The sequence below is a fragment of the Vanellus vanellus genome, assembly GCF_965231255.1.
Source record: "Vanellus vanellus genome assembly, chromosome: 2".
NCBI classification, from domain to species: Eukaryota; Metazoa; Chordata; class Aves; order Charadriiformes; family Charadriidae; genus Vanellus; species Vanellus vanellus.
In genome coordinates, this window is record NC_138906.1 from 25,641,325 (window position 1) to 26,218,040 (window position 576,716).

General features: G+C 40.2%; 7 protein-coding genes across 8 annotated transcripts; all 7 read left to right on the forward strand.

The window, feature by feature from the left end:
• Positions 1-781: 781 nt before the first annotated feature.
• STEAP2 (STEAP2 metalloreductase) lies at positions 782-12,545 on the forward strand (the record flags this gene model as incomplete). Its single annotated transcript, XM_082479129.1, has 4 exons — positions 782-1,273; positions 2,920-3,447; positions 5,056-5,220; positions 12,261-12,545. The coding sequence occupies 4 exons, from the start codon at positions 782-784 to the stop codon at positions 12,543-12,545; spliced, it is 1,470 nt and encodes a 489-aa protein (XP_082335255.1).
• A 7,949-nt stretch (positions 12,546-20,494) lies between these two features.
• Positions 20,495-51,039, forward strand: CFAP69 (cilia and flagella associated protein 69; the record flags this gene model as incomplete). Its single annotated transcript, XM_082479778.1, has 24 exons — positions 20,495-20,647; positions 20,906-20,968; positions 23,141-23,206; positions 24,268-24,377; positions 26,362-26,438; positions 27,849-27,947; positions 29,832-29,981; positions 30,106-30,283; positions 31,308-31,428; positions 33,952-34,000; positions 34,085-34,206; positions 34,689-34,905; positions 35,771-35,935; positions 37,296-37,414; positions 37,865-37,983; positions 39,086-39,167; positions 40,188-40,380; positions 40,993-41,130; positions 42,185-42,232; positions 43,428-43,504; positions 44,547-44,741; positions 45,723-45,809; positions 48,627-48,731; positions 50,863-51,039. The coding sequence occupies 24 exons, from the start codon at positions 20,495-20,497 to the stop codon at positions 51,037-51,039; spliced, it is 2,910 nt and encodes a 969-aa protein (XP_082335904.1).
• Positions 51,040-68,037: 16,998 nt separating this feature from the next.
• Positions 68,038-80,912, forward strand: GTPBP10 (GTP binding protein 10). The gene is made up of 10 exons (XM_082479620.1): positions 68,038-68,121; positions 69,025-69,218; positions 69,312-69,403; positions 70,488-70,632; positions 73,306-73,379; positions 74,345-74,397; positions 77,620-77,727; positions 78,252-78,329; positions 79,297-79,420; positions 80,187-80,912. Exons 1-10 carry the CDS (start codon positions 68,089-68,091, stop codon positions 80,405-80,407), a joined length of 1,122 nt encoding a protein of 373 aa, XP_082335746.1. The 5' UTR covers positions 68,038-68,088; the 3' UTR covers positions 80,408-80,912.
• A 4,651-nt stretch (positions 80,913-85,563) lies between these two features.
• Positions 85,564-89,108, forward strand: CLDN12 (claudin 12). The gene is made up of 2 exons (XM_082499490.1): positions 85,564-85,596; positions 88,267-89,108. Exon 2 carries the CDS (start codon positions 88,289-88,291, stop codon positions 89,024-89,026), a length of 738 nt encoding a protein of 245 aa, XP_082355616.1. The 5' UTR covers positions 85,564-85,596; positions 88,267-88,288; the 3' UTR covers positions 89,027-89,108.
• A 16,429-nt stretch (positions 89,109-105,537) lies between these two features.
• PTTG1IP2 (PTTG1IP family member 2) lies at positions 105,538-140,553 on the forward strand. Its single transcript, XM_082499026.1, has 7 exons — positions 105,538-105,698; positions 110,142-110,194; positions 115,003-115,111; positions 119,072-119,180; positions 125,652-125,720; positions 132,161-132,207; positions 138,937-140,553. The coding sequence occupies exons 1-7, from the start codon at positions 105,584-105,586 to the stop codon at positions 138,984-138,986; spliced, it is 552 nt and encodes a 183-aa protein (XP_082355152.1). The 5' UTR covers positions 105,538-105,583; the 3' UTR covers positions 138,987-140,553.
• A 20,197-nt stretch (positions 140,554-160,750) lies between these two features.
• On the forward strand, positions 160,751-431,037 carry CDK14 (cyclin dependent kinase 14; the record flags this gene model as incomplete). 2 transcript variants are annotated; one of them, XM_082479618.1, is made up of 14 exons in its annotated part: positions 160,751-160,841; positions 167,158-167,189; positions 252,143-252,388; positions 264,895-264,989; positions 276,965-277,044; positions 304,961-305,055; positions 321,809-321,871; positions 334,602-334,725; positions 355,204-355,324; positions 366,201-366,294; positions 390,273-390,336; positions 404,279-404,327; positions 426,725-426,864; positions 430,922-431,037. In XM_082479618.1, 14 exons carry the CDS (start codon positions 160,751-160,753, stop codon positions 431,035-431,037), a joined length of 1,410 nt encoding a protein of 469 aa, XP_082335744.1. The 2 variants fall into 2 exon arrangements, with proteins under 2 accessions (XP_082335744.1, XP_082335745.1); XM_082479619.1 differs by lacking the exons at positions 160,751-160,841; positions 167,158-167,189 and adding an exon at positions 234,279-234,347.
• A 105,533-nt stretch (positions 431,038-536,570) lies between these two features.
• Positions 536,571-538,883, forward strand: FZD1 (frizzled class receptor 1; the record flags this gene model as incomplete). Its single annotated transcript, XM_082479892.1, has 1 exon — positions 536,571-538,883. One exon carries the CDS (start codon positions 536,571-536,573, stop codon positions 538,350-538,352), a length of 1,782 nt encoding a protein of 593 aa, XP_082336018.1. The 3' UTR covers positions 538,353-538,883.
• Between the last annotated feature and the right edge of the window lie 37,833 nt (positions 538,884-576,716).

Genomic DNA, 576,716 nt, shown 5'->3' on the forward strand with positions numbered 1-576,716 from the left:
TTGAATCCTTTACCGTTGCACCCACAATTAATCCTTATATATCCATGGCCAGACCTAGCAGTCTGACCTAGCAGTGTCATTAGAGGTCTCATGAATAGGCCTTGACAAATTTTCCTTGTTGTCTTTGCCATTGGATCCATGTGTGCTGCCCATTTCCCTGACTGACGGGTGAGTATGTCAGATGGATGTCTCTGTCATGGTGGTAGCCATGACATTCACAGCTTTGAGACTTTTGCATCCCTTCCTTCCTGGCCCATATAGGATACCACAATAATAACCTGCATAAGCTTTTAATGGAATTCAGCTTCCATGAACTCACCATCCTTATGCCAGCCACAGGCCAGCTAGGTCTACCTTCTAATATTTTCCATAATTACCCAGTTTATCTTACATGTTTCTTGTCATTATTCCATTGACCATTACTTTCAGGAGCACAAGGTTATCTTGTGGTCCAATATTCCAGGAGAGTGGAAGATAGGGAATAGGAGAAGATGGTAAAAATGTAATTTACTTCTATAACTGTATTGTTGAAGTGCTTGAAGTATTTTATGTTTCTCCTTGTATTACTGACACATTGCAAGACAAAATTGGTTAGCACATACTTTATTAAGGAGGAAATATAACATGAAACTTATAATGACATATTTTGCTGTCAGAGGTGTTTATGGATTCTGATGTCTTGTAAAATTGTATGATGCATTTTTCCTTCTGTTGCTTTCTGTTTTCTTTTTTTTTTTTTTTTCACCAGAAGAAATCATTGTAGGTTTGTTGTCTTGGAAGTATGGAATCAATCTCCATGATGGGAAGTCCTAAGAACCTCAATGAAACTTTTCTACCGAACGTTGCCAATGGCATCAAGGATGCCAGTAAGATCACAATAGGCATCATCGGAAGTGGAGACTTTGCTAAATCATTGACAATTAGGCTTATCAGATGCGGGTACCATGTGGTCGTAGGAAGTAGAAACCCTAAACTTGCTGCCGAATTCTTTCCCCATGTGGTTGATGTCACTCACCATGAAGATGCAGTAGCAAAAACAAATATCATTTTTGTAGCCATACACAGAGAACATTATGCCTCTTTGTGGGACCTCAAGCATTTACTCGCTGGTAAAATTCTGATTGATGTCAGCAATAATACAAGAGTAGACCAATATCCGGACTCCAATGCAGAGTACTTGGCATCACTTTTCCCAGATTCCTTGATTGTCAAAGGATTCAATGTTGTTTCAGCTTGGTCACTGCAGTTAGGACCAAAAGATGCCAGCAGACAGGTAAATGTTATATTTGTATTAATTTGTTTGTAAGATGAAAATGACAGGAACTGAATGTAAGCAGCCAGAACTCATGGGATTCATCCTGCCTGACTTAACATACCTAAAATGTCGGGCCTTTAGTTTAAGTTTTAGTAGCCACTAAAACGTTCAGAGTCTAGTTCATCCCACTGTAAGACATACGGAGTAAGTGGTCCTAATTGTCCCCTGGGATGCCTCTTTGAAGACTGCAGAGGAAATGTTGATACTAGCTTAGACTAGACAGCTGACCTTTAGATGACTACAGACAGAGGAGAGGAGTTGGGTCTTAATGTCTTCTGTAGGAAATATGTTAATTTTTATCCTTATGTATAAGGATCCTATACAAGAATAGAGGCAGCCTTTCCCAGTATATTTTAGTTTCAGTATGGGTTTACATGGGGTGAACTATTGAAAGAGATGCACAGAGATCTGAGGTCCTGAACTCATGAGTCAGCTATTCTAAAAATGCTTGCATGCAACGTAACAGCAAAGTGAATGAAAGAAATTATCTAGCTTTTAAAATGCCCCAAGATTATAAATATGAGGAAACAGAAGGAGGCACATATGTTTCTAAGCCATCATTCATTTGATCCAGGACTGCTTGGGAACATCATGTTCAAATTCCTTCCCATTATGTTCCCCAAATCCATCCTGCATATAGACAAGGCAGCTTTATGTTTTTCATGCTTTGCTGAAGTGATACAAAGGATTTAAGCCTGTGCAAGTACCCAGTCCTTCACGGCTTTATGGATTCTGAGAAATGCATGAGCAATGACTGGTGTAACATGAACTGCTGGAGACTATATTAGTTTTCTGGCACTTCAGGTAGATTTTAAATGGAATGCAAGAATTAGCATAATTTTTAAAATCACCTCACTGTACTATTTTTATCCCCTTTCAGAATAGCACTGCACTATAAGTAATTAAATTCTGTCAAAAGTGATCATGTTTGCTCTAATGAGGATGATCAGCAAACAGTGTTGGGCAAACTATACCCCATTGTAAATTATAAAGTAACTTTAAAGTACTTTGTAGCAGTGCATTTCTTTCACTCTGTAATAAACTGGTCTTTAGAATGAGTTCTTATTTGGCTGCTAGTTTTTCTTAAACATTCAACTTTTGTGGAAATCTGGATTGTGAAATTAAAATTGTTATACTTGGAGAAATTACACAGTTATCTGCTTTTCATTCTGTTTATGGTACAGCTGGTTTAGGGTCATCATTCAGATTCCTGTATTTTTGAGACTCGTGGTTTTCTGAAAGGCTTTTAGCCATTGTTTCAAGTTCAATCCAGTCCTGTAGACATTTTGGGGGGGAGGCGGGGCGGGGTGGAGCGGTGTTCAGTGTGCAGATTACCTGAGCATCCCACAGTCAGCTCATTATTAACTCCCAGTAAAAACCAATTTTGTTTTGGTTACTCTGTTGCTAATCAGTGTACATATTTTCACTTTGGCTGGATTTGTATATGGTTTCATTCTCATCTTGATGATAGAAGCTGGGATAACAGTAGTGCTGTGGCTTTGTCCTGGAGGCCCTTAAGGTTTTTTGTGATTGTTTGTTTGTTTTTTTTTACCTTTGATTCTCTTTCTCTGACTTACAGACAATTCACTTGACTTTCCCAACAGGTCTATATATGCAGTAACAATGTTCAGGCTCGCCATCAAGTTATTGAGCTTGCCCGTCAGCTCAGTTTTATTCCTATTGATCTGGGGGCATTGTCATCTTCAAGGGAGATTGAAAACTTACCTCTGCGACTGTTCACACTGTGGAAGGGGCCTGTAGTGATTGCCATTAGCCTGGCAACGTTTTTCTTCATCTATTCCTTCGTCAGAGATGTAATCCATCCATACGTGAGAAATCAGCAGAGTGACTTTTACAAGATCCCCATTGAGATTGTGAACAAGACTCTACCAATTGTTGCTATCACTTTACTTTCTCTAGTGTATTTATCAGGCCTTATTGCAGCTGCTTATCAGCTTTACTACGGTACTAAGTATAGGCGATTTCCACCCTGGCTGGATAACTGGCTCCAGTGTCGAAAGCAGCTTGGCTTGCTCAGTTTTTTCTTCGCAACAGTGCATGTGGCATACAGCCTCTGTTTACCTATGAGGAGATCGGAGCGATACTTGTTCCTCAATATGGCATATCAACAGGTAAGCCAATCTTTAGTTAAGTAAGCAAGCCAGAAATGCCTTGGCTGTATGCATATGGCTCATGAATACAATATATGTTTTCTTAATCTGTTCCACTGTTTTCAGCAGAGAATGCTATGGGTTATCTTATGTATAGCGAGTGTCAAGTAAGAAGGGAGACTAAAAGAAACATCTGTGCATTGTGCGCACCTTGTGGGTCAAGCTGCAAGTCAAGTTTGTGTGGTAGGGGAAATAAAAGATGTGTCCCACTTAAGTCCCTGATAGTAATATAGACAAGGAGAATGTAGGATAGACAGGATAAGAGCAACAGCAAGAAACTTCTGAGTTTCTGAAGTATATTCCTCTCTATGTATACTTCACATATGGGGGAAGCATGTATATCAAAAGTGCATTTACAAGTGTGAAAAAAGTATACGGGTAGATACTGTAATAATGCTCTACAGATATATCTGTGTTTACAAAATGAAAATGCTGTTACTTTGTAACATTTTGGACAAGTGGTAATTCTCTTTTACTCTTTAAAAATTCTGTAAACATCATCCATTACAGGCAATAGAAACTGACTTGCAGTTCCCAGGAGCAATCGGTCTTGCATAACGCTGAAACAATCTCTGACAAATTGTCATCCTCTAGAAGACGGTCTGATGCTCCTGTCCATCAGTGAGGTAGCTTATTGTCACCTGTAAAGCAGCATTGCCATTCAGCACATAACATTTGCAGGAGAGAGAGATGTGATAGAACAGAAGACAAGCAAACTAAGGAAATTAAATCAAATGGAACAAATTAACAGGGACTGGGTCCACAAATTCTGAAAGGGCTAGCATGAAAAATTGAACTTAAGAGGAAGGCAGGAAGAGCAAAACTATAAAAGGCAGCAAGAAACTGTAATTGTTCGTACTTAGTAAAGGACCCACTGATACTTTTACTAAGAAATTACCTTGGTTTTAATATTGTAAAACACTCACTTGTTAATATTCCTAGTGAACCTCTTTCAAAACATGTCATGTCACAATAGTTCACCTGAAAGTGGAAAAATAATTGAATATCCAAGCCTCTTAATTGTTAAGGACCTGAGTTGTTTTTTTCTGGTACAGCTCTCCAACAAGAACAATCTTGGACGTATCTGATGCTAACACTGGAAGAGGCAAAATAACTTGGACTCAGCATAGGGAGCTGGAGCAAAAACAGAAAATAATTCTAAATTATTTCTAAATGCAACAAACTGAAACCAAATTACATGTTTACCCAATTTATGTTATAGAATTTAAGTTTTCAGGGTCTGAAGAACATGGCTACTTTTCTACATTATATAGGAATGTGCAATTTATCTGTTTTTATAACATAATTGTTACGAATACTACATAATGTTACATTTTCTTTTAACAATTCATCTAAGTTGCCATGTTTTACATATTTTCAGTCTAACAAGAGCCAGTACCAGCAATAAGGAAATAGTTGTTTTTCTCTAAGACGTGAGGAAACTTCTGAAATATTTGACCTCATTTTATAGTTGTCCTGTGACTGTAGATTTTCACTCAGCAAAATAACTTTTGTTGATATTTTAAATATTCTGCAGAATAAAGTGCTTCCTTTCTGCTCTTTCATCAGGTTCATGCAAATGTTGAAAATTCTTGGAATGAGGAAGAAGTGTGGCGAATTGAAATGTATGTCTCCTTTGGAATAATGAGTCTTGGATTGCTTGCGTTGCTGGCAGTAACTTCCATCCCTTCAGTAAACAGTGCCTTAAACTGGAGGGAGTTCAGTTTTATTCAGGTATGTTACTTTTTAAATAAGGGGGTTTTGTTATTAACAACAATTCCTTGATGATGATCATGATGATGATAATCATGATCACGAACAAAAGCACTTTGCAAGGTGATAAGAGCTTTTTTTTCCTCTCTCTGGTAAGTTAATAAAAACAAGATATCCTTACTCAGCAGATAAATTACCACGGAGGCACATTAAGCCTTTTTTTTTAAGTGTTAGAATAGGAATTTGCATTTTATACTTCTTGGTCTTAAATAACCAACATAGCTAAGACCAAATGAGCACTAATATATTCCTTTTCCATTGTTAGAATTTCTAGCTAAATTCAAATTAAATAAATTTGGACAAACTCGCTAAAGGCAATGATACTGATGAGATACTACTATATGTAGATGCACACAGCTGTTAAAATTGAAGACTTAATTTGTGCTGCAGGACTTTTATTGCACAGCCCTCTGACAGCTTTGTTTATTAAAAGCAGAGCTTTTCCAAGTCCTGGCATGCCTTCTGCTGCCCTCCTTCCTCAGATAAATATCTACAATAGACAGACCTAACCAGCATAAAATATTGAGAAATACAGACTTTCAAACAAAATTTCCACTAGTTTTAGGTAGCAGTCAGTGATAAGAAATTTTATTAGGATTCGATATTGTGATAAATTTCCTAAGTGTGTACACATGGTTTTGGGGTTTGTTATGTTTTGTTTTGTTCTCTGACGTTGGATTCAGTACTCTAGTCTTAATTCAGTCTTTTCTGGTTAACGTTTTTTCAACGTAGCCACTGTAATAATATTGCCTAATTCTTAGTCCTGTCACTGTTTACAAATTCCTATCTTCAGAAAACAGGCACTGACTTTACTGTTCAGGCCTTGAGTTGCACCTCTACAGACATTTTAAAGGGAGTGATGGGGAACACTGGCTGAAGTTGGCAGAGGTCTTCTGTCTGTAAAATAATGTCTTCCATTCCCCTAGGGTTTCCCTTTCCAGGTAGGCCTACAAAAAGTTTGCTGAAAATTTTTAGAGTTCTCCTGACAGAACTGTTTATTCTCACTCATGGTTTTGAGCCTTCAGAGGGAGTAAATACCCGTTTTGTATTGTTACAACATCCCTGCCATCCGGAGTTCTCTGTGCAGGGACAATGGTACTGCTGTTGAGTGATGTAAAATGTTAGTACAAAAGGGAAAAATATGTATTCACTCATGAGTGAGGTGATGCCTTTATCCAGTAATGATTTCCAGGCACAAACCCAGCATTTACATCTTATTTTTCCTTACTCAGATTTCCAAATTTCAGGCTTGTGTGACTAAGTCAAAACCCATACAATGATCACATAGTGATGCGTCTACAAGGGCACATTTTATTGTGTCATATTTACTGCACTTATTTCCACTGTAAATAAAGTCAAAATAGTTCCAAATTTAAATAATTATGAACTTTAATGAATCATCTGTCAGTATTTTGAGGAATTTGATTGGGATCAAGTTGTTGGCTCTGAAGGTATGTTACAGTTGATACTGCCTTACACGCTGAAGAGAACTGGTATTGGTAATTAATTACAATCATATGCAATTTTTAATCACAGAAAATATTGAACTACTAAAAATGTCCCTAAAGTTAGTAATTATTAAACATACTTTACTTTGTCATTAGTTACTTTCAGGATGTAAGTTGTTCTTCCTTTAGTTACTTGTCCTTCAAAAAAGTCCTCCTGCTTTATTCCATCAGAAAACACACTTTCAGTGATCCATCACTAAAGTACAAAGAGTCTGCATTTCTGCACAAGCTTCATTGTACCCAGTATACAAGTAGAACAGCTAAAACATCATGATCATTACTGTCTTTTATATTTTTCTTCTACTGAAGTGCAATACGATGAAGTGAATTGGAACTTAATTTTCTCAATCTTCTCGAAGTCAGGGTGATAAACAGTGGAACTATTAGCCCATCATCTCAGTGCTGCTTTTTTATAGCTGGGAAAAGCATTATGTCTCTAGCTTTAGTCCTGAATCTCAGATGATTTGCCATAATAATTACTGAATTTGTTTTGCATCTGACAGATGATGAATCAGTCAGTCAGCATACTCACACAGTTTCTCACTTCAGCACTTCCCACTGAGAACAACATACTATTGCTTGCTCATCTTTTTTAATACAGTTTCATCAAAATAAGGGTCTCTTCTAAAGAGTTTTACCACTAAAACATACTCAGTCTGGAGTCCTACTAGCAAAATCTGAGTTTAGGATTAAGAAATTATCAACATATACAGTATACTGTATAGACTATTTTCTAGCCTTGTTCCAGTAGTGCGAGCCCTGAGCAGCATCTCCCCTACCTACAGTGGTTCAAACAGACCTCTTACAGTCTTCCTAATACTGTAAAGAAACCCCAGTTATGAATGTTTTTGCCCAGAAATCATTGCTGTCTTTGATATCCCCAATTATTTTGGAGATGCCTCCATCTTAACTAGCCTGGTTTCACAACACAGGTGTCACCATCCCCAAAAATTCCAGCCTGCTTGATCAAGGGAAGAGGACTTTGAGAGGAAAAGCAGTGCAGGCTCTGCTCATTCCCTCACAGTATGAATATGAACAAAGTGAGATACAAGAAGGTTGAACAGTAGTGCAAAAGAAAGTTACTGTGTCAGCCCTACCAGGAGCTGAGACAACTTGGAGTTGCTGTAGTACAGAGCTGACCACTGTACAAAACAAATATCTGATTACTTCATCATGATTCAGAGAGAAACACTCATAACATCCAGATGGAGGAGCCACAGAACCAGAGAGTGATGAAGAGTTTGCTCAGTAGAAGAGCCTAGATGATGGAAGCTTAGCATGAAACTTTGCAGGCATCTTAACATGACCCAGAGTTGGAGCTTACTGAAGAAAGAAGCAGGGAAGAAGCTGGTGCTGATAAACCAATGCATCGGTTTTCTTAAACGCCACTTCAGTACTCTTCTAAACATACTTGGTTAAGAAACAAAGGTAGACATGAGCAACAAATAAAAAAGAATTTGTATTTTGTCACAGCAGGCAGACTAACTAGCCTAAACCAACACACTGCAAACAGAAAAAGACATTTATTAAAATCAGTCCTTAAGTGGTCACATAAAATACACAGAAATGGAGAATATTTTCTGCAAGCAGTGCTGCATCGGGTCCTTCAGTCTTCTGAAGGAAGTTAAACTGTAAATACATAATATAAGCATAAATGATTAACACTTTTGTTTTCCAGTCTAACAGTTTGAGTCCAAAGCACATCACTCAAAGTGGCTTTGAAAGCTGAGCTTTTGTGTTTCTTAGCAAAAATCAGTGCAAATCTGCTACTTGTGTAGTAGGAAGCTGATCTTTTTGTAGACATTCCCTTTATCTGCTAGCACAACCCTAAAGTTTTTTGGAGGCAATATGACTAAAACTTTTCTTGTGCACACACTTTGAGGAAGGGCTACCTTGCCTTGGTTCTCCCACAAGAATAGTATACTTTTCCCCGAAAGTAAAGAAGAATGAGGCCCGAGCGTTTAGCAGGTTTATGGGTAAGATTCCAGTCAGAATTGCTACAGCCTGTTTATAAGTTTAGCAATATCCTGTTACTGGTGGAATCTGAAGTATACCTTGCATAAACGTAGGCTTTCTAAAATACCTTTTGTACGTATAAATTGCTTGGAACTACACGACCATTGTGACGGTAGAAATCCCTGAAGCAGATTTGTCCCACAGCGGATTTGTGTCTCTATATATGTACGCCTTCCTGGTAACATTTTAGGCATTTTTCTCCTGCATCTTTTCCACTCATATAACACTTTTTTTTTTTTTTTTCCCCAAACAATGCCAATTTGTCCAGTTTATCAGTGGCCTTAGCTGGAAATCTCCCCCATAAAAAAACTGACTTTGATCAGGAAGGAAAAGAAACAAACCAGGGAAGACTTAGAGAAGAGCTAAAAGATTGGAAAGTCCATAGGAAATGCGCTATTATATTACTCAGCTTCCAGGAAACACAGTATTATAGAAGATAAGGAAGCAAAGCAACCAAAGATGTTCTTCCCCTTTTCCCAGCAGCCATCCTAGAGCCTAGGCAGAGGGTTCCCAAGACTTAGAACTGATATTGCTAGTCGCTCACCAATATGAATTTACCAGTGAAGGCAAAGTATCCCTTCTTGCTGCTTTCAGAAGGGTTCTGCTCTTAAAGAAGTTAGCATCCTGTGCCTCTCCTGGCCTCCCTGTGGTAACATCAGTGTAAGTGATCTTCCAGCTCTCATAGACATACTCATCCCTTTCTTTTTGTGTCTTAAGAAGCCAGGAAAGGATGAGAGAAATGCCATATGTATAATCCATATGAAGCACAACTACATTTCAGGAAATCCGTTGTCTTTAATCCCTGTATTCTCTCCTCCACATTGTTCAGTCATAAACTTTTGCAGAAGAAAATAACCTTGCATATCTGAATGATAGCACCTCTCTTACCTTTTTGGTATTAAACAGATTGCTTTCTAGCAACTAAGAACTCCCACAGCACAATCACAATTTATTTCTCAATAATTGAAACATCTGTCATGTTAGCATCCATAAGGGTGGTCAACTTTGGAATAAGGCTTTCTGACACCACCACTGGCCAAGATTTGTAGTATGTTCTAGTGCTACCAACTGATTTTATTTTTACTGTTCAGCTGCCCAGCAGTGCCTTTTCCTGCACTAGCTGATGTCTTTTTGTCCAAGCATGCTTCAGTCAGTTCTGAGTTTCCTCATTTTACTACTGTACAGCCCATGCTGTAGTCTTTGAACATTTGCAGATACAGAAAATTCAAGTCTTTATAACAAACACAGGAGTTTTGTACTGACACAGCCCTCCTGCAGTGGGGTTTTACTTCAGTAGCAAAGGCAGCCGGTCTTGCTTGTACTTCTGGAAAAGTCATTGTTAGTAGCTGCAAGCTAGGGTAAATGCACTTAACAGAACTTTCTAGTGCAGATCTGCCCTGACTAAACAACCCAAAGACTGCAGAATGCTAAGTTGTGTTGAGGACATCCTCCTTCTAGCTAAGCAGTGCTATTACTGTCAAAAGTACAGCACAGAAATATTGCAATTAAGGGCCTGGTAGAAGAAAATACCATCAGTAGCTTACAGAAGCTCCTATAAGAGTGTCTTTGTTGTCACGTTTTCAGATGAGTGGTTGAAATGGTCCAGTACATACTAGTACATGCCCTACCAACACTTCTAAGAAGCATATGACAGCCTTTCACAGGGGAGAAAAAAAGAACTTAATGGTGATGCATCATATGTTTTTCTTGTCCTTGTGCTGTTAGTTATAAATGTTCTGATAAATGTACTGATGTACTTCTTATCTTCTATTTTGGCCATTAGATAGAAACACATACATAGTTGTCTCAAAACTGTAGTTTTCAGATGGACTTTAAATAAGAATTAACACGTTTTTTAAAAAAATCTGGGAAGAGTCTATATAGCATTTCCCTCTTTTTTTTTTTTTAAGAATCGTTACAGTTCTTATCAGTAAGCCTGATGAAGAAATTAGGGATATGATTCACTTGTGCCCTTTTCTCTGCTGGCAGTGATACAACAGCAATGAATTCAGGACAGTCATACCAGCAAAAATCAGCAATAACATATTCAAGCATCAGATTTTATAGTATTGTTTGTTGCCCAAATTTCTTGCCAGAACTTCCGTTCAGATACTGCGTGTGCCATTTTCATATCCACAAGGGGTTGTCTGATTGTTCTCTTTCTTATGGAATATTTTGGGAGCAAATTGTTCTTTTTTTAAAAAGGGCGCAGCACATCTAAAACGTACCAACTTGGCTCTGAAACCATTGGCAAAAAATTGCATAAATATTGGCAAGCTGAAAAACATGGTACCAATTCTAGAAATTAACAAAAGTCTTTTTCTTTTTATACCATTATATGTGTGAATCCTTGGAAATGGTATTGTCTCAGATGTTCTCCTTTCCCTAGAATCTGGTTAATCTTGAAGTAGAAAGAATTAATTATTTCACTAGCTATTATAGACCCTTAGGCTGCATTTTTCTTTCCCTCTCTGTTTACTGGAATTAACCCAAAACTTGGTAGCCAGTAACCTTTCTTAATATTCATTCTCTGTTTTGATGATTTTCTATAAATGCTTCCCAACCAAGTTAGTCATTATATCAGTTTTGGCCAAAAAGAGTTTTTCTTCATTTGATCACCACCAAAATTCAAAGCATAGTATTTTTTTTCCATGGTTTGGGAAAGTCAAGGCTAATACATTTAACTCAAATCTGCAGAGCAATACAAATACAGGGTTGTTAAAAGGGCAGATGCGCAGAAACGGTGAATGACCCCTGTTAGCACTACCTTCTGTGGCATACTCTAGATTACATGATAAGAGGTCCTCTGCAGGGTGCCGTGGGAACCTTCTGCTTCATGTTTCACCCAGCACTACCTGTTATAAATGCATCGTTGCCTTGTTCTGCAGTCCAGGTATTTCAGTAGGCAACAGCTGATGGAGAAAGGTAAGGGATGGTTTATGCTAACTTCAGGCAAGTGGATATAGGCCATTGCAAGGAATAAGCAAACTGCACCTCTCTGAGTGATAAAAATCTGGAGTGTTAGGCCCAGATTTTTTCCAGCAGAATTGCATTGTTCCATAATCATGAATCTTGGAAGTGATCTGCCCTCACAGTTAAGAAACAGGGAACTTTTAATTTCCGATCACAACTGATGTTGTTCCAGTTACTTCACTGGGATTGTTCCCTATTCGCACACGTATCCTGAAGTTGACTTCCATTACTTAGAGTTTGGGCAAACATCATCTTCATTTCAGCTTTGACTAAGGCCTATAGATGCTAGCAGCAGAGGTATGTTGTAAATCAGTGTTCAGTTCAGTCTGTAGTTTTCAGAACATGTGAACTTAAACCCACATATTGCTAATTTAAAATAGTGTACAGGTAAGAGATTTTAACATGATGCCTAATAGAAATGTTAAAATAACAGGTTAGAGCTGTCAGATGAAGGACCAAGTACTATTATCTCTTCTTTTTTCCCTGTTTTCTCTTTTTTCAAAGTCTACACTTGGATACGTTGCTCTGCTCATAAGTACTTTCCATGTACTGATTTACGGATGGAAAAGAGCTTTTGAAGAAGAGTATTACAGATTTTATACACCACCAAATTTTGTTCTTGCCCTTGTTCTGCCTTCTGTTGTAATTCTAGGTAAGATCATTTTACTTTTGCCATGTGTAAGTAGGAAACTGAGGAGAATTCGAAGAGGATGGGAGAAAAGCCATGTTACAGAAGAAGCAAGTGGGTCTGTTCCACATCTCTCCCCAGAAAGGATAACTGTGATGTGATAATACACTAATAGACTAATACACTAATATTTGTCAGCACTGATGCAGGTGTTTGGGTGGGTTTTTTTGGTCATAAACTTGTATTTTTAGGAGTTTAGTAAAGTCACTGTGGACTTGCATGGCATATAGTACAAGCTCTCAACCAAACTATGAGAAATTTATAACTAGAAGAACACTACTTCAGATAACTACAAAAATACTTTTGTTTTGAATTAGAGAGGGCAGATGAGTATGACATCAGAATTTTTTAATGCTCCTTTGCAAGGTTGCATCACAACAGTATTTTATTATAATCATGATTTCCAGATATTTCTTTGACATAGAACATATGTGTCAGAGTGCTGTTTATTCACACCACATTTTCTGGGCAGTATTTCTTTTATTAAAACCACACTTCTGGATTAGTGAGTTCAGAATATAGACTAATAGGGTTAATAAGGAAATAATCAGGTTTTGAAACAAATTAATTTGTAACAATGTATTGCACATGTACAGTATATTTATTTGTGTGTGGTTTTACACCATTCCATGATTTGAATATGCAAAACCAGTTTCAATTATGGTGTAATTGTACATCTTGTAAGCAAGTGGTATTGTACTAACAGGACCATTTTTTTCAAAGTATCACGTAGGATTTTAGACCTTTCGCATATCTTTATTTCCATACATCATATAATGAAAATTCAAAAGTGTTATACATGTATAGAAAGCCTTGCAGATATGTGTGCAACTAGTTTTTGATTTTCAAATTATTTCAAAATATCAGAAAACATTCCAAAACTAAAAAAAAGCTGAGAAATCTGCAACAAAAAAAAATCCATTTTCACTGTGAAACTTCCAGTAAGTTGGTACAACAGGGAAGCATCACGATACTTATGTTCTATATGTTTCTACACTGGAGTTTCAGTTATTATATATGAATTTCCCAGAGTCTGTCTTAAATTCTTAGTAGCTTTTTGTGCAAATCCAATCTTCTATTTTTATATAAAAGTCATACTTTTACAACAAATATATCTGGGATATGCCTGAATTTTTGAGAAACAAAATTATTATTCTTATACTTAAAAATGAATTTATCTCTAAAACTTGACATTTGCATTTCCTGTGGGTTTCAAAAGAATGTTCACAATTATTTATTACTAATGCTTTGTCAGGTTCTACTCTTCTCTAAACAAAGCAGCCAAACTCAACTCATACCTTCAGGCTAGTCCTGCCTAATTAGAAAAACCTTTATTTCAGTGAACCAGAATGTGTATTTGGTCCTAATTTTCTTTACTTGTATGAAATTATATTTTTCTTGTCTATATTTGCACTGTTTAGGAACTCTGACTTTCTTAGCTGAACCTTCACTTGTTTGTTATTTTGCAAGAATTTGTCATCAATATGATACATCAGAAATACACAGTACTTACTTAAGCTTGAATGTATCCTTAAACATCACTAGTCCTGTAAATCTCATCTCTATTTGTAATGAAACCAACAGCTCCACAGAAAAAGAAGAATCCAGAATCAAACTCTGTCCCCAGTTACACCAAACTAAATCTAAAGAGTTTTAGTTGTTCTTAATTTCATTTCAAATTAAAAAAATCTACAACAGTTTTATTTTGATTATAGTATCCATATTCCCCAAACTTACACATAAAGCCTGTGTATATTCTGGGCTTTTTGCAAATCAAGAGACAGTTGAACTTGCTTTCATTTTAAGCATCTTCAAATCTAGAAATGAAAACTAAAGTATTTGCATTTTTATTTCCAGAATTAAAGCATTTTTTCATATGTCTTTAAACATGTTTTGTATTGAATGAGAGATCAGCTTAGGCATTTGCGCTTCAATCCTTTAAATAAAATTAATTTTTAAAATCTTAGAATACACAAAGTCTTGCAGAATTTTAACAGTATAAATACCATGCTACATTCTACCCCAGTCCTATGCACGAAACCTGATTAAAATCACTAGAATGGGATGGTATAACTGAGAGCAGAATTTCATACCTCTGAACAAATTTAGCGCAGAAACCATTACTGTTGACAATCTGATTACATTTCAAAATTAAATATGCTGCTTTTATTTTATAGTAATTCTACACTTCTGTAGAATAGGTGATTAACATTCATGTTCCCTGCAATTATCTAATTGGTTTGATGCAATAGCGATAATGTTGCAGAACTAAGATACTGTACTAATGGAAAATTACTGTCAAAGTCCATATACATTGTATTGTAATGCAACCACTGACAGTATATACAGATATGTATTAGCCCTCTTTCCTATGCAAAAATTTATTTCATCATTAAATTCCTTCAAGAATGTTTAAACTGTTAAATTTTGAACTGCCAAAGGTGTCTGGAGAGAATAATGATGTGTTGTTCCTTTTTTCAGACTGTGTGTGTGTAGAAAATTAAAAATGTGTTTTGATTTTATAAGTTACTTGAAAAGTTGAAATATTAAAGTATTAATAAATAGACGATATTTTTAGATCAAATATATGAAGACATTTTGTGAAATATTTGTGCTACAGAATGACATTTGGTTTTCTGTTAGGCCGTGTATTTACTTCTAACTGGAGTAACAAGTTGACTTGTGACTTAATATTTTGTAGTGTTATTTAAGCACCAATTCACTCTAACAAGACACTGTTAAATCTGAAAGTAAAATTACACTCATGCATTTGCTACACATTATGTGTCATATCATGCATATGTTTAGTCACATAAGGAATCTATTCATGTGATCAAACACATTGATTTCTATAGAAGAACTCACATTAGGACTGCTCATTGGACCTGAGGATAAAATTTTATTTTTATTTTTGATTGCCTAAATATAATCAACTAAATTCATTTAGATGTCTTAGTTACTTAGGAGAATAAATACATATTTTGACTAATAGACTGGTATAAAAATATTTTTGTGTAGCTTTATATAAATTGCTTACTGCCTAATTAAAAATGAATAATGAAATAATCTTTATTTCTCTTCTTTACTGTTCAGTAAAAAAGAATAGTGCTTAATATGTAATACAGAACTGTACACATCATATTAGAAAATCGAAACCTCTGTATTTACTAACAGGTTATTTGTTTTCTATGGATATTAAGGTATTCTTTCTTAACAGTGTCTAAAATACAGTTCTATTACAGGTTCCATATGGGTCTTTAGTTTTATCTTACAGTTCTATTAACTGTGGCAAATATGTACAAGTTAATTAAGTACCTGTGCTCTTGAATTATTTAGAGATTAATTATTTTTTAATTATTTTGCAAGTTCTTTGCATATCTAGCTTGTGGTAATGGTTACTGTGAATCGGTGTCACATTTAACTTTTTGTTCCAGCATCGTGCATTATATGCTGTGCGAACATGAGAAAGTACATTTGTATTTTTATTTGGCATTAATTGCCTATAAAATAGTATGTCTCTGTGTGTGTCTATATGTTATTGGGTATACATGCTGCCCAGCTAGCACTTACAGAGATTATTAATTAATACAAGGCAATGAGTTCCCAAGAGGCTATAAATTTCACAGGTATGAATATAGTTAGGAAACAGCTTTCCTCTGAATGTGAAGATTTCTTCTGAAAGTTAGATATATCAGGTGCATAAAATTAGATAGATTGAGTTTTTCAGTATAATCTTTTCATATATGCAGTGGTAATGGATGCATATGCGTAGCTCCTTTCAGACAGTGCACCTCGTAATACACAAGTTTTTTATTTCTTGGCTATTCATCCTGTAGTATTTTCTATCAATGTTATGAGTAATGTTGCAGTACTGATATTGTATCAGTATATGATACTGCTTGAATTAATTAGATTACAGCCTTTAAAATAAGTGACACACTGAAATGACTTGAACAATGATCTCCATTGTTATATATATTGTTTCTCATGCCTTGCTGGCAGTGTCCTGCAGTGAGCATAGTATGTCTCCCACGTGCAATATTCTCTTTGTAGTTGTGTTTGTCAATTTGTTTGTGCTGTCTCTCTGAACAGGGCTATTATAAATTATTAGTAATGCTTTTATCTATTTTTCCATAGACTGTGTTTTACACAAAAATCAATAAAAAGTCAATGTCAGGTATTTGGCTTTTTCTTCTGTGCTTACGCATAATAAATTTTAGCTTGCTTTTCTTTATAATACATGTGTGCTCCGATCAACATTTTCTCCAAGAGGTAGGAATCAAATGCAAGTTCATAAAAAAAAATCTAAAGAGCAATTTGTTTATTTTGCAATGGCTGGATAACAGGTATTTCACGCAGACACACTGGAAAGCTATATCGCATATCCTACTGTAAGGTATTCTCCATTTTTTTCAGAACACAGAGTGAACACTACAGTACTATCAGCATATATATTTGGTCTACTTTTCATTCAACAAACAAAAAGTTTGGAAAAAGTAAGATTGCTGGGCACAAGTAAGTTTGCCAGGTGGAGACACTCTTCCTGTTTGGTTGTGTGTGTGAGAAAGCATTACTGTTTAAATGAGAAAAACAGGTGAACCACTTTGCAATCCTTCATCTGAAAATATATAACTTTTCTCCAGAGAGGCTTATGCCAACATAAGAGGAAAGAGGAAGAGAATACGAGAGGTGAAATCCTACTTAACTAGAGGTTAGCAGCATAAACTGTTCTGAGTTCAGAGAAGTCAAGGTGCATGAGTCAGTGAAGCTGACAGGATTCACATTGCTTTGACATTAAGTTACATAGCTTCCCAAATGGAATTTAGGTATTTTTTAAATTCAAAATACTTAATATGTATTTGTGCCACGCCTGACATGATAGTAACATTTTGGTCCTTGAAGTCTGTCTTTTCTTAGCTTTTTCTTCAGTCTCACCCTGTTTCTCTGTATCACAGTGCTTGTTTTAATGAGTGTTGATACTATGTTAGCAGCTGGGGCCCTGAACGTACACCTTTGTCCAGCTGTACCTTGTACTGTACAAAATTGTAAGTGCTGTCTACTGTGACTTACTTCATTTCCTTACAATAATAAAGTTCAGTGTGAAAGCCGCCCTCAAATCCATACCACCCAATGACCTGAACACTGTATTTTAATAGTATAGGTAGGTAAATCCAGATGTTGGAAGCTGTGTTGACTTTACAGGATTAAGGTTGAGTCTAGTCCCAGCCATTTCACGTGCCTTTTCTTTTTTTCTGTGGCTATCAAACACAGAGGGTCTGGCAGAACAGTCCTGCACTTTCCTGCTTCTATGTCCCCGCTTCTTTTTCCCCTTCCTACTGACCAAAAAAAGAAATGAGAGTGAAAAGGAAGACAAGTAGTCAACAGACTGATTCTTAGAAAGATTCTGATTTCTGTACTACAAAGAGCTCAATGTCATCTTTGATAAGCAGTGCAGGTGGCTTTGGAAAATGTCTATAAGTTCAATACAGCCAAGGAAAAGACATCACTTGGCTAGGGCTGGAGAGCCCCATTGCAGCACACGAAAGGTGCATCCTGTACTGAGTAACAGTCCTTCAAAAGTTTGCAACCTTGTTTGTAAGACAGCAAATACAGAGAGGTAGAGGAAATAATTCACTCAGCAAAGTCAACAGGAGATTAATGGCAGACCTAGATATGGAACCTTGATCTTTTAATACACAGCCATGTCCTACATGTTCGACTACACATTCCTGTCATTTTATGAAATTTAACTTTACCTCAAGAAGAGAGGTTGCTGGCATGTCTCTTCACACCAAAAGAGTTTGTCCTCAGTCAAAACAGAAGTCCTTTCTACATCAAATTTACTTTTAAAACATGTTTCTTAGCATTTATAAGACAACATTTAATACGTCTGAATTAATACTCTTAGAAGTAAGGTACTAAAGCCTTGATGTCTCAAATGTTATTTGTTACTAAAGGAAGAGGTAGATGTGATAAAAATACAATACAAGCCTGTTTGGGGTGGAAAACTGTTGAGTAAATATTTTCACAGTTGATTGCAGGTTTTTGAGGATGGACATTTGCCATTTGCCGAGGGCAGCAGAATCCCTGTAGTCAAACTTGCACAGTGTAGCTTTCATCCCAGTTTTTAAAAGCTTCATTTATGAAGAAGGTGCACAGAGAGCAAATGGAGCTTTGCAATATGATCTTTGGAACAGTCAGCCAACAAATGGCATGTGACCTAAGCTTATAATTTACAGACTAAGTTGCCCAATTTAGGTATGTTCTTTATACAGTTGTCATTCAAAACACAGGCAAGAGAACTTAAAACCACTTAAACCACAATAAAATTAAATTTTAGTGCTTTTTTTTTCATAAGCTTAAAAACTTTGAATACATACAACTTTAGTTGAAGTATCTGGGCACCAAGTAAAAAAAATATATAATCCAGTTAGTTTGTTCAGCACTAACTACTTGCTGACCTATAAGCATTGTCATTACAATTCATCTCAAATGCTTAATAAAAAAATCTTGTTCCATCCAGTAGTGTAGGCCCAGATACAAGACAGCCACTGAGACAAACATTCACAGAAACAAACGTTTAGGTGGAACATGGAAGGGTTAGTAAAATGGTTAGGGGAATGGAGAGATGTGTGTACATGGATGGATGAAAAGCATCAAACACCAGCTCCAACCCTGGCAGCCGTGTTGTTGCATTACGTGAATGCGCTATAATGTCTACGGGTCCTGCCTTTGTATGTGACCTGTGTTCCTACAAATGCAACTCTGCAAGTTATGGATGTCAAAGTGGTCATTGCATTTTCCAAATTAGACTCCCATTCTATGCTAGGCTGTATTTTTGCTGTCGTTTTGGAGTTGTATACAGGATGAACTTCTATAAAACGCAGAGTGTGGATGGGCACATGCAATATTGTGTATTTTCCCTTTGACAAAAGGAGAACTGTAGAGCATATGTGAGTACTAAACATGATATGCATCTTACTCCTTTCTGAAGAAGGCAGGTATGAAATGGGAGGGGTGTAGCATGCACGCTGGGAAGAATGAAAATAAGAACTGTGTTGGTTATAGTTAGTATGCGCAGCTTGTCCAAATCCTGCCAAGGGCAGCTGAAGCGAACAGCCCTGCAGAGTGCCTGTGACCACACCGCGAGGTGTCACCTTTTGCGGCAGAGGCTTCTGGATACCCATGTCTCCTCCTGCAGGCTTTAACCCAGCACAGGGAGGGCCTGCTGTTCCCAGGCAGTTTGGCGTTGGCGGGCTCGGCTATGCTCCCATCCCGGAGACGGCATTTCAGAATCAGACTGCGTGCCCGTGAGGTGTACGTGTATCCCTACAGGGGCAGCTGTGCTCGCAGCCAAGAGATGCTGTAGCAGACTGAGGGATGAAAACTGAGCAAGTGGAAAACATACAAATCCCCTTACGCTTCTGTCCCTGCCTTTGTTACTTTCCAGGCGTTGATCATCCGTTTCATATCGGTCTATGCAGAGGAATTATTTCTTGCACCCTCCTCCCCACAGCCAGGCTACCCCAGGCCGGGCTGTCCCATCTGCGCTAGCATTTGTCACGGTGGTCTCTCACGGTGGATTTTTTCATGATCAGCAGTTACAGATCGACCAGCCTCTCTCCCCCAGCTCCCCAGCAAGTGGGAAAAACCCGGCCTCTGCGCTGCACAGGGGTAGGGAAATGCTTTTGTCGCTGAGGAAGCGTTTTATAACATGGCATGAAATGGCATTACTGGTAGGGTGCAGGAGGGTATAAAACATGGCTGCCGCCGCAGGGGTGCAGGGATGTAGCACCGGAGTGAAGCGGAGGGGCAGGACTGGGGCCTGCGGGGCAGGGGGGGGAGCGCGGGGCGCGCAGCTGCCCCCGGCTCCCGACACCCCGGCGGTCCCCACAGGCCGGCAGGCGGAGCCGGGCGGGCTCGGCGGGCGGGGGGGGCCCACAGGCGAGGCCTGGGCCCCGGCGGCGGGAGGTGGTGCCGCCCCGCTCCCATGGCAACGGCGCGGGGCCGCGCTGCTGCCGCGGGCGGGCGGCGGTGGCGGCCCGGCACCATGTCCTCCCTGGCCGAGCCCCCCGCCTCACGGGCGCCCTCTCGCTCTCCGGCCCGCACCCCGCACTTGTCGCCGGCCTACGGCCCCTCTCCCTGTGGCGGGGAGAGGCGCAGGAACGCCTCGGACGCCGGCGCGGACCCCGACGCCGTGCAGGTGAGCTCCCCCGCGGCCAGAAGTCACCAGGCCGCCCACCTCCCGCCGCCGCCGGCCGGGAGGGCCTGGCCTGGCCCTGCTTGGCTTGGCCACAACCTCGGGCTGAGAACAAGCCTCAGTTTGTGCTCCACGCGCAGCCTGGATTTACCCGTCCGTGGGTAGATTCACGTTGCTTCAACGTGGCATTTTTAAGGTTTAAGCACTTTTAAAGCACAGTCTAAAAAATAAAATAAAATGTTAAAAGTGTGACTTTTCCAGGACGCACAGTTAAGATCAGTGGATTTGAATCATGTCATCAAACTCCTTGAAGATTCAGACTCAGTAAGTAAGCCTGATACCTCATTATTTCAGTTACACAAGTAGTAATGGGGCTTAGAAAAATGTTTTATACGGTTACTTTAGTACCCACCCTATACAGAATCATAGAATAGTTTGGGTTGGAAGGGAGATTTAAAGGTCATCTAGTCCAAACCCCCTGCAATGAGCAGGGACATCTTCAACTAGATCAGGCTGCTCAGAGCCCCGTCCAACCTGACCTTGAATGTTTCCACGGATGGGGCATCTACCACCTCTCTGGGCAACCTGTTCCAGTGTTTCACCACCCTCATTGTAAAAAAAATTCTTCCTAATATCTAATCTAAATCTACCCTCTTTCCATTTAATACCATTATCCCTCATCCTATCACTACACTCCCTGATAAAGAGTCCCTCTCCACCTTTCCTGTAGGCCCCATTTAAGTACTGGAAAGCTGCTATAAGGTCTTCCTGGAGCCTTCTCCAGGCTGAACAACTCCAGCGCTCTCAGCTTGTCTTTGTAGGAGAGGTGCTCCAGCTCTCTGATCATCTTCGTGGCCCTCCTCTGAACTCACTCCAACAGGTCAACGTCATTCTTATGTTTGGGACCCCAGAGCTGGATGCAGTACTCCATGTGTGGTCTCACCTCCTTCAACCTGCTGGCCATGCTTGTTTTGATGCAGCCCAGGGTATGGTTAACTTTCTGAACTGTGAGCGCATGTTACCAGCTCATGTCCAGCTTTTCATCCACCAACACCCCCAAGTCCTTCTCCTCAGGGCTGCTCTCAATCCATTCATCCCCCAGCCTTTATTGATATCAGGGGTTGCCCTGACCCAGGAGCAGGACCCTGCACTTGGCCTTGTCGAACCTCATGAGATTCACACAGGCCCACTTCTTGAGTTTGTCCATGTGGTACTGGTGTCTGGGGCTACGGAGTACAAAGATGAGGTATTCATACTGGTATTTGAACAATTCTAAAGATGGTCATTGTAATAGAGAATGTGATCAATGATGTTTTTATATTTTAAAAAAATATAGATATAGATATAACCCAGTACATCCTCACACAGGCTGTTTTCAAACAAAAAGCAAAACAAAACAAAACAAAACCCAACCCTGAAGCGTGTGCATTTGAAAACTAGACATGCAAAATTTCTAGTTTATCCAGGAGTTTTTGAGTGCTGAAACCTACAGCTAAGAAACAGAAATACATACAGAGTTACTGCAAGTATGTCAGGAATTTATGTAATTGCCCAAGTTAACTACTAACATTTCTCCAGGGGAGTGATTTTAAAGGAGGGAGAAATATACAAAGTTCAGTGTTGAGGAACAAATATGTCTACCTCAGCACAAAGGAGAGCAGCATCTCATGGACTTCTACAGACTGATTTTGCTCTCCACAAGAAGATTTGTAGACTAAATTCACTAAGCCGTCAGTTATTTTTGATCCAAAAACCTAATGGTTTATATTCTTAAAAGAAGAACTTGATTAAACCTACCACAGTTTAAGTTAGTGTCCCACAGAGAAGTAGTTCATGACCTTTTTCCCCCACTTTTGATACAGAGCCAATAGAATAAACTTACCAACTGAAGAAAAATGTGCTGGATGATATTGTTTACAGCTTCTCTAGAGAGTATAAAATATATGATAAAATGCCCTTAGGATTCTAGGCTTGTAGATTCCTGAAACAACTTTCTGGCCTGCCTCAAGTTGCAGCGCTCTTGCCCAGCACGGAGGTGCTCAGAAGAGCTGGAATGAATGCTGCATATCACTGACACACCCTGGACATATCCCCATTTCAGTTGTTTTCAACTTTGAATTTGCAGACTGTTTCCTAGTGGTGGCAGAGCTCCACCCTAAGCCACATTTTCACCCATTTATGTCATGTGTGACATAGGTTGGTTTTCTTAGTTGTCTTTCACAAAATCCCAAGGAATTTAAGAGAAAGAGCCCATGCATTTGAACAAAAGATAGTTTTAAAAAGCCTTTTCTGTTAGAAGAGTGCAGACTCTGTACTTAGAAATGAGGCTTGATCAAGGAGCTAATCCCTACTGCAAAGCACTTTCAGAATTTCATTGACTTGTGATTTTTTAATCTGTTTTCCACTTTCATTTAAACTTAAAAGGGGATAAACATAAGCATTTAGTGTTCTAAGGCAAACTGCAATTAAAACCTGCTTTTCATTCTTTTACTTAAGAAAGATTTGGAAAAAGAGCAGCTGAAAATTCTCAAGAAGGTAGTGAGGCGTTTTGAAAATGGGCTTGTATCCTTTTTGCTACTGTAGAATTCTAAAGTCATGGTGTTTTACGTATGATAATACTCTGACTTTTCAGCAAAGCATCTTATGATGTGCTGTGCTTCCACATGGAGAGCAGTGGTGGTCCACATACATTCTCATCATTCGCTGCCTTGTGCGTACATAGCCAAAAGTTGGTAGGTTAGCAAGATTCTTGGATGCTAGCTTCATTTGCTACGAAATTCAGTAGAGGGATCTCACCTGTACAGTGGTTGAAAGTGTTCAAAATGTAATTAGTGTACTTTCAACTCAGACTAGACAAGCATAGTAATTGTCACTACTTAAGAAGCAGCAGATAGAATAGCAATGACTTCCAGTGAGGAGACATTTTACAGAAAAATAGTCAGACTAATTTATATGAAACTTTTTTCATATTTAGAGTACAAAATAAAAGGCTTTCAATAATTGGAAGTACTAGGGAGGGTGTGGGCATATGGAAAAATGTGATTAATTTCATACAGTTCAGCTAATGGCCACAGTGATTTAAGCTATCACAGTACTTCGCAACTGAGTTGTGGCTAAGTACTTACAAGCAGTTTCCATGAGTCAGTGGATTGGTAGTAACTTCTCAGTCTCAGTGATCTGTTCAGTTTTGATCTTGTCCCTCTACCCTAAATTAGATAATATGTGTTTGGGTCCAGATTTTCAAATTTTAGTTAGTCACTTGGGACTAGAGTGGAAAAGAATTTAAATACCTCAAAGCTGTCTCAGAATTTAGATAGGTAAATATGACACTGTGATGTAAACATTTTTCATCCTATATTTTTAGATATTCCATGCTGAGCTTCCAGTGAATTCAGCTGATAAGAAAGCTAAATCAGATTTGCAAGAGTTGTACTTCTGTAAAAGTAAGGCTGCTTTGAAAAGCCTAAGTATTTACTCATATGCTTCATTTTAGATGTCTACCTTTGAAAGCATTGGCCTTGTTTTTTCTTGGTTGTATCTTTGAAGTATGATGAATACAGTTTTCAACTTTTTCTTCTGATTCATAGCAGTACAATCTGATTTCCTTAACTTTAAATTAAAAGCCCCTTAAGGATTTAGCACAAATAATTGAAATTCTTAACCTGTGTGCAGAAAAATTGAATGAACAAGAAGCTTTCACTGAGCTTTTATGTGAACTTATTAAATTATGTGGGTAAGTACTTCAGCCCTTCTTTTAGAGATTTAAACATTGCTTATTTGCTTATTAACACGTTCATACATTTTCTAAGGCAACTGACATATCTGTACAGCATCTATCTACAAGGCATCTATATCTACAAGGCATCTATATCTGCAAGGCATCTATTGTATCACCCTTCCTTTTCATGAACTGTATTTTCCTTGACTTCAATTTCCGTTGGCATGAAAGAGGCACCCATATTAGCAGTTCAGTGTCTGTGGAGCTACGTATTATGTCATTCGAAACTGTATTGTAGTTGGCCCCAGCTTGCTTGGAAGCAAGACTCCCCAAGGTGTTCTAGTGCCTGAGTAAGCTGCTCTGGGATTGCTGGCCTCAAAAGATTCAGCAGCTAACTCCTGCTGAGATATGTTTTGCTGTTTCAAACAAGCTCTCTAAGTAAGTTTAAAAACCTGAGGTGACACAAAGACACTTTAATACCTGGAGGTAAGCTTTACGAAATGATAAGCCATACTGCAGAAGAGAAAGAACAACAACAGTTGGAGGATTTGGGGTTTATAATTACTTTTAAAGCATATTGCATGAACTTTTGGGCATCTTCATTGTCATACTGTACTTTAAATTATTTGTGGAATTAAAATTCAGGTGTCATCCACACTTGTCAGTAGTTTTCTCCTCCTCAGTAATTTAATTTAAGTTACTTATGGAATGCTTGTTACTACAGTTACTCCTGTGTTTAGTTACAATTGGACAAAATAAGGAAGAGAAAAATTATGTCAGACAGAAAACGAGTCACATAGTAAACCAGATATTCAAATAGGTTTTTACATAGCTTCCTCTCAGCTGTTAGGTTTAATAAACTCATAGAACCCAGCTGAATCTTTTGGTTCCTGGAGCACCATCAGTTGTACTGCTTTCCTTTGCTGCCACACAGTGGAGAATAAGAAAGTACATCACAAAGTTTCATTTTCTTCAGTGTTTGGCAGAAGCGTGAGAAAACTGAGAATGAGTGTATAAAGTCAATAAAATGTAGTTGTGAGTAAGACTCTGTCTCTTACAGCAGTTCAGCAATAATTGTGCTTTCTGCAATGAATGTATTTTGGAAGATTACACCTTTGGGTTTTGCTTTAATTTCTGTACTATGGAAATTCCCCCACGATTCACTACTACTTCATATGACAAAGAGAAGCCTGTAACTAGAGGGAGGGGCTGTTATTTAAAATTTCCTTTCAGATACTAGAACTACTGCAGTAAAATTTTCCACTCTTTCATAACTGCTTCTGTTTACCTTTCTTCTTCACACTTTTTTTCAATGTCTGTTTCTTCACACATACACACACGTTTGTGCCATTATTTGCTCTCTCCTTTCTTTTCCTCTGGCTGTGTTTACAGAGGTAAACCTACCGGAAAGCTGCTTCTACACAAAGAGCTGCAGAGACCTTAGCATAATATTGTAATGTTTATTGTTAGAGAATTTTTAGCACTTACATGTTTATGTCATATCTGAGTACTTTGCAAACATTATTGAATATTTCATAATATCCTGTTTTTAAAAATAAATTTTTCCTTGGGCTATTTGGAGTCAGTTTATTGGTTTTATTTTTATCCATTTCAAGAGGTCTTGCCCAGTATTATGATCCTTTTTTTCCACCGCTGCACACGTCTATGCACAGTCTAGCTCTGCAATAGTCTGATAGTGCCTAAATTCCAGGATGACATTTGTTTATTCAGTATTTCTTATTGCATCAAGTATGAATTATGAAAATGTTATCTATGAACATGTACCACTAATTGCCAAAATGGAATTGCCAGATTATGGAACTGGAACTTCCAGTGTAAAATCAGCATTACAAAGAATGTATTCGTCCTGGGAAGAGTGTCCTTATTTGCGAAAAATGTCAAGGAAGAAGAGAAAAGCTATTGAGCTTTTCTGGTGACCTCAGTGTTATTCTGCAGTGTTTTAAGCATAATTGTAATATTTTACAATTTCATTTTGCAGGTTACCATTTCAAAAAAAGAAATTGTCAGATGAAGTAAGCTTTTCCGGGACAGTTTCAAAATCTATTGCACAACTGGGTGAGAGTAAACTGATATGCCACAATAGAATTATTATTATGGTGTAATAAAATTAACTGTATTATTAGCATGATTTTAATTACTTGTTACCTCCTTAGTAAACGTAATTTCTTTCAATTATTCATTCAGTCCTCTGTGCTTTTTAGTATTAGAAACCATTCTGATCTTGCTGTACAGCTGAACTGCAGATTAGCTAGCAGAGTTACCTATTTGCCAATGTCAGAAGCTACGTGAGATAACTTTATCAGTACAGCTGAAGAACTAAACCTGTCTATAGCCTGTTTCATTTCATTTTGCTCTGAGAAATTGGGGTGTTCCTATAAACACTGAAGCCTGGGATGAAGGGAACTTGTATCCTTCCTGGGTTTTTTGAAACCAAGTGGAGGAAACAAATGAGAAATAGTAACTCCTGACTACCAGCTCAAACATTCAAAACCCAAAAACCCAAGACCTATAAAGGCAAAATACACATCAGTTTAGGGCCATGCTTTACTAGGAGTAGCAGTTTCTGACTTCAGCCTCTTGCTGCATCTGAGCCGTGAGCTTCTATCTTTCAGAAATCTGTTTTAAGAGAGCTGTTGAGGAAACAGTGTCAAAGTCATGTCTTAATGTCATTAGACCTCTTAGTACCAAAATATCTTTTTATGACCTGGCATGTCACATTGTGATTTTCAAAGAAAATACTGCAAGCACTGTAGGTCAAAACCAATTCAGAATAGAGCAGGAGTGATATATCAGCTCGCTTAATGGTAAGATTTAAATAGTGAAGAGGTAGCACAATCAGCCTGTCGCATACAGAAAAAAAAGATTATCCTTGAAATGAGCGAGAAAAAAATAATTTTAGAAGTCTTTATTTTTACAGGTCCAAGGAGATAGCAGAATGGCCTCCTGGTTTCAGATAATTCCAGATTCTCTTTGGAGTAGCATATCAAAAAAGACACTAAAATCTAAAAGATTGTTTATATTATTCATGTTAGGCACTGGTAGCTCTCACTGGAATTCTCTTTATCTTCTGGCAAAGGATCTCTTTCTGTGTTCCCTCTATGTCATATCATGTCTGCTAGAAGAAGAGTTTCTGACTTGGTAATGATGACGACAGCCTAGTGTAGTAGCTTTCTTCTGAATTCCACAATTTCTGGAATAACATCCAGTCTCTTATAAGGTTCTGTAGCCATAAAGCAGAGGAGGTCACTTTTTGATTAACCTTACACTACTCCTCTGAGATCCCTTTGTCCTCTTCAGTGTGGGAGTCCCTGTCCCTTGAGTATTTTATGATCAAACTTTGCATGAAATGACAGATTTGTAGGGGGTATGACCAAAGGAAACACTAAGTACTGTAAATATAAGTGTTAAGATGACTTTCTAAAAAATTATAAACTTCATAAATTATATTTTTTCTGTTTCTGACAGGTTATTTGATGAGGGTGCCAAGCTCTCAAGTTAGAATACAAATCTGTAAGTGTATTGTTAGCTTTTATAATATGGAGCCACCGAGAAAACTACCTTCAGGTAAAGCACAGTATTTTCAGGTGTCACAAGAAATCAAGTGTTTATGATCCCAGCTACTTTGAAATGGCTTTTTTAATTAGCTATGGAGTAATTTTTCTTTATAACTATACTTACTGTATCTCATGTATTAAATATATAGCATTGGCAAATGTGCAATTAACATGATTTTATAGAAATGCATACTCAAAATCTGAAATTAGTTCATCACTGTACAAGGAATTAATTGTTATACTTATGGGATTAGGATTACATAGCATCCAGAAAATATGAAGTGGTCACAAGTTCTCTGAAATGTGGATAATGGAGGAAGAAAGAGTAGTTAGGATCAGAATTATAAGAAGGGAAATGTAATTTTCAACTTTGTAGCCTGGAGAGAAGCGGCTCTGGTTTCACTTGTGTTGCTTGTGAGGGATAGACATAAGCACATCTAAATTTGATTGAGTTCATATTATATGGACACATTTGAGGATAGGCTTTGAATAAATTGTGTGACTTTTCTCTGCAGAAAAAGGCTGATGATGCCTGCATATGAGCTCAAGCATGATCCTCTGGTATTATGGATAGGCAGGCAGGCTCTCATCAGAATCCACTGCTATTTAATCCTTTGACTCTTATGATGGTGCCAGAGGCTGTTATCAGGCAAAGTCAGTCATGGATCTCCTCCCAGAGGGGCACAAGATGGCGTGTTGTGAGACAGCGCTAGATTTATAGGCAGCCAAGCTACAGATGAACGTTGTCACAGTGTGGATCCAGAGCACAGGTGAGGGAGCATGCTGGATGTCAGTGTGCTCCCTTGCTCTGTTCCTAGCGCGACACTAGGTCCTGTGCCCTCTTGCTGGTTTTCATTTATTTTAGGAGGCCTGAAAGCTGCAGCTGCAACAGCCCTCACAAGATTCTAGAAATATGAAAGCCTAGAAATCTTTTTTTGCCTTACAGACAAGACTCAAATTCTGCAAGCTATGTGTGCATCTAGTTGTATATCTGTAAACAGTTCCATCAAGATAAGTGTATGTTAAATATTGAGAGATTTTATTATTCTCCTCCAGGTTTAGAAAATAAGATATGTAGTCTGAAAAATGAAGAATGTATTTCAATCTGATTTTTAAGTCAAATTCTTCATCTCTAAGCATATGTGTAAATCTTGCCAAAGTTTGGTCCTGCAGAGTTCTCTTACCTATAAAGCAATACCAACTTAGAGCCTGTCAGAGTTTATGCTTAGTTAAAACTTGTTTCACCATGTGTATTATTTGCATTTATCAATCCTGCATTTCATGTCATTTGATATATATATTTTTAAGCTATTTAAGATAAACTTTACTTTCATGAGTTAGCATATATAAATATAAATTTCTTTTCTCAATGCTTCCCCTTTCCCCATAATTCAGTAAGAAAATACAGATTTGCATATGCATGGACAAAAGTAAAAACAGGGATACATTAGAAAGTCAAGCTTATAAATCAAAGATTGGATTCACATATTTTAAGTAATACAATAATAAAAGGCATTAATTCTCTAGTGAATAGGCTACAGAAGACAACTAGGTCCTACACCAACAACTTACTGCATGACCTGAAAAAGGTTTTTCACCTCTGTATAACCCTGCTTGTTCTTTCATTCTGTAAATTCTAGGAAGCAGTTAATTTGTTTATATAGCATTTTAGTGTTCTTGAGGGAAGTCTGTTGGATATGCTTTAGGCACTATAAATACTCAGATATAAGAAAAACAGCTCCTGTTTATTAGAATTTTTTTCTCAAGTGGTCTTATGATTAAGGAAATACGATACTCAGTTCTCAATCCTTTCTTGAGAAAAGATGAATATTTTATGAAGTAACCAAAATTCTGAATATTTACTGCATCATAACTAAAGCTATCATATGTGCAGGTTACCAGCCAACAAGTGCAAACTATAAAATTCAGATGGCTGAATTAGGAGGATTAGCAGAAACTCTCGTTTTGTCACTAGCATTAGTTGAAAATCAACTTACTGAGAAGTTGTGGGTACTTAAAGCTCTCCAGCATCTCTCCAGCTCTGGTTAGTACAAACTGTTCTTTCAACAATCTCATTATTTCTGATCTTGGATCATTTGTTCTCTGAACATGCCTAAAACACTTACTGACCTACAGGGAATTAATTATTCAGATTTTCATAATTTCAGGAGTAAATTGCAGACTTATGATGAAGGCCCAAGCAGCCAGCAGACTCTGTTTGTATCTAAATGGTGTTGATCCCTCAGGACAGCTGGTGTTCCGCTCCTCAGAAATCCTATGGAACCTGTTAGAAAACACCTCAAAAGAAGAAGTTGTTAATCAGCTCAGTAGCTTGGAATGTGTACAGTAAGTACAGGGAAGCATTTTATGAATTAATATTGTAATTTTGGGGACATCTAAAGCATTGCCATTGTGTAGCATTTTGTTTGAAATGAATCGAGGGAAAATACAGAAGGGGAATGGAGGTCTCGTATTAAGTCCTCATTAATTTTTCAGTATTAACACATCTGATTCTCAAAAATGGAAGCGCTACTGGATCAGACCTCATAGCCAAGCAGCCCATGATTTAGACACCTCAGCCATCTGTTTCTGTTTCAGCAAGTTAGATAGCACTGTGGCCTGTGAGATGCCAGGAAATGATATATGATACCCGGGGTACCTGCCATGTAGCTTACAAACTCAGTGGCCAGGGTCCAGCTAAAAGCACATCCAGTCAACTCCAAAACTATTTCATTGTCAAGCCTCTATTTCATGAACACAGCGATCCACCACTGTTGGTGCTGTTACAGGGCAAGAGGGAGATCAAGGTGCTCTGCTGCACAGTGCAGGGGGCATAGCCCTATTTATTGCTTTCTGTGATGAAGTTAATTGCACCATTTTCAAGCTCATGTTAGGCTCAGTAGGCCAGTATTACCGTACTGTTGAAATGCTTATGTTATAAAATTAGTAGGAAATTCTGTGCCACGATATATAAGGCTTCGTTCTAGATCCTCTGCTGGAGTAAATAACAGGTTCTCCCTTAATGAGTTACACTATTTTAACTATTTAGGACTAGACTATTTCTTCTCAATAATCATTCAACAACATCCAGTTCCATGCTTCAGTAAATACTATGTCTTTCTATTAATTAATTACAACACATACAGTGGAAGGTGCAATTTGTAATACATGCACCTTGTGTATATGCTTAATATGTATGTCTAGTGGTACACATACGAATCTATTTTATAATAAAGTTTTAAGTTATTTCTCTTGCAGTTAAACACTAAGGCTTTGAAAAGTGTGATGCTGAATGAGGATTCATATGCCCAGAGTTGTCTAAAAGTAGAATATGAAAAGAAAGGTAAAATATATTTCACTTCCTTTTAAGTGCTTTGAAAGAAGTATTTGTAGACCTTCTGCATGGTTACCGGCATTGTGATCGTCAGCTACGGAATGACCTCTTGGTGATTGCCACATTACTAGCTGAAAACCCTGCAGCACCTATGATTGTAAGTATATATAGTTACATTCCAGACACTAATAGCTTGTCCTTTGTTATAATAAACTCAGTATTTTTCCCCGTAAGAGTTCTAGTATTTGTTCTACTCTGTCTCCAGTGCTTTCCTCTTTCTCAGATTTGCTAAGCAAGAAACATTTTTCTTTCTGCAGTTCCCCTTATCTCAAAGAGACTTCAGATCTGTAGGTGATTAGCCTGGAGTACTAGCATCAACCTTATTTGATATTAACACTATTCATGGGCAAAAGGAAATGTTAACTCCTGTACTCTTGTACAGATTCTCAGATGTGCCATTCTATTACAATGAGTTTTGCACTAAATCTCATTTGGTTTTTGAAGATGTAGGAGTACGGGCTGTATTCAGATGGCCCAAATTCCACTGAAGTATCTGTGGCTCATAACCAGAAACAAGAAGGGTCTTCCAAAAATCAGCTCAGAAGCTCTAAATAAGATGCTGAGAAAATAATATCTAGATCCAGTTAATGGAGGCACATCAATTCTTTCTAAGACTAGGTCACATGAATGTAGTCCAGAATGCAGTATCATGACTTGTCTAATAAGTAGATGGCTCGTTCTTCTGTAATATTCCAGAATTTTTATGAGGAAACTGCAGAGAAGTTAACTCTTCATAGATGTTAATATTCTTTTACTCTCTTGTTTTATAGTTGAGATTTGGAACTTTAAATGAAGTTGTGACATACATACTGAATAATTAAGCAATAAAATTCCTGTAGATCTATTGGCTGTTCAGGAATGGATTACTTTCAGGGAATTCATTTCTCAACTTGAGTAGAAGTTTCCCAATTGGCTGTATTACTAAATGGATTTTATAGTGTATAATGAAGATTACAGATTTTTCATTCAAGCTTTCGATTTTATCACTAACCATTATGAAATGTCTTATACTTTTGCAGCAACGTACTTATGTCTAAAACATTCAAATTCTTTATCTGGCTGTAGAAACAGGGCAGTTTTTTCCTACAAGATAAATAACCCGGGTACATTATTTTAATTCCTTATAGATTGTTTCAATGAAAGGAAAAAAATGAAAATGTTTAGATTCTGTGTTCTCAGCCTCCCTAGAGATTTTACTTGATTTGTGGAGATAAGGTACAAGGTATAAATATCAGGTAGACAAAAACATTAACATTAGCGTTGAATCTTCCCTTATAGATAATACCAGGGAAATTTTCATCAGAACGTTCTCTTTTTCTCTTAATACACTATCCAAGCAACTTCAGAAAACTCAGTCTTGTATTTAAAATAATTCAGAAACCAGGACAGGAATCTGACCCTTTGAAAAGGAAAATAATTTTCTCACCACAAGTAAACTGGAAAATATATGTATATGAATTATGATTATCTCTGTTAGAACAAAACTGTCTGTTTGGTAATTGCTTACTAGTTTCCATCAGAATTTAGTACTGCATTAATCTTCAAGGAGAAAACATAAATAAGTTTTAATATTGTTTTTTATTTAACCACTTTGCAGTGGCTTTGTGCTGAGAATATAGATGCCATAGAGATAAAAGCTAATAGGCAATACAGTTGTGTACTTCAATAATTTCTTTAAAATTATTTTTGCAATATTTTTGTGATTGTTAAAATCATTTGGGTGTATGTTAACTTCCAGAGCTAGGCTAAAAAATCTGAGCCCAGCTTTTTGGGGATGCATCTAAAAAGCTGCTGCAAAACTAATAGGACCGCTTGATTCTGGGGGGACGTCTGTGTAGTGTTCTGTGAGCACTGCTCCTGTTGGGAGCTGGTGGAAAGCTCTGTGGCGGCTTTGCTGGAGAACTGAGGCCAAGCTAATGTATTTTGTTGCTCAAGAAGAGCAATGGGCTGGTAACCATGGCTTCCAGTTGCTTCAGAAACAAAGCTCTTTTGCCTCTGGTGTGCTGCATAGGTACCCCCTGGCCTTGGTCCTATCCGTTGTTATATTAGACATAATTGTCCTTCTGTTAGCTCTCTAGGAGCTGTGAATGACGAGATATTTTTTTTTCAGAATTTTTAACAGGTAATATTTGTAAATGCATGTTCATATATGTAGTTTTCATGTGCTTACTTGTAAATGCACAAGTATGAAGTTGGATATAAGTGTATTAGTGCACACAACTGAAGGCACAGAATTTTATGTACTGATGACCCTGATGTGTAAACTTACACGTGCACAAATGCGTATTAAAAAACACAACTCTAACAGTACTGAGAATACGGTTTTCTTGTGTGGTAGATTGTAGTAGTGAATACATGTGTTAGGGACTTCCCCATACAAATTCAGACTTGTACTGAATGAGACATGGGTTTAACTGATTGTACCCTTAGGCCTGTAGTTAGTTAGTATTGTACAATGTCCAAATGGTTGATCTCTTCTTTGATAAAATTCTGTTTATTCTGCCATAGGATACATTAAATTCAGTGTTCCGAAGAAAAAAGCAAAACTAAAATTAAATCCTAAGTCTTAATTTCGTTGCCATTTAATTTAATTAATGTATGTTTTTTGAATGTCTATTAGGAAAGTGGATTTACAAAGCTGTTAATAGTACTTGCAACATTTACTGAAGGTAAGAGACTTCATACTGCATAATTACACTATTTTTACTTTCAATTATGATTTTTTTGTAACTTATCTACAATTTCCTTCATAGTTAAAATTCCCAATCCCTTGGTAAAAGGTCTTAAACTTACCTACTCTTATGAGGACTTCGAGCTGAAGAAGTTACTATTTAATGTAATAGGAGTCTTATCTAAAGACCCATGTGCTGTACAGGTAAGTTGTAACAGAACACAACATAGAGTAAGCAGGGGGGAAAAGAAAGTTGAAAAGAATCACAGGAATATTATTTAGCTGTCCATCTGGCATAGTCCAGTAGACTGAAATCAGCTGTTCTCCAAATCAAGAATTCATACATAGCTTCAGACCAAGTCCTGCTGTTTGAAAGCAGCATACAGTTTCTATTTTAGAAAAGTTACAAACCTAGACCATGCTACAAAAATTAGCTGACAAGTGAGTGCAAAGCATTATTGAAATACATGTGAAGAACATAATAAGGTTTAACAAACCACAGCTTGTGGGAATGCTACAGAATATAAACAGCGTTTGTCTGTACTTGTACTGTTCATGACACACTTTCTCAATAAAAAATAATTTTCTTAGTATAGGACAGATAGAGTTGACTCATTGCTTTAGAGTTTTCTTATTTGCATGTGAAACCTGTAAGCTGTCTCTCTCTCTTTGTCTTGACTCTGCAGCTTCTCAGGGAAAATGATGTGATGCCAGCTTTGCTTTATTATGTAAAACCAAATCCAAAGCCTGGATTTCATGACTGGTCGGCTGCCCAATATGAAGAATTACAGCTTCATGCAATTGCTATTTTAGCTTCAGTGGCTCCCTTGTTAGTAGATAAATATTTGTCCTGCCAGGCGAATACTCTTCTCCTTGTGTTTCTAGAATGGTGTGTAGGCCAAGGTCAGTAGATGCTCATGGCTTTCATACAAAGTAACCTCAAAACACAAGTCAACTGGACTGACTTTCTTTGACAGGAAGGAAAAATGTCAAAATCATGAAGACAGAATGATTCTTTTTCAATAGGTCACTTAGGAAACCAATCTTTCTAAAAAACAACCTTTTTTTTCTTTTTCTACTGAAGGATAAGCTGGTACCCCATTCACTGTGTACCACTACATCGATATTCCTTCAGTTGTGTGGGCAGCCACACATCTCTGCTGCCTGTGTTTCAAGCTAGCCAGGTACACTTATTGTGGCAACAAGTCCAACCAGTAATTCCTGCCATGAGGCAGGACGCATTAACTCAAACTTAGAGCTGCACACAGTAAGATGACTTCCAGACTAAAGTTGTTTCGTGGCCATCAGCTAAGAGTATGGGCTAAGCAAAAAGATAAATAACTGCGCCCAGTTTCATGGACTGGTTTTCTGGAGATGGGTAGTTTTTGTCATAAAATTGATAACTTTTCCTAGAAGGAATTTTTCCTCTGGGTCTAATGGAGATCAAAAGGTTGATATTACATGTCATGCTAGAGAAGATAGTTTGAGTTTTGGAGACTGCTCATTAACCAAGTAAGATTAAAAAATTGTTGTAACAATCTTAAATGTTCACCAAAATCATGCCTTTCTTATGAATGTAAAAAGTATAGCCCTACACTGAAAGGCTTATTACTAGATGGTTTTAAACAATAAGCCTTTCAACATTAAAGGATTTTGTTTGTTTTTAGCTTGCTTACACTGATAAGCCTTTTTTTTTTCCTAAGCACATTATTATTCTGAACATACACTGTCTGCCAAAAAAAAAAAATTCATTGTGATTGCTCCACAGATCCTTTCTTTGGTCAAGGTAACAGTTTCCATGGAACAGGTGGTCGTGGCAACAAACTTGCACAAATGCGCTACAGCCTCAGAGTGCTGAGATCTGTTGTGTCCCTTTATGATGATTCTGTGAACCTTAATTTGTGTGACCAGGGAGCAATTAGCCAGCTACTAGGTAAAGCACAATTTGTATTGCTGTACTTAAATTAGTACATTTCTGCTGACACTGAGAATGTTCATGCCTTTTCATGTGCTGTGGTTTGAGTGTATTATTCCTTTGACTGCTGAAAAACTAAAAAACCTCAAACAATCCAAGATGTAATTGATTTGATTTTGAATTTTGTTACACTTTAACACCCAGAATTGAAGGAATTAAGCAAAACAGACATCTGTAAAAGCCTAGGTGTGTAATTTCAGAGTGAAAACTGCCCCTTCTCTCTTTCTTTTATTATAGTGCATTTGTTACATCTTATTTTCATTGTGCTAGCCCCTAGGAAGTCCAGCCATGAGTCTTGTTCTATCCAAGTCTATTATGGGGTCGCATTCCATAACTCCTCATTCTTTAGAGTAGAAGAAAATTAATAACACTGAACTTTTATATCAGTAATGTTATGAAGAATAAAAGCAGAATAAAACAGCTGAACTATTGGTCCTGCAATTTAGAGCATTTTCTTGTTCAGTAACACATACTTACATTTAGTTTTAAGTTCTGCTACACACTGTTTTCTTTTCTGACATGGTTTAGTGGTGGTTTTGGCAGTGTTAGGTTTACAATTGGACTCGATGATCTTAAAGGTCTTCCAACCTAAATGATTCTATGAATAATAAAATGTTTCCAGTACTCTGAAAGAATCATACTAGAAAGAATAAATAGGTAAGATCCTTTGTAATTCAAAGAGTATGTTCTAATAGAAAGCCTAGAAATAAAAGATCTTATATCCTCAATTGAAAATTGAGCTCCAGTGAAAACTGTGAAAACTTACAGATTTTAGTGGCAGCAAAATTAACACTATACCTTACACATCAGATTCAAGTAACTTTTCTTACTTCAGAGTAGTTCTGTTTCTGAACGTGCTCTTTCACATAGTGGTTCCAAGGCTGATTTTCTCAGCAGTGGTGGTATTTTATGTCTCTCCCACATTTCCACTGTCGGTACAAATGTTTGTGAGGCTGTACAGTAGATCAAATCAGTAAGTTCTTTGCCTTTTTCTAAGAGTTGCTTAATTCATGTGGGTTCCCTGAATCCATTGCACTGGCACAATACAAGGGGCAGCACAGAGACAGGAACAAGGGGCTTGAACAAGAAAAAAGTCAGTGCAAGCTGCTGTCATTTACTGTCACCAAGAGTAAAGTCCATGAAACTACAGCATCAGAGTCCTGTGTTGTAAAACACAGGAGATAAAACCCAATGGCATAAGTAGATTCCTTTAAAAAATCTCTTCGTGTAAATTTGATTTTTTTAAAAATCAGCAGCTGGAATAGAATTCTGACTTGTGTATAGGACATTCACATGTATAAAATATATTCATTTATAGACATCCTGAAGTATGCAGCAAACAAATCTAAAGAGAAAGAGGATGCCATTCTTCTGGAAATCGAAGCTGATATATTATTTGTTTTGTCTGCTCTCTGTGAAAATGATCTCCACAGAAAGGTATGTATCCTTCTACCTCATTCTGTGCAGGAAATGTCAAAACATGGTATGTTTTCATTTAAATGATACTGCTTTTTTTTTTTATTCAAAAGCAGATGTCAATTGTAGTTCATCGCTAACAAGTCGGGGCTGATAACTGGTTTCTGTGACAGTGAAAGTTAAAATGCAAAATCACTCAGAAATACACTAGCAAGTGTCTCATTTAATTGCTAATTTACATAATTTTTAAATGAATATATGAAAGTGTGTTAACAAATGGGATTAGAAGATTGGAAAAACTGAAAATGTCTTTTTGCTTATGTATATCATAAGAAATAGATCCTGCTCTGACAAGTGGGCCAAGTTTATTACATTAGAAGTATTTCTATTTTTCTATTTCCTTTGTATTACATGTGGCTATTTAATTAAAGCAATATGTTTCTTAAAAAATATTTACTAATGTTTCAACAGGAACTCTTCAGCTATGAAGGAGTGGATATACTTATTCCATTCATTCAGATGGATCCAAAGAAGTTATATAGTGGATTAGGCCATAATCGTCTCCTCTTCAGTGCACTTGACTGCTTGTGGTTAGTGAAGAAGTGTTTTAGTGGCAGTAACTCTTAAAAATGGCATGTCTTGTATTTTAGGTCTGTGATACTATGACCTTTCTCTGCACATATAGGCCTTTTTTCTATTTAAAATGTGTAAAAATCCTTCATACAATTAGACTAATTTAAAATGATACAAAATAAACAGAATATTTTGCATGTATTGTCTTCTAAACAGGGCCTCAGCGTGACAACCTAAATCCCTACATAGCAGTCTGACTCCCCACACAGAGCAACCTCCTGACACTTGAGTGCAAGTTACCTAAAACTTTTAAGAGAGGTGTATGGTTAGAGTCTATAAATAACTTCAGAGAAGTAAACAGAAGGCAAGAGTAGACCAATATTAGCTAAAAACTGTGTAAGCATAAGAATTGTTTGTAAACTGGCTATATATTGGGCTAGAAATTTGTAAAAGACTACTATCAGAGAACACCAATACATAGGAGGATAAACAAAAGTTAATTTGCTCTAAGGCAGAGGTTTATAAATATATAGAAATCCAAATGATACGTTTGCCTGGGAGAAAAGACTGGCTTCAGTGATGCAGGAGATCCCTCAGTTTCTGTGCTAATGACCATAAGTGAGGAAATGAGAGAAGGAAGCAATAGCACTATGAATGCTGGTTTTATGATCATTTTAAGCTTGGAGAATCAAACGCTGTTGCCAAAAGAAACAGTCTTGCTTGTATCACCCCCTTGATTCTGCTGGCAGAAATATTTACACAGCCCTGCAATAAGCCAGATCAGGGACGTGACCTAGCTAAATTTTAGCCTCTTTTACTGAGTTAGTTTTAGTTCAAATCCTTATTCTAATGCAGTTAGTTGCAAACCTGCCAAATTTCTTGGGCTGCTACAAGGAAGGTGTGCCACCTGTACGAGAAGAAAGAGCAGTCAAGTAGGGTATATTTAGTTATACAGTGTAAATGAAAAGGGATACAAAACATGATTTTTCTACTCCCTGAAGGTATGAAGCGTGTTGCATACCAAATATATTTATGCAATTCAGTAAAATAAATGAGATGATTGTAGAATGTTCTAAAGCATAAAAATGTTTCTACAGAGTGAAATTATTTCTGTTAAAGGTCCTGTGTCATTGGATGTTACATTGCAGAGGATTATTTTCTTGAGAAACAGGGCATTTTTCTCCTTCTGGATTTGTTGGCAGTAGGTATTCTTATTATTTTTGTTACAGAATGAAAGAGTAGTAAAACAACATGGAAAATGGCATATTTTTTATAGTATCTCCTAAGACTATTACAATACTTGCAAAAAGACCACTGTATGTAATTCCCTGAGATAGGAAGGTAATCAAACACCAGGATATCTGATGAGAAATGATTGGACAGATTTTCCATGTTTTTTGTTGTGTTTTTTTTTTTCTTAAATAAGTATTTGACAGAGGGAGTTTTACATTTACCAAAAATACACTCTTTTTTAAAAGAAAACTCAAACTATGCTCTTATTGTGGATGACATGTCTGTTTAGAAAAGCATCTCAGTTCTTCATGTTGAAGTTAATAAGAACAGAGTAAGTATATGCTTCAAGGCTTTAAAAGTTTTGATGTTTAAAGTTACTTTGTACGTGTATTTTGTATATATAGCTACTTCTTGGGTCTTGGACCTAGAGCTGGCACAGGCATTTCACGAAATAAGCACGCACCTTCCTTGTTTCGTTTCTTCCTCATTCTCAGCGGTCATACTGCCAGCCTCTGATGCCCTTGCAGTGCAAGGCTGCAGACCCTTCCCTACCCTCAGCTGCTGCTAAAAGATCTGGCCACAAAATAGAATAGGTGCTGTGTGGTACTGCTCAGCCACTGCCTTTAGAGTCTGTTTCTTACAAAAATAAATTAGTATCTAATAATAATAAATCTGTTAGTACATTCACAAACGTGAGCCTGGAGGCATGTATACAAAACATATTATGTAATTCTACACACAGATATGTGCATCTTACATGATCCTACACTTATTCCCCTCATATTCCTTGATTTATAGAACTTTGCATGGCAGGATTCCAGAAACTTGAAAGATTTACAAGTTTATACACCAGTTTTGTGCAAATAGTTGTGATGAACAGCTTGCAGTTACTTGATTACATATTACACAATTTCTCTATTTTTTTTGAAGGTAGACATCGCTGTCTTTTGAACGGTTTAAAACATTTTTTCCTTTTCTCTTCACCAAGTTAAAGCAAAAGAACCTGTGCAATATAGTTCTTGGAATCTTGGTTGAATTTTGTGACAACCCTAAAACCACTTCGCACATCAGTACCTGGCGAGGGGAGAAAGATCAAACAGCAGCTAACCTTCTAATACAGTTATGGAGACAGGAGGAGTTGGACCTAGGAGTTAAACGTGATCAATATGGAAGGATTGTTGGTAAGTTCTACGACACATGTAAAACTGTGACCAATTCTACTGGGTAAGGTCAAACAAAGACAGTATTTGCTTTTGCAGTGTGAACCCTGATGAAAGTAAATGACAATATTTATAGCTTTATGCTGTAATTCTTACCAAACCCAAAATACCTTATATCTATTTCGTTAGAGTCTGGCCACTAGATGGCATTTTCTACATTAGCTGGGAATGAACCAGGTCGTGAACAGAGCCATGACTAGTACCCTGAACAGCTTTTCTAATGCTGGACAATTAAACTACTTAATTTCTTCCACAAACGACATTGTGTTTTGTTATATGTTGTAAAAAGAAGTAGAGAGAGTGCTATGGTCTTGCAAATCTTCAGTCATGCTAATTAATATTTCCTGGCCCAAATTATGTTCATATTCCGGGCCAAACTATCAAAATGATTTACATAGTGTCCACAAAGACAAAACTGCTTTCTTTTGGAGGAGGCATCACAGAAAAGAATACGTCCATAGCTGCATGTTAAAGATCCTCATACTTCCTTACATAGATAGCATTTCCTCTAAGTTTAATAGCTTTGGGAACATACTACCTCTTCACTCCTGTTTTGTATTTTGAAATTATTAGACATGAAGCAGCCTATTGCTAGCAGCTTCCAGAAACAGCAAGAGGTCATCCCCATTCCTGCCAACTGTCCCAGCTTTGCCATCATGGAAATTTCAGAAAACATACGGGCAAAACTTTATTCATTATTGTGCAAGCTAGGTAAGACAAGTGAATTGCCTTGTCAGTGTCATATTTGTCATTAAGCTGAACTTGTCTACTGGGAATCAGTAAAGTCACTATAAAAAAAAAGGTCAAAGGAAACTCTGAGATGCATCAACGCTCTGTTATTAATAGATGCTTGCTAATCCTGTTCTTAAAAGTCCCTATTGCTGGGAATTTCAAGATTTCCCCAGTAGTTTGCTTGCTGCCCCTACCATTAGGAAGAGTTTTCCTAGAATTAAACCTGAAGTTTGCTAGAAAATTTCTGTAATTTGTTTTCCCTAAACAATATCTCTTTCACATATTTTAACACTTTAACGTTTCATTTTATTTCCCTAGATTAAGAAATACTACTTTTTGCAGATGTTACTCACAGCTCTCATTTCTAGCTTAATGTCTAATTGTTCTCATTGGTTTTTTCTTGAGTCTTTCCAATTGGTTCACTTTCTTCTTGATCTGTAGTATCCCAAAACTGAACACTGTACTCCAGCAGAAACCTCTACATTTCTCTACTCATCTTGTAAATAAACATTTTGACATTAATCTAACAGTTGCTATATTCACAGTGGCATGACGTTTGCTCATTTGACTTAGGATCTTGTAGTCATCTGCAATCCTGGATTTGTACAGAAGACTATTCCTACATTTAGAATTTTTAATTTTTCTTTACTGAATTAAATTCTGTGGGTTTAGATAATTTTTCAGATTGGCAAAATTAATTTGCATTCTAATCTTTTCCTTCAAAATACTGGAGTCCTTCCTAATTCTATGTTGTTTTCAGATTGAATATGAATACACATTATTCCATTGTCTAAAAACCTAAACTGAAATCAAGTTACATGATAAATTCAGTAAGATTTCTTATCTGGCTGTAGGCAAAGGCTAAGTCAAATGACATGGTTTGTTTTTACTAATTCATGTTGGATGTTAATATTTTCACTGTTACCACTTACCTGCATAAACACTATTTGTTTAATTATTTATTTCAATCTTTTTTCAAGAACTGAACTGAACCAATATTCTCTGGTTTCTCCTTTCCCCCTTTTAACAATAGGCATTATGTTTGTTTTTTTCAAGTCCGTCCTCCACAGGTTCAAAGATGGTCAGTAATTGTTCTGACATTGTTTCAACCAGTTCCCTGGGTAACCTAGAGAATGACCTAGTTTGAAAATATCCTTAGTTTCTCTAATAAACTATAGCCAGTTCTTCCTCTGTTGTAACACAGGTTCTCACTTATATTAATTAGTGTTAGTTATGTTAAATGTTGGATCACAGCTAAATTCTTTATTAAAGCAAAAAGGCATGAGATTTTGTTCCAGCTTTCTCCCATATTCATATACCTCCTAAGTTAGTTATATACATTGTGATGTCTCCTGTGAAGTACTGAAATGGCATGAAAGTGGATAATAAAAAATGGAAATATTTGTATAGTCTTTTCTCAGCATCTTCTTCTTACTGTAGTCGTGCTCCATAACAGCCTGTTACATGGTGATCTAGAAAACCAGTGTTAATTGGTCATTATTTATGGTATTTCTTAACTTCAAAACATGATGTGATTTTACTTTGATTGATTGATAGATAGATAGATAGATAGGTAGATAGATGCTACATTCCCAGTTCCCACACAGATGGTATGATGAAGTCTAGCATGAGATTTGATAGACTATATAGGTGGGGGTTTTTTTAAAAAAATCAAATATAATTAACATTCAGTATGCAAAAAAAAAATGAGGCATAATCTTAGCAACTATATTTCTCTACCTTATTCTTTGACACGTAAAGATATTTTTTAAAAGATGGAGTCGTTATGCTCAAGGCTCAGATCTATGAGATGGAGGAGAACCTTACTACACAGTTTTGAAACAAAGTACTAGACACACTGTAATACAATTCTCCTGTTGGCTACTTCACAGCTAAAGCAAATTCTATTTGTGCTGAATTGCTTCTTTAGTAATTGTGACCTGTGGACTCAACTGTTTGTCTGCTTTAACGGAAGATCAAGCCCTTACCACAAAAGCATAGCAAATGCAGTACTATCCTGGCTTTCCAAGTGACTGGAAGTTCACTGGAGACACTCATAAGTAAAGAGTTAGTATAGAGTGAATTTGTTACAGAGAAAGTAGGGTTTTTTATCACCAAAAGCCTGCTCAGGATGAGAAGAGTGACTGACTGTTGAATGTGTGATGAAGATTTTGCATGTGATTATATGACAAGTAAGATGGAGTCTTTTTTAGAACATTTTATTTTAAGATAAATTCATCCTGCTGTTAATACTGACATGATTAATATTCCTTTAGGTTTTGAAAATTTACCTGGCTTATCTGCTAAGGATTTTGTAACACTTGCTATCATACGGCATTATATTGACTTTAAAGTGAGTATTGTGGAAGAAAATATTACTGCTGTATCTGCATTTGCAAAAATAGCAACTATATCTCAGGATACAACAAACAAATAAACCTTAAAAAGCTGTCATCTATGTCACAAGTCACCTATAGTTTCACAGAGGGTCAGCCAGAACTTACCATCAAAATAAACAGTCACACTTCCATGATTCCAGCACTCCCCAGAGTCTTCCTTTGTACTGCTGCAAATGTTTTTGACTGCATAGAAAATAAGACTAGAAGCCAACACTAGTTAAAAATAACTCAGAAAAAAAAATAGTTTTTACTGTTTACCAGCTCAAGAAACAGGAATGTGCCAGGATAGGAGTAAGAAATTGGGCAAAGGCTAGAGAGTAGGACTACTTCTGTGCACTAAGGTGGGTGGGTGGGGGCAGTTTCCTATTAAAAATTACATTCAACATGCACTCTGATAAAGGTTTTTCTGTGCTTTCACACTTTGTCCCTGCATGCAGTATCCATCCATACTGTCAAAAGTTGAGTGATGTGCCTATAGGAAACAAGAACAGGATAACAAGCTTTGTTGGAGCTATCCTACTCAAAAGATGCTTCAGTTTATGCTAATTTTCTGCTTAGGAACAAAGGCTGTGAGAGCTTGAAGTGTTCAGGAACTAGCAAGGCTGGATCTTTAGTTGATAATTCCATCTTCCATTTATGTCTTATGTTGCAGTTTGCCCTGATAAAGTGCACAATTTGAGATTCTACAGAAAAAGCCAGTAGGACACAACACTTTCCTGTAATTTGGTGTCTTGTAGCTATCTGTATTTCTTTTGAGTTCCTGTAGTCATCAGCATTCCTGTTATTGCTCTGTGGAGCCAAGCTTGGCTTGAGAAGGCTTAGGGAGGATTATCATGAATGAATTTGGCATAGGATTACTGAAGTCTAACATTGCATAAAAATTGTGGAAAGTGAAACAACAATAAGGAGAGAGATTGTTGCTTTATTGTATTTTGAATAATTGGAACTGAAAAAAGAGACAAATATCAAATAGTGCAGTGTGTGTTTCACATGCAGGTTGGAGAAGTTTGGAGTGAACTGTGTGCAGAACTAAAAGAAGAATTCAGGCCTGTTGCACCGGATGAGGAAGCCTTGAAAGTTATTTCAGAGGTATCAGAAGATACTGGAAGAATGGTCGCTGCTCTGCAGACTGAAGTGCTTGAAAGTCAACATCACCAAGAAATCCAAGAGGAAGAAAAAACATATACAAAGGTAAGACAAGGAGTATTTAAAAAAGTAAAGCCAATGTAAAGTTTTTTTTTGTCAACTTATATGAAGACCTTCTTATTATATAATGTTGAGAATTCTGTATGTGTACGCTGCTTGAATATACTTTAGTCTGTCTCAGCAGCAAAATTTTAACTTTAAATTAAACTAAGTTAACCTCAGTTCTCCCAATTAGTATAGTTTTGCCAATATTTAGAAAGCAACTTTAAAAATGAAACAGTATCATCAGTGATGCATCAGCAATGGTGTCATGAGAAATTATCATTGTGTTGCTATAAGACTGTGTTCATCTGTACTAAATAACAATTTAAAGTACCTATTACAACTACATCTGCTTCTTAAAATAAAACATAAGCCTCTCTTATAAGCTCCCTTGGCTGAATATTCACATAGCTTCGTTAGTTCACAAATTTGTGCTTTGTGCTTCCCAGCATGCTGAGAGTGAGCAGGCATAGACATTGTGCAGCTTTGGTTATAAGGCAAGAATTTGTCATTTTTGTTCATCTACTGTCTCATCCTCTCATGCTTTCTGAGAAGTAAGATCAATCGGTCTAGTTGTCTAAAATCTCATGCCGGTGTTTTTGAAGGGATTGTCATGCATTATGATCTGCGCTTTTGTCACCAGAACTGATTCCATCTCTTGTTATTCAGCATTTGAGAGTGAGAATATACAGAAAGTATTCTTGAAAGAGTTGGGGCTCTTCCAACATCTGTGTTGGAAGAGGGGAAAATTTGTTTGCAATAGAGAAGGTAACCCTTTTTTTTTAAAGGCAGTGCATAAGTGAAGTCTTTAAAGGACAAGTACATTACTACAACATTATCATCCAATCTCAAGTGAGAGGGATGAGCTAAGGTTGCCGAAGTGGCATAGGTGAACATACTATCCAAACAGCACAAGCAAAGTGTTCAGGAAAGCTCATCAGAATAGGACTGTATTGCATCTTGTAAATCTCATTTATATTACAGATCCAAGCTATCCATAAGCACAGAAAAATGGTAAATAAATCTTGGGAAAATTTCTTGACTCGGACATCAAACTATGAGGCATTAAAGGTAAGAAATCTGAGTGACAGAGCAAAATTTACATTCACGGTGTAGTTATAATAATTGGGAAATTCCAAACACATTTCTTAATGAATTATGAGGATATTCAAAGTAGAAGTTACAGTAAATTTTATATTCACACAGACATAGAATAATGAAGCATAAGATGTATTGGCAAAGCTACACAATGTTTGATTATTCTGCTCTTCAATGATTCTATGATTTGTTCTTCTGATTACAGTCACAAATTGGGGATCAACAGTGTTTATTCACTTGCAGTTGGTGGGGGGGTGTATGCGTGTATACTGCCACTTGTTCTTGTGGGGGACTTCAATTTACCAGATGTCTGCTGGAAATACAATATAACAGGAGGGAAACGGTCTAGGAGATTCCTGGAGTGTGTGGAAGATAACTTCCTGACACAGCTGGTGAGTGAGCCAGCTAGGGAGGGTGCCCTGCTGGACCTGTTGTTTGCGAACAGAGAACTTGTGGGTGATGTGAAAGTTGGAGGGCATCTTGGGCACAGCAATCATGAAATGATGGAGTTTTCAATTCTTGGAGAAGCAAGGAGGGGGGTTAGTAGAACTGCCACCTTGGACTTCTAGAGAGCAGACTTTGGCCTGTTCAGGAGCTGATTGACCCAGTCCATTGGCAGGCAGTCCTGAAGGGCAAAGGAGTCCAGGAAGGCTGGACATTCCTTAATAAGGAAATCTTTAAGGCACAGGAGCAAGCCATCCCCATGTGCTGTAAGATGAACTGGCAGGGAAGAAGACCAGCCTGGCTAAACTGAGAGCTTTGGCTGGAACTCACGAACAAAAGAAAAGTTTACGGAAGAAGGGGCAAGCCACTTAGGAAGACTACAAAGTTTTTGTGAGGCTATGCAGGGAGAAAATTAGAAGGGGTAAAGCCCAACTACAACTTAATCTGGCTGCTGCAATAAAAAGCAATAAAAAAAGTTTCTGTAAATACATTAACAACAAAAGGAGCTCTAAGGAGAATCTCCATCCTTTATTGGATGCAGGAGGAAACATAATGACCAAGGATGAGGAAAAGGCTGAGGCCTTTTTTGCCTCAGTCTTCATCTTACCTTTTTTGCCTCAGTTCATCTTACAGCACATGGGGATGGCTTGTTCCTGTGCCTTTTAATGCCTTCTTTGCCTCAGTCTTCAGCAGTAGGACCAGTTGTTCTCTGGGTATCCAGCCCCCTGATCTGGAAGACAGAGAAGGGGAGCAGAATGAAGCCCCCATAATCCAAGGGGAAATGGTTAACGAGCTACTAAACCACTTAGGTGCACGCAAGTCTATGGGGCCAGAGGACCCATCCAAGGGTACTGAGGGAGCTGGTGGAAGTGCTCACCAAGCCACATTCCATCATTTATCAGCAGTCCTGGCTAAGCAGGGACGTCCCAGTTGATCAGAAGTTAGCAAATGTGATGCACTTCTACAAGAACAGCCTCAAGGAGGATCTGGGGAGTTACAGGCCTGTCAGTCTGACCTCAGTGCTGGGGAAGGTTATGGAGCAGATCATCCTGGGTGCCATTACTCAGCACATGCAGGACAACCAGGAGATCAGGCCCAGTCTACTTGGGTTCATGAAAGGCAGGTCCTGCTTGACAAACTTGATCTCCTTCTATAACAAGGTGACCAGGTGACCCACTTAGTGGATGAGGAAAGGGCTGTGGATATTGTCTACCTAGACTTTAGTAAAACCTTTGACACCGTTTCCCATGGCATTCTCCTGGAGAAACTGGCTGCTCATGGCTTCAATATGCTGGGAGGTAGGGTCATTATTCAGAAGGACCTTGACAAGCTGGAGGGATGGGCTGACCAAAAGCTCATGTAGCTCAGGAAAAGAAAATGTGAAGTCATGCATCTGGGATGTATTAAGGTTGTGTCGTGGTTTAACCCCAGCTGGCAACTAGGCACCGTGCAGCTGCTTGCTTACTCCCCCCGGTTGGGATGGGGGAGAGAATTGGAAAAATAATAGTGAGAAAACTCATGGGTTGAGATAAAGACAGGTTAATAGGTAAAGCAAAATCTGCACGCTCAAGCAAAGCAAAACAAGGAATTAATTCACTGCTTCCCATCGGCAGGCAGGTGTTCAGCCATCACCAGGAAAGCAGGGCTCCATCACACGTAATGGTTAATTGGGAAGACAAAACGCCATCACTCTGAACGTACCCCCTTTCCTTCTTCTTACCCCAGCTTTATAGGCTGAGGATGATGTCAAATGGTATGGAATATCCCTTTGGTCAGTTGGGGTCAGCTGTCCCGGCTGTGTCTACTTGATGGTTGGATGGTGAGAGAAGCAGAAAAGGCCTTGAGTCCGTGTAAGCACTGCTCAGCAATAACTAAAACATCTCTGCATTGTCAGCACTGTTTTCAGCACCAATCCAAACGCCCCATACTAGCTATTAAGAAGAAAGTTAACTCTATCCCAGTCAAAACCAGCACAGGTTGCCATGCATCAGTACAGCCTGGGGACTGACTGGCTATGTAGATGTGTACTGTGTATGGAGTGACAAGCTGGACATGAGGCAACAGTGTGCTCTTGTGGCGATGAAGGCTAACAGCATATTTGGCTGCATTAGAAAGAATACAGCCCGCATGTCATAGCAAGTCATTATTCCCTTCTCGCCCTTGTGCAGTCGCGTCCATTTATTCTGTTTTCGTGTCCCCGGTACAAGAAAGAGTCACAAACCAATTAAAGACCAATAGAATTACCACCTCATTTATTTTGTCATTTTGTTTGTGTATTTTCTAACAAGTGCAAATGATACAAGTCATTCTGATTAAAACAATTTTTTTTTTTCTACCTATCTTTAGAAAGCAAAAAGGCTTCAGGAAAAATCAATAGAGGCTTCCCGATCTAAATCAAAGACTCAGAACGGAGCAGTCCATTCTACTGATATTAAAGGCCTCGGCACAACAGTAAGTAATCCCTAATGACACTGTTATATTTTCATTAACATGTAAGTGGTTTGGGGTACTGACTGTACTCTGACTGTATATGTGCTGGTGCTTACTCTTTCTTCAATAATGTTTATGTTGACAAGCTCCAAGTATGTAAGAAAGAATCCATATCGCCTGCAAAGCACCACTTCCCCTTCTGACATGTCCTCAGACAACTCATAGTTGGTCAGAATGAGATTCAGATCTGGAAATTACTCATAAAAAGTGTGGGAAGGGTGGTCCCTATGCTACTTGATATGTGCCTCTGGCAGGACAGCCTTTTATGAAAACCTTACTGAGGTCAAGACCTCCTTCATTCATTGTTGGGTAAATCTGTGTGATCCCTAATACATTGGTAGAGGTGTCCTTTGTCAGTAAACATGTTCCTGACTGTCTGTAGATAAGTGATTCATTGCATTTGCAGAAAAGATTTTTTTTTTCTCATTTCTATCAGGTAATTGGCATGTGAATAAATAAAAGCCAATCTTAAGATCTTGTTAGGGCATGACAGCATATTTAGATGTTGAGTTTTGACAAGCAGGGGTAAGAAGTGGGAGGGTTTCCATTCCAGTCAGTAACTGCTTTTGAGCTAGCTGGATGATTTCTGCATAAGCATCACAGCTAAGTAGGATTTTAGGGGGAGGGATAGCTTCTTGGTTGCTTATAAGTTACTCTTACACATAAGGAGAAACAAGTAAGAAAAAACATGAGATGCCATTTTCAAACTTGCACAAAGGCAAGAGGTTGTATTATCACAGGCTCTCGGTCATGTATAAGTAATGACAACTAAGGTGGCTGCATCCTGAAAAAGAAAAGAGGCAGTTCATGTCTGATGTGATGAAGAAAGGAGGGTCTTAATAGGCAGCAAGGGGATGGTCCCCTCCAAGGGGAGTGGCTTAATAGGCAGCAAGGGGATGGGAGTGCTGGACTAGGATTTTTATCAAATTATCTTTGCCCTAAACTTCTGACGGATATGGAGGGACGCATCTGTGAATGCAAGATGAAGTGGGCTGGAAAAATGATTTAGTTTTGTGCATATATCAGTGAGACTGTTGATCAGCAATAGTTTGCAGAAAGTATCTGGAAAATTTAAATATAAACATGAGTATTCTGGAAATTTGTAGTAGAGAGAAATACATTGTTAGGTTTTATTGTAAAGACTTGGTCCTCAAGCCAAGATTATTCATTTCTTTGGAGGGAGAGGATTTAACAAGAAAATATCTTCATGGTTCTATAATCAATATTTCAACTGTCTACAGACAAAAACAAGGAGAAGGTTAGTGCATTTTGTAGAATAAGTGTATTTAGAAAACAAACACACATCAGCAACATCAGGTAAAATTCCTCGGGTACACTGCTTATAAGAATTACAAATGACAGATATGGCTGGCAATTTTTTTCATGGAAAAATCTTATTCCCTCCTCTCTGCCAAACATTCTTAGTAGGGAGAGATGAAAATTAAGATGGTTGTTGCAAACCAGTCAATGTCAAGTAATCGAACATGTGAGCCACATGCACTCAGAGAGTTGCATTGGTTGTTTTATTAGGTCATGGTTAGAAGATAGAGGTGTGACTCAGGGATTTTTATTCAAAGACCTGAACCTATTCAGTATAAAGAGTAGTAATGAGACTGGAAAGTGTATGTCTCTTTCACTCTTGGAGTTTTCCTGGAGCACTAGTTCTAGGCAATTGCATTCTGAGAGAAACGGGGTCTGTTCCCTTTTTTCCTTTGAAGTATTACCATATGGTGAAATTCTGAGGACAAAAACTGTGGCTGATATTACATACAAATCCAAATAACATTGCACAACAAAATTCTGTTGTAATAAAGGCTTGATTTTCTTTTCCTCTGTTCATAAAATGGGACATGAAGGCAGAAGAGCAGAGTACGTAAAGGTACCTGCTGAAAAAACACTCCATCTTTTCCTTTGTGTTGATGGGAACAATTTGTGAATTTAGTATAAAGGATAGTTTGAGTGGACCTCAGAAACCTCAGCATGCATCTCCATCAGCTGAATAATATTTTTGAAAGACAGTTCATGATTTAACTCTCATCTCATTTTAAATGCTAACATGAATGTCAAGCAATGCATTTATTTTGTTTTTCAGATTGGATCTGGTCGCTTAGTAACTGTGGAAAGTACACCTTCTCAATTAATTGGAGGGCCCCTGGCTGTTACAGACCTTGCTTATAGAAAGCCCTCTGTTTGTGAAGGAGCCTTGAAAAAGATCAAAAGAGTTAAAACATTAGACTCGGTCAAGACAGCCTCGGTACCTGCAGAATAGTGTTCTGAACAGTGCTTTTAATATTTTAGTTAAGTGTATGTGCATTTTAGATACAAGATAAAATCTGTTTGCAATGCTTTGATAAATTGCATAGAACATCTTGAAAGTAAAATTATATTTTGTCTTAACTAATATAAACATGGGGATGATTATTAATAAAGTACCCCATACAGTGTGGTACAAAGGTAAGTTGAGTCTAATAATTTTGTGTGCTAGTATCAGGTTACCCTGATCCACTATCAGGAGGTCCACTATTTAGATTTCCATCTCTTGTTAACACATTCCACACATTGCAGTTTAAGTATCTCTTTCTTTGAGCAGGGTGATGAACCTTCCATAAACACATTCAGTTCTTCATTTTCCTGGATACTGTACCCACGTGGTTTTTGTCCAAGTCCATTTTGTTTCTTGAATTCCTGCCTTTAGCATCAGAACTTCTGACTTCTATTCTCTCAGTTTTCATCTAAAGACTCAGTAAGAAGGTTGTCTGTGCCAACAGTTTCTCCAAGCCTGTTGGAGAGACATGCTGAAATGTCCTGCTCCTCATGGGTTTCTCACAGCTCTTTAACTGATCTTATTAGTCTAATTATTTCTTGGATTATTGCCCATATTGTCTCCAGTCAGAACTCATCCTCTTCCACCCTAGCACCTCTGGAATACCAACACAAACTTGTGAGCAGCAGACCTTTTTGTAGATGACTCAGTTTCTAAGCTATTGTCTCCTTTTCTCACTTGGGCAAAGCCAGAATTTGCTACATTACAATGGAGCAAGATTCCCTGAGGCTGTTACTTCATTTTAAAACCTGTTGCTTTCCAGTGCTATGGCATAAATTGCCGTGACATTGCAAGGGGTTCTGTGACATACAAGCTCTGGCACATAGCCTGTCATTTTTACCTGTAAGCAACATCTTGAGAAACGTACAAGCTTTCACTTTGTTAAAAGCCAGTTTGAAAATTGGAAGTAAATTTGAGCTAAACAGGTAGAACTTAGTTTCCAACTCCCTTTTTTACTTTCCTGAAAGATGGGGGAAAGGGGGAGAGTGGTTTATAAGTTTCTTAAAAGTCTGTTGGTCCCTGTAACGAGACATAGCAGTGCTGGCATTAAAAATGAAGGCAGAGATTTTTGTTTAAAAATTGTCTACTTAAATTCCATAAAAAGGAGAACCCGAAGAAAATAATGAAATAAAATGAAACAGCCATATGAATTGGTACTTAAACTTTAGAGAAATCTCCACGTTTAGTTTCCAAAGATCAGAAGCATTTTCTTATGGGCAGGTCTGTTAAACATTACATTGTAGAGTAAGACAGTCATCTAGTACTTAAAGCTAGAGAAATTAAATTAAGCTATGCTAATTTAATTTAATTTTTATGCCGGCCCGTTGCTAACTGGTAATTTTTAAGTATAATCTCATTTCATTATTACATTTTTTCCCCAAATTATCTGCATAAAGTTTAAAAGTATGTTTTCTTAAACAAGCCTGTATGTGTTTCTTGCCTGCCAGCAAGAAGGTAAGCTATAGTATATAAAGATTATCTAACTAAAGTCCTCTGTGTCTTGCTCAGTTGTTTATGTTTATATTTCTCTGACAACTCTTCAGCAGCTATGTTGCTTTATTACTGTTTTAGCAAATGTGAAAATATACACACTGGGGCCACAAAAAGTATGCTCCCTTGTCTTTTCACAATTAAAAACAAACAATAAATATTTGACTAGAAGAACAAAGACTGTGACATTTAGATTTTTTTTTTATGTGTTTGCATCTATGTGAATGCGTGGGTGACTTACTACTACTGGCAGCAAGGTACGGACCCATTGTTTCCAAAGAAACATACAGGACTCATATTGTAAGTCCTTCCAATTTCTTAGCAAAAGCTACAGCAGTGCAGTATAGCCAAGGTATGGATATAAAAGATCTTTTAACTGGAAATCAGTTTATATTTATATTTATGTTTATGTAAAAACTTTAAATCAGGCACCAAGTGAGCCCCACAGCATTCCTCCCCCAGCTACATTGTGCTTCTGCTACAGACATCCTCACATTGCAGGCAAGTAGCTGCACATGTAAAGACTGGAGAAGAAAAGGAACAGAATTTCCCGAAATGCTTATATTTACACTTCATAAACGAATACTAACACAAGGCTTCACAGCAGCATAGACAGCAGTTGATTTTGCCAGCCAGCCATGGACTGTGGTCTGGCTGTCACGGGGGGAACCCAAGAAAACTGGGTTTGCTGTTCCTGCTGTAACCCAGGGATGGAAGGAGAGGGACTGCTGAGTACAGGTGGAGGAAAAGATCATCCTGTGCACTGTTAATCCTTCTTGTAGAGGCCCGAGGAGCAGCCAGCTGGCTTTCCAGGGCTCTGTCATAGACAAAACAGGTATTTCCACCTGGAATTTGTTTCGCTGCTGCTGCTGCTTATGGTACTGTGTTCCTGTTGTTGACAATCCCCTGCCCCTTTGGCAGACACTGCAGGGTCAGTCAGCGTAGCAATAGATTGTTCAAGCATTCTGGAGCCAATTATGGTAGATGCTAAGCACTTTTGTCCCCTATAGAATTAAAACTAAGACAGTCTGAGGAAAGATGGAGCTTTTAAAACTGCATAGGATACCTTGCTCTGGCATTCAATTAAAAGATCACTAATGTAAGAAACGTTAACTTTAAAATGTTATTATAGTTTTACACATCTACAATTATTTGTAGATGTGAACAAGGGGAAATTATTTATCTGGTTTATCACAGTTTAAACATTTTATTTGTTGCAAATGCAATACAAAATACAGCTTTATAAACTGGATATTGCTGGAACAGCTGCTCATCGTGATGTATGAATTTCTGAAACTGCTGGGTTTGGGTGTGTCATGAGTCCCTCTATTTGCTCAGAAGAAACGGTGTATTTAAAATATTTTTTGTATCAGGAACTTACAGTTATATTCATGGGTAGGAGAAATTAGTTGCTACTTTTGTACCATCTCCAGAATACTGTACGAGAAATATTTTACCAGATGCAGTTCAATCTTGTATTTACCTAAATGAACATTTACAAATTGATGAGAATTATTGTATATTTCATGAATTATATATGAGCTAGGCATTATGTGGAATGGATTTCTTGTTACTTATGAAAGTTTGTATGCTGTTACTGTGTAAGTACTGTTTCCGACAATAATTAAATAAATTATGGTTGGGATCCCATAAAAGGCTAGAACGCAACAGGGACTGAACAAGCTGTGTAGCCCAAGGAGTAAAGCAGAGACCAGTGAGCATCTCTGAGTGTTCCCATTTGTTCTCAGGCTTTCTGTGCTAAGGAGAAATGGATTTACAAGACAGTTAATTTCCCTGACTTAGCTTACCCATGCTAGATGGTTTCTTGTAATGGGAGCAGTTATCAAGCCAGTCTCTCAGTCTTTCAAACCACTTGATGCGTGGGTTTCTTCTCAACTGGGATGTTGCCTGCTATGACAGGGATGGACTGTATCACCTTATTTACCTGTATGAACGTGTAAATAAAGAGCAGTCTTGTGTAAAGTACTGTTCTTAGTGTAATGTAGTGGTGGTTTTGCAAATAATATGTTAATAGACAAGAAAATGACTACTATTCAGACTTTGCTGCATAGAAAAATACTTTAATTAATCCATAGCCTAGACTAAGCAGTGATAACATACAAAGTTTAGACTGCACAGGACATTACAATAAGCATAATCCTTCCCTTTAGCTTGATGTAACAGTTTTTTTGCAATTCTTAAAAGTGAAGTTGATTGTATGTGCAAGACGCTGTATAAAATATGTTTGTTGACATTTTCTCCATTGCTTAATGTATAAAAATATATTGGGTTTCCATCAAAATTAACTTTTAAAAAAGAGAATTATCAGAAAAGATGAGCCTCTGCAAAAATACGACACTGGTTCAGACTTACAAGCTTACCTGAGAGAACAAAGGTGTTGACTCAAAACACAAAAGCATTGGGAAAAAGGCAACCTCGGTAGATTGCAACACAGGAAAGCAAAAGTGACAATGTGGGAGCTCATGTACTTCTCAGTTTAGCAGTGATTAAGTACTTTATACAGAGAAAATAAAAAGGTTGAGCCACGCCAATGGATTTGTCTAAGCATCTACAGTGTATGCTGTGCTTTTGTGCTCCTTCATTTTGATGTTGCCTTGCTGAGGTATCCTCATTTTCTCCCCTTTTGGCCTAAAACGGGTTGGTGAAAGCAGACCCTGCAAGATTATGAAAGAAAGGTAGTTATTTTCCAAGCAATATGGTTAGGAATGCTAGGATTACATTATGTCCATGTTCACTCTGGAAACTTAAAACATCCGAAAAAAGCCTATTGCTGAGGAGGAAGGAAGCTCACAGATCTAGGATCGGTTAATAAGATGTAAAGCCAATCACCTATGTGATCTCAGTTCAGACTCATCCCAGACCATGACAACCAGAATTTGTCACTGTTTGATGATTCACAGTGACCATGAGATCACATTATATGTCAAAGTTTTAATGGGAAGAACAGGGTACAAGTGGTCAGGGATTTGAGCTTCCCTTCTCACGGAGGGTTGATTCCCCAAAGTTGAGACTGAAGTCCAAATATGAGGAAACTTTTAGTATTGCAATGCCATTGATATGCACACAGTGATAAACAGAGAATGCAGCATCCATTTCCACACACTCCCACGTGCACACCCAACATTTTTTACACTTTGTTAAATATAGAAATGTAGTACCCTAATTACTTTTGACTCATGTATTGTGAAAGTAGCTACCATTGAAAGATGCAAATAATTCGGACAAGTAGCGACAGAAAACTGGAAATGACTGTATTGAGTTGTCTAAACAATCAAGGATGAGGATGGAACAGTGGTTCAATTTAATGTTAGTACATAACAGACTAACACCATATCCTGTAGTTACCTTCCAAAGTTCTATGTGAGTATGTGGAAGAATATTTGGGAGACATTAATTGTCTTCTGCCCATTCCGTGGGATCTTGAGAGCACACAGTCTACATACATATCCCAGAAGTTCTGGGCTAAATCATTGAAGAGTTCGTTGTGCTTGGGCTTAGGGGATTCCTTTAGGAACATCATGAAGTCCCAGAGATCAATGACCGTATCCGCTACCTTGAGTTTCTTCATTTCCACCAGCCCATGGGATGACACCTCCCAGCACTGATGGTCAATCTGACCCAGGCTTGCAGGAGTATCTTTTTGATAGTCTAGATTGGCATAAACCAAATTCAGTATCAATATACAGCCCAGCTGAAGACACCACCTTCGTCTCCATACAAATTCCATACTCCAAGAAGATACCTGAAAGCAAGTGTACAAAGTCAATTATTCTGCCATTATGTAGTTCATTCTCATGTAACTTTCAAGGATACCCCAAGTGATGATTTATACATATATACAGAAAAATATTTCTTTTCAAACCATGGAATAAATACCAGTCAATGAGCCCTAACGCTGGAGCTAGGTTTGCACCTAGAAATTGTTAATGCTGTTTAGAACATGAAAACCTGGAGCAGAAAGTTTGAAGTGATTGCAGCCTTGTCAGAACTGCTCCTTGAGCTCCAGACTTCTTCCCTTAAACTCCTGTGCTTAGATCATGAGTAAAATCAGATTAATAGCAGATGCGGACATAATCCTAGTGGTATTCTATTTTAAATGATTGCAAACAAGTAACAGAGTTATAATAGCCCCTCTTTTCATGGAGCAGTCCAACTCAGAAAGGTGCTAATGAAGGACCAGTAAACCAGACCATTCGTTACACTGTATTGGGTGAGCGTAGGCAGGTTACAAACCCATTCAGTGGCTGTTGCAAGACCAGAAAAAGGCATATTCCTTTCTGGCTTATGTTAGAAAATTAAGCAAACTTTTGGCACAGTTATTTCTAGCATACATGCCAAACACAGAAACTGTCTGGGAGAACTGGAGATGGAAAGAGTAATAACACAGGAGGCATAATGAGAACTTCAAAGGCTGCAGAATATGTAGTCATTATTATACATAGGTTCCCTCTGGGAAAGCTGCAATTTTCCTGTGATGCATATTCCACATGCTCAAAGCAGGTTTAGACAGAACATCACTAAAACACCTGATAAATTTTTTTCTCAGTCCTTCCTATCAAGATAAAGTGCAGTGGAAAAGGAGAGTAAACATAGAGCGGAAAACAAACCAAAAAACAAGACAAGTCAACACAGAAAGAAGTCTGACGAAAAAGATGACAGTCAAGACACTCAGATAGTGCCCCTTATTTTGGTGTCCTAAATCAATTCTACATCAAATAGTTGGTACCGTGCTCATTCCCACCGTTTCCAACCCCCTTGCCGATTCAGAATGTAAAATACAATTACGAAATGATGTGAGGTTTTGTGCAGATTCAAGGCAGTGTTTTGGGCAACTGTGCAAATTTGACTGGGAACGTGGCCAGAACTGCAAGTGTGCTCTCCCAGTCGCGATATCTTTGGGCACTGGCAATATGAAAAGTTAGTCTATGATGTCTTCAAAGCGTTAACACACCGACATCCTCTCTGCAGCTCCTAGAGATGCAATTAAAGAGAGGATAATCCAACACATAATATAACATATATGTGAACTGTCAATAAGGCAGAGTTGAGGCGACACCATGGAGTACACAGTCATACCAAACTGGGTCAGGAAACGGGACCTGTGGCCTCAGGGTTCTGGGGTGATTTTTAGTTTGAATGTGCCATGTATTCCTTTACCTCACCTTCAGGACTCAAGGGAATGAGGCAGACCCCAACCTAACTCCTCTCTAAAACTACACTTGTGAGCTACGTTTCAGCAGGCAGTAGGATGACCTGCCTCGGCATCCTGGGAGCTTATGAATATGCGTTAAAATTTCTCTTCCTTGGGATGTTAGAAAACTGGCTCCAGCAAACAAGCAGGGATGGAAACGCTTCTCGTCTCACTTCCACTTCATTAGGCACCAGCATTTAGAGGAAGGACACACTAGCAATTTAGCTACAAAGTAGGAAAACAGCAGCCAGGAAGCCATCAACATTTTGAGTTGTTTTGATTTCATGTTTTAATCCAGCTGAAAACTAAACCACCAAGGGTCCATTTGAACACCTCAAACAGGAGCAGAGACCACAACAAGCCTTGCAGAGACTTTGAACTAGTAACTCCTACTATTCAGTAGGAGACAGATGAGTTTCACAAAAGCAATAACTAAAGAGCCACGGCAGAAGTTATACTTACAGTCTTCCTGTGACGAGATGGAAAGCAGTAGCCTTGAAACAACAGTAGTCAGCCACTTGGAGAAAAATAGAGAGAAATTCCTGAGAGGGCTGCAAGTGCCGGGCAGCTGCTGGATGCTCCGAGGACGTTGGGATTACGCTGCGCAGGGACGACTCTGCCACTGGCAAAGCAGCAGCAGCAGCAGTAGCAGCATGAACTCAGGTGAGTGGGAAAGGCGGGAGGGAGCTGTGGCTGTGGCTGTGGCTGTGGCAGCCCCACCTCCTTCTGCAGCAGGCAGGGAGCGTCAGCCCAGCCCGGGCTGGGGTCTCACCTGGAGGCACCGTGTGTGCACAGAGGGTGGGGGTGTCTGGTGAGGGAAGGGGAGAGGCAGAGGGCTGGCAGAGGGAGGAAAATACAATAGATAGCAAAGCTGCCTCCAAATCAGTAACGTGAACGCTCTTCCCATTTTATACACCCAGGTTCCCATCCACAACCCTGCCTGCCCACCAGAACATGCACGCATCAAAGACAACATTTCAAAATAATGGAAAACGGACATACAGCTCAGAATTTATAGGCACAACATGCATCCATTATTCCAGTTCCCTTTTCGTAGGAACTCCTTGACTCGAGATCGATTTTACGCTATTTTTTAAAATCTCCCATGACTTGGTTGCCAGAGAGGATTTTGATGCCCTTTTATTTGTACTTGACAACATCCCCACCAGGAGCTGGCGCCAGCGCCGGCCGCTGCGCTCTGGTGTTCACGTCCCACATCGTCCAGCCAGCAGCAGCCCAGCTGTGCCAGTGGTTGAAGACTCTTCTGTTGTTTTGCTTCTGTCCAGTTACTTTCTCTGCTAAGGAACAAGGCTCATGCACATGTTTAGAAGAGCTTCATTTCCTTTGAGGGAGAGAAGCTTATGAAGAAGCTTACTTAGTTTTCTAATTATTTCTTACATACTTGTTCTTGTGATACACCAGTTATGATGTCTCATCCGATACTGAATTCTAAGACCAAAAATAAAGAGAGACAAATTTTTGTTCCAGCTACTGCGGATTTTCCATGGTTCTATATGTTGTAAGTTAACACAGCCAGACCCAGTACAGTATATAAAATAACTTCTATATCCTGCTAGAAAAATAAGGTTAAAAATTAAGGGGTGTCAGGGAGCCCAGAACATTAAGAACTGCAAAAGGCCTTGACTGCCTATAATGGAAGATGTTCTATTAGTGCAAAGTGTGTTCCTAAGGGCAAATTCCTGTTCATAAATTTGCAATTCTGTTTCTCCCTCAGTCCTGGCACTCCCCCTTGCTTAGCTTGGGCAACTCAACGCTCAGCAAGCTGGATTTCTGGAGCCAGTTCTAGGTACTGCTGTGCCTAATTCAGGACAGGTTGCCCCAAACTGAATTCTACACGGATGAGGATTGTCGCAGCTACCTTGTCTTACATAATTAAAGCTTAAATTTCTTTACACAGATTTTTCTGACAAATTTCTCAACATGTATATTCAAATCACCTCTTAGATCACCAGGGAAAATGGATTGGGTCATATTCTGAAATGCAGGTGATTTTTGAGAGACCTATTCTTCATACATTGCATACGTGCTTTCTAAAGTCTCCAAGGAGACTGTTGCTGTCAAGGAAGATCATGAGTCTTTCTCCTTCAAAGGCACTAGAGTTTATTCAAAGTTTGTCAAAGTAAAACCATCAGCAGTCAACATCATTAAACTCACAGCATGTTCGCAAATACACTGAAATTCTGTGTTTCTTTGCAACCTGTTGTGGTTCAGTCTCAGATTGTAACTCTGAATGTAGCTGCCTCTCTTTATGTCACAAATTCCTACAGCTGGCAATACACAACAAGATCAGTTATGCAAAATGGCGATGCTATCAATCACACCTCGATAACATTCCACGATTCCTGTGCCCACTTCTGCGCTAAAGGACTGGATCTTGAAGTACTGAAGTCCCCCACTTCACCGGTGTCTCAGTGCAGCTCATCACTGTGTGGAAGAACAGTTCATAACCTGAGAACAACGGCATAAGGGATGTCCCAGCCCTCTTCCCATTGTATATAATGGAAAAGTCATTTTACTCCCTCTTCACCTGCTGAGGGCTGGAAACGGCTCTTGCCAAGAGAAGGCAGCCGGCAGTTCCTGTGGCCCAATGCTACGTGCTCTGGAGTAGGTTTCTTGAGTTACTTCATTTCATCTTTTGGTCTAGACGCCCACTGCCAAAGAATAACTTCCAGACCTGGGGCTTTTACCAGTCTGATTTCCTCATCTATTACCTTAATAGACCAGAGTCTGTCCTGCATGGTGTGAGGATGAATGCAAAGACCTTTGAAGACCTATGGCACAAGGAGCGGTAAACAGGGTTACTCTGTAGAACCAAATTGGAAAGCCAAAGGAAAGCCATTTATTTGCATGGAAAGCTCAAGTAGAATACAAATTTCTTTTTCAAACTCAATCATTCTAGCACAATGTGGGGACAAACACTTTGTCTGCAAGTAGTGTTCAGGCAACTTAAAAACAAGCGCTCTGAATGTCATCGGTTGGGTGACTGCCTCACAGAAATTACGTCTTTGTAAAGGCTGCGTGAAGGTTCACAGCGGACGTCAGGTATCTGAGGCACTGGCAAGACTTGGGCTCCCTCACAGCTTCAAAAGGCTACTGTTCAAAGTACAATGAAAATGCTGCATCTGGCACCCAGCAGAAAATCACTTCACCCTGCAACACTGGGTCCATATAGAAATCAAACGTTGCTGAACCTATGCACAAACCCAACAGCTCTCTTCAAGGCTTTGTGCATAGTTCCACACCAGTAACTCTCCTGCATGAGATGTTGCCTGAAGGAATGCAGTCTGCTCTATACATGGAGAAGGCTGATGTAGCTGAATTGCAGTTCCTCCTTTCTTAAATTTAGGTGTCACCCGACAGCTCAGAACTGTATCTTAACCTTTGGTTTTCTGTGCAGTACATTACCACATATGAAAAATGATGTACCCAGAACTGTGAAGGCTGAAGCCCATAAAACTGGTAACAGTCCCAGTTCCAGAGATCCTCCTCTGTCTAAAGGAAGGCACGGCTGATGAGAACATAGCACAAATATGTAGTAAAATTGGGTCTGTTAGGGTTTCACAACATGCTTTGGTGGAACAAAACATGACAGGAACAGCCTGTTCTTTCAAGTGGAAATGTAGTAATTTCTGTCATGAAAATAATGTATACAGTACTTGAAGGCAAATACAAACCTGCTCTGAAATGACAATATTCAGAATAACTAGCTATCTTCTGGAAGCCTTTCCAGCTAAGCAATGTAAACACTGTTTCAAAATCTTGTTTCAAAAAAAAAAAAAAAAGCCATGTTTGAACCTACACAGCTATATAGAAAAAACACCAGGAAGACTGGAATATAGTTAGCTTATCTCTGAACTTGTTGTATCATTGAAAGGAGCTAAAGCTGTATTAGATGTAATTACTCCTTGACATTCTAAAGCAGCCTTCATAACCAAGGAGATGAAAGCATTAAGAAGACGGTACAAGGAACTTAACTTTAAGAAAGCTCTTTCGTATCATTAACCAAAATAGCTTTCAGTAAGTTTTCAAGTTAAGAAAAGCTTTTCCTCTTTTTGTTTTCTTTATGCATTATCAAATTTATCAGCGTGATTGATCTCACAGTGCAACAGCCAACTTTTCAAAGGCATTTAAAGGCATGTAGAGAAGTGGGTAGTTGCACGGCTGCTTGGCCGCTGCACCACTTCCTTCTTGTCATTTCATTCCCACTGAAAACATCCAAGTGCAGTAGCACTGGATACTGCTGCAAATACGGTGATTTCATTCTACTCTGACAGCCACTGAGGGCAGCCCTCAATCCCTTTTCTTCAACATACAGATTTATGTTTATCATGCTTGTCATGCTTTTCCTAATCTAGTTAACAAATTCACCATTTTTAATCTTAAAATTAGGTATTCTCAGAACACAACTACAGAAATCAAAATGCTAAAGAACAGATTTTTCTTAGGAAAATCCTTTCAAATTAAAAAAATTCTCTTTTTAAAGTGTCACCTTGTCAACAATGTTCTCTTAAGAATCTATTTATGTGAGAATTCTTTGATAATATTGAAAATTCTCCTCCCCAAGTGAAAATGGTTCTGAAGGTTGACTTTCAGATTTCATTTTCCTTTATGGTATTATACATCTTTGTCAGTCAGGCACTGAAGGGTCATCATCCATGGGATGATGCCACCTGGAACAAGGATGAACCCATGAATTTAAATTGACAGAGATCAAAATTATTGTTAACTGATTATTCTGCAGGATATTACATGAAGTTTGTAGGATGGAAGCACCATGAAGAAAGACACTGATCATTTTATTAGGCAAGTATTGTTATTACGATTTCTACTTCAGAACAGGTAAGGTCAAGGAAAGCCAATCTGTGACCATCTTCATGAAATCTAATGTACTTGAAAGCTACGTAAAAGCTTTGTAGGTGAAAACCCTTAAAACCAGAGACCCTGTCCACATACTTGGGAAAGCAGATTGTTTTCAGCTGGTGACTAAATATAAATGGGATTTGGAAAAAAATTGTATTATGTTCTCCAATCTGCAGGGGTTCAGGAAGATGCAGTGTATGCCATGTGTAAACCCACAGACTATAGCACAGCCATTTCACACAGTAAGTTTTATGAGATGGGATTAAAGACAAAGGTGGCTACCTCTGTGATTTTGAGGTTTTTAACTGATAACCAAACTTAGGCAAAATAATTTTTTTCCCTCAAAACTCTTCCAACATCTAGTTTTTCTATAGCATGAGTTTTGAGCTGTTGTACTTCAGCTTATTCTTTTTATTATTGCAGTTGAGGTGCCTCCATCTAGTGGCACTTTATTGTACTGAAGAGTGTATCCTTGGCATTGGTTATATCTCTTAAGTTTTTGGTTTGTTTTTTTTTAAATAAAACTGTAAAAGTAGTACATCAATTTTTTAGAACATCTGGACCTCGGATATGCTGGTGTAGTTATTTCTTTGACCTATGAAGACCTTTATGCCAGATTCCCAGAATTGCAATGAACCATTGTGTGCAATGGCAAGGAAATTGACTCGCATTTTTTGTAACTATTTCAACTCTACTTTAAAATAAAGCTATGTTGCTAAAATATTTCAGCTTAATTTTAGAATATTTCCACCGAAGTTAGTTCTTATCTAGACTGAGAAAAACAGCACATAAAGTGCAAATTTTAAAAAACAAAAACAAAAAACAAACAAACAAACAAAAAACCCCCAAACAAATGAAAAAAAAAAAAAACAACAACAAAAAAACCACCCCAACACTGCTGCTGGAAGCTTTAAAATTGTTGTGGAAAGATTTTGCAGCTTCTTCTTGTTAGAGTTGATAACAGCACACTACGTACTGATTTATATCATGAGAGAAAAGAAACAGAGTGGTAAAACCATGATTTGATGTAGCAGTACCCTTATGATTTTCAAGCTATCATATACAAGTATGTGACGTACACAATGAGAACAGAAAAAGCAGGAACTGAAGCATTATTTAGCACAAACTCAGAATATGCATTGACTATGTATAAATCAGTTTGGAGAGTTTTAAAACACTATCAGCCTTTTGTATGACAGAATTACAGGTATCTCTGTGACTACACATCTGCACACTCTTACGTAAACAGGATTCACTAAAGATAAAGAATTGAGTCACCCTCTGCATCACTGATTAGCAGCATCTGAAGTAAAGAAATAAGAGAGTGATGTCCTATGATCAGGCTTGACAGTGAAGAGCTCACAGCTCTGTTACTTAAGTTCAAGTGTGGCACACCCACTAGTGATTAAACAGCCAACGCAAATCAAAAGAAAAGATGATAGAATCAGTGCTGCCCTGGCAAAACAGAAGCGTGTCTTTTAAAGTGACAAGATTAAGTTTGAAGCAAAGTATTTAGAAAATAATCCACCTAAATAACCTCAAACTACAGAATTTTAAATGATTCAGTTTCAGTATTTTTTTAGCATCGTGTATGTGTGATGATGTACTTACTGGTACAAAAGGTTCCAGAAAAAACACAATGGCCCATTTCAAATGAAATGTTACTTAATTCACTGTATGAGCTTGACGGCATGAGCTTGCTCAGTGCTGAAACAGACATAGTGTTATGTGAATGGGTTTAACACCTTCAACTCGTAACATACGTAGGAGATCAGTTTTTCTTTATTTCTCCTTTTTGTGGTTGAGTTGTGGACTGATTCCATGTGTTAACATTAGTTAGTAGCTCTGTTGGCATCTCTGGACAGGTCTATACATTAACCTGTTGTTGGGTTTGACCTCCTGCTGTGTGTTAAGGAAGTTCAGCTCACTGAATAGAAATAAGGCTCTGTTAAGTCGCCAAGCTACAGACCCTGCTGCTCTCAAGAGGCATAATGACTCAACAGTATTAAATTCAAATAGTATGTACTGCAAAAGCAGAACAAAGAATGAAAACATGGGGCAATTTGATATATACTTTACTGGTGTTCAAGGAGAGCTCAGGGCCTATGACTTAATCCTTGAAGAGCTTTGCTGATAACCTTCTTGCCATCTGCAACTCCCCTGAGCTTTCTTCATCTCACTTAAAAGTTCTTTTGCTTATCTCCTTTTTTTTTCTATTATTTTCTATACAATGCCAACATTGTATGCTTTACTGAAGTCACGGTAGCACAATCTGACCTTTGCTCGTGTAAGGACTTCTGAGCCCTGCCTACTATTCAGATTGGACGGACAAGTCCTTCCCATATTATGAACCATAAATCTGGACAAAATGTTCTACTATTTGTACTATGAATTGGCACGGTGACACAGAACAGAGAGGTCCTCCTGAATGATAGGGCGTAGCTCCCTCCTGCTACAGAAAGCTCTGTTGTACAATCGCCTCATAAATTTATCAAGCGCCATATTAAGAACAGGTATATCTTTGCTCCCACTAATTCCACGGAAAAGCTGTTTCAGAATTTGATTGCTGTAATGACTAGAAACATTATTCTAATTTCCTGATATATTTATTAATGAATAGGACATACCTGTTTGTTCTTGTGTCAACATTACCTTGCAAATTAAATGGTTTTCATCCTTCATGTTTACTTTCCTGATATATTTATAGACAGCACTCACATCTCCTCTCTGTTTCTGTTTTATTGAAGTAAACAAGCTGAGCCACCCTAAAATCTGTTTGTATGAAAGGCTCTCAAGCTCTCTGGTGATGCGCCTAACCTCCTTCTACCCCTCTTTCAGTTCAACCTTAGCTCTGCTATAGAACAATTGATTAGAAGTTTCCACAGTACCCCAAATGAGATTTCAGCAGTGCCTTAAACAATGACATCAATACCTCCCTACTTTAAATGAAATATGTCTCCTGAGATACTTTCTGTACTTATGATGATTCCTAAGTATATATCATCACCAGATTTGATGAGTATGCTCTTACTGATTTTATCAGGGCTACTACAAAAAGTATCAAATAAGACCATCCTAAAACCAACTCTTTAAGCCTGACATCTTCCTTTTGAACCTTATTTGTGGCTATCTCACTTCACAATTTCTCTCCTAACCCCCATATTCTCATTCCTTCCCAGGTTATACCATATCAAATGTTTTATCAATAGGGTATTAATATGGAAATTTTGAGTTTTTCCAAAGCTTTGCATGAGATTGAGACCAGGCTTTTGAGTCTGTGGTTGGCCAGGTCACTTTTCTTCTTTTCAAAGATAAGTAATTACAGTCCAGGTTGGCACTGAGGAAAGGCATACTTTGAATTTGAGGGATTTAACTTAGGCCATAACAGTATGATACAAGCATGCCCTGTTGGTAAAAATGATAAGTATTTTTAGCTGAAGCACAATACGTAGTTGATGATTGGTAAAAATAACACAGAACAGCAGAAAAAGCAGGTCAGTAATAGTCAACAGAGTGAAAAGCTTTTGAATGTATTTTTCCATACACATAAGTGGAAATAAAAGGGTCATAAAGGGGACTAAGACCTTCTAAAAATACTAAAAACTCCCATGGAATATGACATTTCAAGACACAAAAAACCCAAACATTTTGTACTTTAGTATTTTGTAAAATTGTATTCAATTGAAGTATGCTATTATTGTATTCATTCATTATCAAAAGCCATCAGGAATAATAATTCAGAATGACAGCCACACTTCATCTGTACCTACTTCTGAATAAACCTGATGCAAAATGAACAGTTTGCTTTTTTAAGTCAGAGAGAGGAGCGTGGGTCAGATGAAAAGCAGAGAATTAGGAATTTGGATTTTTTATTCATTCTTCCCCGATCTCTTTTAAAAAAATTTTTCCTAATTTACATATAAAATATTAGCAAATTGAAGGTTCCTTTGCCCTAATTAACTATGTAGAAATACATATAGGTAGGGTTTTTAAATTTAGGTATTGGCCCAATTTTTATAGTGTACAAAATAAAGCAAAATTACAGCTAACATGAGGACCAAACAATAATACACAGTAGAATCTAACTATGTAACTACTATTTTGCATGTATTTTGTAAATCCAGTTTCAAAATCTGGTGTCTTAGACCATGAAGCAAATAAGAAACAAGACTAATAAACAGCTATCAAAACCAAAATTACGTTCTTAAAGTGGCACTGGACAACACTCAAATGTTGTAAGATATACTGGATACTGCTTAAATGTTCTGTTGGGCCATTTAGTGTGTATATGGCACAACACTTTTCCAATTTTTTTTTTCTTATGTAACAGATAAAATCCCTTGTTGAACTTATTTTTAGTATTAAATTACTGTAAACAGTGCAGACTCTCCTCAGGTAGCTAAAAACTGCAACCGAGAAATGTAGGACCTTGTGGAAAGACTGCAAGAAGTGCTTTCAAAAAGAACCCACTGAAAATATGCTCATACTGTCTGAAAAATACTTATCTATAAAGACTTGTGCAAGATCTAACTGGGGGGCACTTTTTCACCAATTTTACCTGTCTGACCTTACTAATGTCATGATTTACAAAATAATTTCTCATTTAAGAAATGCAAAGCGGCATCACACTCATTAAAGCCATGTACTTTCAACACGGTCACCCTTATCCTGAAAACTCGCCTCGCTGAAAGGTCAGGTCCCAATTCCTTGAGGGAGCGCACATTAGCAATATGACCAACAACCTTTAAATTAGAGTCCAAGTGCATGGGCAAAGCCAAGATCAGATGTTGTATTTAATCGGCACACAGCTTCCAGGGAGAACACGCCGCTGGGCATTGCGGATCTCGCCTGAAACCTCGCAACTCTGGCAGCCGGGGCCTTGCTCTCCCCTCAGGCGCCCCTGCCCACACCTCGGCCCGAAACACCCCAGCACCTCTCGACTCGGGACCCTCTGGGGGCCGGGGGGGGGCGGAGGGCGGAGCTGACACCTTGCAGCAAACCAGGCCCTCTCCCTTGCCATGCCGGCGGCTCCGGGGGGAACGGCCCCGCGGGAACAGCCTCGCCGGGCCGCGGCAGGACGACGGCGAAGGCCCGCCACAGCCGCGCGCGATCGATGGCGGGAAGGGCCGCGCATGCGCAGCCGGGCGGCAGGCGGCCTGCCGCGGCTGTCATGGCGGCCGCCGGCGTGACGGGATTGGTGGGTTCGCTTCCCTCCACGCTTCCCTGGCTGGCAGCCGCAGCCCTGGGGCCCGGGCGCTGACTCCGCCCGCCCTCTTGCCCTGTCCTCTCCACACACACCTCTGGGGCCTGGGCCCGCCCTCCCTTCCGCCTCACGGGCCGCGGCTCCCGCCCCGGCCCGCCCCTCTCCTCCCGCCGCCGCAGGCCGGGCCCGTGCGGCGGCGGCTCCCAGCATGGTGCGGTGCGGCGGGGCGGTGCTGCGGAAGGTCAGTGTGGCCGGCCCGGGGAGCGGTGGGGACGGGGCCCTGCCTGCGCGCAGGTTTTGGGCGGTGGGAAAGGCTGGCGGCGAGCGGCAGCTCTGCTCCCGGCCCCGCGGCCTGTTCGCGGCGGGTCGCTGCCTTCCCCCGGAGTGACCCGCCGGGGCCTCCCCCGCGCTTCCCTGCCTGCACTCGCCGGGCGCCGGGTCTGCCCGGGGCTCTGCAGGCCGGGCCGTGAGGGATCGCTGCCGGGGAAGAAGCGTCAAATATGTCTCCTGGAAAAATGTCTGGGAGGGATGCTTGTCTGGTTTCTGAACGTTCGTTACTGCCATCGAAGTTCTATCTAAGTAGTTTTGGCCACCTTGATTTCAGTGCCTACAAAATGAAATATAAACGGAACGTAATGCTGCTGTCCCTAAATGAGGGTTCTTCACCCGCTGTGCGAGAGCCAATGAGCACACTGAGTCGCGATATTTGTTTTTGTTTCAAATGAGGGGGGGCTGGGCATTTAGCAACAGCCAGCACACTACACGTTTCCAGCCGCCCAGTGTTTATAACGGTAAAATACAGCTGATTGGTTAATTATGATTAATTTGCCACTTCTAACTATAAATGTGCATGTAAGCTCATGTTTAAAACATTTAGGGAGGTACCTGATCAGCATGCTCATTATTCACAAAGGGGTGTGTTTTTTAGCGTTACCCAAGGTTAGTTTGGGATACACTCTTTTTTGCTATCTTATGTCTAAGTCAGCAACTGCAAAAGAACACATAAGACATTTTGTTTCACATCCTATTCAAGGTCAGGTACGTTCCTTGATGTCTCAGCCATGTCCCAAACGAAACTTCTTGATAAACTTTTAACTTTGTTCTGTCGACATCAGTACTGATAAGAAACTTGTTGTTTTGTTAGTATGGCAACTTTATGGACAATTTACGGGTCTATGTGAGAGGAGGAACTGGTGGAATGGGTTATCCTCGTCTAGGTGGGGAAGGAGGGAGAGGTGGTGATGTCTGGTTCGTTGCCCGAGAAAGAACTACCTTAAAGAGCATAAGAGACAGATATCCCCAGAAGCGATTTGTAGCTGGAACAGGAGCCAACAGCAGGTAAGAGTCTGTTTGATGAAAGTTGTTTTATACATCTTTTCCAGAAAGCAAAATGTCAGCTTAAGTTACTAAGTCTGGTTTGATTTCTCCCAGTGTTAAAGCACTAAAAGGTGAAAAAGGAAAAGACTGTGAAGTTCATGTGCCTCTGGGAATTTCAGTTCTTTGTGATGATGGCAAGCAGATTGGTAAGAACTTTTGTTTTTATGTATCTAGTAGATACTGTCATATTTATTGATAGCATCTAGCCAGCTTCTAACACTAAGATGTTTTAAGGTTACGCGTCTCCCAAAATATGTATGTGTTTTCCTTTGTTTGGACAAAGAGTTGACAAAAAACACACTGTAGAAATTGTTGGAAAAGCAAGGATCCCTTATAGAAATTAGCAGTAGTCAGTTTCTATCACTATATGAAGCAGAAAGAAAATTGTCCTTGCAAACAGGCTGAAAGCCGCCTGAAATCCTCCACAGAATCATTAATGACCTTACATAATTTTGTGTCTATAAACGCCCAGTAACTTCACTGAATTATGATGTTGCTTAAAAGATAAAGACCCTTGCTGACTGTCAACATTTCAGGTTATCTAAAATACTTCTCCATTTTTTACTCTTTTTTAAAGAGTGGTACTTGGTAGTAACCAGGATGATCTCTCTGTATGGTGCTCTTGGAATATCTCTCAGTGGTTCATTTGCAGTTTGTCAGTTTTTCTTCTCAATGCTGTTCAGAGTTCAAACTAAATTCACAAATGACTCTGATTTGGATGTTTAACAAAATTGTATGTGTGGCAAGAACTGTTTATGATGTAGGCATGTCAGTGTCTAAAGTTGTCCTTCAATTATATATTCAAATGTTGCCTTTTTTTTTTTTATTATAACATTCTAACCCTAAAGAAGATATCATAACCTGCATCTTAATAAAAAAATATGGAACATCTGAAGAGTTTGCTGTAGCCACATTTCTGTCAATGCAGATTTTTCCTTGCATTCTTGAATTCAAGAATTGCAGGCTTCAGAACTACCATCTTGGCCATACTTTGCCTGATTGAACTTAGCACTTTTCTTGAAGTGACTAACTATGTGACAGAGGGGAGTACTGGGGTTTGATTGCTTTCATTTGTTTCCAAAGAAGGAAAAATATCATGACCCTGAGTGCACAGCTCTTGCAAGGAAGCGTACAGAAAATTGTCTCTTCGTTGAAGATAGATTTAAGTGGAAAATCACAACTGAACTACTGCAGGGGATTGTGCTTTTTCACTAGTGAATTTATTTTCAGGAGAGCTTAATGCAGCAGGAGATAGATTCCTAGCAGCTCGTGGAGGTCATGGAGGCTCTTTGGTCACAAACTTCTTGCCTTGCAAAGGTCAGAGGCGAATTGTTCGTCTTGATTTGAAACTTATAGCAGATGTTGGCTTAGTTGGGTAAGTACTGTCATTTGAGAACTGATATTAGAAAACAGATATTAGTAAATTTGAAATGGGATTTCGAAGAAACTTGAGAGTTTGGAGAATGAGCATTACTGTATATTTGCATTGCTACTTGCATTACTTGCAGTTTGCAAAAATCAGGTAGAGTTTAAACTCTATAGGGTTTAAACACCTATGAAAATTAATTTTAAAATTTGGAATGTATTGGTTATGCTTTTGCGGGTGAAGGGCTTCATGAATCAGGGAAATATATAATTATTAATATAATTGAATTTAGCAATTGCAGTGATTATCGAAATACTGTTAGCTTATATTTATGAAGTAAGTAGGAGGTGCGAAACAGAGCCAAGAACACTATCCATATTGCATCTTCAACTTTAGGGTACTGGCACAAGTGGAGCCTTCCAGTAACAGTTTTAAAGAGAGTTTCAAAGGGTACGTAGCCTACTCTCCCAAATAAACAACTTAGAACATTGGAAGGAACTAATTACAAACTAGAACAGGACTTGCATTTCAATGTTGCTGCTTTATAACAATGCAGATAAATATATTTTTATTTGGAGAAAACTTTCAACAAACAGTTCAAAAAGTATTGGTCTACTCAGCATCAGCTACCACACTCCCCCTCTGCCCTGGTCCTTATTAATAAAAAACATAGGAAATGTAAAATGACAATGAATTTGAGGTGGAAATAGTCTAATTGGTGTATACTGTTGAAGAATTGAAACTTGAAGACAGTATGGTTTTCTACCTACATTTTTCTTCTTTTGCTTATTAGAAATAATTCTGTTAATAGCAGATTTATCTGAAGTTACATAATTTTCAAGTAGTCTTCAGTAATTGCAGATAGAGAATTTTTTCTTGTTTTAGAGTGTGGGAAAATATAGGAGTTTTATGACACTGGTGATGCTTTAATTTTGTATTTTGGCTTGTATTTGGGCTGACAGTTTCCCTTTAAAACGGATTAAAAGAATCATTATCAATTAATAAGAGGAGCATATTATTTTGTTGTTGAGAGTATGAATCAGCCTCTGATAGTTTGTGGCTGTACTTTGATGTCTTTGTGTTTGTTATTTTTACTTCAGTAGATTTGCAAGTGGTTTGCTATTAGATCAGGTAAAAAACATACAGACTTGAGAAAGGCCCATCAGGCTGGGGACAGGTTGTGATGTGTAGTGTAGGTAGCAATTTCAACTTCAAAGAGCATATTGTACCTCAGTGGAAAGAAAATACTCACTTGAGGATATGACCAGTGTAACCTTCCGGCATGTCTTTAAGGCACCTCTCAACATCAGAGCACATTAAAACTATCCTCAGTGGTTTTTCTGTTACAACAAGAGTCATTATGTCTCTTTCTTTTTTAAGAAAGCCCCTTTATGTAATACTAGTCTTGTTTTTCATTAGTGCATGTTCTTATGAGTTGTCCTTGTTAACAGGTCATAATTCTGCATGTATTCAAGTGGATAGTGTATGGGTTTTCTGTGTGACGCATGCCTTTGTATCTTGTGACCAATGTTCAGTTGCCTGTAGACAGAGTTGTTTTTCATCACTGTTGCACTGAAATGTTGTGCTGAATAACTGTCTGTGAATTTGACTGGAACACGTCTTGTGTGATCTCCTGTATGGAGCAGGTGCTATGATCTTTAAGGTCCCTTCCAACCTAAACCATTCTATGATTCCATGATTCTGTAAATAAGGAATTTAGTCTATCCTCTGATGTCAGCGTTGGCTTCAAGTTTGACATGGATCAAGGCTATTGTGTCTTTTACACAAGATTAATCTCTAAAATAAGCATGTGTTATGATTTCGGTTTTAACTTAGGTTTCCATTTCAATGAGTAGGTGTATTCTGTGAAGAAGCTTTGTAAAAGCTACCATATCCCTTAAGGAACATTTTTGTTGTTGTACGCAGGTACAGCTATCCCTTGTAAAGAGAAAAGGTTACAACAGTCAGGTCTGCACAGACCAGCTCCTAGGGCTTCACTGGTATTCTTTTTGGTTTATTTGGTAACAAAGCAGGTTAGTCCTAATTTCAGGATCCCTCAAACAACTTTGTTGCCTTAAAAACATACACAAACTCAGTGAGTGTGTGTCTGTATACACAAAGTCTCTATTGCTCTTCCCCCTTCCTCCCCATACAGATGTACTTGGGGAGTTTACATATACTTTGCTACATGAGTTAAACTGTAGCATAGGTATCATTGGTACTTAAATTGTAGAATGTTTCATTAACCGTGATTTGTATGCCAAAAGACTGTAAATCCAACTGAGAGATGCATTTGCATGAGAGGTGTTTAGAATGTAAACATAATTTACAGAATTAGCTATAGCATGTGAAGACTGAGTTCAAGTAGACCTGGATGCTTATGTTGTATTTCCATCGGAGTGACTTTGAAAGGTTTCCCTTAAACCTATTACATGTGTATTTACATACCTCTCTTGCCTGCATCCTTGGGAAGCACTGTTGAATTTAGAAAAATTATTTAGATTTGATTAAAAAAAAATCATAATTATCTGAGTTTTGTTGTTTAGGTTTTTTTTTTTTTAAAAATCTGAGTAAATAAGTCTGCAAAAATTAGTTGGTAACATTGAGTTTGACTAAGGTAATAAAATGTACAGGAATCACACGTGTGTTTATTCAATGTATAAATCCTGGCTTTCCTTCCAGGTTTCCAAATGCAGGAAAATCATCCTTGTTAAGCAAGATTTCTCATGCCAAACCTGAGATTGCAAATTATGCATGTAAGTTCATATTCTTATTTTGAGAGCAGTAATATTTCCATGAGAGCAAGAAGTCTTTTCTCTGACTTGGTTTGCAGGTTTATAATAAAGGATAGGGGATAACCATGTTGCCTGCTAAATACGTTACACAGATTTTTAGTTGTAAGAAATACTACAAAGAGAGAACTTGCTGTTTCAGTGTTCCATTCCTTTAAGCACCTCAGTTTTTCATGTGTACACCCTTATAATGCTTCCACCTTTTGATTCAGGGTCCATTTAACATTTATTTTAGTCTCAGCCCATTTTATTCTGTCGAAACTCTCCATGGTGTGTAATATCCTCCATGTGCCAAATATGAACCATCAAGTTCCTTTGCATAAACGTCTTGTATGCTTTCGAAATAGCTACCACCTGTTCTTGCAACAGAGTAAGATTTTGGTTTTGAATCTGTCCACTGAAAAATGCCATTTTTATTATTTTTCTATCAGTAATTTAGAATTAGCCATCTGATCATTCCTTAATTAAAAAGCAAAAGTTCAAGTACTGATAATTCCTACGAACCTTCTTGTACCACTCCCAAGTCTCTACAGCATTTTTATATTTTTTCTGAATTTGCAGAGTCCTATCCTTATTTTTCTTTATTTGGAAGTTACTCCATAATCTGGATAATCCTTTTTGTGTCTGAGACTTCTCTAGCCCCTCTATTCCCTTCTTGGGATGACAAGAACAGAACTGCACACAGTGCCAAGATTTGGTGAACCATTGGTTTTTTGAGTAGTCTAATTTTGTTCTCTCTTGCTTTGCTTTTTCTATATTCCTTTTCCAGTAATTCTTAACATCCCATTTGCCTTATTTTTTTTCTGCTACTGAATATTTGTTTCATTTAAATATGAAGTGAGAAAATCCTGCAACATTTAAATGTTTTGTAACATTAACATTTTTTAAAATGTTGTTTTTTTCCCTCCTCTTTTTTTCCCTTGTCATAGTTACAACAGTACAGCCTCAACTAGGAAAGATCATGTATACGGATTATAAGCAGGTTGGTATGAAAGTTCATTCTGGTTGTTCATTAAAGTTGTATATAATGGTGAGTTATGTTGCTTATGTTTTTGTTTTTTTTTTTTCAGAAAGAAAAAGGAAACTTGTAGGTGTTTTTGTATGTGTACCTGTAATGTATACATATAAAATGCAATTACGTTGACTTAATGAACATTGTGGAGAAAGTACTATTTTTTTAAAGTAATAAGAAGGTAGCTTTATAGCCAAATGCAGTAATATGATGCTGAGCTGACTTCAAGTCATTTTAATGAATGGCTTCTTGTTTTTCCTTATCTCCTTTCTGTGGTTCTAATCCTGCTTTATAATCTTAGAGTTGAGAGCTCCTGTGCGGAATTGAGATTATTGTGTCCTAACATACTCTTGTTAAGTTTAGGATTATAAAAAAATCATTGTTTCAGAGATTAACCTGTTATTTTTACTTAGAAGAGGCAAATTTTCTGTAAGTTCGCTGTGGAATGAATGAGTCATTTTGAGAACGGATTTTAAATAGGGGCAAATTTGTCCAATAGCTGCAGATCTGCAGTAGTAAATGACAGGGAATTTAGTGAACACAACCCCGTTACCATAACTTACTGTTCTGTCTCTCTAGGTTGGCTGCTCTGACTTCCTTTTGTGGTTTTGTTTTTGTTCGTTTTTTTTGTTTGTTTGTTTATATGTTTGGGGTTTTTTAATAAATAAATAAAGTGAAGTGATAGTGGTTGCCTGAACAGCTGGGTTAGTGCACTACCTGAGAGGTGAGGTACCTGGCTCCAGTTCCTTTTGTAGTAGGCTGTAGCTCTGGAGGACTGGTAGAGCGGCTGCCCTACCAACTTATTTTTTGTGAACACAACTCCACCCAGCTTCTTCAGGTAAAGTTGTCAGATATTGTGTGGTGCCTGGAATCCTTTCTACAGTATCCACGGAGCGGGGAAAACCAACACTACAGCAAACTTTTTGATTCCTCAAGCTTGAATCTTCTTTGATGTGGTTTTGTTTTGTTTTTTAAGTGTATGATACATGCAGTACTGGACTCATCACTTCCAAGATAAAAGGCACAAATGCTAAAAGGGTTTCAGATGAGCTAACCGGAAAAGCATACCTCTCAGATGTGAAAAGACAGAAAACTTCTCTTTTCACTTTCAAAAGCAATAATCTTAGGGGGATTCAGTAGCTGATGCTTGAAACCTTCGTTTAACAAGCTTTAACAAAACTGTGTATTAAAGGAAGTAAGTCTAGTTTGTCAGGTTCCCTGTAGAGATGCACACATCTAAGGGAATTTTTTTCTATATTCATTTTATCTGCTAGTTTAGGGTAACAGCCTAGAAAACTGTGCTGCAAATAACAGAATTATTTATAGCCTTTTAAAAAGCTACCTACCTGCCATGAATCAGGACCTCTTGCTCTTACTGGTGTGTCTTTCTCCAGCAGGAGAACTACTTGCACTCCTGGCTTTCTTTTCTGCAGCCTGTTTCACATCATAGCCAATGCCCCTAATTTTTGGCTGTTTTTGCAGTTCATGGTTTTTATACTACAGTGTTGGGTGCTATATAGGAACTATATAGGCAAAACATCTCTTTTTCTAAAATCAAGGGAACCAGTGATTGTGATCACAGGAAATATCTGTGAGTAAGAGGAAGTACTTCAGCTCTCACAAACGCTGAAAACAAAACAACGTAAGCAATTAAGAGCAATAATTGAGGTGACTGTTCAGTATCATTCAAGGGAGATTGGCTCGTTATATCTTTTTTTTCCCCTACAGAACATTGACCTTTTTAAGGAAATATGTAGCAATTTGCTTATTTTATCTTAGTGCATCATAAAGAAGAAAATACATGCGAGTTACCTGGTGCTGTCTGTCATTACTACTTGCAAAAGAAAAGACACAGAAGTAGAGGATCTGAGTATGAGTCTGGCTTCGGGTCTTAGTCCCAGATCATCGAAACTAGCAGAACCATTTACATTTTCTACCAGAATATCTGAACTAAGTGCTGTTTTGAGAGAATATGGATTTCTTTATGAGCTCTGTAAAAAATAGTCTTTGAAAGAGAAATAAAATTGGGGAAAAAAAGTGGTCATGAAGGTACTACAGCACCCAAACACATCACACCAGGAAGTGGATGTTTCTGATCTAACTTTCTGGTTATTCTCTCCCTGTTTCTAGTTACAAGTCTGTGGTTCACCCAGTTGTGTCTCATGTCTCTGTAGATGGCAAATTCTGAAGCAAGGCTTCAAATACTTAAGAAATGCATAATGGTTAAAAGTTAGTGTGACGCATGAGTGAGAGCATCACTCACTTATAGCACAAAGCCCCCTTCTGCAATAGGTAGCACACTGGAAATTTTTTTATGTGCTGGCTTTGGACATTGGTTAATCGGATCTAGTGGCTGTCTAAATGGGTAATAGATAGATTTGAAGACTTTTGCTCTTCTTTGCTTCACTGTCTTAGCTTTCTGTGAGTTACTGAGTGGATATTTGGGGGTTTTAGTATTCTGCTCTTTCATGGTCTGTCTCAGCTCTTCTCTACAACTGTGTACAACCCTCCCAACCAGCAGAGAAAATGACAAGATCCCTGTCCATTGTGGCAGTCTTTGTTGGGCTCTCATTGGAAGCTGATACACTAATCAAAATCTCATTTCAGTTGAAGAGCAGAAGACAAGTTCTTGGAGCTTCCCACACTCGGGGGAACAATGTTAAGAGGGTTTGCATTTGGAATGATGATTCTCTGTAGCCCCAAGGAACAGACTTTATTTTCTTTTCCAGTGACAGTTTGAATTCTATACACCCGTGATAGCCTAATCTTCTTGCCTTTCGGAGTCTGTTTTATTCTCAGCTAATAGGTAAATTTTGCAAGATCTCTGCTGAGGTGGTATTACCCTCTGCTTTCTACTTTGCAGACAGCTATAAATAAATCGATGGGAGAACATGAGGAGCACAATGTCTGTGTAATAGTAGTATTTTGTTTAAATCTGCTTCTGATGGTAGATACCAAATGTTTCAATACATTTGGTACCAAAAGTATGCAGTGCATACTGCAGGGGAACTGATCCCCCACACAATTCCCAGGAATACACATAGTTGTAAAAGGAGTCTCTCAAAATAGAGATTCTGGACATTCCTTTGCCTGGGTTCTTTTGTTTATATAAAATGATAATAAGTGTTGATAGTTTAAAATCACCATTTTTGCTTGTTGGAAATCTTTTGTTTGCAACTTATGTTTTCCTAGATTTCAGTAGCTGATCTCCCAGGACTGATTGAAGGTGCACATGCAAACAAAGGGATGGGCCACAAATTTCTCAAACATGTGGAAAGAACCAAACAACTTCTCTTTGTTGTAAGTTAAATAAAATTTACAGCTTATTGAAATAAAAGGCAGTGCAGTACATAAAATGCATCTTATGCAGTGTAGTTGGAATTTAGGAAATACTTTTTAATTTGCATGTTTTGTGATAAATATAGCTGTAATACTGTTTTCAGAATGGAATGGTCAAACGACTGATCCTTAAATAGAATCCTTAAATAGAATTTTTCATTAAAATTTGCCAATTAATTTAAGGCAGTGAAGTGTTCCAAGCATAATAAAAGCATGGAGTGATTTTTTTCTCTTCTTTTTATTCTATAAGATCCCCTTCAAAGAGAGGTTTAAAAATCAGACCTTTGAGAAACACTCTATCAGAATCAACCAGTTTGTGTTTCCAGTGTTTGTGATGTTACTTTGGTGTATAGTTGCCCTCTGTTATTTGCCCAGTAATGAGGGCACGTATGTGGACATTTTACTGCAAAGTAGTTGATGGAAAGTACCTTGATACAGTAACATAATCTGATACCACAAAGCTTGTTTTCATGTAACTTTTTCAGGTTGATATTTCTGGGTTTCAACTGTCTATGAAGACTCAGTTCAGAACAGCCTTTGAAACCATCTTGCTTCTAACAAAGGTAAGTTCTCATCTTCCTAATTGACAATTGTAGTTATGTGTTGAGCCAAGAAAGAGGCTCAGTTTTGATCAAGAACTTTTAAATGTTAGTGTGTCTTCTGGATTTATAATATAAGGCTGGTTAACAAGCTTAGGATTCTCCAAAATGGTGAAATTTTTATTTTCAGCTGTCCACATGAAACTGTTCTATTTTATGCTGGGCACAACTGTTCCTTCATTAATCTGTGTACCATATGAGATATTTCTTAGAGTTCAGCAAAGGTGAAAAGGTATGTGATTTTCAGTTCCCTGGTCCGGTAGCATTTTAGGAAGTAGGAATATATGGATATAGTTAAATTGCTGCCTTGATGCCTTTACTGCATAGCCTAATGGAGATGAGACATCAGGCCCCCAGCTTTGCAGACATTCAGTGTTTCCATCTCTTGCCATTGCTTCTGATTAAAATAATACATTTTACATAATTTGAAGTTTAGCAGCTGTTCTCTCTCTAGCTTTATAACTTATGATGATGAATCTTCTGAATTTCAGCTCTTGCTGTTTCTTTTTATCTGATTCATGGTTGTGATTTTATTTCTGATATTAACCATTAAAATGCTTAAGAATCAGAAAACTCTCAAAAGAATTTGCTTATGTGTTTCATAGATCTGAACTTTTTCTGAAATTGATTTAGTTTTTGTGGATATCAGAAAGACGAAACTAAAACTGTCATTCTTTTTATAGGAAGCTGTTTCAGAATCAACCAGCCTGTTTACCTGAAATATGTGTTTGAGTAAAAAAATCACTGAACGTTATTTTCTTCTGTCAGATTGCTTCAATACGGCAACCTTGAGCACCTGAATAAATCCCACAGCTGCCTAAGCATGAAAGACTATTTAGGCAATTAAACAAATGAGAGAGGAGATGTAAAATTGAAGTAGCATTTGATAAACTACAATTACTTATTAAGGCAAACTTACTTGTCTTTTAAGGAACTGGAGCTGTACAAAGAGGAACTTCTAACAAAGCCGGCACTTCTTGCCATTAATAAAATGGATTTGCCTTGTGCAAAGGATAACTTGGATGAACTTATGAAACAACTACAGAATCCTCAAGGTAAATTATCTCTCAACAATAACCTTCAACAAAAGTAGTGATGAGATTTCATCAGGGGTAACTCTGCATTGGCAAGGAGTTGTTTGAAATAGAGGTGAAGCCAGCTATTAAATTTATTATTTGAACATACGTTTTAAAACCACTTCCTGCATTTAGAGCTCTGTTTATATGCATCTGTAGTGCTGACTTCACTGTTGGAGAGGTATTTTAATAAAATAAAGATATCCTAGAAGATCTTTTCCAACTATGATAAGGGAGAATAAATTTCCAGTCTAGGTATCTTGGATAACAGTAACCTCCGTTGAAGGTCCCCTTACAGACACATGTATATACAATTTATCATTTGACTGGCCAAAACACATGAAAATTCTGGACAGGCCTACGTAGGGGCTTACTTCAGTTTTGCTCCTACATTGGGGTGAATTTCTTCCTATGTCCTGGAGTGTATAAGAACCTGGAAGGCTTAAAATCATCCATCTCCCATGTTCTGCAACTTGGGATTTCTCTGTACTCATCTTAAAGGAAGGGTGCAGAATCTTCTCAAGAGGGTGTAAGTATGGTATAACTGCTGTTAGTGCTTATCTTCTGACACTTTAGCTATTTTTTTAAAAGATTAATTAAGCAAATAATACTTCTATATTCATGGCAGTTATGTTTATTACTGTAAATGATTAAAGTTTATTTCTTAAATTTAATGGGATTTTATGGGCTTTGTAGTGATACAGTATTTGGGGGTTGTAGTAACTCTTTCGATACAATTTTTCAGATTTCTTACACTTACTACATGAAGAAATGATTCCTGCAAATACACTTGAATTCAAAGATATAATTCCTGTATCTACATATACTGGAGAAGGAATTGAGGAACTAAAAGCACATATAAGAAAATGCATAGATGAGGAAGCCGAGCAGGAGAATGAAGAATATCATAAAAAGAAACTACTACTTTTACAAACTTCAGAAGAACAACAAATGAATAGAAGCTAGCGTTCTTGGCTGGATCCAATGCATTTTAATATTTTTAGCGTGTACATGAACCCATTGCTATGCCAACCTTCCATTTAATTTTTGTTCCTTCTACTACCACTGCCCACTTCTCTGCACCTCCCCGTTGTCTCCATTTCTTTTGGCACTTTGGTAGAGCACAGTGGGGAAAAGAACAGTTTTTTCTGATTTATGTTGGCTACCGACTCAACAGAGTAAAGACCGAAATATGTGCAACTCAAAGCACTGCTTAACAACTGACGATCCCTGGAACATTTTTTGCCAATTGAGATGAATGGAAGGAATGTAACCCACAGAGGTAGCAAAGGAGGAAGTTCAACCACTCTACATCTTTTGCCATGGATATCAGAAGTACCTGGGGAAATTTCTGATGGGCAGTTTTCCAGGGTCTAGAGCTTCTGAGGTGATTGTGGGGTTTTGTTCTTTTTAAAGATCTAAAGGAAAACAGAAATAAATGGCTGCAAGGAAGTGACTTAGAGCATGAAAACGTGAGGCTGATGTCTACTGGTTTTTTTCCACACCTGCTGGTGCCTACTGTAGTCCTCTTGATCATATAAATCCTGATGCCAAATTCCCAGACTTAAAGTCCTTTTAGGAGTTTAGGACTCCTTTTAGGAGTCCCTCCTTTTATGGAGTTGTGGGTATATGTTACTCTTTGGTGAAGAAAACGATGACTGCTTTTCAACAGAGCTATGCGTTTTTGGGAATAGTAAATGTTCTAGCTTTTTGTATTATGAGCAGGCACACTTACATTTTACTTTGGGGAAAAAAAAAGTTAGAAGTCCTTTATTGTACAGGGTGTTTTTTATTTCAAAGCTATTAAATCTATTGCAAAGCAAAATAAGACTGAATACATCAAGGCTTTTCAACTTGATGTTGTTTTGGTTTGTAAGGATACTTATCAAATGCTGCTTCTCCACCTTGTTTTAAAAGCCGTGTCTGGGAAGAAAGGTATGATTTCTCATAAAACAATTATTTTATCATTAGTATAGGTTCTGATTTTCCTCTGATTTTATTATGTTTGGGCCTAATGTGTTTTCACCAGAGCTAAGCGTGAGCAGTCAATAATTTTTGATGCTCCATTTATTTCATAGTAGAAAATAACTTTTTTTTTTTTTTTTTTTTTGGTCAGAGTTCTTGAACACTGGTCTTAATCTCACGTGTGAATAAGGGGGGGAAAGTTTGAAACCAGGGCCAGCTTGGCTTTATTTCAGCTGTGTATGAGGAGTTATGTGAGCTTCAGGGACGAGCGGACAATGAGCGAGCGCAGGACTGAACCAGGCTCGGGCGCTGTGGCTTGCGGGACTAGCACTGGCCCAGCCCAGCAGCGAAGCACCTCGGGGCCGCTCCCAACACGGTGACCGCCGGACCGACTCCCAACGCCTCTCCCGGTGAACGGCTGCTTTGGGAAGCGGCTGCCGGTTCCTCTCGCTTTACTGACGCGTTTGAAGAATGCACTTTAAGACCCCGTCCCCTCCGCCCGCGGGGTCCCAGCGGGTCGCACGACCGGTGCCCGGCCCGGCCCCCACGCAGCGCCCTGCCGCGGGGGCGGCGCGGGGGACGCTGGGAGTTGTAGTGCGCGGGGAGAGGGCGGGGCCGACACTGCGGCGGCGCCGGACTACAACCCCACAACCCTCCGGGCGTCCCGCCGCCGGCCGCGGCCTCCTAAGCGCCTGAGGAGGAAAAGAGGGGAGCGGAGCTGCTCCGGCGGGCGGAGATCGGGGAGCGTAGCGGCCATGGTGCTCTCTGACAGGAAGGTGAGCGGCGAGAGCGGGCGTGTGGTGTGGGGGTGGACGCGGACGCGACTCCGGCTCTGTCCCAGCGGCGCCCGGCCCTGAGGGGGCTGCCGGCCTGGCCCGCTGCTGCTGGGGGAGGGGGGGCTCCTCCGCCCGCCGCCGCCGCCGTTAGGCATGTTGGGTCGGGCGGGGGGATGATTTCTGCGGCCCTTTCCGCTTTACTCTCCCGTCCCCTTCGCAGCGCGACAGGTTTCGTGGGCTTTGGTTGGGGTACGCTCCCCGTGAGGCGGTGTCGGCGGCGCCCGGCCTGTGCCGGGGCTGCCCGGTCCCCCCGGGGCGGGTGGGGGTGAGGGGTGCTGCCCGCCTCCGCCGCGGCTGTGCGGCATCTGCCCCTTCCGAATCGGTTGGTAAAATAATCACCTGTACTGCCGGTTGTTGTGGTTGTTTTTTTTTTCCTTGAAACTCCTAGTACGTTAGCGAGGAATGTTAATTCTATTTCTTTACGTGTAGATTTAATTTCTAATAGGAATTTTGTAGACCTTGGAACTGTGTGATTGATTTTTAGAAGAAAAAAAAAAAAAAGACTGGTGGCACTCATTCTGTATCAGTTACTTCAAGTTATCATGAAACAGGATAGCTGTTGGTCTCCTCTCTCTGCGGCGTGTTCTCCAAAACTCGTAATATGTTTTTAAATGGTTAATACTACTATGGATAGCTTCAGAATGCATTTGTTTATAAATGGTGTTTACCGTGACCTCCCACCTGCAGGTCTTTACAGAGCAGCAGTAGTTCCCAGGTATGGTCTTCTCAAGGCCACACAAGGGAACAGAGAGCTGGCTTTACTTATCGCTGAATTATGTCTCTAGGAAATGCCTTTTTAAAATTTGCTTCACTTTTTTAGCTTGTGAGCAGTTAATGATTTACCAGTTTTTACCCAGCTTCAGACAGCATCTCTTGTTGCAGTAACGTGGTTCTTTAGAATAGGACATGCGGTAAAATCTGTGCCAGAAGTGGTATTAAGGGTGGTAATTTTTGTGGATCACATATAAGACCCTCAAGTACTGCAGCTGTAAAATGCTTGGGATGTAAGAAGCTTGAGTGTACAAGGCAAGAGAGGGTTTCACCTATGCTGGCCAAAGTGTGCTTTCTTCCCTTGGACAGCTAGTTCAGAAATGGCTGAGGTCCCTAGTTATTCAACATCACCAGTGACAGACAATAAAATCAGCTGGACTAAACAGCTAGAGGAAGAGAAAAGAAAGTCCGCGTCTGCAGAAATTGAGATCTTTCTGAGTTGGATATTGTTAAATATTTCATACCTGCTCTGTATCTGTTTATTACAACAGCTGGTGGTCACAGGTTTTCATCATTTAATGGGAGTGACTTTTAGGCTGGGCATAGCTTCCTTTCTGACTGGTTTGTTTGCCAGTACTAATTTTCTACTTAATTATGGGAGTTACTGAGCACTGGCTGGTATTTTTTGGGGTGTGACCCTACAGAGGGAGGTCTGTATGTTTACTTCAGCTTAGGTTGCTGCTAAATACACAGAAAGCTTGAAAATTGCTCAGAAATGTTAGTGAATAAAAACAGGTGCTCTGAGCTACGCAGTAATACTTTTTTTTTTTTTTTTTGAGTTCCAAACGCAAAAGAAAAAAAAGTTGCTACTTCTCCTCCAAATGCAGTTGGACATGTTGACACTGACCTCTTCAGCCCTGCATATTTAGTTTGCCAAAGTGCTGCATTTACTCATAGCAGTTTTGGTTGGAAACCCAGTGGGATGCCTGATTCGATTGTGTCAGCTTCCATGTCTTGTATGCAATAGCATTCATACTGGAGGACTCTAGACTTGGGCATTTGCTTTCTCATTTAGTGAAAAATTTGAGTTGCATGAGTGTGTGCTGTAAGGTCTTTCTCTTGCCTAGATGGTTTGATAGAAGAATTTCTTTGATGTTACACCCCAGGAGACTGCGCATATATAAATGTTATAATAATTCAGGTTTTGAAAGGTTTATTTCAGGTCATTTAAAAGAAACTCTGTGTGTTTGTACATGTTAGTACAGCAAACTCACCTTTAGGTTGTAGCTCTTAAGTCACGTAATGATATGCTTGTGGGTCTGACACTGTTCAGTAGAAAAGTGATTTTCCTATTATGACCTGCAGAGCTGCTCTTAGGACTCAGTGGTGTGGATCCCAGATGTGGTTGTAAAGAGAATCCACAAGAAGATCATTTCTCTTCCTCTGGAAAAGCTGGACAGCCATTGAAAAGGCATCATCAGTACTTCCTGACTCTCCCTTTTCCTTCAAACCTTTGTGTAGAAGCCAGGAAGAAATAGAGAACCACAAGCAGATAAACAGTTTAGAGCCTGTGTTTTGTTTTCTGACACTAAAAACATCATTGCACCCTTTCCTCCCTGTTGTTTAAGCACAGCCTGGAACCTAACATCTGAAATTGCGGCCAGTAGGTCGAGGGAAGTCATTCTCTGCCTCTACTCTGCACTGGTGAGGCCACAACTGGAATACTGTGTCCAATTTTGGGCTCCCCAGTTCAAGAGGGACAGGGAGCCGCTGGAGCGAGTCCAGCGAAGGGCAACTAAGATGATTAAGGGCTTGGAGCATCTGCCTTATGAGGAAAGGCTGAGAGAGCTGGGACTCTTTAGCCTGGAGAAGAGAAGGCCGAGGGGAGGCCTTATTATGGCATACAAGTATCTAAAGGGTGGGTTGAAGGAGGATGGAGCCAGGCTCTTTTCAATGGTTCCCAGTGACAGGACGAGGGGCAATGGGTACAAGTTAGAACATAGGAAATTCCGTTCAAATACACGGAAAAACTTCTTTGCGGTGAGGGTGACAGAGCACTGGCACAGGCTTCCCAGGGAGGTTGTAGAGTCCCCTTCTCTGGATGCAGTCCTGAGTAATGTGCTCTGGGCAATCCTGCTTTAGCAGGGGAGTTGGACTAGATGATCTCTAGAGGTCCCTTCCAACTCTGAAAATTCTGTGATTCTGTGAAATAATCATTTTATATGACTTTATATGGATTTTTTTGATAGACACATAAAATTCAGGATGTGAACATCTCTGTGTCTTGTAACACTCATAAGAAAGGGAGTTTTTTGCACCCTTCTTACCTGTTGCATAAAGACAGAAATGGGTAGATAGAAAGAGAACATGATCTGGGGAAAAATCAGGGGGGTGGGGGGGGGAGAGGAAAAAAAGTAGTTTTTGTTTTTTAAATAAGAGGCAATTGTAGAAGGTGATGGAGTTCGCCTGATGTAAACAACTGAGATTTCTTGCTTCTGAATTACAGTGTAAACACTGTTGCTGCAATTGCGTGAAACAAATGTGATGTTGACTCTCTCCCTGTTCTGTTTCCTAGATCCAGTAACACCTTTTTTCCTACTTCTAAAAGTTTCTAAGGTTTCTCTTGATTTGGACACACCGCTGGTAAGTACACATCTTAATTAAGATGACAACATCAGCTTTGTTACTGTCTTAATCAGGGATCTTTAACTGAAGCTGTAATTGCAGCTATAAAGCTAGCAGTATTTAGAAGATAGGACAAGTTTCCCCTGATGGGGCGGATCACGGATATCTACCTACAAATTCACTTTTCCCTGATACCCTGTGATGGCAAAAATGAGCTATTTTCCATGTCTTTCCCTTTCTACCCCCAGAGAAGCACTACAGGCTTACTCTTTTCCTTTTTCTTTTTTTTTTTTTAAAAACAAACAAGGCCCACCCCACCCCCCAAAACTAAATACCATCACCAACCACAAGAAAAACTAAAACAACCCCAAACCACACATCCCCCAATAAAAACAGCAACAAAGAACCCACCCTTGGTGCATCTATCAGGAATGGTCGGCAAAAACAAGGTATTTAGGGTGGCCTAAACACAACTGGCAACTATGGGATGAATTAGAGACTAAGGTCTTCTGTCCATGTAACTGGTACAGCAGAGGTAACAGAAAAATACAAATCTTCCTATGCTGTCCTAAGTCCTGGCTGCGTAATCCTTGCCATAACTATACTTTGATATAGTATAGGTGTTTTCTTCCCTCCTCCTGTATTAGAAAATAGGGGTGAATCTCACATCACTTCTTGCACACCCTGCATTAACTGCCCAGATTTTCATCACGTACTATTGCAAATGACATTGCAGAAACAGTGGGTTTCTGAAAACAGCCAGTCTTGTGCTTATTCCAGCTGCTTCTGGCAGAGCTGTAACTCAGAGTACATGCTGCCTGCATGGAAGTTTTATGCAGGCAAAGGCAAACTCTTTATGGAAGAGTAAAAGTATTGAGCTTGAGGAGAACAAAATTTGATGCTATATTAGATCTAAGCTTATTTGTTATAGTTTTGTTTCCTTGCAAGTTGGTTGTGTTGACGTTCCTGAAGCTGAGGTTAAGCATAATATTAAATCAATTATGATGGGAGTAAGTCTTGGGTCCCCCTACCCGGGGAGTATCCTATTAATGACCCACTATCTGAAAAGGTTACTGCAATGAGAACAGTAGTTTGCCCGTGGTCACCTATTAGCAAAAATATAATGCCATCTTTTGGATGAATAAAGTCCATTTTTAGCATAAATGTGGTTGTCATTACTTCTTTTCGGCAGTGCTTCTTTAAAAGAGTATGATCGGCAGTTAAATGTTACCCACATACCATTGCAATCCTTCAGGGTTAGATGGCATAAAAAGTAAATAAATGCCTAATAGCTTCTAAGGAAACAAGTTGGGCTTTATTTATTTCTCTATAAATCAATAAACTGCTGGCTAGCTGTATAGCTTGATATGCTTGTAGTCTGCTTCCAGTATACATGGAAATTCCTTATCTGAAAAGTTCCCTGGGCATTTGATGTTTGCAGGTGAGAAGGATAGTAAGGGATCAGATCCTATTTCCTCTTTGGTTGCAACCATGTTTGTAACCTTTCTGAGATACAGTTATTCAGTTATTTGTATATGCCTTAAGTAGAACTTCTAGTACCTAAAGAATTGTGTTGTGACTTCAGAGAAATAAGCACAATGCAGTATAATGATTGGAAGAAATTTCACTAGGAGTTTATGGCTTAATGGCTCTCGGCGAGAATTTTCAAAGTATCTGCTGATTTTTAGGTACTATAATTTCTGTCTTGCTTCAAGTACACTCTGGGATGGATCCTCAGTGCCTGTTACGCATTAGGCCTCTTCAAAGTATCTCAAGCACCCAGAGATGGGGTTACTCAAATCAATGAGTCTTTGTTTTGGAAATAGTTTGGTTTTTTTTTTTTTAAAGACCCATCATTGAGACTGTTTCCTTGGATCTCTGCAGGCAAGAGGCTATGCTAGGTGCACAGGCAGTAGTTAAATTGAAAAGGAAGCAGTATTCTTTAGACTTCCTCTGAAGAGGAAAATGGGAAAGCTGAAAAGCCATCTGCTTTCTGGAATTGTTCATGTACTTGGACAACTGGTTTTGAAAGGCAGAAGTCGTGTGGAAGAACTGTTCATTGCTTTCGAAAAAATAATAGTGAATACTCAAAAGCACGTGCCTTGTGTGCTAGCTTACAGCTCTCATCAACAGCTTGGCCTATGTAAAATGTGGGTAACTGCCTGCATATGCATTCCTTGTCCAGTGTAATGATACTGGTTTTAAGTAATTCCCTCTTACTCATGCAGCAGTGCGGGTAGGACTGAATACACACTCTGGTATTACATCTGGGCTAAAGAGAGGGAGCTGCCAGTTGAGGAGAGGCGAACTTTTTAAATCACGCCCACTCACTGACTCACCTTCTCCACTCAAACTCCAGAAAAGTCCATGCAGCGACACAAGGTGAAAGGCCATGTAGAATCGCATGTTAAAGTGCTCCTTTTTGATCTTGAACACAGCAAATTTAGCAGTCTGTCAGCTGAGCAATCATAACAATCTGTGTAATAATCTGAGGTTTCATTAAAGTGTGAACTTAGTAGTGTTACCTCCACGTAAGTGTGTAAGGCAAAGAAGGTACCAGAGTGTTACTGCCTACCAGCCACCACACAAGTTTATTAACCTGGCACAAGTCAACTATAGTCAGTCCTATGTCTGTAAACTTTCACCCAGTGACTTTTTTTTTCTTTTAATTTTTCTTTTTAATTACAGTAAACGACTTCTGTGGGCAAGAATGGGTTGCCGGGATGTTCATGCAGCAACAGTACTGGCCTTCCTCAGTGGAACAGCCTCAGTAGCTGGACTCCTTGCAGCAGTTCTGCTTCCAAACTGGAGGCAAATGAGACTGTACACGTTCAACAAGAATGAGAGGAATGTCACTGTTTACACTGGACTCTGGATTAAGTGCGCTCGCTTTGATGGGAGCAGAGACTGTGTGATATACGACCCACAGTGGTACACTGCTGTCGATCAACTGGATTTGCGTGTTCTTCAGTTTGCCCTTCCACTGAGTATGTTAACTGCTGTCTCAGCTCTGTTTCTCTGCTTGATTGGCATGTGTAACACAGCCTTTGTATCCAGTGTGCCAAACATCAAATTGGCCAAATGCCTTGTAAACAGTGCAGGCTGCCATCTCGTGGCTGGCCTCTTGTTCCTGCTTGCGTGTGCCATTTGTCTCACTCCGTCAATCTGGGTCATTTTTTACAACAATTACCTGAACAGAAAATATGAGCCCGTCTTTAGCTTTGACATCTCTGTATTTATTGCCATTGCCAGTGCTGGCGGTCTGTTTTTCACTTCCGTTCTGCTGTTTCTGTGGTACTGCGCATGTAAAAGCCTACCTTCTCCGTTCTGGCAGCCCCTCTATTCCCATGCTCCTAGCATGCACAGCTATGCCTCTCAGCCGTATTCTGCACGCTCTCGCCTCTCTGCCATAGAAATTGACATTCCTGTTGTGTCACATGCATCTTAAGAAGACAAAGTCTCGGAAGCCAAGTTCTTGTGCTCATTCAAACCATGAAAATCGCAGGCTTGATTCCCTGTGCTGCCTTGTACTGAGCATAGTCGTTTGTAAGGTCAAGTTTTCCAAGGTGCAAAGCAATGAAGACCTGAGTTCAGCAACTCCGTTGCTGTTCTCGTGTGTTACTTCCTGACCAACTACTTTTGTTGTTTTGTTTTTTTTTTTAACTCTGAACTCACTACAGACAAAATTGCTGCTAATGCTAGGACAGTACACTAAAAATAGTATCTATCTGTTCATACTTCTGCTTACTGACTTTAAAGGAGGTTTGAACCTCTTTGCTATTTTGATAAGCTATTGTTTGATTCTGATCCCATTGTAAAAGCTACACAGGTGGGCCCTTGCACCCATGCATTCTCCAAATGCAGGCAGTGGAAATGGGTGCAGGGGGTTCACTGAGTTTCTTGTTCATTTAGGCACACGTTTTAAGATGTGATGTCTGAAAAGGCAATTTGGCAGACATTCAGTTCTGTAGCACTATTCTTTGTTTTCCGCTGCACAGAAAAAAGCTACCCAATTACCAACTTCTGCAATAGAATTAGGGTCAAATTACCCTATATTTTCAAAGTAGCTATGATTTAACTAATAATGTTTTTCTGTACTGTAGTAGAATTTTGTGACTTACTGGAGGCTAGAAACTTTTTTGTGAATTTTATTTCTAGTCTTTTTTAATAAGTCAGCAAATTCACTAGATCTGTTTTGCGATTAAAACAAAAACCACTTGTATTTAAAAATTCTGTTTAGAAGCTTGAATGTTTTATTGAAGACCATCTTAAAGATGGATTTTCAAGTAGGCTTTAAGGTATTACTCGGTTCTGGAGAGAAATGTCACTCACTGTAAAATGGGTTAAGAAAACCATGAAGAATTCTGAAGACTGTGAAAGATTATTTCGGAACACTGTACACAAGCTATAACAACATCTCTCTAGGAAGGGGATTATGACCCTGGGGAGAGATTTTTTTAAATCTAGATTGTTTTGAGGGTTTTTAATGTATATACAAGTAACAATGAGCTTGTGTATTTTTCAGAGTTGATCTTTATGGTTGTTGAATTTCTCATGCTGTAGCTTATTACTGATTAAGATTTAACCTTTTCAGCCTTGTTCTTCAACACCTTTCAAGTTGAGGTATTTTAAAATCCAGTTATTTCCTATGCTGCCACCTCACAACTAGAGAAAGTTTCAGATTCCTATTTTCTGTATGATGAGGTTTTGAATAACTTGAGCTTCACCTTGTAGCTCTATGAGGATGAGGAGGGATTATAAATTCCTAACCTGGGGTGTCTTTAAATCGTTTTTTTTTTTTTTCTTTCTAAAATGCAGAACAGCTCAGCCCTAAGGATCAAAGCTTTTCAATATGGGCTTTGAAATTACTTGGAAATTTGATGACACTGAGTTGAAGAGTGTTGTAATTAAGTCAAGTATTTAATTTGCTCAGATTTTGGTAAATTGAGATCTTGTGTTTAAGATGTCATTCTGGTCAGGAAAGTGATTTTGATTGGAGGCATTCTGGAGCTTAGTGGATATTTGTATTTCATTAATCCCAGAACAAATTTGCTTTGCTAAAAAATCAAATAAGAGTTCTCTAATTCCAGTTCTGCAAACTTATCTGAGGTCCTGAAAATCAGTTAATTTCCTTTTCTAAGCATTAGAGATGGGAACAAATGCTGTGCTGGGCAAATGTTGTTCTGTTACAATCTGTGCAATAATAGTATATTAAGGGGAATCTTTTGGGGTTTACTGGTAGGCCTTGGACTTTAGCAGACTCAGATGTTAGCTGTCTTTGGAGGAAGCTGAGCTCTGTCATAAATTCCCCGCATAGTCAGTAAAGTGACAGGCCTTTCAGGCAGAGTTCTTGATTAAATTGCAGTCTAAGGAATTAACACTGTAGATGATAAAGAATACTTAAGGAGGTAGGCCTTTAAAGTTACATGAATTTAATACCCTCTTAGGTTTACAAGGTATGATGTTAAATGAAGTATCTTTTTTTTCTTTTAATCGGATCATGACTTGTGTGGGATTAGAACATATATAAGTACATGCAAGCCCACGTTTTTTCTTCAAAATTGAACTTTGCTTTACAGTTAACTCTGGTGTCCAACCTTAGATACTGTTGCTGTTTCAGCTGCCCATGTGCTTAGATGCTTTGTCAGGTCAAAGCATCTAAGGGACCACTGGTTCGTAATTTCATGTAAAGTTGCTCCCCCTTCACTCCTGTGTCTTTCTTCTTTGTGCCTTGCTTAAGTTATGAGTTGGCCAGTAAATGTTAGTTTTCAGTCAGCGTCTGGTATGCTTTTTGAGCCTGAATTTACAAAGCATTTTGATCATTTTGGAGGGATGATGAGTACATCTCTTGCTGACTTTAAAAGGAGCTGAATCTTCAACATCTCCAGAGCAAGAAAGGCAGCCTGGCTAACTTGTGTTTTTCTATGGAGAGTAAATGCAGCCAGTGTGTTGTCTGTATACTTTAAATAGCAGGTATCTCTGACAGCTCTTTTGTGTTCTTTCATTTTTATGCACTAAACTTTCAATCAGTATTTGCTGCTGCCTAAGCTGATAACTTGTTGCTTTGCAAATTGTGTCTTTTCAAAAGTCTGCGATGGATCTGAGTTATGAAAAGCCGGGATCCAAAAGTTCGTGGATTCCAGCACAGGTTTTGGTTGAGGTCATCTTTATCAATAAGACTGTTGCATCATGTTGTATCCCCAAAGCACGGCTGGGTTTCTTTCAACAGTGCTGTTAATGTAAGTTTCTGCTGGATACTAAGTGAAATTAACTGGAAGTGCTGTGGTGTATTTCTCCTTCTTTACAGAAGAGGTGGCCAACCTGTGACACTTGAGCTGAGTGCCACTCCAGCATTTCTCTTGCTAAGTTCACCAGCGTGCCCAGCGGCAGGGCTGGGGAGTGACAGGCCTCCCAGGATTTGGGGATAAGAACGCCTGTATCCTGGCTGTGTCTGTGCCAGGGAACAGCCGCTGTGGAGTGGTTAGCACCCCTGCCTCTGACCAGCTGCTCCTTCCTGGGCACTTCGCTGCGTGCAGGACAGGCACTCTGGGTCTTGAACACAGGAAGATTTTAATTTGTGGCTCGTGCAGTCAAAGGTTGGGTGCTCTGAGATGACAGGAATCTGTATTTTTTTCTAGTAATTCCTGTCCAACTCCTTAAGTTGTATTTAATTACAGTGTTGGTTCTTTTTATGTGAAACAAGATATGTATTTTTAATAAAACATTCTCATACAGATGCAGTTTTTGATTAATTTTTATGGAAAGCAGTAACTGCTAGAATATGAAAGACTTTACTTGTTTTCATGTTGATCAATAGATTTACCAGACTGTTTCAGATGCCTTAACAGGCTTAAAATGTTGTGTACACTGCATTTTATCTCCCTAATTTTATAGGACTGCTGCTTTAAACAAAGCAAAAAAAAAAAAACCCCTCCAGAAAACCCAAGCCAACCCCCTTCTGCCACCTTCTGAAAGCTTGACTATTATTTATAATTTCCCTTTATTTTTATTGTAAGCTAGTTCTAAGAAGTACTAGGGTTCCTTTTTCCTTTCTAAGGAGGAGAGTGATTTCCCTTAATCTAGAGGATTTCCCTTCTCTGCCAGCAGCCAGCGTGCAGACTGGGGGCCAGGATGTGGTTCAGCCCCACGACAGAGCCAAAGTGTCAGTGGGACATGGAAAAGAGTGCTGTCCTCACCCCGAACCCAAAGCCCTGCCTCCTCCCTGTGTCCATTCTGCCACTCACCCAGCCATCGCTCACCCAGTGCAACTTGCTAGCCCAGCTGAAAACTTCTGTCTTGGGTTAGTTTTCTCCTAGAGAGGTAAGATTTGCATCACACAAGAAAGGCGGTGGTGGCATTAGCCATCCTCCTGCCCTCTCCCCTCTGCTGTGCTGGCTGCGATGTCAGCTGGAGAATCATAGAATCTTGTAGGTTGGAAGGGACCTTTAAGATCATCAAGTCCGACCATCAATGTCACTCTGCCAAAACCACCACTAAACCATGTCCCTGAGTACCATGTCCACCCATCTTTTAAATACCTCCAGGGATGGAGACTCAACCACTTCCCTGGGCAGCCTGTTCCAATGTTTGATAACCCTTTTGGTGAAGAAATTTTTCTTAATATCCAATCTAAACCTCCCCTGGTGTAACTTGAGGCTATTTCCTGTTGCCCTATTGCCTGTTATTTGGGAAAAGAGACCAACTCCCCCCTTGCTACAACCTCCTTTCAGGTAGCTGTAGAGAACAATAAGGTCTCCCCTTGACTTCCTTTTCTCCAGGCTAAACAACCCCAGTTCCCTCAGCTGCTCCTTATAAGACTTGTGCTCCAGACCCCTCACCAGCTTTGTTGCCCTTCTCTGGACATGTTCCAGAATCTCAATGTCTGTCTTGTGGTGAGGGGCCCAAAACTGAACACGTTACTCAAGGTGTGGCCTCACCAGCGCTGAGTACAGGGGGACGATCGCTCCCCTAGTCCTGCTCACCACACTATTTCTGATACAGGCCAGGAGGCCATGCTAATACACGCCAGAATATGCTACTGCCTTGTATGTGAAAATCGTTTGGGCATCCCAGGGACTTGTGGCAGTCCAGAATGATGGTAATGGTTAGTGATGCTTCATTTCTCTTGTGTACTGCTGCGGGCAACTACAGCACCAAGACTTTCCCCATTTTTATGGGGCAAAATACAAACCCTTTGTGTGATAGAAATGCCGATGCCATAGTGCCAGTTCAAAAAATGATCATCTGGATTATTTATGCAGAATATAATGAGACTTGCTGGTAATTCCTCTGTAGGTTTATAGTATTCTAAACTGGCAATCTAGTAAATTGTTTTTTTTAATGTGTTTGGGGAAGTAATGTTTAAATGAGAACAATTCTCATGGAGTTAGTATTGAGCAGTTGTTGCCAGTAGTACAGCTCACTTGAGGGGGTGGAAAAATGATTTGATATTCTTTGCTTCTGTGGGTTCATTTCCTCCTTTGCAGTCACATTCAGACAAGCATCCTATCTCCGAGAGCTGGTATAAACCTTGGGACTAGTTGGGTGTTGACATAAATAATGTGATGCAGAGAACTCAATTTCTCCCAAAACATAGAAATACCTCATTTTTTTTTTTTAATTAAGATTCCTAAAAAAAAATACCCCATGTATTTGTGCTCATTGAAAACCAATGCCTTGGCATGTCTTCCCCCGCTTTATTTCACAGGAATTGAGTTCACGTATGTGATTCAGCAGGTATGTAATATTACTTATCCCTTCCCGTATCTACTGAGCAGGCAGGTAACACACCTTAGACACAGCATGAGCTTTCTTGTACGTTTTTTGTTCCACTGCTGCATCAGCACTCATCAAGCCAGACACATATCAAACCTTATCGAAGGGTAAGAGGGTGATTTCTGATTTCAAAACTGCTTTTTATCTGTGTTCCAAACAATCAATTTGCTTATTCAGGTATCAGGCTGCTAGGGATGGGGGCTTTGTCTTTTGGGTGCAGCAGCTTCAAGGAAATGTAAAGGCAGTAGACATTGTGGTGAGCTGGAGGGTATGAGTGGTTAAGGCTGTTTTGAGGAGAGAGACTAGAAAGCTGGACTGCAAGGGCCAGGTTGTTGTCCTAGTTTCTGTTCTAACAATGAGAAAAATATGTAATTAAACCTCTAAGTATTTGAATAAGCTGCAGTGAGCACCAATGACTGTGAGAATATGATAAGCAAACTTTGAAAATACAGCATATGAGCACTGCCCAAGCAGCATGTGTCCTTGGGAACCACAAATGTTGACCCAAGCGCTGAGCACCGCTTCCTAGCTACGTGCCATGCCAGAAGCTGCTGTGTAGCTACCACTGCCAAGGATGGCATTTTAGCATCAAAGCTTGGCACTCTCCAGTCTCTCTGTAGTCTCACTACTTGGTATTGCAGCACTTCCAGCAATTAGAGGGTCTGTAACCGTTGCTATTGCAATAGTTTTCTTCCTAAAGCCAAAATATATTAAAAAACAAATACATAAGATCATTTACAAATTCACATTGGAGTTTACATAAATACTAGGTGTTAGGTCAAAAATAAATCATTCTCTAGAACAGGTCCTGGATATATCTTAACTTACTGTAGACACTTTTTGACCTACTACTATAAAGTTTTTGGCATGTGATTTCTCGATGGGCTTAAGCAGATGTAAATATAGTCTGCTACCAGAAGATGAAATCCCATCTTCTTGCTGCTTCTGCTATTTATCTTCTCCTCTGCTTATTTAGTTTTCAGCCTCCCAGGTGGCTAATCTGCCTGCTGGTCACAAGCCCTGCCACCAACACAAAGGCGGCAGCAGGAATACATGAGTGGAAGTAGAAGAGCAAGATGGCAACCTTAGGTTGATTCTTCATGAAACCTTACTTTGAGATCTTTGTTTTCTTATTTAACAAGCATTTTACATATGAAAGACTATGTTAATTCTGATTATTTTTTTTTAAGGCAGACTGTGTTTATTAATTGTAGAGGTTGTTGAAAAATGCTGCATTTTGAGAAAAGCATTGAACATGTATTAGCAAGGCAAAAAAACATGTTTCAAAAGTTTGTTCCCTTTCATGTGATCCTCACTCACTTAGAAAAAGAAGGTATGACAAGGAAAAATGTGATGAAGCAAAAAAAAAGTTGATCTCTTTTTTATTGAATTTGAAGATTACACTGCTTTAAACTATGTGTGTCTTAAGAAATCTCAACCAGTAATGATATCAGTAAGGAAAAGAGCTAATTTTTCAATAGGTGAATGGTGCTGAATATTAACATTTGCACTAGCTTTATAGGTTAGATCAGAATGGTTTAGTGTTATCTCTGAAAACTTAGCATGATGGATGACTATTATTGCACTGTTTTGACCCTTTAATCAAGTCAACGGCAAGAAAATGGTCAGGCTCTTTCTACTGCTTTGCTGAAGTGTTCTATAGTCAGGTTGAATTTCCTGGCAAAAGTATCACCTCAGGAAGCAGCTGACAAGGAGTTCCGTTCTCACAAAATAGGCTCAATGGGAGGACAGGTTTTTTTTTTACAGTACAGCTGCAGATAAATCAGATCGCACAAATTTGGCTGCCTTCTGGGGCTGCCTATTCTGCTTGGTTCAGTTATATACCTCCCAGAGAAGGCCTTGAGAAAACACGCTCTGTCATCAAAAAATTATTCACCTTTCTGGCCTTTCTTAGGCTGGTGGGGCAGGCACCTTCAGATCTGACCTGCCATCTGCAACTCTGACCAAACTCTGTTGACCTCCACAGCTGCAGAGTTGAGGACATTTCCCTTGCAAGTAATTGGGAGGATCAGCCTAACAACTGGGAAAGTGTTGGCTCTGAGAGCTTGGTGGCACACAGACGGCCAGAGGTTTCTGGCATTGCGGCTTAGCGAGTACCAAGGTGCTGGTGGGGCTTTCAGCTGTCCTTTTGTGAGCTGCCGCTGAATTACAGAGTTCATCGTTCATTACGGTACATCAGTTCCAGTTGGTTTGCATGTACACATTCAAAAGCCACGTGGCTGCACCTTAATTAGCCAAGGAGTTACGAGAACCTTGAGAACCACTAATCTTAGCAGCTGATGCCTATATGCCTCACTTGAGAAGTCATCTGAGAGCTGTAATTCTCTCAGGCTCTCAGCACTGATCTGCTTAGAGCTCCTGTAGGAGATCTTGAACGCTGGGCAGAAAAGAATTTCATGGACTAGATGTCACTCACGGTAAGACTCAAACACATCACAGAGACTTTTTGTTTTAAAACACAGGAAAAGAACTCAAAAAGGTCTTATTAGATAGATAACATAAAAACAACATAATTTGATGAAATATGCCTCTGAGCTGCTTGTGTCTACATCCTTAAGTACAAACAACCCTGCAGCTTTTTAGTTTAACACTCAAGTCAGCTAAGTAAATTACCATTTCTTCAGAAGAAAGGTTGTCTTTGACGGTTTCTCTCACTAGAAAATTGTCCTTTTCTTCTAAGACCCTTTCTATGCATCACAGCTGTCTTTGTTTCATGGGCAGCTCCATTCCCAAAAGAACTGCAGGCACTTCTCCCTGCTTTTCTAGCTCAGGCAAGTCAGTTCTCTGGATCCAGCTTTCCACAGCAGCCTTCCAGGAAGCATCTTTTACCAGACAATGTCTTAGGTGACACCTGCTTATTTTTGCAGGGTTCCAGAGCTGGTGTGAGGGTCTGTAGAAGCTTCTGTATGGTCTGTCACAGATAACACAGTCTGTGATTGAATTTGCTTGAATACTATTGTAAATTAGCAAACTAAAATTGATCATGCTTCCTGGGTTGGTCCTGGAAATTATTTTTTCTCACAGCTATTTTTACAATGTTTTGCATTTCATTTTGTTATTGATAATTGTCCACTGTAGCAATTTAACACCTTTTCTTTGGTCTCTTTCTGTGCTGTCACATCTTTTTCCTAACAGGAATAATAAATACAAGTTCCTAATGGCTGAAAGCTATTAATTTTGTTTTCTTGCACTCTTAAACTTCCCTACATGGCTTGAAGTAATTGTTATATTTCCTGAAAATACTGTGTGTGTCCACCCACCATGTATTTTGTCTTTTGCTGGCTAAGTGTATAACTGTGACTGAACACAAGAAGGGAGAATGTAGCAGAAGGCAGGACTTCCTCTTCCATTGGCACAGGCAGGGAGGAAAACACACAGGGAGGAAAACACCAGAAATGTGGACATCAGGTTTGAACTGAAAATGCCCATTCGGTATATGATCCAGCAGTAAACAAATCTGTCACCCGCTGTTTAGAAAGAAATGGTCTGTAAATCAAAACAAGGATTTGATCAGAGTCGTTTTGAAAACATCTGATGTGTAAAGGCAGACATTTGTAAACTCCTGAATTCTCAACATCACAGATCCATACCACAGGCAAGGAGGTTTGGGCAGGGTGCTGTGTCCGCTGGAACACTTGTAGTGCTAGTACTTTCTGAAACAGTACTTCTCTGCTTTGGATAAAGCAGGTGAATCTATATTGTGAAACTTAGTAACATGGTAATAAACACCAACTTCTCTGTATCTTAACTTTTTCAGAGGAGCAAAATATAAGTAACTGCTACAGTGAAGATTCCAGGTTAAATAATTCTGGAATATGTGCTGGAATGATACATTCCTATTTTTAAATATGGGAATTCTGTATTGCATGTGAAAGAAGACTAGCAAGGATTCTTTTTCTGCAATGGTGTTGAACTGGTATTGCAGAAAACTCCTGGAAAATAACTACACACAGGTACAATTTCTTCTTAATTAGCCTGAATTAAAGCAATGGAGAGGGGAAGATAGATCAATGCTGCAGCAAGATGTTTTGGTATTAGGATTCTTGAATTAATTCAGTTGATTCGAGATGCAAATTATATTACCACTTGATATTGAAAATAATCAGAACAGAGATATGTGAGATACCAGTACTACAGTCTTGTCAAAGCTCTATAGCATTCTGAACCAAATCCGAGTCTGCAGCAGGGGGCAGAAAAGATGAAGTGCTGACAAGCCAGGAAATGCACAGTATCAAGAAAAAGGTCCTGTGTCCAACTGAAACAGTATGTTAACTCATATGATATAGATTGTGAAATGCCAAGAGAAAATCTGGTCCCCTCACAGTTTAGAAAATGGACTAAATAAGAGCAGCTGTGTGGGTAAATATTTCTCCCATACTTCAACATTAAATTGTTAGCTGATCTTTATCAGTTTTAACAAAAGAAATCTTTCACAAGTTAGACAAGGCCTAGGAAGTAGCAGCCAAGGGATATTTTCTGTCAGTTTGTTAAGCCAATAGTTTAAATCGAATGGAGTTATTAATTGCTGGAATGCAAAAGGACCTTTCTTTTTTGGGGCTGTTCCATTTTGTGACTCTCCTGTTTACCCTACCCCAACTCTACAACATCTCTCTTGCCCCAGCTATGACTGAGGAGATTTAATAAGGCAAAGATAATGAGAAATACAAAACATGCAATTAAATCTCATTACATGAATGCATTCTGGGGAAAAAAAAAAAAAGTAAAATATTGGAAACAGATTTCTCTAGAGAGCAACAGCAATTTTAAACAGCAGAAAGCAAAACAGTGCAATCCGTGTGGCATTATAGCCATGCTCCCAGGGAAAACCTCTGTCCGGTTAAACCACATGACAGAAGGCAACCCACAGGAAATCACGAGTTGCCTATCTTATTTCACAGCTGGATGAATGCTGTTCAGCATAGTTTTCAATTACAGAGGTGCTGTGGCAAAAGCTGTGGAATTTAAGTTTTATGTGAGACATATGGATGAAAGTCAAGTTGTCCTTCAGTTATAATTGTGGTGTAACTGGGTCTTAGGGATGTCCCTGTATGCACACTCAGTGCGCTAAACTCATTAACTCCCTGGGTGGTCCAGGAACTCCTCTGCTAGTCCCTTGCACAGAAGAGACACTCAACTGAGCAAAGACAAGGTGACAGACCCAGCTCCTCACCACCTCCACAACAAAGGATTTGACTAACTCTTGCAGGAGATCTTCAGGTGGGAATTTCAGACAGTTCTAAGCATTCCTCCCAGGCAGCTCCTGCTGTGCCAAGGCAAATTGCTGCGTCTAACTGTGTCATTTAACATCCTGGGTGAAAAATCTGGCCCTGTCAGAGACTCCTTGTAGTTCCTGCTGCAGAACTGATCAGATTGCACGCAGATAAGATGCTTGTAAACAGTCTGTAGAAACTGTTCCTGTAGATGCAGAAATGGTCACACAGGACAGTCATTTTGTACATAGTTAATACAATACGACATTTTAATTTAAAATAATCTATAGCAATGGATAATGCACGTGCTGAATTAGTTGCACAGGGTCAGGGGCTAGGTGGGATGTGAGAACTCAGCAGAGAAGCAGGGGAGTCTTGTCTGATCCAGTGACTCAGGTCGCTACCCAGACTGCGACCAACCGGCTTGGCTGGGAGATCTGAACAGTACCCTATGCCAAGATCCCAATCATTATTTTTGGTAAACAAACACTCTGTCTGTTTTTTCTGCAAAATTGCTCAGCCAAAAAACAAATCAGCGCATCCATCCAAGAAACACGCTGCATTTAACAATTAGTCTTTGTCCAGATAAGTCCAATGATTTTCAAAATAAATTAGTTAGCCCTGCTAGAAGTGATCAGTTCAGTACAAGCTACATTAGAAAATTCTTTGTTCTCCCTTGTTTGAAATATTAGAGAGGACTAAATATTAACAGCTGTCTATGCCTTGCCAGATTTTACCAAAATACGAGTTTTGAAGCACTTGGCTTGTCATTTTGGTCACAGTAGTATTACAATAAATCTAACAGTAGACTGTAATTCAATTAGACTGCAATTCAGTACTATTAACCATTCTGCAGAACAGTGCACATAGCAGTGCCACTTGCAACTATTCCTTAAAAAAACACAACCCTCACATGTAACATGAACTGAGTCAGAAGGCAAAACTTTTCACTATATGCCTTTTATGATGAGACTAATATTTTAATATCTAAGTGTAGACACAAGATAACTGAATAATTATGTAGATTCTGTTTGAACAGTATGTTTACTCCCTAAATATTGAGTGTGATCACCTGAGTATTGTGCAATGAAAAACAAAGAAAATCAGCTGCTACGTACCACCACCTTTAGCAGAGATACAGAACTGATCCTGTATATTCCCCTAGGCTCCCTCTTTGCAAGCCAAAAATCACTGTGGGTGCAAATCTTATTTCCATGACAGCAAGGGCCCACAACAGTTGAGAAGACTGACTTATTTTAAACTGCCCCAGTAGTATTCAGCTGATCATCTCTGAATTTATTAAGACCATTTAACAGCCAATTTAATCTCTGGTTTAATCTCAGGGTTTGCCTGAAAGATGAAATTGGGTCATTGTATTTATAGCAAAATCGTAAAACCTTGTATAAAGTGTATCACTTGCTCTCTATACTGCATTGTTCTAATCCCTGCAAATACCTGCTATCTGTCTATTTGCAGGACTAGAGCTAATCTGTTTATGATACTTGCCACTCCTAATTATTAGGATATCTAGGAGTCCTATTTCAGTAGAAGATTATTTATGGAAAGGTGGTTATTACAAGACAGAAGGTGGATATTGACATGGAAGAGCTATTTTTCTTTATTTGACCGTGAGAAATTGCTTGAACTCATGACTGCACCTTTTCCTCTATTCAATGGCATTACTAATACTTTGAATTTTAAGAAGATAGTTGTAAGAACCAATTTATTGAAATCTGAATACACTCTCAAGGATGACTATATAAAGGTGCATATTCTTATTCAGCAGATCTGCTCCCTGTAGGTATTTAATCACAGTTAGTACCCAACTTTAACAAAGTACTAGACCTCACACGTACCCTCTTGCATGACTTCAATGAAGCCTTTAATATGAGGCCAACATGCATTTAAGCTGGTCCTGCAACTGAAAAAAGAAAAAAAAATATATTCTCCTTCTTCCCTGGGATATTATTCGTGACCTCACAATCCCTCCTGTGCCGTGCCGTGCCAGCACAAGTATTTGGTTCCCTGCAGTGACCCAGATAGGGTATCACTGATCTAGCTGAAAACTAACCTTTCAGCTGCATCAGTTCACTATAGGACTGCAGAAATGTTTTTGTTCATATACCACAGTATTTGTTGGATGCAAGAACGAGCATTCAAGGAGAGACGCACAGACTGCTTTTTGTGGGAACAATGACCTAAAGGCACACCAAACTGCAACCTGAAGATACATTCATTCATGCTCCAGCCAGCCACAAACTAAAACAACCTTTTTTAACAATATTTTGCTGGGGTAAAATGCCTTTTACCAGGGCCTATGTCTGTAAGCCCAACACAGCAAAGAAAAAAAAGTGACATTCTAATCACTTACATGACTTATTACCTGAATTATTTACACGTATTGTAATCAGGCAAGCTGGATAAACTCATTCACGGTGATGAAGTAATACTGTCATTAAGGGAATCAACTGAACACACACAGACTTTGTAACTCGTATGTCACCTTTGAGATCGTTACTGGTAATAATGAAAAATAAACCAGCTAAAAAAAGAAGACAAGACTCTGTCAGCCAAATCCGTTCTTTGTTCAGCTAGCCAGTGAATGGTTCATTCAGCTGTTCTATCACAAAGGAGGAGCTGGAGCAGAGATGAGGAAAAGGGACCCTGGCCAGAGCTGCTGCTGAAAGTGCATATGCAGAGAATGGTGTTCAAAACCCCAGGTAGAATCTACAGAGCTGGCAGAAAAATCCTTGTTATCACTTGAAACAAATATGGAATCATGACAGAAAAAAGCAAAACCTGTTTAAGTTCTGAGATTTTCTTTTTGTTTGTAATCTTAATACATACTACTTGTTCCAAACCCAGTTTCTTGGTAGATCTCTTTTTCATGTCTTTTACATTCCATTTCCTGGGAATTTATGTCTGCTGAGGGAGTGATTAATTAATCAAGAAAAAAGTGATTAATTACTATAGGTATAGCTATTGTGAGAGAATTACCATAGCTGTTCATAAATTATATTAATGGTTTTGTCCCCCAAAGGAATAACAAAGCTAGATCAGAGAAGATGGATGTAACCATACTTCTGAACAGCTCTCAGCAAATTCTTTTTTTTCCCCCTCTCCCATAGTTCTTTGCTCCAGCTAAAAGATACTTCCTTTAGAATAACCATGCTAGAAGCAACCCAAGGAAAAGTCTGGCTTGGAATATGAGCTGTTTTATGAGAAGTCATTCTTCACTGAATACATAAAACCATCCAAACATAAGATATAAAAAATTAGCTAGAGGACTTCCCTTCTGCCTCAAATGTAATTCGGTACATTTAATCATAATCATGTGGCATACAACATAAGCTTTTGAGAAAAAGAAAATTAATGAGAACAGCTATATAAAGTCATTTCAAGGACACTTTTAGCTCAGTATCTTGCCTAAAATGGCAGTCAACAACAGATGCCTAAAGAAGAATGTCAGAATAAAGCAGTCATATAATGCATCTTCCCTGGCAATTGCACACAGCTTCTGGCAGTGTGGTTCAGGGACTTTCTGAACCAGAGGTGATATCTTGGTATTTAATAACTGTTAAGAGACATATTCATGGAAAAAATCCTATCTTTTTGGACTAATGTAACTTCTAGTATCCTTAACATCCGAAAACAGACAGTTTCACAACTTAGCTGTACTTTAAGCACTTTATATTCTTGTAAATGCTTTTGTTTTCAATCTTCTACTTGATAATTGTGTTCAATGCCCTCTAGGTCTTGTATTAGAAAACACATTCAGTCTGCGTTCACCTTTTCTGTGCCACTCATGACTTCATACACCTCTGTTGTATGCCTCCTTAGTTATAGTCTGTTGAATTACTACTATCTGTGTAAACAGTTCCTTATCTTTGGTAGTCTTTGTCACTCATCTGTGTGTTTTTACTATTCCAAGAGCACGTTCCAAGTGACTCAAGAATATGGAAACAAGAAAAAAATAAGTGTTTCGGAGCATAAGGATTTATAGACTTGAACACATGGAAAAACCTGCTCTTCAGATGTCCTTGCTCATTGCAGGGGGTTCGACTAGATGACCTCTAAAGGTCCCTTCCAACCCAAACTCCTCTATGATTCTATGATTCAGCCAGCTGAAAAAGGCTGAAGTCATGTGTCAGTATTGTCCTTCATTAAGCTCAGGTAAAACCAACTTGGTTTCCATACACCCCACATACACACACTTTCACTTTATTTTTCTAACACTCTCCTGGAGGCTGAGGCAGGGACTCTAGCGCTGCTGTCTAAAATCTAAAGGTGATGTAGGCAAAATTAAATGTAATAACTTTTTAATGCACAGGTTGAACCTTTCTTTAAGGTAAGGGCACCTTCCAATCAGCCCCTGCTGAAACTGCCAAATCTCTCACAAAGCCATCCTGGTGTGGTACAGCACTCTGTCAACTTTGAAGGCCAACAGCCTTAGAACCAAGCAACAAGACTCAGGTTTGTTCCTTTTAATTTTATGCACTGGCCTAAGTCACCAGAGTTACTAGCAGTTACCGTAATTCCCTCTGAACTCTTTCCTTGAGCTAGTCATTTCTTACTGTGTGGGATTTTAGGGAGATTAATCTCTGCAGTAAGATGAATCACGTGTCTAAAATTAGATAGGATGGCAAGGTCAAGCACTGAAGAACATTCATCTTATTCCTCATTAAGGCTCAAGCGCATTTGCAAAATCATCTCAAACAGCTAAGTTCTGCTCTCCCAACACCCACAAACCACTTGCAAAATTTTCAACAGTAACAATGGTTACACAAGACTACTAAAAGTGGTCTAAATGCTGCCATGTTTGAGAAGGAAGGTCACAAGCAACTGGAGTCACTGCTGACTGAAACAGTGCCATACTTGGAGGGAGTGTTTGCTTCCTACTTGCAGTAGAGTCATTCGGCACTAAAAAACCCCTGCACCGGTACTTTGGCTATTGATTGCCCAAGATGAAACTTCCCATTCCTCAACACGATCACAGAGAAGCTAACAAAGCTCAGCTGTAGGATGATTCAATTAAAGCAAGGTTGGCAGTCAAAGCATGGCAAGGTATCTCACTTCATTGGCCACTGAGGACCCAATTAGGTGTCTAATCAGAGTTATCTATGGCCAAAGTTTCCTCTGTGTCCTTACCCTGCCATCTCAGAGGGTTTGGGGTCTGCTTCTTTCATTCCTGTGTCATGTTTTGCAGTCTTATCTGGGTGTTTCCTATACCCCTGGACACTTCAGAGCACGCTACATGCTTCTATAAGGCCTTAAGAGGTGGGTCACTGTGGAAAACCAACAACTTGTCAATCTTTTACAATGGGAAGGTCATGGCAAATTTTCATATTTGTCTCCATCTCTATATTCCCAGCCAGCCAACCCTGACTTGTTGATACCTTTGTTGGCTTTAGCAGCCTGCTGGCCATCCTCACTGAAAAATAACACCAGCAAGCAGGAGTTTGGGGAAGGGATCCTCGCCACACCCCTGCTCTCGAAGGGACGGGAAGAGTCCACACAGCAACGGGAGAGAAAAAAAAAAAAAAAAAAGAGGGTCAAATCAAAGGAGCATTGATCTTCGAGGGAAGGCAAGAGGGCCTGCTAGCTCACAGAACTGAGCCGACAAATGGCTGCAAGTGACTCGCAGCCACAGCTCTGCAGCTCACACAGGTGCGCCAAAGGGACACTGGCAGCGCAGGCCGCACGCACCGGGAGCTCACGGACGGTGAAACGCCCACCCCCGGGCGCCTGCAGGGCCGAGACCCCGGCCTTGAAAGCAGGCTCCTGGGGCGCCGAAACCCCGTCCCTGCAAGCCGGACCCTCAGCTTCCCGCCCCACCGCCGACCCACCGGGAAAAGAACCGCCTCCGCCCGCTCGCCACACGCCCCAGCCCCACCCTCCCTTGGCGGCCGTTGGCGCCTGCGCGCGCGGGCCGTTGGTGTCTGCGCGGGGTCAGTTCCTGGTGCGAACGCGGCCGCGTCCCCGGCGCTCCGGGCCCGGTGATGGAGGCGCTGCGGCTGTGGCCGCTGTGGCTGCAAGTCTTGGCGCTGGTGTGGGGCCGCGGTGGGGTGGGGCTGGCGCGCCTCACCGCCACGGCTCCGCCAGCACCGGCGCAAGGTAAGGAGGGGCGGGGAGCCGCGGGGCAGCGCGCAGCCCTTCCCTTCCCTTCCTCCCCGCGGAGGGGCTCGCCCGTGGGTGCGGGCTGTGGGGCCTTTCCCGCGGTGTTTCTCTGTGGAGGGCCGCGCTCGCTCTCGAGCAGGGCTGCGGGAGGGACGAGCCCCCGCTCGCCCCGAGGCCTGCAGGCGCCGAGCGGCCGCCCGGGAGCGCCTTCCGGAGAGGTGGCGGAGCGCGGGGCTTTGCCTCGGCCCTGGGAGCAGGCCGGTCCCCTGAGGAGGGAGGGCAGTCACCGGCGGGACAGGACAGGCAGCCGGCTCCCGGGGGGGCGGCCGGCTGGCTCACAGCTTCCGACCAAGGGAAGGGGCGACGGCAGTAGGGTTGGTACTGCCGGCCGGCCTGCGGGGCCGTGGGGTTATCGGGAGCTCTGCTGCAAAGAGACAGCATTCGCCTGGGTTTTTTCTGCCCTGACTGATGATGAGGAGTGTGGCTTGGAAGGAGAAGCTGACAGAGATGCTCTTGCTATCTTGTTTGTTGTGTTGGAGTAGTTTATCTCGTAGCTGCTTTTGGAAAGCGGTTGGTGAAGCTCGTCCTCAAATTTGGTTGCCGTTAACAGATGTGACCAGGAAGGTGCTCATCAGGTTAGTTTGCATTAAATTAGGGTATCTCAAGTAGACCTTGACATGTGTGTTTAGAGTCCAGTTTGAGGTGTTTCATTTCTTTTATGGAAGGGTTTGTACTTCCTTTTCAAGTATCTTAACTCTGTGAGACAACTAACTTGAAGCAGAAGAGGAGAGAGCTGTAAAAAGCTATTAGAGAAGAAAGAACAAAAAGCAGGCCTGCTAATAACTGCAAGTTAATTAACATAATCAAAAACAAAGAGCAAAGAGTTTGGTTGGAGCCAAAAATTGGGCTGAATTGGTAGTGGAGCTGCTTATGGATTCCCTAGGGAAGAAGTTTTCACACAATGTTACTCTTATCTGAGTTTAGGAACTTGCTCATGATATTAAGTTGGTTGTTGATATGGAGAAGAATTGTGATACTGTACAGAAAGCTGTAGGTGACCTCAAAGGAATAAATATTAAAAATAAGGTTAAAGTGAGGAATAAAAGATGGATTGTTATGCCATGTGACTAGTATTATTTTAATCTTAAAACGGAAAAAAGGAGGGAGGTAGACTTCATGACTGTCGGAGGCATATCAGTTACTGAAGTGATGTTCTTGTGGAGAAAGGGATGGCAGTTTTATGGTAGCTTTGCAGGACTGTGGGACCTTGTATGCCATCCTGCTAAATATCCCACAAGTTCAGCACCTGAGTTCAACAGGGCTGGACTGGTACAAAGCAGGGCTACAAAAGCTGTATTGTTCCCTATTTCAGAAAATGCCAAGAAGAGTATGGCTTTAATTGCTGGAGCAGGAGGAAGGTTGAGGGGGAATAAGAGTACTTGGAGAAAGTACTCATACTGGTAGGAGGGAACAGCTGTTTAAGAACAGTGTTGCCCTGAGAATGAGGGTAGAGAACAAATTAAAATAAACTAGTTATGAATAAGCTTAGTGTAGATGTTGAAAGGTTTGTGACTGTCTGAGCAGTTGCACTGTTCTAGTTTTTTTTTAGTGGAATATGAGTTCCCTTCCATTACTCACTGATCTTAAGGTTGTATGGCAGTCATCAATCCTCAGTGCGTGCTGGTGCTGTCTTTCTAAAAAAAAAAAATAAAAAAAAAATCTCTTCATGTGCTACCTTCATGCACAAGTACATATTGGAAAGAGGAGGGGGGAAAGATGTTTTTAAAAAAAAAAAAAAACAAACAAGTTTTATTGTCAGTTCTATTCTGTTTTATGTGTATTTTGTGGAGGAACAGCTTTTGTTCTGTACTTGTGCATTGATACCCTGGTCCATGACTATGTCTGCTAGACAGTGAGATCATACAGATAATTGGTGGACAGTTAACTTGGTACAATTCCTGTATGTGTGGGCAGCATTCTCATTGGGAAAAAAAAAAGTGTGCATGGACAGTAATGGCATTTTCTTATCTTTCGAGAATATAATCTTCATACAGCTACAGTTCACTCTGTACAAGGTGTTACACTAAACTATTTTGGTAAAAATTACACCACTTACCAAAGTAATGCTTCCACAGCTTGGTAAATCAGGCTTAATGTGTAAAAATGATTTCTCATTTTATGATGTTACGTCATTAATGCTGTTGTTCTATGTCAATATAGAAGGAATGATTATGTTTGATAAATGCTGTTTAAAATACAACATGAATTGGTTTTGGTAGTGATGCTATGGCTTATGTTTATATTTTTCCTCGATAAAGATAATACAGTAGTCCCTTGAAATATTAGAGGGAGACTGTCAACTTAATAGCTGTTTAAATTAAAAAAAAAAAAAAAGAAAATTCAAAGTGTTTTTGTTTAATGTGCTGGTACACATAATATTTTATCAAGGTGGATTGGAGGGGCTGTTTGGGTTTTTCTTCTTTTTCAGTTTAACAGGTGTTTTATTCTATCTTCTGCTTTTGTGGAGAACACCGTATCTGGTGGAAAATTTACATATCTAAGTTATGTGACCCAGAGAAATATGTAAAGCAGAATGGAAAAAAATATTTTTTCAATTACTCATAGTAAAGTTAAATTTTGTAACAGCAGTACATAAAGATGTTTTGATTTTTGAGATATATGTTGTGATATATTTTGAAGCATTTTCATTAAGACTCTTCTATGCTGTTCTTAAGAATAAAGATAAATAATAGAAGTCTAATTTTTTTATAATTGAAGCTCCTGTCTTTTTGGTTATATGCCAATATAGGTTATCAGCTATAATATGTCAGTAGGAAGGCAGTTAAAGAAGATAAACAGCATGAAAAGCTTGCGATATTACCTCTTTTGATAAGAATCTGAGGAACGTTACATTTCTTCACTTTACTGTAGATGGTTCAGTTACTGAAAATGTAACTTAAACCATGTTTTTAGAAGTCCTTGGTGTATTTGCATGCTTCTGGCACTACCTTGCTAATTAGTGTTCCGAAAACTGGTTTGTTCAGGTGTTTTATATCGAAAATGTAATGAAGTGTTTGTATAATAAGCTTGGTGGTACTCCATGTGGAATAATCCCATTTGAAAATTTTTGAGTTTAAACTGAGAACTATTTCTGAGTCTGCTTTTCGTGTTTTGTTTTGTTTTGTTTTTTTTTTCCTTGAATTTGTATATGGGCCTTATACTTAGGCTGTTTCTCAATTAATTGGTACCAGGTAAACTGGTAAGTAGTTTTTCTATACAGATATTTTAATTAAAGCTCAATATACCGGTCCATAAAATACATTTAATGTTAATAATTAGTACCAGAAAAGTATAATATTGAATTATGAAAAGAAAGTATTGAAATTTGTAGTTGTCTCAAAACATGCCAATAATTTAGGTCAAATTGGTAACTGCTTTTGACTAATGTGGTTATTCATTAAAAGTAAAATTGGATTACTAATTTGGATATATTTGTCCTTTGTGTTTATGATATGTGGAAATAATCGAAAGTTAATATCATTAAATAGTATTAAAAATTATCGTAGGTATTACAATTATTGGAAGAAAAATTCAGGTTCAGACCAGGAGAGCAGACTCCCCCTCATCTGTCAAGTAGTTCATCTAGGTCAAGCCTATGGCATGTAGGTGGTCCTGTAGGCAACAAATTATGTCTACGTTGTGGATAAAAAAGACAGGTCTTAAGATGATAAGCATTCAGTACTTCTAAATGAAAGTGACAGCCTTTGGCTGGAATCCTCTGGAAATGTGAACACCAGTAAATACTTACTTTTTTAGGACAGGAGATGTTTTGGGTTTTTTTAAATCCAAAGAAAGTAGGAATCAAGTACTTCTGCATCACTTGGCTTTTCAAACTTATGTTTGAATTCTTGTTGACCTCTTACAGAATAACTGCGTCCTATGTTTGGAGATATTTTTTTATTATTTAAAATCATGTTATCTGGAGAGTTTTATCTTTTAAAAACTTTTCCCCCCAGAAAGCAGTTAATATCTATGGAAGGGGGACCAACCGTAGGCAACAGTCAGCTTTTACTAGGCTTCCAAAGCTGCAAAACTTGAAATGTTCTCTAAATTGAAGTATAAAAGTCTTATTAGAACTTCAGCAGATACAGGGAGGCTCTTGCCTTGTGTCTCCTATTCTGTCCTTAGAGAAAGCAAATTGAAGTTAAAGGTGAGCTTGAATTGTTTCTATGACTATGTCAGAGGGCAAACTTAAATGCTTTGTATCTCTGTTTGCTACAGTTCTCCTGATATGGAATTATTGAGCTTTCATTACTTCAGTCACAATTGTTTCTTGTACCTAGAAGTAGAAAAAAGAAAAGGCTAAATATTTAATGTTAAATGCTTGATGTTGCTGAGTAAAGATAAATATATAATCTCTGTGTATTGGGTTTTTTGTAGCATGTTCAGAGTTTTCCCAGAGGTCCTGTGAAGAATGTCTAAGAAATGTTTCGGTAAGATCTTTAACATCCATTTTGATTGTTGCAAATTTGGTGATTTTTCCACTTAATATGAAGTCAAGTTGTTAGGATTGCTTGACTGTTTGGTGGGGTTTTTGTGTTGTTTGTGTTTTTTGGTTTTTTTTTATGGTGAATCTAGTCAAACTACCCATAATTAAAAGGAAGTCAAGATCAGTCAGTTCTAGTATCTGATATTACTTAACAGTCAACTGATGGTCTGCTTTCCCTCAGTCACAGTCAGTGCCAGTGTGCTTTCACTTTGCTAGGGTTACTCGATGATTTGGTCACTCAGGGTCTTTCTTTGGAGATGACAGACGGTGTACAATCCAGGCTTCCAGTTTGTGTGTGCTCGGTGATTTCATAGCACAACTGAGCAAGTTAATGTTGATGCTGGTTTAGACTCATCCTCATTTTGCAAGCAGCACTTAGGTAAATTTTTATCTTATGAAAGGGCTAAATAAACTGAATCTTATGTGGCTACAATGTCTTGCATTTCTTGTATGCTGAGTAGGAGAACTGGGAAATTAATGTAAATCAACTAGAAGTGTCTTTCTCCAGAGATGCCCCAAGCAATGCATTTAACTGAGACAGACTGGATCAGTGCTTTGTAGATGTTCAGACATGTCGACCTCTCCACTGACTACTTCAGACTGTAAATGCCAAGTCTGCCAAGCTGGGTCACTGTTCTGGTAGCAAGTGCTTAGATTTCCAATGACATTGCAATAAGGCAGACACTTAATAGGAGTTGTTTCTCTGTCCTTTGCTCAAAACCTTTTTAGCTCCGCAATAGGGGTCATGATAAGTATGCACAAGGTGTCTGTCCCTGCAGAGTAGAAGAAACTCCCATATTTAAAGTGAGTTTTTGTCTTGAATTCCAACTTCAGATGTCACTGAAAAGAAACATTTCAGGAGTCTTTAAGTTACATAAGTTACTGCAAAACTTCCTCACTAAGGAAAATTGAGAAATATCTGTACTTACCTGTTTTATGCTTGTCTTATGCATCTTTTGGCTTTTTAATGGAAAAATATTAATTGCCTTCTATTGATGTGGTCATTGTGTGTTGTCAGACCTGTATATTTGTTGTCATAAGCATGACATTGTGTAAAGAACTCTTCATCTTCAAAATTGTAAAGTAGGAAGTGGAAAATATGGGTCATTAAAGATTAAATGTTCAGCACTACCGCTGGTGTGACCATCACTTCAGATAAGTGCTGCTGCTACTGCCACGGATACATGAGCACAACTTTTATTAACCTGAGAGCTGTGTGTGTTCACCTTGTGAGAAAAATTAACCCTTTAGCTGTGTTTCTGTACTGAAGATACTAACAGAGTTAGGGATACGTTATTTTCAGAATCTGTCAAACCAATGACAGTGTCTAGGCTTGTTTTGGTGGCAGAATGATGGCTGATTCAGGGCAACTGCTTCAATAGCATCAGTGTTAACCTTGAAGAAAGGAGTTTAGACTTGATTCAGACAATTTGTACATACGTTGGGGGGGGGGGAAGCTACAGAACAAAGCCATTAACATTTGTGTGAGCAATACAAAAGCAAAACATTGCTGAAACTACTTTAATTGCTTCAGTAGAAAAAAAAGTCAAGTTTTCATATTGGTGATAATATAGATAGCAGCAACATATAAAAATGACAGAGTCATTTTTATGGACACATTTATCATTTTTATGGACATTTATCACAATGGGCAGAGTCCAGTTGGAGGCCGGTAACCAGCGGAGTGCCTCAAGGGTCGGTACTGGGGCCCATATTATTCAATATATTCATTAATGATTTAGATGAGGGAATTGAGTGTACTATCAGCAAGTTTGCTGATGACACTAAGCTAGGAGGAGTGGCTGACACGCCAGAGGGCTGTGCTGCCATCCAGAGAGACTTGGACAGGCTGGAGATTTGGGCAGGGAATAACTTAATGAAATACAACAAGGGAAAGTGTAGGGTCCTACATCTGGGCAGAAACAACCCCAGGTTCCAGTATAGGATGGGGAGCTACCTGTTAGAGAGCAGTGTAGAGGAAAGGGACCTGGGGGTCCTGGTGGACAGCAGGATGACCATGAGCCAGCACTGTGCCCTTGTGGCCAAGAAGGCCAATGGCATCCTGGGCTGTATTAGAAGGGGGGTGGTTAGCAGATCGAGAGAGGTCCTCCTTCCCCTCTACTCTGCCCTGGTGAGACCGCATCTGGAATATTGTGTCCAGTTCTGGGCCCCTCAGTTCAAGAAGGACAGAGAGCTGCTGGAGAGAGTCCAGCGTAGGGCAACTAAGATGATTAAGGGAGTGGAGCATCTCCCTTATGAGGAAAGACTGAGGGAGCTGGGTCTCTTTAGTTTGGAGAAGAGGAGACTGAGGGGTGATCTTATTAGCGTTTATAAATATATAAAGGGGGAATGTCATGAGGATGGAACCAGGCTCTTCTCAGTGGCGACCAGTGATAGGACAAGGGGTAATGGATTCAAGCTGGAACACAAGAGGTTCCACTTAAATTTGAGAAGAAACTTCTTCTCCGTGAGGGTGACAGAGCACTGGAACAGGCTGCCCAGGGAGGTTGTGGAGTCTCCTTCTCTGGAGACATTCAAAACTCGCCTGGACACCTTCCTGTGCAACCTCGTCTAGGTGTTCCTGCTCCGACAGGGGGATTGGACTAGATGATCTTTTGAGGTCCCTTCCAATCCCTAGCATACTGTGATACTGTGATATAAAAATGAAAATTAAACGTTTGATGAATAGATAAAAACAATTCCAAACAAACCCTGAAATGTAGTAATTCAGTTCAGATTAATAGAATTATATAATGCAAAGTGCTCAAATTTTGTTTGTCATAAGTATAATTGGGTTGGTCGTTTATATTGGTCTTTAGAGTTGATGAATACCTATTTTCCTGTGTTTTTATCAGTAAGTTCTGAATGGTAATTCTGTACATATGCTGTTGCATTTCACCTTATTCCTTACAATAGGATACATTAAGAAATAACACATAAGGGTTTTGATGAGAGTTGTTGAATCCTGAAACTCAATTTATTTACTTCAAAGAAATATTTACTGCTATGACTAGCAGATTATCAGATGTATCAAAATTTGAGAACTTGTATCTGTTACCAGATAATGTGTGAATATCTATTGATTAACATCTTGAGAGAGTTTTCTCTTCATGTTTCTAATTCCATATGACAGTGTGTAAGACAAAACACGTGATGCAAGCAGTAGTTAAAGATAGGACTACATTTTAAAATCTGTGTGCATGTGTAGATGAGGATCAAAGTTAAGGAAATGTTTCACCCTCAGGTGTTAGGCTTTTTTCTTTTTCTAACTTGATTTTGACAATTAGCTCAATTTTTAGCATTGGGAATGAGTCAGTTGCATTATTTTCTCTTACTTCAGCCTCTGTGCCAATCAGTAGCCGTATCAGGTATTGCCTTTTGGGCTACACACGTTTTTAATAGTTACATGCGGTAGTCTCTATCAGAGCAATACAGTTCACATATCTGTTCTCCTAGTTGTCACCAATGGTATAGAGTTATTCAGGTTAGAAGAGACCTTGTGAGTCATCTCATCGACCCTCTACTCAAAACAGGCTCAACATTACATTCAAACAAGCTTAACAATGACTTTTATTCTGCACCCTATTAGTCATTATTTTAAATAATTGATCCAACAAAAATAAGCATATTCTTATCTAACATCCTTGATTAAAATTAAAACTTAGGGAGGCCAAGTTGTGTGTGTTTTTTTTTTTTTTTTTTCAAAGATTATTCTTCCTTCTTAATTATATTTGTTGATATGTCTTTATGGATATGTTTGACTTGTATGGTCTACCAACTACAAAATATTTTTCTTGTCTCTTCACTATTTTCAAGACAGCAGAATCTACTACAAAATGTGTCCTTTGTGTTTAACGTTTTCAAACCCTTTATAGCAAGATACAGACTTTGTGCAATTGAGGATATATGACAGAGATGTTCTTGATAGTACTGTTAGATAAAGTATGATTCCTGGATGAGCTCTTTCTGGAGTGAATCCTAAGAACCCCTGTTTTGTCAAGGAGTCCTTTTGCTGTCATCCAAAACTTCTTCTCTGGTTGAGTAGTGTGGTAAAGGAATTTTGCATTAGTATCTATTTTAACAGATGGAAAACAAAACTTAAGCTTGATGCTTAGTGGTGACATAAAAAGCGGAAATATTGTGCTGGTATTGTATCTATAATACATATAAGAAATTTTAAAAATATCTAGATAGGTAAGCGTCCACAATTTAAGGTACCTAATGTACTTTGTGACACAGGTTGGATAAGACTCTATATTTTATTACCTTGCAGCAAAACCTCCTGTAGAATTGTAGAAATTTTGTTCTTTTTTTTTTTCTTTCTGTTGATAGTCAAATATAGGGCTGAAATAAGTTAAATGTATTTGTAGTCCTCAAAGAGACCGGGTATTCTAAAATTCTGAACAGGTGGCTTTCTGGCTTTGTATTTCTTGTTAACTTCAGTAATTCTAAACCCAAAGCTATTTTATCCTCAGGTACATGGAGTACCTCAATATGTTCCCAAATATTTTCAGGTTACTGTAAATATTTATTACCTTTATTACCTATAAGTAGGAAATGTACTTATTCACAATTCGGTTTAGGCTTACTTTGGAATTGTACCAGGACTCTGTAGGCTTTATACTATGAAGCGCTTTCAGCATATCCGTGCAGTACTGTATGCGCTTAAGAATTCTGTCTGTGGAGAGGAGCACTAAATTGTAAACTGTTTTTGAAGATCAATAATTTGCTTTTTTTGTTTTGTTTACACAGTGCCTTTGGTGTTACACCAACAACACTTGCATTGATTACCCTGTAAGAAGTGTTCTTCCACCGTCTTCATTATGTTCACTCTCAAATGCTCGATGGGGAGTTTGCTGGAGTAGGTACTAATTTTAATTTTGCTGTAGAGAATTATTTATGAGTATGATTAGAGTAAAGTAAGACTACCACTTACTAGAGCTGTTTCCTGATAATTTTTTTTAGGGGTGGGGGGAGGACGCAATGGTTATGATTTGGAATCATGATCCCTAATCTTTTGGACTTACAAAACAGTCATTGTTAAAGGTTCTTTGTGAACAGCCAGTATAGTTATGCTGATCCAGTGGCTTTAAAACATTTACTATGCAGAGAAGTTCTGTTGACACTGAAGTCTAGACTGGGAACCAGTGATGTTGGAATGTTCTGAGTATTTTATGTATGTAGTTAGGATTCACCTATTTCTTTGGACCTCAGAAGTATGGTTTAAGAAATAAGGTCTTTCCTTGCTGACCAAGGGCGCCCATTCCTACCTTTTTAAAAATTTCTTGTAATATCGGGCGATATGCCTGAATCCACAATTTTTATAATATATTCCAGTGGCAGCAGTGAACCAATGCTACAGGAATGGAGCCGCCCAAAAATTCTTGAATGCTGTTTTTGCTTAAACAACTGAAGAAACTGTGGTCTGTGGGTTAAAAAGGAAGCTGCAGAGCGCCATTGTAGATTGTAGTGCTGCACCATTTCACTGTTCTTAGATTTCCTTTTGCTTTGCATTTTGTATTACAAAATATGGTGCAGTGCATATGGGGTGAAATCTTTGGAGCTGTTTTTGCAATACTGTGTATACAGATCAAAATTCAGACTAGACTGGAACAGAGAGCAAATAAGACAATGGAAAGCTTGTCATATGAAATAAGAGTGTGTCTTCAGTCTAGCAAAGCAAAGGCTTGCAGCTTTCTTTGTATTGGGTCATGAACACCAGGAGGCTAAAGGACAAAAACAAGCGGGGATGAACTATCAGTGACTGCTCACTGTAAATTAAAAGAAAGTTATCACGCTTAGAGCAATGAGTTTATGGAGAAGACTTTATATTAGAATAGCAAAGGTAGGAGATTGCTATTAGAGTGGAATATGCAAGTTTCTGAATGCTACCACTTCATATAATCCCTGCAAACCGAGGGACTAGATTGGACAGTACAGAACTTTACCAATTCTTTGTTCTTAGCAGAAGGGCTCTGTTTTGTGAGAGAAAGCATTGATGCTTAGACTTTTGGAGGTTTTCAGAGCTATAGAAGGTATATCGCTTCACTGATAAGGCACACTTTTAAGGAAATTGGGCTTTCGATGTTATAGTAAATGCTGTTAGTATGAACTGTTAAGCAGACTTTTTTTCTGGAAGTGTAGTGGGTTGACTCCTGCCAACAGCTACGTACCCACACAGCTGCTCCTACCCTCCCTCTCCTGGCCCCAGGGAGATGGGGGCAGAAAATAGGAAGAACAATAGCAAGAAAACTCATGGATTGAGATAAAGGGGGTTTAAGAGGTGAAGGAAAAATGAGGAGAGGGGAAAAAAAAAAAAAAAAACAAACCCAAAAAACCCCAAGCAAAGGAAATAGCTTACCACCTCCCACAGGCAGACTGATGCCCAGCCAGTCCCCAAACAATTATGACCTTGGAAGTCAGATACCCCCTCCACATCTTTTTCCTTTACTTCAGGCTTTATTGCTGATCATGGCATCATATGGTGTGGAATATCCCTTTGGCCGGTTTGGGTCAGGTGTTGTGGCAGTGTCCCCTCCTGACTTCTCAGATCTCTTGCCTACCTCCAGCCCTACTCGCTGGGGAGAAGGAGGGGGTGGGGCAGAGAGAAGAGAAAAATCTTGATCCTCTTCAAGCCTGTTCAACAGCAGCCAAAACATTGGTGTGTTATCAGCACCGTTTTAGCCAGAAATCAAAAACATAGCATCATACCAGCTGCTGTGAAGAAAGTTAACTCTGTCTCAGCAACACCCAGTACAGAAATACATTTGTGCTATGTCCTTTTGCAAAGCAGTGATTACTGCTATCTACTGATTCTAAGGGTGTTCTTGATGGTTTACCTCTACTATAGAAATGGCTTCTAGCTTGGGCACTGTTTGCGTTTCTACACTGAATGCAGCTTAAACAGAGAATGGAACACATTCTCAACAAAAAATTAAGTGGAAAAAGAAAAAAAAAACCTGAAACAACAACCCTCCCTCCCCCCAGATATGCATTTCCTTAATAGATTTTTTTTACAAGTGATATGCAATAACATGCCATAGGGATATGTAGTCTTATCGAGACTGTCCCCTTCGGACACAGGAGAAAAACTAATTACCTTGTGAGCGTGGTGGTGTTTTTTCCTTTTTGTAAATAAAATCAAGAGGCGAGTGTTAGCTCAGTGTTGCTGAAAATGAAGGTGAATATTGCGGCTCTCAAAGTCAAAAACAAATTACTGGCTTCCAGTTGCGATTTTATGGAATAAGACATGTTGACAGATTATTAACCAGCAGTGAAGAAAAAAGAACAATATAGAAGCAATGTAATACAAAGTAGCTTAATTGTATTGTTTTTCATGCATAATAAGCAAACGAAATAGATAGTGGAGACAGGAATATAGACTGAAAACTGACAGTCTTTTTCTGCACTTTAAGTTTCAAAATACAGTTTTTTTGCTTCAATTAAATGGCATTTTAAAAAGTAAATAATATACTTAAAATTGTTTTAATCTCCATTTAGTTTTTTTACTGGTTTTATTTATTGAATAAGGTATATTTAATTGCTTGTAACTTGTAGGGGAGTAACTATGAGAAATGTGATACAGTGAAAGGTGTTACTTTCAAAATTTACATGTTCAGGATTTACTTGTGTATTGTAACTAGAAACTATGTATTAATCTGTATTATAAACTGTGCCAAATAAATTATAACACATAAGCAAAAATATTTGCTGGGATCTAATCTTTGGCAAGGCTGTGAAGGCTATGCCTTGCCCAGATGTGAGTTGGTGAGGTCTCCAGAGAAGTAACAGACTCTTTGGCTTGTGCATATGATCACAAAGGATAAAGCTTCTGAACTTCACTTCCTAAATTTGACTATCTTATCACTAGTACCCTGAAGCAGTAAAAAGTGAAAGTGCAGCCACTTTGTATCACTGCAGCAGCGTAAAGCTGCTGAATCTGGCAGAGTTCAGAGGGATTTGTGTGGGAGAAAGGAGAAGAGACAGCTTCCCTGCCCCCTCCCCCATCATGCTTTAAAATAGACGGTGTGGGGTATTTGTGGGGAGAAGAGTTTAATTTTAAATTATCTCTGTTACAACTTCCCTGAATTATTTCATTTTGTCCTTTGTTAGGTCCTTTAAATAACTCTTCAAAGTTGTGTCTATAGCTTTGCTTATATCATCCCTGTTTGCTTTCTCCTTGAACCTCGCCGTTTTCCAGAACATCAGGTTTCTGATTATTTTTTTATGAATGCAGTCCTGTCCTGGTTTAGACCAGCTACACTTATACTATATGCTGTTAAAATAATATTCTGCGCTCCATTTGTTCATCACTCTTTGGATGAAGAAGATGACTCTCTCTGGACATAGAAGATGACTTTAGGAAGTTTTATGGGGAGTTTTACCTTGGATCCCTCAAATCCTCTGACGTTGTCTTATTTCGTTTTGCTCTTTCTTAAGTAACGGCTGCATGTGATGTGTGTACACTGATGCCGCATCTTTTTTTTTTTTGTTCATGCTGTACATTGGCTAAGATTGTGATTGGGATGACAGAACTGTGGAATCACACCAGTAGATATATATCATATAAAGTGTTAAAGGATGACTTTTGATGTATGTAAAGAGCAATTTTACTTAATGTCTGTTCACTGTAGATTATGCATAGTAGCAAAATTCTAATGTGATATGCTGAGTGGTTCCACAGAATTATGTGTTTGTGTTTTCTTGGTGGTGGGTTTTTTTTTTTATATATAGAGGTGGAAAAAATACTTGGGAAGGATTATCAGAAAGACAAATGTTAATGCTGGAATCTTAACAAGTTGAATAAATTCATGTTTTTCAGTCAACTTTGAAGCTTTAATTATTGCCATAGCTGTAGTAGCTGGACTCATTCTGGTGTCCATAGCAGTCTGTTGCTGTTACTGCTGTTACTGCAGAAGGCGTTCCAGGAGGTAAATATATATATTATATATTTACTATTATATATTTACTAACTTTGTGTGTTGGTCTTCCCTACCTACCTACAACTCGTACTCTACAATATACTAAGAATCTTTTCATTTGGAAGCAATTTTGGTAACTTTGTTTTATTGAGAGACAACCAAAAAATGTGTTTAGTGACAGGCAGTATGACAGTAGAAATGATGCTGGAATGACACTGAAGTGATGTTCTTAGTGGTAGCATCATAGACACATTCTTTAAGTAAGCCAGTCCTTTACATTTCTACATTTTACACTTCCTTATTAAGTTTGGACATGAAATATTTGAGTGGCCAAATAAATACTTGTTACTTGTGATAACAGAGCAACTGACTTCTTTCAAAGCAAGCTCATGGTACAGCAAAAAGGGACCAGGTGGGTAACAAGTAACTGAGCAACAATGTCCTACAGCTCTTGGTATCTGTGCTACAGAGTTTGCTCTAGGATCTGTCAGCAGTCAGTATCTAGTGAGTAACTCTCCCAATTCAACAAAATATTCTAAATGTAAGATGTACTTTTTGCTCTAAGATACTAAAAGTGATTGTCTTATTTTCAAGTAAAGTAATGCAAAAATTAAATGTTCTTTAGATCTTGGAGGATTTGTAAAACTTACCCTTTTTTCTTTCTACTGGCTTACTCTTCTAATTGGCTAGTATCCTTCAAAGGGAGGGAAATAGTTGATGAGCAGCTAAAATAAGTAAGTCAGTGCTGCTGTGTGAAGTTATCAGTGCTTATTCCCTAATGAAACACCTGTGAAGCCTTGTTTATTGGGACAGCACAATATGCTTCCTTACATGATTGAAGCTGTAGAGCTCAGGTTTCTGGGCACTGTAGTTTTAGCTAGCTCTGTTCCTTTTGTTCTTCAGTACTTCTCATGTGAAGGAAATGTGGGCCTTATTTCTTGATATGAAATAATTTCTATACTATTTCAAGTACCTGTAGTTCATTGTTCTTGTTTGAGGGTTGTTTTTTAAAGAATTTATGCAGCTGTACAGTATTTAGTGCTGATCTTCAAGCGAGGGAAATATGGTACATGTGTGGCTTTCAAAAAAGGGGAGAACTAATTAATGTCACTTCCTTTTTTTTTTTTTTTTTTTTTCCTGAGGAAGATGCATGCACCTGTTCCACTGGTAGGTTGGTCTACCAAATCTGTCCTAGTGCAAACTTTGATAACTCTTTAGCCCTGTGCTGATAAGGCCTGAAAATGTGTAGAACTGTTTTAGATTTTATGTAAGTTCTGCGATCTCCCTCTGCAGAAGAACTGAGTAGGCCCTGTGGCTGACATGCCAACAAATAAAGCTTGATTCCTGTGAAAAGAGAGATTTGTGCCAGACTTCAGTTTCAGTAGTTAAGTCATCAATCAGAATTCTAACATCTAATTCTAAAAATAGAGGGTTAGTTGAGAGTCATCTTATGCCAGAACTCTAAAGATGTCAAGCTTAATGTTCTGATGCTCTGAGGATTTAAAGGTCTTGTCAGAGTGGGCTCCAGCTTGTTTCAGGAGGATTCAGAATGTATTATTATACTGAAGCCTGATTTATTACTGGCTTTAAACCCACTCATTCTCAGGAGGAATTCTTTTGCTGTCTGATTCCTCAGTTTGGGGACTCCTTTTCTACAAAAGAAACTTTAATTAATTGGAAGAAGAAAAACTTATAGAAATGTAATATTAGATTTGTTTTACTGACTTCTTGGGTATATCATCTCAGATCTCAGGTGTAACTTTGTTTTACAGAAGCATCAGTATTCCTTCTGGGAATTTTTAAGCTGTGGGGTTTCAGCATTTAAGAAGCCAGTACTTATCTTTTCCTTGAACACAGAGAATACTTAGGTGCATTAATCCTGTCATCGGTGATGTAGCTGGCTCACCTGAGTCCATCCATACCACAGGAATCCTAGGACTATCAGTGCATTGTTTCAGTTAATTATTCTTATCCTGTGTTTGGACGTTGGGTCTGGATCCATGTACATGAGATATAACTATTCATGAAACTACTAAATAGACTGTCTTGAACTTCTTCAGTTCAACCACTTTTTTTTTTTAGTTTTTATAATTTCAGACTTTCTGAATTTTGAAGAAAAAATTCCTTTGAAGTGTCTAGAAATATTTAATGCTTCTTTCAATTACAGAGAAGAAATACATTTTCTGAATCCTATACCAGCACTTTATTGACTTGATGGGTCAGTGTGAATTGAAACTATTGCACTGGAGTCTCCAATAAAGTAGTTTTACAGAAGGATGCCCAAGAATGGGGTCCATCTGTCAGAGAAGGGGAAGAGCTTCTTTGGTCATAGGCTTGCCAAGCTTGTGAAGAGGTCTTTAAAGTTGCTGATGGGGGGAACCTCAATCCATCCCACTTCCACCAGTTTGATGCCAGTACTAGATGCCCAGAGCCTGGAGAAGGATCACAGGTCAGCAGGAGAGCATCTGGAGTGGAGCACAAAGGAATTCCAGCCATTAGGGAAGCTTCATCAGGGGCCCAACTTAAATGCCTCTATGTGAACACATGTAGCATGGGGAATAAACAAGTGGAGTTAGAGATGTGTACACGCCTGTGGGGCTGTGATCTTACTGGCATTATGGCAACGTGGTGGGATGGCGTCTCTGACTGGAGTGTTGGAATGGAAGGATACAGGCTCTTCAGGAAGGACAGGCAGGGAAGACAAGGAAGGGGTGTTGCTGTCTATGTCAGTGACCAGCTGGAGTGCATGGAGCATTGCCTAGGGATGGATGAGGAGCCTACCCAGAGCTTATGGGTCAGGATTAAAAGGAGGGCAGGGACAGGTGACATCATAGTGGGGGTCTGCTGCAGAACACCAGACCAGGAAGACCGAGCAGATGAGGCCCTCTATAGACAGAAATAAGCAGCCTCACATTTACAAGCCCTGGTCCTCATGGGAGACTTCAGCCACCGCAATATCTGTTGGAGGCACAACACAGCAGGGCATAAGCAATCCAGGAGGTTCCTGGAGTGTGTTGATGATAACTTCCTTCTCCAAGTGATAGAGGAGCCAACGAGGAGAGGTGCTTTGCCGGACCTTGTTCTTGCCAGCAAGGAGGAGTTGGTGGGGAATGTGAAGCTCAAGGGCAGCCTTGGCTGCAGTGACCATGAAATGGTGGAGTTCAAGATCCTTAGGGCAGCAAGGAGGAGCACACAGCAAGCTTGCTACCCTGGACTTCAGGAGAGCAGACATTGGCCTCTTCAGGGATCTGCTTGGCAGAGTACCATGGAATAAAGACCTGGAGGGAAGAGGGGCCCAAGAAAGCTGGTTAATATTCAAGAATCACCTTCTCCAAGCTCAGGAGCGATGCATCCCAACAAAGAGGAAGTCAGGCAAAAACAACAGGAGGCCTGCATGGATGAAAAAGGAGCTCTTGGACAAACGCAAACACAAAAAGGAGAGGCCTACAGAGGGTGGAAGGAAGGACAGGTAGCCTGGGAGGAATACAGAAAAATTGTCCGAGCAGCCAGAGATCAGATTAGGAAAGCTAAAGCCTAGGTAGAGTTAAATCTGGCCAGGGGCATCAAGGGTAACAAGAAAAGTATGTCAGTGATAAAAGGAAGACTAGAGAAAACGTGGGCCCTCTCCAGAAGATAACAGGAAACCTGGTTACCTGGGATATGGAGAAGGCCAAGGTACTCAATGACTTGTTTGCCTGAGTCTTCATGGGCAAGGGCTCTAGCCACACTGCCGAAGTTGCAGAAGGCAAAGGCAGGGACTGGGAGAATGAGGAACAGACCACTGTAGGAGAAGATCAAGGTCAAGACCATCTAAGGAACCTGAAGGTGCACAAATCCATGGGACCTGATGAGATGCATCCTCAGATCCTGAGGGAGCTGGCAGATGAAGCTGCTAAGCCTCTATCCATCATATTTGAGAAGTTGTGGGTGTCTAGTGAAATTCCCACTGACTGGAGAAGGGGAAACATAAGCCCCACTTTTTTAAAAGGGAAAAAAGGAAGACCAGGGGAACTACAGGCCAGTCAGTCTCACCTCTGTGCCTGGCACGATAGTGGAGCAGATCCTCCTGGAAACTGTGCTAAGGCACTTGGAAATATGGAGGTGATCAGTGACATCCAACACAGCTTTGTTAAGGGCAAATGGTGTCTGACAAATTTGGTGGCCTTCCATGATGGCGTTACAGCATTGGTGGATAAGGGAAGATCAGCTGATGTCATCTACCTGGACTTGTGCAAAGCATTTGACACTGTCCCACACAACATCCTTGTCTCTAAATTAGAGAAACATGGATTTGACGGATGGACCACTCAGTGCATATGGAATTGGCTGGACAGTCGCACTCAAAGAGTTGTGGTCAACAGCTTGATGTCCAAGTGGTGAGCAGTGATGAGTGGTGTTCCTCAGGGGTTGATACTGGGACCGATGCTGTTGAACATCTTTGGTGCCATAGATGCTAGGATTGAGTGCACCCTCAGCAAGTTTGCCAGTGACACCAAGCTGTGTGGCACGGTCAACATGGTGGAGGGAAGGGATACTATCCAGAGGGACGTGGACAGGCTTGAGAGGTGGATCTGTGTAGGCCTCATGAAGTTCAACAGGGCCAAGTGCAAGGTCCTGCACCTGGGTTAGGGCAATCCCATGCACAAATACAGGCTGGGTGGAGAATGGCTTGAGAGCAGCCCTGAGGAGAAGATCTTGGGGGTTTTAGTGTATGAGAAGCTCAACATGATTTGGCGATGTGCCCTTGCAGCCCAGAAAGCCAACCACATCCTGGGCAGTATCAAAGGAAGCGTGGTCAGCAGATTGAGGGAGGTGATTCTGCCCCTCTGTTCTCATGAGACACCGCCTGAAGTACCGTACCTAGGTTTGTGGCCTTCAACATAAGAAGGACATGGACTTGTTGGAATGAGTCCAGAGGAGGACCACAAAGAGAGCACCTCTCCTATGAGGACATGCTTAGAGAGTTGGGGTTGTTCAGCCCGGAGAAAAGAAGGCTCCGGGGAGACCTTATAGCAGCCTTCCAGTACTTAAAGGGGGCCTTCAAGAAAGGTGGAGAGGGACTCTTTATCAGGGAGTGTAGTGATAGGATGAGGGGTAATGGTTTTGAACTGGAAGAGGTTAGATTTAGATTAGATATTAGGAAGAAATTCTTTACTCTGAGAGTGGTGATGCACTGGTGCAGGTTGTCCTGGGAAGTTGTGGATGTCCCATCCCTGGAAGCGTTCAAGGCCAGGTTGGATGGGGCTTTGAGCAGCCCGGACTAGTGGAAGGTGTCTCCCATGGCAGGGGCGCTGGAACTAAATGACCTTTACAGTTCCCTTCCAACCCGAACCATTCTATGAACTAGAAAAATTGTATGTGAAACACTATGTGGGTTCTGAATTACTGGGTTGTATTTAAATTACTTAAGATATTCAAAGACACGTATGGACTGATTGAGTACATGGAAAAATTGAGTTCACATTTCCAGTTCTAGTATCTGAATTTTGTATGTTAAAACACTTGACATGCTATAATTAACCACTGGATGTCACTCTTGCTTAACTTGTATGTTGGTTGCTGCAGATGTGTGGTACTCTACCCGTTTCTCTGATAGCAGGTGTGTTGATATGAATATTTACAATATTAAGCATCTTCAGACAGTGCATTCAGTTTTGAAAAATAATTAGCACCTGGAAAAGCATGGCAGGTGTCCATTGACTAATGCTGAAGAATTGTCATTAAATCTGTCAGAAAAAAATAATAGACAAATAAATATTGTTTGGCATTTGTTTTAGAGTCCTATAATTATTATATGGTCTATCTAGTGGTTAAGTGAAGCTGAGATTTCTTCAAGGCAGGTCACAAAGCTTAAGTGCATGTATTCAGTAAAGCATATCTGCACATCCAGGGCTCAGATGTGCTGTGTAGGTTCAACGTTTCCCAGAATCACACAACTGATGCACTCAGGTAAATCCTTGTTCATTCCAGAACAGGGAAAACAGCTGCCAAGACAAGTTGTGCAGAGTGCTTTCCTGGGGGCAACTTGAGATTGGATAGTGATGGTTGTTGGAAAGATAAATTGTTCTGGCATCAAAGGCTTATGAACCATCAGTCTTTTTCTAGGGGACAACAATGGACTTAACTATGCATGTGCAGTATGCTTACTCTAAAATGGGGTGTGACACATGGGGAAAATGGCAAGTAGGAATCCCTACTTCTGGAACAGCCTGCAACCTGTTGCTAAGAGGCTTTAGATTGTCCCATGGAGTCTGAAGGGCACATTGTTACAGTGGGTAATTATAAAATGTGAAAGGATAATTCTAAAAATTTGTCAATTATATTTATTCAGCAGTGAAATTTTACGTGCCTGTGAAAAAGCATCTCAGGTCAGACTATATATCCTTTTCGAAAATAAGTCAAATGACTCAACAGTGATTACCTAGCACTGCAATTGCTTTTTCCTCCTCTTATGCTTTCCTTCCCTCTTTATTTTACTAGTAGACCAGATGAAGAAGAAGAACGGCTAGCTAGAAAGAGAGAGGAACGAAGACTACAGTCTCTTCAGAGGTAAGTCTTGACAGCTTGATATATAGCTGTACACTTCCTGGTGATATAGGAGTATTTTGCCCTTCTAAGGAATACACTGAATACTAAACAAAGAGGCATTATGGAGTTAGACATGACAGTGTCAGGTTTTTTTACAGAAAGGGGCTTATTGTGAGATTTGTGAACCTGATTAGGAGCCTGTATCACCCTAAATGAGCAGGGAGTGAATAGGTCGATGCTTGCTGTGGCACATACAAGTACTCTGTGTGAGCCAAGAGCAAGCAGGAGGGATGTGTCTGAAGTCTTGCCTAGTCTCTCCTGGATAGATGCGTGTCTGTGGCATGAATTAATGCCTAAGTGAGGGTAGGATTCAGAGGTGAAAACCACTTCTTTGACCCATTTGGTAATGGGTTCTTTTTCTTTTAAAATCTGGCTGGGAAGGGTAGGGAAATTGATAGTGAGATACCTATTAGAAATCTTGCTCAGGAAATGGAAAACTTTGGCGCAGATCTCACTTTAGACTTACTTCCACATTTCCATTCTTTCTGTTAAAGCTGTAGCACAGTGTAGAAAGAAGTGCAAGTCAGCAGTGGTACAGTGCTTCTCAGAACAGCATTCCTTCGTGTGTATGTTTTTATAGCTTAGTGACTCTTTGTGGTTTTTATATTATTCTTTAGAGAAACAATTTTTATAGGTAGGACTATGATACGTCGTACAAGCATGATGTACCTTTTGAATCATACTTCCTTTCGTGGTCTTTATCTTGGAGATTCACAGTGGATTAGCTTCAGCAAGACAAGAGGAGAGCCCTAACCAAAATAATGCTAGGCTTGGAGCTGTCAGGTGTGGGTTTGCATCCCTACAGACTGACAAGGAAATTGATCCTAGGTTTGCCACTTCCTAGCTATGTTCTCTTAAATACTCAGCTGCCAAGTAACAGGTGAGCACCTTCACTGATGCCTGCTGTTTTCTCATGAACTCAGATTCGTTGTTAACGTGAGCAGGGACTGCAGGGAGCAAGGCATACTTCCAAATAAGACCCTTTGTGGAGCTTTTGCATGAAGATATTAACTTTCTCTATTATGAATGTGTATAAGAAGATAAGGCAGATAGGCAAACATGCTTGGCTTGCGTAAACATGTTATGTTTCTGACTGAGCACAAAAGTGGGAACCAAGAAGGTTCTCTTACAAATGTACCTACTGTTGCTCATATTTGACTGGCAGGAGCTGTGAGAATCACTCATCTTAACTCCATGAAAATCTGTTTTATGATTCTGAAGTGCCAGGTTATATAAGCAAATACAGCAACTGTTTGCCCTGAACCTTACAATGGTTATGGCTCTGAAGTAGGTGATGTGATATTAGGAAGCAGAATAGATTCTGTTGTTATGGGTTAAATTGAAGTGTCCTTTAGCCGTGTACAAAATTCCTAAAGTTGTTGGCAATAGAAAGAATTAGAATAGGATACAATGGGGACATCTAACAAGAAATAATTTTTCAGAGCTTGACTTAGTGCAAAGTTTGAATGGCTAGTTTTGTTTCTGTGATTGTAATTTTTTTTAGAGCTATTGCATACTAGCAATTTAATGTATCTATTTATTTGTTTTCTCCTAGCTGTGTAATAAAGTTTAGTAGTTTTTAAACTTAACAAAATTTAAACTTACCAAATTTTCTTTGTTCTGCATAAATTTCATTTTTAACAGCACAGACTTACCATTGCATTAATGTATATTCTGCACTTGTTTATGGAAGTATAAGTTCTAAAATAACTTTCTGCAGAGGGAAGATGAGAATTTAGATGTCTCCTAGTGTAGTTGAGCTAGAATTACTGTTTTGAAAATGTATATTTTTAAGTGTAATGGTGCCACTAATTTGACCCTTTAGATTGCGTTGTAAAGGCATTGTACTTCTGATGTAACTGCAAGCTGCTGATGGCAAGGGCGCTTACTTTTCTTTAATGCCCAAGGCACAATGTTCCTCAGCTCTATGCTATGCCAAATTTCTTTTGCAGAAAACAATTCACATTTCTGTGGGTTTCTTGAGGTTTTTTTTATTCTGTTCAGTGAGTTGAGTGAACAGTCTGAGCATGTATCCATAAGATTGCTGGGAGTTACAAGATGCAAGGACAGCATGAATCCAGGGATGAGAGAAAAGCAAAGAAAGCATTTATTTGTGGATAGAGTAAAAAGCAGTATTTCCCCTTTCACCATTGCAAGATAGTGTCAAACTTTATCCAAGAAGAAAATGGTTGCAAATTTGTTTTCATAAACATCTTAATTTGTGAGCTGAAAGTGTCATACTTGAATGTGTACAGAAGGGTAAGAAATAGGTGGCCAGTTTAGAAAGTATGCTTATGTATAGTCATACTTCACAGTTTCTCAGGTAAGTGATGTTGAAAACTTGCAATGGATCAGAAAAAAGGGAAATTTTCCACCTGTTAATCCACTTCTAACTACTTATGGCACAATAGGAAGAGTGCTAGTGTGAAGGTGATGGTTCTCCTGTAATGATTTTGTTCCCTTCTAAAAAGAAAAGATCCTGTGAGGAATATCAACACTTTGTTGTGTGGTTTGTTGTGGTGAAATGTACATCCTTAATACTATGATCCTAGGTTGCTCAGTTAAATCAACGCTTATCTATGTTTATTATAAAGCAAAGGAGCAGGGGATGACTATGTACCATAAACTTTCCCCTGTGATTTGTGTATTGAGTCTAAATTCTTGGTACAGTTAATCTGTAAGAAGTCTGCTACTTCTGGAGTGTAGGCTTTGGTGTGCACACACGGAGCAAGTGGTGCTGCAGCAGGCAGTTAGCAAAGCAGAGCTAAGACCAGCTCCATTCCTGAATTAAGCCTAGAAACAAGGATTGCTGGGAACAGACTGCTCTGCCAGAATGATTGCTGTAGCCTTAGAGCAGCAGCCTTCTTTCCTAGCTTGTCTCTGGAGTGTGTCTATGAAACAGATAAACTGTTCTAATTGCAGGAGAGAGCTTAGCAGCACCCCTGGGGTATTTCCCATGTTCTGAACGTGTGTACCTATTGTGTGGGTGGCTGAGGAGGGATTGTTAGGGTCATGGGAAAACGTGAGGAGTAGGCTACTTCCAGCACCTCACTCTACCTACTGCTTACTTTCTGTAAGTCCTTAGGAGGATGAATTTCTAGTAGCAGGCTGTAGAACAGATTAGTAGTCTCAACAAGCCATTTTTGACCAGCAAACTGCAGGGGAAAACACTGTATTGTACTTTGTGGTCTTTCCTCTCTACAACCTATGAAGTCTTTGCATAGTTTCTGAAAATAGCTGCATAGATATTCAGATAAATAGTGTGGGAGGAAAATAGGTACACCATTGACCTGATGTCACTTTGGTTCTTTGTTTGATTTTTTTTGATTTTTTTTTTTTTTTTTCCTCTGTGGGATACAGCTACTTCATGTACAGATAGGTGTTCAGATCAGTTGGTAATGGAAGGAGAACAGGACTAGTCTGAGCTTCATTTCATGGTTCCATTAGTGAATGGTAAAAACAAAGGAAGGACGCCCAACTTGCATCGTATGTGATTAATGTAACCTTCAAGATAATTGCAGCACCTGGCATTTTTTTTTTGGCTTTTTGGGGCACACAGTAAATGTCTGCTTTGTAAGATTAAAATTTGTTTGTGTTAAGTGTCCGTTATAAACTGAATTTTATGAAGTGTCTTTTTGGAATGCATAAAAGACAGTTAGAATGAAGAGTAAGGGTAATGACTTTGGCTCTCTTGTCTTCAAAAGGAAGAAACTAGCTGTCACTTCACTGAGAAGGTTGAAAATCACTGCTGAAATGTACAGTTTGCACTTACAGTGAGGGGAAGTAAACCTGGAGTTCAGATTTTGACTAAAAACACTGAAAGAAAACAGGCATCTTACTGCATAGCTTTAGTCCTTTGTTCGACTTCATGTCATCTCTAACATGAGAAATATTTTTTAAACATAGCATCAAATAGTGATTCTTTTTTGGTACACTCATTTAAGTATTTACAGCTGCAAATACACGGTACATTTATATGTTAGATTTATGTAATTTATAAACCATGATACATATGTTAGAAGTTGATAAACCGATGAAAAGCAATGAGATAAAGTGCCAAGGGTAATTTGGTAGTGTAATGGTAAGGGAGAGTAAGGGGGATTGGGGGAGCAGAGAAAGAAAGGATTGAAGTATGGAAAATCACGTGAATTGTTAGTATTAGGAAAAATAATTACTTGGCTTACAGCGGTGGGGACAACTTGCGTGAAGAGCCAAGAATTTAGCATACAGAAGATGGAGTAATAGCAGTAGCATTAAGAAACGGAACTAACTCAGAAGTGACTTCAGTTGATCATAACGTAAGATGTGAACAGTGCAGCAAACCACCTCTGGGTGGCTGATTCAGTGACTGACTGTTCAGAATTGTCTGGTTCTTCTCAGTTGACATACACTTAAGCCTTATTTACTGTACAGGGATTTAGTCATGGGTGATGTGATGTGATATGATATAGTTGTGGCCTCCTGTCAAAGTTTGAATGTTTCACAAACATTTAATATTTTTATCCTTCAAACTTAATGTAAGAATTGTAGATGTTTGGTGGTTTTTGCATTGAGTAGCCTAGGGAGGTATTCTAAAGTGTTTCTGAGGTTTAAGGCCTACACAGACTGATTTTTATTTATTTATTTATTTTTCCACCCCCTTGACCTTCTTGTGCAGATACTTGGTGCTTTCTGTGTTTAGGGCAGATTCAGACTGACTCCTGAGATAGTGAGATTTCAGTTGAAACTGCAGCAGTGAGTCTCCATTATTTCAAACAGGGTATGCAAAGCGGTCAATGAACATGCCATTAGTATCGCCAGTAAAAAAAAACCCTGGTTTGAGGTCACAATGTCTCCCATAAACTATACAGAAATAAGGACTGACTAATTTATACAGCAGAAAGCTGCTTTAAGCAGAATCTCTCTATTCTTTTCCTGAGATGCCTTGCCTCATATCATGTCTTCCTCTTATGCAACACAGAAAGCAGGAATCCTGTGGTCAGGTCAAGCAGGTAAACTTGACTCCCCTTCCTGTTCTCTTCAACCTCCCAGTCCTGACTTTCCTCCTCTACATGAATTTTATTTTGTCACCCTGATTCCCCAGTTCTTCCTCTTCCTCCTGCAGTTTGGACAAGTTGGTTTTTTTTCTATGCTGCCTGGGCTGAATAGTGTAAAGGGATATAAGGGAGATGGGTATCTCAGGGAAATAGTAGTGTGATGTTTTGAGTCAGTTTTGATTCTCTCATCATGCTTTCTCTGCATGCTTTCCAGAAGTGCAGTTGCAGGGAAAGGCCAGTTCAGCCATTCAGCTCTGTAGGAAGCAGGATAATTGCTTCTGAGGACACACAGGATCTGATTAGCAGTAGGAATTGTTTGGAGGTGGAATACGCATAGGGCAGATGGGATCTTTGGTGAATTAAGCTGTCAGTGCTTAACAGCTTTCTGCTGAATATGTGCAAATTAGAATCGGGCGAAAGTCAAAACTTGTCTAACTGGGTTGAATTTTGATAGGGGCAACGGTGTATTTTTTGTTTTGTTAGAGGAACATTGTTTTGCCAAATTCTGTCCTTTCCTCAAAATACATAGATTCCGGATTATCCTCGTGAAAGTTGCATATGAGCTTTTTCGTTTGTTTTTAAACTCGGCAAAATAGTCGTTCCCTTTGTTGAAGCGTAGGAAAATTATCTGAGGAATGATGGAACAATTTCCATTTAAACTTCCTTCATTTTTCCCCTTTCACCTTCGCAGAGTGGTGGGGAGGAAGGGGAAGAATAAATTGAGTTGTCAGACACCTGGTTTATGTGAACAATTAAAGTTCGGCAACATTAGACACAGTCTTGAAAACTGTCTTATGATTAGGGAACATAGAGGCATCCAATTTGTATATAGCACAATATTTTAATTTATTTTCTGCATGGATGCCATGATGGATTTTGGAAACTTATATTTTTCACTTATACTTGCTGTACTGCTTAACCAAAGCAGTAATACACTTTTTATGTTTTTAGAATTATTATATTGAATTAGGATTCTGAAGCACACTGTACTCACTGCTAGATTTTAGTTATGCTCCCTGCTGGAAAGCATTAGGGAATCTTCCAATATTGTGCCTTTCTTCTTATGTATAGATGAATAACTCTGTGTGTGTATGTGTACATATATGTGGACACAATACTTCTATATAGAAAAAACAATATCTCTTTATTTTGACATTATTGGTTAGTGAGAAGTTATCGGGAATCTTATACTTAAGGTGTATATAGAAAGATAAGGTATATAACTGATAAATGTGATATTTTTTTTTTAAATTTGTAATTGCATACTAATTTAAACTGCTGTCATATCTTTTGGTTATAATGATCATATTTTGCTTACATCTCAAAACAGTCTGAATATTATTCTGATGCTTTTATTTGTTACAGGAAACATGAAAGAAAACTGAAGCATGATGAAATACGTAAGAAGTATGGTATGTGGTAATCTTGTTTTGATCCTTAGTGTCTAAATTGATTCCTTTTTCCTAATTATTATTAAAATTCACAGCAGGAACAAGCTGCTTTATGAGCAGCAGAAGTAATCAAGCCCAGTTTCCTACTGATGCATGTCTTCTATCACCTGAACACCTGATCTCATCACTATTATTCTCCTGTTCTCTTCCTACACTGACTCTCCCACTGGGCAAGGGACAATGTGCTGGATGGGGTTTTCAATATATTGATCAAAATAAGTAGTTCTTTCTGTCTTTTACTTAGGAAGAGCACTGGGTTGTGGGTTTTTTTTTGGGGGGGGGGGGGAGGAGCAGGGGGGTGATTGTTCTTGAATTTGATAAACCAATCTAGTTGAAATTGGCTAGTAGACTCAGGGTTATTGAAGGAAGATAGACTGACTAGCAGATAGAAAGCTTTTTAAATCAAGCTTAAAAAAGAAGGATGCAGCCTAACATAGAGATTAAAATCGTTTTTTCTTTGTTTTTAAGTGAAGGTGGGGTCCAGTAGAAGCATATCACACAACTGTAGGACCTGCTGCGTTGTATAGGAGGCTCTTATCATCTAGGCTTGTCAGTGCTTGCACTTTTCATTTGATTGTTCATAGGGTTAATAGTACTGTGTATTCAGAGACAGATATGCTAAAACTATGCTGTACGTCTTATTATGCAAATTGCACTAATGTCAGAGAAGGTGATTCTAGGGGTCTGAACAGTCACTCAAAACTGTTAATTTTCATCCTTTTGTTAAACTGATTGGCAGAGTCTGGGAATGCCTTCATGAATCTGCAGCCTGCCCTTTGGCTGATGCAGAAGTGATACAGACAGTCTCTATAGGGAATTCTCCGCCTGGGGAACGTTTGCAAAAGTATGCTCCTTCGCTGGAACGGAGGAAAAATTCAGTGTGAAGCTTGAGCTGCAGGAGGAAGAATGTTGTAGAAACTAGAAGTAATTTTTGTTAAACATTAGTCATGAACTTCTGTCCTGTGGTATTTTATAGCATAATTGACCCTGTATCCCAACTACAGTTCAGTTTCAAGAGGTTTGTTTGAGTGGTTGACAACAGTAGTAGAGATTTTAAAAATCGAACAAGATCCAAACAACAACATAAAACACCACACACTTTTTGTGTTTGCTCCTCCTTAGAGGAGACCTTAGAGTCAATCTCAACAAGTTTGAATCATTGGGATAGATCTGGCAAAGAACTTAAGGCGATAGCTGTGTCTCCAAAATAACATGGAGCACTCTGTACAGATACACATATAACTTTGCATCTCCTTGAGGCAGTGCAGCTAAGAGAGGTTGCACAAGGTCCTGAATCCAGTATAGCAGTTAGCATATCCAAGCACTGCATTGGGGTTAAGTGATGTTTCAGAAGGCTGCGTTCAGTTATATTCTGCTTGTGAAACTAGTTCTCGTGCCTCTGGATGGTCCTACATTTTACTGAAGACGCTTCTCTCTCTTCAGGGCTTAACTTTCAGACCTTTGCAGAATGCTTTGTTGGATCTTGCTGGAGTGCGAGTTACCCAAGGAATACAACTCTAATTCTGTGCCTCTGGAATACATACACCAAATTCAACAAATCTTGCTTGTAGCTGTAGTATCCACAGAGTCATATGCAAGCTAGTGTCATTTTTCCTCCGCTTGAAGCGTGTTAGTCTATCACTGACTTAATTAGAAACAAGTTCATACATTCTTTGTGTTAATGGAAGGTGTACCTTCTTATAAGGAGAGGCATATTCATTTCTTCATGCAGTTATGTTTTACAATGCAGTTTACCCACAAAAGATCTTAATTCAACTATAAAACTATATATAGACATTTGCTATTGAAATTTAAGTTTATTTATTTATATCCTCAAATATTAATTTATATTATCTGATCTATCAATTTGAGGCCCGAATTCTCATAATTCATTTTTGTCCCAAAGAAAAACCTAGCTGTTACATGAATAGTTGGCACATACCAAAAGGATGTATGTAACTGAGGAAAAATGAAAGACAAAATATGTATAAATTCTCACATCCCTAAATATTATTGCTGATGTATATATTTTGTATTCTGATAACATACAGACAAATGGTTCTCAAAATAATTCAGTGAGACATAACAGAGTAAGTCTTGCTATAGCCTTGGATCTTCTGTCTTCATTTTTCACTGTCTAGTAAATACATATGTTAGCATATTAAACATAATCTAATAAAAATAGCTGCAAATAATTATGGAGACACTAGATTATTTTACACTCTTATGCACGGCAGAGAGGATTCTCAGCTAAGCGGGCATGGATGAGTGGCAGAATGACAATGACTTTGTTAACCTGACTCTGTAGATTAAGATGATCATGCCTGAAATTTCAGTATTTGGTTGGCTTTAAGGGAATGCCTTTTCCCATTTCATCCACCAGCTTTCCTTACCCCATTTAAATGGTAATTACACATTTATAATGCATTGCAGGTGTCACTCTAGCCACAGTCCTTTGGGAGCATTGGAAGCAAAAGGGAGCTTTAGCAACCAGGAATACACACTTTGAATTGTTTCTTTGTTGCACAATTTGATAGTATTTTTCATTTGCTCACATATATGAATGCAATATGATTACACAAATTATATGTTGACTGCTAGAAAATTTTTAAATAGAATTCTGAGTACTTTTGCAGCTTGTATAGTATACAAAGGATCTACAATTTAATTGCTGCTGCATTTGCTGCTATTGTACGTTCAGTATAGGATTAGTGAGAAGCTGCTTTATTTATTTATTTCAGGATTTTGCTTGGTATTAGTGGAAGGATTCTATCTCTTTAAATTTTACAAAATTACTGCTTTTCATAATTTTGGGCTTCCATACCGCTTGCTTCAGTTCTGCAAAGGTTTTGATCAGCTAATTTAATGATATGTAATCCTATTGCCTTTATTTTATACGAGATGTTGATTTTTATATTCAGTAATTTGTCACAGTAAATGTTCCTTCTGTTCAAGATAGATACTTTATCTTGACCTTCTTTAGTGTTCTGAATGCAAAGCAGGGAAACCTTGTATTCCTTTACACTTAAAGCTATTTAGTTTGTATGTTAAGAATAGAGTTGTTAATCTGGGGGTTAAAAATAAAGAGGAAAAGTGTAATAAGGGGTGAAGACATGCAGCAAACTAGTTCACTTTTTTTTTTGCAGTGTATACAGTCTGTTGTAAATATCTCACTTGTTAATTCTATTTTTGGGCAGTGCTGATATGTGATGAGAGTCAAATATCAATGACTGAGAAGCTGCATAGTATATAATGTAAATGTGCTGGAAAGAGGGATTAATTTCTTAAAATTGCTTTGTCATTTCATATATATTAAGAGACTTCATTACTTCATGCAAGCTAATGAAAGATACTTGACTACCTTTCAAACTTTTGAGTGTTTCTTAAATACTGCTAAGTAGGTCAAATATTAACCTCAAAATGAAGGTAAATAGAAGTAAGATGTTAGAAGTTCTTTAAATGTCCTGTGTGTCAATATTAAAGTTCAGCAGTAACATGTAATGGACTTTATTGCAAACAAAACTCCTGAACCTACAAACATCTAGCTTCTCTGAACCTGTAATTGTAAATTACAAGTTGGGTAGTCGCTCTCATGTCAAATGGAAAACAGTCGAGAGAGACAACTCCTGTCTGGTTCAAGGCAGCACAGGAGCTTTAGTTGAACCAGACATGCTATCCAATTAGCATAGGCTTGCAGCTTCTCTTTGAGTGTCATGGCTAAGAGCAGCTGTGGCAGCTGACAGCAGCTTTTTGTCATGCTCCTTTTTTTTTTTTTTTTTTCCCCCCCCCTATGTCTCTAGATTGTCTTTTTCCAGATACTGGACCCTAATCCAACTTCTTCAGTAAGAATTGGTGCAAGCAATGAGCTGCTGCATCCCTCCTCTCACTTAATGTAATCTTAACGATGTACTTAGAATCCTGAGGATAAAAGAAATTTGAATGCTGGATGCAGATTTGAGAGCAAGGTCTATTGGATGTTGTAACCTCTGTGGTTATCCCCATTTGGAAGGAGGACTTGCTATTTCTCTTGGAGTACCTTCTTTCCTGGGAGATGAGTTTGTGAAGTCACAACCAATGATATTCACACTGAATTGACCCAGATTCTTACTGCCTGTTTAGTTCCAGTGTTGTACAATAAAACAGATCAGAGAAGTTTTAAGTTAAACCATGCTAATGCCTGATTGGTGGTAATTATATCTGTTTATTGCTAAACATAATAATTCAGTAAAATTAAAGCAAGTACTACTGGGAATGGCATTTGCAGTAACAAGTAAAAATGACACATTCACTTGAAATATGAGGACTAGTTATCTACAATGGCTTTTGGCTGAGTGTTTTGGGAGAGTGGCAGGTAAAAGCATATTTCTTCCTCAGTGGTATAGGAAAAGTTTATCTGGAGTCTTACACAGTCCTCTGATTAATTTGAAATCGGCACTGCTGGATGTAGAACAACATTTCCATTGGATTTCAGCTGTTTAAGCTGTAAGAGAACAGTGTCTAGTGTTTTACTGTGCTACTTTCAGACTTATGAAGTGTCAAGTATGTGTCTTGAATGAGGTATTAGAAAGACATAATAAACACTTGCCAGGCTATAGAGACAGAAGTACGCAACCTAAGTTAATTTTGTCAGGGAATCCGGTACCACCTCTTGCCACTTTGTGGAAAACTTTTCAAATTTTGGTGCCTTGATTTCGAAGTGGAACTTAATGAGTTCAGGATGTTTATGCAATGCCAATTGTAATAAAAATGTTAAATTCTAGTACTGTTGCTAATTTTCTGTAGATGTGTTTTGTATTTGGAAGGGCTGAAATACAGAAGTACTGCAAAAATTTCTGAAAATTGGACTACTCGGTTGTCTTTCAGAAAACTAAATATAATAGGATTCATAGATCCTAGCTGCCAAAGTATTAACATGTCTGGAAGAAGGAGGGGGGAGGTGGTGTTCTGGAAATAAAATAAATATTTCTTCTCTGTTGGGGTTATATTAATGCAGGAATGTTACCCGAAGGCACTAAGGGTTGAAGGGTAGAACAAGGATAAGAGCTTTTTGTTATTGTTTATCTTACTTGTCAGATAGAGTAGACTTAACAAACTTTACAACTTTTTGTTTAAAAATGCATGAAGGGTAAGATTACAATTTGAGAAGTAACTGCTTTCTATAGGTTTAAAAATAGAAAAATTTAAAGATCTCAAAATATTATAGATAATTTTTGGCAATAACAATATTCTTATTGCACAAATGCTTAAAAGATTTGTTTTTAAAGCAATTACAGAAAGGAGTAGTACATCTTACGCAAGGTACTATACCAGGCAAATAGACTGTATTTCACATTACCTGGCTGAAGCTTTCAAATGCGACTAGTTTACCTATTCTTTGACAAGTAAGGGCCATTGTGTATAATGTAGATGTTTCTTATCAGGTAGTTAATTGGAGTTACTGATGCAATAATCAGCACTAAGCAGTTGTGCTTCTTGATTGACATCTTAAAATAACATGGGGGTTCAAAAGAAGTGCAACAACTGCAACAAGGTAGACAGGTATCTGCCTTCAGTGCCATTAGCTTTGAGATAGAACAGTGAGTGTTCAGTACCTGTGTGTAGGTGCATGTGGAAAAGAGGTATGGTATGGAAAGGTCCATGGGGAGTTCTTTTGGCAGTGACTAGTGTAATCTTTCTCTTCTGCTTTTGTGAATCTGAACACTTGTGAATTGGGGTGGTTTGGCTTACCTGTCTTCTGTCTCCATGTGCTTAAATGAGCTAGAGAAGAGTCCAGGCTTGCCAGACATTAGAATAAAAATCTTGGTAGAAAAGATAGCGGTAGTGTTCCTGTTCTTTCACAACAAAAGGGACTCTGGACTCTTATGGGACTCTGTTGTTTTCAGTATGCACTTCTGCCTAGCCCAAATCTGATGCGTGGTTTAAAGTCTCTTTGAAATAATTGCTGTATGGAATAGGGATTGCTCAACTAACCCTTACAGAAGATGGTATCCATATCCAGCCACTCGGTGTAATTGGATGGCTTTGCAATGCTTTCTGTGACAGTATTCTGGTAAAATCATTAAGAATCTTCATGATGGAAACATACTGCAACCTGGATTAAGTGATGCTCTTGTTCTGGTCCCTGGAGGTTTTGGTGCACGTAGGAATGATCTTCATTTGATCTTAGAGATTATTGTCCTATTGCAGAAATGCTGTAAGTGGCTGAATGGGACCGATGGTTGTGTATAATCAAAGTAGAACTAAGTCAAAGTAGCAGCATCTTACATTTTAAAAGGATGGTGATATTATAATAACTTGAATTTATAAACTGGCCAGTCTGAATCTGTTTTTCCTGAGCCATCTCTATGCTTAGATTTTTGTAGATTTGACTCTCACAAGTGCATTTTGTAGGGAATACCTCACAAAGGAGAAATGTTTTTTCCGTAAGATTTTTTCATAGAGAAGTGTTTTCTCCCTGCTAAATCATTAAATAGTTACGATAATAGTCTAATAAATTAGAGTGCTTAAGAACACTATCAATTTATGATTATACTTGAGCATTTGGGTAACAAAGCAACTATTGGTTGCTTTGGTTTTGTTTTTGTTTTTTTTTTTTTATATGGAGTACCTATTACAGTGAGGTCAGTAACTCCATTTTTTTATGTGATACCAGTAAGAAAATGATAAATGCAGTCCTGTTTTGTTTTACAGGTCTTCTCCAGGATTCTGATAATCCATACAGCAGATTTGAGAATGAATAAAGCTGAGCACCTTCAACTAGAGCTGTAATTCCAGAATACAGGAAGATAGTTTGTTTTCATTTGCCCTTTGGGCTCTTTTGGGTTTTTTTCCAAAGGTTTTTTTTCCTGATTGTAAAACTAGAAGTGGATAAAGACTTCATGAAATACACATTTCTATCTTCTCCTACCTATATAGAACTAACTTGCTATAAATGCTTTTTTGGTTGTTAAAATGTTTGCTGATTTTTATTTTTTTTATGGTGACATTTAAGTGTGAAATAGTCTCTTTCCTCCTCTTAAAACGGTATTTTGTTACTTGATATAGATGGCTAAGTCACAATCATGTGTTTGAATTCAGTCTTAACTGTCACTTAAACAGTTTTTTCCATGTTCCTGAATACAGATATTTTTTTTTCCCCTACTGTATCTTTTTTTTATATAAAAATAAAAGGCAACGTGGAAGCACAGCATCACACAGCTGAAATAACTGGTTTTAGTATTGATGAGAAAATAGCATGTTCTTATGTACTACCATAATGTGAGAATTGGGTGGAGGTTTTTCCCCTGTGGAAAAATGATCTTCAAGAGTGTAATGTCTACGGGTTGACAGTCTCTTTGAATAATTCAACTCAGTTATGGAAATGTTAATATGTACTTTGGATATGTCACTGATGTGAAAAATGAATTACTTCAGTTATCAAAATTGGAAGAAGGTCATTTTTGAAATAAATGTAGTTAGGTGTGCCTAAATTTAAGAAGAAACATCAGCCTGTGTGAATACTTATAATTAACAACAAAAAAATGTTGCCAAGATTGCGGTTTTCCAGGGTTGACCCTGGCCAGCAGCTAAGCTGCTTGCTCCCTCTCTCCCTACAGTGGGATGAGGGAGAGAATGGGAACAGCAAAAGTGAGAAAACTCTTGGGCCAAGATACAGCTGAATAAGGGAAGAAAAGGAGGAGGGCAGGGGGAACAAGTCATGCGAAGACAATCATCACCTCCCAGAAGCAGACCTCTGCCCACCCTCCCCTCAGTTTTTGTTGTTGAGCATGATCTTGTATGGCCCTTTGGTCAGTTCCGGCCACCTGTCCCAACTGTGTCCCCTCCCAATTTCTTGCCCACCCCCTGCCTACTTGCTGGGGCTGACAGAGTGGGGAAAGATGAAACCTTGATGCTGTGCAAGCGATGCTCAGCAAAAGCCAAAGCACCAGTGTATTATCAGCACTGGTCTAGCCACAAATCCAAAGCAAAGCACCTCGTGGGCTGCCATGAAGAAAGTTACCTCCATCCCAGCCAGACCCAGTACAGTAAGAAAGCAGTATTCTTTTTTTAAACTTTTATTCTTTTGGTATTTCCATAATGTGCTTTATTTTGTCTTCATAGAGGTGTTTCATCGAGCATTTTCACTAGCTTACCATTATGATGCAAGAAGCAAAGAGCTTTCTCCCCCCCGCACTATAATGCAAGTTTCAGTTTATTCTGTACAGTTTAAATAACCCCCCTTGCTGTATATTATCCATTAAACAAATGTACAGTATTGAAGATGGTAATGTTATTTTTATCAATGTTGCTAAAATAAACACTTTAACATCTTTACTTTGGTTCTGTTTAGTTCTGTTGTTCCATACAATTTTAAATTAAGTTGGTTTAGAAAACGTGATCAAATATGAGTTTGGGAGAACAGAAAGGATGCGTTTTTGCTTTCTTTTGCTGTTTTTCTGACAGAAGAGTAAAATCTTAACAGCACATAGGTGTGGTGGGAATTAAATCTTGCCTGTGGGTGATGAGGTGAATTGCCATTCCTTCCAGTGCCAAAGAACCTGCCTCTACTTAGGCTTTAGTAACTATCACTTTCTCACTAATTTTGGCACAGTGTTCACTTCCATTCTTTCACTGTTTTTACCTCTGTAAAGTTTCTCTGTATGCAGTTTCTCAGGAATTTATATTAAAATGTTTCCTTGTTCCTGAATCTGTATTGTAATTAGTGTTAATGGAATAATGATCTGTTTTCCTTTTTTCCTTTTTTTTCTTTTCTTAACTTATATTTAGCACTTTATTAGTAGGCAGTGTGTTTAATTTTGTGTTTCTTCATCTGTCAGCTATTGTCAAGTCTGAAGTATTATTCAAATGGCTGTCATTGAAGAATGATGGTCTGTGATAAGAGTGAGTTGATAGTGTGGAAATAAAACATGCTGATGGTTTTCCCTGGAGATAACTTTTGCAAAAATGATGAAGCTCTGCCTGCTGTCTCATGACCCAAGTAGTGACATTCCTGACTTAATAGAAAAGCATTTTTCTTCAGCACCTGCTACAGTATACGAAGGGCTGTCAGGTATCCTAACAAAAGGGGGAGGAGGAACAACCTTTCTTACAATTTCAAAGATGGTAACGTACTTGGAGAGCCAAAATATTTTGAGAATATGGAATGGGAGCTGCATTGCTGGAGAATGGTTATGCTACATTTAAATCAGTGCAGTCCTATACACTGTTACCTTTTCGTTCCTAAGCCAGGATTGTGGGTGTGAAAAGGTAGCAACTGTCGTCAAATTTATCTTAACCAGACTTACCATATACTAAGCCTTAACTTTACATTGTAGGCTATAATTTATCCAAAATGTATACAAAGTGGGCATCTGATGCTGTGTAATTTTGCTTACACAGTTAAAGACAAGACTATTAATTTAATTAGACTATTATGGACAGCAGCCTTAAAGCTTAATAGAAAATGTGAAAACCCCCAAACAATCCTCAGACTTCTTAGAATATTTGACCTTTTTCTGTGTTCATTGGAGCACTTAATTGGATGGAAAATATCCTTCTTTCAATGTATTTATTGCAGCCTTCTCTGCTTTTTTGTATGTCAGTATTTCTTACTTTTACAGAAATACTGTGTTTGGCTTATCAATAGAAAAGTTGCTTGTCTTTGTATTTCAGTGTAGCCACAAATAATTGGGAAAACAGCTGTAGAAAGAGGGTAACATCATATCTTTGGTTCTCAGGTGTGTGAACAACGGCATTTATCATTTTCAGTATGAGCTTCCCCTCCTCCACACTTTTTCAACAAAAGAGATCGAAGGGATGCAACATATAAACAAAATGAAGGTAGGGAAATGGCATAACCTACGCCTGAGAGCCATAATAGCTCTGCTAATCATCTCTTTTTCTTAGACTTCCCTTTCATTCACACTCTATTATCTCTTTCCTCTGTCTTTACGCTTTTTATTTTAGTAGGTTTTGCACGTTACTTTTAGTAGTGAAGCACTATCTGAAAAGACGAGCAGTCTTGGAAATGAAGAAGTTAAAATGTGTGTGTTTCTTTCCACAGAATGGAACTTCCAGTACTCAAAACTCAAATGGGTCAGTTGCTGGGTGTCATTTATTTATGTAAAGAGAATTTTAGTAGTTTGAAGCATGCTGGTTTACCTTATCTTAATGCTGGAACATACTTTTTGCCACTTCTGAAATCTTGGGTTTGATAATGAGTCCATTTAAGTTGTTTGCACCGTGTCTTGCTTAATTGTTATTTGATTATTAAGTAGGCATATTTAATTGGTCCAGAAAGATGTGGGAGACAATCAGCTACCATGCTCTTCTTCCCCTTCTGCTTCTGAGTGTCAGGGGCCAAACAGGAACAGTGAAGAGAAAAAAAAATGAGGGGAAATGATGGGGAGATGATGAAGGCAGGAGTAGGTATGTCAGTAGTCTAGGGAGATGGTGAGGTTGGCAGCAACTGCACATGGCTGTGCCCCCAGTTCCTGCCTGTCTCTGGGCTTGATCACCTTTGATTTTGGGGCTGTAATCAGCCAGCATCTCTGCCCCATGCTTCAAAGTGTGAATCGGGGAGGTTATGTGGGTGGATGCTTTTCAAGGCCCACATGTGCTCTCATCTTTCCTAAGACAGCGGAGCCAGGCTTGCTGTCAATTGATCTCTCCCTTCTGTTGGCCTGGTCCTAGAACAGCCACTTGGAGGACAGAGGAGGGAACGCTTGTCAAAGTAGGAGAGAGTGACATTTCGTGATTGAAGTATCATTATCTCCAGAATATTCCTAAAGCCAGGTTTCTGCTTGGTGACACTCGACAGAATCCTCTGAGACCATTTCCCAAATGCTGCTTCACCCAAAACTTAAAAGAGAGGGTCATGATTCTGATACCTTCCAACAAAATCCAAAACCTGTAGATCCTTCATTTATTTTAATGGCTTCACATGCTCAATCTCTGGCTGAGCAAACACATTTAGTCTTTGTTGTGGCATCATTAAGGCTTTGGACTTGGCATGAGAGGATGAAATGTTTAAACATTTAGAAGTGTGTGGCTCTCAAGCACGGAGCTCTATTTTTGTCAACTCCTTGTCATCTTCACGTCTAGGTCTTCTTGTCATGTGTCTCTGGTTATGTGTGAGTTCAAGTGTCCTCAACAACACAGTTTAGTTATCAAAAAACCAATCTCTACTTTCTTTTCTGATGCCGAGTTCCTACAATAGACATTAAATGTCAGAGATAAGAACAAAATTCTTTGTTCCACTCTGACGCTTTGTTGCTGCTTTAAGCCAGGGTGAAATGGTGAAGACCGGGCAATGCACAAGCAGGGAATGAACCAAACCATCCATGAACGGGAAAAGTTGTGAAGGGAGGCAAAAGGGAATGGATAGTGGGGAAACAATAGAGCAGTGGTCAAAAAATGGTGTTTTATTTTGCACATCGTTGATGAGATTTGCTTTTGTGTTTTGTTGTGTCCTATCATCTTAAATACAAATCAAGATATGCAGCTACCTGATATTGCCATATCAAACATTCCCAGGTTGATTCACTCACTGTATCAATAATCAGGCTTACTGTTTATAGGATGACTGCCTGAAAATAACCAACTTCCCTGACCTATCTTACACAGTTTGCAAAGAAACTACTTAGTGGTATTTTACATGAGCTTCTACAAAGCAGGAAGGGCAGAAGCGAAGCCTGGACCCAGAGAAAACTGCCAACGGATTTCAGCAGCTTAACAAGTTTATCAGTCTTCTGACTGAATGTCTCGACCATCAGTATGTATTATTAATCAAATGGAGTGACTTTTCTCTTGCTGATATAGCAATTGCTTCTAAACAAGAAAAAGTAATAGAGGGCAGAGTTTTTGAGCTGTCACTTTGAGTCAAGTGCTTGCGCGGCAGATAAATGGGTAATAGAGTAAGCAAAGTCACTTTGGGAACCATGTAAGCTTGAATCTGTTTGTGTATTAACATGATGAAGTAAGATGCAGGATAAAGATAAAAGTTATTTGCAGTCGGTCCAGAGACATGTTTGTTTTGTTTTTTTTTTTTAACTTTGACCTTCAGTCCAATCTGTGCAAGGAGCTGTCAAGTAGCAGCACAGCAAAAAGGATTAGGAAATGTTTAATTATGCCAAGTTGAGGTGGATTTTCATAGCACTGTTTCTGTCACAGTTCCTGAGCTAACTACACCTCTGACCTGCATCTCAAGGGCAACCTTTCTTCTACCCCAGCTTGTCACCTGGCTTGAAATAGAATCAGGCACTTGGTGTTCTCAGACCAGCCCTAGTTGCTTGTTTCCCATGCACCAGTTCAGGAATCACACCCACGCACAGCCCACTCTTGCCCTCGAGGAGAATGTCCTTCAAGCTCCCATTACTTCTTTTCATTTCTTCTTTTTCCTTTGTATGAACTTGGCACTTCTTATAACCAGATGACCTCTCAAGTCCTCAGCCCTGGCAAAACAGAGTTTGCAACTTTTCAAGGTGGTAATCTCCAAGGTGACAATTTTGCCTATTTTATTGCAGAAGTACCAAAGTTTTCTTTAATGCTGCAGTCGTCGTCTTGTATGTTCTTGAATTTCCACTAATCTAGATCACTACAGAGTGAATTCGGATCAGTTAAGCACTGGACAAATGAGATGGGTATGGAAGAGAGTGAGCATGGCACCTGCAAAGGGAAACTCTGCCTCCCTGACCTGGCTTCCAGGAAGGTGCCGGTGAGCACACAGATAAAATCCATCTCGTGAGTATGAGACAGCTGGATTTTCAAAAAGTCTTTGACAGTATTGCACACCAGAGGTTACTGAAGAACCAAATTTGTCTGAAAGCTTGTTAAAGGATAGCAAATAGTTTTTCAGCATGGGAAAGATTAGCCTTAGGATGTTCCAGGGATAGGTGCCAGGGCTCATCCTAACCAGCATGGTGGTGACCTAGAGAAGGGGATGTGCAGTGAGATCTCCATGTCTGCTGATGATCATGCAGAACCAGTTGTGCCAAAGTCTGTGGCAAAACCTCACAAAGCGGGGTAGGTGGGCAGATGAGCCTCAGTGTAGACAAACGTGAAGTAATGCAGCTGAGGAAAAATACCATGCCTATGTCATGCTGAATGTGGAACTGGCACGTGCAGTTCAGGAGAAAGATCTGAGAGTCATCACTGACAATTCTCAGAAATCAGGTGGTGGCCAAAAAAACCCTAACAGAATACCAAGTGGCAGGAAGGGGATGAAGGGGTGTCAGTTTGTTGTTACATGAAGCTTTTTGCTTTATGAGGAGAGCCTAAAGGGCTGGAGCTCTCCAGACTTGAGGGAGGGAGACTGAGGAGAGAGAGACGAGTGAGGTTGACAGAAATCAAGGCGGTGGAGAAGGTGAGCACAGAACTGTAATCCCACATTACCAGACCTAAGAACCACTCAATGAAAGTAGTAGGAGATCAGTTTAAAACAGATAAAGTCCTTCTGGAGCTAGCTGCCACGGGACTACGGAGATCTGAAGGTTCAAAAATGAATGATCCAACCTCATGTACAGCTAGTTGTCTTTAGTGAAAGAGCTACTAAAAGGACTTTGCAGACTCTATGACATCATTAATAAAATTGTGGATCAGGGACAGTACGAGAGGAATGGACTGCAAAGTTTGCATCTTCTCCCTAAAAAGCAATTCCTTTTGCCGTTGACTTCTAATTTCTTTTCTTTACAAGCACTGAGTAGCTTATTTTAAAAAGCATGTTTTGTGGCAGAGCTGACACAGGCAACAGATCAGTGAAGTGCTCTGATGCTTTGTTTGAAGACCACACGGCCAGAGCCAGCGGGACAAGGGCTGCTCTCTGCCTCACCCCATTTTTGGGAGGTGGGTTGCTGGTGCAGCTATGCTGCTTTCACTGCAGTTACAAAGCAAGAGGAAGCACATGGGCATCTGCATGGCACCATTCTGTCACGGTTGCATTTCTGGGCAAACTGGTGAAGAGATGGCTCACTCATGCTTCCACACAGATGCAATAACATGTGCAGAGTGGGCTCTTGCTGGAGCTTGTGGCCTGGAAAAGTATTTCCATCCCTCAGTACTCACCAGTGGAGACCAGCTGTTGTGGATGACGGGGCACAACTTCTTCCTGAGTTTTAGACTTCATGGTCTCAGTTGTGTCCCTCAGCTTTCCCTCAAGGGTGATTGTTTGTCTGATGGTGTTTTTCCAAGGATCTAAATGTCACCACTGCAGTGTCAGCCTCCTGAATGCCCCCAGGCAAGGGGAATGCTGGCCAAAGGGAGCACTGATCTGATCCAGGAGATAATTTCTTGTGTTTTGAAAGCTGCTTTCCATTCCTCTTGTCTGAAGCCATTTGTGTTGAGTTGCAGATGATCCCTTTGACAGCCAGAGCTAATCTTAGCCTACGTGTGTCAGAACAACGCTAACTGGTGAGAAACTCTTCAGAGAGCAGAAGTCGGTGGCTGAGACCAGGGAGCACTCTGCAAAACAGACGACTTCATAATCTGCTGTAACATCTACCTTTTTTCTGCATCATCTTTCCTGTTCCCTGTTTGTCGCTTATTGCATCTATGTATTTGCTTGCTTATCTAATAATGAGCCTTGAAGTCCCTTCTGCTGCTGCAAGGACCTCTTATCTCCCACTTAAGCTGAAAGTTTGTTTCAGATCTTCTGAAATCTCCTGTCATGACACTCTATCTTCACAGCTTTTACTTTTTAAGAAATAAGTAATCCGCTCCTGTTGTATATAACATGGCATGCAGCTTGCCCCTTGATATGCAGCTTACTTCTTCCTGGTGAGAAAAGAGGCAGAGAAGTGTGTAGAACTCCAGTTCAGAGCTACCTGCAGCAAAGAGTCACCAGGTTTGATGTCCAGTAAACTCTGCTTCTAAAGCACGCAGTGAGGCTGAGGCATTGCTTTTAAATTGGTGTGAGTCAGCATGGGTCCTACGTGCCCTGTTGGTTTGACATTTGAGGTCCTGTTTCTGTGGAGGGTTAAAAACCACATGGAGTTGATCCCATGGAGATGGGGGCCAGAAGAGCTCACATGTGCGAGGAGCTCTCCTGGGACAGTGGCAAAGGAGTCCAGCAGACACTGTAACCAAAATCAAGTATCTCACTATTTTCAGAGATTTCAGTTTCACTTTGCACTTTTCTCTTTATTCATTAATAGTATTAGAGGCACTTTCAGAAATGTCCCGTCAGGACTTACTTCTTCATGTGCTGTTACGCATATGGCAATGGGAGCTTTATACCTGAATAACGCAGAATAAAAACATTTAGGAAGACTTTTTTTTTTAAGAGACCAAACGTCTGTCCTGGGGTACTAAAGTCATGACTAGCTGTATGCTGCTCCTGCCGAAACACACACTTCATTTCAGTGCTCAGCTCAGTCCTGGAAATTAAGTTGATTTGCAGGAGGCTAAAACTGGGTGTAGACTGATATGGTGAATTTGAGTCAGTGGGATCAGCTGGACTACAACTTCTAAGGAGCAAATACCTCCCACATACCCAAATTACGAAGATAGTTAGCATCTAAGCTAATTCCCGATTTCCCTGTTACCAGAATTGGTACCAAATTCCCATCTGTGAGGAAAACAAGTGGATCGTGTAAGGCAGAACCCCTCAGTCATGATCACTATTGTCTTTATTAAATGTCCATGTTCTATGAAAATCAGAAACACCAGCTTCAACAGACTGTAACGTGCTTGACGTTGCCAAAATATGTTAATAAATTGTCCCCTACAGATTATCACACGTACATATGGACATCTATGTCACATTATGGTGGTGCTTAAGGCTCAATCATGGAGCCACAAAAGTGACAAAGGAGAGTATTCGAGGCTATCCCGGTGCTGAGCTAGTGCCCTCATCAAATGTAGAATACGATGGTTAGCCAAAGCTGCCCGGGCTGATGATAGTCCAAAACTGGCAATAAAATGGCGGGATGGAGAAAATCCTCTAGCACAAGAGTTTTTTTTCTCCCTCTCAAAATTGAACAGAGAAGAGTGAGGGATAGTAGAAAACCCCGTTCCTAGAGGGGCTTTGGAGAATCCCTTTTTCAGTGGGTTGATTTCCCGAGACCGGCCGCACTTTGAGGGCTTTGCTCTGGGCTGCAGCACCCTGCGCCAGCTGTGACTAATTCTTAACTCCGGCTTTCATCACTCTGTGTGTGTGTCTGTACAAAAATGTTACTCTCCTTTTAGCTCATTTCTTTTTACATAACTTGCAGTAGTTCCAGCTACTCACCCTGTATTTCTGTAAGTGGCATGAAAACCCTAATCACCCAATTAGAATGTGTAATGATATTGTAAAAATCCCTATTAAACTGAGCAAAGGAATATTTTAAAAAGCTTTTAATAGTAGTCACTAGACATGATTGTAGAAGAGGGAGGATAGATACATAAGGTTTATTACATGCAGATAACATGGTACTTTCTAAATTGAACTTCAAAGGACTACGCCCAGTTTATTAGTGTAATTACTTATATGAAAAATTATCAGAATATAATGAATAAATTAAAAATGTTATCTATACAGTATGTTATCGGTCTAGTTGTAGGACTGGAATTAAAAGGAACACAAAGAATTACAAGAATTTAGGCTCTCACTTCTTTTCACATTTGCATGCATTTAAAATACTTCTAGATCTTTTGTTAAAGTGTAGTATAAATCAGGTTTAGATAATTAGAGGGGAAGGCCATGTGGTATGTTAGCGCAGAGCCTTCATCTGGCTGAAAATTAATCACTTTGGGGTGTGGTGTGTTAATTTTCAGCGGAATCGGTTCCCGGAACCGGCTCACTGAGCGGGCACCCCAACCTCCGTGCGGGTTCCCGGGGGGAGGACGGGAGCGTGCCGCCCTGCAGGCTGGAGCTGCAGCGGGAGATGCTCGCACGTGGCCCGGCATCACTACCTAGGGGGGACAGGCTCTTTGAAGAAAAGCACGGTGCTGGTTTACTTTTAATTCATGAGGAATGATTTTTCTTTCAAAAGAAAAGATGATTTTTTTTTTTAACTTTGGAAAACATGAATGTATAAAGTCTGCAATTATACATAAATATATCAGTCAGAGAAGCTATTTAATGCCCCCAGGCTAGGCACTGCCAAATCTGGTGATCAGACAGTCCTCTGATGGACTTGGGTCTTAGATATGATGGAATTGTTCTGCTATGTTGGTTTTAATCATTGCATTGGTTATTACTTTTCTTAAATGAGTATCCCAAGGGAACTGTCATTTGAAGGAGTACACAGTTAGATTAGGATGCAAAGCAATAAAAAAAAAGAAGCCATAAGTCTGTGTCTTTTATTCCAATTTTCCTTCCTGATGTTCTTTTCAGTACACCAAACAGATTAAAAAGATTTTAATTTTTTCCTTTTGTCTTCTAGTTGCATCACCTGATGAACCCTTATTCTAAAATGTAGATACATGACTGCAGTCAAATTAAGACAGACAAAAATATACTTAATGAAGGAGCACACTGAAGCACCAAGGAGCGTAACTTGGGAATTGGGACTTACAGCAAGAAACAAAGTATTCGGTATCTTTTTAATTCATTTTGAACACAGTAAAGGAAGTCGTCTCTTCAAGTTATTCTCAGAAGATCTATGATACAAACCTGAGCTCATTTACTTAATATGAAAGCTGCTCAGCTGGACAGAAGGTTAGATGCAGCCTGAGCTGTTTGTCATTACTGGGACCAATGTTCTTGTTGACATCAAACACAGCCCATGAATCACAGCAGATGAATTCTGTGTTTGGAAAGATAGATGATCTTTGGACAACACTGCACCACAGAAAGCCTGGCTAGGTCACTGGCTATCGCTTTCCAAGGCCAACCTCTAATCCTCAGTGTAAAAGGTGAAAAAAAAATAAAAATAGAATGATGCTGTGGAATCATCCTGTTTCTAGTAAACAATAAAAAAAAAAAGCACATTTAGACACCACCACCCGAAACTGAACTTGGTTAAATGAGAGAAAATGTCCATCCCTGTACAATATCAGGAGCTGCAGAATCCGGCGAACGCTCTGCGAGTAGCAGTGGGGCTGTGTGGTTGCTGTCCCTTGGAGCGCACCGGAGAAGGGTCTGGCTTGTAGTGGTGGTTGGGCACAACAACGCTGCCGGTTTGAGTCCAAAACAATCAACAATCTAGAGAGAGACAGCACCAGCAGTATCTCTGTCATGCAGTAAATAAATAGCAAGAAGTTACCTGAGAGGTGTGTATCACTACTGAGGTATTCTTTTCTTCATTCTGATGCAGCTGTTTGCAGCTGAGGACATCTTCCTGTTCGTTGAAGGACCGTATCCTTCACCACCAATCTGTTTTATCCTGAAGAATTTCCAGAATATACTCCCTCCTCTTCTGCTTGATAGTCTTTTTTTCTCTGCTGTTGCTCTAGTACCAAGGAGGTTTTTGTGAGGACATGGGTTATTCTGATTTACTGGCTTTCCATGTTTCCTTTTCTTGTTCTCACTAGCAATTGAGAAATAAAACTGTTAATTTTTCGTACAATATAATGTTCCTCTATGGCAAAGTAGCTGTCTATGAACTGGAGGAACTAGGTGAGAAGGTGGGTCTAAGGCAATAGAGATTTTGTTTCATTTAATTGGGGTGGAGGAATGAGGGCCTAGTGTCACCTCCTTTGGGATGCTTGGAGCATGGCATGCAATTATGAGAGCCTTGTCTTGTGAACTCAGGAAGCTGGAATTATCAGGGGCTTTCCTTAGGACTGTATAACCCACACACTTTTTTTTCTGAAAGACATTTTTCTTAGCAGGGACTCTGTCAAGTGAAGCTTTCACCAGAAAAAAATTACCTTGCAGGCAATTTGTCTTGGGAATCGCTCCTCAGGGATCTTTTTCCCTGGGTATATGCACTTATTTATATTGTGTAACACCTTTTATAAATCTCAGAGATACATCCATTCTGGATGATCGCAACTGCAAGCAGAATTTCAGAAATATTGCAAATACTTTAGTAAGTAACGTGGGATTACTTACTTTCTAAACTCTTACTATATTAAACTGAATCACATTGAAAGTCCTGTCCATTTTATCACATTTTATAGGTGTCTCAATATAAAGCAGAAACATAAAATACAAATTCTGGAAAATTCTATACAAGTTAATGAAGTCCTGCTAAAGTACCTTGTGAGTGGTGAATTTTTATTATGTGAACTCAGAAATAGAAATGGGAAATAGTCCCGAATCACCTACTTATTTTCATCAATTAGATAAAGAGTTTAGGTATTTAGTTTAAAGCTTGAGGTTAGCTGACATGAATGTATACTAGGCTTGAAATCTGTGGGTTTTAAATTTGATCTTTAAATTCTCAGTAAGATAAATAATCAAAAGTTATAAATTTTGAATAAAGTTAGTTGCAATATTGCATGTGTTTTGGGATCAATTCATTACTGAAGCAAGCAGAGGGCTCTTGTAATAATCCATCTTTACATATAGACCAACAACAATAATGAATCTGATAGGTCAGCAAGGTACTAAGACCTCTCAGTATCATTAAATTCTGAAGCCGCCGTGCACTTCTGGCTAGCAGCTCTACAGGGATGGCTCACAGCCCTTCCTCTCTGCGCTGGACTGACTCAGATCTCCACCTGCATCTCTGTTAATTCCTCTTGCACGTCCAGCCTAATGGTTCCAGTCCACTGCCTTCGTCTTCACGTCGTCTTCTCACCCACCTCTCTCTGACTTGCCTCCTTGCCTCCAGCTCTGGTACCTCAAAAATGCATGTGTTGAACAGACCGGTCAGCCATTTGAGAGCGCTCCCGCCATCCAGCACATCTCCACAGTATTCGTTCAGGATCCTATTCTTCCATCACGTACGGAGACCTGTATGTTTTAAGGAGTTCTTCCAAGAGGCAGCGGGATCCCAGCTGGGACTGTTGCTGTGCAGTACTGGTCAGCCAGTGCTCAGGCAATGGACGAAATGGACTCCAGATAGCACAGGCGACCTGGAGTGAAACAAACCAAGATGCCATTAAATCTAATGCAGATGCTCTCTGCTGTGACTTGTTTCTTGCTAGTTTGTACGAAAGACACTTCATTAAAATAACTTGTGTTGTCACCTGGCTTACAGGTCAGCCACCTTGAGTTTTCACAGCACAGTCCTGACAAGACTGTCACAAGTGCCATAATTAGTTGGTCTGCCTGGAGTTGGTCTCAAATTTAATACAGTAACGTGGGCTTTTCTCCTCCTAATTTTGCAGGAGGTCTCACCTTTTAGCATTTACTCCATGCATTATTTAAAAAAATACCGAGGGAATTGTCACATACTATTTTTCAGAAAGGTCCAGGCTCTTTAAATGTGGCAGCTCCTTCCTGTCCAGTGTGGCTTTTCCTCTTCCTCCATGCAGCTGAAACCCTCTTCAGCTCACAGGTGGGCTGCCACAAGCTCCAAGCCTTCACTTTTGCCAAGAGTTCTTCATCCTGCTTCCAAAGCCTGTTTTATAGGTCATCTTTCCAACTTACCATCCTGAGTATTTCTTTCCCGCTTTGCTTCTTTCTGCTGCCTCTCTATCTTCCGCTGCATTAAACACCCACGCTTTTTCTTTCCTTTTAAAACTCCTAATTACATAAATCCACGCACTTAAATTCTGCTGTGGCACCAACCCCTGCCTCTAATTAGTGTCGCCAGCTCCTCTTCAGTCGAATTTTCCTTAGAATGTCTTTATACTTTTTCTCCCTAACTCCTGGAAGCAGGGCTTTAAACAAGCACAAAGCGTCTCTTTCGTCTTCCTCAAAACCTCATCTTTCCTGGGAAATATACTCCATACTGGCCAATTCGCTGTGCCTTGTGCTTCTGACTCATTTTGCAGACGATGGGTACTACCCTTCTCCAACATTCACGTCTACTGTGACGGTCTTCCATTGTACATTTTGACTGCAACACATTTGCGACAGAGACGCTGTATCTGCATTACCTGCACGGATATTGCTTCCGTAAGGCCCTTTATCACTATATAAGGCCCCTAAACAGCAACCAGAGCCTATGCTGCTACTGCACCGTAAGAAAGACCCGGATTGAGAGATCCGGAGCACTGGTTTGGGCTGACTCGATGAAGACCAAGTACCCTGCAAGCTAGTAGTGAAGGAGAGTACTCAATTGTGATTTTGTGGTACTTAATTTTGTGCTGTGCTTCGTTACCACAGTGACAGGAACTAAATAAAACTTTAAGATACAGTTCCTGAAACCTTCCCTCAGCGGAGGGTGGCATATGGGCTGAACTGTTTTTAAGTGGCTTAGGTGCTGATTTTGGGATAGAGCTGAGTGGAAAAATCAAGTGACATTTGAATACGTGCCTGAAGTCCATCTAGATTTTCATGTTAAGAGGGCAGATCTCCATTTTGACAAAGCAGCCCTTCATGTATAACCCTTCCAAATGCTTTGTATTATTTTGGGGGGAGAGTTTCTCTCTCCGTGGGGAAGTAACATTCCCATTATGCTCCATCCTACAGATTACAGCAGTCTAAAATGTTCTCTACAGCTACCTGAACCGAGGTTGTAGCGAGGTGGGGGTCTATCTCTTCTCCCAAATAACAAGCGATAGGACAAGAGGAAATGGCCTCAAGTTGTGCCAGGGGAGGTTTAGATTGGATATTAGGAAAGATTTCTTCACAGAAAGGGTTGTTAAGCACTAGAACAGGCTGCCCAGGGAAGTAGTGGAGTCACTATCCCTGGAGGTACTTACAAGACGTGTAGATGTGGCACTTAGGGAACATGGTTTAATGGTAACTTGGCAGTGTTAGGTTGATGCTTGGACTTGATCTTAAAGGTCCCTTCCAACCAAAACGATTCTATGATTCTATGAAAAAGGAACAGAGAGCTGAATAAATGAAGTCCATCCAATATGCTGCTTCTCTAACATGCTTCTCCAATACGTCTGGTCTAAATGATAGTCATTGCAAATGACTAAACTAGACGAGAAATGGGGAAAAAATCCCAAACCAAACCAACAAAAAGTTGGAGAGATCCTAGAAACAAAGTGGGGTTAATCTTTTAACCTTGTTTTCATGAGATATCAGCATACGGGTTTATAATTTTACATGTAGCACTTGAATATTCACACCCAGAGTCAACTGAGTTTGTGTGCCTATGTGATTTCGAAATTATGGGTTACCTAGGAGAGGACCCTTGGCCATGAGAAATGTCCTCTGGTGTGAATGTTAAGTATCGTATTTTTCCAGCCCAAGTCAGTTGGGCTTTGTATGCATACAGGCACAGACCTTCGAGTTGTACAAATAGTGCTCCAGTTTTGATGAAAGCCAAGGACTTTGCTGCAAAGAAAAGTCGTGATGTTACAGTAAACACCCTTCATTCAATATTTATGATAAAAAGACATGATTCACACATGCTTTTTGAGTGTATCTAAATGGATCAGCCTCAGTCCTCCTGCTGTTTCATTTTGCATCATTTTCATTATGAGGGTATTTGTTGAACATTTCAGTGACTTCAAAACATTGGGATCTGCTATCACAATGGTTGAGGCCATTACATTTTAAATCCCATTTTCTCTTTTACTAGACTTTTATCAAGATGGCACAAGAAAATGAGCTCGTTAAAAGGTTTTTCCACTTATTTCACAGAAACAACATTCAGCATCAATGCTGCGTTGCTAGGTAGCCAGGTGATCTTAAACTGGAAAGCATCTCAGCTCATAAATTCCTGCGAATCTAACGTATGTATACTTGCCCAGCAGAATCTCTGAGATTACACAATTTATACAGCAGCATACATTGCAAAAGCTTTAGGTTTATAATCAATACTTGCATAACTTTATTAGTTTGAAGTTGATGTGTGGTAATTTCTGATTTTTTTTCTCTCCACTCTGTATCCCCAGTGTGATTTCTCTCCATCTGCGTGTACCAGGTCTGGCTGGGATGGAGTTAATTTTCTTCCTGGAGGCTGGCATGGTGCTGTGTTTTAGATCCGTGACCAAAACGATGCTGATACCATGCTAATGTTTCAGCTATTGCTGGGCACTGTTTGTACAGCATCAAGGCCGTCTCTGTTTCTCACCCTGCCCCCCCAGTGAATAGACTGGGGATGCAAAAGAGGTTGGTAGGGGACACAACCAGGCAGATGACCCGAACTATCCAAAGAGATATTCCATATAATGGCATGCTCAGAAATGCAACAAAGAGGAGCAGATTTAGGTAGGTTAGTCATCTTTCACTCAAGAACAGGTTGGGCGCTGCTTTAAAGACCTGTGGGAGGTGGTGAGCGATTGCCTTTGCAACACTTGTTTATCATTTTCTTTCTTCTTCCACTTCTCTTTCGCTTATAAAATTATCAACCCACAAGTTTTCTTGCATTTGCTCTTCCTTTTCTCTTCAGTTCTGCGGGTGGGGGACGTGGGCGAGCAGCTGTGCAGTGCTCAGCTGCCTGCTGGGGTTAACTCACAACTGTGTGTCACGGCCAAACCGGAAAGAGCTCGTACTTCCCTAGAAATGAAAGTGTTCTTGTGTATGCCATGAGAAAGCTGCCTAGCAGGGACAGGAACTACAAGCATCAAAGTTAAAGATGCTGTGTTCCACCTGCAGCCATTTCACCCCTGATTTGATGGTATAAAGTAAGAATGAAACAGAAAACAAGTGACCCCACACATTAGTACATGAAATAAAGTGACCACGAGAGGGTACCGGAGAGGTGAAACCACGGGTGGTTCAGCAGGTCACCTCTAACCAGCAGCTGGCCATAAGGTACCAGGAAAACCACGCTCTTCCCATCGCACCTTTGGAATGACATATGTGTGAGCCCGAACTCATCCCTTCCTACCCCATGGAGCAGGGTCTGGCAATGGCAGCCGGGCTGGAGAGGCAACATCTGAGCCTGTTTGCCCTCCATTCATCAGCAGGAACGCATGGGATATCAACAGGGGAAATTTCCACAGGTTAATAAAAACTGGGATTTAATAACAATCACCAATAAGGCAATTGACACGGTATGTCAGCTCTGAGAGCTTTTTGGGGGGACAAGTTATGATGTGGACGTAGATTACCCAGGTACTATTCTCCTGTTATAGACAAAGTTTAATTTTTGTCACTAATGCATTTTGCTAGTAGAGCTTAAAGGTCACGTCCCGAAGGATACGGCACCGTTTGTGTTAGCAGAGCCTGGCTTTCTCTTTGGATAACAGTCATCTCGGATTGAGTATTACTAGAGGACAAGTGAAAGTGAGATTGTCGGGGGAGGGAGAGGAGGGAGGGGTATTATGTGACTTTACATCCATCTTCATCACCAGAGGGTCACGAAAGGATTGCTGTGTTAACAAGCAACACAGCTCCTCGCACGGGGGTCCCAGACGCTGCAGCAGAGAGAGATCTTTCCAAGGTGAGCAGACCGGCCTAACGGAGAACATCTCCAGCCAGGGAGATTTATGAAGATCTCCTTTATCCTGGCAGCAGAAGGCCTGGCAAGGTGTGCTCTCCCTGGAGGAGTTACGCTGACTACTCTGTCCCCCCAGAGAGCCTCACCACTCTCCTTGGGCAAGGCACTTGAGGTGAGGGCTTGCTCTGCCCAGGTAACACTCCAAACCAAGGGCATTAACCATCTTGTCCACAAACACACACTGCTTGTTTATGTGCTCCTAAGGTTTCAAAAATTCAAACGCTTGGCCCGGGAATGTAACTTAAGTACACTCTTTTCAAGAGCCCCTAAGGAGGGGGGGGACACAAACACTGGGCTTTAGAGAGAGCTCAGACCACATAAAATCACTTTGTAAGATCACCGGCAAATGCCCTGAGCTCTGGAAAGCGCCCAGCTCTGCATCACACCCTGAGCCACCATCTGCCCCACGCATCGCGGATTTAGTTTTTGCTGTCTCATCTTACCCTGCAAGTAATGAATAGGGCAACCGTGGCTGCTCCATCTGCAGCAAGGAGGCTGCTGGCACACCCCGTGCTCCAGGCCCACGACCGCACCGCTTATAGCCTCAAACAATATGCTATTTTACACAATAATGAACAAACTGCCAGCCCTGCTGCCTCCCCTGCTTCAGAAATAACAATTCCAACCCATACCTCCGTGCGAAACGCGTAAATGATGAGGCTCACTGGCTCGCGGGACGCGCAGAGGCAAATGTTTCCTCTTGTCCAAGTTGGAAGTGATATCTTGGCAAATATTTTTCCCGCACTTGATAATCCTTCCATTTGCAGAGTGATTCAGCATGACTCAGTGGCAGCGGCAGAGGTCAGGATTTGTAGCGAATTCTTACCAAAGCCAGGCAAGGAGATGCCGGGGTCGTAAAGTAACTGCAAGCAGGTTTTTATTTAGGGTGTATCTTTGGGGAGTTGACGTGAGAAAGGACGCTGTAAATAAAGTGCCTGGCTCATTATAATCCAGATGCCCCATTAAATGCAAACATGCTTTAACTTGGTAGAGGCTTGTGGAAGAAGGCAGCAAAGAGCAATATTATTTAGCTTTTTTTTTTTTTTTGGTGCTAATTTTCTTATGCCACAAATTGCAAGGCTTAAACATAAAAACAGAGCTGAAAGCCTGCCCCTACAAGGAAGCAAAACGTCATCATTACAATAGCAGCTATCTCTGTGGTTTGCTAATTGCGCGTTTCTGCTTTACTGGTTTCCTGAGATGGGTGATGGAAATACAGAGAGGAAGAATAAGAACCCCCAGCTTACGAGCTCGATCAAAGCTACAAAAGTGATGCCACATTCCTGAATTCAATGAATTTTCAACACTCGTGCCCTTGGAAACAGAAGAGGTTTGGGTGGGGGACAGAAAAAAGGGCTTTAACAGAAATATTTCTGTCAACTAAAGACCACTGAGGGAAGAATAACACAAACTGCAGCCTGCAGTTTGAGGATCTGTGCACAGCTTCAAGCTCATCCTTCCTGTGGTGGGAAAAGCCCGTGTAGCATCTCTGCTGTCTGAGGTCGTACAATTTTGAGAAGATGAGGCCTGGGTTTCTCTCACTGGCACTGTAAGGATGTCTAATTAAGGCAAAATTTTCATTGATTTAAAAGACCCTGACATATTCTTGTAGCTCACTCCCAAGCAGCTGCAAAGCCAGATGCTTGTCAGAAATTCTAGGCTGCCTGAGCTTCTGTCAAAGAAAGGTGAACCCACTGCAGTAGCCTGGCGGAGGCTTGTCCTCCACAAGTGAGAAAGTCATAGTTTACCTAGAAATAGGGGGAAAAACGGGAATATTGTTCCAAAGTCACTAGGTGCTAGTATCTAGGCTAATTCACCAGGTAATACAGCATCTATCAGTTAAGGACAGTTGATTACAGGTTCCTCAGAAGCTCTCAGAAATGATATCCCCAATTGCTGGAAGCAAGCCCCAGACTGAATTACAGCGGTGTTGGTACAAGCCTCAGCCCGGCAGCAGGGCTGCCCTGCGTGAACGGCATGCACGCAACGTGCGAAGGGCTCAGATGCTAAAGTCAGTTTTGGTTCCTGGACCAGAATATTTTATTTATGATGATGGCATTTTCCTCTCCATGCAGAGCAGGAATATTTACCAATATTAATGTCAGACTTAAACAAAGATGAAACTATCTGCTATTACTAAGGACTTAAATGTCATTTTTTGCAGTGACTGAATAAAATATCCTTCAGTGCTTGGGTCCTCGCTGCCCTTCTCCTTCAAGCCCCCTTGTCTGTTTCTTCCTAATTTTTATATCTTTCTCCTGGCATTGCTCTCTGCAACATTTCAGCTTCCACCCTTTCTCGTTTTCCTTCCATTATATGACAGAGCCAATGTTAAAAGTGCCATTTTAGCTCCTATTTCAAAGGTGCTAACAGGGTCAACAGGATTCGCACTTCTGAAAGCCTTTTTATCAGACTGTCTGTAGATTCAGGGGTTGTGCATAAGACATTTTACCAGCGTTATTGTACTGCTATATAGCAGGACAATTCCCCATTATCTTGTATGCCAGAAGAGGCACAAACATAGGCACATATAGTAGATTATAGTAGAAAACAGATAGATTTCCACCTGCCACCCTTACTGCATCCTAATATAAAGGTCCGATCCCAGAGCTTAGAGTTGCAGACGAACCCAACTCACCTGAAAACCTGTCTAGACAAATGTGCTTCTAAAATTGAGTTAACAACCCTTAGCTTGGACACCCTCTAATCCCAGTAAATTGCGTTAAGTAGCCTCATTAAAACCCAAGTTCATTTTAACCAGATAACACGCATTAAACTACAATCTGAACCACGCAAACCTGGGTTTTAAAACGTGTTACCTAACACGCAATTGCTCCTGAAAAGTACCTACTTTATATTTTAGACTAGACACGGCCATCCATCTTGATGGGTTAAACTGATTTATTTTTCAATAACGCCGGTTCAATTGAGTTAATGAGATCAAAAGCTCCCCACACTCATTAAGTGTCAGGCTATCGCGCTCAAAGGCATATTATCTGGCTGTGCCGCAAGCCCTTGAGCGGAGAGGAGCCCAGGGCTTCCACCTGGAGGCCCGGGTGCGCCCCTGGGGCCAGGCGCCCCTTTTCCTACCATCATCCCACCCCACTCCCACCCGAAACGCTAGGCCGGGAGGGAGGGAGGGCGCCTTCTTCCATCCCCAAACCCACACGCCCCCCCATCTCCGGCCTTTCAGCGCCGCGGCCCGAGGGAGAGCGCAGGGCGCCCTGGGCCCGGAGCGAACCTCCCCTCCCGGGGACTTCTGCCGGCTCCGGGGGGGAGAGCCAAGCGTGTCCCCCGGAGCCCCCGATGCGACGGCGCGGGGCGCCGACACCCCCGGGCGGGCGCGGTGCCTTCGCTCGTTCCCCCGCCAAACGCCACCACAGACGTCGCTCCCCCCATCTCCTCAGCGGCTCCCGGCGGGCGCTGCCACATCGCTCCCTCCGCTCGGGACGCGCCCGGAGGCAGCCTGCGCCCCCCGGCCCGGCCCGGCCCGGCCCCAGCTCTCCCCGCCTTCTCCCCCTCACGCCCCCGCCGCCGCCGCTTCCTCTCCCGTCCGCCTCCCCCGGCAACCGCCCCGTCCCGCCGCGCCGCCCGGGGGAAAGGCGGGGCGGGGGCGGCCGCGGGGCTGGCGGGGCCCTGCCCGGCTCCGCCGCCTGCCAGCGCGGGCAGGGCCGGCCGCCTCCCCCCCGGCCGCGGCGCGGGGCTCCCCTGCCCGCCCAAGGCTCCTCCTCCTCCTTTCTCTCAGCGCACCCTCCCTCTGTCCCTCCCTCCGCCGGTGCCCGCAGCCTCTCGCCGGACTTTCCTTTCACTCCTCCATCTCCCCTCAGCGCTGCTCTGCACCCCTCCGCCCTCCCCGCCACGTCTGGCTCTGCCCGGGGGAAGGGAGGGAGCGGGACGGGGCTATGAGGCGGGCGGCGGCGGCGGAGAGCCCAGCAGCAGCAGCAGCAGCAGCCGCGGCGGCGTAGGGCTCCTTCCCCGGGCGGGGCCGGGGCTGTCCCGCTGCGCCCGGCGGCTGCCCGGGGCAAGGAGGGAGCCCCGGAGCCGGGGAAGGGGAGAGGAGGAGGAATAGGAATAGGGAGGGAGGGAGGGGGGCAGGAAGCGGGGGTGGCGGCTGGCGAGCCCGAGGGAAGGGGGGTCGCCCCCCGATGTGTGACATGATCGACTCGCAGTCCGCCGAGAAGATCAGCAGGATGAAAAAGTTGCGGCGAACTTTGTCGGAGAGCTTCGGGCGAATAGGTGAGCGCTGCGCCCGCACCCCGACGGCGCTGCCCGGCGCCCCGGGGCGGGGGGTGGGGGTGGAGGGGATGTCCCGGTGGCGGAGAGTGGCTTCGCCGTGGCCGCCGCCGCCGCCGCCGAGCAGCAGCCGGGCAGGGGCGAGGGTGGCCGGCGGTGGCGGGCGGAGGAGGTCGCCGGGTCGCCGGTGGGGCGGGTGGGTTTGAAGCGCTGCACGAAGCGCCGGCTCCGAAAAACGTTTCTCGGGAAGAAAGCTCGGGAAAATAATAGCTCCTTCGGCCCCGGCAGCGCTGCGTGGGTCTGCGATGGAGTTAGCCCAAAATAGGCGTAGGGAAAACAAAACTATACGCGAGAGTTGGCTAGCCTGCCCCCGTTGCCGAAGAGAAACCTTGGCAAAAAAAAAAAAAACAAACCCAAATGGTTATTTTCGTTTTGTTGCAGCTCTGGTAATTTATTTTTCGTTCAGGCTGCACGTTGTTTTAAGTTGAGGCATGAGATGCTGAGGCAGATAACGGCGGCCCAGGGATTTAGGAGGCCAGACAAAAGAAGTCTGTCTGTCATCTGCTGCGAAGTCTTGTCGTGCTTTCACTAACATAAAGCATCCTGAGATAGCATTGTCGGAACACTGCTGCCGAGCGTCTTGTCTCCCGGTACCACCGCATCACGTTTGGGTTTGACACCAGTTTATTTTGCAGTCGAATGTGTTACCAAGAACAATGCCAAAGAGTTCTTGTCTGCTGGGGCTGGTGTTTCTCTTGGTCTTTGGCACTACTTTGCTTAATTCACTGTTTAGAGTGTTAATTCCCACTGACAGCATCGAGCGGGGAGAGAAGGTACCTTGGAGAAGGTGTGTGGTGTCCCTGAGCTGGCTGGGCAGAGCAGCTGGAGGTACAGGTTGGATGGGGCTTTGAGCAACCTGGGCTAGTGGGAGGTGTCCCTGCCTATGGCAGAGGGGTTGGAACTAGATGATCTTTGAGGTTCCTTCCAACCTAAACCATTCTATGATTCTACTGCCGGAAGGCCGGGCAGTGGCTGGGTGAGCGGGCACAGCAGCCCCCATCCTTGCAGACCCTCTCTAGCGCCTACCTGATAAGGGCCCTTCCACAGCTCTCACCCATCGGTCGTCCCATCAGGGCATTTTTCCCTTACAGTCGATTTGGCTGGTGGATGGGAGTCAACTTTCCGAGCTGCTTTGTCCCAGTGAGAGGATGTGAAGTGCCTGCGCTGTGAGCTGTGGCATTTGGTTCTCCCTCTGTAGCCCTACCAAGGAGGTGCAAGAAAGTACATGGGCATTGTAGTTTTTACCATGTTGTGTATACATTCAATGTATTACCTTTAGCTTTTAAGGACTGCAAACTTCACATATAGGATAGCGTTTGAAATCATGTATCTTTTGTTGTCCTACTGCAAGATGAAAAAGACTGAGAAAAGCTCATTCATATTTGTAAACCAGAGTTTCAAGGGTCAATGCCAAGTTTCATTTGTGAAGCGAATGTCAAATCACAGTTATAAATCTCTCTGTCCCCATATGAAAATAGGTTTCACCTATCGTCAGTCTTAAACTTGGAAAATGCATTTAACTTTTTTTGTTGAGGAAAAAAAAAAGGCAGTCAGGTGTTTGGTCTGTCACGTGTCTGTGTGTGTATATATAGACACAGAGAGACACTCTCATACAGAACCCTGGAAGGGTTTTACTAATGGTGGAAGTCATTAACAAAGAAAATATTTTGAATGAGGATGCTGCTTTGTTGTAACATTGTAACACTGACAGTCCCGTTAATGCCTTTTAGGGAACAAGGCCCCTCTGGCTGGTAATTTCTGCGTGTTTTAGTTGGCTCTGGGTGATAATCTCTGTCATTTTTCACAAATTAAACAACCTTTTTGTTTTCTTGGGAGCTCTCACCTGATTTTAGGTTCAGGGATTGTTATGTTTTCCAGCTCCTTCAGTTCTTTGTGCATGTGCAGCAGTGTGGTCGGGTGCCGGGTTGTTTGTTTGTTTGTGGTGGTTGTTTTGTGATTAAAACTCAGCTGCTACCAGCAAGACTGTTCGAGCTTCAGATGCTCTAGTATTTTGACCGTCATTCTGGTAACTGTACTTTGAGCAAAACCCCTCTTATTTATCGGTGTGAGGTTTGAACGTAGTCCACTCCCTGATACCCAGAGCCACAGATAAGCCCAGGCAAAGCAAGCCTATGTTTAAAAAACTCTTAACTTGCATACCAGGAAATCCTCAGTTAAAACACGTGCTGTACTTAACTCTTACATTGAAATGAAGGCGAGAAACCCAAAACTGCATTAGAAGAAGTCTTTCTGGGGTATTCGTCACTCTGGTTTTACAGCTGTTTTTGGAAAAGGTGGTTCCGTGGTGAGATCAGAAAATTACTAATTTAATATGTGTCTAATCTGGAATTTTGTCAGTCATCTGTTCAGTTGTGCTTTATTATAAATAACTGTGATGCTCTTTTAACTTTTCCTGTTCTGCTGCAATTTATGTGTTTTCATAGGTTTAAGTGCACAATATAGCATCACGAGCATAACCATGTAAATGCTACAAGAGTAACATGGTGTTTGAGCCAAATAATTAGCAAGTCAAACTTTTACATGCTGCAGTAGGGAACACACCTGATGGCCATCTTTGGAATGGTAAGGCACTGCTAGGTCTCCCCCCTGTGTTGGCGGCATCCCAGCTGCCAAATACAGTTCTTCCAACACTACAAGACCCCTTCATTTTGACACCAAAGTTTATGTTAGCTTCTTAGATACGGAAGTTGTGGAAATCTTTCCTAATTGTCATTGGCAGCGTTATTTTTTTTTGCTCAATAAGTTGCCTTGAGGACCACCTTCTCCCCACAATGTGATCCTCTCTATTTGAGAGGTTAAATCAGCAATTAATTTATTCATTATATTGTATTTATAATGGATTTATTGATTTATTTTTACAGCGTGCCACTGGATGTTAAGTAATGTTTGAAGCTATTTCCCCAGCATCTTTATATAAAAGGGGAGATATCCTTAAAACTAGCTTAGTTGTCCCTGGGACACAGAAAAGGGCCCTTATATGGTATCAACGGTAGCCTCAAGTAGACTTGGCCCATCCTCTTAACTGTGAACTGATGCTTTCCAGCCACTACACCCAGAGACTGGCAGAGGGTGTATTATTCATACTCATCCTGCAAAATTATGATCCAACCCATAGCTGTTAGTGTACCTGGTGCTGAGAATGTTTATTTTGCTGAGCTGAAAAATGTGATGCAGGAAAATGTCCATCTCTGAGCCTTCATTCTGAGCATTCGCCTTGTGCTGTGTGCAAGTCTGGTAAAGGATGGTATGGTGCTGTGGTGTGTTGGAGGAAATGCATATGGCCTATGGTGCCAAACACAAGTTAATATTCTAAAATAGACAGTATGGATTTTTACTGCAGAAATTACATGCTCACAGTTCTAGAAAAATGAACTCTCTTTGCAGCTAAGGCACCCTTTCTCCTGGCAGAAGTTTTCTGGCGGTTCAAGGAGTGTCCCTCTTAAAATTTAGCTCACAATAAAGAACTTACATTACTAAGAATCTGAAAAAAGTACAGATTTCTTGTTATGGATAGGTTTCTGGCAGCCTATAAATTTTTATAAACATCCAAATTAGTTTAAAAATTCTGGTTTCCTTGCTAACATACTGTGTTGTCCATATAAACGAACATATCATACTGTATGTTAATCAACTCTTAGAGATTCACTGGACTCACTGTTTATTTCAGCATTTAAACCTTTATTAGGTTTGGTTCTTTGATAATTATGTAATTAAAATTAATGAGTAATTTTATAAAATTATCATCATCTTTTAGTTACGTAAAGAGTTCTTGGCTATGCATGTGTTGAAGTTCATACAGTACCAAAATCATCTTTGATATTTCTTCAGCTCACGCTGTCTTAACTGCTGTTTTCTTATGCAATCTCATTAGTCAAAGACTAACACCAGGGTGGAAAGAAAAGAAGGAAGAAAGAAAGAAAGAGGGAGAAAACATCGCTGAGATTGCTCACAGTGCACTGAAAGCAATCTGTGGCCCTTCTGAGCATCCCTGGGCTTTGTTATTAGCTCCTCACTAATGCAAAGGTTATCTCCACTAATCTCCTCTAATGTACACTCACATAGCTCACATACCTGAGATAATGAGAACTTCATTTGTAAACAGTTTAATTTTTTAAGTTCAGCAAAGCTTGTCTTTAAATGGCTTAAAAAGAAAAGGATTGCATTGATGAGAAAAAAACATTTCTAATATAATCTGTTGTATAAAATATGCTGATTTGATGATTTCTTTTGAAGATGCTATGTAGTGAATTGGTCGAGAGTGACATTATTATTAAACAGAATCTGATTAAATGAGTGGCCAAAACTCTCATATTCTTATATTTGGAGGTTCTTAAAAAACCTCTTTTAGTCAAAGAAGATTCCCTTCTCTTGTTTTTGTGTTACATTGTGAATTTCGTTGGTCATCTGTTGTTTGGCTAGTCCTGGGGTGTTTTGGACATGTGAAAATCTTGTGTTTGGTAAAGGACAAAAGCTTGCCAGCATAAGCTAGGTGTGTCATATCCTAATTTATAGCTCCTATGTCATTGTGACCTGAAAAGGTTAAAAGTAAATGAAAAGGTTAAAAGTGTCTTCTTGAAAAGTATTCCACACATTGGGTTTTTTCTTTCTTTTATTTTTTTTTTTTTTTTAATGTCCTGACTCATAGTTCTGGATACTTAGGATTGGCAGTCTGAAAACGTTTTGTCTGGCCTTCAAAACCATAAAAATGCATTTCATGATAAAAATGCATAATGTGTGCCTCAAATCTCCTCAGCAAAATCCCAGGATTTGTGGTGGGCTTTTTGTTTGTTTGTTTTGTTACTGAGCATGAAATCTAGATGAGTAATTGTAAAACAGTCATCTGCAAAGGTTTGAGGGAAGACACGTTTCATGTCCCAAAGAAACGGGGATTTGAAAATGAAGGAAGGCTGGACCATCCCTGCTCCTCTGTACAAGGAGAACTGGGATTTGTGCCTCGCTGTCCATGGCAGAGGTTGTGGAGCCGCAGCACTTTTTGCAGTGATGTCCTGCCTCTGTTATGCCTGTGATACTGCTAAATTACAGGTTTGGGTTTGTTTGTTTGGTTGGTTGTTTTTTTTTCTTTTTGAAGCTAATAACGCTCTTGCTTCTGAAGACAGTGTTTGGAAGAGGTGGTGGGTTAGAAACTATGAGCGATTTGAAGGCAAAAGGAGCATCTAAAAGAGCAAAGAGACTACTGGAGTCTAGATCCTCAACCGTGCTAGGTGCTGAAGTATTTATCTCCTGCAGACATAAATGCGTTTTAAGTGTAAGAAACATTATGCTGCTTAAGTGATGAAGAGGGAGCCTTCTGGGGCAGCGTCACGTGAACTGTACGGTCATTCAGGTGACCTCCCTCAAATTACAAACCTTCGTGATTTAAACTGAAAAGAAATAGTGCAATCCGCAGTGCAATGGTTTGTCTTATTTTAGCTCTTCAGGAGAAGTAAATGAAGAGCTCTTTCAGGTCACGGTGTGCAGTACACAGTCCCTCATTGGTCTGGTTGTGGTGCAGAGTCTCCTACCTTCAGACTGAGACAGTACAATGCAGATTTGGAAAAAACAAGTTTCTTTACATCTCAGTAAAGACACCCAGTTTGCTAAAGGAAAACGTTTCATCAGGTTAATCTTTGCTACAACTTCAGAACTATTCGTGTCTTTATTTTCATGCTTCACTAGTTCACGTGATTTCTGTACTGTTTTCCTCTTCCTTTTTTGTTGATTAATTGCTAGTTAACAGTGTAAGAAAGACAAAAATCTCTTCTGCTTTAGTGTAAGTCATATTGTAAAAAAGAAAAAAAGAAAAAGAAAAAAGCATGCTACAATGCATACTATTTCATAAAGGTTTAGTACTTGACAAACTGAATACATGGTTAGGTGTTTATTATACTTTTCCTTTTTGAAGTTCAGTCAGGCTCTCCATAAAGTGTTTTCACGCTCACTAGGAATTAAAATAAAATAAAAAAAACCAAACAACTTGCGAACTCATATTTTCTTTAACCTGAGAGGATAATATTTTTCATAAATATGTAAATTTAGTTTCCTGGAAACACGCTGTGCAGGCCTACGTTCCATTTACAGATTCAGGTTTTGAGTGTAAAATTGTTATTCATACCACCCTGTTCTTTCCCTATTATAACAGGAAAATGCTGCTCTGTTTTTCTCTTTTCTGGTGTTAGTTACTTTGTGCTCGTTGAAATGCAGTATGGATAACTATTTCTTCTTTCCTTTTATTTTAAAGCCTTGAAGAAAGAAGATAGCAGCTTTGATGAGGTAGGTTAAATATCTTTGAACCTGATGTAGTCCAGGTATGCCTTAGTATTTCTCACTAGTGCTAAAAGACACCCATAGATAGTAGTATTACGACATGCGTATGTGTTAATGCACGTATATTGCTTGAACATATTTTCATTTTCCAAAGAACTACCAGATGTATTTGTTGGTTGAAGGCTCTGAATGGGATACTTGGTTGTGCTTTTTTTTAATGTAATAAAACTGAATGTTGTATGAAAAGTGGTCATTTAAAAATGATCCATGCAGGTAAATGTTGTATGCGTAGAAAATACTTTATAGAACTTTACCCATGCTAATTCTCATAATTGTAGGTCTGTACTGTAACAGATGTTAAAAACCCATCACTTTTGAGAGAACACCTAATGTAAAGTGCTGCTGCATTTGCTTCTTGCTGAATATCTCAACTGAGATAGATGCTTCTTATGAAATATAAAAACCAAAACAACCACCACCACAAAACCAGCGGCTTGCGGTATTGGTAAAACTGATACTTGGTTATTCAGTGCAATCAGTTTGGGGTCCTGACCTACCTGCAATATGATATGTGTGTTAATTTGTAAAATATGCTGCTCACAATTTGTGCTTCCTTTTACTTATGATAGGCTTTGAGAGGTCTAGGTCAGCACGAGTTGTCCTGGAGCGCAAGCTGGAAGAGGTGTAGGTTTGGTGTGATGAGTTGTCATACCGTACTCGATGCTTGCCTTGTACTTCCCTCTGTCACCATAGCTGGAAGCAAATGGTAGTGTTTTCATGTGTTGATGTTACGCTTCTGGCATTTCTGTGTTTTCTTCTTCATTGCATGCTGTAAGCTTAAATTCTTGGCTGATTAGAGTGAGATAGCTGCTGTGTAATGCCAGATTCTGGAATAAATGAATGATGATGTAATGTCCTTGATACTGGATCAAATCAGACTTCATCTCTTGCTAAACAGATCACAGTGAGTTTTAAACCTCTCTGCTCAAATTAAGTAACAGCAATATGAATGTTTTGAACTTTTCTGATGCGTGTTGCAGAGAGCTGTAACCCGGCTCGATGCCTCTTTGGGCCTGGAGGGGCCCTGGGGTTGGACTCTTGTTTTCAGGAGCTCTTGTCAGATCACGCAGTGGTCCCAACTGTTGTATTTCTCTTATAACACTGGTAGAACTTGATTCCTCCCTAAAAGTTATACCTGTATGGATAAGTGGTTGGTAGACTGAATCCTTCTTTTACAAATCTGGTCTGGTTTTGTCCAGTACTTTCTTCTGAAGGCTGCAGCGATGTATCTGTGTAATGACTTACTCAGTAAGTACCTTGTATTAAATTTGATACAGAATTTGAAAAGATCTGTTAAAAAATGCTGTCTTCTGAAAATGGCAATTTTTATTTCTCTCCCCTTCCCAAGGATTGTTTATCTACATGTTGTATGTATTTTCTGTAAACCTGGCTTTCTGTTTGAACAGGAGACAACTTGAACAAATTTCTCTTCAAGTTCAGGGAGTTTGGGGAAAGAAATAATCTTTCAAATATGTTTTTAATGTAACCTGACAGATTGTTGATGTGAGCTACTGCAGAGGCAGTAAGAGACGGCTAGTGGGAAAGGTACACAAAAGAATTTTCTTACATCTCCTGTAAATACGGAAGAGCTTGATGTGACATTGGCATCAATTGGTTCCATAGTTGTAGGTGACGTTTCTTAGAAGAAAGCAAAGTGTGCTGAGATTTTATATTGGCCTTGTTATCTCTTCAAACTCAATGCAACTGTTCTTGGCAATTACCTAAAGTGTGAATCAGAGAATGGGCTGTACCGCATATGACTTAATTCCTTTCTTCTCAAACGTCCTTCAAATCAGAAGATAAAGCAGTCTTTGGTAACAATAGTGTACCGTATAGTATTCTAAGGGAGACAATATCCATGAGAAGAGGAGTGGGCACATTTGTTGGTCTCAGAAGGCTGTCCTGAGAAACACTAATAAGACCATACCATGATATAAAAGGAAAGCAATCTAGTCTTCTGGGTAGTGTATGTAGTATTTAGATACCAGGGATGCAGCTATGAAGACAGTTATGACTATAAGTGGGAATATCATATGAGGAGAGAGGGGAGGTAGTTGTCCAAGCACTGTTTTACTTCAACTTTGTAGGTTTCCTACTGTGAAAAATTATATAGTCAACTATTGAAACATAAATTGCATTTAACGAACAGCATATTCTCTCTGTACAGTTAGTGAAAAGATACTCTTTCTCCTTTCATGGTGCTGAAAGATGCTGTGTATATCTTCTCAAGGTGTGTTTCCCCTTTCCAGGGGGGGTTGGCCTGTGAAGTGGAGCTTGAACAAGTAGCAATGAACTTGTGGGGAAGGACACTACGATCTTGAAACCTTGGTTGAGGAGGAGGACTTGTGTTTTAGCCCTTCAACTTGCGACCAGAGCAGCGGTAGCAGAAGCTGGCCAGTGGGGACCTGACATCTCCAAGGGTGGAGGGAAAGTGGGATGAAGAAGAGGAAGACCTCTCTAAAGCCGTAAAGTTTGGGTTTGCAGCTGAGTTAGTTGTCAGATTATTCTGCACATTGCAGGTGCTACATCAGGAGCTTACTTGTTTGTCCTTCAGGAATTGAGGGGAGAAATGAGCTGTCTAGCGGATGTTACTCTACCTACTTTACACTTGCATGAAGTAGCTCAGAAATGTACGGCACTGCAGGAAGTTGTCTGTCTTTTGAAGGGAAATGACTAAAAATTAAGATATCAAACATGACAGACAAGCACATCACAATTGCTTTCTGCGGGTTGTGAAATTAATCCCTCTAGTAAATCAGGACCACAAGAATCACGAACAGCAAAGCCTATGAATAAGTTGCATGTCAGAAAATACTTTTACTTGCTCTAGAAGCATTTCAGGGATCTTTGTGGTGCATTTAGTCCTGCCCAGAAGCTCGGAGAACAATAGCGTGAAGGAGTAGTGTAGGAATTTGTCACTTTATTTGTACCTGCTGTTGTGTTCCTTTGATTAAATTTGGAATGAAAAAACTCTTTTCTGTGGGTGCTGCTGGCCTTTACTTCAGTCTATGAGAACACTTAAATTAATCCATTTAAACCATTGCTAGCCTATTAACCTTCCTAAGATGACATCTTCCAGAGACTCAGGTGAATAAAGGAGTCGGATACAGACCACTTTTTGTTTAGTCTTTCATTCAAAGCAGCAAAGTAATAGTGTGCTCTTTTTTGTTGTTGTTGTTTGTTTTTTTGTTTGTTTTGTTTTGTTTTTAAACTTTAACCTTTTCTTTTTGTCATACCAATGTTTACTGGTCACATTGTGGGAACTGGAACATGGGCCTGCTCCAGTACCTTCTGAAATCAGTGGGAAGATTCTCAGTGTTTTCAGTGGTTTGTGGATTGGTTTCTTCTGTCATGAAATACCATAATTTGGGGGGTGTGTGCGTGCAGGCTGTTCTTGCCTGTTTTCAAAGCTAGTTTATTTGAGTGGAAGAGAGTAAGGCATCTTCTCCTCGTGTCCTGAAATGTTATTACCTGCTCTCTGAAGATGGCAAACTGAAAAAAAAAAACCCCACAAAACAAACCCAAAACAAAACAAAAGAAGAGTTGCCCTCCTTTTCAAAGCAACCTAAATTTCACTCTCTGAGTGTAGGTTCTGGCACGGAAAGCATGTTTCAATCTTTCAGGCAAAGCACTGATTATCTGCCCTGGATACCAAGAGAGAAGATAGACATCTCTGAGAGCAGCATCACATGCAAAGAGTGGTCTATAAACAAATGTTTGGCCCTTGAGTGAACATTTTATTTGTGCTTCAGTAGCTTTTTCTCCGACAAAGTTTAGAGTAATAATTTCCAACTATGCAGGATTGCTTTGATGTCTTTGGACCATTAGTGTAACAAGAACTATAGAATTCGTCCACTCTGTCTTATAATGGTGGAACTATTTTCTTTTTCACTCAAATGAATGTGATCAAAGCCAATAACATGTGGCTGAATCGCAGCATATTTGTTGGAACGACAGCCAGTGTTGATGTTGTGACTAACCTCATTGCAAGGCTGGTAAACTCTTCCTTTGGTTAGCTGCTTGCTGTTATGATTTATTTCTAGATCATTGTCGGTCAATCTCGAGCTGTTAATTCTTGTCCTTCTGTTGTTAGTGGTTTCTCTAACCGCTTAAATCATGCTTTATGACCTTCAGTCATATGTATGCATGCTAGATAAAGTAATATCAATGTCATAATGAAATCAAACCAAAATAATCTTAAAACTCAAAATCAGTATGAATTGCTGTGATTATTGCTTCTTACGTGGTGAGTTGTATTGCTGTTGTTTAGCTATATTTTAGTGTTAATTTTGCCCAATATCAAGAGCACCTTTTTTTTAGGCCACCTTCCTTAGGAAATTAGGATGTTGTGATTGTGCCTGCTGCATATGTAATACTTTCTGACTCCACCCAATAACTTTGAAGCTGGCTGACACTAGACGCCTAGATGCTCGGTGAAAAAACATGTGAGCTGGCTGAGGGACAGAGATAAGAATCTCGTCTGATGGGAAAGCTGGAATACATGTTCCTGTGAATATAGGACAATCCGGTTGGAGGTGTCATGAATCCTCTGAACTCAGCAAAATCCTTCATGCTCATCTACTCCTTACTACGTTTAGAATTTCCAACTCTGAAGAAGCCAAATTTCATTTATTTCACTCGTGGAACAACTTCTGTGTGTTTGAAGTGGCAGTGTGTGAAAGGGGAGGGAGTTTTGCCAAGTTAGTTCTTGAGTCTGCAATGTGCTTGGCTCTCACAGTCTCTCTCTCTCTCAAAAAAAAAACCAACCCAAAAAACCCAAAACAACCCAAAACAAAAAGGCTACTCCCTCCGTGGGATGTTGCCATGAAAAATGTCTTGGTTTAAAGGACACCCATCTCTGAAACAGAACTCTTGTGTAGAGAATATTTTGAATTTGAAGAGTTAAAGGGAAGGGTGTAGTTGAAAAAAAGTAGAGCTCTGTAAAGAACAACCAAGAGGAATTTGAATGCCATAATGCAGGAGGCACATAATACACTAAATAACCTTTATGCCTTTTTTTAAAGGTTTTATTTACAGGAAGTAGCTTGAGAGAAAAGTGCATGTAGGAAGTATAAATATGGAACTATATCTTTACCTTCTCCTCCTGCCGGAGGGGATCTGGATTATGGGAGATGGAGGAGAGAGAAATCTATCCCTCTTGAGACTCAGTGTTACTTTTTGTAGGATCTTGGAATAAATGTTAATTATTTCACTCTTGGGAGACATAAAAGGTGCGGTTGGTGTGTGACAGACTTAGGGAAGAGCCTGTGATACAAAGGATTTTGGAAGCCTGCTCGTTGTCCGTCCTTCTTGGATGTGGTTGATTCTTTATTGATCTAGGTACAGTAAAATCGTTACAAGCCATGGCTGAGCTGTCTGCTTCTTGATGGCTTTGTTTATATTTCGGAAGCAGGAGAGGGGTGACTACTGAACTGCTTTATGTTGCAATGTGTGGTGTGTTGGGATGGAGAATTTCCAGAGAAGTGATTAGAATAAGTGTTGTATGGGTAATGTTTATAAATGACCTGAATACCTTTGGGGTGGGGGTGTTACCAGCGCTGAGAACTTGGGTTTGACATAAGGTGTATGACGACTTTCATGCAGTTCTCATCTGCTTAATGCTGGGACAAGCAGGTAGTGTGTGGTTATCAGTTGTGACGTGACTGAGGGCTGATGGGAAAGAGATGTAGGAAGTAATGCTAGAAAAATAAAAAAACTCCTAAAACTGAATTTGGAAAACATACATAGAAGTGTAAATATCAAAGCAGTTTCTAAATAATACTAGGGAACTGGGTCAGAAAATCTTCATCTGGTGGTTTAAGTTACTTTGCCAAATATGTACAAAGGTGGTTCAAGTGTCTTGAGAAATGGGTCTGTTCAGACATATGTCACAAAGCAAATGAGAGGAAACAGAATTCCAGGCAGAAGATAACTTCAGTATTGGAAGTTGCTGCTTGTGAAGTGTTACTTGAGACATGACACAGGCAATTTTTTTTTTTGTGGAAAGAGGGAGGTAAAAGCTCCATAGTGTAATCTGATACCTCCTGCAGGAGGCCCATCTTCATTTATGCAATTCTCAGATTCACAGGGTCTTTGTGTGTCGGACAGAGATCTTTCCAGTCTGCCACCTTTGGGAGGGAAGATGGGTGGGGATGATGTTGTCTCACGAGTCTTTCCATGACAGAGGAGATTTCCCGGGAGATGGTTTGGTGGGTTTGTGTTCCTGCCCCTCCTAACTCTGCTTCTTCCTCACCCCAGTACTGTTCACTTACACTACTGAGGGTCTGGTGTTGGTCCAGTAGTTCCCTAGCAGCAGATGGCTTAGACATAAGCTTGCCTAACAGATATACTGGTCTCTGCTGCCATGTGCCATGTCTTTGAGGCCATTTCAACAAACTGTGAATCTGAATTGTCACTAGTTCTGAGGACTGGTATGTGATGCGAGCGCGTGTGCATTTGTAGCTGAAAAGTGCCAGCACTTCAAGTCTTATAAAGCCATTCTCATCTGCTTAAAGGGAATAATTGTTTCCCCTAGATGAGGACTGATAATATTATTAGCAAATATGCTTCAACTGAGTCTGAGAATGAAGAGCCTGGATGGAAGAGAGCAAATACTGCCATTCTGCTGGAGAGTGGTAACTTCTAATTGGATCAGCTGTGGGACAGATGTGCCTTTCATCAGTCAGTAAAAATACTGGTTTGTGAAACATCCAGGGGTTTAAAAAACCCCAGCCCTTGAACAGCCTCCTTTAATTTCTCAGAGACGTACCAATATTTATGTGGTGACTAGGGATTCATGTCACTTCCCTGTGCTGGGTTGCATGTGGAAGAAAGTAGAGTTCTGGAAGATGTGAGACACTTCAGAACCAGCTCTGGGTGACCACAATGCAAACTAGTAAGTAACTGAGAGGCCTAAATCACGACAGCAGGAAAGCCACCAAGAAAAACTGAACGTGGAATCCTGCTCTGTTGTGTCCAGTATCAAGGTTTTGAAGCAAAATCTGAGACCGTGTGGAAGGTTTTGAGATTTAGTTGGCGGTGACTTTTTACTCATTCAGAACATGAATTGTTCTTAATATTGGAGGATGAACCTGGGCTTTAGGAGACCAAAACCTGAGAACTTTTCTGTTGTGGTTGGCAAAGAGTTTTAATCTCAGAGCATCCCTTAAATCTGTTGACTGGCAGTGGTTTGACTTTATGCCCCAGCCGTTGACGTGTTCAGTTATGTGTTCTTCTGCCTGGCATATTTGGTGACAGTGCATCCATTTAGAATGTGTGTATTATTTTCATGGGGTAAGAAAAATGGTTAAGTCAACTGTGAAACTGCTTACTCCCCTTCTCTGCCTTCTATTCTCCTATAGACACTGGATGGAAGAAGGGTTCATGTTATTAGTTAATATGTATGTGTCCTTTGCTTAATTTTTCTTTGAAAATGGATGGAGCAAAGGAGCAGAACTTGGTCTGAATCCATATCCACAGCAGTGACTTGTGAGGATCCAACCAAAACACTGACATATAAAGCTCTGTTCTGATCTGCAGGCAAGTTTAGCTATCAGAGAAGCATTGCAAAATGAAGGTGAATTTCCAGGCCTATTTATCTCACTTGTGCATGCATAGTTGTGTGTTGGATGTTTCTGTTGATCAGATGAGCTGATATGCACATTCCAGAGATGTGGAGTCTGACTATTATTACTTCAATGAAGTATGCTTACGTGTAAATCATGCTGTTTATTTTCTTGGGATATATGGGATATAGTAATTTATTGGTAGATTAAATAAAGTAGAGTAACAAACACAGTATGTTATGTATGGGCTCAGTAGCTTCTTGTTCTTGGCCTTGCTGGGCAATCTCTCGGTTGCGAGGCAAGAAATAATTGTGTGACTACCTTGGTAAGTCTGTCTCTTCCATCTTCTTTGTACTTAGACTTTATTGCGTTATTTTTTTTTCTTTCTTCCAAGCCACACTACTAACAGACATATGACTATATTTAAATCTTCTTCTCATGAAAGGCTCTAAATGAAAATGATTTCTGTCTACTTTTTAGCTTTCCTGAGAAAGCATGTATGATGCCTCGTCTACTGTGTGTCACAATATCACTGACAACTATGTATTTGCAGGATCCCATCCACAGTAATCAAGGTTCTGAGTCAATTGACATCTCTTCCTATTTATTTGGAAGGGATTAGAAAAGGAAATTGCAGGCTATGACTCGTTTATTTAAACAAAATGGATTTTACGTGCACAAAACAATGTCATTTTGATGATATTGAGGCCTAAAGAAGTTGTCATTGCCTTACACCTCTTTCTCTATATATTCTGGAATTTGTTTATCCCTTTTCCCTTCCAGCAAAGGTTTCTGCTTTGATGCCCGTTGAGTCACAGTATTGCTAATACTTTTCTTTTCAGGTATGGCAATTCTCCTTATCAAGTTTGAAAATTCAAACTTGAGTGTTACAGGTTATTTAAATGTGAAATATTGGCAGTAATTAAATAACTAAAAAATATTGAATGCTGCTGAAAACTGAACGATAAATGATGGAGGCAAGGCCATTGAGAGAGCATGGAGTGCATTATGAACAATTCCAAGTAACTGGAATTATTTGTGTTTGGGCTTTCCTGAGATAGTTACTTAACCTGAATTAAGTTTCTCAGTAGGATCCATGCATTCACCTTTTTCAGTGTTGAGAAATAATAGCAACATTGCTAGCTTCAGAAACTATTCACTGCTGTGCTAGCCCAGGAAAACCAGTGGCTTACAGTATTTTTCCTGCTGCCATGTGCTCAGCAGTGCTTTTCTTTGTAGGTGAACTTCTTAGTCTGACAGCTCACATGTACAAAAAGATGTTCTTCCATACTTACATGTTTGAGGAGTCTCTCTGTTTCTTTTAGTGAGAGTAAAATTAATTTCTTGTTACCAGTGGATTCTTATTTGTACGCAATTGCACTCAGCACTATTTTGTTTTAATGGATCTTTGTCTTCCTTTTCCTTCACTGAAAGTGCACATTCACACTTAGGCCCAGGTTGTGGCCATGGTGGTCCTGAAACTATACCTGAGGCTGGCTTCGTCCCGTTCTTGCACTTGTTTTCTGATTTCCATCTTGAAAATTCAGCACTCCGAAGGAATTTGTCTGAGGTCACTTGCTGTGATTAGTTGGTTCAGTTGTGTCCTTCAGCTTTGAAATCTGGAAGACTTTCTGTTATCCGAGGTACGTTGCAAGAAGTAGTGCAGAGGCTGGGATGCATGTTTTGGTTCATAATATTTTTCCTAAGTTAATACCCTCTCAGCTGAAGCACTTTTCCTCACTGTATTGTTAGGCAGTTACAGAAAGCAGTTAGAAGGAGAACGTATTCAAATTCATATAGAGCTTGATCAGTGTCCCCTTGTTTTTATCTCCATCTCTCCATTAACATACAGTAATTGTTGCTTTCTGACAGAGAAACAAGAATTCATATGTTATTTTTTGGAAGTCCTTTTATTAAGTTTGGTTGTTTGTTGGTTTTTTGTGTTTGTTTTTTTGGAAACCAGCCATACACACATCTTCCCCCATCTCCCCATGGAACTGGTTTGTCCAACTTCTTCTGTATCTTTTGGAATTAGTCATCCTCTTGTTATAACATTTCAGTTATTTCCTTTTATCCAGTAGGGTGACAAAAACTGCATCATAGTCCAAATACTGCGTTAGTAGCTGTTGGTTAACTCTTAGCCACAGATATAGTTCTTTGATCTCTTCTATTTTTTTTTTTTGTCCTTTTTTGTGCCTGTTTTCTTTTATAGCTTAGTCTCAGTGTAATTATCTATATTCACCATTTATCTTTCTTCTGTTTTTCTTGTTCTTAAGCTGGTATTGTTTCCTTGTCCGTGGTGACAAGGATGCTACGGAAGTCCTTGCCAGTTGTCGAGGCAGCTGCAGAGGGCATGGGAGCATAGCCGGGGTGGGAGCTCACATCCTGAGTGGAGTGGGCAGGGAGAGGAGGGAGCACCTGCGGGCTGGCTGGGGCTGCCAGACGCTGGCAGGAGCGATGGAAAGTGTGGTTTGGTCGCTTTTATTTATTTATTGGCCTTCTAAACAGCCAGACTTATTAAATGATCTACAACCTGCTCTGCTTTGCTCATGCCAATGACTGACGCAGTTTTACAGTTAAAAGAGCAATCTACACTTGCTCAGAAAAAGTTAGGTTTGGCTTGTTTAGGTGTTGGAAGTCTCTGCAAGTTTGCTCAGTTTGGAGGGAAAAAAGGAAAAAAAAGTTTTTTTTTTTTTGTTTTTTTCTTTAAAAGTGGGGAGAGCTATGATTTATCTTGGCTCCTCATGCACAGAGAGGAACCAGCTAGAAACAGGATGTTTGTTACAGGCATCTCCTGCTGACCTTGGAGATGCACAGAATTCCAGAAACTAGAGGACAGCATCTGGAGAAATACTTGAGGTTTTTATTTAGTTAGTTAGTTATTAGTGTGGTATGGCTCAGTTAAATGTGCTGTGTCTGGCCATCATCAAATCACGACAGAAACTCAGAGTAGATGAAGGGGTATGCTTAATGTGCTTGCCTTTCGAAAAGGCATGTTGTAGCACTTAAAGACTTTTTCTGTTCAAATCATTAAGAAAATGGTATTTCTATCTTTGAAGGTAAGTTTGCAGTAACTAAGCAGTTATGAGTTAGACTAAGTATGTATATTTTTCAATATCTCAAGGATAGGTCTTTTCACTGGTGTGTAGAGAATGCTTAATCATGCATTTTATATGGACATTAAGACAATGTTAAAGCTTATAGTTTAAACCCAAAGTGGTGATATTCAGCAATGAAAAAATGTTTTAACATATTTGAACAAATACTGACAGAGAAGTTGGGACTAATTTTTCTAAAAGTTCTGTCTTCTGCATTTATTTCAGCCAAATTGTAATCGAGGTACTCTGTTAGGTTTATTGCCAGCACTAATTATTTCATTCTTCCAGAAGCGGGGTGGAAATAACATAGGTTTTTACACTCGAAGTGGTGTTTCATTTTGGTCTCACCACTACAGCTTCAGAGAGGTCACCTATGTAAATCTTATGCCCATAGGACCTAGCAGAGCTCATTACTATACTTAATACTCGCTGATGAGGTGAGCAGAGGAGGTGATTTCAAGAGGCTGCTGGGATTCAGTGGTTATGCAAGACGTTGGAGCAGGTGTTCTACTGTGTGTGTATCCTCATCTTGGAAAACTGTGTGAATTGGGTTTATTTTATTGTTAAAGTTTGGAAGAATGCCATGGCTATCTTCCTTGCTCAGGTTCTCTCGCTTGTGAAAAATGTAGAGAGAAGGCCTCTTGGAGAGGAAAATAAAAAAAAAGGGAAATGTAATTCTTTTTTTTCTTTTGCCAAAGAATGTAGATGGAATTGGAGATATTCAGTGGGAATCTATTGATTATACTTTGAGTTTGCTTCTAGCTTTCTTCAAAATGTCAAATGTGGATAGCAAATCAGGCCGGAGTTAGACTGAACTTCCACAACCTCCAGGACCACAGGACCATATAACTTGCTCTCATGGTCAGTCAGTAATGGCATGAGCCACTCTGAGAGACAACGTGCAGGGTAAATCCTGTGTCATCCACCACAGCCTTTAACTGGTACCAGATGACATTCAGCGTGGGGGATTAAAAAAAAAAAAAAAAAAAAAAAAAAGGAGACTCAGTCTCTAAGTTCAGGCAACATTGGTTTCTGAAACTTACTATGCTGGAGGCTGACCAGGTGGAGAGCAGCTCTGCAGAAAAGGACCTGAGGCTCCTGGTGGATGAACATGAGTTCATGAGTGATGAACAAGTTGAACATGAGCCAGCAATGGGCCCTCGCTGCAAAGGTGGCTGCATTAGGAGGAGTGTCGCCAGCAGGTCAAGGGACCTGATCCTTCCCCTCTGCTCAGCACTGGTGAGGCCACACCTGCAGCGCTGCGTTCAGTTCTGGGCTCCCCAGTACAAGAGAGACATGGACATACTGGAGAGTCCATAGAAGGGCCACTAAGGTGATGAAGGGACTGGAGCATCTGTCCCATGAGTCCCATGAGGAAAGGATGAGAGAGCTGGGACTGTTTAGCTTAGAGAATAGAAGGCTCAGGGGGAATCTTATCAATGTCTATAAATGCCTGAAGGGGGGTTGGAGCAGATGACCTCCAGAGATGCCTTCCAACCTCCGCTATTCTGTGATTCACGCACTTTATTGTAGGCTGCTTTCTTTCTGTAATCTGTTTGAAGCTTTGTGTGTCACAAGCAATTGACTTATTGTTAGTTATGTCATATATGAACACCAATAATATTTTAAATATTTCTGTAAGAAGGGGTGATTTGCTTTAGGTGTAATTCCATGCAGTACATTGCAAATAATTGTGGTCCAAGTTCTATAAAGACTAATAGGTGTTGTTTCAAACCACTTGTTTGTAGAAGCTTCTTCTAATTTGTAGATTTCTTCTGAGAAATCCAAATGTGAAGATTATCTAGAAACTTCTGTAATAAAAAGCTTATCTTTAGAAGCTCATTCCTATCCGCCACTCATCTGCCAAAGACACCTCTGGAGATGTCCTGTTTCTTTCCCTCCTCGAACCCCGGCACTTGGTACTCCAGAGCAAGCAACACAGACCTTACTGCTGGGGTTTGAATATTTTTCCTCTTATAGAAATCCTTAACTTTGCCTCTTATCTCCTGTTTCCATGAGGAATGTAAAAAAAAAACCAAACCAAAACAAACAAACCAGGGTTCTCTTGCTGTTTGTTTTTATTAATATGCATAATAAGTGTGTTTAAGCTTCTCCCCTCCCTGCTCTTCCATGAGATTAGTTTGAAGAGCAAGAGGCTCTGAGGTAGCAACCTGTAGATGGAAACCACATGTAATTATGAACCTCTAAAAGAGCTACATGCTTCCAACAGAAATAAAGCTTCTTTTGCCTGGAATTACTCCTTTGTAGCAAACTTGTGTAGACATTTTGGGGCTCCTGATTGATTTATCAGGAAAGAGGAAACATTTGCTGCCAAAAAGCGTAAGAGCAAAAGTAAGCTGTGTCAAATGAAGGGAATTCTGCACCATGTCTTGAGTTTTCCCTTTTTGAAGGACACTAGTCAACTTGGGGGAAGGACAGCGTTAGAGAAAAGTGACGAACTTCTCTTCTTTTTTGTGTCTTGATTAGTAGTGTTTTTAGGCAGTAGGGTGGGAGGGGATTTTAACATGTCGTTCTTCCTCCATAAGGAGGGGGGAATATCCCATTACACTTACTACCTGCTGTGTGCAGGTTTTCATTGGTTTTCTCATTTAGTTATTCTTTAGGTATGTTTCAACCTCTTCATAAATACACATCGCATGGAGTTGTGTGGAGCAAGTCCAGGCTGGTTGAAACCTCTCAATTCTTGATCTAAAGTGTGGCCTTTAAGTGCTTCTTATGGTGCATTGCTCTGCTTATGGGCTTGTTCCTGAGATGTCTCCAGTTCTGGGATTGGCATTAGCATTAAGAAATGTCATGTGGAAAAAATAGCTGGGGAACCAGAGTCTAACCAGAATTACTCGTTTCATCTTACTGGCTGTCAACAGGACTCCTGGTTGTAATTCTGGCTTTAACACTTTGGGGTCTAACCCTTGATTTCTGGGAAAGAGTCTGTGAGTTGCTGATGATAATAGGTCTGTATTCTTAATTTGAAAAGGCTGTGTTGTACCTATAACTTTTTTTGCTTGTGCATGAAGCTGCCATCAACAGCAACGAAGCACAGCTGAATGACCTCTGTTTTTGAAAGTGTGGCGTACCTTTATTTCAGTTTTCTGACTAAGATTGGCACATGATCGCATATATTGCCCTCCTTACAGGATCACATATTTTACCCCCTACGTGATTACGTATTTTACCCTTCTTTTTTTTTTTTTACACAAAGTTAACCTTTTACTTTAGGGGGTAAACTGCCTTATGTTAGCTTGCATTTGTGTGGAATTGCTGCTTATATGCTCTTACTGTGGAGTAGCTGCCATTTGGAAATAGCAGGACGGCACGCATCCTGCACACTGGTTCAGGGAAGCTCTGTCCTGAGCACCAAACTTCTTCAATAGAAGAGTTCAAAAGACTGTGCTCATTATGCTAAAAAATGGTACCCCTAGGCTCCTGCTTTATCAAAATTTGGGATGCTTTAAAACTGGGCCATAATTAATTGTGCAGTAAAACAGAATTATTATTAATGTATGTTTTCAAGAGAAGGAACTAAATTATGTTCACTCTGGCTGCACAGTTTCAGAAAAGAAAAATATGCATTAATAAACAACATGTCTGTAATAAATTAATGATCCCCTAGAGAGGGTTTGCTCCCAAACTAGCTAATTACTGTGTAAAATACTAAAAAATTAATCCCAAAACACATCATGAAAAATCAGCTATGGGTTAGTGGATTGTGGTGATTGAAACAGATTTTTATTTTTTTTGTCTTAATGGCTAAAGTTAACAACCGAGACAAATGATAAAATGCAAAACAAAACTCCAGTGTTGAGGTGCATTTTGGCATTTCTAATTAATGAGCTCTGTGCTGTGCCACTAAAAATATCATAAAGCTCTCACTAGAATTAGTGTGAGCTGTAAACCTATTGTTTACTCTGGATTGATTTGAAAAAGAATATTGATTACTGTTGTTTGTTTTTTTTTTTTTTATTACTTAGGAAGATCTAAGCAGGGCCTAAATATTAGAGTCCTCAAATTAATCATTCCCTACATTTCTGTTTCTTTAATTTTCTGCTGTGTCTGTTATTTTTCTCCCTTTTCAGGTAGACTTCTAGCTGTCTTGAATTTGATCACAAAACTACATTTCAGAAACTTACAGTTCTGTTAACCGAGATGGGGTTAGCAGTTTAAATACCTTTTAATAAACAGATCACTGTGTATTTCTGAGTTGGAGTCGTATTATTGGTAACTGAAGTAGATTTTTAGTATTTGGTTCCTAAATTCTTAGTAAAGTTTTTGCAAAGCGTAAAATGCACTCTGCTTTGTGTGCTGAGAGCCTTGCTGGCTTCCAGGGAAATATGTGAACGCATCAGAAATTTGAGTACTTGCAGAATCAAAGCTTTGATTTGTAAAATGATACTTAATAAGAAAAATGGGCACAAGCCAGTAATTTTCTTGTTGAAAACAATGGTTATTGCTCAGGTAAATGTTAGCAGCATTGATTGATTGCTGACAAGAGGTGTAGAAGTGATTAATACCACAATGTACAAATCATGTCATAACTATTTTTGTCCTTTGCAACTGCAGCGGGCATATAACTTAGACTTTCAGGTTTTTAGTTTTTTGGAAGAAAAAACAGTGTGTTGCAGAAAACTTGGGAGAGAAAATTAAAATTCTTCCACATTTAAGTTTTCCTTATGAAGTCTCTGTGTAATGCTGCTTCAGCCTAACCGATATCTATTTCTTTTATACTATTTAAGTGAAGCTTTGATGCATGCGTAGGTACCTCCCCCCATTACTTCCCTTCCCCGCTCCTAAATTCTGTTATGTTATGCTTTAATATGAACAGATGAGCTCTTCTTTAGGCTTCTTCTTAGAAAATGAGTTTTCTAACTCATTCTGCATAAGACTTTGACTATATATAATATTAAAAAAAATGGCTGGTTTTCAGTAAGTGTATGTTTAAGAAGTAACTAAGGACATCAGAAATATTCATAGTGTGACTTTCAATCTTTAAAGGTAATGAAATAGAAAGACTTACAAATCTGTTTTCAAATATAAGTGAAAATTAGGTATTGGTTCTAAGTCTATCCAAACCAGTTTTACCCAAAAATGAATGCAAGTACAGAATAAATTAATTGCTCTCTCTGAAATGATATATTCAAACTACAGATATCCGTGGTAGGTAGATTGGGTCTTTACTTGCTCACCTAATCCTGTATTTATCTGTTGTACTCATTTTATATAAACTTTACTATCTTTACTTGATACAAATTACATCTCTTATGTTAACCAGAGGGATTTGGGAGGGGAAGCTAGCAGCTGTGTCGTTAGTGTATTCTCAGCTTTTGTAAATAGTAAATATCTGTCCTGCTCCTTCTCTGATTTTAACTTGAGGCCTTGAAGGGACTGGGGAGGTCACAGCAGAGGGAGTCAAGGATGTTTCTTCCTTTGCTTGCCTTTACTGAAGGGGTCACCATTTTCTTCTTTGCTCTCTCTTTGGTAATCTGTCAAGGTGCCTTCTGTAGTCCCTCTTGGAAAGGCTTTGCTAGAACTGGAGAACCTAAGTAGGGCAGTTAAGGGGATATGGTAGTGTTGTAAGAAGAAATCCTATAGACTAGCATTGTGAAGCCTGGGAAACACCACTGTGACAGATATACAAAACTATGAATGATGCAGACGAGGTGAGTGAAAAAAAATTAATTGGATAGATGGAAGTTTTCTGCGGAGAACTGGATTGAAGTGATCTTACTGCCTTGTGTTGCTGTCTCTACCTTCCTGCAGTAAAGGTGCTCCGAGGCTGGTTCTGAAGGTAAAAGCCTTTGCAGGACTTAGGGTGGGGGCGATTTTTTGCCAAGATTTGGGAGAGTGAAGCATGTCTGGGCAACAGAGCAGATGTTGGAGGAGGGAACAAATGAAAACCATCTGTAGATGACTCCAACTGGAAGGGTATGTGGACTCTCTCAACAGAATCATAGAATGGTTTAGGTTGGAAGGGACCTTAAAGATCATCTAGTTCCAACCCCCCTGTGCCATGGCCAGGGACACCTCCCACTAGACCAGGTTGCTCAAAGTTCCATACAGCCTGGCCTTGAACACTTCCAGGGTTGGGACACCCACAGCTTCTCTGGACAGCCTGTTCCAGTGTCTCACCACACTCACAGTGAAGAATTTCTTCCTGTTGTCTAATCTACATCTGCCCTCTTCCAGTTTGAAGCCATTACCCCTTGTCTACCGTTCTTGTAGGCCCCCTTCAGTTGCTAGATGCTATAAGGTCTCCCCGGAGTCTTCTCTTCTCCAGGCTGAACAACCCCAACTCTCTCAGCCTTTCCTCATAGGAGAGATGCTCCAGCCCTCTCATCATCTTCGTGGCCCTCCTCTGGACCTGCTCCAACAGGTCTATGTCCTTCTTATGCTGGGGGCTCCAGAGCAGGATGCAGTACTCCAGGTGGGGATTCACAGCGAAGTAGAGGGGCAGAATCAGCCATGCTTCTTTTGATGCAGCCCAGGATGCAGTTGGCCTTCTGGGCTGCGAGCACACACTGCTGGCTCATGTTGAGCTTCTCATCCACCAACACCCCCAAGTCCTTCTCCTCAAGGCTGCTCTCAATCCGTTCTCCACCCAGCCTGTATTTGTGCTTGGGTTTCCCCCGAATGACATGCAGGACCTTGCACTTGGCCCTGTTGAACTTCATGAGGCTTACACGGATCCACCTCTCAAGCCTGTCCAGGTCTCTCTGGATGGCATCCCTCCCCTCCAGCGTGTTGACTGCTCCACACAGCTTGGTATTGTCAGCAAACTTGCTGAGGGTGCACTCAATCCCAACATCCATCTCACCAACAAATATGTTGAACAGTACAGGTTCCCGTACCAGCCCCTGAGGAACACCACTCATCACTGGTCTCCACTTGGACATCAAGCTGTTGACCACAGCCCTTTGAGTGTGACCGTCCAGCCAGTTCCATATGCACTGAGTGGTCCATCCGTCAAATCCATGTCTAATTTAGAGACAAGGATGTCATGCAGGACAGCATCAAATGCTTTGCAAAAGTCCAGGTAGATGATGTCACCCGCTCTTCCCTTATCCACCAATGCTGTAACACTGTTGTAGAAGGCCACCAAGTTTGTCAGACACTATTCACCCTTAATGAAGCTGTGTTGGCTGTCACTGATCACCTCCTTATTTTGCATGTGCCTCAGCAGAGTTTCCAGGAGGATCTCCTCCATGATCTTGCCAGGCACAGAGGTGAGACTGACAGGCCTGTAGTTCTCCTGGTCTTCCTTTTTTCCCTGTTTTAAAAGTGGGGGTTATGTTTCCCCTTTTCCAGTCAGTGGGAATTTCACCAGACTGCCATGACTTCTCAAATATGATGGCTAGAGGCTCAGCAACGTCATCTGCCAGCTCCCTCAGGACCTGAGGATGCATCTCATCAGGTCCCATGGATTTGTGTACCTTCAGGCTCCTCAGCTGGTCTCAAACCTGATCTTCTCCTACAGTGGTCTGTTCCTCATTCTCCCAGTCCCTGCCTTTGCCTTCTGTAACTTGGGCAGTGTAGTTAGAGCTTTTGCTGGTGAAGACTCAGGCAAAAAAGTAATTGAGTACCTCAGCCTTGTCCACGTCCCAGGACAGAAAACGCATAGCTTATCTATTGACTGTCAGAGAAATGGTACGAGGCTGAGTGGTTTCAGCCAATATTGTCATTCTTATGTTTGAGTTTTATTGCTCAGAGCTAGGGACATGTAAAAATACCAGTGATATTGTAATGTTTCTTAGGGATAATTTTGTTAAACAATGCTATTTCTGCTGGCAAAACTCCAAGCGTAGTCATAGCTTTGTATTGGTTCATCTTTTGCAGTTCATGATTTGTCTTACTTAGATGCCAGGCATAAATGAAGAGAAGAAAATAATTCCTTTTGCTGAAGTGGGTTGTCTCTTAGAAGTCCACCTAATCTCTAGAGATGCTGGCAAATCCATTGTAGAATAGCCTGGAGCCAAGAAAGGAGAGTAAAAGAGAAGAACAGTGAAGAAAAACTGGAGTATAGTGAAAGCATCTGGGTGTTTTCAAGGGCGGAGAAGAAGTCTTATTACTTAGATAGGATTCAAAATGTGACTTTTATTCTCTAGAGATTTTACAAACTTCACAAAAACGCTAATGAAAAGCAAGTGTTTTATTATGAAGTTTTCCTCTTTCTGCATTCTTAATAATTCTTAAATAACTTATAACTAAACTGTTTTTCTCCAGCTCCTGTTAACGTTTAGTTTCTATTTCCATTCCGAGTCGGAATAGTTTCACCTTAAAACTGGGGTTTCCTGTGCAGTATTTTCAAATGGGACCACGGGGACTTGTTGCTTTAATTTGTTTGTATTCTGTTTCCTTCAAGCTTGGATATCTCTGCGGGCATTTTTCTTGTGTATGTGCGCATGTGCTTTTTTGTTTAACACCAGGGAAGAGTTGTGGGTAAAGGCTCCTTTGCTGTAGAAGTGTAGTAAGCCTTACTCTTTGAGCTGTCACATAAACATTTTTTCTGTCCTTCAAAGTAGTGAGATTTCAGATGCTTTTTTTTGGTCTGTAACAGGATCAAAAACCTTCTCTGTGTTTTTCTTAAAGAAGATCCAGCCCACTGTGGAAAAGCTGATGGTGTTTCAGCGTGCGTATCTGGTGGCCCAGCTGAGTTTTATGATCACCAGATAATATTATGTCTTATGGAAATGAAGAGGCAGATCTAGCTCCAATTTTAGTCCTGAAAAATCTTTTCTTAATGGCAACTTTCCTAAAACCCTTATGCTTCTGCAAAAAAGTAGAAAATTTTTGTCCAGCCTAATTTTCAGTATTTTTCTATTTCTTGACTTGAGCTATAATAATGCTTTACATTTAGTAAAGACTACATATAAGTTTTGACCTCTTTCTTACTGTTGTGCTTATCATCTATATTTTAAAATCTTTTTTGTAGAAGAGTTCAATTGATACCAAGCTGTGCTGATGATACCAAGCTGTTTGGCGAGGTAGACACGCTGGAGTGAAGGGATGTCATCCAGAGGGATCTGGACAGGCTGGGTCCAAGCCAACCTCATGCAGTTCAACAAGGCCAAGTGCAAGGTCCTACATCTGGGTTGAGGCAATCCCAAGTACAAATACAGGCTCGGCGGGGAATGGCTGGAGAGTAGCCCTGAGGAGAGGGACCTGGGGGTGCTGATTGATGAGAAGCTCAACATGAGCCAGCAATGTGCAATCGCAGCCCAGAAGGGCAACCGTATCCTGGGCTGCATCAGAAGTGTGGCCAGCAGAACAAGGGAGGTGATTCTGCTCCTCTACTCCACTCTCATGAGACCCCACCTGGAGTACTGCATCCAGCTCTGGAGTCCGCAACATAAGAAGGACATGGACCTGCTGGAGCGTGTCCAGAGGAGAGCCATGAGGATGATCCGAGGGCTGGAGCACCTCTCCTATGAGGAGAGGCTGAAAGAGTTGGGGCTGTTCAGCCTGGAGAAGAGAAGGCTCCGGGGAGATCTTATTCTGGCCTCCCAGTACCTAAAGGGGGCCTACAGGAGGGCTGGGGAAGGACTTTTTACTAGGGCATGTAGTAATAGGACGAGGGGGAATGGCTTTAAACTGGAAGAGGGCAGGTTCAGACTAAACATTAGGAAGAAGTTTTTCACTTTGAGGGTGGTAAGGCACTGGCACAGGTTGCTCAGAGAGGTTGTTGAGGCCCCATCGCTGGAGGTGTTCAAGGCCAGGCTGGACGTGGCCTTGGGTAACCTGGTCTAGTGGCAGGTGTCCCTGCCTATGGCAGGGAGGTTGGAACTTGATGATCTTCAAGGTCCTTTCCAACCTAAACCATTCTATGATTCTATGAATTATGTTGCTTGTAGCTCTCTTAGTAATATATATACCACAGGTTATTGTGTATGTCAATTTAGTTTTTGTACTATGTATGTCTAATTTTGTGGAATCACTTTCAATTCCTCTTCTCTTTATGTTGGTTCTTATGCTTCAGAGTACTGCTTGTCTCAAATTAGCATATCATTTTTTTCAAATGGGAATATTAGCTTTTATTTTTGGTCTGCAGCATCAGAGTTTTTGCAGCATTAGTGCTGTTTGCACTGCTGTTGTTAGGGGTCTGGCAGCCCTGCCATTAATTTCAGCATTTGGATGAGTTCATAAGTATGCAATAACATAGCTCTGTGTAGAAAAGTGGCATACTAAAATTTCATCTGAAAGGAAATAATAGAATAATTTAGGTTGGAAGGGACCTCAGCAGGTCATTTTGTCTAGTCTCCCAATTGAATAATTTAGAAAAAATCCTGTAGAAAATATTTAGAAAACACATGAGGCTGGAGGGGTTTTAGCCCTGCTCTGAATTTAAAGAAATATAGAAGCCCAAAATACAGGCAAAGATTCACTTTATAAGCACTCTTTTTTTTTTTTCTTCTTCCCAAAAAAGGGGAAAAAAGTAGGATGTGTATTTCTGTTGGCATGCAGCCTCTTTCCACAAAACATTATTTACAGTAGTTGCCCATATTTACATAACACTGGAGCAGAACCATAATTATAATATTATTGGGAAGAAGTCCTAGACTTGCTCAGTTTTGTCTGTGGTTGTTTAATTACTAAAATTTATTTTAAGTACTTGTAGCACTTCCTAAAGTTGCTCTGCACAACAGCTTTCATTCACAGAGGTATGTTCCTTGGTAAACAAGGAGTTTGAACCCTGAAAGATGAGGATCCTGAAAGTACTTGATAATACAGAATCCCTTTTTATTCTTATGTACGCCCACAGTACCTTGCAGTTATGTGTTAAACACTTTATTTTTGTATTTGGATTTTGAGAATGTAGTACTTCTACTATTTCATTTCAGCAAATTATGAGTGTTTAAACTAGTGGAGAATATGTACTGTTGTCTGTAACAGACACATATTTTCAGCAGCATAATAACTTCACATTGCACGTGTATTTACATTATAGCTTTTTAGAGGAGACGTTCTGTGGTGGGTTTACCCCCGCCAGCAGCTAAGCACCCACCAACAGCTCATTCCCTCCCCCTTGCAGGGTGAGGCAAAAGCGAGAAAAACTCGTGGGTTGAGATGAAGACAGTTTAATAAGTGAAGGGAAGGAAAAAAAATACCCAGGTGGTGCAAAGACTCACCACCTCCCACAGGTAGAGCGATGCCCACCCAGTCTCCAAGCAACGGCTGCCTTGGAAAGACTGAACCCCCAGTTTTTGTTGCTGAGCATGATGTTAATGTGTCCCAGAATATCCGTTTGGTCAGCTGGGGTCAGCTGTCCTGTCTGTGTCCCCTCCCAACCTCTTGCCCATCCTCAGCCTACTCATCGTGGGGGTCCCATGAGAAGTAGAGGAGGTCTTGAGGCTGTGCAAGCACTGCTCAGCAGCAGCTGAAACATTGGTTCCCAACCCTGTTTTTGGTCACAAATGCAAACAGCAGCATCCTCTGGGCTGCTATGAAGAGAGTTGACTCCAGCCAGCCAGAGGCAGCACACCTTACCTTGTTTTCCAGCTTACGTTGCTATAAACAGCAGCACTTAAATGCTTTGGAAGGGCATTAACCTTGGCTATGCAGGACTCTGGAGGCTGGAGCTCCTGCTTTGACAGCTCTAAGGGCACCACATTTCCCAGAACAACTGGGTTTTATGAAGGAAGTGTTTTCTGCAGCTAATGTCAAGCGAATAATGATATCAAATGGTGTTAACTGTCTGGTGGCATCTGAAAACTTCTGCTAATAACTGCTGTTTCTTAATATAGTTTATATAAAATTTAAAAGAAAAAGAGTACAACTTTGCTGATGTCATGACAGATGCTGTGTGTATGAATTTTTATATCCTGATCACGCTGCTATAGTGAATTTCATGGTGCGACTTGGAAGTTTGTTGGTTGTTATCTTTGTATACCTTTCTTTGTTGTCATGACAACTATGTGGTAACTCTAAAGCTTCGTGGGATTTCCTTGATGGAAGAGGACAGTCTGGAGCTCTGGAGGAAAGGACGCTGGAACAAATGGCGAAAGAACATCCTAGTTCCCTCTCATTTGTCTAGCAAAGCCACATTGTCAAGGACCTCTGTAGTTGTTTGCAGATTAAAAGAGAAACAGCTGACCCATTTGTGCCTTCTGGCATAACGGTATCTCATGTCTACTATCGTATCTGCCTGTTTTTCCAGTAGATTTTAATGTGCTGGATGACTTGCATTCAAGAGAGAATAATTAAGAGAACAGAATCTTGCACACAGCTATTGATATGGAGACTGTGGTAAAGGGGAAAAGAAAGTATATTGTGTAGAAACATCTGTCAAAGGCGTAGAAGAAAGAAGGGTGTCTGGAGGTGAGTAGACCCCATCTTTTATCAGTGCAAGCATTGGGGGAAGAATGGGGAAGGCCACAGATGTCTTCAGTTACCTGTTGAAGGATCAGGATCCTTAAAAGCTGGGTTAGAGGGGTTAGCGATGGTCAAATTGGCAAACAGAAACTTGGAGTCATTTGGAGAGATGGACTGCCTCCACTTGTGGCAATGAACTGAAATACAAGGAGATGAAGTAATTTAAACGGAACCTAGGTTTGATCTAGTCTACTGAAATACCTGCTTCTTGAAAATAAGTCTTTCGGATGAAGTGAACCAGAATTTGATTACCCCCAAGGTAAAAAGTGGGAAGAAGAAAGGAAATTAGGAATGGTTCTGTGAAATGGTTCTGTGGTATCTTGAAAAGTGATTAAGTACTTCAGAAGTGTCTCTTGATATAGGAATGGGGTTTTTGACCTGAAACTCTGAATGTGGCATAACATCAATACTCCAGCTGCTAGGATGAATGACTCCTTGAATTGTTTTAACTTCGGGAGTCTTGTTCAGGAGCTGCAGTTGACGAGACAAATTTCTGCTCAGAGCACTAGGAAGATGAGCAGGAATTCTTGTGTTTTTATATAGCGTCTCATTTCACATGCATTTCAACATTACTATTCAAATAATAGCGAAGTAAAAAATAGCTCCCATTAATTAATGAGAAAGAAACGTTGACTGTATTTGAAGGACCTTTGCCCAGAAGGGTATTTAAACAAATTTTAAAACATGCATGGATAATCAGAAATCCATGTGTTAAAGCTGCACGTAAGCCATTGTAGGAGGGCTGTTTTTGTAGGTTCGTTGGCATCTTTATGCAGTAATGTAGAGATAGGACAGGTTTGAGTAGGCATCTGAATGAGTTAATGTCGGGGTGCATAAAGATCCTGAGGGAAAAAAAGACATCTTTGCTCTTAGAAATTAAATCTGAACCAATGTGGAGCTTTCTAATAGGGCTGGGAAGGCTGACTTCCCTTTCAAGATCAAAACAAAAGTTGAGAAAGGCTAGTATGTTAGTGGTTTCCATGAAGTTTCAGTGTCCAGTATTATAGAAAAAAGTCTTCATAGACAAAGAGACGGAAAAGTTTATCAGTTTTCAAAATGCAATGTGAGGAAGGAGTTAACTAACTTATTGCAGGTAAGTTAGTATATGAACATAGGCTGTAAATGACATCAGCAGTTTGACTGAACATCAGTGCTGTCTGTGTTTTCTTAGCAGATCATTTTGTCAACATAAATAGCAAGTGCTTTCATTAGTTTTTTGGGGATGAAATTCAGGCAAAAGAGAGTGACAGTATGTCACTGCACCAATGTCATTTTCTACCAGTTGTGGTCCTGAGACCTTGTCTCTGGTAGATCTGATGAGGGAAGGCATTGAATTTGGATTTCTGAACTCTTTCTAGCTTAAAGTGCTTCATGCAGAAGGATATAATTTTCTGGTTTACTCCTACCAGTAGCTTTTGTATGTAGAAAGCAAGAAATAGGAAGGAAAGGAACTAAATAGTTACAAAATGGAGATTTTCAAAGGGATACTTAAAATTCTTCTTGAAATATTTTTACTGTTTCTTTTCTCGTAGGGTTTAGGTAGCAGTCTTACAGACACACACTGCTGCTTTAACGTTTTTGTGAATTAGTTACCAAGTTTTTTTCTGGTTGTGTTTTAGGGTTGATTACTCTTTTCAAGCTCTTACCATTCATCAAAAAGCATGAATTTTCTTGTCTAATACTTTTAATGTACTAATGTCTCCCTGATGTTTTTTTTTTTGTTGTTGTTGTTCTTTAATCAAAGGATGCAAGTGATTTTGTGAATTGTTGTACTTTAAGAATACAAAATGAAACCAAAGCTTGCTAAAGTTTCGTGGAGGATATGCCAGTCAAATGGATGGATGGATAGTCTGGTTGCTCTCACTCTTTCTTCCTCTTTAAGCACAATTACCAGTCTTTTTTACACTGGGGAGGCAGATTGGAGCACTTTTCGGTCACTGGAAAGTACACAGAATATAGTGGTCACGTATGTTGGGAGGTCAGTTGGGGTGGGACAGAGCCTTGCCGAGTGGAAGTGGAATTCACAAGAAGTTTCTTTTTCTTTCTTTCCCCAGCTCTTCTTCTGGGGAATGTCAGCCATCTGAAGTGAACTCTGCATGCTCGGAAAGTAAAACATTTGCCAAAGTAGTTCTGCAAACTGTACAAAGAAACTCTTTGTGACAGAAGGATGACAGAGAAAATGTATGATTGGGGATATTTACTGTCACTTCCTTCAGTTTTGTAGCATTACCAAGACCCCTCTGAGATGTATGAATGCTTTATTTTTCGATGTAAAGAGTCTGTTTTGCATTACTAAGGAATAACACATGGGAAGGAGACAGCAAGACACACTATCATTTTCTTCTCCCATCAGTGAGCAATACTTTGAGGCATTAAGCAGATTCTCCTGTAGCTGCGCTCAGCATGTTGGAAAACAAATCGGGAAAAAAAGACGCCTTTCTAGCACAGAAGGCAGAAAGTAGAGTGAGAGGAGTTAAAAAAATAAAGGTGTCCAGACTGACAGTGTTGCCAGAGTAAGAGAATCAGCGAGGAACGATGGAGAATGTGGGGGAAAAAGTTGGAAGCTGAGGTACTAGTTGGGAATGCGTAGAGAGGCTTTTAATAGCGTATATCTTTGGGGTTTTCCTTTCTGAATTGTGTCATATCGTTCACGGGGGAGTCTGTGAGGAAAAATATCCTCCAACCTTTTGTGGTTTACATGTGAATGGAGGCAGCTGGTGGGAGTGATGCCAGAGGTTGCTGTTCTGCTGTCCAAAGCAATTGCTTCTGAATTGCTTGCAAAATGGAGCTGGTATTGCTTTATGAAAAGAAGTTGCTCTGAAAAAGGTGTTCTTGAGATTCTGTTGTTGTGAGTCTGGCAAGCAAATGATGTATCAAACCAGTGCCTTCTTTTGAAGAATAAAGAAGAATGTTGAGATTATGTTATTAAGAGAAGTACAATCAAACCAGGTATCTTTCCTGAGAAAACAAGAGTTGATGTGTCACATTCACAATACGTGTGAGTTGTTCTGAAGGCTGTCTGAGTCCGTGGGGTGGGTTGTATGTTGTGGGGTTGTGTACAGTGTGTCCCCCCCAGACACAGATCAAGCTAATCAAATGATTTGCCTCTCATCCCGATTCGGAGCATAATGCGTCCAAGCAGCCTTGAGATGCACACTGTGTTTTGGCAAGGCCGCCTATTGTCTCTACCAGTCATTGCTAGGAAAAGTAGTTGACGTTGATGCTAGATTTCCAATCCCATGTCCCCTGAGCTGTCTTCCGTTTATAAGCTAACTGATTGGTGCAGAAGAATGGTGCTGAGACCCTTGCTGCAGAGCACCGTGAGCATCTTTAAAAGTGAAGGTGGATGCAGTACGCAAACCTAAACAAACTGCTCATTGCTGGATCTGTGTCAGCCCATAGCAGCTGCTGGTTTTGAACTTGGAAACATTTAGGCTTGATTGATTAACTAATAAAATGGCGTTAGCAGTAGGATTGGGATGTGTATTAAGCACCTGGTAGGAACATATTACAAATGTACGCAGCTGCAAACTAGTGTCTGATCTAAGCAGGGCTGAGATGAACGGGATATACTCCAAATGAGATAAAGTGAAGCGTCTCTTTTCTAGTAGCTGCACAGATGAGTCATAGTTATAGGTATTTGATAAACTTGTGGTTAGAACTGCAAGGTATAAGACCCTCTAAGATCACTGTTTGGCAGAATCTAAATGTCGGTGTGGAAATGTGATGGGTCGTGGTCCATGCACATGCATACCTTTGCATCCTTAGTTTATGCGCATCTGTTGCAGTGTCGGCTGTTGCCACAGCTTCAGAAGCATTTGATTAACTGTAAGTCCAGTTAATTCTTTGTTCTTGTATTTCACTGCCACTGGATTCATACAACATTAGAGAGTACTTCCTGCCATTGAGAAATCTGGAATAGCAGCCAGCTAAATAAATTACTTCATTGGCTGAAGAAGTAAGGGCTTTCAAACAGAAGTCCTCCCTTCAAACCTGGGCAACAAATGCTCCATACATGCCAAATGCGTGTTGTTTGTGCTTTCCTTCTCAGATGTGGTAATTTAAAATTTAATCATGTGAAGGATTGTACTTATTTTACTCATGTGTTACTAATCTGTGTAATTTAACAGCAAGTAGGGACATAAACTTCATTAAGATCCAGATGATAAAAAAAAAAAAATTGGCTGAGGTTCCCTCTTCTCATTCTAATAATACTGAAAGCAAGAAGTGGTACTGGGAAACACAAAACTATGATTACAAAAGCTGTTATTTTTTGCTGATTACTGCGTTATAACCTGGGGTGATGGTGCAGCAGTGTTAGAAATGTCTTCCATTTCTGCAGTTTGTATCCCTCAGTGCTTGTCTACTATGTGCTTACTTGGATTTATTTGGTTTGTTTGTTTGTACTGGCACTTAGGATAAAAATTAGTCCTTAGGATGGCTGTGTGCCGTTTGCCTGCTGGTCGGAGCGGAGCAGCCCATTGGGCTGCGGTAGGTGAGTACTTCTTCTGCAGGAGAGGCAGGAGGTTGAAGAAGCCAGTTGCACTCTTTAAATCCTCATAGAAATGAGAAAACGCTGTTTGTTATGTATTCTGTCATACTTTCCTTTGGTGCCAGGTGTAATCCATTCAGAGAATTCCCCAAAGCTGTGGTATTTGGATTTGGTGGTATTTATTTGAACCTTTTGGTACTTCTATACTTATTAAAATACATTTAACATAGTGTTTGTTTGAATGAATTGATAACATTTAATTCCAGCTGCTTTTACCAGATGGCTGGGGAGGAGGATTGAAAGAAACTAATGTTACCTGCCCATTTCAACACTTAAGTGTTTTTAAGCTGACTTTTAAATTCTTTATATTTTTTGACAAAATAATTTAGCTACCTTAGAGGGTGTCTGCACAACTGTAGCTTGATGTATGATATTTCTTACTGCGACGTCTATCCTATAATGATGGAAGCTCAAAATTTATTTAGAGCTGATAAATATTTCACGTGTATCTTTCCTGTGAATTTTATCCTTTAAGATTCGTCTCAGGTACTGTAACTACATGATATTAAAGTGATATTGATTATTCTTGAACATGGTGGTTCAGTGGGCTATTTTTCTGCTTTTAAATTTGAGGATATGATTTCTCATCAAAAGGTACAATCAAAATTTATTCCTCATTTTTACTTATCTCAGACTTATTTCTGACAAATTTGGGCCTAGCTTGTATAATAGATCTTTGTTTTCATTCTTCAGTGTGTTATGCATTTTGACTATTGAGATAGGAGATCTAGGTGGGAACAAATAAATACATATACACACATGTAGTGAAGCTTATTATGGTGTAGACATACAATACCTGTGAATACGTAAGATACGGCCACTGGCACAGGAATCTTTAAAAAAAAAAAAAGTTACCATACATTAGTGTAAAAATCAGGGTTCTCATGATTTAAGTCACAGTTATAGAAACCTGTAGCCGCATATGTTCTCTAGAAATGAATGCATTAATTTTAGGGAGCAGGCTACATAGCCTCTAAGGAGAAAATGTGCTTTTAAGGAGAAAATGTGCATTTAAGGAGAAAATGTGAAATTATTCTGCTTCTTATTTTTAATAAGCAGCACCTGATAAATAACACACATTGTATTCTGTTTGACATAATGAAACACACTTTCTTTTAAATAGGAGTAAAGGGTATGTGAGAATGCAAAGAAAAGGAGTGGAAGTCGGTATGAAAATGCAGACGCTTTAATATGCTTGATGTTTATAAGTAGAGGAAACTACCTCATCAGCAGGAAAAGAATAAAAGGCAAAGGAATGAAGAGGCCTGGAAAGTTTCTTGGCATAAGGGCAATTTGTGGAAATAATTGTTTATGTGCTGAAGAGGTTCCTGTTTGTATAAGTTCATGCTCCTTTTTTTCCTAAGCTTAATTTTACATAATTTTGTTCCCTCCAGTACTTGTTTTGAAATCAGACTTTAAAATAACCACACTGCCACGGATCAGCACCACTTCCCCAGGGCAAAGCTCACCCCAAAGCATGAAGCAGGTGGAACCTAGGGGCTGTGAGCTTGAGTTGCTGCCGCCGGAGGGAAGGAACCAAACCCAAGGACAATCCCTGGAAGTTTTTGACACAACTTCTCTTGATGTTTACAACTTCTTGGAAGTGGGTTTGTCAGTCTTGCGAGAAGTCTCCTAGGCTGACGAGTTTAGGATTGGCTTGGATAGTCTTGGGTGTCAAACCACCTGAATACATCTGGTTCCACATTTAGATAATGGCTTTTGAGAGCATGAAATGTGTTCGCTAGGGGCATGTATTTAATGCCTCAAGGAGATAAAAATGAAACCCCTCCAATCTGCATACTTTTGTATTTTTTCTTTTCTTTTCTTTTCTTTTCTGTACAGGTAGATGAGACTGAAGTTGGTTAGACTGGAACTGAACTGTAAAAGCTAAAGAACAGCAGTGTGTCTGTTGGTGATTGTGTGTCACATTCTTTGAGGAAATTATTTACCCAAAGAGTTCAAGAGTTCTAGCTCTAGAAGTCAGGTTTTGAGCTGTTGCATCCAATTTCAGTAACTGATATTTTTTCTTAGTCTGGGCAAGAATGTTTGATTTGCTTTCTGGTTGACTGCAGCAGATTTTTTAGTATATAAATCCCTTTAACTATGCAAGGGAGGTCTCTTTTCTGGCAGTTACTTTTTTGGGAAGGATGAATGAATTTTAAAAATATATCAAGTCCACAATTTAATGAGTTAGTATATTTAAAAAGTTTTAGTATAGATGTTAAGTGGTCTGTATTTGTTCAAATGAACTGGGATGGTATTTGATGTATAGCAACTATTGCCAGGAGTCAGTGATTTGTCATTTGATGCATTGCTGTAGGGTGGTAAGGTAGATTTTGTATGAGAGTGACATATTTTCTTTATAATAAAATTAGTTTTCGTACTGACATAATAGAGCCCTGAAAATAGGTGACATGCATGTGTTTGGCTGACTGGGTGTGAGTTTAATGTGAATTAAAACTTACACTGTGACTGAGAAAGCTGGGAAATTCTTAGTCGTGTCCCATGTAAGTTGATTTAATTAGTTAAGTATGGTCTTTTCACATTTGAAAGTCTGATAGGCAGTGGGTATATTATACTGTGGGAACTGCCTTTAAAAGCAAAAGAATTAGCCGTAGAAATCTCTTGTTGAAAATGAACGCTTTCGTTTTTGCTTTATAAAATAGTTGTAGTCTCTGGGGCAGTTTTTTCTTCCTGCTTATATCCCCTTTGGATTTAAAATGTTGTCATGGCAGTAATTAGTAGGCAAAAGGGCTGTTTTGCTTTTGTAGGGAATTTTGTTGTACATTCTATTCTTGATTGTGCAAGTCTTGAAAATAAAAAAAAAGACGACTAATTCACAGAGAATGTGACACACAGCATGGGTTAAAGCATTTGACAACCTATTTGATTAAGCTGTTTTTGGCAGAATTAGTCATATGGCAGACTACAGTTTTGCTTTTGATTAGTAGTCGTGTTTCAGCAAAGCTTGTTTGAGATGGACATCAACATTGTATGGCTTTGGACTCTGAAACTTCCTAGTGGTCAGGCTCTCTGGGATTATGTACATATCCTGAATTTTGCACTGAAGATTTACCCAAGCTTACTCAATTTTATTACTGAGCCGTTTAATGTTGAGTATCCCCTTCCTTGAAAGGACTACTTTGCATTAAATTTCATGGTCACAACCTCCCTTCATGTTATGTTACCTTAGGTCTTTTAAAGTATTAAATTTCACAAAGCCATCTAGATAATAAAAATATAGTAAATAAGTCAAAAGAAAATGTAAAAGGTTGTTTAACTCTGATTTAAAACAAACTTATACAGTTCTTTTGATGAATTAATTTTTACTTGTACTGGGCTTCTTTAGGGCAGTGGAATAAACTATCACCTGTGAGCAGTTAAGTGACTTCAGGTTGGAGGACATTAAATTAAACTGTGGGGAAGCAAATGAGTTCTCTTTGAGTTTTGTTTTTGATATTGAAGACTCTGTCTCCTGCTACAAATTATAGAGGCCGTCATTACTTTATTTCTGAGGGAACTGCTGCTTAAAGTCAATGCTTCTGTTAACACTGTTGTCCAAAAAGAACATTATCTTCTGTTTCACAAATTGCCCTAAAGTCTTAATTTTGATTTATAAAGCTGTTCCTTCTGTGTTTAGTACCAGCAAGAGGCTGAAGGAAAACAGATGACTCTGTCAGTATTCAATATAGGAGAATCAAGTTCAGCAAATATTTGAAGACTCCTGTATATGATGCGTGAAGCCAGAAGAGGTAAATCAATACTGAGCAAGCCATTTCCTAAAAGTATTTTTACAAATCTAGTTCAAGTGGATGTGGAATAGATCATTCTCTGCTCCCATACAGGAGCAGGGAGAATTGCTGCCTACACAGTAATTCTGAGGACCAGTTGTGTCATGATCATCACCATCATAGTCATGTAATATATATACATACACATCAATAGCTTATCTACCAGATCACTCTTAAAACTGGAAATTACTGCAACTGGATGAAGGATTTTCAAAATTGTAAAGCAAACTGGGACCCTCAAAAATATTTTTTTTTTCCTCCATGGTTTATTGGAAAGTATAAAGAGGTCCTATTCCTAACTGTTATGTTGCCATTTGAGAGGTAGCAGATGACACAGACAGTAACCTGTCATGATCAACAAACATCCCCTTGCCTCCAGCCACTTGGTGCTGGTAGGAAGGAACAGCTGGATTCTAAAGATTTTTATGCAAATTGGAAAACCAGAAAAGCTTGATTTCCCCTCATGGTCAGTTTGGATACAAGGGTGATGCTGTAAAATTGTGATTAGTGGGGATGTGAAGGGCTCTGCTGGTCCTTCTTAAGGTAGGCCCCTCGTTCAGCTGTTGGGGCATGACTCCTACTCTAGTGAGAAATCTTTCTCTCTCTCTCTCTCAATTTTCTATATTTTTGGTCCAGAATATTTTAATGTGGCAAAATATAATATACTTGGTACTGCTGGTAATTATTTTTGCAAGGATAATTTAGGAGTACAGCAAGCCTAAATGCTTTTGGAAAACGCTCTTAGTTTCCAATAGTTGAGTCCCACCCCAAACTGATTCCAGAAGTGGGAGTCCGTACTGTGTGAAGATGTGGCTGAAGTTATAAGAGAAGATACAACAGCCATTGCTTCATTCATTCGTTATCTTTACTTGACTACGTATGCAAAATAAATTTTAGCAATGTACTGCATAAAAAAGAAAGTTTTGATAAAATGGATGTGTAAAAACCTGTCTTTGTTACTGTGGCTGAATTATATATTGGTGCAGCAGTTCTTCAGAATATCTTTTAATATAAATAAATTAATGCAAGTAAAGTATACCTTCTAACACAAGATTTGTCAATACGTTTTCAGCTGCCTTGTTTTTTTTTTTTTTCCAGTTTTGCCAAAAGCATTCTTTCTCTGCCAGCAGGAAGTATGTATCTATTGCTACATGAAATGGGAGCAGGTCGAGATCTCCTAATAAACAGCTCCAAGCATGTATTAAATCGTAGATAACTGCAGGATGCATTATTTAAAACCACATATAATTTTATATATGTTGAAGTGACTGAACCAGTATGTCTTGCACGCGTAATATTTCGTTTCTGTCTCTCCATCCTTTCATCCCCATGGAAATCCTAATTCTCACTCCCCTTTCAAACTGCCCTTTGTTTCCTCCTCTCTCTCTGCACATCTGGTTGTCCTGCTCTCCCCCTTCCCCCTCCAGCTTGATAGTCTCATTTTTAAAGCTTTGTTCCGCAAAGTACATAATTAAGCAGTAAGACACGACAGGGCATGAATATTGTTGTATTAATTGAGGGGGGAGAGAGAGGGAAACCAAAGGAAAACTACAGAGAAACAATACCAGCTGGCACTCCATGGGTATGTAATTTGCAATTCATTTAGGCGAAAGCTCGTCCGTGGGGTGGAATTTTCGTTGGAAAGCGATGGCCAAGCCCATGCCCCAACTGGACGCTTCTCAGACAGAGAGCTGAGCTTTGCACTGGGGCAGCGTTAGTGCCGCGGCTCTTGCTTGTTAGACCTGCTCTGATCTCTACTGCTGGCCCGTGGTGACCAGAGGGGCTCTACAGCCAAAAACTTATTAACTGCTATATGGAGATAGATGGCTTCTTTTGAAGGAAGGGCTATTGCAGTGCAAGTGACATTTTTCTCCTGAGAAGTAGGTGTTAATAATATCATTGTGTAGTTAGCCAAAGTGACTGTAACATCTGTCTGGGTGGCAGTAATTGTAACAGCCATTTCCACTTGAAAATGAGCAAAGGAAATACTAATGAGTGGTTGGCAAGGGCCTGCCCGTGTGAAGTCTCTGCTGCCTGTTAGTCCAAGTGGCATATAGTAAAACTGCATCTCTGAGGAGGAGGAAAGAGAGGAAATAAAAACTCTCTCTCTCAGGAGAAGAGCAAGTTGGTAGCGGTCACGGTGATTAAAGCTGGGAGAAGTGACTGCATGCACAGGACAACCAGCTCCGCTGCTCTAAAATGGGAACTGCTCTTTATTTTCCTGTAAATTTAATGGTATTCCAGTAATTTATACGCTCCTGCCAAAGCTGTAGTGGCTTTTGTGCAATTGGGTTGGGTCAGGCTGGAAACTTTTAAAAGAAAAATTCTGAATTAATCCAAATCCCATCCCCGCTTTCATGGCCTCGCTCTGCTTTGCATTTCAAATGCAATCCTGAGCTGATGGGAAGCTATAGAACATGCCTACGGATATTTGAAGCAACAAGGCTTCTGTATGTAAATGTCATTGAGAATTAAACATGTAGTTTAATTTTATCGTGCTTGTGTGTGTGAGCATAAGAATAGTACATTGCTGTCATAGCCTGCAATAGTAGAAAACAGTAGGGACCAGAGATGCGTTTTGTGGCAGCTAATAAACTACAGAACGGTTTGTCTGCTTTCTCAGTCTTTCATTCCCCTCAGCTGGTTACCAGCTTCCAAAAAATGTCCTAGCGTTGGTCTTGAGTCGTTCAAGAAATACAGAGAACTTATTAAAGAAATCACTGCTTTATGGCAGGAAAAAGTATTCCTCTTCTTCTGTACATTTGTAAGTATGATGTAAGATGTGAAAAAATAGAGGTGATCTTGGCTGTTTTCTTGGGGGTACCTTCTTTCTGTTTATAAATAAAGTGTTAGGCAAATATTCAGTACTAAATGTAGATTAATTACATGGATGCTGTGCAGCATGTCTATGTATATAGGACTTTTGCATCACATATGAAATTAAAGTATTTGTATATGATCAGCAAAGCTCTGGCCACTAGTTTTAATGCTGAACAGCTTTTGAGAAAGTAGTTTTTAGTGTGTGGGGTTTTTTAAACCAAGTTATGATACTGGAGCATCAGAACCATAGTAGGACCAAAATTCTTGTGGGTGGTTGTGTTGTTCAGAAGAAATTCCAGATAAAACATTCTAGCTGCTTCTTACTAATTATCCTGGGCCAGAATAGGAACTGGGACCGACTGCGCTTTCATGCCTTTTTCCTGGCTGCTGGAAAAGACGGCCTTGTTCTAATTTTGTACTAAAAACATACATAATCCTGTGAACTCCATATTCCTCCTATAGACCACCTTGCTTCCAGTAGTGATTTTGATCTTCCAGAATTCCCTGTGTTACACTGATTTATTTTGCCTTTTCTCTTGTAGGGAGGGTAATATTTTCCTCTTCCGTACCAGTGTCGGGGGGGGGGCTGTAGCTTGTGTGCTTTAAAGCATATGTGCTCGTACTCTATGTGCTTGTTCTTGTTCCTCATGAGCTGGGCTTCATTCACTTTTGGGGTTTGTAGAGGCTAGTGATTGGCATATGTGGGCAGTGCCTGCTGATGTTACTGAGAATTGAACGTGGATATATGTGGGCAGAACGTGGATCTGCTTCGAAAACTGTTGAAGTGAATTTGTTAATTTATTCATCCTGTATTATACTAGAGTAGCTTTTAGAGGGTTGTCTTGGTCTCTTGGGAGAAATTCCTTCATAAAGAGAAATGAATAAATAATGAAAACTCATTGAGTCATCTTCTCAGCTACAGCAAAAAAAAAAAAAAAAAAACTCAGAGTATTTCTTTTATCTTATTCTTCTTAAAATGTAGCAAACTAGGGGGAGAAAAAAACATTTTTCTCAATTTTATGGTGTTTCTTTTGTCTGGGTTCTGTCACTGCTGCTTTATAAAGTATCTTGCTTCCACATTTGCATCAAAATTGAGCTTGACCTTTCTGAATCAGGGTATTTTTTTTTAATTGCAATATTTATTTTTTTTCTCAAAGGCATTACTATGCCCACAGCACCATCAAGGGAATTGATACTGTGACTTTTGACTGAAATTTTCATGGAAGTAGAGAGGGAGCACGATGCTTTGTGGCTTCTGCTGAAAAATAAAGTTGCAGAGCCCTATGTATCAATGTCTTCCGATTAAGCGTACTTGAACCTTGTGAGGCTATTGCTGCAGCTCTGTTTCTTTTTGCAATAGCTTCAATTTCTCCCTTAAGACTGTGTTTTTCGCCACACTTGGGTGAGGATACCTTAGTATCCTCACCTGCCTAAAGGAGAGTGTACCAGACATCTTAGGAAACTACAGGATTCCTTATTACTGTAAGGAACTGGAAAAAAAAAATTGTTAGATATTTATCCATCAACTTCTGGTAACTCTTGTCATGTCCTACTTTCTTTCCAGTGCTCTGCCGCGCAGTAACAGATGCGAGTTTGAATCTGTCATGTTTCCTGTGTTTTGGCTCCCCTTTTCTGAATATGTATAGGAATTCAATAATTCTACTTTATTCTCCCTGTACTTTTTAGACATTATATCCTAGGCTTCAGGCTTTGTGGCTTCTCCTTTATAGTGGAGTATTAAAATATCTTTTCACTTTAATGTAGTCTTGGCTTGCATCAGGAAGGTTCCTGTGCAGATTCCCCAACGGAGAGTAATGAATAGCTTGCTCTGGTCTCTGACTGCAGGAGGAAACCCCATTCTTACTCTGCTTTTGTTGTTTGTTTTTTATTGCTATAAGAATAATTTCTCAAGTTTCTTCAGTTTGTTATATGGTGGCACTTAATTTTTTCAGATGGTAATGACAACAGAAGCTCTTTCTGCCCACTTGTCTCTTGTGGTTCATTTAGTTCTAGTTTTCACCTCATGATTATATTTAGTGTGTGTTGTATATGTTTTTCTTATTATTACACAATAGGAGAACATTTCTTCTTTGAGAACATGATCTTCATTGAAACCATAAAATCAAGAAACCCAGACCCCAATTATTTATGGTGGTAGTAAAATGGCTAGAATTAGTAATTTGGTTGCAGTATCCTTTAGTGCATGGAAGATTTTGGTAAGCAAGAAGGATTTCAAAGACCAGTAGTAAATAATGAAATATTACTGGGACTGCAAAAACCCATGGCAAGCTATGGCAAATTTGACTGCATTGGGATGGATATGGAAGGATAACTGTTCAAAACAGAAACAAATATTTGAATGTTTGAAGTTAAAGATGGAAAGAACCATAAAGTCAACGTAAATGCTACAACTAGAGAGAATTCTTACCTGTCTAGACAATCTGAATGAAAAACAAGGTTTTCCCAAATTATAGATTTTGAAAGTACCAGTGCAGTGTTAACCCCAAGTTAACGGGCAGTTGCTGCATGGGGAGTAGATCTTAGGTGCCCTTAGGTGCATCTCTTTCCTGTCTGTCTCTAATTCCAACAGGATGTACTACAATAGGAAAATATGTTGTAGGAATGCTATATGCAGTTGTAGCAGAAAGCATAATTCAAATAAGAAACCCAGTCCATGGATGGGTGGGGGGAAAGAAAAAGTAGAGCAAGTGGAGCACAATGTTGTCCTATCTACATAGACATATTTTTGGAATGAAAACTAGAAAGGCTTTCATATTCTTGATTTTTTTTTTTTTTCTGCTGAAAAATCAGCCTCTTTTTCATAAGAACAGAACAATTTAGAAAAAATCTGCAATCAGTTTTCGTTAAAAAAGGATTTGACTGGAATTGTTTTCTTCTTTTTTGTGTATGTTTGTGGGGTGAGATTGGTTGAGGTTGGCTGTGGTTTATTTGTGTTTTTTTTTTTTTTTTTTTTTTTTTCCCAGCCACCAAGGAAGAATAATGAAATTCTGGAGTCCATTTTCTAACAATATTTTAGAATATCTACTATTTTAAAAAAGTTTAAGAACCAGTTGAGATGAACAGTTGTCAGAAATTGTTTCAATTTAGGAAGTTCTTCCCTGGGAATGTCCTGCTTTCTAAAATGCTTGAGGAACAATGTAGATGCTTTGCAACCAATGGAAAAAACTGAAGGTCCTGCAAGTCTCCAAAGCTGTGAACTATTCCCAATGCACGTAACTTCACAGTAATGTAGTGGGCAGAAATTTATTCCTGATCTCAGCTGGTTATAAGTTTGTGCCCTGGAGCATGAAGATTGAGGTTCTTGCAATTTTTAGTCTGGTTACAGAGGCTATTAATCATTCTGTTCAATCCCTTCTTGAATATTGCTAAGCTCTTTGTTCAATATGTTCTGAGCTATTGAACCTCACAGGTCAATTACACAGTGTTTATAAAGCTAATTCTAGATTTTGACCAGGAGTGAAAACATAACCCTCACTGGGACCAGGTATTGCTTTTAAGTCAACTGTTGTTCCCTGTGTTACATAGGTGAGGGGAAAAAAAACCAAAACCAAGATGATAAGATATTCAGACTTCACAGAGAGGGAAAGGCGGCTAAATGCAGATGAGCTTCTGAAATTTCTGGAATTTTATCTTTGGTTCTGTTCAGGTTTCTCAATGGTAATTTTGGGGTTAATGCTAACTCTTAACAGATTGTTGACCTTCCCTGTCGCAGTGGGTGGTTTACTCCAGTGGATGGATGTCAGCTACTGTGGCAGTGCTGGGATTTGATTCCCTCCATCTGGAGTAGAGTGATGCTCAGCATGTTTTGGTAGTGTGAAATTTCATTCCTCAGTCCCGAAAAGGTGAGGCAGATAGAGACCTGGCATATGATTCCTCTGTTGTCCGTCCGTGTACTCCCCCCCCCCCCCCCCCCCCCCCCCCCCCCCCCCCCAATCGGTGGTAATTTCACTAGCCTAATTTTGGTGATGTAATTAAAAAAAAAAAACTCAAAAAAAAGAAAGCAAAAAACCTGCCAAAACACCCACAAATGAAAACAACTGCCCCCCAGTATTTTGTTATATATTCTGAAAATGTCAGGAAATCATGGCTACTGTTAGGATAGCTTTCAATTTATAAAAGGATATCGGCTTCCCAGCCAATTTTGTGGACTTGGGAGAAGACCATCTGGAGGAGAAACGGAGCATATCCAACGATTGCAGAAAAGAATCATCACCGGTATCATACTCAATTAATGCAAATGTTCAGCTGCCGAATTGCTGCATAAAAAGCTGACACAACAGCACCTTGATTTTTCCTTGGGGAAAATTTTAATAAAACATCACCCTGCTCTGGGAATGAAAATTGCCTGGCATCAAGAGCATAAGCCAAAAGCTATATGTTTCTTTCTCTTCTAGGAAGTGTAGTTGCTGGCTAATTTGTATGCTGTAAAATGAAAACTTCTTCATGAGCCTGCAGTAGTGTAACGTGCATTTTGTCATGGTGGGACAAATAGTCCGGGACGTTTTGTCCCCAAATTAAAGGTACTTCTTTTAGAAGATATTTTTCTAGCTTGAACAGGCAAATATTTCATTCCTTTTGAAATGCTGAATGTTGAGCTCTTCTAAATCAGTACTTTCATGTGTGGGAAGGGACCTTCCCTTTCTCCTGCATTTATTTACCCTGATCAGCCTCTGCAGCGAGGCTGTTTTGGAACTGGCCTGTTTCTGTTTGTTAGGTATGAAAGATACTGGACTTGCAGATGTTTTGGTTTGCAGATACTAAAACATTTTACAAATTCAAGAGTAAGTTGTACACCATCTTTTAACATAACAGGGATTACTTGAGTTGCTTTGTGATTTTCTAAGCAAAGCAAATTCAAGTGACTCAGAAATAGCATGTTTTTTTTTTTTTTTATTGCTAGACTCCAAACTCATTTAGAAGTCTTTCAAGTATGAGTAGATGAGTTGGACTGAGTAGTCCAGTTAGTATTGAGTAAGGTGATGATACTGTGTCCTTTCAGCTTCTCAATCAGTCAGTTACCAGGAAGCACTTTACCGCAGAGATGGTCTTTTAGCAGTAGAAAGAATCCTATGGAACTGTAGAATAATTCAGGTCAGAAAGGACCTGAGGAAGTCTCCTGTCTAACTGCCTGCTCAAGGCAGGGTCAGCTATGAAATTGGACCAGGATACTCAGAGATTTATTCAGTTGTAACCTCCAAGGATGGAGACTGTACAACCTCTCTGGAAATCTATTCCACTGCTTGACTGTTAACAGGGTGGAAAAGTTTCTCCTTATGTCCTGTCTGACTCTCCTCTTTCAATTTATGTTTATTGTTTCTTTTCCTCCCACCATTCGCTATCGTAAAGAGCTTGTCTGCCTTCTCATAATCTCCTTACAGGTACTGGGGAGCCGCTACTAAGTTCCCCTGGAAATGTCCCTTCCCCAGGCTAAGTAAACCTTTCACCTTGAGCCCCTTCACAGGACAAGTTCTCTAGCCACTGACCATTGTGGGTCCCCTCTGTTGAACTCCTGTGTTTGTTGGTGCCCCTCTGGTACTGAACGGCCCCAAACTGGCCTCAGTATAATTCAGGTGTGGTCTAACAAGTGCTGAGCAGAGGGTCTGATCACTGGGTGAAGTACCTCTGCTCCTCTTCCAGCTGTTGGCCCCCACTGCTGTACAGTCACCTTCAACATATAGTATTGTGGGGAGCGGACTTTATTCCCAGGTGACAAACTTTGCATATGTCCTTGTTGAACTGCAAGAAGTTTCCATTGACCACTTCTCCAGCCTCTCTAGGTCTTTCTGGATGGTAGCCCTGGCCTACCAACATCCCTACCCCATAAACTGCAAACTTGATGATAGTGCACTCCACTGCCTCCTCCAGGTTGTGGATAGGGCTACTGAACAGGACATGTTTAGGGAGGTGATTCTGCCCCTCTGCTCTGCTCAGTTGGGGTTGTTCAGCCTGGAGAAGAGAAGACTCCAGGGATACTTTATAGCATCTTTCCAGTATCTGAAGGGGGCCTACAAGAAAGGTGGAGAGGGACTTTTTACAAGGGCATATAGTGATAGGATGAGGGGTTATGGCTTCAAACTGGAAGAGGGTAGATTTAGATTAGATATTAGTAAGAAATTTTTCATTATGAGGGTGGTGAGACAGTGGCACAGGTGGCCCAGGGAAGTTGTTGAGGCCCCATACCTGGAGGTGTTTAAGGCCAGGATGGATGGGTCTTTGAGCAACCTGGTCTAGTGGGAGGTGTCCCTGCCCATGGCAAGGGGCCTGGAACTCAATAATCTTTAAGGTCCCTTCAAACCCATAGCGTTCTATGATTCTGTGATTCTACGTCCCCAGGTGGACCCCTACAGTATTTCATTTGTTACCAGCCTCCATGTAGAGTACAACCCATTAACTACCACCCTCTGCCACAGTTAGCTAAACTTTTTTTTTTTTTTTTAACCCAACTAGCTGTCCACCCATCCACAGTTTAACATCCTAACTTGAGTACAGGAGTGCTGTGGGAGACTGTCAAAAGCCTTGTTAAAGTCAGATGTTCACCACTCTCATTGCCCAGCAATCTAGTGATTGTAGGAGAGAATGCAATTTGGTTGGTCAAGCAAGACATACCGCCACTAAATCCATGCAGACTGTTCCCAGTTATCACCACTTTCACGTGCCTGGAAATGTGCTCTGAAAGGATTTGCTCCACAGTTTTCCCAAGGACCTAAGTGAGGGTGACCAGCCTGTAGTTCCCTGATTGTCCTTTTGGTCTTTTTCTGAAGATGGGCACAACATTTGCCTTTGGTCATCAGGGACCTTTTGCAGTCTCCATTCCTAAGGGATCATTATGTCTCCCGAAGTCTACTTCAGGAAGATTTTGGTATTGAGTTGTCTGCTTTGCAAGCCTGAATTCTTATTTTCAGGCTGTCTGAAAATACTTGAAAGAGAAAAAAATGTTCTCTCCCTGTTTGTTCTAGAATTTAAAAGACTTGCAATTTCTTTCAGGTGTGTTTTTCCCCCCTCCATACTCCGTTTCCTATAGAAAATGAACTTTACGGTTATTACAGGTGGTTTTAAATACAGTGAAGGTATTTCCAAGTTTGTAATATGGTTGACGGTCTGCTTATGCATCTAACCACTTCATTACCTGGAAACTTCAGAAATTGTTGTGCAGCACGACTCGGCCTCTTTTCTATAGCCAGAGTTTGTCAGAGGCGCTGTGGTTGCCGCAACCTGTTTAGATGAGGACACCAAGTGCTAACCCAGGATCACAGTGCCAAGGAAAATTGTGGAGTTCGGTGTTTTACAGCACTCCCTGTTCTCGTCCTCAGAGGGGAGATTGGCTAAGATTCTGAGAAAAACTGTGGTAGCTTTATTTTTGTTGGAGAGATGCTGTTACGTAAACACCCAATATCAAAGGTGTATATACATTTGAAAATAATTGCGTGTGCTGGATTTTTTCATCGTTGTCTGATCTCTCTGTAGCATCACCTGGATCTGGAGCACGGGTTGCTACTGTTCTGTCAGAGCTTACTGTGAAGCATGAATCAGAGCTCTTAATGTTTTGTTTGTCTGAAACAGCAACCCAGATAGCATCTACGTCTGCCCAGCTGTTTTCTTGGCTCCCAGCATTACTCATTTGGCTCACTGACCCTTTTGCTGTTAGTAGACTGTGGGCAGGATCCTGGAATGCCTGAGCAAATACTGTGGAGATCTTAATCTGTGCTTTGACTAATACAAGCAGTGGCCTTCAGGTATCCCAGAAAAGGGTCTGAGTATTGTATAAAAACTGAACCGTTGGTGTTTTAGGTAAGAAGTATGCAAGACACATGGATTTGTCATTACACAAATCCGTGAACATGTCTGTTTTGCCTGGGAAGGGTGGCTCTGTTGCTATTTGCCCGTGCCTGGTCTGATCTGATGATCAGCTGCACTGAAGATGCAGGTGAACCTCATGGTGGTGGTGCAGCAGCGCTGCTTCAGGAGATGCAGGCTGCCTCTGTGCACGCTCGCTCATCCCAACCCACCCTTGGGTGCTTTGTCCTCAGAACCGCCTTTTCACGCCTCTGATATGTACCGCTAGCAGTTGCGTAGGGGTGGAATGAAAGTAAAATATGAAATCTAGAATGTCTTCTTATAAACGGCTGGAAATACACTGGTGTTCCAGATTCATTAGCTCATAAAATGATGTGGTGGGGCTTCAACAATAGTGCTTTCACTATTGTGAGGAGCAGACATTTAACCATAAATCATACTTGCGTGTGCAGGCTGTTAAATATATAGCCTTCTTTTGTGGTGTGCACACTATACTGCGTCCTTACATCTACCGACTAACCTTGTACTGCAGTCAAAGAAACGATGTGATTAATGTGCAATATGGATATAAACACTGACATCCATATTGGTGGTTAGAATGCTGCAAATGTGTAGTAGGGCCTTATATCCAGCTAATAGTACATTGAATTAATAACTTGTTTTCCTGTGCTTTCTTAGACAATAAGAGAATTGGTACAGAGTATTCGGTGATAATGATTTGCATTGGGATAAATGTTGCGTTATAGAAGCACAATTGGAAATCGGGTCATTAACTAAGCTTTTTATTGGACAGTCTTCTTAAAATATTGCCTGCAGTGTGATTGATGCAAAAAATGAAAGTTGTTTCATAATAATATATCCTACAAAAACTATTTCAAGAAAGGTCTGTGGAGAAAATTGGAGAAATTTTAAAGAAAAGTATCTTTTTTTCTATTGCGTAAAAAAACTTTTAGATTGAATTAATCCTAATCAGTTAAATGTTTTACCTTGCGGGCAGTGTTTTATTTGCTAAAATTTATTTAGCAAAAGGTGAATTTATTTATTTAAAGGCTATAAGTCAGTAAAAACCATATTTTTCTTCTTAAATTCTCAATTATGTGATAGAAACTATTAAAGTGTTTAGAATGCCTTTTATTTAAGGGTTTGCAGTGTGCCATCGTCAGCTTTTTCTTAGCTGCCAGGGAATGGTTTAGTGTGTTAATTTTGATGTATAAATGTGGAAAATCTCCGGACCTTTTATAAGAGAAGCTTCTTTGCTGCTTGTATTTTGTAGCCAGTCGTTTTCTGGGTTGTTTTCATGCAGTTCCTGGGGTTAGAACCTTTATGGCATCTACAGCAAAGCCCTTGTGCTTGCTGAATCCACTTAAAATCAAATTCTCAAATGCTACAGAACGTAGTATAACAAATTGTTCATTGAAGAATGACCCTTAAATATATACACAAAGGAATGAAGTGTAATGTGTCTTCTTTTTCCTCTTCCCCAGAAAAGTAATGGAAAACAAGACATCCACAACTTCTAACCTAGAGGTGAAATGTCATGACAAGGTAGTTTGCTGGGCCAGCTGACAGCTTTTTCTACCGCCCTGCGTGCCTTAAACCCAGGCTGGCTTTTGTTTAATGGCTGTTAATGCCACCCACATGTTTTGAAGTCTTAAGTCTTGCAGATAAAGAGGGTTCATACGTATGGTGCTGAGCTTTGGTTTCTCTGATACAATACTGCAGTATATTTTTCCAAATGAAACCAGGAAATTGGTGTTAGGTTTGGTTTAGCATAAAGCCTTTTTATCCCTGCTTCACCTTAAAATCCGAAGTCTTACCTTTAGAGGTCTCCAGAACCTGATTGCATCCATTTATCTCTGTTCTTCCCAAAAGTTATTGCCACCTTTTTTCTTTTTTTTTTTTTTTTTTTGGCCTTTTTACCTTCTTTTCTTGTGTCCCTTGAGCTTTCCCTCAGTAAACATCTACTGAAATCGCTTCAACCCTTTTTAATCTATCCTGCTTTTTTTCCCTAGTCCTACTGACATCCTTCTCCCCGTTCATAGAGAGTAATGCAGACCACTCTTCTCCCATGCCAGTCCATTTAAGTAAATAGACGATCCCAGTTTGTTACGGTTTTCCTATGGCACACTCTATCAAATGGGTTTCTGAGCAGGAGACTAGATCGGCTACTGGAATCAGTGATTTGAAAGGTGAGTGAGTGTCAGGTCTCTGTAAAATTGATATCTGCTCTGCGCAGAGAACAGCTTAATCCACTGGGATGCCAGCCATTTGAGTGGGTACAGCGTAAGCAGAGGGTTTCGGCTGCGCCAGCTGTGCCATAGGGAAGCAGCTGGAGTGCTGCCGGAGAGCAGTTGGCAGCGCTGAGCAGTGACAGAGGGGCTTTGGAGTCGGATAGGAATATAAACACTTGTCTAGCTGAAATGATAAGAGGAAGTGTTTTTATACTGCCAGTTTTAACTGATGAAGAATGGAGCTAATGTTTTAACCGTAAGCTCTGATATGACAAATAGACTCATGAAGAATGTAGCTTATGTGAGACCGCAGTGAAATCAGTGGAGCGGGAGCAGATTTTCTCTATATGTTTGGTGCTGTGAGGTGGGAATGCCATTGAAATGTGCCAACAAAAAGTATTTTGTGTGTGTTCCTACACAACTAAACTAACTTAAGCATTATTCAAATAGATAGGGTGGTGGAAAAGCATTTTAGTGAGCAAAAAAACCCAATTGTAAATTTGTAATTTTACTTCCTTAAAATTGTAAAGTTTACTTTTTTATAATGTTATGACAACCTTTCAATCACTATGATTTTAAGTAGTTTTAACTGGAAATAAAATTGCAGTTTAACTGTGCAGGGGGGAAAAATATCTTTCTGCTGAAGTTTCAAGTCAAACTGCAAACCTCTCAAATGCTGAATCAGCTTTTGACAGTAATAGTTATTTCTGCAGAAATAAAATTTTCAACAAATGTTTTTCTAATTCAATAACTAGTTTATTCAGAGACTAGAAGTTAGTTGGAAGCTGAAAATCAGGAGGCTTTGTTCTCATCTTCAGTGTATCTGCAAAAATGAGCCTGAAGCGATGACATGTACCAGTTCTCCAGTCACAAAAAAAAAAAAAAATAGCAATGAGAAACCTTCCTGATTTACAGTAACTGCAGACAATAATGCACTTGTTAAAAGATACAACTTATTTTTGTGGGTTTTTTTCTTGTCTACCATTTAAAATGGTTTTATTTACTCAAAAATTTTGAATCATGTTATCAATGTATTTTAGTTCCAGTTTCCATTTAAATGCTGCTTAAGTCAAATTATATGGAAATAGTTTTTATTTTCTATTTACTAGACCTTGATTACATGTTTCTTAATACTAAAATGTAAATTGAGAATTTGAATACATACAGAATTTCTGAAGCCCATCGTTGTGTATTTCTTGCTTGGAAGAAATTGCAAATTTAATATAACAATTCTAGTTAGCCGGAAAATAATTTTTGTACAAACTTGCAACAACTTCTAAAATAAGTTTTTCAACCTGATTAAAATGAGTGCTTAAAGTTTATTTCCAATGGAAATAATAAGCAGGACAAAATTTTATATCTGTCAGTGGCTTTCATTCTTGAAGGTGAAAAATCCTGTCATTAGTGGCCCATAAAAGATCCAGACATAGAGATCGTGGGGTTAAATCTTAAATCTAACAATGTGCTGTAAATAAAGGTGTAGTTGAGGACCCACAGCCCATCTAAGGAGCCAACAGCTGATGTGTCTGAGAACAGGTCACCGGATTTTCACTCGGGAGGTAATTTTTTTTTTTTTATAGCGCAGAGTAAAGGAAACAGTTGTAATTATTATTCATTCAATGCTGCCATTTCTCAACAAAGTAATATACTTACTGCAAAATGTTTTCCCGTGATGACCTTTTTTGCTTCTCATGTAACTGTGTCTGATCTATGTTTCTGTTTGTGTAAAACCAAGAAACCCTACATGAATCAAAGCAGTGGAAAAAGAAAAAAAAAACATAACCAAAAAAACCCCCAACCCTCAGAGCCAAGTCTACTGTGCAGGTTATATAAAATGTACTGATAAGTGAAGTCATGACTTCTACAGTTGTGAGGGAGGTGAAACAAAGCCTGGAGTCATGTGCAATGACTTTCCTATTTGTCTTCTGAAACCTCATTACACTGTGCAAATCTATTGCCCGTATTAATGCTGATCCACTAATGCAAATTCTTGGGAGCTAAATGCAATATATTCCTGCTGTTTTCTGACCGTTGTCAGTAACCATGAAGATATTACTTATATCCATTTTTGTGAATGTGTTGTTTGGGGCCTTTTATTTGCAGTTGCTACTCATCAAGGCTAAGCTAAATTTTTGATGACTTAAGTCCGAGCAATGTTGATGTTCTAGTGAAAAATTTGGGAGAAAGGGCAGTGTTAGTTCCTCTGAGAGCAGATAGAAAAAAGTTGTGGGTTTTTTTTTTTTTTAATAGGTTTAACATGAAATATGGTAGAGGCTAGGAATTAAGGCTGAGTGATATAAGTTTGAATTACTGTTTGGTGTAGGTCTGTAATGTTTAAGCATAGTAGGCCATAATTTAGCACTGCCAACCCTAAAGCTGCTTCAGGAGTGTTTAGGTAAGACGCTGTCAGTGCAAAACGTGCTCAGATGTTTTTGAGCAATCCGTGGTTAGGTCTGAGCCCGGGGGACACGGAGTGTAAGGTCGTGTGGAACCAGAGTAATGTGCACCTCTGAGCTGGCCGGGGGCAGGGTGGTTTGCAAAGGTATGTATACGTGTGTATAGGTATGTACGGTTATGCATGTGTATAGGCAGTGAGCCAGTAAAGCTCACGGACTGAGTTAAATTTGAGAAGCTGCCTTCTATATTTTTCTTTCAAAATCATAACTACGAAATTTTCTGGTTGAAAATAAGTATAAATGAAAAAAAACCACACTTTATATAAAATGTATTTTAAAAGTGACTCTACAAGGAGTCAAGAGATGCTGGAGATGAAGCAGTGCTGACCCTGTGCTACCTACAGCGCAATGACCAAGCATTTCCACAATGGGATTACTTTTCACATTGAGTGAATTACAGCACATTTTCTCCAAAGTGTGTGCTGTAGTTGTGGCGTGAGTGAATTCTAGGGCTTTTAAAGTATTGCTAGTGTTCTGCAGTCATGGCTGCTTGCAATCAGTTGCAGTTCAGCACTTATTAAGAAACATAATTTCTTTTTTAAAGGGGATGTTGTGATAGAAGCATATCTCAATAGATTACAGTGAATGAGAGAATTGATGGTTTTGGAAAGAAGAGGTGAATAGAGGGAGCGAAGATGGCATGTTTATGGTATTGTGCATAATGCCTTAAATCTAATTTTATTTCATGTCTTTAACACTTAATTGTTGATGCTAGTCTTAAGCCAAGGTAATAGTTTAATAGCAAACTTTAAAACCCTAAGGTTGTTCTTTTGAGTGGAAGACATTAAAGTGACATCGAAGGACATGCTGTCATTGAAGTTTGCCAACCTGACAGCAGATTAAAATTTGTATGAAAGGCCAGGACTAAATGAATACATCAGATTTCCCAGTACTTCTAACCTCAGAACCAAGCTGCATTCAAATATAATTTCTTTTCTTCTGGCAGAGAAAGTGCTGTGATGCTTTTGGCAAGTTATTAGACATCTGAGCCTTAATCTTCCATCTGAGGGAGAAGGAAATTATTGTCTTTCTCAGTGGATATTGAAGATACATTTCTTTGTACATCTTGAAGGTATACAGTACTAGGGAGGGAGGATTGCCTTGGAAATACAAAGATGAGGCCAGACAAAAGTTCTTCAGTATTGCTTCTCTTTGCCTCTATTACACAAAGGAGTTTTAGTCTGCCTAATGTGGTTTTTGAATTGATATGTGGGGTTTGGATTGGTATGTTTTTTTAGCCTTTTGGTCAAAAACAATGAAATGAACCTCTGCTAAGATTGAAGTTTGGCACCTTCTTGTGAAAGAACACTTTATTTTTGATGTTTTAAGTGTAAGGGCATTCATGCAACAGTCTAAGGAAAATCTCTGTTTCTACAAGGAAATAGCTAACTTAGTTCTACTATTAAGGTATTTTATTATGGTAAAACCAAATTTTGCTGTGCAAATTAACATGTAACCTGTACTATCCTACCATTTCCCTATCTTCTATGATTAAAAAAATAAGAAGACTCTGTTTTAATTGTTCACTTTAAGAACAAGGGGTATAGTCATAATATTTTCATAGTAATAATATGTTAGTTGCACTGATGCCAAGCTTATGTTAACATCTTGGTTTGGATTTACATGCATTGAAGTATGTAAATTGTATGTAACATAGAAACTTAGAATCATAGAATGGTTTAGGTTGGAAGGGACCTTAAAGATCATCTAGGTCCAACCCCCCTGCCATGGGCAGGGATACCTCCCACTAGACCAGGTTGCTCAAAGCCCCATCCAGCCTGGCCTTAAACACCTCCAGGGATGGGGCCTCCACTAGTTCCCTGGGCAACCAGTTCCAGTGCCTCACCACCCTCAAAGTGAAAAATAACATCTAATCTATAATCTAATAATATCTAATATCTTCCTACTATCTAATCTAAATCTAACTTCTTCCAGTTTAAAGCCATTCCCACTTGTCCTATCACTACATGGCCCAGTAAAAGTCCTTCCCCAGCTCTCCTGTAGGTCCCCTTTAGGTACTGGAAGGCAGCGATAAGGTCTCCCCGGAGCCTTCTCTTTTCCAGGCTGAACAACCCCAACTCTCTCAGCCTTTCCTCATAGGAGAGGTGCTCCATCCCTCTGATCATGTTCATGGCCCTCCTCTGGACTTGCTCCAAGAGGTCCATGTCTTTCCTCTGTTGGGGTCTCCAGAGCTATACGGAGTACTCCAGGTGGGGTTTCACCAGAGCAGAGTAGAGGGGCAGAATTGCCTCCCTTGACCTGCTGGCCCAGGTTATGGTTGGTTTTCTGTGCTGGGAGTGAGCATTGCCGGCTCAGGTTGAGCTTCTCGTCAGTCAGCACCCCCAAGTCATTCTCAGTGCTGCTCTCAATCCATTCTCTGCCCAGCCTGTATTTGTGCTTGGGATTGCCCTGGCCCATGTGCAGGACCTTGCACTTGGCCTTGTTGAACTTCATGAGGTTTGCATGGGCCCACCTCTCCAGCCTGTCAAGGTCCCTCTAGATGGCATCCCTTCCCTCCAGCGTGTTGACTGCTCCACACGGTTTGGTGTTGTCAGCAAACTTGCTGAGGGTGCACTCAATCCGACTGTACATGTCACCAACAAAGAAGTTGAACAGTACAGGTCCCAGTACTGACCCCTGAGGAACACCACTTGTCACTGGTCTCTACTTGGATATCAAGCCGTTGACCACAGTTCGTTGTGTGCGACCATCCAGCCAGTTCTTTATCCACTGAGTGAGGGAAGGAATGCTCGTGCATTTTGGATTTAAAATTTTGTGTGGATTTTGGTATTTGTTTTGATTTTTTTGTTTGTTTTTTTTTTGTTTGTTTTTGTTTTTTTTTTTTTTACACTGTATATTTGTCTTAATGGTTCTGTGAAGCATATCTTTTTTCATTCATGCGTTGGCCTTTGCTAAAGGAAGACCCAGGTTTGTCATTTTTTTAACTTCATGCTTGCGTATTAAAGTTGTTTTTTAATTTATTTTGTGTCTTTCTTTTCTTGCATGTATTTTTAAAAACCTACTGCTAGGTTTTTTGTACCAGTACTAATATACAGGTTTCACAATGCATCATGTGGGAATGGGTTCATGCCTTTAATTGGTATTCATTTTTATTACATCGACTTGAGATTTTTGTTAAAGAACAGCTGTTTGATAAGGGCAGGCTTAATGTTGTTTGTATTACCTGGGTTTGAAATGAAAAGCAGCAATTTAAAAATGTAAATGAATATTTCTGGAAAGTGACCCCAGGGATGCACTTGATTTATGTTGTTTGCTACAGTTTATACGATGGAGGCGTATTACGCAGTTTAATATTCATTGATATCTTGCCCCGCTCCTTCTCAAAAGTTGAGCTTTAGGGGGATGCAGTTGGCAGAGTAAGAATAGAGACTGAAGTATTAATTTAGCGAGAGCAAATCCCAAACCCCTTGAAACTTGAGGTCATGTCACACAATGCACCAACTTTGAAACCTGTGTTGTCTTTCCCAGAGTTGCACAAGGACTGGTACATGCTCTCACCTGGTAACCTCTTGTACTCCAGGTCTTGTGAAAGAGCCTCTGTAACTTCTTCATTTGCATTGAAACGGCTTGGGAAATGGCAGCGCTCAGGCCTTGCATAATCCTTGGAATTAGGTGGCTGCAAAGGCTGTTTCATTTGTTTTATGATAGACACCTGCTATGAGCAGGGAAGAATAAGGGTAAGATAATGATAGTCTAACTATTCAGGTACGGAACAAGAATTTATTTCGGATCTCTGTAAATACTACTAAATACAGCCTTTGCTGGTAATCATCATATTAAAACAGTCCTCAGTGAACCAACATTATTAAGTGGCACTTTTCAAAGATAGATTTGTATGTCTTGACTGCCGATTGCCCGCTGTATTTTTTTTTTTTTTTTAAATACACGGTCAGAAAGTAGGCCTATCAAAAAAATCATCGTGCAAGTCATTTTGGTTTCAGTGCTTGTTTGAAGTGGAAATACACTGGCCTAGAAACGAGTATGGACTTTGAGGGAGGAGATGAAAGGTATCTTCTAATCTGAATAAAAGTCGAAATTATTCTGCTTAGTCTCTCTCCGCATTCATGAAGGACTACAAGTGCAGCCCAGAGCCACCCGGACTCCGTGGCGAGGCAGGAAGAACTGGTCTTCTCCTCACTGCAGAGCACGTGCGATCCGTGGAGTCAGGCTGTTTGCTGCATCGCTTTGTGGGTGCCAGTTTTCAGGAAAGTTCAGCAGGTGTAAGAATGATCAGTAATTTTAGAAATAGCACATCCTTATTACCTCAATAAATTCCCTCACTTAAAGTTCAGCAAGGGGATGTCTTCATTCCAAAAAGTATTTTTCTTCTGCTTTCGTCATTTTATCCAAGTTTTCCTAAACTTGGTACCCTGAGAAAATGCCTAAAGAAAGCGTATTAGAGATTGTTAAACCACAGCTAAACCTTTCAAAGATTTGGTATTGTAGAAGTATACTGCAGTTCTTTATAGGATCTGCGCTAACTTGCCCATGTGTATGCTGAAGCATGAGAAGGGGCTTCCATCTGAAAAGGGACAAAGTCAGACTGCTGCTGTGACATATCCCCTGAGGTTTCAGGGAATGATCTGAGGCACCTGGAGAACGTGAGAGCAAGGATGCTATTTTTTCCCTGAGTATACTTGGTGTTTCTAATATATGCAGAAAAAGGAGCCGAACAAGGAATTTGGAGGGTTCAGGAAGGTGTTAGAAAAGGACATTGATGTTCATGGGCATGTATGGAGGGTAAGGGCATAGGAAGAGGGTATGGAGGCCTAGGAGCGAAGGCAGTATCTGAAACATTTTTAGGGAGAATGGGCAAGAGTTTAGGAGTGTAGAGGAAGATGATCTCTCATATTTGGAGCACGAGGTCCTTCTGGGAATTTGAAGCTTTCTGTGGAGTCCTCAGTATCCCCGTTCTGTTTCAGCAAATAGGTGTGAAACTCGCTGATACACATACCTTACACACAGCTGTTCCATTTTGGGATGGAAGCTGTTACTCTTGTCACTGTTTAATTACAGAAGTCTGTGATCTAGTTTTCCCATTAACAGCGTAGCTACAGATGAATCTGTGTGAGATGTGTATTATCAGGTATTTTAGAGGAAAGAGTGATATTATACACAATGAATTTGAAACAAAATGTCCTGTTAAAATTTATCTTTAGCTGCAAAGACTGTTTCTTGCAGTTATTTTACTCATTTTTTTATTGTAGGGTTTTAGCATTGCTAGTCCTGATGACTTAATTGCAAGTCTCGTAACCTTTGTTCTTGTTTTGAAATGTTTAGAATTTGGCATTTATGTGACAATCTCCTTAACATTTCAAAAGTAATTAAGAGATGAAATCAATGTGAAGATCTACTTAAAATTGCATTGGGGATGTTGAGTGTATCTTGTAAACTACTATAAAACTTTTTTATTTTTTTCTTTTGACAAAGTAAGGCAGCAGGACCTGAGGGGGCTCGACACATGAATTCTTCCTGTGCTGCTGGTACTGGCCTTCAGAGAAATTGAAAAAGGTGGTGTCCCCCTTCCCAGAGCTGTGAAAACTGTGATAAAACCAATTAGCCATCTGTGCATGTGTTGTAATTGGTAGTTTGTGCTGTCATGGGCAGTTAAAGAACAACCAGCCTTTTGTGTGTTTATCTCTCAACGTACTGGTTACACCAAGGTTAATGAGACTCCTCAGGAATATAAACACCTTAGAAATAAGTGTAGGGGTGTATATCTTTATTGTAACATTTCAAATAGAAACTGTTTATTTGGGAAGTGTCCAATCTGTGCCTGGCATATGAAATTCAAAAGCATCCATAAGTAATTTTAAAGTGGTCTTATGCTTGGTTTTTTATATCACTGTGGCTTCAGTGGAATCTTAGACAGCATTATTCTTATCGGAATTTTTATTGCCTTAGTCATTGTATCTGTTAGTACTCAGTCTTTTTACATTTTAAATTATTTCCACAACCTTTTTTGAGGACAGACAAATATCCTGTTAGGCATATGAGCCCTCGATATCATAAGCTCTAAAAGCATTGCAGGATTTTTGTCAGTCATTTTTGTCAAAATTGTGTCAGGCAGCAGCCATAATGTTATGCTGGAGTACCTCATGCATTTGCGTTCTCTCAAAGACATCCAATTCTATTGGGAATTATACCTCAAAAGAGTTGTTCTGCAGCATTTACATTTCTGAGGCCTTCAAACCTTTCCTCAGCGAAACTTTAAGTTGCAGTTTGTCCTTGAAATGCTCTAGGGGAAACATAATTTATAGGTTTTCATGCTTCTCCTGTTCTAGACCCCTTTTTCCACTTAATTAAATGCAGTATTGTTTTTTATGGTAAAACTTCTGTTTTGCTCCTGATCCTGTAAAAGGTTTTGTAAACAGAGGGTTTTATCCAATAAAATGGTGATCTACACATAGAATCATAGAGTATCTCAAGTTGGAAGGGACCCATAAGGATCATTGAGTCCAACTCCCTGCTCCTCGCAGGGCTACCTAAAACGAAACCATATGACTAAGAGCATCGTCCAGACGCTCCTTGAACTCTGACAGGCTTGGTGGAGTGACCACTTGCCCGGGGAGCCTGTTCCGGTGACCGTCCACCCTCTCAGTGAAGAACCTCTTCCTAACGTCCAGTTTGAACTTGATGCAGCTTCATTCCATTTCCTCATGTCCTGTCGCTGGTCTTGTACATCTGTTTGTAAGCTGGGTTGTTTTTTCTTTGGGTGACACCTTAAAAGCTGAGTAAGGATTGGCTAATGTTATGTGGGAGGCATATTGTTGCTCATTGACATTATGTGAGGTGGGCACAACCTGGGTGGAGATGGAATGCTTTGTTTGAATATCAGACACTAGATACTACCATGAGAGAAACAATTATATAAAGTTACAGCAACTACATTGCTCAGAATGCAAACTAAAACTACGTTTTTACACTAAGAAAAGATATGTTATGGCTAAGAGCACATAACTAAAAAGTATATGTCTTGCTACAAGTTTCCTTCGTGGCTTTTTCTCTTAATAGTTCGTATCACTACAGTTTTCCTAATTGATTCTCCTCTTACCTCTCAAATGTTCTGCTTCCAAATCCCCCCACTGAAACAGAAGGCAAAGAAGGGTGAGGGTTCCCTCCCTCTTTCACTTGAATAGATGGCCAAATTGGTCGTGGATGCTCACCTGGCTTCTCTGTCAATGAAGAGTCTGGTAGAGCGGAGTCCTGTTTAACAACTAGGCTGCTAGAGTAATACTAATTTTATTTTTAAGTTTTAATTGAGAAGATATTGTACTAATCGGAAAAGTGTTGCGGTTTGGCCTCAGCCAGCAACAAAGAACCACGCAGCCACTCTCTTGACCCCCACAGCTGTGGGAAAAATCAGCAGAAAAAGGCAAAACTCGTGGATTGAAATAGTGCAATTTAACAGAACAGCCAAAGGGAAGAAGAAAGAAAAACAATAACACTGATAAAGGAGTATAAGAACGCGATTACAGTACCACCGCGCAGCGCACCCACCGGACCCGCACCGCCACAGCCCGCCCCCGAGTGGCGACTGCCTCCCCCTCCCCGGCTAGCGCCTCTTATCGCTGGGCATGGGTCATGTCGTATGGAATAGCTGCCTCCCCTGCCGGCTCCTTGGGGAAATTAACCCCATCCTTGCTGGAACCAGGACATTATCCACCCCTTATTCCATACCATCTGTGTCATGCCCAGATCTTACAGTTCCCATAGGCTATGGGCCATCCCTCCAAAATGTCCCTTGAGCTCACGTAGTCCATGATGGTAGGCTCCATCGGTGAGAACAGTCTCTCAGGGCACATAAGATGGTGTGTGGTGCTGGACTGGTGTGTGCTGTATTTGAAGCTTGTGTACCCGATGCAGTCTATGCCCACGGTCCACAGGTTGAAGATGTCAATCTCATGGAAATTGCTGGGCGCCAGCTGCTGAGATCAGTTCTTATTACATCATCACTGCACTTTACTCAGTCTCATCAAAATCCATCTGTCATTGATTTGGGTGATTCTTCTGTTGCACCATTGATAGCAATAATAATGATAACATACACCAGCAAGGTTATTTAACATTTAACATCATAAAATTTATTCATTGGCTATTCTCACCCAAAATCAAATCCCCATGAGGTACACATCGAACCTCCCCATCCTCTCGCATCACCCACCAAGTGCACCTGGGTCCTTATGCAAAAGCAATCCCACGGATGGGTTTGCCTTTGCCTGAGGCAGGGCTAACCCAGACTGTCTTCCCTAACATATTCTTCATGTACACTACAGGGACTTTATCCCCTTCTACTATACGTGGAAGTTTTGATTGGGCAGGGCCAGCTCGATTGGCAGATGCCCTGGTGTTAACTAACCAGGTGGCTTTTGCTAAATGGGCATCCCAATGTTTGAAGGTCCCACCCCCCATGGCTCTCAGGGTAGTCTTTAGCAGCCCATTGTATCGCTCTATCTTATCCGAGGCTGGTGCGTGATAAGGAATGTGATATACCCACTCAGTGCCATGCTCTTTGGCCCAGGTGTCTATGAGGCTATTTGGGAAATGAGTTCCATTGTCTGACTCAGTTCTTTCTGGGGTGCCATGTTGCCATAAGACTTGCTTTTCGAGGCCCAGGATAGTGTTCTGGGCGGCGGCATGGGGCACAGGGTGTGTTTCCAGCCACCCAGTGGTTGCTTCCACCATTGTAAGCACGTGGCACTTGCCTTGGCGGGTTTGTGGGAGTGTGATATAAACAATCTGCCAGGCCTCCCCGTATTTATATTTTGCCCATCGTCCTCCCTACCAAAGAGGCTTTAACTGCTTGGCTTGCTCAATTGCAACACACGTTTCACATTCGTGGATAACCTGTGCAATAGTGTCTGTGGTCAAGTCCACCCCTCGGTCACGAGCCCATCTATATGTCGCATCTCTTCCTTGATGGCCTGAGGCATCGTGGGCCCACCGAGCTATGAATAGTTCACCCTTACGTTGCCAGTCCAGATCCACCTCAGCCACTTCAATTTTAGCAGCCTGATCTACCTGCTGGTTGTTTTGATGTTCCTCAGTGGCCCGATTCTTGGGGACATGGGCATCTACACGACGTACTTTCACAACCAGATTCTCAATCCGGGCAGCAATATCTTGCCACAGTTCAGCAGCCCAGACGGGCTTACCTCTGCGCTGCCAGTTGCTCTGCTTCCACTGCTGTAACCACCACCACAGAGCATTTGCCACCATCCATGAATCAGTATAGAGGTAAAGTACCGGCCATTTCTCTCGCTCAGCAATGTCCAAAGCCAGCTGGATGGCTTTTACCTCTGCAAACTGGCTTGACTCACCTTGTCCTTCAGTGGCTTCTGCAACTCATCGTGTAGGACTCCACACAGCAGCCTTCCACTTCTGATGCTTTCCCACAATACGGTAGGACCCATCAGTGAACAGGGCACATTTCTTCTCATTTTCTGGCAGTTTATTATATGGTGGGTCCTCTTCCACACGCATCACCTCTTGCTCTAGTAATATTCTGAAATCTTTGCCTTCTGGCCAGTCCATGATCACTTGCAATATTCCTGGGTGATTGGGGTTTCCCATTCAAGTTCGCTGCGCGATCAGTGCAATCCACTTACTCCATGTAGCATCAGTTACATGATGCATGGCAGGGACCCTTTCTTTGAACATCCAGCCCAGCACCGGCAGTCGAGGTGCTAAGAGGAGCTGTGCTTCAGTTACAACCACTTCAAATAAAAAATTTTATTTTTAAGTTTTAATTTAGAAGACATCGTACTAATTGGAAAAGCAACAGAACAATCAAGTATCAGTGATTCTACTTCATAAGAGAAGTTTCTTAACATCCAGAATGTGAAAAATTGTGTTCACTGCTGCATAATTTTGTCCACAAGCCATATAGCTCGTGCTGCCTCATTTTTTGAGTTTATTGTTCCTTTCTAGAAAAGAATGTAAGATTTTTCTTAAGAAAATAAATGAAACAATACGTTATCATTTTAACTGCATGTAAATTGTCATGGGACCTCTTAGATTATGAGGATATCTGATTTCAGTGGTTTTGGCTTTGTTTTATGGTACAGTAAGAATTCTTTTCCTAGTAATCTGCTAAATCAGTCAGAAATTAAATGTAGTACCAGGTTTTGTTTTTTCCACAGATTTTGCAAATGGGTTTAGTCTTGTGTGAGTTCTGAAAGAAGAAGTAAGTGTGTGAGCACCAGGGCAACCATGCTTCAGGAGAGATGCATGGCTGCATCATTCTTCTGCAAAATAATTTGATATGTGCAGACTTTAGTTACCTTCTGGAATGGCCAAAAAAAAAAAAAAAAAAGGGAAGTTTAAGCAATGTATGGTGTTTTTGATATATGATGACTAACTTGTACAAGTGGTTTTTTTTCTTGATGTTTGAAAGCCAACAACCCCTTACCTCCCCACCTCCAATACTACAGAGAGCTGTCATGTAAAACTGTAAATGTTCAGCATTTTGTAGACTTTCTGGCTTGAAACATTGTGCTGTAAATCCTGTAGCAGTGATTTAAGTGGAAGAAAATATCCATTCTCAGCCTTCAACTTGTCAGTTCTATGGAATCATTAATCTGTTTTGTCACAGGCCTTAATTTCTTCTCTTTCCTCACGTGGTAGGGAATCTTTGACTTGATACAAGGGAGATCGATATAAGCTAGATAGATTAATCAATGTATTTTTTCCATGTTATTTAACCAACAGAAGTTTCATTTTCATTTGAATTTGTTAGACTGACACAGTGTGTTTCCTTTAAAATTTCATATTAAGATTCAAGAAATTACTGAATATCTGAAACAAGGTAATGGAAATTCTTTTCCCCCTTTGAAATTAGTATTTTGCTCTTTTTTTTACATTAGTAAAGCCTTTAGCCTTCTTGAATTTTTGTGATAGGCCACATACTTGCTCTTGAGCTGAACAGAACAAATCTGTTGATGTATAAATCTGTTCCAGCTCTCCGTAGCCACTGTGTACTCCATCACATGAAAATCCATGTTGTTCTACTTCATAAGAAGATGGTAGGGCAGAATATCTCCAGAGAGTTTGTTTAAGAACATACTCTAATGGGGTCCGGCTCCAGAGATGCTGAAAGAGGTGGTCTGAGGAGGGAAAAAAACGTTTAGGTGGAATTTTCTGTGAGAGCGGGTGCTCTGTGAACATGTAAGCTGCAATAGCTGTGCTACCTCTAACCGTACTTTGTAGAGATAGTTTTTATAGTACAAGGTAGAGGCTTTTTTCTCTTGTGCTTTATGAAGTTTTCTGTCTTCAGCAGCTCACTCCTCCTGAGATGCTTTCTATTTCTTGCCTAAGATCTCCTGGGAAAATAGATAAGCTGCTCAACGTGCATTAAAGCTTTATCAACTTCTGGACTGAAGTGTCCTTTAGTGAGCAGGCCCAGATGAATGCAACCCTCTTGTCTGAATTACTGAGATAAAATGGGACAAGAAAAGCAGTCTGCAAGAGGCTAGTGACCCAAACAATAAAGGGCTTTAAAGGTCAAAACCAACACTTTGTATTTAACCGAAGAACAGATAAATATTGGTGCAATACTGTTTGTTTCTGCTGTTTGTTTCCTGTTAGCACTTGACTCAGCATTGCATCAGGTAGAGTTTTGACGTGCCTTTTTGGTGGACATCATTCTATGCCAATTTAATTAGTAAAGAACAAAGGCATGGGTGACTGCAGTGAAACTCTTGTCCATTAGGTAGTGCAGCCTTCTAGACAAATATAGCTGGAAGGAGGGGAGGTATTCTCACAGCTGCTTCTCATAGTTGATCATGAGAACCAACAATATTCCTAAATCAAGTGTTACTTGAGTGTTTCTATTTAATTTTTTGTCAGCAACTTCTTTAATCTCATAGCACACCAGGATCTAACCTAGTGTTTTGCTATCATCAGATTTGCCAATCATTGTGATTTACATCACGCTTATACATTTGTGACATCTGTCGTGTATGCCATGCAGAACAGATAAAATACCATTTTTGAGACTTAGAAGGGAATGGCAACTAACCCTCCAGGTAGAAGACAAAGACATGGAAGAAGAATGAAAAATTGGCACATATGAAAAAGCTATTGTTAAGTTGAACTGCCAAAAGTTGCCCAAGGGTTTTGCAGTATAGACTATTTGGATGATAAAATGATAAAAGCATTTCATGCTGATATGTACAAACTGATGCATTTGAAGAACTTAACTGCAGCATGTGTAATGGTGAGTCTAAACAAATTACATTATTCCAAATAAGAATTATAGGGTCATTGGATAATAGCTTGAAGATAGTGACTCAGTGTTCAGCAGTAGTCTAAAAAGTAAGTAAACCTTCAGAAAACGATGGGAAAAGAAAGGAAAACAGAAACAAAGCTGCCAATATGTTATTGCAGAAATCCTGTTTTTCTAAATATCATATGAAATATTAACTGTCGTATAACAAAAAATGACACAGAAGATGACAGAGGGAGAAGACAAGAATGATCAGTTAGAAGTGCAATATAAGTACCATTGAATTAAAGGTAATAGATTAAGACCCATTAGAGTATAAAACAGAGGATCGAGGGAGGATGAGATAGTAACCTATAAGATCACAAGCTGAATTTGTGCCGGTGAAGAGGGAATAATTGCGCAACATTTCTTTAGCTGCTTTGTAGTTCCTATTTAGTGAGAAATAATCTGAGATTTTTTGGGTTTGGTTTTCAAGAGAAAGAGTGGTTTCTAACTGCATGGTGTTGTGTAACTCTCTACCACCTGGAGGCTAAAGGTATAAATGTGTTCAAAAGTGAAGTTCCTTCACAAAGTTGTGAAGAGCAGGTCTAGATTTAATCTTCGAATTAGGAAGTAATCTGCTGATGGCTAGAAGGAAGGGTCACATTTGTCTGTCCTTATCCTCTAACAAACTTGGTTTCTTTCAGAAACAGGCTAGATGAACTTTTACTCTGACCTTGTATGATTCCCACTATGTATGTTCGTCTGACAGCTTTCAATTACATTAATATTAAAAAATCCTTTTTTTTTTTTTTTTAATTAAGGCTTTATGCCTATTCTACAGTGATGAGCTGTTCAGATAACTGAAAGACTGTAGCATCTCTAGAGGGAAAGCTAGGAACTGAACCTCAACTTAGCAGAGCCAAAAGAAATGAGGTTGATTTGTAATCCTTACTACAGCACATTATATATGAACATCTAATCTATATTAGTTCAACATAACTCCCTAACATAAACACATTTGTCATCTGTTACTGTCCCCATAATAATAAGATGACAGCCATAAAGACTGATTAATATTATTTATGTTGAATCCAGTAAGGCATCTAAGATGGTAGAGAATCTGTTGTTTTTCCACATTATGAGTTTGTGGGTTCATTTTCTATAGATTACTGTAAAAACATGCTTTTACAGAATCTTGTATTTCTCAATAACTTTCTGTGACAAAGAGAAGAACCTTAGATACTTGTCAGTGGTACTTCCCACAGAGCGTGCCATCGTTCCTGGGCTGGTAGTTCTTCTGCGACTTGTCACAACTCAAAGACAAACATTGTGAAGACTGAAAATATAAACAGGTTGTTAACCTGTTAAAAGGAAATAAGCTTGGGAGGAGCCTGGAATAATTGCTGAAATTATCTCACACCACAAAATGTTGTGTTTAGGATTAAATGTCATTGTTGTGAGGTTCTTTCGTTAACAGTTGCAGTTGTCTCTGAAGACAAAACCAATCAGATGGTTCCTTATAGCAACTGCCTGGAGAAGATGTATTGTGAGATTCTCTCCCGCGTTTCAGGTTTGGTGTCGGGATTCCAAATTTTGGGAAGGACAGAACTTAGGGAAATTGTTCTTACAGGATTCCACTGGAGGTGTAAACCTCAGGTAAATGCATAGTCATGTAAATCTCTTGAGTTCACTAATTTGGGGTACGTCAAGGTCCCATGTGAAAGAATGAAGGCAAGAATAATTGTGACCCTCCCTTAGTTCCCTGTTATCGTGAATACCAGTGAAAGATCTCTGACTTCTCACTTGGTTTCTAGGTTGCTACTTTATTAACTTTTTTAAAGCACAGTCCTCGCAGATACTCTGTCAACCTCCTTCAATGCCAAAAGTGTTGTCCTTATTTAAAGGAGCAGTTATATTCACTTCAACTTTGTCTTTCGTTGAAAAAGAAACGGGACAAATTAAGATATAAATTAGATTAAATTTTGGGCTTCAAGTCAATCCAAAAACACCTTCTCAAGCTGCCTGACATCCTATAAAAGCAGTTTCTATGTGTACTGTAGAGGCCACAGAGGAAGCTCTCAAGAGTTCTGCTTAATTTTCTGAAAATAATCTATTTGAGGCCAAGGTAGTTGGCCATATCGTCTCACTTTTGGAGTGCCGTCAGAGTATCATCACTTCATAGTCTAGACTGGCTTAAGGCTATCCAAGTGGTAGAATGCTTATTTCCATATGGCTTCTACTCTTTCCACAGAGGACACCAGGGTTTTGGCCTGTGGAACTTGAATTCATAGATCACACGATCTTTTGCTGTGATCCTCAGTGGATTTTTCACCAGCATTTTTGGTTATCCTTGTTAATAAAGCCTGTAGGGGAGGGATAGAGGCAGCTGGACTGTGCTGATGAGCTGAAGTCTTTCACTTCTATGTCGGTAGTTCAGTTGCAGCGCAAGAGATGTCAACAGTTATTTCCCATGTGAAGGTGGTTGCTTTACCGTTCTCATTAACATGAACTCACCATTTCCTTTGTGTGGCAAACTCAGCAGATAGCAAAGGCCTTACGGACTGAAATTGTGGCTCAAAGGAGCAACACTTAGTGAAGAAGAGTAGGATAGATACAGATTTTTCAAAGTGTATACTGTAAACAAGCAACTTATTCTAGCTTCTTATCTACACCATAGGAATGTGGAGGTTGGTGTGGCTTTATATTTTTATAACCACAATAACCTACATTTTGTGCATAAATCTTTTTTTTTTAGTTCGAAAACGGAAGATTATTTTTTTTTCTGTTGCAATGTAGAAAGATATCAGGTGAAATAAAAGAAAAAACCAACAACCAACAAAGCCTTTTATGTGAGTATCTCAAAGTGAAAATGAAGGGAAGGTAAAATCCAGCGCTTTCAAATAAGACAAGAATTTCAGTGCATGACATATTTAAACTTGAGAAAGAGATGAAGGTGAACTCATCTTTTTGTGTTAAGTTTTAATTCATTTATAGAAAGCTTTCTTCTCCTAGCTATGATGCTGTGGATGACTTTGAAATGGGATATCACTGAGCCTTGTCCCTGTATGAGATCAGCTGTAGGGATATATGTAACTTGAAAATGAAACATTTTCAAGGATTCTTCCCTGGGGATTATACTGGTGGCTATTAAAAAGCTACCGTTAATTCTTTATTACTCTTCCTAAAGAAAAACTTTGTAAACTGTATCTCTAGTATTCATCATTAAAATTTGTGTCGTGGAAATACTACTACCATTTCCTGATTATTCTTTTTTAATTTTTTTTTTTTTGTATTGCAAATATGAGAATTGTCAGCTATGTGGTTTTCGGAATTCTGTGCCATAGTAGATGGGTTAGTTTAATTAAACCTACTCCACTAAGCCATCTTACTGATTTTTATCATCTTCCAGACAGAGTGCATGCATTTGAATTTTATACTGCTTGAGTTCTTCATGGTGTTTTTGAAAAATGGTTTGTTTGGTTTGTTTGTTTGTTTGTTTTTTCCACCCCTTGAGTAGCCTAGGTTGTGGAGCTTTGTACACAATATATTAGTAACATTAAGAGTTAACACCTGAACGTGAGGTTATGTGTATATACAGGTCCATCATAAGTCCTAGGAACTATGGTGCATTTTTTTGTTGAGAATTTTACGCAGGTGTTGCAAGGATACCTCCACTTCTGTAGTGAAATGTTGCTACTGTTGACCGCACACGTAACTGTATGATGCTGAAGATGAATGACTCTGCTATCGCTTAGTGTCTTTCCGTTGGGCATGAGGAATTTAGGCAAACAAGATGCAGATTATTTTACCTGACACATGGTATAGGCTTCATACTCTTTCCAGATAGGCATTTTTTACAGCATAATTTTAATATATTATAAAGGCATGAACACAGTACTAGCTGAGATAGAATTCAGTCTGTGTGCAATAGTTGGTGATTTTTTTGCAAGTGTCGGACAGACATGGCTGGGAGAAGACTTTATTTATTTTTAAGTAGGAAGGCCTGCTTTGTTACTGAAGGGTAAGGTATACTGCAGTCCTGTTTTGCTTCTGATTAGATGCCCACCCCCAGTGGAAAAGCCTACAGATCTGCTCTCTTCTTAAAAGTAGAATAATTTGGAAATTCCATACCTTGACTAAGCTCTGCATCTGGTATCTGTGTATATTAACTGCTGATCGCGCTGCAGGTCTTACTGCCTCGGGCCTTTGCTTTTCTTGTCTTTAAGTACTTTTGGCTAATAATTAGAGGCTAACAGAATTCTTTAAACTAGTACTTATACAATATCTTTAACTAAGAGCTTAAAAAAAAAGAAAAAAGTGAGGCTTGGAAAATAGTATTCATCTTCCCTAAGAGGAAATCCTAAATCAAGTTAAAAGATCAAATTCATGCTCTTGTCATAGATACATTGCACCAATGTGCTTTAGTCTGGATTATTTTATTTATACGAGATCTTTGCCAGGGTAGCAAGGAACACAGAAGTATCAATAACAAATAAAACAATCTCAGTGTAACTGTACAAGTGTTCGCAAGAAGATGTGGCTTTGCTAGGAATGTTGGAATTAGGTTTTCCTATTGCACAGAAAGAGTATAATTGCCCAAAGTCATTGGATTAACCTTTTTTATGCAGACTGCTTTCGCGAAGCTGCAAATGTATCTCGGCTGATTTGAAGTGTTTTTCAGATGTGTGAAATCATTACACAGCTTTCTCCATGATGATGTTGTTCCCTTTGAACTTGCACTTTAAGTGTTCTTTAGAATGCAAAGTATATTTGGAATCAATCCCTAAAAACATAAAATCTCTTTTTTGGTCTTAAAAGTTGCAAAAATAATTGGCACTGTGTTACATAGCGTTTTGTTTCAGATGGTGACTTTTTAAGTGAATCCCCACCGTACCAGATAATGCAGATGGTATAGTTCAAATATTAGTATTGCAAAGCAAGTTTAACAGCGTGTTGCACTTGGAATAAGTTGTCAGTCATTACACTGTGCAATATTATCCACTGCTTCACTTGGCCTCTTAAGAGAAAAATTATTTTCTTTGTATTCAACACATTTTTGTCACTGCTGTTTTTTTTTATTACTGTCATATCTTGTGCACTCTATGTATTGTAACTTCAAGCTAAACCCAAACTTACCGGTTTAGGGAAGGGGTCGTATTTTGTGATTGCCTGTGATAGCAAGGAACTCAACTGGACTTGGAGAGATGTTGTCCCATCCAGCCCTCTGTTCCTAAATACTTGTTAAGCATATTGTTAAATCAGTTTTTATGCAATATTATCAGTGGCTTATGAATTGGCTGGCTAGATGTCCAAATGACTTTCACAAGTGAGTAAATTTTCAAAACTGTAAAGTGTGTTTACTTTTTCCTTGTATATTCAACCTGCAGTTGTCAAAATGGAAAGGTATGTGTTGAGAAGCAGTGGCTCTGCTTAGTCATGCAGTTTCTTCTGTCAGGAGAAAATGGGCTCACACGAACGTGTGATACTTGTACAAATTACTGCATGTGGTTATTACTTCTTGGAGAGGAGGGAGCGGTTAGCTGCCTTTCTCCCTTGCTTTCTCTCTCCCCTCCTCTCTCTTGGGTCATTTAATGTAGACTAATGGAAAAAGGTCATTGCATACAAGTTCCATTTGAATAGTGTGTAGTATGACCACACAGAACACAAGGTAACTACTGGCATTCTTTTCACTATGGTATATTAATAAATGATGGTTTACGTGTTTAGTTAATTGACCATCAGAGGTGTGACATAGTGTAATCTCTCTGTTTAAGTATAGCAATTTTCAGAAGACTCTGTATCTATTATCTGTAAAAGCTCCAAAGATGCCCATGCGAGAAATTGTTCTCAAGTGTCACAGTGCGTTTTGGAGTCTGGCCTGGGATGAAGGTGGTGACATGGTGACGTGACTTCCAGTACTGATCATGCGAAGCTTGTATTTGCAACTGGTTTCCATGCAGAGTTTTAAAACCTAAACCCATAGGTATTAGACTTCTTTTTCTTATTGTATGGAGCCTTTTTTTTTAGGTCAGTAACTCTCCCACCCCCTTGGAAAACAAGCCAGTCCCATGGTACAGGGGTCTTTGTGTGGTCCATCAATTCCAATTGTAATTCCAGATGGCGTTTGCCTGCCAGCCAGGTTTCCCAGTCCTGGGCAGCACGTATTTGTGTTCTAGCCAAGTTGTATTCAACCACAGTCTGCAAACGGCGTTGGGAGTAGGGGAAGGAACGGGGCTGGCACAGGGGGAGAAGGGAGATAAGAATAGTAGGGAGTGAAACAAAAATGCTGGGAAGCCTGCATGGATGAACAAGGAGTTCCTAACAAGACTCAAACATAAAAAGAAAGTATAGAGAAGGTGGGAGTGGCGACAAGTAACCGGGAATGCATACAGAGACATCATCCAAGCATGCAGTGATGCAGTTAGGAACGCCAAATCCCAACTGGTATTGCATCTGTTGAGGGGTGTCAAAGGCAACAAGAAGGACTTTATACATTAAGTGCAGATTTTTAATGCAGTGAAAATAATTAACTTTAAAATATGGGAGGGTTTGGCTTCTTTCAGTTAGATCCCATTACTTTGTGGAGCGTTTGGCTTGCTTTCTGTCTCTGTGCCTTGGCCCAGCGCCTTGCTTGCTTCTAGAATGCAGTTCCTTGTTCCTCTGCTTTCTGTGTTCCCCTTCCCTGTGGCTGTCCACCACTTTTCCCTTAACGTGGTGCCTGTATTTTGGCACCTGTTGGTCTCTGCACATGTTTACTCACTCGTGCTTCTTTTTTTTTTTCTGCCTGAGGATCCTTCTGTCTTGTTCTCCCTCAGACAAATTTGATGTTGACAGAATAAGGACAAGAAATGTAAATGTTTTGAATGTATTTTCTCATCATTTCAACTGGAAGCTTTTTTTCATGTTTTCTTTGGACCCCCATGCTTGAGACACCCAAGAAGAAAATTTTGGCCTAAAGAGTCGAAGTCTTCTCAGGAGAAGTGAAGCCTTCTATCTGCTTAAAAACCAAACTAAGAAACTGAGTAGTCTTCTGGACTGTGCCACTGTGGCTATGGTTGGGAAATACAAGAGGGGGAAATATAACAAGTGCTACTTAATTTTGGGTGCATCTTATGAAATTTGCTCATGCCATTCAAGTTTTATCATCACTGAAGCCACTGATGCTAGATTCAGCTGTGAGCCTTGAGTCGAGAAGTATTTAAGCATGTGTTTAAGTCTTGGTGATTGTGGTGGGACTTGATCAAACGTGTGGGGTTTAAGCACGCTGTGCTTTCTTCAAAGTGGGACTCTATTGTTTCTGATGGTCTTGTGACATGTGTGGGTCACTGGAGCTGCCTGGGGTGTGAGCGATGGCTAGTTCATTACACCTCATTGCGTAAAAATGAGCTACATTCTTTCTCTCCGAAGGTTTCACTTATGCATGTGTTACTGCTCCCTGTCCTAGCGTAGCCTGTCCACCGCTCCCCCAACCCCGAAGTTTCTGGGGAGCCAGGAGCCATCTGAAGCACAGGCCAGCAGGGGCTGCTGTAGGAGTAGGAGATGGAGAAGATGCGCTGCCTCCGTTTTGGAGAAGCCCTCCCTGAGGGTTTGCTCCTGCTGCACTCTTGTCCCTTGTACTGCACCCAAGCTCGCTTGGGCTCAGCACTGGCTTCCCAGCACGGAGTAGGTGTCTATTGCTTACTCACAGCTTTGCATATTTTGTGTGTTCATAAATTAAATACTACATTTCATCCTTACAATGCTAGAATTAACTTTAGAGTTCATATTTTGGCTCAATAATTTTTAAATGCTTTTTCGTATTTATTCTTTCTGTAACAGTGGACAGTGGCATTCATAGTACTTATAGCCTGATGCCATAGATTATGGCTATAATATCGTTTGTTGCTCAAGAACTTGCTGGTTTCCTTCAGGACTGGGGTGTAATTGAATTGGGAATGATTAGTTGCATTCTTTTGATTGAATGTTGGGTATTTTTCCTTAATTCCTATGAAATCACCATTAGCTATTTTGGCTGCAATTCTGTGTTGGGTTGAGGCAGTGCTACACTGTAAATCAATATCTTTTCAAAAAGACTGCTGTAAATTGCCTAGATAGCATATGCATGCTTACTTTGGCTGCAATGCTGCTGCAGAGCCTAGATACTCTGCCTTTCTGGGAACTCCACAGGCAAGTCCATCACATTTTTTTTTTTAAAAAAAAAATCTCTTTAGAAAGAGCATGGTATTGCTGATGAAATTTAGACAGAGAAATATTGTACCCTCGGTGCTCATCTGTACATTTTGTATTTTACTCCACTGGGATTATCCTGTCTTGAGGGATTTCTTTGTTTTCTGCTTTAGATTTCCCCCTTTCTTAGCTGTAGTACAGCCGTACCATTTCAGCTTGCTAGTGCAGAAAGATGTTGTGAATTCAGTTGCTGAATGAGCCTGGCCTGACTGCAAACACTAACATTGCTAGAGAGATGCCAAAGAGTTGCAGGTGAATCTAAGCTGATCCTGGGCAACGGCAAAACGGTAAGATGGGGCTTGTTTAAATCTCTGGGATTAATTGGGTGCTGGGGTTTCCCGTTTCAACCTGAAGCCGAGTTATCACATGCTTCCAACTTGAGCACGATTCATTCTGTGCATGTCAGGGTGGGTTTTCTTGGGAATGCTTAAAATCCAGGCAGAGGGAGGTGGTGGGAAGCTGGGAACGCCACATGAGACCTCTCGGCAGCCACCCCGGTGAGACTCCCCGGCAGCACTGCCTGCGGTTTGTAAATATCAGGGAAAAGGTAGGGGAAGGCTTAAAAGCAATGCTTTTCTCGGTACAGCTTTGTATTTCTCTCTCCGGCAACCTTATTTCTTATTGTATTAAGAGGATAGTATGGGCAATTTTTTCCGAGGTATGCTTGGCTGAACGCCCTCTGGGACGAGTGAGTGAAGGACGTGATCAGCCACTTCTTCATCTCTGCTAACAAGTCTGTACATCTTGCTAGATCTGAATAAATGGCTTTAGCACTTACAGATTTGCTTGGTGGTGGAAGATAAAAATAAAACGATCCTTTATAAATACATGCTAGATCATGGACATCAGACTGTCTTTTTGCCTTGTTAACCTCTGTGATTATTTTATTTCTCCTGCATGCTGCCTTTATTTAATAAAACAAAAAGTGAGGTAGTCATTTTAAGTAGTCATTCTTGAATGCTTCTGTAGGAGTGTGTTGGCAGCGGTTTAGATCTGAGTGGAATATTTCAATGTATGAAAGCTTAGAGCAGCAGCGTGTTCAGGGAGAGAGGAGGAAAAAAGCAGCAGTTATCATTAGCACAAGACAGAAAGATTAAAATGTGGCCATTGTATGGAACAATTTGAATTATTTCCGATGACTTAACTGACAGCTAGTGTGTTTCAGTTGTAGATCAAGCCATAGATTAATCTCAACAGAAATACAGTGGAACTGAACAAAAGGAATATTTCACCATGTTCTAGCATTTAAAGGAAACCAACTGTGGTAGTAATGGTAGAGTGATGAAATGTGTGTTTTGCTATTACTAGTTAAGGGTAAAAGCAGAGGGTTTTATTTCTAAAGGAGCGTGTTTATACTTTATGCAGTATGTGAATTATACTCCAAGAAGAGATCAGTTGTATATCAATGTGGGATCAAATAACTAGTTTGACAGTGATTCGTGTTTGCTTTTTCTGTACTTGCCAATTAAGGGTTTTTTCTTCTTACTCACTGAATACGATTAAAGGGGGAAGATTCAGTCCTACCTCAATTTTTTTTTGAAGGTTTCATTATTATTTTGCTGGAGTTCCTTATTTAAAAAAATCTATTTTCTAAAAGTGTGACACTATAGGTACTGCAATGGAAGTGATGTGAAGTGGGCTGTTTCACACTGCATACAACTTAATTTGCATAGTTATGTCTCAGAAAGTAGAGATGCTTTTTTTTCGTCAAGAATAACTTTGAGTGTTTCCATCAAAATAATTAATTCAGCTGCAAGCATTTTTTATGGAAGTTTTCCTTTGCTTATACCACCATACCTATTAATAAATTGCAAACCCTAAGTGCGTTTGTCATTGTTTAATGCGTAGAAGTAATCCAACTATTTGTGTTTGCTCTCAGGTTCTACAGGCAATGAAAATCCAGAAACTCTAAGGGAGGTGGGATTTTTTAAAGCAAATTTTAAATTAGTGTATTTCTTAGTGATGTTTTTTTCATGTACGTATATATGTGAAAGTTGTTGCTTCTGCCAGCTTTCTTCCTCCACGTGTTTTTTCTCCCCAAATGTAAAACCATATCAGTTCTGTTCACTGTTACTCCTGTCTCTGGAGTTCTCCCATTTTAGTTTTTTGAGCTTAAGAAATCAATAATGTTTTGGCCATTTTTTATTGATAAATAATATTCCCTACGGTAATATTTAGTGAAACACAGTTCCCAAATTAACCGGGGGGGGGGGGGAGAGATATCATATAATACGGAAAATGTGCCCAAAAGTTAAGAATGCAGATTGGAACGTAAGAAATAAATAGTTTAATAGGCAGTTAGTGCTGAGTGCTCTATAGAGATTACCATCTTCTCTGTGCAGGTCAGTTTTGTAGTGAGGCTGTGGTCTGTCAGAGCAGGAGATAAGAGCTTACCTGAGGAGTGAATGATTGCCATAGTCTCCTTCATGGCTCTGACTCCAGACAGAAGGAACCTCAAAAAGTTGGAGTTAAAAAACTCTAAACTAAAAATCATCGTCACATCTTAGTCACATCAAGTTAGCCAACCTTTGAAGTCCTGTAGGAAAAATGGTCACCTAACTATCTCTTTTTAGCTATTTTGCTGTGTAAATCCTAAACAAAACCAAACAAAAAAACCCTAAACCGAAATGCCTACATTTTTTAACATTTTTTCCCTCACACTGTAAGCTTGGGTGTGCTATCAAAAAAGTTGACCTCTGAGTGGGTACTCTGTCTCAGGCAGGCAGCTCTTTTTTCTGCCAGAGATGCCACAGATAAGAAAATGGACTTTACTATTAAGAGGACCCGTGAATCTCTAGGGTTCAGAGAAGGACAACAAAACTGGTGAGGGGTCTAGAGCACAAGTCTTATGAGGAGTGGCTGAGGGAACTGGAGAAAAGGAGGCTGAGAGGGAGACCTTATCACTCCCTACAACTACCTGAAAGGAGGTTGTAGCAGGGTGGGGGTCAATCTCTTCGCCCAAGTAACAAGCAATAGGACAAGAGGAAACAGTGTCAAGTTGCGCCAGGGGAGGTTTAGGTTGGATATTAGAAAATATATTTCTTCACCAAAAGGGTTGTAAAGCATTGGAACAGGCTGCCCAGGGCAGTGGTGGGTTCGCCATCCCTGGAGGTATTGAAAAGACGGGTAGACGTGGTGCTGAGGGACATGGTTTAGTGGTGTTTTTGGCAGTGTTAGGTTGATGGTTGGACATGATGATTGTAAAGGTCCTTTCCAACTTAAACGATTCTGTGACTCCGTGACCAGGCCGCAGAGCCAACAGCCGCTATCCCAAGGAGTAGCTGGTGCGGGCACTGCAAGAGCGAGTGGCACAGCTCTGCTGGGCTCCAGCAGCCAGAGGTAAGAGATTATTTTGTCCTTTAAGGGAAATGCTTGCCGGCTGCCACTGAGGTGAGTGCCTCATGCAGGTTTCGGTACGCAGTCCTGGCCTGACCTGCGTGGTCAGGCAGAATTTGCTGGGGCGAGAGCTTGTGCGAATGCTCGACCTGGGTCAGGTGAGGCTTCGGGCTGAAAAGTTTGGTGACTTCTCTATAAATGTGAGGGGAGATGTGCACCTTAAAGGTCACAGGAGCTGCCAAGCAGATCCAGACAGCTTTGTTGGGGTTATTTCCCTTTGAAGTCCTGGCAAGGCAAAAATATTCAGCTGTCAGGCGGTGCTATGCACGGTTTGCAAGTTGGGTTTGATAATACTAGTGTTAAAATTTTCCTAAATTTTTCAGGTACCAATACAATGATAATTACAGCTTACAAACCATGTTGAAATGAAGGAGAGTATCTTAGTAAATATTAATCGAAACAACGGAGAGACTGTGTGATATCAGTACTCCAAAGACTGTTTCTGAACTAAAGAAAAATGTAGCTGGTGTTCTTAATTCGGGAAGAACAGGTTAAATAGTTAAATATGTTTCTGAACTTGAGTTCCCTTAGGTAGGTCCAGACCGGCTTCCAATATCTTTGATTGGGTTTCTCTTTTGATACCATGGCAGGAAGGTACGTGAATGGAAAGTTGGTTAGCTGAGGAACAGACTCTTAAGGACTTCATTTTTTTTAATCCTGCTATCGCAACATTAATGTCAGGACAACTTCTCCCAGCAGCAGCTCCATCAGTCATGAAGTGCTTCTTCCACGTACGTGGTGACTTCTGGCTTTTGGTATAGTTTGGTAAATACCTTTCTGTGACTACTTTTTTGCTTTTGAGATAAGTTTATTGTATATTGTCAGAATTATTGATTATAAGCATCTTTTTCATGTGTGGCATATTTTTCACTGATATCTTTCATTCCACTCCCTAATATAAACCTACGTATGATTCTGTATTTAGCAATTTAGCAAAAAGCAAGTAGCGAAATAGCAATTTAGCATAGTGCTGGGTGTTGAATTCAGGGACGTGATTTTGTATTACAGAATTTTTGACTCAACAGCATAAACAGAGCATTTTGCCTCTGTAAGAGTAACTTTTGGTCTTTGCCCTCTATTGCTGGTCAACTGAAGTAGTATTCTGATCATGCTCGTTTTGTTTGTTTTTGAGTGGATGGGCTTTCTCTGAAGTTCCTGTATCAGTTCTGGACTGGCCCACAGAGAATGCAGTTTTCTCTGTGAATTGTCTTACTCTGTGATGGTGTGCTAGTCAGAAATGGTGTGAAAACACTTTTGTTTCCTTTTGCAAAATTTTTAGAATTTATTATTAGAATTTGGGTAAGTTAACGCTACAGTAGAACTTGCTATCTCATCCTGCTGACTGGGAGATCAGTTGCAGCTTCTGATTGAAAAAGATTTGTGATAAAATTCAGCTAGATGTTATAGAAATGTAAAGTACTCTAAGCTAGTAGCAAACATCACATCAGCAAGCTTTTGACGCAGCCTGTATGATTCTGTCCTGGAAATTGGATAGGATTCATGTTAGTTGTATTTCAGTTTTGCTGTGTAGGATGTTTATAGTTTAATATTAAATTGTATACAAGTAACCTGAAGAGCAAAATGCCAAGTGTTGCCGAGTGAGCAATGAGGAAATAAAACCACTAGAAAAAAAGCACAATGCCTGTTCATTTATTGTGAAAGCTCAGCTTCATTTAAGTAATTTCTGATGCTTTTTGGTCTACAGGCTTAGTACGTTTGAGTATGTCCTCTCCCAGTTTATTAAATCTTTGTGCAAGTGCAAAAAAAATTTATTTAAGCCTGTAGAGAATACATGTAAATTATGCTTGTCCGGATTTCCCTGTAAATAGTGGGGTTTTTAATGAACAAATGGGTTCAGTTGATAAACACTGGCTATAGAAATATTATTTTAATGTTGTGCAGAAGATTTGTGTGGAAAGTTCTACAGCTCAGTGATAGGGGTGGTTAGTTTTGCTGCTGCCCAGGAAAGTGGTGGAATCACTACCTGTAACTTGCAAGTTCGCAAGGATTTCCCTGTATTTGACAAAGTAGTCCAGATACATAAAATTATGTAATTATAAAATGCGATTATACTTCTGGTAGGCAACTGTGCAGGAAAAGCTGTGCAAAATATCTGTAGTCAGTCTCAGTTTTGTGAAGTATTTTCATGAGAAACATAATGTGCTGTAAGGGTGGAGGACTTCTCACTGATGCTCTAACTTTAACGATGTGATTTTTGACCAATTTGATTCTTGGGATCTGTTGTTCATTGAAAGTGATTAAAGATGAACTCACAGCTTTGGAGGCGCAAATTGCCACCAATTGCAGAAGGCTTGACTGTTTCATACAGTTATAGCTTTTTCTTTAGAATTGATTTGAGCACAGTCGTAAGTCTACTGCAGAACATGTTTTTACTTGAACACATCAAAACCATAGCACTGATTTTCACTTCTCTGTTTAAATACCTAGTTTTTTGAAAATTGAGCATTATGGCTATGCTGTCCAGAGAATTCTTATAAAATTATAGTTGTCCTTATAATGAGCTCTTCTCACTATCAGTTTGAAACCTCTCCATTTTAAGTTTTATGCGTCTTTGCAAGAAAAGATATACTAGCGTGTTCTTCACATTCTGAATAATTTCAGATGCTACAATTTTCATTACGTCCCCTGACAAAATTCTGAATGGACGTGGTATGTTTGTAGCCATTTTTTTGCATGCTATTTTTTTCCAGTGTAGCATGTTATGTACTGAGAAGCAAGTTTCAGTATGCTTTCTTACACCTTTTTGCTTTGAAAGTTTTGTGCTACTGCAAGTCTGACAAACCTGCAGTAGCTGCTAGAAAATTCCTTTAAGACTTTTCTTTCAACTTTTGTAGAATTCTGTAACCAGGTCATTTATCTGAAGAAAAAAAAAAAAAGGAAAAGGAATAAGTTAAAAAAAAGAAGTCAGGTGTATATGAGATCCAAACACAGATGATAACTCTCTTCATTTAATTGTTTGTGAAGCTGGATGTGTCATTCTCATCTGAACTCTGAAACTTCCATGAAAGAAAACAATGGCAGAAAGGTTGTGGATGGCTGTTACTAAGATTTCTGGGAGACTGAGCTGGAATATAGGTTATTCAAATCTCTGAAGAGTACTCGCATAAGAGAATAATGACAAAGTTGAAGCTCTTTTTCTGTCTATACCTTTATAGTGTGCTGATTTGATGGAGAATACTTTGTCAAATTCAGTGGTTTGGAAGATAATACGTAAGGGAGCAGATCTAGAATGGCTCAGAGAGCTTGTCTTTCCTTGTGACATTGGATCTGCCTTGGAAGCTGCATTTCTCAAGCTGTAGGGTTGTTGACCTCAGGGATGAAGCACCTAAGAGCAGGAGAGATTCCTTTCTTGGTACTAGAATGAAACTTTGAAATGCATTAGCAGAATGAAGTAAAATACTCTCATTACCTAGTTTTCCCCCTACCTTTTGCTAAAGATAGTAAAAAAGGAACTTTGGAAGAGAAGGAAGGGAAGGAGAGAAGAACAAATGCAGAAAAGAGGGAACGGAATGAAATAAGAAAATTTTTGTGTTTTTTTTTTTAATGAAGGCATTGGTCTGAATGAAGGAAGAAGAGCCAAACTAATTTATCATTCTAGTCTTGAATTATTTCTTAGGAAGCACTTTTTAAGAGTCTGCTGAAGATGATGTGAGACTCCCATTGATTTGTAAAGGATGATACAACATCCTGCTTCAGTGCAATGAAGGTTGTCATATCTGACAACAAATGCTTGTAAAACCTTTCCATCTGCAAATGCACATAATTTGCACAGATGACAGTGTAACCTGCCCCCTTCCCCTTTTTGTTTCATAAAAAAGTGCACTTCAGCACATATATGAAGGTTGGTCTTCAGTTCTTAAACTATCGTTGTCTGACTTTTCAGTCTGAAACAACTCTCTGGTTCATTGTAATTAGAAATTAAGTTTTTATCTTGAGTTAAATTGAGATGAAATATCTCATTATCTCATCTGACTTCAGGCTCGCCAGAGAGAAGAATTTAGTTCACTTCTTAATTGAGTAGTTGGGCTTAAGCCTTAAACTATCAGCTACATGACCAGATCTGACCAATAGCAGTATTTCTGTTGCAGTCCCTGCTTGTAGAAGAACAATTCTTGTTTTTATTTTGCAACAGAAGTACTTGGTGACTCCTGTAAAACAATCAAGAGACTTACTAGGATAGGCAAAGGAGCCTAAAGGAGCTGAGTAGAACCTATTTTCAAGTCATGGAGTTGTTTACCCTTTATTTTCTTTAAAGCCTTACTGACAGCCTCAGAATTTAGCAAGAATAGGCTTGCTGTCAAGTCTCTCAAGATTTCTCACGCTTGAACGTGGCAGTGGGAAGACTTACTGCATTTATGGATGCGCCTTTGATAACTTCATGATCGGGGGGAGTGTTGGAGGATAGAATAAAATTATAAACCTGTAAACTCTGAAAGACTTAATATTATATTCATACAAAACTACTAATAATGCACTTATGAAAACTGTATAAACTTGCACTGGCACATGTAGCCATCTGTTGGAGCAGGAGGCTGATATGGGAAAGGAACTGAAAATACTTTTTTAATCTTTATTTTTAAATGCTGTTCATATGGTTACAGAGGAGGATAGACAACAGATACAAATGGGTATCTAAGTAAAAAAGTGTAGAAACCACCTGTCACAATTTCATGGGAGACTGTTTATATTCAGACACTTTCTCCACCGCTCTGCTGGTTACCAAGAAGTCGCTGGCTCATGCCCGGGACAGAAGCCGCCTCTCGCACGCCGACACCTCTGCTGATCCACTCCTGTGTCCTCCTGCCTGGTTTACTGGAGCAATGACCCTCCTACTTTTGGATGCCCCAAGTCTTGAACCAGGCTAATGGAAGCAGCGACCTGTTTGTAATTGCAGGAGAAGCTTCAATGCTGTATTATATACTGCTTTGTGACAAACCTGCGCATTGCACAAGTAAAAGGAAGAATTTCTTTGCTAGGCTTTAATACTAACACAGTTATTGTCATTTGGGGCATAAGTACAGAAATAGAGCAAACCCCGCGTTTAGATCAGCTCCATTGAGTTTCTGTCTCTTTTAATGTGTGTTACAGGCTGCCAGGACTTCTGCACGACCTTTAGCTGAGACCCTGTCCTTGGGTGACTCCTCCTGATGACTGTTGTTGCAGAACAGGATTTCTTTTTGAGGACATTTGTAGGCTTTTATAGACCTAAAGTCTAATCTGGATTCTCTTCAGAATCAGACCTTTTTTGCCTGTGAGGAGAGGAACATCAACTTTAATGGACTGAAAGCTCACTTTTCTGAAGTTAAACTGTGCTATGAACAGAAAAAAATATTAATTTTAGAAGTTTTCAGCTCCACCTTGTCTAAGGGACATGCCCCAGCCATGTCTAAGGGACATACAATCATGTGCAGTAATGCCTGACTCCCCGGATTGTGCTTGATTCTGTAATTATTCTAATTTTTAGGTATTAATTTAGTAGAATAAATATGTGCTATATTGCAGGGTTCGTGGGATGGAGGGGAGAAGGAGAGGAAAGAGTTGTGTAAGCACTGCCCATATAACTTCCAGTATCAAACTTCATTTTTCCTTGATTCAGGTGTTTAAACTTCTTTTCAAATTTGTATGATCTTGGGATTCCTGCTCCAAGTCTGATCAGTTGGCTTTTCTGTGAGAGTGACTTGTTTCTCACTTGGCAATTCAGCACAGACACTTAATCTGCTCATTGAGTTCAGTGTTTCAGACAAACACAGAGAATTAATGTCAGAGCTTCCAGTTCAAAAATTCTTCCATCTGGCACTTCAGTGACCTTTTTATATTTGCCTTCTTTCATATGACAAAGGCAGTTGGTTTAACATCAGCTTTGACTTCAGAAATAAAACAGCCGTTTTTGGAGAGTGCCTTCGAGATGGGCTGTGGGATATGTATGAGTAAGTTTGTGCTAGGTACAGCACGGAGCATACCATGTCTCTGGATACCATTTTCAGTCTCAAGCTCCGTTTTCTGTTGCGTTTGCTAGTTCATAGCTGGTACTGCTAGCAATCTCTGCATCCAAATAAAGCTGAACAAATAATACCCAAGAATATGAATTATAGCTCTGGAAAACAGTTGAGCTTGTTACCCCCCAGAGGTTACCAGAGAGAAACCACAGGTCATCAGGGCAGGAAAAGAAATGGGTATTTTATAATAATTTCTTCCTCACATCTTACTTCTTTCCTTCCTTGTGTGATTGTTACTCTGCTTCTTGTCCTTTGTTGTCTGTCGTCTCCCCCCCCCCCCCTTATTTTTCTATATTATTCAAGTTTTCTTGCTGCTCTTTTTAGCTGTGTCTGTCAAATGTTCAAACCAAAGAGCTGGTGCCGATGATTACAGGGAAGGGTGAGTGCTGAAGGACCTCTTTCAGATTTGGGCCTGATTGCACTGGTAGTTCCAGTGTGAACTCGCTGGTGATGTCATGCAGCATTACATGCTCTATTTCCCCTTCCACAATTTTATTCACTCCCTTATCTCTTCGCTTGTTCTTCCTTGATCTTTTCCCGTCTTGTAGCTTTCTCACTCTGTTCTCGACCTGTTTGTGTTTCTGTTTTGGGTGCAGCAGTCTATTGCTGACCCTGTCTTCTCAGGGGAGATGGAGAGTGCTACCAGTTGGGCCAAGAAGAAGCGGAGAAGACCTGTGGTTATAAAAAGAGAGAGCCGCCCTACTGCTTTGTTCTCCAAAGAGAATGATTCTCCAGACAGTTGCATTTTTATTTTGAACAAAGCTGCTTATAATACTCCAGAACATTCCCAAATTGTGTTTTATAAGTAGCAAATGTCAAATTCCAGTGCTGCCAGAATCTGCAGATGACTTGTGTTGTTCTCAATTGCCATGGTACCAAGGCACGATAGAAAATAACATGCTTATAAAAGATAATGAAAACTCATATCCAGATAGGATTTTTTTCAGTGAAAATTAATGCTGGCCTTGTGCTCTCAGCAGTTCAGCTGTTAGGTTAGTAGTCACTTGGCTATTTATGATTTTTTCTTTATACATCTGTCAGTTAAATACAAGTGTTAAGTCTGTAATAATGAGATTGTTGTGCTACCTTCCAGAGGGCTTTGGCTCTACAAATTATAATCTATATCTTCATAAGATTTCACTTAAAAAAGCCCAAGTGCTTTACGAAATTAATTAGTGCTCCCAGTTTCTGCTTGTGATAGTGGCAGGATCGTTATTATAAACAGAAAAATAGATTTTTTGGAGGTTAAGTGATTTCCTTGCCTCAAGTCACTCAGTAATTTATTTATTTTTGTGTCACAGGTGCTAGATCTTGGGTTCCCCTATATCAGGTCCTTTCATACTGCTCTCTTGGAACAATACAAATGGTCAATTCAGGTTTTTTGTTCTGATTTTTCGGTAAGAATTTTGGATGTTTGCCCTGGTATTTACCCAACCGACCACTTTTTCCCTGGATGCACACAGTGGCAATGACCAATAGAGAGTAGAAGATGGATTGACAGTGTTCTAATATTTTACATAAGTTCATAGGTACTGGATGACCATAGTAAACATTTGTAGGATGTTACGTGCAGGAATTAATAACAAGGTATAATGCATCTTCCTAGAAGACGTGATGAGCTTCGGAGTAGTATGTCTTTACACTATGCAAACTTTTTTAAGATTTTTTTCTTCTGTGTGGTAGGACATCGGGTCTGTTGTGCCAAAGCTGATTGTTCTTTGTTATTGAGGATATCTTTATTCATAGGAATAAATTCCACTCATATGGAACAGCCTGTCTTTTACTAAGTACCCTAACAGGTGATTAATTCAGGGGACATTCATGAGTCTTTTAAAATTCATGAACCGTAAGGGCTATAAATTACTTACATGTTTTAACTGATCATTCTCGCTCTTTAAATGATAGATTACTTTAAACAGTAAATTAGTTAATCCAGCAACCTTTAATTCTATGAATCCGGTTTGTTTGGGACCTCTTAATTTTGCTGACAGAGATGAAGTGAAAAAAATCTTGTGTTGAATCTGTACCACAATAACTAAATCTGATAAACCATTTCTTTTTTTTTTTTTTTACATTATTCCCAAATGCAGATTAAACGCTATTGCTTGAAATGATATAAGGTGATTCAAAAAGACATCTTTACTTAGAACTCGTTCTATGAATGGTTATACTGCTTGTTATTTGTATAATGGGGCTTATTGTGGACTTTATGCATGGAACGAAAGTACACTTCTTGTGATTTCAGTCTCTTAACTTCAGCAGTAATCTTTATGGGAAATTCAGCTATTTGCAGACATTATGTCTTGAGATGAGACAAATACTGTGATGTTAGGGTAGGGAATGTAGGAAACTGTGGCCAGTGGTCATTACAGATGTAATGATGACTAAGCCTGTTTATCCTAGAGCAGCCTTGGGATCTTCTCAAATTGATCATGAGACTGATTAGGATGAGAGGGGGAAAAAAGACTGTCCAAGCTGTTTTGTTGTCTGTTGTGCATTATCTTCTGATTCTGATCAGCAACTAAGAAAGTTGCAAAGTATGAAACCATGTTGCTCTTCTTTTTGTGGTTCTAAGATTAGGAATTTTGAAATGCCCTTTCTTTAGTGTTCTGGGTATGTGGCAATGACTCTTTTTACTTTAAATAAATAAAAACACACAGAGAAACACTAAAATAACTTTTAATACCAAACTGCACTAACTTTTGTGGGGCTGCTTTTTATTTTGCTTTACATTGCCAGAATCTGTGATAGCTCAAGTAATATTGGAAGTTGCTTTTCAGGCAACTGCAAGGCAGGTCTTTGTGCTGTAGGGTTTAAGTGGTGCAGTGACTTCTGTCTCATCATCTCTCATTTTGTCTTACCCCTTTAGTTGAGACTGTGTAAATAATTGTGGAGAAATTAAAAAAGTGAGTTTATCTTGTTTATCAGGGTGTGGAGAATGGATGAGAAACCAGTGGTTGGTCTGGTGACTACTTGGAGTATTGGAATTCTGTTTGGCAGCAGAGTGTCAAACAACTTGGGGGAATACAATTGTGTATTTAACATTAACGATCCTTACGTGAGAAATGTAATGGGCAGGATGTTCATGGAGAGGTGCTCCTGTTGGACCACACTTGGGCTGACAGGCATCTTTTCTCCAAGGCTGGGGTCAGGGACTCTCAACTATTAATACTTCTACCTCACTGGGTAGGAACAGTCATTGCTATTTTCAGATTAAGTCCTTTCCCACGAAGACACTGAGTCCCTGGACAGTTTCCAAGTTCTGCTTTGGAAGTGCTTTTCCAAACAGGAACTTCAAACACAAAAAATGAGTTTCTGTAGGACCCCTCTGTTCCCTGTGGAGAAGAGCAGGACTTCTTCCAAAGGGGGATTGGGTGTTGGAGTCTAGTTTAGGCTTTGTAGGACTTTCATCTTGGAGCCAAAGCAGAGACATGGGGTATGAATGTCCTATAAGTAAAGTTTGCTGATGTGAATACCATACATACCATTGCCTTTGTTTTGCTTTACCTTTTTTCCATGTAAGATTTTTTTTTTTATTGTATACCCCATGTCCCTGCCCCTCTGCCACCATTTTTGCCAACATCTGTTTTTCAGCATGCTTCTCTGAGTTATCACCGTTGGGATTCCTGCCAGGTGGAAACTTAGGTGGAAGAAAGCAGCTGCACCTCTCTTATGTTTCATGTCTGGGCCACCTAATGTATCCAAAGTCAGAGGTGGTGAATCAGCCAGTGATTTTTTTGAGCCTTTACTATCTGATGGAAGATCGGGAAGGAAGGGAATGTCCGCTTGAACAATCCTTACATGACAGAGTTTTTTGGTGTATTGCCTGTTCCACTTGTAATAATCTATAGTTGCTAAATGTTGTTGATTGGCCTATTTTTAAATCCTGTTTCCTATAAAGAAGAGAGAAAGCATAAACAAAGGTCCCATTTCTGTCCTCCCTATAATTATGAGATCTGCTGGCAGAAATACCTCTTCTGAAAGTAGTAACTGTGATTTCATTGTACCACTTTTAAAAGCCAAACAGTTTCTGACATAGTTTATACTTCTGAAAGTTATGCTTTGAATGTAGTTTATGGTGGGAGAAGTACCAAATCATGGCAGTAACTGCTGATGGGGAAAGAATCACTTAAAGTTTTTACATACCTTAATGTTTATTTCTATGAGGACTTTTGTTAAAGAAACAGTAATTAAAAGTGTTTAATGGCTCATGTTGTTTGCTAGATAGAAGTTTCTTTAAATGGATATTGCATTCACACTGAAAAGTACTTGCCTCCTCTTTCTCTTGATTGCATTTTGTAAAGCGTAATTGTCATCTTGTGTATGACAAGCCAAGATATCACCTGTATTGTCTCTACATACATTTGGGGTAAGTCCTTGTAACAGTTAAGATGCCATTGATCACATCTTCATGGAGCACTGGTTTTAGACTGTGGTGGCATTCACAGCATCTCAATGAGTGTCTGGGCTCTACTGTTTTAAGTACAGCATTACATAGATTTATAGAGCAAGGGCAAGAAGGGGCGTTGAATCATATAGATTGACTTCCTATATGTCATGAGCTCTTACACTTGTTTAACTTTGTTTTTCATTCTGGTCACTGTAGCTAAAGCAGATACTCATCCACTCTTGAAGCTGCGCTGGCAAGAGATAGTTTCCACTGCTTTCTGGATGACTTTGTCATCTTTATTGGAGTGCATGAGGGTTGTTCTGCATGTCGGGTTACTGAAAGAATAGTCCCCATGCTGACGAACCTGTGGCTTATGTAGATAAAACAGATGAAATGCGGTAAAAAGAAAGATCCTGTCTTACACATGGAAAAATGGCCTCAGAAGAAAATTCTTACTAGCCCAGAGGATCACATGGGAGCATCTAAGAGGCTGAAAACGAACCTGTGTTCTTTGTGACAAATACCTCACTTTAACTGGAAAATTGTACTTACTCTTTTATGCAAAAAGAAAGCTGGAAGTGAGAAGGTGGGTTAGATTTCTCCTGACTACCAGCAAGGAACTACCAGCTGGTAGACAGTGGACCTGTAAAAGCTTCTGTTGCTAAGTATTTGTATATATCATTTGAGAGGCTGAAATTTATACAAATCACTTTTGTTATGCAGTACAAGGGAAAAATGATGCTTAAAAGGCTGAATTAGCGTAATAGAAAAATTCAAACCGGTAGCGTTCCTAAAAGCGGTCTGGTCATCCCAGTGATATCTAAGATCATTTGTATGCACAGGAAGATCTGCAACATATGTTAGGCATCAGTCCTGCTCAGTACACTTTTGCTTTTTTGCGTGATAAGTCCTTATAGAATTAGTTCTACCTTTAGCTGGAGCACAGGAGTGGCAGGTCAGTGCACCCGCCGCCCAGGGGCAAAAGCAAGGCTGTTGTGGTAGTTTAGCTCTTGCTGATGGAGGGAAACCTGAAACTACCAAGGAGTTTACTGCAACCTTAAGCTGTGGAATTTTGAAGTTACTGCCAGTGTTCAGTACTGGTGTTTTAGACCCGCTCCTTTCAGATTTAACGGAGCAGTTTCAGCGCGATGGTGGACTTCACCTATCAAAGTCAGAATGTAAAACAGCTGCTTAAATATTGTTTCTCTTCAAAATTTTATAGGCGGGGTAGATGGATTGGAAATGTGTACTCTTCAACAACAGCGTAAGCTCGGTTCCGTTGGCTTCACAGTGCTCTGTGGTCAGCGGTCACTTGGAGAGACAATGTTTTATTTCTGCTAGGGAACTATTGATAGAGGTGAGAGAGGAGTGGTGAATGAAAGCCCTTGCCAGCGCTGGCAGGAGAAGCGCTGCAGTTGCAGAGCAGGCAGACGAGCACGGGGAGCAGCCCCTGCTTTTGCACTTCTCTGTGGCCTTCAGTCTTTTCCACTGGTGATGCTGGTGTTCAGCCTGTGCATCCACGGAGGTGTTTGACTTCTGAGCGGGGGGCTGGTTGGTGTATGTCTTGAGTTTAGTCATTTGCAAGTTAGAAGTTGGCTATTAGAAGATGATTGTGGGGATTTTTATCTGACTCCAGATTCAGTCAAGCGAGCTGGCGGTTAAAGCGTCTCCCTTCAATGTCTAATTCCAAACTATTACTGCTTCCAGTAGAGATGATCAATAGTAACAGATGTCTTGAATGTTTGGTGGGGTTTTTTTGTTGTTTTTTTTTTTTTTTTTTAATGCAACGCTTACTTAGCCCACCTTATAACTAGACGTGGAGATTTTGCAGTGGAAGAAGAACCTAGAAGCAGCACACATGGCATTATTATCTATACTATGTTTATAGCTGTGGATTCCAAACATTTTAACCAGCTACAGGTAGCCTTTGGTAATTTGAAAGGAAGTCAAGTACAGCTTTTGAACCTTTCCTCTCTGTCTCCTGCCCCTGTTTTCTAGATCATAGGATTTCCTAGACTGAGAAATATTACTGATTTATTTGCATCCATGTTGATTAAGCAAAATGGAAGTGCTGCTATTTTAATAGTAATTTCAGTTTACATCATGTTCAAACATCCTCGTTGGTAGCAAGTATTGCAAGAACACGAATCTGGAGAGGATGGTGGGAAGTCTGTGGGTGCATGTCTGTGCATGTAATTTGTTTTAGGGTAAAGAAGCCAATTAATTTTACAGAAAGGCTAATTAAAAATTCTTTGTGCAGCAGCTCTTTATCTTTTCTCTCTGAAATAATATATCTTTTCTCTCTGAAGTAATAGACCAAAATTACATAATTGCCTTAATTTTGGCCTGAGAGGGAATCATCGTTCGGAAGGAAGAAGAGGCTCTTCCTTTTCTCAGTTAAAACTGGTTAAGTTTTAGTCTTGGAGACCACGTTAATGAGAAGAAATGTGAACCCTTGTAAAGCCTGGTTGCAAATCTAGTAATGTCCATCATTAGAGTTGACCCGACGTATGATAGCTTGGCCAGATGGCACTGTGCAGGAAGAGTACTTTGAATTTTTAATGTAGAAAAGAAATCTTTGATCTACAGTTACAGTGGATCATCAAAACCACAAGCCTTCAAAAACACAAGGTATAACCAGCCAGTATTTCTATAAACAATTGAAATAAGTTGGATTTCAAGGCACCAAATTCCTCAGGGAAAAGAAGGCAAAGAATAATTTATTGGAGAAGTTTGTACTGGAGTTACTCTGGGTTATTGGGCAAGAGACCTGATTAAATGGGAATGTTAAATATTTCTTTCTATTTTTTCATGTTTACTTTTTTCTGAAAGCAGGGTTTCAAAAATGCTTAGATTGTAGGTGCTTAAATGGAACATTATGCTTTAATTGTATGTATGTGAGCAGTATGGTTGACAGCAAATTAACACTGTTTATCCTTAAATACTTGCAAGTATCTTGGAAAAAGTACATTGTAGATTCTTTTGATTTGCCTTATGGTTTAGGGAGCCTCTTGGGTCTGCTTGCATCACAGTTCATAGCCTTTCCCTGTAGCCTGAGAGATAAAATTTTTTCTTTTCTTCCCAAGTAAAAGTCGAATCTCTTACAGGTAAAACAGAAGTTGAGGCCTCAAATATAACCCCCACCAACTGTGTGATTTAAAAAAAAAAGTCTTGTACATTGGAATGTATTAAAATTAAAAACATAGATGTATATGACTGGAGTATCTAAACTCGCCGTTCTGCTCATTTAGCTCTTTTGAACTAGCAGTAGTGTATTTTGGTAGCTTAGGCAGCAAGTTGCAGTCTTCGGGGCTTGGCAGAGTCATACTTCACAGTAACAAAGAATTGAACTTCTGTGCTTTAGTGTGCCATTAAGCTGCAGTCTCACGTTTCAGTGCCTGGGAATTGATTTACTGATTTGATTTTCTGAGACATATGGTGATAATAATAATAACACTGTATAAGCATTACTTAAAAATACAATAACATACCATATTGGATCTTTGGCAGGCCAGCACCAAAGTGCACACACAAACTACTGTCATTTATTTAAGTTTAGTCTCATCCAATTTTAAACAAATGGAAGTCAATATCGCTTGCAGATATTGGTGGCTAGATTGGAGAAAGAAGTGAAGTGGCATTTTGCTAAGAACACGTTGTACAAGGAAATAGAAATGTATGAATTTTATGTATGTTTCTCTTTTGTATTCTTTTTAAGTATCTTTTAGTACACTGTACAAAGATGGGTTTTTTATTGTTATGACTGTGGTGTGTGTCCCCTATGTAAAATGCATGTGGTGTTTGCAATTTTAATGTAGAAATAGAAAACGAATGTTTATGAAGTCCAATGCCTTTTTTGATGCTGCCTGATGTATGGATTGACACCGACTTTAAGCCTGTTAGAGTCAACGAATGCTGTTTTTTCCTTTCAGATATGTGTCACAAAGATGTCTACACGGAACTGCCAGGGAATGGATTCAGTGATCAAACCTCTGGATACAATTCCTGAGGATAAAAAAGTCCGGGTTCAGAGGACGCAGAGTAGTTTTGATCCATTTGAGAAACCAACTAATCAAGTGAAGAGGGTTCATTCGGAGAACAACGCTTGCATTAACTTCAAAACTTCATCTGCAGGGAAGGAATCGCCTAAAGTCAGGCGGCACTCCAGCCCCAGCTCTGTAAGTGCACAGTCCTGACACCTGTGTGTGAACAAAATACTGGCATTAATAATGCCAGATAAATGTTTTCTTGCTTAAGAAGGAATTGATTACTTGGAAACAAAACAAAAAGCTCATGCCGCCTATGAAAGATGTTTCCCATACATATTTGTAGTGTTATGTACAAAATAGAATAAGCAAATACAACTTGAAAAAGAATATATTTTGAAATTCCTCTGAGGTCATAGCCAGGGTGTCTTACGGGGTTTGTAAGCATTTTCCTCTCCTGATCCTGGTATGGCATTACAGCTGCTATAATGCTTGTGTTGCAGATTTTGCAGAGGGTTGCTTATTTGTGAAGAAGAATTCTTTCCCATGAAGTTTAGGAAACCACATGAATTGCCTTTTTGATTTTTAGATTTGGGTTTTAGAGAAACAGATCAGATTTGACAGATTTTGTTTACATTTTAAAAATCTCTTTTTAAAATCAAGTAGTAAAAATACCATTTCTCTCTACGTCAGAAACTGTGTGTGTGAGATACAGAGAGAAGAGACAGAAACAACTGAGAAGGGTTTGGCAACACATCATCATTGTTGTTTTATTCTCAAGTATTTTGAAAGAAACTAGATAAATAAAATGTCATATCTTTCATGCATAATGCCCAGAACAGATTTTCCCCCAAAGACCTTCAAAATTATTGAAAAACTATTTCTGTTATGCTTTGGCAAGAGAAATCCATAATAATGTGACCTTTGAGTTGAAGACTACAGATCTTAGCAGAATGGATGTAACACTTCAAATATTAGTTGGCGTGAAATAATTTAAAAGGTTGATTGCTGCCTTTTTTCTTTTTCTTTCTTTCTTTTTGTTTTGCTCTGTCTTCTGGACATCTTCTGTCCTCCATACAGAAGTTGGACTGAATCCTGTCAGACTTCTAAGAAGAAATGACAGAGATTCATTTTCTGTAGATGAGCTTTGCTTGACCCATGTGAATTTAACGGATAAGATGTCATGCCTCTAGGGTTCTGTCTTTTTTAGAAAAGGTTACATTTTAAAGTGTAACCATCTGTAGCAAAACCAAATTTGCTTTTTCATCATTGCCTGGCATTATATAGCTGCTGCTAAAGATGTCTCCAGCGTGTTCCAGATGAGCCCATAACAAGAAGTTCTTACCATAAAACTTTTACAATCATTAAGGATGGATGGAGCGGTTTGCACCATGTTTACTTGTGCGTGATGCCTGATGATTGTTTGGCACCACAACTGTCAATTTAAATAACTTTTTTTGAAAGTCTTTCCTTAAGTTTTTTTTTTTTTTTTTTTGTGGTATTAAGTCACTCCCCATCTCTACTGTTCTTATCTTCTGTTCCCTACTGTTCCTTTACTGTTCCTCTTAAACGATTACTAATTTCTGTTAATGCTTTATGTACTTCTGTTCTATTAAAATTGACAGTTTTTATTTGCTTTGCTTCCAGAATTTTGAAGCAGACTTTTTTGAAACTGTGTTACTGGCATCTTGTTGTTTTCCAGAGAGCTGGTACTCTACTGCATCTATGCAATCTCTTGTGACCCCAGTATTTTCTTATGTAAATGATTTTAATGCTTCCTCTATTACTATGCTGCTGGTTAGAGCTCTAGCTCAACATACGCTTTTGGTAATCTTCATAGAATCATAGAATAGTTTGGGTTGAAAGGGACCTTTAAAGGCCATGTAGTCCAACCAACCTGCAGTGAGCAGGGGCATCTTCAACTAGATCAGGCTGGTCAGAGCCCCGTCCGACCTGACCTTGAATGTTTCCAGTGCTCTCTGGGCAACCTGTGCCAGTGTTTCACCACCCGCAGCGTAAAAAAATTCTTCCCTATAGCTAGTCTAGTTATACCCTCTTTTAGTTTAAAATCATTCCCCCTTGTCCTATCACAACAGGCCCTGCTAAAAAATTTGTCCCCATCTTTCTTATAAGCCCCCTTTAAGTACTGAAAGGCGGCAATGATGTCTCCCTGGAGCCTTCTCTTCTCCAGGCTGAACAACCCCAACTCTCTCAGCCTGTCCTCATAGGAGAGGTGTTCCATCCCCCTGATCATTTTTGTCGCCCTCCTCTGGACCTACTCCAACAGGTCCATGTCTTTCCTGTGCTGAGGGCTCCAGAGCTGGACACAGTACTCCAGGTGGGGTCTCATGAGAGCCGAGTAGAGGGGGAGAATCACCTTCCTCGACCTGCTGACCACACTTCTTTTGATGCAGTCCAGGATATGGTTGGTTTTTTGTGCAGCAAGTGTGCATTATTGGCTCGTGTCCAGCTTTTCATGGTCATGCCCCCAAGTCCTTGTCAGCAGGGCTGCTCCCAATCCCTTCATCCCCCAGTCTGTATTGATACCATCAGTTGATATTGATATTCTCTTGTGCTGACTCAGACACTTACTGGGGACATCTCACATGTTAAAGGTAGGTGCATAGGAATTTCCTGAAAACCAATTCTCATTTCTCAACTTCCTGTAAGTCTCCGTGGTTTTTATAGCTTTGTTCTGTGATCTCGGTTCTTCCTTCTGCTTGGAGGCATTGTTAGTCATTTTTGACTCTCCCTCACAAGGAGTGATCCGAAGAGCACCTGGTAAGGAATAACTTGTGGAGTAATGTCAGTGTTCATGTCAATGAACAGGGAAGAGCAGAACTTCACAGCAAAAGGTGGTGTTAGCCCTCTGCTGATCACAGGTCACACCTGGTCCTGCCCTGCAGACCTAAGTTCAAACATCCAAGGCAGAGATATGATCAAGCCGCTCCCCTTCCCCCAGAGCCTGAATATGTTGCCTCAGGCAGGAGATGTTCTGATGCACATTTCATTGAGCATATGTCTGTGTGGTTAGTTGCAGGAATTTGTCATTCTCTGGTTTTGAATTACACATGAATTGACAAAGGGGTTTGGGTTTCATTTTTTTTTTCTAGTCCTGATGTTGTGTAGCAGATGCCCTTGCTGCTTCCTCTTCTGATCATTACTTCTTTTGCTTCCCGTGTCAGAGGACTGCTACATATTCTCTCTTACTGAATTATAACCCGATTCTCTGGAAATTCTGCTGCTGTATAGATTATACCGGTATGAACAGACATTTCAGTTTCTATGGATGTTCCTGTGCATGCTAATGCCCTCTGGGTCATACTGGCTACAGTTGTGTAGTTCTGTTTCAGTTTTGGCTCTGCTTTCTGTAAGCTTTATTTTAAGATACTCTGGTAGAAGTATGCTACCTTCAATTTGCACTTTGTACTTTTGAGCAGTAGAGAAACTGAATTAGAGATAGGCTTCCATTTAGTCTCTTCCCTTTCATTGTTTAAAGTCCTCTGTAGTCATCAGGTTGGGAAATGACGTCTTACAGAAGGTACATGGCTGAGGCTTGCAGTCTGTATCACTGCTTCTGCTCACGTGAAAGTCCTTTATTTGTCTCAGAAATTACATTTTTCAAAATGTGACCTGAAAGACTTTGTTTATAATGCCCTGGGGTATTAGCTTGTGTTTTGATTAGTTTCAGAATCTTTATCAGCTCTCTGGCAGATACCAGCTTCAGTGTTTGGTGAAGATCACCAAATAATACTCCGCAAATGGTATGTTATCCATTTTGTGTTTCCTGTACCTTTGAAATCCTCTGCACCTTGTGATGAGAAAGATGACACACACACAGGTTTGGGAAAGCTGGAACTCCATGTCCCTGCCCACAGATTGTCACTTGGAAAATAAATCATTTGCTCTTGAACATGAAGTAATTTTCTGCAGTTAATGCCATACCTTGTTGCAACCCAGTTGAAATAGTGTGTTGTTAATTAGTGCAGTAGCATACAGACAGAAGTTAGCACATTAGTTTTTTGTTATAGTAAGACAAATGTTATCTTTACACTGAGTCTTTCCACCTGACATTTGCATAGTTATTATGTAAAACAGTCACGTTACATTGCATTTTCTTCCCCCCTTCTTTTAAACATCTGTGTGTGTGATTTCCAAACTGTTTAAGCTTACTGAAATTGGATGTTACTATGGAACGAAATTTTCAGCAGAACAGACTTATTATCACATCAGAATAATGGATAATATTCACCTTGTAGGTAGTGAAGTAGGTGTTCGCCTACTTGTGCATCAACTGTCTGCCACTGTTAGAACAAGGGAATTTGGCTAAACAGACCTTTCCTCTGATCCAGCGCAACACAATATATATTTACATAATGTATGTACACTTGCATAATGCTTATGTATAATGTGTATGTATATAGGTGTGTACGTATCCATCTATCATCTATCTGTCTTTATCTATCTAAAAATCTTTTGCTGAGTCTTTTGCCTACCAAAGGAAGAAAGTTGCTTTTCTTTCTCCCTAACTAGTAGTAAAACTACAAAATGAACTGGACAAAGTAAAAAAAATAAAACCCTAACTCAAAACCAAACACATGCCACTCGTCCCAAAGTGACAGTGACTTTGGAAGATGATTTGACTCTAACTCTCTGAAAGTTGTATTTGAGATCCATGCTCTTTAGGCATATGGCCTTATTTATTTTTCTCCAGTGCAAGGTGGAGTTTTATTGTATTCAGTGTACACATTTTATACACAAAAATAGTACTTCTGCACAGTCTGTAAAGAGAGTATTGCAAGTTTTATAAGCTAGTCATCTGCTCAAGATTTAGTTATGTGATGCTACACATCAGTTTGTTCTCTTTGAATGGCTTAAGATTGATGGCAATTAAGGCAAATGTCGTGCTAAAGGTGTATGTACTACCTTTTGGTTACTTTTAAAAAATTAAATGCAGCAAAACACTAATCTTCTACCAACACACATAAGTGTAAAAAATTCATTCAGATAAAAATAATTGGATAATCAATGCTTTGCTGCATTTGCTCTTTTTGGGAGAGCAGCCTCTCTTCTGTTTCTGTAACTTCTATTAACTTTCAGTCCTATTATATGCAACTTTCCTCCAAAAAAGTATAAGGAGAAAGCATGAACCGATCCTATTAACACGTTGTAAATCATTTGTATAACAAATCTAACTTTAAAGCAGACACTGAAGTCAGAATTTTCTCTAAAACTTCAGCATCCTTTCTGTCTGCCAACATACTTTGTGTGCCGTTCTCGCATGTCTTCCTCTTCAGGTGTATGAAACCTTCTCCAGTTTTAGGAACCTATTAATGACAAGGGTAACTGCATCCTTCCTGGTCGATACTTTTTATCGAGGTAAGATAATTTCAAAGTTCAGTGTAGAGAGCGGATTTTTCTTTTCTGGCAGGAGGGAAGCTTTAAGAATCGTTAACCTGGGGGGTCCTCTTTAGATGATATGGCAGATAAAATGTGGCAATCGGTCCAACTCCTGTGCTTCAGTAGCCTGGAGAACAACAGCTTTAAAAACTGCATCCAGACCTTTCACAGAGAGCTCTATGGTCGCTCCTGCTCAGGTTGCTCTAAATTTATGGCTGCGTGTTAAAGGGTTAGAAAGATGTCAGCAACAGGATGGGATCAGACAGTGGTACAGCTCAGATTAATGCTCGGCTTGGATTCTTTAACAGCTTTGTATCCCTGGAACGTTGCCCCAGAAGACAGTCCAACTTGCAAGGTTTAAAAAAGAAAGGAAAAAGTGTTATCAAATTGACCTGTTATCACACATAGGATAAAACTTTCTTAAAGTGGACTAATTACTGTGAAGCTTGCATATGGTTTTGTAAAAGAAGCTTTACCATTGTGTCAAAGAAGACAAAATATAGATAAGTTAAAAAAAATGTATCTTCAGTTCTTGCGATTTAATCTCACTTAGTCCTCTTGGCCCACCTTTTACTTTCAAGTTTTTCCAGCAATGAATTTATTTCTTTGGAGGCACATAACAAAACAGATCTTTAGATTTGATTTTCAATAATTTTCAGTGGTACTGTGCACATAGTGGTTTTCCCTTGAGGATAGTTTTATATTGAAGTTTAATATCATGCAGTTTTTTTTTTTTAAAAAAAGTCTATTTAAAACTCAGGCTCGGGAGTGTGCTGGTTAAGTGTGACATTCACAAGCTGTTTTGCAGTTATGAAAAATGCATGAGAACATAACCCACACAGCTTCTATAAGAATAGTCAGGTGATTTTCAGTGTACTTTTCCATTAAAGCTTTCTTTACTACATAGATTTTGAAAATTTCTGAGAAAGAGAGGTATTCACATGGCAAGGTAGTGCAAGGACTCATACTGCAAGATCTTGTATTAAACCTGTTATCCCTCCTACAGTCTGTATCAATGAAATGGTGATTTGAAATCACCTGGTCAGAAAAGACAATTTCCTCTCATTTCTTTTTCTCTGTTATTTTTAATCCTCACATGTCATTTTGAAATACTAGGGGCTTCTATTTCTTTATTCATCATTTTGGCGTGCTCTTTCTATCCTTGTTACTATGATCTGTATTTCCTTAACCGGAGGGAAAAAATATTTAATCTTGGTTACTGTAAGTTGTGCTGCTAAAGATGCTCACTTACCGTGCTTTGTGGTGCTCTTAGACTAATCTTGCACTGGGAAAAATGTAGGCTAATAACAATAAAACTGCCTTAATGGAAACTATTTTCAAGGAGGGTGAAGCATAAAGGCAAAGAAGTAAAACTCCCAGTGGGTTTCCTGAAGGGAAAGATGTGCACTGTCCTGTGCTCCAGTTGCCAGTGTCGTCTTGGGGATAACATGATCCACCACAACCTGTGCTGACTTTCATAGCGACTTGGAACTATATTCAGTTCTTCAAAGGCATGAGGACCTTTAATCCCTTCTTTAGTATTAGTAATGAATTTAGTAATTCATCTCTGTTTCCCATTTGAATTCTCTGGAAGATTTCTCCCTAGCATGAAAATTCACTTTTGGTGACTTCCCAGTAGTACCAATTTCTTGCTGACTGGTTGTATACTGCCTATTTAACTTTCTGCCCATTAAATAGTTCAATCTTGGTCACATATGCACCTCAGTTTAATTTTTTTCTTAGCTTTGAAAGTTCTTTTTTGTAGCAAATACAAAGCTCTAACACTGAGCAACACTTTACGCCTCAGTAGTCCCAGTGATGTTCAAGATATAAAAGTCTGTGTGGCCATAGGGAGGAGATTTCCCTTTGGCTTATATCCAAAAAGTCATGATAAAAATTTTCATAGAAAAGATTTGAAGGCTTTAATTAACTAAAAAAAAAATATTACACGTTCAGTAAATAACCAGTTTGCAGACAGTCATATTATGTCATGACATATTTTGGTCGACAGCTGGCTGTATATGAGCCAGCAGTGTGCCCAGGTGGCCAAGAAGGCCAATAGCATCCTGACCTGTATCAGAAATGGTGTGGCCAGTAGGACTACAGAAGTGATTGTCCCCCTGTACTATGCACTGGTGAGACCGCACCTCAATTACTGTGTTCAGTTTTGGGCCCCTCACTACAAGAAAGACATTGAGGTGCTGGAGCGTATCCAGAGAAGGACAACGAAGCTGGTGATGGGTCTGGAGGACAAGTCTTATGAGGAGTGGCTGAGGGAACTGGAGTTGTTTAGCCTAGAGAAAAGGAGGCCGAGGGGAGACTTTATCGCTCTCTACGACTACCTGAAAGGAGGTTGTAGCAGGGTGGGGGTCAATCTCTTCGCCCAAGTAACAAGCAATAGGACAAGAGGAAACAGTGTCAAGTTGCGCCAGGGGAGGTTTAGGTTGGATATTGGAAAATATATTTCTTCACCAAAAGGGTTGTAAAGCATTGGAACAGGCTGCCCAGGGCAGTGGTGGGTTCGCCATCCCTGGAGGTATTGAAAAGACGGGTAGGCGTGGTGCTGAGGGACATGGTTTAGTGGTGTTTTTGGCAGTGTTAGGTTGATGGTTGGACATGATGATTGTAAAGGTCCTTTCCAACTTAAACGATTCTGTGACTCCATGACCAGGCCGCAGAGCCAACAGCCGCTATCCCAAGGAGTAGCTGGTGCGGGCACTGCAAGAGCGAGTGGCACAGCTCTGCTGGGCTCCAGCAGCCAGAGGTAAGAGATTATTTTGTCCTTTAAGGGAAATGCTTGCCGGCTGCCACTGAAGTGAGTGCCTCATGCAGGTTTCGGTACGCTGTCCTGGCCTGACCTGCGTGGTCAGGCAGAATTTGCTGGGGCGAGAGCTTGTGCGAATGCTCGACCTGGGTCAGGTGAGGCTTCGGGCTGAAAAGTTTGGTGACTTCTCTATAAATGTGAGGGGAGATGTGCACCTTAAAGGTCACAGGAGCTGCCAAGCAGATCCAGACAGCTTTGTTGGGGTTATTTCCCTTTGAAGTCCTGGCAAGGCAAAAATATTCAGCTGAATATTCTTCACTGAAAGGGTTGTTAAGCACTGGAACCAGCTGCCCAGGGCAGTGGTTGAGTCACCATCCCTGGAGATATTTAAAAGATGTGTAGATGTGCTGCTGAAGGACATGGTTTAGTGGTGGTTTCGGCAGTGATAGGTTGATGGTTGGACTCAATGATCTTAAAGGTCCCTTCAACCTAAATGATTCTATGAATCTGTGTGGTGTTTTAGGGGGTGAAAAAGCAGTAAGGAGGAGTAAGAAGAAAGGAAAACGAATCATGGTAGAAGTATTGTAATGTTAGATCTTCAAAAAGTAGCTTTGAACAAACATTTATCAAAATTAGCTGAAATTAGGCTAAAATTAGTACTCTCTTCTGTTGAGAAATCTTGTCTGGGTCAAATTGGAGGATTGCACCAGATTTCTGAAATACAGGGGAACTTCTTGCGAGTCTGCTGCTTGTGACGTACGTCAGTGGCTGATGCAAGCACTGTGTATCTGATGTGCTCTGGATATCTCTCACTTGCTATGTGTATTTCAGTCAACCACATCCTATGCAGAATATACGCTTGACTAAACAAACACAAATGTCTGCATATATGTATTCCCATGTATTTTACTGGAAGGAATAAAATAAGTTAAAGGAAGAAATTATACTTAGAAGTGAATTTTCTGTATTTTATTTTAATGTTGGCATTTGTTAAAAAATACTGGTACCATAATCTTGCTGTAACAAGGCATATTTTTTTAACAGAAAAGGCTGAAAAAGATAAACCAATGTGGAGAAATCTGAACAACAAAATTCCTGGCAATGAAGCTGAAAAAATAACTGTATGAATGGGGGGGTACAATAACAAAGTAAAGTAGGCTGAAATGGTTATAATTTTCAGCAGTCACATGGAAATTCAAATTATTTAGATCCCTTCCATAGCCTATGGATCTATTTAGATCCCTTTAAGCTTAAAACCTAATTTTTGGACAGTTTCATATTTTTGCATTATCTCAGTTAATCTTCACCTCCTTTATAATCCAGAAATAAGAGGAAAGGGAAGAAGTATCTGAACTTCTTACCACGACTCTTTGTAAGCAATTTGTAATTGTAAGTTTGAATTAATGTGTGAGACTTCATTTAAAAAAAAAAATTGAGAAAATGGTGGGGAAATAGTGAATTTGTTCCTTTGTTTTCAAAAGTAATTGCATGTGCTGAGTGAGATCTGTCTGGTGTTTCATTAAGAAATGTCATGCAAGTTAGTTTGCAAAGTCTTCTGCTGAAAATTTCTTTCTGCTCAGAATTTATTTAAATTTTTTTTGGTAAAATCCTCTGAAGTCCTTTTCTACACCAGATATAGCTTAAAAAATTGTAAGCCTTTTAAGATTACAAATGCAAGGAAAAGTAATGTCTGTCTTCACAAAGGGAGATCTAATAGTGGGAGAACATGGTCAATCCCATCGAGTGATCCAGTTGGAATAGAGCTGAGCTCCACTGTGAAGGTGCTGTAACCAGGAAAGAGGAGGAGATCAGCCACCTGGTTTTACTGCGTATGGGACAGGCAGTGGCTGACGGCTTGGGTTTCTGGTTGTTTTCTGGTTGTTTCTGGTCTGCTCTCACCTAGCACGAGCAGGCATCGGACAAGTGATTTGGGTGGCTTGGGGAGGGTGGGAGGTCAGCCTTGCTGCTGCAGAGCTGAGCCCTGGGGCACTGCGTGGGCTTGGCCCTGAGGACAAAACAGTTGAAACCAGCACCTCTTTCGTATGATTGGGAGTGAGCTCTCCACTCCGTCCCGCCAAGACGTGCTATTAATGTTTTGCCTGTTCTCTGTGAGGATGCAGCAACTTCCAGCAGGAGAATGAGTCAAAAGGCATGACCTTAAATCCATGCTTCTGGCAGCCAGGGTATGGAGAAATGAGCTTGAGGTTGTCGGAATAATTATTGTTGATCATTTACTGTGTGGTAATGGATTAAAGGCATCCTGTTTCCTATCAAGATCTTAAGGCATTACAAGTTGTTGTGACCTTTATGTTATGGTTTCCAGCGGTATAAAATAAAAGTAAATCTCAGTGTGAAAATAGGAATGAATGTGAAACACGTGTATAAACCCTGTCCTTTTTCTTCCTCACTGTATGAGGAAATCAACAGTGAACTATTCACTGTTAACTGTGGCAGCTTTTCCACTTCAAACAAAGCTACTCACTGTGTGTTCACTGCAGCCTGCAATTTGGGAAATACTTTGCTATCCTTCTTCATTATATGGGAGACACTTAAACATCTAAACACTTTTTTCTATAGTTTTATGATGTTGCATCCGTCCATAATTGGATACTTAAATTAGAAGGCTCCTTGAATAAATATTTTTGTCACCTCTATTAGTGACATCTGTAATAAAACTGTGACTTTTTTTTTTTTTAAATCATTTCTAACCAGGCAGAATGCCTTTTTAGGCACTGATTGGGAGCCGAGAATATTACTGCCTTATCTATAATGAAGTTGTCCAAATAACGTAACAGGAAAAAGATCTGAGAGTTCCCATATGATGTATTTTCCTCAGTTTATTCATATTTAGGAATTGGATAGCAAAATAATAAGTTGTTCTGTGTATTGGATGGAGATTAAAAGGCTCAATTTTGCAAACATGCATGTGTATATCCTGATACCATTCAGTAGAAAGCCGGGTTGTTAGTCTCAAAAAATGGGATATATGCCAAAGTGCCAGAATTATGGCTCAGGACAAATGTAGAATAGTTAAGTAAAGATAGGTTGTTGTTTTTTTTTATTTTCTGGCTAATGGTAAAATGGGTGTAGTGGAGAAGTAACAGGTACCAAGTCACCTTACCTGGGATGCTCTAGTCTGTTTAAATAGAAGTAATTTCTAGGCTCCGTTGAATTAAAACTTTTGACCATGGTTTTAAAGGAATTTACACAAAAATGTGTCCTGTACTGTAGTGTTTGTGTCCTTTCAAAAAACTGAAACTTGAGAACTTTTTGTAAATCAGGCATAAGATCCTAAATGTGAGTGTACACTGTGTGCAGCTGTGCATGGCTTAGAGTCTCCCAGTTCAATTCAACCTTAAACGTGCTGGATTTGCTTGGCTGCTCTTTTTTAGTAGTGCTATAATCAGAGTACTAAAAAATCAGTTCCTGTATGTGGTTTGAACATCAATGCTGACCCTCCAAAGTTTCTGCTCTATACTATTTTGGTGGTTTAGGTACAGGACATCTGAGCGCTGCAGTGTAAAACATATGTAGATAATGCCTACGGCAGCTGCAGTCAGTTTTTTGCAGTGACCTTCTGCTCTTGGGGGAAAAATAAAAAGCCCTTTCCTTCCAGACAACTGGAAGATGGGGAAATTTGGGAAAACAGGATGCGCTTCAAAAAACTCAAACCCAAGAACTTGATCAGAAAGTTTTAATATCAGGTGAATTTCTGTTTTTGCAGTGTTGTGGTGTTCTCTGTTAGGACTGTGTAAAAGTGGGGCCGGTACCAGTCTGTTGCAAAGGCCAGCTGAGCTATCTGGCCCTTTGAGCAAGAATCATTGCTTAGCTTGATTCAGTTTTAGACCCCTCACTTAGGCTGCGGGTATTAAGTCTACAGGACTTTATTTAGCTGTGCTGCACATACATGCCCTTAAATGTATGGTGTGAGTATATCCACAATCTGAGGGCTGTAAACATAATTCAGAATCAAGATACTCTCATTAAAGATGCTTTTCTGTAGTATTTTGACCACTATCTGAAAAATGGTTGATGTACTGGGACATTGACTACTGAGAGCAATGTTTTTGGGTCGGCTTTAGTCTGAAAAAAAAAAAAAAAAATTAAGCAGCTCTTTTAATCTGATTTTGTAGGGCAGATTAAGACTGTTGCTTAGATCTCTTAACAAAGATAAGATGGCTTAGTTGTTAATGATCTTTTTCCCTGTGTGAAGTGATATATGTCAAAAATAAAACAGAAACGTCACTTTGATTAAAAACAAAACCCTTTTGATAGTCGCAGTGATGTAAGTGTATGGTTGAAATCAGCAACCACCATCTGGGGTGTTGAATGATGTTTTATTTGAGTAGCCTATTATATTGTTTCATTAGCTCTGCTATTAATTTTTTGTTTTTATTGTTGGCTGCTGAAAACACGCAGGTCTATGAGTTTTGATAATGACATTTGATCGCTAAAGGCTGAATCAAAGCAGTTAATGTTGTGGGTGCAATACATGCGGAAAGGTCATCTTTTTATTTTGTTTTGTTTTGTTTAGCCTACAAGCCCCAAGTTTGGAAAAGCAGACTCTTATGAAAAACTGGAAAAACTAGGGGAAGGGTCCTATGCTACAGTATACAAAGGGAAAAGCAAGTAAGTGGTTGTATTTTTCATTTATTTGTGTGTGTAAATGAAGATAAGCAGAAAATATTAGCTGATGTTGCTTCACTTATACACAGGTGCCTACAAATGAACGCAAAGTGCTCTGGTGAAAGAGGCTAAGACCATATTGCATAGGTAACATATTACTTTCACATCAGAACAAGATGAGATCCCGTCTTGATGTTCTGAGGGCAACGCTGAACAGATGTTAGTTAGTCTTTTGTTTATCATTATTAAAAACCTTGAATAAAATAACATGAAGGGAATGAATGGAATTTTGGACCACCGTAAGTTTAGTTTGTTTACAAGAGTTTATTTGCAATCATTGCAACTACTCTGCCTCAAAATAATCTATGGTATATATGCCAAATTTTTTTTCAGCCACTTTAATGTTATTCATTGCAACTTTTTTATCCCCAGAGCCCTAAATGCTTCTATATTGTATAAAATAACTCAGTAAACACACTTAAAATATATTTCTTGAGCTAGTGCTTCAGTTGAGAGTTATCTTTTGTCGAGCAGAGTGTCTTGTGCAAGTTCATATATTTAATCAAGTTTTCATAATCAAATTTTCATAATAATAAATTAGTTCTGAGGCAGGGATCAGGTATGTGCAATATCTTTATTTAAAAACTTTGTCTAGTGAATGATAGATGAGACAACTGTTCTCAGCCGAGAGAATATCATGACAGTCATGGGACAGAAAAACTACTGAAACAAAGAAATATGTCTTAACGTTTTGCAGGGTCATTAAGTTAGGTAGGTACTGAATTTTTTTTTTTCATTGCATATTTATAATAAATCAGAATGAGGGGTGTCCTTGTCTCTCAGTAACTTTGAGATTGATAAGCATAATGACAGCTGATATGACTAAAAACATGTTCTAAATGTTAAAAGTATTTACACATCTGCCATGCTGGTGCATGTATCGTCTTTCACTGGCAGATTTCCTCAAGAAAATGCAGTTATGTTGTGTTGTTAATGGTTCAGTTACACATCACCATAAGTTCCAGACATTATACATATGTAAGCTTTTTATTGGGGTCTATGTAATACGAGAAAACCATCTAGATTTCAGCTTCTGCCTTATTACTAAAACCCTTTAAAAATCACAGCGCATATCTGGTGATAGTTATCCCATATGCCTTGGCTTTCAATAAGATTGAACTAAGGCAGCAGGGCTGCTAGATGTCCTGTCGATCGGTGGAACAGTCTGAAAGTTAAAAACAAAGCAAAGCTATAAAGTAGCTTCCCTGGAGCTATTTCATTCAGTGGTGATTTGTGAACGTGTTACGAAACATAGATTGGTTAGAAATTCATTTGTTTTAGGAGAGCTGACTACAGATCTGTAAGAAATACTTAAATGATTTTAATAGTAATTGAATAATAAATTCAAATTATTGGGCTCTCCACATTCTCCATTATAAATAGCAAGCTCTGAATAAGTAGTGTGAATTATAACAATTATATATAACTTCATTCTGCTGCTTTATAACATCTTTTGCAAGGTCTTTAGAATTTATTTTGAAAAAAGTGTGCGTAACTCGAATGTGGATAAGAATGTATATGCAGAGAATATTCCGAAAGTTATAGTGATATTCCTTTACCTTCTTAATTTTCATAGAATCATAGAATAGTTTGGGTTGAAAGGGACCTTTAAAGGCCATCTAGTCCAACCAACCTGCAGTGAGCAGGGACATCTTCAACTAGATCAGGCTGCTCAGAGCCCCGTCCAACCTGACCTTGAATGTTTCCAGTGATGGGGCATTGACCACCTCTCTGGGCAACCTGTTCCCGTGTTTCACCACCCTCAGCATAAAAAAATTCTTCCTTATAGCTAGTCAAATTCTACCCTCTTTTAGTTCAAAATCATTCCCCCTTGTCCTATCACAACAGGCCCTGCTAAAAAGTTTGTCCCCAGCTGAGTAGAGGGGGAGAATCACCTTCCTTGACCTGCTGGCTATGCTTCTTTTGATGCAGTCCAGGATATGGTTGGTTTTTTTGCAGCGAGCGCACGTTGTCGGCTCATGTCCAGCTTTTCATTCACCATTACCCCTAGGTCCTTGTCAGCAGGGCTACTCTCAATCCCTTCATCCCCCGGCCTGTGTTGATACTGGGGGTTGCTCCAATCCAGGTGCAAGACCCTGCACTTGGCCTTGTTGAACCTCATGAGGTTCACACGGGCTGACTTCTTGAGCCTGTCCATGTCCCTCTGGATTGGCATTCTGTCCCTCAGGCATGTCAACTGCACCACTCAGCTTGGTGTTGTTTGCAAACTTGCTGAGGGTGCACTTGATGCCACTGTCTATGTCATTGATGAAGATACCAAACTGTACTGGTCCCAATACAGATCCCTGAGGGACACCACTCATCACCAATCTCCATCTGGACATCGAGCCATTGACCACTACCCTGTGGATGCAACTATCTGACCAATTCCTCATCCATTGAACAGTCCGTCCATAAAATCCATCTCTCTCTAATTTAGAGACAAGGATGTTGTAGGGGACCATGTCAAAGGCCTTACAGAAGTCCAGATAGATGACATCTGTAGCTCTTCCCTTGTCCACTGACGTAGTCACTCCATCACAGAAGGCCACTAGGTTGGTAAGGCAGGACCTGCCCTTGGTGAAGCCATGCTCGCTGTCTCAAATCACCTCCCTGTCTTACACATGCCTTGGCCTAGCTTCTAGAAGGATCTGTTCCATGATCTTCCCAGGCACAGAGGTGAGACTTTTGTTTGGCTTACTTTTTTTTCCCCGCTGAATATTGAACAACTCTCATATTACACAGCACCATCCAGGTTCAGTGCCTCCAGTCCAGTCTTTTTTGTCTTGAACTAGAGAAACAGTTGAACTACTTCATAGCAGGAGGAGGTTATTCCTTAGAAGCAGGAGGAACACTACAGGGGCTATCTGGTATTTCACAAGGAGTTGTTGGTTGAGTTACTGTGGCCCTGTTATCTCTTCTGTCCCCATGAGAAACTGAGGAATCTCTGGCCTAGGTGATATCCCCAAAGAGGAGAGAGCAACACTGCTACAACACAGTATTGGGAAAGATAGATTGACAGGGAGGGTGGCAAATGGATGGCCCAGCGTTGGCTCCAGCCATTCCATGAAAGCCTAACTTTGCTGCTGCTTTTCTGACAGATTGGCTCTGACTCTTTATAGCTTTATTTAAATCAATACAGAAAGAGATAGAGGAATTTTTTTCTCGCACCTGGTGCAGGTATATAGGGTGAGACTGTGATATGCACCACTGTGTTCCCCTGGCTACAGGCTCAGTGGGAAGAAAAAAAAAACAGGTCAAAAAAAGGCTATTTGTTTTGGCATGTGCCCAGTTTTGACTGCTGAAGGATTAAGCCCTCATGGCACACTGCAGAATACAGACATGATGTGTATTTGGAAAAGCCGGTAATACTTGAACAGCAAGTGTGTTTTGTTCATAATGTTTGAGAATCCCTTATCCTCAGCCAACTCTAACGTTTGGCTCTCTCATTTTGCCAAAATGGTTGAGATGTGTCCTTAACTGTAGTTGAAGATGGAGAATTTAAGATCAAATTGAGCTGTTCTGTGTGACGCTTTGTACTCAGCATTATTGTGCTTAATATTTATCACCAGCTGCATGTGGCAAGTAATGGGGTTTGGTTTTTTTAACCCATTTCCTGAGATATATTTCAGCTTTTAAAATTATTTCCCCTGCTGATCATAATGATGGAATAAAAAATTTGTGATCTTAGCTTACTAATTGGAAGGGCTAACAGATACATACCTGCCTCCAAAGATGCAAAATCGGCCACTCCTTTCCTAAAATTTAAAGTTATGTATGCAGTAACTTGCTTTCAGGGGAAGTCTGGCTTTTTACAACTTGGAGCAGGATCAGTGGTACCAAGCCCTTGCCTTGCTATCAAACACATTATTTTTCTGTCTATTTGAGTATTTGTGGTAGTAACCCAGGAAACTGAAACAAAGTGGGCTAATACCTCTTACTGGATGATGGATTTCTCTTTTTGTAGTCAGGTAAAAATGATTCCCTGGAGTGAGGAAGCAGCAGAGTGAACGGGACTGCGTTATTGAGGAAAGTGAAGCTGTATTCCTTTAGGCTGGGCTTTTTTGTTTATTGGAGAAATAGCCAAGCAGCTGTTTTTTTCTGGCCGACGGTTGCATCAATAGGCAAATCTGTTTGATTTCATGTGTTGCACATCAGGCGTGCATAACGAAACTCATCTTGGCATGTTCATTTTCTACTTTCGTTCAGGTTAGATTCTCGCATGTTATTTTGTTGCGTAAGATCCCAAGAGGCTGCTTACTGCATTAAATTCAGATCCCTTTGAAGTGATTTCTGCTTTCTTTTAAGGTAAAATTGTTGAGAAGTAGGCCTAGCAATTTACTGATAACGCTCTAAAAAATGAGGCAAGTTCCATTTACTCTGTGTTTGGCTAACTCCTTGAACATTTGTCATACAGTAGGTGCAAAGCAATAGGTGGTTTTCGAATTCCTGTATCATTTCATTGCGCAGTTGAGCTGAAGAAGTGCTCTCTGAATCGACGGCTATATCTTCTTGCTGCCGTTGACCTTCTTCCCTCTTGAGCTTGATTATAAATTTACCTGAACGTACAGCAATGCGATCTGGCTTGATCTGTGGCACATAAGTGTTGATGTGAGTTATGGGAGTCTGGAGACGAAGCTGGTGACAGCACAGGGGAGCTGCTGCCAACCAGAGCCCCTTACAAAGCAGTGCGGAGGCCTTGCATCCCCGCGCTGGGAACTCTGCATATTGCACTTAAGGGAAAAACCTGTGCTTTTGGCAATATTGTGAGTTGGCACGGTTTCCATCCTCTCCTCCCACTGTGTTCAATTGCCCTTCAAGGCAAAGAATTAAAAAAGATTACCTCGGTTAAAGCGACGTGATCTGTGACTGCTGCTTGCACAGCATGTGTCTGTTTTGAGAGGCGAGCCAATGGTATCCACTGCTTCTGCACTGCTGTGATCTCAATCTGCTTCTTGCTTATCCATATGATTCTTAGTGTACCTTAACTTTTTTGGCACCTTTACTAAGTTGCATGTGCTCAAAGTATTGCAAAAATGTGTAGAATTTGTAACGGAAAGCTCAATCAACACTTTTTTTTTTGCCTAATTTCCCTACCACAAAAGTACATCATTTCAATTTATCACTAATAAAAGGCTTGTCCTAATAAATTCCGGTCCCTATCCCTTTTAACTATTAATACGAGAAATTAGTAGAGTACTGAGCACAGCACAGTAACAAGATGACGCTGTCACTGAGAGCTCGAAGGCTGTGGAGGTGTAGGGCAGTCTTTCATTCGAGGTACCTCTCCTGCTTCTGTTTGAAATCTGAATTTTTTGTGTTTAAGGTGATTCCAACAGGTACCCAAAGATGAAGGGTATTTTTTCAGGTAGCCAGGGCATTTTGTGGTTATGTTCGTCAAAGGCAATACCTTTTACTATTCACCTGGAAATCAATAGGAATTTAGAGGTATAAAGAGCAGATCTTAGAGAGAACTCATGCTCGGGGGTAGGCACCATGCTCTGCACCGGCTGCGGTTTCCAGGCAGTGTTATTTTTAGAGCAGCAGGGAATATTTGACTGATCAGTGGGAACTACCTGTATTTGTTGTTGGCATGATGTATTGTAGTATGCTTTATGAATATATAGCTGACCATCATATTTCATTTATATGTTTGTGGATGGCTGCTCACAAGAAAAAAGGATGACTGAAGTATTTTGATTTTTATATTTATGACACTGAAACCTTCGCTGAGGATGACTGACAGGCTTGATTGCCGTTCTGACTTTTTTTTTAAGGTGCAGAATTTCTTTTACCTGTCACGAAACCTCCATGACTCTTTCATTGTCTTGTCTTTTGTTTTATTTGCAAGTGCCATAGGCTTCAGATGGCCTGAAGAACTTGCCATGGTTTGATTTGTCATGCTGTTGATTTTTAGTCATTCTCCTAGCTTTACTCCATGCCCATGTAAGGGGTTGTGTTCACACGCTCCCTGATATGTTTCATGTGCAACAGTCCAGTTCACAGGTAATATTTTTTCACATTTTGGCCAATTTATTTAGACTGAATATTTCAAAATTGCTCTCGTTCATGTTGCCTTAGTGACCTAAACTTTCTAAAGCTTTTATTTCTTGGAAATTGTTTGAAACTGGTGTTCATCTACACATTAAACTCTTTTCATCTGGGGATACCAGATGGCTGGAATAGGAACATATATTCATGGATTATGAAAAGGCACTTTATGGTTACCTACTAGAGTTTCCTTTTTTTTTTTTTTTTCTTCTTTTTTCCCCCTCATTTTTTTAACTGATGTGCTTAACTGATTTTTGTAGGCTGCTTTTTACCATATATTTGAAAGTCACGACGTGGTTTTATAAAGCGTGTACATAGATGCTTTTAAAAAGATCTCTAGCATTTAAAATCTCTAATTAAAACAATAACTTCAATTTGAACTAGGTGAAAAACTAATGATAGCTAGATGTTGAACTAAAATGCCAAATGGTAGAAAAAATATTCTTAAAATAGTGTAAGTACTAAAATAAGTTACTAAGTTTCTAACTAGAAGATGAATTATTGACTATATTGATCACTTACTGAGTGAATTTCTCAGTGTTTAAAAGAAATATTTAGAGATTTTTTTCCTCTATAGTTGTATATAAGAGAACATTACACTATATACACTGTCCTTCAACCCGCAAAACAGTTTACAGAGGTGATTTAGCATTATTATCTCTTGTGGCAGGGGATGAAAATGAGGAAAGAAAAGCTATTATATTACTTACCCAGGATTGCACAGGAAAATGTGGTAGAAAAAATAGGATAGAACATAGTTATATTGGATACAAGTGCTGAAAGTTACTTGATAGTAATTTATTGGCACTGACACGTATATGCACGATTGGAATGGTAGAGCAAATGCTGAAGTAATTTGCCAACTACATGCCCTTTTGCACTAATGTATTTTCTAGTTCGCCGGGGAACGGCATCTCTCAGAAGATCCCCTGTGACTGTCAGAATGCAGTTATAAGAGGCCACTTTACTTATAAGCGATACCACTATGCTTGTCTTCAACTTCTCTTTGTATGCAAATCAGCGTTTTTTATATAAGCATCAGTGGGGCCCAAAGAGATGAGAGGTATACGGAGGAGGACTGGCGCTGCACATCGCTCTCCCTGCTGCCAGTCCCAAATGCTTTGCTTCCAGCAGGTGTGGGTCAAGTGCAGCCCCTGTGCTGTGATGAGCAGCTGAGTAGTTTGAAATGAATGATGTGGGCTGGGAGGTAGGGACGAGGGACCTGGAGGTGAATGCTCTGATGCTGCTCACCTGCTCCTGTTCAAGTGAGGACTGCCACTTGAAGCAGTGCTGCCTTAAGTCCTGTGAAAAACAAGATCCCTGAGCTCCCGTGACAACACTAATTAATAATTTAAATCCTTCATCTCTCTCAGAACTCTTTGATCTTCTATTTTTCAGCCCTAATAAATTTCAGCATTATGAAGTATCTTTAATCCACTGGCTGCTCCTAAAACACGGTAACTTTTGTTTAGGATGGAGGTTAAAAGACGGTGGAAGTCAAAAAGAGAAATTGAGGGGCCCTGTTAGTCCCTTGAGTAGTTGCACCATAGGGCTTTAGCAGGACTGTAAGTAGGTTGTTTTTTTTTTTGTAAACTACAAGCGTAAGTCCTTTTCAGTAAAAGAAATATAATATAAGCCATGTTTACACTGAACTGTCTTTTATGATAATGATTAAAAGAAGTGTTTCCCTCAATGTGGAATTAGTTACTCGTTGGTAGAATAATCAGAGGTGACTAAACCTACAGTGAATTTGCCTCTGTCAGGTTTCTTCAAAGGAGGATTCTGGCAGAGCCTGGTTTCATTAGGCCACCATGGTCTGTTTTGGGGTTTTAGACATCTGTTTGTGACATTAATATCACTACAGATTAGATCTAAATAGATATTCTCAGGGTTTGATCATCAAACTTTGAGCATTTCGTGTAAATGAATATTTAACAACTGAGAGTTACTTTGCTTCATAAAAATTGTTTTCTTGAAATGTATATCACAAATAAGAGCATTGTTCCAAAACCATCTACTGATTTTTTCTTTGCAGAAATGTTCCCAAGCTTAGCACTTGCTTGAGTTATGAACTCAGCCTCAACTCCAGCCAGTGGTAAAACTCTGCATTAAATAAACAGATTGAAATCAGAGTGGCAGATTTCATGTTAACTGGCTCTTTTAAATGTGTTATGTTTAGAACATTTATTGCATCTAAATATAACTGAAGAACTTCAGAAAATAATGTTATGGTACTCTTTTGTTCTCTATGTGGCACCGTCAGCATGATCCCCAGCGAAGGCAATTAAGTCATCAGTTACTTTATATTCATCAGTATTACATGTTGTTAATGATGCATTAAAGCATTAAATAATTTCTAATCTTCTCTACTTTCTCCTAAATGGTCATTTTTATAAATGTGTTTATTTTGGTAATGCTGATACGTGCTGTTTTAGAAAAGGCAGAATGACACATTATATTAGAGTTTTTTGTGATATTTGGCTCATTTGTATTTTTTATAATATACAGAATTTAACTATATGCCACATAAAACAATTTGTACTCATTTTTCTCTTGCCTACATTGCATATGAAATCAGAAATCTATTAGAAGAGATTACATAACACTCAAATACTGAATATACATAAATTGGAAAACTGTCTGTCAGCTGCTGGTGATTTGCCTAGAGTAAAGTAGCTTTGTGTGATAGTCAGAGGGGCTTCAGGATTTCTGTCCTTTCTCTGAAGATTTTTGGATGAGAGAGAGAAAGAAAGAGCGAGCGAGTGAGTTAGTTTAGGAAGGAAGACAGCTTGTAAGCTGGAAAATAGGAGTTTTATAATCAATATTGTCCTTAATAGAAACTAATGAGGCAGTTGACAGGATGGACATAAGATGATAGGTGAAATCCTTGACCCAGTTAAGTGTATTGTTTTGAGAAGCTGTGAAATTGTTTGCTTTGGACGGTGAGCAAGAGAGGTGGTTTAATGAATCCTAGATGTTAAAAGGGGCAGCAGTGCTGCCTTTTCACTGTCTGAAAGGCTGTCTGCCTGTCAGTTTTTCTACTTGTATTTGAAAATAATGAAAATACTGAGCATGCTTTGAAAGTTGTGGAAGACAAATGTGAAGTAATATCTGGGAGGAATTCTGCTAACCTTATCTGATCATTACTGAAGACTGCAAAGACAAGTTCTGATAGGTTGCAGAGGTAATTTTCTCCAAGTCGCTCTTTTTCAATGTTGTTTCTAAGGAAATTGCCAAATTATTTTGGCATGTCATCACAAGATTCAGGGCATAATTTCATGACATAGATGACTTGATCCTGTGGCTCGTTGCTTCTCAAGAGGTGGTCCCAGTTCTTCTTCTCATATATTTTCTAGTTGGTTTTACTTTTAAAATGTGAAAAATTCCTACATCATTTTTCAAAATATGATTTAGTTCTTTTGGAAGGGCCAGTCTTCTCCTATTTAAGCTCCCTAAGCAGTCTCGCTGTAGGGTCTAGCAGGAATGAGAGCAAATACAAGACAGTGGCAGGAGTGAGTGGCAGGGATTTAGCAGGAGCAAGGCTGTACCATAAGGTAGCCCTTAGCTCATCTCTGCAGCATCATCTAACTGCATCCTGAGATTGCATCAGTGGGAGAATAGTTAAAGGATGTGAATATACACACCTGTCTCTTAATCAATGATACTTCATTATTTCTCACATCTCCAGATTTATATGCTCCTGTTTATAGAAAATGAGCTGAAATAAGGAGGCTGTTTTATTCTGGAAGTTATAGATTGATATATTGGAGATAAATAATACTAAATGGGAGCATGAAATCCCAGAGGAACACTACTTGAGATTACTTCGATCATTTAGATAGTATTAAGAGTTGCCATGATGTCTATCAAGATGATGATAGGTATCAATGATAAAATGGCAGTGATAACTAAATAGCGCAGCCCACCTACTGTGTTTAATTGTGAATTTGAAATGAGTTCCATACTATTGCTGTTTGTGTTATTTATTGCTCTTAATGAATCAATGGAATGTAGAACTTCATATTAAAAAGACCATAATTTGCACAATGCTGCATGCTATTTGCCTGTCTCTCTGGCAAGAGACTCCATGTCCCTGTTTCCCTAGGACCTTCTTGATCTGCTTTTTTCTGTTGTATTCTTCATTGCCCTCTCTGAACACAGAATCTGTCCTGCTCTTGATCTGCGAAATGATCTTGCTTTTCTTATTTAAATTCCTCCTGCACAGTTATTTAATCTATTGTAAAATAATCAACTTATCCAGGTATCTAACTTATTTATATGTATATGATAGGTAGGGTGGTATATTGATGGAGGAATTGAAAAGCACACGCATATATGAATCACATGTCTGTCATCAGTCTTTCTACTTCTGCTATTATTATGGTTTATTCTCCTGTCTGTGCATGACACATGAAGTTACTTGGGGCAAGGCTTATCTTTTTCTGATGCCAGAAGTACTGTTTAAACCTAAACAAAAATATATGTCAGGCAGTTATAAGGAGAAATCCAGATAATCCAGGAGGGTTAAGATGATAATTATCTTTCAGCAGTGACTAGTGGCCTGAGACCTGAACCGGTGCCAGTCTGAAATATTATGAATAGTTGGAAGGTGGTGAGTAAAGTTTCTTAAGTTGCTCAGAGTCATTACGCAGTGCTGTGTATAGAGCTAATGAGATTCTGGCAATTGTAAAAGAAAAATAATCAGAAGAAACAAGACAGTAACAATCCTGTCACTGTAGTCATCTAACTGCAAAAACTGAAAGCCTGAGGGAGAAGATGAATTCAGACCTGGTAGGTTTCTGTTTTATCTTGCTTAGAAAAATGAATAAATCTAGCACCCAGTACAATAAGGAATTGCCTCCATGACTACAGGAGCGTGAAAGGTCCAATGCTTCCTTGGTCTTTGTGGCTGTAAAGGCTAATTTTGCTTTTAAAGAAAGAAATTGCAGCAATAATAATAATAATAATAATAATAATAATAATAATAATAATTTTGGCAACTGTCTTATGCCTTCTTTGTAATCTATCCTTACTATTGCTTATCATATCTGGCGAGTCTGTTAAAGTTTCAGAATATTAGTTTGCTCTTGAGGGAGGGTAATCTATATCAGTTTTTATCTTTCATTCAGTTTTTGTGAGTTTTAGTTTGGGTAAACTGAACCAACTAGATCTTTTTGCAGGGCCTCGAATGTGGTCCGTGTGTGGTGAAATGTTGAATGGTAGAAGTAAAACCAGCCAAATACAATTGAGACTAGAGTGACCTATTGTGAAGTTTCATCCCTTGGAGCACAAAATATTTTTAAACTTATAAATGAGATTCATTAAAATATAAAACTAGCCTGGGCCATGTAGTCAAAAACGTACCTTAAGAACAATCCCTCCCTAATGGGAAATGGTCAGAATGACCTAAAAATACTTCCCATCTCAAACTTCCATAGGTTTTTGAGGGCGATAATTATGGGTGTGTTGCAGTGGGAAGGAGGCAATTGGTATAATTATGGGCATACTACAAGTGGGGTGATTGATGAAAATCATATGCCTTTTTCTTTGAACAATTTGATCAAATAAACTATTTTACAATGCAATACTTCTTAACAAAGCTTCAGTTTAGTGCTGTGATGGAAAGGAAACAGACTGACTCACAGAAAACTGAGATCATTTCTTGGATTGCATCTGAGTGTGAAAATATAAAGTTGACATTATGGAAGCTATGAAGTGTTTCTTACAGTGCTATAAATGAATCACTGGCATTGACAGGAAGAAATTGAATAAGTACATGATGGGAAACAAGTTCTGTTATGAGAAATACTGTTTCTGCTTTAATTTTGTTTTTTATTTCTCCTTCCCCTCCCCTCTTTCCCTTTCAGGGTAAATGGAAAGCTGGTGGCACTGAAGGTGATTAGATTACAAGAAGAGGAAGGAACCCCATTTACCGCTATCAGGGAAGGTATGCACTCACATTTAATGATTATACATGGTTTTTTTTTTTTTTGTAATTACAACACACCACTTATTTCTGTGCCATGCTGTAGTGAATAGCTTAAGAATTCAAATTATATGGTTATGTTCTCAGTAGGAAGAAACTTAGGTGCTTCAAAAACAAAGCCTCTGGTGTGGGAGATCTTGTTAAAGAATACAGCTCTGCCTCTGCTTTGGCTCCTCTTAGATTTACTATACAAATGAGTACTTAAGAGCATGTTCAAGGTGGGTGTGAGGAGTCACTCTGGAAGATGAGGGAACAGTGTAAGTTGTGCTTCTTGCCTGCAGGCAGCACCCAAGATGAAGGTAGATGTAATTTTTCATATACCAACAGCATGAAGTGAAGACAAGCATTTATTGATGGAGGCAATCAGGAGACCAGGGAGCAAAAATACAGATGTCTTAGAAGCTCTGTGTAGTTTGAGACTAGCTTTTGTTTGTTTTGCCCTCCCCATGGACTCTAACTTGCGTGGCTTGGGAATGACTCTTATCTAGCGCACTCGGAGATGCCTGTCATGCTTTCTGCTCTGCTCCTTTATCCTTCCTTGTCAGCCTCTCATGGTCCTTACTGACGGCTGCTCTATCTGAGCCTGCCTGTGTCGAGCTCCTTTGCAGAAATTGCTGGATGTGCCTTCTCTGCGTGGGCCTTCTCTGGTAGAAGGTACTAAAAATGAGCCTTGGTAGGGAAATAATAAACAATTTACCATCACACCACTGATTCAGACTCAGCTGAAGTTGGTAGTGAACTAAAGAGACCAGACTCTTGTGTCTTTTGAGGGACCTTTTAAAACTGTGCTGACTGTCTTGGCATAATTTCCGAGGTGGGATGAGCCAGGGAGGTACCAGAACATCAGCCCTCATGGGCTCCACAGCGTGGCCCTGTGTGGGAGGCACGCGACTTCACAGAACCACAGAATGGTCATCGCATCCTCAGTCCCAGCAGCTGCAGCTCCCTTGTCCCTTGCTCCTGCCTGTGTTCCTGCAGCAGCTGTACCCTGTTTGTCTGTCCAATGAGCCTGTTTTGGGGTGGACTGGGCAATCCATGTTTCATGTGATTGACACCCTGAAGTTAGAAGCCTTTGAAGTACTGTGGGTTTCCATCCCAAGGTTGTGCATTTTAAAGGGGGCTCTTTCACAAAGGAGGGAAAACCGTGGGTGGCCAATTTATGAAGGAATTTCAGCAGTTCTTCTGTACTCTTTTGTTTGAGTAATAATTATTGAATGATCTGACACATTTATTCATAACGATATATATTTTATCTGTGAGCTGTCTGTCCCCGCAGCTGTGCCGCGATAACGAGGTGTGCAGAGGGTTACGAGCACAGCTTTCAATATTTGTAATGCTGAGTTCAAGGCCTAGCAGCCTATGTTTCAAATATGTTTATTGTTCTCCAGGATTTTAGTTGAAGTGGTACTGACTTAATAAGAAAATAGTAGATACGGCTTTCTTGTGCCTTTTTAGTGACACTTAAAAGGTTTTTTAATGTGAGCTTGGTCTAGATGAAAATTTATAGCGTTATAACTGTCACATACAGTATAATGTGTTTTCCTTCATAAATAGTTTGTTGTGTGAGCTCAGTATAAATAAGTATTTGTTAGGAGCAAGAGAAGAGATTTTTCCACTTGATTTTTTTTTTTTAAATTATAAAGGCATACTTGCATGAAAATACTTTTCACACTGTCATTGGAGAAGTTTTCCTTTTAGTCATGACTACAGCACTGTGGTTGAATCCTGTTGAAATTCTGTTACTTTAATATTAGTAGAACAAAGCTCTTCTGTCGAAAAGCTCTAAAAGTTATTAATTCATATATATTTTCTTAAGTATGAGGCATCTCACTGATTTTGATGGAACTACATGCACCTGTTGTATTTCTAAGTATTCATCTAGGCTGGGACTAGATCCAAAGAGTATTAGGCTAATGAGAGGGTTTTTTCTCAACTTTTGTAGGTGGGTCAAACTCAGGTTATAGGTTGGTGGTTTGTGGGTTTTTTTGGTAAATGCAATCCTGTCCCCTGGGTAGTGGAATTTCGTTTAGATCTGTGGGACCTGTCAGTAGAAATACAGTCCTGTATGTTTTACATCATATAGAAGTTTACATGATGTGTAAGATGGGAAGGGGAAAAAAGTCTGTGTCTAGCTTGGCGTTGGATTTTCTGCTGTTTGTTTTGATTTTGACAGCAACAAATATTAGGGACAGAAAAGTATGGAAGGCAGTATTAAAACTGTAACTTTCAGAAGGTAATCTCGGTGATGTTGTGCCATACCCCTGTTATTTGAAAACTACAGCTGTGGACATCACTAGCAAGACCCAAGGAAGCTGTTGCTTTCCTCTTAGCAGCATCTAATCCATGTAGGGCATGCTGGGTTCTGTAATGCAGCTGTGGCTGATCTTGGCTACATGGGTGGAAAAAAAATAGGAAAAAGAAATACTTGTTTAAGCTCTTGAAGTTATCTGATAAGTTTGAGATGGAAAAACAGTTAAGAATGGGACACTGTGTGAAGCAGATTTTCTTGATCTCTGTTGGCTTGCTGAAGGCTCCAGCCCTGTGATTTAGACTGGGACAATTAGAACAAAGGCAAATACCGCTGAAGATGAGATCAACTTCTAATTTCAGTTATCTGAGGAGTAGTGTTGCACTAATCAAAAAATGCATGTATGGTATCATGAGCCAGAGGTCTGTTGGAGGGCGTTTCTTTCCAAAATCTTTCATAATGGAGAAACCAGGCAGGTTTTGACCTTGACTTATTCCTTATTTTCTAATTTGCCATCAGTACAAGGCAAATTCAGGTAGAAGTCTAGGTATTTGTGAATTAAAACTACTGTAAGTAAATTGTTTAACGTTTCTCATGGCTTCTTGGGTAAAGCAGTGAGAGAAAATAGCATTCCTGCACTGGGATGCTGTGTGATGTTAATTAAGGGGAAGTTACAGGCTGAAATCTTAAGCAGTGGTCATGCTGAGGGAATTTTGTAGCTGCCTGTGTACAGGGAAGCATATTGTCACTGTTGTGACAGCAGCAGAATGAAGCTCAAAGAAAAACAAAACTACAAAGAAAAAAGACTAAGAGAAGTAGGAAAATGCAAGGCATAAATATGGAATAGGTGACTGTGGAAGCAAGCACTAACTTCGTTGAAACAAAAAATGGAAGGAAAAGTAAAAAAAAAAAAATAAGATCTCCCAGTAAAGCTGCATAAGAAAAATCACAGTTAATGTTAATGAGTGGGGAAGATTTAGCTGAAACTTTGATTAAAGCTTACAATTCTGCTTTTACGGCAGATGTGGGTTTGTGTCTTCTGCCATTTATCAAAGTTACATAGGTTTGAATGAAAGCAGGTAACTATGGCTTATTTATCAGTGCTGCTTAGCTCTCTATTGAATTGCTAGAACAAAATTTAGAAGTCGCCTGTGCTAAATGTTCTTTCAACTTGGTCTGAGTCAGTTGAACCAACTTATTGATGCTTTCATTTAGTGGCATGCGGTTTACAGGACGTTTCACTGAATTTAACTCACTTAGTCTGGGATAATCTAATTTACCTCTGAAGAGCCTGAGAAAAAGAAAAAAAAGAAAAAGAGAGAGAGAAAAGAACAACTGATTGGATTTGTATACCTGAGTGGGTTAAACTTGTGTGATTTTCTGATCACATATGTACGAGTGATGCAGGCCACCATGTTACTCTTGTATTCTAAACGGGCCTGCAGCTGGGATAGCTGAGCCAGTACGGAGTCTGAAAGTCGTTTGCACACTATTTCCTCATTTAAACTAAATTTGGCAAAATACAAGTTAGCAAACGATTCATTTTCTGTGTTAGCGTAGTTGTGGTTTATTCTTTTATTGCAACTTTCATTATCAGCTGTTCAGAGATGTTTCAGCATCAGACTTGAAATGTTATTAAATCCACTGCAGCCAGCAGAAAAGTCCACTGACCTTAACTTTTATCTCAGATATTTCGTTCCCCTAGTTTACTGTAATAGCATACGTTCATCTAGGCTAAATACTGAACTGTGCAGTAGATTCTAATTCTGGAAACAGCTTGATTTACTATTCTGTAATTATCATGTTTGATTTCTGAGTAATAATATTCCTTATATCCAACATGACAAAGATTTTGCTTTTTGGGTATGTATGTAGACAAACATCCCTTGGTTTTATCGCTACCCTGTTTGTGAGGTTAACTTGCTTACCGTGTTCCTTTCTTGGGCAGTAAAATGATTTCTTCCCTGTCCTAATCATGAAAACCATTTTGTATTTGGTTTCCATTTTCCATCCTTGGAAATATCGCTGCTCCTTTGCTATGTTTAATTTGATTTACTATTAGTAATTAAACTCTATTCTAGTGTTTTAGTATATGATGATGTTTCATTTTCCAAAAGCCTAGATGGTGTTTCAAAGCACCACCCAAACCAGGCATGTTTTGTCGATATTTTTGTACTTTGCCATTTAAATGCCTTAATTAGGCAACTTTTAGGTTATTTCTCTCTTTTTATTAATTTTTGAATTTACATCTTGTAATTAATATGTATTTGTACCTATTTGTGTTTCACATTTAAGTGTCCAGGTTAGAGACTGTCACTATATCTTCAGTTTGACAGTTGCCCAGATAATAATTTTCCATCTGCTCCAGTGTTGAAGGCTGTCACCTTAATGCTGCGTATGGACAGCAGCGTGCAAAAATAGCACACAAATGCTTTGGAAACAGCCAGCTGTCTTGCATTATAAAATTACAAAGAACACCGAATTTTCCTAATGAATTCCTTTAAGTTAAAGTTTTAAAGAGCAGTTCATCATGCATACTGAAGAAGTTTGTTTTGTGACTTGGACAAAACGTAATGCATTTGACTGCCAGTGTAGAGAGGGGAGGAGAGATGCTTAATTCTTGGCCACAAAACATCGTCAAAAGTCTTCAAAGTTTCTCACTGCATGGTAGGAGGGAAGAAGAGAAACAAAACATGAAAACCTTAGAGGATCTTTAAGAAAGAAATGTGAGTCCACCTTTACGCCCCAGACTGGACAGACTTTCTGAGGTTGGGAGGTTTTCTGAGGCCTCCCCTTCTGAAGTTGTCAGGCTGGAGGGGATAAATCTTCACAAAACTTTTATCTGTGGAAAACTGAAGCAGAGTAATGGCTAAGAAAGAAGTACAGGGAAGATCAGCAGTTTTCCATGAGAGAGCTCTTACCTAAGTGAATGTGTAATTTATTGCACGGTGTTCCTAATAGGTGCACAATGGAAAATACTGCTTTGTAGTAACAATACTGCAAGCGATGTAAAGCAGCTGTGCTTCTGTATTATCCGAGAGAAATAGCACAGTCTGTACCAGTACTGTCTAAGGAAGGGCTACAGAAAATTACATTTTTACTCAGTAGATATAATTCGTGTGACCTCATATTGATATATTACCTGAGTTATTGCAATCACTTCCCAGCTCAGTCATTTTTGACTGATATATAGCATAATGATCTTTACAACTTAAGTCAACAAATGACCTCATTGCACTAGTTAGATGACTCATGCTGATAAGCCTCCTATTCATTGTATTAGAGTAGGTCTGGAAGGTTGTAGGCTGTAGGTCAAGAGCACAGTGAAACAATATCTGCCTATTTTTTTAAGAGTCATGGTTGGTTCATCTACTGGTAGAAGGTGAACATGAAAATTGCAATGGGACCTCGTCTGCCAGTAAGGAGTAAATTCTTTTTTTTTTGGAAGTTAAATCATCCTCTTATGAAAAATAAACCTATTCTTCCTTTTATGGAGCTTTTTTTTTAATGATTTTTTTTTTTAATTAAGGAAGCTTGACAGCTGCTTTCTTTTGAGTGATAGGAGTTTGGAGGACTTTCACATTTCTTTCAAAAGTCCAGTCAAGAAATTTAAATTTCCGTAACTGAAATGCCTGAAACCTTCATATGTGTCTGGCTCAACAAGCCTCGGGAAACTTCAAGAGATTACATTTGAGATTACGGAGATGTAACTATTCTGAGCATGTATGTTGCATGAGTTACTACAGGGGTTTTGTGTCTTGATGTTTTCAGAGTCTGAGGATAAGTTCACTCTCCCCAAAAGCCACATTGCTTTGGAGCATTTAAGTAAAAAAGGGAAAGGACAGTAGCTTGGCTGTAGCTTGGGGAACTTTTTCGTTGCCTAAAGAGTTGGCAGAGCTGGTGCCTACTGCAGGCTAAATAGCTACAGCTCAATTAACTGTAAAGTCCCTGCAAAGCCAATGCAGCTTGTAGTCATAACAGCTTTGTTTTTCAGTGTTGTTAAAAATAAAACACATGAGCCAAGAACCTCTGGGACACTTTGTTGCTGGATATGTAAGGTCAAGAAGTATTAAAAAGTAAAGAAACTCCAGCAATTTTAATTCTCTGTCTGGTCTCTTTCTGTTACGGGCATCCTGCAGCCTCACCCAAACTGTATGCTTCCTCAAAGTAAAACGGGAATACAAGATTTCCAAATTAAGACAGGTTGGGATTCAAAAACCACAGTACATTTGGAAAAGGATATTTCTGGAGCCTTTCTTATGAAATTAAGTCAGCTTTTAAAATTTCCAAGACTGTTGAATGTTACCTATTATTAAATATGTTGTCATGTTGTAGAGAAGTGTATATTCATTCTTACTGAACATTAATAATAGAAAAATTACCTTTAATTTCTGGAGGTTTTGTGATTGAACATTTTTTTTTGATAGCTCAGATTTTTCAACCATATTTCATTTGTGCTTTCTCTTGCATGTGCATTTGTGTGCATTTGCATATGTCTGAGAGGAGCATGTTAGATCCTCAGCAATGTGGAGCTTCGAAGCAGCAGGAGTTTTTGCCTTTATTCTGCTTTCCCTCTTGCCGTTCTCCCCAGCTCTGACTGGCTGCTAATTTTTTTTTAATGACAGTATTCATTTGCCTTTCTCTGAAAGCAGTTGGACTGACAGGCTGAAACAGGTGAACTGATTTTCTGGTCATCTCAGATGAACATGGGAGAGCTAATAGTTTTTCAGTCACCGATACAGTGCAAGTGGTTACTGTGATATTATTGTGTCTTGCTTATCTTGCTCTTTAGTGTGTCCAAATTGCACTGTGCTCCTTCCTCACTTCTTTTGGTGGACTAGGCGAAGGCTTCTGTCCATGTAGGGTGCTTAGAAACGGTAGAGTCATAAAGTCTGTCCTGCTTGTTTCTTTGTTCCTTGCTATTCATAGGCTGAGCATAGCCTTTCCTTTGGTGTTTTTCCTTCTTCTTCTTTTTTTTTTTTTTTTTCTTTTTACCCTCTAACAAATTAGCACTTCTTGCAATTATAAAACCTTCAGGAGAGTTGGGTTTATATAAATACAATATAAATGATGGTGTTTCCCTTTGAGAATTGTGATATAAATTTTAAACTCTATAATGAACTCCCATCATGTGGGAAAAGTTCCATGTTTTTTCTGAAAAGTACAAATTCCAAATTATTCAGCTTTATAGAGCTAAATTTATTCCACAGAATATTCTGTCCCCTCTGTCCTCCTCCCATTCCCCCTCCAATATTTTATCTGTAGCCTGCTGAGATAGAACACGGCTGTATCAATTGAGCCTTCATTCAGTACTTTTGATGTACAAGCTGTGACCTTCTTTTGGCTTTTGTTCTTGGGCACAATTCAAGCAAGAAAAGAATGGGGTGACACTTTGAGGATTTATTTTTTTTTTTATTTTTCCCAATATCATCATTTTGCCATCAGGAATCCTTTCTCATACTTGTTATCAGTTAGCTTAATGGCAGACCTTTCAGACTCTGCCCTACTTCCACTGAAGAAGTTGTCTGTGCATCTTCAGTATTCACATAGAAGGCGTTGGGTAAGGGATCTATTGCTAGATACAGCGCTAGAAGGTTACAAATCCGTTCATTCAGGGGCACCATTGAATCCTTCTCAGTAAGACATTTGCCTACAGTTTCCTGAGTTTCAGGGCTCTCTGACTTGGCTTTTAGCCCTCCTGGGGCCTTCTGCTTGGAGCAGTTTTCCTCTGCTTGAAAAACGTTCCTTCTCTTCCCTGTTTGCAGGAGTCAGAACTGTTGCGTTACAGATTTGTCTGGTCTGCTGTTCTTGCTGTCCTTCATAGTATGATGGGAAGGGTAGAAAAAAAGATTGCAATTACAGGATATGGAGGATAGAAGGAGAATGGCAATCTTTCTTCATATATAACTATAATATGTAATTGTAAGTCATACAGAACCCTTATGCAGCCCTCATGGCTTTCTTGTTTGAGTAGAAGTTGGTGAGGATCAGTCTTTTTATGCTGTATGCGTATTTAACCTCCTCTTAGACTACATCATAAAATGTAGAACTAAGTTAATGATGCTCAGAGTAGCATTAGTTTTTACCGTGTGACCATATCCCAGTTGGAGTGGATTGAATTGGTGACACAGATGCTAGATGGTTGTTAATATGAATGGAGATGCTACCAAGTGATGGCATCTCAGCTTGAATTGCTTAGGGAGATGCCTTCCAAGTGCCGATACCTTCCATGGCCACCTGGTGAAATAAAACTTTGATATCATCTGATGTTGAGGCAAAGAAATGTCTCCTGAACCTAGCCAATTCTTCAATTTGTTTCTTCTTTGTTATATCTGCCTTTTGTGAAAGGAATAATTATAGCAACAGTATCATTTAGCCTTGTCATTAAAGTGGGGGCTTTAAATCTGCACAGACCCATTTGTCTTTGTCAAGACCTCCGAGTGCTTTGTTTGTGTTTTTCCACTGCTGTGTCCTGGATTTTGAAAGTATCAGAGCAAGGTGGCAACTCAGTGTTTGAAACGGTTCAGTTAGCTTGAGTTTTCTCCTTAGTCTTCTGGGCCTGTTGTATATCAGCAGAACTGGTTTCAGCTTTGGGTAAATGCAAAATAAGGATGTGACAAGGTTGTCTGTTTTCCTGGTGTTAAACCGCCCCCCGAAGGAAATATATCACTACATGTATGCAAAAAAGTGTGTGGGCGTGTAGGTATATTGTGTGTAACATCTCTTGTATGTCTTTAAAACTTTACATAGAAATTTGATTAGCCCTGTCCCCCAAACAACCGAAGCCTTTGTGAAGGGCCACATGCTGGCTTAGATCAACCCAGGGAATGTTTAATGTGAGTTGGATGCGTACCCACCACCTAGATAAAGATAAAATGCTTCCCATGAAAGATGTCCTTTCTTGTCAGAAGTTGTCTCTGAGACACGTGGCAATCTTGCTACTGGCTAGAGTCATCATTCATAAACACATCATCAGAACAACTTTTTATGTTTTTAACACAAAAGGTTCATGAATTAATTAGCCTAATTCTCCTGATGTGTGTAATTTCTTGAGAAATATGGTATGTCTCAGTTCTTCAGGCACGAGTATAACAATGAAGATGTGCACGTCCTAATGCTGGATCCACAATGGTGCCTTGTTTCCGATGCTTTTGTCTCCATCCACAGCACAACAACCTTTTTTTTTTTTTTGCCTTTGAATAAACCCCAACTAATTTATTGCAAATTTGTAACTTCTTTATAAGCAGATCCTAAAAAGAAGCACTGTTAGTCCCTTTCCAGACACAAGATACTATTCTGTCTTAATATCTATATAAACCACTCACATGAAAGGGAGAAAGATTCTTATTTGCAAATGATGGGGCCATGCCTTCAGAAGAGGCTTGCTAGTTGAGAAGACAGGTGGCCTGAAAGAGGATGAAGCCACTGCAGTATTTTGCTCTGTTGCCTTTTATTCCCATTTTTTTGTGGGAATGATTCAATTCTTCCCTAAATATGTCATTTATTCAGGGAAGTAAAAAATCCCAGTATGGTAAAATGCTGTGTTTAGACCCCTGTACGTGGCTTAAGATATTAAACATTAATTGTTTCTAAACTTCAAAATACTTGGGAAATATTTTCAGTAGCCTACAGCATTGTGCTGGCATGAAATATGACAGTAGCCACTGTAGTCAATAAGAAGCATGCAGTAATACCTTCCTCACAGGAGGAAAAACATCAGGTATAATCAAAACAGTGGAAAACTTGTTAGCAAATACATCTTATGCTGAAATTCTAGACTTGAGGGGAAAAAAAAAGACATTCTGTTTTTTCCTCCATTGTTTTTGTTTTCTTTTTCTTCGTGGGCTGCTTTTTTCTTTGGTCTAGTTGTTGCTGGAGGCTACAGGCACAGTTGTCTGGGTCAGGCTATTTCTTCAGGAGACAGCACCGCTCCTTTTCCTCTCTTGTATTTTTCCATAGGCTGAAGATTGTGTTGCAAATATTTTAGTTAAATTTTTCAGTTTTTGGTGTGAGAGGTGGGAGATTTATCATTCAGGAATTATATGAGCTGAAATGCATGCTTCATATTGGGATCTCTTCTTGCAGCATGGGTGCACTTACTGCTTTCAGGCTTTATAGTCAATATGAAGAGAGTAGTGTTTCAAAATTAGAAATTGACCTTTACTGTCTTCTTCAAAGCAATGAAAATGAATATCCATGTTATTTTACTTTGGAATGTTCCTCCCGAGTAAGCAATGTAAAAAAAAAAAAAAAAAAAAAAAAAGAAGCTGAAAATATATCACCTTTTTCTGCTGAGATGAAGGGGAACTGGATGGTTCAGAGACTGGTAATAGGATATCATGACCTTCCACCTCTGACCCATTTATTAAAATACAAGCTATGACAGTGGAGTCTAAAAGTCATCAAGATGCGATATACAGCTGTTAGAATCTGGAACGGTGTATTTCTGAATTTTTAACGTCTGGGCCACTTGTCCACAAATTTCCACAGCTTCTCAGCTGGCAGTAGGTTTAGCTGGAGATAAGTGAAAAGTGAACTAAGAACAAAAAGAACGTAGGAAGCCTTATAAATACGGAAGTATTAGCTGTGCTAAACTTGATGATTTGTGTCTGTTCTAATCTGTTATAGTTTATTTGTCCTCCTTGTTTTGTGAAGCTTGATTCAGAGTTCCCTTAATCAATGCAAAAGTGGTACCAACCACTTTTCCTTTGGGATGTTAAGAAGGGGTTAATGCGAATAAGGATGCTGCGGATTTTGCCATAGAGATGTTGCTCAAAGCTTGTACTGTCAACGAGAGCTAATTTTTAGTGTTGAATGTTTTGCTCTGGATCTCCTGTGGAAGATTCCTAACACCCTTTTTGTTTATATGGCCAATTTAAGCTGAGATTTGGTTATGTGAAGCCCATCTGAGTTGTACAGCTCAGGTAATTATATAATAAATATCTGCAGGTTCTATTTAGTCTTAATTATCCCCTGGTTTTCCCTGAGCAGAAGCAGTCAAGAAAGTGGTAGCAATCTTGGTGTACCACCATTCTAGCTTTGCAGACAGGGTGATAGCAGTGCCAGCATGGCTGGCTTCACCTGAAATTATCCTCCGTTCCCTCATATCTCCTAAAACTTCAGAGGACAAAGTAACCCAAGTTACTGTGATAGGTTAAATACAACTGACTGGAAAAAAATGAAAACTGTACTTCCAAAGTAAAAAGAAAAGCTATAAAGACAATATATTTTGAATTTCTAATTTGGAAGCAGTCAAAGTTTACCTACTTTTATGTGGTCCAAATATTTCTGAAATTTTACTACTGGAAAAAAAAAGTAATCTGCTCTACTTTTTACACATTTCACCCTCAAATGGCAGGATAGCATACACACACAATTACGTCCTTTTCCCATACTTCTTTGAAATCCAGGGCACACGCTTGCTGTTTTGTGGGCTCTGAGGGCTCAAACAATGTGTTTAATAATGATGGAAACACTTTCATACAAACATTCACTGGTTTGTGTGAGTTTTCTTAGTAAGAAAAGAAAACTAAGAAATGAGAAGACACCAATCCCAAACGTTTAGTACATATAAAGTCTGGACAAGATAAAAATCTGCTTTTGTCGTTTCATTTCTGTTTTTCTCAGCGTAGCAGTGCCTACATTGCTGCCGGCAGGAAACTGCCAGTTCCTGAAGGGGTTTCTAACTCAAAGCAAAGCCCAGCAGGTCATAGGCCCATTGACAAAAAGCTGTAAAGAACTTTCACACTTTTCCAGTTACTTTATCTCAATGTATTTTTGGTCCTAAAAGATATTTTTCAATTTGCGATTGTGTGTTTCTCAGAAAGTCTTGGTTATAAAGCTGACATGGTTGAAATACTGGCTTTGCATCAAGATTTCTAACAGAATTAACATTTGAATCACTTGAGGCCCTATTCACAAGGCAGAGGACTATTTGCATAATCAAAAATGCTTTATTTTGCATGCCAGTGGAGAAGCTAAGGATTGTAGCTGTGGCTCACAAACAAAATTCAAGTGATGGGTATTGATGTGTGTCTGTATGCTGCTGTCTCTCAGCCTTGCTTGCACAAATAACCACAAACCTTTATAAAGGCAAAAGAAAAGATTTTGGAGCAATGTATAGTCTCCATTCAAAGCCTGATTAAACAGGCTTTGCTTAAGTTATCAGAGTAAGAGTTAGATGGACTTCCCGCTCTACAAAGTGTGGATAAGTGTTGGGGGCACTGTTATGGCTGGGTTATTGTGAGGGGATGGATGTCTTTCTAAAAATACGCTCAGTAAAAATTTATGAGCTTGAAAATTGCTCCTTCTATTGAGGAGGTCAAACTAAATAACCTATAAGAGTATATATCTGCGGATAATGGGTTCAAGACTTAAGTCTTAACACCTTTCTGTCAGATTTCTGCCAGCAGTCCAAGAGGCTTATGAATTGTTTTAATAACCTTCCCGTCTTGCCATCAGCCCATGCACTCAAGTTTTTCATCCATTTTTATGTCTGTGAACAGGAAGGTAGAACGTCATGTTCAAATAATTTGTTTCTTTGCACGTGAATAACTCCCGATCAGAGTTCAAGAGCATGAAGCAACTTCTAACCTCTCTGAGGCAATAGGAGACCTCTGGTCCTTAAAGGACCTCTTAGGTATCAGGGGATTTTATTCCTTTCCTTTTCTCTAGAATGAACTTCTGTTATGTTGTTGCTGTTAAATCAAGTTCTTTAATGGAGTTTAGATGACAAAAGTTTTAGTTCCACGAAGAAATTTGGGTTCTAATTATTGCAACTTCAGATTATTTGACCTTAAAAAGGCATATGATGTGATCCAGACTTTTACTTGCTAATGTATATCAACTAATTGAATAAAAAAATCATCGAGGCATAATATGAATTTTTAAACAAATTTTGTGACATTTTCAAGTCTTAATTGACTTCCTTTTAGATGGATTGATTTTTTTAATTTTTTTTTTTTAGTAGGGGACTTGGAGCTTTCGTTATGATTGCTTGTTAGTTCTAATTAAATTGCTTTATTTAAAAATATACTAATTAAAAGCTTGAGGTTTAAACAAAAAATACCATAAAATGAGGTTTAAATTAAATGGAAAACATCTGGGATAATAGATATGCTTCAGAAAAGAGAATCTGTGTTTTTGAGCCTTCAGTATCACAGTATGAGCTTTTATTCTGGTCTTTGTTGTTTGTTCATTGTAAATTATACCTCTGGAGTAAAAGTATTTCTCAGGTGCATCTAGGTCTGGAAATTAGAATAGAGATTGCATTGATCTCTATTCTTAGGATTTTAGGTTTCAAAACACTTGAGTGTAAGCACATTATTAAGAGGAGTATGTCCTGTTCTGTACATTGCTTTGGAGCTGTCAGGAAAAAGGTGGGTTTTACTCTGTTTCATACATCCAAGTTCTCTGCAGAGTTTGCTGTTTTTACGGTCGACTGAAGTGCATAAATTTCAAGTAGTTCAGTTTCTCATTCATTTGTTATAATTACAAAGGCCATTAACCTTCTAAAATCACTGACAGAATTATAAATCTACATCTTTGAGAATTATGTAAACAAGTTTATAAAAGTTCCTTGAGTTAAATGAAAGCCAAACTGTACAAAAGAATAAGGTTTTATTAATAGAACTTGTTAAAGCCCAAAAAGCTGTTGGAAAAACACTTGCAGATAATTATACACTCCTTCATGGCAGTGATACCACCACAGTTCCTATGATGTGTAGCACTCGTTGTATAGTTAAGGTTAAAGATACCTTCAAGATACGGATAGGCAACCATAGTTTCTTCTCAAATAAATGGTAGTTCTTAATATTTTACATGTAGCTTATCGTGGTCACAGAGAACTTCGGGAGAGGAGTGTCTTTTACTGCCTCAGACCAGGTTTGTTTATCTGTAGAGATCTTGTCTGTTTGTTTCGAATGTTACCAGGTTGTCATATGTAAGCATCCTAACCAGCTGGGGGAGACGCATTTTGATGGGCCTGTTGAAGTCTGTGATCTGTCATCACCAGGATGCTGAGCCCTAATTAGAAAAAAATGAGTAGTATTCCTGTGCCTGTTTCCTGGGCTGATCTTTCTCTTTTCTGTTTGGGAACATAGGTTTCATGCTTTCATAGGGCTGGTGCTATTGAACTGAAATATTGAACTGAGGTGGGAATTCAGGGAGGATGTTTAGCCCTGTGAGCGTTAGCACTTTGGCTGCCACTATTTTAATATGCATATCTGAACTGGAACGTGCTCCTAGACTTTCAGATGTAATCAGTTCTTGATTTTTAGCCAAAAACTTTTTGGCATGCGTTGGAATAGGGATTTAGTATTCCTCATTTACTATGTTCCTTCAGAGGTGCAGTTTACTGTTGCAAAGTGTCTGATGTAGCACATACACTGACTAGCTATGCTGATGGAGGAAAGACATTCATTAGCATCTATGTGTACTTGCTTCTGTCCTAAATCCTGTCACCTTTTTGAGGTCAGACTTTGTTCCCTTGGCAGAAAAACTCAGCCCATGAGATTTGGTGGCTTTGTTGAAGTCATTCTTTGATTTACTTGGGATGAGGTGGTGATGAGCAGCAAATCACTAGTAAAGAGCTCCAAGGACTTTGTAGTGGTTGAGCTGTGTTTTCCTGCATATTAAGATGTTGCCACTTTAGTTGTAGAGACTAAAAATGTGTTTGACCTTTTGTGGTATCTCAAAATAGTTGCAGATGAACTTGCTTCAAGAGTTGCTTGGAAAAGGCTTACGTAGAGCAAAATGTGTGCCAAAGCCTTTTGGAGAACCTTTTTGGTTCAGAAACTGCTTTAAAGCCGCGATGGTTTTGTTATATTCCCAAACCTTGGTCTTACGGGCATACCATTGTTGCTTCCACTGGAAGCACTCAACTTCTGTGCAGCTGCACAGCACTAAGGAGTCTTGCGTCTGTGTTTGGGCAGATTTTTTTTGATTCAGTTGGTGAAATGATAGAGTCTCGTCTTTGACCATGCAATACTGGTACATCTATAAAGAGGTTACATCCAGTAGCTCTGTGATGTTCAGGTTTCATACTGGCAATATGCTGATATGCTGAATGATCTAGTTCAATCCATGTTTGGTCAAATCAAATTAACAGCTAAAGTTTGATTGCCTCTTCACTTGGTCTTTGTAAATGCAAAGGAGCTCATCAGCTAGAGTTACTACTACACTTACTGATTCAGCCACACAGCCTATTAGTATTTTATTTGCTTTGGTCTTTCCAATTGAAAAGGGAAGTTACAGAGAACAGAGTTACAGAGTCGTCTAGGAACGTTGTAGTCCTCCTCCTAGATCCTGCTGCTCACTAAGGTGCCTTACTTGTTTTCTGTTCCATTTCTCCTCAGGAACAAACCCCTTCGTGCCTCGTGTTTGGTTAGCAAGTCACTTTTGTGTTCAGCCTTAATAACAAACAAGACATATTTAAAGAGACCCACTAAAGAATTGTCTATCATCTCAGGGGTCATGTATTCTCTGGGATGATGAACCTATGTCTAAGCTCTGGGGTTTGGGTTTGTTGGCTTGTCCTGAGCTTGTGAATGGCATTCAAGTCCCCTCATGAAACTGGCTTTTTACATAGCAAATTTCATTGCAAAAGTGTCAACATCCCACCCCTCATCTCACCCCTTGTGTTTAGTTGTGGGTTGCTTTTCTGATATTGACAGAGTTAAAAATTCTGCTAGGGTTATCCCTGTGTTTTTGTCCCCTTTTCCCTCTAGCCTCCTTTCTCCCCTTTCTTCTGTGCTCTGGCAGCCTGGGAGAAGACGGCTGCCCCACTTAAACACTTAGTAGTGTCCACGGTTGGGCAGTGGTAGAGAGGAGAACTAGGAGAGAAGTGATGTTGAAAGATGGTGGTTAAGAATAGATGTTGCTGTGAGGATCTTGGGAAGAGGATTACCACTACAATAGTGGGTCTGGAAGAATGTGAATTACAGAGGCCATTCGAAGCTGCACAAGATATAGAACCAGTAACAGGAAGATGGAAAGGGTTGGTGACTTTGGCCTCAGCCGGAAGCCCATGGGATGGAGATGGGAAGTCTACTTGGACAGAACTAGCATTTCCCACCCTTTTTGTCATTGGTGGGGTTAAAGAGAGAAGGGAGCAGAAATGGAGCAAGGGCCTTGGAGATGTGTTCAGCCAAGAACAGGTTTGGGATTGAGATTTTGGGGAAACTCAGAAGAGTTTTGCTGCTGACGCTGTCCCATCTATAACTGATGTTGGGTTCCAGACTTCTTGGCTCAAACTTCTGCTTCTGCCAAATAGCTGAATGTTCGAACGTGCCCAGGGAGGATGGATTCTCTGGGAGATTGTAGCTGCTAAAGTGCAGCTTTAAAGTACAATTTTCCACTGACTAGATGTAAACTTTGACAAATTGGACAGATTTTCACAGAAACGAGAAAAAGCATGTCCTTGACCTGAACCGTAACTTTTGAAGGCTGCCTTTCAATGCGGAGATCTGAGAACTGTTTGAAGGAAAGGTCACCGACATTAAAGAATATATTTGTTCTCTAGTCCTCTCTTGGAAAAGGCTGACCTTTTTTGACTGAAACAAACACTGTTAGACACAAACTGTAAAAGATGAGGACATTTCTTTAAAGTTTGGCAAGGCAATAGTGTCATCTTACAGGAACTGGTACTTTAAGAGACAGTGCTATCAATGTTACTACTGTCATTGTTAATTACTATGATTCTATAAAAATAGTTTTATCTCGAAAAGCGAGGAGTAAATTGCCATAATTATAATTGAAGCATGACACAACAGGATGGAAGAACTTGAGTATATTTTCAAGGGGGCTGGGAAGTGATGTTTTATATCTGTATGTAGTAGACAGACAAGCTGTTGGCTGTTGAGTTGGCCTTTTAAAAAAAAAAAATAAAAATTCTTACCACCTGTGGTGTTAATGGGTTATGCTGGCAGATCCCTTTAATGTATTTTCTCACATTTCTTGGGTGTGTTTTAATTATGTTGTTGCTCAGGATGCCTTCCAATATGGATTTAGATCCATAGTTTGGTTGGTGTCATGCATCTACACAGGTAATTGTGAATCTGTACTTGAAAATTACAGGGACGTTTTTAGCAAAAGTAGGAGGATAGAAATAACTAGCTTAGCTCAACTAGGTCTCTTCTAAGCATCACTTAACTTTCACATCACCCTGTCACTATCAGCGGTGGCTGTCATCTCTGGGAAGCTGAGACATTCCTTCAGCCCATCTTTTCTGTTCTAGCACCTCTCCTGCTTTCTCTGAGGGCCAGCTGCTTTTTAAAGAAACATACCGGGCTTACTGTCTTTTGCTTAAAGGAAAATTTTTGCCCTTTAAAATGCAAATTTCAAAGTTGAACAATGTCCACAAGGTTTAAATAAGCACATGCTGCTCTAGACAGCAACATGGTAATGCAGATCTTCACTGTCATTTAAAGGTACATTTGTAAAGTTTGCAGTCATCCTGATTTAAATCCAGCTGAATTCCAGGGTGAATAAAGCAAAAATCCTGTGGGTCTGTTGTATGGTTTTCTGTTTCCTCCCAATTTCTTGCACCTTAAATTCAATTAACATTGTTGATGAGTGCTGCAAGAGTAAATGACAATTAAATGATAGGGTGAGACCTGAGACAATACCCAGAGACGATAGAGCAAAGGCAGAAGGACAGCATATCTGTTCCGTAGGAACTGACGGGAAAGAACACTTAAACCGTATTTTTCAGATGATGTGGTTGCAAAGTGGATGAACAGCAGTGTTGGCACCAAAGTGGTTTGCTTCTGGTAGTACAGCATTGCTAGCTGTTCCTGATACAATCTCTTTCACCTGATTTAGTCTGGAAAAAAATTTAACCTTCACTTGAATTATCGCTGGGTTTTGCTGCTGTAGTGTCTGCCAGCTTGCTTCATCCCTTTATTGCTTTTTTTTTTTTTTTTTTTTCATGTTGGAAATTAGTTTACAAGATACTTTAGGGAATCTTGCCGTTTTGTAGTTTGCGTGCTTAGCATATTTTTGGATGGGAAAGAAAAATTTAATACAAATCTTATAATAGACATCAAAGAGAGCTAGCCAGAATTAAGGTTATTTCCTGTCCTTAAAAATGTTTTTTAAATGTTCTAGATATTATTCGTATTCTAATTATGCCTAAAAGTCTAGTAGTTCATTATTTTGAGTTGTTTCAGTGGAAGTTATGCTACGGCTGGATTTCATTCACTTTATTATGAAATCCTTGTTCTTTTCCCATACCCGCTCCACGTCATTTTCAGTTACCGAACAGTATGCGCTATTTTCACTGTGATTGATTTTGTTTACTACAGTATTTGTAAAAATAGGTATTTTCTAGCTTTGTACTGAGGCTGCCTTTCTTTAACCTCTAAATCATTCCACAAGAAAGAAAAGGATGCTGTGTTCGTTCCAGCATTATTCTCCAGCTGTGGGCGAAGAGGCATGTTGAGCCTCACCCACCCTGAAGAAGAAAATTGACATGATCTTTTAAAGGCTCCTGTCTCACTCCCTCTTTGAAAAATAGCAAGACATATGCCACAAGCCTCTTTCTTCTGCTGCCTAAAGTGTATGCTGGCAAATCTGTCTGCTTTTCTTGCAGCATTTTTGCTGGAGGAAATGGCCCACTGAGAAATACAGCAAAAGTAATTTTTTTCAAAACAGCTTTTCTGTAGAATTCCTCATTTGTAAGTAGTGGTTAAAGTATGCTGGTAGGCAACTGGGTTTCGTTTTAATGCAATTAAATTCTTTCCTAGGATGCCTTTCTGTCTTCTATGTACAAAAAATTATTAATTGCAGGTACATACAGTTCTTGCCATATTGGTGCATTGGGAAAAGTGAGTAAAAAAACTCGCACTGACTTCGGCAAGGCACAACTTTTCAGTACTGGTACTCAGTTATTTAGTCCCTCGCTTAGACAATGTAATACTAATATTGCAGGTATACCCTTTATGGCAGAGGATCTTTATTACAGTTGCAAAGTCAATCATTCAGAAGTAGTCAGAATTAAGTTTACCTGTGAAAACTTAATTTGGTCCCTCTACTTCTGCTGTTCATTCCTTAATTATACAACAGCACCATGTTCGCTCCTGCTGTGTGATCTCTGCCTGTGTCGGATGATGAACGATTAATTTAATTCTGTGTTCTTGATGGGTGGCTCTAGCTATATGCACCTACTGTGTGTTATTAAAACACAGATGGTTTCGAGGTTTTCTAGAACACTTATCAATGTACTCTGACTTCTTAAATATTTGTTCAACTTCTCAGTGCCCTACTTGCTGAGACTCCTTTTAAATGATGATTTTGAGATGACTTTCAAAGTACTTGCATAGCATTGGGTAATACCAGTGTACAGTGTCACCTGGGGTTCTGTAATAATTGTTTACACACTGCAGTTCTGATAAGCATGAATGAAGATCAGAAATTGGAATGTCCAGAAAATGAGAAACATGGTGGTGATATCAGCTTGCGTGACTTATAGAGATGTTCAGCCAATGCTGGAGGTAAGGGTAAAGATTGGGTTGATTTTCTTCTGACTTGATCCTGATGGACTTTTCAGCTTCTCTGATGGATGGGCAAGGTCCTTCCACTGAAGCTGGACCATAAAGCTGGATCAAGTTCATACCTGGGCCTGTATAAAAGTAAAATTTAAGCAACCACTTCTTGCATCTGTGATAAAAATTGAAAGAGCTGGAAACAGTTAATGGGTGCAAGCACACAAGTCGGTCACTGCAGGATAAGTTAGGCTGTAAACTTACAGGTTGTCAAAGTGTGAGATAAATGCAAGGTAGATATGAAGCAGCTGCGCACTGAAAGCTTGTACCCTGGCTTATCTCACAGTGACTTCAGGAATGTGTATCTTGCAGAAGTTGAGTTAGTGTTGCAGAAGCCCCTATAACTGTAGTTCATCTTTGCTTTGAGCGCTTGGCATGACATTATTTTAATTTGGGTTTTGATTTATGTAATTTTCTAAGTGTTTGAAAAAGTAAGTGGAAATGCATATTCCATTTTTCGGTGTTGCATCTGCACTCCAGTGTTTCATCATGTTTGCAAGCTCTCATATGGAGACGTCTTGCTTGAGCTGAAATGCTAGCTGGTAGCTGTCATAGGTGGCTTCTGTCTGTAGGCTGAAATTGGAGGAGAATGAGGAAAACTGCCTGGCATTTTCATCGATTCCTGCTGAAAGTAGCGGGTTGGTGATCTGCGGGAATCGGATTCTGATGTGGACGTCAGTGGAGAATACGTGCTAGTCTGTAGACTCTTGTCTACTTTACCCTAAGCATGAGTGCTTCTCCACCCCATGCTCTGCATCCTCTCCCTTTTCTGTCCTGTCAACATGCTCTCACTTTCCACTTCCTGCGTTTTCCCACCTGTGAAGACTGTTCGGTTGTCCTCTGGCTCTTCTTTCTCCTTACCCAGCCGTCCTAGCTTCTACTGTGAATCACAGCCCCTCATGCTGTCTCCCCTTGTCTGTATTGCTCCTTCTTTTCCCACTGCTGATACTCAGTCTGACCCAAAGAGGTGATTTCAAAAGCTGATAACTTGACTAAATTTAGAGGATTTTCACGGAGATGGCAAAATGTGTTTTAAATGCCTCTGTGTTTTCAGATTTCAAGTCCCTTCTCCAAAACATTGGTTTTAGAGGTGGGTTTTTTTCAAGGGGAAAGTTGCTTAGTGAGTTACAGATGTTACTAAAGCCTGGCTTTTGGGAGACAGAGGAACTGTTTAGACTGAAAACTTCCAAAAAACTCATCCTGTAGTAGATAGATATTTATATGAAAACTGTGTCTGAAATTCAGCAAGATAACAAAACTAATAACAACAGCTTATAATAAACCAGTGACAGTTTTATTAGTAGATTGTGCTTCTAGTCCCAGTCACAGTATGCGTGAGGAAAAAACTAATAGAAAGACTCCTTCCTGCTTTCACACGTCATTGTAGAGTTGTTTTCTGTAAACGTTGACATGTTTTTGGTTTACACAGTTTCCTCCTCTTGAATACTGAAATGGAGAGTGAAGGCAAGATACAACTGGCTGCTACAGGATAGGACTAGTATATTACAGTCTTTTTCCATGAGAGTCTGGCTTTAATAGGATGGTGTCTCATTATTTTTAACCTCCATCTGTACTTGTGTCTGGAGAGCATTGGGAACAATACACAATGCATAAATTTATATCTAAAGCATAATGAAAGAGACATTCATTTCATATGGCAGCTATCTTCTATATATCTGTTAGAATAATATATTGTAGTGCTTTTTGGAGCATATTTGATCAGTCCCTCCAATGCTTTATTCCAGTTCAATAAGCAAAAGAGGTTTCAGCAGGTTTGTGACTTGCCTTTTGCTTAGGGGACTACAGCCATAGCGAGAATCATAGAATCATAGAATGGTTTAGGTTGGGAAGGACCTTGAAGATCATCAAGTTCCAACCCCCCTGCCATAGGCAGGGACACCTCCCACTAGACCAGGTTGCCCAAGGCCACGTCCAGCCTGGCCTTGAACACCTCCAGGGATGGGGCCTCAACAACCTCTCTGGGCAACCTGTGCTGGTGCCTCACCACCCTCAAAGTGAAAAACTTCTTCCTAATGTTCAATCTGAACCTGCCCTCTTCCAGTTTAAAGCCATTCCCCCTCGTCCTATCGCTACATGCCCTAGTAAAAAGTCCTTCCCCAGCTCTCCTGTAGGCCCCCTTTAGGTACTTTTACCTTTCTTACCTTTTAGGTACTTTTTACCTTACCTTACTTTTTAGGTACTTTCTGTACCTTTGGGTACAGAAGAGCCTCTGAAGGTGACTATGTGTTGTTACATACTCTATTTTTCTGTATTTCTTCTTTAATAACACACTACACTTTCAAGTAGGAGCAGCAAGCAGAAATTTCACAAATAAAAAAAGCACGTGGTTAAAAGTTCAGCCCACTCGTGTTTCGTCCTGAATTTCAGCCTGAGGAGATAGATGCAGCTAATGTGATCCATGTAGTCCCTCCAGCAAAGCAGCCTCCTGTTGAAGGGCTGGCAAATTCGTTCTTGCAAGGATGTGAGGCACTATGCACTTCCTTAATGCCAGACTGTCTTATTTTTTTTTTTTTTCCCCCCTGAGTTAATGAAAACTAGAATAAGGGCCATTTGTTAAATCTAGAAGAGACTGTCATGAGGTTGGAATTGGCTGTAAAGAAGGTAATTCAGCTAAGCCTATGTAATAGCCCATTAGAACGATTTGGTGCTTTTTCTATTTTTCCTGTAGCTCACAGATTCTTTTGAAATTTGTTAAGAAACTTCCTCCTAGAAATCTTTCAAAGCTGAACAGTGACCTATATATCTTTATTGCATTGTGTCCACTAAGATCAGAGTGGAAGCTGACCGATTCTGTGCATTTATAGGTGTGGAGCTTTAAAATCAATTACTTGGGATTACAAATAATGATCCCTCTGCAGAATATATCCTGCGGTGAGAAGATGGGAAGTCTGTGGTCAGTGTGGTCTTACCTAGGATGTATAGTCTTCACTGAATTGAATTTTGTCATGTTAGGGTTGCAGGAAAGCAAAGCTATTTGCTCGTACTAAATTATTTCCGATGGGTGAACTGGAAAATAGCAAAGTGTAGATTTGAGGACTGCATTTCTGAGGAGGAAATTTCTGTGCATTTATTACTGCAAAACCAAGAGAGTGCTGAATTCCTGTCTCTGTGCTAGAATTGTAAGTAACGTTTTGCACACAGAAAGTCCTGCAGTGTGGGAAGTGGATGAGAATCATAAGGGACATTGTGCTCCGAGGCCAAATTTTTTAAATTGCTATAAAAGATGTGTAGGTAGAAACATAAGTTGCTGGGAAGGGAAGCAACTGCAGTTTGTGCAGGCGGTAAGACACATTTGAGTATGTTTGTTCAGGAGATGTGGTGAGGGGAAAAAACACACGAATGTTTTCTCACTAAAGATGCCTTTCCAGGAGAGCTCAGAGACTGAACCCAAGTGTTTATGAGAGGAACTTGGCACACTGTCAGAGAGCACCGTTGTGTCTGCAGAGTGTGACAAGCCGCAGAATTTTACAGATACCTTGTTTGGCTCTGAAGCACAACAAATTACTTGCTTTCACGTATTTGTGTTACTGACTGGAACGTGCGTGCTTTGGTGTCTCGGAGACTAAACAGGGCAGCAAAGGTGCACAGTTACATTAACAGTATTAGATGGGTGCAAACTGCCATGACGTGCTGTCTTCAAGAGTAAAACTCTCCCAAGGAGAGATATCCTCCTAGAGTGACAGTGAGAAAGGGTGAACACTGCATGTGAGGAGTAGCATGGGAAATGGTGAGCACTGGTGCATGGTAGCCCCGGAGGACACCTCAACTACTATATACTGAGCAAAGCAGGCATTTTCATAGCTATACTTTGTAGAAAAATGACGAGAATATCACAGCCTTTGCCTATAGTAGGAAATCCAAGAGACTATCAGCAGCAATTGTATGTTATAGTCAATATAAGCAGTATGATGCTGAGTTCTTCTGCTACTGCTGAGAAAAGCTTCCAGGTCACTGAAATATCAGATAATTTGGAAAACACAGGCGTTTCTTTTACCTAGGGTCACAATGGAGATTTGTGATTTTTCACAAAGTCAGAACAAGGTGATAGTCAGGAATTGCAAGACTGCATTAATTGTGGTAGGATGATCTGAGGACCATAATTAATGCTCAAGCTTAATGTACTTGCCACGTCTGAAAGGAGTATCTTTGCTAGTGCTGCTAGTGAAAAGTTCTTCTTCCTGCATGCGGCCTGGGAGTTGATAGTAGTAGTTGCTTTTGTTGATTTTGACGTACCGCTGTGAAATGTTACTACGTTACTTTATGGGCATGCTGGAATAGCCTTTTCAGAACTCTCCAAGCCTTCTTGAGGTAAATTCATGGCTGATCTAAAAGTCACAAGGCTTTGTTAATGGAGTGTCAGGCTGAGGCTGATGCTGTAAACCCTGCAGGGAGCAAAGCACTGATTTACTGATGCTGCTCAGGTTTTGGGTGAGAGTTGGCTGCAGTCCATCTGGCTTGGCTTGCTTGTGGAGCGAGCGTACTTTAGAACCCAGCTCATCTGGGAACAGCAAAAAGCTCCTTGACCAACACAAGCAATAAGGCAGCTTGCCAGGAGTTCATAATAGATGAGAGCATCCCCTTGTTGGAGGAGAAATCTGTGATGGTTATTCAAGCAAATACAATGTGTTTCCTTTAGGTATGCAAATATGCTTATTAGCCCTTGATGGAGAAGTGCTGAGTGTTTGTACTTTTAATGGCTCAGGTCATGAACTTCTGTACAAGTCACAGAAACAATCGTCTTGGATGTCATTAATTATTGAAGTATGTCACGAATTCCTCTGCCCGTTTTTTTACTGCTAGAATTTGCTGTGATGGAATGTGCAAACACATGTGATGGAACAAGCACCTGCCCATTCAAACGCGTATATTTTGGCCAAAGTGTTTTAAAAAAAATATTTTAGCATCATTTGCTGCCGTGCTTCATCAAAACTCTTTGGGGAAATGAATTAAAAATGCCGCCATCTGTTTATCTTAGATTGAGTACCAAGGATAAAAAAAGAGTGCCAGCCGTTTTGAAGCAGCATTATATAATTTTGGTTTTAAAAATACATGCTAGGATACAGTGAGTACTAGTATGCTGCTCCCACTTCTGTGAGTTGTTGTAATGCTTCTTCAGCCATGTTTAAGTCTTTTTATCTTGAAAGAAAGCAACTCTGTGTGAAATTTGTTGGTGATAATCACTGGATGGAGATGGCATTTACTGGGAGAATTGTTTTGTTCTAGAAGTAACACCAAGCACAGCAGCACCTGACTTCTCGCTGAGCTCCAGCAGCAGCTGCATTGGCAGCTTCAAAGGTGAAGTCAGACTTGTCGCAGGCTGATGCTGATAGATTCCCTGGACTCTTTTTCATTCTCTTGGATGTGAATTTCTGGGTTTTGTCTTTGAATTAGTGGAGTTCATTCGAAGTTCTGTCTCCTTCCAGCAAGAAGTTGTATTGGTCGTTTGTTCTGAAAGGGGATGTTTCTGGGAAAAAACACACCGAGCACCATCAGTTCATATTTCATTTTGGTTTTAAAGTACTCTATGGAGGAAGAAACAGCTTTCCTATTTCAGACATATTTTTTTTATTATTATTATTTCATTTTTCCCCCTTTTTTTTAAGCAACAAAGCAGTGTTTTCACAAAGACAGGCAATCTTACCGGTAAGAGCCCTGATAGAAGAGCACATGGGGTAATTCTCTTATTTTCACCAGTTATGCTTGGTTTCTCACAATATAAATTGATAGTGGAATTGCTTCTTATTTTTGCGGTGTAAAATTAGTGCAATTAAGATGATTTTGCTTTCTGTCCTCTATTATTTACCGTATTTTACTAGGACTAATGGAGAAGACAGAAATCTCACCCTGCAGGTGATGTTTTGTAGTTCTTGTATGGCAGATATTGAATATTGAGGCTGTAAAAGGGGAGAATTGGATATTAGAGACGATAAATAAAGAGCGGGGGAGGCGATTGGAGAGGAAAGACTGTATTTGCAAAGACCTCAGGGTAAGCTGCTTTCAATGTACTGTTTAAGCTTTAATGACCCATATACACATTTTAGCAACAAAGTCATGGCCAACTAGAGGAATTAAAGGCCTCAGGTGATGATCTGAACAGCGAAAGCTGACAGAGGTCATAAATACTGTTACAGTTCGACACAGGCTCTGCTAGGAGGCAGTTTTATGTTCCCAGTCTCTCTGCATGTATGGTCATTTGACAAGGTTTGAGGGAAGAGCTGATAAAACTCAGTTACTGCAGATGAACTCTTCTCAGGGCTCCCCCAGGTTAAAAGTTCTTGCTTCTCGTATAAGATACCTTTTGGAACAGTTGTTCTGATTATCTGTTGTTTGTATCCATACCCTTTTCAGTAGCAGTTTTTCATTCTTGTCCTTTAAAAAAACCCAACATATCCAAATCTCTCTGAGCTTTTCCTCCAAGAGATTCTCAAAATTCTAAGATGAGGATCCTATGAAAATTGTGCACGGCTCTTCCTTTGAGAAAAAAAGCTTCTACTTAATTTGTGGAATGTTTAAAGTTTCTAGAAATGCACTGATCAAATGTTTAAAAAGAATAATTGTAATTGCAATAGCTGATTTACAGCTCAGTGGCAACATACTCACAACACAGGAGAGATTTGTCTGTATGGACTCTGAATAGCCTGAGTTGTGGAGTGCAGGCCAAAGCAAGCTCTTTTGAAACATTTCTTCTCACCTCTTCAGCCAGCTTGAAGGGTTGCCTCATTCCTGGTCATGGAGCTTGCTCGCAGGTTTGCAATCCTGTCATCAGGGTATCTGTGATATACTCTGAAGCTGCTGTGTGGTGTTTTCCCTTTTGCTATTGACCTTCTGCCTGGTGTGAACTCCAAAGTTCTGCTGCTGAGGATGCTTGTAGAGGAACACTGATTCAGCCAGATGCCATGTTGCTATTGTGTTGTTTCCTAGAGTGATCAACTTGTCAGATCGATCTCTTAAAGACCGCTATGAGAGATGTTATGTACTTACCTTAATTCAAAGTAAGATGATCCCTGGAGTTACCTCAGCCTGATAGAGCATCCTCAATAGGACAGCAGGTGGTAACAGTGCTGTGGAAGCTCCCTGGCTTCCATTTTGCACAGCAGTGGAGTGAGACACATGTTTGGTGTTTCGTTATTTTCTGTGACAAAAGAAGAAGGGTGACGGAAGAAAGTTCCGTGTTATTCAGTACAGAACTACACCACCTGTTTTCATGTCTCTGTATCTGTTGTTTACTTTGCTGTGGTGACTGATAGTCCTGCTCAGATGTATGCATGAGATGAGAAGGCACCAACAACAGAATGACATTGGTAACAACACATGGCTTGTTCAGCATATATTGCTAAAATACGCCATGTCTTGTAGAACATTAGATATGTAACGTGGTATGAACATTAAATATGTATTATGCTGTAAAAAAAATTTAGTGAAGGAGATCATCTGGAAGTTCACTATATAAGTCTTTATTTGCCAGTAGCCTGAAAACATGAGCTAGTGCCATTAAAAAAATTGGTGAGAAAATACCATGTATTTATTCTCATGAGCTAATACAAATGAATCAATCAAACCTGTGTTACGTTTGAGAGAAAGGAGAATTATTGCTTAAAACACTATTCTTAGGATAGATGTTGCATTTTGTTTAGAAAGCAGCTCTGTTTATGTTGGATAGGAAAGATGATGTTTTGAAATGACACGCTTGACTTTTACCTGAGACAAAAAATTATCTTTGAGTGTAGAAGTGAACTTGGTGTCTGGGTGATGAGATATAAGTGATTGATTCACTTAGAGGAAACTGCATAAGGAAAGCATTTCTAGCCACAGCTCATCTGCCTCAAAGTAAAGCTGAGTTTTACCAGCAAGGTGGAGAAAATAGCACTGAATGGGAAGGCATGATCTTCAAACACACAGAGTGTGTGGAACTCATGGACACAGAAGATACTAAAGTACAAGTATTGGTTGTCACATTGTGAAACTCAGATGTCAAAAAAATCATCCAAGTCACTAAAAAAAAAATATCAATCAATGTAAAATATTTGGATCCTTTTTAAGATAACACATATGTTTTGCTTTTCAGCTTCTCTTTTGAAAGGACTGAAACATGCTAACATTGTGCTGCTTCATGACATCATTCACACCAAGGAGACCTTGACACTTGTGTTTGAATACGTGGTGAGTAAAGTAACTAATGTTCTGGATATGGTCCAGAGTTATTGAATTTGATGGAAAAGCTCTCTTTACCATCAGTGATATATGAATCAGGCCAAAATAGCCCTTTAGTTTCTTCAAGAGAGTGGAGTCTGTAGGAGATGGTGCTTTGTAGTGGAGAGGGCTAAAAGTAGAAGGCTGAGCTAGACCAGATTCAGAGATGGAGAAGTGGCTACTAGGGCTTTTGAAGGACCATATGCTGTTCAGTTGACTTTTCAAACTGGTTCCCTAACTCTGCTTCCTATTTATAGTTTGTTTATGAGAGCTTTTTCTTTACTGATGTGATTGGGTAACTTTAAAATAGATGAGGATAACCTAGGTAAGAAGAACAGGACTGAAATGCTTAACAGGTAGTTCCTTCATCAAAAGCATGTAACAATGGCTTTTGTTGTGACTGGTTTGTGCATACTGTCTTTTTATATGCAATGTCAGTAAAAAAGAAGACTGGCACATGCAATTTAGAATTTTGTATTACTGTTTTTTTGCTATGACTAGTGTTTTACCTACTAATTAAAACTTCAATTTATATAGTATACAGTATAATGATCTAACTGTGTTCAGAGTATTACTTTCCAAAGTCTTGGGCTTGGCCTCCTAATTAATCTTTTTAGTTTTTCTAAGACAAACATATGGCATTTATGTAGAACTACTTCAGCATTTAGCTTTGGAATTATGCAATGTACTATCATAATTAACCTCTCAGTTTTCACAGATGGGTCCAAGAACATGTAATTTAAAAGAAACAAATGAGTTTAGAGAAGGTTAGATTTTCAGTGTAATATCTGTTATTGTATTGTAGTCAGTAAGACACTACATTTATAAAGCACAGTGATTACTAGTTTTACTCTTAGTACATCGCTTCTTAAGACAGATGGAATTGTTTTGTGTGTTTCTTGGGAGCATGCCTTAATTTTTACATGATAGTGCACACAACCACCTTGTCTATTTACATGGAAATGCTACAGTGTAATAAGGTGGGTATTCAGCTACAGCAGCCTGCAGAGTGGTTGCATGCAGTATGTATTTTTTTTTTTACCTCACGTATAGGAATATTACTGAAAATTTGATTTCTTTTCTTACAATTAGTGATTCTTCTGCTCCTGACTTACACACTGAATTAGCGTAGGGAAAGCCTTGATATTTAATTTTATGTAACGGTCAGGGTAGTCTTATTTGCATAACTTTACATGAATACATCTTGCAGTCCCTTTTATCAGCAGCTGTATCTAGCTGTATTCATCAGAACTGGTTGAGAAATGAGATATATAGAATATGTTTCTCCCTAAAGTAGACGTTTTTGCCTATTATACTAATGTCAAATTTCTGGATTTTACATTCGCTAGTAGCGTTTCCAGACTCTGGCTCCCAGCCACGTGGTATATCGTGTTGCTGTCTGTGATAAGCATGGACGCAGACCATGCTTCATGCAGTGACTAGTTCTTCTGGATTCACTTAGCGGTTTGTTTTTCAACAGGGTGCTGTTGGGATCAACGCCGGTAGTGGTTGCACCTTTTTATTCCCATGGTGTTTGGTAGCTATTGAAACTGTTTCAGTATGTCATTTAGTAATGGTTTCTAGCAACTGATCCAAGTAGTATTTTAGTATTTTGGCTGGTGGACAGAGTCTCTCAAGGTGATGTTCAGGAAGAAGGGGAAGGATGCTTTGTTCTCTCCGACCGGCCTAAGGACTGTATCATAATGATGTTGCAACTTGCTCCTGTGCTTTGAGATGACACAATTGCTTAACAGCAGTCCGTTTTCATTGTTAGGTAATGTAAAGTTATATAGGCTGATCAAATAGCTAATGCTATCTGATGATGCTTGCTCCTTGACAATGCCCATGTGACCTGAATTGAATTCTTATGGGTGCACATGACACAGGCTTTAATTGTATGATTGCAATGACCTTTTTTTGTCCCATTTGTCAAAGAGCTCTCATTCAGTGCATAATATGAATGAGCAAATGCAAAAATTACATTTTCCCATTTAAATCTACAAATTTTGGCTAGTTGACTATGCAATCTAGCTGTGTAATTGGTGTTACTGAGCTCTGTATCTGTAATGTCTGCTTTGGTTTTTATTTTTTTTTTTATTTTTTTTTTTTTAACACCTGTACATGGTTTAGCTCAATCATATGAGTGATCTGTATGGAAATCAGTGGAAATATTCATGCAATTAAAATTACACGGTGGCATACATTTTTGAATGACTGAGGCCTAACGAATCTAAAAGGTGTTGAATTTTATTTACTTCATAAAGTGACATCATGGAACTGGTACACAATCACCATTAATCACTATTGGCCATTTGAAACATAGTAAAAACCATTTGAGTGAGATGTCAGGATTAAGTTAGTGATGAGCAGTTAGTGATCCAAGAGTCTCAGAAAATGGAAACTTTGGGTCGCTAGGTTGGTGACGATTCCATGGGGAAATAAATACCAATGAAATGCCTGAGGTTATCAGAGGTGTTCAGTTTCAGCGTTGACCCTGAAAGAGTAGAATGAAATTTAATTTCATGTAGCACCTTTCATTGCGAAATGCATTGCAGTAATAAGTTAAAAGCTGAAAGCATAATAGCCTCTGAAAGGAAACATGGCAGTGATTAAATTCTCTGGGTACCTCAAATTAGGATTTTTTTTTTATATGGAAGTCTGTCAGATGAAAACGTGACAGAGCTTTTTAACTTTAACCTTGGTGGTCCCCAGAAGCAAGAAAAGTCAGTCTTTAAAAATTCTGTCTGACAGCTGAAGATCAGGAGAAGTTCATTTTCCATATAAACATTTTGGTGGTGAATGTGAAGCTGTACATTTCTGTGAAGAAGAGAAGGGGGGCTTGCTCCTTTTGAATGAAAGAGCTTAACTGAAAATAATTTAGTATATACAGTACCTTGTTAGAAGGGCATAATTTCTTTGTATGCTTTGGTAACTCTTACATCAGCTGTGATTACTGTTGGGCATTCAAGCGTACTGAAAAGGCAGCTTTTATCACTGGATGACTGAGAGCCGTTACTTGTTACCTGAGGAGTTTTGAGGATGAGCTGCTTGGAATCACCTCTACAAAACCTGAAGGGCTGATAACTTTTCATGTATGAATGGTAGAGAAAATTATTTCTTTATAGTTAACTGGGATGTGCTAAACAAGACCTGAAAACAAAAATGTGAATTTTTCACACATTTTGCATATGGTATCTGAGACTGCAGTGACTTCCAAAAGAAAAAGGTCAGTTGAACTTTACAGTTCAGGGGAGGAGTATGACTGTTCACATACGTTTTCTTCCTGTCCTCTCCAGGCTCTGTTTAGGTGTTAGTTTATGTGACCTTGTGGGTATGCCAGCTGTAGTGCAAGTGTCACTGATATAGCCAAATTTCCCCAAGGAAATGACGAACGTTGCAGGTGAGATCTCAGACATATTGAGAGATCTTTGAAGATGGGTTCACATCTGTTTGTTCTAAAATTATTATTAGCTGCTACTATTTGTTTCCTCACTTGTTTATTTAAAAGGAAGATGACTGTATTTAGAAACACTTAATTGCTGAAAGGCAATCCTAACGAATACATATTGCTAGAGGCTTGGTGGAATGATAATGAGGGTTTTAGTATTATGCATAATTATGTAAGTATATTATTATCAATAAATGAACCGGCAACTTGTCCTATTCCTGGCACATAAAAGTGAGCTTGTATAGCAGTGCTTTACATTATGCTTTCAATATTTATGAACTAGATTTGAAACAAGAACAGATACATTTATAATTGGAAGTATGAGTAATGAGTAATATTATTTCTGCCTTAACAGTGAAAAAGCTCCAGACTGATCTAATGGTGTAATTTAAATCCAAGCATTTTCAATTACCTTGCCTATTTTAATCTTTGTGTATGTTTTTCCTTCTTAAGAATTACTTTCCATTAAAGAAGAAAGTTTAGTTCTCATTGCTTCATTCAGCAGCTAAAATAGGTTGTTATACAATGAGCTGGCTTAATAAAGTTCATTAGTTACATTTTCCTCCCATTTCCTGTAAGAAAAAAATAGGTGTGAGTTTCTTAATTTAATGCTGATTGGAAACGGAGATAGATACTGTTCATCAGAATTTTAGAGTTACAGATCTGAAGTTTCAAAACCCGAGATTTTGAGTTTGTCATGGGACATCTTTGAAAAGTATTATGCAAGGACATGGTGAACACTCATTGCCTAAAAGGATCAAAATTTTTTTCACTGAAAATTTTGAATTTCTTACAACTTTTGATAATTTGGATCGTACACTATTATTGGTTTTCTGTTTTTATTTATTTTAGTAGGGAGCATGTTGAAACTAAAGGCAGGATGGCATTGCTCATTTGTGAAAACAAACCAAAAAGCCACATTATTGTAGTGGATGAGAGAGCAGGGAAAATCAGTAGAGTCCCAGAGCTGCTTTTGACTTCTGATCACTAGGATCGTTCAGCGGTGCTTAGTACCTAGAGGAAATTAGGGAAACTGGGCACAGTATGGAAGGATGGGTCCTCTAATCCTTGAGTGAAAGTTATTTGGAGGCTGCATCACCTTATTTTGATGTGAGAGTGAAATGATGGGCAGTTTTCTTGCCATTTGAGGTCAAGGTGCTTGTCCAGCCATGGTAAGCAAGGACTGAAAGCTAGTGAAGCTCTGCAACAAGCCAGCTGCCTCCTGCCACCCCCTTGGCAGACACCCCTGCTCACCGTGAATGTGCTTTGTCCACCTCAGGAAGGAGCGGAGCCGTTGGGGGCCTCCCAGCATGGCAGCAGTTGAATTTGGTAGTTTCCATTTGCTTTGACTGGAGAAGGAGCCGTTCCCCTGTTGGGTTAACCCCTGCTCCGTGCCCCAGGCTTGCCCCAAGTTGTGCTACTTAAATTCCAGTCAAAGAGATGACAGAACAAGGCTGAGAGGAAGCAGAGAGAAAGGAAATCCCCTACTAGTGAGAAGAGGCAGTAAGGGACTACTGCTCTTGGGAAAGCCTTGTTTTTCAAGTTTTAATGAGCAGGTCAGAGACAGGAGCTGCTGCTGTCCAAGTATAGGTTGGAAATGTAAACAAAGTCAGCTCCAGGAGGCAGGAATTCAGAAGGGATTTCAGAAGGAAATTGCTTGGCACTTTGCCGAGAGGTAAAGACTGTGCCGGACATGGGAATCGGCAGGAAAGAAGGAATGAAAAATTGTATTTAAATTTAAATAAAAATACTCCTGCTAGGCTAGTAAGTTTACCCAGGTCTAGTGGGAGGAGGAAACATGTTGGTCAGTTTGCGTCATCATCCTGACTTTGCAGAATCTCACAAAGATTGTGTAGACTTCATATGGAGGGTGCATACTGATGAACAGATGTGTTAATACAATTAATCAAGATTTACAATCCAACAGACTGGGAGGCTGTGTGTATCTGAATGTCTATTCTTTGTACAATTTACTAATGTTTTTTATAACCTTACCAGATATTAGTTAGATTTGCAGTGTGCTTTGGACCATTTAATAATTAGCATCTATTACTTATTCTTCTTTTTATTAAGTATTAATAAGTGTATTCAGTGTAAGTATTTTAAAGAAAACACAACAAAATCAAAGTATAAAAAACATCCAAAGTTGAGCTGCCAGATGGAAATCACATGAAACATTCTAACTACTGACAAATCTCAGTTAGTTTTTTTCCTAAATTACGGATAAAATTTTCAAACGTCATTGTAGTCCATCAAAAACACATACATGTAGTAAGATGCATATGCCAGTGATAATGCTCTACTCGATACAAGTAAGGCCACCACCCGAAATGGTAAATTTGTACACGCAAGGAAAACATGAATCAGCTGGAGCTCTGAGGGGGAAAAATACCAAGACTGAGCAAACGTCTAGAATAAAGGCTTCTGAGGAAAAGTCAAAGTAGGGCTGTTTAGAGTTGAGGGGAAAAAAAGGATCAGATGGTTACAAACCTTTAAACATATCATAGAGAAAGATGGTGACTTATTTCCATGTCAACGGTAAAGAGGATAAAAAAGAAAATCTGAAATTGCAGTAAGACAGAAAAAGATTAAATTATAGGAATGCGTCTTTAATGGTAATGATAGTAAAGCACTGACGAAGCTACTATGGGGTGATGGTTTCTGTAATGTTCGCAGTCTGTGAGAACAGTTTAGGCATACTCAGCAAAATGATGTCATTGATAGTAGATATAGGTAAGTCGATTATTTTTTCATTTTGAGATCCTTTCTATGTGTATCTTTCTGCATCTTAATTTTAATCAGTTAAATATGAATACTTGTAGTCTTTTAGTGAAGTTAATACACTGTTACTTTCCTGTATCAGGAATTGAAGAAAAAATATGTCAGTTTATTTTACTAATTCAAAATAAAAAAGAAAATCCTTCTAGTTTTAGTATTTGATTTTCTTTTAGTAACAGATTATTTCTGTGTTGTAGATTTCTGGACAGCTCTACCATCAGTAATTTTCTAGTGGCATCCCACACATTCCTTGTCTTTTAATTTCAGTAATAAACTGCATTGTCCAAGTCCCTCTGAGGTGAAGCCTGACAGTATCTCAACTTCCACTAGAGACTGTCCAATCTAATTAATCTTTTTTCTCAGGCTCTTTAATCATGTGGGTTGTAACTGCTGTTTAATTCCTCTTAAAATGAGAAGCTCCAATTTATTCAGTGCAGATTGAAAAAACAAACAAACAAACAAAACACGAACCCAAAAGCTGGCTGTTTGGAGAGTGATGATTGCCATAATTCTGAATCTTAAAAATAGATTTTTTTCCTTCCTGAATTAGCAGTATGCAGCTTTGTACTGATTTAATCAGATTGATAAAAAAAAATACATCTATGAAATCCTTAAAAACAGAAACTTGGGGTAAACAATTCTGGTAAAATAATAATAAAAACATCCTGGAGTCAGAATGAAGAGATCAGTAATGTGGATATCTTTATAATATGTTTTTAGTTTTATGATGTGAAAAATAATTAAGGAATGGTGAATAAGAGGAATCGGGAATCAAGCTTGAGTAATAATCAGAGACAACACTTGAAAGTTAAAAAGGCCTATTCATTTTTTCTTGATTTACTGCTTTGAGTAAGGAGAATATAATCCAGAGAAGCATCATTTTTCTTTTGTGTGCCTTGCAGTCTGAACTGCAATTTTCCCTATAAAATTTTTATTAATCTTACGATCATACATGGACAATTGGGATTAGGAGGCATGGCAGAAAAGAGTCACTCACCAGTGTGAAGAGAGGTCTACCAGAGGATGCTGAAGCTTTTAGAGGAGGTGTTTGAACTGCTTTTTTTCCTGCCCTGAAGGTGGCATTTTTTTATAGCCCAGCACATTGCCATAGCAAAGGCTCTTGTGCCAGCTCACCTTGTGTGGATCTGTCTATACCATCCACGAGCAATACTGTGCCATATTAGCGTGGATACTTGAAGTAGTGTGGCTGTATGTGGATTTGCAGCCTCCCTTCTGTGTGTGTGTTCTGCTTCCGTTGTCCTGGAGTGAGTACTCTCACTGTGAGCTTAGGGGTATCATCTGCCATGCTCTAACAAGAAACTTTTTGTATCTTCAAACAGTTTTTGGGGGTGTATGTGGTCCCAAAGAGTGGTGCTCAATGGGTTTAAATCCAGCTGGTGGCCGGTCACAAGTGGTATGCCTCAGGGCTCAGTGTTGGGACCATTTCTGTTTAACATCTTTATTGATGATCTCGATAAGGACATAGGGTGTATCATCAGCAAGTTTGCAGATGACACCAAGTTAAGCGGGAGTGTTGATTCCCAGGAGGATAGGGAAGCTCTACAGAGGGACTTGGATAGATTGGATCATTGGGCCAACATCAATGGTATGAGTTTCAACAAGGGCAAGTGCCAGGTCCTGCACTTGGGCCACAATAACCCCATGCAGCACTACAGGCTTGGGGAGGTGTGGCTGGAAAGCTGCCTGGCAGAAAGAGACCTGGGGGTTCTAATTGACAAGCGGCTGAATATCAGCCGGCAGTGTGCCCAGGTGGCCAAGAAAGCCAACGGCATCCTGGCTTGTATTAGAAATAGCGTGGCCAGCAGAAGTAGGGAGGTGATTGTGCCCCTGTACTCAGCACTGGTGAGGCCACACCTCGAGTATTGTGTCCAGTTTTGGGCACCTCAATACAAGAGAGATATCGAGGTGCTGGAGCAAGTGCAGAGGAGAGCAACGAAGCTGGTGAAGGGCCTAGCAAACAAATCCTATGAAGAGCGGTTGAAGGAGCTGGGCCTATTTAGTTTGAGGAGGAGGAGGCCGAGAGGAGACCTCATCACTCTCTACAACTATTTGAAAGGACACTGTAGAGAGGTTGGTGCTGGTCTCTTCTCACAGGTAATTAATGACAGAACAAGAGGGAATGGCTTCAAGCTCCAACAGAGTAGATTTAGACTGAACATTAGGAAAGAATTTTTCACAGAAAGAGTGGTCGGGCATTGGAATAGACTGCCCAGGGAGGTGGTTGAGTCACCATCCCTGGATGTGTTTAAGAGATGTTTAGATGTGGTGTTGGGGGATACGGTGTAAGGGAGAACTTTGTAGAGTAGGGTAGATGGTAGGACTCGATGATCCCAAGGGTCTCTTCCAACCTAGACAATTCTATGATTCTATGATTCTAATGGTCAGTACTGTGGAAACCTAATGACTTAGCAAATTAAAGAAAAAGTGCCTATGCACAACTGTTTTGGGTGCATGTATTACAACTTGCTCAGCTTGTTGTCGACAACCCTGTTAACTTTCGGGACTATTAGTCCATCACAGTTCTCATGAGCTGGTGATTTGCTGCTAGGTTTTAATCATACTAACCAGGAATTCCTACTGATTTTTGAGATGTCATTCTTTTGTTAAAATAATCTCACTAAATTAAGTGTTTACTGTGTCTCTAACCTGATTTACTAAGAAAACAAGGCTGATACAATTATTAAGGTGGCCAGAGAATGAGGAAGAGGATAAACTGGCATCTCTAGAAAACTGGATTTTCTTGAAGCTCTATTCATTCAGGAATTCTTTTCACAGCCGTGTCTCACTCCTCAGAGTCACAGACCAGATTGTTCTCTGTGCAATGCACAGAGACTTTGTATCAATAAATAAATATATATTTTCTAATAGCAACCAAAAATCAGACAACTGTGCATTCCCTTTTCTCTCTGGGGTTTTCAGGTAGGTTTGGATATTTATTATGTACTCCCCCACCGCCCAACCTCCTTTTCTATATGGTATTGTTCATGTGTTTTGAAGTATATTTATCTTTGTTGACAGTATGAGAGAAATCCAAGGCACTAGAAACATCTGTTAGCAAAATTGTTTTCATTAAAGGTGTCTTGTGGGCTGTTTTTTTTTTTTTTTTTTTTTTTTCTTTTCTTTCTTGAATTCCTAATATATATCTTTCCCCTGCTGCTCAGCCCAGCTGGTGCTGTTGCCTTCTGCTGTTTTTCTGGAAGTTGCTTAGGTATCACTCAGAGATAGTTTGTAAGGTATTTTTTGTTGGCATAGCGTTGTCTTGTAGGGGGAAAAGATTGAATTATAGAAAGCCGTAGAAATACTTGAGAATGAGAGCCTATGACACTTTTGAATATGCCAGCAACGTGAAATTAGTTTAAACTGTGGTGCAGTAATCTGCAGAGTGCTTAGGTTGGAAGATACATGCCATTTAAATAGAATTAGCTTTTCTTTGTTCTCCTGTCACTTCAAATATTCCTACTGCCTGTGCTTTTATTGGTAAATTATGTTATTGGTTTGAGAATTTGTTGGTGACAAAAGGGAAAGTATTTTAGTCAGTAAAACTGCTAGGGCATAAATAATGTGTGCTCTCCTTTGAACAGAGAAGAATGGCTTGCAACAGCCTCGCTGCCTCAGTGGAGCAGCACAATCTGTCTGCTGCATGATGGCATCGCCGGCAGCCAAATACTCCCGTTTTTGTTTTAATGGAAGGGTTCTTTCACATTGCTGGTTTTACATGATGGGAATGCGGTTGGAAATGCTTCCTGTCCCATTCACAAGCCCCAGGCTCTCCGTGCATTTCAGCTTCAAAAATGACAGCTGAAACCAATTAAGCAGAATTATGGGACAGCTAAGTCACATGGAGATATATCATGACTGAGGAAGAGGAGGGAAAGAGAATGTATTGCATGGGAAGTAGAAGTGACTAATTTAATTAGAAGAGAATGACAGTCATGTTATTATTATGAAAAAGGGCTGGCAAAGTAGAGCTCATTTTATGTCACCGGCCATGCCTTTGAAGGGAGACGTCCTGCCCTTTGTCTGAATGTGTTTGTGTTTGGTAGCAGTCTCCGATTTCTGAGGAAGATGAGCAAAATATTCGCTGTTAGAGCGAAGCACGGAGCGTATCTGAGGACATTCATAGCTTGTGGTTTACTCATCTATTCATAATTAGAATTCTTTCTTCAGAGGGAGTCTGAACCATCAAGGTTTGTCTCATTTTTTTTGTTTGCATACTCTCTCTCTTCCAGAACTAGGATGCAATGTATATAAACCTGGCTTCAGCTGTATAAATATCAGCCTGCATTCTTTTCCCTTCAGCAGATGCTTCTACACAGTACGCTCACAAACGTAAACACACATGTGTCTACTGACATAAACCAGAGTCTTGCCGAATAGAAATGACCTTCATACACTTATATGCTGCCACAAGTTTAAAGCAAAACCCCAATTCATTTCTTCATGTGAGCCTGGAGACAATATTTCATCAGGTAAATGAAACCTTTTGTGGTATTGTCATGGTAGTTGATGGTGTGGGGGAGAAGTGAGTGAAAAACATTACAGACGTTACAGAGTCTGAGCAAGCATCATGCATTTTCCTTTTATATTTTTATTTTTTGTACTACGTTTTTTTTCTCATTCCTTGACCCAAGCTTGATTTTGCTTAATCCTTGTACAACTTTGTTGATTTTTATTTAGACTCTGAGCAGTTATATTGGATAAGTAACTTTATCTCTCCCTCATTTGTGTGTACCTGTAGGACTTGTGATACTTGTGTCCATCATAGGGAGGAAAATATTCAAAATTCCTTGAAGTCTGGGTCAAAGCTGGGCATTCTCTGATGTGCTTCTACATACAGCTTGGAAACAGGAGAATGCCGCAACTAGCGTAGCTGAGCACAAATTTTCTCTTCCCTGTCCTAGGAGGCATTGTGAGGTCTCTGGTCTAACCAGAACTTGTGCCATCTACCCCAGGAAAGGTCAGGGGTTTCCTAGTGGATATCTAGTTACTTGAGACGTGCACTGAGGAAAAGGCTTGTGTTTTAACGGGTTGAGAGAAGGTATCACAAAGGCTTGACAGAGCCTTTGCAAAGACATGGAGCTGTGTGTGGAGCTGTGCGTGCCAGAACCCTGAAGTCAAGTCACAGCACTGAGCAAAAATTCCGGCACAAATTAGTGAACTACAACAGTATGAAGAAATAAGATACCAAAGTCTGCCTTGGGTTTCCTATATTTATTTTTAATTTCAGCCAAAATGGCCAAGATATCTTAAACCTGTAGCTGGAGGACCCCTTGTTGTAAATATTCAAGCCTAAAAGCACAGGCTTAGAATTTGGAGAATGGGTAGCCTTTTTAGTGTGGCTGGCATTGAACTATCATTTTGCAAATTGCCCCAAATTTGGTCAGGTGATAAGCTTCAGAAAATTTCTCATTTGTACTTCAGAACTATGCCCTTAAAGATTCCCCCTCTGCTCTCAAAGACTTGGCTTTAGTCTTTTCAGAACTTCAAATGCTGTAGATCGCATCCCTGTAGCAAGTGAAATTGCTTCTGGGGGAGGCAGTAGTGGGAGGAAAGATCAAATTGTTCACTCAAAGCATAAGAGATTTTGCGCAAAATGTTGTTGTGTTAGTGAGGTGGCAAAGTCAAGTTCTTAAAATTGGAGGATGCCAAGATAAAGATGGCCTCTGCAATCTCCTTTTGCCATCCTTGCGGGTGAGCCTGTTGTGCAGCTCTGCAGAGGACTGTGTGGTGAAGGCATGTGGTGATTGTCGAACTTTTCTTATTTTTTGTGGATGTTGGAACTTCTAGATATGTCTTCTAGGGTTCCTGCCTCATTCAAAGTATCATTCAATTAAGGTAGGTAATACTGCTGTAGAGAACTGGATTCCATCCCTTCTACATTGGGAATTGTCATCATCACCACAGTTTCATGACGTTATTGCAAATCGCTGTCATTGCAATTCAGGTATGACTGACTAATGCTATTCAACATGAGATTCTCAGTCTCCCTTGCAAAAGCGTTATACTCTCACAGCTGTAACTGAAGTCAGGGAAAATACAGAGGGTGAAAAGTGCCAAATACTCTGAAAAGTCAAAACCAAAGTGCTTTAAACTGAGTTCCCCAAACCAATGATACTTAAGATTTTTTTCTCTTTGCTTCAATTCCCTGATTTACCTGATAAGAGTGCCACATCTCCACTGGATTGCTATTAAATTATTTTATGTTTGTGAAGTGTGTGAAGAGTGTAGCAACAAGCAGGGCAGGAAAGCCTGTGAGATTAATATTCCTGCCTTCAAAGTAGTAAATAAGCCGGAGACTGCAGGCTGCGTGAGAATGGGGAAAAAAAAACCACAAAACCACACAGCTGGTCCCTCCTATTCTGTTCAGTGACTGTGTCTAATCCTGTGAGGGGAAAAAAGTATGTGATCACATTACACATTTAAGAAGTTCTTATAATGTACATTTATTGGGCAAACAAATAAAAGGTTGGATAAACCTTGTTAATTCTGGACTTGCCTAGCTTTTGAGTTCTCCACTATGGAAACTTGATTTATCTCTATTTAATGTTTTTGTGTAGCTGTTATGAACAGATGAGTGGTAATAGATTATTTGTACATACAGGTGTGGGTAAACTGGTGGAGTGTTAAGAGAAGGAATGAATGGGATTTTGAACTTAAGCTAAAATATCATATGTTCTGTCAGCGTGGGATTACTTGTGGTGATTTACGTGTGTTGGGGATTAACAGCATGGCTGATAGAGTTGTTAAAAACTAGCTCGAAGCAGAATTGGTCTAGCCACGTCCGCCTGGGATCAGGATGTGTGTCACAGATGTTTGCAATTACTTGGAAGTCTCTGCACTGTGTTCCCAATGTATCCTATTTCCCTGTGAGGTGTCTTCGCCCTCTGAGACAGTGGAGAAAGGACCATAAAAGGAGTGTTGGTCAGTTTGCTTCTTGTCTTCCTACCTTGTTTCAGTGTAGTTTTATGTTATTGCCACCATGTAATTGTATCTTGAATTTTTTTTAGGGTATATTTTTTATTAAAATAAGGTGGTAACCACAGCAAAGACCCTAATGCCAGAGTATGGCATGCTGTGTCTGCAGCCACTGTTCCGCCTGGGAAAGCATGTTGCCTTCTACCTCGAAATATAGCATGGAGAAAAAGACTCTGTTCATTTATATGGTACCAATTTCATTGAATACCATTAGAAAACTGCTTTCATCCAGTTTGCTCTCTGTTTTCTTTTTTAATGCTTTCCTGAAACTTGCATTCATGTTGTCTTCTTCAGTGTCAGTTGAGCACACAAGAACTAGAGCAGACACTTGCCAGCCAAAAGGGAAAACAGGTTTAGAAATAGCTGTCCCTGCAGCGCTGTCAGCTTTCCTGGCTATACTAATATTTAATTCAATGTGCATTGAGTCCCTACCTTGGGAAAAGAAGAGCAGCTGATGCTGCCTTTGCTTTACTGCTTCCTTTTCTTTTTTTTTTTTTAAGTGAGGAACTACTGCAACTTTATAAATTGCTTTCCCAGTTGGTACCATAGTGTTCAGTTGCTTTTAAAAGGACTCTAACTTAGTTTTATGAGGGCAAATTCTCGAAAGATTTGAATAGAAAAGACTTTCCATTTCTGTTTACGGTCTGACTGAAGATTTGATAGGGATTTCTCTCTGTCTGTAGCATGTGTGTGGGGGGGGGAAATACACGCCAAAAGACTGCTGCACAATTGACTCCATAAGGTTTCCAGGATTCTGTGGAAATTACTGCTTACATTGAATTTCAGGTAGATGCAAGCAATTAGTTTTTGAAGGAGAGAACTACTGATGCAGACGGTTATACCGGGCTACCAGTCATCCCAGTCCTTGGGGTAGGAAGCAGAGGCAAATGATGCATAACACAAATAGGATCATTGTTGATGTTCATGTATGGAGGAAATGCATCCAAATAATAACTGAAATATATGGGGAAGAAAATGGAGTTATCCTCACGATTCACTACAATATATTGGAAATAAAAAGATAACTTATTGCTTTTCCTAGGGACGTGACTCTGAAGAGGATGTTCTTAGAAAGCTTTTGGTGAATAGAAAGGGGGCAGCTAGTGGGCAGCTGGGGTGCTGGGGCTTCAGGGATGGGACCTTCAGAAGTTGCATTGGGTCTGTCTTCCTCTGGTCTGGTTCTGTCGGCTGACTTGTTGCAAATCACAGAAATCAGTAGAAGGTGAAGTCGTCAGTAAATTTCCCACCTTCATATTATCTGCCACCCACAGGGGCTGTAAGACTGAACTGTGGGGAAATGATAATCCTCTTCCTTCAGCCAGCCCACGCGAGGGAGCATGCCATGCTGGGGGGCTGTGATGGGTGTGCCTGAGGTGCCATGATGAGGATGGGACAGCGCTGCCCTGTTCACCCTGCCAGGCTTTCTAAAGCAAAATTTCATTAAACTTCTCCCAAGCACTGCAGGTGCTATCACTATCAAAAGATTTTTATTGAAGTTAGAGAAGAGAAAAATGTTATTTCACCAGGCTGCCTGTTCTGTGCAATAAGAGATAACCCATTAAAACAGGGGGAATCCCCCAAACTTCTTATTTGACACCAGCCACAAGACTGACATCACCTGTAGTAATAGTGTTTCAGCTGATATTTTGCCAGAGGCAGACTCCTGTGCCAGGGTTAATACTCAAAAACTGTCAGTTTTTCCAAACAAGTATTTGACAAGGTTAGCAGACGACTTTGTTCAAGCATATTTCCTTGGTGTTCATACAGTAAAACAAGGCAAAACTGGGTAATGCAGTGATGCATACTGAAGGATGACTGGTCCATTTTCGGCATGGCTTATTGATACAGTCCCAGAAAACTAACTGGGAGAAGAGGAATATGAACCTGAAGTGGTTAAAGATTTGACAGAAACTAGGAATAAGTCTGTAAGCTAAACATAGACTTTACACAAAATGTACTTTACTGACAGTAAATATTCACTAGTAGAGGTGTAGGTTTTTTGTTTTCTTTGTAAATGCATTCACTGATGTCTTAACTATTAATTGAAGCATTGCTTGCTGTAGCCTGTGTTTTGGAAGAAGCTCTGTTGTGTTATATTTAATGTGCTTTGCCTGTTTGTGCGTGCCCTCTGCCTTTGTGGTACTCACACCGTTCATTCTGGGGCTCAAGTGATTTACTGCAGTCAGGGCTTCTCTTGAAGCTGGGTAAGAATTCCTGAAAAAAGGTGTGCTAGTGCACAACCTAATCAACCAGTACATCTTACGGCATTGTAATGTTAATTCTACATGCAGGGTGTGTTTTCGTAGTTTATGACGTCAGAAAACAAGATTATACAGAACAGTTGTGGCTAGCACAAATTCTGTGTCTTAGAAGATGTGAACTTTCCTATGTATCCATGTAACTCTGCAGAAGAGCACTGGAGAATGGATCCTGGCCTTGGAAATGCTGCACAGAGAAACCATTCTGCTATGTCGAAGGCAGCTGTTGTCCAAAACTCTCACCTTGAAAGCTGCCTATATTTAGTTGGGCTGTATGTGAGGCAGGTATTGCCAAGTAGCTTTTCAAGGAATGCTGGATGATTTTTGCCAGATGTGTTCAGAAACCAGATGGGGAAGACAGTCAGTCTCTTGAGTTGTTGGTGGTTAATCTAGTGCATATTTTTGCTTTGTTTATTCTGAACATAATTCCAGAAGCTGAATTGTGCAAGCAAATCAGAGAAGCAACATGCCACTTCTCTGAAAGCGTGCTGCTGACTGGTACGAAAGTGAAGAATTACAAGAGAAAAATTCAGAGAAAATAGTGTTTCCAGAGTAAAAGCAATAAATACTTATTAATTGAAAATAACATTAATCTACACATTGCAAGCCTGCTTATTTTCTGAAGAGATTTTATGGTATATTTGCAGGGAATATAGGCAACTATGAAGCAAAACCTTAAAGTTTTGAGGCTCCAGTGAAGCTGTTTTCTAAAGTATCTGTAATTAATAGCTGCATATGTGCATAATATATGCTGCTTTTTGAGCTGGAAAGTATCATTCAGTACTCTGATATGCAGCGTCTTTCAGATGTATTTTCTAAACCATTAACCCATCGTAATCTAGAATCAGCATAAAATTATATTTAAAAGACAGTGTTTTAATGTGAATAATGAGAGTAGCATTTGAGCTTCTCCCTTTAGCATCTTCCTCTTCCCTCCAGGTATTACCTTTACGGCGGTGGTGGTGATACTCTCCTTACGAGATAGAAAATGATACTAAAATTCAAATAATTAATTTATTGTGTACAGAATGTTAGGAAAAAGAAAATTACATTTGGTGAATATTCATCAGTCAAGTTACCAAGGTTGTTAAAATAAAATGGAGTGTAAAGGTACCAGTGTGTGTGCATGTGTGGCTGAAAAATCTTATTTTCCTTTTGTTCTGTCCACTCCTAAGTAGAAGGATATTTATTGCTGCAGTCATACAGATATTAATACACTTTTTTCCATTTGGCTTTCTTTTAGCACACTGATTTATGTCAGTACATGGACAAACACCCTGGAGGGCTTCATCCAGAAAATGTGAAGGTAAGAGTCAAAAAGAGCACACATTCAAAACAAACACAGTAACAGTAACTTGGTGTAAAACGTCATGTCAGTTGTTTCATAGAAACTGATTATTAGCTAAAGGGAGACTGATTGGCATGTGAACTATACTTTAAAATACTTTTTTCTTAAAAAATAATTAAAAATGCAAGTCTTTGAACATCCCACAAAAGAAATTGTGAAGTCTGTTAAACTGATTCAGAGCCAGAATATACGAGTAAATACTGTTACAGTGTTGGTAACCCCTCCCCTCCATTCAAACATTTGCTCTTAAGACAAGACAATAGTCCCCTAAAACCCGTGAGTAAACATGCTTTAGGCTGTCAGTACTAGATCTTCAGTGAGGTAAGTCATTGTAGGCTCACTGAGTTTGAGGCAACTGTAATGAGTTATATTAGCTGAATGTACTGCTTTTTATATGAGCATATAAAATCTTCCCTAATCTTTTTGCTCACTTATTGTGATGAAGCATTTTCACAGCTGATCTCACTTTTTAAAAATGTTTTCCTTCTAAGGTAGATACTGAGAACCATCACCCAGGAAGGAGGGAGTTTATTAGTAGGATTTAATGGAAAAATAGATTGGTAGAGGCTTGATCCAGTTACTTTCTGGGATTTCAGCCAAATTATTTTAGCATCAAATAGGAGCCAATCAGACATGCAGAATGTGTCGTGTGTGTATAGATCACCCAGATGATATTTGTTACACTTGTCTCGCACTTTGACATCAATCCCATTGTTGTTCCTCTTTTGAAGTGTTTAAATCTTGACTTGTCATGCTGAGAGCTTTATTCCAGTATTTAGTTTCTTGAAATTGAAAAGTTCATGGAAAAAAAACCTAATCTCTCTTTCCTGGAGAATTCTGAATGGCTGCTTGGTTTAAGAAAAGAAAATATTTTAAAAAGAGGAAATAATTTTTTTTCCAATAGCTGATCATTGTTGTACATCAACTTGTTGTATAATGTTAATTTTCTGTGTTCTGTCACTAAAAAGTGGCATCTACAACATATGAGGTTAGATGAGAGTGGCTGCCATCTAATGCCATCTAAAAAAAAAAACCAAACAGAAAAATTCTTCCTTACTGCACATATTTGGCCAAACTAAAATAAGAAATTCTTGTAATGTAAGACTGTCACTCAGACATTTTACTAGCATGGGCAGGGAAAGCCCCTGGGTCTGCTCCCAGTGCTAGCTCCACAGTGCCTCTGTGAGCGCGGCACTTGGAAATGGCAGAAGGTGGGTGAGGTGGGACCTGCTTTTCAACCACTAAAACTTTTGAGCTTTCTTCGCTGCTCAGATTCCTAAGCAGAGTTTCGTGTGCTCAGCGTGTTTGTTAAAACAATGGGTTTGTGTTTCATTTCCCTGTGTGGGTACTTTTACATTCAGCTCTCTGAGGTTTGGGATAAGCTAAGACTGGCTTTGAAAGTTCTTCATGCTGCTTCAGATTTGTAAGACCTACTCCAAGGCTGCAGTGCTGTATAACTCAAGATCTAATATCCAGTAGTCATTATAGCTGTAATTGTTCCGCCCTGAGAAGAAGTTGTAATTCACATAACTGTGGTTTTTCTTGGTCATATGAGGGCCCAGTGAGCTTGTCTTTGAGGAGGATAGGCATGCATAGATAATTGGGCTTGCTAATGCGTCACTCCTCTAAATCCTGAGATACCTGTCTTTTTAAAACAAGACCTGCTGAGGGAACTACAGCAGCATCATTTCCCTGTCAAATTTTGCTGCATGTATTTCTGCGGCTATCTTTACCATCTAGCAATAGTGTTCAGCGACAGCGCTGAAGCTTATGGACACATTAGAAATATTCTTTTGAATAGCCACATGTAGAGTCCTGATGTACTGCTAGTTGAAGCTTTTTCAATTCCGGATGGATTATTAATAAAAAGCAAACTGGAAAAAAAGAGAAAAAACATTGGGAAGTTGGAGCAGATGGAACTACCCTTCTATGACGAGCAATCCCATTGGACAATTAAAATTCTTTTATTTTCTGTTAAATAATATTAATGAAAATTGATTATATTTATTTAGTAGACCCTTTTGCCAGGCCAGCAACAAAGGCTAGACTTAATTCATGCGGTAATTATTAAAACCTAGCGTGATGATTTGAGCTCCTGCCACTTAAAAACTGAAGCAGCCTGCCTGGGGTTTTCAGTGAAAAACCTGCTCTCAAAGCTATGCATGAAAAATACCTGCTTAGCCCAACAGAGTGATTTCTCCAGGAGGACAGGAGTTGCAGAGGGAAGGGGACCCAGTCGTATATGCTAACAACTCCCAAACCTTCACCAGCATGCAAAACTAAAAGCTTGCACTCCTCTCTTCTTACAGAGGAGGTAAGGTGGTTACTACATAATATCTTAATGCTTTGTTGCACTATACTCAGTTTGTTGGCTTATGTAATTGTGGTTCTGAGACTTTGCCACCCATTTTTGGTTTAGTTTCTGGCCAGAGTTGTCTATCTGGAGCTACAGCTGATTTTTTAAGGGCTGAGCTGAGCCATGTTAATTAGCCTTCTCTCCCTGACAGCCCCTTCCTGCTAGCGGTCCTTCAGGAATTTCACTTTTAGCAAGACTTTTAGACAGTGTTTCTTCAGAATCACTGGTTATGTGATCCCTAAATCCATTTTAAAAAACTTCCAGTTGAGCAATTACGTTCCAGTGGCAATAAATTAGTCTCAGCTCTCTGGGGCTCACCTGTGGGATGAAGCCATTGATGCTCTCCCAGTATGACAAAAGACCCCCTGCCTTTTAATTTTGTTCCTGAGGAAAGTGTTGCCTACTGATGGATATTCCTTTCTGGCTTGTTGCCAGTTATTATAAATACAAAACCACATAATCACACATCTTTCTTTTTCCAAAGAATATTATACAGTAGCTCCTGTAAAACAGCACTTTATAGGAATGCAGAAGCAAAGCCATTATTTCATTATGTTTTGGTTTCTGTAGGACATCTTCAGCCTAATTATATTTGTGAATTTTCTCCATATTTACAAGGTAAAGACAATGTGTGTTCCCTCAGGCTTACTTTTAGATGAAGAATCGTAAATAGAATAAAATCCACATTACTTTGATGGACACACATATTGCTGTCCCCTTGGGTGTTGTGTTTGACATTGCCTTTCTTTGTGGTTTCAAATAGGCTATTTGCTTTCACTTAAATATTTTAAATAAGGAGTAAGCAGAATATTATAAGTATGTGGAATTACAAAGAAGAATGTCTCAATTGGCAGTTGGAGGAGTCTTGGGAAAGTATGCTTAAACAAACAAAAAATATTGCTTCCTGAAATATTAGGTTTAGCATTTCTAGTGGTACGTGTGTATTCAGACATAATGATTTCAGAATTTTCTAATTCATGTATGGAGGCCCAAGTCTTACAAATAACAGCACATTTTAAACCCTTCAGTGAATTTGTGTGTGAGGCTGAGGTTTTATTATCTAAAGTTGTTTTTAAAATACCTATCCCTGAGAATGTTAAACCAGGTATTCTGGTGACATAAATGTGTATACGTACTTGGAACATCTTTATCAGCTAGAAGGGAGATTGGGAGAAAGCAGTTGTTCCAATCCATAGATTCTCCAAACTCTGTTAGCTCCAAATACACAATTGTATACATCTTTGGTAACTAACAAGCCTGCATATCTACCATTTATTTATAACTATATATTAATTTACTGTGTTTGGTATTATAGTTGGAGACAAGGAGAGAAAAGGTAATTAGTTAATAAGTCCCTGTTTAGTAGGCACAGCCTCATCTTCTCTTCTCTGGGTTTGAAGACGTCTTTCTCAGTTTTTCCAAAACCGAAGGCAAGCAATAAATCTTAAGTACATGGTCCCACGTATAATTATGTTTCTGTTGGAAGCTACTGCTTGGAGCTAAGAGTTGGTTTATAGGTGGATACTGCGTGGTGCTTGCCAACCTCCAAAAAGTGGCTGTGGCAAACTGAGGTGCAAGAATTGCTCCTGACTCTCCCTGTGCTGGCCTGGACTACTGAAATCTGTACTCCTGGCTTTCTTTCCTACAGCTGTTGCTGCCTTTAGAGATAGTTCATACTTCTTGGACTCTCAGTTGAAACATCTGGATTGCTTCCTGCAGCAGGAACTCTAATGGGTCGCAGCAGTTAACTGACCCTGCCAGTGATATTTTTATGATGATCTTCATTCTGTTTTGTGTTCCCTTCCCTCTGGTACAGGGCCGTCTCAACTGGTCTTTTGACTTATCTTCTTGGTTCTCCTGAGCCTTTGTTTGCAGCTGTCTTGTTTTGTAAATTCATAATTTAATTTTTATCTTTTTTGTGCATTTCAGCATGTCCTGTGAAAATGTAACTGTTCTTAACTTCTTTTAACCTTTGAACTATCATCTCTATTTTATCTACATCTTATACTCCATATTATTACATTCTCAGTAAATTCAGCTTTATGTTTTGATGCATTTATTTTATAGTTGAGTCCATTTTCTGTAACTTCTATTACTGGAACAAGTGGAGCACAGGCTTGTATCTGTCATGGCTGCATTGCTTCTTTGCATTCCTGCCTTAAAAATAAATCTAATAATGAAAGCTGATGTGCTTTTTAATTAGCGATGCTGCATTGAATGGGCTGTAGTCTTCTGGGAAAATCATCTTCATTTTTTTCTCTCTGCCTTTTTTCCTCTATTTGCGATGTTAGAGGTAATACCAATTTGTAAGAGCTTTCCACTTCAAAAAACCATCTTTGACAAAATAAAGACACTTGTCTGTGACCCATCGTTCTTCAATCTGGGCAACACCAGCCTGAGTGACAACAGGGTTGTCAACCAGGCAAAAACCGTCTCTGTCTCTTAATCACTCTTGAAATCTTTTACTTCAGGCAACTTGGAAGGCTCCTATCATCAACTGTGACCAGAGGGAGAAGGAGCTTCCAGTTTGTTCTTTTTCCATCTAATATTGCTGTTCTGATTTGTTCTTCTCCCTGGGCACCTTTGCTCTTGCCAGGGCCCAAAAGTGATAAGAAGAAATAGGCAGGCCCTCTTGTTGAACTTTGCGTGTAGGGAACAGGAATATTCAGCCTTCTCCCAGGAGCCTTCAAGACTTTAGCTCTTACCCATCTCAATTCTGAGCCTTCCTTGCTCCTACGAAGCAAGGCACAGCAGTCTTCTATGCATAATTGATGGATATTTTTGAAGGAAAACCTCAAGCAACTAAGCCCTACCCCCACCACAACCTTTAAAAATGTGTTTTATCACTGTAATATTGAGTCAGAGAAAACAGTTGACTGTCAAGGTCACGTGTAATGTATGTGGCAAAGTGTGGAGTGAAATCTGGGTATTAAGTTTCCTAGGACAGCCCAATAATCTCTGTAAAAAATATTTTTAAGTTTCAGCAAAAAACTGTAACTAATTTACAAGAAATGTAATTAATAGGAACTATTGAAACATAATGAGAAGTTGCTACATTTTTCCGTGCTAAATGCTCAAGAAGAGATCACTCAACTTTATAGCACTCTAAGTTAAAAAAATAACAAAAATCTCAAATCAGATATGATAAAAATACTGGATTTATTAAACTGAAGTTTTAATACTGGCCTCCTAAACAAGATGAAGTTCACGTTGAATTGAAAATGTTGAAATACGGTGAGTGTTATCTGATGTTATCAGAAGTCTCTGGCACTTAATCACTTGAGGTGTTCGTTTATTCCTCTCCATGCTGCAGTACTGTGAACATTGTCCTTAACTAATGGTTGCAGTTTTTAAAGTTGAATCTGTTTTTGTGAGATGAATAATTTTGGCACTTAATGACTAATGTGAAAATTAATAATCTCAGTCAAAGCCATAGGGTAGTTGTCATCTGGTGTCTTTTGTAAACATAAATATTTATCACTGAACTGATTACAGCTTTAGAATAATCTGAAGCTCAAAGGGTAGGGAAGCGTTCAAAACGTGGAAGGATTAGGTCACTCCTGCATCTCGGCTGCGTGAGGCTTATTGCACTTGAGTGCAGCTGCTTGAACTTGGCAGTAGCAGAGCACTGCATACTGGCTCTTGCTAAGCAGTAGCTCCATTCACTATTAGTAAGATATAAAACCATATGCTTGTCAGTAAAGCGTAGTATCTGAAAAGTATGATAAAAATACTTTGGGTTTTGGGTTACAATGTGTTCTCAATGTAGGCCTCCCTGGTGTGCTTCTGTTTTCTTTCCATGTGTGATTGTATAAAGGTCTGTGGTGCGGATGAGAGGTTTGTGGTCCCCTTTTTTGTGGGAGGCAAGTGTTGAATCACACGGCCAGTCCTGCGCCCATATGTGACAAACGTGTGATTATGTGATGTAGAGGAAGCTGTGGCGTGTGAGCACCTGTGTGTAACTAGAGGTGTCTGACCAAAAAGTTGACTGCCATAGACTTAGGTACAGAGGAATCGGGCAATTAAACCATGATAATATATCCAGTATGATGAATTTTTGTGTCTTGTTTCACCTCTCATATTGGCTCACTGGAGTTTGGAAAAAAAACCTCTCTTACCCTAAGTTGAATACCTACTATGGTGATCCTTTTAATTTTGTTGGTTGTTACTGGAAGCAAATCTAACTAATGATGTCATGCTTTCGAAACCTCTCTCCTGCTCGCTGAAATTAGTGATGCTGCTGATGTAGAGTTGAATTAAAAAAATATTTCAGATGTGCTAGGGAGGAAGTGATGCTGTTTAATGTGGTTGAGAAGTTGCTATTTTTCATTCCTTATTCAGCGAACAAGCAGGTGTACAGCAGACAGAATAATGTTATGCCAAATTAAGGTCGTCTTTTACACATGGCATTGAGAATTGATTATTTAAATGAGACTCTTTAGTTATCAGACATTAAATATGGCATCAGCATTTCACTCTGTCAGTCTTGTCACTTAAAGTAATGATTTGATAATATGCACAACTGTGAACAGTAAACGCAGAATCTTTATCAGTGTGTTAAAATTCATGCTACAAGAATGTCATTTTCATATCTAGCGCGTGTGTGTGTAATTTCTTGTCTGTCTGATCCGTATGGTTCACATACGGCAAAAAACATAAAAATATTGTAGGGATGAAGAAAACACTTTTTCCAGTGTCTTTAAAATTGGTGAGGCACCAATAGCCACCCTGATCTAATTCAGCATGGAAGTGAACTGGTGAAAAGTAGAAAAGGAGATTTAATTGAATTGATTTTTACTTTTGCCATTCAGGAGAAAAAAACTGAAAGTTTCTTCCACTTATTGAACATTAGCAGACGACTATAACTGATCATAAGGGAGTGTCTTTACGCTCAGTTAATTAAGCACACCTTCCTCATTGCAAATGACTGTAGTCGTACCCAGAGGGGACAAAAAATGATTAAAAGAACATCAAAGAGAATAGAAGTTAGCAAATTAACGCTTTCCAATCCCTTTACTTTGCAGTTCTGCTGCAAATAAGTGGGAAAATCTGTATCTTTTTTTAAAATACTGGTGTGATGTGCATTCCCAATGGCTGTATTGTATGCATTTCTGTGTGACATTGTTTTTAGTAAGACTTTTATGTAAGGGATACAGAAGCAAGTTTAAAGGCTTTATAAATGCGTTTTGGATTGAATTATTTTAAAATTCTCTTGGAGAAAACTTGCTTGGTTCCAGGGAGGTCAGGTGGAAGAACCTTTATTGAGATAAAGCTTATTATGATCATAAAATCATGCTGATTCAAATGACTGATAACTTTTCATTCAGTAGGATCCTTTATTCCTAGGGATGCAAATTCATCTCAAGTTAACACTTTGTTCCCAGAATTTCTTCTTCTGACAGTTTAAGCAAGAGAGTCTACAAAGCTTTGACTGAAAAAGTTCAGTATTTCCCCAGGACATTGTTAGAAGTGAAAAGTTGGGTTTTATCTCATGGGTATTATCCTGGCTGGGAGGAGGGAAAAAGAACAGCAAACCAACAGTGAAAAAAAAGGTTGTGCTTAATGAGCTTTTTGACATGTGAGCAGAAGTCACACAGAGACATTTCTCATTGCTTCTGTGATAATACACATTACCAGGTAGATTTTTTTGTATGTTAATGGTTTAAAACAAGTAGATGTAAAACTCCAAAACACTCTAGTAAACCCAAATGTAACAGAGCATTGTGTTTGGTTGTGTTTATTTCCAAGGCTGTGAGATAGTACTGTGGGGATTTATTACCTCCTTTTGCCTTTGTAAATAGCCAATAATTCACAGAAGCCTGTAATATCCTCTGGATGATAGGGAGAAATACACTGGTTGCAAGCATGAGGTGAGGTATCCTGGGTTGGGTTTCTTTTACTGGTACTTTTAGATTTGATGGCCTATTAAGACTGAATATAATATCGATTGATGCTGAATACACACAAGGGGAATTCAGATGATTACGTGATACCCAGCTGGTGTGCTTTGATACAAGCAGCAAGCAGGAGCGTTTGTGTTATCAGTGATGAGTGATAATAAAGCTTGTGCAGCATTGTGTATCACTTTTCAAAAGTAACTATGCTAATACAGCAATATGAGCTTGCTCAAGGACCGGCACATCGATCCAATCTTGCTTTCAGCTCTCTTCTGAACTGCTGTGAACTCCTGGTCCAGGTTAGCTCAGGTCCATTTGCAGTCCCTTGCTGCAGAGAGTGCAGAACCAAGAGCTTTGTGCATCTCTTATAGACTAAAAGGTTCCATGTAGCTTTCTACTTCTGTATCTAGGGCCAGGTCCTTTATTCCCACAGTACGATGTGTGGTAAGGGAGCTCAAATGCAGGAAATAATTCAGAAATCCTTCTGTGCCATCAGGAAAACAGTTCCTGACTTCAAAAAGCCCCCCCCCAGGCCTCATTAGTCTGTTCTCTTGGGCGCCATCTGTCTTGTCGTACAGATCCTTGATGCCTCAGCAGACACTGGGTGGAAATGGTACGTTTTCTGGACAATCTCTGTGAGCATGCTGCAAATTTCTTTCTGCTTTTCACTTACCCCAGTATCCTTTGCCAGAAACTCTCTACCATCTCTGGGAATAGAGAACAACTATGTGGAGTCATCTGAGCACTACTGCACATGTGACCTGTACATGAGGAGGATCCTTTATCATTAGACTGATCCGAGCTTTCTGAACCTAAGTCAGAAAGTGTTAACTCCCATCACTCCCACCTGTTAGATGTGTTTTGGATGGCCTGTGTCAGTGTTTAGCTTATAAGCTCATTGGGATCTTGAGCTCTTCTCATCCAATGTGACATTCAGAAGCCAACGAGATAGTAAAGCATGCCGCTGCACGCGAGCCATCTTGCAGCTGTTAGATGTGTGTGTGTAATGGTCCAGGTTGTACATTCACCCAGGCTCATGAAAAACACCATGAAAGCGGGGCTGTTCATCCAGGCAGCTGACAAGTCTCTCAGAAAATGTAATTGGTTTAAACAGGCATTTGGTCAAACGTTCCGTGTAGCTCAAGTAGCTATCCAGGCCTTACTATGTAGATGCTAATGTTTTTGTGGACTTGACTTCTTTCTCTTGTAAGTTTTAAGAACTGCTAATATTCTTTTAATATCACAGTCCATAAACCCCAAATTAGCTTTGACCTGCATGCATTTTTCTCACTGACAATGAAAATTTTTCATCAAAGTATGTTGCTCATTAAAGTGAGAGCTGTGTAACAGTTAGGGGGTGGAAGTTTTTTTTTTTTCATGTCTATAATAAATAAGCAAGGCCTGAAGCACAAGTATTAAACTTTTTTCTGTCTGGATGTAAAGCATTGAGCCCCCTAATGTTAAGCTTTGCTGAAAACGTGACTTCTAGAAACAAATCCCATTCCTATTTTCTGTCTTTTCCAACTCTCATCACAATGACCCTTGTCATTTTGTGAGTCTTTAATTTTATCACCAAAACCTCTGTTCTTACTAATAAGCTACAAACTGTACACGGTTATGTCCTCGGTTGTTTATTATGAATTATTTGACACTTATACAGCCTTGTGTATGACCATGCAAAAATTAAAATTACTAACATAAAAGCTCAAGAACCACGAATCTGTATTATTTCTACCCTCACAACCGACCCATTGAAGTGCATATGGAATTTGCCATTGACTTCTTTTAGAGTTGTCCTCTGGTCCACAGGGCTCCCATCCCCCTGGCCTTGGGGAAATTGCTTGTTCAGTTGCTTGTTCAAAACACCCGGTAGAAGGGCTGAGGTTTAACAGTGATCAGAACTAGCAAGGTGGAGGAAGGATCAAGTAAGATCAGAATAAGTGGTAAGTAGTAATAGGAGTAGTTAAGATCGCGATAGGTGGTGTGCCGATTTCAGACAGGGTATATGGGTAAGAGGTGATGGTACCTCATCTAGCATTCATTTCCGTCCTTGTGAAGGTAATGCAGATAGTTTTAAAGAGGAACAGGTTTCTTGGAGAGGGCTTTCCTCAAAGACAGGGGAGGGAACTTGACTGTGTTACCTAAGGCATCAGAAGCATTTTTTTCTAATTTTGTCTTTTCTTTTTGTGGAGTGGGGAACCATCGGGAATGGAACGCCTCTTCTACTGTTGTCTCTTCCTTAGCAATCCCAAAACGCCCGTGGTTTGCAGGCTCTACTGTCGGGCATTATGCTCATGTTTTCTCTTAAATCTTTTCACATTTAATATTACTGAAGAAAAACAAAGGTGAAGAGGAAAAGAGAAACCAACAAAACAATGGCTGAGCTTACCCCGTAACGAATTCAGGGAGGTCTTTTTCCCCTTCTCTTTCATGATCTTCCTCCAAGGAGGAAGCGATTGATACAGTGTAAGTGAGTGAACTGACTTTTGTGGAAGTACTTGATGAGTACAGCATGTCCTCAAGTTTAGAATAAAACTACCTTCCAAAGCTGTCCTCAATAGTAGCTGTTTATTCTGTTTAGCTGGGAAGTTGTTGGTTTTTTTTTTCTTAGCCCATTATGTCTAATCACTTGATTCTTTGCATTAAAGCCAAATAAAAGCCCACATTAATACATGTATTTTGAGTTATAAAGATTACAGTTCTGTATGGTAACATGATAACTGAGATTTCTTTGCATATTTAAAAATAATGTTTGAAGTTAAATACCATTGTTTTAGCCTAGCAAACTGGATATTTTCCCTATCTTTTTATTAAAAAAAAATACAAATTTGAAGTCATTTCATAACATTTAATGTATCTTTTAAGGCTGTAATGAAAGCTGTTTCTGCTTCCTACCCTTATTAAAATAGTTTTCGTGTACCATGAGTTCTGTTTTAACCACAATTCAAAAAGGAATGTGCGTGTTACTTATGACTTTCCTGCTATTCTTTCTTTTGTTTCTTTATTTTGCCCTTAGGTTTCCTCAGCACATTGTTAGACTCTACCCTGGCAAGAAGGTGATTGATACGGCTCTTTGTGCCCTGGCTAAATAGCTAAACATACAGTGTATTGTGTCTGCACTCAGGGAAAAAAAATGAAATGCAATTAAATTCATTTCAACTTCAGTAACATGACATTTCTGTTTCTTTCATGTCAGCCTTTATTCTCTTCTATAATCAGATTTTGTAACCCCTTTTAGATTGTCTTCTCACTTCAGCAGTCACTAAATAGGATGCTTGTGTTGCAAGTTAATTAGAAATTCTCATGTGCCCGGGTTGACTTTTCCCAAATCTTTGGTGTGGTTTCCACATCTTCTGAGAGAGCATGTTTCATCGGCCGCTGAGCTGTGAGAAACAGGGTCAATATCCACTCTGGAATCCTCCATGTTTGGCTTTGCAAAGGCTTGTTCTGTTCCCATTTGGAAACTAGTATTTCTTAAAATATTTCAGGCAATAGGAAGGGTCTGTGTATTAGCAGAGATTTTTCAAAACTCCTGGGAAACGATTGTTCACCCTTTGTATTGACAAAATCCATAAGGGTAACACTTAACAGCCTTTCATAGCAGGTGCCGATAAGAATGCAGGAGAAGGATGGGAGAGGAAATGAAAAGGGGAGGGCAAAAGATCTCCATCATCCAGCTTTTTGTTCATAAATGTAAATTACAAAAATACACAATATCAATGCTTAGCTCTAGGGAAAGCATTTGTAGAGTCCAGTGATGGGTTAAAAGAAACGAGGGGGTTGAGTTAGGTTCCTGTCTAAATTTACCTTAAAGACTATTATAAGTAGGTTTCAAAAGTCATCTTTAGGTTCACTGAGAATTATTATTTCCTAATGAAAAATACATACGCAAATCCCATCAAAAAAAACTTTGAAGGAGAAAACCGATCACACTTGCAGATTTCATTGGATAGGCAGGCATTATTGTTATATTATTTATTTCTTCTTTGTTTTAGCTCCAGTGTCCCATCCCCCAGCCTTATCTCCCCATCCCTATCCACCCTGTACCGTTGTTTCCTATAATTAGTGAAGATACACATCTGTCTTCAGGCTACCACCTAATCTCTAAGGCCATATGGGTAAACGGAATATAATTATGATTTGGTAGAAATTGAACCTTCTGCACATGGTTGTATTGCTCTTGTTCTTTTTAAAGCAGGCAAATTGAATCTATGATACAGTAGGGCTTGGAGGCTGGGGTTAATCCTTGCAAAGTACATATTTTTTTAGATGGAAATTTTGTTGTGTTCTATTTGGGTGGGAATTACACCAGTTTGGGAGGAATTCTGACACAATGTTACCACAATATGCAAGCACCCTGCATATTGTGAAGAAATCACCTGTGGTTATATGCAAAATATTAACAGAGGTCATTTTTTGTCCCCCTCTTTTTCAGTTATTTTTATTTCAGTTGCTGCGAGGACTGTCTTACATCCACCAGCGTTACATTTTGCACAGGGACCTGAAACCACAGAATCTTCTGATCAGTGACACGGGGGAGTTAAAGCTGGCAGACTTTGGTAGGCAAGCAGTTAATTACAAGTCTCTTATAATGTTGTAGGAATGTCAGACAGATGGTTCCATTGATTTCTCTTCCCCCCACCCTATTCCTTAGACACACCTTCTTCATTGTAGATAATTGCACATTTTTCTCCTGAGCAAAGAAATTGATTATGGTCAACAAAATGCTTGATTAAAAGGGAGCAAGTGAAAAATAAATATATACTTCAGTTCTCACCAGGAAGATAATGTTGAAAGTATTTCAATTTTATTTACCATGAGACATCTGAATTAGAATTCAAAACCTTTAAAAAATAATAAAGAATAAAACAATAAAATAGACACCTGAGGAAATACAGACTATATGAAGAGTACAGTCACTTTATGGAAGCAGCTCTAGGGTTGTGGATATCTGGATTAACTTTCATAAAATGGTCATTTAAAGATACTGAAGGACACAAGAATAAATATGCCTTCTAAAGAATAAAGGAAACTAGGATCACCTGGACCGCTTTCATTATCCATTAATCCCTTGTGGGGAAACCTTATGTGGAGTATAAAGCCAGGGGAGATTGTCCACTGAAAGGTTAGACTTTTTTGCCTTATTTTAATATTTTTTTTTTTTTTTAATACTTACTAGTGGCTACACTGGGGCGAGTACTCTCCTCTGAAAACCATTGTGAATGCAGATGTGGAAAATGGCAATATTTTTCTTTAGAGGTTTTTACAAAATGTTGTAGGAATTTTTCTTTTCTGTAAGTCAACTTCTCAGCTACTGATTCCAGCAGAACTTCTGAAGTAAGCTGAAAATGTCACCTATCGGCTTTGAAATGTCTTTTATTTTTATGACGGCTGTCCACATCGTGGCTTCACATTTCATGCAGCAGCAGTAATGAGGGAGCCTTATGTGCTAATTGGCAATTTCACTGTTAATGTAGTCGTGGTTTTTTGTCTTTTAATTAGCATTACTGCAATTAACAGCTCAGTGTGTATTAGCTATGCTGGAGAAGGGAACAGGACTTCAGGTGGATACAGTCCATGAGAACTTGATTGGCCTTTGGATTGTAAGGCAATTAGAGAAATAGTATTAGAAACAATTATTATATGGTTTTACATCCCATTTTCTGTTGCTGTTTTTCAAAACTTGGAAGATGCCAGAAGTCTTTTAAAGATAAGCTTAAAAAAAGCATTCCTGCATGTTGCATTTTACTGCGAGATTTCATCTCTTAAATACATGTAATAGGTGAATCATTGTGTTTTTGTAGTGAAATATGACTTAGTCCTCTGTTGAAGGTGTTGTGCTGTTTGATATTAGTTTTGCTGTATGACTTATGCGTATAAAACACTATGAACTTGTCTGACTTCCAAGTATCCCCATATTGTAAATCCTTCAAGAGACTGGAATGATGGTGCTCTAGCTTTGGTGGATACCGAAAACTAAGTAGATGATCTTACAAACTCTTTTGTATGTAAAATGTTTCATATGGTGTGGAGGTTGGGGGGGGGGGGGAGGGGGGATGTTGCTGAAGGTCTGTGGCTTTTGTGGCTCAGGAGAAGGAGGCTGCAAACTTTTCAGCTGTGTTTTTAAGAAAATAAGAAAACCACCTTTCCCCAGCACTGTTAAATGCCTTGCTGCAGCAGGTGTGAACCGATCAATGAAATGTCCAGCTCAGACATAGGTTGACTTCTCTCTGGTTGTATTGCCTGATGTTGCTACAGAGCTGAGGAAAGGGTGGGACATTTGTTGTTGCCCTGCTGTGGTAGGAGATGTGACCATCAGTTCTGATGAAGTTACTGCCTCATGGCGGCAGTAGGCTGAATATCCCAGCGATGACATCAAAGGCAGGATTTTCCCAGCTTTGTATTGGTGGGAATTTAAGGTTGACCATTCTGTATTATTTTGAGAGAGAAACTAGAGATATATAAGTACAACCAAAAAGAAATGTCCATTAGTAGACGTATGAATGTGTAATATTGTGGAGAGGATTTGTTTTCTCTTGTAAGTTTGTCCTGACCTTACAGAAGCATCTGCGTAATCTACTCTCATCCACTGAGGGAAGATTATATATCTCCATTTTCTTAAAGCTATATTTTCTTTCATGGCTCATGACCTCATAAAATCGAAAACCAGATGGGTTAAATTTCTCTTCTGAGAACCAAGCTGAAAAATTAGAAGTGATGGGGTTAAAGTCTAAAGGGTCATGACCTCTTTCACTGGAGGCATGAGAAATGAGAGCACACCCCTGTGCTTGCTCTCTGTGTGCACCCCTGTGCATATTTACTTATTTAAACGCTGTATTATTGTAGCCCATCTTCCACCTTCCCAGTATGAAAGGTTCTTCTTAAACAAGATGTAAAATACAGTCCTCTCTCTCTTTATATTTTGCTCCTACAAGTGACTAAATTGCAATAATGCACTTGGAAAGGAAGTCAGTTTAGATTGTATTTTTGATTAATTACATGAGGACCAGTATGGAAATTAGAGAGATGGGTGGTTTGTTTTCAAGTGCACTCCAGGCGGGAGAGAACCTATCAAGAAATCAGTTCCTGTCAGAGATAGGATTGACTTTGCTAGCACAATAAATATAAAATCATAGAGCAAAGGCCTTTTAGTCTCTAAGGACAAGACCTTCAGATTTTGGTTTCATAAGTTTACAAAAAATCAACACCGAGGCCAAAGTTTCTCATTTGGCATCGAGCTTATTTAATCTCCTCGGTCTAGGATATCAAATACTTAAAAGCAGGCTGTAGTAGATTATAGTTCTTGAATAAACAAGGTAGAAGAAAAGCTATTCATGCCTGCCAGCACATTGCACTGCGGCTGAAGTGGAATCTTTGAATAACCGTGGGCATGTGTTTTTCTACAGCACAGCTCCCAGACATAGATACTCCACTGTGTGGGAGTGTCTTTGTTCAGATGAACGGTGGTTTGCTTTTCTGTTCATTGTGCTGTAGCTGCTAGGAAATGAGCATTTATGAGAAGACTCAGCAGTCAAATCAAACGGGAGAACAGAACATAGCGGCTTTATCAAATTAAAAATGCATGAGCCATAAAAAACAGCTTTCTTGAGAAGGTATAATAGGGGAGGCTACATCTTGAATAGTTGTTGCTATGAAAAATAGCCCTTGAACTCCATTCCTTCATTCTTTTTTTCAATCTAATTAAAATTCCTGAGGAAATTAAAGTATATAAGGAATTCTCCTTCTGAAACGATTAAATAAATGCAAGAAGTATTTTTGATCCTGTGGTGTGAATTTGGCTAACTGTCTATGGGTTTGTTTATATTCCCCCGCACATATGTCTGTCTCGAGCAGAAAAGAAGTATTATAAGCCTTTAACGAGTAACACCATAAGCAATTACAAACTTAACTGAATAGAGCCTTGTTCTTGCTGCTGGTTACCACACAGACTGGGCTGCATAGCTGTTCCTTAGCCTGTGGTTAGTAGGTTCTTCACTTTAACTTTTCTTTGCACTGTATGCAGATGCATTTGTTTGGTCTTTGGCTGTGTATTGACTTAAGAAAAGAAAATCTTTCAGCCTTTGTTTAGAAAAGTCATTAAGCAGTTTTAAAAGCAAGGTATGTTTCTAGAATAAATGCATTTATTATTATTTATACACGTGGGAATGGTTCAAAGCTGCGCCAGGGGAGGTTTAGACTGGACATTTATTTACTGAGAGGGTGGTCAAACACTGGAACAGGCTTCCTAGAGAGGAGGTCGTTGCCCCAAGCCTGTCAGTGTTTACGAGGCATTTGGACAATGCCTTTAATAACATGCTTTAACTTGGTCAGCCCGAATTGGTCAGGCAGTTGGACTCAATGATTGTTGTAGGTCCCTTCCAACTGAAATAGTCTGTTCTATTCTGTTAACTGCAAACAGTGTCAAATGGCTGCACAGCAGCGGATAGGAGCATGAACACAAAGATCCAACACTAAGAATGTCTTTTTTTCAACAGTTAGTTGCAGTCAGGTGATTAGTAATCTAAGCAAAATAGTTATCTAAGCAAATATGTGATTTGTATTCATATTGAACAGTCATTTAAGAATTATTTGATTTACTTGTTTATCAGAGCTACGTATTACAACCAGTGCTATGTGTCATTTCAATGATTGGATATTGGCATTTAGCTAGTGCGAATGCTGATATAAATCAAGATTGGCTAATCAGTTATGTTTGCATCCAGATTATCATACTTAATAAACTCTAGCTCAAAGTCCCTAAATAGCTGGTAACAAACAGGTAGGAGGTGGGTCCCACCTTCTGTGTGGGATTTTCCAGTAAGGATTTACTCTTTCTGTGCCTTGTTTCTTACTCTCTGTCCCAAAACATCTACTAACAGCCTATTCTGCTTCTCCTGGGGACAATGTGGACCTTGAATCTCATCATAGTATTGTTACTCTTACCTATCCTTTAGTTAGAATAATTTTGTGCTTTCTGGGTTGAAAAATACATAATTATATTTGTTATTAGAAATTTTTGGATAAAAAGTTTACATAGCTTTTGAGGGTAGATACATTGCCATCACCGTTTGATGCATTGAGATACTCCTCAGGGCACAGGTGTAGAGAACAAAACTTTCAAACTTGACTAGGGCGTCAGGTAGTCATAGCATTTCTGAGGCTTTGAGAGAAACCGGCCATATTACTAGTAGGGCCCTTGTCCTTCAACCTGCTTCTGGGGTTTGTATTTCAGGGGATTGCTTGTTTGTGAATATTCCCTGCAGCCGCCTTTCCCATTTGTCTTTTCTGCTAGGCCTGCAATACAAGTGAACTGCACAAAGTGGGTGGATGAGAAGTTTGAGGACCTGTTTGGTCTCTATTTTGGATTGTGCAGTTGTTGTAAGTTCAGGCACCTCTGGTGTAGTCACATCTTTTAATTGGGATGCCATTCTTTTTAGTACATACACTGACCTTCTCAAAATGCCATGGCTCCAAGACACAGTGTATGATTATGACTATGCAGGTACCTGAGAGGCAGAAGTGCAAAATATGATTTCAAAGTATGAAACAGCAGGCCTGGAAGGTATTGTTAGCTTGACTAAAATTTGCAAGGGCAGGAAAACATGCTGATTTATTATTATTATTGTTGTTATTATTAAGACTTGAATAGACATCTCACCTTCCCTCCTGTTCTCTGCCCTGATTTTTGTTAGTTTTGGTCCTTTAGAAAAATCTTCAAACTGCAGTAACATCGCAACAAATTCTAGTGTTGCAAGGTGAGTGAGAAAGAGTATCAGGAACTTAGTGCTTTAGTGCTTGTTCCTGCAGTCAGACAATTGCTCTTTCTCATCTGTGGGAGTGGGCTTCGGAGAGGAAAGCAGCACAAGAATCCTTGCAGAAATGTCTTTGCTTTACTCTCCCAAATAACACTGACCCTGAAGCTTTTCCTGTCGGCTTTGTGTTGTCTTTTGGGATGTCCTTGGATGAGTAAGGAGCTGCAGGAGATCTCCATTGTGGTGGAAGTCCTGCCTTAAGCTTTCAGAGTTTTGTTATTATAAAGCCCTGTGGTGCAGCAAAAGAAAGAATCAAGTAAGTGTGACTGAACCATGCGTCCTCCTAGATACATAGGATGATTAATAATAGATAGCAGGAGCAAAGAGGTTTGAGGTTTGTAATAAAGAGAATTATACTCAATGGACTTGCATTTTAAAACTGCAGCTGAGTATTAAAGAGGATGTTTCCATGAATTTCCATATAGATTTTTCTGTGGGGAGCATGTCAGGGATATGTCACAAGGGACAAGACTGTTGCTGTATAGTTAGTTTACTGTTAAAATGATTAAAGATATGTTGACAACTTGAAAAAAATTAGTTATTTTTTCACAGTGAGAATACCGTAAGGAATTTCTCTATAATGTACCATTATAAGTTTCATATGAAAGGTTGTATAGCATAAAAGATTGCTTGCATGGATAACTGCTATGTTTTTGTGTAAATGCTCCACAGAGTATCAATTCTTGAAGATGCTGGTATAAGGAGTTGTCATGGTGCCTGAAGAGCTGGTACTTAATATATTGTTGGTTGATGAAATTGTTTGCAAAACTCCTCTGAGAGCATCTCTAGTTATGTAGGCTGGCTCCCTCTGGTCTTCCTGGCTTCAAGCAAGCTTGAGGAGCAGCAGGCCGTGGCGCGGTGGCTTCCTGGCATTGGGGATGAGCTGTAGGAGACACCTGGGTCACCTCTGAGGCTGCTGACCCACAGCGGGCTCCTGCGACCCCAGCAGCAGGCCTGGTTGGTGCTGTAGAAATGGTGGAAGCTGTCCGGATTTTTGTTATCAGAGGCTGCTGCTGATAAAGGGAACCAGCTTACCCCAAGTGTAGGCCCACAGACCCCTCTAACACCCTGCCTGAATTGAACAGATGATAAACAAAAAGGCATTTCTTTCCCATATTCCTGTGAGAGGCTGCTGTCTCCCCAGGTGCAGCCTGGTCCCCTTTGATAACAGCCTTTGAAATCTGAAGAATTTGTTCTCATAACGCCTAGGAAGGTCAGTAAGGGGTTTCTTTCAGAGTTCTATTTGTATCAAGACATGAAGATGGCTTCAGTGGCAATGTTGTGAGTAAGTTGAAAAAAAGGAAGTAGGAACTTGGAAAGTGAAACCCAAACTGCTCAAACCTGAGTTAGCTTGCATGTCTTTATAAAACACAGTTATTTCTGTAATTAACTGTAAATACAGCATTTTCCGGTGAGAGCAGAAGCTGATAATGCTGTTCACGGTGGCAGCTGGGCTGGAGGCCTGGAGCAGCAGAGCAGACTGTGTGCATTTGTCCTGGCATGACCTCCGTTGCACACTGCCGAGTCAGTGAAAAAAGCCCTTGCCGTCCCTGTTGTTTTCTAGATCCAGGGAAAGGGTGGTCAGAGCTCAGGAGCAGAGCTCGTAGGTAGATAGGGGACCTTCAATTTTTTTCTCTTGGAGAAAGGATTAAAGTTGTAGGCTGCAAAGGCTGTGGGTCCTGTGGACCCAGAGCCCCATGGCAGGATGCTGTGTTAATTATTTGGTTTCCCAGGATTACTAGGGCATGTAGCGATAGGATGAGGAGGAATGGCTTTGAACTGGAAGAGGGCAGGTTTAGATTAAACATTAGGAAGAAGTTTTTCACTTCGAGGGTGGTAAGGCACTGGAACAGGTTGCCCAGAGAAGTTGTTGAAGCCCCATCCCTGGAGGTGTTCAAGGATTTGACCTTGGGCAACCTGGTCTAGTGGGAGGTGTCCCTGCCTATGGCAGGGGTGTTGGAACTTGATGATCTTCAAGGTCCTTTCCTACCTTAAACCATTCTATGATTCTAACAATATAACTGGCTGCTGTCACGGAGCAGCCAAAGCTGTCTCCTTCCCCTCCCCTACCCGGCTTCAAGTGCTGTGCTTGTGACCTTCTCTCATGTTGCCCAGATCTGTGGTGAAGAGGGAGAGGAGAAATTTTGTCAGGAAATTTGAAGCGACAGCAGTGCAAAGGGGTAGGTCAGATTTCTGGCATTTGGGCATGAAGAATTCCTCTGTGCATTGTTTTAGAGGTGAAGATGTAGGAGAACGTGTGGTCTAGTGACGTAGCAGATGGTTCTTCCTTCTCATATCTATTTAGTTTGTTGTTCTCATCATGGATCTCCATCTAATTTGCTTCATAGATCTGATGGTTTTATTGAGGTATCAGGTAAATCTAAATAAAAAATTACCATTGTGAGAGTGAATGCAGGAAGAACACCTTATGGATAGAAATTGGGTTTCATAGTCTATGGAGAAATAATAGCTTTGACATAGGTTTACTATCTGGAGACAGCAATTTGCAAAAACTGTGAGGTTCTGTTTTCAACTAAGACTTTAACTTCTTTTTACTGAGAGTAAATACAAAGCAGAGCCACACACTGAATTTTTGTCCGTGTCAGTCTTCACTGATTGCATTTTAACAGTGGAAATTAAAATTCTTTAAATATACCAGTCTTTTCAGAGATATTACTAAAGTAGATGCTGTAACTTAAGCTCTTCCCACTGAGAAGCACTGTGTAGGATTACTGGCTGAAAACGGATTTTATTTATTTATTTTTTAAAACCATTAAGGAGTTGGAGATTGGTGTGACTCAATAAATGGGTCCCCTGTTAAATGCATCTCAGCTTACTTAGGGTTCAATCCAGTTTCCTGTTGTTACAAGTTAGAGTTATATTGAGCCTTTAAATAGGAGGAAAGCATCTTAATTCTCCATTAAGGGCAATAAAGGAAGTTGGTTATAACACCATTAAAACAACTGTGATGAAAAATCTGTTTCAGTGTTTTGTACTTAAGAAGAACGTGGGATTTAGATGTCATCTGTACTGCAGCTAGCTCAGTGCTGACTGTGATCTTGTGTATTATCAGAATCGTAATGTGTTTTGTTGTCTTGTATTCCCCACCTAAGTGTCAACCAGGCTGTTAATGTGATAATTGCACAAAAACCATGGAGAACTGTGATCTGCTGTTTGTACAAGAGAGATCCATCCATCCAAAAGAATCTGTAGGTGTATTTAAAATCTGGGCAGCACCGACAAGTGTTTTTTTAATTGAAAACAAGCCTTATTCAATCATGTGGTGATGTTCTCCTGTTAGTTTTATATGAAAACGTTTTCTCTTCCTACACATCTTGCTTCTGTTCTAGCCTTAGTCTGTAGCCATTTGACTGCTGTGGCTATGAGCCCCTGTATTTAAAATATTGAACTTTCTTTAAAATTTTAGTGTTCTGAAGCATCTTTGCTTGTTTCTGATATGGCAGTTACAGAAGAAAATATATATTATGGTCATGGTAAAGCTTTCGAATATAGCCATCCTGGTTCATCTCATAGTACTCTCCATCTTTGCTTTCTTGGTCTGATTATGGTTTAGTTTAATGTTTCATTATTTAAAAGGACATACTGTATTACATAGTAAGAAAATTATGCCATATTTTAAAATAATTTTAATTTCATTAATGTGTTAATAGTTATGCAGATTTATTTTACACAGGAAATAATCAGCTATGTGGAAATTAAAGGATAACTGGAAAATGTGTGGATTAAAGAAGAAAGAATTCATCAGTCAGAACAAAAATATCGATATGCAAAGAAAAAGGTTAACGTGAAGAGACACTGGCCGTTCATTAAGAGAAATGTACCATTTAACATGATATGAAATAATTCCTTAATTGAGATTGCATTTTAAAGAAGTGATGGCTCTGTAATTTATAACATCATTTGTTTTGCCCCAGACAGTTTAAAACCTTACCTTACTGCTATACAGTCACTTTTTATCTAGATAATTTTTAATAATTTATGCAAGGTGTTTTCATTCCTTCTGAGGGACATGGTCCTGGATATATTAATATATTTATAGATGCACAATTTGTACTGATGTAAATGAAAATCACACTTGCAGGTCTACCTGCATTAAGATGAGAATTTTCCCTACAGCAATTGGCCTTCATGATAGCCAGAAGAGGTCACGCAGTGCTTGTCTTAGGAATACTTAACACTTCTCCAGTGATTTACATTTCCAAAGAGCTGTACAAATAAATGTTAACTCCACATAGCTACCCTTATGTATGTTACGAATAACGAAACTTCACTTGACCTCTCAGTCTTATAATTGAAAGACCCAATCTTACCAATATTAATAGTGGGAGATCAGGAATCAGCAGCATTTTATCTGGGTGATGTGGGAACATTAACAACCACTTTGCATGGGGAGGAAACACGTGACTTTTGTGTTACGTGGTAGGGAGAGTGGCCGGTTAGATCTTCACCTTGTTAAAGGTGCCCAAACTCTCCTTCAAGGTCAGTTCAGCTTTTCCCGCCATTGGTTTTTATGGCTTATAATATGTCAGATCATATAGCAATTTGTTTCTGTCATCATTGGAAAGAAGGCAGAAGGAGACTGTCAAATGTCCTCTCTTTTCTGCCCACCCACAGCCATGAAGATACTCAGATCCTTCTGATTGCAGCAATTTTTAAGTTACTCGGTCATCAGATTTTTCAGTTATGTCTGCTCTTGTGGCTATATTTGCTTTTAAGAATATTTCATTGCAATGGTCTTTACGTTAGGTATTAACCGCAGTGGCTTGATTTGATTGTAAAAGCAGATACCGAGTACGAGGCACTAGAAGGGAAATTTTTTTATGTTGATACTGTCACCACTGGTGTTAAGTTCTGGACTCTTCAAGCAGGCTGGGAATTTGGTTCAGCTTTGAACTGTCTGTAGACCTTAAAAAAAAAAAAAGGGGGGGGGGGAGGGAGGAATAAGGAAAAAAGGCAGTGGCTCACTGAAATGTTCTTTATAAACACAAATACCTGATGTTAGCGTCTTGAAACTCTGGCAATTCTTTGCCCATTCTGTCTTACAGTGCTCAGGATTACCACCGGCTTTGCTACACAGGTTGCAGGATGTGATGCTGAATGAGATGTGCTCACCTGTACTTACAATTTGCCCATACATGCAAACTTGAAATAGTAAATGGTTTAAATAAAACATGAAATGTTTCAAAGGTACTACTAATAAGACGGTAGTATTTTGTCTGTGGTCAAAATACTATTAGAAAACCTTTGCTTGCAATCTGGAAGTAGTTTTTATCAAGCATTGCACAGAGAAGTACATTTGTTGCCTTTAAGTTAAGTGAAAGAACAGATAAAAGAATGGCTTGGTTTCAGTACTAAAAAATTTTCACTTGTTTTATTCAGTTACAATACAGGGTTCTGCAATTCTACTGCCTTTGTAGGCTTACACGTGTACATAATAGACTAGATTTGGACATACAGCTCCAGTTTTGCCATCCTGGCAGTGGCGTTTCAGTGTCACTGTAGAGAAGGATGCCACATGAGGAACATTTTCTTTTTAATGCATATTTCTAGAATCATACTGTTAAGGCCCAGCCTTAATGCTCTTCTAATGTAACTTTCTAAAAAATGAAATTGTCTGTTTTCATTTCTTCTTTTTCTGTGACAAAATTGTATTAAGAACTGATTAGGTGGCTCTGCAGGAATACAGATGCCTGATTACTGATGCAAAGTCAAATAATCATTTAGACTTAAGCATATTGGAATGTCTCTCACATAAAACTTTTCTTCTAAGATCTGTTATTCAGCTAATTTAAGATGACATATACATTAAATGAGTTTTGAGGAGCAATTCAATTGAACAGGTGAATCTAAGACTCCAGAGATTCCTGTTGTAAGATGTTACGCTATAATATTGCTTTACAGAAGCAACAGTACTTACACAGGTTTTCTGAATGGTTTCACACTTGAAAGCAAAGTGAAAATAATTTTAAAATTTAGTGAAAACTTTAAGTTTCCTATATGATTTATTTAAAAAAGCTTTGAAATAATTGAGAATTATTTTTTTTTTTAGTTTTGTTAGTTTTGCACCAATGCCTGTACTGTACTGATGTTTTCAGATCATTTTTCTGTGACTTAAACCAGTGCAGTCAGATGTGGATTTAGATGCTGCGGGCGTTATCTAGTATGTGAATGTATGTACTAATGTGATAGTGCATGCAAAACCTACTGGAGTTCTTCAGCAGAACAGCCAAGACACTGTTTTACCTGCTAAGAAAATGTGTAAGCTGCAGAGTATAACGTATTGTAGCAATGGCAAAAATCAGCTGAGTATTTGTCTTATCTGTAAATAGTCTGGCTCAGGTACTGGAAGCAGCCTGGATTAAACTCCATGATCACTGGAGAATCGTTTGTGCCAGGCAGGGCAGCCGTGGTTCAAAAGCCGAGGCTGGATAATGGAACAAATGCAGCTGTGTCCTGCAGCGTAGAAATGTATGCTTGGGTGACATCTTAGCTGGAAAACCAGGCACATCAAACTTAATTGCATTGGCTGTGCAGTACAGGGGCCAGGAGTTGGTGGCTGGTAGTTACAGAATTTTGCCGTTTATACAGAAGTCAGACCTTGTACTGTAAGAATTGATGGTTTCAATACCCATGTGGTGGCAGTTTTTCAAATTCACAAATTCCACTCCTGCAGGATAATGTCAAATGGCAGTGTTTGATTTATAAATAAAATAGTTGCTAGATGTCCTTTTCAAAAGTACAGTTTGTTTGTAGATGTTAACGTTGTTCAAATACTTGCTTTTCCACGTAGCCCTGTTCTTGTTAAATTAACTATCCCAGACCAGTTCCTGGGATCTGATCTGTTTGTAAATAAATCCACAGGTACTTGATTAGGCTTTTAGTGGCTGACCATGACTTGAGGTACTCTCTTCATCAAAGGTCCCCAGATATTTTACCTCTAGATGGGAAATGATGGATCAGCAAAATTGTAGTATCCCAGTAGAATAAGTCGCTCAACAGAGTAACATCCCAGTTGTCATGCGACTATTGATGCCTTTCATCAATGTTCCAGCACTCCACAGATTAACTGCATTGAATTGTGGAGCACATTAATAGATGGAGAGAGCGGTACGTATTCGCTGTGGCATCACCTTGTCACTGACAATGTTCTACAGTCAGTTAAGAAACAAAATTACCTGAGTGTAAACAATTGGGATTAGATATTTGAATCGAAAACTCTTGCTGAAACTTAGCTTTTGTGTTTGTGTTTGGATGACTGTGAATCAGTACAGTAGCACCAAATTGTGCTTATTTAACAGTTCTTTAGCTGTCAGGTTTAATACAACATTAAACTAGAAGGATTTAAAAAGTACTGCTGCCCTGTATATGATGGGCTTGAATCTGGAATGTGTTTGGTCCTCTTAGCACTTGAACGAATGGGGAGGAAGTTTGTCTACATGATGATTTTCTAAAAAAGGTAAGCCTTGCACAGCACAGAGCAAGCATATTTATTTCTTTGCTGGCATGTCGTATTTGGCCCGTCTCATGCAATATGTCAAAGTACCTATGGCACTTTTATCAAGTGATAAGTTATCAAGGTACCAGTTGATAAAGGTCAGTTCATTTTTACTTGAACCCCAGATGGAGTCATGCAAAAATGGCTCTTGCGGTCCTGCTTTTAGTTGAACAGATAGGGATCACGGTAAATTAACTTCATACACAATAGCCTGCAGTAATTCAGTGTTTGATGGGCTATTATACTGCACCAAATAATACTGTACCAAATTGGACATCCGTAGCTCTCAGTTTGTCTCTATACAACAGTTTTGCCCTGAATCACTTTATTTTTTCTTTTCTGAATTCCTTTGATTTGTTAGGGGAAAATCCTAACGACAGAGAAACATTTATACCTCAAAACTGTAGGGAAGTGGTCTGTTACCTTTCTTGTCTTCAGCAAGCTCATATGTCTTTAAAGTCCACATGTAATTTTTTATTATTATCATTCACTTATAAACTCAAATCATTGTCCAGTATTGGGCTCATTCATTCATACCTGCTTCCCACTTTTCTCTCTTTTCCCAGGGAGTATTAAAATATCCTGAGATGCATTACCTCTCATTTTCCGTGAAGAATTATTTTCTGGCTGTTTGTCCTTTGTGGAACGTCCTCCCTGCTCTCTGCAGATCTTCCCAATTTAAAACCATCTGTTCAGCCATTGTTAATTCTTTGCTTCAAACCTAATAACTTCACTGTGGAATGAGTAATTCTGACATTTTCACTTACAGCCTTATTAGCAAAGTGGTGTGTTCATGCTGAGACAGTGTTAGGAGTAGAGGGCATCATCTTCATACAGATTTTTTGTGAGACAACTAACTGAGGATCATTACGTAAAAATCCAGATTCTGGAAAGCAAGATTTAAATTGGTCAACTGTTAAGGTACTGTGGGCATGTATACCGTATCCGTAATGATTCCAGGTCTTTTCAGTAATGCAGAAGTTATCTTTGATGTGAAATTGCTGTCTGTCCTTGAGTTCTGTTAGCTTTCGCGTCTGTGTGAATGTTTACAGTGTTGGTGCAGATTGTTTCTTTTTTTTTTTTTTTTCTGCCCACACTGTTATTTTTCTGCTTCCAGACTAGCAAAGGCAGTTTGAACATATTCATGCTGACCCAGAAGGCCATGAGAATAGATATATTTTCCTGCTGTCAAAAATGGAACGTATATTTCTTTTGCATTTCCATACCACTTTTTAATTTGAAGCAAATTTTTAGTGTGCTTCTTTCTGCTAATAGACAGTGAATGAATTTGACAGTCACGGTACACGTTCAGCATCAGTGGGCTTTTTCAAAATGTGTCAGAAATTTTTATAAGGACTTTAAAGCGGGGAAGTAAAGAGCTTTATAGCTAGGATGGCTCTCAGTCAAATTAATCAAAGGGATCTTTTAATGTACAACCAACAGCTGAGCTCTTTCTTGTATCCCACTTTTCCACTGCCTATGATCCTTTGGGTGGCTCAGGAGGCAGAGGAAAGAGGTGATGACGAAAGAGATGATGCTGGAGTTGTCGGAAAAAGAAAAACACTTTTCACGAGGGCTAGAGCCATTCTTTCTGGTAGCAGAAAAAGTAGTTCTGCGTCTCCCCTTTCTGTACCTTGTGTTTGTCAAATTGACAGTTGAGTCCCATTCACAGACCGGAATAAGTATCATCTGCGTTACTGTAAGTGATTGTCTGAAGACATATGTGAGGTAAGTTTTGCATGGAAAAACAATCTTTTATTAGAACAACTGATACAGCTGGACAAAACAGACAGGCTGAGAGGCACGATGCTTTTTGCCTTACTTATTGCTCTCTGTCTCTTGAAGACTGCACTCCAGTTCGGACGGCCAGTCATTGCTCAAGTGCATTTTGGGAATATTAATGGGGGAACCTAATTACACTCTCCCTGATAGTGGGTAACTTTTATAAATGAACAGCACCACCATAATCTAGTGGCTGTATTAGGACTCGGACATAGGATATTGTAGGTAATTTATCTTACTTGAAAGGAATTTAATTCGGGTGCTCTGGTAAAGCTGCATCTTAGAGACAGACCCATTCAGCTAAAGAGCAGAGGGACCTAAATGCTGCAGGACGCTTTTGACTGCCGAGAACTGACTTCTGGGTTAGAGAGCTGACTGCTTCATTGAAGCAGTGTCAGTGTTTCCACCCATTTGACTTCTCTTTTGTTGTATTTAGGTATTCACTGAATAAATATGCTTCTGCTGGAAAACAAGTAGCTGAGTAAATAGGTTAAGTGAAGTTGACAGTTCATGATCTACAAGGGAATACATTAACAATATTTTAATATTGTTACTGAATCATAGTTATGGTTTTATTAGCCCTTTACCTCAAACTAGCTAATTTTTAAAATAAACAAAACAGGAGGCTAAAAATGAAGCATGAAAAGTATCTGAACCAAGGAAAAACAGCAAGAAAGAAAACCTTTTTTTGCAGTATGCCTTGCTGGAGCCCTTTTTGATATCTCTAAATCAAAGTAGTAAACAGGTCAACACATTTAAGGTCTACTGGAAAGGGAAACCATGCACACGGTTGGCAAGCCCTTGTTTTTGCAGTCGTGACTGCTTTCCTCATCTGCAGAATCATATTCACTGTGAACAAAGGCTTCCTGATTGTCATGTGAACTTGACTAGAAAGCTATCCTGCAGCTAAAGAGATATCAAATATTAATATTTGTGCTCATATAGCCAAAGGTGCGTGTATTGAATAGGTCTTGAGTCTGGATATAGATACGGCCTCTTGTAAAAGCAAAGTACAACTTAAAAATTACAGTGATAAATCAGTGCAATGTGTTTTGTCAATACCTGATGCTAGGTAAAATGAGATACAACCTCTGAGACTGAGATAAAAGATAAAGCCAGATGAAGCAGAGAAAATTGTGTTTACCAAGGAAGGAAATACCTTCTTATCTTCTTTTTTTTTTTTTTAAATTCAGAGTAGGAGGCAGTAGGAGGTTTTGTGTGTTAAAGACATATACCTACATAGGCATAGATCATTCACCCTGTATTTTAAATATCCTGAGCTGCTGTTTAATAAATGAGTTAAAAGAAAGTTGTGGTTTGTGTCACAGCGCAGGTAGATGCTGTTGTGCAAGCCTTGCATCAGTACAGTTTCTTCTTTCAGTTTGGATAAATAATGGCTGTAGAAGTAAGTGCCTGGAGAACATTAAACAGTGTCTATTCTTCCCGTAATTACACACAAGTTCCCCAGTGGGTCTGACGCGACCTGACTTTTAATAACTGGGCCTTATGCTTGGCTTCCTGCTTTCAAAATAAGGCTGCAACAGCAGGACACGTGTTGACCTTTTATCTCTTGGAAGATGCAGGAAATGGAGGGGAGTTCACTGCTTGTCAGGAGGTCCTACCTCCACCTTCCCAGGCAAGAGAGTGCTCAAGCAGCAATATGTAAATATTGGGTGCTCACCTGGTGATCTCTTTCCATTTACCTTTTGGCTTTTATGCACACTAGCCATTAAGGTTTGAAGTTTAGATGATCCCCCATAAGCTCTGTCTTTTTAAAACGAGATTGTCGCTCTTCCTGTAGTGTAACCATGGAAACAGACAGGGAACCCTTAAAGAAAGTGATTGAACATGCTGTGCTAATTAATCCTACCCTTCAGTTTTCTTTCAGTTGAAGGATGTGGTTAAATAAATTTTGCATGAGTAAGCATATTTGGATGTGCAAAGGGGTATGAAATATGTAACAAATTTTCTTGCAGAAGGATATCTGAATAAAAAACCAGTAACTGTCATCTGTTCACATCTGGAGCATCAAAACAAGGAATGCAGTATCTTGTTATTGTTTCTTATGTATATATTTTGATACCATTCGTTTTAAACTGTAATTATATCTGAAAGATGAGGTTATTTTTTCATGCCTTAAGTGTGATGAGAGACGTTTGCATTAACTTTGAGTCTTCAAGTGAAAGTGTTCGTAATTGCAAATGTCCTCTTTATGCAGAGCGTTATTCAGAAAAAGCAAACTTTGCTCCCTCCCTGAGAGAAAGCAGCTCCTCCGAGGCCTTAGCTTAATTCAGGTCCTTTCAATTCTACACAGGGGGACCAATTGACTGAACAGGAGGACTGTGCCAAATTTTCCTCTGCCAAATTTTAGCCTTTGTGAGTATTTCCCTCAGTTGTTCGCTCCTGCTTTCCATTTGGCCCTTTAGTTTCCAGTGTAGTGTATGTGCCCAACTAGGAAACCAGTTGGCCACAACTTAAAACATATGGCCTGTGCCCATAAACCTCTTAAACCCAGTGATGCCATCTGATGCCAATGTATGGCCTCAACTTGCTCTTACAAATTAAGGTTTTAGTTACAGCTTTCTCCATTCCACTAATGATCCTCTTATAACTGAGAAAACAGATATAACAGCTGACCTCAAATGAGGCTTTCATGGTGTTTTGGGAGTGAAGAGCAGATTAAAGAAAAGCTGTGCAACAGGCTGGGATTAGTCCAAAAGGGCCGTCCTTTGAAAATCAGATGGATTTTAGTTAACCTGGAACAGATTAGAGGTGGAGGAGATCTAGAAGCAGTGGTCTGAGGAAACAGGATGGGCAGCAGTCCTGGCAGGGTGGGAGGACTGCTTCCATGCTGAACGGCCACACAAGAGGAGGAACGGTGTGCTTGGGCTGACTATAGCACTTCCAAAGCTCCATCCTGGCCAGTAAAGTGGCAGAAATTGGCAGGCAAGCATGGATATTGTATTATTTGCAGTATGATTTCTGGTATGGCAAGTTGGATACTCACTCCTCCCTACATTGGAGATTTCTTGAGTGTGTAGATCAAAGACTTTGTGTCATGGAGATCCGAGTTCATTTTTCACCCCACAAGCTCTAAAGTTTTTTGGTAGTTTTCTCCAAATCATTTGATGTTGCTGGCTTCTTAAAAATGCCTTTTCCCTGCCTGCCTATGCCTCTTCTCCTATCAAAGCTAGGTAGAACATTAGAGAGGAAATTGTTTGCAATCAAATCCAGTCTTTCTCAGGCAAGACTAAAGGGAGGCTCAGACAGGTGTAGAAGGATGGAGGCATTCACCATCCAGGCTTCTCAAATCCTTTCATAATTTTTATTTAGCTTAATAGTAGTAGGTGTATATCCACAGATTCACGGACTACTGTTTCAGTTTAGTCATGTGGGATAAAAGCGTTCAGAAACTCAGACTTGTTAATGTTTCCCTGGGCTAGGAATAAGAACTATTCACCAGTTAGAACGTTTGGTGGTTTGTGAGCTTCTAGAAACAGAAACGTTAATCTGGAGGTGGAGGCACTGCAGAGCGTGTGGTGTGACCTCTCCTCTGGCCTCTTTGGGGCTGTACCTGGGCAGCCCTGGGTTGTCGGTGTGTACCAAGTTATTCATCGAGCTGGTGGCCAGGTATACAAAGGTAAAAGAGATGGAAGTCTGAAAACTTAAAAAAAGAAAAAAAAAAAAAAAAAGGTTGTTCATATTTGAAATGTAATTTTTTTAGAAGAAATTCTGGCATGCAAGTCAAATTATTCCCCTACACTGGTCTAATTGCTATAATCAGCTGATAATGCAATCTACTGGCAAGATTTACCATCATTACTATGGAGATATATTCACTGAGATTAACTGTTCTTAAATAGCTTCTCCAGTGTATTAAGAATAAAGGTGCAAAGGACTCTCATCTGCACTCTTACATCATTTCTCATGGTGCTTATTTCTTTCTGAGTGTATGACTTTGCTTTTTGGTTTCTTTAATGTGTAAGACGTGACCTTCTGTTTTAGCAATTTCATTTGTTTTGTGAAAGGGAAATCAGTAGTTCTTTGTTTAGGAAGACACAAAAAAAAAAAACAAAACCCAGTGCATTCTCCTGATTTCCATTATTTGTGCATGTTCAGTGTTCCCAGCGAGGGAGTGGATGGTCTCAAGGCAGTAACTAGGAGCAGATTATTTGGAAAAGGTGTTTGCAGGCCTTTGATGGGAACAGTCACCATAGCCCTGAAAATATTTTTCCATTTCCTGGAGGAGAGGCTTCTGGAGGAGAGCTGTTAGAAAAGTATGCTCTCTACTCCTGTTTTTAGCATATGAGGGTCCCTCCTAAAATGTTTCCAATTTTATGTGTCATAGCTTATGGTTGTGTAGTAATGTGAATTATTTTAAATGACTGACAAGCTGTTGCGGTTTAACCCTAGCCAGCAGCTAGAACCATGCAGCCACTTGTTCACTGCCCCCAGTTTGGATGGGCGAGAGAATCAGAAGAGTAGAAGTGAGGAAATGGCTTCAAGTTGCACCAAGGGAAGTTTAGATTGGATATTAGGAAGCATTTCTTTACTGAAAGGGTTGTCAGGGATTGGAATGTGTTACCCAGGGCAGTAGTGGTGTCCCCATCCCTGGAGGTATTTAAGGGTCGTGGAGGTATTGTGCTCAGGGACATGGTTTAGTCGTGGGCTTGTCAGTGTTAGGTTAGTGATTGGACTAGATGATCTTACAGGTCTTTTTCAATCTAGGAGATTCTGTGAAAAACTCATGGGTTGAGATAAAGACAGTGTAATAGGTAGAGCAAAAGCCGTGCACGCAAGCAAAACAAAACAAGAAATTCGTGCAGTTCTTCCCATCAGCAGGCAGGTGTTCAGCCATCTCCAGGAAAGCAGGGCTCCATCATGCGTAAGTGTTACTTGGGTAGATAAACACCATCATGTCTCCCCTTTCCTTCTTCTTCCCCCAGCTTTATATGCTGAGCATGATGTCATATAGTATGGGATATCCCTTAGGTCAGTTGGGGTCAGCTCTCCCGGCTGTGTCCCCTCACAACTTCTTGTGCCCCCCCCAGCCCACTCGCTGGCAGGGTGGTGCGAGGAGCAGAAAAGGCCTTGAGTGCTAGTGACAACCAAACCCACCAGTCTGCTATCAACACTATTTCTCATCCCGAATCCAAAATATAGCACTACACCAGCTGCTAGCAAGAAGGCAACTCCATCCCAGCTGAAATCACAACACAAGCTTGAAAGACAATTATTGTAAATAGTGTATCTTTAGTAGGGCACAGATTTCATTGAAATGCTTTCTGCTTCTGAGATTGGTGTGCTGCCAATATACATTTTCTGAGAGAGGAGGATTTTGCACATACCATTTTCTGATGTATTATGGCAATATTAATATTTATTTGAATGGTAATGTGTAAGTGTGTCTACTGCTTTCAAATATAAACTTGAAAAAGCAGGCTAGGGTTTGCAGCGTAAACTGTGGAAGGTTTCCTTAGGCTCCCCTAAAAAAACAAATCCCATCTGTATCACTATTTTTCTGTGAGTTTCCGTTTCATTTCCTTTTTCTAAATAACATTGACATAAAAGACTGTCGATGCCTAAGGATGAGCAGTTAATGGAAATAAAAGTCTCTGTTTATTTGTCTTTCATTTAGGTATACCACAGTGTATCTTTGCATCTCTCCTGGGCCTGTGGTTGTCATTATGAAAAGCGTATTTTATTATTCCTTCATAATATTCACAATTCTGTTTAGCCAGGTACTAAATGGCAGATGCTACCATGTTCTTTCATTAAGTAACTTATTCCAATACTAGAAGAAAAACCACTCGCAACGTGCCGTCGTGTTATGTGATATGTGCTCATATATCCTTTTAGGATTGTAACTTATACAGCAACTTATTCTTTGTTTTGTTTGCATTAATTTATTTGTATTTACCCCACAGGTCTTGCAAGAGCTAAATCAGTGCCCAGCCATACATATTCCAATGAAGTGGTAACCCTATGGTACAGGCCTCCAGATGTCCTTCTGGGATCAACAGAATATTCCACCTGCCTTGACATGTGGTAAGTATAGAATCCTTACACAAGAATCTACGTAGGTGATATTTTTATTTTTTTTAAGTGTAAAACAAGTATGTAGCAAGATTAGTGGTACAGGTTAAAAAAACGTGTGTAGTAATCTGTGTGGTTCACTCAGTATCTCCCTAAAGGAATCCCCTCCTGCCACCCCACCAGTTGGCAGCTGATATCTTCTGTTGACACACCCCTAGAAGAGCCATTGGTGCTTTGCAAGAGACTGAGTCGTTCCTTGACTTTTGTCGTCTTACTGTGGTACTTTGATGTGATATGATACTTGTTTTGCAGAAGATACACTTTCACCATGTCGAGCTGTAGCAAGAACCAAAACAGGATTCTCTGGATGTGAGGATACAGCCTCAGTTCTTAATCTACTGTACTTGTTAGCAGTAAATCAGTGTGTGACACATCACTGAATAGTTTTCTTTCAAACCTACAGATTTTATTTACACCTGCAGGTTTGAAAGGGCAGTTTGAGGTGTACAATATATAGCACCTTGCTCCTTTGTGGTAACATCATTGGATGTTATCATGCTATCATGGACATGAGGAAAATTTTTCACAATGAGAACGTTCAGCCATTGGAATAATCTCCCCAGGGAAGTGGTGGATTCCCCATCAACGGACACTTTTAAGATTCAGCTTGACATGGTGCTGGGCCATCTTGTCCAGTCTATGTGCTTTTGCCAAGAAAGTTTGGCCCAGATGATTCTTGAGGTCCCTTCCAACCTGTTATTCTCTGATCTTCAATGATTCTATGATCATTTAGTCCTGTGTTGAACAAAGAAGGTGTTTGGGTTTTTGACTGTTAGAAACCAAGGTGGAGGTTCTTTGTTTATCCTGTAGGTTTTGAGGTCACAGGATCTCTGCAATCTGTACAAATTCTGTAATTAGTAAGAACTTCAGCTGTGTTAGTAGAAGCAATGTATGTTGATTCAAGAAACAGAAATGTGGAAAAAAATATTTTTCCTTACAAAGAAAGTCTCATGCTCTAGAAGGCTTTTTTTTTTTTTTAATGAATTTGACTTTTTAAATCTATACAACACATTGCATTTGAGGAAAAAATATACTGAGCAATTTCCAGAAAAATATAATGATTTTTTTTTAGTTTGCTGAAATATCTTTTTTTTAATACAAACGACCTAAATTTAGAATTCTGATGATGTTAAAATCTAGAGGTAACTGCAAGATAAGGTTAAAAGGACCTTGTGTCTTCATAGAGTGGCTGAATAATATTTGTCAAAGTGATCTTGCAGCATGGTACTGAAACTGATGACCCAGCAGGGATATTTTTTTGCTGAGGAAGGGCGCTAAACATGACTAGGTTGTATGTAGTCCTGAAGCTGAGATCAGACAATGTGGGATGAAAAGCTACATTTTTTTTAAAACCTCATCTAGTTTTCCCTGCAGTGCCGTTAAGTCCTGGCTCCTGGGGGCAGCAGTTAGAAGCTGCAGGATTGTTTCATTTGAAGGGGTAACAGAGTATAAATACTAGAATATCTAATACTGAAGAAAGCATTTAATATAACTGGGCGTCTGGCTGCTGCAGTTCCTTGACTTGTAGTGGTAGGTGAACCAAGAGCCAGGAACAGAGAGGATGAACAGACATCTCCAAATGTGAAAGCTGTTATATTGCAACTGCACCAGAGAGGCAAGAGCAGCATCTTCTGTATCATCTGTCTGCTTTTCTTCAAACCATTCTCCACCTCAGATCAAAAATAATTTCCCCCTGCATCTCCACTTCTCATCTATCCTAAAACTGTCCTGTTTTCCCAAAGATCAGGTTCAGCTTGGTGTCTTCACAAACTGTATGCGATTTCTGCATCCCATCTGCTCCTGACGGTTTGCAGTCACCTCTTTTCCCAGATACACCTCTGACGCTCTCAGCAAGAAGCTTGACTTGCTTGGGGTGAGGCAGGACAACTGCATCAGAGGGTGGAAATAGCTGGGAGATATAAATAGTTCTTTCTGCTCATCTTTTTATAGTTCAGTCTACATGTGTTCAGTTCTTGAGAGTCCCACATCTTTGTGTACGTGTGTACAGATATGTCTCAATTTCTAAAGTACAAAGAGAATGAGAGAATATGTGGAAAGCTCTAAAGAAAAATTTTTAATGCTTTAATAGAGAAAACTGCTCAAGAAATTCTCTAAAATGCTTTTTTTAGTCAAAAGAGACATTTGAATTATTTTTTTTTAACATTTACCATTTTAAAGTATTATTGGACTTTGAAATTAAGGGGTTTTTGGTTGTTTTTTTTTTTTAAATGAACAAAAGATTTTAAAACATTTTGATTCTCACTGAAACTTTTTCCACAAAGAAAGGAGTTTAATAGCTCCTCAAACCAGATATTTTAACATTCCTCTCAATGATTATTTTAGTAAAAGAGCTATTAAAAGGTGTAGTCTATGTGGTGTTACTGTGATAGAGATCAAATTAAGCCATGCAGAAGCATTTTAAATCTATTATTATTGTACACTGAGCGTTCCCTTCAGAATCATATGTTTATATTCAAATTACATGAACAGCAGGGAGGATCAAGGAAGGACTCAAAATGCCACTTCAGCAATCCATGTCATGTTTTTGTCAGGGCTTTTATAATGATGGAAGAGTATTTAGGAAGACCACAATAATTACATCTTCAATGATAACAATAAATGATGTCATCTTGTACACAGCATTTCATGTAGGTCTATAAAAGATCCGGTTGCTCAGGGATAAAGGTGCTGAGTTCTGTTTCAAATGAAAAATTACGTCATTCTGCTCTTGTACTAGATTTATAGCACTTAGAAATTTTTGCTGCCCTCTACAAACTGGAGAACTATGAAAAGCTTAGAAAAAGCCCTAGTAATACAGTTTCTTTCACATGGCAGGAATTTATGTGGAGGCTCAGCTACTGCCACATCAGAAATCAGATTACAGCAAATATATATTGTATGTGACAGAAGAGCTTTGGGTTTTTACATCTCCGCTTTTCTGGGCTGTCTGAGACAGTGCTTCCAGTTTGATTGCGAGAGGTGTAGTTGCATGTTAAGGTCACTTATGCTTATTTGACATGTCTAACAGCGAGCTCTGCTGGAGCGCAAGAAGGCTTGGGGCTTTATTTATCCAACGGTTATATGTAGCTGGGCCATAATTACATTAAAACCACTTAGTGACTTCCCAGCGTGGGAGGAAGGGAGACGTGGAGAAACCCACCTACCATCAGATTCCAAGGTAATTTGGTAATTTGGTAATTTGTTATCAAAAGTGTGTTTGTAGCATTAGCATTTTTATCCAATTACTGGCATTATGTCCTTATGGCAGATAGTGTGTGCTCTCATGTGTCCTTATTGATGATCTACATGATGACAAAACTAGGCAACCACTTCACTAAATATTTAAATAATGTTGAGGTAGAAAGCACAGCTGCTTCTTCCGTTTAGGGAAATAAAAGACAGAGAGCCTTTGCTATAGCCATGATAAATGACATTTCGTGGTGGTTCCCAAGGAACGGAAAGTGGGGCTCTTGCTGAGAAGAAGACCAGCTGCATGAAAAAGGAGTCCAAATATTAACCACTGGACAGTGGCTGGGAAGCAGGTGGCAGTGGCTGTGGGCTATTTTTACACTTCATTTGCCGGTGTAGGGCATTAGGATAGTAACTAAAAGCTAATGATCCACATGCAGTTTTACATTCTCCTGCATTCTTTTTTTAAACAGCCACTGGCAATAAAATAATATTAATGAAGACGTACATGCATTAGTGGTGTCAGGCTGGTGATGGAAATCAATGCGGTGGGCTTTGTGATTTACCGCTGACAGCATTTGATACAGCGGCATTGTGTAAATGTATTATACGGCCCAAGACTGCATCAAAGAGTTGTGATAACCTTTGATATACTTTTTTTTTTTTTTTTCCCCTCTTGATGAGGACTTACTAGTAGCTAGGAAAATGGCTTTGCATTGCCTCTGGTGTAACTTGTCCTAATCCCTGAATTTTACAGTCCTTTGAAAGTCAATGAAAGGAAAATAAGCTTCGATACATAAAGGGTTTATGAATTACTAAACCACATATATAAGTAATACAGAAACATTGGGAAAAAAAATCCCCAAATGAACCTATTGTATTTGTTCCTTACAGAAAGAATATAGTATTTGTAAATGAAGCAATTTAAATAGGTTATTAAATCCTTTTTGGTTCTGGTAATGCATGTACTGCTACATCTGGGTTGCTTACAACAGGAAGTCACGAGGGATATTTTATTGTGAAGTGCAGCTGGCTTTAAACTGTGTTTGCTAACAGCTGGCGATTTTTTGCATATCCTGTTGTTTTGCTTTTAAAAAATACACTCTTATTCACAGTTCAGGTAACCTAAGAAGTTATGGGCCGTGATATATTTTAAATTCACTTTTATTAACTAACGTCAGCTATGTTTAGGGCTGCAGAAGAAATCACTTAAAACTAGGCCAGTCAAATGTTATGAAATTGCTTATTAAATCACTGTTATTTAACTTTGTAACATCTGGATTGATATACATGATTTCAGTTTTGATCTTACTTTCCGGAAAGTTCCTCATATGGAGTTTTTCTATCTATCCTATTGTTAAAAAAATAAATGGTATTTTTCAGGGACACATGACTTTCTACACATAGCCTGCTCCGAGTCCAGATTTGAGAGCTCGTTGTAATTCCATGTATGCTTTCATGAATATTTGACCAGTGAAGACCTACAACAGTAGTTAAGACATTTATTAAATAAAAATGGATCTTGTCGTAGACACAGGTGCACCAAATTGTGTTTTTACACAGGGGACTTTACAAAGGCATCTTTGTCCTGTATCTGCTGTAAACAGTTTGTAGAGAAAGAAATCCAAGAGTAGGAGGCCCCATACACCCTGAAGAAATACTGCTTGGGGCCCAAGAGAGAAAACAGCGTAGGGTAAATTTGTTCTTTTGTCCCTGATGTTCTTTATGATTATGGCTTCCACTCCAAAGAAATGCTAATCTGGAGGATTAGAATTTTAAAGTGAGGATATTGTGATAACTATCAAGGTATTGTTAATTAAACTTCTCTCATTGTTAGTGAGTTCTTCAAAAGTTTTATCAGCTCAATTAGCTTTTGATTGGAAAATTCGCATAGGGTCAAATTTGTAGAAACACTGTGGGTGAGGAAATGTTCTTGGTCTGTAGTTATTGGAAGGGCAGTTCAGTCCTTGTCTAAAAACTACTTTTATCCATTTGAAGCATCATATTTATTGTCACTTTTCCACTGCTAGAAATATGTTTCATGTGTGTGAGGAAAGTACCTTATAAAGGTATCTGGATCCAGAAAAGAAAACCAGAAAGAACACATTCAACAGGAAAATATCTCATGGCAAAATGTTGCTCAAGTTTGAAGATTAGTTTCTTGAGCTTTTTTTTTTTTTTGTATTCTACTTTTACAGAACAAGTGCATCTAATTGAAAGATTTCTGCAAAAAGGGATCATGTAAATTTTAATCCTTCATGAATATCATATTTATTAATATAGAAACAGAATATTGCTCCAGAGGGTTGGGATGCAAAACAAATTTCTGGAGCTTTTATGTCTAGGTAGTTCAGTGACACAGGCAAGAACATGAGTTCACTTGTAATTGCAATTGCTTCAAGACTGACTGTAAAGAAACACTTTGAACTATCATACTTTCAAGGAAATTTTTCATTTATTGCATCTGCTTTCTGGAGAAATTTTAATGTTGTTCTTTGTCATCATGGAAGTGAAATTTTGCATCACTCATTACTTCTCATATGAGAACTGTTATCTGTTTGCCTTATTGCCCTTGTACTTTGATCAGACTGTATCTCCTATCATACGTTACTTTTCACGTATCAAAGTGGAGTGGTCATGAAAGACAAATTCCAATCAAGTTCAGCATCTGCGAGTATGCCTCTGTAGAATTAAATTAGATTTTGGTCAATTCAGGAGACAAAAGTCCCTTGCTTTTCGTTCCTTCCCCCTAGATGTGTTTTCGTAATTCTTTTCATAAGCAGGATCATATAGGAACGTGACTTTTTTTCTGAATAAATCAGACAAGATAAAAATCTCGGTGCCCTTCCAACACGTTGCATATTTCTAGTGAATTTTATGGAAGCGGTTCCAGTATTACCTCTCGGTAAAAAATCCATAAAAAACCAAGTAGTTGGCGTTGGGGGTGGGGTGTGTGCTTTGTTTTGTTGTTTGGTTCGGGTTTTGGTTTTTTGGGTTTTTTTTGTTTGTTTGTTTTTTGGGTTTTTTTTTGTTTTTTAATTCTGTTATATTTAACAGTACAAACTGCATGTAGTTTGACAAACTTGAATGAAAACTCTGCTGTTCCTCTGAATTTCAGAAATCTCACCGGGAGGATTGCTGAAAGCAATTACTTGGTTTTCATAAAGTGCCTTCCCCCTCTGAAGCCAAATCTTGCACGCCAAAAACAGGCTTCATGACCAAATAGAAACCTTATGTGAAGACCCATCATAGGTCTTCACTGTGAAGAACATGCTGAATGTCATCACCTGTGCTGAGCCTGCCAGAAAGTAGATCTGGTCAGGGCAGAAAGTTCGACAGTTTAAAACATATGTAGTAAGCATATAGGCTTTCTATAATCTTGATTTAAGTACAAACTAAAATTTGGTTTGGAAACAACTAATTTCAGAATGTAACTCTAGTCTCTTTTATGGATCCATGAAGAAAAATCAAATATTAACTGAAGGAAACAACCCTAATAATGTTTTATAGATTATTGCCTTAGCTTTTATGTTTGATTTTTTTTAAAGTATTCAAGTACAGATAGGCTGGAGATTCTTCTTGTCTCAATAAAGATCTTTGTTACGCAGAGACAGGAATGGGAATTCTTAAACCAAAAATATAAAACCAACCCACTAGTAAGCAAGCTAATTTTCAGGGAATACCCTCTTGAATTATAAAAGCTGCGCAGACAAAAAAAAAAGCAGTTTCCTGAGGCATCCAACATCATTTTTACAGGCTCATTTACTATGACAATTCAAATGCAAGAGTAACTCATTTAGCTGTGCTATTAACTCTTGCTCTGTATAAGGCTGTATGATGGCAGCCTGAGTCCCAGGAAATTAAGCAGAACAATAGAAGAGCAAAATTAGATGGTATGGCCACATACAGTCTCATCAATACATCAATAGGTTTAGTCACACTTTTTGTCATCGCTTTTTGTCATGGGAGGCTAAGCCACCCATTTCAACATTAAATGGCTGTCACTTTTACTTTGCAAGGTTATCCTATGCTGTGCCATTGGAAAGATTTCTGAACGAAGTTGCAGCATTTGGCTTGTTTAATCAAAATCAGAAGCTCTATAAAGAGAGTAGGAATACCTGTATCGAATACACTGAAATATGTTAGGCTAATGGTTTTTGTTGTCACTAATTATTTCTCAAGTGCTGCCTGAAAATGGCATTGTATGCCGAGTGTGCACAAATTATACATAAATAACACACCATTGGAGATGCATGCACAATAAAGCCAAGTTAATTCGTTGCATTTCATATTTCAATAAGTAATCCTTGCATCGTAGGGACTAGACACGGGAGTGATCTGTGAGATCATCTTATCCACCCTACTGTTAATGCAAGTCTGTTCCCTAAAGAATATTCTTAAGTGTTTCAGCTTGTGTAGTTTTACACGACTATAACTGTAGAACTTCAAGTCCATTGGGAAGCGGGGTATAGCACAATTAAGTGTATTTCTCTAACACACACCCCAGAATGTTTGTTTCCTAATGGTATTCTGCTATTTCTAGTTACACTAACTTGGATCTCCCTTCAGTTCTGGGAACCATTAAAATCCTAATCAGTTCTTCCCTGTCCTTACTTTTGCATAATTTTAAATACAGAGTCATCATGTTCTCCCTGTCCCTTGTGTTTTCTTGTAGCCAAGAATGACGTCGTTCTCTTAATTTTTCCTTACAGACCAGTTCTTCTGGCAAAAAAATAATTTTTGTTTTGCTCAAAAAATCTCTCTAATCTGTTTAATAATTTGTGAGGTCTACAAAAAAAAAAAAAAAACAAACCTAAATTTCAAGACCTTGTAGAGACTTTTTATCTTTTTACGTTCAATTTGTGTGCACTTACAGTTTGTGATTCAGGGGTCCTATTATATACTTAGTTTCTACTTGCTGTGAGCCCAGTGATGCCACTAAGGCATCTAAAACACCATCGAGCCATCTTGAAGCCTTTATGTGCTGTTATGGCTTGCTGGGTATTTCCTATCAGTTCAATGTCTTTTTTTTTTTGTTTCTTATTATTTTCTTCTTTTTCTTAGTATTCATTTATTCTTCTCTTTCTATGGACTTATTATTCAATGTGCTGAGCACCATAACCTTTGAAGTCAAGCATCAGCTTAATTTTCAAGTGAGCCAAAGGGAACACCAGTTCTCCAGCTCAAACCTCGAAGGTTGTTTATGTTTCTGTCCTCAATGATTTTAATAACCTTTTGATTTTTGTATTAGTTGTTTATTTAACTCCAGTACTCTTTCACTCTCATTTCAGCTTGTGACTAAATGGAGTACTAGGTTACACAAGACGTGATAGAATTCTTCTTTCCAAAAAGAAAATTTTTCTTCAGTAGTGTTGTTTGCAGTTCTTACTTGATTTTTGATTTACACTTGTGTCAGACCCACTCAAAGTGGAACAGATTGTGAACAGATTATGTGAAACAATATAAAATTTGGCAAAATCCTCCTGTTGCCTTTACAGCATTTATGTTCAAGCAGCTAGCTGAAGTTTCTCTGCAGATAGCAAGCAGTACATGCCCTCAAATGATACACTGGTTCAATCAAATGCCTGTTTTCTGGTTGCAAGAATAGAACTCTAATCCTCTTTTCTTTAGTCTAAATTCAATTGTTTTATTTCTCATCTTGAATAAATGGCTTCTGACTGAAATCTTGAATTGTTCCTTGCCTGAGATCCTGACACTGGTTATAAGTATTTGACTAAGATATATTGTGCCTATCTGTGCCTAATGAAGCACTAAGCAGACTAAATGATGAATGGCAGTTTAATCAATTCAGTTCATTTGGTAACCAGCAGAAGCGTATGGAACATAAATTTTAACCTCTCTTTTTATAAATGCCTGAATTATTCTAAAATTTGACCAGAACTGTGCTTTCCAAAGTTTTCCTCCACTTTGCGATGTGTAAGGAGAAACTTTGCTTAATATAGCTATGCTTTGGGACCTAGAATCAGTAAATAGTGATGTATGTTTAATTTTCTTCTTCAAGAAATTTGACTATCAGCTCTCATTGTCCTGGAACATAAAATTATTTCATTATTCAGTAATGGTCAAAGCCTTCAGGGATGAGTAAAGCACAGGTTATCTGCTAATAATCTTAGTTAAGTGGTATCTATAAATACTCAGCCCCGGCCTTAATGGAAATATCCAATCTGTTTTCATTAAGTTGTTTTATTCTAGAACCACTTCCTCACCACTATATGCACACATATCCCTAAAATTAAATACTACTTTCTGAATGCATCATCACGACGCATAAGCACTGAAAAGGTATGTAATTACTACATTTAAAAGAATTTACTTCTAAAAACAAAGTTAAATTAGAGGTTGTTGCTGGGATTTTCTGACACAGAAGCACAACTTACAATTTCAGGGAGAGGTGGTACTGTAGTTAGTTTTGCAAATTCTTTGTTTATTTTGATATATTTTTTGGGTTATTGAATTTACATTTGTTTGGTATGAAGGGTTTTTTTGTGTGGTTACTTACACAGACATAGTTATACAGCATATGTAGGTGTTTGCATACAGAAGTTGTAGAAAAACATATGTAGAAAAATGTAATTTAACAAGTTAAAATATATAATCAAATTCTGCATCCTATTGATAGCCAAGGGGATGTTTTCTCTTAAAATTATTTTTGCTGGGGGAACAAGCAACTCTTGAGTTCTCTTCTTCATCCAGAAAAGATGCAAATGCAAGTTTGTAATTTGTTTTGCTTTTCAGATGCGGGAAGTCCACAGGTTATCTGAAATTTGAGTTAAAGAGTCAGAGAAACTTTCCTCAACTTTTAAGAATCCATTCTTTGTGCTCTAGTTACTATGTCTCAGATACTTTTATCCCCCTATTTCCCAATGCTCCTGCCAGTGGCTTAACTGAGTGGGATGAGGGGACCCATGTGAAGCGCCTTTTGTGAGAGACCGGGGACAGGAGCTGTAATGAGGTGACTGTCGCAGCAGGGAGAGGAGGGAGCCCATGGCTGCTCAGCCCATCACAGCACCTCTCAGCCAGAGCTTCTGGGGGATGGGGTCAGCAGCCCCCCAGAGCTATGGGCTTCAGGCTTCCTTCTTTCGTGCTGGAAGAGGGGAGAAGAAAGCCCAAGCAAGCCCATCACAGTAGTCACCTGCATTTGGGCAGTAGCTTAGTTCAGTGACTGCGAGCAGCCGCATGCCCTTTTCCTTTTTACTCATTTTTTTTCCAAGCCCTTGTAGTGTGCCTCCATGCTGTGGTCCCCAGTCAGCTTCTCCCAAGGGTGCTCTCTCACTGCCCTGCCCACATCCCCAGAATTTATTTGGGATCGTGAGTATGCTGCTCAGAAAGCACTCATACAAACAGGGAGCAGCTGCTGTGCCTTCACCGGTCTCAACAGCTACCATCCGTATTCCTGCTACCTCTACAATTGCCTTCAAACACCTGAGAAATGTTCATATGTATAAATGGGTTTTAGTAAATGCACATACTTGTCCTTGAGTCTGGCATTGATTTAAAAAAAAATATAATTATTTAATACTGGCGACGGATACATAAGCATTTTTGCTGGCCATTTAGTCTGTAAGAAATCTTTCTAACGTTGCATACTTTCTCTTTTTTTTTTTTTTTTCCTCTGTAGGGGAGTGGGTTGTATCTTTGTAGAAATGATACAAGGGGTTGCTGCTTTTCCAGGAATGAAAGACATTCAGGATCAACTTGAAAGGATATTTCTGGTGAGTTCTTTATAGCTGAAGTAACGTGCCTAAGAAAACCAAGGATTGATTGACAAATGTTCACATACTTCTTTGTGATAGGTATTCAATTGCTGATAGAGCCAAGGACAGCCAAGGATCAGAAGCCTAGTCCCCAAGCTAGATACAGTTTGCTTGTTATGTTCTTGAAGGCTATGTAATAAGATCAGGTCCTAATTTTTTCAGTCACTGTTTTTCAAATAATCTACAGAAAGGTTTTTATACAATTGTGGAAAAAAGCTTCCCAAGTGTAAGGCGATGGAAATCCAGCCAGTTTGTCATCCTTACTTTGCAAGTGATCAAAAACGACGACTCTGGTTGGTGCTCTATTAATATTATGCTAATATTGTAATGTCAGTGGCAAGTATTTTTTTGTGAGATAGACATATAAAGGAAAAGTAACATAGGAAATAAGGTGAGAAACAGAATGGGAAATCAGAAATCATGCTTATACGCAAGTTCAACAGGAGTCCTTGACTACTGCTTCTGCAGTCTGGTTGGGCCCTTCATAAGGTATACGGGTAGCTCATAGGCACTGATGATGCATCCGCATTGGGAGTGAAAGAAGAGGTAATTTATATTGAGCATAAACCATCATTTACACATTTTTCTTTCCAGGGTTGCATTTTTTGTTTGTTGTTGTTTTTTGTTTGGTTTGATTTTTTTTTTTTTTTCAGGGGGTGGTTGCTTTTTGGTTGGTTTTCCTAGCTTGCTCTTTCTCCCCTTGTGCTATGGGTTTGACAGTTCTCAAAAGGCTGAGGAGCAACTTTTCTCGACTCCCCAGTAAAGGGTTTTGTTTACTCTGATGCCTGCTGGGAGTTGTGCTGTTGAGGAGTGGGTTTATTCAGGGTAGCCACTGCTTACCCAGATACTAGCCAAAGTGGCCCCTGGTACTGTGGGGTAACCATCGGGGAAAGTATCACAAAAGCAGCTTCTTCCTTCCACCTGGCAATCTCTCTTTTGCTTCTGACCACAAATTTGGAAGGGAAGCATGAGTATACCCGCGATTTTAAAGATTATTTTGTTAGTAGCCATTTATTTCAAAAGCAGAGGATTTATTTGGGATTCTTTTTTGGCCCATGGGGAAGTAAAGGAAGTCTTTCATAATATGTTTATAAAATTCAGATTCTTCATTTTACTCAGACTTGCTTGTACTGTATCTCTTTTGTTGGAACATCAGGAAATTTAGCAACTGCATTTAGGATTGACTCAGAAAAAAACATCTCTGTGAAACGACCTTATTTGATTGTGATATAAAAATATCTAATTTTCTGTAAAATATTTTGGTTTTCTGCCCACTTGGCTAATACCCTGAAAATTCTGTGCTGTGGAAAAATAGCTGTGCTGCAACATGCACATGGAGCAGCAGTTCTGAGCAGTTCCTGTGACGTGTCCAATTGCTTCGTTTGTTCTCTAGCTTGTATATTTTAAGCTAGCAACTTCTGGGCCAGTTTTAGGGTTTTGCTCTCTTAAATTATTATGCTTCTCATTTATTGGGATGAAATGTCCTTCTTATTTATAGAATGTAAAATTCTGAAAACAATAAATTCCTCTTTGGGGCTTCATCTTATTTATTGTGGTAAAATTTTAGTGAGTGTTTTTGCTATGGAAATTAAGTAGACTTCTAACAACAGAAATTAGTGCTTCCTTTAGTAGGGCCTTTTTACACTATATCATATGAGATCGTATGATATAGTGCAAAAAATGATAGTGATAGGTATATCATGTAAATCTATTTTTGTATGCCTTTTGTAAATATTTTGTATATTCCCATTTTCTCATCTCTTCCCTATCCTTGCAATTATTTGTGTGTTAAAATGCCAAGATAAATACACCCCAGGATGAGTTTTAAGGCCTGCCAACTTTTAAAAATTCTGTTTTAAAACTGCAGCTGCAAATATTGAGAACAGTGTTGAAATAACAAGGGATAATTTACTGATACTATTTCTTTAATTTGATCTTTTACAAACCTTCAAAAAAAAAAGATAAAATTTTGGACTGGATAGTTTTATGGTCTGTTGTAAATCAGAGTTAATTTTTAAATCCCAATTAATTAGGCTTTCTAATGGAACTGTCTAGTTACCGTTAGCTAAATAGTTTCAGTGAGTGCCTTCCTAATGTACTCTAAACATCATTAAGAATTTAAGTTATCTATTTAAAAGTTATAAAACAAAGGATTATTCTTGTTTGGTTTTGTATTTGAACAGAAGGATTAAATTCATTCATTCTCCAGTGAATCACGTATAGCGTGGTAGTTAATAGCGCTGAAGTACAAAATTAATCAGGTTGTTACACCACATAACTAATACAGTTGACTCCCACACAGTGAGAACTTACACAGCTGTGAAAGAAAGAGATCAACTGATAAAAGACTTTTGCACAAAGTCTTCCCATAGTTCACATTTTCAACATCCAACAGTGATGGTTTTCTTGTAACAAAGGGTAGTCTTCTGAAAACGCTGTAAAGTACAGTCCACCTTTGCACTCATCCTTTTGTTCTGTAGTCCTCTTCTAAAATACACAACTTGCAACAAAAGGTATATCAATCTGTGTCATATCTGTTGCCGTTGTTATTAGTCGTAGCTACACATCCATAGCATGTAAGAGACCAGGTTGCAGCTTGAGGCTGTTAGGGAATCAGTTAGATTGTAGTAGGAATGTCACAAAATGCTAAGAAATAGTAGTCAGGAAAAGTGAACAAAATTTAATGCGAATAACAGTTTAAAATTCTTAAATATCAGATTGATTTTTCTAGTCAATATTTCCCCATTATTATGTAAGTAAAATTAAAATACACTGTATGTATGCTGTTTCAGCGATTATCAAGTGGAAGTCAAAGACATTCTCTAAAAGCTTTTGCATATCGCTACCATTGGCATTCTTCACATATCTACATAGCAAGAGTAGACGCAACCCAGCATACCACATATGTTTCTTCCTCGTTATGACTGATGTTTATTATGTTTAATAATGGCTTAATTAAGTGATTGCATGTAATAGATTAAGAACAGAGATTGATCTTTCAGTTTTGTTTAGGAGCTTTTCTCTTTAAGCTTGTGTTTCCTGACTTCTGTGGTTTAAACATTTGTGGGTTTTTAAATGGAAATATACACTGATTCCATATTTCTGTTCCAGCAGCTGTTTATAATAAACATTCTCAGGTTCCAGTACTGCGATAGGCCTCAATAAAATAGCACGGGTTTATAAACCAGAATCTGTTCTCAGAATTGGACCAGCACTTAGAGATGTTGATGAATGAGCAAGCTGCAAGTTGTTATCGTCACACTTTGAATCTGATAATATGAATTCTTTTTCTCACCTATACTTAAGAGTGTGAACAATTTCTTTAAAAAACCCCTGTACTTACCAAATAAAATGGAAATCACACATATAAGTAGGTTGCTTTTTCAAAGAGGTTTAACAGTGAATAAAATGTCTTAATGCAGAGGTGATTTGGTTTAATCAGTATAGTGGTACATCTTTACTCCTACTTTTTTCCTACATAGTGGAACCGAGGTTACATTCTGGATAGAACTGCATCACAGAAAATAAGAGAGAAAGCGTAATTGCAGCCTGTAAGAGCTAACAAGTCTTTTCCCTCAAAGTATCCAACTAGTGATGTGTCATCATTTCCAGCACAGCTGAGAAGATCCAGCAAAGTGTTTTGCCGTTCTCTGAGACAAGCAGCGTGAGGTTTTGTTGCAGGGTGCTAGGTCTGATGGACCCATAATATGATACAGTAACCTCAGCATTTCTATTTAGTCAGGGTGAAGCTTCAGTCAAGTATGCGTTGAACAGTAAAACCATGGGAATAGGAAAAATATGTAAGGCAATCTGTTAAACCAAAATAAAACTACACAAAATGGGGAAATATTGTTTGGCTTCTGATGTGGAGTAGCTAAAATCTTTATCAGTAGTTTATTCCTGTTGATCATTTCTTAGCATGCATTTTTCTAGATGCAAACTTGGAGGTTTTCTGTACCGAGGAGAACCTGGCCATTGTAAATAAGCTTTAATTATGTCTAGAAGTAAAAGCTGCACCAAATGTCTTCAAGCTGGCCTGGCACCGGGGAGAATTGACAGCTCCCTGGATCTGGTGGTGATCAGCATGAATTAGTTAAGTGTGAAAGCTGATTACAGCGAGAAGACTGCAGGACTTCAGAGCACTGGCACAGGCTGCCCAGGGAGGTTGTGGAGTCTCCTTCTCTGGAGACATTCAGAACTCGCCTGGACGCCTTCCTGTGCAACCTCATCTAGGTGTTCCTGCTCCAACAGGGGGATTGGACTAGATGATCTTTTGAGGTCCCTTCCAATCCCTAGCATACTGTGATACTGTGACGCCTATGCGTGCCTTACCCTGAGCCACACTGGAGGTACCAGCTTGGTTACAGCTCTGGTTTTGATATAAGGTTGTGCTGTTGTACTTGTTGTTCTTAACAGATTTAAACCAGATCAGAGTTGAATTTCTTGTGGTAGCTTAATTTGTCTTTCGGAGAGAATTTTTTAAGTGGGAGGGTATTTCTGTCTTTTCCACTTTACGTGAGGTTTCTGAGAGCCGCTATAGATCAAAGTGAATTTTCCTTCCAGGCTCCAAAGCCTTCCCGATAAGGGAATAATCTGTGCGTTGGCTGAACTTTAGTCTTGGTGCCAACTACACTGAAAATTACATTTCACTGCAAGAATAACGTGCAAAGAGTTCTCCTGATACTTTGCAGATCTCTGCACAGGCGTTTAAATGGTGTTTTATCTGTAAATGGGCATTCGCTCTGCAAACGCGGTTGCGGGCTGCATGCGCGCCGTAGGAGCCTCGCGCTGCAGGTAGCGTGGCACAGCGGGAGTGGGAGTTTGCAGCCAGAAGCTTCCGTCTTTCCTGACACGCATATCGCGAAAAGCTGAGGACTCCTCTCTGGTATTGGATGCTACTGCTCCGTTGGGTGCCATAATGCACGGTATTAAAAAGTAATTAAAAGAGAACAATATCCATTTGTTGAGCCCAGCAGCCTGGTACGCCAAAGGGCGACGCCAGAAGTGCCAGCTTTCTGCATAGAGCTTTACAGCAAAGGCTTGCGAGAGTTTGCCATTTCACATAGCCGTGAAAAATGCCATTTCCTTTTAAATGGGAATGGAAGCGTTACTTCTGTTGTTGAAGATTTAAAATGCTAGCAATATTTTTTCTTTTATATATACATACATAGCTTTATAGGACTGCATGACTGAAGTATCGTGTCATGTAACGCAGGTTAGTAGTGTTTCCTCTGCAGCTGTAATGTTAACAGGCGTTTGTGAAGCTGTGGATCTTTCTCCTGTAGTTCTGTACCTGAAAGTTTGCTTCATGTCACTGACATCCTCTAAAGCCTGAAATAATACATTTTAACAGGCTGCATTTCATTTAAGCTTGTGACAGATGTGAAGGAACCGGGTTTTCTGGTACATTGTGTTAATAACTTCTTTTGGGAAGCTAGCAATGCTAAACGCAAGGGAGGAGTATTCTTAGCTATTGGGTTGTGAAGTCAACTTGTGTAATGAGGTGTTTAGTCAAATTTATTGGTCTTTTATTCCTGTTTCATTATTCCATACTTGTTTTTCTGTCACTTCATAAATCCTTTGGCTCTGAAATAGAGCTTGTTCATCTCTGATGGAATAGATGTATTTGTGAGGCTGGGCTTGAGCTGAAATTTTATTTTGTGTGGGCGTGGTATCTGTGGTGCTTTATATGTTGCACATGATGAATCTAGTCGGAGAAAAAGTCTTCGTCTTTGTAAAATAGATAGTTCTGGCTTAGAGGGGGAAAGTTTTCTATAAACAGCTTGTGTTGTCCTCCCATCTCTCTCCATTTTCCTCCCACCAATGACTTCATGAGGAAAACGAAGGGTTTTTTTGAAACTCTAAGTAGAAACCTGACTGCTTAGTTCTGTCTTCTATAACACAGCATGTAAGTAGAATGAGTGAAGTGCAATGTATCATGTCCTGCTAATGAATTTACCTCTGGTTTGCTTTATTACAACAATATGCAAAATATTTCACTTCTTTTCAGCACCGCTGAAATTAATTAAATAAATAGCAGGCTTCTCAAACTGTGGGTCTTCTCTTCACAGTTGTTAGCACTTAGTCAGTATTTTACTGCAATTGCCTGCAGGTTTTGCACTGATACCACTTTTACAAGTTTCCTTTCTGGGCTTTATGTCTTATGCCAAACTTCAAAAGAAAGTGTCCTGGTTTGAGGTAAAACAGAACGAGTTTTCTGTTCAGTAATTTTACTTTGCAGCTAAGCCTCCTCTAACTAACCAAACTTTCTGAAATTAACAGCATATTGTCCAGATGCTGTTCGCTCTCAGAGTGATGACCTGATTATTTATAATTTATGCCAAGGAATGGTACGCAGAGAGGCTCTTGATTGTACTTATTGCTATACCAACCGAGGTCAGCTAACTTTGTTATTTGCCACGTTGGAGGATCGGAAGCGGAAAAGCACAGAGGGGTCCCACCTGCAGGGAGGAGCGGACAGGACAGGTGACCCAAAACTGACCAGCAGGGTCATCCCATCCCGTCTGCCTCATGGTCAGTATAAAAGCTGAGGGATCAAAGGGTCAGCCCACTTTCTTCCGTGGCCAGCATCCAAGGAGGACTCTGTCTGTTCATCTGCCGTTGATCCTGATCCATGCCTTCCGTATCGGAATCCAGATCCAGAATCCAGTTCCTGTCTGTGGCTGAGTCCAGTCTGGGAACTTTCCCAGTGTCTGCTGGTGACATGATTGTCATCCTGAGAGCTTGATATAGTTTTGTATATATTTTATATATTTTCATTATTTTATTTTTATTATTTTGTGAACATTTCATTAAAGTAAGTTAGTTTCTTCTAAACCCATAAGTCTCTCTCATTCTCTTCCTCCTCTCCTGGAAGAGAGATGCTCTCTTCAGACCTCTCTCTGAAGACCTCTCTCTGAAGGGAGAGAGGTCAGAAGGCATCTGTCGTTCATTTCAGTGGCCAGTCTGGCCCAAACCATGACAGAAAGTAAGTCTAAACTAGGCAAGTATGAGATGAATTAACCTTTAAGATGATCATTAAAAAACAAAGTAAGTCTTCTATGTATTCATGCTTTGTAAAGGATTTTGGATTTTTAAGAGTTCGTTTTAAGGCGTTTCAGCTCAATTTTAGCTCCCTGACTCCATTGTATTGCCTTCCATAGCACTGCGTGTGTAGTTTTTTCCCTTATAACACGGCACAAAGTATTCGATGCTAGTTTGCATTCGCCTCTTGCAAAGAGCTCCTGTCCTCACCATGTCTGTGTAGCCATAGCCTGTGTTGTTCTTTGCCTACATCATTAAACCCATGTGGTATTGGGCAAACAGACTAGGCCTAGCAATTAAAAATAGCAATCTTGTAAAAATGTAGGAAATTTTCTTGAGGAATATTGCCTATGTGTGTGTCATGGTTTAACCCCAGCTGGCACTAGGACCATGCAGCTGTTCCCTCACTCTCCCCCTGGTGGGATGGGGGAAAGAATCAGAAAAATGAGGAAAAACTCCTGGGTTGGGCTAAAGACAGTTTAATAAGTAAAGCAAAAGCCACGCACACAAGCAAAGCAAAACAAGGAATTCATTCACAGCTTCCCATGGGCAAGCAGGTGTTCAGCCATCTCCAGCAAAGCAGGGCTCCATCACGCATAACGGTTACTTGGGAAGGCAAAACGCTGTAACTCCAAATGTACCCCTTCCTTCTTCTCGCCCAGCTTTATACACTGAGCATGACATCATACGGTATGGAATAGCCCTTTGGTCAGTTGGGGTCAGCTGTCGCAGCTGTGCCTCCTTCCAGGTTTCGGTGCACCTCCCAGCCCAATTGCTGGTGGGATGGTGTGAGCAGCAGAAAAGGCCTTCACTGCGTAGCAACAACTAAAAACGTTTAGTGCCTTATCAACATTATTCTCATCCTAAATCCAAAACATAACACTATGCCAGCTGCTAGTAAGAAAGTCAGCTCTATCCCAGCCAAAACCATGACAGTGTGTCAGGAAAGGAGGCTTTAAAAAATATTGAAGTTATATCTCGCACTCTGTTAACATTTCTTTTAGAAGAGGGGATACATAGCCTCCCATTCACCCATGTTTAAAGTCATAAAAATACGCAGGAGTACATGATGGACGTTTGCCAGGAGAACTACCGGGTGGTAGCAGGAGGGAAGAGGAGGAGGGCAAAAAATAAATGAATGTGTTACCCCATCCTTGACTTTCAAGGGCTGGCTGGATGTCAGGCCAGCCGGTCACACAACCTGATGCACATAGGTGTCATCTTCTGCTTGGGAGAACATGTTCCCATCCAGACGGCTAATTCTGAGCGAAACCCTGAGCGTGGCTGGGATGGCAAGAGCTTGGCTTATTATCAGCTTGGTAGTGCAAAACGTGAAGAGTAATTAGCTATCAGAAAAAGAAAACAAATAAGACACGGTTCAGTGGAAAACAATGGCTTTGTGGTTTTCTTTGGAATCCGAATGTTTCTTTAGTATCTGCCATATTTCAGTTGCTGAATGAGAAATGGGCTATAATTATAAAGAAGCGTTGTTTCTTTTCCAGGCTTGCCTCTGGCCGCCGAGAGGGTGGTTACAGGCAATACATTGAAAAAAATGTGCTGAGACTCAGCTGGTGTAAATCAGTGCAGCTCTATTTATGTACACTGGTGTACGTCTTTGTAGGCACCTTCCTTGTTGGCCCCATACACTATAGAAATAGATTAGTTTGTTTCCCCTGTGTAAAATCTTCCTCTGTAGAGGTTGTGTCCACATGTGTTACAGAGCTGTAATTGCAAACATTTTGCATGCAGGTGACACTGAACAGAAATGTGGTTGCAAGCAATTTGTGCATATTACAAATGGAGGTGAAGCCCATTCAAAACAAAAGCGTTGATCTGTTATCCAAAAACTTGCGCTACAACATTATACTGGGCCATATAAAAGCACAGGCCCGTTCGTAAACCTGCTCTGATATACTGGCTTTATTTACTAGGGAAGATGATAAACGATAGGACATCAAACAGTCATGCTGCTTTCTCTTTCCATTTCATAAATAAAGGAACAATGTTTAATATACTTGAATCTTCTCTTTTCCTGTTCCTCTTTTACTTGCGTCTCAATTGCACCCGCCAAAAGCGGGTTTTCTGAAGAGCATCCTGATTTCCAAAATTGTTATTTATAATCTCAAATTCAAACATCCTTAAAGTTGAAAATGTCTAAAAATCTATGTGAGGCAGTCTTAGATGATGATTTTAGAGAGAGGTTATGAGAATCTAAGATTGATATGCCTTACCTGTCTGCTCGTTTCCTAAAAGACTTCAAGAATAGTAGCTTATTTCTTCTGCCCTCCTAAGAACTGGTAAAAGTATATAGCTTCTTCTGTCGTGGTATCTGGGGGAAATATCCCCCTCAGCCTATGCGTGTGCCTGAGGTACCATTTACAATAGGCCTAATTTGAATAACACTTTAAAACCTGTTTTAGTGTTTCCTGAGTCAGTGCCCTAGACTGGGTATTAATTTAGCAAGCTGCTGAGCACTTGCCGTAAGGCTGTCTTCAAGTATCACTGCCATTTGCACAAGCTGCTGATCCTCAGTGTCTTTCTAGAAGATAAATGTAAATTTTCAGATAAGCTTAGTGATTTCAAGAGGTCTCAAGTTTTCAAGGGCTAAAGTTAATCCACCTTGATTAGAACAGCTGCTTTTCTAGTTCATTCAATGGCTACGGTTAAATAATTTAGGCATTTAATTTAACATACGTTGAAAATTTTGTATAATCTCGTCTGAGTTTTATATACGCATATAAAAATGCTGTCACACCATTTCTGTGGCCACTATTTTTGTGTTGCCATTACTTATGTGACTTTCACAGAAAAAAGAAAATCAGAAGGAACACATCTCCCCTGAATTTTTTCCTTCTAATTGTTTTTTTATTATTATTACTGTCTTTTTATTATAAGAGAAAAGTAACCAACAGGAAAAAAGCTGGATTAGTTTGAAACTGCCTTGAAAATTACTGGACAAAATCAGTATTAATAAGTAGGAAAATGAAAGAAAAAAGGCTACAGAAATGGAATATATACTGTTTCATAAGAAGATGTCCAAAAAAGACTTCTCATAGAGGAACTGAGAGTAGGAGAATTACCTGACTAGGATCTTAATGCAGTAGGTATTCTCAATGGTTTGAGTGTGAAATAAATAGACCAGGTTTTGAAGTATACGATATTATGTTTCATTCTTGTTGCTTTGGTTCTTCCTTCCCCAGTCTTCCGAGAGCTCCATTTAAAATAACTTGGAGGCCAGAACAAAACTGGATACTCTAGCTGTCGGTTACGGGAAGAAAAATGTCCTGTGTTCGCTATTTGTCTTCAGAGTGCCTGTGTATATCACTGCGTAGTGCCATTTCTGGCAATTGAGGTCTGTTTCCAAATACATTGGAAAGAGTTAATAATGTTTTGTGAGAAAATAATGAGAATTCTTCATGGTGCTTTTTCGAGGCACAACATGGTCCAAACGGCCGTGGTGTAAACTCTCAAACTGTCAGTGATGGAGCAGAACAGCGTACAGTAAATTCTTAACAGAGAGTGTAGCATGGTGCAATAGGTATGTTCTCGCATAAATATGATTGCCCTGATGATGATTACATCCAGAGGAGAAATTAAAGGAAATTTTTAGGCATGTACTTATTGCACTGAAAGTTTATGGTTGGATTTCTGTATCTTTTGATGAGTGAGAAATCAGTCGACCTTGTGAACTTTAAATTTGATTAAACTTTGCTGTGTCATAAGGAGGGATTTAAGTTTTAAGAATAACTTGTGCTCAATTTCTCTTAAAGTTATTTAAAAATATTCTGCAGTTACTCCCCTTCTTCAAAATGGAATTATTTGCATTATAACTCATTTTCATCTTAGAACATATTATATTTGTGGGTTTTTTTTCCTGTGTATCCTGAATGTAATTATTTTACAGTAGCTGGTAATTGTGCTTTTCTCATAAGAGAAAGAAAAGTTGCGTAAATTTTGTATCACTGAACTGGCCCTTCAGTAAAATCAGAGGGAATGCTGCCAGGGATTTTGTCAGTCTGTTAGTTATCCTTCATGTCTCATCTTGGTGTGCATCTGTACAACATGTTGCCCTAATTACTTAAAAAGAGGCCTTAATAATTTGGATGTTGGAGATCCTGGGCATTTTGGTATAGTCTGCTTTGGTCTGATGACTGAGATATTTGCTTAATAATGTTGCTATGCTGCTGGACCGGCTCGTTAGTGTGCCAGTATTGCTCCTTTCTTTTGGAAAGGGAGGGGTAGAGATGAGGTCCTGCTGACCTCACTACATCATATCACTTTATCAACTGCTCAGCAGTTCAAAGCAGGGTAATAACTGTAGCTGGGGCAAATCCTCTTTTGTTTGTTTTATGAAGCTTTTTGTGAAATCCCTGCAGTACCCTATTCCATTAAAAAAAAAATAATTCTCAAACCAGTTGATGTAGCTGAAAACTAAGGATAGTGAAAAACTTGTTTCTTACTGGAGTCATCCTTTCTTTGGGCTTCATTTACTTCCAGTAAAATGTACGTTCAGTGCGGCTTCCTAACAATTTCGCTTTATATTATCTTATTCTTGATAATGCTTTCATGATTTTGTTGCTTTTGCAGCCTTTTAACTAACTTAATGATAACATCATGCTGCTCATCTGCATTCCTCACATAGTCCAAGAGATCAGCTGTGCCTACACTGTTGAGATGTTGGTTTTTCTCTCTGATAACTTGAGGAGTTAGTTAGCCTTGTTTCATTAGTGTAACATCTCCCATTCTACTAATTCTGTGAGATCTTTAAATTTTACCTCGAAAATGTTATAACAGTGCAAATATGCCCTCTTCAAGAATTAATGTTCATTTTACTGTTCTTGTACCTGATCCCCAATCATTTTTCAGCCTTTGCATCGTCAGTATTTCAAGCTATGCATTTCGGTGGACCTTAATATATTGGGCGTGGGGGATAAGAAATTGTAACTCCAGTCTTTCTCTTCCTCTCCATCATTATTGACTTCCAGTGGTACTGAAGCTCTTTGTCATGAGTCTGTGCACATTTTCTCTTTTGTGTTTGCATGTCCTGTGTGTTTATTTACCCATTTCCCCAGCTGGTTTCAGTTTTTTGTTTTGTTTTGTTTTTCGGAAAAAGAGTGGACCTTGATATGCAGGTGTTAAGCAGCTCCGATCTTTTGAGGCTTTGCCTTCATTCATTCACACTTCATGGCTGATTGTTTCAGTACAAGTCCCCTCAATTCCTTTTGGAGCTGTAGGCAGTATGTTCTTCAAATCCTGCCAGGTCCTCACAACTCCCTTCTTCAGTGAGTAGAGAAGAGCAGTTCCAGCAGCTCTGGGAAAGTAGTTCACTTTTGCCCAAAAGCGAGGCCGCAAAGAGCAAGGACTGCCACAGCAGCTGCCCGGCACGTGGCTTAGAGCAAGTTTAAATGGAGTCAGGAGATGACGACACCCTAATCCCTCCTGCCTGATGTTCTTGAGAGCTCAGAAGTCACAGACAAAGTTACTGAGTGGGCTAATGTCAAAGCAAACAAATGGGTTCACTGAAGCTGCGAGTGCAGCTGCCTCTTCCAATTGAGTGACACTTGCTTTCACCTTCATTTAAATAAGCAACGTAAAAAGTCTTGGGCCACCTGCCAGCTGATTGTTAAAGCCACAGCTGCTAAATAAGCTATAAATGGTTAAATCGCACAGTTTCCAATTTTCAGAAAACTTGAGCATCTCAAAATGAAGGCCCTCCTTCAAAACCCACTGCTGAGCTCTACTTTTTGGCGTGTAGCTCGTGGTGTCAGGAAGATGAACCCATCCCTCTTACTGGACTTGCAAGGAAAAGGGTAAAGAAGGTGTCAGGAAAATGGGTGTATGCTCTAGTGGAGAATTCACTGGAAACTTCCAAAGCATTCTGGAGTGCCGTGTGCTAGCTCGCTACGCTGCAGTGGAGGATACGGGTTCTGTTCAGCCACAGCCTTCCCGTTGATCTTACTGTCTTCTGGATGAGAATGAGTATCTCCCTGGGATTCTGCCCCAACCCCACTTAAAATGTTTTGGCTGCTTTTATAGCCTGTGTCTTTCCATCAGAAGTAGGCTGACATTCCCCCCATTTTTAGGAAAAAAAAATATTTCTGTACTACTTGGAGACTTCCATTTTTCATTCAGCTTGCTTGTTCTGTTCCTATGATTCAGAAGGGTGGTCAGAAGTATAAAACTCTTGCTTTTTTAGCAGCAAAATACTGCTGTTTGGAATGAATACACCAAGCATCATGCTGTGGTTTGTTGTAGGAGGCACACTTGAAACTGAATCACTTGAAATGGATTTTTAGTGATAAGGTTAGACATTTTTAAAAGTGATTTGATTTGGGAATTCTGATAAGGTTCAGTGTAGGAATCAGCAGGATAGTTAGACATCCAGGAAGAGTGCTCTTACATCCACCACATATCCTCAACACAATCGGAGCTCGTTATTAATGCACTCACTGTTTCAGAAATATTGTAACACCTGGACCCGCACATTCTTCAAATGGCAGCATGACTGGCTGCCTTCATTCACTGCAGATTGAACAAACGGTCACTTAAAAAAAGCTTGACAAAATACCCACTGCTTCACTGGGCTCCATGTGGCTGCAGGAATCTATTCAAAATTGAGATTATTACAAGATCAAAACATTAGTTGGCAAAATAAGGAGCTGGCAAACTTCTGGATGATCTGATCTGATTCCAGTTTCATGCTGTTCTGTAATGCTAAGCACCATGCTTAATATATAGGTCTCGGTATATGTTACCTCCCCAGGATTTTTAGGTGAGAAAAAGAATTTTCATGATATTACTTTTGGGTGGGTTTTTGTTTTTGTTTTTGTTTTTTTTTTTTCAGATGGTGAGCTCAGCAGCTCAGTTAGCCCAGCTATAATATTCTATCTGCCTTAGTCCAACATCTTTCCTCTCCACTGCAAATTTATTTTGGCCATGTAAGCGGCACATGTCATGAGCTTCTGTTGTGCTGTGCATATGCTGCTCCCTGTGGATAAGGAATAGCGAGTCCTGGTGTGGTGTCATAACAAGGCACACTCATTCTTCCGATGTGTTGTGACTGGGCACCAGGCCAGAGACAAAGGGTTTCCAGTATTGGAGAAGTACAGTGCCCTTTGCTGCTTCAGAATGGGGTTTTGCTCGGGGAAAACATGGATTGGCTGCTATGAAAACCATTGGGTCAGGTCCTGGTGCGGTGGTGATCCTGGTCGGGAATGGATCTGATCCCACATGAGCTGGTTTGTTCCAATGGTTGTAGTTAAACAATGGCAAGTAAAGAAACATCATTTTATTTAAAATAAAAATGTTTTCCGTGCTATTTTTATGATGATTCATAGGAAGATGCATAAATTTGGTCCGTTAATTATTTAAATAAGCTCTCCAGCTGAATGGCAGCTTTAAGCCCTTAAGTATCCTGATGCAGTGGTGTAGCCTTGCCTGTGCCAATGAGATTGAACACTGCAACACTCGGTAGGAATTCGTGTGTGTTAACTGAGCGAGTTTTATGGTCTTCAAAAAAAACATAAAGCCAGCTTTATGATCCAAAAGCAGCATTGCTTTTCCGATAAGCCAGCGTTTCCAAAAAAAACCCTGTGTAGTGCATACCTGGAATTCAAATGAGCCAGCTGCTGAGCCAGCACAGCAGGGCTTGTGGAAGTACATTTCAGAAAAGCCTCCCACAGGCTTTTGGTGCTTTTTTGTTCCCCTCCCTTTTTTGGTTTAAAGAAAAGTCAGTGAAAAAACTTGAAATAAATCTTTAAAGAGCATGTTTAGCAGAGGACTGTCTGTTTGGGTGGGTTATTCCAAAGGCTTTACAACACAAACAGGATAGAAAATCTGAAATGCAGAGTATATACCTTTCTGTACAGAGTAAATCAGAGCAGATTTTAAAGGATATATAAACAAGCATGACTTGTAAGCCAGGGCGTCCTTCTGACAGAAAATTGCTATATTCCTTCTCCTTTGCAGTGAAGAAAACCGTTCTGTTTCTTCCCAAATGGTAAGGAAGAGACCTTCCAGTACAGAAACCAGCAGCAGCTGCTTTTTTTGCATGTATTAACACCAAGACCTTGCTTGGTGAAATCACTCCCTCTCTGTAACCTTATTTGAGAGCTCACAAGCTCTGGCAATGCTATAAGAGCGAATTTGCCTCCTTGGAGGGTGGGAAAGAAATTTGCTGAGGTCAGCTGTAGTCTTCTGCATGAGTTTTCTTCCCAGTCTTTTCCTGTTCCATCGATTCAAGGTCTACAAAAGCTTTCAAATTCTCTTCTCTTCCTACTAAGGATCAGTTTCATCCCGTTGAGCTGTTTTATAGTTTCTGCAGCTCCAAAGCAGGTATCAGAGACATTAAGTCTTGTTTAATGTCAGGATTTTTTTATCCTGATGATGAGATTGTTTGCTGATGGAAGGAGACTTCTCAGCACAGGTGGCTGGGAAAGCTGAAGGACAGGCTCTTGGTTCTGCTGCTTCAGCCCCTTCAGCATGGAGCATCCCTCACAGAGGAGCCCTCTTTTCTCTTTGGAGCTAAGCAGTGTCTCCTTTTGGCGTGTACTATGCCTTTTAATTAACTTTTAATTTGGCTGAATTGCTGCACGGTTGAGGGAAAGTGCAGTCTCTGTCAGGAGTTTGCCTTTTTTCCTTTTGCTGATAATTTCAGATTCTCTCGCTACAGCATAGGCCCCTCTGTTTTCAAATAAGTTTGCCAAATCCTGCTTTCTTAGTGTTTTTAGCATTTGTCTCATTCACAGAAATGTTTTAGTAAGAATCATTAAATAAAAAAGCAGTCTCTTCCATGTGAACCTTTTTGAAAGTGTAAATTACTAAAATGGGGCATTACAATGAGATGTGCTGACTGCTACAGCCCAGTACAAGTTGTTTCACACTTGCTTTTTTCTCATTGTGAAATTTAGATTAAATGACTCTGGCTTTGCTCTCTCTCCAATTTAAATTGGATTATGGACAGAATTACTTTTTAAAAGACATCTCATTGACAGAGCTGTTTCTGTGATTCAAAGCGTAGTGTGTATTTAGTAGGTCCTTTTCAAAATAAACAAAACTCTCCCCTCACTGAGCAGTTAAGGAAACTGGCATGTCGAAGCTCGGTAGTGCTTTGTTGTAAGGTTTGGGATTTAATTTAATCCTGTCCTGATGGTCTGCAGCGCTGGGTCTGTGGCCATGCCTGCTCTCTTCCTCCTTCTCTTCCTCCTCCCAGCTGTCGCACCCAGCTCGTGCAGAGAGAGCAGGTAGAGCCGGGCTCTGCGAAGGTGGACAAGCGTGTTTATGAAGTCTCCAGTCCCTGTCGTCTTCCTCGTGTTAGTACAGTTGCAGCGGTGTCTCTGCCAGGGTCCCTCAAAAAGGTACCTTTGATTACCATGGGCATGAAGAGAACGATGAGTTTGTTTAACTGTGTGGCAAACTGCATGGAAACAGTGTTGGGATAAATTGAACTTATCCATGTAGGCAGTTATTCAAATGTCATTTATATACACAAGGTAAGGTTGGAAAAAATCACATATTAAAAAGGTTTCCTCATGAGACTTCTTTGTATTTTGACTCTATGGGGAAAGGATGTTAAGAACAGTTGGGTCCCTCTGTTTCAAGTACCTCATTTTTCATCCTTGACAGAGCTAGAACACAAATTTTAGTTGAACTTTTTTGTTAATTAACGTGTGTTGTTAAAATTTTGGGGAATGTTGATAGTAATTTCATATTTTGCATCCCTCATCCATACTGGCGCATTACCTAAATGCTTTTGAAGCCAGCTTCATCATAAGTCACTCCTTATGCTCAAAGCGAGTGGAGTATTACCCACCTATAATGGAATGACGATATTCCACCTCATGCCTGAAAGAGTCGGCCCTTTGTTTTAGGTGAACCTCATTCTGTTCTTACTGCTTCTTTTTTAACCTTAGAGAATAAGCCTCAGTAACTTCTATTTTTTCACAAAACAGCATCACTTCACATACAGCAGAAACAAGCTTATGGGATTGGTGAGGAGGTGCCTTCTCTCTTTTTTGTTGCTGTTGTGTCCTGTACTCATTGTCTATGTAGCAGGTACTTCCTAGACCTCTTGGAAGAATTTAATACCTTGCTGCTTTTGTTGTTGTTGTTGGTTTTGTTTTTGTTTTTTTTTTTTTTTTTTTTAATAAGACAATTATTAGATCATTCACAAAATAACTTGCAAAAGAAATACTGCAGTCAGCTTCTTTTCTCTTAAATGCATAATTCTGATTTAATGTCCTGAATGAATGCAGATCACATTAAACATATTCTGCTGCACATTACCGTTGTGCATATAAAATGGTGGTTGTTGAATTTCTTTTTCCTTTTACCATGGATCATCACTGCAAGTTTTTTTATGACTTTGATAGCATTTACAGGGACATAAGGAAGCAAAAAATACAACCAGTTTTATACATAAAATTAAGAATAAGAATTTGAAAGTCTGATTTTGTCTGTAAAGGATTATGGGCTCTTGTTTAACACTTTTGTTCTGAAAAGGAATCATACAAGTTACATTACATTTTCTTAATGCTTAATATGTCGCATCTCTCACTGGTAGTTTCTTTCTTACCTGTGTAGGAATAATGAAGGGATTTTTTCATGACAGTTGACTGAAAAAAGTACAGAAAGAGTTTCCTACGTAAGAAAAATAATTTTTACTAAAATACAGTTTCCGGGCTCTGAACAAGGCCTTTAGTGTTTTCCACATAGGAGGAGACTGCCTTGATCCACACAGTCTCACTGCAGTTGTTTTAACTTTGAATTGATGTGGGTTCCTGGTTTAGGAACTATTATGTAATTTTTTGCCATTCATTTAATGAAGTAAGGCTTCAACATTTTAAATCTCAAGGATAATGAATAGGCACATGGTCTTTATTTTTCATGAATGCAGATAAATATATTGTTGCCGTCTTAGCTGATAGACATTGTTTCTGCAGTGAAAAATGAGGTGACTTCTTCATTGCAGCTGGGAACCCTGGCACATCCACAACCTTCCCAAAGTTAAAATGTGTTCGGCCTCAATCTAACAAACACATAAAGGCATTACACAAAGTGGTAGATTTATTGTCCCTTACGGAAACTGAACTGCTAAGCTCCTGATGCGAAGAAACGACTGGTATTGAGGCAATTCCATTTCTGTCTCTATCTTTTGGATATTAAACTTGACACTCGGCTGTCATCCATCGTGCCCAGCAGAGAGGAGCCTCGCTGCAGTTGTCAGTCAGCAGACTCTGACTCAGCATGCATAATACACAAATAGTTGCGATGGGGTTTTTTTAACCCGTTATACTAAGACCAAATGCTAAGCGGAAGGATGAAGTTCCTCCTTTGGTCTTCATCACTACACGTACTTTGTGCTCACTGCCGTTATCAGTGGTAACACACTTTCCCTGATTGTGGAAGATGTGGTTAAGATCTACCTAACCGTGACTCCTTGGGAGGTGAATGCGGCAGTAGGTGGATCATCTGGACTTAGCACCAGGACAGACTGCAAGAGAGAGAGAACACATAAGCTTCTCCTCTTCCAGACTGGATGGGGAATTCCACGTTCAGCGGTGGCTCTGGCAGTGATGGAGCTGCTGTAGTGAAACCCTGGACCAGACAACCCAGTGGTTCTCAAGAGCCAAATCTAAAGCATTAGTATACTTTCCTCTCATGAAAAGGAAAAGAACTCCTAGGTTTTTGACTAAGTTGAAAGCTTCATTAGATATGTATGTTTTGGAAGAATATAGTAGATTTTAGTTGAAAAACAGAACATCTGAAACCTCCAAATCTCACTCAACAGAAAGAGATTGCTGATTTGGAAGTGGCTCTGCAATACTTATCCTCTTCCTCATTTTATTAAGTTTGGTTTCTCAGAGACGGCTGTAGTTTCCCATGGTACATCACATCCAAGGACTCACTAAATTCAGTTTGTTTTACCCAGCAAATAGGAAGACTGGAACAGAAATCTTGATGATCCTTAAAAGGAAAAATAAAATAAGAAAACACTTTTACATCCAGCTTGTAACTTTTCCTAGTTAAAATTCTAGGGCATTTTTCAACTAACCCCTCTTTTTATTAAAGGGGAAAAAAAAAAAGATTCACTCTCCTGACATTTTCTTTATACTAAACTTTCTTTGTTCATCAAGTTGACCTAATGTGAAAAAAACTTGAAAATTCAGCAAATCGCTTAGCCTGATTTCCATAAATGTTGTCTAAGGAAAGGCAGCTCATTTGCATGCTGATCCTTGTTTTTCATTCTGTTCTGTTGCTACAAAGCCCTGAATAATACCACAGGCTGCATGTTCTTTGTCTTGTTGAAGTCCAAACCATCGCCTTTCTTGAGGATCATCAGATCTAAGAAGGGTTAAAACATTATTTCTGTCATATACGGCTTTGTATATTCAAAAGTTGTAGTGCAAATGGAAACGCTTGTTCTTTATTAATTGTGCCAGCGCTTGGGAAAGAGCTGGCGGGAAAGATTTGCGCTGCTGCTCATCTCACAAGAGATTCAGCTGACTTCTCTGGACAAATGGTTACCCAGAATGACCTTATTACATGGCAGTAATAGGGAATGTTTTTGCATTCGAAGCAGAAGACAGGACAACATGACTAATTGTGTTGGTAGAGTGGCATAATGCTTACCATAAAATAATGATTCCCTTGCACACCAGGGAGCAGGTTAATTAAGGGAAAGATGAGTCTTTGTAAAATCAGATGCAAAAAGCAAAGACCTTTTTTCTTATATTAAAAAATTAAGGCAACGCAATAGACCTTCATGCATTTGTGTTGAGTTTCTTGGGAAATCTTTCTATATCGTGCTTATATATGGAGATTTGAAGAGCGGGGTCTGTTTTCATAACTTTCTGCCAAATCATAACAGTGTGAACTGGCAGTAAGGGTATTTGGCCCTCTGTACCCTGATGTATTGTATATATGTTATTTTTGTATAAATAGGTTTCTCACCCTACAAATTAGATTAGAATCTGATCCTGATTTTGAACAGCGAGTTGCAAATAGGAAGGTGATTTTATCTCATTTGTTAGGGAATAAAAGAGCCCAGAGTGTTGTATGTAGCGTGGAACAAAACCCTAGTAGGTTTTGGAGTTTTCTTTACAGAAACCATAACCATCCTGCTCCCTGGAAAACATTAAATCCATTCCAAATTTGAGAATTGTAGATTTTTCTTGTGTTAATAATTTGATTTAAAAAACAGGATATGAAGCCATGCGAGTTGAATGTTTACCTCACTAAGAAGCAAATTTATCAGCAGAGAAAGCAAACAAGTTAGTCTTATTTTTTTCAAATAATACTCAATGGTAAATAAAAGCTTATTTCCAATATTAGGTTGGGGCTTGATTGCCATGACAGCAGTGGTTATTTTAATGTTTTTGGAACACAAAACGGAAAGAAAAAGTGTTAAAATGTAGAAGAGAGGGAACTCCTGGTGGCATGCTTGGGATGAGAAAGGGTAGTTGGGGCTAGAAGCTTACCTGTAAAATAACAGCTCTTGGTGTTCAGTTGTCATCCCAGGCTGCTGAGTCTCCTCTATCTTCCACTTCTACTGGTTGCTATAAGGTTAGACTTGTTCTCCAGCACTGGCTGAGTAACCAGTGGTTTGTTACATCCAGGTCCCTCATATATAATTAGTTAGATGCTAAGATGTTGCCAGTGGTTTGGTCTGGATGATTAGTCTTAACTGCTAAGGGACTGTGTTTTGGAGTAAAACCAGACTGTTGTGTTCTCCCTTCCTCCTCCGCTTTCCTTGTGCGTGTTGGTCCACTAATTCTCTTTTGTAAGCTGCAAAACAAGGCAGATCCTTCTCCACTGTGGTGTTACGTGTGAACTCCACTTTGCTTTGTTTATAGCAGGTGTCAAAACTCATTGCTTTGGGTTGCCTAATTCCACTCCATCAAAACAGGATTGATTGCTGCTTAGAAACGTGACTTGCAAGGTGATGCTTACAAATATCTTTATATTGACATACCTGTGGGCAGTGACTGTTTTATCTTATCCAAGACCGCAGTTTCCCTGCTGCCTTGTTCTCCTTCTTTGTTGATTGATAGTCACATACTGTGAATTTCTGTGTTGTACATGTTAAAAACTGTGTGAAAGAAGGATGATCTTTATAGTGTTTGTAGAATGCATTAAAATACAGCGTCTGGGTCCTTGCCTGAACTACCAAGTGCCCCTACCTTAAAAATGGTAAGCTTTTAGATGATAGAAAACCCTAGTTGTTTTTAGCCTGACGGCTGTCCTTGACAGAAGGTATAAATATTGTAGGTGGTTTGAGTACTCTCATGCACAGAACTTGTTTGTAGCTGGCTTTTAAACACTGTAGCAGCAGATGTGCTGGAATATTATTAAAGAAATGGCTTGGAAAACTAGTGAAAAAAAAATTGTGAGACACACAAGATTCATTATAAAAGTGATCTCCCATCAAGCCCTCTGTTACTGGACTGAACCTGATGTTACTCTGAAAATCAGAATAATCAATTTCTTAGCTCCAAGCTCTACATTGAATTGGTCTAATAAATATTCTACCTTGCACTGGAAGTTTCAGGTTTTGTTAGCTGGTTTTAATATTCATCTGTACAGTGCCTTAGCTGGCTATGTTTCATCTAAAATAAGAGACGATTAAGAACAGACATTTAGAAGGATGTGGTTAATTTTCTTATATTTATGACGTTTCATGAGAGAATATTCCTTTGATTTGCTAAGAAGAGTTGCAAAGTTGAGGTCCATAGTTCTCGACTTAAACTGCGGATGCAAGAATCTCTTTTTTTTAATCCACGGGCTCCCTCTCCTGGTCTGGGAGGTGCTTGGCACCAGGAGCTTGATTAATATAGAAGCTAAGTGAAAGTTACTTGCAAATTAATTTAGTGACATAGCGTCAACGGTGTCTCCTAACTTCTATGTTTAATGAGAGAATTGTGCTCTCCCTAGTAGCAATAATGAAATTAATACGGGTGTTGTGATGAATCAGGGTTGCAGGGCCAGCTTTATCTTATTCAAATGCTGATTAAGACATATTTCACAAGGACTGAAAGCAATGTCCTACAAAAAAAAATATTTACAAATAAAATCAGTGACCTTGCATATCCAAATACTCACGTGAGTGGATACTGTATAATTGCACTGATACTTTCGTCTTTCTTTCCCTGACACCTAGGTGCTCTGCTTTCACCTCCTACTGGTAATACTACATCTAAATTGGATTATTTGTTTACTGTATTTGATAGTGGAGAAAAAATATCTTTGCATTAATATTCTCAGCTTAGAAACACGTTAGTACTGTAAGTCACTTACCAAATTTGAGGCCCTAGAGTCATAAAGCACACCTTGTAGGTAAGAATTGTGTCTGTTTAAGAGGTCACTTACTTTTGCTTCAAGTTTTTAAGCCCATTACTAAATTCTATGAAATACACTTCTGGCAGAGTTGAAGAGAAAATTTTTGTGTTTTGGCTTCCCAGTCTTGCTTCTAAGATTTTTTTTTTTTTTAAGCTTGAGTGTATTGACATGAACAAATGTTTACATAGCTTAAGAAGTGCAACAAATGTTCTAGAGTGGTCCTTTAAAGCTCTTGAAGCATATGTATATTGCAGCAGACACAATAAAAAAATCTCTTCAGCTACAAATGATTGGGAGTAGATGTCTTGTAGCTTGCCCTGAAGTGTCACAAACCTTCACATACTTGGACCAAAGATTTTCACACTAACTTTGTGCTTGTTTTGTGCTGATGTAAGTGACCACAGAATATCACAGTGACTCGAGATATGCAGGTCCAAAAAGATTTATTCAGAAGATCTGCAGTGCAAGTAGGGGCAGGGCTGGCAGGGGGTTTTGTACATTTATGACAATGCAAAATTGTCATAAATGCATAAATGCAAGTGTGAAATGCTTTCACTTAGAGTATCAGCCTTTTATTCCAGGGGCTGAGCTTATAACAAATATTGAAAACGGTCCCTAGCATTTTCATTTGTGTTAGAAATTGGGTGTGAATTTGTAACAAGAAAGGGGCCGCTAGTGAAATACCAAACTCCACAACTCATTCAGAAATGCATTTCAAGAGCTGCTAATTTAGGTGTTCCTCTAGGCTTCACTTAAAGCAGGCGTTGACAGTTAATGTCTTATGAAGCAAAAGCAGTTTTGGGAGAACTAATTATAGCAATTCTCTCAATTTACTTATTATTTGCGCCAAAGATACACAGGGGGTGAACTTTTCATGTGAGGAGAGGATCTAAGATTCACATGAGAAGTGTTAAATACTTTGCTGCTGAAAGTTGGTCTGACTTACACTAGAGGAGGGAGGACAGTTGAAATGAATAGAAACAAAGCATAATGCATGAGTCACTAAAGTCTGTATTTCCTAAAAAATTCCTGGGTTTATGTGTACAATATCCACTTAAAATGACAAGTATTTGCTATGCATTCTTGTTCATGCCATGCTCTTGGTCGTCTGCTTCGCCATCTGTGCAAATCTTCTATTCTAGCATCTATTAGGTATCTGTTCGTCTTATTTAAGTTTACAGGGGTTGAAATTATTTCTGAGCTAAAATATCCAGCCTCTATAACACCAGAGCTCTGAGATATGCAGGTAGCTTGACACTTGTCAGTGGACAGTAGCTTTAACACATATTGATTAAATAGGCAACCCAACAGGAGCACAGCACCGTTACATGTTTTACTGACTCCACTGGTACTTTGAAACTACAGTAATTATTTCCTTTTTTGTACTTTCTTCCTCCTTCCCTTCCCCCAATAATTAAGCCTATTTCAAGTTTAGATTGTAAGGTACATTGAGCTTACAATGAGGAGTGACTTTATGCAACGTTATGACTTGTTAAGTCTTTATTAAAGCAATGTGTGGTTTTTTTCTTTCTTTTTTTTTCTCTTTTTGTGCACAGGTACTTGGAACACCAAACGAAGATACGTGGCCTGGAGTCCACTCTTTACCCCATTTCAAACCAGGTAGGTTGAAATACCAAGTTCATCCAAATTCTCTTCCTGAAAATACAGGAGACAGGTAACTACATGCCCGCTCACAAGCTTCAAAATGGTCTGGTACGCAGTGCACGAACCATAATGCACTTTTTCTAGTTGCTTGCTTTTTATTGTGCTCAGAGAGGGGATTTTGCTTTTGTTTAATTTCTTTGCTTTCTTTTGCATTTTCTCCTGTTTATTACAGTATGAGCCCTGACCGGCTTGCATTCCTCAGCCACTGAGTATCATACCTTTCAGATTGCTGGTAGGCTGATTCACAATCAGTATGACTTTTCTGCAGACCACCCTGAACTTTGAGGAATACTAAAGGAAACTAAAGAATAACGATTTTGTGAAAGTTGACGTTACTACTAGATCATCTGTTAGTACCTTTCTACAAAGGTTCAATTTTTTAATGTGCATTGTACTTGAAGATGTCATATTCTACAACCATCTGATACGTTTGTGTAAGAGAGAGCAATTTGTTCCCTAGAGACTAGAAGGACATGGTCAGCTTCATTATGCTATATATGTATGCATGCATATATATGTAATATATATAGTCTTCTGAACTTTTGAGTGGGGGTCTTAGAAATACTGTTTTTTAAACATGTCAAACAGGCAAATAAGTAGGAGACATGTTGGCTAGTGAGGGTGGTGAAATACTGGAACTAGTTGTCTAGAGAAGTTTGATATCTCCATCTTGTTCAAAACCTGACCGGACAGGGCCTGAGCAGCCTGAACTTGTTGGACCTGCTGTGAGTGGGTTTGGACTAGGTGGTAGAGAGAAGGTTACTAGATGCTTTCAGATGAAGCACTTAATTGGCTCCCAGTATATTTTACTAGGAGGAATCTTCAGTTTATAACTATATGACTAAAATCTTGAAGTGAGTGACAGAACTGACCCAGGAATCCAATTTCAGATGTTTTTGTCCTTGCAGGCCTAAGGTCTCTCAGTAAACTCCTGGTTCTCCTTTACTGTAGATGGTAGTCTCTTCAGCTTTTGTCATAAATTGTGGCAACCTTGCATCCTGTATCATTTAAACCTAATTTCCAAGTTATTTTATAGGTTGGACATAAAGAAGATTCCCTTTTCATAGAATCATAGAACAGTTTGGTTTGTAAGGGATCTTTAAAGGTTATCTAGTCCAACGCCCCTGTAATAAGCAGGAACATCTTCAACTAGATCAGGCTGCCCAGAGCCCCATCCAACCTGACCGTGAATGTTTCCAGGCATGGTGCATCTACCACCTCTCTGGGCAACCTGTTCCAGTGTTTCACCACCATATCTAGTCTAAATCTACCCTCTTTTAGTTTAAAACCATTCCCCCTTGTCCTATTGCAACAGGCCCTGCTAAAAAGTTTGTCCCCATCTTTCTTGTAAGTCCGCTTTAAGTGCTGAAAGGCCGCAATAAGGTCTCCCCAGAGCCTTCTCTTCTCCAGGCTGAACAACCCCAACTCTCTCAGCCTGTCCTCATAGGAGAGGTGTTCCATCCCTTTGCTAATTTTTGTGTCCCTCCTGTGGACCTGTACCAACAGGTCTGTGTCTTTCCTGTGCTGAGGGCTCCAGAGCTGGATGCAATACTCCAGGGGGGGTCTCACAAGAGTAGAGGAGAAGAATCAATTCCCTCGGACCTGCTGGCCACACTTCTTTTGATACAGCCCAGGATATGGTTGGTTTTCTGGGCTGCGAGCGCACATTGTCAGCTCAAGTCCAGCTTTTAATCCACCAGTACCCCCAAGTCCTTCTCGGGAGGGCTGCTCTCAATCCCTTTATCCCCCAGCCTGTATGCATTCTAGCCTGTCTTATTCTTCAGATCTGCAGGATCATAGTGGCTTCTTGGGACAGCAAAGAAGCAAGAAATGGGGCAGAGGAGTTGAAAAGGACAAAGAGATCTCGGCAGCTCTCAAAATATGAGAGACAGAGAAATAAATATATTGTGACAGAGGAACAAATATATTGTAGGGCTTACCCTGACAGTAACACAAAGCCTCAAGAAAAGAGAAGGCAGACAGCTTTCTTGCACGTTGTTTTTCAGTCTGTGTTCTAGTGCTGCCTTATTGCTGTATAGTGAAATGACTCTCTAGTGCTCTCTAGTGAATTAGTAGAACTTTTTTTAACAAGTACAGCTTTTCACTGAAATACTAAGAATACTACAGTGTTCTGCCCTAAGTCAGTGTGTCATTAATTTTACAAGCTTTTGTGTTTCTTATTCTTGGTACTGATTAAAAGGTGAGCATATACACAGAATGCTTACAGAAATGTAATGGGTTTTAACAGCAGTCCAAAGACATTGTTTTTATCCAAGCATAGTAAAGAGGAGGAGAAAACCTGGAGATGTCAGTGAGTGCTCTTTGGGTTTGTTCTTGTTTTTATTCTTCTCTGTGATTCAGAAAAGTTTTGAACAGTAGATGGCAGCCAAGAAATTTCCTGGTTTCATTTTTCTGTTTGGCTTCCAAGTGTGTGAAGGGATGTAGGTTTATTACCACAGAAGAACATCAGGAAATAAATCCACAGTAGGCATTTCATTAAATCTAATTTTTATACAGGCATTGTGTTAGACTTGCTTTTATTTTCTCCATCCCAGACTCTGGACTTTGTCAGCTATAAATACATAATATTTATACAAATGCAGAATGGGGACAGGAGGAAGGATGCCTCCAAGACAGAAAATGGTCACTCAGTATTTTCACCATTTCTGCACGGTGTGGGCTTTGTTCTCTCAGATCCTTTCCACATCTGTGAAGTATGTAGATTTGCAAGTCAGAGTAATTACTATTCTCACGGGCAGTTATTATTCTAGGGCCTGTTAATGCAAAGCACTGAGTTCCTTAATTCTCATACACGAGTCTGAGAGCAGTCCAAAGGAAAAAGTCCTCTTCTGTACTCCTGCACTCCCTCTGTACCTCTCTATATCCTTCATGGCTTTGGTAAAAGGATTTTTTCTTTTGTCTTATGGTTCCTTATTTGCTGATTTTAGAAATTACAGCAGTAGAAAGCATAACCTAACTGGTCAACCAAAACTTGGCTTACATACTCCAAAACTGAGTAATTGGACTTTATGCTGGTAAAGTGTGGAATGATTAGAGCAGCAAAACTTATCATCTCTGGGATCATCCTGGGGTACCAGCATCTAAAGCATGCTCTGCACAAAGTGCTCTGACCTACAGGATGGGCTGGAATTACACTATTTGCTTATGCCTTTAGGGTCATTGGAGCTGTTTGGTCATGGATGCCAGGTTCTCTGTTGCTTCTTAAAAAAAAGCTTTCCCTCACGCCATTCTGTGCACAAAAGTTTTCTGGCTATGGTAAGGCTGCATTGTCTCCTTCCACAGATACTCAGCCAGCCATGCGCCCCTCCCTGTTGGTCTGAAATTGTTGTTACACCCTGGAGAAAATTTCCTCAGTGTATGGGACTGAAAAACTCTTTCCTGACTAACTTCTGTGGAGCAAAATTGGAGGTTAATGCTTTAATAATACATTTAAGATGACTTAATCTTTTCCTTTCCTTAGCAGAAAAATGCAGGAGGGAACCTGAAACGTCTTGCCAAAGCTGAACCAACTCCATTATTCTTTAAGATTTGTGAAATTACTGCATTAAAATATAGATGACATGGGGTTAAGTAACTCCCGTGCTTTGTGTGTCTTTGAGTTTTAAGACTGGTAGCTGCAAACAGTAAGTACGATAACTTGAGAAGCGCAGAGAGCAGTGGTGATGAGGATATCAACATCCACTCAGGCAAGGCCTTGATGCTGTAAACTGAGTTGTGTAAGCATAAAACAATAGGATTTGAACAGAAAGTATCAGTGATAAATAGTTACTATAGTTTAAAAAATGCTGGGCACATTAAATGTCTGTGGAGTTGGGAAGACTATTGAGTGTAGAAACAAAATTTCATTGTATTTCTTGTTTGCATACAGACTTAAATAACTAACTTTCATGCTGTGATTTGATAGGGCACAGTCCTGTGCTGCAGAGCGCTAATCACAGTTTACTAGGAGAAACACGTCTGGAAAACATGGCATTAGTCTCTTCTCTACTAGAGTGGCCGAGGGTCTGATTATTATGGAAAGCAGCCAGTGCATAAACAGTGATGATCTCTGACATCTTAATATGCGGGAACATTTCTGAGGCTGAATAAGAAATGTGTTCCTAAGGCTAGCTGTGGGTGGCTCTACATCATCTAAACCCCTAACCTCAGTGATTTTAACAGCCTGTAATTGTGAAAATAAAACAGTCATAATTTTTTTTGCCATTTAAAAAGTCCAAAACCAACTTTTATTTTATCCGCCTGCTTTGAGATTTTTGATTACTTTCTATCTTACAAGTACTCTTAAGTAATATGGGCGATATTTACAGCTGAAAGTTGGCCTGGTCTTTGACCTTTCTCTGTGCCTCAGCCTCGGTCCTCTCAGTTTGTGTTTGCACCCATGCACACAGACACACATGCACGCATGTCCTGCATAGTACATTACTTAAGGACAATCTAAATAATGCATTTGAAAATCCTGAAATACTTCAGAAGTAACTTTGGGTTACCTCTGTGCTTCACTTTGAAGTTGTTATGATGGCTATCATCTTGAGGGAGTCTGCCTGTACTCACGTATCACTAAAGAAACCTAGCAATTCTCAATCACTGTGAAAGTAAATTATCTGCCCTCAAATAAAAAGACAGTTCGAGGAAATTGTGAAAAAAAGCGTTAGGTGCTATTTGAATAAAATCTTGAGGTTTCATCCAGCTTAGAAGCCCCATGTTACAGGTTATTGGACAGAGACATTGTAAATGATGAACGTGACCCTCTGACACATGACTTGGAGAACGTGTTTTCACTGTTTATTCTTTTGTTATAATACTTTAAGAAATATATATATTTGCTGCATTAAAACAGATCCAACCACCAATCGTATCACTGGACCAGTGTCTCCAAGAATGAAATGAAAGTAGGCATCTGCTATGTATCATCTGCATAAGTGGAGATGAAGCAGTATTCCAAAACAAGCTACTTCCTTACCAGTCTTGTGTCTGAGTCTTCCTGATTTTTGAGTATTATTCTCTCCATTGTCATTAAATCTCCCATTTTTCGTAGTCTAGACTTTTACCTTCTTTTCTTCTCCATCCCTTTCTCCTGGATTCAGAGTCCTGCCCTAATATTTGAGCAAGATAAGCCTTTGGATCAACATCTACACTTAAATCAAGTTTTCACTTTTCCTACATTCTCAATTATTGTTTGGGACTGATTCTGCATAATATCCATCCTAAGAAGTTAAATAGAGATTTATCAGAAAGCACTGTCAGTGAGCAAAGTGGGAGAAGGTAAGACATGGTCATGGTGGAAGATAAATGAAGTGACGGTGTCCATGAAGAGATAGTAGCGGTCAAGGAGAAGAAGTAACTTGTTGGGAAGGTGGAGAAAATGGGAGAATGCTTTGTACTGTTCACTGTGCATCAGTTTCCTTACAATACTGTTTCTAGGTGAAAGAAAGTTAAATATTTAATCTTGGGCTGATGGTGTAGGAGCCTGAACCTCACTATGTTTAACAGATGATCAAATATAATATAAAGCAATACACCCGAAAAGTGCCTTTATGAGACAATGGAAACATCTACTAAGCACTGATTTTTAAAGGAGAATTCCTAAAGTCTGGATGAAAAGAGTTAAGAGAAAGAGATTCTCCTTAAGGAGACAAAAAGAAACTAGAGCGAGAAAACAGCATTCATAGGAAATACTGATAACACAGAGTCTGCCAGAGATTGACAGATACTTCAGGGATTTATTAAAAAATCCCGAGTCTATAACTGACAAAACCACTGCAGAGCTGGTGTTGTGGCTCAGGAATTCTGCTTTCCTCCCCACATGATCAATAAATATAGATTTGGTTTAGAAATATGATCTGCCTACCTGCATCTTAACCGCTGATTGATAGCTGTTTTTTCAAAGGAATTAAGTCTTCATTTAGAGTAGAGCTGAGCTGAGAGACTAAAATCCTTTGGCACAAACCCATGGAAATGCTGTATATGAGGACATACGGCTTTTCAAACTTTCATAACGGTTTTTCCTATAGAGTTTCACCAAAGCCTGTCAACAATTCGTTACATGCTGAATCGATATCTTGTTTGTTTACATCTACACTGATGCCAGCAAATGTTACCCAGCCATGTGCAAGTCTCTGCTGTTAAACTGTTAGAGCAGCCTCTGGCACGCCCTTAGCTCATGACAACTAGCGCTTCCAAATAATTAATTCCTGGGCATGGTTTGGGAGTTAGAGTGGGCTCGGGACCGTTCCCCATAAGAAGAAGGAAGTTCCCACCTCCTCTGTTGGAGGATGGAGGTGAAAGGGTGCTGCAGTAATACGGACAGAGTCGGTGTCTCAGCCGGACAACAGACCCAAGCACAGTTAAATTACTGGTATAGATGTAGTTTTCAGGAATTTGAGTACTTGAAGAAAGGAGAGAGAGAGATCTGTAAAGGAGAATTAATTTCTAATTTCTCCCCTTTCCTTTAGTTTTGGCAAAATTGTAATATTTGCTGTTTCCTCAAATTTCTGGTATCTACAACCCAAAAGAAGCAGCGTTGTCAATGTTTTCACCATTCGTTAAACAAAATTTTATGAAATTGGAAAGTTGAAGTAACTACTATATATGCAAGGGAGACAGGGTGAGCACTGCTAAAAGGCAGAACCATTTAATGTAAAAGTCCAGTGCTTTAGATAATGCTGGTTATTAAAATTAGATTTTCTACTCATGCTCAGTAGGGAGTTTAGAAAACAGCATCCATCCTTCCTCTTTATATAGCCTGTGCTCTGCTGAAGCAGGTGCTTTTGGAAGGGAGGGGATGAGAGGAGAGGGGATGGGGATGGAAGGTGGGGAGTTGAAGTAATTTTTCTCAAGACGTTTGGCACACAAAAAAGCAAAGTTTAACTCACGATTATGATAAAACTCCAGTTGTGATTGAACTTCAGTAAAAGCTCTTAATTGCACATTAGTGCTGCAAATAGTGCTTGAAAATTTGCTTGTCAGCATGGATGCTTGTCTTTGTATCTTTAGCAAGCATAATTTAAATATTATTCAATCTTACAATCTAATAAAAGTAGCATATGAGTCTTACACATCACAATATAGTGTTAGTCACTTTAGACTTTTAATTTAAATGTAAAGAAAACCCGTTTAAAGAAATCATGCATGAGACATTTCAAAATATTAATTATGGTGATGTTTAAATATTTGCATTTAAGCTAATCACATTTGGTTTTAAATGGAGAAGAACATTAATCAAGGAATGCAGATTAGCCGGCATGTTTTGATTAACAACATAAAAAATGCCTTGAAGTCAAACTGCATTTTAAGTTCTTTGGTTTAGACTAGAAGCTGATTATCAATAGTGCCAAAAAGGAGCTAAAAATCAAAATGTAGTCTGCTTCTAATTCTTTATGTAGCTTTTCTTGCTTATTCTGGGTCCTTTCAAGGCGAACGTGGCAAAGGTATAATAGTTCGTGTGTTTTTCTGACTGATAAAAGAGAAAAAGCCCTTGTCTTGTTTTATGTTACTTAAAATGCGAGTGCTTATTTTTTCAATTCTCACAGCAGACCACTAGTTCCTTCAGTGGTCTGCTAATAAGCTCACTAGTGAGTTCTGCTGAAATTCGCTTCTGTTTGAACCTGCCCTTGATGCAGGTCTGTCAGATGGAGCGTGTTTATCAGGCAGATAATGATGTTTGCAGTGGAGGGCATGTAGGTATGTACGTGGGCACACAGGTGAGTATGCATATATAACAGTGTTGCTGTCTAAAGGAAATAAGAAATAGAAATACTGTCTATTTCTGTAAGAAAGAAATACTGTGGTTTCTAAGACTACTTAATACAGGTGGGTGTAATGGATGAGCTTTCTGGTACAGGTTTTTTTTCCTCCTGTAAGTCTTCAAGCTTCAATTTGGGAGCAGTTGTTTTAAGAACATAATTTTTTTGATGCATCAGGTTTGTCAAATCAACCAGAGCAAGAAATTTCCTCCCTGTCTTCTCTCTGGTTGCTCACTTCTGCTTCCACTCTGCAGTTGTTACTCCAGTAGCTTCGTTGATGCTGCTGTTTGCAGGGCACAGTCCTAAAAACTTCCTTGGCACACGAGGCCTTGAGTAAGCTGTGCTGCAAGGTCTGGAGCAAAGAGTGACTCAGATCCATTTCCTGCCAGAAGAACATTTTTGTAACTGCACCCCCCGGCATCTCTGAGCCCCCCCCCGGCATCTCTGAGCCCCCCCCCGGCATCTCTGAGCCCCCCCGGCATCTCTGAGTGGGTCGTGGGTAGTGCCCAGCAGAGCAGTGGGTCTGGGCTCTGAGGCTGGGCTCTTGAAGGGGTGGATGTCATACATTAGCCAGCTCCTTCTCTATGCTCTTTTAAAATCTTAAGAATAAATGGTATGCTACAGGAAGATCTTGAAATTGCTACTTCTTTCCAGTAAGGAATATGAGTGCTGTACGTTTGCTCTTATTTATGCAGCCTATGTAGGGATCTCTTTACACAGCATTTGATTATGAACTTAATTAATCAAGATTTGGCTAACTTGGCCTTCTAAGAAGCAAATGGTAAACAGTTAGGTGCTGTGGGATTTAAACAAAACCAAAAATCTCTTCCTTCTTTTGTTTCACATAAGCAAAAATCACCTTTGACTAGTGAAATACAGCAGCCATGCGAAAAGCCAGCTCCTTTAACAGTGAGCCATGGTTGCTAGTGAGGATGACGACTGTATATTTGAGACAAAAATGCAGAGGATCAAATTTTGTTTCCCGAATTTGTCCCCAAAAGATTTGCAAATATTTAAGGGTTTGCATAAAGGAAATAAAAATCACACTTTTTACTTTACATTTCGGATCAGCTTACTGTGGTGATCTTCCAGTGGTTTTATTCAAAAGGAGCACATTTCAAATCATTCCAGATTATTATTATTACCTCTTGTATATATACTCACAATTTGAACGCTAAAAATTCAAAATCCATCTGAGATCAAATCTTGATCTGTAAATGTACAGTTTTTCAGGTTTCTTTAATCTCAGCATTGATGAGAGCGAGCAGCTGCCTCAGCAAGACGGTGCTCCTCACGTTCTTGACAGTGGCTTGCACGCCCTGGGGGATGGTTGAGCGGGTGGGTGAAGATGTGAGCGTCTGCATGAAATTCTCACATGTGCCTCTTTGCCTTTCAGTTCCAAGGGAGGGGTAGTAAGTCTTTGCTACACGGGGTTTCTTCCGCAATGTTGGACGGAGATTTGGACCGCCTATGCTGCTGCCTTTCATAATGTATGTCAGGCAAAGATTTCTGTCTTGGGAGAGCGTTGATGGTAACTCTGCAGTGTTCCCAGGATCTCACAGACAGTCAAGATCTGCTGACTGATACTACTGGTTTTTATGATCAAATCAATGGGAGCATCTGAAAAACAAATACCAAAGCTGTATGCTCGAAAGAATCATAAAATGTAAATTCGTGCAGCTGGTCAGAAACACCTACATATAGCTTTAGATTTGGTTGTATTAAATCCATCTAGAAATAAAGGACAGAGGCATTCATACAGGTGTGTGAGAGTAGTTCACGCTGAAAAGTAACTCAAAAGAAAACTTAGGGATGTAATTGGGAGACTGAATTCCAGTTCTCTCGTTAATTGGACACAACCAGGAGACCCTTAGATACAAGCTGGGAGGTTACCTCTTTGTTAGCCTGTGTTGCGACTGCTAGATCGGTGCTCATAGGTGTGTTATATTGTGGTTTCACAGTTCAGGACTTAAAAATCTGGATCACAATGGAGAAACTCAAGGACAAGATTGTCGTAGCTTCTCTATTCTGACAGCTCTGAAATCAAAATCAGCTGGTTTTGTTACTGTGTTTTTTTATTCTCTGAGGAAGGATTAATTCAGGAAAGTACTAAAAGCTGGCACATACGTGAGGCTGGGCTTAATTACCACAATAGTCCCAGCTAGTTATACTGTCTGAAAGTTAACAAGACTCTGGTTTGAGGCATGACTGAAAAAATGTGTAGAAAATTGTGAGCTGTATTTTATCGACGTGTGATTTCTTCCCTTATTCGGAACTTAAAGCAAGGAGCCTGTAGGATGCTTGGAGTAGGGGGGGAAGAGTTGATATCGATGGTTGGGAGAAATGTGGTCTGCAGTCACACAGCATATAAATGGAGTTTGAAATTAAGGACTCGGGACTAAAATTTGCCTCTCTATAAGAGAGGGTTTTGCCCTTTTCGTGTTTTCCCCCTAGTTTTCCTGCTCCCTGCCTGATAAATATGATGAATAAGGTACTTATCTAAAAAGAGGTTTAGAGCAGAGCAGTAGGCTGCGTAAAGAAGGAAGATCCCTTTGAGAAGTTTGTTGAGTTTGCTTACGCATCCCTTATAACACCATGAATATAACTGGTTCCAGTGTATCACTTTTTCAGTAAACAGTCATCTGGCATAGCAATAGTTTTTCAGTTTCGTGCAGAACTGAAACAGATCTTTGGACATTAAGGCCTTAAGGCAATTTGGCCAAGCAGCTGACTGTTTTCCTCCCACAGTGAAAATAGCTTAAATTGATTAGAGCGAACCTCTGACAGTCCAGTCAAGAAAATATGTTGTATACAATATTTCTCAACTGTTTTAAGTGGATGTAGGTCTACTGAAGTCAGCGTTGCTGTGCCAGTTTGAACCAGCTCAGTATCTGACCAAGCATACCGCAGAATGACAGGTAAAATCAAAATCTGTCTTTCCCCAGGTCTAGGTTAGCTTTTCAGCAATGATTCAAGGCAGTTCAGTTCTCTTTCCAGCCAGCATTTTTTTTGCACCAGAATAGATTAATGTGCAAATCTGCGCTTTATGAGCTGAACTCCCGTGTGTGTGTCGGGCTTGCTGTTGCGCAGCACTGCCTAGCTGCATACTATTTTTCAGTCCTGTGTCATAAATGAGCGGACAGTGCTATGGTTGGACTATTCATTTATAATGTGTAGAAAGTCTTTGTTTTCTTCCAGTTTTTATAGGTAAGTATCTGCTCGCATAGATGTTCTGGATTCACATTTGTAAACTTAGACTCAGGTGTGAGCTCAGGTCCTGCTAAGGCCAATGCAACTTGGCTCTTAACCTTACTGGACCGCAGGCTTTTCCTCTGGAGAGCAGAAGCTGAATTAGTAAACAACAGGTACACTTTGAATTGTAATGTTCCTCTCCTTTGTAAGTTTGGGTCATACTCTCGATGCCAACACGATGCTTGAACTACTTATGACAGAACATGTACTTCAGTACTGAGTTTTCATTTGCGCTATTCGATATTAAATCAGAATCCACAGGCGCTGACTCCAGTGCCGTGTTACTGGTACTGAACCATGGCTGCATCTGATAATGATCCTGACTACTTTGCCCGTTTGATTTAAAGACTTGCCTCGGGGCATTGGCACATCTGTAGTAGATGCATTGCATGCAATGTATAATAGGGAGAAAAAGAAATTGGCACTTCCTATAGTTTTAATCTGGATGCCTCAGGTGTGATAGATTTTTTTTTTGTTGTAATGTGCGCACGCAGACAACTGTAAGGAAATCTCTTCACTTGCTGCTTTCAGTAAGAACGTACCCAGCAACTTCTTTTTTTCCACTCTTTAACCCTTATGTTCTGCACTCATTGTGGTATCATGACTTAACAGAAAATAGAGAAAAAAACCCTACCGCAATGGTTTCAATTGTTTTTTCTTTTTATGGTATCCAAGCTGCTAAGTGCCTGGGCTAACTGACTTTATCAGTAATTGGAAAATACTGTAGACCTACTAATTTACAAGTTTTAGGATAATGCCAGTAGCATCGTATTCAATATAAATGCTTCTCAAGTTCACACTAAGTAATATGTAGCATTTTCGACAATGAGGCCTATCAGAAATGAGTTCAAATATGTTAAGAAATGTGCACAAAATTGGCAATAAAAGTATTTTATTTGAGGATATGTATTTACAGAGCAATATATTTTCTGTTAGTAAAATGTAACACATGACCTATAATTTATTTCTTACAATATCCTAATCCTAACAACAAATTAAGGTTTATAACACCATATAACACGGTTCATAAAAATTCAACCTAATAATTTTAATTTGTTGAGAACTGCATAACAATAGCACATCTGAGAGTTGCTGAGTTGTCTCTCTTCTTAACTAAATATCTTTATTCTGACAGAGAAGTCAGCTAGGTGCTACTGTAATGGTCACCTACAGTAGTCAAATATTTTCCCAGTGCAGAAACTTTTTGTTGGTGATACAAAAAAAACCACAAACCACCAAAACCAAACCACCACCACCACACGAAAAAACCTTTCAAACTTTTGTTTCTTGTGTTCATCTACATCTAAAAGCCTTTAAGAGTATGACTATGTAGTTAGCATTTGGGCTTCTTTTGCTAAGAAAGTTATTCGAGTAAATTTAGATACAATATTACATAAGTGATATTTATAGTTTATACTGGTGCTAAAGCTAGTTATAGTCAAGTAGCTTTCAGTTTCCAATATGTTTGTCATACATATCTAAGAGGGAGTGATTTCATTGCTTTAACTGCATCAGTGTGGTTAAAGCAACAAAACTTGTAAATATGTAGTGGCCCTCGGACACAGTTTGCAGGTCTACCCGTTCCCAAAAACTTCTGATAGTGAAGTCAATGAGAGTGGAGGTTTCTGCATATGCCTTTTTAGTTAAAGAAAAAAAAAAAAAAAGAAAATAGGTATAAGAAACAAAATCATCCACCACACTGATGTTAGGATTTTGTATGTGCCACAGTTTTGGCACCTTTAGAACTGATTATGTATCACAACTTTAGAACTGCTGTAAGCAAAATATACAAATACAAGAATTTGAACATAACCCCTCCCAAGTTCCATTTACAGCTGTTTTGCACAGTAAGATGCATGCATATGTGTTTGCATACATATAAAAAATACTATTGTAACTGTACAACGTGCCTATTAAATGTCATGCTCATGGGTGGAGAGGAAGCAAAATTATTTTTTGACGTTTCGTGGAGTATTTTGTAAGTTCAGGACTTCTTCACAGCAACTAATGTCATCTCACGGAGGTAGCTGGCCAGGGTGAGTGCCAGCCTACATGGTAGGATTTCAGTGCAACGAGGCTTCATGGAAAACGTTATTATATTCTCCAGCTGGATTGCATTTGTTTCTTCCTGAGAGGCACAAATCTCCTGTTCAAAGAGCTAACAGTACTGGCTCTTCACTTCTGCAGCAGCTTTCATAGCATCTTCCTCTGTCGACTAGAGTGCTACTGCAGAGCAGGCATTTTCTTGGATACGAGCGGGAAAGTGCTTACCTCTGAACTTAAGAACTTAACATTTGAGTAAATAAGCTATCATTGTACTTGTTACTTTTGCTCATTATTCATATGTGTTCTTTAAAAAATGGACTCTTATGTGGCTCTCATGTTTTGCGTGTCCCTTTGTGTCACACAGACCCACACTTACTCTTATGCCTCCTGAGAAGCATAAAAACATGACAGTGGGGTCATAGATAATTGTATTTGTGATGAAATAAAAAAAATAATAATACATTTCAGAAATCTTTTTTTTTTTCCATAGCAGTCAAAAAGTACTTTAGCATTAATTGTAAAAAATCCCATTTCTGGTAATGCCGCAGTAAATGAGCTTTGGTCATGATGGTTTGTTTTGGTTTGGTTTGTTTGTTAGTTTTAACACGTTGGGGTCTTTCTGGGGATTTGGTGTTTTGTTGTTTTGGCTTTTTTTTCTCCCAGTTTGTATGGCAACTGCTTCTGTGCCGGCTTTCTTACCCTGTGTTGGGACTTGAGCTGCAGTAGTTACATAGAAATGATGAAATGATGAAAATTGACAGTAGATAAACATATTTGAAAAAAAAAATCCTTGTTTTAGCATAAATAATTGAATGTGCCTCTTCTTTTTCTTACAGAACGGTTTACACAGTACAGCCCTAAAAACCTTAGACAAGCATGGAATAAGTAAGTTTTTGGGTTTTTTTAATTACTCTTTTGACACTTTAAGGATATGATTCATGCCATCTGAAGTTATCACAGTTTGCTTAAAAAGACTCTGTCCTTTTTAAATACAGTACAAATGTGGAATTACTGAGGTATTATTCTGCTTCTGCCAGTTTTGAATGTTTTTGAATTGCCAATTACCTGTAAATAGGAAGAAACTGTATAGTGTTGTATTTCCTTCTTGGGGATGTCAGTTGACAAGTGTATGGAGCTCATTGAGAGATGCTGTGTTATTGCTTTGGGCCATCAGTTTTGAATCTCCTTTTCTCTGTTCAAGTATAACAGTTAGGAGACTTCTAAATAATATGTTTCAAATCAACTTTTGAGTGTTTTTTCCACGTAATCATCTCCTGTTGCTGTGTCCATCTGGGCATTGCTATGAGTCGATGACCATACCATTGTATATTTTAATTATCAGGACTGAAGAAAGTCAATGTGAATTCAGCACCTTTTTTTTTTTTTTTTTCCTTTTAATGCTTCCTAAATTTTGTCACATTTACGTCAGGTAGTCACTGATATAAAGGTATTGTGCTCAAAATACAGAAAGGTTGCCTAGTAAGCCAGGAATGCCTAACCAATCATGAGTGTAGAGTTTACTAGAAGATTTCTCAGCACATGAAGAAATTTTGCAGACAGGATATTTGGGCAGCACTGTATCGAGTGATTAACATCTTTTATATTTTGAAGAAAGCATCCACAGTTTGAGTTGGATGGGCAGGATAACAGTTATATCAACAACTTTTCTTGCCAGAAAAATTGTTAGCATTTTTCTCCGCTCTCTTTTGACCAAAATTTTTTGAAAACAAGGCTAAGCCTTTGCTGCACCAGCATTGCTGTTTTCTTATACTCACTCCAAATTTTATCGTTGGTACCAACAGGCTGTCTTGTTGGTAGTTTACCAGGAAGTTTGAGATAAATCAGCAGGAGACTGAAGCATCTCCTCCTCCAAGTTCACCACTGAAGTTGAAGATAAGAAATGTTTCAGTGAAGAAATCTCCTTGTTGTAAGGAAAAAAAGTTACTGATAGAAGTCCAAATCCTTGTTCAATGTCCTAATTTATTAGCAGCACAGTGTGTCTACAGCTCTAAGATTCATAGTATGGTCACTTGCCCAAGGTGTGATGAGGTTTATACTCACTTTTCCATTCTGTTCTTTCTTCTCCATCTGCTCCTTCCCAAACTTTTGGTCCAGTGTTCTGGACTGAAGCACAAAGGTGTTTTTCATTTAAAAAAAACAACTTTTGAAATTGTGGTTAACTGCGGGAGGAGAATTCTCTTAATGTAACAGGATCGTAGTTAAAATTCGCTGTTAGTTGTTGGATGTGAAATCATCAATGTTCACCCTTGAGTCAGAACCTGTATTTCTGCAGTGCCAGGTGTCGTTCATGACCCTGTAGCTCACTCTCCGTTACTGCTGGATCCTCCATGGTTAGGAGTAACTTTCTGATTCCTGCAATGAGACACACAAAGCTGGCACTGCAGCCAGTGCAGGCCCTCACAAAGTTTGTCACCTAGCTGAGTTAATTGACTTTCAACAGTCTATAGAAAAGTTCCTGGCTTGTCCAGCTCAGACCGGGAGACTAATTTGGTGGCTTTCGTGGAAGAGTCTATCTCCTGTTTACTCCAGAGGGAGCAACGAGAAGACTAGCATCACTTAGAGGTGGCTTTTGTGAATACCTCAAACAGTTTTGGCAGTTCTTGTGATCCTTGCAGGCATCTTGCAATGTTGGACTCTGCCTCAGTCTTACTGCTTGGAATAATGTAATTCCCTGAAAGTCTGAGCTTTCATTTTAAAAAGTAAGTCACTAGAATTGTCTATATTCTGTCCTTTACAATGAACAAACTTGCAAATTCATTTTTTCCTTTGAAAATAGTTAATAAAATCCAAAAGCTTGGAAGAAGCAATTCTATTACAACACAGACAATTAGATCTGGATTGGGAAAGAGGGACAAGGAAGCTAATATCGATGAGAATGTGTTTGCTTGGGGGCACATATATGCGTAAGTAAAGTGAATAGATACTAGCATGCTACTCCATCCATTCTGCAGGCATGGACTGAGTGCTTTTCTATATTTTAACAGCACTTAGACCAGCAGTTATCTCCTACTTATGAATAAGTACAAGAATAGATTTGGATTTTCAAAATTGCTATCTTATGTTTCCTTCAAGAGCATTGCATGAAATTTCTGTTTTTGTAAAATACAAAAAAAAAAGAACAAAACCTAGTTTGCTTAAAACAAACCCTCAATCTCTGAGACTTCATAATTGACACAAGTTATGATCACATCACAGGCTGACTCAAATAAGACCAGAGCTTTTTCATTTCTAAGAAACCTCTTCAAAAATATTTATACATTTTCAATGCTCCGTGCATAAAGGATTTGCAATTTTTCAGCATAAATGAAGGGATTGAAAGACCGAAAGCAATGACAATACATAAGAGTTCAGTGCTTCATATGTGCGGTTCTACTATAATAGGAAATATTCAGTGCCTCAAAATTATGCATCATTTACATTCAAAATGTAAAGGATTTTCTCTTTTTCTAGTGTAAATCTTTATCTGTGTGCTGTATTAGAGCGCTGTTGCTTGCAGACCTGTAGTTAAGGATATATAAACATTTCTGTTATAGACCTCATGTTCACAAGGGTTTATAATTAAGTTATAAAACTTAACACACGGACAAACTGATTAATTCGAGAAATTTTCATTCTTTCGAAATGTTTCGAATGTTTCAAAAAGCAGCAATCTCTAATTTAAAAAAAAAAAAAAAAGTTAACTTCCTGATTTAATTTGTTAAAGACTGATGATGACACAAAAATGTCCTGTTTGAAATAGAATTGTTTTAAGGGTAGTTGGGATAAACATGAGACCTAAGATGTGGAGAAAAACATACAGACTTCTCTTTGTAAGCATGTATTGGTTTCCTTACATAGTTACTTCCTCTTGACGTCTTAGTACCTTTGAAAGATATACCTTAAAGAACAGTGTTTATGGTCTTGGATGTATTTGTATGTGTGCTTAAATTTCTCTGAGGTCAAGTCCTGTTACGGCATTTTATAGAGAGGGGATTAAGATACAAAGAAATTAAGGAGTTTGTCACACAGAACCTGCCATAGAAACTGTAAAACAGAGCACGACATTGAACTTTGTGCTCCCAAATCGGAAGAGAACGCCTTTGATTTTCTAAACACAATGAAGCTTTCACTGTCTACTGCTCCATCTTTCAGGCACAGTCTGACCATTTATCTTGTTGATATATATGTTTTGAGGTCCTGGCATGGAAGAGTGAGACTACGGGTTTAGAAGTCTTCAAAGAGGTTTACCTCAAAACGCACATTATAATTCAATTTATGTGAGGAGAGGTAACTAGAAGGAAGAATAACACTCTTCCAACATGTACAGCCCCTCCTTCAAGTCTGTAAGGCAGAAGGAACAGAGGCAAAAAAGCGCCACAGATGGTAGATTGGGGGCAGGATAATTGCACCTGACTGACTACAGCAGCTTCCACAAGATGTGAATTTTAAAGGCAGAGCCAGACAATGGAACAATGATGGACACAAGCCTGTGGCTCTTTAACTCCCAGTCTAACTGGAAATTAGCCAGAAGTGTGGAATGTAACAGCAATGACAAAGTGAAACCCAGCAGGCTCATTATATAAGTAGTCAGATCCCTAAAATTCTTAAAATAGAATTCGCCAATATTAGAGGCTACTTTTGGGAAGTGTTTGAGGGAAATAATGTAATTATCACTTAGAGTGAATTAAGTTCTTTGGAGAATTTAACACTTAATATCTTCACTGACTATCAAACTGCCTAAGAATTGTGGAGAGGTAAGATGTGATTTGTAAATTTTGTAGAAAATGCTTCTAATGTTAGGAAACAAGACTTGCATTGACAGTTGCTTCTCTCTATTATGAAGCTTCACCTACATTGCATGACCTAACACATTGTGGAATGTGATTATAAAATACTGGTCTAAAAAGAATTCAGATGTGTTAATCTGATCTTCCTATAGAGTTCATAATGAATTATATTTTCACCTTTTTTCTTCAACTTTTCTGTTCAATTATATCTACACAATAAAAACTAAGAACAGCTCTGCCTTCAGAATTCAATGCAACCTGTTTCAATTTGCAAAAGCTTCTCCACAATAATAAACCCTTACAGAAGAATAACAAAAGAGAACTAATTATCCTTGTGTATATTTGGTAGGATATAAAAAGCTTTTTCAGATCCTTCAGTCATAATGGTTTGCATTGTGAGAAATTAGCTTGGAAAGAAACGGTGCATTTGAAGACAAATTCTGTTCTGCATAAATAGGACTCCTACTTCATAATTCCCCAACATAGTAGTATTTATTATATAAATAAGACTTTATCCTCACAGCTGGTCCCGCTGCTGGGGATTTCTTCCTCTAACAAGATGGCCTCTGTGCTTGACACCTCCCTTGCTGAGGCCAGGGTGTTTAAAAGTTTCATTCCAGGATGAACTGGCCTGTTTTGGGACTGTTATTCAGTGAAAACTTCCTGAAGAAACCAAAGTGAGCGAATAGAGATGAACCCATGTATTTTGAGTCTGTATTTCATTTCAAGCATGACAGAGACTATGGAATTCTTTAGACCTGAGAAGGACTTAGGGTTTTTTTGGTTGGTTGGTTGGTTGGTTGGTTTGGTTTTTTTAAGAAAATCTTTACCTTACCGGGGTTTTGACTAAAGACAAAAATCTCTTGTGGTGGTCACCTTTACCCCCTTCACCTCCTGTCCCTTCACCGGCATTGCTCATTGTAATACAATCCGTAGCGCTACTGAAATTCAAGCTCTCAAGCGCAGAAGGAACAAAAAGCTTTAGTGTTGTCATTGCTAAAACCTTTCTGATGGAGCAATAAGGATTTAAAACTACACCTGTGCAAAAGGTGGGTTATATGTGGGTGACTGTGTGCAGTTCGAGTATGTAGAGGTGGCGCTGGGGCTGTCCCCAGCTCTCCTGTAGGCCCCCACTTGCCGCTCAAGGAGTGACGGGGAACGGTGCTGGGAGGGAGCCAGGGTGGAAAGCGGACACAAAATTAGAAGACTTCGTCAAAGTCTTTGTGATTTAGAGGTGTATAAACCTGCCTCTGTCTCTTGATGATTTGCAGTGATACTGCTGTACTGAAAAGAGAAAAAAAAAAAATCCTATTTTGTTTCATATTTCCCATAAATACCCCTTTATCCATCCTTACCTTTTTGCCGGAGGGACCTGAGGAATCATATCATGACAAAACCTACGGTAACCTGCGACACGGACAAGAAGCCCTTTACCAGATAGCGAATTTATTACACTGTCTTTTCCAAAAAATAACATCTCCGGTGTCCGACAGCCGACAGGTTGTGTGTGTCTCCCGTCCCGTCCCCCCGTCGCCCCCGGTGCGGTGGGTCGCTGCGGGGGGAGGGGGGGCGGGCGGCGGCAGGGGGCGCGCGCGGCCCGGCATAGCAAGGGGAGGGGGGGGAGAGATGGGGAGACCCTCCCCAGGGGCCGGGAATCCGTGTTACGACTATTTTTCCTAACACTGCTTTTTTGTTTGTTTGTTTGTTCGTTTCACTGCTTTGCGGGGTTTCTTAAATTAATTTCAGGGTGGTGGGAGCTGCTGGCCTGAACTTAAGTGCCTTTTGTTTTTCGTGGCCACGACTGTCCATGTACTGTACCCGCTTCGGACCCTTCTGTGTGTTTCTGGCACCATAAAGGGGCTCAGCTGCGATCTTGCCAAACGCAAAAGTTCTCAGCCCAGCTCAGGAACAGTTAGTGCTAAGCTGAAATGCACAATGCACTGCAGGTTTTGCAGCTTTATGGTAATGACTTATATGACGCTGATTGAAGGCAATGACTGAGAAAGATCTCCAGACTTTATCCTTTTGCCAAGGGTCCAAAGGGAGACCCTATAGCAGCTTTCTGGTACCTAAAGGGGGCCTACAGGAGAGCTGGGGAAGGACTTTTTACAAGGGCATGTAGTGATGGGATGAGGGGGGATGGCTTCAAACTGGAAGACTGCAGATTTAGAGTAGATATTGGGAAGAAGTTTTTCACTCTGAGGGTGGTGAGGCACTGGCACAGGTTGCCCAGAGAAGTTGTGGAGGCCCCATCCCTGGAGGCGTTCAAGGCCAGGCTAGATGGGGCTTTGAGCAACCTGGTCTAGTGGGAGGTGTCCCTGGCCATGGCAGGGGGGGTGGAACTCGATGATCTTCAAGGTCCCTTCCAACCTAAACCATTCTATGATATTTGTATTTGAATGGTTCCTTAAAATTGGCACAACTTCAAATTGCTCAAATGTTATAACTTTTATAAATATGGGGGGACATTATTCCTAACAGACTTCATTGTTACAATGCTTATCCTGACATTCTATTTATTTTTGCTTTATTCTAAATTCCCCCTCTTTTGTGTTGCTAAGCTTTGTGTATTGTGTTACATCCTCTTGGCCTGGTTAAAAATATTAATAAACCTTAATAAACCTCCTAAAGTGGACCACAAAAGCCTTTGTCCTCTTTTTCAGAGTACTAATGCCTCTATGTTTTTTCATTAGCAAAATTACATTGTTACTGTCCTATACCTTTCCCATCCATGACAGCTGTGAAAATACAGCTTGTCTTCTGCAACCTCTAATCTAGTTTCTGGCATTGGACTAGAGTTTGTTGGCATTCTTATCTCTCAACCTATCGATATTTTGGGTTATTTTTCCCTGGAAATAATTGTTTGCAGTTCTCTATGCTCTGTCTTGTTTGTAGATTTTCTGCCCAGATATCTCACTTCTGTTAGCCTCCTTGTACTAATTTTTTTCACTTCTATGGTGTTTTCAACATTTAGTTTCATCTAAGAATTGATTCAGTATGCAGTGTATCCTTTAGTCCAGTTCATTAATAAAGATGTTAAATAAAACTGTGACTAACGCTAATCCCTCTGGCACACAGCTGGACACTTCCCTTCCAACGCAGTACATTGCCACTCATCATTACCCTTTGCTTATGGTCTGTCAGCCAGTTTTCAGTCTATGTGATAGCGTATCACGTCCTAGCTCTTCGGAGTTTGTCCACAGAGCAAGATTTTTTAGAGAAATTACATCAAACATTATCCCTTGTCGCTTGGTTCCACCAATGATAAAGTCAATTTTTGAAAATAATCAATTTATCTGATGTCTTGTTCATTAGTCATCTCTGCTTTTGATTGCCGTTTTGTCTTAGTTTTTTTTCCTAAAACTAATTTTGCTTCCATATTGTCTATGTTTTATTCCTGTTGTCTGTATTTTCCTTCTATATTGTCTGGCAAATATTTCCCAAGATTCTCTTCCTTATTTGAAAACCAGGAAGGAAGTGTGTGTATATATATATATATTTAAGTCCAGGAAAGTACTTTAGAATGCAGAGGAAAATTAGCTAACATTACAGTAACTTATCTACAGTAATAAGCTTGTAAAGAGAAATGAGGAAAGAGAACTAACTCTTCTTGTCTAGTTTTCCTGGAAAGACTTGTAAAAGGTGCCTTACATTTGTTTGCTATCCTTGCTAATTCCTTAAGAATTCCTTAAGATATTGAGACGTATATCAGACAGACAAGTTTATTTGGTGTTTCCAGGTATGATTTTTTTTTTCAAAGTGTGTTCTTCATTAACGTTTTTGAGTACTTGCTGATCAACTCTTTTCAGATGTTTCCAGTTGTTCTTTCTCCTTATGCATTTCTACATGCCAATGTTTTATTAATTTCTCAGAATTATGTTTTTGGTAGTCTGTTACTCATATGTTGCCATAGTGTCTGTGTTCATTTCTTGGTTTGAGATCTAATACTTTCTGATCAGAGGCACCAGGCATCATTATATCCTCACATTCCTAATCCTGCCCTCTTCCTGGCGTTTGGTACTGTTGGCCTCTCTGCTGAAGTCTTTTTTCTCCAGATAATGACATTGCTGACAAAATTGAGTCTGTGAGATGTGTTTTAAAAATATGTGTCTGAGCAATTGAAGACATACTGTGAAGGCAGTAATAGAAGTGAAGTAGACCTTACTGCTGGGTCTCTTGTTATTTGTATGTAGCCGTTAAAGGCAAGATTTTGCCAAAATGATAGGCACTGGCATTCAAAAGTGCTTCCTGTTAAGCAACTGCTGTTGGCTTAAGTGGCTTGATATTTTCCACTGCTTTTTGTCATGTATTATGGATAATTTTTCTTTAACTCAACAGCTCCTTTGATTCTCATCTTAGGGTCTCAGAAATGTATATAATTTGGGGAGATGGTGCAGACAAGCAGTAACTGTAGTAATATGAATAATGCTACTGAGTTTTTTGCCACCTCTGCAAATAGTTTAAACCCATCTCAAACCCCACGCCATTTGGCTCTGTTGCCAGCCAAAGGCAGTAGTTAAGGTTTCTGTAGTGGTACAAACATCACAAAATATCTTTACCTCAGACAAATACTTATTTTACAGAATTTTATCATGATTTGATGGGGGGGTTTTCAGCATAATTTTGACCACGACCTTTTCTGCGGTAGGTTGGTAATCATAGATGTTGCCATTCATGAGAATCGCCTGTGATCGTCTCCCAAAATCTATTGCAATTTTGTCAAGAAAATCTTAATTGCTTCCTTTCCTGCATTTCTGGCTGTATCTGCCTTCAGATTTCTGACTTCTTTCCTGCCATATAGGACAGAGAAACAAGAATTTTTGCTTTTTCATGCAGTTTTGAATTAGTAAGGCAGAAACACATGGCATTGTAGGACACTAGTGAAAACAGTGATCTGTTTCAAAACCTGAGGTTATTTGCTAGCCAAAGACTTCTCATAATTAAATTTAGTGATTTCTTTCAATAACCCGTTTTAGAAAGTCTGAAGCCATTATTTGAGAATTTGTGAAAGGTGCTGGCTGCAGGCAGATCATCATGTCTGTATTCCGTGCCTGCTTGACCTGAGCGTCAAAATGGGAAGAAAGGAGACAATAATCCTTGCTGATGAATTAAGATGGAGAGGTGAGATTATGTATCTCCAGCAATACACTGTGAATAACGAGCCTCAGCATAGGGCTGGTGCACCTGTCATTGCTGGAGGGCAAAGAGGCAAGTGGTTCCAAAGGGAACTGACCTTTTTCTTTTAGGCATTGAGTCAATCCCATATCCTAAGGCACACATTCTGCGTTAAAATTATGATAACTCTCCTGGTATTATGCTGAACAACAGACTCTGGTGAGACTCTATGGAAAAAACCCATAAAATGATGGCGATGGTGGTTTGTGTATTGTTTTTAATTAAGCCTTTATAGGAAATATATTCTGTAATTTTGAAAGACATCACTAAAACAGTTAAGTTCTTCTCTGATTAAGATAATTTTAATTGAAGGTTAAAATAAAATTTTGAAATGTTGTTTGTCTGAATTAGCAGCTCACTGGATACCAAAATGTAAATGACAATATTTATCACTAAATGTGAGTCACAAAAAACTGCATCCTTTTAAATAATGTAAGGTATTATACAGTGTATATCCACCGTCTGCTACCTCAGCTGAATTTATACGCATAAGATCTGATTTACAAATAGACAACTTTCTGTTAAATTATTCACATCTCATAATAATTGATCTTACGGAGTTGATCTTATACTGGAGCATATTTGATCATAAATTCAATGAAAGCAGCCACCATCTTTGTGATGTTTGTCCAGCTAAATCCTTCAGTGAATAAAATAATAAAGATGCCAGCTGTGTTTGTTTTATGATCACTGCTGTAACAGGAGACTGGAAATACAAATGAATAAAAGCTCTAATTTTTCATGTTGGATCTATGAACTCAGAATCTTACTGCAAAGAATTCAAATGGAAAAAATAAAATTTTTACTTCTGTCACATTCTCATAAATGTATTGTTTGCTTTTTTAGTTCCTATTGTTTAGGAATCCAGAAGAGTTTTAAAATATTGCTATTGTTTGGACCCATACTTCAAAATCTAAGGAAATCTTGTAAAATAGATGACATTTATGCTTTTTTCTCTTGACACCATTGCCAGTTAAGAATGGGCCATCATTTTTGCATTGCCTTCTTTGGTTAGTTTCTACAGCAATCTTAAATCTCTGTTTACTACTGTGTACTGTTAGTGTGCCTAAAACTAATTTCACCACCCTGACATAAAAAATCATGCTCCAGATTATTATTGGCCTTCCTTCAGCATTATGACTTTTGCAGAACAGTGTTTTATTCCTTTTATTTCTTTCATATTTGATCCTTAAAGTGCCCTTGAGTCAAGCTTTATTCTGCAGCCATGAGGGCATGAATCTTCCCTGAGATGTTGACAGATAGTGTTTGGTGAATATCATTTTTCTGTCAGAGACAGCCTACGTCTATACTGCTAACTAAAGCAGAGCCAGGGACTATCTTCTGGCCCCCAGGCCGTGCAGCAGACCTTAGCTGCAGCTGGACTAAGTAACACTTGGGCATGCATCTCCTGCGGGCCTTGTGTGGTCCCCATGCAGCTGCGGGTGCAATTATTATTTTTGGGGTGTTCAGTATTAGTTTTTAATCCAAAATTTCCAGAATAACGTAAGACCAATGCTGCGGACTATGAGAATTGTATTTTCCAGCATACAATTGAAGGTAATGTATTGCACGCCCTGCTTGTCGGAGGCTGGTACTTGCTGCCTTTTGGGAGTGGTCATAGAATCATAGAATCATAGAATTGTCTAGGTTGGACGAGACCCTTGGGATCATCGAGTCCTACCATCTACCCTACTCTACAAAGTTCTCCCCTACACCATATCCCCCAACACCACATCTAAACGTCTTAAACACATCCAGGGATGGGGACTCAACCACCTCCCTGGGCAGTCTATTCCAATGCCCGACCACTCTTTCTGTGAAAAATTCTTTCCTAATGTTCAGTCTAAATCTACTCTGTTGGAGCATGAAGCCATTCCCTCTTGTTCTGTCATTAATTACCTGTGAGAAGAGACCAGCACCAACCTCTCTACAGTGTCCTTTCAAATAGTTGTAGAGAGTGATGAGGTCTCCTCTCAGCCTCCTCCTCCTCAAACTAAACAGGCCCAGCTCCTTCAACCGCTCTTCATAGGATTTGTTTGCTATTTTTTTGGTCCCTGGCACGGGTTGTTCCCTGAACTGTGGCTAGGAGTGGTTTTGGAGAACGCAAGTTGGCATGGGCCAAAATAATCCAGGGGGCAGTGTGGACACTCCGTAGTTGAGTGGTCAGGCTCTCTCCCTAGCCCTGCTTAATTCGGCTATACAGGCTTCAACAGGGAGATTCTTACTATTCCTTGCCCCTTGCACACTTGAGCATATTCCCAGTGAAGTTTTTTCTCTCACAGTAATGCTAGCAGCCTTTGTCACCTAGGCCTGAAGCCTTAGGAATGCTTTTTATCTTTCCTTTCCTATCTCATGCATCCTGACTGCTATATACATTTTACAGGGTGGCTTTTTTTCTTTCCAGTTTTTCCAAGATACTTTTTTTTCCTTCCCCAACCAGCTCAGTCACTCAGATCTTGATTTTCATAATATACTTCTCATGTCCTCTCCTGACCAACACCTTTCTTCAGATCGTATAAAAAGCAGCCAGTAAATACAGTTTATGCTTTTGTGGATTATTTATCTCCCCTCCCAACACTGGCTGTTTCACTCCATTGTTTTTGAGCTCTTTCTTATCTTTTTCAAAATCCTCCATAGTTATGCCTCTTCCTCTCTTCTTTCACAAAGCTCTGTATTTGCTCCTATTCCCTACTGTTATGTCAGTGATCCCTTACACATATTTAGGTCTTCTCCTGTCCCCTAGATAATTTAGGCAGACTCACAGCTGCTGTCTTCCTTTCTGGGAATCAGATGGGCTTGTGCCCAGATAGTGCATTTACCAGTTGTTTGCGGTCCTTATCTCCAGGCTTCTTGTTCTCAGTTTGGAAGCTGCTAGGACTAGTCCTTGTCTGCCTCAAATACCCACTTTCACAGAAGCTTAATATCCTTTCAGGACCCTAAAATGGGACCGAGGTGTTTATTTACCTGCCCATTCCGATTCAGTGGCAACACACATGACCAGATGTGTCACAGAGCTCTGTGGGAAATCTGACCTTTAATGGCCACTGTTATACATAAGAATTTTTATTTTAGTTCTTAAATCACCTATGCTGATTTATGTCTAAATAGCCGTAACTCCCTGCGTAGCTGTCTCTTTCACGCTACTTTCACAGGTTCGGCTTTGCAAGAATAGTTCAGGGTTGAGTCCTTCCCTACTGCAAGCCAATTTCTGAGTGTCAGATAGAGCTGCATCCTCACACATATGTGAATACAAGCACTTAAAATCTACACATTTCAGTAACTGATAGCTAAAATATATGGAATTTGTGGTTTGGTCATTCATCTGCAACATGTTTATAGTTAAATAGGCATGAACTGTTGTGTTAAATCCGAGCAGCTTTTTAAAAAGACACTTCAATACAGGAACATGTGGATATGTGGTGTTTCACTTTTAAAAAAAAAAATCAACACAAAATCATGCTATTTTTTCTCCAAATTGCCTGCTAGAGAGAGATCACTGTTTTCTCCTTCTACAATGGTCTCTGTGCCTAAGAAACCCTTGAATGATTATCCTCATTTTTTCCCTTGTTCAAGTTCAAAGTCAAATTCAGATTTAACAGATTGGCACAAGCATATTCGTCTCTTAACAAGTGTTACCACTGTTGGTATCAGGCACCGGATTTTCAGTCTGCCAGCTTCTCCCTACTGGAAGATGACCTAACATTCCCTTTAGAAAGTATCTGTCTCCATTAATGTAAAGAGAGACAGTGGTGTGCTCAATCAGGAAAGTGAATCTGCAGAAGGAATGTCACCTTCTGCACTACAATGCTGCTGTGAATGTGGCTGCCCATCCCGTGATCTCTTCTAACGTCACCTGAACCAGGTACCTCAGGGTCAGGGAGTTGCAACTAGTTCTGGATGATAGAAGTCTGTCTAAATGTATAGGTATAATAAAACATAATAAAGTATTTTTGACTGCATAGCTTTGAATATCTTGGCCATATGCGCTCGTTATAACCATCTTGGTCTCTTCCTCTCAATGTTTACTAGTTCTGCATCATTTCCCTGCCATGTCATAGCTTAGGAGTAGAGTTGCAAAAAGACCAGGATGCCTACTTGTGTGTAATTGCTTAGTCTCATTGGGTTCAGCCAGGCGACTCATATACATAAAGTTAAATACATGCATATGCCTGGGGTCTGTCTTCCTGAGCTTTCTAGGCTTGGGGCATTCTCTCTGCCTCCAAATCTCTATCCACCTTTAATGAGCTGTATAAATAAATACAAAATACTCCTGTTCGTTCCATATCCATAAAAATATATTTTATTAGCTGAGAGATATACAATAATAGAAAAGATCAGACCCGTCCGATGTTTTAGGGAGCTGTGGGAGGACAGGACAAGTAGCTGCTTCCAAGTGGTTGATGGATCTGAGGCCCCGGCAAGACAGATTTGTAGGTTAACTGTGATAAATGATCTTTGGCTTCACTGACTAAAGCAAGGTCACCCTTCTCAGGGCACTGCCTGCATGCTGCAACCTTGCAGCATATTCTTGCTGAAGTACTGTGCAAACAGACCAGTCCTTATTTACATTAGAATGAAATTAAGTCTTCTCAAACCCGAGATGAGAAAATACTGGACAAGAGGGCAGAGATTTATAAGACAGTGCTAATGTTTATCTACCAGAACTTTGTTGTGGTTTTTTTTTTAGCCTTCAAAAGGCAATAGGCCCCAAAAGACAGCTGTTTTTTCTTTCTGTTGTCATTTAATAAGGGAAAATAGGGGGAAGTTTGTTTACTGCCCTAGTGGCTGCACCTACTTGACAAATTTCAAATTCAGAGTTTAGTTGTTTTTTCTTTGGAGTATTTTTTGCTTGGATTTCTTTGGAGAAAAACAATCCAGGTTGTCAAGGGTGGGAGGAGGAGAAGCACAGAGCTTTGACTGCATTGTGTGCCAAAGGTTTATTTCAGCTATTTCTATGTTTGGGGGGGGGTGTTATTGTGTTATTCCCTCCTTTTTTTTTTGGCTTATGTCCAGCCAGTGAGGAAATAAATATGTGAAGAAAGAATGCTATGGAATGTTAACTCTGCTGCCGTATTTTCTTCCTTTTATCATGCCCCAAGATTCAGTGAAGTTGATATAAATTCACCATGCCTTCTTTTAAAAAGCATAACAGAAAGGCATTCTTCCTTTAAGAGTCAGACTGTAAAAGGTGATTTTCTTTCACTCAGTTTGGTTTAAGCCTGTAAAAAGCATTAAGTGAAAAATCTGATATATTTGTTAGGGCATTTATTGCATTACTAACTTATATTTTCAGTTCTCAGTGAAAGGTTTATAGAGAACATAAACCTTGAAGAGTTTTTGTTCAGGATTAAAGATATATTTTCCCCATTTTCTGGTGAAATAATAGCTCATAAAATGATTGGGGTGTTGGTAATTATTTTTAGCTCTATTTATTTTATAAGGATATTCTGTTCAACTTGCTGAGGTGCACAAAGAAGGCCTTTAAAAAACACTGTCCTTGATCAGACAATTCATGCCCTTTAAAGAATTTCAAAATAATCAAAAGCTTCTGATTAGATGTCTCCACCATGTTGTTGTTCTTCATTAATTACACTTACAGCAAGCAGAGTAAACTGTAAATCTAGCATTTTCAGCAGTAGTCTGTCATGGTGTAAGTAATATACTGTCTTCCATAATGAATAGCTTTAATACTGGGCTAATTGGGATGCTGAAAAAAATTAAAATAGCTGATTGGTGGTGGCATGTAAAATCAAAAAGAAGTAATTGCGAAATTCTTTCTAGGGCAAAATGGTAAGGCATGTCCTAATTAAAATTTCTTGGGAAATACTTTTTCTGGGTAATATCTGCATCTGAGAGAAACTGCTGAAAACCAAGGGAAATAATATGAAATACTTCAGATAGTCATCTTCCAGTTTAAAGAATTAGTTATGGTACCAGAACGTTGTACCCAGCAGTCATGTTGCTTGGAATATCAGAACCTCAGAATTCCCAGGAATTAAGGAAGTTGCGTGATCATATCACAGAAAGCCACTTCCTCAATAGCTTGGAGTATGTTATCACTGGACATATATTGTGTATTTGCTGTTTAAACAAGCTTATTTTTCTTATCTCTTTAATGTCTGCCATGCAGGCTCCATAGTTCTTGCTTCATGTGATGCTCCAGCATATATTATCCTGGCAAAAAGATACCTAGTATCCAGCGTAAACCACCTTCTCTATCAAAATGGTATACAACGAGTCGGGGAAATATTGCAGATATTGTCAATGAACAGTATTGGCTATCTTCATGCCCTAAGCTGTCAGTCGTTGGCACTGGGTTTCTTTGGAAGGTTTCACAGTCCAGCATATTTGTTCTGAGGCATGAGAGCAAGAGGTAGCCCGGGTGCAGGTCAGGCTGTAGAAGGACAAAACCCAGGATAGTGTTCAGTCTGTTGCGTATTGACTGATTATCTTTAAGCTTAGTATTTAAAGCTCAAATCAACCAAATTCCATTTTTAAAGGTGTTGCGTTCTGTAAGGGTTCTGCTTCCTATATGAAGCAATCCTTTAAAGCTGGATATTGCAAGCAGTGCTGTGTTGTAGAAATACAGTAATACAGCTGAAACGGTCAAATCTAGCATAGCGTCAGGGAGAAGTAGACTCATATCTAAGTTTTTGTCTTGAGCTGCATTTGGCGATGACACATACAAATGACTTTATGATCTAGTCATGATGAAATGTGAATTGCTGTGAGTGGTTGGATCACTTCATTGTCTAGGTTAGGTGTGACCAAATGAAGTTTGACGCCTCGCGTCACTCATGAGCAGCTTAAGTAAGCGTCTTAATTCTCCATTCTGAGCAGTTCCTAAGCTGCAACTATTATGGTTTACCTACTGGGTCAGTAGATTCTTTTAAAAATTTACCAAGTGTATAAAAATTATATACCTAGAGGTAAATCTATATTAATGAAAATAGAAAAAAAAAACCCTAGTTGCCGATATTGTTGGAAGGTTCATTTGTTACATTCGCTTTTTTTCATGAAATGCTACTCATCTTGGCTGCTTTCCAGCTAATGGCATCTGTGCAACTGTCAAGTGAGAATTAGTTCCCACAGGTCAGTGTTATTATTACCTTCCTGGAATGCGCTGAATGAACTTACCTCCACAGCCTTCCAAACGGGGCTCTGACCTCTTTTACATCCACGTTAACAGCAATATCAAAGAATCGAACACTGATACTTTTATCTCTGTTCCATATCTGTGAATACTTATCATTGGTTGTCAAGGCTGTTATTTTAATAATAAACATTTTGACCACCTTTTCAGTACTCCGACAGATAAGACTGCTGATGCTGTGACGTGGTAATATAATTAAAAGGGATCAAACTAATTTCTGAATTTCCAAAGACATTGTTTCATACACTATTAGAGAAATCGTGAAGGTCTGAAGACTGTGGAGTGCAGTATTGTGCAGGAGCACAGAGCAGGGACAGATGCTGGGAGCAGCATAGCCACATTAGTGCAGAATTTGCCCCAGCATAGCTCATCTAAGGAACCTGAGTGGGATGTTGCACCAATATGGCAATCTTGCTTCTAGTGAGATACCAAGCTAGAAGACTACAATTGAACTGATGGCCTAGGGAGCTTGGAGACCATACTTTCCCGCCTTGCATGTGTAGAGACCTCAGTGGTTTTGTATCTAAACTGCTGACAGCACCTCAATTTGGGATGAGCAAGAGGGGCATTGGGTGTTTGGAGACGTGCCTCTACTAAAGAATGTGCACAACCCAGCACAATGTTAGGACTGCTGTTGGCAGCCCCATGCGGGTCTGGGGGACGTTCCCAACATTGAAATGTGGTTCCAGTGGCTGTGTTTGACTGTAATGTTTACTGTAGAGTTTGGCCTGAAGTACCTCTACGCTGTGCTGTAGAGCAAATTCTGTATTTTGTGATTGCTCAGTAACACGTAAAACCTTGCTTCAGTGAGCCTTCAAAAGCTTTTGTCTCTCTTTGTTCATCAGTTTTTGTCCTCAGTACCCTCTGTGTAAAACACTGAGAAAAATGATAACGTCTTTACTCCGTTAGATTCTCGTCTTGAGGTGCTGCTTTATGTCTTCGTCTGTATCAAACACAAAAAGCATCGCATCAAAACTTGCATTCACTTGTTGTGGAGGTTTCATGATGGCTAAATAATCTCTGCAACAGCTCCGTGGAGGCACACCAGGCACGTTAGGGAAGCAGCTCCTGCACGCTGGAGCTCACGTCAGGTCTTTGAAGACGGTAGGTGTTCTCGGCATGGCTGTAACAACAGAAGAGGCTGTTGATTTTTAGTAAAAAGGAAATGTTACTTAAGGTAGACCCTGCTCGGATTTGTGTGGAGAGTAGCTGCTGCTAGTAGGGTTGCGCGAGTATTCAGAGGTGCAAAACTATCAAGGCACATGAGGCCATGGCTGTATCAGCTGGGTGGAAGATAATGGATTTGCAAAACAATCGTTAACCGTAATATACAGTGTTGACACAGTTTTGTGTCAGAACTCAGGAGAGGCCTAAAGCCGGGGGCAAGGGGGAAAGACTGTCAGCCTCAAGCGGACTTGGGTGAAAATGGGGAATGTGGCCCCTGTGGCAGTGCAATGGGAGGTGAGATACCGCAGGGACTGTACAGGGACCTTGATGTTGATGGGACCATGGCATCCTCTGCGAAATGAGCTCTGAGGGTTACCATATGGCCTGTCTGATTTGCACCAAGATGCGAAATTTTTTGTTTATTCTCTTCTTCCCATTAAACTTTAAACTCTGCTAAGTGGAGTGATTGTTCAGGTTAACTGTGGTTTTGTCTTTCAGCACTTCAGGTTGCAAGGGATTACTTAGAATAAAGAAGCAGAGCTGAGATTTCCAAGGGGAGTTAGGTGCCTCACTCCTCTAGGCCATGCTGTAAATGCCAGTTGAGAAATGAATTAATGATACGCTGCGAGAGTCGTATCTTCGCATGGAAAATATGCACAGTAAACGATTTTTGCTTTGGGAAGTATTTACCTCATGCTGTTAGGAGTATATAGACAGCATGTTATCTCCATTTGTTTTAATGCCCATTTGTCTTAATTATTAATGTGAATTTGAGCTGCCGCCTTCGTTGCATTTAAAAGCAAATCACCCCAAGTTCAGAAGTTCACTGCACATGCCCAAAACTTTTTTTTTCTCAAGAGCTTAAACCAAACTTTAGTGATCTTAGTCATGTTCTGCTTGACCAAATACTGACCTTCCTCTGCAGTGGAAAGATGTTTAAGCCTGATTTCTAAAATTAAATCAAATTCTTGTAATCCAATGAGATTTACAACTGCTCAAGTCTAGTCAGATTCATATATGTTTAAAGTGAGACAGGTTCATATGGTGTTTGTTTTTCTTGAGCTAAGGCCGTATATCATATTTGGGATTAAGTTGAAAATCAGTGTTTCACAAATGTCATCTGAGTGGGTCTGTAAAAATATTCCCCATGTTTCTCAAAACAATATCTGCATATTATTTACTATCGTTGCCAAAGATTTCTCTGTATTCTGCTGTATGCCACATTTTCTGAAAGTATGTATGCTGTCATGGCTAGTAACTATTTCCCAGTGATTAGTGTGACAGTAAGTGAAGCGTGAATATTGAGACTTGCCATATCATGCATGCCAAGTTCCTATATAGCCCAACTGCTGTGAGACAAAACACGCTATTATGTTTTAGACACAAAGCCATTTTGTATGAAATTCCATCCTGTCACATACTGAAGGAGGTGTATTTAAAAATCAAATCTTTTTTTTTCTTTAGTGCTTTTTGTTAACTTTTCTGTATTGGATACTTAACTACGGAACCCCATCAGAAAATTCAGTCTTTGTCCCCATTGAGGAATCATGTTTCAAACTTACATCAGACAAATTGTTAATGTTTTAAGGAGGAGATTTTAAAGAGACTATTGGCAAAAAAAAAAAAAAAAAAAAGGAAAGAAAAAAACCCAAAGGTTTCGATGTTCCAGACCGCTGAGGTTATGCACTAAATGGGTTTCTCCAAACAATTCTGATGTAGTAGATGTAATTTAAATACATGATCATACAGTGCATTTTTCATAATAAAAGAATAGCTTGTCCTTAAACAAAGCAGTAAAATTAGTCACGCATTCCACTAAGGCATCAGTTTTAAGACTGACAACCTTAGCAGCCTTTTGCAGTGACCACTGATTTGCAGAAGTGACCTTCGCAGAAGGCATGGGTTTTGGAGAAGAATTTTTTCATTGCTGTGCAAAGCTCCATAAACAAAGCTAGAACTTTGATGTAGAACTTTAAAGATACAGCTGAACCTAGCTAAAAGTTATGATTTGATCCATGAGTTACTTGGATGATCTTCTTCGGCATGTATTTCACAGGAGGTGAGACTTGATCGTTATGATCCCTTCTGAGTTTAAAATCTATAAATGCTTGGGAACATAATACTAATAATGTAGCAACTAGAATCTTCAAAGCGCTGTAGAAACAACTAACACCACCACCCCCATCACTACTAGGAGTATTATCAGGGCAGGTAAATGTAATAATTATAGCAGATGGAACTATTTTTGCAGACTGTGCAATGAACTTAGTGTTTTTTCTATTTATTAATTATAAAACTGTTTCTAATTTTGACTGATTTATTCACAATTATTTCATTAGTTGATGTGACTGTGTTGCAGCCCTAGATATTTTTGTTGGGTCTATATTGTATTAATGTGTAATCTGCTGATTATTTGATACTTACTTTTGGCTCCTTGATTGATCTCAGTAAACTGGTATCTTTTTTGTTTCTGAACTGGGAAGGTGACTTTGGCTTCCTAAACTGTTCCTACTCAAAATACTTTTGATTTATATTAGTTAATCTGATTTTCTTTCTAAAAAAAATTGTAGCAGTATGCCAGATATGTTGGTGACCGTTAATACCGTCAAAATGTTGGCACTACTCTCTTCAAGAGCACCTAGGAACTAGGGTGGCACCATCCGTAATTTCACCTGTAATTCAGAATTCATTAATGGCTGAATATTCTTTTCTTTTGCTTTTCTGTACTTAATTAGCATCTTCACTATACCTACGGATCAGCTAAGGAATGGTACAATTGTTATATTGGAGGGTAATATTTCACTACTTCTTTAAGTGACCTCATTTTTCTGACTTAAAAGTAGCGTTCATTCAAGACAGAGCAAGTTTACTATGGCTGCTGAAAAAGCTACCTCTGTGGGGGAAAAAAATACATTGGTGAAAAGATTTGCCAGGACCTCTGACCAAATAAGAGATGCAGGTGGGATTAGGACACAAGACAGACCTCGCAGACTCAATACAATCACCAATCCACGGGAATTTTGGATGTGTAGAAGAATTAATACCAATTCTCCCTGAATGTTTACCCCTCGTTTTCCTTTCTTTGTTAAGAATAGCCTTTTCTGCTGGTATTTTGCTGTGTTCTGTAATGAACTTTACTGTAATTTTCCAAAAAGTCGAATGAAACAATTTCTACAGTCTGGTAGTTTAAGGAATGTGGAATTAATCCTGTTGTAGAATCTAATTTATACGCAATCACTGTTTCATTCAAGATGCCTTTATTTTGCCATGAACTGAAAATGAAAACAGAAAACTTATGCCCGTCAGAAACACTAAAGTTTAGCATCTGTTTAACCTAGAATAAGAATTCCAAATCCTAATCTTGGGGATTCTGTCAGATTATGGATAATGAGAAATAATGTCCTGATGTGGTCAGCACTTCTGGACAATTCACCCCTGGGTAATTTTTGGACAATTATCCTTCCTGTTCTCAAAAAGAGATCAGATAGGCACAGTATTCAAAAATTATATGTAGCATACAGTTGCTAGAAATCAAAAAGACAGCCAGCGGCATATTTTTTGAATCACTATAAATATCAGCATATCGTACATATGACAGCATATAATTTAGCAGAGATGCTTTTGACTTTAATTTTTTTTTTTTTTCACACTGAGTGTGGTATGGGCATGGACAAAGAGTTGTGAAAGTTGGGTCTATGACATTTGTGACTGAGTTATAATTTTCGCTGTAATAACTTATTTTCATTTAATGTTTTCAGTGTTATCTATTCTTTGTTGCAGAGATAGTTTTCACCTGTGCATGCACTGATCCTTATAAATTATGCCAGGTCAGCCCAATATTAAGTATGTTAAAACAAAAGAGTAATTCTGTTTAATCTGTCTTCCTTGAATGGCTTTCCAGAAAGTCAGCTCGAGCAGAACAAAAATGAACATTTGCATGAAACATGCTGTAGGATTATTGATTTTAGAGGATAACACCATCTTTTTCAAATACCGAGGTATTTAGGACTGCAGTCTACTCTATCTGTTTTGGGAAAGCACTGCATTGAAAAATAGGAGAGACTTCTGCATTTTTACCTGACAAGAGGTCTTTACTGAGCAAAAGCATGGTTGAATTTACAAAGTTACCAAATAATAATAGCAACACGATGTCAATAAGATTCAGCACCTCTTTTCCAATTGCATATTACAATAAGTTTGATGGCTTTGGAAATTTAGGAGGCAGCTGTAGGTTGCTAGGCCCAAGCCACATCTTGCTGATTACTGTTTTACTCTCTCCCTTCCAAATCTATTATTTTTATTTTGTATTTTCTTGTAATATTCCCAAGCATATAGCTCCCAGTAAAACAGGGAGTTTTCTCAGACTACCCTAGGTAGCTTATGAGAGATAATTCACTTAAAATTTAATGTTTGCATTGCATTAACACCTAATGAAGAGTCAGCCCCCTGCTGTGTGAATATATGAAAAAATAAGAAGTCAGTAATTCCCGAAAGACAAAAGTCTTTATGAAATATGATGCATGTGTTGTGTGTTACACGTCATTGGATTTTAAAATTTGATACTTCACAAAGTTGCATGAATACTGCTGTTATTTTAAGCTTGGATGTCATGGGTTTAGATAGTAATAACCATTTTTTTCCAGCACTGTAAGTTTTCAGTCTGTCAGTATGCTCAAAAAAAGGTAAATGGAAGAATCAAAACAGTTGCTTTCAAGATGCTGTTGCTCATGATCTTTTAGCATATTAGGCAGGGCATATGTGATGTGGTATATTTTATGCTCTGTATTTGGAAAATGTATATGAATTCTGAGCTATCAATCCAGAAATAATTCATTAACTCCCTAACCTGAGGAATATCTTTCCTGGTAGTGCTCCCAAACAGACTTTGTCTTTATTCTGGCTAGCAAGACTTGGTGTTTCAACTGTGCTGACTGCAGATGGAATTAGTAAACAGAATAATGAGACTGATTTTCAGAAAAACCTTCTCGTTTGTGTTTCAGGCTGAGCTATGTGAATCACGCGGAAGATCTAGCCTCCAAACTACTCCAGTGTTTCCCAAAGAACAGATTATCAGCACAGGCAGCCCTGAGCCATGAGTATTTCAGTGATCTGCCCCCGCGGCTATGGGAGTTAACTGATAGTGAGTATAACCACCTCCGAATCGATTAAAAACAAGGATGCTCGTTCATACAGATGCATGTGTGTACGCTAACCCACATGCAGACAGCTTCATGGACATACAGAGCCGCACACAAAATATGTGAGTGCAATTGTGTAGTTGGAAATTACAGAGTTAGCTTGACACAGGAAAAAATGGATTCTTTTTATTGTGCTATCTCTGCTCTGCAGTCTGCAGCCAGCTATCTTTGTATTTGATTATGTGTGCAGTCAAGAGAATTATCTGAATTGTCATAAAGCAAAAGGAAAAATACAATTTACATATTTAGTGCTTTTCACTTTATAACATACAGTACTTCTTAACTAGCTGCAGCATACAGGATAAAAATCCAGCCGTGTTTGATTCACAGAATCTCTGTTATAACGGTAACCTTTAAGAAAGGACTTGGCATTCGGAAGTCTGAGAAACATAAAGTAGACAATCAGTTAATTTGCTGAATTAGGCTGTGTAAGAAAAGGATGGCAGATGACATTATTGACTAAGAATGCTCTCAGTATTTACATACATCTTTTTATTTCTTTTATTAAACAAAATGTATTCCAGTTGACTTTGCAAAAATGTTCCTATCATCGTGTATGCTGTCCATTATGTCTTTAATAATTGTAAATCACTTATACTTCTCCATATCTTTTTCCCGTGTTAAAAGCACACTACTGTTTATTCTGGGGAAAAATACTATCGTGCATGATATTTTTGATTCAGATCCTGTTATTAAAAATAGCTTTCACAGGGGAATAACAATGAGCATTTTGCTTTAACTCAGTGTGGCGAAGAGAAGCATGCTTGCATTAGAATAGCGTATGCTATTTTCCACTTTCAAGCATACGTCCATTAGCAAAAGATCTAAATCCAGTACTCTGAGGCAAAAAGTTCAGAAATGCAACAATAGCACATGTCTGTGTAACTATGGCCGATTTAAAAGTTTGCTTGCAAAAATTGAGCTCACCTGCTGAATTTTAATCCACGGTAGATTTTTTTTACTCAGTGTCAATATGAAAACTTTCATCTTCTAAAAGTTTATCGTTTCCTTCCCCAGCAGCTGGAATAGTTACATTTTGCGCTGGTTCTGTGGCCTGGCTGTCCAAGTATCCTACTCCCAATTCTGCTCTGAAGAGCACTCTCCCATTTGTAGAACATGAACATTAAAACCAAACTAGGAGCACTAATTTTTGTCCATCACCGTCTCTGTCGCAGACCGTGTTGTTGCTCTGCAAATAGATTCCCACTTTCCTCCTCTGCCACACTACCCCACCGCTCAGTTTGCTGACTGCGGTACTTTATAAGCTGAAAATTCAAAGGATGTAGCGTAAATTAAGGCTGTCTCTGCTGAAACTGATGCAAAGAGATTCATTTCTTCAGAACTAATGAAACATCAAGAATGCCTTTTTCCACTAAATGGAAAACAAAAATCACTCTGCAGTGGTGACATCTCAATCCTTCTGACTGTGTGATTTAGTCTAGCCGGGATTTTGAATTCTGAATTCTGCAGTAGTACTTTTCTGTTAATATGGACTTATTACCCACTTGCCACTTAGTTTATCAGTCAGTGGTTAAATCCAGTTCTATCAGTGAAGTAAATGCCTACACATTATCACTCTGCAGCAGGCTGCCAACAGAGACAGTCTTGTCCTAGTCATTAACAAGCACAATGTATGCAGAACACCAGAGGGGAATTAAAACCACAAAAAATACCTCAGGGTGGTATTTTTAATATGAGAATTTAATTTGTAATTTCACAGATTAAGAATTTTGGCTGCATTAATCCTTTTATCAGCTCACAGCAGGTTATTTGCAGAAGCATAACCATAAGGCGATATTCATTGGCAGAAACACGTCTTTGCATAACGTTAAACATCAGGAGCAGTGAAACCTTTTGAAGGGGGGAGAATAAAGATGAAAAATCATTATATTTTAAAGCAAGGTTCTTCTAAATGCCTCCAGTAAAATTTTGAGTTACAGAAAGACTGTTTCTGTGTCTAGTAGATAATCATTATGAAGCATAAATCCAGATGCAAGAAAGGACAATCCCAGTATCAAATACTACAATCGTTTCTATTTAGTATGACTTGGATATACTTGTAAACATATTTACAAAACAAAGAAGTCATATACTTTGGAGAGTTGGGAAAATGTTTACTGTGTAGTGAAATTACCAGTTTTTGTGATTCTAGTTCTCGGGGTTAGTATTTTACATTGGGAAGGACTTGGTATTGATAGTTAATGAAATGTAGGTGTAAATACATTGAGGCTTTAGGCACAACAGATGTGTGTGTACACACAAAATCTACTGCCTCCTAATCAAGCCACCACTGCATTTTTACAAATTTCTGTTGTATTCATCGTGGAATATGTTTTGTCCAATTTACTCCTAGCGCTGGATTGCAAATTTGGTGATTTAGCACTAAAAACCAAGGAAGGAGTCTCAGGTGAGGAGGAAGAAAGAGAGAGGGAAAAAAGTCAGTGAAATTATTTTCCATCAGAAAATATTGTTTCTTTGGAATCACAGTATTTCACAAAAGTATGGTAACTCTGCCTACGTTGAAAAAGTCAAAAAGAAGTGTTTCACTTTCTGTTCTTGCTTTGATTCTAGTACTATGAATTTATGTTCTACGTAATATATTGTAGGATAACATTTTGACTTGTGTTTTGTTATTAAAATGTGTGCAAAATGAGTTTCTGTGAGAAGGAAAATCTTTATTTTTGTTTTGTTTTGTTTTGTTTTCAAGTCAAGGCATCATTTCAATTGAGTTAGAAGTTCAAATTCCAGATGAGCTCTGTCTACCATCTAGCCACTTTCATTTTTAAAAAAATATTATATTAAAAAGTTAAGAGTTGTGCAATTCTGCCAAAAAAATATTCTCTGGGAATACAGTATAGTTGATGAAGCCTTCATTTGTTTCAGACAAATCTATAGATTAACTGCTTTTAGTAAATATGCATACTTGTTATTTTCTATTGAAGGGGAAAAAAAAAAGTCAGTGCTCCCCTTTTTCTGCTTTCATGTTTGAGAGCTCGTATTGATTTGTTTGCGTAGAATGTATGTTACCAAGGATAGCAGAATATCAAATGCAAGTTGAGATGTCAAAAATACGGTGGGAAGATCTTGAGCATAAAACAATAGCTGGGTCTTTTAAAAGCATAGAAATGAAAGAGTAGCTCCAAAAACTTATATCTGTGCTAGCTGTGTGAAAACAAAGAAAACTGTTCCAGCCCTGATCTGTTCTTTAAACAGACAGTCTATTAACATTTGCTCATGTAGTCACGCAGTGACAGCTCTCCAAGGATACTTTTATGTGGACATTTGTTCTTAGAAGATATTAAAAGTCAGTGATTTTTCCCCACCAGTTTGAGGCATCCTAAGTAAAAATGAGGTTTTGTATCATCAATGTTTGAGTCCTTATTAATTTTCAGTTTTATTGCTGTGATTAATATCATCATGTCTACAAATAAATAGTTGCCTGGTGGTGTGTGGAACTCTTCAAGGTTTTTCTAGCTTATGCAGAAGGGGGTTGCTTTATGTAAAAGCTTTTTGGGATATTTTTAACAAGCATAGCTGTCTTTAATAGTTAATAAAATGAAGTAAACCAAAATACCTTATTTCTACTGGCATCAGGATTTTGAAGATGTAATACGTAATGTCAAATTATTGAAAAACCTTGCTGCATTTTTTCACATTCCTGTTTATTTGTAAATGCTGTCAGAGATAAGGTTTTAAAATGGAAAATATTAATCATATAGCAGCGTAAGGACAAGCAAACATACACGCACCCTGGAAAAAGGACTTTGTTAGATGGCTGCAACTGAGAATGTTTGCATCATACAGCTTCCATCATCATGCATGCAGATGCTTTCCAGTGGGAATTTTTACAGTGCTTACTTGCATAAATAGGTGGTATATGTAAAAGCTGTATATATTTACTCAGTGTTGTGTTTGCCATATATATTAACTAATTAATTTTAAATTACTGCTTTTGCAGAAAAAAATCAAAGTTTCTGAACTGCCACTCTTTTTTTGCAGTGTCTTCTATTTTTACTGTACCGAATGTAAGATTACAGACAGAGACTGGAGAAAGCATGAGAGTCTTTGGAAAAAACAATAGTTATGGCAAAGGTGTATCAAACAGCAAACATTGAAGAATACCTATGTTCACAACTGATAATGCAGGTAAGGTGATTATTGGAAGGTATATCTTTGAAAATACTCTTTACTTTAGTTCTCTTTAGAGAAACAAAATATAAAATTCTACTGTACGTTTCTTACATTGCTCATGTTCAGGCAGATAATCTGTTTTCACAGTATAGATGGTCAATACAAGGAGTGCTAGTTCCTGGCCTGGTGGGCAGGATCAGTGTCACTGACAGGTTGAAAATACTTCGGAAGTTGGTACCAGCAGTTTGAACACTAGGTTGCCTTTAATTTGGACTGATATTTTTTTTCACCTCGTAAGATATGGTGAAATAAAGTATCTGTTGCTGGTTCTGTTGTTAAACTTTGGGGCAAGAACAAATATGGTTCATTTAGTAGGTTTGGTAGCCTTCATAGCAGAAAGGTGTTCTTGATGGAGACAGAGGTGCTGTCATGTCAATGGATTTGGTCTGTGTCACTGGATCTACTAGAACTGGTTTTGTTCTTGGATGGCTTTCATTCAATACCCCATCTTTATAACCCTAGTTATTCAGCAGTGAAATAGCGTGCAATGTGACTTCAGATATTCTAAGAGTAGAACAGAACCTGGGAAGGGCAGGTGAGTAGAGAGAATGCTTCCTAACTTAAAGGAAGGGAATGGTGGTTGTTACATCATGGCATTAACTCTCTTCTGACTGCGCGCATCACCCCAGTGTTCGTTCAGTGGGATTTACCACTTGACGGACTCTTCCAGATTAGCAGTATCCTCTTACATAGCTGCTTTGCTTATTGTACCTTTCTAAATAGTTTCATACTCACAGTGTTTCACAAAATACAGTGCACATTCGTTTCATTCAAAAACCCAGGCCTGCCTTTTGTTTTTATAGTCACAGTTGGTTTTGCATGTTGAGTCCGTTATAGCAGCTTGTTATGGAAGTTCTAGGAGCTGAGATCAATGCACATGCTGCTTGTGTACCTATTTGAAGGTATAGTCTGATATAAATGTAGTTGATATTCTCATGAAGTCAATATTTAGCTAAGTCTGCTTGTTACAGTATTAGATACAACTTTCTCTAATGAATTATATTCAGTTTTACTGTTTTATGTTTATGTACAATATTTTTTTAACCCTGTAATGTTATGGAGGCTGTTTGCCTGACAGGCAGCAACTACTGGAAAACTGAAATGGATAGATTTCGGTCTTGACAGTCTGCCCCAATTTTTGCACATGCTCTTTGCCAGCAAACCATTTAAGATTTTCTAATGTCAGAAATGAGGCTGCCTCAGAGCAGTCTGTTTACATCTTTATTGACAAGCTAATCCCTACTTCTTCCTGGGGCTGTGTCCCTGCAGACATCTCTTCAACCTTGTCTGTTCTAACGTGACATATCATCCATCTAAAGTAAATTTAGAATGTGCCCATCTGCACTAAAGACCTTTTATTTCTAAGCTTATGTGCAGAGTCTCATTTCTCACATACAGAATCTCCTTCCCGTTGCTTCCAAACAAATGTAATTTTTTATATACAATATGCAATAGAAAGTTTGTATTTGCAAAAGCGCGTGTAAAATAGCACAAAAGAGAACTGTTTGATCCTTCTTACTGAATATCTTATTTAAGCAGATACAGATAATTTTTTTAAATTTTATATGTAAGAAGAAAGAGAGAGCCATGTGGACCTTTGACGTACATCACTGTACAGTTGTGGCTACTCAACCGCAGCTTTAATACAGAATAGCACCTTTCATTGTGTAAGATCTGGAGGCACTAAACAAATGTTATAACGTGTACATTATTGATTACAGTTTTCTATCACGGCTTGGGACTTTGTGTTAGGTGCTTACAACGCAATAAAATATCAGTTCTTGGTTGTAGTATTTGACTTGTAATATAAGACGGGGAGCAGCAGATAATGCAGGAAGAGTATTAGTACCAAACAGAAGTCCTCTTACTTATATAATGTAGAGAGCTGAGGATTGATGAGATTAAACTAGAATAGCAGGGGAGCCAGAAGAAATACGGACATGGAACCTGGACCTGGGTGACGAATTTTTAGGATGGGTAGAAACCTTAAAAAGGATGAGACCACCACGCAAGAGGAAAGAAGAGTCAGTGCAGAGAGTGAAAAGAGTGAAAGAGAAAAAAGACTGCAGTTTTCATAATGTGAAAAGGAGGTCTGGTGAAGGCTCAATCTGAATAGCAGGTGACTGTGATTTTAAGCAGCAGAGTGGTGACTGGCAAGGAGGATGTTGAATGAGTAAAATAGATGAGTTAGGAGCTGAGTCAGATATTCTAGCAAAGGACTAGAGTTGCACGTAAGCAGTGTAGTAGCATTAAGGAAGGGGTATTTATTATGAGGTATTCAGTTAAAGTCTCCGTTCACAAGCAAAAAGGTGCATGAAAATCAAAAAGAAAGATGGCAGTAGCTCTCCAGGGCCATGAAGTTAACAGGTAAGCAAGATGAGTAGAGTTAGAGGGATGGAGGAAAGCAGAACGAGCTGTTAAATTGTCAATGAGAATGGTCGGATAACATCACGGCTAGTGGGGATAAAGGAAAATTAAAAGGTGCCAATATTGCAAGGAAATAGATCGGACTGTGAAAAAAACAGAGGCAAACAAATACTTACAGCTTGTCTGCTGGACAGGGCAGGTACGTACGTGCTTTACCCATCTTCTTGAATTGACTTTATGGGTGTATAGAGGTGATAGGGGCTGGAATTTTGAAGTATTCTAATATCCATCAGGATGCTATGAAAGACAAAAATTTGTAAATAGTTGCTCTCTATATCCTCTGACGTGTGTGTGTGTTTCTATTTTTTATATAGTTTTATACACTTATACCGTATAAAGGATTCATTTGAAGACACGGGGGGGGGGGAGGGGGGAATAACGAAGGAACCATCTTCAACCTCCTCCAGACCCTTGATGGTGTGGAAAGAAATTCTAGTCTTATGTCTTTTGTCTGGTCCTTCCTTTCAAGTGTTCCTAATTTCCTTTTTTCAGGGTAGAATAGGAAATAAAATTGAGAGCACGAACAAAGAAGCTGTGCCAAATCTTGCTGTGATAATTTAAGAAATTATTACCTCCTGTTTTCTCTCCACATGCTTGCCAGAACTTACTGCCCTAAGAGTGCACCCACTGCATTAAATCCACCTTTCTTTAGGGTTTGGCAAAGAAAGAGACAGGGCTTTGCCCGCAAGTGGCTGAGATGTGGGCAAACATTATCATTATCTGCCAACTTTGGAAGCATCAGTTTCTGGCAGATTGGTGAAGGAGAGGAGCTAAAGGCAGTAACTTTGTAAATGGCTCCATCGTCATTTGTTATAGCTCATCTACTGCCCTCAGGAATAGCTGCAATAAGCAGCTGAAGAAACTGGTGCATCCCTGAGAATTTCTACTGTCTTTAAAATATTGTTGTAATTCAGCTGCTGGTCTGCAGCATAGCTGCTTACAAATCCAAAAAAAATCCCTGAAATAGCAGTAACCTAGGACATGTTTCTGAAAACCTGGATAATCCCTGTCAGACCTGGACTACTAATAGGGTCTTTGTGGACTACACTGTGTCATTGTCATGGGCTCCAAGAGAGAGACAACATGTTATTTCAGTGCCCGTGGGGAAAGAGCTGACATTTGAAGTTACCAGGGTCTTTTTGAGACTGATCCCTACTGGAGAAAATTAACAAATATATGGTAATAAGCTCTGTTTCACACAGAAGAATCTGTTAGCAGTGAATTAGACAGGGCCTTTGGGGGAGAAAGGAAGGAAATCTTTTGGCTATATCCAAGCATCTTTAAAGCTTTGTGATAAAGCAAAACATTTTTATTTTGTGCCTGATGGTTTTCACTGATACTTTGTTTCTCCATGGGCAGGAAACATCTCTGTGGAAGCATTCCCCACTTCTACACGCTTCTACATATACTGTTGAGATGTAATGTAATATTGCATTCACCCATCTCTGCAAATATTTTATTGAGACATGAATGGACCATAAGAAACTCTAGAGCTGCTTTTTCCTTTGGCCAGTGGAAGACACGGGTAGAGCTTGTTCTTCACTGGAGAAGGATGAGTCAAATTGTAATTGAAAAGACAAGGCATTACCCGATACCAGATAGCACGCGATGTTTTCTCGTGGTGATTTATAATCCCCAGTTCCCATTGGCGGACCAGAGACAGGAGATGTGTTTCTGGCCTATTGTCTGCTTCCCAGAGCCAGCAGGGACAGCTTCATTCAGGATGGTAACACCATATGCTTTTAAAGCATTTAACCTGTATTAACATAATGAGATCCCCTGGCTTTCTAAATCTCTTTGACAATTCACTGGAGCAAAACAAAAAGTGGTCCTTATTTGTATGGCTTCACCACACGCACATGCATCCGAGCAATCCTGAATTTCAATCGCAGGATGCTGAATTCTTTCTTCTGTGTCCATTTAAGCCAGCAACCACCACCAGCCCAGCCAATCAAAGGGACGATGGCGTCATTCGGGTCAGCTCAGCTATGTAAAACAGAATAAAGCTGAAGAGGTGACAGTTACCGCTATAATAGCAAAAAGTGCTAGTTACTGATTTGGGTGCTTCTGACCAGGGATGTTCAGCAGCACAGAATTGTTACGTAAAATTACCTTTTTCTCTTTGATAGCTAGAGAGGTGGCTGTTGTTGCATCCCCATCCAAATAGTTTTATTTTTCTTTGTCATCTTCAGTGCTACATTTACAAATTGTGTAAGAGCACCTCTTCAGCACTGCTATGTGGGAACATAATTTTTGCCTGCTTTGCCCGTGTCGAGCCGCAGGGAAGCTATAGTCCAGCATTGTATGTGTCCAGTAGTCAGTATTGAAAAGTCATTCTCATTCACTGCTCCCCTGCATTTCATCTGTCCTGGGTGTCCTGGTGTTGCTGAATCACCGTGGAAAACCGTATACTGTGCTTCTAAGTCTTCCTCTCTTCAGCTTCAGGGAACAAAACTGTAGTAATTACAGAGGAGAAAGGTCTGCATAAAAGAGAAATTCTGGACTGAGTTACTGTATGTCAGCAAGAACTCGTCATTGTTGATTTAATCAAAAGCTGGAGGTAGCCAGTACTGCTTTATAGGTGTGAGATCTTGAAATTCAGTGTAAACCCAGCTTGGGAGAGAAAAACAGAATTATAAAAGCATGGCAGTTAAAAGTTTAATTTTTTAAATGCGCTTCTGTTTTTTTAATAGATGGATTCAAATAGATGTGTACAAACAGTCATTGTGCTGCTGCAGTTGAAAAGATGGAGGCCTAAGCGCTGAAGATGGGAGGTTTAAATTTCTCTTGCATCTTTTAGTGCCAGACAATGCCTATACATGAATGTTGAGGGTCAGTTTAATTATTTAACTAATACTGGATTTGCATAAATTGGCTTTCGTGAAAGGGCTAATAAGATGCAGTTGTGGTGGGCAGCTGAAAGCAATTTGGGTTTAAGTCCAGTAATGACAGTACTAAACAGAGTTGAAATTGTAACATCAATTTTGTAAAATCTTAAATTAATGTTAAGCTGTGAAAGATAACTGCAGAATCCAGGATATTTTTTTGCTTTCTATTACTTTTAGTGCCATTATTTTTGTATGTTAACAACATAATGGTTTTATGAGAGTGTTCCAGCTGTGCTTTACTTAATATCAAAGAATAAGATCATCACTCTGATAGAATATGCCCTAAATGTAACACACAAGGGAAAAACTCCAGGCATTGGACTACATTCTCTTGATATCCAAGAATTTATTATCTTGTTCCTGAAGTCTAAAATGAGAATATAGACTGAATTTTGCCCTCTATTCAGCCACAAAGAAAAGCTCACTGTATTCAGTAGACTCTGTGCAGACGGTGAAATGGACTGAGCAAAGATCTGGGTAGTGCAAGGGTGTCTTCGTATAAACCCTGTCTCCCTTGAGCAACACGTGGTGACGAGGATAGAGCATTCATCCCTACAGATGTACATCAAGTCCCACAGTATGCCACAGGGATAGAATCATAGAATGGTTTGGGTTGGAACGGACCTTAAAGATCACCTAGTTCCCACCCCCCTGCTGTGGCCAGGGACACCTCCTACTAGACCAGGTTGCTCAAAGCCCCATCCAACCTGGCCTTGCACACTTCCAGGGATGGGACATCCACAGCTTCTCTGGGCAACCTGTTCCAGTGTCTCACCACCCTCAGAGTAAAGAATTTCTTCGTAATATCTAATCTGAATCTCCCCTCTTCCAGTTTAAAACCGTTACTCTTCATCCTATCGCTACACTCCCTGATAAAGAGTCCCTCTCCACCTTTTCTATAGGCACCCTTTGGGTACTGGAAAGCTGCTATAAGGTCTCCTGGGAGCCTTCCCTTCTCCAGGCTGAACAATCCCAACTCTCTCAGCCTGTCTTGATAGGAGAGGTGCTCCAGCCCTCTGATCATCTCTGTGACCCTCCTCTGCACTCACTCCAACAGGTCCACGTCCTTCTTATGTTGAAGGCCCCATAGCTGAATGCAGTACTCCAGGTGGGGTCTCACGAGAGTGGAGTAGAGGGGCAGAATCACCTCCCTTGACCTGCTGGCCATACTTCTTTTGATGCATCCTAGGATATGGTTGGCCTTCTGGGCTGAGTGCACGTTGCTGGCTCATGTTGAGCTTCTCATCCACCAACACCCCAAGTCCTTCTCCTCAGGGCTCTTCTCAATCCATTCTCTGCCCAGCCTGTACTTGTGCATGGGATTGCCCCAACCCAGGTGCAGGACCTTGCACTTGGCCTTGATGAACTTCATAAGGTTTGTAGGGGCCCACCTCTCAAGCCTGTCCAGGTCCCTCTGGATGGCATGCCTTCCCTCCAGCGTGTCAACTGCTCCACACAGCTTGGTGTTGTCAGCAAACTTGCTGAGGGTGCACTCGATCCCACTGTCCACATCGCTGACAAAAATGTTAAACAGCACTCGTCCCAATACCATCCCCTGAGGAACACTACTCATTACTACTCACCACTTGGACATGGAGCCATTGACCACAACTCTTTGAGTGTGACCATTAGGGCAATTCCTTATCCACAGAGTGGTCCATCTGTCAGATCCATGTCTCTCCAATTTAGAAACAAGGACGTTGTGTGGGACAGTGTCAAATGCTTTGCACAAGTCCAGGTAGATGATGTCAGCTGATCTTTCCTTATCCACCAATCCTGTAACCCCGTTGTAGAAGACCACCAAATTTGTCAGACATCGTTTGCCCTTAATGAAGGCATGTTGGCTGTCACCAATCACCTCCTTATTTTCCATGTGCCTTAGCAGAGTTTCCAGGAGGATGTGCTCCATGATCTTGCTAGGCACAGAGGTGAGACTGACCAGCCTGTACTCTCCTGCGTCTTCCTTTTTTCCTTTTTTTAAAAATGGGGGTTATGTTTCCCTTTTTCCAGTCAGTGGGAACTTCACCAGACTGCCACGACTTCTCACATGTGATGGATAGTGGCTTAGCAACGTCATCTGCCAATTCCCCCAGGACTCGCGGATGAATCTCATCAGGTCCCATGGACTTGTGCACCTTCAGGTTCCTTAGATGGTTTTGAACCTGATCTTCTCCTACAGTGGGCAGTTCTTCATTGTCCCAGTCCCTGCCTTTGCCTTCTGTGACTTGGGCAGTGTGGCTAGAGCCCTTGCCGGTGAAGACTGAGACAAAAAAAAGTCATTGAGTACCTCAGCCTTTTCCATATCCTGTGTAACCGGGTCTCCTGTTACCTTCCGGAGAGGGCTCACATTTTTCCTAGTCTTCCTTTTATCACTGACGTACCTGTAGAAGAGGCTTTTCTTATTGCCCTTGATGTCCCTGGCCAGATTTAATTCTATCATCTGGGCTTCAGCTTTCCTAATCTGATCCCTGGCTGCTCGGACAATGTTTCTGTGTTCCTCCCAGGCTACCTGTCCTTGTGTTTGAATTTGTCCAAGAGCTCCTTGTCCATCCATGCAGGCCTCCTGGGTTTTTTTGCCTGACTTCTTTGTTGGGATGCATTGCTCCTGAGCTTGGAGGAGGTGATCCTTGAATATTAGCCAACTTTCCTGGGCCCTTCTTCCCTCCAGGGCTTTATTCCATGGTACTCTGCCAAGCAGATCCCTGAAGAGGCCAAAGTCTGCTCTCCTGAAGTCCAGGGTTGTGAGCTTGCTGTGCGCCCTCCTTGCTGCCCTAAGGATCTTGAACTCCACCATTTCATGGTCACTGCAGCCAAGGCTGGCCTTGATCTTTGCACCAGCCCCTCCTTGTTGGTGAGAACAAGGTCCAGCATAGCACCTCTCCTCCCTGGCTCCTTCTCCACGTGGAGAAGGAAGTTATCACCAACGCATTCCAGGAACCTCCTGGATTGCTTATGCCCTGCTGTGTTTTCCCTCCAACAGACCTTGGCGTCCCCCATGAGGAAAAGAAGGGAGGCAGGACAGAGAGAGGAGGACTTCACATTTATTATTACCTACTGTGCTTGGGAGGACAAGTATTTCAAAGCTCTATGGCTAGGAGAGATTGATGTCTTCCTTGAAATTACATACTCCATGTTATTCTGTGTGAAATTAGTGGCTACATACTTACTGGCATGCTTTTTATTTAAGTTGCAATGTTTCATGGCCAAATCAGCTGCAGAGCTGGCAGAAGAAAGAGGAAGCATTACTACTGTCATGGATGAACTTTTGTCAAGGGACAATATTATATTTTCTTGTACCGTTGCATAGTGTGGAGCCTATTTTCAGTTCATTTCTAATGCATGATAACTTGCCTTCAGCACCGTGAAGATTCATTTTCAAATAATTTTTAGTGTAGTGGTTTTTAATTTAACAGTTGCTTATACTGTAGGAAAGATATTAGCGATATTTGCATGAATGCGTGTGCTCAGTCGCAAATCTGTTTCTTTCCAGTTTGTTTGTTCTCAAATTTAGGATCCGGAAGGTGGAATCCTCTGTGCCATGAGTGCACTGTATTGTATTATTAATATTAGGATAGCAAGTGATTCCCACTAGACGGTCTTTGTGGGCCATCGACGCTTTAAGAAGCGTCTAGGCATGAAAGGCCATTTGAGTTGCAGTGGGCCGATAGTCTGGGATGACATTTGAATGTGGAGAGGACAATGTATAAATGACAATGACTGGGAGGGAGGAAAAAGCCGGTCTAAACTCTCCCTTTTCTCCCATGGACACTCACCTCTCCTTTAGGATTATTTCCTCACGTGACTCCTCAGTTAGGCTTTGTCTAAGAGGAAAAGTGGAACCACTGAAGGGGAGAAACTGAGGTCTGCAGACAAAGCAGAGGCTTCCAGTGCTGACACACGGCCTGTAACCCAGAGAGACAGCAAAGCTAATGAAAGGCATCGCCTCTCAGGCATCATTTGCAGCATTCAGAATTAACAGAACATTTTACTTGCAGCTAAATCGTAAACAAAAAATGAATTTTAGTAATGCCATATACCAGAATTGTTTCCGTGGAGAGCCAGCTTTGTGTTGCTATTTTGAGCCTGTAGTTTACATTGCCTGATTCTCTACGAAACAAAGAAACTAAACCAACCACTGCAGAATTGGCTCTGAAGGCAACAGCCATTAAAGTGATTGTTCACTGAACGCTCCTAGTTGTGGGGAGACTCTTGCATAAAAATGCAGCAATAGTTTACAACTCAGTTAATAAAAATACATCAATTTATTCTGTCCCATAAGCTGGGGGGAGGGTGGATAGGTTTCCCACATGCTCCTATTGTTAAATTGCTATGAAAAGTCTGAGGAGGAAAGCCAAAAAAATCAGAAAAAAAGACTAAATTCTCCAATAAAAATATATAATACAGAAGAATAATATTGAAACAGTATCTTCAGATATTTTAAGTAGCAGAAACAGAATTGGGTATTTCCATAATTTTGTGGTCTTGTTATAAATTATTAATGCTGTTTTGGATCATATATGTATTTTGAATTAGTAATTATGGATGATAATTTTCTGCCATTAGTACCTAGCTATTAATTCTGTACAGCCATTCCTATACCCATCTTTTGATGTTCATGTAAGGACTGATTGTGCATTATATTTTCTGGCATGTATATTGTAACAGTACGGTCACAGTGAGGTATAAGCCTTTTTACTTAAGTTTTCTTCCTGAAATTTTTATCGTAGAATTCCTTTTAATGCCTCTCTTTTTCAGTACGTGCATTGCGTGTGTATTAAAATCTAGTTAGCTTTCAGTCCATCTGCTAAGTTTAAGAACAAAACTAGTTATCTGAAAGGAAAGAAAATCTAAGCAATTAAATCTGTCCTTGTGTGCTTGAAAGATATAGCAGTAAGTAATCTGTCACATCATAAAATGAACAAAATCAAAACAACTGAGTCATTATCATGACTCTGCTTGGTTTCAGCCCACAAAGTCACATCTAGACTATGTAGATACTGTATTTGTTGTTTTATGTGTCTGTGTGCAGACACTTGTAAATACAGAGGTGTAAATGTTGCCAGCATTTAAATTAGGTTAAAAATGCTATTTATGGCTTGCATCAACAACAAAAAAATATTCCTAATCATCCCTAGGTGAAGACACTCATTTAACGAGCTTACAGGTCCTAATTAATTCTGTAAAGAACGCCATTTGGCAGAGCAGAATTATGAGGTTTGCATATTGATGGTGGCAGGGAATATATATCTATTTTCTATTTATATGGTAAAATTAACTTGTGTTCTTCAGAAAACGGCACATCTCGGAGGTATTGCTCTCAAAATGATCTCAAGGTGGAAAGAAATCAGTAATTACAGCACCAGACATTCCATTCTGTCCTAATTTTCCCACCAGTTTCTCAGTGTTTCAGCTGCCTCAGAGACTTAAAGTGCTCTCATTAGGTAGCCGCAGAGGCTGCCTGCTTGCCTACTCCATCGCGCTCTCACTAGCTTTCTCCCTCGCTCCCCCTCTCTCGCTCTCCCTTTTTTTTTCCCCCTCCTGCCTTGGGAGTGACTGTGAAGATCATTTGCTGGCATGATTGGCAGGTTAGAGGATTCGATCAGATGAGTTCCTCTTAGTGCAGGTCAAAAAGGCTAGTTAGCAGGAGCTGTCGAAAAATGCCAGCAGCATTCGAAATGGGAAATGTCATGACTTCGAGGCAGGGGGTGCCACCTGGAACAGAAAGCCCCCAGCTCATTAGCAAGTTACAGGATGCAAGCTTAACTGGAGGGAGCAGAGGAGGAGAGATAATACCCAATAGGGAAAATTATTGTGAAGTGGAATTGATTTCATGTATAATTTGTTTATCACTAGAGGGGACAAATGCTGTCCTCCTGACATGTGCGGAGGAGCGTGGACTATGAATGAAGCAACTTAGCATAATCTCCAGGTTGAGCTCTGGATTTAAAGAATGCCAACTTCTTTCTTTCCAACTGTGGAAATGATCAGGTCATGTTGTATTAATTAAACCTGACGTACTCTCAAATGGTTTATCTGGGCAATTTTAGCAATTTAACAGAATGTGGTAGATATGAGCTGCATTCATTATTAATGTGGGGCAGCGTTTTGTTTTCTGGATGCAGTGGAGCTGGGGTTTCTTTGCAAGCTGCTGTTGTAAAAAGATGTGTTTCTGTTGCAAGTTGAATTATAACAGAGCTCATTTTTAATGCTTAGTCAGACCGCATAAAATCAGAATGCAATTCCAGTTGTGCGATACGTTCATTTCCAGGAAAGACTACATACCCTTAGAAAGTATGGATTTAAAAATAAATAAAGCGTTTAGGTTTAGTGTATAAAATTTAATCTGAAATTAAGACTACAGTGTCTGCTGCCTGTCATGGACTTAAAGAATGCTTATATAAAATATCAGCATTGCAAAATGCTTAGTCTTCTCCGAGACATTCTAAAGTGGTAAAATTGCAGGCAAACTCTTCAACCCAGGCAGCTTAGCTAGCCCCTGGCTATTAATGTTGCTAACCATTCGTTTGCTTCACTGGTCTATATTTTCATATAAAAGGCATATTGCATATCAGTAGAAATGAACTGCGTAGATTCCCCCCTCCTCCCCAGTAGTTTTTTTCAGCAATGTTAAGAAAGTAGGATGGGATCATGGTACCTTCCGGAGTCTTTTATCGTGATATCCTTGTGAGGCTTTGAGTCTAGCTCTGCTCCTCCGAAGACAATGGGAGAATGCCATAGATTTCAATGGGAGTAGGGCTGGCTCCCTTATCAAAACTAGCGTAGACACCACAATACCATCTCAGGCTGAGTAAATGAGATTTAAAGGCTGCAAGCTGTTCCTGAAGAACTATTTTGCAAAGTCTATCTCTTCTTGTTTAGGAATTTTGTCTTTTGTATATTAAATGTGTACTTCTGAGAAGTTTGCAGTTCCTGCTTAAGCAGTCTCTTGGTTGTACGCCGAGGACTGTTTGCTTGGTGTTCAGATCTTTGATGATTTTTTTTCAGCTTTCATTTTCTTCCATCCATCAAAGTTTTGAAGTTGGTAATGGAGTAGCCAGGGTTTGCTTTATTGAGTAACCACAGGCTGTTGAATTTCCCTTTCTCCACCTAACGTGAATCAGAATCAGATTTTTTAAAAGGACTTTCTTAATCAAAATATTTGTACAGAGACTAACAGATGAGTGTTTTCTGTTTCGTATTTCGTATGAAAAGCTCAGCATTAGCAGCCTGCTAGTTTGCCAAAAAGAAGAGTTACTGAAGCACTGTAAACACAGACTTTCTTTACCTTTCAGATAACTATTTAGTGTAAAGTTCTTTCAGATAAGCACTGTGAATATTGGCTGCCATAGTCTGTGCTAATGAATGCACAGGCTCAGTCCTTTGCAAAGTTCAATAAAGAGAGCAGGACATCAGAATAAAAATATCCTGTATGCAGATCCCATGGGAGATTTTTTCCCACCTTGGGTGTCTCTGCAGGTGCCCAGGTACTATCTAAATAAAAAATTGGAAATTAGTTTGAAAAGTTCAGAAGGTATTCACTACCCTATGTCTGCTCTGATGCTTTGTTTGGGGAAGTGATATACATTTAAATTGTTTGAATGGAGTTTGAAAATTAGACTTCTACTGGGAAAAGAGAGCAAGCTCTCTGGGAAATCTCCAAATCCATTAGCTCAGTGGAGTCAAGACAAGGATGAATAAGCACTGTACAGACCTGCTAGACTTTAACCCTGAGATATATTTGAGGGCTCTATGGTGGCTATCATGTCTATCTTGCATCTGGCAGCTGCTGCTTGGACACAAGCAGAAGGATGTTTTGGCTACAAAGCCAGGCAAGTGCAGGTAAGTCTTTTCTAGGACTGTATGTGATACAGGTTAGTGACCTATGTGTGTCCTAGGTTCATGACCAAAGAAGTCAGAATTAGAAGAAAATAATTAAACAACTAATATTTTCGACATATCTACATTTTCTGGCAAGTAAAACAAGCGTAGCCTGGAACAGAAGAAGGAATTTAACCGTTACGCAACGTTTCTTTTTTTAACCAGACAACTTCTGGTTTTTCAAAATTGATTCAGTGTTTTCTTAGCTTCTAGGCTAAGAAATAATCCAAATGAAGACTAGTCGCCAGGAAGGAATTAGCAAATGCCTCACTGTCCCTTACACTTACTATTCCTGCAGTTGCTTGTCATTCATACAAATCCTGACTTTCCTGTCCTAAATGAATCTTGGTTTGTTCCTTGACTCTCTAGGGAAGATCAGGCAAGAGCAGTGATGGGAGAATCGCATATTCATCATCCGATTTGTACATCTTTTCTCCCCCAAATTTCTCAGAAATCACTGGAACTTGCTAGTGTGCATTCTGCCAAGTTACCCATCTTGACTCCTTTTATCATTACTTATGTGTAAAATCACTTGCTGTATGAATTGCCTTTGACTCTTATTGAGGGAGGTGGATGTGTAGAGAGTGTTGGAAAAATCCAGTGAGGCCTGAGGTCATCTAAACAGCTCTATGTAACGTGAGCAGCTGTTGATGAAACGTGGTTCAATCAGTAACATTTCAACTTTTGTTTTATGTATTATATTTCAAATTAAATAGGGCTGTATAAAACATTCCACAAGTTGAACCTAGGATTGGGCCATGTCATTTTTTTAGTGTGTGTCTGTAGTCTTTGACTTTGATATCACTCACTTTTTAATCTTCTTTTCCATCTGTGTTGTTAACCGTGGGTTGCAGTAAACAGATATCTCTCTCTCAAAATCCTTTTCTAAGACTTTGCCTCACCACTTTTTTTCTTTATTTTTTTTTTTAAACTAAATCTTACCCCTAGATTCAACATCCCACAAGCTATTTACATATATTACTAAATCTTTAAGGAGATATGTTTAGACGGAGTGAGGCACATTGAAGATTTCTTGACCTGACCCTGTCAAACTCCTTGACCAGGAGTTTTATGCATAAGTCTTGATTTTGATTTTCTTAGCAGATGGAGCATTGCATTTGGATCATTAACCCTCGCCATATTTCCTCAGAGAACTTAAACACTAAGACTTTCTGAATTTTCAAGTCCTGGACTTGCTCTGTTGTGTAGGCTGTACTTGTAACTCCCCAAAATGACCTCCAAAATTCACAGTTTTCTGAAAACTACTGTATCAGCTTGTGTGATACCAAAAGTAGGACTGTTACTAATAAGTCACAGCATTGCTTATGTCACCAGACAGCAGGACATAGTCATCTCTCCTTCTGCCAGACTCCTAAATGCAGGGCAGAGAAACTGCAACACACCTGGGGAATTAGAAAGATGTTTGAAATGTGCCTCAGTGGAGCAGAGTGATTCTGTGGTTTATTGTTGAAGGCAGAGAGTAAACTCAACTCAGTCTGAATGCGTCGGTCCTTATAGAAGCATAAGTAGGAAAATATCTCCAGCTGCAGGACTGGAGGAAGCAATGCTGCTTGAGAGCAGCTAGAACACCTTTTCTTCTTATGCTTCTTATCTATGTGGTGTTCCTCCCCTATTTTATAGGTGTGAAAACAAGCATAGTTTCTTGCTAATGTTGTGGAAGCATCAAAATTTTCAGCTCTTGTCTATTGAGAGAAGCTTTTACTGAGTGTTCTGAATTTCTGTTAATCTACTGTATATTGTCAGCACGATAATGCACAGAAGTTAAACAAACACCACCCTCCAAATCTCCTCCCTAAGAAAACAAAAATCCCAGACCATAATGATAAAATAGTTGATCATCCTGATTTGAATACCATATTCAATTACTTTCCTTTAAGATTTCCAGCAACAGCTTGTCAGCTTGGCTCTGACTATGTTCTTGCCTACCATTACAAACCACATTGATCCACAAATTTGGTATAGTCTCCAAATAAAGGGAGGGAAAAAGGATTTTGGAAACATTCTACCCAGCTTACTTTTTAACATTAAGATTCATTCTTCCAGAGGTGGTTGTACTCTAGTGTTTGAAGAAAAAAAAAAGTGAAATCTTTTTATTCTAAAATATTCTACAAGTTTAAAGCAAATGTAGTGCAAGGGTATGTGCTAAAGGTAGGTGGATGAAACTTGAAAGTGAAACCAGAATCATTAATATGTAAACATAACTAAAATGAGTTCATAGAATCATAGAACGGTTAGAGACGGAAGGGACCTTAAAGATCACCTAGTTCCCACCCCCCTGCTGTGGCCAGGGACACCTCCCACTAGACCAGGTTGCTCAAAGCCCCATCCAACCTGGCCTTGCACACTTCCAGGGATGGGACATCCACAGCTTCTCTGGGCAACCTGTTCTAGTGTCTCACCACCTTCGGAGTAAAGAATTTCTTCCTGATATCTCATCTAAATGTCCCTTCTTCCAGTTTAAAACCATTACTCCTCGTCCTATCACTACACTCCCTGATAAAGAGTCCCTCTCCACCTTTTCTATAGGCCCCCTTTAGGTACTGGAAGGGTGCTTTACAGTCTCCCCAGAGCCTTCCCTTCTCCAGGCTGAACAACCCCAACTCTCTCAGCCTGTCATGATAGGAGAGGTGCTCCAGCCCTCTGATCATCTCTGTGACCCTCCTCTGCACTCACTCCAACAGGTCCATGTCTTTCCTGTGCTGAGGGCTCCATAGCTGAATGCAGTACTCCAGGTGGGGTCTCACGAGAGTGGAGTAGAGGGGCAGAATCACCTTCCTCGACCTGCTGGCCACACTTCTTCTGATGCAGCCTAGGATACGGTTGGCCCTCTGGGCTGTGAGTGCACGTTGCTGGCTCATGTTGAGCTTCTCATCCACCAACACCCCCAAGTCCTTCTCCTCAGGGCTCTTCTCAATCCATTCTCCGCCCAGCCTCTATTTCTGCATGGGATTGCCCTGAGCCACATGTGTGGATTCTTTGCAGAAGCTGGTGATTTTTTTGCTCCTGGTGCACATCCAAGTGGAAAGGAGATTGGGATGTGAGGAGATTTACCTTTGTCATCACTTGCTTTTGTATACGGACCACGCACATATATGATAGATAGGTATCCTAAGTCTCAAACTTTCTGAAAGGCAACAGAATTCCAGCACATGCAAAATCAGTAAGTAAATGGAGAGTGCTGTCAGCGCTGTGTTCATTTAACCCAAACCAGAAAAAAGATAAGGGCAGACATGAGGTCACATTTTGCCTTTTAAGGTAAATAATCTGTGTGAGCTTCCCAGGGCTTTCCATCTCAACAGTGGTAAGTGCGGTCTGTATATAGGGCTGGATCCATCAGGCTTTATTCCTGAGAACCCCCACTGCGTGTGGTGGGACTTGGTCTGTGCATGTGTTGTGGGGAGGGAGGACGAGTAGTGTGTAAAGTGCATTACATCTGCATTGCTTTTGAAGATTTTAGATTGGTCAAATATATATACTCTGGTGCTAATGGAAACAGACATCACTTATCACCATATCTAAGGAATTAGAAATGTATATTCATGACTCCCTGTTACCCAAATAGGATGTCCATCATTCTGCATTGATGACATAGCTTTATTCTACTCATTTCATTTTTCTTTATGTTTTACCCAGCTGAATAGCTCAGTGCTGCCATGGGGTCCTGTATCGTATGGCAGACTTTGCCTTTTGAACTGCCTACATCACAGTTTTCTGCAGCTCCCTATCTCCACCGTCATTCCTTTTCTTTACTCTAAATGTTTCCAGGGTGGAGGAAAAAAAAAAAAAGAAAGAAAAGATTAAAAAAAAAAAAAAAAAAGGGAGGGGGGAGAAAGAGACTGCTGTGGAAAAATAAAAGTTTAAAAGAAAACCAGAATGAATGCTTCACTTGTTGGCTTTTAGCACAATTACCATACCTTAGGAAATATGCAGGGAATAGTTAATTATGACTAAATGAGCTCTTTTTAGAGTTCATGGCAGGCCCCAGCATCCAACTGTCAGTGTTGTGAAAGATACTGAATTGGAAGGCTGGTCTCCCTGTCAGCCGGTAGGATGGTCTGCCGGAGCAAAATAGACAGTGAAAAGATAGCTGGGTTAGAGTAGCCTCAGCAAGGGAAACACGTATAGCATTTGCATACTTCTCCTGCAAAGGGGGTTTAATCCGAAGAAAGGAGGAGATTTCGGTATTGTCAGCCAAGGCTTTGTTCAGGGTGAAGAGCAGAAGGAAATCTGATGAAGGGGCCTTTCTGAAGCCCTTGCTCACAGACTGGAGGTTGTTCTAGTAAAGTTATGTACTTTGGGATTGTTTACACACTATTGTCTGCTTGAAGATCTTCTAAACTGAAAGACTCAAAGTATTCCTCTTTGCTAACACAAAAGCAGAGAATTTGTGTGGTAAAAATGACTTGCACTGCAAAACGGAACAAGTTCTTTTCATTATCTGCACAAAATACCCTAAAGTTCCTTTTTTTCGTGTAGGCAAAGTTCCCTGATGCTTCTTGGCTGAACTCATATATCACAAAATGTTTTCAGTCTAGGAAAAAAAAAGAGGAGAATTATATTCTCAAAGTGGAGAGAGAAAAAAAAATCAGATACCCTTCAGGCTTAAGGCAGCCAGATTCTTGCTGCCTCCTCCAAAACAGTTCTTTGTTAAGCAAATAGACAGTTTCTTGCCAACTGAAAACAGTGGTTTAAAATTTAGTTGGGATAAAGGATTGTGCCTCTACTAAAATATTTTCTGCACTTTCTGATGTTTTTTTTTCTCACCTGAAAGATGAGCCAGAAGCCCCAAACTAAACCTCTTCTGTAGATATTCTGTAGCAGACCCACTCCATTCCTTAGAGCTTTTCCAGATAAAATAAGTGATTTGTCTTTCAAAACCAGAACGCATTTAAAAGTGTTGGCAGGCAAATTACTCTTTCTTGGAATGGCTATCCACTTGCAGTGAATACTGCCACCTTCCAAGGTTTTCACGTGGGAGAAAGTGCATCGTCTCAGGGATATGATTAATATTTAGGGACCAAATAGGCCATCTAAAAGTATAGCAACTGAAATAGATGGCTTTTGCTTTTTGGTGCTGTAAGTTCTGTGTGATTGCTGTAGTCTTAATGATTTTAGATGGTGTCTCATTATTTATGTGGATTGCACTAAAGATCTCATTACTTGTGGAAATATTTTTATAATATTATAACATTTGTTCTGTAAATATATCTGTACATACTTAGCTCATTTTCTCATCAGCTTTGTAGCTAATAGTGATTGTAAAGCAACATACGTTTCCCTGTCATGCTTTGTGAGTGTAAGGGTCAGCAAAGTCCTTACTTGAATATAGCTTGAATTTTCTATAATAAAAATGGGTACTATCTTTAAGGCTTGGTCAAATTCTGAGAAAGAATATGAAGCGATTTCTAAGATGCCAAAGAACATGAGGTTGGATATATCTGTATGGATATATTTGTGTTCACTCTGCAATTTAATAGTTATAATTAAGGAAAAAAATTACAATCCTCTTGATATTACTAAATGACTACACATACAATGAAATTTGGCTCTCAGTTGTACATGCTGTGACTTGTTTGGGTTTTTTTTTAACCTCACATGGTTCCTTATGTTCACTCAGAGAACAACATCGGTGTTGCAGCTCACTTTTTGCTCGGCTATGATAAATGTGAATCATTAAATACTTCATCATCTGTTAGCCCTGTTTGCTCCCACACGGTTGTCATAAAACCTCACAGAAACACCAGGAAGAAGCAAGTCTGTGTGGGATGGGCTATAGGGCACCAGGGCACCTTCGGTCTTCAGAGTGTTGATGCAACTTAAAAATCGAGTGCCAGAAAGGGGAGGTGCTTGATGGAAAATGTGCCGTCTCCAGTTGCTTGCTGAGCATTATCTGCCATCTGGATTCAAGAAAAGCCTGAATGAATTTCAGCATCTCCCTTTCTTTACCACCCTAGAGAAAACTGGAGGGGGAGATCAAATTTTGGCCAATATGGGAGCTGAATTGAGGCATCAGCTGGCACTCAATATGCAGTTCACACCTTCTCTTATTAGTTTAATTTATTACTTAAAGTGTTTACATTTTTCCAGCTGATGTAAGTAGTAGAAAATAAGGTACAGTGTGTTACGAGGCTTATTTACCAAATGGTATTTACTGCTGGGAAGCATAGCAGTGCTATCCATAAAGTAGGTTTTGACTGCCAACAGAGCCAAACAGACAGCTTGAATCCAACCTGGGTATAACCTAGTATGCAATTTCAAAACAGTTACTTTTATATTAACTCATAAGTTTTTATTGCTTCATAAGAAAATTATAACATCCTCCTGTGGTTCTTACCTCCTCAAGGAAATAAACTGATGTGACTTTCTCACATGGTGGCCATCTTTGTGCAGCCTTCGCTGGTTACAAAGAACTCGTACTCCAAAACACAGTGTTGGGAAAACAAAGGACGGACTGTGGTAGTAATAAACATGTCATTTAAACCTCACAGGAAAGTAAATGTGGTTTATTCAAACATGCCTTCTAAAGAATAGGTAATGATAATATTTGAGTAACACAAAGAGGCAGATCTCCTCATGCTCCCATTCCTGGGCTCGGTTCCCACAGAAGGCAGCAGGAGCTGCACACACAGCTCCAGAGGACTCGTGTCTCGAACAGCATCTACTATGGAGTTGAACAGTTTTAAAAAGATAGGAACCGGGCTCACGCCAACGCTTGCAGTCTGTGTGGAGTGAAGTAATGTTTTCACTTTTCATCTCTTCCTTTTTATTTCGCAGTAACGGTGCAATCTCCAATTAGAAATTACCCTTTGTTGGCAGTAGCCGACAACGCCTCGTCCCGGTTTGCGTTTTTCCTGTGAGAAGCGTGTCAGAATTTGGGGGAACTAAATATACCCCTTTGTTGGTGAGCTTGTCAAGCACCGCGCTGTGTTCGCTTTCCCACCAGGAAGGTCAGGCCGCTGGGGGGCCGCTCTATTTTCTGAAATGATCCCTACTGTCTGTCCATGCTGTCTGACAGATTGAAACAGTTGTCTATGTCACTGCTTTCAATGCTTTTTAAATGCCTCACTTTCCATGAAAGACGTAAAATATGTAGGCAACGGTGGGGGGAAAATGTAAAAGGAACTATACTTTTTCCTGTGTAAAGAAGTATTGCGTTTTCTTTTCTAAAGTAAACTTAATTTTGTTTAAAATATGTTTATAAGCTGACTTAGGGAAAAAAAAAAGAAGTGATCTGGAAGAATGGGTAAGTCACAGCTTACACATTCTGTTTCTGAAACCTTGTTTTAAAATGAGGGTAATAAAATTATTAAACACGCGTTCATTCAGTAGCTGAAGTGAAGTAGTAAGTTTACTTTGTTCACTTATATTTTAGTGAAATATATTTTGATCTGAGGTATGCATAAAGCCTGAAGAAATTGGTACTGTGCTGAGCCTTCAATACTCTCCAGATAATTGAACTAATTAAATCTTTACCAACATTAACACAACTCCAGCATTTCTTGGACAGTGGTTAATTATTGTATGAACATGGCAAGCTTAAACTAAACAGATGAAAATAGAGTCCTGTGGAATGGGTATTGAGTTTATTCTTTATTCATCTTTTGATAAGGTTTAATTAAAACTGCCTCTCTCCATTGTGGTGAGAATGAATGTGCTTGTTTTCTTAGTGAAAGCCAAATTATTCACTTCAGCCATGGTTCAATAATCAAAGCCTTTGCAAAGTTTTGGGTTATATTGTAGCTGTGGAGATATAATTGCTGCAATTCTCTATGAAGGCTTTATCTTTTTATTACATTTTCTTTTATTTTTTTAAATTTATTTAGAAAGAAAACTAGGGCATCCATTTTCTGATTCACCATTTTAATGGGCTTTGAGCAAGGCATATTTGTAAAGAGAGAGTGAGCTGTTGCAAATAAAATTAAAAAAAATTTTTTTTTATAACCGGAATGCAAAAATTCTCTTAAAAACAAATCTGAATTCCAGTCTTTTAGAGTAATACACAAAGTAAAATCTAAGCATATATCAAAAGCTGTCCTTATCAACTGTTGAATATTAATAAAGGAATGGTCATTGCTTTTAATGACAGTAAAAGTAGGGAGGTTATGGTGACTCACCATGATTGTACAGTGGCTAATTACTCACTGGGCAAAAATTGTTGAAAGAAGCAGTGCCAGCTCATAATGTTAAAAGATGCGACTTTGTAAAGTTGCTAGAGCTACCAAACCGTGTGTATGAAGTGCAAACTGCAGCACTGGTGATATGATGGAGAAAACAAATCCTTGGTATACATGTGAAATTTTGAGTGAGAGCAATGGGGTACAACTGAAGAAAAATGCGAAGAGCTTGTGACCAGGTATCATGCAGACTGGTATCATGACTTGCCTTTCCACTTGGAAAGCTGTAAGCTGTAGAATTGGGCTTCAACTTTTAAAATATAAGCTCCTCTTGCAAATCCACGTACATTCATTGAGGAATGACACAGCGGGTAGGAAATGGATCAGTGTTCATTTAAGAAAAAGTTTGCCACTCTCCTTTTTCCAGTTCTGCAGGTGACTTCGATGGGCCACCAAAAGGTCATCAAAAGAGTTGCACAATTTTACTTATAGTCTGTTTTCTCGTTCCATTCGTTTTGGAATGACCTCCTGGCAGAACCTATGTTTCCTGTCAGAATTCTGCTTTCCCATTTATGAAATATTAATTTCACTTTCTGTGATTTATCATAAGCAACTATGACATTGTTCTGTCTTGGGCTCGCGTTGTCATGAGGGGATTCCAGGCTGGCACAGTGTTTTTGATTTAAGGGAGGAAAAAGTATTTGCTTCAGGGGTTTTTTGATTTCATGAGTTGTTTCTCTTACAGTGAATTTTGCTGGGTAATAAAAAATTTAAGACTACGAGTCAAATCCTGTGCCAAAGGAGAAAATAATCTGAGCAGGAAGTCTCTTGAACCATGGAGTTGGACTTCACTGGTAGTTCTTGCTCCTTTTGAGTGATAGTAGCATGCTTGGTGCATGTCAAGTGAATCCAGAGGTATTTGGAGTCACCGGCCAAAGGATCGTTTGCTGGGAAGTTGTAGTCAGATCTACAGAAACGCGTTACCCATGCTCGTTGTCAGGAAGCAATAGCATTTGTGTCCCAGCTGACCTCTGTAAAGATTCTGTAAGTGCAGCTTTTTCTTTGGGTTTTACACTGAAGTCAAGATTTGCTCTATTATGTTTCTTGAGGTACGGGAACGTACCTCAGTCTGGAAGTGGGGGAACACGATGTGTTAGCCTTGCCTTGAGTGCACGCGTATAGGTCAGTCCTATACGGTGAAAGTTTTATTCTACTTTCCCGCTGACAGAGTAGCAGAGTCATTAGAAATCCCTCCAAAATACATTAAATCGGGTCATCTCTGAGACTAGACTTTCCCTTGCAGTTTTTTTCTACATAGACCTTTCCTATTTTGTGAAATGTATTTCTATTTGGCATAAAGAAACTAGATATGGCAGAACTGTTATTTTATCTGAGTTCCTTTCTGCTACATTTTGTCTTTCTGAAAGTGTTATCCTAGGAAGTCGATTTCTTAATTATTTTAAGGGCTTTTTGCATTAATTTCACTCTGGTAGAGGTTCTGTAGAGATTTTCCAGCATTTACTACAATTAGGCTGTAGTTCCCGTCATTGAGATGGGGTCTGTGCACTCCTGCTTTGCCAGCAGCACAAATTTGATCTGGATTAAGAATGGACACCTGATCTTGTTTATAGAGAGTGGCTCCACGCTGGTTACCAGGGAATCACCATAAAGACTGCTGGTTCAAGGTTAACCCATCCGATTTTTTTTATCAGATTTGAAACAACAGAGTTAGATTTTACTGGGTCAGCGTGATTTTCACTCGGTCATAGGAGCTTTAAAGCTGGATTTATAGCCTTGTCACACATACTTCTGTCAATCAAATTCTCCTGAACTCTTAACTGAAAAATTATCTTCTAATACTTGGTTACATTAAAATAATTTTGCTGGGTAATTTATTTTTAAATGGTGATAATAATCTTGAATCAGATGGGAAAAACCTGATGTCCTGGAAATAAGAAAGGGTTCTGGCTGGCGTTGCTGAAAAAACTGCTTGCTGAAGAGATCGTAATCTAATCTGAGTGGATTGAAAGATTTGACAATGTCTTCTTTAAATGTGAAGAGATTGTTGCGTGTTAATTATTTATTAATTCATGTGGGTTAATACACATTAGCATTTTTGAATATGGGCTATACTGCACTCTGACAGTTTTGCATATCATCCCTACTGATGTCTTAATTTAGTGAGATTCTTAAGCACTTGGCTAATACCAGGCATACACAAAAATGTGTGGAAATGTGTTTATTAAGGAGCTTCCCAGCCCTCCCCCAGCAGCGATTAGGTAAAGTGTGCCTTCTGAAGTGCAAGGGGACAGACTGGACTGTCGTGACTTTTGACTGCATTAATTCATTTTGACGTAATGTAATTATTATTTTTTTTTCCAAATTATGAGACTCCGTGTTTCTTAAAATTGCTATGTAAGCAAGAATAATTCTCCTTGCTTCCTTGCTTTTTTATTTGGCATAAAATCTTCAGGAGTGCGAAAAGGTGATTTCCCTAAAAGCATGCCTGTGTATAATTTACAGGACTACCACAAAGAAATCCTAATGACTTACACATACATGACTGTTATTAACTTGCCTCCAGCCACAACATTTACATGGTAATAATTTGTCATCTTTATGCTATCAACTACTACTTGATCCGATTCAGTCTCATGTTTTCTTTTCTTTATAATTCCTATGTCACAATGATCAGTCCCTGTATTCACTGTCAACTTTGTTATTCATTCTTCTTAGGAAGTTCTCCATGATCTGCAGAATGTGGCTGGTCGCTTGCCTGAAGTGGAAAATAAGGTTTTGACATCACAATATTTAAAAATTTGCCACATTTTTGCCTCTAGAACTTTTGGGTTTTCTTTAGGGATGTCTTCTCTGTATTATGGAAGAGCGCAATCTCATTATTTTCCATTTATCTTAAGATGTGGCTCTGCTAGCTCAGAACAAGGCTAAGTTCAGTTATGCTAAGCACCACGCAATCGTATATTAAATAATATTCTTTCATGCAAAGATCTCAGGCCGTGTGTTCAGCTTTGCAGGCTGCTACCCCCATCTGCATAAAATCTGCTTTTATTCAGGTAACTGGCTGGCCTTTCCATTCAGGATTCATTCTTGCCTGTTCCGTGATACTTAAATGCTCCAATCATATTAATTTCTAGATGGGAGTCTTGAGTAATTATTGAATTGCTATATCTTACAAGAAATTCTAGGTGCCTTATGCAGGCAGATAGGAAAATAGCATGTAGATAAATAGAACAGTGCTTTAGGAGAAATGTTAATTAATGCCCAATTGCAGACAACCCCATGAATGCATATTATTAATAGAATTCCCATTATTATGAAGAACTGAAAACTGAGACAAAAGTAAACAACTGGCATTTATTGAACTCTCGTAACTCTTAATTATTTGAACAGTGTGACAAAAATGTAACCAAACTAAGCACTTTTGGGGGCTAGAAAATACTGCTTCTAGGTCCCCAATGTAAAGACTTTACTCACTTCCTCATCCCCTTCAATGAAAGGAGTCAAGGTCCAAGCCTGTAGGCTGATGCTAAGAAGAGCTGCTGTGATGAGCAGGAGAGGTGGCCGAGGGGAAGAATCCGGTCGATTTCTTGAGAACGCTATCGGAAATATCCTTGTATCTATAGAAGCCAAGGTAGCCCTGCCTGTTCTAACTGCAGTGTTAAACAGTCTGTGTTCACTGTTTTAACTATATTAGACTTGATCCTCTGAACCAGGAAAGAATGAGTGAGGCCATTTTAGAAAGCTTCAAGAACCATAAGCCAGTAACAAAGGAAGATGTGTACAAAGCTTGAGTAAAACCAGAATACACAAGCATGCCTCTGATTAACTCATTACAAAGGGTCACAATTAGAAGGATATTCACTCCATTGCCTCTAGTCTTCATTATTGCCGATATTGCAATCTTTACCTCTGAGTATGTCTGATGGGCAGCTGACCAGTAAGATAATCCTAGAAAGCTTTCAAATTCAGGATGTTTCAGGTAAGTTTGGGGTTTTTCCCTCAGAAAATACACAGAATGCTTGGTACTCAGACTGAGGAGGAGCCTTGCCAGTTATGCACAGAGCATTGCTGGAAAAATAAATTAAAAAAAAAAAACAAAACAAAACAAAACCAACCAACCGAACAAGTATAAGAAAGAACCCATTCAAGTGAAGATACATTCATTCATGGAAGAACTGGGTAGTTCAAAATGAGCTGGCATGTGGGAACTAACATGATACCATACAGCTATCTCTGATTACCATCACCCATCACAAAGAGTCAGAATCTATTAGAGATAAGCGAATATAATGAGAGAGAAAGGCATAGGAAGGAAAATGACCTTGTGATAAACGCGGATGCAGAGTCAGCCTTACCAAAGGAACAGGGCAAAACAGCCTCTCAGATTCAGAAGCAGAGAAGACCTGTATCCGACATACTGTGGAGAGTGCTTGACAGAGGGCTTCTTAAATGACAAGGCTGCATAGTTTACTGTCACATGAAACTTATGTACACGTTTGAGAGACTGGGCATTAAAGGGATTCAAAATATTGTTTCTTTGGGTATAGATAAACTATGTTCTTGAACACATCTTGAAACCTTTCACTGATTTTTTTACTGGTCTTCAAGCCAAGAAGTGACACCCCCCATCCCCTACCAAATCTGCAGATATCATTTTCTTAATGAAAGGAATCCAGAAGTGGGAGTTAAACCTTTCCATGTTCCTTTGGGTTTTATACAATCTTTCATCATCCCAAGGAAATTGAGTACTCTAAGCGAAGAATCAAATCTCAAAGCACTGCACAAGTAAATGAAAGCTCTTTTGCACACTAGGGACCTTTTCATCATAGTTTTGTGTTTCAGGGGATTTCACAACCTTTACTTGAGGGAAACAAATATTCAAATCCCAGTTAGACCAGAATAGAGGAAATATGCCAGGTTCAATTACCCTTGGAGTTATCAGCCTATGAGATTTTTTCCATTTGTACCTTCACCATCTTTTTCACGAAGTTCTGCATAAAGTGTTCCTGGGATGTGGGAGCACAGAAGGCGAGTGACCGCTTTGAAACTAATCAGAGGAAAGGATCTGCCAGAAGTCTCAGAAAGTGCTGGAATCTTGAGCAGCACGTTTCAGGTGAAGTCTAACACTGATGGTTTTTAAAATCTTCATTCCTATGTGAAAATCCACCTGCATGTACAGATACATGTAGTCAATCTTTTTGGAAGACGATGAATTTGCAAGGACCATTTCTCTATTTTTTTGTTATTATTTTGGATTAGATGAAATACATGAAAAGCATCGTTTACTACTTGATGTTGAATGTCATTCACACTCAAAGAATAAGGTCAGACAATTTATTATCCATTAAAAACAAAATCAAATGAGCAGAAAAGACTTTTGAGATATTTTTTATATATATATAAAAGTGCCACAAGAGAAGTGGTGACATCCCTGGATATGTAATATCTATGGATGATGGTGGCCAAAGAACAAATTAGGCAGTATGAACTGTATTTTCTGTGGTTCCTCTGTTGTTTGGAGCTGGTGCAGTGTAGCAGTATTTCACTCACTGTGGCACGGACTACGGATTTTCTGGCTATTTGCAGCTCTGTGTAATCTGCTGACTGCATGTGCTATGTGGATAGCTTTGACATTTTCAAATAACTAGTATTCCAGATTCTGTGTAGCTTCGGGGACTTCTGACATATTTTATCTATTTCTTTGTCCTTGGGGATTGATAGATGGGAATGTGATTAGCTCCCATGCTTATTAGCTCGCATGCTAAACCTGCCCCCAGTCTCTAACATTTTTGGAATATCCTGTCTACGAGATATGGCAACCAACTGTAGTGTATTGTGTCCTTGTTTCTGAAGTACTGCTAAGTACTGTGGTATTGATTATCCTGTTTCCTTTCCTCCTCTGCGATGTAACGTGGCTTCCTCTGGTAGGTGATGTGGACTTTTTCTCGGTCTCCAGCTCTCTGTACACAAAGAGAAATGCGTTGGGAGAAAAAGTTGACAGTTGCTGAAAAATGCAAAGAATGTTTCTACTCAACATTTTTTTCACCTTTGCTGCATGTAACAGGGCTCAGATTTTTCCTGAAATAATACAAAAGTTGAATTAAATCACTGATATTGCCTGCTTTAAAGAGGTAAAAAAAGTCATCTCAGGAAATCAGCTGTGCAGTACAGTGGGAGGGGAGACCCCGTCTCCATTTGTGTAAGAAATGCGAGTTCCAATTCTTCTCGCACTTACTGCAGGACGGGGAGGAAAAGCTCTACTGAAGTCAGTGAAGTTACACCAGTTTAAAAATAACATGAGGTGAGAAAAGAATCAAGCCCCAGGGTGTTTCAAAGCTATGTGCTGAATCACTGAATCATAGAAAATAGGGCAGGAAAAGCCTCGAGAGGTCATCTCATCTATCCTGCCTTCCCCAAGGCAGGATCAGCTGTATCTGTGTCATTCTGACAGCTGTTTGACTAACTTGTTTTTAAAAACATCCAATAATAGCAATTCCACTGCGTCCTCCAGGCAGCCTGTTCCAGAGCTTTGTGATCCTTGCTGTTAGACATCAAGAAAGACTTTCCAAGCTTGGCTCCTCCCGCTACGGTTCGAGTCCATAGTTACTTCTCCTATTTACCGCAGACATGGAGAACCATTGAGTTTGCAAAAGCCATTTTAAATATATAAATGCTTCAGTCCTCTGTAGATTATAAAGCCACTTTTTATTTTATTTTTTCAGTCTTGGTAAATATTTTTGCTTTTTGAACTCTGTAGGTCAGAGGTGGAGGACAGAGGGTTGTTGGGAGTTAGGAGAGGAAGATGATAGACTGAGAATTGAAGTTACAAGTGAAGAGGCAAATTCCCGCCCAGCAGTGAGATGGGTGACATTCTTTGGACAAGTGAATGGATGTTCTTCCAGCAGAAGAAATAGTTTAACAATACAGACCTACAGTAAAGTCACCGTTTTCAAGGGTGTTTATATCAGGAGAGAATTTGACTTTAGGGCTTTTAGCAAACAACTTGAATAGGGTAAAACGGTCTGTAGGATTATTTTCAACACTGCTCTAAATCCCTCTGTGATGGCTGTCCTCCAGATCAAGGCCATTATTTTGTATTAATCTTACTAAGCGACGGTGATTCTCTACCAAGAGTATGCAGGTGTATGAGGTTCAAGTCACATTGTAACGCTCTGGAATAGGTTCACATCTGACAGTATTTGGTTTATTGCAAGAATAATTCCTGGGACTAAGTGTCTTTGATGGTACATAGTGATGGTTCTCTTCAAATACAGGAGAAAAATATTATTTCAGGCAAATGTTTGATTAGGCAAAAATAAGGTTTTTAAAATGTAGGTATATGCTTTATTTCTACTGTCAAATTATCCAGATTTAACATCAGGCTTCATGTTAGGGATTGTAACCGTGCCTTCAAAGTGTACAGGTAAAGCTTGCCTAGTAAAACTGGTGCCAGTCTGTAGTGACCACCTTTGCATTACCAATAACTTCTGGTATGTTTGGATGTATCTTCAGGCTTTTCAGCACGGTTCAGGAAGATGGGTAGTCCAGTGTATACTACTAAGCTAAAAACTTGTTGGAAATGGGTCAGAGTAACAACTGGGTTGTGGAGCAGATTGGCCCTGATTCTCAAACTAAAATATACCAGCTTAGCCCTGTGCCTTTACCTAATCCTCCTTCCTACTAATTAATGCAATGGAAATATCACCCAGAAAATTTAGCAGTTTGAACCTGTCACGTTTACTCTCTGCTTAATGTAAAATGATGTCATTTTTTTTTGAGGAATAGTAAACCTTTTGAATGTCAAACATATTGTACTACCAAGATAGATCAGAGCAGGCTGTACAGATCGCTTTGTTGTGTCTGGTGTAATATAAGCTAGCATTCAAAGGACAGTATTAACCACTAGGTTTTCTTCGTTTTTATTAAAACCCTATATCAAGAGCATATTTTTTTACAAACTGCACATCATTATAATGAAAATAAGCTTAGAGCTTGGAAGAGATTTTGTAATTCTCTGCTGTTACGTCCATTTTGCTCCATGTGCTTTTTTCTTCATGTTGACCCTAGCGTACAAATCTGTAATGAAAAAAATTGATTGACTCTCAGAGTAGGGCATTGCAATGTCGTGATTTCACGCTCAGTTGTTGGCTAACAAGGCTCTGTAGTTTTTATTTAGAGAGGCCCAGTTGCAAAAAAAAATGAAGAACTGTGTTAGTCCCAGCTGCCAAGGTTACAGAGCAAGAGGCTTAGAGGGCTCCGGGGTTCCAGGCGAGAGAGGGATTGTCTCTGCCCAGCAGGTAAGGGATAGAGCTAGACAGAAGCTGTTGTGCGCGAGATGCTGACTGACCCCAGCAATTCATAAATCCAAAAAATTACAACATTCTCTGCTTATCAGTAAATGGAGCAGACACTCAGCTGTGTAATTAACCCTTTGAATGTTATGGCCATGGTACAGCCAGCTCATTTGAAAGATGCATACCCTTCTCTGAATGCCTCCCTCGTCGTATCCTGGGGGTATCTTCAGTACTCAAGGTACTCACGCACTACTGGCAGTTTGCTATACATTATATGTAAAAAAAGTATTTCATATATCCAATCAAAGGATTGCTTTTTTCTTATTCTTACTTTTCATGCTTAATTGCTTATTATATATCTTTCCATGTGTCACCTAAAACTGTAAATTCTATACGCTGGTTTAGCAGCTTCAGGTAGAGATCATGGAATATACGAAAGGAAAGTAGCCCAGATGCCCAGACCTTATGTGGCTCAGTTTCAGGCAGATCTCTGATTTTAATTGATGGAAACCTGCCCTAAAAAGTCAGCTGTCAAAGTTGCCCAGCAGCTCTGAGTTTTCATTTTATCTACTCATAGGCTTTGCGTGAGGCAGCAAGTTATAAGTTGCAGATAGTTTTATATACTTGACCTATTCACCTTATATTGTTTTATTAGTGTTCTGTTTTAATAATTTGTGTTTTTATAAAGCCCTGTGTGACTAATCCTCAAATTGTAAATACAAATTTGGAAGGCCATCAAACTCTGCCTCTGCATACCACCACAAAAATCATCACAGCTTTAAAAAACAGTAGGAAAACAGCAAACAGCTACTGCAATGATGCCAAGCCAAGATAGAAAAAGCAGATCCATATAAAAAGGTTCAAATTCTTCCCTTTTTTTTTTTGTCCAATGGAGCTGTCTTCTGACTTTACCTTCTTTTTTTTCTTTAATCTCTGTAAGACAACAACCTTATCAAGGTATGCCACTTCCTGTCTATTATGAGGCAAACTTGTATATATTGAGTGCATTTTTCCCCTGACCTGAGTTCATCCCTAAAAAGAATTCCACAGAATTCTTCAAAAGATGCTCGCAAGGTTTCTTTGTGCACAGTCCTTCAGTCTAAGCAACAGCTAAACTGTTAACTACAGAGCCAGTGGGAATATAGGGAAGCATGGATTTGCTCCTTCAGTCCGTCGTTGCTGCATGGAATGAAATCCGCAGGCACATGGGCTAGGTGTCCAAAAGCACTTCTGAGGGAAAAAGCTCCTCTTGGTGTTTGCTTTGCCCCGGCTCCCCAGGAGGAATTACTGTCCTCTGCTGCTGCATTCCCTGTGTGTCTCCTTTGTGTCGCTGTGTATTACTAATCATGGCAAACCAAAAATATCCATTAACTTAAGCCAATATTCGTACGCATACATTAACTTCTTTAGTGGACTTTGTGAGGTTTGGTAATCTTGGCTAAATTTAGTGGCCAGTATAACCAGTATTCTCTCTTTCAGACTTAAGATTAATGTCTTTATTTTTAATACACCTTAGTACTGTATTTTCTCCCACAACTGCTAACACTCACTCTGCCTTTACCTTCCAGATGTCATTTGGTGTTACTCAGATGCTATTTTCCTATAATTTCACTCTATCGAGATGCTGCTTTCTCGTGCTATTTGGGTCCAATTCTGACATTTGAAAAAGTCTGTTTAGTGCAGTACGCTTCCCCCACCTCCCCGGGGTATCTGATCTATCGTGTGTACTTACTTGCTTGTATTTCATTATCACCTACTATTCACATTTGCATTTATAAATCATGTGTGAAACTCATTTGCAAATCTGCAGGCCTTTTTCTTCTGCAAGATCCCATACTGTAGTTAATATCCTTTAACATAAACTAAGCTACCATTTTATTGCACTGCTTAATATCACAGTTATAGGAGGTTTCCAGAGTGTGATCTTTTTTTTCTTTTGAAGGCCTGCAAAACTGTGTGAGTATTTTTAAGATTGTTCTTAGAAATCTGGAAAAAATTGCTGTATTTTATTACAGTAAATGCTTGCCATATTCTGCTTTTGCAAGTAAAGCTACTTTTAAAAAGTATACATGCACAGCAGAAGTTCTTATGACCACAGACATTTCCATTTGTTTTATACTCGTGTCACTTAAAGTCAGCTGAAAGAATTTTTAAAAAATGCTTGCTTGGAAAGATTTGCATCATTACTGATATTTTTCAGGTCAAGTTCAAACCTTTATGCAAAATTTTTCAAGCACTGGAATGTATTGCTTACCCTATTGGATAAATAACTGTATCTAGTTAGCTGAACAGAAACATCAGGCAGTATGTTATTTCTGATCCCGTGTCGCACAGCATATTGTTTTCCTTTTAATTAAATTGTTCCGTGGTGTTCTACCCTTAAGATTGTGTGCTTGCATTTCATTATCACTTGCTATTCAAACTTGCATCTCATTTGAAATTTGCAAACCTGGCAGGTTTTTTCCTGTCTTTGTTATAAATTATTACTTTATTTCCCATATCATCTGTTAAGAGTGCAGCCTATTTTTAACGGTGTTTTCTCATGTGTAATGTTTCTCCAGCTCTGGATTCAGTCAACTTCGACTTCATTTCCCCTTACAAAGCTTGCTGGATCTCCATGATTTTATTACTTTTGATTTACTTTCCTTATGCAGCTTCCACCCTGATTTGCTGTTTTTCTCCTGCTGCCATAGAGCACGTCTGTTAAAAACTCCTCCTTCTGGTTCAAAATAAATGAAAAGGAAGGAAGTAATATGAGATTTATGGAGTGAAAAGTACACTGGTTTGTTTAAGAGGGGGCAAAAGTGTAGTTGGTTCCTGTCAGCAAAGAAAGAAGCTTCTAGCACATAGTAAGTTTTTATTTTATCCACTCTGAAAAGGCTAAGAAATGTGTACAGCTTGTAGCAATCTGTACAGCTTGTAACCAAACGAGGTACGATGTATTCAGCTTCCTATTAAATAATAATTATTATTATCTGTTTATAGAATGTTTAGGAAACGATCGGCCTCTGCCATTTTGCCATTAAGCTACACAGTAAATTGCCTTGATATTTGGATTGCTTGGTTCCTTCCCCATTTGCCTGGGATGAGAGTGGAAGTTGGTCCCATTTTTTTTCTCAGTCCTGCCCTCCGTTCCCAGCGCACGTGTTCATGGATACTTAAAATTACCCATGGAGAGATGGAGAGAACAGCTGAAACCAAGATTCTGGAGAGAAGCTGCAGGAATTTCAAAAGGAGTCCTCGAGTGCTATTTCACCCTTCAAATACTGTTTCTTTGTACAAGATAAAAACTGCCTTGTAGGAAACTATCCTCAATCCCTTTTGCATTCTGGCTTTGCCAGTTTTTAAATCCAGCTGTGAAGTGTACGTCTTGAATGCATGCCCGTGTACACATAGCTTTAAATATTCATTCTGAATTTACCGTGCTGTATTTTTACGGCCCCGCTGCAGGCCCCTATGGAAAGACCACCGTAGGAGCTAGCTGCTAAGGAGAGGGCTGTGGGGGCTGCGTGTGCCGATTTAGCCCTCTTTCGGCATTGCTCCTGGGGGCTCGAGCTGCCCTGAAGCCCTTAACGGAGTCGAAAGCTCTCCTCCTGTTACCCTTTCAGAGGGAAACCCACAGGGGTAACAACAGGCGCATCCATTCTCTTCCGCTAAGAGGAAAGTGCGTTTTACATCTCCTGGGGCCAGTTTTGCTGAACGTGGTGTCATGAGCTGAGCACAGAGAGAGGCTTCTTTACAGAGAAAGCCTTTACCAACCAGCTAAGAAGTGTATGACAGAGAGAGTTGTCCTTGTCCTGTTAACTCAGAAGAGGAGTCGAATCCACAGTGTAGGAGTTCATGCCAAATGTCATCTGCTCATATACCAAGGAGCTGCGCTCCATGCGATCATCTTTTGCAGAGCCTTGGAGGCAGATTGGGTGATAGGTAGGAGGTGAGGAGAAATAAGGGGTTTGCAGCTATGTGGACCAACCAGCCCTTCTTTATTTCCTACAGGGTGGAAAGCAGGAGGAGGAGACTTTCGTCTCCAGAACAGTGTGGTCCTCAGCTGTGCCAGTTTCTATGTGTAAGTCTGGCACAGGGAGTGAGAGCAGACTTGTATCTTTTCTTGTTGTACATGCTCAGTCCTCTTTCATTTGGCTTACAATTTAGTTATTAGATGTTTTTCTGTTAAAAATTTTGGGGGGGGAGAAGTATTCTTCGTTAGGTATTGAAGTGGCATGGAAAATCAAAACGAAAAGAAAGATTTAATAAATCGACATTTTTAGAAGATAAAACTTGAACCTTAATACACCAAAGGGCATATGGTAGAAATATTTATTATAGCAAATACATCTAATTTAAAAATGACAAAGTAGATGGATAAAACCTGTTTGCGTAGAGCCAGATTGTTAAGATTAAATATTTAAATGCACACCTCAGGACTGCCGATAAAACTGGCAGTCACATTGCTTATCGGTGTCCTTATCTGTTTAAGGAAAATGCTTGTATAAAGTCTGTGAACACTTTATTTAATATTCAGCAAACATTATACGTTGGCAGTAGAAACAACATATTATAGGCTTGTGGTTTGAATTACGGTTACACTGCAACACTGATCTTGCGGTCATTTGGCTATGGAGATAGCTCTCAAATGAAAAACAGCACCATTTTTTGACAAATATTATCTGGCACCTTTACATTGCTGTTAACAGAAAACACAAAATACTCGCTCAGGTGTCAGGTTCACTGAAAAATGTAGAGTGACATTACGGATGGTATCCCAAGAGGAAATAGATGGGAATTTAGGACCCTCAGTTTGTCCAGTATTTTTTCCTGCCGGGAAGCACCTAGAGTTAAATAGTGGGTTTTTCCTTCATCACTTAATCTCTACTACTGTAACTGTGAGGAGCCTGGGCATGATGAGAATTTAACATGATCTGTCATCCAGAGCTATCTTTAACTCAGAGACTCTTCCATATATAGGAACATTTGCCTCAACCATTCTCATCCTACTGTCCTCGTAAGTGAGAGTATTTGTTGGGGTGGGAGGAGAGGAGGTATAATGGGAGAAAATATGTATAAAAAGCTTCTTTCCCAGCTTTGCCATATAAGTAAAAGAATTGACTTAAACTTTGTACATTACTTCTAAGTCTTAATTCTGTCTTCAGCTTTCAATGTTTCACATTCGTGAGAGTGTGGCTAAGCGTGCAGGCACCTCTGCCTGGTGGTACTCTTCCAGCATCCCTGGCCGGGGAGATGCTGTGGGTGCCGTTTGAGTCTCCTGCCTGCACTGGAAATCGTCAGCCAGTTAGATAACTATTGAAAGGACTGCTTTGCATCTGTGATAATGAAAGGCGATAGTTGGACATCTAAGGAGATTTGTTACACACTAGTGGGCAATGTTTAATTGCTATTGACAGATTTTCCTTGCTGAAGAACTGAGGCTGTCACAGATGATCAGAACAGTTTTCATTGTTTGTATAGTGCTGTAAGATGAGCGTTTTTATCTCCTATGGTAAATGCATGTTCTTTTCATGAAGTATTGTGTTCCACTGCAGAAAAAATGCAATTTTTAGGACCTGTACTTATATTGAACCAAATCCCAGGAGTAGGTATTTCCTAGTCATTATTATCAAGGAGTTAATGAGCTGCAACTCAAAAAGCATTGAAATTAAGCGTTAGCATCAAAATATATACAATTAGACATGAAATCTAGTGTAAGAATACCTGTAGATAAGTACACTACAACTTTAGAATAATGTTCTAGACTTGAGACCTACATTTCTCAAAAAGTAACTGAGTGAGCTCACCGGGCAGGTGGATTACCAAAGTACTTCCATAGTCTCAGGGTTAACTGCCTCCCAAACTAGAGTTTTCAAGGCTCCTACAAACATGAAAACATCCGTATTGAGGCAGACTGAAAGTCCATCAAGATGAATATTTTGTCCCTGACAATTGCCATTGGCAAGCGGTACGGAGGAGAGCAGAAGATGACACAAATACATGACACTGTGTTCCCAGTCTGCCTCCTGAGAAATCTTTGGTGTAGAAACTACCAAAGATTGAATCTGGAGTTTTCTAGCAGATACCATAACCACTCCCACATCCTCTTCCAAACCAACCTGCTTCTATTTCTTGTCTTCCCCTAAGCCACTTACACTCTGGGCTAAGCTTTTCCCCAGTGCTTCCAATTCTGTAGGGAAGAAATGCGTGTTTTTGAAAATAAAACTGTTTAGGGATAATTTTTTTCCCCTAAAAGTACATAGGATAGTAGCATAAAATAGAACAAACCCAATAGTACTGAGTGTTCATACCTATCATAGGTGCAGGGCACGTCCCTGAAAACACCTGAAATTTCATGTGAAATAGTGACACGCTTTCACTGCTTTTCTGTAGGATCTGTATAATTACTGTTTTCTGATACTTTTTGTCTATGTTAAACAAGAGAAAAGAAGTTCCTCTGGGCACACTTTGTCCTGTACTGAAAGAAAATGAGTGAAGTTTGTAAAATGAGCCAAAATCTTTCTTGCCGCCTTCCTGGCTGGTCATCCATGGCTGGGGGTGTGAAAAACAAAACAGAGGCAAAACGCACTCCAACCTGCCACTGATACATGCACAATGAAGAAAATATTTTTATTTAAAAGACAGACAGCTGAGCAGCAGTTATTTGATCCGTGTTGCTTGAGGGACAGTGGGGAAAAGGGTATTTTTGTGATCGCTCTTCAGTCATTCCCGTGCAGCTTTGTGGCTGCGGCCCCAGCAGAAACTGGAACTGTAATAACAACACTGCAATAGGCCAGAGTTATGTTGCAAGCATTTTTGGAGTTGCACTTCACGTTCACATCCAGTTTGATTGCTTCCAGACCTAAGACATTTAGTTTCTTTTTTTAAAAAAAAAAAATAAAAAACCAACAAAAAGCTTTATCTAGCTGAAAAGAACTTGCACGCTGAATAGCACTTATTTGTAAATGCGAACTTGCGTTCTGCAGACTTAAATGAAATAGTTCCTTTGTTTTGAAAGTATTATTCCTATTGCTGTCACCAGCATTTGTTTTGTAACAGTGCCAAAGGGACAGTGAACTGTGCTGAGAAATCCTTTTCTCTCCAGGGGCTGCGAGTAAGTACCTTTGTGTAAAACTTACGTGCAGAGATGCACACATGCACCGAGAGGGGTGGACAGAGCTTTCGGATGTATCCAGCCTTCAGATAATCTACTGCATTTATACGATTTCGTCTGCCTAAAGGGCACGGGTGAAAATGGAAATATGCTTGTGTTTGTATACTTCAGAAAAAAAGCTAATTATATGTGTACGTGATATGTAAATATGAAATATTTGATCATATGGTATTTCAGTGCTCGCTTTGCATAACCTGCCTTTTTTTGTTGCCTTGCCATTTCTGAATTACAGTGCCATCCCCGTTCCTGTCAGTAACGTCTCTAGCTCTCATCCTGCCACCTTCCTGACAAGGCAACCTGAACTCAAATGTAGAAGAGAATGAAATAACTCCCAAATAACGTAAAGTAGCAACTGTTGAGGGCGGGGTATTTTTAAGGACGGTGACTTGAGTTCTATACATACTAGTATTTCCTACCCATACTGTTGAAAGCAAACGATGAGCCCATTTCAAAATATGGAAATTCCACTTACCAGTTGCTAGTTCTCGAGAACGTAAAGTGTTTGACCTCAAATCTGAGGTATTTCTGCATGCATAGAACTGCCATTTCTGGTCCCAGACTGAATTATTTAGAAGCCATATCTGGCACTGTCAGCCTGCAGAGCAGCTCTGTCACGGCACGACTTTCTTTTCCTTACTGACTCTCCCAGACATGCTGCAGTAGAAGAGCAGATAGGGAAACCAGTGGGAATCAGAAGATGACAATCCAAAGGGAAACAAAAAAAGAAGGGAAACATGAAGACTGTTGTTCTTTGTTATTTGTTAGTAACATTTAAGGATTTTCCCGAAAAACTCCTGCATGTGTGCAAATATTATCAACATCTTCAGAGAGAATATAAAATAAAAGGTTTATCTTTTCTCCTCCTATAACCAATACATGTAGAAATTTTGCCAAATCCACATTTATTCATTTTGTAAAAAAAATGTAAGGTGCATAAAGAACTCTTCAAATCTATTATAAAGATTAAGATTGCTGTGAAAATATTCTGCTACGTGCCTAAATTATTGCATATATTGTAAAGGGAAGGTAAGACTGTTTTGCAGCTAGAGGCTATTTTGTTAATGGCTGTATCTCTGTTTTGAAAGCCTGAATATGTTCGTCCTGAAGATCTCACTGGGCCTGGCCTATATGTGTATAAGTATACAATTTAGGTTTATTTATTTTGAAAATAAACAAGTGCATAAATTCCAGGCTCATGTGGAGATTTCTAATCAGCAATTCTCTCTGTAATTTTAGAAAAGAAATCATGAGAGCTTTGTGTAAGAAAACAATGTGCCAAGAAATGAATTCATTATGAGCTAATTGCGAGCTAACTACTTTAAGCTAGCTACTGTTTGCTCCGCTCCTCTAATACGGACTAATAATTACATATGAAATTATGTTACCGGCATAACATAATAATTATAACCAGGACATTTTTAACATAGAATTACTGGAGAGTTCTCAGTCTTCCAGCTCTGTAGGCTAAAATGGGAGCCTTGCACAGGGCTGTGCTCTGAATCATGGCTTCGGTTGCTTGTTTAAGTGGAGCTTGTAGTGGTGCGTGTTTGTTAATGACAGTGTTTCGGACGTAATTATCATGCTTACGGGATGACTCTCGGGGCCTGCTGGGCTGCACGTATTGATTATCTAGTTGGCTGACCTAACCAGTGGAAAAATTGCTACGCCCCACAGAAAAAAAGGGACATCTGTCATGTGCCCTGTAAAGTTGCAGAAGGAATTGTGGAAGTTGGGAATTCAGGCACACAGACTCAGGGCTGTCTCTGTGTGTCTCTTCTCAGCTCCTGCTGTGCCCCGCAAGCTGTAGGAAACTGATCTCTAGCTGGAGAATAATGCGAGAAAAAGGAACTGATGGGAGAAAAATATGTACTGTACGATGGTTTTCCAATAGAGGATGTGGGAGAGAGGATTTCAAAGTGAAATGGATGACAGAATTTCTCATAATACTGGTGCAAAACTTTTTTTCAGATGTGTTTGTCTTATGACTCTTTGCCCCTTCCACTCACTGTCTCTGGAACTTTTCTTTCCCAAGGAAGATCAATCCTTAGGATGGATTGAAATTTATAAAAAATATTAAAAAACTGAAAACCTATTCTTACATTAAAATAAGGTAGCACTTGCAGATTTTTTAATTTTTTTTTTTCAAGACTGTGGCTTAGAAGAGCAGTCAGAGGGCTGAAAGCCATGGGAAACTTTTCACTTTCTCTTATTTCTGCCACCAACTGTCCTTAATCCTTTCATTTATTCAGACATCTACAAAGATAATTCACTTAAGATAGAGAAACTATTGGTAAAGCAGGTGAAGTATTATTCGACGGGTAGACTAAGATACGCAGCGCTCGTGTGATCCTTGCTGATCCTAAGTACTTTGCTTAAGGTAGTGGGCGCATTGGTGTTCCCACTTGTGGGAGGGGAGCATTTCTGCTTGGGCAGTAATGATGGCTGCAAAAAGCTGCAGAGGCGGGGGGGGGCAGTGGTGGTGGAGCCAAGGAGAGACCTTGTCACTGCCGGGAGTATTCGTCTGTGTTTATTCTTCAGTTCAGTCTTGTCAACTCTTGCTTGTCCAGTGTAAGGGGAAGCCTTTCCCAGGAAAGCAAAAAGAAACGGTCCAGCATCAAAGCTTTCTGCTTCAAATAAAACAAAACTGGAGAAACCCAAAGACACAGACCTCCTTCATGCTGAGCTCTGGTGGCTCAGAAACCTCTCAGCACCCAGGTGTGTTTGGGATGGGGCTTCAGTGTGGGAAGAGGCGAAGTGGAGGAGGACGCCTGCAAGTGAATGGAGGATGCGTGTGGCCAGGAAGGCTGAGGAACGACTGGGCAAAGGCAGGATGGTAATCCGCTGTGAAAAATAACTGCAAATGCATGTGTGAGTGAATGCCAGGCACGAAGGGTTTTGTGACGAGGAGATTAAAGGGCTTACTGTGCAAGTGGGTGTTGGTATTTATGGTAAGGAGAAAGGGAGGTTTTTAATTTACTTCTGCTTGAGGTGGTGACTCTTTTTTTTTTTTTTTGTACAACTTTGCAATCTTTGCCAGGGTCAGCAATTCTTAAAGTGGTCCCTGTGCCCGTGGTGGATGCTCCACAGCACCAGATTAAACAGTAAAACTTCAGAACTTTTCCAAAGAAGTTTGAAGGTTGCGGAGCCCTGTTGGTTCAGATATTTGGGAGGTTTTAGTGTAAATCATACCATTTGGATTGTTTCAGTAGTTCATACTTCACAACTGAGCAGTTTGTAATCAAGAGACTTTCTCAGTGTTTTATTCTTTGCACCTATATTTCATATTTTCTATTGCTGAAACTGATTACCAGTAATCGCAAAATTGTGGAAACTCTTTTGAAACAGCATAAAATTGTGATAGTGTCATCAACTTTTAAACTTTGCAGACAGATGTGGTTTGATAAAACCTTGTTGTCTGAATACCTCTACCAGCTTTCAGCTTGCACAAGATTGCCAGAAGTACGAGACATCATTTACTGTCTAGTCGACTCATTTGTTCCATGTTTCAGCCAAAATAAATTCTGTGTTGCCCTACCCATTTCCTTCTTTCCTCATGCAAGATGTCAGCTCTATAGCTTTTTTTTTTGTCAGGGAGCATAGTTTTGTTCATCTGGTTGAAGCAGCCTAACAATGAGAATTACAAACATCCAGATTCCCTGGATCGTCTACAACATGACAGATACCACATTCGATATCCTGTGACTGTCCTCTGAAACAGGCAGGTTTGCAGGTGATTTGCGTCTACCCACAAATGAGAACTATGTGTTTGCTACCTATCTGTCCTAATTTTAGGGTTATCTTAAGGTGATAAAGCTACCGATTTCGTAAAGGTGAAGTTTCATGAGGAGATACTAATAAGGATTTTATGGGAAACTATTGACATATGTATACAAGGACAGACATTTATGTATATTAGTGTGTAGGATTCAGGAAATGTGGACATCTGGTTTCTCTTAATAGTCTCTTCTATTGTTTAATTAATAAGAATTATTTTGATCCCATTCACCTGAAGAATTCATGAAATGTAGTTCTCTCTCAGTCAACACATCTCCACTGTGTATACATATTCAACACGTCTTTGTGAACACAGTAAATCCATCTGTTTGAAAGGACAATGTGAAATTCTGTGTTAAACTGTGGTCTGCTACACACATGTCCATTCTCCTTTTATTTTCTTTGAACACAGAACACAGTAAAATGTATTGTACGGCGTACCAGTTTGATATCACTTTGATAGACATGATGTGACCTTATATACACACTCCAATGTACTCTAATCCGTGGTCTCCCAGCTCCCACTCTGCAGGATTTCTGCGATGTTGATGGAACCCTGTGATTTCGCAGAGCAGCTGTGGTGACCCCTCGCCCTGCTCACTGCTGCTGACAGCTGCCTACCATGTGTAGAGGAAACCTCACAGACTAAAATCTCCCTCATAAAGCAAAGATCTTTAGATAAACATGCGGGTCTGATCATGCTACTACTTTAAAAATAAATACTTTAAACTCAGAACTTTTTGTGTGGCGCTAAAAGAGCGGTAGCTAAATATTCAAGGCATTCTGCCTGGCAAAAATAATAGATATGTGATACAGTGTCTCCCTTTAAAATAAGAAAGACAAAAAGTTCAGCATAAACAATGAAAGGCATCCTAAGCATAAATAATCTGCATAAGAAATTAGTTAATCTGTCTGTGAGGACAGGTTTGACTCGCTAAGCAAGGCTCATCAGGTTCTTCTGGTTTATGTTGAAGAGTAGTGTCATAATTACCTGAAGTCAGAAAAACTTTGCCATCCAATAATTCACGTATCAAATGAGACAGGCAGATTTCATCTGACTTGTAACTTGTACCCACATGGTAGATTTACTTTTATCAGGATTTTTATGTAGGAAATAAAATGGAATTGAAGGGAGGGGTATAAAATGCAACTGAAGAACGAAACCCAGGTTTCTCTTGCTTGTTTGGGTTTTTTCAAACACCAAAACTTTTAATCTTGATTAGGTAAAAGCAGGTTGCCGTTGAACTTCTTAAGGCGTTTCATTCACATACAGTACCAAGAGTTATATCATTGCTAATGTCCTCCTGCTGAGCTACCATCATCTTTTGTCTTGCTGTCACAGTATTAGATTGACGTACCTTCCCCAATTGGGTAGAGGTCATTATCCCGGTGCCCGGTTGCATTGCCTCTGCTGAGCAGGTTAACTGCTTGAGGTCTTTTATCTAGACAAATGTTTTACCAGCACTTTTGCTCCACGATGACACAAACTGTTCCTCAGAGGTCAGATCCAAACGAATTAGCAATGCCGTGGTAGCATGTTCCCTGTATGTTCACACACTCATTCAGACCCATGGGAGTAACAGTATCAGCTTTGTGAAATGAATAAAAATAGTGATTAAAGTGTCCTTTTTTTCAAGATTTGCTTCTCCCGAGTAAGTCCTTGTCTGTTGTCTTCGTTTAGTATTTTTGAGTGTCACTGTAAAACTGGGTTGTCAAAAGAATGCCATTTTACAATGAATTTTGACACCTGTATGGTAATCACAATAGCCAATGCTCACAAATAAAATGTGTGCATAATGAGCACAATTCACAATATATAGCTCACACATTTTTGAATGTCTTAGCTAATTCTATCAATATCTTCCCTTAAAGTAGCAGCTTTGAGACTATTAGCCATTCCCTGAGCATTTTTTGGTGGTTTCTCTCTGTGCATGAGCCATAATCAAGAGGCCAAATAACAAGTGAGAAAATGCCCTAAAGCTTCCTCAGCTGGGCTAGGATTTGACAACGTCTTGGTAACATGGGTACTCCACAGACAGATAATAACATTAAAACAAGATGTAAGAGCCTGTTAAAACGCATTTTTAGGGTACCAAAGCTTTCAAGAGATAAAGTAGATGTTCATTTTAATGTTCACTTCAACGACTTCATGTTGAGTGTAATATAGATGTGTACGTTTAACAGAAAAAACAAAGAGGTGGGAAAAGAAAGAAAACTTTTCTGTTTGGAACTAACTTTTATACTATGAATTTTAGGTAAAAAGGCCTAACAAGTACATATTAACCACGTTCAGAGTTTTAGTAGATTCTGCCAGCCTTGTCCCAACCAGAAAAAGATGTGTACAAGAGCTAATCCTCTGCATCTCTTCACAGGAACGTGAGGGTGTTCCTTGATTTGTGAAAAAGTATTTGATATGACCTTGCTGAACAAAAGTGATGAGCACTGTAATTTGTCATACAAAGAAAAGACTCTTTTCATCTCCTGTTCATACAAACCTCAATTCAGGAATGTAGCCGAACAAATATTTAGCTTTAGGGATGTGATTAAGACCTACTGAAGCAAATGAAGTTTCTGGAGGTGCCAGTGTGGGGAATAGGAATTCTCTCAATCTGGGCTAAATTTCCTTTAAAATTTAAAACTTTTAAGCTGAGAACGACAGAGGCAGGATCGAGGTCACTTGCCTTCCCAAAGATCTAAAAGGTATCAATGTGTAGTAGGATTTCAGTATTTATTGCTTTAGCTGCAAGTATTTAATTTATGTTGAAAATACTAATACACAAATTTAACTCAGCAATTCCCGTCTCTTCCTGTCTCCCACTGGGAAAACCACATTGACTTCAAACAAGCTCTGTGTGGGTACCGGTCTTTTTGCATGGAGTCCCTTAAAGGGTCAGGGCGATAGTCTTCATATGGCGGTAAAACAATGAACTTCAGTTTTATCCATGGATGTGCAGAAATGCAGAAATACATATATGTCAAGGTATGTCGTGTTGCTTCATAACTTACAACAAAGTGCACCTCTGAGCTTTGGAGGCAACACTCACCGGTCGTGGGTGATGGTTGCAGTCGTGTCAGGAATACATCTGCTGCACAGAGAATTTGAGGGAACATGCTGTTTGTATGAGCTATGTATTCATTTTTTGTTGGTTAGAGTGGTCGGGCTTTCTGGCATTTTTAAGCAGCTCTTCTTCAGTACTACATACAAACAAGATTTTGGAAGACTTTTTGTGCATGAAAGCATTGAGAGCCAGAGTGAAAGAAAATTGTTCTTCAGTCTGAATTACAATCGAGGTCTGGCAAAAAATTAGTTCTTTGGACTGGTTTCCACTCTGGAGCAGAGAGAGATTTTGAGGTGAACAGGAACTGATTCAATTAGTGCTTAAATTAATAAGTGATGTCTTTTCACTGTCTGCTGTCTCCACTGGGGATTAGACTCAGTCTGCCAGGAAGGATACGGGGCTCATCTGAACTACTGAGGCCATAAGGATGCAGCGAGGTTATAGACAACTGGCATTTTTATTTTTCAGTTAGGGCAATTAGTTGCATTAGCTTAATCGTGTCCACGTAGCTTGGTTCTTCAAGGAAATTTTCTGCTTTGGTACTAAAAGATGATCAAAGACTGTCACTAGAATTTGATTTTTGTTTGCTGTATGAGTTCATTTAGAGTATGCCAGCGGCTGCTGCAGCCAATGAACCTAAATAAATGTCTGTTGGATATCTATTTAGCAGCAGGCTCCAGTTTTTTCAGCACCGTCTCTGTGTAACCTTTTAATCTAGTTCTTGTCTTTGACTTTTCATATTTTATATATTTAACCCCTTGATGCAGATATTTTGCATTAAATGCTTTAGAAATCCTGATTTACTGCCTCAAGGGATTAACCAGAATTCCAGTATTCTTGCTTTATCTATGTTCATTTATACAGCCCATTTATTTCTAATAAATACATTGGCCAGATCATATTTCTTTGCAAACCCTAAGCCCTGAAAATAAATTTATGCAGTGACATAATGAAAATAATAAAAACTGTCTTGCATATTGCTCTTATTCTTGCTTTAAATGTCAGCTTCCAAAGACACAGTGGGTTTATATTCTCCAAGTAAACACCACCTTTGAGGTTCATGCTGCAAAGCTCTAATTTTTAGTTGACTTCTAAGAGGATTTAATCAAACTACAGGATATATGATTCAAAGCAAAAAATGTAATTAAGAAAAATCTTTTTTCTGTAGGCAAAGAGCAGCTTGTTTTCATTAATTTTATGAAGAATGTTGTTTTTCTTGGCTGAAAACTTAAACTCACGGGACAAAGGAAGATTTATGGGGTGATCCACAAAATCACACAGGTTTTGTGTTGCAGTGCTGTTTTGCAGTGACCACTAGAGTCCCTATAGCTGAAGGTTTATCAGTGTTTCTTTTTATAAATCTCTATTTTCAGAAAGGGCTTTTACTCAGAGACTAGCTTTGAGCTAAATATATGCACACAAAGTCTCAGTGTATATGTAGTGTGGTAAGCGTGTATATTTTAATGTAAACAATTTATAATACTTTAAGAGCTCTTACATTACCAGGAAAAATGAAACTGAAGTAAGGATGGATATTTAGGTCTCCCATTCATATACTGCATGCGCTTCTTTGTCGTTATGCTTTATTTATACGGACGGCAAACTCTCCAGCAGTTGCTGAAAGCCATTAGAATAGACGATCAGAGACATGATGTCTCTTGCCCTAATCCTTCAAGGTGTCAACACCACTTGTGAGGTGCTTGGGCCGAAGATCTGTGCGTTGTGTAAAGTTTTCTCTTTTGGGATCATTAGAGTGGAGGTACGGAGCCCAAGAGGAGGCCGGGTTATTGGGTGGCTGTTTGACTTATTTCTCCCTTCTGAGTTTTGACCCCTTAGATCTGAAGTTCAAATTCAGCTTTCACTTTGACACACGTATTTTTAAACCAAATAATATGTTTATTTAGTTAACTGTATCAAATGAAATACCTTTTGTATCTTTAAAAATCTCTCTTTAAGAAGATCAGTAGTTCACGAACAGTAATGAAACAAATATCTTAACGGAATCTGCTTTCATTCCCCATAATGTCAGCAAGGGTGTCTACTTGTTTAATACTGTAGTAAACAGAAAAGTTCATGGTTCAGTGCTTAAGCCTCTGAGCTGTCTCCCCAACTGTTCCTGGCTGCCAGTATTTTACTTACTCAACAGGAAACTAATTTAATTAGTACGAAGAACGGGCCAGTACAGATGCCTCTATGAAATTCTTTCAGTTTTTAGAAGGCATATGCTACAGTCCCTACATTAGATGGAAAAACAGAGATCGTAAATTTTACACAATGGTATATCTGTTATCCTGTATTATCAAAGGTTGCTGTCTCAAATTATGTTACTGTGGTCTCGCAACATCAAACCAGACAAAATATTTCAGTTGAAAGACATAGAAGCCGATACTAAATTTGAGCCAGGCTTTTGTTTCATATTACGAATCTCTTCACCCTATTTGTCGCTAACTGGGAAGATGTACCGTTAGTTCTTAGCAACACTGTCATTTCCTAATGTCTGCTTCAAGAACTTTCATAAAGTGGCAAATTCAAACAGTAGTTAGGAAACACAAAAATTAAAGTTTCAAATTTAATTTCCTGCACCTGTGGTTTATGCATTCATCTACAGTCTTCATTTGCAGGATCATATACTATTATTTCTTTGGGACCTCAAATCCCTTTTTTACAGGATAATGGATTGTGAACACAGATGGATAGTTAATGATTCTTTTCATCATTCAATGTTTGATCCTATGCATTATGGCAACAACATCCATAGCCTGCACCAGATACAGAATCATTAATTTCCATGAAGGCTTTTTGTGATGCATTGTATCTTAGGTCCTTGCCAGCATTGGGAAGCCACCTTCACAGTACCTCCATCAGCTGAGATGGTACGGAGGTGTCCATTTTACACACGAGGAGCTGAGGCACAGGTATTAAAATGGCAATTGTTAAAAATAAATCAATTTTTCTTGCCTGGTTTCTCAGAGCTCCTACCATATTTTACTGCTTAATATGTTCAGATTGTTTCATTTTGCATTGACCTCAGTTGGAGCAGTGTATCAGCAGCAAAAGCCAAGAATCCCCTTGGATTATACAGAAAATGAGAATTGCCAAGTGAATTTCTGTTAGAAAAAAAAAAAAAATAAATAAAATAGGTTAATATAACTTCTCTAGCATCATGTAGGAGCTCTGATAAAACTTTTCTAGCATCATGTAGGAGCCATGGCGGAAGCAGGACCCAAATGCAACTTTCTAGGCATTCAGCAACTGAAACTTTGTTACTTTTCTCATCTCCAGCTCAACTTAATTGAGACCTTCCAACTTCCACAATAAAGTAGTCAAGGATCTTATTTTCAATAAAACTCTTTGTCTTACCGAAGCAGCATATAGGTTGAGCAGTGAATGTGGCAGTGAATGTGGGGCAAGAAAATGATCACATGTTAAAGACTACTACAGATACAGAAGGGATTAGGTGCAATATTGCACAAGCATTGCACACTCCTTTCAAGAGTTGTAATTTCCCAAATTTTCAGAAACTGAGGAAGAGAAAGAAAAAAGGTTCGGTGTACGGAATCATACCGATGCCTTCTTTCACCTTCACCGAGATGTGTTGTCAGTGGGATTTATACCTTTCAACCCACAGTGTGAGGCCAGTAGGTAGCAGTAGGAGGTGATTATCCTCTGTGTCAGGCTGACACGAGAGAAAACACGGTGCACTGTGCAAACAAGCTTACCTGCTGTTTGTTGGACAAGAGATAATGTTGTGTGACCCAGGAATAATAGGTCCTCCTGCCACTGCTGAAAATACATGTAGCCTCCTGGCTGTAGGGTCTTTTGCCGCCTGCCCTCTGCCTCTCCGTGTCTCCTTCTGCCCCTTGTCTCGACAGTCACGTCCCTATGCCCTAACCTGGTGGTTCAGCCGGTTTCCCTTTTCCTTGTCGAAATGGAGTCAACCATGGGATTACGCTCGATAGTGCCTGTCCTGACCACTGCGTGTTTGACTCGAAGGGTATTTTTAATATTGCTCTGGTGCTTAGCCCCCCTTTATTCCCTCTGCCCCAGAAAAGCAAAATGGCATTTGCAAGAATGGGAAGAGAAGTCCATCCCTCTCCTTATCAAAGTGTAATGTTATGAAAGTTGGTTCTTTCTCTTTCAACATGTTATCCTTCTGTCCGTTTTGTTTGCCTGCCTGTCCTGGTAAAAGATTGAATGACTGAGAACATGGCAAATCCTGGCTTTCTCGTTTAACCACTTTTAATCACTTGACATTGTGTTTAGAGCTAGTTTGCACAAGATATGTGGAAAGCAAAGAGCCTCACTCGCATGCTGGCTTAACTGCCAGGAACACTTTCCCCTCCCATCTGCTGCGTTCATTATTATTTAAAAGCAAATCAGGAGGCAGAATTGGATTAGCAGAGTGGGTGGCACCAGTGGAAAACAAGCTCTGTGTCGGCAATCACCCTGCCAAGTTCATGTGAAATTGCCCATTTTAGCTGGCAGCTTCAGCTTAGCTTGGTGTGATGACATATGGGCCTGGAGGGTAAGAATCTATTTCCATATTATAGCAGCTTCTGCTGCGAAACCTGGTAGTTTGTAGCTGTGCGGTTGCCTGGCTTCGTCTGCAGACTGCCCTCCTGGGCTACTCTGCGACGCTGGGCTGCGTGGCCGTCATCTCGGCGTTGTCCCGAGGTCCCCCTGGCTGCTCTACCTATGTGTTGATACCAGGTTTGCCCCCAGCTACTCCGTTGGTCTCAAGCCGTAAGCGTGTTGAATGTCAAGAAGCAAAACACAGGGAAGCTCATAACCCCCTCATCTGTGGGCCTCCAGAATCAAAGGAGAGAAATCAAGCCCTTGCTTTGACTCTCAAGGGTCAGTAGTTTCTCAAAACAGTGGGGATATGTATTTTATGTTTGAAAAATAAATAACGTACTGCGTATGTTATACATCAACTCCAAACTCAATCACCTCATAAATAGGCGTTTACAAATGAAAAATTAACTTCTTTAAATTAATAAAAATCGCCTGTTTCAAATACTAATGTTCTAAAATTTTCCAGGATATGATTTCAGCATCCAGTGTTGTCTATTGTACTTCTGCATAAAGGAAGTTTTGGTGCCTTGCATTGAAACCCATGTGACAGGGATACCACCAACTTAGTCAATTCTGTAGAATAAGCTCAAAGATATTTCAGAAACCAGACCGCCCCTAAGTCCCTCAGCTGTGATTAGTGAGTTAACAATAACATTTCTTATTTCAGAAATCGCTTTTTCATCCTCCACTTACTATATAAGGCAAATAATTAAAATAACTCTATGCAAAGCCCTTTCAAAGCACAAAGTATGTATCTCTCTGAGTTTACAGTACCATTATTGGCAGTTATTACTTGTAGGGATAAATATGTTCTGAGGAGGGAGAGTTTCAGGCTGTTGACACAACTATTTATTGTAATTTCCCGAATTTCCACTGCTGTTTTTGATCACTTTTTTGTTTGTTTGTTTGTTTTGTTTTACTTTGGGCATGCTCTATTGCTAGACCTTACTTTAGGAACCTTTGTTTCGGGGATAGTGAAGGGAGGAAGAGGAAACCTCGCTAGTGAGAGTATACGACCCACTTCTGTGCAATGTGAAAAATGGAAGAGTTTGTTCCTATTGATCTTTGTGATCACAGCCTGCGCATGGTAGCGACCCCGATCTAATGTATCTTGACAAAGGTGGACAAAACATGATGCGTGATGCCATTAAAAAACCCCGAGCACTTGTAATGAGGAGATCAGTCGTGCCTTGGAAGATGGGAGTCGGTGTGCGGGTCTGCCTCCCCGCCTGTGCCCGTTCCTCCCAGCAGTGGGGGGCTTCTTATGCATGACGTGACTGTTGTCGTCATCTTCCTGCTGTTAGTTCAGCGATGACTGGTTGAGAGAAGTGTCAGGAAACGGGCAAATATGTCCCAATCAATGATCAAAATGTAACGCTCTTGAATATGTGTGTATTTATGGCCAAACGGCTGCAGAATCGGAACGTAATGCACCAGCAAGGTGGTTAGATAGTATCACTATTAATATATCAAACCAAAGGTCTACGTTTTGGGAGGATTTCGTTCTGTGATGAACTCAATTTATGAAGTCCCTGCTGGGGGTGAGAGATGTGATCAGTGCTCAGGCTCTGGTGGCAGCGTCTTTGTCACAGCCTGTGCGGAGACCCGAACGCATCACTTTTTGGCACAAAGGGGCAGTGTAATTATTTGTTCATTCTTTATAAGTGAGCTCTCTATAAGCTACTCATTTCTTCATACGTAACTGTTGTCATCCTTCATACCTAACTTATATTTTGTTCCTGGATGAAATTAAAAGAAGGCTATCATTTTTTTGGAAGGGTCTCACAATCTGAGATAATCGGCAGTGTTTCTCTTCAAAAGCCTGTATTTAAGGTAAAAAGAGATAATTGTATACAGAAAGTCACACTATCTGTTTATAGGCAGCAACACGATGTTCTCCTGGTGCATCTATTTCACCTTCTTTTGATAATTAGACCCAGAGCATGTCTGTTACGGAAATGCTGGGTATCGTTCTGTATTGTTATTATCTGCCCATCTGTTCTTCTCTTTCTTTCTGTCCTTTCCTGTAACAGTTTTCAGCTTCGTATCTTTGATATTTTTCATAGAGGCTATCTACGCTTTACGGCTCATAAAATGGATACAAGCTAATCAAGTGGATTGAACTTCAGACACCACGAACAAATGAGGACTTACTGTAGTGCAGTGCTATTCAGTAAGGCTAGAGAAGTTTCAGTTTGAGAAAAGCCATCATAAATGAATTTATGTGCCCACCCAGATTTATTTTAATTAAAATCATCCATGAGTCTTGGCTGTTGCTTTGACTACTAAGTACTTACAAATAAGCTTAATAGACATGTTTGTTTTTTCCGCAGCTGTAAAAATACATAGTCTGCTACATGATTGTTTTTTTATCTGATTTATTTAAATAGAGTTAGGTAAAGATGCAGTTTATAGGGAAGGTTAAAGGGTCAAAATCCTATTTAATTAACTTATACCCACTTGGGAAGCAGCCAAGGTAAAAGAATGCAGTGAAAGTAAGCTTCAAATAATATGAAATCTTTGAAAGAGACTAACCACCTTTGGTGAAAGGCTTTCCTGTTCTTAACCTTGTGTCATTTAAACTATTTAAATGAGCTATGCAAAACCTTACATTTATAATGGAGCTTCAAAAAAAAGATTAAGTATTTCTTGCAGTTACAAGAAAACTGATGCTTATGGCAGTGAAAGAAAAGCCTTTAGTACTCCATTTTACCATGATCCCTGTCTTTGCATACCACAAAATGCAGGGTATGTTGCACCTGATTTGACATCTACTATTTCTGCCATATGTACGAAGCCTCTCAAGTGTGTAAGACTGCTTTTTAAAAACATATAAGTCTTTCAAAAAACAATTGGGGGGTGCGGGGGGGAAGCCTCTGTTTATTCACCAAGGGGAAGTCATGTCTGACAAATCTAATAGCCTTCTATGATGGTGTGACTGGATGGGTGGATGAGGGCAGGGCAGTGGATGTTTGTCTACCTTGACTTTGGCAAGGCTTTTGATGCTGTCTCCCACATCATCCTCATAGGCAACTTTAGGAAGTGTGGGTTAGATGAATGGACAGTGGAGTGGATTGAGAACTGGCTGACAGATAGAGCTCAGAGGGTTGTGGTTAGTGGTGCAGAGTCTAGTTGGAGGTCAGTAACACGTGCTGTTCCTCAGGGGTCAGTACTGGGTCCAGTCCTGTTCAATATATTCATCAATGACCTGGATGAAGGGATAGAGTGTACCATCAGCAAGTTTGTTCATGACACAAAACTGGGAGGAGTGGCTGACACGCCAGAAGGTTGTGCCACCTTACAGCGTCACCTGGACAGGCTGGAGAGTTGGGCAGAGAGAAACCTTATGAAATTCAACAAGGGCAAGTGTAGGGTACTGCATCTGGGGAGGAATAACCCCACGCATCAGTACAGGTTGGGGGCTGACCTCCTGGAGAGCAGTTCTGTGGAAAGGGACCTGGGAGTCCTGGTGGACAACAGGATGACCATGAGCCAGCAATGTGCCCTGGTGGCCAAGAAGGCAAATGGCATCCTGGGGTGGATCAAGAAGAGTGTGGCCAGCAGGTCGAGGGAGGTCATCCTCCCCCTCTACTCTGACCTTGTGGGGCCGTATCTGGAGTACTGTGTATAGTTCAAGCTCCCCAGTTCAAGAAAGACAGGGATCTGCTGGAGAGGGTCCAGCAAAGGGCTACAAAGATGATTAGGGGATTAGAACATCTCTCTTATGAGGAAAGACTGAGGGAGTTGGGTCTTTTTAGTCTAGAGAAAAGAAGATTGAGGAGGGATCTTATTAATGCTTACAAATACTTAAAGGGAGGTGCCAGGGGGATGGGAACAGTCTTTTTTCAGTGGTGCCCAGTGATAGGACGAGGGGTAATGGGCACAAGCTTGAACATAGGAAGTTCCATCTTAACATGAGGAGGAACTTCTTCACTTTGAGGGTAGTGGAGCACTGGAACAGGCTGCCCAGAGAGGTTGTGGAGTCTCCCACTCTGGAGACATTCAGAACCTGCCTGGACGCCGTCCTGTGCAACCTGCTGTAAGTGACCCTGCTCTGGCAGGGGGATTTGGACTAGATGATCTCCAGACGTCCCTTCCAACCCTGACCATTCTGTGATTCTGTGTAATATCTGGAGGACGGCTGATTTTCAAAGGGTCTGGATGCTGCAGGGTTTCTAAAAGTTATGCCTATGAGAAGTATCTCATGTTGGATTTCCCAAAACCATGCGTTATATTTGAACATCTTAGTCATACATGTGGAAAAGGTTCTTACTGCAGCCAGAGTGGGAACTCTGAGAAATAAAACCACTGAGCTGCTTTGTGATCTCTTTAGGTACTAGATAGGATATCCTCATTGCTGTAGTGATGCTCTGTAGAGGTGCCAATCCTGGAACATTTTTTCTATTTAATGCCATGGAGACCGCACTGGGGAAATATTTCCGTTTCAGCGCTCCGTATGGTTTTGTATGTAAAAATGGAACTGGCAGGGAAAAACGCAGCTGGCCCAAAGCTGCCAGTAACTATTTCTAATGTCATAGATTTTCAGCAAGAATCCCAACTGGGATAGGTTGTATAGGTTGATAGTTGTATAGGTGAAAGGACTGCATAACAGTAATCAGTAAGCACTAGCAGAGCTTATAGGGAATGAGCATGGAGGCAAGCAATGTTCCTTATAGACACCACTGCATTTCCTAAACTGGGTTTTTTCTCCCCTGCCCCATTCTAGTCTTCAGAACTGGTGGGTTGGGAAACAATTCAGTCTTGAAAAGGTCAACTCCATAAACTTCCTGATCTCTCTGTCAATACCATTATATGGCATTCATGGTATGGGTGGACACATAGCCTAAGAGCTTTGGACATAATGGTATTTGGAAATATATTCCAAAATTTAAATACGTCTATTACTTAAACTTGCCATTAATTTAATATACTATAACTGTGGGAAAGATCCTTCTGATTCAGCATGTGAGGTCTGCATACTAACTAATTTTATGTGTGCTTAAGGGTTGCAGTGCTGTCCTAAAAAAATGTATTTTAATTGACATGACCACTTTGGTATGATGCTCAGTCTCTGAAAAGCCACAGCAGCAAATAGAATGTATAACCAGATGGTGCTTAGCTGGAAGGATCTTTGCTATCCAGAATGCGACTGCAATGATGTCTGTTCTGTCAAGCTAAAACAAAGGCCATAACTCCACATTCCAGATTAATTAAGAATTCCTTGCTGGTTTGAAAAGTACTCTCCTTTTTGGAAAAAAAAAAACCTCTCGGAAAAACACTAACGAACATAAAAATACGGGTGAGAAATTGATTTTTTTTTCTTAGTTTACCCATCCATTTTTCTTCTTCCTTCTCCATCTGAACATTAATTCTCTCTTCTCCAAAGAACTGACAAACATAACTTAATTCCAAACTGTCTGCAGGTACTTTCAGGCTACTACAATTATTTTGGTAATGATAAACATTCACACTTTGTTTTAATGTTTAGCATTTATCTGTGAGGACTAAGGTAGTTTATAGTGTTGTGATCCCTTGCAGAGGTATCTTTAAGTTCCAAGGAATCTTTGTTTCTGTAAGCTGACTAGCGAAACGGTCCACACCCATCTCAAGACTATGCCATAGCTACTTTGCACTGATTACACTAGAAGCATTAAATTTGTTCCAAGAACACTTATCTCTCAAGATGTAACTTGGCTAATATTAACAATCATATGTATACAAAATGCCCTATTTTTAATTACCTGTGGATACTTTAATCTTTGCATGAGGTAGTGCTTAATTTTCAGGAAGAGATGAATGCTAATGAGTCATCTGGCAGGCATTTAGTCTATCACATGTCATTTTATCCAGCAGACTTTGCTTTGGGGATAAAAGCCATGAGAGGGAAAACCAGGAATAAATTTCCAAATAAGTTCTCTGAAGTTATTTACTTGTTGTTACGTTAGATGGGGTGGAGAGGAGGGAGATGGTCAGGCACATTATCTCATTTGGCTTTTGAGTTGGTCAACTGTTGTGCTTCAGATAGAATAAATAAGCTTAGGTTCGAGTTGATAAACAACAGTGACCATCAGTCCTCTGAGTCTGGCAGTCAATAAGATTCATTCATGATATTTAGATTGGGGCAGAGTTGATTTTCTCTCCCTGAACTCCAGGGTTGTATTCTTCATTCAAAGCTAGATACAGACCTCTAAAGAATCTGAAGCTTTTCTATCCCTTCTGAAGTCTCTGAACTCCGGTTAAATATGACTCGAAGCTTCACAAACTGTTAAACATCTCCTTGATATGTTGGCAGGCCAACATATTTTTATTGCTAAAAAATGAAAACCAACCAAAAAAATCCAAGGAACTTTCAGTCAGAGGCATGGGCTCTCAGCCATCTCTTGTTTGCTGCTCCCTTGAAACATGTACAGGAGATTATCCTTATTAGGCAATCTTACGGGTATTCCCAGATCTTTTGAGTATGGTTTTCTTCCTTTTTAATTAGTAGGTCATTATGCGACAACTTCTGTCTGCTCCCCTAAGTGGCCAGCTAAGGCAGATTTCACTGTGTTTCTGGATACCTGAAAATAATTAGCCATTTGTGAGCTGGGAAGTGGCTTCAGACTTTAGAAAGTGAAGCTTTGTTATGAGTAATGCATTGGGGAACTGCTGTTGATGAAAAATAAGGAGGTAATCCCACGTTTTTGTCTTTGCAGGCAAAACCAGCGTGATAAATTTCTCCCTAGCTGTATCCAGGCAGTTCCTTCCTCCTCCCTCACCAGTTTCCAATCCTGTTAGTTGTGCCGGTGCAACTATTTATAAGTTTGAGATGAACTGGATCACTGAGAAGATCTACGTTAAAAATAATCCCACTTCTGATACTTTTAGTGATCCAGTGTGAAGGCAGTCCCACAGACAGTTTTATCAGGGCAAGTGACAGGGACACAAGTTGCAGGGCAGGAATAAGGAGTGAGGTTTGCGGGCAGGGGGAATTTCTTAAGCTGGCTCTGCCACAAAGATGGGACACGGTGGAAGGGTAGGAACCACAGCTCAGCTCCCTTGCACCCACTTGCTTGTGGTTGAATCTCCAGCCCCTTCGGCTGTTTGGTTTAGCAAGAGAGTGCAATGAGGACAACTCTCACCAGCTCTTCCTGGTGCTCCCTTTCTCCAGAGAGGGGTTCAAACCAGTAATAAACCTGTTAACCAGAGCATTAATGGCTGTATATCATCTTCCAACAGGTATTTCCTTTTCTGAGTTCTGTTATATGCAGCCATAACTGATAGGCTCTTTGTTCTTCTTCTCTTTTTTTTTTTTCTTTCAGATGTTTTAATTAAGCTGTCTGCAAATTTTGTTCAGGTATAGCATTTACTTATCTGTCTCAGTGTAGAGAGCTGGTGCTACAGCTGAGATAAGGATCCCATTGTGTCAAACACTGGCAAAAACTGTAGGTTTAGGTTCTCTTATTATAGATCCAGGGAGACAGCATTTCTCCAGTTCGCGTTCAGTCAGTTCCTCTTTGGCAGGCTTTTTTTACAAGTTATCAGGGTGAGAAACATAGCGATTTGGGCACACCACATTAATCAGGGGAAAGAAAGAGGGGGGGCTTGTTTGGTTTGCTTGTGTATTGGAATCTAGAAAATCTTTGAGTTAACATCCTTCAGTTTTTCTCCTGATACAATCACGAGTGAAAATTCATGCCTGTATAGGGATTCAGTGTCAGAAGAGACGAATCTTTAAGCTATTAAAAATATAAATAACATACTCAATCCTGAAGCCTTTAGAAAAGGAGTGTATAAGAAGTTGTAAGGATTTGGCTGTTTGTCAGGTCTGAGAAGTATGTTCTTGCAAACAAGTAGCACTAATATTTTTGTGGTCTTGATGTGTACCAAAATCCTCAGCTTGCTTTTTTGTTTTTAATAAGGTTTCTATGGCTTTGCTTGCAAACTATACTGAGCTCAATAACACTGCTATTTTTGTAGTTATCTTCGTCTGAAGTATTAGTTTTCCCAGAGCTCACTCACAGAGGACTGTGCTTTATTCTCGAAAACTAGAAGACGTAGTAGATTCAGTCCTGGCCATTTTTCATGTGAAGCCTTATTCAAATGGTAATTGTAAAAGGCTTTGTGGACTTTGTTCTCAACTCAAAGAAAAAACTTCAGCTGTGGCCAGCTAGGGTAAGAAAGAATTTTTGCTGAAAGACTCAGAGAAAACTAATTTGGAAGTTACCACAGCCACTTAAAAATTAAAGGTACACCTACAAATCAACTGTGGAACCACTCATGTTATCAAATGTCATTGGAAGCAAATATTGGGAATAAAATATATTACAGTGAGGATCAGGAATTGTATTCCTTTTTTTCCTAGAAAGACATACTATGAAGGAATTCATTATAATATTTTGGAGAGAGTTTGCAGTTATTGATATGCGTACATGCTACTTAGCAACTGGTGTATAATTTGAGGGTAAATATTTGCTCTTCAGAATCAGCCACCCACACTGGGCTGTTGGATGCGTGTTCACAAAGTCCTAGGTGATGTAGACTTCCATTTTGGACTCTTACTGTACATAAAGGTACAATTTGGAAAACTCACAGTCCAAGTAAGAATTTCAACAACTTCCAAAGTTTGTGGCTGTTCTAATATTGCATTTTTGTTAAATTTAACTGTATTTATGTAATTTGAACTATTGGTGGCACCACCTAAAATTGGGCACTCATCTGGGGACACACTGTAAACCCAGAGTCTGGGATATGAAACAGACCCCCTGTAACAAAACAGAGGTTACAGAGGATAAAGTGACTTTCCTACGGTCACATTCAGCCAAACTCTTGGTTTCGGCTTTGCAGCCCCATATCCACTGTGCCTCAGGCCTCACACCTTTAAAAAGGTTATGTCACTTATTTAATGTACATATGCTCATAAAATCGTTTAGTTTATAATCATGTTACTATTCTAACTTTTTGATTTCTGACTAGTTTACAGTTCATGTCTAGCACTCACTTCTTTCAGGGTCACCCCCTCGCACCCACCCTGAAACTGCAGTCACCTCCCATATGCAGATCCCTTTATTTGGCGTTGCGGTGCTCTGCTCAGAGGGAACGTCCATCTGTGAAAAATTCTTTGCGAGAAAAGGAATTCTGAAAACAGGAACTTGTCTATATATAATCTCTATTATGATTCATAGGTTACAACTGTGGACAAGAACATACAGTAATATTCATCCCTGAAGATAGATTCTGGGAGATCAGTGCGGATAAGGATACCAATGCAGTAATTAAGACACAGCCGAAAAGAGCAGGAAAAATTAATCAGTAAATGCTTGGTTACCTATTTGTCAAATGTGGTTCACTTTTAATGACTGATAGTAGTTATTATGCTAATGTATAAGTATCCCATACTGTACTGCATCTGTGAAAGATGAACAGCCAGCAGTTGTGAAGATAATCCAGAGATGTCATTAAAACATTAAATGAGATTAAATATTGCTAAAGAAATGTAAAGTGAATAGGAAGAGATGTGGCCTGTGTGAGGGGAGGAAGGTGAGGATGTTCTTCAGTTACAGCAGTGCAGGATCCCCAGTTGACACTATAAACTGACCATGTCAATACGGGCTTTGGCACAAGCTGAAATTAAATTGCAGTAATTCAGCTTCATTCGACTCCTGAAGGTTCTTTCATAGACGCATCATGGGGAAAAGGACATTTTGTTTCAGTGCTATTTTAGAAGTGATGCAAATCCACCATTTGCCTGTGTGTTACAAGATGCTTGAGTTCAGGAACCACATAGCAGCCTACAGCAGAAAATATTTTCTTCAAACCCTTCTCAGTTTGTAAAAAAATCATAGTTTTTCTAGTGTCAATTTTTTTTTTCACATAAATTTTTAATGACAGCCTTAAGTCTTGCCTCTCCTGTGTATTTTGGGGCATGGATAACTAGATAAAACTCAAGCCCAGCGGAAAGCAATTTTAGTAATCTTATATTTAGCCTTAGTGAACAGTATTCCTCAGGAAACCACAGACAAGGTATAGTCCATCGAAGAAAAGCTTTCAACAAAGCTAGGCTGTATACTGAAATAATCTTTGAACTAACACCTCTGAAGATATGCAGAGCAACTTTATAGGCAGCAGTCTACTGAGCCTTGTCCATGGGGTAATTCAGAGCCTGAGCCAACAATACTGCAGATCATTTATTTTTCATATATTAGAACAATTGCATTTCTTTCAAATCTCACAGAAGTAAAACTTCCCTGCGAAAGAGCACGCCCTATACAGTGTGACAATTGCGTATTTTAAAGCATATGTTTATAGAAAAGTCTTTATGTACCCATGCTGTCCACACACATTCAGACTCAACACGGACACATTATTTGTATGTTTGCATTTGTGCACATGTATGACAGACACAGATATAAAATGAGACATGTATGCATGCATACATATATTTGAAGGGGAAAAAGAATTTATGGGAGGCTGGCCAGATTTAATTTGTCTGCTTGTATTTAGCACTTAAGGGCTTATATACTCAGTTTGCTCAAAAGAGTGAAGAAGTACTCCTTGCGTATGCCTCAAATCAGAAATGCATGAAGTGCAGCTGCAGAGATAATACATTCTCCCCAAAGGCTTTGGCTGAGCAAATTAGGTGTCAATGGGGTGCCTGCGCAGGCAGTACTCTCTCTAATTAGTCTCTTGAGCCTAGTTGGTGGCGGGTATAAGATGATCTAATCAATTGGTCTGTGTCTGATGGTACGTGTAAAAATCCTAGCAGGCAGAGCTGTCTCCCACAGGTCACTCACCTGCACAGCGGGAACGCTCATTTTCATTTTTCATCTCTTCCATCACATGATGCTGACAGTTGGTTTTAAGAAAATTGAATCCAAAAAATATCTAGTTCATAGGGCATGTAGGTCAAAATAAAGTTGCATTATGGGTATTGGCGATCCAATTAATTAATATTTATAGCAACGAGTTGCATGTAGATATTATCTGAGTGCAAACAGTATCGATAATGTTTGGTTGGCTTTTTAAAACGACTTCCCTAACAAAGATAGGAATAAAAGGTTTGGGGAAAAATCACCTGTTAATGGTGTACTTTTTTTAGAGAGAGAATGAACCGTATCTGTGGTGTGTGCGTGTGTGGTGGAGGGAGAAGCAGAAAGAATATATTGTTGATGATCTTAAATACCCCCACATTTCAGCTCATAGAGAATACAGTAGCTCCAGTTGTCAGCTCGCATTTTTATTTTAAATCTGGCATTGTAGAATGAATACTCTTATAATAATGCTACATCAGCTGCAACATAAATAGACCTGCACTCTGCGTGTGCTTTACATGCTAAGGACTCTGCAGGAGCACAGCTCCGCCCTATGTGATAATTTATACAAAAAATTAGAAGCACCTGGAGAAGGATGCTGATGCTGCCAAAAGGAGCACGTATTGAATTGGTGATTTGCATTTTTAAAGGAAAGAACATTCTTTTACTAATTAAAATAAAGACAAATATTTGGGATTTAGTCACTCTCTTCTGCCTTCTGCATTGAGAGTATGATTAATGTTTAAATTACAAGCTTTAGTATCCCTTCCTACAACCGCTGTTCCGTCAACAGCTACTGCATTCTGAACTTGGCCTCTGCCATTTTTAAGGTGGGTTAACACCTTATTTTGTCCCATTCGGGATCTGGGACAAACAGGATGTATGCAGCAGATGATTTCTCTAGATAACAAGCATACAATTGAGTTACTTGATTTAAGTCAATTGATATTTCAAGCACATCATTAACTTGCTTGTAATCTTCTATTAGGTTTAGTAGAGATGTCATGAAAACCAAAAGTACCTGGATCTGTGGTGAAAAAATAGAAGTTCATTTTTAAGGCAGTCTGTTACATTTCAGTTTTTGTTGTTGTTTTGTTTTTTTAAAGGAGATCTGAAAGAACCCTATTTTGCTCTTGGGAAATCACAAGTTGTAAATATTCCATTTAACAATTTACGCTTTTATAAGCAAAGCTGTGACCAGAGGCCATAAACACAATCTGCCAAGTCACCAGGCAAAACTTTTGATTTGTATGATCAGGAAAATGTATTAAATTCTAAGCAAGGATATTTCTAAAATACATCTTAAAAAATGCAAACTTGGAATACTAAGCCATCTGGGAACTGAACGGCGGCAGTGTGCGGAGGGCCCTGCCTCGGGTCTTGGTTGTGTGAACAACTGATGTTTCAGTTCAGGAGCCCCACTGAAGAAACAATGCTTTTTAAATAAAAAGATTGGTTCACACCAATCTAAAAATTTATGTTGGTTTCATCGTGGATTTTCTGCTGTGGACAAAGAGACACCTTCCTCTTCCTCCAGTTTAGGGGAGCTGTCTATTACACGTGATGCAATGAGTCTCATCTTAAACAAAACCAAGGCGAAGAGAAGGTCTCCTGTCCCACAGCACAGCGATTGCAGTGCTCCTCTGCAGTGGCAATATCCGTCTTCGGTTTCTTCCTCTGCCTCAGGACAGGTAGACCTCTGTTGCCCATTGCCTAGGAGAAGGTTCTAACCATGAGGGCACTCTGAGGCTGAGGGAAAGGTTTTCATTGTTGACACTACTTTGAATAAACAATAAACATTCCATGAATTAAGGACTCAAATGCAAGCATTATATTTTTCCAGCATATATATTCCTAACCACCAGGCTTGTTCACTGTGTCAGAGCTCACAGTGGAATTATCTTGGCAGCCAAAACTGAGGGCTCAGCCTCAGAACAACCTAGACATTAGGGCGGTGGTCTGAGCAGCTGGGGGCATCATGCATGCTGGCTTCTCAAACTGGGCAGCAATGCATTTCAACACAGTTTCAGAGGGGTGGTGACCACCAGCCGTTCCCTGGTTCCAAGTTCCACTATATCTTCTAGCTTTCCCCAGCCAGAACCACTGGGGAAACGTGGCATCAGATCACCTTCTTTTCCAGGAAGTTTACGGTTTGATCTAGTCTAAGTCTTGCACCTATGCAGAAGATGGGAGGTGGCACTGCCCATGATAACATTCCACAGGCTTTCAGCTTCACAGGAAACCAGTGACCCCAGTCGCAGCACTGGCATAGCAGGACCCAACAAAGCTGGAGCTGGTGGAGTTGCAATCATAAAACTGTCAGCTGCCTTACACTGAGCCAGAGCAGGGAAACAAATGGGGTTCAGCAAAAAACTTTGCAACCTTCCATGCATGTTTGTGGAACCTCTGCTACTCTTTCTTAGTCCTCTGTGTTCAGCCTTGGTCTGCATTGGTGCTGGCAGTGGCTGTCAGTATGCAAAGTGGTTTTTTTCCCCTGTGTTAAATGGTAGAAGCTGTCAGATTGTTCATTTCTAAGGAAGCTTTTAATGTTCTAGGGCTTGATTCTGGAAGTGCTAAGCTTCTGATGAAGGTATTCCCCATTTCACAGGCTCAGGCCCTCCCCTGGAGAACACGTCATCGGCTTTGCCTACAGATCCAAACTTGAAGCCAAAAAATGTAGTATTGTCACTGGGAAATTGTAGCACAACCCTGGGAGAAGTGTGATGCTCACCTCCTTTAGAAATTGTCCTAAGGTCCACTGATAGAAAGGAAAAGTTGTGTAATTAATGTAGTTACCGTTATTCTCAAATCTGAGCAATTTGGTAACTCCTGGAAAAGCCTCTGGATGGAAGAATCTGGAATCTATCCAGATTCTTTTGTTACCTGTCCTAGATGTCCCTGATGCTTATGCCAGTCTCTAGAACTCCAGCAATGTGGGCTTAGCCTGAAATCAGGCCAGCTGTTCTGGGTCTGAGCAGATGTGGCTTCCAAACTGCAAGCTCACCCTTCCACAGCTGTAGTGTGGGTGGCAGTGGGGGAAAATGCAAGCTCAACATTGGAAGGAGCTTTTGGAACTTAGTTGCTTCTTTGTAAGGAGAGGCTCCAAAAAGTTCATCCCTAAAAAGTGCTTTCAAAGGAAGGGAAACGTGGAATTTGGGGAATATTGTCAACAGTGTTTGACCACGGAACAGTTGTGAATCTCTGCATGCTCAAAACACTCCTTTTCCTTTTAAGCTTATGAAGGGTAAACTAAATGGATCGACTCCTCAACTCTAATGTATTCCTTGAAACAAGACTTATTGGCATGTCAGCCAAGCTCCTAGACCCTGGGGAAAGTGGGACTTTCATGTGGAATAGACATTCCACACAAACTCCAGAGGCGTTTAGGAAACAACCCAAGCAGGACTCAAGAGGTGGCAGACCAAGCTCCAGGAGGGCCCAAGATGCTGCCATGCATCATTAAGAACAGGCTTTTGTTAATCTAATTCAGGTATTCCGGGGCTTAAAGGGCAGAGGAAGAGCTCTCAAGAACCACGACAGAAACCCTGGAAATTATGAAAGTTAGATGTTGTGTAGAGATTAGGCTGTTTTGATGAAAGCCACAATTAAAATTTTATGCTTGAAACTGCAGTTCAAAACTGATGCCTTGTTTTTCTCCTGCTTTGGAAATGAGGGCTAGACTAGATTCACTGGCACCTGCATCCAGTTTGATTTAAATAGTTTTAGGACATGCTAATACAAACCAGTTCCACACTCAATGAATATTTCAGCATTCTTTTTCTTAAGTACTACAATTCCTCCACATCTGACTGTTTTCCTGCAACTACAATTTGAAAATATAGCAGGTCTGTAGTTACAATTCTTGGTCTTGAAAAACCTTGTAAAAAAATAGATTTTGAACTTTAGAAAAAACAGAATTCCTCAGACAGTCTCACTTTATTAATTGGCATTTATCAAGAGCTAAATATATTAATTATAAAATCTTTCCAATGGCTCCAGTCCCTCTAGCCTTCACTTAGCCTTCACCTGGCTCTTCTTGCAGTTGTTGGATGCTTTGTTTTAGAGTAATGCTTCCCACGTTCTCAACCTGCCTCTTGTTTTATGTAAATCTCAAACCCATCATGGTACCTTCTTGCAAGTCCAGTCACTGTTTTGAGCCTATACAAACAGGAATCAGCAGCAGAGTGAAAGACAACGTAAGCGAAGCTATTGATACAGTGGTTATTTTTGGTATGTGAAAGGAGATGTTTTAGTTATTTGCCTGTTAATAGAAAAACACTGAAATAAAGGTGAATATGTTTAAACGCAACACACCGAGGAGCTCCACAACCTGGTTGTGTGTACAGCAATGTTCATGATGTGCCCCAGGGCGCCTCAAATTACACTTGGGAAGCAAACCTGAGGAGATCTTTTCATAAACTAGTCGCAAGAGTTGCAGAGAAGGTGACCGCTAGGGACTCCGTGAGAAAGGGGGCAAAAAGAGCTTGTAAACTCCTGAAGCTGTGCCAGCATTTAGCAACCTTCCTTTGCATTCACGGGGTGTGACCACTTTTAGGAGAGCCAACTGTCTATTTATGGCTGCCTGTAATTTCCATGGAGAATGTGAGTGCTGATAGCACCTCTGAGGATTAGCACTTCACAGAATCACAGAATCACAGAATCACAGAATTATCAGAGTTGGAAGGGACCTCTAGAGATCATCTAGTCCAACTCCCCTGCTAAAGCAGGATTGCCTAGAGCACATTACTCAGGACTGCATCCAGGCGGGTCTTGAAAATCTCCAGGGAAGGGGACTCCACAACCTCCCTGGGCAGCCTGTTCCAGTGCTCTGTCACCCGAACCGTAAAGAACTGTTTCCGTGTATTTGAACGGAACTTCCTGTGTTCTAACTTGTGCCCATTGCCCCTCGTCCTGTCACTTGGAACCAATGAAAAGAGCCTGGCTCCATCCTTCTTCAACCCACCCCTTAGATACTTGTATGCCATAATCAGGTCTCCCCTCAGCCTTCTCTTCTCCAGGCTAAAGAGTCCCAGCTCTCTCAGCCTTTCCTCATAAGGCAGATGCTCCAAGCCCTTAATCATCTTAGTTGCCCTTCGCTGGACTCGCTCCAGCAGTTCCCTGTCCCTCTTGAACTGGGGAGCCCAAAACTGGACACAGTATTCCAGTTGTGGCCTCACCAGTGCCGAGTAGAGGGGGAGAATGACCTCCCTCGACCTACTGGCCACACTCTTCCCTATGCAGCCCAGGATTCCATTGGCCTTTTTGGCGACAAGGGCACATTGCTGGGCCATGGATAATTTACTGTCTACCACAACCCCCAGATCCTTCTCCTCCAAGCTATCTCCCAGCAGGTAAGCCCCTAACCTGTACTGGTGCCTAGCATTCCTCCTCCCCAGGTGCAGGACCTTGCACTTGGTTTTGTTGAACCTCATTAGGTTCTTCTCTGCCCAGCTCTCCAGCCTGTCCAGGTCACGCTGGATGGCAGCACAGCCCTCTGGGGTGTCAGCCACCCCACCCAGTTTGGTATCATCAGCAAACTTGCTGAGGATACACTCTGTCCCCTCATCCAGGTCATTAATGAATATATTAAACAAAATAGGACCGAGTATTGACCCCTGGGGGACACCACTGGTTACAGGCCTCCAACTAGACTCTGTGCCGCTGATCACAACCCTCTGAGTCCTGTCCCGCAGCCAACTCTCAATCCACCTCACTGTCACCTCATCTAGCCTATACTTCCTCAGCTTCCTAATGAGGATGTCATGGGAGACAGTGTCAAAAGCCTTGCTAAAGTCAAGGTAGATGACATCCACGACTTTCCCCTCATCCAGCCAACCAGTTATAACATCATAGAAAGCTATCAGATTGGTCAAGCACGATTTACCCTTGGTAAATCCATGTTGACCACTTCCAATAACTTCCTGTTCCTCAACGTGATTGGAGATGACATCCAGAATGAGTCGCTCCAATACCTTCCCAGGGACAGAGGTGAGACTAACCGGTCTGTAGTTCCCTGGGTCCTCCTTCTTGCCTTTTTTGAAGATTGGAGTGATGTCGGCCTTCCTCCAGTCCTCAGGCACCTCTCCTGTTCTCCATGACCGTTCAAAGACGATGGAGAGTGGTCTAGCAATAACATCCGCCAGCTCTCTCAGCACTCGCGGATGCATGCCATCAGGGCCCATGGACTTATGAATGTCCAGCTTGGCCAAGTGGTCTCTGACCCGGTCCTCCTCAACTGAGGGAAAATCTTCCACTCTCCAGACCTCCCCTTTCGCCTTCAGAGGGTGGGATTCATGAGGGACAGCTTTAGCAGTGAAGACCGACGAAAAGAAGGCATTCAGTAACTCTGCCTTCTCTGCGTCCTCCACCACTAGGGCACCTGTCTCATTTACCAGCGGGCCTACATTTTCCCTAGTCTTCCTTTTTCTATTGATATATTCAAAGAACCTTTTCTTATTGTCTTTGACTGCAGTGGCCAAGCTGAGTTCTGATTGAGCTTTGGCCCTTCTCATTTTCCCCCTACATAGCTTTGTTATATATACTTGGGGCAGAGATACATGAATATAGATTAATATATCTCACTTAGGCCACCACCCTGAAAACATTGGTGGTTTATGTTCATTTGCTTGAGATACCAGCTCTGAAAGTGCCTTGGAAGACGGTCCTTTGCTCTGAGCTGGTGTCTTCATAACTGGCTTTGGACTAACCTATGTTTTACTAAGTAAAAAATCATGAAAAAATGCAATTCGTGAGGCTTTTTATAATTTATATTGTTTCCTTACAGGATTAAATTTACCAGTTTGGAGGAGGGAAACAAAAACCTAATGAGGAGGCCGACACCAGGAAGGAACCATGGCCTGTTTCCTTTCTTTCTCTACGATGGATTTCATTCAAAAGAAAATCGAAGCTGGCAAGACCCTGTTTTTTTCCCTGCAATTTATTTAAAACCTTGCACGCATTTGGATACCTTGTGATTTCAGAGAACTATGTGAAGATTAAGCTTTTGCTTACTGATACATGGCATGTACTCTTTCAGTCTTTTGTGTTTGATTTTGTTTGATTTTCCACTGCAGCGCTGCATCTTTGTAAGGATTTTTATGCTTTCACCAGCAATGTCTTAAATACGTTAAGACAACACATTTGGTGTTCACACTTCTGCAGTAACGACTGTACAAAAAAAAAAAAAAAGCCAACGGTGGCATAAAGGACTGTGTGTTTTCTTTGAGCGTTGTGCATATTTTGCAACCAATGGGAAGACTATTTCTGCCAGAGCAAGCCCAACTTGTCTGATCGGCTGACAATTACAGCACCTTGCCACTATTCCTGAAGTGTTGTTGGGTTATTTCTTTTTTCATTATCTCCTCAAACCGTTCATATCCATTTTAAAAACATGGCAATAATTGCATGTTTACTGCAGTACTCTGAATTTGGTTCCTCTGCTTAGGCTATGTAGCATGCCAGTTTTCAAAATAGGCCTGTGAGAAAGACAAAGCAAAAACGATGAGATGTACGCAGCTGACAGATGTACAATGAATTCTTTATGTTTTTATTCCCTTCTTTAATATTTCTTTTATGGGTCTTGGCTAACATCTGTATGTTTTTCCTCACAATATTTACCTTTTGGAATGTTTTCTTGAAAACAGAGGTGATGAAACGGTTCCGTTTAATTCAAGGCAGATATTTTCTGAGGTACAGAAAAACTTTTGTTGAACGAACCATTAAATCTAGCTATGTTACTTTGCCACATACAAAACAAAGCGGAGAATTTTCCTTATCCCAAACTGTTTGCTGTTCCACACCAAAGCACCTTTCGAGTTATTTTCCGTAGGTATTCTGAGCTGATCGGAAGGCACTACCAGATACTGTGTCTTTAGGTAGCTTTTCTGAATGAATCATTCAAATGCAAACTTTGCAAGAAAGAAAGTTGTGTGATTTTTCGAAAAGGAAGCCCCTGCTACATTTTGGTTGGGGAGAACATTGTCTTCAGGGGTGTGATAAAACTGCCCTGACCACGTACAATGCTTTGCATTCAGAGAGGGCAGGGTATGGTGTGAAACCCGCTGTTGAGTTATAGTCCTGCTCGGACAGAAACGCTTGCTAGGCAATATTATTCTACACATAAATTTGACATCCTTTGCTTGCTGGATGCATTGAATTACATTTTTAAGAAGTGCGGTAACACTTTGGTTAGCTTTCAGTGTTTAAAAGGAGGGGAAAAGGATTTGTGCTACTGCCATCTTATTAAACTCCAGCCGTGTTTAATAAGAAAAAAAACACCCAAAAGGGCAAATCCTTGAATGTGCAAGTAGCTACAAAAGGCCTCTTAATCAACCAGGATATGAGTCTACACTTTCAAAGAGCTGAACCGTGGAAATATTCTCAATATTTGCACAGCCATTAAAAGACAATTTTCCCCAATGACATCTCTGTTTCAGGACCTGGTAAAAGCCATCTGAAAGCCACTTTCAGTCACAATCCTATTTAGAACTTAATACAGTTTTCCCCGTGTTTGTGAGGGGGGAAAAGTGACCACTGAACTTTTGAATTTATCACACACTGAAACTGCCTTAGATGTGGTTTGTTTGGGTTTCATGTTTCTTTTTTTTGTAAGAGAAAAGTCTTTTATACATTATCTTTGCTACTTAAATTGTGTGCAGTTTGATGATTAAAATTAGCTATTTTTAGAAAAAAAAAACTTGCTGCAAAAATCTGAAGAATTTTTGAAAATGTAACGAAGATTTTGATTAGGAATATAAGGTTAGTTTCATAGATGCATCTACTTGGCAGCTTAAATTGGGAGGCAAGCAATTATGCTGCTCAACTAAACATCTGAAGGTTTAATATAGAGAGTAATTCCCCAACTGTTCCCACAAGGCTAGCGCATTACTATCCATAGTGACTCATGTACAGTGTTTGCTTAAGGTATGTATGTGTGTGTGTGTTTGTGTGTGTGTACACACACGTGCGCGTGAGATTATCTTCTCTGCCCCATTCCAACTTTTAAGCAACCACTGAAATAAAGTTGGTTCAAAACTCAATTGCCCGAAGGAAAGTGCATAAATATCTAGGTTCCTAAATAGCAACTTGATTTTCAGCAGTAGTGGGGTTATCTCAGCTACCGATCAATTAAGGAGTGACCAGGATCTCTTACTTATGCACCTAATTCCTGAGTGCCCCAATTGCCTGCGGTGACTTGGGTTTGCTGCTCTCCTGCGGAGGCTCTGGGCCCTGGGGATGTTCTCCCTGCACCGAGGGGACTCGGGCTCAGCAAGCTGGTGCCGTTCGCGTGAGCACTGCAAATTATTCTCCTGGAACATCAAATCTGCTGAGAAACATCAAGGGTTTTTTTGAGAAAGTAGAAGCACCTTTGTCCAGGGAACTGACGATACAGCCTTACTTCCCTCTTCCTCCTTCCAGCAGAGCCATTGCTTACACGGTTAGCCTGATTGACACCCATCGGTTAGGACCCCCTGACAGCTAACCCACCTCTCCAGCATCTTGCAGAAGTGGGGTCTTCCCCACAGCTCTTCTCAGTGTTGCAGAATGGCCTGTTTAAAACCCATCAGTGCTCTTGAACCAGCTTCAGCGAAGATCAGTAGCGTTACCCGTTTTCTCTCTCGCACCTCCCAAAGTGGTTCTCTGCAGAATCTTCAAAGTGACAAGAAGTAGCCTGGCCTTCCAGAAGTCCTGTGGGTGCTGGGAACATGGTGTTTCCTGCCATGAGTAGTGAAAAATGGGCTTAAGTGACCAGTAGTCTCTGGGGCACAGCCCTTGGGAAACTGTGGGACGCGCTTGGAGTCGATAGCTGGCAGCAGCGTAACTTCCATTTTCCTGCCACTGGGCTGAGCCCCAGCAGATCCTTCCTGATGACACTGAGAGGATGTGGCTTTGCTGCAAGAGGAGAGAGCAGCCACAGGGCAGCAGGTGTAGTAGGCAGATAAAAGCAGGAGGGCATGTTCTAACTCTCTACGAGATGTAGTATTAAGTGAACAGGGAAGGGAAGACAGTGATAGAGATGGTCTGCACGATACAGAGATTCCTTACAAGTTTGAGTTCACAGAACCTGACTTTACAAGTCAACCAGCTGGAGATGGCTTAGTCCTCTCTCCTGCTGGGTTCAGATCAGCTCTAATCCACACCCAGCAGGCACCGCACCAGTCAGGACACTCCAATAGCGCTGACATTACATGACTGTATGGTGTCCCGGATCGGTTGGGTCCTTTTAATTCTCACTATTGTTTTTAATCAGAACCATGGTTTAGGATAAGTCGTCGGTATATCAACACTGAAAATTCCATCTGCAGTAGACAGAGGCACTGGGCTTTTCGCTTTCTCTTTGGTGCACAGGGGTTCTGCACTTCAGACTCCTGGGGAAAGAAGGTAGGATAATAAATTCCCTGTGGGCTGGGGGGTGACATACACCCCCGTGTGCTCTGTGTCAGTGCACGCAACCGAATGTGTAGTCAATGCTCTGGTATGCTCATATACAAAATATTCATTTGTGAATATTATTGGGTTTGTAATCTTTGTTATATAAAACGTTTAGGCTGTACAGACTGGGGAGCAAAATGCAGACACCCCGTACAAACAGAATTACATTGCATTACTGAGCATAACAATACTCTCCCCTACCAGCATTTAGGTGGAGTGACTGTATGTTACTGCCTTGCATTTTTCACATAAGCAAAAAACCTAAAAGTAAAGGATGCACTAATAATTCCTGTCCCCCAAAATGCATTTCAATGGTGCTGCATACAAAATCCCTGCTTGCCAGCTTCCACGTGGATTTTTGTATGGTGCACTAAGAGGTGTTCTTTTTTTAACAAATAAAAAGGGGAGGGCTGGTACATGAAAACAATGTTAATGTAATTAAATATATATATATATACACTTCAGAAGAACAGCATAGTAAGCAGTACAGTAAAATAAATGTCGCATTATTTGTTACACCTTGTAATTTGTCTGTATTATGAAAGATGTAATGGTTTGTCAGCTGTAACTGTTGTTTTCTTGTAACATCATATTGAATAAAGTGTAGCAGAATCTCTTTTCTCTTTCTTACATGTGATCTAGACCTAACCCAGGGAATAAAGCCTTTCTTTTACTTCTTGCTCTCCAGAAGATGAACACGGAAATGGTTGTGAACAATAGATTTTTAAGGAATGAAAAGTATTTCGAAGCAGGCAGGCACTATACAGTAATTAGTTGAAAAGATTAGGCACTGATTCAGTTGAACACATGAGCTTAATCAAAACTACATGGCAGTGCTGACTACACAGCATTCTTCACACAGTGCTTTTCTGTCCGTATTAGTTAGTAAGTTAATTATTCGGTGTCTCTTTCCATTTTGTTATATGTGTGACAATAGACCTATTTGCAGGACACTGGGATTTAATTGTAATAGCAGAAGGGCCAGTTTTCTGGAAAAAAAAATAATAAAAAAAAAGGTCTGATTTAAATATATCATTGTATGTAGAATAAACTCTGGCTTACTGCAACTTCCCTGGAAATAAAAACCTGATAATTCTGGTGGAAAATCAGACAAAACATACAATATGCATTTTTCACAACTTTGATACAGGAGTGTGATTTATACCTGTTTTACACTTGGTTATTTATGTCAGTCAGTGAGTATGTGCTGCTTGGATTCTTAACCTGTTTATTTATTTGTGCATTATTGCATTAGGTAGGCAAGTGCTAACTTACAGTGAATATAATCAATGTGCCTCCAGTGTTTTCCCCTCCTTTCCATTGCTCCCAGCTTTTTTTGTACCAACATCTTGCTAGGACCTATTTTTAGACAATGAAAGTTAAATCAATGCAGCTTGCACAGACTTGGTTAGAATATTTGACTGAAATATCAGAATACGCTGTTTTAGCAAATGCAGAGTCTATAGGTATCTGTTGGTTTTAACAACATTTTGGTCTGGGATGGGGGATGGCTGGAGAGCAAGTGCTTGTACTCTCTAGACTGATGGGGAAGCCACTAGCCTAGAATATGGATAATGGAGGACCTAAATTCTTGGTCTTGGCTCCAGCTCATTAGAAGTAATTGAAGATAAAATGGTTTTCCTTTGAGCTAGCACAATACCAGCTCGATTGTGGGTCTTCAGCATCCCAGGTTTTATCTGGTAGAACCATGTTCTGGCCCAGTTCTGATGGCAAAACTCTTCAGGAGATTAATCCCTACTTTTAAATCTAGAAAGTCGCCGCAAAATGACATCAGCTGCACCCAGAGGGTGTTGCACAAAAAAAAAAAAAAAAACAAAACAAAACAAGGAACCACATGCATGTTCATCTCATTTCTATTTTACCTGCAGTTCTCACTGGCTTGAGTAAATTTCGGAAGGTGTTGCCTTTTCATAGTCTAGATGAATAATTCCTGCTTTCAGCTGAGTAGCTGATTTGTTTGGTATTCCTGACTCACTACCTGTGTGGCAACTTTAACCTACAAATCTCTCAGATACAAATGAGGACCAAGAATTATTACCTAAAAAGGTTTGTATGTTTGAGCGCTGGGTACCAGGAAGCATATTGAAAGTGAGCTTTTAATTATGTAGTATAATCCTTAAAGCCGTCTCCTGACCCCCTTGGCTGCACGCCTAGCCTGTTGTGCCCCAAGGTTTTCTTCCTAAACTAGCCTGGCTGCTACAGCAAAGCAAGAGATGCACTTAACTAGAATAGCAGCCACCCCTCCCCCGAAAAAAAAGAAAAACCAGAGGGAAGGTGTTGGAGCAACCTTGTGCCACTAGGTTAACACATACAGTTCCTAAATAATGCCTCTCCTTGTAAACCTCTGCAAAGTAAACCCTACAGCAGCGGAAGGGCTTGCTGCTACCAGTGGGGGGTGGTGTTATGGACATTAGATTTGAGAAGCTTATATAGCACATGGGCAAGGATAAAGGGATACAAATCAGAGAAAAAAACCTGAAGAGATTAAAAAAAAAAAAAATCCAGGGCTGAGTATTTACTGTTCATTCCCCTTGCGAGTGGTGTTATATATTGTCTGCAATGAGTCATGCTGAGAGAGAGCCAGGCACAATAATAGCTGAGAGCAGTCCTGCAGCCCCTTCGTTATTGCCTATGCCAGCTGATACTGCGTTGGGTGAAAGAAAGTGATTCCAAAAATGTTCTTTTTTTTTTTTTTTCTTTTCTGTTTCCCAAAGGGCCTGGTAGTGATTGTTGGGGCTGTACTGCCTTGAAAGAACTGCTAAACTAAAATCAAACATATTTTTCAATTAATTTTCCAAGGACTGATATGATGATTCACATAAAAGACATAACAGCTTTAAGTGCTATGCAACAAGATACTGCAGTGCTATATACCCTGGTAAAGTCTTGAAGCCTAAGGAGATTTATGATATCATAGAAACATTGCAACCTCACCTTTCAACTGGAGTTAGGCCTACAGAGCAGGTTTCAAAAGGGTGGATGTTCATCTTTCAATCCAGCTAATTAAAATAATTTGCCCCCAGCTTCCACCTGAGGAGCTCGGAGATATTCATGTATTAATGAAATGAACTGTGCACGCAGCCCTGGGATATACCATATAGATGTAAAGATCCATATTTTGTAGAAGGAAAAAAATAAACCAACCCACCCCAAAAACCAAGGCACAGATTCATTTCATTTTCAAAGCTTTGCATGAGCACAAGCACCCAAGAGAGTATTTCACTTGGTGTTTGATGAAGACTGAGCATTGAAGATACTTTTTTAGAATAGTTTATCACAACACCAAAGAAGTGTGACTTCTGTGTTCAAAACAAGTCAGGTTTCACTGTATAGACAGATGGAAAGATAACGATACATTACATGACAAAGTGCTGTGGTCTAATAGGACTGCAAAGAGTTGTTCATTGACTAAATGCCCAGCATCGTGTCACTGTGGAGCAGGAGAAATTGTGTGTACCATCATGTTGGCTTCGCTGGGAAATACTGTAAACATGAACTGCCACTTGACTGCATCAGGAGACATAGATCTAACTGTCAAACACTTCAGAGACTGTCTCAGGTGTTCTGCTATATCCCAGTGATTTTTTTCACAATACAGAGAACAAAGCAGAAATTATTTTCTGCTTGGGAGGTAGTGCTCTACCGAAATAGCCCCTTCATGTAGACAGTTAACATTTTATAGATACTTCTCTCCCAGTATGCTGCTCTGGCCCATTACATGTAATAAATGCAAACCGCTGTAGCCCTAACATGCCATTTTTATGTACATTGCTGGCTGTTACAAGTGTTTGCCTATCTACTGAGTGCTCAGAAAATGGCCCAACGCAGGGTATTTTGGAACACAATTGCCTCTTTGGTGAGGATGTGAATCATGGAAGAGCTGCACTTCTGGTCTCCCACATCCACTAGGTCCTTTCCAGAAATGCCTGTTTGCATCTGGGCGATGTCTGTGTTTTCACTGCTGGCTGTTCAGCTTGCACTTCTGCATGCGGAGTGACTAATCTGGAATAGCAGGAACCTGTAATTTTGGGAGCAGCTCCATTAGCGGTCAGAGGTACCCCGCTCTTCTGCCAGTCCAGAGACAGCAGCGAGTGAGCTCTGTTCGGCAGAGCGAGGTTTTGCTGCCCTGTAGCTCCAGCCGCTCTTCTGAGCTCTGCTCAAACACAACATCTGTTGGTGCAGCAGAACAGGAAGTGGAGGAAGCAGGAGAGAGGGCACAAGACAGAGATGCGTGTGCAGTCTCAGGGCAAGGCCATGAACCTAACAGTGGTTAGGCAACATTCACAGGCAAATTCCCTCGTTTTAGAAACCGCCTGAATGTTCACCCTACCACTAGCCGGGCCCTTCTTTTATAGCCCCCACATGAGAAAGAGACACTTGGGCGTCCTCCCAAACCCCTTCCCCAAGCAATTGTAATTTAGATTTAGGACAACCAATTGATCTAAGGAAAGGGGAGAGTCTCAGAGGGTTTTGGATGAGCCCTTACAAGTCCCTAAATATGAGGAAGTGTGCTATACACTCACTGCCTATAATAACACAGAGCTTTGAACGCCCCAGTGTGTTTCTGCAGTGTTAGCCAGAGGGGTTTCCTATGCCAGTGCTGCCAAACAATTCAATTCCTAGTTTTGGCAAGCAGAGGCTTGTGCCGAACCCCAATTGGGCAGTAGTGCCAGGCAGGCTGGAGGAGGCACCACCTTAACCGGGGAGAGAAAGGAGCCGGGGCCTGGAAATGACACCAGCCTCTTACCGGAGGCCTGGTGGCGAGCTGGAGCTAAGGCGGCTTTGCCCACTGCCATCGGGACTCTCGGCTGATCCTTATTAGCGCGGTGTCAGTCACCGTGTTAAATAAAAACATCGGTGGCTCACTCGGTATTCTCTCATCCCCTCTGCCTGACGGGGCTGCGCCAGGTATACGGCAGCTTTACGGCGAGAAGCCCGCGGTACCCTTCAAAACCCCAGGCCCAGTGAATTCCCACACCCGCGACGGGGGCCGTGGAGCTCCTCGCTTCGCACCACAATATTTTGACTGCAGGAATCTGTCTGGTGGGAGGATGTGCCAGGAGCGAACAAGGAGCACATTTAGGTTTGCTTGGCCTTGGCTGAGCACCACTTCAGATGCCCCGTTTCGCACAAACACACGTTTCTCCACTGCTTGGCTGGCGGGGGCCCAGGGGCGGAGGGGCCACCGACATGCTGGTTCGCAGGATGGCCCAGGGGAAAGGAGGGACCTTAAGCTGAAGCGCCGTTCAAGGGCTGCCCCGCAGAAGATGGAAGCTCTGCCGTGCGTGGCTAGTAACATCACGGCCCTGCTGCTGTGCCCGCTTGCCGGTGGCTGAGGAGAGCGGCGGGGCCTGCGGGGAGGGCGGCGCCACCGCCGCTCGCCAGGGGGCGCCATGGGCCGGGGCCGCCCGCGCAGGGCTCGCTACCCGCGGGCGCGGCCGCCGGGGGCGGGAAAGGGCCGGGGCCGGCGCCGGCGCCGGGTCTGCCCTCGACATGAAAGCGGGGGGAACTCTGGCGCCAACGTGAGGGCAAAATAACAGCGGAGTACCCGGTGCGGAGCGGGAGGAGGAGTTTTACATCCCGAGTTAGGCGGGGTGCGGCTTGTGGTGCTGTGAAATTGGGAGGTTTTGGAAGGCTCATGCCTTTCTTTCGCTGAGGTTTTTTTCCTGAACGTTATACGAAATGCCGCTGTGAATGGGGTTTCTCTTTCCCTCAGCCATGGCTCCGGGCTGGCCGTGTCCAGCAGAGTGGACGCTGGGTGCGGGTTGCTGGGCCAGCCCAGGCCCCTCGCTCCCCTCAGGGCGGCCTCTTGCCCAGAGCACGTCTTTGAGGGTCCGGAACTGCGAGCGCAGCCTGGCCACCAACACCTGCAGCTGCGAGCCGGCCTCCCGCCCTCCTGCTGAGGGCCGCAGGGGACCCCTGCACCTCCTCTTGTCCACATCCATCCAAATGTCATCGTTACCTGCCAGGGTTTCCACCCGCTCCACACGGTTGAAGGCACTTTGCTGCGACCCAGCAGTTCATGTTCAACGCTCTCAGTCTTATTCACTGTATTGCCTTAGATCCACGCTCTGCCCTCGGATACATCCCGGCAGCAGCCGGTGCAGTAACGGGGGTTTGTGCTGGTGTGTGAATACCTGAAGATGGAATTGGACTCCATGCCATCTGTAAAACAGTATCAAACTCGCACTTGCCCCAGACCCTGATCTTTTATTAATTTCTTCCATACAGAGAAGAAAAAAAAATTGCAACCAAGTTCTTTTAAAGATATCTCTGGAGCCCGAGTTAGAGAAATGGCCTTAGGTGGATTTTTTTTTTTTTTTAACTTGGACATTTACTACAAAGAGAGAAAGAAAAGGTGCTGTTTAATCTCTCTTCTCATGTGTTCCTCAGCCTCTACCTGGTTTATTTTCCCCCACATACACTCTCCTTTGTTCTCTGGTAGTAGCCCCCTAAACAAGTGATTAACAGATGAAGGATCAGCCTGCAATGCTCCCAGCTGCAGGATGCGATCCAGGGAAAAAAATGAAGAAATCCACACTGGCTATTTTTCTGACATGCCTCCAAGTACTACGTTGTCCCAACAGAGAAATTGCTGTTGTAGTGCACACACTTTTTTCTTTTGAGGTGTCCCTCAGCACTTTCCCAGATCCCCCAGACCTCCTTGCACTTTCTTTCAATTAAATAGCTTTTCTTAGCTTAATTTAGACTGTTTAATTAGAGCTGGTTGGAAGTTTTTCCCAACAAAGCAAGGTTATTCAGCACCTTTGAAAACCACTGATTTATCAGGAGAGAAAGACTTATCTTTCAATTAACTTCCTTCACCTGTGGGTTGCCAGGAGCTCAGGTTTCTCAGCTCAGTGACAGGTTTCCATTTGAATGACTGTGGGGCTGGAGACCTCAGGGGTTCTTGTCTCTTGGCCATAGATCAGGGAGCCAACACTGGGTTTGCAGCTATGGGGCACTGCAGATGCCAGAAATTGGTATGACTAGTTTGGTTTCAAGACACTATGTCATGAAACTGGCCAAACTGCTCTCCCCAGATATTTCAATATTTCACATTTTTGACACAGGCTTTCTACTCCATGAACATGTTAATGATTTTGCTTTTAGTTTGGAATGAAGCATTTCTGGAAAGCATTTCCCCATGAAAGAAGGCATAACCTATCATCATTAGCAATGAAACCTATCAGAAGGGGATAATAAGCTTCACCGGTTGGAGGAGACAATAAGTAAATTCAGACTACAGCTAAGATGTATTTTTTCTAAAGAAAATAATGACTTAATAGATCATCTTACCACTCATGCAGGACAGGTCTGGTTTTAATCCAGTTTGAAATCAATTGGAATCCTGGCAGTCCTGAAGTAAATTAATATTTTTTGCATTGATTTCAATAGCGTTAGGACTTTATCTGGGATGACTTGCTCAGATAGACACTGCAGTTTAAACACAAATTGGAGCTTGAGGCTAGATTCCACTTTGTGAATGTCGATGGCTTATGCAAGCAGAAAGTCACACTTGATAGCCTTATAATTTGTTAATTATGTAAGAGGTTGCAATGGCTATGTGGTTTACCAATGGAGAAATTTAGATTTTGTCCTATTTTAACATATTTGCAGATGTTACTGGTACCATTGCTTCACCGTCCTCTTTCTTTACCTACATGTGATGACCAGTTGTTTTTTTTTCTGCTATGGATACAGATATATGTATTTCTGGGAAAAAACAAAAAAAAATGTGATTGTCTAAGCAACACCATTCGGAAAAAGGAAGTCAACCTCTTTCCTAAGCCCAGTATTACATCATTTGAAACAGCATACTATCTCAAGATCTTCTAAGAACAGAAACTGCATCGTACTGGAAAGATTGAAATCTTAATTTCCAATGGTATAAAGGTCCAATTTTCAGTCTTGGAAAAATACACTATTATTAGGCTTAAAACCTATTCTCATTACAGCAGTTAATGCTATCTATCGTAGCCTCAGTACACAAGGAAAAAATGCCATCTGCAGAAGGACATTATTTAATAAAAATATATCTACTTTTGTTAATTGTTCCTTTAACAAAGCTTTAATTGAAGAGACATTGAAGTGGGACTTAGCTGACTGGATAGAGGCTAAAATTAGCTAATTCACATTTTATTTTGTTTGGACTCAAAATTGGTTGCAGCCTTTGCTTTCTGCTGTGATTTGTCTCTAATCAGCTTTCCCACTGTCCTAAAAAATTGATTTGAATTCTAAGTTGATACAGGACATGCATATAAACAGATCTCACCTCCCTTCCTGTGAGGGCAATTGATGCAAAATAAGTTTCAGGGCTCTGGGATTTAAACTTTACTGACTTTTGTCTGTGGGAACCGGAGTGCCACTTTGCACATCGTGAACATTGTCTGTGAATTACCTGCCTTAAGGGGGATTGTTAGCACATGAATCAAAAGTGGCTGACTAATGTAGAACATCTCAAACAAAAGGATTAGACAATAGCTCAGATGCACCAAGATGCATTTTAAATCAGCTGAAGTGAAATTAGGTGCTTTTTAGTCTAATACTGCTCTTAAGTATAATGTTGAATGACTATGACTCTGAAAATAGGAAGATCTGGGTACCCTCATTTTGCTACAGAGAAGGTGCCATCTATTTATTTTCTCTTTAAAAGTAGTCTACTTCCTTTACAGGTGGTAATGGTGCTTGCTCAGTCCTATGTGCTTCATTCATAAAGGAAGAGCACTGTATTGCTCCATGCCACGAGGTCCATAATGATTCTCCTTTGATTATGTGGATAACACGATCTGGGGAATGAGGCAATTATGCACGCATATTTTCCTGTAATTTTATATTGAAAAAGAAAGGTTTTTTTTCAGATGGTCCAGAGTTAGTTTCTGCTCCCACTAAGAAACCTTTGCAGCAGCAGCCTCAGTGTGATGTTCGTCCTTGAGAATCCTGCTACAAAGACACCCATGCCTGAGCTCAGCTCCAGTCATCTGGGAAGTAGGATTTGGCAAACACCGTGTCTCACCACTTCCAAACTTTCAGGCAAGGTTTAAAGCATCAGTGGGCTTAACGCCATTCCCCTTGGTGACAAATGGAGAAGACTGATTTCATCTGTTGTAAGGAAAAAAACAGGCAGGTCTGCAGGGTGCCTCCTGCTGTGGCCTCACCTGGCACACCAATCTGCTTGGTTTGCTGAATACTCCCTTTGGGTGTAAAGATGATGCATGGCCTAACATGCCATCTCCCTCCATCTCCAAACCAGACACCGTGGGAGTCTGAGACAGCTGAAATTCCTTAGGTTTGGCCAATTCTGATCCTGCTGAAATGGGAGCTTAATTCAGTGGGATAAGAATTTGTCCCTTAGGCAGTGAAGGTGCAGTGTTTACTAAGGTTTCTTTGATAACTTTAACTAAAGAGCGTAGAGAAAGCAAAACTACTGCTGGACAGAATGAGTACAGCCATTTACTCTGGGCAATAGCTTTCAGAACTAAAAAGTTGAGCAACCAGGCTGATGTTCTCAGCAAAGGACTAGCAATGCTTACTCATTTTAACTAGAGCTGCGTGAATGACTGGTCTTATTTGGAGGAAAGCTGTGCTGGCAATGTTTTTTAAAAAAAAAATAAAAGGAAAAAATATTTTTGGATTGACATGAAACCAGAATTTTTCAGACTGTCTGGCAAATGGGGAAGGTGTTTTTCAGGTTGAATAAAGTATTTCACACTGATTTGGGACATTTTTAAAGGACATGAAAGCAATGTGAAAATAAAGTCATGCAGGGTGACTGCAGCAGAATTCACAAAACTGAGGAGGGGAGGTTCCCTTTTGCACCCAGCGGTGCAAGCTGTTGCTCTTTAGATGGGAGGCTCCAACTGCTTGGTTTTCCTCTCAGAAAAATGTCATAAATGCCAGGCTGTAAGGCTGGCTGCCCACACCATGCCTCACAGGTACATCAGATGAAACTCCTGCAATGGACGTTGCCTGAGAAAGTAGCTCTGCTGGATTCAAGGCTGCCAGGCAATTTGTATGCCGTGGGGTGGGACAGGTAGAACAGCAGAAGCTGTAGCGGTGCGCACTGCCTCGTGTCCCTGCTTGGCCACCAGCTCAGCCCTGCTCCCTGTTTCCCGAGAAGCGCAGTGCTCCTGACCACTTGAAGGCATTGGTGCTTGGGGTGAAGAAAATTCACTGTGGCAGCTATAGAGAATACAGAGGAACCTCTCTCTTGCATGCTGGTATGTACAACCTCATATAACTCATGAACATTCACTGGGTAAGAAAACAGGTAAGGATTATGGTAATGTCTGGTGTCTAGGATGCTAATCTGAATTTTCCACTCTCTGCTTCCAAGCATTTTCAAAGGGGAAAAACTGAAGGTGTCCCACCAGAATCAGTATCACTGTGAAAGAGGTAAGAGGCCCAAGATTTTAAGACCTACCTTTAAATCAGTTAGAAAAAGGAGTGGATATTTGCCTCCAGTCTCACAACGTTTAATTGGTATGGCATAAGGATGCTCTTTTCTCATTTTCTGTTGTTTCAGAAATTGTTTTCAAGTCAGCTTGTAAGTCTTGCCTGAAAAGTCAAAGCAAAAAACTATCACAAAAACACCAAAATAATCCCTTCCACATTTTATTTCAGGTGAAACTGTTGACTAAATTTCGCTTGACATTACAAGTGTTTGCATTTTTCTGTGGCTAAGTGATTCCTTACACACTCTGTGTTCAGGTCTAGCTTGAGCTCTGCTGTTACTTCACCCTCTTTGTATTCTGCTTTGGGAGCATCTAAGATAACTGCTCAGTCACTAAGCCGCAGCCTCCTCTGCAGGGACAGGCAGACATGCTAGCTTTGTGGTTTCATCAGCTTTTCCAGCAAACTGGTTTCTATGATGAACACCTGAGGCACTAAAGAAATATGGCTTCAGTCCTCCCCTTCAGAAATGCTTGTCAAACAACTGTTGCCTGTATATATTCTACCCTGTCAGACATTTAATTTGCTCTATAATCTGTGGCAAATGTAAGAATCGATCTCTCAGCACTGTTGCTAAAAGCCACAGCCACTTTGCTTTGTTTTCACTTGGAGAGTGTAAATGTCTTGGCAGATTTGATTTCTGGGCAGCTCCTGGCTGAAGACACTATCATCAGCATTGACTTCCCTCATGGCCTGTCACAGGCAAGCCATCCTGTGATCGAATGGCAGCCCGCAACTATCAATATCCATTTTTGGACTTAGCTGGTGTGCACTGCTCTTCAGCATGCTGGAAGTAGAGATGGGCCAGAGGCAGATCTTCATCTTCAAAATTTAGGGCTTGCAGGTACAGACCTTGGGCGCACTTTGAGCCGCGAAGCAATAAAACCGTACTGTTTGCTTATACCCTGGCACTCTTCACCCCCACTGAGATGTCACATCTTGCTGGAGGATTTTTACGTGTAAATCTGGGTTGCCCTGTGGCTCCCCTTCCTCTCTGCTCCTGCCAACCTGGCTTCTTATTAAAGCCCCTGCTGAAAGCGTGAACTCAGCTGGAGGGGGTCTGTCTCCCTTTTCCAACTTGCTATAGACCACACATCTGAAAGCACAAGAGAGGCGGGTGATTTGGCCCCTGCCCTCTTCCAACAGCTACAGCTTCAGGGAACCACAGGAGGCGGTTCCAGCTCTGCTGCCTGTACTCCTCATCTGACAAACGAGTAGGTATTCTGCCTGACTCCCAAGGGTACGTCTTTATCTGAACCACCACACATGGGCCCTCCTTTTGTCTGTTGTCTGTTGTTAGCTGTTCCTCTGTGACTGTAGGTTCCCCTGAAAGAGAAGTGGCAGCTTCCTTGTGTGGAGTAACTTTGTCACGTGGAGACCGGCAGTGGGGCAGCTCTGGTCCTGTGAACGCTCCCGAGAACTCAGCTGCCACTGCATGGGTCTCTGGGGAGACCAAGGCCACGTCCGTGCTGTAGGTCTTGGGAGCACTCAACACCTTCTGGGGCTTAGTGAGTGCCATGGCTGTATCCTGACTCATCAAAATGGCCTTAATTCTCAACACAAAAGTTCTCCAGCCCAGTGCCAAGTCCTCCAGTTCTCCAACACCATACCTGGCAGCCAATGCCTGAGAAAGCGTATGTGAATAAAGAAAGCCCATAGCAGTATCTCCTCTAAGTAGTCTCCTAGCTCTCAACAGTGTCCAGCTAAAGTACATCCTGAGCTGGAGGTGGGGGCCTGTCAGGGGATGGCGAATGCCATTTTGCTGCCCCATGAGATAGCAGCCTGGACGAAATGGGCAGAAGGAACGATAGCAAACTGACTAGAGCATGCCTGTCCCTCGGTGCCTGAGCCATGCCTAGCCCTGCTGCACACACGGCTTGGCTTGAACACTATTTCCTCCTTGTCCTTTACATCCAGATGTCTGAAGGGTAGAAACTGCTTCCTATGCAATGTAGCACTGTGCTGTTGAAAGGAACCTGGAACTCTTCTTCATATTTATTAGATCATCTTTAATTTGGGACATCAGTGGGGGTTTATGTGTGTTCTTCAATTGCCTTCCTCCAACAGCTCCTTTCTGTGTGTATGTACTCTAGTTCCCTGCTTTTCCAGGCTGTAGCACACATGGGCCTCTTTATTTAGTGCCATCGGTGGATATACTTAATTCTTTTCTTTTTCTTTGTGCTGGATATTACTGATTGCCAAAGTCTCTTCTTAGTGGTCTTTAATTGTTTTATACAGTCACACTGTCGATCGGACAAGCCTATATCACACTGTGGACTGGGCATCAGGCTGGAGATCATGCAAAGACACAAACTTGCTGAGAGAAAAATGAGCTGTCGTCCTTGCGTATCTGAACTGTGATTCTCTATCTTGATACACCTGTCGTCCTGTATTGCAGGTCTTCATGGCAGGAATATTTCTAAATCCCACAGGCCTGGTTCTCTGCTTCACTCTATCTGCTGTAAAGGAAGAATATGTTTGCTATGCTTAGCCCCAAGCAATATAAATTAAACTGGGAAAATGGAAGCAAGCCCTATGTTTTTAAATACTCATGTGTATCTCTGTCGTAATAATGGCATTTGTAGAGTCAAAAGGATCTTCCTCTTTATCTAGCTGCTGTGTTAGCTTTTATCTCAATTTATAGGTTGAGTTTTGCATTACCCTCTTTGTGAGCCTACTGCTTCAGCAAGGCCCAAATGGATGTTGATCATCTGGGCTTTGTTATCACAGCGTTACACTAGGAGAAGGCATTTTCTCTTCATTCTCTGCTGCTTTTTCCCCCCTTCATGTCTTTCAAAACACATGCACCACTGCCCTTCCTGTGGTATTGCCCCTAACTCTACCTAGTCCTTGCATGTATGTTTTTTTCTGAAAAGTCAGGTTAGAAAAGTCCTTCTCTAGCAGCAAGCGAACTTTGAAAAACTCAGGTTATGCTGCACACTGTTATCCCCCCCCTGCAAGTCACTCTGCTCTAAAATGAGAGCAAACCTGCTGAGATGGCTGGTTCTGGCTGGGCTTGAGGTTATTGAGATCCTCAGGAACGGTCAGTTTCTTAAGTGCCAGCCCTGGGCCTCTGGTGAATGAGCGAATCTACTCCGTGCCAGGAGTCGAGCCGGGAGAGCAGTACCACTGAGCTGTTGCTGCGATAAGGCTAGCACTGGAACTGACTGCCCGGGGCTGGGAGCGCTCAGGGAAAGTGTGCGTAACCCTCGTTGGGCTTCATCACTCAGCTGAGATTTTCAGCAAGATGGAGAAGAGGCAAAATCAATTTATCACCTGTGGAATTCCTATTGAGGATGAGGTGTGTTGAATCTCCATCACCGCGGAGATTAAGGAACTGGTGAGCATCTGTGTATAAACTGGATACATTGGGAGCCCTTCCAGCCCTGTTTTCTGTGATTGAATCTGGGAAAGCAGCCGCTTGTAAGATGCTTCCTAACGATTGTTTTGTAAGTCAGTCACAGGCTTTTGTTACAACTCAGAAACAAGCTGCATCTTATAAAAACCCCACAACCTGTACCATCAAACAGGAGCATACAGTGTCTGTTTAATGTTAGAGATAAGTCCAGACACCACAGTCTGGTTTTCAAAGCAAAGTACTAGCTCTACCCATCCTTTGCTTGGATGAAGAAACTGCCTGTGAAATTTGAGCTAGGATCAGCAGCCAAAAAATGTAGGTGTTTGGGCTTAGGATTTTAATTCTAGCCTATCAGTACTGATTGCTTTTACAGGCATTGTATTAATGTTGAGGAAAAGGGGAGTACAGTATAGCTCGTGAAAAGAGTGACTCCACTTCCAAACACACACACACTCTTGTTATAAAATCACATTATGGGAAGATACTTCTGCTTAGGGTTGATTTACCGAAATGAGATTTTCCTTTTAAGTGTCACGGACGATTGTAGTGTATTTTGTGCTGGTTTGGGTTTATTTTCCCAGTTGCCATTCATTTCATGACATTGCCCAGGACTTGGAGAGGCAGCCAGACAGATCTGCTGAACACATGAATGCTAAGGAAGTGGTTTCCCTAGTAACAATAACCACGTAACTGCTCGAACAACTTCCTGCCCTTCCTTACGGGAGTTGTTTGTTTGCGTGTTTCTCACTGGGTCAGACAGAGGAGACACCAAAATTGGGGCTGGCTAAAAGGCATCCAGGATCAGCTTACTGGAAGCAGGGAGAGTAGAAAAAAAATGACTGCTGCATTTGCAAGCGGTGTCATTACAGAGTTTGGCTTTGTTTTGGTTTGTGGGAGTAATCCGGGGATGTGCTCATAGCTGCCTCTGAGCATGGGCTGAACAGGCTCTAGTACAACTCAGATTCTTATTTCAGAACATCTTTTTACGGATGCTTTTTTTTTTTTTTTTTACGCCTGAAACTGTTGTCATAATCGATTAAGTGCAGCTTTGAGACAGTAATCGATTAATGGAGAGCAGAGTCGGTGAACAAATACATACATTAAGTATGCAATCTCAGTGCAGGACTTACTGCTAGCACTTTAGAGAAGGGGAATGAAGCGGCATTGGGGAACACGGATGGATGTGCTTCTGCATTCAGACTGCTGGTAAGGTCTGGCATGCTCTTGCTATCGAAGAAGAGGGGAGATTCATTCTCTAATACATTGCAAAGTATTCTTCCACGAAAGTAGCTATACCGCTGTTTGGGTAGGGGATCCTGGTAGGCATGTTATGTATTTTCATTAAATTGGGTTATCTTTTTAGTCTTCTAATCAACCAGTCTTTTTACAGCTCACTTGAAGCCAGGTGAAGCAATTTGCAGTACTAATCCCAGGTCTTGAATCTGCTTCTTCAGGCACTGAAAATCTGAATTCCTGGATTTTGTTAGCCATTGTTCATATATGTATATTAAATATTGTGAACACTTTTGTGTAATTTTTATATTAAAAAATAAAGGTTAGTATTACCTGTCAACTCTCTGTAAAGCTGCGCCTTACTTAACATGGGTCTGTTCCTGAGCAAGCTGAAATGATTTTATCCGTTGCTAGAAGGAAAAACTGATAAGGGCCAAACTGCAATCAGCTGTGAGTTTACTGTTAAGATAATAACATGAACAGACACTGTGCAGAGATCAGCCATGCTTTGCTATTTCAAGATCTTTGACCACAATGAAATCATGACATTATCTCAAAGCCAACACGTGTAACTCTAGTCATACAGATATTTACAGCTAAAAATGATAAGCTTGATCCTGAGAGATGCTGGATACACCCATCCTTGCTGCTTTTAATGGCAGTTCTGGGTGTTCAGAGCCTTTGGATCAGACTAAGTTCATCTCAATAAATCACAGTGCGGGAGACAGAGAGGAAATGGCTATCAGAAAAACCAAAGACAGACTAAGATTTTATCCTTATCAGACTGAGATGAGGTGTCTCGGAGCAATATACTGATTCTTTTCCCAGGCTATATCAAGTATCGAGACTGGCCAATGCACTTTAGTTCAGGACAACCACAGAAATAAGCACGAGCACATTTGGAATTAGCGCTTACACTCTCCCAGCATGTATAACTCCCACTATCACGACATATCTTCCCATCACAGGTAGCATATTTTAAGCTAGGCATTTTAAGCAGTTGTATTAGGGTCTTCTCCTGTAAACCAGCTGTGTTGGAATCCTTATCAACCAAAACCAATGTCAGACCCATGCACAATATGATCTTGGCAGAGAACAACACTGTTTTGTGCTCTTGAGATTGTTGACAGTAATGAAATTATGTTGTTGTCTTCCAAGTTGAACATCCATTAAATCAAGTCACGTGAGAGATCATTATGTTCTTAGATTAGTAAGAAAGCAAAGGTTACTAAAATCTACCTTTTGGTTTCACAATTTCCCTCAAGGTACAGAGTCTTCCAAATTATTGTACGCTTTAGAATGCTTCTTTGTTTCTGTTCACAAAAAAAACTTTGTTATTAATATTGAATAATTAAATAAATCCAGTGGGTTTACATGTCTGATGACACGTGCACATCAGCAACAATCCTATAAATGCATATGCAGATGTGAACATAATTCAGATGAGTACGGGAGCGTGGCTGTATTCAATTCTGAAAATAATCATCCAGCCCCTAATTATGTAAATGGTTGGCTATGCTGATTTAGGCCCATATATTTATTCTCTGTTTTCTAACTGTACATCAATGGACCTAAAGACTATAAGTTGCCAAAGTTGAATCAGATGTGTAATAGAAAATTTTTGTTCAATATCAAAACATTCTTGTTTTCACAGTGGTATCATGTGGGTCGTACAGTGTAACAAGAGCCATGAATCATTTGAAAATGTGTGATATCTTTTGTATAACACAGATACTTTTCTCATGGATAAGGAATCTCTCACCCTGGGAAGACTTTTATATGACTCCTGCTTGTTTCCCAGTCTATTTCTAGGCTAAATTTACTGTAATAATAATAATAATAATAATAAAGAGAAAGGTTTTGCATCTGCCTGTGTCAGTTCTCCAGTGTATTGAGGTCAGCTTCCATTCTCCTTGGCTCTGATGCCTGCCTGTATAAATACAAATTCCATTTCCATCCTATTATTTTTCTAATCAAGGGTTTGTCATGCAAAAGAAGATCTGAGGTGACTGTGTTTTCTATTATGCAAAACATTCCATTATGATAATATCTTCAGGACAGTCTTATAAAGGTGCCCTGCCCAAAGAAATCACAAATGAGAGCAGTGAAATAGTAGACAAATCCTGCATAATTTGCCCTCTCATTTAACATTCAGGCCACAGAGTTCACCCTAATTTGCCATACACATTTCCTCTGACATTCTCGATCTGTACATATGGTAAAAATAAGAATTGGCAGCTTTCACTGAATAGAATTCTGTTGAGTGCTTATCAAAAGAAGAAGAAGAAAGAGGTTGTAAAATGCAGTCATATTTAGTACATCCTTCGCTTTCTTTTGCTTTCTCCACTAAACTCACACTTAGTAAAATCTACAGTCAATGAAATTTACCTTTTGAGCTCAAGTTGTTTCCATTCAGAACAAAGTAAAAAATACGCCAGCAAAGAAAACCTGATATTTCTTAGAAATTCTCTTTTCTTTCTTATGCCAAATCCCAAGGGGCAGGGCTCCACAGAAAGGGAGTTTATTTTCTAAATCCTTTGAACACAAAGCTCTTACATTTTCTAGGACAAGATGTTTTCCTAGACAATCTCAATATTGTAACTTTGTATTAATACTTTTGTCATAAAGGTGAATACTCACACGTATTTTATTGTATTTATTTAATTTCCATTAGACGTTGTTTCAATTATTCAAATATGAATTGGCTTACAAGCAGAGTCCTGTGAAGACCTGTGTCTGAGTCTTGCCAAGCACATCATATTTCTGCAGTTTCTGTGTATTTGATTTGTTTGTTCTCTCTTCTTACTGTGCAAATTTGCGTGTTGTATGTGCGTGTGTGCTAAATACATAGGACAATGAATCTACACTGACTTCTTTGTTTGGCAAAACTTCTGAATTCGTGGGATTTCGACACATTTTTAATGGTGATGGTTGTTTCTGACTATTTCTATAGCTAGGCAACTAAATTTTAGGGCTGTACAAAACTTAGGCATTTTAATTGTCATCCAAAACAGGTAAATGATCCTTTTTTTCTCTGGGTTCTATAGAGTGTCCTTTCACATCTGGAGAACAGTATGCCATTGCTGGTCATTCCTATTCAGGCATTATTCCACTATTAAACAGAGCTTCATTTAATGCAATGTCCAGTCATGAACTTGATATCAGATTTTAGGCCTTGAATGCATTTCTTTTTTTTTGTGTCATGTATTGGTGTGGTCTGGTGTATCATCATCGTGATAATCTTTTTAATTAAAGTCAATCCCTTGCCTTGGTTTCCTGACTGAGTCTCTGATCTTTTCAAATGTTTTCCATTTCTACCTGTAATCTTTTGAATAGCTTCCTCTCAACCAACTCCAGTCTTTTGCAATTTTATCTCGTTTGCAATTTGCAATTTTTTACCTCTTTTGCAATTTTATCTCATTATCTCACAGTAATTGTCCAGCAGGTCGAGGGAGATGATCCTGCCCCTCTACTCCGCCCTGGTGAGATGCCACCTGGAGTACTGCATCTAGCTATGGAGCTCTCGGCACAGGAAAGACATGGACCTGTTGGAACAGGTCCAGAGGAGGGCCACAAAAATGATGAGAGGGCTGAAGCACCTCCCCTATAAGGACAGGCTGAGAGAGTTGGGGTTGTTCAGCCTGGAGAAGAGAAGGCTCCGGGGAGACCTTATTGCAGCCTTCCAGTACTTAAAGGAGGCCTAAAGGAAAGATGGGGACAAACATTTTAGCAGGGCCTGTTGCAATAGGACAATGGGTAATGGTTTTAAACTAAAAGAGAGTAGGTTTAGACTAGATATAAGGAAGACATTTTTTACAGTGAGGGTGCTGAAACACTGGAACAGGCTGCCCAGAGAGGTGGTAGATGCCCCATCCCTGGAAATATTCAAGTTCTGGTTAGACAGGGCTTTGAGCAACCTGATCTAGTTGAAAATGTCCCAGCTTACGGCAGGGGAGGTTGGACTAGGTGACCTTTAAAGGTCCCTTCCAACCCAAACTATTCTATGATTCTGTGATTTACAGTCCATGTTTTCAGTCCATGAAGTAATAAATTTGAAAAAAACCATATGGGTGTTAGATGCATTATCCTTATTGATTCATAATCTCATCAGCTACTGTGCAGCAGTTATGACTAAGGTACATGCCTGTTTTAATTTGTCTTTACCGATCCACTGATGCTGAGCTGACATGCTGATGTGGATATAACTATATGAGGGACTAGACTTCTCCGTAACTTCCCTTATGCTGTGCGTCAGCACAGTATGTACTCCCATCAGTTGTCAAGAGTGATAATTCAATCAATACAGCTTGCATCCGCTGTGAAGTCACACCATTTCTGGCCCTCTGTTTCCTCTGAAACTGGCCTTAATCTGTTGGTAATTATATTCAGGATGATTTTTTTTTGCGCCAGTGACTAAGGTTAAACTTCTGTAACTATCTGGATCATTAGGATGTTCCTTTCTTTAAAGCTGGTACAGGTATTGCCTTTAGCTGCTTACCTGCTACCTCCTTGTGTTCCTGCACATCCATGCATCTGGTTTTCAGCTGCTTTGTTGGCACTTGCACTGGCAGCCTTCAACAGCTCGGCCATTGTACTGTCATTTCCTGCAGCTATCCCACTTCTGACCACTGCTTTTCTCGCTTTTCTTTGTCTGCAAATATAAGTAGAACCAATATATCAAACAACATAACTACCAGGACCTTTTAAGTCAGTGATGTCAATGTATTTCCTACTTTAGTAAAAAAGGACATGATCAGGATTATTGGACAAAGCCCCAGCTTATCACATCTGCATGCATGGCTAATATATCCATGCTTATGCTCTTTTTTGAAGGTCTGATTTCTTCAAAATGGTCCCCAAACCAAGTTTCCATCTTCATGGGACATAAGGAGACAGCTTCTGAAAACCATCCCGTGTGTATTAACATGCATTGTTATGCAGCCAGATTTAAAATTCTTGTTTGGAGCAGGCTATTGTGCAAAGCCTGAAGGCCAACACAACCCATCGGGTCTGCTCTGTGGATCTCCATGGTTTAGCAGGAAACGTTTGGATGGAAGCTTGCTGCGTCCGTTGCCTCTCCTGCTGTCGCTGCTGCCATAGCCACTGCTTCTCTCCTGCCATCGGCGTTCCAGCACGGCGTTGGATGTACACGGCTAGCAAAATGCTCACGGCACTATCTGCTCTCTCTTCCCCTCCGTGGTTCTGACCTTAATTGAATTTACACAGAGAAACTGTGCGCGCCCGGATCAGCTACTGGAGCATAAGAGGTTACTGTGCAGCTGCTGATCTGTGGTAACTGCTCATTCTGAGCTTGTAGAAAGTGCAAAGATAACAGGGGTATGAAAGTGCAAAAACTTGTGCATCCTGCAGGTTGCAACTCCACAGCGGTGCTGTGGTTACACACACAAAAACCAAAGCACCTCTGTCTGCAGTCCCAGGCATCCAACTCCGGGCAGATGCTCACTGCAAGAGCTTTTCAGATATCATCGCAGTTTTACTAATTCTTCTTGACTTCTTTTACTCGCTCTTCTTAACTGCCACACAGTCCAAAGCCAGTAAACCAGCCAGGCTTTCTGAACCAAACTGGGAAGAAGCTCCAGCAAGCTCAGTCCCATGGTATCGCTGATGCCTTGTCAGAACCAGGCATCTCCTGCCCAGGTCAGTTCAAACACCGGCTATTCCCCATGTAGGAGTGCAGCAGAACTGTGAGGTGAAGCATAAACGAGAGGACATATTCTGCCTCCATTGCTGGGTGAATTTGAAGAGTACCCGTTCAAGAAAGGATATTCTACCTGCTCAGTACCAAGGGGATCAAGTACCACAGGATATTCCCTGGAGGAAATGGTTGCAGTTTCTCGGCTATGAGCATGTGAACAGAGCTGTGTTATCTAACAAAGCTGTGTTTCACTATCAAGACTATTAACTGTAAAACTGTACATTTCTTTAATTAAACAGCAAAGAATATGTTTGCTTAATTCTACTTTCTATTGCAGAAACATACAATAGTGGAAATGATGGATTCTGGTGTCTGCCAGCTCCCCAATACCCTTATGTGTTTTAGAATCTAGGCAATTAGAGCATTCATGTGGTAATTCCTCCATTATACTTTTCACATTAATATGATAATTTCTTCTGAATTGTTTAGTCAAATTAATTGCATTGAGCCTTATTTCGGGTATACCAAGCATCCTTCTAAAGAGAGTTATTAAACTACCAATTTTTATCTCACTTAAGAATTGCCTTAATAACAGCATTCGGGAAGGCTGGTTCACGATCTGATATGGTGATAGCTCCAGTTTGTATACGTGTTGTGTTGTCAGGCAGCTGGTGAGATAATAGAAAAGATCTACTCTTGGCTAGGGAGAGGATGAGATGTGAAGTTTTCTCTGCTGGAGTGCATATGCCTTCAGACATCAAAGCTTTTAAATTTTTCCATGGAGCAGAATGGAAACGGGACATTTTATCACCTGGGGTGCTGCCTGCTCCCTACTGCTTTGCCTGCCCAGCAGCTCCCCAGGGCGGGAGCAAAAGCAGTTCAGATCAGAGGCCAGAAGTGGGGGCATACTCCTGGCTACAGCGGTAGGCATCCACTGACGGTAGATAGATGCCGGGACAAAAAAAAAATAAATGATACCTGTTTTTCTTGGGAGCTTTATAATGACAACAAACCTCAATAAAGAAGCTCTATCCTGGGCAATTATAAACCAAGCACCTGCAGGAGACATTTCTTCGCTCTTTAAAGGCTCTGACGTTAAACTTCAGATCTATCTTTTCCTGCAGCACACCATGGAAATAATCTGTAATCGTGTAGCGCTGCCAGTCTATATTACAAAGACTCTCTTGTTATAAGATAGGATAGATGTCTGGTTACAAAATGGGAATCTCCTAAAATACACTCCCAATTTCTTTGTCATTGGTCTACAGCAACACGAGACAGCTATGCACGACGAGTTGAGAGGCAGACGCTGCATGGGCTGCGCAGAACCGGCCGGGGAGCAGCAGTGGGAAAGGCACGGCTGTCTCCTGCCAACGCGAAAGGGGTCTCTGAACAATGTCAGACGCGAACAACGTCAGACATGAATTTGGAAGGGTGACGTTTTTATTTATTTTTATTGGGTGATTATCCACTTGTGAGAAATACAGGCCAAGACTTGGGTCTGGGAAAACTAATTATGTCTGGAATTTATCTTGATAAAATGTAAAGGCAGATTATGTTCCTTGGGTCAAAAGCTGTTACCATAAATATGAGATTATGAGTTCCTTGGTTCTTTACTGCTTTAAGAAAAGAGAGAGAGAGAGAGAAATTTTAAAGAAAAAACAAGAGTAGTGAAATAATGAGTATGTGCATGCAGAGAGAATTCATTGATTAAGCTGATAGGTACTTCTACAAAATACTAGTTTTGCACATTTTAGGTGTCACGTCTGTAACCTCAGCCAACAGACTTATCAAAATCTCTGTCGTAAATAACCCTCCCCATGGTTTTTCTCCTTTTTTCTAAAAGATCATCCTATTCTTTTGGACTGTTGACTCCAAGAAAGGTAGAAAAAGTGGGAGATGATCCTTTTAAATGCAAACTATATACTGAAGCAAAACTCATTTTCAGGTGCTGTCAGCTGCAGCCAAAGTACCGCTTCCTATATACAAGAGGAGGCGAAATATTTGGGTGCACACTAAAGGCTGTGTACCCAGGGAACTTCCACTTCAAATCCCAGCCAAATCTTCTCTGACCAGCTTCAGATAAATAATCACCCAACAAAGAAATAAGGCACCCATGACCATCATCAGCAAAGTTAAAATATTGGGGTTTTCCCACCTTGGTTTTAATTGAGCAATTCCGTACCTAAGTTTCTTGTCCAAATATTTTAAAATGTAGTCTAAATTTGAATCCTGAGGACGACAATCTCAGTCTACAGTTGAGTTTTCATGTGGGTGATCATCATCTCTGACCATCTGTCTCTGGTCAATTTTTATTTTTTTTTATTGAGCCCTTTTTCTATTTCACAGAATCACGGAGTTTCAGAGTTGGAAGGAACCTCTAGAGATCATCTAGTCCAACTCCCCTGCTAAAGCAGGATTGCCCAGAGCACATTACTCAGGACTGCATCCAGGCGGGTCTTGAAAATCTCCAGGGAAGGGGACTCCACCACCTCCCTGGGCAGCCTGTCCCAGTGCTCTGTCACCCTCACCGTAAAGAAGTTTTTCCGTGTACTTGAACGGAACTTCCTGTGTTCTAACTTATGCCCATTGCCCCTCGTCCTGTCACTGGGAACCATTGAAAAGAGCCTGGCTCCATCCTCCTTCAACCCACCCTTTAGATACTTGTAAGCATTAATAAGGTCTCCCCTCAGCCTTCTCTTCTCCAGGCTAAAGACTCCCAGCTCTCTCAGCCTTTCCTCATAAGGCAGATGCTCCAAGCCCTTAATCATCTTAGTTGCCCTTCGCTGGACTCGCTCCAGCAGTTCCCTGTGCCTCTTGAAATGAGGAGCCCAAAACTGGACACAGTATTCCAGTTGTGGCCTCACCAGTGCAGAGTAGAGGGGGAGAAAGATGTCCTTCAACCTACTGGCCACACTCTTCCCTATGCAGCCCAGGATTCCATTGGCCTTTTTGGCAACAAGGGCACATTGCTGGGTCATGGATAATTTACTGTCTACCACAACCCCCAGATCCTTCTCCTCCGAGCTACTTCCCAGCAGGTCCGCCCCTAACCTATACGGGTGCTTTGCATTCTTCCTCCCCAGGTGCAGGACCTAGTTATTCCTGGAGGATTTGCCTCACAGTATGACAAATACCCATCTGTCAGTGGCATGTTCTCAACTTCATTGGTTAGGCTTGTTGAGAAGCAGTTAGGACTCTTTACCTCCTACCCGCAACATAAAAGGGATAGCGTTTGTGTCTCCTCTTGCACCATTTAATGTTTACCAAGGGCTGCTGCTGCTCCCACGAAGAGACCTGCTCTATAGTGTGACCAGTGGCACTGGAGGTTCCATTCACAGGAGGTGCATCACAGCTGATCTGGCATGTAAATGAAGTCCATGTGCCCAGTCCAGAGTTCCTCAGCAGCCGGGAGTTATCCCCTCGCAGCAACAGAGGGGTACGGTCCCTCAAAAAACAGTGACCTTCTCCTTCGACTGGCAGAGACGACAAGACTGCTGTGCACCACTGTCCTTGGGGTTTCCCTTCCTATTAACTGGTAATGTGTGTGCTGCTTACGCAGTCTGATGTGTCTTTAAATTGCTATTGACAATGGCATGCTGAGAGAGACATTTATTAGTTTGAGCATAAAAGGGAGGTAGGGAGAGGAAACTGGCGACGAAGCACGTTAGGTAAATAAATAAATATAAACATGCTTAGTCAGAACATTCATCTGTCATCTTGATTGCTTTTAAGATAAGAGAATAAATATTAAGAAGGTTGTGTGCTACTATGAGAGAATACAGTTTAAAGTGATAGCCTGACCACAGATTAATAGTGTGACTTTATATAAATCCATTGAAAGTGTCGTGCCATACGTAGCAGGGGAAAGGTGATAAATGATGTCTTCAAGTCCTGTTAGCCCTCTTTTCAGGGGAGAGAGAGTCAGCATCAAGGTGACTCAAAGCCTTTTCTAGTCCCAGGTCCCCCAGCCTGCTGCATCCCTCTGCAGTACTGGAAAACAAGAGGGATCTCTCCCCGTATTTGTCACCTCAGTGGTTGGTCCACCTGTGTCTAGATTTTTTATTTCAAGTCAGAATAACTAATGATTAACTTTGCTATGTGAAGGTGCCGTTCCAGCTGCAGCTTCATGCTTGCTTGCTGCCCATCAAAGCTGGGGCTGTGGCCGACAGGAGCCATCCCCTCCTCTCCCATCTTACAGCTGATGCCTTCCCTTTCCCCTCTGCTGGCACTAACCCCCCTGCAGCCATGCCAAGAGCTGGAGAAGTGAACTCATGCAACTGGAAGTGTAGTGGGTTTTGCTGGTAAACTTTCAACTGGGGCAGCTTCTCCCCGCTGCCCCGCGGGTGCTGCTGCACGCAGCAGGACTGGGAGAAATGGCCGGGAGTGGGAAGAAGCGTGGGACCATCTTCCTCAGGGGGCTTAAAACAATTGTGATTCACAGCCCTCCAAAGCTTTCCAGGGAGGAAAAATAGGCCTCGGGAAAAAGAAATGTGTGTGCCAGCTTTAGGTTAAATTCCCTTTTCTATCACAGGCTTCCTACCTGACTTTGAACAGGTCATTTTAATCTCTTTCTGCCTTAGATTTCCCTCTCCAAAACGAAGACAGAGCAGTACTTTTATCTTTCAGAACAAACACATTAGAGATTTTGAGGTGCTGAGGTGCCCGGGTACTCTGGGAATAGGGGCACAGAAAGACTTTTGATAGGTCTGCAAATATTTTTAAAGTACTTCTGCCTCGAGCTTCCCTTTTTAATTGCCTTAATTGTAGACAGCATTTGCACAGCACAGCTAAGTTCTTTGTAGCTTAACATTTTGTCAGTGTCCGGGCTTTTGGCAAATTATTGGTGTAACTGAATTCCAGATACTAGAATTCAAGGTAAAAAGATGAGACATATGGCAAAGGATGGAAGGGTTTTTTCAGGCTTTAAAAACATTTTCACTGTGTTTCAAGTTTCAGTAACTTTTAGTGGCGTCACTCAACAACAGAGTGAGCAAGCGCTCCATGGTGAGAACACCAGCTGTGGTCTACTTTACACGCAGCTACCTTTCAGTCAGTCGTACCGTAGCATTACTCACTCCATCCAAACCGCAGCCTGATCTGAGATCAATGCAAGCTCATCAGACCTGACATATTGTCATCTTTTTTTCCAACAGAGCTAATGTATGGGTTTGTTTGTGACCAGACCCATCACTTAGAGTGCTTTAGACTAATCAACTTGCTTTAATACCGAGCAGAGAGTGGTTGTTTGGACCACAACCATTTTTCCAGAAATGGATGATAGTACTGCATCAATACTGTCATTGTGGTCCTCCTCCTAGTCTAAAAAGCTCTGCTTACAGAGTAATATTTGAAATGTTTATCCCTAGAAAAAATATACTTGGTGTAGCCATAACAAGTGGTAGAATATCCTTTTTGCCTCAGCATTTGAGATTAGAATGTCTATATTTATAGCTAAAGGAGGATACCGCTAGAAATAAATATTTAAAATATTTACTAAGGTGGTGATATTATTACAAGGGCAGATCTTCATTCAAGAAGAAAAAGTCAGTCTTTTATTTACAAAACTCAAATGAGAAACTACAGACCAGTTATTCTGGGATACATCTGTCCAACTCTGGCAATCTGATTTTAAAGGGCCAATTACCAGAAAACACCACCACCTTTACATATAAGGTCTCTGAAAGGTGCTGGGACCAGGGGTATTCAAAATCGTTGGTCTGTTTCTGAAACAACATCTCCACATTTTCTCTCCAGCTATACCACATACTCTTTTTTTGACCTTGGAAACACACTTCATTTCTCCACCTTTAAGTTCCTGCATTTAGAAAATGGGGATTAAGAACATAGATGCAAAGCTGCTCTAAGTTTATTGATATTTGCAGCTTTCAGAGCTCTAATGGGTGGCACCGTACAAAGGCAAAGAGTTCTTTATGTTTTACTGAACCGATTCATTTTTCAGCTGACCACAATGTTGTACTGCAAATCTTCAGTGAGTGCGGACTTGCCAATTTGAAGAAACAACTGATTTAACTAAATGGTTTTTCAAAGAGTTGTAGAAAAATGGGTGCAACCCCATCATGGAGATAAATTTATATCAGGCTGAGTGCCTCGTATTGATTAAGCTTATGTCAGCAAGGAATCAACTTGCTAATTCCATGAAAGGCACTTTTAAACTGAAATAAGAGTGTCTACACAGGGGGTTAGTTTAATATTGGCACATTTTCCCAAATAAGACAAGCCTTTAAGCCCCATATCCCCAGTGCTGTGCATTTCAAAAGAAAAATTTAAAAAAAGTAAAAGAAGTGGCATAGTAGACATGGCAAAACCCATTAGGTTTAAGATATATCCTGTCTTTGGCACTCTGAGTGCTACATTGGCTCAGAACTTGCTATGATTTGACGCATCTTTAAGTCTGCTGCTATTTAAGACATTATGTGGGAACACAGTTCTGTCACAGTTTTTTAATGGCTCAAACGATGCTGACTGGCATATCCAAGAGATATGGGTTCAAGGCTGTGGTTTCATGGCAGCCTAACTTCTACTGCAGATCAACGCCAACTATGAAATCTTTGTATCGTGCAACCTGGAAGCCACAAATACGTCATTTCTAAGAAGGAGGGGAAAATGCTTCCCAAAGCAGGTCGGCAAACCCTTTTGCTTGCTGTGGCAAGTGGTGTGGACAAAGTTTTGCATGAGCTGCTGCTAGCCCTGCTCTGCCAGAAGGAGGACCCAGGCCTCCAACTCTTAATTGCCATCACGTATGTACTTGGAAGGATGTATGTGTAGGCACAGTGCACTGTATCGCAGACTGTAAAGCAAATATTTAAATCAGAGTCTGCATTTTTAAAAAGCCACGATGTATTCAAAAAAGTGAAATTGTGAAGAATTATATAAATAGAAATATAACAACTTCATAGCTTTGCAGAAATACTAACTTTGTCTGTCTGGTCTAGCTATAATAAATGGCAGAGCAACAGACAATGGCCGAAAGAATCACATCAGCAAAGTGCTTCTGGAATTTTAACAATGATTTCAACATAATTTGATAACAACACATAACAGCCAGAAGGTAGACGTCCCTTCTTTTCCCTTCCCATCCCTTTGTATTGCTTTGTATTCAGTGTTCATATTTTTATGTATATCCTTTCTCATGAATTAAAGACCTTCCAAAATTGAAGAGTAAACAAGAAGTCCTCATCTCCCTCACTTTCCTGGTAGAGTACGTAAGGATGGAATTTTCCTCGCTTTCCAAGGGTGTGGCTGGACCTTTCTTCCAATGGCGTGACTACCACTGACAGTCGAAGTGGGAAAAAGAGGTGTTTTCCTCTGAAGTACATCAGCATGCCAGAATCTTCTGCATGTTACAGATTTAGACAGCCAGCTGTTGCACTAGCTGTGTCTCCTGCATTTGGGCTGATTCCTGCCCAGGGGACATGGGGCTGAGAGTGTCACTGCCGTGGCACGCTGCTGTCACGGGGCTGTGGCTGCTGAGTCCAGCCACCCCTCATGTGACTTGGATCAGTGCAGTGTGAGGCTTTGAGATAAGGAAGAAAGCCTCGATAGACTCCGTATTCGGCACGTGGCCAGCTGAAGGCAACAGCAGACCTGGGACACAGACGATGTGGTTTGTCCTCCTGGTCTTCAGCACTGGGAACTCCACAATAGTTTTCTTAATGTCAGCAATACCATATGAAAGAAAGTACACAGAATTACAATAACCGTCCCTGCAGATGGTAAATGTGTGGCTTTCCACAGATAAGTCCGAATCCAGTAAAAATTACACAATCTTGTTAAGTCACTATGGAAAACAGAGCCGTCATGAAATCCAGAAGCAAAGAGTCCAGATGTGCACCAATGTGCAAAAGCTTAATGTTCTGACAGGGATACTAGGGGAGGAGAGACTTGAACACTTTGCCATCGGGCTATACCTTGTGATTGTGTACGTGAGCTACACAGAATGACCACCTGTGACAACAGGGAATGAAACCTCATCATCCTTAAGGTAATGGTCACTCCTGTGAACTTCGAGATTTTTCTGAAGTGCTCCTTCTTCTCCTCTTGGAAGACTGTAGGATCAGGCTGAGGATGGTTTATCTGGGGCCCACGTGAGATAGCGGATACGCTCCTAGAGGTGCCGCAGTGTTGAGCGGTCGCTGGGTCCCAAGAGTAGGGGAAATGCTAATGAGAAAAGTCAGCTGCAGAATTGGGGGAAGGTCGAGAACACTAATCCTGTCTATCCTTAAGACAATTTTCTTTCACTCAACCAGCCCAAAGTTTCTGAAAAGAATGTACTTCAAAATACTGCTGACCCCTCCTATACGAAGAAGAATGTATTTAGAGGAGAAGAAGTGCTTACAAGCAGATCCCAGTGGCGCATTCCTTTCAGTCTTGCTGGGCAGTTTGCCTCTGTTTACACTGGTTAAATATTTAAAGCTATCTTTCCAAAGTAAAGCAAAAGCCCAAAATATTTTTCTCTAAGGTGAAGGTTGAGATTGTCCTTTAACATGTATTAAGCCACATTCCACGGAGAGAGGCAGATGCAGGCTGCGAATTACTCCCTGCTCTGATCTCATCCTGCTCGCTCCCTCAATAACATTCATGGAAAATACATGCACACCTAAAAGACACAGAAAAACAACTTTCCTCCACTCTACCCCCCCCACCTCACACACATACCTTTTCAATTTGTGTATTCGGAAATACTAATGCAGAAAATATGATCTGAATCTCATTTACATCAGTGGAAACGGGGAGTAATTTCACTGGAAGGAATGCACTTAAAGCACAGCAAAAGCAGCTTGAGAGCAGAAGTAAAAGCTCATCACGTAATTTCTCCTTGCATCACGGCCCTGTGAAGCTCTACTCGCTCCCTCGCAGCCCTGAAATCAGCAGGTCTACTCCTGGGAGCAAGGATTGCCAGCTTAGGCCCTTCAATCAGCCTCTCTGCGTCTGAAGAACAAGAGAGAGTCTGTGTTTCCAGGCACTGTATGTAACTGCAGAAGAACTCACTCGAGAAAGGGAAATAAGAAGAGAGCAGAAATGTTCGCATTCTCTCTGAACAAAACGAGCTGTGATCTGCAATTGCCCTTTTAAGAGCTGTGACTTTTTCTTGTTCTCCGGAAAACTCCTGGCAGCAGTGGCAGCCGGGCTGCAGCCCCTGCGCCTCTCGCCCCAGCGCAGAACGCAGAACGCGTCAGGGAAGGCAGGCAACATACGGCTCTCATTTGCGGGGGATCGTCTACATTTCTTCTGGAGGGAAAAGAAAACCAAATCGAATCTCCGCATACTCAATCTATCTTGAATAAACAGCATTAAGGGAAAAATGCTGTGGGTATTGGGAGGAAGGGACTCTCTGTCGTCCGCTTTGACTGCGCGTACCGTTTCTCCTCGTGCTGCCTCTTTAAAAGCATAAAAAATCACGGTAACGGGGGGCCAACTTACACGAGTGCTAGTCAAAGATTGCTCTTTATTCCTAGCCCATGCTACACGGTAGGAGTTTGGGTTACAATAGGTGTCACACAGCAGGAGTAAATTACCACTGACTTCAGTGGCTAGAGCGGCATTTCCATTCTGTTTCTCTTATTCCCACAACCCCCAAATGCAAATAAAAGTGCAATTTTTACCTAAATTGACAGTCGCGGGCTAATACAGCCAATTAATAAAAGGCACATATAAAGGCATCTGGGATGAATTTGAGGGTAAGATGACCTGGGCCACCCGATGGTAAGAGAATTACCTGGTATCTTGTCAAATGCCTGTTAATAACAACTGCCTGCGTGCCGAGATGACTTTCTGAGCGCTTGGCCGTACAGCCTCGAGACCCTTCGCCGCAGTAAGTATTCTGGCTGCCGACTGCACCGTCGCCTAGGGTTCATGTTCAGCTCCTACTGATTTTCTTTGCCAATCGCTGCGTGTGTTTGTTATTTTTGTCAGCACAGGCATACTTCCAAGAGTCTTCTAGATGTTCCAAGAAATAGTCAATGTCCAAGGTAGGCTTTTAAATGTTAAGGATTTGGTTCTTCTGGCAAGACTAAATCCCTGAGATGCTATGGCCCATGCCCCTGGGGCAGATGGCGATGTCATTGGCATGTGGCAAAGTGAAAAATATCTTACTGTGCAACTGGAAAAGCTGCTTGGGAGTCTTGTCCAGATAATTTCTCTCCAGAATTTTGGTCTGTAGATCTGCGTGTCAACTTCTAGGGCCAAACAACCTAGTTTAAGGAGTTCGTATTACCTGGATTAAAGATTTTATCGACAGAAATATATAGTAGATTTAATATAGCAATGTAACGGGGTACCCTACTTCATCTTACAATTTGAGATCTACGATACTGTAATGACCTTTCTTCGTTTCACTGCATTTACACTCTTCATAATGATTCTCCAGGAAGCCTCCTTGTCTGCATCGTGAGGACTCGATGTGATGTACACTGCCAGCACTGAAGAGAGAGATGGCAAAGTGAGACCCACCTGAACTGTGGACATGTACTGTCTCATCTGGAACTCCCTGGGTCAGCCTGAGAGGTTTCAGGAACGTAATATACACATTGCTGCCCTTCACAGATTACACACTTGGAACCTTCTCTCTACCGAGCTATCAAAAATCCTTTCTTTCCACACCAAACTAACGCCCCCACCCCCCAAAAAACATCAACTGCTCTTATCAGCCAAGATTCTGGCTCCACATGAGACAAAAATCAACTTTTAACTTGTCACATTGTATTATGATGATCATACTTATAACCCCGTATTTGACATTTAAATAACGAAATCTTGAATCAGCTAAAAAGCTAATTATCTGAGCATAACTTTTGCTTTCATTCGGTGGGTAAACATACATCTACGTTATCATCTGTGTTTAGATTTTATTCATTTGGGTGGTCACTAGCCTTACTACAAATCTAGTTTGTGCTTATATTGCATTCTCTGTATGTAACATGGGCATGTGAGATAAAGCTGAAGAATTTCCTCTAGAGAAACAAGTTTTCCCTAAGTGCTGTGGAAAGGAAGGATTCACTCTATCCTATTTCTGCCAGCCACTTAGAGGAAAACAAGAAAATACTGCAACTACTTTTTCCTTTGTTTCTTTCCAAAAATTAAAAATTTAGATAGCTTCATTTGGGTTGGTTGTTTTTGGCTAAGGATTTGTGTCATCCCCACCCCCTGTGAAAGTAGTACAAACCTGAGGACAGCAGCATGTGAGTGAGGCTCTTGCCCAGATATAAACAAAATAAGAGGACAAAACTCAGTCCTCTTCCCACCTGCCAGAGTCCTAATTTCCCTTACTGGCTACTGTAACAAGTAACAACAGTGCATTGCTTTGAAGTAAACGCTGAAATTTCTTTTAAGGTATGATTTTAATGCCCAAATTCTGGTTTCTCTCTGAATGGAAGACTGTATTTCCACAGGAAGGGGAAAGAAGAATGCCTGTGCTTTAAGGAAGACACTATTTGTCTGTGCTTTAAGGAAGACACTCTTTGTCTGGGTAAGAACATGATGACCATTGTACTGACCCAAGCAAAGGTGGTATCCAGTCCAGTCTCCTCTCTCCAATAGGCAGACACCCAGCGATGGTCTCCTGAGGATGTGATGTGCAGTACTAGGGTTATATCTTTTATTAGACCAAGACACATAGGTGGAAAAATTAGACAAACTTTTGGCCATACAAACTTTTCCTCGGGTTAGAAACACCAGCTGCAGCTCTCAGTTAAGAACAATTGCTTAACATTTGCTGAGACATTTATTAATGAAGCCAGCTCTGAAAGGAAGAAGATGGTAGCTGTAGAACAGAGAGGACGTTAATGATGTTAATGATGGAGAGGATGTTAAGGATAGGAAAGAGAGTGGTATTTATTAGCTAAGCAAAAAGGAAAGACAATTACCTTACAGTCTGTTGATTCAGAGAGAGGTAAGCAGGGGGATGGAAGCAGAGCGAAATTACAGTCTACTCTCAGACCAGCATTTCTCCTGAGTCCCCGGTTTTGGACGTTGGACAGAGTTAGGAAACCTAGTGTTCATGCTCACCTCTGTGGGACAAGTTCTGTAGTTTCCCTTAAGGATCGGGACTCAAAGATCCGAGGGAGAACGTTGTGTTTTGTGAGAAACTCTCCCTCATCGACAGTACTGTGTTCTGGTCTACAAAGACCATCTCTGGGAGTTCATACTGGTGCTGAGTGGTGGTTTTCAGTAGCAAAACTACCAGGGAAACAGCCCTGCCCAAGATGAAGAACTTTGCAGTCCTGGAACTGCAAATGTAAGATGGGAGGATGGCTTGATGGCAGGGTGGTTTGATGGCAGGGGGTGTTCATTGCCGTAGTAATGGATGGGCATCAACACACCTTACGTTTCTGTCTCAGGCATGGTTTAAACTGATCTGGTGTTTTGGACCACAGAGAATCATGCTTCTAATGATGACTTTTGTGGTTTGGGGTGCTTGAAATGTAGGACAAGGGCTTCTGGGAACATTCTTTTCACACAAGATTTTCTTCTGTGATGTGAAAAATCATTAAACAGTTAAAACCAGCAAGTCCTAGGAACTCCACTGAACATACCAGCTCTCGGCCTTCATTCTTCTCCCCACAACACTCCCTCCATTCCCATTTCCACTTTTTCTTTCTGAGCTGGTCTCACTGATACATCCTTATCTAAGTTCTAAGCAGTTGTTCTCAAGCTGCATTTAGCTATGGTAGTTACTGATTCAGAACCAAAAAAAATAGCTGGTGAACCCAGAAATTTGTCTACTTTTCCTTCTCTACCAGTTGGTCTGAAAAAAGCTATTACTTACATATACAAACCTTGTCCTGTATGCATTGATCTTTCTCCTAGAACAATCTTCTGGCTTGTTGCACGCAGTGACCTAGAACAGCAGTTTTTCAGTGCTTTTCAGTTTGAGAAGTATTTCCTTAATTTTTCAAATGCAGAACCCCGCAGACAGAATTTCAACCAACTGATGATGGACTTAGACGTCTTAATTACCTTTTCTGGATTGTGTGATGCATCCCTAGGTCTGAAGACCAAAGGCAGAAAGCTACAGAGGCTTCCTGTGAAGAGTTAGAAATTCACACTCATTTTCTATGAGAAAAAGCCTGTATAATGCTTGTACCTATCTAAAGATCCAGTGTTCAATTGTTTTAGGATGAATAGGAAAACAATACTATCATTTAGGGCTGAATATAAATGAGGTTTGATGCTAGAAAGGAGTTAGTAATTTTAAATACTGATGTGGATCTGAAGAGGAAAATCTGTTAAAACTGTAAATACGATATGAAAGAATCAAACTTTTTCAGCAGAAGATGGGAAAAGATATCATTTGTGCATATCATTTTTGAACTACAGTCCTCTGAGAAGAGAGTTCTTGACAGAACTCAATGAACCTCAGTAAACGAGGACATCAGCGATCGAAATATTTAACGTTGTGCAATTTCTAAACACGATCCCACTCCTGCAGTCATTACACAGCACAGATCTTGCTATTAATTAGTTTGAATGTGGGACAGCACTGCTGGGAGAAAGACAGTGGCCTAAATAGCATGGTCCAAATTTTATCTGTAGCTATCCAAGAAATACGGATGTCTTTTATTAACCCTTGCCACCTGTGACAGCTAGAAATAAATGCTGGGCTTGTCTTATTCCTAATGGATTTTTGCAGCTCATTAGCATGTAATGTGGCAAGGGTGGGAGCACGCCGCAGAGAAGGAAGACAGCTGGACGCAGAAGTTTCATGCCTGGTTCAGCCCCGAATGGCAGCATTAACCGTCGGACAAATATGAGGACATTCATGTCCACAATGCAGAGGCTTCGTTAATGAATGTTTGGAGAACGAGGTAGGATTCTCCTCCTCCTCCTCTCCGGGAACATGGTTTATTATTCTTATTGAATTCCAGCGAGTACAGTAAATCCCCCATTCGGCCTCCATCATTTTCCCAGACTGCGCATTTCAGGAGAGCCAACAGGACCTCCACTCTGCGTGAGCAACCGGGCTTTAGATGCGCAGAAATGGCCACCATTGGCGGCCACTGTGTGCCATCCGCCCCCTCCCCAGAATATAGCAAGTATTCCAAAGACCTGATGGGAGGCACCCATTCATCCCCAGTTAGGCTGGAATAGCTGCCCACCGGGCAGAGGGAGGAAGGGGAATGGGAAAGCCCTCTTGGGATTGTTTTCACATCTCCGGCTGCTGCTGTAAACACGGCAGGAGGAGGAACCCGCACACAGAACACAGGCGATAACTCGCCAGAGAGGTACTTGGAGCCCCTGAGGAGGGAGGCGAGCTGTGGCCAGTGGCGCATCGCCGGGTGCCTGTGTGAGATGCGACCGCCGCCGCACGGCGCAGGCTGTGACCATAACCCGCCTTTCAGAGTTCAGTCCGGCAGAAGTGCTCCCCGACTGTCCCCTGCTCTCTGCTGCACACCCCGGACGACAGCACTGCCCCCGGCCCCCCTTTGCTATTGCCAAATATCGATCCCCTCCCCACCCCCGCGGGGCTGTGAACGGAGCCGAAACCGGCACAGCTGCCCTTCCGCCGGGGGAGACGCCGAGTTTCACGGGGTCTGGACCCCGCCGGGGTACGCAGTTCAGCGGCCTCGTAACTATCGTCATCACCGGGGAACCCAAAAAACAACCCCCCCGGGACAGCCGGGACCGCCACCCCGCCGGCTCCGCCGCACAGTCCCGCCGAGCCGCCCCCGCGGGCCCGGCCTCCCCCTGCCCACCCCAACGGCACGGCCCCCCGCCCCTCCTCCCCCCCATCACCTCCCCCCCACACCGGCCCCGCACGGAGCCACCCCCTCTTCCTCCCCCCGCGGCAGAACCCCCCTTTCCCCGCGCCGCCCCCACCACCGCCGCCGCCGCCTTTGTGCGCGGCGCGGGGCAGCCCCGCGCCCGCCTGCGCCCGCCCCCGGGTGAGGCGTTGGGAGACGGTCCCTTACGCAGGAAAGTTCGGCGTCGGTTTCAAGGCTCCTCCCTCCCGGTGAAAGGCAGACTGCGGGGCGCCTGGAAACCGGTCGGAGGGAGCGCGGCGCGGCGCGGCGAGGCGAGGGGCGCGGGCTCGAGGGGCCGGCACAAATGGTCAGGCGGCGGCGGCGGCGGAGGAGGCGGCGGCGGCGGTAGTCGGAGGCGCGGCGGGCGCTGCCGCCGGTGCGGGCAGAGCTGCGCGCCGCGGCCGCGCGAGTGGCGGCCGGGGCTGCCCCGTCCCTGCCCGCCGGCTCCCTTCATGAGTCGCAAGTTCGGGCCGGGAGGAGCAGCGGCGGCGGCGGCGGCGGCGGGGCGGCGGGAGCCCGGCTGGGCGGGCGGCACCGACTGAGCATGGCCGAGCGGCGCGGGCCGGCGGCGAGCGGCGGCGGGGAAGTTGGCGGCGGGCGGCGGGCGGGCGGCGGCGGCGGCCGGTGCCCGCGGCTGCTGCTGCCGCTGGTGCTGCTGTGGGCGGCGGCGCTGCCGACCGGGGGTCAGCCGCCGGCGTCGCAGTACAACGGCGAGCGGGGCATCTCCATCCCGGACCACGGCTACTGCCAGCCCATCTCCATCCCGCTCTGCACCGACATCGCCTACAACCAGACCATCATGCCCAACCTGCTGGGCCACACCAACCAGGAGGACGCGGGGCTGGAGGTGCACCAGTTCTACCCGCTGGTGAAGGTGCAGTGCTCGGCCGAGCTCAAGTTCTTCCTCTGCTCCATGTACGCCCCGGTGTGCACCGTGCTGGAGCAGGCCCTGCCGCCCTGCCGCTCCCTCTGCGAGCGGGCCCGGCAGGGCTGCGAGGCCCTCATGAACAAGTTCGGCTTCCAGTGGCCCGACACGCTGCGCTGCGAGAAGTTCCCGGTGCACGGGGCCGGCGAGCTCTGCGTGGGGCAGAACGCCTCCGAGCGCGGCACCCCCACGCCCGCCCTGCGCCCCGAGAGCTGGACCAGCAACCCCCACCGCGGGGGCATCGGCGGCGGCACCGGGGGCTCGGGGCCCGGCGAGACCCGCGGGCGCTTCTCCTGCCCGCGGGCGCTGAAGGTGCCCTCCTACCTGAACTACCGCTTCCTCGGGGAGAAGGACTGCGGGGCGCCCTGCGAGCCCGGCCGCCTCTACGGGCTCATGTACTTCGGGCCCGAGGAGCTGCGCTTCTCCCGCACCTGGATCGGCATCTGGTCGGTGCTCTGCTGCGCCTCCACCCTCTTCACCGTCCTCACCTACCTGGTGGACATGAAGCGGTTCAGCTACCCCGAGCGGCCCATCATCTTCCTCTCGGGCTGCTACACGGCGGTGGCTGTGGCCTACATCGCCGGCTTCCTGCTGGAGGAGAGGGTGGTCTGCAACGAGCGCTTCGCCGAGGACGGCTCCCGCACCGTGGCGCAGGGCACGAAGCGGGAGGGCTGCACCATCCTCTTCATGATGCTCTACTTCTTCGGCATGGCCAGCTCCATCTGGTGGGTCATCCTCTCCCTCACCTGGTTCCTGGCCGCCGGCATGAAGTGGGGCCATGAGGCCATCGAGGCCAACTCCCAGTACTTCCACCTGGCCGCCTGGGCTGTGCCGGCCATCAAGACCATCACCATCCTGGCCCTGGGGCAGGTGGACGGGGACATCCTCAGCGGTGTTTGCTTTGTGGGCATCAACAATGTAGACGCCCTGCGTGGCTTCGTGCTGGCCCCCTTGTTCGTCTACCTGTTCATCGGCACCTCCTTCCTGCTGGCCGGCTTTGTGTCCCTCTTCAGGATCCGGACCATCATGAAGCACGATGGCACCAAAACGGAAAAGCTGGAGAAGCTCATGGTGAGGATAGGCATCTTCAGTGTCCTCTACACAGTGCCGGCCACCATCGTCATTGCCTGCTATTTTTACGAGCAAGCTTTTAGGGAACAGTGGGAGAGGAGCTGGGTCACGCAGAGCTGTAAGAGCTATGCCATCCCCTGCCCCAACAACCACAGCAGCCACCACCCGCCCATGAGCCCCGACTTCACCGTCTTCATGATCAAGTATCTCATGACCTTAATCGTGGGCATCACCTCGGGCTTCTGGATCTGGTCTGGGAAAACCCTGAACTCCTGGAGGAAGTTTTACACCAGGCTCACCAACAGCAAGCAGGGCGAGACCACCGTCTGAGAACCCCGGAGGACCGGGGGCTCTGCCTGGGGGAAGCAGCTCCAAATCCAGCCTGGCCAAACTTTGGGGACCACGAGTGGCTTCCGCGGGGAGCGGAGGACGAGCCCACTGGGGTCCCCAGCGCCTGGGGCCACCAGGCTCTGCCCTCCCCTCTCCTCCCGGGCTGTCTCCTGCGGGAACTGAGCACACTGTCAGGTTGGGGGAGAGGGATGTAAATAGCCTCTGTAAGATTTTGTAAGTATATTTGTATTTAAATTACAAAAATCTCACTTTTTTTAATTATTTAGGACACTTTTAACCCGTTGGCAGATTTTGCTTCCTCGCCCCCTCCTTCCCCGCCCCCTCCCGCCTTGTTTCTTAATTTAAAAAGGAAAAAAAAAAAAAAAAAGGCGTTGGATTTTTATTTCGTAGGGCAGGATGGGAAAAAAAACTGCCGGTGAGAGCACCCAAACCAAAACCCTCTCTTCTCCCCCCTCCCCTACTCCCCCCCGCGGGTTTTGTAATGGCTCTGCTCGGACTTCCAGACTTCCCCGGCCCGGGGGCGGGGGGGGGGGGGGGGGCTGATGCTGATGCCGGTGGTACCGCCCGAGCCGGCCCCGGCCCCGGCCGGTGCTATGCGGCGGCGGAGGTGGGGTTGGGGACGAGCGCCGCTTGCCGCCTCGGCCCCGGCCCCGTCTCGGCGCGGGGGGGGGGGCGGACGGACGGACGGAGCGACCCCTGTGTCGGTCCCCCGTACCGGAGGGGGGGGGAACAGAGCAGCCGCCCGGGCATGGCGGGGTGGCGGCGCCCCGGCGGGACCCATTTGGTGGCGGTGGTGGGGATAGAAACAACATCCCGGTGCGCCCGGCGGTGTGCCCGGCCTTGCTCGGGGGGGGGAAGGACAGGACGCCCTCCGCAGCGCCCGGGGCTGCCGGCTGCCCTTTTCCCATTTTTCTTTTCTTTTTTTTTTTTTTTTTTTCTAAATTTATTTAAATGCACCACATAGTTTGAGAGGAGTTGGCCTGTTTCGTTGTAGGAGTTGAGGTTTAACACCGTCTGCACCTGTAGCACGTCCGATGCCTGAGGAGGTGGTTGGGGGGGGGGGCGCACAGATGTACCGAACTTCCCTCTCCTTGTGTTTTGTGTTTTTTTTTTTTTTTTTTTTTTTATTAATTTTTTTTTTTTTTTAAAGCCCGTTTCTCGGCGGTGAGGGCGGAGTGGGGCCGGGGCCGGGGATGGGGCCGGGTGTCCCCGCCGCGCTCCCGCCGCCGCCGCCGCCCGCCCGCCCCGGCCCCGCCGCGCTGCTGGTGGCGGGGGGTGGCACGATCAGGAAATAAAAGAGCTTCGTCGGAATAAAACGCAGCATCCAGATCTGGTTTTTTTGTTTGTTTGTTTTTTCTTTCCTTTTTTTTTGTTTGTTTTGTTTTTTTTTTTTTTGTTTTTCCTTAATTATATCCATAAGCTGGCTCTTCGTTTGGGAAACATTGGAGGCACTGCTATTTCCCCTGAATTTGAATTCATTGACATTTAATTCATTACACGCTACGAGAGCGTGATGATTTTTTCCAGCAGTAAAAACAAAGGAAGGGAAAACAGAAAACCAGAACGTTTGAGCACTCTGGTGGGATGTGAGACCTTAAAGAGCCTCTGCTGTCTTCCCCCTCCCCTCCCCCCCCCCCGCCCTTTTTTTTTTTCGGTACAGTAATAGCATTGCACAGTGCGAAGATGAGACACCATGTGTGCAGTATATCTACTATCTTGTATGCTCCTGGGCGTGTGGGATTGTGCTTCTTAATAATAATTAAAAAAAAAAAGGTTAAAAATTAAATTGTAACTTTCTACAGATGCATTTGAATATTTAGCCCTCTGTACAAAAAACAGCCAAATGCTTCTCTCCTGATTGTATTGTTTTAAACTTTTTTTTTTATATTACAAATGCCTGTATTTAGGTTCATAAACGTTATCTATGGCTACCATACCCTGAAATGCAAAATTATTTGAATTTGGTATGCATTTATTTCTGTTCATTATCACAAGATCATCTATATTTATAGAGGAATAGAAATTTATATATATTAAATACCATATTTTTAATTTCTCTGAAATAAATTGAGGTTTTGTACAAAACTATCTTGTCCCTTTACGTATTCCTATGACTAACTCCAATACTGTGTGAAAGCAGTGTATATACAACAAGATGTGTGGGATTCCTTTTTTCTTTTCTTATGTTGAGTTCACAGTAACAAGCTGGAATTCAGTGTAGGAATTCATTGTGCATTTTGTTTTTTATCTCTGGGTCGGTCTAGATTAATCCTTCAAAAGAAGTAATGTAAACTGTTCAAGATCTCTGACCAGGATATGGTCAGTCAGTGATGTGAAGTCCAAGAAGAGATCTGCTATATAGCAGGAGAAGAAAGAAGCTCACTGGTTCTTTTTTTTTTTTTTTTTTTTTCATGTTAAAGAAAAGGGTTCTCTCAACTTAGCCTTTCTTCTCCCCTTCCTATTAAAATAAAAGATTTTTTCAGTGCTCCAAATGACATTCAGACTGTGTTGCAATATTGTCAGAATATTTTCATGAGTAAAATAGTTTTGTTTTCCTGAATTTGAAATGTTTGGTTAATCCGGAGTTAAACGATATGCTCATGGAAGCATTTCAGCTTTATGGAAAGTACACACATTCCTAAACCTTTCAACACAACACATCCTTTTTTTTTTTTTTCTTCTTCTTTTTTTTTTTTCTAATTCATTATTTGAAGTGCCATTCTGTAAGCATGGGTTTGTTAGGAAAGACTGGCTAATTATGAGACTTGATTCCTGATTTCCGGTGTTATAAGCTAGTACAGCTTTTCGTTCTGTAGATGTGGAAGAAGATGTAAATGATTTTTGGCTCGTTTACTTTTTTCAAATTGTGATGCGTAAACAGCCATAGAAAAGTAAGGGAAGCTTAAAAAAATTGCCCTGGTGAGGTGAGACAAGACAGCAGGGTTTTTTTGCGTTATTTTTTAATTTGTTTTACATAAACATAGTTCCTGCTTTCTCAGATAATTTGAACATTTTATTCAAGTCTTTTTTTGGGTTTTGGTTTTTGATATTTTAGCATTTAAAATTGTACTGGTCAGCACTCAGCTAATGACCTGAATTACAAGCCATTCCATTTCAGTTGCAGCGGAATTCCTTTTGGTCAGTGTATAATTACATTTGAGCCACTTTGACTGATCTGTTTTCTTGCAGCTGAATGTATGTGATTTATTTATGCATGGGAGAACACATTTCTTTGTAACAGAGACCTTGTATTTGTGGGAGGAATGGGAGGACCAATTTTTAAAAAATACTTTTTAAAGGTGACTAATGGAATTGTCATTTCTACACAAAGTAAAATGTTAATATTTGCAGTTCATGATTTGCAGCAGATATGGATCCTCTTCTGTTCTTTAGTGTTTTTTTTCACAGATTGCAGAGCTGAAGCTCCATGTTGAATCTTGGTTATTTTAAAAAATATACTAGAGAGCACAATATGATCTTTTAATTTAAAAAAGCAAAGCCCTGCTTTTTTGTTTGCTTTTTTTTTATGAACTTTCACAGAGCGGTAATTTGCAAAGGTCACAGTCACTACTGAATGCTGTGGTGTTATCTGTATGACTTTCCTACCTTTTCATACTTTTATTTCTCAACACATAATGGTATTTGAGACCTTTTATTAATATGATACAAAGGTGTCTTTTGCATGGGTATACTGCTGTCATCACTAATGTTTTACCTCACTGTTAAAAACAGATCTATCCATTTGTTCCAGGGAATTTAGACTGGATTTTTTACAACACGGTCAGTATAATTGATGTACCACGTTTACCAAAGTATCACTATATACGAAGAAGCAGTGTTGCCCAGTTCTCTTGTCCATGACAAGAAGGATAATATAAGAACAAAACTGTGGTATAACAAAGTTTGTTGGGCTAGAAGTACTTGTTAAGACATTCCTTAGTCACCAGCTTTGCTTTCTCTTGGGGGATATATTTATAGCCCAAAATGAAGGGGCACTCAGAATCAGCATTCCCCTGAAGAGGGCTGTAGCCTGGAGAGCGGGGGATGCTGATTTACCGTTCATCCTTCAGTAACAGTAATGCTCTTTAATGTAGTGGCAAATTTGTGGTATTGGAATGAAATTATATGCTGTTTCCATAACAAATCCTGTTGGGAAGGGGAAGGATTTCTGATTCGTTCGTGTTCAGTAATGCCCCAAATTTCTGGTGTACGCATATGCTTCTAGAAGTGTTGGGTTGTTGTTTTTTTTTTTTTAATGGAGTGGCATGGCTGCAATCTAGTGGCCCTGAATGCTGCCCTCTGGGTGATGCCCACCCTTCTGCTGCCATCTCAGTGCTTCTCTTTGGGCATGAGTACAATCACAGGTGGTGCTGAGGACTCCTTTCATTTAAATGGACGATATTTGCCTTTTTTTTTTTTTTTAAATTATTCAAAGGGATGATAACGAGGCATGAGAAGAGGCTGCTGTATATGTACAGGATGAGTAGTTTTCCAAATGGGCTACGGGCTAGTACCTCGTCAGTCTGTTGCCACTCTCAGTCACAGCAGACAGCTTCCAGACCAACACTGTCATCCTTTTGGAAAGGTGCGCACCCTGCAGCTGACCAGATAAAGCAATCCTGGGTTTGGTGTGACGTGTGTAGCTTAAAATTTTTGAGGGTACTCGTGCAAAAAGTTTACGTTTGTGGGACATAACTCCTCCGTCCCATTGCTGCCTGGCCTCAGAAGGAGCTTCAGCTGGCAAAACTTCTCATGGCAGCTGAAGAGGTGATGGGCAGGAGGTTAAGTGCTGACCTGTGAAAATAAGGAAACTGAGGTAAGGCTCTATTTTCGTCACGAATTGACCCTCTAGTGCTCAAACAGTGGAATTGCATTGTATTTGATATTTAAAATGACGGGACTACAGGGCTGTGTGGCAACACTGTCCAAAATCAGTTCAGAATATCAGCCCCCCTCCCCTCTCCCTTTTAATTCTGTTGGACTTTATTAGCTGTTGCTTGCAATTCAATTCAAATGTTGATTTGAAAATGGAAGTCCTTGAGCTGCTCGGTCCCATTAGAAGTGAGGCTTGTGCTGTGGTCCATAGCTGTGGGGGTTTCTCCTATTTGTAAATCTCTGCCTCTGGTGTTCATCAGTCGAGCTGGAAGGCTTAGACAATGATTCACACTCATATGGGGAAAGGAAACTTTGTTTTTCTTGCTTTGGCCTCAGCTCCATGCTGCCTGTGTGTGTACAGCACAGAAGTGTCACCAGAGCAATGCTCTGTTTTGAAGCTCCTGATCAGTTTTGACATAGTAGTCCCATAGTTTTAAAAATTAGTTAGAGGGCTTAGGAAGCAATGCTCGGTGACTTAGTGCTGAGGCTTCGCTTTTCACAGTTTAGTTTTTAGAAGTCTTCAAACACTTTAGGATGTGAAATAGCTGCTTAAGGACAAACTGACCACCCCAGAATTAGGTCCTGGACACATCACAAGCATTATGAGCCCTATATTCATTTGAGAGTAGCCCGGTGACAGTGTTAAAGCAGTCTAGATAACACCATGCCCTGTAAGAAAAGGGCATCATTGCATTTATTTGCCAACTGAGATTCACTCTGCACCTTCACTTACTTATTTGAGGTCACTAAATGGAGAAGCAAATGCCATTTCTTTCATATGGGAGAGATTTCAGTGAATTGGCAAAATAGTCCTTAATAAGCAACATACAATTGCAAGTGTATCATTTTCCAGGAAGAGCAATACCACTTTGCTAGTTTAGTTGTAGACAGCGCTTTCAGAAAATTTAAATACTTTAAGAAAACATGCTGATTTTGTAGGCCATGACAATTGTGTTTCAGATCTCAACTTGTGATTAGTCTAAACTTCCAGTGTAACCACATCAGAGAGTCTTTCAGGCACGAGGTCTTGCCCTTGTTTGCATTCAAATCAGCAGCATTAAGTTGCTTATCTTGAGGTTGAATAAATAAACTCTAGTCTGCTAGTGAGACAACACTTAATGAAGACCCACATTGAGCCACCAGCCTGGCGTGAAATGCTGCTGGGTTGAGACCCCACAAGCCTCGTCCCAGCATCCCAAGGCTTTGTTGCAGCGCGTGGAAGTATTGGATGTGATTGAACTGCACTAAGGTGGAAACTTTTCAGTAACCATTAAACTCTGATGTAAACACGCTGTGTTGGGAGGCTTGTGTCAGCCACCATGAGAAGTATTTTTGATGGGCTATCTTAGAAATAACTTCTTCAGAGATATTGAAGCGACAGACTTTTATTTGCAATTAGCTGTCTTTTGGATAGTTGCATTATTAATGGGCCGCAGTGTTTAATAAAGTGCTATCCCAGGCTACCATGTAAGGCTACTGTATGTCAGTAGTGCAGCACGGTGGGTGGAAGTTGTCCATGTTATGATATCACCAGGGTCCCTTTGGGTAAGGAAGAACAGCATTTTTGCCTAGTTCTAGTATAACTTGGCTTATATTAATTACTTGCTACAGCACAAATTTAAAAGTCATTTATCGTGGGGTAGTTTGATGACAAAGATCACAAGAAAAATGAAAGTGGCCTGTATCCCTCAGGTGGGATGTCTTGATGCTGTTTTCTTGCATACTTGTTTGTATAATTCAGATCTTTTATAACTGTTTTACATTCTGTGACTCAGTGTTAGTCTCATTGCTGTGTTTAAATGAGACTAACAGTATGACTCACTGATGCTGTATGACTTGTCGTGTTGTCTTGTTCATGTTAATTACTATTGCTTTGTTACGGGTAACTTGTTTGACCTCCACCACCATACTACAGAAGTTAAGGGCAGACCTGATAGCCACAGGAGCGTGCAATCTGTTCAACAAGACAAGAGCATGTCAGTCCCCCCTGGCAGCTTGCCCACCACCGGTTCAACGCCTGCTGCTGCATCTCGGGCGCTGGGCTGTCACCCTCCCTCAGAGGTAACGTTTGCGTTCTTCTGCAAACTCCGTGGATGTCCTACTGGCAGCAGCACTGCTGGGGTTCTGCTGGATTGGCTCATTTTCCTGGCTGCCTAGGCGATGTGCTGGCTCTTTTGTTTCTCCCCCACCTACCTAGGGTGGAGGCTCTCCCGGCTGTTCTTAATCCCTGCATTTGATGGTGGATGTTCCGGGCACAACATCCCTGGCTGACCTTCTGTGGCTCGTATTCTGCTGCTCGCTTGCCTGTGCCTTCTCTGATAACCTCACTGGAAGTTGCCTTGCTCTAACCATCACCAGAATAGAACTCGTTCAGATCCCAGTTTATTCTTGAGGGCTCACCGTGCAGCGTTCATCGTGTTCATCACAAAATCACTGCTGTCCAAATAGAGAAGTGACTTGCTCTCAACTTGTTTGACAGCTTCTTTATTCATGACATTTTACTGTTAAATACAAGCACAAATACTATCCCCAAGGAGCTGATCTTGAGTTAATACCGAGAGTGTAGTGTGAGCAAATAAGGATTTTTCACTTGTTCAAATTCAAATATTACTGTGCATTATGATAAGTTGGCTGTATGTAAAATTGAGAAGGGTGATGAGTGTTTCATTTGTAGCCTACTCGTGTACAAATGCATCTAAAGAGGAAATAAAATAAAATAATAATAAAAAAGCTAACACAAAACCTCAAGGTGGGCTTCTCAAAATATTTATATAAATGAAAAGAACTGGAGGAGCAACAACTCATCACAAAGTCAGATTTTGCTATGACTCTTGTTAACTTTTCAGTACTTCTTTGTAATGGTGAAAGCTTCGCTTATTTTCTGTGGTCAGGGAGGGGAATTAGTCACCTCTTAGCATGAAGCCCTCTTTTAAAAGACTGCAAGAAGTTTATTTATTTACTTCTTAATTAAAAAAAAATCTAATTCTGAGGGATGTGAAAGAAAATTCTGCAACATGCTGAAGGGGTTAGTATCTTGTAGGACTGGGCACTTCACTGTTACTTGATGTTAGTGGAAGCAAATGGTGCTCAGCTGCGAAGGTAAGAAAACGGGATCTGACCAGTTCCGGGTAGGAGCTGCAACTGGGATGGCAGTAACGTGGTGTCTGAGTGTAGTCTCCACTTCCGACACAAAGGCAAAGATTTGCAGTTCTTGGGTGGTGGAGCGTACTAGCCCTGAGCCCAAATGTGACAGCAAATGGAGACCACCATGACGAATGCTGCTTGACCTGTCACCCTTGGCGTTATGCTGGGGCTGCTGTCCACTGGTGCTGAGGGCATGGGGGGAGAGAGAAGGACATGGGGGCCTGGGAAGGCAGGGGGCTGTGGTGTGTGGGCGAGGAGAGGTCAAAGAGGCAGGAGGAGGTGGTTGTCTGCATGGGCCAGGCGTGAGATGATGAACTGGGAGCTATGGCCATGCAGGACTGGTGCCTCTCCTGCCAAGGGTAGCTGAAGGCCACCATAACTCAGGCGTGGGAAGGGTACGGCTCCCCAGAGCATGCAGAACGCACAGGGAGGCCCTCCAGCATGTGTTCCAGAGTCACAGAAGATGGAGGCAGGGAAACAGCTTTTGTCTGGGTGTTTCTGAATCACAATGAGACAAAACCCTCTTCATTGCTGCGCACAAGCAGAGCGGGCTGCACAGCTGGGGCTGGGGCTGGTGGTGGGCCGGGGAGCGGGGCAAGGTGAAGAGCCCAACCTGGCAACCACAGGGTTTCCTCCAGGTTTCCCTGGATCCTGTTTTCCACTTCAAGATTAAAAATCTCCCCTCAGGGGAGAACGAAAAGGAAATTGTGTGGTAAGCTTTGCTATGTTTCCAGCTGACTTTTTCCATATAAGCGGGCAGTTGGGCCCAGTGTTTCTTAAGATGTCTTTACAGCGAGAGTAAGATCCTGGTTCCGCTGAAGGCAATAGCGAGTCTCCCGTTGGCTTCAGGAGGGCTGTAATTTCATCTTGGCTTCAAGATACGTTAGGAAGTGCATGGAGATCCTGGGGACAGAAAAAGGGAAAGTCAAAAATAAAGATCTCTCACCTGAAAGCTGTTCATAGTGCTTAGTTCATTTCCTCAGCCTTCAAAATATTTTCAGTGTTTTTCTGATCCTATTTATTAAGAGTATATAGGTACTATCCAAGGGCAGACATTATCTAAGGATCTGTGACTTCAGTACCTCACTCCTCAGTTTTGTCAAAAAAAGAGAGATCAAGATTAGTTTCTCAAAAATGTTCAGTTACAAAGTACTTGTTTTGAATTTAGGATCTTTTTTAAAAAAAAAAAAAGTTGTCATCTCTGTTTGAAATGGGGCTACTTTTACTTCTATGTATGCTGGCAATCTGAATGTCTAGCAGGTATTTCTGCCATCATTTGTTTTTCCAATTCTCTGTAAAAGTCCTATTTTATACTTTCTCAGAAGTGTTTTGTTGTTTTTTTTTTCTCGCAGCAGTTCTGGAAATAGCTTTTCTTTGCAGCCAGCGAGAGGATGTGTACCATCCGTGAAGGCAGCTTGGAGAGCAGGCATAGGCAAACTGCAAAACAACATAACTTGTGGAATTAACACTTCACGTTGACACCCATTAAAAATATTCGGAGATTGACTCAGCCTGCCCATGTTGCACAAATAACATGCTTGGCTCTGAATGATTCAAGATCTTATCTGCTCTCGGCGCAAGTTCAGTGTGGAGGGCCTGATCCTGTTCTCATTAACCTCCAAAGGAGTTTTGCTGTTCACTTCAAAGAGAATTACATCAGCAGCATTTGCAGTGAGGCACACACAGTTCCTGTATCTTTTCCCTTTTTTCTTTCTCTCTCTCTTTCTTTTTTAATTATATTCCAAACTACAGCAAAACAAAAAAAAAAGGCTAGGAAGCAGTCGAAATAAATCTGCTGTCTGTTGAGCAATGTTGTTGCATGAGAGCTCTGTTTGTTTGGAGTTCTTAAGTGCAAATGGAGAGTAGAAACCAGCAAGAGCTGAGATTATCAAGGGTTTGACAATCTTTGTAGCTGAGTACCCTCAATTCCCATCGCCCCCGTGACGGGAGCCTTGCACGGTCCATGGTATTTCTTTGCACTTTGCACAACTATTGGCAAGGAACTGGAGCTGAGCCGTTGCATTCAGCCACTGGTAATGTATCCGTGTAAACAGCAGTGCCTGCGGTGGTCACTGCAAACGGCTCCGCTAAGCCCCCGGGAAGGTAACCGCGTTCCTTCTTTGTTTTCCCTGAGCATAGCTTTTGAAAAGGAGGAGGCACGTGTGGAGGAGGGATGGGATGGACTGACTGGGGATTTTGTTTGTTTTTCTGTTTCTTCCAGGCTGTCAGATTAAATAGCAGAATGAATTCACCCATATTTTGCCTTTTATTGTTTTGTAGAAGAAAAGCCTTGTGACTCTACAAACACGCTGGTTCCTATGGGGGAGGGAGCAGCAAGCATGTCGCTCAGCCATTCAACATACTTCATGTGTTTTAAAATCCCTCTTTGTGCCGGAAGAGCATGGCACCCCAAATGCATCACCCACCATGGTGTGTACCAGCAGAGTCTGCCCCTGGTTCCAGAAGAGGAACCATGCCCTGCCCATGGAGGTCTAGAGGGACTCCGTGTGTCTACTGTCCCCTTTCCTCCATCTCCAGGCCATAACCACAAGCTCCTGATGAGGTGCTGATGTCTGCTGCATGTTTGTCCATGAGGGAGCCATGCAAGATCACCATTCTCTGGTAGCTGGCACCCAATGATAATGACTCAGTGACAAACTTAGTTACTCCTGTTGTCTGCCAAACTGAAACCTTTAGACTTCAGTTTAAAGGGTCTCGTATCCCCATTTCCTATTCTCTGAAGCTCGCTAACTTGGTTTCAAACCTATGAAGTCATCCACTGTGGGGGATGCTCTGTGCTGTCCCGAGGGAGTAAACATGAACCAGCTCGCTTCTAGTCTTCGAGGGTTTTTTCCCCCCTGCCCTACTGTTGCCCTGTTTGATTCTCTGTCAGCCTTGCCAACTCCTTGCCATGCCAGAAGATGGTTTTCTTAACCCCATGCTGCAAACACCCTCTTCTCTCCTGGCCGTGGGCAGACATCCCTCCAAGCTGTTTCCTTCTCACTTTGGCAAGTCTTCTAACATGAGAATCGGGGCAAATGACATGTGGGGACATGAACCTCTGCTTTTTTCTCCACCATAACTACCTTAGCCACTGGAAACTTTGCCATTCTCTGGTGGGTCCTGATGAGCATCATCGTCTCGGCCTGTATCGCTTTCCAGAAGTATTCATTGAAATGCAGTGGGAGTCTGAGTCTGCAGTTTAGGGCTTAGTGTGCCCAGTGGAACTTAAAGTCTGGGTCCACATCTGCTCCAAGGCAGAGGGAGTGGGAATAGGACTCAAATTTTCCATATCTCCCTTGTGTATCCTGATAAATGGGTTATTCTGAGGATGTGTCCTCTCTTTTTTCACAAAGGAGCTACTAAGCATTTTAGGTTTCTCATAATGCAAGATGGGAAGACGACTGAAATTGTAAAGTTTCAGAGGACAGGTAGGTGACCTGTTTCCAAAGCATTAGTAGGTGACCTCTTTTCAAAGCAGCATGGCAAGTGCCTGGTGCTTGGCTCTTTAGTTTGGCCCTTGTCCTCTGTGCTGTCTTCTTTCTGGTGTCAGAAGAATGCAAAAACCTTTCTGAAGTCCACTGGTGAATTTTGACATGGTTAATGCGGAAACAAGCACACACTTTTAACAGTAAAACTGCTGAATGAGAGAAACATCCGAAGGTTTTGGTGGAAGCTCTGTTACTTGGAGCCTTTCAATCCAGGCGAGCTATCTTCCCAAAAGATAAGCTCTTACACCGTCAAATTATGACATTTGATGCAGCTATTACTGATACAATTCTGTGTCTTTTTTGAGGCAAAAGTCTGGGTTAAACAATTCTGAATGTTCTTTCTGGACTTAAACTCTATCTGTCAATGGCAGCTGGAGGAGTTCACCTGAGCCTTCTCCAGCCATTCTGCAGCGAGTATGTTGCCTGGCATTTGGAAATTGCTTGGATGGTTCTGCTGAGTTCCTCTGGTGGACATCATCAGGCAGGTTCATGGGGAGTCCCAGAGAGCAACCTAATAACTGGTGTGAAGACTGGGGGCAGCAGCACGACTGTCAGAAGCCACACTGCTCAGCAGGTAGATGGAAATGCTGCAAGGGTGAGCAGAGACAGGAGGCCTGCCCTGCTGGCACTCTGCCCCAAAAGGATGGAAGACATAAAGGAGGACAGCACATAAACGTGACAATAGCTTGTTAAGAAAGCCTTGATGTTCTTCTGTTGTGTTCCTCTTGGAAAAGAATGATTTTAGATAATCACAAAAACATGTCCTGTGGCAAAACCCAATCTCTACCACCTCTGAGTCTGTTTAGAAGATGACATGCTTTTGGCAAGTGCTTCAATAGCCACTGAAATGCCCAATGCATGTTAACGATCTAACCAATAAGTTATAGGTTCTTTTTTTTTTTTTTTTCATTGAAGAACATTGACAAAACTGCAAACACATGTTTCTGCTGCTAAAGCTTAGTCTTATCACAGTTTGAAAATGTGGAAAATCAATTACATGCTTTGAATTACTCCCTTTATTGCTATAAAAGAATTTCTTCATTCTTTCAGGGTAGTGTACACTTGGTAACATCTACCGCTAACAGGCTGTTAGGACTTTCTGCTAAATTAATACACTACAAGTAAACTAAACAGAAGGCCGGTGGAATGCTAAACATCCACTTTCTCCTCTGTTGTGGCTGTGCTGCAGCTTGGGAACCCTCAGCCTTGTTGCTACAACATCTGGACAACATTTGGGGCTGTCTCTCAAGTGCACGGGTGTGCACCTCCGGTGAATTTTAACTTTCAACATCTCTCTGCCTCTAATCTATATTTAATGTTTCATGACTAGTAGTCAAAGAAACTTCAGCTAAATATCAGGTTGGAATGAAAATGATCCTTGGGAAAACACTCGCTTTCAGCGTTCGCCGGCAAAGTATCTGTGACAGAGACGTTCCCTGGAGATTTGTAGCCCATTCTCTCACAGTAATAATAATTAAGACTCGTGATTACTGTGCCCACATAATCAAAGATCGCTTCATAAATTGTACTCCCTAAAGGGACGAATTCCCTGCTCCTAACTGGATGTCAGTCAGAGGGATCAGCACCCCCAGGGATCTGGAGTCTTTGCTTGCCCTTTTCATTACCGTGTTGTTAGCATTGTGTTACTTCATATTCTTCTCAATGCAAATGAGTAGGTAATCATGTGTAAATCGTGCCCTCCAGAAGGCACATGTGGTGAGTTTTTTTCCCCAAATCTACCACAGGGATTTCTCACATGGAACATAATTACATCTCTGCCATATGGGCTCATTTATATTCTATTACAGGTTAAGCTAATACGACTCAGAAATATGCTAAAAATACCTCAAAGTATTTTGAGCACTGTCAAAACACTTGTCATTTCTTTGCTTGCCTGTTTGATTGTGAATGACTTTATATTTATTTAGAGATCCACAGTGCCAAGGAACTTCAGAAACACAAAATCAGGCCAGTTCTGTGTTACCCGGTCTCAAAAAAATACTTTAAATTCTCTCCCATGACATTCTCTTTTGGTAATGGCAAATAGATCGGTGAACAATGAAACTGAAGAGCCTCTAAGACGTGTTTACCTGAAGCAGCACCTCTGCGGGTTTCAGGTTTCCCGGGAGGAAAGGAGCATGCATTTCAGTTGTTTAGCTTTGTCATAATTAGGCTAGATCGGGTCTGCGTTTGATGTAATTACTTTGTCCTGACAAAGCTATACTCGTGCTCTAGCCATAATAAAAGTCCAAACCTCTCTACTGTGGAAGAAGGGCTATTGTGGAAGTAACTGTTGCCTAAAAAATGATGGTAAGATAAGAATAGGTCAGTAGTGAGTACCATAAATAAACACTTTCAAAATGAAGCAACTAAACGTTACATGACATTGTTTTCAGAATTGTGGTACCGCATGATAGTAAGCTATTTTCCAAATTCAGTGGAAATGTTTAATTTGACTGTAAGATTTTATTTGACAAGATTTTTTTTTATTATTAGTATTTTACTGATTTCTAAAACTAATGCCACTGACATCTCTGGATAAAATCTGGGTCCATCGCAATCAGTCTTCGTTTTATTCTTTTTATTTGTAAATTCAGTATTTCATCCTTTGAAATTTGATCAGTTTTCCTTTATTCCACTAGCTAAGGGGAAACATGTAGAAAGTAATACAGAGGTAGGAGGATTAGGCCAGAGGATGGGAGAGGACTGCACTGGGCCTGCACGTGATGCTTCAGATGATACATTGCAAAAGCAGTGACTGACCTTAGTTCCAAAGAGACGCTTACTAGGAATTGGACCGGGGTTTTGAAAACAACAGCTGTATGTTTCCTATAACCGGGAGATAAAATTCAGTCCTCGTCTATAAAGCCCTTTGACGTTTTCAGTGATGAAAAATTCTATGTAGGTATAAAATCAATTCTATAACTATGAAATAAACTGTAGTACCTTTCTAGTATTGACTTACACTTTTCAGAGCGTTGCTAGGAATTGTTTGCTGGTTTGTTTTTTTTTTTTTATTATACTGTCGAATAATCAACATTTTAGATTATTCAGCATTTGAACACCAAGCCAAATCTTTCCTGAATGTTTTTTGCATGTTTTCAGAGAACAATAATTATTGCTAACACATTGTGTCAGACGTTTGTGTATGTAAGCAACTAACATTAAGTGCATGAAAAGTCCCCTTGAAGTCAGACACTTACGTATTTTTCTGAATCAAAGCCTAGAAACTATGATGTCTGTAATTTTGCAATAGCATCAAACTCACAGGACAGGGTTTCTTTGGACTTTACCTTGTTCTTAAAAGACACCTTTCAAAATCAGCTGAAACAACAGGGTTTTGGTCAGAGCTGTGCACTGATCATTGCTGAATAAGGAGAGCAGTCTGTTTGACTGTGCGTTCAGTGTAGAGGGGAAAAAATTCAGCCCAGCTCCAAGTTTATTACCCAAGAAAAGTATTTTTCCAGTCTTTGTTATTCCTGAAGCAGTGTAAGGGACACTACAGTGATTTCATACATCAGGGAGACATAAAAAAAAGAGTGGTCTCCTGGGCTGTGGAACAAAGAGAAACAAACTTCAAATCTCAGAGCTAACTCCATTAAATAATGTTTTAATTCATCTGTCATAGGCATTTGATTAAAGAACCTGCTATACAATTTCTTTTGCGGTTTCTATAGCCCCGGTTGTGTAAAAGCGTCCCATGCCCTTGGAAAAACAGCCTCCCCCTTTCGCGCACAGAAAGGAGTCTTTTACTCGACGTCTTCACAGCTTGCTTCCTTTTTCTTCAGGCAAGGTTTTTCATTTTCGTTCCACAATTTCGTTTACTATAAAAGTGCGGTCATTGGGGATGCTGCGCTGGAAGATGGCTGTATGCCTGTCCTGGTTCTGTACTCTTCCCCGGGCATCCAGCACTGCCCGCTGCTGCGGTTGGGTGAGGGTGGTGGCATGAGCTGACGGCTGTCCTGAGGTCCCTGTGTCACACCGGAGCGTGGGCAGAGGCAGTGGAAAGGGGCAGGCTGAACAGGTATTCTCAAATATTCTGGATAACAACCTTTCCAGGAGAGAGGATGACTCTTAATGTACCCTCCTCGAGATCTCCTTTATTAATTGCATTCCGGAGGTGGCAATTTGGTGATATTTGCATCACATATTTATCAGCCATATGTCAGTATGTCAATATTTTCCTCTAGATGGTGGGCAGGTGTGGATTTGAAGCAGAAATATCCAGCTTGTCCTGCACTCATATTCCCCATTGTGTGTTCTGGGTGAGACGTTTATTTGCAGCTGGCGCCTGGATGGAAAGTTCTGGTCTGTGGTGGAAATGGGTGCATTTCAGCACGCATACAATTTGCAGGAATAGCTAAATCGAGTGCCTTTGTATGAAAATTTGATTCTTAAAAGCCACGGTGATGTTTTAAGTCAATCGTTCCTGGAAATACAAAACATCTCACAATTAAGTTTGGACCTTCTTTGTCATTTGATGGATAAATGTGAAATTCTTTTGCTGTCTAACACGATCTACTCCCTCCTAATACCCAGCTCTCTGAAACCCTTTGTAAATAATTAGAGTTTGCATCATCTGTTTGGCTAATACGCAGTGTCTGCTTTCCAAGTCTGCGTAGATGATAATCTGTTTTAATACCTGTACAAATCAATTAAATTTATTTTGTGCGCTGTTCACTGTATGCCAAATTGGGTGGGAGAGTAGAAACACTTAGCAGGGGAATCAGACTTCACATAATCGTGAATTAGATAAGCCTTGCAATGTGAGTGGGGGAGGAGGTGAAATTTAGCATGTAATTCCCTCATCTACAGGCAGATTAAAAAAATGGCTTCCAGAAACAAAAATATAGGGCAAGATTGCGGAGCTCTTATTCGTGTTGCTGAGCAGTTTCTCCTTGGATTTATCCCACTGAAGCTTAATAATATCACCTCCAGGGTGGCTGAAAGGATGCGGAGTTTCTTGTGAGGCACTTTGATGCTTTGTCTACTGCAGAACGCAGGCAACATATCTTCAAACCTCCTCGTGGGGAAGGACTTCTGACTTCTCTTTGCAGTTTCTGATCGCCATCGCTGCGGTGTAGGTTAGGAGCCTGTAAATCCCCAAACTGCCTGGCGGTAAAACGGACGGGTGTTCTGATGCGGCTGATGGGTTCTGTAAGAGGAGCCGGGTTCAGGCTATAGCTTAGTCCATGTGAATTTCATCATTTACAAAATCAAGCCTTCTTCAAGCAAAATTTATCTAGCTAACCTCCATTTTTTCGCCTCACACCTATCCTCTTGTAGATAACGTGTAGCTGGACTGGGCAAATTTAAAGTTGACTGTGATAGAAATGCTTTTTACTCCCGTCAAAAATCCGTAATTAAGCAGTGATACAGATGGATTAAAGAATAAATTGCGAAACACGTTTCAAAATATGGGGGTAAGAGGATGAAAAGCTGCATCAAGGAAACTGGGGTAAGGCTAAGTGTCTATCAAGTAAGCGCTGCTAAAATTTTGCAGCATAAAACACTGTATAGAAAAGATCATTGTCAGAAGGAAGATGGATTGATTGATCCTAATATTACAATAGTGTTCCTGATTGCAGGTACCTGAGGACAGTTTGGTTTTAGAAACAGCAGTATATCCTTTGTTCACTTGGATTCTCACTCCTGAGAAAAGATTAGAATTTTCCTCCTCATGTCATATGTAGAATTCTTGTTAAATTACTCCACGCTATAAAATTGCTTGGGGAGGACAGAATACCAAGCAAAAATGTGTAAGTATTTTAAGATCATTCCTCTCAAAAGGGAGCATTTTGTGCCTGTACCCTTCTAGTTCTTTTGGAGAAGAATTTTCCGGGCGATGCATAAGGAGGGCTGGCAGGTAATCCCGCTGCTCTGCCGGCCAGAGCTACCGATTCCTGCCACGACCTTGCTTTGGCTCTGTGATCTGTGAAATGGGGCAATGAGGATGTAAATGCAAAGCCTGGAGGAAAGATGCTGAAGAAGTACCGAATGGCACAGTATTATTGCAATGAAGGTATTTAACATATATGGTAAAAAGTAGCAACCGTGGTAAAAAGGAAGAGGATTGCAGACCGTGTCCTACTGGCGGCATGTGGATAGGACTGTCCCCAGTCCCGCATGGTGGTGCCGGAGGGTCAGAGCTCTGCGCTGGGGGGAGCAGTGTCTCCTGCGGGGGAAGAAGTTACAGGTGACTGTGTTTTCCAATGTGAAATTAACACTCACTTTATTTAACTCTTTCAACTCAGCGACATGACCACTTAGGGCCCGATTGTGTGGATCCTCCACTCCTTCACACATGTAAGAGTTCTCCTGCTGACATGAGCAGCTTGCCAGTACAAGCACGTTTTGTGTAGAGTGTGAGGTGCAGAGCCTTTCTTTTTAAAGTATATTGCTCTCTGGCTTTCTGGGCTCCAACCCAGTTGCTAAATGTGTATTTTTTGACAAGGGATGTCATTGAATGGGACTTCTTTCACTTTCTGAAAAATGGTAAAAACTCATCCCACTGTTCATCATTGCACGTGTGACACAAATGGATTTTGCAGAGGCAAACCTAAGTTTCCTTGCTTTTGAACAACTTGGTTACCTTTCTTCCTCTTTGTAGTCGCGAATATTTTGCTTGCCACCAACAGCCTGCATACTGTTGGCTTAAATTCGGCACTGTAAAAATCTCATAAAAAAATGGAAATACCCATCTTTATTCAATGTTCCCTGGACATTTCTGTAAAGCCTTTTGTGGCTGAAAATGTATTATTGATTTTTAAAAACATGGTGGGGAACCGATCACATTTTGGAGACTTAGAAAATCACCTTATGTTACGTCCTGTTTAGAATGAGAAAGTCTGAAGGACTGACTGTCTACCCCTCTGAAACTATAATCACGAGCGCTGTAGTCATTTGAGTTTTTATATTTGGTTCTCCTTCCCTGAACATTTTGGATATTTTTAGTGCCACTGTAAGTACACTCCGCAGTTTTTGTGATTAAAGGTAAATGTACCAGCATTCTTGCAATTGATTGAGAATTTTTATTACAGGCGTTACAGGATTTTCCACTCGTTTGTATCCTGCATGGCTATTTGCACCAATGAAAAGAAGTTGTTAAATGGTGTAAAACCAAATGCATTTTTACTGCAGCCTTGTTTAGCAATTATGCTGCATAAGACACAAGGTAGCACAGCATTCAAGATGTACACGCATTCACCAGGAATTATCAAATATCAAATATCAACAGTATTGGAATTTAAATGAGCAAAGGATTACAGAAACTGTGTCATACCTTCATTTCTTGGCAAGAAACAACAGTTCTGATGTTGTAGTTCCTGGCTCAGAAGCCAACTTCATATTGATCACAAAGCCCTCAAATGGCAATGACCTCCATCACTGCTCATGTGAGCTGGATTTGACCTGATGACCTAAAGTTTGAAAGGCCATACATTTCGTTTCATTTTGTATGTAATTTTCTAATAGATATTTTTTTTATTCTATTCAAGCGCTTATATGCTACCCACCACTATAGCTGAATGCTTTAATCTGAATGTTTTCTGAGGGGACAAAAAGTAACCTGACTTACATGTCATTCCCAGTTTTGCTTTCTCTACATCTACATAGACATTTCTGGGAGGTTAGAGACTGTGCTTTACTTTTTCTCTATTTTATTTTTTTCCTTTTTTCTTTTTACTTTTGGAAGTGGATTAAGGACCTTGTCAAACGCACAGGGCAGTTCAAACAATGTCTGCAGCATTGGCTCTGCTTACTGGGAAGTTCTCTGTCTTGCACAAAAGACATTATTTCTTGCTACAGAGGGATCCTTCATGCCAAAGTAATTCAGTAGTCAAGTAAATTCCTTGTCTCCACGAATTTTTTAGGCCATATAATGAGAGTATGAGTCTGAAGAGAAGCTCTATAGGGAGCTGTAGTGAGTGGTCATACTTAACGTTTTCAAAACAGTTCATGTCACTGAATGGGGAAGAAGGGGGCTGCAAGTTACAGTTTCTGTAGGCTGTCATTTTCTTGATGGATAGACTTGCACCACTGTAATTTTTCGTATGTGTAATTCCTGCATAGTCACAAGTACGTTCTACACAGCCTTTCTATTTTCACACAGAATCACAGAATTTTCAGAGTTGGAAGGGACCTCTAGAGATCATCTAGTCCAACTCCCCTGCTAAAGCAGGATTGCCCAGAGCACATTACTCAGGACTGCATCCAGGTGGGTCTTGAAAATCTCCAGAGAAGGGGACTCCACAACCTCCCTGGGCAGCCTGTGCCAGTGCTCTCTCACCCTCACCGTAAAGAAGTTTTTCTGTGTACTTGAACGGAACTTCCTGTGTTCTAACTTGTGCCCGTTACCCCTCGTCCTGTTACTTGGAACCATTGAAAAGAGCCTGGCTCCATCCTCCTTCAACCCACCCTTTAGATACTTGTACGCCATAATAAGGTCTCCTCTCAGCCTTCTCTTCTCCAGGCTAAAGAGTCCCAGCTCTCTCAGCCTTTCCTCATAAGGCAGATGCTCCAAGCCCTTAATCATCTTAGTTGCCCTTCGCTGGACTCGCTCCAGCAGTTCCCTGTCCCTCTTGAAATGAGGAGCCCAAAACTGGGCACAGTATTCCAGTTGTGGCCTCACCAGTGCAGAGTAGAGAGGGAGAATGACCTCCCTCGACCTACTGGCCACACTCTTCCCTATGCAGCCCAGGATTCCATTGGCCTTTTTGGCAACAAGGGCACATTGCTGGGCCACGGATAATTTACTGTCTAACACAACTCCCAGGTCCTTCTCCTCTGAGCTACTTCCCAGCAGGTCCGCCCCTAACCTATACTGGTGCCTAGCATTCTTCCTCCCCAGGTGCAGGACCTTGCACTTGCTTTTGTTGAACCTCATTAGGTTCTTCTCTGCCCATCTCTCCAGCCTGTTCAGGTCACGCTGGATGGCAGCACGGCCCTCTGGGGTGTCAGCCACCCCACCCAGTTTGGTATCATCAACAAACTTGCTGAGGATACACTCTGTCCCCCATGTTTTGCATGTTTTGCATGCGTGAGTCAAAATTAGTGCCCAGCTCTACGCATTCAACTGCACGGAGGTGCACAAGTTGAACTCAGGTTAGAATTCAGCCCTGTGAGTTTTGTGCTGTCTCCATCAATATGAGGTTAATGGATGAAAGTGTGCACTTTGGGTATTAGTGCGTATTTAGAAAAAAAATAGATGCATGAGTTTTAGGTTCTGGATAAAATCACAGTGGAATGAGACTAACCCTTAGGATCCTCTACTGCAAGTGATATTTGAGGGGTTTAATGCTAGTTAAAGGTCTGTGGTACAGTGACCCCATTTGCATGTAATTATGCAAAGGGCAGAGACTTTCAGAGAGAGATGGGGCATGTACGTGTACAGTGCATTACGGCATATGGTATGTAGGCAGAAATATTATGAGGAGCCCAAGACAAATGCTGAGACTGAGGCCACACTGATTTATGGCTCTCTCAAAACAGAGTTGGACAGGAAAAGCTGGACTCTGAGTCATCCTGACTGCACTTCAGGGCATGATGTGCTGAACTGATTGACTACTGATTTGATTTTGAGGATTTTGAGGTTGGGTAGTGATGCAGATAATCCAAATAGGGGCAGGAGAAAGTTGGATGTGTATGTTATACTGCAGCATAGGTGTCCATGTATCCTGTGGTCCTGTCTTCCTGGTGAATGAAACAACCCCAGTACCATCCGGCAACAGGGATGTTTCTAACTGGTTGGCAGTAGGTGCCTGGTACCATCATATTATCAGCAATTGCCACAAGACGGAATTTTCCTATTTGACAGAATATATCACTTAACTCTTCTGGACTAGATTGCTTTCATTTTTTGTAGAAGGGGAACATTAAAAAAAAATAAGTAAAAGTCAAATAATTTTAAAAGATGTTGCTGGTCACCGAAGGGGAGGAAACCATCTTACTCTGATGCTGTTCTGCATCTGCACTGAAGCACAAGACATCGGCTGCCTTGGAGCTGCCCCCACTGCAGGGAAAGAGATTCATCCATATTTAAAGATTCAGTGCACAGAAAATGGAATGACGACATCTCCTCTCATTTCCATGCCCAACGACATGCACTCCAACAGACAGCTATGCTTCTTCTACAATATCTCTTTATTTTCCTTTATCTCTGCTTTTCTACTCCCTTCCTTCCTAAAGCCCTTCTTTGAGCTTTATTTTTCCTTGTGTTTAATTTGGAACTTATGTTCTTCAGTGACCAAATCCTTCTCCCTTTGTCTCTCATCAGAGCCTTCATTGCTTTACATCCGCTGGGAAGAACTGATCCAGTTATCTCCCAAATTACATTTCAAGAGCCTGCAAGCCTGACTTCACAGATAAACTGGAGAGCACCCCAACCCATATAAACGCGGGACATAGCCTTTTCTGCTCCGTTCAGCAGTAGATGACGATTACCCAATTTTGCTACAACATCAGTTGCTACCAGAGGGAACAGCCTGCCCCATAACATTCCCAATATTCAGTCATTATATGGTGATTGTTGTTGTCTATTATTTTCTATTAGGGTAGCAATTAGCACTCTCAGAGCTTGATGCCTCCTGTCCAAACAGAGAAGATGTTTTCACTCCCAGATTTCTCATGGACTAAATATAAGACAAGAGAAAACAGACAAATCCAGCGGGCAGCTCTGATACCACGGGAAATGGTTATTGATGCAACGAGTCACAGCAGTGCCTTGTTGTAATTTCTGCAGGGTCCATCTTTCTGGTTGCAGAAGGCAGAAACCCCTCTTGTTTAATTTTGTTTTGTTTGGAGCATAACAAGCTCCCTCTTGATCAGATCTACGTTCTCCTTACACCTCTGCATCTCATTTGAGTTTGGTGAATGTAGCCATGCATCCCTTCCTGGAAGGGAGATATACATTTTCCTTAAGCAGCAAAGCCAGTATTTTTCAGCACAATGCTGACTATCTAACTTCCGCTCAGCAGAAGTATAAGGGTAAGTATAAAGCAGCCGTGTCCCTGGACAGCGATGTGCTCCGCTCAGCTGAAGCAACACTTCTTCAATGGTTTCGGGTATCTCCATTTTACTGTCATCGTGAGTTTTATAGACTTGGACAACGCTGCTAGCACCCTAATAGTCCTGCAGCGGTACTTAGTGATAACCTGCCAAAGAACATCTTACTGCATTGATGTAATGGTGTGTACATTTGCTTGACTTGATCTCACATAATCCATCCAAATCTTCAAGAATAGAAAAGGTTGAATCAGCCTCACTGATAGAAATTACGTTCCCACTGTTGTCTCCCTGATAAGTCAACCACTTCATTGCTGAGGGTTCATGTTCCTTTGTTTTACAAGGTACTTGATAAAATTGCTTTTCCTGGGAAAGTAGAGGTTTAAGACCAGTGGTTAGAGACAGCATCCAGTCAGGGGCTGTGCTTGGTGTTTGCTTTTGGTTTGCTGTTTATATTAGACCTCCTGCTTTATTACAGGATGCAGGAAGGAAAAATATCAGGGGAACAGTTAGAAGGATGTGAAACCCATCTTCCTTTAAATTCACCTTGTTGGGGAGAAGGTTGTTTATTTGTTTTCTGTTTTTCAAAAGGATAAGATTAAACTCTGGAACACATTTTTCAAAGGTGGGCCTAAACTCAAAGCTGCATTTGGACACTCTCAAGCTGCCAGGCGCTGAAGTGACTGTTTCTCACCATCAGCCAGGTAAGCGCAGGAATGAGGTGGCAGGGCAGACAGCAGGATCTCAGGAACCAAGCCTGCTAAGGACTGCTCAGACAAACATCTGCCAGGAAGGGATTAGTATCAGCAGCTTTGCTTTGGAGCTGGGAGCTGGATCAGGTCACCTCTCCCTCTCCCTTCTGTGGTTCTGTGGTAGCAAGACTCCAGAGATCACACCTCTGCTTGCAATTAGGATAATTCAATTAATACTGCTCCCCTAACTTCCCATGACTGCTTCTGCATTCCTCACTTCATCCCTAGCCGTAGAATGCCCACTGTAATTAACTGGCTGCCATTGGCTTATTTTGTGTTAGAAAAGGCAGCCTTGGTAGTGAGAAAAGTGGTTCCTGCCAACACTGAATTTTAATCAAAATTTAATGAAAGCTATTCTGTAAACAAATCCCCAGTTGCACGTGCCGTGAGTAAGAATTTTTCCACGTGAGATGAGAAGGCTTCAGGGAGCCTCCCGGACAAGGTGAAGGTTAGCGCTTGGGCACTGCCCGGCCCTTGGCAGCCTCAGCAGCCCGGGGGTGGCACATCCCGGCTTTACCCCTGCCTCTTCCCCAGCAGAGATGGGAACAGCCGTTTGAGCAGAAAATGGTACCAGACGTCAAATGCTCAGTACTGACACCCACAAGGAAATATTTGAACCATGCTGATGTAGGCAGAGGCCCAGCCCAAAAGCCAGGTAGGGGGAAGTGGCTTAAATACTCTTTTGTCTTCTGGGTTTGTAGAGGCTCCCAGGCAGATTCAGGTCAGAGTGATTTAGCTGGTCCTTGCTGGATTGCCCCCCCGGGCTGCTCAGCATCTCTGTGCGCTCTTGTGCCCAAATGCTGTCCCACCAGGAGGTCCCTGCACAGTTCCAGCGCTGGAGATTCTCAGGAGATCCTCTGGGGCCAGTGCACGGTTGTCTCTGTGCCACCTGCCCGGAGAGCCCTGCCTTTCTATAGTCAAGGTTTTTCAAGCCCTTTTACATTTTTCCATCCTTTTCATCCAGCAGCAGAAGACTGAAGGAGGGGTGCAAATCTCACCCCTGGGTTTTATCTCCAGCTGTGCCATTGACCTACCAGGTGACAAAAGAGGCTCCAATGGGAGGGCTCAGCTTTGGCTCATCTGTCATTTAAGTGAAAATGATGCAGATTGTTTCTAAACTATGATTGTGCAGCAATATTAATCTTCAGTAATCAGACGAATCTGTTCAGTCCTGTTTCCCTTCCTCACCACCGGTGCTTCCCATCTGGTGAGGCCGCACCTCAAACACTGTGCTCAGTTTTGGGCCCCTCACTACAGGAGGGACATTGAGGTGCTGGAGTGTGTCCAGAGAAAGGCAATGAAGCTGGTGAGGGGTCTGGAGCACAAGTCTTATGAGGAGCAGCTGAGGGAACTGGGGTTGTTTAGCCTGGAGAAAAGGAGGCCGAGGGGAGACCTTATTGCTCTCTACAACTACCTGAAAGGGGGTTGTAGCAAGGTGGAGGTCGGTCTCTTCTCCCAAGTTACAGGCGATAGGATGAGAGGAAACAGTGTCAAGTTGCACCATGGAAGGTTTAGACTGGATATTAGGAAAAATTTCTTCACCAAAAGGATTGTCAATCATTGGAACAGGCTGCCCAGGGCAGTGGTTGAGTCTCCATCCCTGGAGGTATTTAAATGATGGGTAGATGCAGTGCTTAAGGACACAATTTAATAGTAACTTGGCACTGTTAGGTTAACGGTTGGACTTGATGACCTTAAAGGTCTCTTCCAACCAAAATGATTCTATGATTCTATGATCTTTGCCCATTTCTGCTGGCACCTTTTGTGTGTCCCGGGCAGCAGGAGAGGCACTGGGCAAGCACTGTCCTGTGCCCTGAGCTGAGCACAGTGGGATGCCTGCCTCATGGAGGCCTTGGGGAGCTACTCTAATGCAAATCATACATTTCCTCTCCTGTCCCTCTCCTCTTTTGTTAGCAGGGAGGACGATGGTGGCACAGGGACCATCCGGCTTGGAAATAAAGCAGCTGCATAGACTTGCTCATAAAGGAAGAGTAATTTACCCACACAGAAATGTGCACAAAGGTAGAGTGCAAGTTGAAAGAGAAGGAAAATAGCAAACTTGGAGTGGTTGGGTTTATTGTGCTGTTCAAAACTGTGCACCTGTGTCTCCCCACAGCCTGAGCTCCATGCCTGATTGCGGGGGTGGGTGGTGGGGTGTTGGAAGGACTGCATCGTCCCCATCTCTGGGACGCCAGCTTATTAACGGCGTACTCTTCATGGCTGAAATCCACTCCTTCCCACCTTTCCTGTTGCTTCTTTCCTGTCCCCATCTGCTTCTTGCTTAGCTTTTGTGTTTTACCTGGTCTTCCCCAGGAGACAACCCAAGGAAAAAGAGCAGGACTTCTGTGCCTTTTGGTGCATTTTAGCCAAACTATTCATCACAACTGAATGAAAGTTGGCCTTTTTGGAGAAGAATGATTTTTTTCTTATGTGTGACAACCTCTTACATTGCAATTGTGTTTTTCAATATAATTTTAAGGCCATTTAGGGTGACTTTGCTGCCTGTTTTTCAGAGAAAAAGCTATTCAGGTGTTGAGAGGGAGAGTTATATTTCCTTATCTGATATTTTTCAGTCCCCAGCACAAGCTGTGATTTTTCTAACTCAAAATTCTAAAGTACTTTAACTATTTGGACAGTGGTTAATATATTCCTTGGACAACTGGTATAATGACATGAAATCAGTGTAAAGAACAAAAATCAACAGAAATTGAATAACCTCCTAGTTTTGTGACATCTTTCAGCTACGCCTTATTGTCAGATGCCCAAAGTCTGTTTCCTAAACGGATGCTCTTCCACCTTTTCAGAATAAATAAATGAAATGAATCCTGTACCCTCTATATTATTCACATCTTACTGATCTGATTTATTAAGATGAAAGTTTAAATTGCTTGGATGAAATTACTCAGATTAAATCACTACTCTCTAAACTTTGGGATAGCGACAGTTTCTTTGTTCGGGGTTTGCATAGAGTAATGAGGTCCTGCACCATATCCTGGGGACTTTGAAGCCCAGAGCTATCGCCAGCAAATGTTAGTGTTGAGAATCTGCTTCTCTACCCCCTGGGTAATCTACTTCTCTGGCTTTCTTACTCGTTTTTTTTTTTTTTTTCCTGATTTAGCACAGATAAGCTGTGAGCACCCTGCTGTGTCATGACCTTGATGGTAAAAGATGTGCTACTGCACATCCTTGTTTGTATGGAGGGCAGCAATGTCCGGGCAGTGGCCAGTGGTTTCTTTGACACTTGTCTGCCTTCCTTCTCGTCACTGATTTCCAAAGAAGCCATCACCTGCTACAGAGCACAACCCTCACCCTATTTCAGCCTGAACAATTGAAAAAATGTCTTCCACGGGGAAGAAGATTCATGTGAGGATTTATCTGGAGTGGGAATCAAGATGGCCCTTCAACCAGACCCTCGTGCCTGCGTTTTGGGCTGCCACACCTGGATGAAGACTTCAAAGCATGCTCAACACTTTTCCTGTCCTCCCTGCCATGTCTGATTTTTGACCTTTCTCCTGAGAGATAGTTCCACTGGTGAAGAAAATATAATTCATCTCATTCGGTCTCTTGGGACTTCCACTAAGGGGAAGAATAACAATTCAGTAGCAGCTTTACTAATCTGAACAGAAAATTCAGGCTCCTTTTTTGCTGACCCTACTGGCTTGCCACATACAGCTGTAAAACTTTATGCTCGTAATCCAGAAAGGCAGCTGGAATTTCCAGCCACAGGCTGTCAAATGTCATGTTCATACCACACTGGATTAAATGATAATGGCAGAATAATTCTTTTAATAAGATATTTAAGACATATTGAAATAAAAGTTTTTGTGAAACAAATGCGTAGAAATTTTACAGCATCAGAGCAAAAACAGACGCTGAATTTTGCAGCTGTGTTTTTTTTTTAGAAAAGACTGATATTGGTAATTCAGCAGATCTGTCCTGGTAGTGTTATACCCATGCTCATAGCCTCAGCTCCTAGTGAAAGACCACCAGGCCATTCGTCTGGAAACTGAGCATGCTGAAAATCTGCCGCTTCGTGATGCCCTTACTGTGGGGCATCGCTTACCTTTCTCTCTTTCTCCTAGCTGCCCAGCCTATGCGAAAAGTAAAATTATTATACGAACGTGGACTGAAAAGGACTGTTGAGATCGCTGAGCCCAGCCCTGTGTTACTGCATTCAGCCATCAGATAGATGTTCAGCCACAAAGGAGTCACAAAAAGCTTGCCAGCTCCCTGCAACTCGCAGATCCGTAGCAAAAGGCCCAAACACACTGGTGTACACCGCAGAGACAGCTGGGGGCGTGGGGGGGCAATGGTTACACTACCGATTTAAGTTTTCATTAGCAGTTATGCTGTATGTTAATGATAAAAATTATAACACGCTCTGTACTACAGAGAAAGGCAGATAACGTTCAATCATCCCCACTAATCTGATTTTGGGGAAAATTTCTTTGAAACCACAGATCTAGCAGGTGGTATGTGTAACCTTCTGGGTACACCTCAAAGGCACCTGAGAGATTTATATTTCAATAGAAGCACCAATGTAGCCTGTCCTGTCTCTAGTTGAGACCTATCTCTGGTGCTTCACAGGGGAGCCAAAAAAATCGCAGAAATCGTTTGTGGGAAGAAAGGAAATGAAAGGTCTCTATAAAGGCCAAGAAAAAATCTGAGGCATTAGATTATATAGCTGTGGTGCAAACGGACACAATGAACAAATGCCTCCTTCTTTTGGAGACAAAGGACAAAAGGAATCATGACGAGTTCAAACTTCTGATACCAGGATTTCCTCCTTAGCTGACCACGCAGCCCCATTCAAAAAGCTGTAAGGCTCCGTTTTACAGCTGATGAGGGTCTTTGCTTCTCCTGGCCAGTCGGGAGTTCAGCTCGTCTCTGCTCATCAGTTTGAAAATATGCTCCATAGCTCTATGAGTCTGTTTCACATTTGGTTTGTTATAATCTTAAGCAAAAGGAATTATTTCTCTCTTTCACTCATTTTACAGGACAGACACTGTATAACTTTCTTGCCTTTAGCAGAATTTTCCTTCCTTCTTATTTTTTTCTCAAAAGGCGTTATGTTCCCAAGTGGGAGCGCATACCTGGATGGTTAAATTGCATGGAAATAGACTGTCATCTGTTTTATTTAGTGATCTGCTTCTATAAATGTAGACATGTTCACACTGGAGGACACTGGAGGTAGCCGGTGCCCATAACGATGCATGTTAAATGATGTCCAGCTGTTATTATTCACACACACAATGAACACAGCTGGATGCAATGCTCAGGAGCGCGTCTCTCCCTGTCTTTGAATCAGAACAAGATGTTTGCTGACCTTGGCACGAGTGACCTTCAGTCCCTAATCGGGAGAATATCTTCCCTGCACACACATACAAGTTGAGAAATTGTCACATTCATTGGCCATAAGCATAATAATTTTAATTCCAATGTTTTGCTTTGATTGGAAGTACGAGCTACACATACGTAGGTAGATACAAATATTTCCTCCTTTTGGACGTCCCTAATACAGTTTATAGATTTAGGAAAAAATCTGACTTTTAATAAGCTGTAGCCCAATTTAATTAGCTTGGATTTTTATAACATGCCGTGTCTTTAGAAATGTTGTAACAATCTATAGAGGAATATTTTTTTTCAATATTTTTTCATATTGCTGCCGATAAGACAAAACTAAATTTGAGCAGTTTCTTCAGTGACTGTTAATAAAGGATGTAAGAGCTCAGTGTTTACATAATAACTTACAGCTGTTGAGAAGCTATTTTAGTCAGTGCATACACCAAGTTTACAGTTACTGTCTCCAAATACCTGTGGTCTAGCCACTTACTTCAGTCTGCTGATTATTCAGCCGAAATGATCTACCCATAGCTCCTCCTTCGGCTCCCTCCGCCCCAACAAGAACCAAATGCGGAGCCATTTAAAGAAACCCGAACACGGCTCCCAGACACCTCCATGACCCCCAGCCGGGGCCTCCCCATGGCTTTGCTCTGCAGGTCTGGGCTGGCTGTGGCGAGGGCGCCTGTCACCGCGTGTTCAGACCCACTGGGGGCTTAGGGGAGATGTCACCAGCAAAGCCACCTTTGCTGGGTGATCCCGCTTCGAGCCCAGTGTCTAACGTCTGGAGCTCACCCGCCCAGCATGGGTGGGAGGAGAGGGAGTAATAGAGGGAGGTAGCAGATTTATTTTTTTTAAAAAATACAGTTTATTAATTTCTTTGTGGGCTACACATAATTGTTATTTCCTTCCTTTTTTTTTTTTTTTTCTCCTGCTGAATTAGGGAGAATTGCATATCCTGAAATGAATGCAACCCAGCACTGGATGTTTGATTATTTACTTATGATTTTTTTTTTTTTAAAAACAAACAACCCTTTTCATTCAATTTGATCATTACCTGTGAAATTGCTTCATGCTTATAATATCTAAGTTAGTCTGGTTCCTGAAACAGAGCATATCTTCCTAACAAGACCCACATATTAATTTATATGCTTATTTCTCCCAATTATTATTATTTTTGATTTTTTTTTGGAGGAGGTTTACTGCTCACTCAGTCTAGGATTTCACTAAGGCTTTTTTTGATCCAATTCTTTTAATGAGCGCTGGAACCAGTCTAGGAAACCACGATGGAAGGTAAATCCCTTTTAAGCAAAAAATAATACAGCTGAGTTATCTGCTGCCTCTGCTGGGGTTAGTAGGGTTGTTATGCTTTTGTATACGAATTGCTTTGGGATAATGATGTTTTCTACTTGCTTATACATTTTTCATCAGACAAATCAGGCAAAAAAGTTTGTATCATACAGATCTGTAACCGTAGCTGCTTTCCTGTCCTGTAGCTGCGAGGGAAAGATGAGATACTTTTTCATACTTGGAGAAAAAGGGTCAGAGTTAGAGGGGAAAAATGGTATGAAAGTGCAAAGCCTTGGATATAAGTAGCTAGCCCCTAAAGCAGGTGCTAACAAGACCTTCTTGACAACCACTGAGTTTTGTGCGTAGCAGAGGAAAAGTTACGGCTGAAAGAAAAGGAACAGGCAAGGAATAGCATTGTACTGTATCTGACTGGGATTATAGCAGCTGAATGAGTCATTGTTATAAAATATGGGCAGCGGAGTGTCCTTTCATGTCTCTCGACGCAGATTGAATGCAGTCCTGACCAAGATGGCAAAATTCATTTTGATTGAATAGTTGTCCATATTTTTAAATGAAATGCATGTGGGGCTATTAGCTCAGCTCCCCGTCGAAGGCGGCCGCACCACAGCCCTGCCATATGTTTGGCAGCGTTTGAAGCACCTGGCATCCTCCAGAACAGACAGTCGCATTTGAATGGGGATAAATATTAAACCATCTCACAGCTTTCCCTTCCAACTCCAGGGTAGGTATTTTTTTACATAAAAAAAATACATAACACAATATAAAAGGTTAAGCAAAAATTTACGTACGTAAAGTGTTTTATAAAAACAGAAAGGGAGAGGAGGACAGGACTGGCAGGGGTCCCGGGCTCCTCCCATGTCCGAGGAGGACAGGATGGGCAGGGATGCAGGCTTCTTCCTTTGTCTGAAGGAGACACTAGACTTCAGGGTCCAAAAAATACAAATAATAGATTATACTTTTATGACGGATTTATCACATTATTATCAAAGCTAATATGCAATTTCGCAGCTTGGAAGAATCACTCCCACAAATCCCACCCCTATCAAATTTTCCTCCCTTTATTATCATTAAAAAACTGATATGCTTAACTGCATGCTGAGAAGGTCAGTCATGTCCTTTGGCTGAAAAATGAACAAGTTACTTTTCCATTGAATAAGGTTTAAATCTTTAGTAACCCTTGAGTCTGGATTTCAACCAAAGAGGAATATTAAGTGTCCATGTGCCTCTCCTGGGTCGAATTTTTTAAAGTGTTACCACGTTTTTATGGTATGTTTCGTGGTTAAAGAGCTATTGACATGATCACACAGCGCACTGTTAGAGCAGTCTCTGTTACCTCCACCACTGAAAGGTGGACTCAGACGGGAATAGGTGAAAGCAAAGACTGGGACAATAACCAGAGAATGGAAAACCCTTCACGTGACAGAAGTGAAAAGGACTTTGCTGGTTTTATGTAGCAAAGGAAAGTCTTAGAGAAGATACCGTTTATTTCTCTAAGCATGTCTCCAGGAGGAAAAGGTCCTTTCTTCTGAAGGGCAATATGGCACAAAGATATAAAACAGATGTGAATACATTCATGTTGGACACAAAAAGGACTTGCAATGAAAGGAGTGAGAGTCTAAGCTGGACTTCTAGGAAGTTACTGGGGTCTATAACCACAGTTTGAAGCTAATTTTTGATAGCTGTATTCAAAAAGTGTGGTGCTATGGTTGTATACAATAGCAGGTAAATGACCCTGGTGAGAAAAAAAAACGCCCTTTCTAATCGTTTTGTCAATGTTCCTAATACCAAAAATACCTTCCAAAATAGATCGATGAGAAGTACTGAGGATTTCACAGTGCACTTTCTAGCTGGAAATAGTGCAGCATTACTTCTTTTTGGTACAGTGTCAAGGTGGAAAAGGGTTGAGTGCTCGCGTTGATTTACTTATTTTGAGGATCATTTTCAGATCCCACTTGCCTCATTCTTCTGCCTACAGCTGCTTCCACAAACTTCTCAGTGGGTGGACTCCATCTAAGAAATGCTTGTGCTTCTGCCAGGATGTCTATCCGATTCCAGCACCCCACCTTTTAAAGAAATTCCAAGTAGTATATAACCATAATAATACAGAAAAGATGCTGTGCCTGGAACATAGTATTTTCTATCAGTGTTTTAATAGCTAAAGTGGATGACCAGCTCTGTAAGAGGACGGCTGCTGTTTATTTTTCTAGATTGTTATTATGATCGTGCTGATTTCTTTTTATAACATTCATCCCTGGTCATCCCTGTCCTATACAGTCTTGAAGTTCAGATGAGCAAAAAATACAGCCAGTTTTTCTACCATATTTTAACTCCATAAAAATGAAAAACCCCCAAGGTTATGGTTATGTCATAGATCTACATCTCTACCTATCAATATGTTTCATTCATAAGGGGAGCTTCCACCTCCGTGCAATTACACTGCTCACTCCAATAAAAAGGCTGTTCTACCAACAGAGGCCAAACAAGGTCGTTTTCTGCATTGCTTAACAATTTCCAAAAGACTTGTAGGACATATGACATTTTACAAGCTTCCAGGTGTTTGAAAAATAAAATTAACTAACCTTTTCACCCATATACATTATTTTGCTTGCTTTTTAGAGATTGTGTTAACAGCAGCCTCAGACTCTTGTGTAACTGTCCATATGGTACCAAAGAAGAAATATAGCATTTGAAAACAAACAAAAATAAAAACAGCTTGAAGGAGGAATTGCTGAGGCCAGTAGTCTCTAATTACAGCTACCGTCTGTGTCGAGGCTCCAGGAAAACACATACATGCCACGCTCTCCCACCGGCTCTGCTTGGGCTCCCAGCATTAGCTGTACGGGCCCTGAAGTTTTTGTATACTCCGTATCTCCCCTGGATGGGCCAATTGTCATATCATACGCACATATGAGATCACGGTTGCCAACTCCATAGCTGCTCTATGAGTTTAATAACGCATCATAATACAGGTGTCCTTTCATAGTACAATAAATTAATAATACATTTAATCGAACTGTTTCACCATCTTTTTTTTTTTAATCGGTAGCTTTAAAGGAATTCAGAGGAGGTTTAGAAATATTTGTACACTCTTGATATAGTTTCTGGACTTCTCTGATTCCGCTTATATTTCTTTAAAGGACTGGGGAGAGAAGTGCTTCATTGTTTTGACTCCAGCTTTTTTGCTTTATAAAGCAAAATGCTGATAAAGGCTGTGCACTGCTCCAGTAATTGTACGTAAGGCCTCAGATACCATCACTGGCACGAGCATTTGTGATTCCTGCTTCCTGGGTTGGCTCGCTGCTTCTCCCTGGCCGCGGCACCGCTTTAGCTTTGTTGTGCTACAGTTAAATTGCTATCTGGGCATGTTTATATCGTTACATGGGCATGGTGACCTTTTGGTAGTAAATCATTTTGACTGGACCAGATTGGGTTGAATTGCAAGGAGCAAACAAATACATGTTTGTTTTCAATTTAAGAGACGCAGCAATTTAGATCAATTTAAGGTTCAGTTGAAGGAAAACATCCTGAACTGTGTGTTTATATTTCATCAACCCAACATTGATATATCTTGTGTGTGGAATTTGTTTATTTTACCTATATAAATATACATAGATTATTTATTTATATGCATTTTTATGTATATGTATATGTATATCCATACACATGCACAAATAGATGTACATTACACACATTGCAATAATACAGCTCCATCATTATGAAAATACGGAGGCTGGGATTCATCTGACCTATATTTACCCATCAAAAAGTTGACATCTATTCTGAGCCAGTCCTGTAGGTCCCTCTGAAATCGATGGAGAGAGACTGCCTGTTCCAGAGGGTGATCTATACTCATCTGTTTAGAATGGGAGATACCTGTCTCTCTCCATTGCCTGCAGAGAAAGCCTGCATGACTAATTCAGAACAAACGCATAACTTTCAGAACGCTAAACTTAGCGACAGGAAACCCAAACTAATGGTGTTCTCAAAAGAACCCTCTTTTGTGGAGCTGACTGATCTAGATTCATGCACCACTTCTGTTTCCTACTCCTGGTTTTTGTGGTGATGATAATAGTGGTGCTGCATACCACCAAGTTAGGAAAGATCTTTTCCACTTCAAATCAGAAGGATATTTCTTTTTTTTAATGGTTATGGTAATGATTAAAGTGAAGAGGAAATTGTTCATGTTGCCAATTCATCTTTTATTTTGTTTTTTAATTTTCTTCTTAAAAATGTCTTTGAAGCAGATAATTGTATAAATGTGACTTGATCACTGAAATCACTGGGTGGACTTTGAAATCATGAGGGAAGAAGGAAAAGGGAGGAGAAGAATTCATGAGATCTACAGTAAAGAGAATTATTAATCTGCAGAAATATGCGCCTCTTACTACTGGCTCTGCAAAAAAATGATTTCACATGTTATAATGTGCCTTCTAAAACTGAAAAAAATAGGAATGGGTGTGGAAACCTACATTTGTACAGCGTACGAACACTTTGATCTCTTAAGAAGGCAGATGTAGAATAAAATGTAAATTAGATTTGGAAAAAATGCAAACCCATGAGAGAAACAAAATTAAAGACCAAAAATCGTGTCTCCTGGTTTAATGGTAAGACTTGGCAATAACATCTCTGGGCGCTTCTGAAAGGAAAACTCAGATGCTTGGCTCAATGTGCAGCACAGAAATTGCCTTGAATATAAATTTTATCTCTGCCCTTCCAGTACATTTTGAGAGCCAAATTCCATCACTGTCTGCGAGAATGTTAATATTTCTCTGCAGTGACGGTTTGAATCAATAGTTCATCCTATAAGCAAGGAAAATCATTGTGACGAAGTTCTTTGCTTAAGTAAAACAAGTAAAAGTGGAGAACATGCTGTGTCTAATGCAGGCTAGCTCCTGAGCTACCGTAAAATAGCATGCAGTGCTTTGCAAAATTTGGAGGACATGGTAAGTGCACTAAAAGGAGTGATAACTGCTCTGTGACACACAACAGCACTTTTGGACATAATAATAAATCGGTAAAAAACTTGTTAACTAAGTTAGTAGCATTTTGCTGCTACCTAAGATGAGAGGGTTTAGGACCACAGTAATTTGCAAAGCTAATCTCATTCAGTGATCCGCAGGCTGTGACCTTTGACAACCCTCCTGGTGATCGGAAGAATAGAGCATCTGGACGCCAGGAAGATAAGAAGGTTGGGAAGGCAGCTGGGTCTGCAAGAAAAAGCAACCCAACCCCATCCTGCAAGGCTAGTAAATATGCCTTTTGCTTAGGTAGATGACGGATAAATTGGAAGTATTAACATCTAATTTTCAAAAGTTGTTATCGAATTAATATGCTTCAGTTTCATAGAGGCCAACTTAAGAAATTCTGTGCCAATTTTCATAGTTTCAAAGTGCTATTGGTTTCTAAATTAGATAAAGAGACCTTCCAAAAATTATGTCAACTATGTGTCACGTTGGCATAAAAAAAGAGAAACACCCTGTGGCAGTGTCGTTTAAATAAACAAGTTAGCAGCTAGTCGTAAAGGCCACGAAGGGAGTAATTTAGAAGAATGTGAGTTCCTGACTCCAGAATTCCAGTTCTCTGACCCAAACAACAGCACTCCCACACACTGGGGAATGTACGTATGAAATAAGTATGGGAATGCCAAAGCTGGAAAGCTGTATCAAAAAAGGCCAAAGACACAGGAAACTTCAGATTTGGATCTGGATCTGAAATTCACTACTTGGGCCTCTTTCTAAAATGAAGTGCAACACCCTTGAGGTTTGGAGACAGCTCAGCATCAAACTGCGGGGAAGTCACCAAGGAGAGGCAGACATGGAATGGCAATAGAATCCCAGGATGGCAAGAGGAGGAGTGCTGGAGTTAAGAAGATGCTGCTGAAGACAAGGATTTTTTTTAAGGGAAGTAGATGCAAAGGAGAACTTGGAGAGAACTGGGAGGGGATGAATAAAGTGGAAGGAACTTCTGTCTCATGATGGATCTCATATGACATCAAAACTTAGCTCAGCTTAAATGATTAAGGCAGGCTTGGCACAGAATTGTTCCAAATAGAAATATGGAAAATGAATCCTGCTTTTAATTTTGCAGAAACGAGTCCCTGGGATCATTCTGATACCAGTCTCGTTTTTTAACCAAGCACCTCTATTCTGAAAGCACAGACACCCCTCAGTCTCCCCAGGGAGATGTTTCCTCTTTTAGTCTGGTTTCAGTCTCAGGAAAAAACAGAAATACAGACTGGAGGTTGCTTATATGAACAACCTCATGTCTAAACCTTTAAGGCTTTGTCCATCACTGGTGACACTCAGTCTTAAAATGAAATGCTCAATGGGAAACAATTGTCGACATTTATGGCCCCTTTAGTATACTGATTTCACTGAGATGATTATAATAATACTAACAATAATGAGAAACTTCAAAAGACTTGTGCAGCCCAAATATTTGTTTCTTTTTTCTAACCTCTTTAATGTGTCTCTGCCATTTTTGGAAGCTATAATTTCTGTGAAAATTCTTTATTAAAGGGTTTGATGACTTCAGTAATGATCTTGGGATGAATATAATTAATAAGCTAGAAAAATCTTTAGGTTATGTTAAGGTTGGGGATTACTTGAGGAATATTTGAAAGACAAGCAAACCTTCCTCTTGTTATTACTATATATGTCCAACATGGTCGTACGAAAGATGCATCTCACTGTAAGAGAAACCATTAGATGAAGTACTCTGGTTGCAGCTGTGGTTGCAATGTGGAGTGGCTCGCCCTCCAAAGAGAGGAAAAAAATGAAAGAAAAGACTATCCCAAATTCTTTTAAAGGTCAGATGTGGATTCAGGTTTGTAGCTGGAAGCCAAACCCAGAAGGACATCAGCAGGGAGTTTGGTAATTTTCCATTTGGGTTCTACATTTTACAGCAGATCCCCTTCTCTGTAAAGCAGCTACAAGAAAACCTTGACCTGAATACCAAAGAGACAGGGAAGATCCAGATCTGGAGCTGAAGTTTACGTTTGCCTCATTTCTGATCTCCTGATGGAGGGACAACCCTTACAACTGCAGTTCACCAGATGACCTGGAGCTAGTGCTATGCCTTCTTCCTCTCTTTTTCTTTTCCCTCCTATTTTCTTTCCATCCAAGTCTGGCTTGAAAGACATGTGATGCTTGCTATGATAAGTCTATCCCATCGTACTTCTTAACAAATTTTCTTCTGTGATTTATGGTCATGGAAAGGAGTTTGAAAACTTTGAGAAAAACATTCCCCCTTAGTCCTTCCTTCTGTTCTTTTGGAAGGCTTGTGATGGAAAAAATAGAACCTTGAGAAAAAATAAAGAAAAATTACAGGAAATCGTTTGCTTGAGAATGGAAATAGAGAAAAGGATGGAATAATGTCTAAAAAGATGTTATTACTGATTTACTTTAATGCTGCATTTACTGTTTCATTTCAGTGATTTAAACCACTTTCAACAATGAATAGTATTCCCAGTGAAATTATTAGGTATTTCCAGTGCATTTATTCTGTAACTAAACTTTATAATGTTATGGCAACTATAATTCCAATATATCGTGGGTCAAATTTACTGTTAGCATTTAATACTTCACTGCATGTATAACGTTACCATGAATGCATATATGGGGATGTCATGTGCACTTTTCAAGCTTTTTATCTAGAAATAAGAATTTCTTCTGTATTAAAGCTCTAGATACCAACTGTTTCAGACCCATGTGGATAACCTTTCTTTTGGTTTACAAGACAACACTGTTGATGCTTTCCAGTTTCCTTTTTTTTCCCCTTCTATGTCATAGAGAAACTGTCAAGGAAAATTACTTTTTCCTCTATGGGTAGCAAACCTCTCTCTACAGCAGTTGTTCAATTTCTCATTTTATTTTTTTAAAAGATATTTATGTATTTTCTACACACATGTAGGAATAATTGGTCTATTCCTCATCATTAAACCAAAAAAGTAAATACTACATATGTTTCAATTACTCCTCAAATTTTCTATTTTCAAAAAAAGAATGAAGAAAATTTCTTTTTTGAAAATGAGTATTTCATATCCTGAGCACACATAAGAACTCCAGGTCCCTCAAGGCCACTCTAGTTTATTTGGAAAGCTAGGTCTTCATCTTTTTAAACTTCAGAGGTCTTACAGCTCTCCTCAAATGCCATAGAATCATAGAATTGTCTAGGTTGGAAGGGACCTTTAGGATCATCCAGTCCAACCATGTCATTACCAATTCCTTTCACCAGTACCCAATTGCTATAGAATTTGGAAAAAAGATGTAGTTCTACACCAGATTTTCAGCCAAGAGCGAAAATGTTTTATATGATCAAGTAAGAACAGTTCTAATGATTCAAAGAGAGGAGAACAATGGCTTTTTATGTTACAGAGTACACAAGAAACTTAAGTAAAGGACTGAAAGAAGCATCACCCAGAGGAATTA

Excerpts from the sequence above, each read along its gene's own strand:
- GTPBP10 (XM_082479620.1), top strand. The coding sequence starts at position 68,089 with ATGGTGCGGTGCGGCGGGGCGGTGCTGCGGAAG. Across the intron at positions 70,633-73,305 it reads GCAGATGTTGGCTTAGTTGG|GTTTCCAAATGCAGGAAAAT; the intron begins GTAAGTACTGTC and ends CTTTCCTTCCAG. Across the intron at positions 73,380-74,344 it reads TGAGATTGCAAATTATGCAT|TTACAACAGTACAGCCTCAA; the intron begins GTAAGTTCATAT and ends CCCTTGTCATAG.
- CLDN12 (XM_082499490.1), top strand. The coding sequence starts at position 88,289 with ATGGGTTGCCGGGATGTTCATGCAGCAACAGTACTGGCCTTCCTCAGT.
- PTTG1IP2 (XM_082499026.1), top strand. The coding sequence starts at position 105,584 with ATGGAGGCGCTGCGGCTGTGGCCGCTGTGGCTGCAAGTCTTGGCGCTG. Across the intron at positions 125,721-132,160 it reads AGACTACAGTCTCTTCAGAG|GAAACATGAAAGAAAACTGA; the intron begins GTAAGTCTTGAC and ends TATTTGTTACAG. Across the intron at positions 132,208-138,936 it reads TGAAATACGTAAGAAGTATG|GTCTTCTCCAGGATTCTGAT; the intron begins GTATGTGGTAAT and ends TTTGTTTTACAG.